The sequence below is a fragment of the Cygnus olor genome, chromosome Z (assembly GCF_009769625.2).
Source record: "Cygnus olor isolate bCygOlo1 chromosome Z, bCygOlo1.pri.v2, whole genome shotgun sequence".
Classification (NCBI taxonomy): Eukaryota; Metazoa; Chordata; class Aves; order Anseriformes; family Anatidae; genus Cygnus; species Cygnus olor.
Genome location: NC_049198.1, coordinates 71015533 through 71592248, shown reverse-complemented (window position 1 = coordinate 71592248; position 576716 = coordinate 71015533). Strand labels below are relative to the sequence as shown.

General features: G+C 43.1%; 6 protein-coding genes and 2 long non-coding RNA genes across 23 annotated transcripts in view; 4 read left to right on the top strand and 4 right to left on the bottom strand.

The window, feature by feature from the left end:
• Positions 1 to 118252: 118252 nt before the first annotated feature.
• PALM2AKAP2 (PALM2 and AKAP2 fusion) lies at positions 118253 to 371906 on the top strand. 12 transcript variants are annotated; one of them, XM_040540357.1, is made up of 12 exons: positions 118455 to 118896; positions 162727 to 162807; positions 176449 to 176579; positions 222972 to 223086; positions 223682 to 223703; positions 230198 to 230299; positions 235148 to 235852; positions 268132 to 268214; positions 354206 to 356588; positions 364332 to 364510; positions 366420 to 366458; positions 371774 to 371906. In XM_040540357.1, exons 1-12 carry the CDS (start codon positions 118852 to 118854, stop codon positions 371864 to 371866), a joined length of 3978 nt encoding a protein of 1325 aa, XP_040396291.1. In that variant the 5' UTR covers positions 118455 to 118851; the 3' UTR covers positions 371867 to 371906. The 12 variants fall into 12 exon arrangements, with proteins under 12 accessions (XP_040396296.1, XP_040396294.1, XP_040396292.1 ...); XM_040540360.1 differs by lacking the exon at positions 235148 to 235852 and having other exon boundaries at positions 118425 to 118896; XM_040540358.1 differs by lacking the exon at positions 366420 to 366458 and having other exon boundaries at positions 118435 to 118896.
• Positions 371907 to 385371: 13465 nt separating this feature from the next.
• SLC46A2 (solute carrier family 46 member 2) lies at positions 385372 to 392633 on the top strand. The gene is made up of 4 exons (XM_040540370.1): positions 385372 to 387109; positions 388292 to 388375; positions 390321 to 390477; positions 391931 to 392633. The coding sequence occupies exons 1-4, from the start codon at positions 386047 to 386049 to the stop codon at positions 391986 to 391988; spliced, it is 1362 nt and encodes a 453-aa protein (XP_040396304.1). The 5' UTR covers positions 385372 to 386046; the 3' UTR covers positions 391989 to 392633.
• Positions 392634 to 397179: 4546 nt separating this feature from the next.
• Positions 397180 to 446637, bottom strand: SNX30 (sorting nexin family member 30). Its single transcript, XM_040540372.1, has 9 exons — positions 446311 to 446637; positions 426929 to 427117; positions 420693 to 420803; positions 416075 to 416233; positions 412515 to 412710; positions 411736 to 411935; positions 405692 to 405778; positions 400950 to 401102; positions 397180 to 398678 (listed from the first exon to the last, which is right to left on the bottom strand). The coding sequence occupies exons 1-9, from the start codon at positions 446470 to 446472 to the stop codon at positions 398619 to 398621; spliced, it is 1317 nt and encodes a 438-aa protein (XP_040396306.1). The 5' UTR covers positions 446473 to 446637; the 3' UTR covers positions 397180 to 398618.
• Positions 446638 to 447732: 1095 nt separating this feature from the next.
• On the bottom strand, positions 447733 to 453797 carry LOC121061478. Its single transcript, XR_005815097.1, has 3 exons — positions 453166 to 453797; positions 450252 to 450393; positions 447733 to 449733 (listed from the first exon to the last, which is right to left on the bottom strand). It is a non-coding gene; the product is annotated as an uncharacterized LOC121061478 (long non-coding RNA).
• Positions 453798 to 454765: 968 nt separating this feature from the next.
• Positions 454766 to 466998, top strand: LOC121061477 (INTS3 and NABP interacting protein). 3 transcript variants are annotated; one of them, XM_040540374.1, is made up of 5 exons: positions 454766 to 454866; positions 455533 to 455618; positions 462826 to 462928; positions 465443 to 465533; positions 466590 to 466998. In XM_040540374.1, exons 2-5 carry the CDS (start codon positions 455594 to 455596, stop codon positions 466683 to 466685), a joined length of 315 nt encoding a protein of 104 aa, XP_040396308.1. In that variant the 5' UTR covers positions 454766 to 454866; positions 455533 to 455593; the 3' UTR covers positions 466686 to 466998. The 3 variants fall into 3 exon arrangements, with proteins under 3 accessions (XP_040396308.1, XP_040396309.1, XP_040396307.1); XM_040540375.1 differs by lacking the exon at positions 454766 to 454866 and adding an exon at positions 455166 to 455419; XM_040540373.1 differs by lacking the exons at positions 454766 to 454866; positions 455533 to 455618 and adding an exon at positions 455861 to 456127.
• A 19607-nt stretch (positions 466999 to 486605) lies between these two features.
• KIAA1958 (KIAA1958 ortholog) lies at positions 486606 to 556215 on the bottom strand. 2 transcript variants are annotated; one of them, XM_040541432.1, is made up of 3 exons: positions 555764 to 556215; positions 518445 to 519713; positions 486606 to 496052 (listed from the first exon to the last, which is right to left on the bottom strand). In XM_040541432.1, exons 2-3 carry the CDS (start codon positions 519598 to 519600, stop codon positions 495007 to 495009), a joined length of 2202 nt encoding a protein of 733 aa, XP_040397366.1. In that variant the 5' UTR covers positions 519601 to 519713; positions 555764 to 556215; the 3' UTR covers positions 486606 to 495006. The 2 variants fall into 2 exon arrangements, with proteins under 2 accessions (XP_040397366.1, XP_040397368.1); XM_040541434.1 differs by lacking the exon at positions 555764 to 556215 and adding an exon at positions 551428 to 551495.
• A 13892-nt stretch (positions 556216 to 570107) lies between these two features.
• LOC121061906 lies at positions 570108 to 571311 on the bottom strand. Its single transcript, XR_005815325.1, has 3 exons — positions 571115 to 571311; positions 570891 to 571019; positions 570108 to 570410 (listed from the first exon to the last, which is right to left on the bottom strand). It is a non-coding gene; the product is annotated as an uncharacterized LOC121061906 (long non-coding RNA).
• Positions 571312 to 573646: 2335 nt separating this feature from the next.
• HSDL2 (hydroxysteroid dehydrogenase like 2) overlaps positions 573647 to 576716 on the top strand; it is a 15491-nt gene continuing 12421 nt past the window's right edge. The window contains exon 1 of one of the 2 annotated variants that reach the window (XM_040541360.1): positions 573647 to 573881. In XM_040541360.1, the coding sequence (XP_040397294.1) occupies positions 573865 to 573881 (17 nt within the window). In that variant the 5' untranslated portion in view covers positions 573647 to 573864. The remainder of the gene's footprint in view (positions 573882 to 576716) is intronic. The other variant, XM_040541359.1, reaches the window with a different exon arrangement.

The following is a 576716-nucleotide window of genomic DNA, read 5'->3' as shown; positions in this document are numbered from 1 at the left end:
AAGGTTTCCTGAGCAAAAGATACTTCTCTGTGTTGTATAAACTTTGTCCAAATATTCTTTAACATAATTCTTATACCATGTATCCATGTGTGTTTGTAGTTTAAGGATCAGTACACTGGATGAGGGCTAGGAGTCCTATTGCTCATGTGGCTGTTTCTGCTTTTCTGAAATTCGTTTCATTTTTCCATGCCTTAGACTCATCACTTTCCAAGTGGATGTTGGATGTAAATACAGTTGCCTTCATAATGGAGATTCATGTATGAAAGGTGATGCACAAAAGCTGTAAGTTCTTCTTATTACAAGGGGATGACTTTATAAAGTCTAATTTTAGCTGAATAGGATCAAGGTGATGAATTTGAAAGTAAGCAGAAACAGGAGTAATCTGAACTGCAAAGCTGTGAAAGCACCTAACAGGTGAGGTTGTTCTTCAGCCACAGTTTTGAATTCTAGGCTGCTAAAAGCTGACATCGAATCACAGAATCATAGAATATCCTGAGTTGGAAGAGACCCACAAGGATCGAGTCCAACTCTTGGGTCCCCAAAGGACCACCCAAAAAATCAGACTATACCTCTGACAGAGCTGTCCAAACACTTCTTAAGCTCCAGCAGGCTCAGTGCCATGACCACTGCCCTAGGGAGCCTGTCCCAGTGCTCAACGACCCTCTGGGTGCAGAACCTTTTTCTAACACCCAGCCTGACCCTCCCCTCTCCCAGCTCCATGCCGTTCCCTCGGGTCCTGTTGCTGTCCCCAGAGAGCAGAGCTCAGCGCCTGCCCCTCCGCTCCCCTCGTGAGGTAGCTGCAGGCCGCCATGAGGCCTCCCCTCAGCCTGCTCTGCTTGGGGCTGAACAATCCAAGGGACCTCAGCCGCTCCTCATAAATCTTCTCCTCCAGACCCTTCAACATCTTTGTAGCCCTCCTTTGGAATCTCTCCAACAGTTTTATATCTTTCTTACACTGCGGCACACAAAACTGCACACAGTCCTCAAGGTGAGGCTGCACCAGTGCAGAGCAGAGTGGGACAGCCACTTCCCTCGCCCTGCTGACGGTGCTGTGCTTTATGCTCCCCAGGGTATGGTTGACCCTCCTGGCTGCCAAGGCATGCTGCTGGCTCATGTCCAGCTTGTTGTTGACCATACCTCCCAGATCCCTTTCTGTGGGGCTGCTCTCCAGCCTCTTGTCCCCCAGTCTGTACGTGTAGCCAGGTTTGACCCTTCCCAGATTCTGAATCCAGCACTTGCTCTTGTTAAACTTCATATTGTTGGTGATTGCCCAGCCCTATAATTTGTCCAAATCTCCCTACAAGGGCACCCCACCCTTGACGGAGTTCACAGCTCTACACAGTTTGGTTTCATTTGGTATCCATTCCAGGATAGATGTAGCTCTGGGCAGCCTGCTCTACTGATTGGCAACCCGGCCCAGAGCAGGGGGGTTGAAACTAGATGATCTTTAAGATCCTTTTAAAACCCAGGCCATTCTATGATTCTATGATTCTATCTGTGAACTTGCTCAATAAACCTTCAAGTCCTATATCCTACGTGACAGACTCTGCTAAGTGCTACAGGAAAAGAGTCAAAGTGGGGCAGAAAATGGGAGCTTATATCATTGGATAATGGATATTTAGTGAATCACTGTAATCAGAACTTAACTTTTGGAAAGAAATATATACTGCATTGAATTTTGGGGGGTTGGGGATTTTTAGAATCTTCTCTTTCTGCCCCAAGAGAAACATACAGCAGAAACAGTGCTGAGGGGTCCCTTTGGTACACTTAGTTTTATGTAAGGGAAGAAAGACTGCCTATGCAGTGCTATTTTAAATACCTGTGGAACTACCAATAGAAATGCTTAATAACTCTTTGCCTTGTTAACAGAACTCTGTTTCTGAACATGATTACACAGGCATCAGTAAAACTAAGCCTGTGAAATGCTTTGAAATAGCCCTTTGCTTTAAATTAGTGAATATCTATGTTCTGTCACTGAATGCAGGGAACCAGGAGGATTAATATGGACTCCTTCCAAAACCGTGTGTCTGGTTCTTACATTTTTTTATCACATAGCACACACTTTTCATTCAAGCTGTGCAGATAAATAAGTTGGGGTATTTCTTGTACAAGGTTTGCTGTTCAACATAGGTCTAGTTCTGAGGTTTGCTGTTAAACAAATGTTAAATTTTTCTGTGTCTCAGGCTGAAATATAAATTTTACTATAGGGAAAGAAACTCTTCTAGAAATTGACTTGGGGTGGAAGGCCATGCATCTTGCTGAAAAGCATTGCAGTTTCACACTAACACCTGAAGAATACATTGCATGTTAAATATCCTGAGTACATTTGTCAGAAATGCTTTCTTGGATTGTTTACCTTCAAACTCATCTTGGTCTCAGTCAGATCTTCATATTATTGACAAAGCTACATTACTTTTGTAACAATATCCATCATTGAAGGATACGTCACCAGAACAAGAGAGGTTTCTCCTTTTCATATGCAGGTGTGCTGTGTATTTTCAGGACATTTGTTGTCAGTAGAATCTCTCTGGCAGAATTGTTTATTGAGTCCCAAGGAAGCAAAAGATGGAATAGAACCAAGTGTCTGTCTTTCTGTTGTTGCTAAAGAAAAGACATATATAAATTTGAGAAGGGTACAGAGAAAGTAGATCTGAATAAAGCACTTATCTTTTTTTTTTTTTTTTTTCCCCTTTGATTCACATCATATTAACAAGACAACAGTACATCTGAGTGTTTGCCAACAAGAATACCTATAACGGATTAGTGGGTTTCATTCAGAGAAGTAATAGTTTGGAAACCTTGGATTACACCTTCATCATCATTTTGCTTTATTCAGTCGCTACTGTTACTTTATTTTCTGAAAGTCAAACAAATAGTAACTGTCAGCTAATTGGCCCTAAAATTGATTGAGGTCATAGAGGCTAGCATCTAAATCTACCATGAACCCAAACTGAGCTGCAAACTGCAAAGTCCTTCTGCTGATAATTATATTTGTTGACACTAGCTTAAAAATCCAGACAATCAGTATAAAAGCAATTTCATCAGGAAAAGTCTCTCACTGTGCTCAGATAGGGGGGAGGGCAGTTCAGTGGCATATACAATGGTCCGGACCCCTGCTGGAGCAGACTTTCAACCATCCTCTGCATGTATGTTTGTTACCAGCTTGAAGGGAGCAACGGGAAAAGGGAAATGCAAATAACGTATAACCTGCATTAACCAGGGATGCAGGCAATATGTCCACCTTTACCCATGTCTGGGCTTGAAACTTAGCAGCTATGTCTTCTGGGTAAGATCAAGCCAAAAAGCATCATCTTTGGAGATCATTCTGAGAATGAGAATAAAGTGTTCCTTACCTATTCCTGGCTGTGCAGCAAAGCCACAATGAGGAAGCTGACTCTCCTGGATGTCTGCTGCGAAAACTACAGAGCAGGCTGTAAGCAATCCAGGAGATACCTAGAGTATGTTGAGGATAACTTCCTGGTCCAGGTATTAGACAAACCAACCAGAGGAGAAGTGTTACTGGACCTGGTGCTCAGCAACACAGAAGAGCTCATTAGGGAGGTCAAGACTGGAGACAGTCTGGGCTGCAGTGACCATGCCCTGGTTGAGTTTGTGATCTTGAGGAATATGGTCCTGGCAAAGAGCAAAATCAGGACCCTGAACTGGTAACGACAGACATTGAAAAGGCTAAGGTACTCAACAACTTATTTGCCTCAGTCTTCACTGCAAGTCAGGCTTACCATTTCCCTGAACCTGCAGATGGAGGCTGGGGGAGCAAAGTCCCACCCACTGTAAGTGAAGAGCATCTTCAAGACCACCTGATGAAGCTAAACAAGTACAAGTCTATGGGGCATGATGACGTACATCCCAGGGTCCTGACGGAACTGGCTGATGGAGTTGCCAAGCCTCTCTCCATCATATTTGAAAAGTCCTGGCAGTCAGATTAAGTCCCTGGTGACTGGAAAAAGTGAAACATCACTCCTATTTTTCAAAAAGATAGACTACAAAAGGAGGACTCAGGGAACTACAGAGCGGTGAGTGGTGAGCCACTGTGCCTGGCAAAATCATGGAAAAGATCCTCCTGGAAGCAATGTCAAGGCACATGCAAGACAAAGAGATGATCTGAGACAGCCAGCATGACTTCACCAAGGGTAAATCGCGTCTAGTCTGGTGATCTTCTACAATGGAGTGACTGCATCAGTTGACAAGGGAAGGCCGACCAATGTCATCTACCTGGACTTCTGTAAGGCCTTTAACACGGTCCCACATGAAATCCTGATCTCCAAACCGGGGAGAGAGAGACCATTCAGTGGGTAAGGAGTTGGCTTGAAGGTCACACCCAGAGAGTGGTGGTCTATGGCTCTATGTCAAGATGGAGGCTGGTGACGAGCAGTGTACCTCATGGGTCTCTCCTGGGACTGGAACTATTTAATATCTTTATCAGTGACACAGACAGTGGGATTGGGTGCACCATCAGCAAGTTTGCAGACAACACCAAGACTCAGACTGCTGAGTGGTGCAGTCACACAACAGAAGAAAGGGATGCCATCCAAAGGGACCTGGAAAGGTTTGAGAAGTGAGCCCACATGAACCTAATGAGGTTCAACAAGTCCAAGTGCAAGGTGCTGTACCTGGGCCAGGGCAATCTCAGCCATGCGTACACTCTGGGAGAAGAACTCCTTGAGAGCAGCCCTGCAGAGAAGGACTTGGGGGATCTGGTGGATGAAAAGCTCGACCTGATCCAGCCGTACACGCTTGCAGCCCAGAAGGCCAACTGCATCCTGGGCTGCATCAGCAGAGGAGTGGCCAGCAGGGCAAGGGAGGTGATTGTGCCCCTCTGCTCTGCCCTTGTGAGGACCCACTTGGAGTGCTGCATCCAGCTTTGGGGCCTCCAGCACAAGAAAGATGTTGATATTTTAGAACGGGTCCAGAAGAAGGCCATGAAGATGATCAGAGGGATGGAGCACTTCTTCCACAAAGATAGTCTGAGAGAGCTGTGGATGTTCAGCCTGGCAAAGAGAAAGCTGCAGGGTGACCTTATTTCAGCCTTTCAGTACTTGAAGGGGGCTTATAGAAAAGATGGAGAGTGACTCTTTGCTCAATCAGATAATGACAGGACAAGGGGGAATGGTTTTAAACTAAAAGGGGAGAGATTTAGATTAGAGGTTAGGAGGGTGAGAGTGACACAGGATGCCCAGAGGGGTTGTGGATGCCCCATCTCTAGAAGTGCTCAAGGCCAGGCTGGATGGGACCTTGGCCAACCTGATCTAGTGGGTGCCATCCCTGCCTGTGGCAGGGGGGTTAGAGTTAGATGATCTTTAAGGTCCCTTCCAACTCGAGCCATTCTACAATTCTATGATTCTTTGACTTGAAAAATCTAAGGGCCCGACACAGAAGGTGATTGCCTCACACCCTTTTCTTGGTTCTTTGTCTAGAAAGTCTGAAATGCTTGATGAGTACAGGGAGTTTAAGTGTGGAAGAACTTTTCCTTGCATGGGGTAAGGTGCTTTGAGTTGGGTGGCCAAATATGAGAAAATTCTTAGATGCTTAGCTGAAAATTTTGGTCTTTGTGTCTTAGTTCCTTCTGCTCCTTTAGGAGTATGTGGGAAGGGTCAGCTTAGCACACTTAGCACACTTTAGAGATGCTAAACTTAGTCAGCTTATGATTTCAAATGAAGGTGCCTGGTAAGGACAGAAACCCAGACCTTTCAAGGGGAAAACTGTGATGAGTTAGGGGTCTAGAAAATTAACTTATTTAAGACAGTGGTATCTTTGTTAAAGACTCACAGTGTAATGATGTTCATAGAAATTGAATAATTTTGCCAATTATTTGGGAAGATGTGATGAGAACACATCTGTATGGCTCTGACTTCGTTTCTGTTTATTGTTTCCTCATCACATCCCATTTGATTTCCTGTTTTATTGACTCTACTTCCTGCTTGTTGCAATGATAGCACATTCTTTACCTAAAATGATTCATATATATATCTATATCCCTGCAGAAAATGTTATAAGGAAAGTCACTGGAACTGATTTTACCTCTTTGCCTACTTGCCTTTTGTGTCAAGTGGTAAGTTTTACTAACTCCTGCTATGATTCTCTCTCTCAGGATCCCAGAGCCATTCACTCTTTTATTCAAGTTTTCTCCACGTAGGAAATCATTGAAGATAAAACGAGTTAAAAAATATGCACTTTATCCTCAGCCTATTTGTAGGGGTTACCAAAATATAAACACAAGTCAGAGGAAGGGAAAGTCAGTTGACCTAGAGCCTAGTCCTAAATGTATATGGTATATTCCTTTTGGAGAAGGCAGTGAGATAGAAGTGCACAGAAAATCTCCCATGTGTTACAGTTCAGAGCATCAGCCATGGTGTGTACTTCTGTGTGTTAGCATGTATGCATTTCTTAGCAAGCTTCACACTTCTCAGAGAGGACTTTTCTGCACTTATTAATCTTGAAAAATTCTCTTAGGAACCAAATCCTTTGCCTGCTCTTCTTCACCAAGATCAGCAGAACTCTAAAGCAACCAAGGAAAGCAGCAATAGTCACAAAAAACAAGCTCTCCAAGGGTATCCCAGGGTGTGATGTTTTTTTAACTGTTGTTACCAAAATTCTCATCTCAAACCATCCATGGTAAGATTTCTGCAGTGCTCAATACACAGCTCTTTCAGATGTTGACAGTAGTCAAAGTCCCCCACAATGCAGGTATTTGGGTGCCTACACAGAAAATTTATAGAAGCTTTTTGATTATTTGGGCTAAGGCTGTCACAGAAAAAGGGCTATATATTTGAGAAAGAAGTACATGCATATCCTTCCTCATTAGTGACCTTGAAAATAAACTTGTAACTGATGAGCTCTAGCTGTATCAGTAATGTCATGTCAACCCAAGGAATTCAAACGCAGGTTGTATTAAATCTCTAGCTGAAAAAATTGCACTTTGTTGTTTAGGACTGAGTTTATTTGCAAATTCTGAGAGGAATTCGTGCTACGACATGGAGGAAGATGTATACCTTGTCTTTCTCACCTCACTTTCCTGAGATGCAAAATGTTTATTATTATTATTATTATTGTTTTGTTTGTTTGTTTTTCATATTTGCTTACATGCCTATTTGAGAAAGAATCTAGGAATATTTTCAGTAACAGTTTTTTGAGTCACTCCTGTTGGTGACTGCACACTGAGAAGTGAATACTTACATACCTTTATATTATAAAGCAAAGAACGAATACTGAATTTCCAAGGCATTCAGGAGACATGTAAAAGCCTTTTATTAATACATGCAAGTGCTTGAAATTGCACCCATTTTAATATTAGATCATTCATAATACCTCACCTCTCTTCTCAGTATTTATGATTGATATTTCAATATTAAGCTCTTTCAGGAGCAAGCTTTCCAGTTTTCTCCTAGTTCATTTCCTTTTATTGGAGACAGGAGACAAAATCCACCAGCTCAAATGGAAAACCAGCAGCTGTCAGATGTTCTGCATCCTCCTTGAATTATGACAATACTGAGGCAGCAACTGACAAATCCCTTGACATACAAGGTCTAGTGATTTCCATCAAGGAGAGGTAGCACTGAGACTTAGATCCAGTCAGTTCATTCTTGGATGACTGATTTTCATCCGTTTCCAAAGGGTCCTTTTGATTTTTAGGGTTTTATTTATTTATCTATTTATTTTAAAGTAAATTTATGCATTTGGGACATATCTAATTGATAAGAAAGAATTTGCTGGGTTACCAGGATGTATCCATCTGCAAGCAAAAAGTCAGTGTTTCAGTGAAATTGTTTTGTTGTGATGGTTTGTGCTGTTCCTCTTATTTATAGGTGGGAAAAAATTACCCTGAGAGATTCAGAAAAAGCTGAAGGTGAGTGAAAAATGGCACCATAACAACATTCAGGAGTCTTCTTTAGCACAGTCTGCCCTGCTTGGGCTTCTGAGCAACTGTTGCATAGAAGGGGAGGACAGGCTGCATAGAACATTGCTGTGGTATCAGCCAAACCACTGCAATAATCTAAAAAGATCCAAGGATGCAATGTACACTGAGGAACCTATGTCCCTGGGTCTCTGGTGAACACAAGCAGTTACAGTTTGTTTTTTGTTGCTTCAGATGACTCTTGTTCTTGAAGAAATTTCTCCTAATTTCCAACCTAAACCTCCCCTGTTGCAACTTGAGGCCATTCCCTCTAGTCCTATCATTAGTTATCTGTGGGAAGAGGCCGGCCCCAGCTCCCCACTGCTTCCTTTCAGGTAGCTGTAGAGAACAATAAGAGAGAGAGCAGTAAGATCTCTCCTGAGCCTCCTCTTCTTTCTATTGCAGAAAGTTGATCAGATACACACCTGCAGGAAGGTTGGTTATCAAGACAATAAGTTCCCAAACCAAACTTGGCTTGTCTGGTGTGAATGGAAGCCAAAGTCAATCAGACAGCAATGCAATTCTTGCAACATGTCCTCACTGATTTTCACATCAAGACTGTTCACAGAGGTTTCTTTGCACCATCAGATAGTTGGAGAGTTTGTTACTTTTCTAAGTTTCATAAACAATTGTAGCACTTAGAGAAAAGGACTGTGGAGGCTGCAGAGCTGCACAGGGCCAGCGTCACACCAAGGCCTCGGTGTGCCATTTCTATGAGGCGAACATACATTAGGAAACCCTGGCCACATCCGCGACAAGCATTGCTTTTGCCCTAAGCATCTCCCAGGGTGTCCATGCCAGGGCTCAGCACAGTTCACAATCCCCCACAGAATGCTTCTAACACACCTCGATCACACCAGGAGGTGGTTTCCAGTGCTCACCACCTTGACTAAACACAGAGCCCCCCAAGGAAGAGTTTGGTGGAACATTTCCAGCTTGTGCTGGGGGAAATGAAGCCCAGGGGCTTGTGCCTCTGCTCCTCCCAGGAGCTGAGCCCCACCTGGCCCATGTCCCCAGCTGACCTCCTGTTCCCATACAACCTGCTGTCCCCACCCTTGTGGGGCTCCTGCACCCCTACCCTGGAGCCCCATGGCATGAACCACTCCCTGCTGCTGGTAGCACCCACAGGCTCTACCCTGAGCTCTGTTTTGAAGAAGAAGACACTGCCTGTGGAATCCTCATGGATTTTGTTTGCTTTAATGAAAGGCAAGTGTAGCCCTGCTAGTGGCGTCATCAAGGCGGCCTCTTGAAGGGCTTGGGAGGGTCCGGGCTGCTGCTGGCTTTCCTCTTCAGGGGGCGCCGAGGCCCCCCAAGCGATCCTTGCCCCATCCAGGAGCAGAGGCCCAGTGGCTGCAGCCCTGGCCAGCATCATCTTCTGCTGCCTGCTCAAGCTCCGCATGGGGCTCCTCCTGCTTGCTGGAGACACATGTGGTGGTGGGGTGGCCGGGACCCCATGAAGGGCAGCACTGGATGTGCTGGGGAGCTCCTCATCATCGCTATCTGCAGGGCTGCTGGCGGGTCCAGGGCTGGAGGTGGGAATTCCTCCCCGAGGGGTAGCTGGATGTGGGGTGGATGCAGGGCTGTCTTCCTGTTCCCTGTTGATGTGGGGCTCCTGGAGGCCCAGCAGAACTCCAGGCCTCTTCGCTGCACAGGTGCACGATAGTGCCGGTCAGTCCATCCACAAATATTTCTGTCCTGTCCCCCAGGCATCTCAGCAGCTGCTGGATTAAGACATTCCTGTCTGGCCCAGCATGGCACAGGGTCTGCAGGATCGTGCTCTCCATCACCATCGCTGGCCGCCAGTGCACCTCGTAGATGATGGACAGCTCCCAATGCAGCCAGGGCAGCACAGGGTCAAGGGTGCTGCAGTGCTGCCTGGAAAGTGCTGCCCAGATCTCAGGCAGCAGAAAGGGCAGTGTGGCCTGTCTCGTCCCCCACAGCCATCACTTGGTGACGCTGCAGCTCCTGTGTGGGGCTGAACAGGCCCTGTGTCCCCTGCCCGCTGTCTGCAGGGTGCTGGGGTGGCCCGGCCCTGCTCAGCCCCAGGCTTTGTGCCCGCCGGCCTTTGGGCAGAGGGCGCAGCCCATGCGGTGCCCTCCGAAATGGCCTTCTGGGCTGGGAGCTGCTAGACAGCCGCTCTTGGCAGGGCCCTCCAGGGACAGGAGCAAAGACGGGCTCCACTGCCAAATTCCACAGTTAAGCTAAAACTAAGCCTTAACAGTCCTCATTAGAACTACCTGTTAATTTTCTGCAGTTACTAAGCTGTTCTCTATGCATTTACAGCTGATGAGTACTAGTTCTCCTTGTCATTAATAGTAGAGCCATGCTCCTTGAAGTGATTGAAGTTTCCCCATTTCACCTGATTTCTGATTGTTAAAAAAAATATTAAATTATATGCCTACTTCACTCAGTGGAAAGGTGAAATTAAGGCCAGGTTTTGCATGAGCTCTAAATGAGATATATGGAAAATCTGTCTTGCATACCTCACACTGACCTCCACAGGTATGAAATCAATTATCAGAAAAGCAAAATTATGATGTGTGAATCTTATTTATGTTACGGATCTGAACCAAGGAAATATTATGACACTTGAGGGGAGGAGCTGAATAATCTCAGTTGCTTAAGAAATACTTCAGTTATCATATAGCAGATGCTCTAAAGATTTTTATTATTTGTATAAAAAAGTCCATGTTACATAACTCTGTGCAAGACTATATAGAAGCATATACTGATTTTACTTTCCAATGCTTTTAGTAGGCACTGAGACTCTGGATTTGTTTGTGTCCCAGGCTTCATATGTGGGATTGTCAGTGTTTCAAGCAGTGATAGATCTTTGTCTTTAGCCAACAGCCTAACAGCCAAAATTTAGCATCTTATATTTACCTGCGTTACTGGTATGAAGATGAACCCAAACAATAAGTTCTCACCCTATAGCCTCAAATCTAGATGTTAGACAATGCCTGCTGCCTTTGTGCCAGAAAGAAAGTTGCTATATAATTTCACAAACCCATTTACCCTGGTCTAATAATAGAATCTCCTGCCAGCACCAGCTGTTTTTCTCATTCCCTGCTGCCTCCAAGGTACACTTTGTAGGATGGGTCTCTTGTGTGGGAAACTCAGGCAGTCCAAGGAGGGCATAATTTGCAGAGGAGTGCCCTACAACTCTGATGGAGGTATCTCTATTCCTCTCCATTGCTGTCATTTGTAGAACTGTCCAGCTGAAAGACGTCCTCAGATCCTTGTGCCATAGTCACTGATAGGAAATTTGACACTAATAAGCCAATCACACACTTTGCATCCTGCATAATTTATGCGATGTCTAGCTTTGGGGGGGATTTCTACCTCCTCAGAGTCTTTACAGTGCTGTTCTGGCTATTCCGAATTGACTGTATCTGGGGAGATTCGGTTTCCATAGTTCTGTTAATACAAAGCTGTGCCTTCCCCAGTGCAAACTGCCACAGTAGTTTCTCTGTTGCCTATTCCCCATTACGCAGTGACTGCCTTTTACTTTTGCCTGGGCATGGGAAAGGTTTGCCCCTATAAGCCATATGCTGCCTCTTCTTACTTGCACTCTTCTTCCTCCCAGACACCTTAAACAAAACTGTCATGCAGACTGTCCTATTCACTGTCGCCTGATGTTGATCTCTATTTCACAGAATGACACTGGTGTAATGGCCTTAGGCTAGCCACATGGAAACACACCCTCTTCAGTCTGTGTTTCGACAAACATCAGTAAAAGGATAGGAGGAAGTTAATCACAAATATCTGTGTATGACAACAGATTTAAAAAAATTCTTGGTGCTTTTTTGCTTGCATTCAGGTGTGTCAGAGATGACTTTGTTTGTTTGCCTAATTTTTTTTTTTTTTTTTTTAAAAGGACATCTGTTACAGATATCTGACCTTTACATGTTGACCTCATACTATTCCATGACAATGGTCTGATGTGACTATATGCAAAATGACATGTAAGAAGAGATAGAATAAAGAGAAAATAACCTCTGTAGAAGTCAGGCCTTTTCTCTTTTACTGATTTTCTCATCACCTACAGGCTCTTTTGTAAAAGGGGAAATAGGACCTGCTTAACTTTTCTCTCTTTCACAGCTGAGTCTAAGATATATTGAATGAAAAGGATTTGCTCCACTGAGCTGAACAGAACTCAACATCTGGATCCTGGTGCTTTTCAAGGTTTCTCATATCTTCCTGTTGGCTTCAGGTTCCAGCTATCCTAACGCTTGCTGCATTATTAGAGTCTTTTCTCCACCCCTTGCAAATGATTTTGTCCTGCAGGAGAACAAGGTGACATGTAAGGGAGTATAATTAACAAGGCCCAGAAAAGTTTCAACTGTTACACAATTCCTTCTGCTGTTTCTGTATGCTGTTCATTCTTGCTAGACTTGACTGACATCCATATCTAATACCCAGAATACCCAGTCGATCAGACACTTCTGAGACTGTTTGTCATGTCTGTTAAAAGATCCATTACTTTCTAATTCAAGAGAAAGACATATCACTTCCAGGGTGCCAAAGGATTTGGCTCTCCTTTTTAATTCCTTGCTGTGTGTAGTTTGTAGAAAGGCTCAGATAAAAAAAAAAAAAAAAAAAAAAAAAACTCTTTTCCTGAGAATCACAGAATCACAGAATTGTAGGTGTTGGAAGGGACCTCAGGAGATCATCAGGTTGCCAAAGCAGGTTCCCTAGAGCAGATTGCCCAGGTAGGCATCCAGACAGGCCTTGCATATCTCCAGAGAAGGAGACTCTACAGCCTCCCTGGGCAGCCTGTTCCAGTGCTCTGTCTCCCTCAGAATGAAGAAGTTCTTTCGCATGTTGGTGCGGAACTTCCTGTGATCCATTTTGTGGCCATTGCCAATTTTCCTGTCCACACAAACCACTGAAAAGAGGTTGGCCAAGTCCCACTGCCTCCCACACTTAAGGTATATGTGAACATTAATAAGATCCCCTCTCAGTCTTCTTTTCTCAAGGTTGAACTGGCCCAGGTCTCTAAAGCCTTTCCTAATAGGGAAGATGCTTCAGGCCCTGTATCATCTTTGTGACCCTCCGCTGGACTCTTTCCAGGAAAATGAGGTGAGCTGGTGGTATGCTACAAGATTTTGGACTTGTAAAAAGAAACACTCAAGAGCACTACAGTGAAGCTGTCTGGCAAGCACAGGCTGTATCAAGTTGAGCAAGAAAAGAAAAGGATGTCTGTAATTAAGCCAAACATTCACCCCACCTAACATGCATCCTGAAAAAGCAGATGCTGTTGTTCAAGACAGTTGAGGGGAAGGCAGTCTAGGTTCAGTCTCTGTTCAACCAGTTTCCCTCCGTGCACTTGACCTTATGATAACCACAAGATTTCAAAGAAAGATAATGCTAACTTTCATTAATGAAAATGAAGTTCCTGAATAGTTGTGTGGATTCACTTCTTAAATGCTCCATTTTTCTTCCTGACTTCACAGTGGATATGTGTGCCTGTCGTGGTTTAACCCAGCCAGCAGCTAAGCACCACACAGCCATTCACTCACCCTCTCCTCTCCCTCCCTGGGATGGGGGAGAGAAAAGAGAAAACGAAGCCTGTGGGTTGAGATAGAGACAGTTTATTAAGACAGAAAAGAAAATATGTTAAGGGAAATTCTGATAGCCTTTTAGCAGTCAAATCAGAAAATACAAAACTTGCTGAAAATAAACCTTCCAATTCAATTTCTGAACATGTTTCCCCTTCCCCTGCTCCCTATGATTTTGAAGAGCTGGAATTAATCAGTGGCCACCCACTTCATTCTAGAGTGTGTGCACCCCTGGAGTAGTGCAATACTCTCAAATAGGTTTTTGACTGCCATCTGCTGTCCTTTAGAGGGTGTTTTAACTTCTATGATGGTGGCAAGGCTTGCACTAGATTGTGAAACAACTTCAAACAAGTAACAGTCACCACCCATCCCTGAACTGCCTGATTCTTCACATCCCACATACACACAGGGTGAAGCTTTGAGAAAGTAACCCTTTCAAATCAAACCCTTCTCCTCGTCTCTTTCTCCCCTGGTCTGTTTGAGTCTCCTTTCACACAAATGAATATGTAAGATGTTTCCAGCTGCATCAACCCTCTGGTGAGCTGGTCTTGATGAAGGTAAAGCAGCAAACATGAAACAAGGGTTTAAATGCTAAATAGGCTTAATATCAAAATCAGCAGAAGGCCAACGTAATGTACAGTGAAGGTAGAAAATGAGTAGATCACTTCAGAAACAGTACCTATGTTTGCATTGCATCTAAACATATATTCTGTTATACAACCTGTGGTTACAGGCTAAATGGAAGATAGAGGTGTAGAAGCACAATTCAGACTGAAATACATGATTTAATCTGTGATCCCAGCCATGAAGACCTGTGTGGACTGAAAGCATAAACAAGAAAAAAATTAATGGTTATTGGGTTTCACAAATGGGGTAGGCGGATTGCAATGCTGTCCTGGAGTCTGGACGTTAAGATGGAATTGAGACAGTTTTGCTCCATAGCCTGAGTCAGATATTGTCTTGGAGTCACCTCCACAAGCTCACTAACGGACTTGAAACAAAAGTATTTCATAAAATCACAGAATGGCTTGTGTTGGAAGGGACCTTAAAGATCATCTGCTTCCAAACCCCCTGCCATAGGCAGGGATGCCACCCACTCAATCAGGTTGGCCATGGCCTCATCCAACTGGATCCTGAACACCTCCAGGGATGGGGCATCCACAGCTTCTCTGGGCAACCTGTTCCAGTGCCTCACCACCCTCTGAGTGAAGAAATTCCTCCTAACCTCTAATCTAAATCTCCCACCTTTTAGTTTATAACCATTGCTCCTTGTCCTATCATTATATGCCCAAGCAAAGAGTTGCTCTCCATCTCTTTTATAAGCCCCTTTTAAGTACTGAAAGGCTTCAATGAGGTCACTCCAGAGTCTTCTCTTCTCCAGGCTGAACAGCCCCAGCTCTCTTAGCCTTGTTTCATAGGAGAGCCGCTCCAGCCCTCTGATCATACTCGTGGCACTGCTCCTGTGGACCTTCTCTAACAGATCCACATCTTTCTTGTGCTGGAGGCACCAGACCTAAATGATGTACTCCTCTAAAATGGGGAAAATATCTTTCTTTCTTCAAAAATATGTAAAAGTATCTGTTGTTTGCATTCTGATATTTAAATACCAATGTAAATGCACCTGCTTCCTTGTCACATCTGATGCCACCACCTGGATATCCAGCTTTGGGTGTTTAATATCGTTACATCAACCTGCATACTTGCTACATCATATGGAAACGACCCTTCTTGTTGTAACATGTCTGTAAGACCCTGTAGGTGCATCCTTGATATCCAGGGCTTTTCTCTGCATGGGCCCTGCTTTTTGGGGACATTAAGACAAGGAACAGCACTTGCTACAGATTTTGCTTTGTTTCACGACAAAATGATGGAGAAATCATGCTCTATGGAAGAACAAAGGAGCAAATCCACATGCAAAGCTGTGTATGGTCTCATATTACAGTGTAGTTTCAAACAGTTACTCAAGTACAGGAATTTGGAAGAATGGTGGCTCTGAGTCATAATTGATTTTTTTCCACTGTATGTTCTATCACTAACCTTTGTCTCAGGTCTGCTAATTTTTTTTCTTGTTGGCCTCTTCCTGGGGGATGTTAACTGAGGCTTGGGAGCTTGTATTTTTACTACAGGTATTTACTATTGAGTGCCAAGAGCACACAGTGTAGTGGCCAGATGATGTTCTTTGGTCCCTTCTGAAGTAAATACTTATTTCATGGTTGGTGCATTTGCAGGAGATGAGATATGGTGATCCAGGTAATCCCTGTTTTGTGTTGCCCTGTTCCTAGGAGTTCAATGGAAAAGGATGTCCCTGTGTGTTATGGATCCCCTTAAAAATCAGGGCCTGAAGAGGACGCACATCCAGATGGTCAAATCACCAGGTTAGTTCCCATCTCCTGGGGTTTCTTTTATGACTTCAGAACTACTTCTAGCCTGAGCTTGTTTGGAATTTTGGATATGAACCATAGGTATCACAAAGATGGAGGCTTTCATCATTATCAGTATTTTAATATGGCAAAGGCATTTCTGATCTTTCTGTACATGAACAACTCGAGTCAGTGAGAGTGTCAAGTGGTGGGTTTTATTCACTGAGCAAGAATCTCCTTACCACAATTCAATGTTTAATTTTTTCTGAAAATGTAAGTTAGAAAAAATGTAAGGAAGAAATAATGTAGCTCCTGCTGTGATTTTAAACGGTTGAAATTCTCACACTATACAGAGATATCACAATTTCAGCATATCTGAATGCCTTCTGATGCAGAATCTGTCTCTTGTCACCCACGGGCATTAGTTTTCATTATGCATTAGCAGACAAGATGCGTTAGCAATGCATTTATTCACACTTACTACTCTGAATCAGTCATCCTCACCTATAGGAAACTTTGCCTCAATGCCTTCCATCACTTACTCACATTTTTTAAATTGATTTGATTTTTATATCAAGCACTAATGTTAGGATTTACAGCAGCAAAGTTTAATGCTATAGACATGAACTGAAGGTAGGAGGCAGTGTCTCTGTCTTGGCATTCATGAACCTGCATTGATTTACACTTGCAGATATGTACCATTGATCCTATTTCTTTACGCATTCAGTATATTTCTTCCTTTACTTTCTTGTCTAAGCAAGTGCATCAGTAAAATCAATGCTTACAGTCAAGTGCTCAGAAGCAATCCCATTTTATAGCAGTTATGTATGCTCACAAAGTCACAAGAAGATGTTATGGAAAGAAAGTTGATATCCCAGGTCAAGCCCTACAAAATCACTGAAGAATTCCAGGAAACTGACAAGTGTTTTTCTCTTCTGTTGACTGCCATGGTGGTGGGACTCTTGGCTTCTTGCAAACTCAACATTCAAATACTGGAGTTTTACAGTATAACTTATAAGAGGTTTCTTTTTTTGAATATTCTTGCATGAAAGCATACTATTCTGTAGGAATGTGTTTTCAAAAAGAAATCTCTGACAAGATAAAACTTCATTTCAATGTATTACTTTAGATGTGTTGTCATGTATTGTGCTACAGGGTATTATAAGTCATAATTGTTTATTACAGAAAGTAAATTGTAATATTTTGACTGACATATACATAATTTACTAGAAATGTTATTTTCCAGTGTTTTTCAAATAACATTTTTGTATTTGGAAATGGAAACAGATTTTAATCTTGAGGCAGATTTTTCAAGAGGATGGAAGTTTCTCTTGCTGCACCACTCCACTTAATGAGGTATAACTCAGGACGTGGCCCGGAGATTTGTAGGAATGATGAGATATACCCTTATTTTCTTCCATCTGAATCTTAAGATTTGTAGGGAACTTGTTTTAAGTGAAAAGCGGGAATGGTATGGTACTAAGTGAAGGTTTTAATGTCTTACTCACCTTTGATTCTAACTGAAAAGCATGTGCAGAATGGGCAGGCAGCTGACCATTTCACGTCAGTAGAAGACAAGCATTGACAGTGAGAGCAGCGGAGTCATTCTGGGATTATATCGCTATGATTAAAGGTCATTTTTATTTAAGACACAGTATTTTAAAGGTCACAGCACCTCCTGGTAGTTACTGTACTCTACTTTTCACATTCCCTTTCCTTAAGAGCCCACTGTTCTTCCAGCCTCCATCTACCATTTGAAAACTGCTTCTTCTGATTTCCCCTGGGGCAATTTTCATTGAATTCCTAATTATAGATGTGCCAATGTACGCTAAAGAGAGTGGATCCTGGTTTGAATTACAGCTGCTATTTGCAGATTGAGCTGCCTGTGCTGGAGGCAGCGCTCCCTGCTCCAGGACAAGGGCAGCAGCCTCTGGTGGCCACCCTGCACCCCACCCATAGGGGCAAGCTGGGCACCCCACTGCCTGCTCGCCAAGCCACCCAGACAGGCTCCTCTTCCCACTCACTCTGTCACCTCTGATTTTTCTTTCCTTCTTTTTCACCTTCCCTCCAGCCCTCACTCCCACCCTCCCTTACTTCACTGTCTTTCTTCCTCCTTTGCCTTCCCTCTTTCTCTTCCCCTCTTTTCTTCCTCTTCCTGTCCCTAATGAGGTATTTCTTTGGTGTCCTCTGAACACCACAGCAAAAGGGATTCCCTTACCAGAAAAGTTATAGTCTCATAACAGTATGTTAACATGTGCAAAGTTGTCCTGGTTTCAGTTAGGACAGAGTTAATTTTCCTCCTAGTAGCTGGCAGCGTGCTATGTTTTGGATTAGAATGAGAAGAGCGCTGATAACATGCTGATGTTTTAATTGTTGTAGAGCAGTGCTTATACCAAGCCAAGGACTTTTCAGCCTCTCTCTGTCCTGCTAGCGAGCAGGCTAGGGATGCAGCAGGAGCTGGGAGGGGACAGACCCAGGACAGCTGACCCAAACTGGCCAAAGGGGTATTCCATACCATCTGACGTCATGCTGAACAATATATAGGGGTGGCTAGCTGGGGTGGAGGGGGGGGCTGGCTGCTCAGGGATAGGCTGGGCATCGGTCAATGGGTGGTGAGCAATTGCATTGTGCATCACTTATTTCGTACACATTATTACTATTAATACTATTATTATTATTATTGTTGTTATTCTTTTCCCTGTCTTAATAAACTGTCTTTATCTCAACTCACAGACTTCACTTTCCCGTTTCTCTCCCCCATCCCGGAGAGGGAGGGGGGAGGGTGAGCGAACGGCTGTGTGGTGTTTGACTGCCAGCCGGGCTAAACCACAACAAAAGTCTTTCCCTGTATATATGGTTCCTTCAGGAAAGAGTCTGTTTCGCAGTTCATAATATTCTGTGTGATATTTAAAGTGTCCACATACTATTTTCTCAGTAATTTATGAAGAGATTTTATTCATTAAGAATGGGTTTTAAAAGAAAGGTAAGAAATGAAGAAACCTGCTGTCCTTTCTGTGTTTTGGAGAAACACAAATACATAAATTTTGTAGAGATTACCCAAGACACAGAGAGAAATTGACCACGTAACTACCAGGCAGGTTCATACTTAAATGCAGAAATCCAAACAGCATGGCCATGATGGCCCTGGTGTTACGCATTTGATAGGAAACACTCCCCTCCTGCTCCTTCTCTGCAGGACCTCAGGTCAATGAGCCTAACACGACAAGCAAAAAAATCATAGCCAGGATGAACAAGAGCTGTGTACCTAGAAAGGAAAATAACTGACAATGATGACGCAACGTTACATCAAAACATGCCAGGATGTTGCTCTGAAGCACACATTTAAAGAACGCACTGCATTAAAATAAATTCTAAAGTAGTATAAAATGTTCTTACACTTGCAGATAACCCAGAGTCACCTCTCTCTCTCTCTCTCTCTCTCTCTCTCTCTCTCTCTCTCTCTCTCTCTCTCTCTCTCTCTCTTTCTCTCTCTCTCTTTCCTTGCTTTGTGACATGAGCAGCCTTGAGCAAGATTTGTGAAGTTGGTGCAGTTCCTTGAAGAGCAGTGGTGAGAGGGAATGAAAAGATTCCTGGTGTTTTTTTGTAGAGAAGGTGTGAGTGTCCTTCACTAATGTATCATGTCTATGGAGTTTCTCCCCATAATCATGATTAATCATGGCACCCTGAGCACTGCCTGGCCTCACAGAGCATCCTCGATGCCCTGCATCCTGCTGTGGACATCAGCAGGATGTCACCACGGAGGGGTCCCCCCACCCCAGGTGTGCCTGTGAAGACCAGCAGGGCTTCCTCTCTGAGGTGGGGAAATTAATCTCCATGACAGCAAATTCATCAAACCTTTCACAGCTGCTTCACCTGAGAGACAAAAGATTTGCCTTGTAATTCATTGCTGCAGTCCATTCCTTAGAAAGTCATTTATGGTTCATACCCTACCCACCTTGCTTTCAGAAAATCATAGCTGAAAGACATAACAGCTTCACTGGAGCTTTGCCAGCTATGAATTTGGCCTGAAAACAAGGCAGTTAGGGGAAAAACAATGAGAATTATTATTGTGTTGGCAGATTTGGTGTCCGGTGGGGGGGAAAAAAAAAATATCTGAAAATAGCTCAGCTGACGACCAGAGAGGGGAAGGTATAGAAAAAAAGGATAAGAATGAAACATCAAAGGGTGGAAAGGAGTCTGAAAAGAGGTTGAAAGTAGCATAAGGAAGAGTAAATGGATAAAATCATGAAAAAAAAAATGTAGGTTGATATATGAGAAAAATCTCCTGAGCTTCGGTTCTGTTACTGTCAATAAAAACATTTAGGATGAGAAATAATCCTGCAGTTTCCAGCACTTGCCTCTGCATACCACAGAGTGTGACAAAGGATGAAACTCTCTGAGATTAGATAGATAGATAGATAGATAGATAGATGTTTATCTTTCTGCAGGTGTCTGTGTGCCTGTGTGGGTGGGCGTATATGTGTGTGTGTAAAGCTCTGTTTCAGCCACATACTGAAGCACTGATGAAGCCAGTTGTGGAAAGGAGTGCCAAGGAAAGGATCGAGCAATTCATTCAGTTCCCCCATTTCTAATCCTTCTCATGTTCCACAGCTGCTGACGGCACCAGTTCTTCAGCATTTTTGTCTGGTGTGTTTATATATCAGAGGAGCAAATATCACGGCTATTTTCCCTACTGCAGATGTCCTGTGGATTTGTGACGGTGTAATTCTGGAGAACTTTCATGAGAGGGTGCAGAGAGCTAATGTTTCTGCTGATAGTTTCAACAGCTGGCGTGATATACTGCAACAGGAATCATGGCAGAGTGCTTTTTTTTTTTTTTCTTTTTGTATCTATCTGATTATTTCTCTCCCAGAAAACAGCATTTTGAACATAGCATCATGAAAAAGATTCCTTTATCATTTGGCTGTGGCCCTGGTTATCTCTGGGGGGAATTTAAAGGATCCCAGATATTTTCATGGGAGGTGTAAAAATAAACACAGACTAATATACAGAATATGCCTGTTAATAGAAATCATCCCCATACAGTGCAAAGAAGCAGTTCCCTTAGTGAACCAGAATTAAGCACAGGTGAAATGATTTGCCAGTTTTCTGGCAGTGTTTCTCAGCTGCTTTGGTTTAGGAGAGGGGTCTTTGGTGGCCTGGAAGTAAATGCAAGGGATTGCTTTTTACATAGGTAGGGTTTTCTAAACGTTGTTCTCTATTTATAAATGAATCTATCCTCACGCCACATTGATGCTCTGATTTGCATGGGAAACTTCTTTCTGCTTTTTCTGGGGAATACAGAAATTATTTGTTTCAGCACAAGCAAACCTGAAGGTCAGAGCTTCTTCCACTGGACTTTTTATTCATCTTTGCCAGCTAACAAACTGTTGGATGCTCTGGCTTCAACACCTTTGTCCCAGTGAATGGTTCAAGCATCATCAATAATGTGCACAAGTGCTGTGGTCTTTCCAGCTGTGAGCCTGCAGGATGCTGTGGGATGCTGACAAAAAGTGTTGGACAAGGAAACACTTACGTGAAATTAAAGCCAACTCTGCCACTCCAGACATGCTTCCAGGTGCCATCCCAAGTGCAGGTCAGGATTTTGGGAAGTATCTGAATCTGAATTTCCATGATTGCCCTCCAGTGTCCTTTATGCTGGGAAGGGCTTTTGCTAAATCTGAGTGAGGAAGACCTATGTCCATAGCAGAGAGTGAAGAGGTGATCATTAGATTACTGTCTGGCTCCCCAAAGCATGATTTAGGGAGATACATTTCCACAATGACCCCCAGCCCTTTCCCCACCACATGCAACACTCAGCAGTCACTCACAACACCACCCCCATGAGAACTGGGTAGCACAACCTCCTGACCCTATTACTTGTCTATATGCTCTCTGTGAATCTCAGTGAACTGTGCACATGCTTTTGGAAATTAATTGGGTAGCGGCTGATTTCACGGAAAGGGCTTTGGTCTGGCTGAACTGAGTGAGAATAACAGCAGTCAGCTTTGGTGTTGAGTACTATTTGTCTTCACATTCAGTTCTGGCTGAGCAAGCGGAGTCCTTTCCTGCAGGCTGGGACAGACAAGTATGCACATTTTGCTCGGATACACTGAGGAATGTCATGCATGGAGACAAGACACCTGCCCCTCTCCAGAGGCATGGGGCAGTGGGGAGAGCTGGCAAGAGGCTGCGCTGAGAAGCAGTGGTAGTAAATGTAGTAGTAAACAGCTGTTTGGTAGACAACAGTAAGTCTGTGAAGCTAAGGGAGTCACAAAAAATAAATAAATAAAATAAAATAAAAATCCACAGACTGAACTGTGAATCTTGAAACGCCCTGCTTCTCAGGACATTTCTTCAGTTTCTTCTATTTTGGCCAACACCAAAGTCTCCTCTCTAGAGCAGCAGTCATAACACGGTCATAAACTCAGAAAACATTGGCATAACAGCACGTCAGCATAAATCAAATCCCATTTCCAGGCTATGAAGTGTCACTGTTTCCATACTCTTGTTCCTTCCAAAGATATTTCCAGCCTATGGTGGGGGCCTTTGCCAAAACATCACTGCCTAAGTCGCCGTCAGCTGCACAATGGAAAAAAACAAGAACTGGAGCCACTATATGCCATCCTACAATTCTGACTTCCCAGATAAACCTCAAAGCTGTCTGAAAAAAAAAAAAGCTGTGACTGAGGAGTTTTTGGTGAGAAAAGCAAAATTCTTAATGTCATAAACATTGTATTTTGAGTAAAAAGGGAGTGGGAGAAACAGAAAAGTTCTGGCAATAGCAAAATATTAAAACAAACAAACCAGAACCCACGTGAATATTATATAATTGTAAAAAGTCAAAATTATAATAAAAAATCAATACTAAATGTCTAATCCACCCCAAAATTTTATCTTTTTATAGGATTTGTCTGATAAATAATGTTGACACTAGTGAGTTACACTCAAGATAGGCCCATAATATTATCCAGATCTGAGGAACAGTTTCTGTACACACATGCTTTTCTCTTAGTTGTACAGTAGAGGGAAGCACAAGGCCCATTAACAGATGAACATGCCCTTCCCTGGTCCTTGAGAAACTACTGTGAAAACAGAAAAAATATCAATTTATTAAGGACAAAACATCCTTCCACCGTACCAGGTAGAACCTGTGAAACTGGGTGGCAAAATGAAATATTTTAGATGGAATACATGTGTCATAAATGCATGACAGGTTTGAATCACTGGCAATTAGTAAGTGTTGTTGTTGCTGTTTTTATGTTTTTGCCTGTTTGTTTGTTTGATTTTCCCCTTTAGCACTGTGTCTTAGATGATAATTTAATTACAAATAGCATGGCTGATCTGATGCTGACAGAAAATACCTGGTAAAGGAATTCAGCAATGATTTCTTACTTTACTCCAATGTTGTTAAGATTTCCTTGTGCTTCAATGCTGAAGAAACTTGTAATTACAGGTTGATCTGAATTCTTCTGTACAAAGCTACTGAATGCAGTCTGTAAAGAGGAACCTAGTAAATAAACTTAGCTATCTGCAGATATCACCAACATGACAGCTGCATAATCACTGGACAGTTTTCTACTATATTAGAATAAAAGTTCCTGTTTACCATGTTCTCAAAGATTATATACATTTTTGTGAAAAATAAATTTTTATATGAAGTGGAAGCTGCATCTTCTGAGTATGGAATATTAGCTGTGATGTAAGTTGAGGCCTTATTTCATACACTTAGTTTGAAGCTAGTATCAACAGTCCAGATAAATAGAAGTAATATTATGACAAAAGGCCAAAAATGAGATTTTATGGTCTAGAACAATTTTTTCATGTCCAAAGATATTCCCATTCAAAATCACCATAAGATGTTAAAATATGTGGAAATATCTGTGAGCTGAAAATATTATCAAATAGACATAAACCAGTGGAAACGATGAAACTAATTCTGAATATTTCACTGTAATGCTAGCCTTTATATACTTCTGTATAGATCCACTTCACTTTTTCTATGACAAAATATCTAAGACAAAAAGTTTTCCATTCAGAAATATCTGTGCAACATACTTCAACAATCTTAAATTCTGATTAATATTTTTAAATAGAAAGTACATTAAAACTGACTCTTTTTGTTGAAAATGTTTAGTTTCAATGAGTCAAGAATGACTATTGAATGAGCAAAATCAATGATCAAAATCAGTCTCTGAATTCCTGATTTTTTACTTGAAATTATCCCTTATTAATCTGCATTATGGCCAATGATAATATTGTATGAGAATTAGCCTCATACAATGATTATGCTTAAGTGATTCCAATTAAGATATTTTATTAAGGTGATATCTACTTTGGGGTGATGACTTGGTTCTTATGTTGTACAGCATTTAGGTTTTTCTGCAAATATAAAAAAGAAAAAAAAAAGAAAAGTAGATATGACATTCTGAAAAAAAAACAGAGACAGGAAAAACAACAGGGAAAGCAACATTACTTCCATATTTCCAGCCATTTTAGCAGTGCCAAACTAAAATTATGAAATAAGCAGGGTGCTGAAGCATGGTGCCCTCATTACAGCTTGTGCAGGTAGCAGCACTGAGGAGGGCACACTGGGCTCTCCCAACCCTATATAACAGGTACTTATTAACGGTCTGTGCAGAGAAAACACTGAGGGGTCCCAGGGCTGTACCAACACTAATGTGCTGTGTGCCGTATCAGCATCTTAAAGTATTATTTTCCTTTTTTATGAATTTGTCAAGTTCCCCATCGTTCGGCTGGGCAGAATCCCTCCACAGACATGAGACCCCTCTCTTTGTTCCCGTGTCTCTCCTGCTGCACCCCCAGGGTCTTCAGCCTGTGTGAGCACACCACAGAAATTGTGACGGGACCCTCTCTGTGGTACATGTGGTGGTCGGTGAGGATAATTTTCCTCCACACACACACACTCTATGTGAAATTCCCTGAACAGTAATCTCAGGTTCTGGTGATCTCATCCAAATACAGTATTTACTGCAAATGGAAAATAAAGGGATGAGGTAGAATCAAAACAGTTTGCATTTTTTTGTCTATTCCTGCATCTGGTCGGAGTTAAGCTAGCAAGGTATGCTGGGTTTAGTTACAGTCTATAAAAATATCTTGCATTTTAATATATTTTCCTTTGGAATCTCTTTGGTCTTTTTCCAACCCTGCAAAGTGTGGCCTAAGCCAGACAACATGTCACAGAAAATATAAAGAAATGCTTGTGTTTTTTATTTTCTTCTTACATTTTGTCATTTTTATACCTGGACACTGATAAACAGGCATATTCACAAGTGGGCACACTCTTTTGTTCTTAAGGAGACATATGCTTCTGCAGAATCTTTTCTATCTTTTTCTTCCCTTTACTTCTCAGAAAAAGAATTAGAAAATCCAGATCTCAGGTTAGAAGTTAAAATAAGACAGATGTGTTTTTCACTTGTACATTTTCCCAGCTTACTCCTTGAGGATTTTTTGTTCTAATGTAACTACCAACATTGACTTGAAGAGTTGTTAATTGCTTTGAATGAACCATGTAATGGGAAACATTTAACATGCAGAAGTATTTGTAAAACTTTATTTTTAACTGGAATACATCCCAAGGTTACTTTCACTTACTCAAGGAAATGCTACAGACTATGTCACTACAAGCGCTCAACAGAGAATTAACTTGTATTTAATATTTGCAGTATGGCTGGTTATGCATGCTCTTGTACCTCTAGCTTAATGTGTTGAAATTTTTAGGCGAGATTCTGCTCTAATGTTTTTCTGAGTGGTATCCATATAAAACAGCATCTTTCAAATAACAGATAATCTTCCTGAGTGAATTCATGTTTGCCATTGATGACGTAAAAACAACATCTCTTTTTAGCACTGCAGAGCCATTACAGTTTTGGCAGGCTGCACAGGAGATATCTCCTTCTCCTGCATCCTCCAGAAAGTGTCTGACTATATCCAGTGCCGGGACCACAGCTGGTCCTGCTTGTAGGAGGATGGTGGGACAAGGCAGTGGAAAAAAACAGCTTGCCCTTGAGATGCTAGGATTTAGCTTGCATTTGTTAAGAAGAAAACAAATACTTGCAAACTCAAAGTAGATGGAGGGAAAGCTGTGAGACCCTGAGCTATTCCACAGTATTACTTGGGGTGTGATACTCAGCCAAGGAGAGGTTGTGCAGGGGCCTTATAAGTAAAACAGAAAAGGCTTTTTTCATTTTCTTAGTTACCCTCTTATGATGGTGCTGAAAAGGGTAGGTGAAGGGTAGCCTGCACTTCCCTCATGGACAATATGATTGACTTATTTTTAAAAGAGGATGCATCCCTTCAGCCCTCCACTAAATGAATGTTGATCATATCTCTTGTTATATTGGATTACCTCCTTCTTTTCCATCACAGCAAACTTCTCTAAGTGGTCTTTGTGAAGCTCCTTTACTTTGTATTGCCTTTCTTCTGACATTCTATTCCAAAACATTCCTATCCCTGCAATAATAATAATAATAATAATAATAATAATAATAATAATAAAGACTAGATGACATGAAAAAACAGTAAAGCTATTCTTTTATCATTGTTTTTGTTTCAGTAGAAGAGTTGTTCTATACAGTGTTCAACAACATACCTGTGAAAATCTCAGCTTAAAGAGTGTGATTCTGTTACAAATACAGGTTCTCTGCAAATAAGAAAATGAAAAAAATGAAACACATGGAAATACATGAAGGAAGGATTTAGGTCTCTATTTAGCTGCTGTCTGAATCTTGGCAGAAGAGCTGGAAAGGCCCACTGTATTTTCTGGAATGTGTCACAGATGAAATGATGTATTTAACCACACATGTGAAGAGGAGGATAAAAGAAAGAAGGATGTTAATACATACCAGGGGCAAAATACAGAGGAAATGCTCTCTATTAGGGCAGTTCTCATAGATTTGATGTATGATTTATCTGGTTTAGCAAATTCAGAAAAGCATCATGGATCAAAGACTTCAGTCACATTTTCTTAAGAAAAACTGCCAAAATGTCATGCAGCACTGAAACATCATTTCTAAAGCAAGTAGATAAATATTTTAATTCTGTTTTTGCATTGTTCTGAGCTGATATGTGCAGTTAGGTGTCTCCTTCAGCGTCTGCCAGTGGTTCTGCTCCCATGGCATGTGTGCGCTTGCAGAGAAAGTTGTTCCAAACTTGCAGCACCGACATCAATAGCTGTCTGCCTATTAGTATGGACAGCAGCAAGGTCAGAGCCAACCTCATGCTTACTGCTTGCCTTGCCTGAGCAGCTGTCAATACACCCTGTGTGATCAGAAATGCCCACTGATCTGTACCCATACGAAATCCCTTTTGGCAGCTCATCGATTTTGCAGAAGGTTTCCCAGAGGTCCCATTAAATCCACCAAGTAAAGGTTCTGTGAAAATGTGAAACCTGGGGAAAGTTGTGCTAAGCACAGAGGGACACCCAGAATCCAGGAAAAAACTACCAAATCTGAAGTCAATATCTCTTGAGTGACATCCCTGTCATTTACTGCTGTGATCTGAATCGGGACCAAAGATCCTGTAACCACTGAGCCAAGAAAAGAGATCTCTATTTTACCAAAGTTGTCTTTAGTAGGCTTTAGCTACAAGGTTTCTATATGCCATTTACATTGCTGACATTTTTGCAATGTATGTGCTGCCTTGATCACCTCCAGCATCTCTTAATACAGTTTCATCAGACATTCATGCTTTAGGACCTTGATTTAATATATTTATAGGCTGCAGTTTTGTAGAAACACCTTTTGAAGAAATATTTAAATGCTAGTGGGAAACCCATGGGAAACTACAGATAAAAAATGATGGCTCCAAAATCTCTACAGCTGCAATGACAAATGATAGTTATACTCCATAATTCATTTTCCACTTCTGTCCTTCATTTCTCCTATAATGAGCCTTCTACATTCTTTCAATTAATAGGGAGAAAATAACTTTCTCTACGGATTAAATATTTTGTAAGTGACTTCAGAATCCTCTCCAAATTTGACATCTATATTTCCTTGGCAATTTACTTTATTAGAGTAAAATTTCACCATTTTCTTCCAAAATAGATTATTTTTAATCCTGGTCAGTTCTCTTCTCTGTATAGTCAATACCTCAAGTAATTGCAAGGCAGAACAGATGACCTAGAAAAACATGAGACAGGGTCAAGAAAAGGAGGTAGGGAAGAATTTCTTCAGATGCGCTTCAAGGCTGAAACCAGCATCCTTTGATATTGCTGTAGGAAAACACATAGGAATTGTCAACCCCAAGTGTACACATTCTTGAAAAGAAACCCAAGGTTTGTTATACACAAAGTCTGTTTCTGACATGAAGGTCCTGAGCCTAAAATTGGCCTTAGTGGTCTGGGACGGTTTTTGAGAAAGCAATGTAACATTCTTGCATTACTCTTCTACTCTTCCTCAGGTGTATGCTGTTAAAGAGAGGATACCATCATTAGGTCATAACCTAACGACAAAACTTTTTGCATTCATAATAATTTTATTTTTTTCCCTGCTCAGCTTGAATTGTTTGTGGGCAGGCACAACATCATTGGCAGCTTGCAGTGGGAAGGAGTTAGTGGGTGGTGGGAGTTATTCATTGTGCTCATACAAGACTTGCCAAGGCAGGACAAGTAATGAGAGACACCTGACACTTAAAATGGCCTTGATAAATGGCAAAGAGGATCTTAAAAATAAGGTATAATTTAATACAGAGTAATGCAACATAATGCGCTTAGTAGGAAAGATGAGTTGTACAAATAAAGCACAGGAAATTGGCCAGAGACTTGTTCTGCAGAAAAGAGCAGGGAGTCTGTGGTGGCTGAGAAAAAGGTAGTCATAATATTAACATGAAAAACGCAGCCCAGCCAGGCAGGCTGGTGATCCACCTACCTACGCATAGGTCCAGACAGCTCTTTCTGGTCCCTTCTCCTGTGCAGCAGCCTTCAGCAAAGATAGAGGGAAACATCTTTTCCTAAGGGCTCAAACTACTGCTGCTGAAAGTGCTGATAATACACATAGGAATAGATTACCTCTAAAGGTCAAAGAAGCTTCTCCATTAGTGATTTTTAAGAAGGTGGCAAACATCTCTAGAGAATGGTTTATGCACCACTAATCCTGCCCTTCTGCAAAGCACCATCGCATCCAAACACTGCTCTTTGTTTATCTGGCCATGGTGGTGAAATCTGTTTCTCCATATTTTCAGTCATCAGCTTTTGCAGTATAAATAGCTATTGCATAAAATACATCACCCTATAATTAATCAATAGTTTAATTCATAGATAATTCTTTAGCTTAATGTATACTTCAGTTTTCTTGTTGTTAAGGTTATTCATGCTTACATTTTTGACTCCTTAGTGTAACTTGACTTACACAGTAGCTGTGAAGTTTAAGGTGCATAAAGCTTGATAGCCAATAAATATAGAAGTACAGAAACATTGCAGCACTTACTGTTAGTGAAGTACATAAACTGTTTCCTCTGCATTGAGGAAACACACCAGTGGTCATGATCCAGACAGAAGAATAGAAGGAAGTATGATGGATGCACTGTACATGAAAGGATGACTGAGACACGGGGGCCAGTACTTTATCACCCTTTCTTCAAGCACTTTCATCTTTGACTCCCCTTAGTTAGTGTGTCTTCTTATGGCAGGGAACAAGACCAGGTCTGGTAATGGAAGGCTTCCTCCTAGACTGTAATTTAAGCTGATTTGAGACTACATCCAGAAGCCTTGAAACTTGGGTGCTTCTTGGTCCTTGTTTATATGCAAAAGTCCTGGGATTCAAAACCTTGAGTGCCTGAATGGTGGAAAAAGAAAGAGCTAGGAAAAAGCAGGGAAAATAAAAGAGTAAAAGTCTGCATTTAATAAGCCAGTTCTGCCTCTAGTGGGCTTTGTAGAGGCTCTTGCCTTGTGCTTCCTCATACAGCTGCTGGGGCTTTGTGTTTTTCTTTTAGTCACTGCTGCACTTTGAGCGTGTTTATGCAAGTGTGTATTACATGTGTAAGGGAAATCTACCTCCCCTGTGTCAGGGAACAGCACGTGTGGTCCACAAAGTACTCAGCAAGCCAAAAGAGTTAAATGGTGTGAGTTTTTTTGTCAAAGACCACCAGATCAGTCAGTGCCATGAGGCGGGGAATTCATCTGGAGCAGGTAGCTACAACTGGTCTGTCTCAGTTACAGACAAGCCTCCCCCAAGCCCTCAGAGATGATCAGTGAAACCAGAGATAGTTCCAGTCTGGAGAAAAAAAATGCATCAATACTAAACCTCTAGTTTCACTGTGGCAAACCTGATGTTATATTATCAATTTTTGACTGAAAAAGACTTCACAATGAAATTCCCTTTAGGCACGGGTTTTTCTTTCTGTTTTTGTCCAGAGGGTAACTATGGCAACCCTAGGAAAAACTACCACCATCAACAAAAATAACAGTTTATTATTGCATTTATGCTGGTGTTCATCCCATAAAAATAATAATAATAATAATTTGCTGTTTCTGTTACATCACTTTGCAGCATGCAATTTTTTAAACAGGTCTTTTATACTTACGGTAGGGTTGGCACTGGCTGCCTTTGAGTTCCATTACACGAGCACATGCAGTAGTGCTCCAACACAGCCTGGAATTTTCCTCAAGTGGTGAAACTGGATGACAGGAGAGCAGCCACATGTGGAGAGGTGAGGAGCTCTGTTTTTTGTTTTGTTTTGTTTTGTTTTTCAGTTTTATGAAAACATGAAAATTCAGGACTTCAGAATCTTTTGCTATCTGCCTTCATAAGGTCAAGAGCATGAATTGTGGTTCATACTGCTTGTACACAGACAAAAGATTCGTAACCTTGTACAGGCCTTGTTCAGAAAGAGTCTGAAACCAGAGATCAATTACCTCCTTAGTACAGGCTCTTTGGCTTTAATTTTGCAGTTTGAGCATAAGTTGAAACTTTTTATATTTTTAAAATAGTTGTTGGTTTGGACAGATCCTGTCATGCTGGTCTTCTGAGGAGGAAGACCTCCTGCTTGGCTGTGGAGTTTCCTATGCCTGGCTTGCAGCACAGTGGGAGAAGCTGACGTCTCAGATATACAAGTGCGAAGACAGATTTAAGGAAAAACAGCAGGACAAGAGCAAAACACAGCAAATTATATTTCCTCGGTGGTAGAGGAAAGTGAAAATTTGGGGAGGAGGGAAGGGGGGGTAAGAAAACTGAACTGTTAAGCACAGAGAAAACAAACAGGCCTATGTGCCATACACACTTCTTGGCAGATGAGGCGGGGGCTGCAGTAATGAGTCTTTCTCAGCAAAATGAAGGCTGCTTTTCACTAGGCACGCACTGAGTATTAATACTATGAATTGAGACCGCTGGCGGTTGGGAGTGATGAAACTGGAACCGAGCTTTTCAGCTGAGCGTGAGCTTCTCAAATGACAGCTCCTTCTGCAGAGAGACAATTTAACCAGGCTGCCAATGAGGGGAGGTTTTGTATGAACCTGGGAAACTTATCAGCGTAGCAGTTGTTATTGCTGCAAGGCAAAACTGATTGGGTTTGAAGAAGGAAATGAGAATCTGCAGGTTTTAGGCAACCACTGCAAAGTCAGACTCCCCTTGTCTTTTATCCCAAAGTGAGCAATGTTTACTGCTATTTACTGAGCCAGAAAAAGTGTTGCAGGTACTACAGCTTACTAAAGCTGTGCACAGCCCATACTGCTGAAATGCAGTCAGACTGTTGTTCACTCTAAATATGCGTTGCATGGTTTGCATTTGCAAAGTCGCCTGTGATGTTGTGGCAGTTTAAAATGAGCCCACCAAATTGTGAATTTCCCAAAGCAGCAGAAAAAGCAAATTTTTGAGTCAAGAGATCCCCAAAAACAGGAATAATTTATTGGTGAGTGTGCCTGGCTGTTGATTTTTGAAAACATAGGGTCTTAAGTTTTTCCAGTGGTTTTCACATCAAAACATCCCTGCAATACACCCCTGGAAAAGACAGTTGTGTAATCTCTCACAGGTTAAACAAACCCACCTGCCTTCAAAGAATTTTTGACCTGCAGGCAGCCACCACAGAGAAGAGGAAAACATTCCCATTTATCTTCAGCATCCCGCAGGAGCCTTCCTGCCATTTTCTATGGCAATGTCTGGGGCCTGGACACTCTGCATCTTTCCAGCCGAGTGCTGAAATGAATTACAGTCCTTTCAAATTGTTGCTCAGGTTGTGCCATGCACACAGATTGCATGAATTCCTTGGCTTTCATTTGCATCCTGAGTAATGGTCTGCTCTTGAATGTTGTTAATAAATCAGAGAAGACACTCATTCCACTGAACCTTGCACATAGTGGGACTGCCAGTATGCAGGAGCAAAAATGTCCTATCATGCTCTCCAGAGATCACACGAAATAAAGATGCAGTGGAAGAAATCTAGGACATGGTAGAAAAGTAATACAGATCTTGTCCTGGGAAGAGGAAAATGTACAGCCTGAATCCAGCTTTTTGGTTTATGATGTATCTTGCAATCTCACCCACAGACAGGCCTTGAGCATCCAGCTATGAAGCAGATTGCTGTTATTTTTTAATCTAGTTGTAATTCATTTGGGGGGATTTTAGAAATTGTTTTCTTTTGTGTGCATTATAAAATGGAGTGCATGCCCATTCCAAACTAATGTAATGGTGAGATGTGGGAAACAGAATGTTATACATAGTGATATTTACAAATTTACAGCTGGTTAGGGCTGTCATATTTTACAGTGATACCCAGCAAATCAGGTTAAAGAGAAAATAAATCTTCCTTCCCTTTTCTCTACTTAACTCTTCAGCATCACTCAAGTGAAGAAATATTACTAAAAAAGTTACTAAAACTTTTTTTAGAAAAAAAGTTTTCTTTTTTTTAGAAAAGTTACTAAAGAGCAACTAACTGAAGAGCAACTTACTAAAGAGTAACTCTGAAAGGTTTTTGGATGGTGATATGGTGAAATGCTGCTGGCAGGAGCCTGATCTTCAATTGCCAGAGATTTTTTTCTGCAGGAGCTTCACCTTTCAAGGTAGAAGTCCTTCAGTTTCTCTCTGCAGTCTGTTCCATCTTCTAAATACCTACAGCTGAGCTACTCTTTTCTGCTTTTTGAGTCCCTGGAATTTCAACAGGAATTAATGAGTGAACAGTGCAAAATACAACATCTAAAGAATCTTCAAGGATGTTGCTTTTTTAAGATATGGGAAGAAAAGTGATGCTATAACACTGCCTTGGGTCTGGCCCCAACCCCAAAGAAAACAGGCAAGGAAATTGCACAGGCACCTTGTTTCTCTCTAGTACGCTGAGCAGAAAAATATGTGCTGAGATGGGATGTAGTTAACAAATGCAGGGAAATATAAGTTCCATTGATTTGTGCATCAGGTGTCCAGTTAATATGGTCCCCATGACCAAAAAGAAATAATGGCTTTTAAAACTAACACAATGAATGACAATGTTCACATGTGATTGTCTCATTCTGGAAGCAGTACGGGTGAAACCTGTGCAATAGGGTCCTGATTCCCATCCTCACCTCCACAGAAGTCTGCTTAGCTTTAACCCTAGTATGAAGCAAGCAATAGAGACATCTATGAGCAATTTTCAAACCAATAGCCACATATGAAGAATGACTCTTTTCAAACAACATCTAATAGGAGTAGCAAGGGCAAATATTTCAAGGAATGCTGTTTTTCTTAAATGAAATTAAGAAATAGGTGGCTAGGCTTTTCTTCTTCCTGTCTCTTCTCATTAAGCTAGAGGTTTCTGAGCAGCTATTTAAAATCTTAGTAATGTGTATATTTGAAACACACATGCAAAATTTAAAAACTTATTAAAATGAATACAATATACATGTTCATACAAATGAACATATTTTAAATACTTTTTTTATTTAAGAAGTGGATTATCTTTTTAAGTTTGATTTGAATAAATTTCTTCTCTCTGCATGTAGGTGAGAATTGTAAATCAGAACTCAAGATTTATTGGATTCACACTTTACAAATAAGATGTCATACATTTTTAATTTAAGTGTTAGACAACTGTGGAAAAGTTCCAGTAGATAAAAGAAATATTCTGCTAATCAAAGAAATAATGTTTTTTTATTGCTTATGGAACCAAAATGCTTTTAATTCTTCCTCCTGAGGTGTTACTTCACTGATAAGGTCACTGTCTCTCATCTCTCAATTATACAAAAATTATTTTCCATGATATAACATAAGAACGTTCTGATGTCCACTAGTGATTTAAGTCACTGTGTTTAAATGCAATGCTTTTTAATGGAAGCTTTCATATAACAGGTGCCTTGAAGCCTGCCAGACTCAGTTCTTGTCTGCGAAGGAAAATCTTCCCAAACTGCTTTTCCTCCAATTCTCATTGTACAGCATTAAATGAAAACAGCCTCCTCAGGATCCTGCTTGAGGGAGGCTGCCTCACATCAGAGCACCCTTCATACACCCAGTGTTGGCTGCATGCACAGGACTAGTGGTGTAAGTGGAGTTTGAAATGACGGCTCCATTTCTTCGTAGTTTCCTAGTTCTCAGACATTTTTTCTAAATTTGGTGGGAGGGGATTTTGAAAATTTTCACCAGATAGCCTGATTCAGTAAAAAGATCAGTTTTCATTTAATGTATCCTTAGCTGATGCACTTGCTGAAAAACTTGTTCAAAGTTGGTTAATTTCCATAAAATATTTCTGCTTTGAGAAAAGATGATATACTGATGCATACACATTTCACATTAGCTGCCTCAGAGCCTGCAGCATTTAATTGCAGCAGCTGGAAAGAGCAGTCCCCAGAATTAAGCTGCTCTAAGAGGATGAATAAAGCGAAGAGATTGCTAGGTAATGGAGCTCTTAGCTAAGAGCAGTTAACACCTTGACCTGCCTCCAGAAATGGACAGCAGAGTGAGATATGTGCTATTAAAAGAGTAATCAGAGGAAAGGTTATTCTGGTATTTTCTGCTGCAAAGTGATGTTCAAGAAATCCCCTAGCACAACAAGTCCCAGCAATTCAGGCTGGATGTGACAAGGACAGGGACCACCACGGTGACTCCTCCAAGCCCCAGGCCGGTGGAGGTCAGAAAAGGTGGTGCAGTTAGCAATTAGTGTGGCTCACTGATGCTGCCTGTCTATAAGCAGTTTTCCCATAGAAGGCTCAGCGAGGGCTACACACCCTATTTCTGGATGTTTTACCAGCATTATTTGAAAGGAGCTTGCTTCTGTTTCAGAACCAGGTTTCTCAGGCTGAGGACCTTGCTGGGAAAGGAGTGAGATGCCATCCTTGGGTCAGGGCAGGATGAAATGCGGAGGTGAGCACAGAGAACAGCTAATGGTGAGCACCAGTGACTTGCAGTCTCCCCATTTTGGGTCCCCTTTTCCCAACCTGCTCCACTGAGCAGTTATCAGCATGAAGAGGGCACGTAGATCATGAATCCTTCACACTTTTTTTGCTTTGCCTTATTAGACTCTCCTTGCAGATGTGCCCCATGGTCACTGCTCTCAGAGCATGGTGTGTCTTGTGGCTGTGTGGGAAGCAAAGGGTGTACCTCTGATATGTGTTAGCACACTCTGGAGTGTGTTATCATATGGGCTGCCAGTTGCTCAGGCTTGCCAAATCCAGTAGCCCCACAAGTGTGAGGCTGATGCAATGTCACGACCCAAGGCCCAGACAGTAACAAGGCTGAGCAGTTATTCCTGGTAGCCGCATGCACACACAAGATACAGACATACAGAGCTTCTGCTGGGATATATGAGTCCCCAAGGCCCACCACCCTCAGCCACTTGCTGGCCATGTCCACACCTATGGTCACACCAGCAGCAGACTCTCAGATCCCTGCTTTCTCTCTTACCTTACTCCTCGACTACCCTGTTGAAGTTCCCTAGCAAATTATGCATGCACATGTACACACACACACACCAGCAGTGGAACTCACATATTTGCTCAGGATACACACAGTCTGGTCTCTGCAGCAGCAGTCTCCACAGAAGTGCAGATCCCTATGACTTGTGACTCCTGGAAGTGAGCCCCAAGTCCTGAAACCTTACGCTGGTCTCAGCCAGGTGGTGTGGTGCTGGGTGGTGAAGCTGAAATGGCACATGGCCTAAGCTCTTTGACACACGGTGACTTCTGTCCACACATTAAAATACAGCCTTTGGGAAATTAATACACAGTTTAGTTTTTTCTTCTCTAATTTTTCCCCAATTGGTTTCATTACAGAAGAGAAAGTGCATATGTCCTGATGAGTTTCAGAGTAAAGCATGTTTTTAGGAAAATTGGGAACACAAGGCCTGTTTTGCTTAAAATATGGTTCTATATCCTAAACACCCATGAATGGAAATAATTTTGCCAGTCCTGTTTCATAGTTCTTAAATCCCTTGAAGTCAACGATGTATTTGTAGCTATAAAGTGTGGATTGCTGGCAGTATTAATTAGATTGAAAGGAAGCCCATTTTTCTTCCCTGTAGGAAGGGTGATTTACTGTCCTGGAATACTCAGTGCCTGGCCTGAAACACAGTCAGCCTGGGTGCAACTTTATCCTTCATGTGGATGGGCAGGTTCACTCTCCCAGAGCCTGAGGAGGTGGGAGAGCAGCATGGGGATGCACTTCAGTCATCGCCATGGCACACTTGGAAGAAGCAGAAAGAGGAGCCAACAAGGATTGTAAGTCAGCGGTTCCCATCTCTTCATCTCTTTTTTTTTTTCCACTTAAAGGAAAAACTGAAAGGAAGTATGTAATGCCTAAAAGGACATGTTACACCTGGGAGACTGAAAAAAAAGAATGGCTTTGAGGCTCTTGAAAAGACCCTCCCCCAAATGGCATTGCTTCTGCTTTCTTTACCAGATATATCCTGATTGTCTTGTCCCATGTCACCACTGCTCCTTCCTCTTGTTCAGCCTCTAGAGCCCAGCCTTCATTCATTTCTATGTTAGGGGTGTAGTGCTTATTTATCTGTTTCCATCTTTATGACTTTTGGGAGGTTCAGAAATTGGTTCAAATCAGGAGAGGGGAGAAAAGGCATTTTCTCACTGCCTCAGAACATTCTGAGCTCCAGTTGCAAAGCCTGGGATCATGACTGCGTTATTTGACCTGCACGTGTGTGCTGCATTGGAGCCTGTGCCCTCACCAGCTTTGGTCTCAACACGTATTGAAAAGAACTCTCTAGTACAAGAGATAGGTCTATTTGACCTATGTGACATAATTGTCAAACTCTTCTTTTTACACTAGTATAAATCCCCTAGGGATTCGTAATCATATAATAAAGAGTAGAATTGCATCCCAGTAACTTTACAGTGAGAAGTAATATTTTCCATAGCTTCTATTGAAACTGAGCAGAGTTTCCCTACTGACATCCCACATCTTAAAACTCTTACTGGAATCTGAATGGGATCCAAAGTCTGCCAGCAGGATTCACCCTCCTCAGGACGACAGCAGAGCACAGTTGCTTTGTGTGATGTTCGCTGTAGCACCTTCCACATCGCTGTCAGAAATCAGTGGCGTTAATGTGCCTTACAAATCATGTCATACATATAAAACCTGGCATTGCTATTTTGACCCCTTAAATCTTGGCCTATCTTTTCTACAGATTGTTTTCACAGATCTGGAAAATAAGTATCTTTTTTTTTTTTTGTTTTATTTCCCATCTGGATAGTTATGCATAAAAAGGGAACCAGAGAAAAGATCTGCTGTTTTGAGATGCTTTACTTGAAGCTGTAAAATTCAAACCAAGTTTTTCAGCCACCCACAAGCTTGTGTGAGAAACTACACAATACCAAAACAATTACATCATTGTGGGCTTTTGCCCTGTCCTTAAAAGGTTTCATATAAGTTACAAGTAAAGACAGGAGATTTTTCTCTTACTTCCTAGACTGATTACAGCTGTTTTGAAGTAAACACTAAATGTCTCTGAATTTCCTAGTCCTGCTCCCGTGTTTACTGCTGTTGCTGTTGACCTTCGATACACAGTGATAATGGCAGAAGTCAGAGAGAAGGTTTTCAAGTGCATTCAGTAAAGACCTAGATTTGTGCCTCTGGAAAACACCAGCAAAATGAGGAATTTGCCATTTGCTGTAATGTCATGCTGAGTGCTTCTGAAAATCTCACTTGAAAACCTTCATGTCAAATTCTGCCCTCACTTATCTCCAGTGATTGCACTCAGAGTGAGTGCTGGACACCAGAGCAGGACAAGTGCCTGAAACAAAGTTCCTTGTGTTGCTGTCTTAACCCTTGAGTATCCTACATTTGCATCATCCTATTATAGGACAGCTTCCCAGCCTCATGCAGAACATTTAGTAAGGGAGCAAAAATAGACGTGAACACAAGCCAATGAAAATATAGCAGGCACTACCCGAAGAGCTGCTCTAACTCAGAAAGTGTATGAGACATTAAGCTCTAGATAGTTTGTGCCTGTACTTAAATGGCTCTCATTCCCACATGGAAACTACATGTATATAATTTTAATGCCTCCATCTCACAAACCAAGAAAAACAACGATATATTTATCTGAAATGTTAGGCAATGGCTCTACAGGGTTCAGGTGCAGTGAGATGAAAAATGCAGGCACAAAAGGTAGTTCTCACTGAACCTTAGGTGTACTGAGTTTTGTTATTTACAGTTCCACCTTAATTCTGCAAGGGTGTATTTTGTGTGGCTTTGGGAAAGCTCTCTCTGCAGGGATAACCAAGGAACATTTTGCAGAAGGCTCTTCTGCACAACCACTGCACAACCGCTACAACCACGACTGTGATTCTGGGGTTTTCACTGATATTCTTGGTTATTGGTTTGTAAGGATTTTTGTTTACATTAATGACTCAGAATGTTTTTTTTCTTTTTTACAGACAACTATCTTTATTTGCATGTAAATAAATGTATTCACATACAAACAAGAGTATTCTTCAGCTACTTTTCTGAATTCATTTTTTGAATATTTCAGTGAAAAGAAATAAAGACATCCCCTCATGAAGAGGACAATTACACATCACACATAGCAAACAATGAATGGAAATATCTCATTCATTTCAATGGAAACTGCACTGGGTCAGAATGGTAAAAGGGAGCAAACAAATCAGGGGCTTAAATTGGTTCACAAGCTGCACATGAAGCTGCATTTTATGAATAAATCGACACAACTCAGAGCTGTTCACAAAACAATTCAGAACCAGAAAAAACTTAGATTACTCATATATCATGTTCATAACGGATAACTCAGCTCTCAGACATTACCAAAGTTTTACATGTTCTTCCTATGTTACTTTCTATGCAGGAAGTCTGAAAATTCAGACCATATGTTCAAATGCCATGAGAATACCACAGGGTTACATTATAAATAGATCCAGAAACAGGTACAAAAATGAGATACGTTAGCACAGATTGCTTCTGAATTTAATGCAACTCCATGGGAAAACCAGATCAGCTCTTTTCCCTGGTTGAACTCTTTTTCAGTAAACCTTTAATAATTGTGAATGCACACAGTGCATTGAGTAGCTGCACTAAAATGAACTCTGCAGTTACACTTCATTGCATTTCCCGAGAGCTAAACAGCAGTCCAACTCAAATAATGATTTGCTGTTTTTATCCTACTCAGATCCTAAAGTACTTATGTAAATTCTAATTCCAAGGTGGTGTTGTCTCTCAAAACAATATTTCAGAACACCGCAAAAATTTGCGGTGCTGATCACCAGGTATGTCCCCACTTGCTGTGGCCTGGAATACATTTCCTCTTCCCATCCCTCTCATGACAAAGCAGGGCTAGCTATAAGTTTTCCCCTGGATGAAAGCTGGGGTTCTCATCTGTTCATCTCATCATTACATGAGCTGACTTGAACAAAGCTGAGCTGAAGGCAAGAGCAACAAGACGAAAAACATTAAGGTACTTCATGAGAGAGAACTTTCTCCTCTCTTCCTCTCTCTTCTCAGTCCTCTTTTTCTTCAGAAAAGATATAGGTCGTTTGCCTTGCATCAGCAGTGAGAAACCAGATTCTTGGTAAAGCAATTAGGCAGTGACCAGTAACATTAGAAGCCCCACCAATCTGCGTCCTCTTGACAAAAAAAGAAATTGCCCGAAATTAGTAGAAATGTTCATACACATAGTAAAGAACTGAACACCTGTACTAGTTCTTAACTGAAACATTAACTTCTTTACAGCATCCTATAGCAGTATGAGTCTGTAAAGCAAGCTTTTCAAACTTTCACACTAGTGTAGGCAGGTGAGAACATGTGCTACATTAACAAAAGTGACTATGACATAGATGACGGGCTGACTATCACACTGCTGTCATGCTCTCTCCTCCTGCAGAAAAGCTAGCAGGTATACTGTAACTTGGTCTCACAGATACTCAAGGAGTCTTATTTGTAATCTGCATTCCCTTAGTGTCACATCCAGAAAATTTTCCTCTTTTTCCCCTATAAAACTTTACAAGGAACCTTTTTATGTTCTTTCTCATAAAAGCTACAAGCAGTGGTCCTTTTTTTATTTTTTCCTTTTTTTTTTTTTTTAAAGTTTTAATGGTCAGTGCAGCAAGCACTGGAGGGATGACTGATAGCTTTTTCACACAGTGCTAAAACCACTTCTAGTCTCCCTGTGCTTAATGTCTTGTTTATATGAGGGAAGAGTCTCCAATGACACTTCTGAATACGCATATTTAATTCAGTGTATGGATTTTCTTATGCATTAGCTAATAAACCTGAAATACAAAAAAGACAGCCCTAGATGGTAAAAGAAGAGCCTGTCATGAAATAAGCATACAATAATCTGCTGAAAGTTCTTTACCCACATGCATAGACCACAGAAGTTTCCCCACAGAAACAAGATGAAAAACATGTCCCAGAAACAAGACCTCAGGAAGAAGCAAGGAAACACTTGTATTTAGCTGCCTCACATAGACATCTAAGATGCATCAGTGATACTTGTAAAACAAAGGAAAACAAAGGAAAACAAAGGAAAGAAATTCATGATCCTGGAGAGGCAAGCATATTTATCACCTATGCAGTCAGTCTTAAAATAAATCAGAACGTAGAAAGAGGATCTTGTTATCCCAAGAGGTGTGAGCTAAATTTAGTACTGTTATGGATTTCTTATGTGGCTTGGGATAAGTTACTGTGCCTCATTGCCCCATGACCATGAAACAGGTGCCATAACCATTCCCTAGCCTACCAGATAATTATGAGATGCATACACTGAAGATGTGAGGTACCTAGATAACCACGTAGTGTTTTACAAATTTTTAGCTGTAGATCGCATACTATGTTTGAAGGAACTACTATAATGAAGCCATAACAATATAAATACTACTTTTAACCAACACCTTATCTACAGGAATAGGGTATATGTTTTTTACTGGTTAACTTTGTGAACTTATTGAGACTGCACCAGTGGTAAAACTCTCACTTGGTCTAGAACAAGACATGATGTACTTTGAATGTTGAAGGAAAAAGATGTTTTGTCATTCTCAGTGTAGAATAATGTTGTTCTGCCACAAAACGACTTAGGCAATCTAATGGAATTCTTCTTGAAATGTACAAACTTAAAAATCTGCTCCATTGTTACAAGGTATTCACTCGAATACTATTTTAGGGAATAACACTGTGTTAGTGAAGCATACAAAACTGTACTACTTAACAGGTCAACCAATAAACAAAACTAATTTGAGGTCATCCTATAAGCACTATTGTACATCACTAAGTAAGATTTTTTTCTCTCATTCTGCTACTTTTTTCTGCAGATCATTTAAGGATTCTTTTCTATAGGGCATATCTGACAGCAGTTTCTCAGTTCTCTCTTCCTGGTGTATCCATCTCTGCCCGAATAGACAGCAATGTTTTTACCTTTGTGATTCAAAGTCCCGTTTGGTCTGCTCCTCTGCCAAAACTATCCACTTTCAATGTCATTGTCAACTTCAGATATGTGCTTCTTCAACAGTAATTACTTAAGATTCCTTACTCATACTCCAGGAGTGTGTCTCCTTGGGTACAGCCATGGCTCAAACTGTGTGCAGGGGTAGTAGACTGGTGAACACACTCAGGTAGTTTTAGTACATGGCAAATACATATAAATCACCATGCTGAAGAAGTTGGAGAGTACAGAAAGACTTGGACTACTCCAAAAAGAATTGGTCCAACCACTTTTCCTATGGGAGAAAACAAAATATGGAGATGGAGGAGTCACAGAAGCATTTAGATCTTCATTTCTCCCAGTCTCCAGAAAATGACTTCAGGCAAAGCACATTTATTTATGCTCTGCGGCAAAAGGAAAATTCAGCTCTTTTGAGGCAGACATGGTTGAAGAAATTAAGTAGCGTTTGGCTTGGGAGAACAGTCTTGATGATTGTAAAATTCATTTCTGGCCTTGAAATCAATGGAATTGCCCTAGTAGCAGTACTTTGCAGAAGCTTGCTACATGCCAAATAGCTGTGCCTGCCTTTTCTTGGGAAAATAGGTATTCTTGGGAATTAACCTGAAAAGCTTCAGCTGGTGGCTGCAATCTGTTATAGTTACTGATGAGCAGTGAAAGACCAGACTGTGTGCATCGGATCAGTGTATGTCCACAGTTACTGCAGCACTGTGAGGAAACAAAATAATGAAAGCACAGCAACACCTACCAACTAGAAGATAGAAATACATGAGTTTGCAAATCAAGTGTCAGAATTAAATAGGGACCATAACTAATTGTTGAAAGCAAAGGTTAGCTAGAGATTTTATTAGCAGCATAATGTAACTTAAGGTGTAGTCAGGAAGGAGAAGCACCTAAAAGTGGATAATATTGTAGTCACAGAGGCCACCTCGTCTTCATAGCGTTTGGCCATAGGCAGTTGGATGGGAGAGGAAATATCATATTTCCTCTGTTGACATACTAGCCTTTCTGTGTTGCAATGTTGTGTCCAGTTCTTACAGCCACAGTTCAAGTGGGATATCCCAAAATGGGCTACTGGCCAGAATATAGCTGCAGGAACAGAGATTTGGAAGACATGTCAGTGAAAGTCATGGGGAAGTTAATCTACTTGATGCAGAAGAGACGTCTACATCAACATGTGTACATCCCTGCACAGGGAAGAGAAGTTTCTGTCACCTAAAAGAATGATCCAAGAGCTAGGAAAATAACATTAGCTTGTCCAAAGTAGAAATAAAGCATGAATTTTTAAGTGATGTTAATTAGTAGCTGATAAATTACAGAAGCTATAAAAGAGAAAACAAAATAAGGGATATTTCATACAGATTCAGGGATAAATACTATATGGAATTGGCCTGACAAAGAAATACAATTGCAAGATTACTAGAAGAGTTAAGACACTAATACAGAAAAATCTAACCATCTAACCTAGAAGAAAAACCATTATATTTTTGCTGTATATGAATATTCTTCTCAGAAACCAATACTAGAAATGAAAGAGGAAACAAATTCAGCTGCAATTTAAGAGTCTTCCTAGAGCACAGAGGAGTGGGGTGTTGCAAGGCAAAACATTGGTAGGAGACATTTAGATTTAATTAGCAGCAGAGGCAGTGGCATTCCAAATACAAGGCTGCACCCAAACAGTGGCTGACCTATGCCTACGTTTAAATGTTAATGGCCAGACGCTCCATAGCATAGCTTGCAGAAAAAACACTGAAAGAGAATTGTTTTGTTATTTTCTCCAGCTTTTTATTAGTTTGGTGGATGGATACAAGCAAATTAATAGTCTTGGCATTTGTCTTTGCCTAGATTGTATCTTAATTGCTGGCCTTAGCAAAACTTGATCTCATTCAAATTTTATTTTGGTTTAGTTGAGTTTAGTTGATTTTTTTCTGTGGGACTCAAGAAACAACATCAGAATGAGAATTTACTCTTGTGTGTCATTCAGGATGGGCTTGTGAGGCAGCTATGATTCAACATCCACCAAAATCAATAATAGAATCATAGAATCATTAAGGTTGGAGAAGACCTCCAAGATCATCTGGTCCAACCATCCCCCTACCACCAATGTCACCCACTAAACCATGTCCCTAAGCACCACGTCCAACATTTCATTAAACACGCCCAGGAACGGTGACTCCACCACTTCCCTGGGCAACCCATTCCAATGTCTGACTGCTCTTTCTGAGAAGAAATTTCTCCTTATTTCCAACCTGAACCTCCCCTGGTGCAACTTGAGGCCATTCCCTCTAGCCCTATCACTAGTTATCTGTGAGAAGAGGCTGACCCCCAGCTGCCCACACCTTCCTTTCAGGTAGTTGCAGAGAATAAGATCTCCCCTGAGCCTCCTCCAGACTAAATAAATCCAGTGCCCTCAGCCACTCCTCATAGGACTTGTGCTCCAGGCCCTTCACCAGCTTTGTAGCCCTCCTCTGGACATGCTCCAGGCCCTTGATGTCCTTCTTGTAGTGAGGGGCCCAAAGCTGAACACAGTACTCAAGGTGTGGCCTCACCAGAGCAGAGTACAGGGGGACAATCACCTCCCTGATCCTGCTGTCTACACTGTTCCTGATACAAGCCAGGATGCCATTGGCCTTCTTGGCCTCCTGGATGCACTCCTGGCTGGTGTGCCAAGCTTCAGCAAAGCACCAACCAACACCCCCACAGCTTTTTTATTTCTCCACATAGCTTTCGAGACCCTCTGCCCCAAACCTCTAACGCTTGATGGAGTTGTTGTGGCCAAAGTGCAGGACCCAGCACTTAGCCATGTCGAACCTCATCCCATTGGCCTCTGCCCACCAATCCAACCTGTCCAGGTCCCTCTGCAGGGCCTTCCTACCCTCCAGCCCATCAACACTTCCCCCCAACTTTGTGTCATCTGCATAATTACTGAGAGTGCACTCAATTCCCTCATCCAAGTCATCAGTAAAGATATTAAAGAGGATGGGCCCCAACACTGACCCCTGGGGAACACCACTTGTGACCGGTCAGCAGCTGGACTTCACTCCATTCACCACCACTCTCTGGGCCCAGCCACCCAGCCAGTTTTTAACCCAGCAAAGACTGTACCTGTGCAAGCCATGGGCTGCCAGCTTCTCCAGGAGAATACCATGGGAGATCATGTCAAAGGCCTTGCTGAAGTCTAGGTAGACTACAGCAATAGCCCTTCCCTCATCCACCAGGCGGGTCACCCGGTCACAGAAGGAGATGAGGTTGGTCAGGCAGGACTTGCCTTTCATGAACCCATGCTGGCTGGGCCTGATCCCCTGGTTGTCCCACACATGCTGTGTGATTTCACTCAAGATGACCTGTTCCATAACCTTTCCTGGCTCCGGGGTCAGGCTGGCAGGTCTGTAGTTCCACAGGTCCTCCTTACAACGTTTCTTATAGATGGGTGTCACAGTAGCAAGTCTCCAGTCATCTAGGACCTCTCCAGTTGACTATGACCACTGATAGATGATGGAAAGCAGCTTGGCAATCACATCCACTAGTTCCCTCAACACTCTCAGGGGGATTCCATCATGGACTTGTGACAGTCCAGGTGGAATAGCAGGTCACTAAACATTTCCACCTGAATCATGGGGTATTTATCCTACTCCCTGTCCCCCAATTCTAGTGAGGCACCTCCTCTAGTAGGCTCTCTTACCAGCTGCGTCAGGAAGTTTTCTCCCACACACTCCAGGAACCTCCTAGTCTGCTTCCTTTGGGCTGTATTGTATTTCCAGCATATATCAGGGAAGTTGAAATGCCCCTTGAGAACAAGTACCAGCGATTGTGTGACTTTTGCCAGCTGTTTCTAGAATGCTTCTTCCAACTCTTCATCATGGTTTGGCTGTCTGTAACAGGCCCTCACCAGGATGTCCACCTTGTTGGCTTTCCCCCTGATCCTTAGCCACAGGGACTCTACTTTCTCATTCCCAGCCCTAAGCAATAAAACATCAAAACACTGTCATACAGAAAGCCACACCACCGCTCCTCCTTCGTTGCCTGCCCTTTCTGAAGAGCTTCTAGCCATCCATTGCAGCACTCCAGTCATGAGAAGGGTCCCACCATATTTCAGTGATGGCAACTAGATCACAGTTTGCCTGCTACACAATCCCTTCCAGCTCCTCCTGTACGTTGCCCATACTGCATACACTTCATTTGAGCTATTGCCTTCACCCCCAACCCTGGCATTGCTCCCCCAGGCTCATCTTTATCAAGTCTCATTTCATCTCTGTCCCCCTTCGTACCTAGTTTAAAGCCCTCTGAAAAAATCCTGTCAGCTCCTGGGCTAGGATCCACTTCCCCTTCTGAAACAGGTGGGACCCATCTGCAGCCCTCAGGCCAGGTGCTGAATAAACCACCCCTGGTCGAAAAAAATAATAATCTTGTGATGGCAGCGGCCTCTCAGCCATGTGTTTATCAGCTGGGTTTTCCTGGTCCTCTCAGTATCCCTCCCTGCCACTGAAGAAATAGAGTAAAACACCACGTGTACTCCTACTCCATTTACTAACCACCCCAACCCCCTGAAGTCCTTTTTGATGGCCCTCAGGCTTCTCTCAGTGACTTAATCACTGCCAGCCTGAACTATCAGTAGAGGATCCTGATCAGAGGGGTGAACGAGACCAGGAAGTTTTCTGGTTAAGTTAAATATAAAGCTCAGCTTTCTTGACATATCCATTCTGGTGCCTGATAACCAGTGTGGCACAGAAGAGCTCAGTGAAAGGTGAAATTAAAGGTATGTTTCTGAATGAGCTAACAAACTAGTGCAAAAGCTTGATGGCCCAGGTTATTGGAGAAGCAGTTCATTTGGGTAAGGCAAGGAAATCTAAATATGAAAGCCTACCATTTGATTATCTTTATAAATGCTGTGGTGACTCAGAAGAAGCTGTATTTAGCTAGACTGTGCAGCATGTAAAAAGAGGGCATTACTAAACCATTACCAAGGCACTGTACTTGTTACCTCATCTCTTCTTTTTGAAAAATGACTACAGAAATGGCCACTCATTCTAATGTCAGCACGGATTTCTGCATCACATACATTTGCCCTGTAGATGCAACTTTATTTTGTTTCTAGGTCTTTTGGTAGGACAGGTCTGGTGCTTTCATTTTGGCAGACTAAAAGTCAAAACTATTTTTCAAGAAAATATGTTGAGACAAAAGTCTCCTTTGGAGATTGTATTAAATTTTTATACCAGATATTCTAAACAAAAAGATCTACATAATTTTAATTAGCTTTAAATATATTTTGCTTCCATTTTAGCTTTGGGAAAATACAGATTTTTTTTTTTTGATTTTTCAAAACTACAGCCCATTTCTACTTCAAAAAAACAAAAGAAGAGAACAGAAGAGCATTACGTTCCTCCTGAAGTCTCTTATTTTTCTAGTCTCTCTCTCTCTTTCTCTCTTTTTTTTTGTTTTTTTTTTGTTTGTTTGTTTGTTTCACTAGAGGAAAAACAAAATAGTGGCAAGAAATTGGAAGTATAAAAAAGCAAAAAGTTTTGTGGTTTTTTTTCAGATACATAACAAAATTTATGTCATTCATTTTGAAACACAAAAAGATATTTGAAGCACAAAAAGATATTTATTTCTTTTTAATTCGAAATACAAAAAAGAACAAAACAAGATGTTTTTCTGCCTTACCCAGATTTCTGCAAACCTGCTATCTCCAAATCTTGCCATATTGACATATATATGACCCCTGTATTTTCAGCCACTTTTCACAGATGTCATTAACAGTCATTTACTTTTCTTACTGGGGACCACAGCTCTTTTTCTCTTTTTTTTTTTTTTTTGTTGTTGTTGCCCTGTTGGTTCTTGGTTCTGCTGGGTCAACAGTGCTGGGTTTTGAGGAGTGTGCAGGAAAACACTACCATACTCACTGACAGATATGCTGAGTAAGAGCTATATTTGGACATTTTACTGACAGCAAGATATGTGATGTGTGCACTTTTCTCTTAACCTTCCCTTGTTCTTTCTACCTCTGCCTCCTCTGGCCCACCCGTTGGAGCGGAGAACTTGTCATGACTGCCTATAAGACACAGAAATCTCCATTTAGTCTTCTGTGCTGAAGTGAGTACAATGGGAATTGCTCTAATTTGTCTCTCTATAGCTGCCTGAGCTCATTCAAATGGTATGGTCTGGTTTTGATAAAAATCACAGTTTAAAAACATTTGTTAATATTCTTGGTAAAATGTTCAAAGAGACATAATTTATATGAAAAAATAATTCTCTTTTCCTGTGTCAGCTGTTCCAGTGAAAATAAATCCCTCTGTTAAAAAGCCATTTTGGTGAAAACCTTTATTCTCCTGAAAGTGTTTCATCAGCACTCAGCACTTTTCCATGCTTTCAGAAATCTAGCTAGAAGGATGCTTTGGTTTTCTCCTCCTGACAGTGCAGTCAAAGATACCTGTCCCATGCCTGCCTTCCATCAGCATGTCAGTACCCCTGGAAGCAAAACCCCTGTGGTCAGTAGTGGACTTTGGGCACTACCAGCCCCAGGGGAGGACAATTCCTGGTGATGCATGCCATTCTCAGCAGCTCCTGACCCAGACATAGTTCAGCTCCTCCAAACAAAGACCCTACCTCTGCAGTGGTCTTGACAGAAACAATATTGGAAGGGCCAAATGTTATGTGGTAGCTTGAAACCTCACTCCTGAGTAACAGGGAAATGGCTTTGGCTGATAACCAGAGCCATGTTTCTCAGCAGCTCCCAATGCTTGCTACATATGTCAATATTTCTCCTTGGGTCACAGTTCTGTCCCACACAGTGGAAAATGCAGTGTTAAGGTAGGACCTCACCTTCAGTGAAGAGTGGAGCAAGGAGCTGTGGGGACTCAATAGGTGGCAAAAAGTCCTCTCCTTCCACTGCAGCCAGCCCACCTGAAGGGCATCAAATTGGTCCACAGCCTTGCACAACATTGGCCTCTTGTGATAGCCCAGATATTCAGGACACATCCATGCTGATGAGGTGGGGTTTGCTTTCTCATTGCAACCTCTCTGTACAAAGCCAGGTGCCATGAAAAATGCAAATAGCTAGAGAAGAATTTCCACATAATTGAAACTGAAATATTCACCCCCGCATACCAGTCTGCTGCTTAAGGGCTCCTCAAAGCTCCAGCTTTGGGAGCAGGGGCACAGGGCAGCCACAAAAGAAAAGAGCTTTAAGTTAGTGCAGCTATGCTTATGTTTCATTTTTAACCTTGTTTCCTTAACCAGAGGTATGTTTGTCTTATATGTGTATTTTGAGCTAGGACAGTTTACTTTAATTCATAGGCTTATCGGAAAGCATATTGATTTTTAGTACATTTTTATAAAAATTCCTCAGAAATTTGAATCTTTTCCCAGTCTTTTCCTTACTGAAATTTGTTTTCATTATTTATCATATCCTACTTTGAAGGAAAGAATTTCTAAGTGAGTAAATAAACAATATTGATGATACATTTCAAAAAAAAATCATATTGTGATATTCACCAGAACATTCTCCTTTACAAAATGGCAATTGTCTGACATTTATTTTTGTTCTCACTATGCAGTGTGTTGCCTGGGGCCTTGCTTACTACACGGCGTCCACATAATTACAGAACAGTGAACAAATGATTCCCACTTTGGTAGGAGGAGATGGGATTTTTTTTTTCTAAAGCAAGTCCAATTCTGATGTCTCTTCCTCCCTTTTCCTTCCAGAAATACACAAGTGAATACATAAATATGTCAAACAATAAGCAGTCTGCATGGGTGCAGAGCCGAAGGACAGAACCCATGCCTCCCACACCTTCCCCATCACACAGCAGATAAAAACAACCTCATGGCTCAGTCACTGGTACCAAGCTACCCTATTAATCCCTCATTCAAGATAAAACTGACATAGAACAAAACTGCCTTGCTTCTGCTCCAGCAGGATGGCACAGATGCATTCAGATTACTGTTGAAGGCCAAAGAGACATCCTCCCCATCACTTGAATACATGACATCTCTCTCTATTCTTCAGAGCTAGACACAGTTAATTGCACAGATTAGGCTTTCCCAGATTGCTTTGCTACAGACGGTGCTTTCTCACCAGAAATAAGATCTGTATTTAGATCTTATGAAGCTTCAGAATGAGATATAAAATCATTGCTGGAGGTAAAGAGTTTAGCACATTTTTACTGTAATGTTCTAAGATGTTACAATACTGAGGACCTTGTGATAGCCCTGACTGATGGATGTTTTTTGTCTAAATTTAGGCATAAACCCACACATGATGCCCACTGCCATGTTTTTGGTTTGTTTATGGTCTACCTTCCATCTACTGTGATATTTCCACAAATAACTTTAATGAAGTACTGACATATCAAGTATTTTTCTTCAGTAAGATGCACGCGGGGTGAATAAAACCCAATGTCATTGTTGATTACACATTCACAGAATGCATCAGCAGGAAAATTTTCTCCAGTTTACTTTAGGATTTGTCCCTTGAAGACTACTTCAAAAAGAACACCAGCAGTTGACTAATCTTACAGTCTTTTAGGCATCTCTTTTCCCTCTTGGTGTTATTCAATTGACTTCAAAGAGTCTGCTCACAGGACAATGTACATGCTTCAGTAGTGCCCCAAACTTGTATCTGAAGATAGAGTCTGGTGTAAAATACGTTGCCTTACTGGGAGATATTTTTTGTAGATTTTGGATTTAACCTTTTTTTTTTTTTTTTTAATTTATTTATGAAACTTTTGCATTATAGCTTTAATTAAAAACTAAAAAAGAGGCAGGCAAAATAAAGCCTGTATTGTTTGTAAGAGGAACCAGAAAATTTGTTTCTTAATGTGAAATGCTTCTTAAAACTTGTCCATGCTGTTTTCTGTGTCAGAAATTCATTTCAGAAACTTAGCAAATTGCACAGGTGAAGTCCATCCTTACTCAACAGAACTCTTAAGCACATGTGTAGTTTTAAAGTCAAGGCTATGCATGCATACTTTGCTGATCACAGTGTGCGATGCTGAATTTAATTTATTTTTTTGAGAGCAGATTTTATATTCTGTTATCATGCAGAGGGAGGACACTAGCAGAGCAGGAGCGATGGCAGCTGGAAAAGCTGATATGCATTTTAATGCAGGAATACACACAAAATACATATTGCATGTCGTAAACAACTAACATGCTTTAATAGATGTGTTGTTGAGAAAGATCTTCAGTTGATGGTCACTCTGGATGCAAACATACTGCAGATAGAAAGGGATAAGGAGGCACTATGTATTTATTACACTTGTACCATGGTACAGGACACAGACTTTGGCTCCCAATAGCAATACCAATGACAAGGGTAAAGAAATGTCAGGCAAAATTACACCTGGGAGGTTTAGTCTGAGCACACTGCAGGATTTCACCAGTGGCAACATATTTCACTGGCAAATCACAAACACAACTTTCTTTGTATCACTGAAGTTACCAGCACTGTCAGAGTTCTTTGTTCAATATTCAGAACAAAGCTGAGGTATATTTTAGTGTATTTCTGCCCAGCACAAGGCAAAATGGTCAGTTCTGGTGATCTTTAGAAAAGCTCAACCTAAATGACAGTTTTCTTGAACTGCTGAAGCTGCAACAGAGCCAGAAGTGTTTGAGAAGTCCTGTGGAACAGGGCTTGGGACCAGCTTTTACAATGCTGAACCAGTTACAGGCAGAGTGTTTCACCAAATTGCATTAATGTCTGATGGCAGTGTTGTATTCAGCACTGTGAAAATGAATTTCAGTCTAAAATGTTTTGGTTCTATGGTAACTGCTAGAAACTGTTATGAATATAGCTACTCACAGGTCTGGTAATGTCAGTGGAAAGACTCACAATGACTTTAGTTAGCCTATAAATCTTTCTCTCCATCTTAGAATACCGCTTCCTAAAATGGATGCAAAAGGCCATATTTTCACTCCAAGTTTTTGCCCTTACCATTTTCCCCTGTCCCTCTGACTGTGACATTTTCTGTTATGAGGTGGTTCAAGCACAAATCATAAGGACACCCCCATGCTGGAAGCTTTTAAGAAGGGCTTAAACATAGTGCACTCGAGTCGGGAATGCGTTCAGTTCTTTCAGCCAGATCTGCCTTGGAACACGAGACCAGAGCTGCTAAGACACGAGGTCCTCACATGAGCCCCCCAAAGAAGAAACTCTGTGCTTCTGTGTTGCACCTCTCCCTCTAAATTTGCATTTATTTCTCCTGAGCACAGCAGTGTGTGCAATCGGCCACGGTCTTCCTTCATGACAGGCTGCACATTTCGTCTCTAGACCATCAACAAAAATAACATCATTAAGCAAAGTAAGCGTTTGACACTTTCTTCTGTCATGCAGAGAGGAAATCATTCCCTTGGCCTCACCAGAGCTGCTGGTCTTTGGTCCCTGCTGTCATCCACTGCACGCAGACTCATGTCTGCTGATAGGTGACTGCAGACTCGGGGGAGTTTAAAGTTCCAGGTCCACAGGAAATGAGGTGGGAAGAGGTGCGTGATTGTGCCTCACAGCCCTCCTCAGATGTTAAAACAGAGGCTTGTTCTCCCAGCCCCTGCCACACCTGGAAATATGCACTTGCTCTTTATTCTCCTGCAGCTGGATAAGGACTCCAAGTGCATCAATCCAGCGGTGCAAAGCGGCATCAGTGTCACACTGCAAAGGAAGGAAGACGCTGTGACAACCATAATTGTCCACATGGCCAAGGATCTGCAGTGTCTGGTCTGGGACATCTAATTCATTTCATATCAAGGGAAACTGAGGCATGGAGAGGTGAAGTGTCTCATGGAAGGACACCAAGCAGACGACCAACAGAGCATCTCAGAAATCATGGAGTTCTGTGCCTGCGGGGCCCTGCCATGAAAATGGGCTTTCTTCTGATCTCTGCTAACAGCAACAGGGATTGTCACTTCCAGCCCCATGGCTTCCAAATTACAGCCAAATTACAAATTCCCCAAATTAAAAAGGTCCTTTCTGTCCCAAATGGAGTCCACTGAAGCTCTGCCTCTCAACCTGAATAAGGGACAGTGTCAGTGTGTAGAGGTATGGGATCAGCTTCCAGGCCACTGCTCGTGGAGTGATGCTCCAGCCTTTGCTCCCTATTTCCGTGCAGAGCAGAGCTACAATGTGCCTTCCCTCTGTCCCATACCCAGAAAAAAACTCTCCTATATGACTGATCTTGAGTCTGCTTCTTCAGAGAGGGTAGCTGCACAAGTGATCTAGTCAGGGACAGGTAGGGAAGCTGGACATCCAGCTCTCCGAAGGAAACTCCAGTGAGTTTGCTCTTTTTTGCTTTTCCTTATGCTGTGTTTTGTGGTCTGCCATCCCCTTCATGCCTGCGAATGAGAGACAGCTCTGTCTGGACCACTGACTCCTGCAGAGCTCACCTGCTTGACCACTCTGGGGGCTGGCTTCATAGACACCTGCTTGTCCCCCTCCCCTTACACAGCTGCATGACCCTGCACTCAGGCTACAATGCAACGTCTCCCCTACTCTTCAGTGGGAAAATAATCCATTCAGGCCCTCAAAAGCAAATTGATTGTATTCAGAAATGGCATAAGGTCTGTCCTTGCTTCTAAGCATCTGTATGTACAGCGAACAATCTTGATTAATGGTATGATTGCTGGACTATATGGCATTCATACCATATAGTCATTAAATACTTGGCCAGCCACCCATCCCATGCCGTCAACATTTCCAAGGACTCATCCAGCACTTTCATTTGGCACAAAACAAGCAGGAGACATGTCATGCATTCAGGTCAGCTCTAAAATGTATGTGAAACAATGGAAGATTTCTTGATATGCAGGTGGAACAAATCACTGCCAAAACAAACAAGTAGAGCTAAGATGGGAAATACCTGTAAGTGAGAGACAGATTATAACATATCATTGTTATTTAAATAAACAGAAATGAACAAGTATATATGCCTGCATTTGTGTAAACAATACGTATAAACACGCATATGTATAAATATATTCCTATATCACAGCTTTCATTTATGTGCTTTTTGGCTGTCAACTGTTTAAGCTGTATTTGAAACAGAAAAAGAAAACAGTGGGAGTGTGTGGATGTTGTGTGTAATACAGTATTTCAAAAACCATTTTTCAAAGTAGTTTGAAAAAGGTGAAGAAGGGTAAAACAAGAAGAGAGTTCATCATGATTCAGCAAAAGGAGGCCTGAATGCCTGAGACGTTGATGGAGCACACTTGTGCCCTGCTCTGTTTCCCTCCCATGAGCTCCAGGAAGCTGCCAGGAGGTCAAGGTCTGAATGCCTTTGCAAAGCTCTTCTTATTTTGTCTCTCCTGCAGTTGCTCATGTTTAAAATCTCTAGCCTCTCCATCTTGCCAGTGTGTCAGTAGACTTTCTGAAATGGCAGTAAATAAATAAATAAATTGCTGTAAAAATGCAGTTATTCAGAGGTAGGGTCTGGTTAACTACATTTGAGTCCAAGTTAATCCTAATGGAGCACTTCTGGTCAGCATTCCTGACCGAAAGAAATCTGCACTCCCTTTGCATTCCACACTCCCCACATAGTCAGGACAAGCTAAGAGAGTGGACTTTCCGGAGTATCTTGCAAGAGATGACATGGGCAGACATCTGAAAGTGTCTGTTCATGCCTTCTGAAGACAGCAAAGTATCACTGTCAGAGGAACTGAGACTTAGTCCACCACAGCTACCTCTGCTAGTCTAGGAAGACTATTTGTCTGGAATTACTCAGCCTCTCTGAGTATCTGGGCATAAGCTATCCGTCTCAAGTGTTTTGGCTGAGAAAGGCGATTTTACGCTTTAATCAAATGGAGAAACACCCTTGCTGTTTTTCCCTCTAGGGACTTAAGACACAAAGAATGCTAAATATGTGAAGTGTAACAAAGTAATGTTAATCACTTACCTAATGACTGTTATTATGGGGATTAAATAATCATTTTCTGTGGATTGGATATAGATACTAATTATTATTAATCAGCATCATTCTTAGTACTGTAGTTGATTGTGAAAGCTCTGTCAGGTTTGTACTTTAGAACGGCGTTTTCAGTACTATATTGAGAAGTAATATGGCTCCACCTAAGAATATTTTAGTTAAGCTTAATTTTCGTTTATGGACATGAATAAACATATGAATGCTTGAAATACCATATATATCCTCATTAATAGTAGGCATCATTAGTAGCAGACCTAATTTCTCTTCATATTTTATTCAAATTTTATTTTTCAGTTCTTTTTGAGAAAAGTGTCATAGATTGTGTTTTTCTCCAGGGTAATGCCAGAAGCTGCACTAGTAAAACAGCTGTGCTTCAGTGACAATCTACAAGTGAAAATCAAAAGTTAGACCTGGACAAACACTACAGGACCTAGAGGAAATCATTACAGTCCATTTGATGAAGTTTTCTATGGTAATGACATGCCAGCATCCAGCAAAATGGGAGGGATACAACTTTCCTCTCCTCCTCATAAGCTATGCCACTTTTCCCATTGTAGTAGTGGGCAGGAAAGCTCTGGCCTTTTCTCTTTCTTTGTTGGCTGATGGGAGGAAGCATCTAACATGCAGACTTCTTAGAGCACTTATTGGATTTTGCCCTTAATTTGGGGAATTTGGATATCCTCATCTCTCACAGCTCCTCCGCCTTGACACTGTACAGGCAGGTGATAGCCAGAAGGCACACCCAGACCCCGCGAGCTAGCACCATGGGGTTAACCACAGGCAGGAACCACGTCCTTGAGAAAAATGAAAGCTTATATATCAGATGTTTTAGGGATAATATACTGAACAAATGCCTGTGATGTAGCATTTAAAAGCCTGTTCCTGAGAAAACAGCACCTGTGATTTTTTTTCTGCATACAGCTCTGTACACATGGTGCATGCACAGTGCAATATCCTGCTTTTTGCTACTTCTTCTTTGTTCCTACTTTGCAGTTCTGCAGCATTTGTGCCTAACAACTTGATGCAGGCCCCCGAGCAGAACCCAAAGCCAGGGGTGGTGTTGCAGTTTCCAAGAAAGCGCATTGCCCAGGTGCCTCCTTCTCTGCCTGTAAGCAGCATTGAAGTGTCCTTCTAGTGCACCCCAGCAGTCTCCAGAGAGAAAACTTGAATCAGGAGAGAGGAACAAATAAATAAAACAGTGAGGGCTGGGAGGTTCAAAGCACTGTGAGCACAGCCTGAGTGTCCTATGCTTGGAGGAACGGGGAGGGGGAGATCCCCACCTGTTGAGTAGCGATGCTCTGTTCACGGGGCTGCATCCATCCATCCCTTTCCTCCAGCGTGTTTCCATGGTGACCAGCACAGGATGCTTCATCTGGCGGTGCCAGACCTACCTGGGGTGCCATGGGCTTAGCCTCGAGCTGCCTGGGGGCTGTCAGCCCCACAGACAGCCATTCCCACACTGCTGCCATGGGAACCCCCAGCATGGGGCTGGGATGGGATGGGCACACAGCTGGGTGTCACCGCACACAGGTGGCTTTGCTCTGGTATTGAGGGGACAGGAGTGAGGGAACGAGATTGAGGGGAGGAAGGCAAGGGGACCGAAATGGTTAAGCCATCAAGCTGTCCATAGGTGCAGTAGAGACCTTAGCCTAGCACCTGGGAGAAGGGAGGAGCTGCTCGGTGCAGAAGCAGTGCCCAAAGCCGAGCCAGTGTTTTCCGAGCATTCCTGCGTGGCGCGGAGGAGACAGGCAGGTACGTGAGCAGAAGAGGAGTGAGGGGTGAGCAGGGGTGAAGCATGCCTTTCCCAAGCAGGCAGGCAGGCAGCCAGCTGTCCCAACACCGCCCTGCCAATGCAGGTAAGGCAGAGTTGCACTGCCCTGGGTCTCACAGCAGGTTAGCATGCATCCAGCACAAACCTGGCCCAGCAGCACACCCTTCAATCAGTGTGGAAGCCAGGGAGGAAGCACAGCTTAAAGCAGAAAGCAGTAGACGGCTGCCTCAACTCTCTGCTCTGCTGCTGGTAAGCCAGATGCACATGCTGCCTGTGATTCAGTTTCCATTTCCAGAGGAGGAATGGTAGCACACTCTTATTTCCCAGGAATACCGTGAGAAGAAAACACATAATGTAATCTGGAAGGCTCATCACCCTGTGGTAACGACGCTTGTTAATACACAGAACTTCTCACACAGAGCCTCAGTCCAGACAAGAAATCTCTTGCCTCCTTAACACTTGCAGCTTGTGGGCATAGAGGGAAGAAGTTATTTTGGGAGCTGAGGGGCCTCCTACTGCTGGCAGCGGTGATGGTCTCTGGAAATGTAGTGAGGCAGAGCAGCACATGGAGGGAAAGGCAAGACGTCCACAGCACAGCACATACAACCAGGTTATGGAAGTCACTGCCACTGGGCGTCACTGTGCCCATGAATTTAGTGAAATTGAAGAAGTAAACATTTTCTTGCATGCACAGCTGAAATATCCAGGTTTGTGGAGAACCATGGTCTTGTTAGCTTCCGTTCTGGAAGTCAGGTAAAGCCCTGAGGGCCCTTATAGCTGAGAGGTCACAGACAGGGGACAAATTTTCCCATACCTTCCTTCTTATATCTCCCCTTCATGTCTGGTGGGCTGTGGTCAGAGGCAGGACCATGGAGCAATACTCTTGACTCTGATCTGCTCTGACAGTTTCAGGTGTCTCTCTACTGTTGTGCAGTCTTTTTTTTTTGTTTGTTTGTTTTTCTTTTTTCTTTTTAATGTTGTCAAGATCAAGGAAATCTAAGAGACCTCTTCCACCTGCCCTGTCTTCTTCCTAGTCCCAGGAAGAGGGACAGGACCAAAGTCAAGGTTATTGCCATTGCAGTCAGGGGAAAGTTCTTTTCAATTTGCCTGCTTGTTTGTTTGAAGGGAAGACTTCTGCAAGATGCCAGAATCTTGAAAATTGTTAGAGTATTGTCTGATATGGATTAAACCTGCATAATTCCATGCAAAAGAAAAACGATGAAACCATGATCCAAAGTGAGGAAGTAAGTGGGGCAAACATATTGAATTAACAGCAGTGTCATGGCAAGACAGCTTTCTTTTAGTACTGGAATTAATTGTACAGCCAGGCTGTCATACTTGTGAAAAATGTTGCCCTTGCAAGCACTGCTCTTGCCTTTCTTTCCTCTCCTGGATCCATCTGTGTCTCCTGCATTGCTCTGTACCAGCAGAAACCATCCATGTACAGCATAACCCACACATAAACCCACACATGAACCACTCATTTTACCTACACAAGCTCCTACCATGAGGGTCCTGATTTTGGATCTCCTCAGCTACAACCAGCCACCCACCTTTCTACGCATGGCTTATCCCCCTTCCTCCTGTCCCCTCTCTTCACCATTAAATCTGCTCGACCTGTGCCAGCACTATTATGCTGTACCAAGGGCCAGCCCCACACCTCATCAGGGGTCAACTTTGCCTGCAAGTTACCTGATTCCCACCTGATTCCACAAGCATGGCATTCTCTGTTACCATTGCTCATCCAATAACAGTATTTTTTGTATGCTAATTTAGGAATTTCTCTTCCACAAACAATAAAGACAGTGTCAAAGCCCCACATGTCACACGGACTACTGCAGCTTTTAAGAGACGAAGCTTGGTCTGAGCACTCAGCTGAGGCAGCAGTCAATGCACTGGGAGAGGGAGAACAGAAACATGATTCTCAGTTCATTGTCCCAGCTAAACTGTGTTTCTTTCTTGGCCCTGAGTGCCACCACCAGACATCATCCCAGAGTAGGACCGCAGCCCACCAGCATCGCTACCGGGGATGTGCGGGCTACAGCAGCTGGAGGTGTGGTGGACGTCTGGGGAGAAATGCAGCAGCTTGAGGGTGGCTGGGGAAGAAGATAAAAAGAAAAACAAAAGGCAGCAGTCATTTCAGAGAAATTATGTTTCTTGTTTTCAGGGTCAGTACTTAAGCAATGTTAAGACTGCACACAAAGCTGTAAATCTCTCCTTGAGCATAAGCATATGGAAAGTATTGTGGGACAAATTAACTTCATAAATTATGGTTCCTCTGTTTTCTCTCAGCCATCCCTTCACTTGTTGATTAATACTTCACTTCTACCTTGTTTCATGTGCTTTATGTTTTTGCCATACTGGAGACACGACAGGAATGAATCCCAGAGGATGTAAATTCCTCTGCTAAAGGACTTTGGGGCTTCCCAGGTATCATCAGGAACAGACAGAAAACAAACAGCTGTGCTCAGACAGAAACAGATGACCATGCTGTAAAAGCAAGAGCACGTGCTAGCTCCTTTTCAGACCTGGGAGCAGGTCTGCTGCTTTCTCTTGGGCCAGGGGGGTGAGGCACGGAGACACCATTTGTGTCCTCAGACCCCAGTGATGAATCCAGCAGTGGGTGGGAAAACATTAGCAACCACATTTTTTTTTTCATTCGAGACAAGGTGCAGCTATGGAGTGCATTGCCTGAAGGCTGCCTTCAAGGTTTCCAGCTCCCATTTTTTGCTGCAGTGTCCACGCATTTTACTCCTCAATCTTCCCGTCCCCATTGTCAAGGTTTTTGTCATGCCTGTGGCTACAGCAACTTAGATTCCTTCTGATGGGCACTTTCCTTACCTGCTTTGACAAGGAGTATTTATTCTGATTTGTGCCATGTTGGTGCTTAGATCTGCTCAAGATCTCTCTAGAGCAGGTCAGAAAGCAGATATCTTGTCCCAAGGGAAAATGTCAAGAAATAATTTCAGCTTTGAATACAGCAGGTAAAGAGATGTATTTGATATCCTTTTAATGGTAAAATATATGTAGGTGTTGAAGAAAATATTCAACTGTGTTGATGAGGCAATATCCTCCTACCAAAAAAAAAAAAAAAAAAAAAAAAAGAGAGAAAAAAAGGTGTTTTCAGGCATCTGTGCTGTCACCCCTTCTGGGATACACCTTGGCAATCAAGGTGATCCCCAGTTTGTGTAGGAGCAATCCTATTTTTGAGCTGGGGTGGGACATGAGGGGAATGTTGACTCTCCCTTGGTTTAATGAAATCATTTTATCTTCCTGACCAAGATGAAAGTTCAACCCTTTTCCCATCAGAGACAGGAGACAGAAATGGATGGGAAGGGAGAAGGGAAGCGGCATGTGGGATTTTCCCACTGCAGTCCCAGGAGGTGCATATTTCTGTAGCCATGTTAAGTTACAGACAGAATCTGTCTGAAGACGGGAATAAATTTTTGAGGTTTCTCCCCTTAAGAGATTCATATTTTCCATGCAGAGAGATGGGGTTGGAATATTTCCTTTTGGAGGTCTGTGGGTCTTTGAAGTGGCTTCTTAATTTTAAAATGCATATAAGACAGAGTGAAAAAGAGGCAACTTACATTGTTTTATTTAATATGACAAATAGTGCAGATTCCTCTTAATAACTTATTGCCCCATCGTTGCAATTCTTGACCAGTTGGGCCACGTAAGAGTTTCTGTGTTGGCTTCAATGACATGTTGTTTTGCACTCTTTTATATATTTCTGACTTTTTTGTGGCCTTTTAAATGTGCCTTTTGCTTGGCATATGGATAATAGTAGCAGGCAGAGAGTCTGCTTGAAGAACATGGCTTTTGTTGAATGTTATATATGATTTAGCAGAACTATACCTTACTCACCTATTGCTCCCATCGGGTGGCATTATTTTCATAGCAGTCACTGAATTATCCATAGTAGCAGAAATGAGGGTCAGGTATTTTTCTTTTTCTTACCCCTGAATTTCATTTAATTCATTGATCAGCCACCGGAGCCTCAAACAGCTGCCCTGCAAGTTAAAAATGTGTGAGTTAAATTATTATTTTTGTACTCAGATTTTAAACACCCAAGATCTAAAAAACATTATTTTTTTTAGGCCAAATGCAGTTTTCTTTTTCCTCTTTTCATCTGACAGACCTAAACCTCCTATTTAAAACAAATAAAACATTGCTACTTCATATAAAAGGCTTTGTCCCTGACACTGCCATGGACACATTTAGCTTTTCACCAAAAACCTTGATAACATAAAAGTTTTCTCTGATAACTCTAGATGCTCAGTTCTAGCATCTTTCTCCCATTGCATTAAGCTTTAGATATGTCCTATATGCAGAGTCTGTACTTCTCTTGCAACAGGTCTCTTGCAGTTTCTTCTGCACAGGATGCCTGGTATTGGAATTGGCCTGTTAATCTAGATGGCAAACTTTGAAAGCAGCATTTATTTTATACACCGTTTTTAACTGCCAGACTTCCTTTCTTCTCCTTGGTAAGCACAGTAAACCTCTGGGTTTTCTTTTTATATCTGAAAGGAGTATGTTGCAGAGGAAGCAAAGATTAGTAAATATTGCTGGATTTTAATGAAGAGGTAAATGATTTATATCACTGATGGTGAAGTTTTAGAGATAGTAATAATAATAAATCAAAATGCTTCATTTTCTGTAAAGCTTACCAATGCAGAACCTTTAAAAATATATTTGTGAGAAAGGTCTGAGGAAGGCACTGGGGTTTGTGCCCTTCACTTAAGTGGTGTACTGCTGGAAATATAAAAGCAAAAGCTAAGCAACACAGAAGAAAGATTTTTAATCATATTTTTAACAGTTTATTTTGTATCTGCTGGTGCTGATCTCTATTTACTTCCAGTGTACAAAGAACCTTTGGGTGAAAGGAAGTCTTTGTTGAATATTTAAACTGCCACTTTCTTCAAATAAGCTGTAAAATCTCATAACAAACATGTCTGAGATTTCTAGGAATCTTCCAGCAAAACCTTAAATAATTCCTGCTTCACAGGGTTTGAGAAAGAGTAAAAATAAGTGCAAATTTTTAAAAAACAATAAAAATATTTTCTTATGCTTATGGAAGGGAGAATGGACTAATCTTTAAAAAAATGAAAAGAAAAAATATGTTACAAAGTTTTGGCACTTTCAGTTGACATAAGGGCCTTCAATCTGTTGAAATGAGAATTGTTCTGAGTTGTTTAATATAGACAACAAGCTTTTTTTTTTTTTTTTTCCCTCTTATGTTGCATGCACATTCATGTTGGCACTGGAATAGTTTCTTTTCTCCTTTAAGAGGGAAAAAAAAGCAGTACAAATTCATTGTTATGTCACTTTCTACTGATGAAAAATGGACTTTTACATGTATGACAGTCACGAGAATTTGGCATACTTTTTGAAGACGAAAGGAGGAGGAGGTCAGGGTTAATTTAAACACAGAATTTTAGCTTCTAAGCACAGTTGATCTTATCTTGAGAGAAATTATTTAATGCATTGTTTCATGGAAATGGAAAGAGCTGGAAAAACCTTTAAAGTCATCTGACACAGAATTGAATTACCAGCATATTTTTGAGTGTCTGTCTTGCAATAGAATGAAGCAGCAACAGTTCCAGTCCCTGAACCTCAGGGAAGAGAAATATTTGTACAGAGCTTTGCTGCTGATTAATGGGAATTACCTCAGAAATATGTTTAGTGTGTGCAAACCCCTTGCACTAAGTGCAGTGAGAAGGATATTTTTTAGTAATACAGGAAACAAGCACTGAATTTGCAGTACGACATCAATGGGAAGGTCAGGGTTTTTTTTGTTGCACACTTTTACTCCGTACAGTTTTTAGTATCTTCCAATCTTCTGCTTAAAACTATATGCCTGCCACATGTCAAAGCATACCTGATGGCTTCCTAAACAAACAGGTTCTTTAGTATTTTTTCCTGTCTGCATAGTTGCTTATTGCTAGATCTGTGAACTTCTCTGCAGCTTAGCCCCACAGATCTGCCAGGTTTAAGCACGACAGCAAAATGGCAAACTCCGGGTATCAGTACGGGCGTTTTAGTAAGTTCTGTCAGCTTTGGATGTGCCTTGCATCACCAAAATCCTTTCTTATTCTTATACGTGTTTTGCTATGCAGATTACATGCTGACACAAAATTACAGTCTTTACCACTCACCGTACTCATAAAATGTTTTTGTGTGTGTGTGTTGATTTGGCCAGTGGATTGTAGAACTTTAGACAATCTTTAGGGGTAGTTTCTGCTGAATTGTGAGCAGGAAAAATACTGCTAAACATTTTTAAGCAGTACAAAGTAAAGGAAGTTTAGAAAATTTCTAAAGAAAAATTAAAAGAAGATTAGATTTTAGATTAAATTTTAGATTAAAATCTAAAGAAAAATTAAAGAAAATTTTTAAAGAAAATTTAGAAAATGCAAGCGAGAAAGAGGTTTTTAGTTGAACTGTTTAATTGTTTTATTTAAGTTTGTTCTCTATTCGCTGAGTCTTCAACAACAAAAATAACATTTATTTTTGCACCTTTATACCTTTTCTGATTCAAATGTGATTGCTCAAAATAAATAATATAACTTTTCATCAGCCTTCCAGTAAAACAAGACCAGAATCATGCCTACTGATATTTTCAAAGTAGCAAATAGGAGAAAAAGTCAAAGCAAAATTCCAAGATCTTTTTTAGCATTATAAATAAGGGGGAAATGTCCTTTAAGACTTTCTTACATATATATCATTAGCAATACAAATTGCATGAGATAACAAAAGTCAAGAAGCCTCTCTCAGCTTTTACTTGAAATGGAGACTTTTAGAGTTTCCAAATTTTTTCCCAATTGTAATTTGTTGTATTTGCCCCATTTTCTTGAATCTTAGCTCTCACTTTAACAGCCTTTCAACTAGAACCTTGTTTCAAAATTGCTTAGTTTAATCAATATCCAACTCAGTCTTGCTTTTGTTATTAGCTCAGGAAATGTGAGTTTGTCAACTAGGCAAACCATACTCCAAGCACGATTAACAAACATAGTACAGGGCTTTGTTTTATTTTTGTCAGAAAGCATTCAGAACTGTTATCAAATCAAAATGACTCGATTTTTCATCTATTTGATACTGTTATAAATCAGAAGGCATGAGACTGTCATGAGCAGGAGTACATTCACTTTGCATCATTCCAAGCAAGCAGCAGTCCAAGTCAGCAGTCTGCTTTGAGGAATGGAAGCAGTCTTTTTAATACAAAGACATACTTATGAAATCATGATTGTGCAAAGTTTGTCTACACATGTCAGGGTGCACAGAGTGTGTGTCTTTGGCAAATTCACATGTAGAGTAAAAAATGTGGAATTTTTAAAGTATCTATCCGGATGAAGAGAGACGCTCTCTGGTGCAGACTGTGTCTAGTGTGATATAAATATACGGATTTTTGCACTGCATGCTGCTAAGATCCTGATTTTAACCCCTCAGACAAAAACTTCTTACTGAATGTAAGGAGATAAATAAGAAATCTTCAGCAGTTAAATATTTGGTCTAATAAAGTCATTATTAATCAAATACTTTTAATGTTAAATTTTCTAGGATCATATTGCAATTTTTTAGGCTTCTGAAGTTTTTGATTTGGTATTATCACATTTTCTTGAAGAATCATAACTCAGAACAACATCAAGCATTTTTCAATCAAGATGAACGCTTACAGAAAAATGTCATTGTTACTGACATTGTATGTTATAAACTGTAATTATTTTATTTCAGTTGCAAAACCTTTTGGAAAAGTATTAACAATCTTAATTTACTACGAATGCTCTCAAAAACTAGCAAACAAGATTTATTCTTAATAATTTTTAAAACGAGAAATTGGGGGTGAGGGAATTGTTTTAAAATATTCCTGTATAAAATCCTCATTTAAAATTCCTGTATAAAATTGTTTTAAAATATTCCTGCATAAAATTTACATTTTTTTTTCAATTTCCTAGGTTACAATATTGCTATTTTTTATAATAAGAAATACAACTACCTAACAAACAGGAACAGTATTCATTTTGATATTTCTCTTATGAGAACAGAACAAATTAAAAAAAAAAAAAAAAAACAAGCAGCAACCTATAAAGCAAAACCCTTATCCTGTAACGTAGTAATAATAATATAAGATCTGGACTTCAGATAACATACCTCCATTCCATCCCTATCCCACCCCACCCCACCCCTAAATAAAAATAAATAAATAGAATATTAAATCTAGAGGAAAGCTGGTTTCTGTTGGCACGATTTGCAATATCTTCTTTTGTATTTCTTCATGTAAGTCAGGCACCCTGTACTCCTACATGCCCTGTGCAGCCCTTTCATCTGTACAGCTGCTTAATTCCTGTCCCTTATGTTCCAGGACACATTGCTACCTCAGAGGTGTCTGCTAATCACAGCACTTAAGGAGGTGGAGTTGCAGTGCTGAAGAAGGGGTGCATGACTAACTAGGAGGGCAACGCTTGTCTCCCCTGACTTGGGTGCATTAACAGAGGTAGTTTACATGAAATCAGGCTGCACGCACTGGAACCGCTGCATTGCAGGGAGAATCTCTGTGGTCTTCCTAGGAGTAGAGTTCACTCCTGATGGCCAAGCAGTGGGCCATTTCAATAGGCAGTATCTCCGTGGTCCTCAGCTATCAATCAGCAGAGAACAGCAGCCCAGCAGCTTTCCCAGCTGGGCTGCGCTGGGCTGGGCAGGCAGCATCCCACCCTCTTCCAGTTTGTCAAATACACACCACCACGTTTCAGTTTCAATGTTCTAACTAACCTCCATTTCAACCTTGCTAAGTCTTTGGAGTCGTGCAGACGTGGAGAGAGCCAGAATGAACTATTTGTATTACTAACCCACTTCACACTTGTCTGCATAGAGATAAAAAATTCCACAGCTGCAAGGTGCAAACAGAGCGTGGGATGTAAAACAGGCCATTAGGAAATAACCTCGTCAAGGTGAGGTTCCTCCTCTCAGAAGGTGTGATATAAGGCATGTTTCAGTTAAGGAAATCAGACAGAAAACACAGAGCCACCCGGCACGCAAGTTTGTGTGACCCATACCTTTCAGAAAATGTAAGAATGAGCAATGTTTGTGAACCGATATACAGGAAAAGCATTTTAAAAATAACACAATTTAATACATGTAAAAAAGTAGTTTTAAATAAATTTAATTAATGTATTGCTTACTTCATAAGTCATTAAATATCTGTTATGCAATGCATTACTTCTGGTTCAATAAATGTTAGTTAAATAAAAACTTTTAAAATGGTATTATTTGCTTGAGACTGCCCAACTTGGTCTTAACTAGCAACTTTGCAGACTCTAAACTTTAAAGGATTTTAAAATGCACTTGCATCAGGATTCCCCAGCAGCAACCAGTCTGAAGCTGGATTCCACATCTCCTGTGAGTAAGACACAGGTTATGCTGAGCCTCATCTGGCCATCTGTGTTACTGGATGGCACTTCAACTACCGTTTCTCACAGAAGCAAAAATAGAACTGGGGTTCTGCGTAACTGGAGGTAATGTGAGCAGTCCCACTGCCAGTGGTGGGGATAGCTCACAGTGCAGAGTTTGCTGCTTTTCTGTTACTCTGTCATGATCCTTGGTCTCCCCACAGTCAAAAATGAACCTTTCCACCTAACCTGTCTGTATATCACTCCTACCAGGAGTTCTGTGCCTGTCTAATTTAATGATAATAGCCAATGAATCTGACATTTTTTATTGGTAAGAACACTGAGTAAACCTAATACTTTATTTTTTTATTTTTTTCCCCAAAGTAATTTTCCAAAGCTCCTTTATTAAAACAAGGATTAATGATGTTGGGTAATCCAATATTTTTTCTTGTATGCTGTTAATTTCCTTTACCCAGTTATGTCAATTAAATGCAAGCCATTAGTGCAACTGCACAGTTTGTTCTAATGAGGTATGTATTGATTTATAATGAAGACTTTTTTTTCCAAGATTAAATGTAGCTTGGGAAAAATGGTTAGAAAGCTCAACAGAGCACACATTTCTGTTCTGCTTAGGCAACACATTCACTTTTTCCCCTCCATGGCTGCTGCAAATGTCTGCATTGCAGCTTAGAAGTTGAGATGGTAAATTACAGTTGTGATTCAACAGCTGTCTCCACACAGGATCTCTGCTGATATTCTCAAAGGTGAGGCTGAAGAACAGGCCCAAGAGTGCTGCATTTTGAGAACAGCCCAAAGAGAGGGCTGCTCAGAGGTCATTCGCTGTGCACTGGAAATGGTTTGGTAGACAGTACACTCTTGCAAACACAACCTCCAGTCCATGTGCAGAGCAAACCACAACTTTACGATCTGTTACCCTTCCATGTGCACAGATCATGACGCTGCATTACATTAAAAAAAAAAAATCCTAAATATCAGAAAGCAGCTCTCTGCCGGCACACACACTTAGCTCAAAACCTGGGAAAGCAGGGTAGCCCTCTGATCTTGAGGAGTCAGTTCACATACACACTGCCATTCAATCTTGTTTCTAAATTTCCATTTAGCAAGCTACAGTTGCTTTCCAGAGTCATTTTCAGGCCTATATAGCAGGCTGGCAGGTTTTTTTGAGTGTACATGGCACAGGCAGGATGTATTTCAGAAATACTTTCCAACATCCAAAGCCACTAAAAAAGATTTACAACAAACTGTACCAAAATCTGGGTATGTGAATAGGGGGGAGGGAGGTGAGGGGGTTGGGGTTCAAGATAAATTCACATCTCAGTTAACTTAGGTCATAGGCTATATAACTGATTAGGAACAAGGAATGCAGTCTCCTGGAAATTAATAGATATGAAAAATCACAATATTAAAAGAGACTGAATCTAAATCATTGCTGCACCCATGGCATGTCCCGGCCAAGACCCTCTGGTGAGACACCAGCATCCTGCCACAGGATGATGTTTCCCTTCAAATGCTACAGACCTTGGCTTTGTCTAAGACAGCCAGGCTGGACTCATCAGCTGCAATAACCCATCACTACGCGATAGCATGCCATGGAGCAAGCGAGGGGAAGCGTGTTGGGGGCAGTAAGGTTAAGGCATTCCTTTATGCCAGTGGATTTCCATCTCTGTCACAGTTTCTGGACACAAAGCTGCCTTCAGAGAGCTGCCTTCCTTCAGCTAATGAAGGATTTATTTTTCTGGGCTCCATCTTAACCCTCTGAAGTTAAGCTTCAACCTCAGTGTGCTGCCTACTTCAGACTTTGGACCTTTCTAACTCTTTCTCCAGGTGTCCAGGTTTCAGGCATGTTTCAGTCACAGATGTTAAGAGCAGTCAGTGATCACTACACTAAGGCAGGCATTTTAAAGCCAGCACTTCAATCTGGAGGCAGCTCCATGTCAATAGGAAAATCATACAAACCTTTGCATGTGTTGAAATACAAGCTATGGGAGACGCAGGTGACATGACACATACAGAAATCTGGCTTGAAAATAAGAATGTGAAAAAAAAAAAAAGAAAATGTTTTTCATCAACTGCAAAACCATGAAAACCTCTACTTTTTAGAGAAAATTGCCTTTTTTTTTTTTCTTTTTCTTTCAAAATGACCATATTTATTAATATACCTGCAGGGGAAGAAGGTAAAACATTTGCAGTTTTTTCTCATAAAGCTCAGCTTAGCTATTATTTGGCTTTTTGCTCTTACTGAGATAGTGTTTTTTCTCTGATAAAGCATAAATGGAATTAATTTGCAGTCAGTCTAATTTGCATTTGTGCCTGAGCAGAGCTTGACAAATGGCTCTGGAATTTAATGATGGTTGGATTACCTTTGTAGCATTTGAACAAATCATGGCTTGTTTCACGCCCTCCCCGCTGCCAGAAAAAAAAAAGAGAAAGCAAAACAAGCACAGCCACCTAAGGCTTTCTTCCCCTCCACAGCTGTATGTAATCCCATAATACTTGAGACACTGTAACCACAGTAAACTGCTGTTTTTTGAATAGAAGCCTGCTTTAATGTCGTGTATAAAAAAAGCATTGTGTATGTGCTCAAAGGTTTTTAAGTCATGTTTTTCAACTGATAAATGAGGGAGTTTACTATATTATGTGTCACAGTATGAAGGATTTAATGTCTAATATTAAAGACTTATGTAATTGGCATTTGGCTTAAACAAAATCTCAAGTAAACCAGAAGTGTTATTTTAAACTCTGTTCGAGCTTAATAATTGAGCCAACACTCAGTCTGTGCCAGATTTTATATGTGCCTGCCTGAGTAGGCCATCCGCTCTGATGCTGACACACAGGTATCCAACAAGCCAAATTTGTCTCCTAAGAAATCACTAGCAGGCAGCTATTTAAAAATTTTGAATGCCAGAAAAAGCTTTTATGGTCATTTAGTCCAAATTTCTGTGCAGTGTAAGTTGTTGAACATAAGTCATTTCTACATCATGTGTTGATTTGTTTTGACCTAGCTCAAATCCTTTAGAAAGATACCTATTCTTAATGGCTTCACTGAAGAGGAAGGACAACTGAAAAAAAAAAAAAAACAAAAACAAAAACAAAAACAAACAAACAAAAAAAACCACATGGACTTCTTTGCAGGTGTTGATATTATAGCCAGATTCAAGCATTCAAGAGCTGGATTCACAGTAGCAGTTATAACTATTCTTTTCATCTTGTCTATACTGTATGTTCCTGGACAGTATAAAAGCTTTCTATATCTAACTCAGTGGAAAAAAAAGAAATATATATATACATATATATATATATGTTTAGCTCCTTATTTTCCTCTATCAACAAAAAAAAAAAAAGAAAAAGAAAAAAAGAAAGGCATACAACAACCTTTAAAATATAAAGAATGATTTATTTCTGACAGGAACACAGTCTAAAATATGTGATAACATGGAGAATATTTGAAGTCATAAAACAGGCTCAGCTTCATAATCATTCAAATGTAAACATTTTATAGAGCATTATATTCATTATATTTAACATTAAACCTGTTTCAACATATACAGACGTATAAATTGTATCTATCTCAGGAGCATGATATTTTAAAGATCAGTCTGTGCCAGTGAAAGCTATTAAACTGACAGCATTGGAGGCCAGTAGCCTAAATTTACGTGGAGGTCTGCTGTAGCTTGGACAAAGATCATGAGAAGCATGCTGTCAAAGAAATTCTAACCTGAAAAGATCTGGGATATGATGGACTACCACCAGAAACACAAAAGTTAAAACAGTGTCAAGATTAAATAATTGGAGACCTACTTTCCTCTTCCTTCCTGCAGTTTCACCCTCTTCCTTTTCTGGGAGAACCTCACAAATAGCAGCAATTTCTTTAAAGACCATATTAATATCTTTCTCCAGGACTTTTGTGCCTTTGCAGGTAGCAGAGGCTTCTCCAGCATGGACCTAGCCTGCCCCACTTCACCGAAACACTAGTTCAACATGCTGCAGTATATATTTTTCCTTCATACTCCCTTAGCTATGAAAAACAGTAGGCTTAGGTCATAAATCCCTACTCCCTGCATCAGCACGTAATAGCCACAATGACAACCATCCTAACTGGCCAGCCTTGCTTTTTCCTTCCTAAATGTGTTGCTCAGTAGGAGACTATTCCCTGCTACCATTAATTGGCAGAGATTCCAACTTTTTTTCGTCAACACTGATGACTCGAGACCCTCTGAGGAGGAGCCTGTTCATCCACTTGTGTTTGGAAGATAGAGTAGAGGTACCCTCAGTCTCAGTATTATAGCCACTCTTGCACTCCTGTGTTGTGACCTCTCATGGAATTAAGGATCAGACTGAGTAAGATGAAAGATCAGACTGGGTAAAGACAATTGCAGCAAAGAAGAGAGAACAAATCTAAACCAGAGTGTACTTGAGAAACTGAATAAATGTCCTGTTCACATTTTCTTTGCTTCACTGTTTCATTTTCCAATGTTAATTCTGTCTTCATCACCCATGTGGCTTTTCTTTTGACCAGTAAAGTTAAATAGTTCATCTATATGCAGCTGTCCAGGTACGTATGTATCTGTAAGCATCAAAGTCACTGTCTGGTCCTGCAAAGCACTCCAAGGCCCAGCAGATCAGCAAGTGCAGTGTTCTGCTTTCCATGAAAGTGCAACAAAACTCAAGGTCTTTGCCTATGAGGCATCTTTTGCTTTATGCAGGAAAAAAAATAAGTATTGTGACAATAATAATCAGTTTGGTAGAGCAGGAGAGGAAAAAAAAAAAAAAAGAAAAAAAAAAGAAAAAAAAAAGAAAAAAAAACCTTTAATACAAAAAAATACCCCTGAACTTTAAGCTGGGTAAACATCAGTACCTAGAGAGAAATGATTTCATAGGAGGCCATATCCAATGATGGGTATAGAAATACAGAAATATAGAAAGCATCAGAGGAAAAGATCCATATTTTACCTTTCCTTCCTTTCGAGTTCTCTTGAGTACCTGGCTGATTTCTTTTGTTGCCTTAACAGAAGTGAGCACTGACATCTCTTGGACAGGTTTACCCAAGCAGTCCTATAGTCTCATCCCTCTAACAACCTAGAATCAATCTGCTTAACTTCGTCCAATTCTGTGAGGCTATATTTTAATGAAGAATGGGTGATTTCGTCTTCTGAGGCATGTTCAGTATTTTGCACTTCTGCACACTTGAAAAAAATGGATTCAGAAATAGGAGAACAGAGATAACTAACTCTAATTTGTGAGTGAATTCACCATTGCATAAATGTCTGCAGACATCTGTCTTTGCAATAACACTGTCTTTGCTCTAAAGAGGACAACTTAGAAGTGTCTGACCAGCCAAGTTAATATCTATGGGAGAAGAAGGTTCTTCTGTTTTTACTATGGAAAATATGGATGCTGTCAGAAGATGTGAGCAGGAAAAACTTCTCCAGTTCTCATCTCTTAAGCTGCCTTATAATTCTGCTGTTGTGCTGTGGCAGTCCTCAAAACAAGGCATCCAAACTCAAAAACACTAATCAGCCCCTTATATTGCAGGTTGAAACAAACATCCCAGAAAACTCACACAAGTATTCAGAAGCAACATGGAAAAGCAACTAATATATTTAATGTTTTTGACCCTGACCACAGCATCGTTGCTTCTTTCTGACCACAGCCACGTGCCTAAAGCCAGCCTTCAATGTTTCTGCTCTGACTTGTCACGAGATTTGAAGCTAAAACCTTTCATCTCTCATAGGCATTTATTTAGCCTGCCAGCCACCTTGTTTTATTTTTCCCATTTTTATCATGAGAATACCTTATCCTACCATTTGTTATTCAGGACCAGTGTTGCTGGGACAGCTGACAGCTGGCTGTCTCAAACAGAGGCACTGGGGTGGTTTATTACTGTGGCCATCTAAAGAAGGCTTACAGCTTCTATATGTGCTCTCAGAAGTGAATCAGGACTCCAAAGTGAAGGTCCTTCACTTTCTACTTCACTCTAGAAGAAAAGTAAATACCTGTATACTGAAGGAACCCCCTCTGTACATTACTTAGCAGGAAACATTTCACCATCCTGCCCTGCTTCCTCCCTTTCGCCTGAAGTCAGTCATCTCTTTTTGGAATTATTTCTACCACAACTAATTGGTAAGCTTCAAGGGCAGCATTTTTGTAACTGGACATCAGCCAAAATGGCGAACACATCTAAACCTCTCAACTCTTCACCTATTGCCTATTTTACTGCTGCTTAACCTCAAGGAATTCAGCTCTGCCTTGAAACAGTTCATTGTTTTGAGTCAGGGTTTCTTCTGATGGCCTTTCATCATTTGAGTGAAAGTTTTGCCAACTCCACACTGCTGGTGAAGGGCATAATTGTAACGGATAAGTGTATCTGATTTCCTCACTTACATGTACATTTTCACTCATCGTGTCTCAAGTTTTATGTTCTGCAAAGTCAAGCTTGTCTAAACTTTTGGATTTAACATGCTGTAAGGAATCTTAGCTTAGAATTAAGAACAGTTAAGTGAACAGGAGATCATGAGAGAAAAGCTGAGAAACTGTGACTGGTAAAATCAGTGAGAGTCTTTCTTCTTGACTTTAATGGATGTTAGATCGGGCAATGGGTAGAAGCAAGAAAAACTGCTTGAGAAGCCTGTGTCTGCCATTAGGACAAGTAGTATGAGGTGCACACTCAGACTGACAAGGAAATCATGCTCAGGTCTGCCCATAACCAGCCCAGAGATAGCTTTCATTTTGTGTCAGAGCTTTAAGTCCCACTGCTTTTACTGAAAATGGGCAAAGCAAGACAAGGAAGAGATTAATATCCCCATGAAAACTCATGAATTGTTTATCTAACTCAGAAAGCAAAGCAAACCTCACACACAAATCCTTTCAAGGCTGTTTTACTTCAAGACATGATGTATCGGTGCAATATGAAATTGGAGCAATTTCACTGACCAATGCTGACAATGATCTCTAAATATTTATTGCCAAAAAGAAATGGGAGTTAGTCGGAGCAGAGACTGTCCAGAGCACCACACCATCAAATCAGTTCCTTCTTCTTTATGTACATCCAACTGGAGGAAGAGACCCTTACTTCTTTAAACCCAGTGAAACATTTCCTTGGACAAATTGCCAGCAACATTAATAGGATCAAAGCTTGGGTGGAGCTCCCAGAGGAACAACTCCTCAACAAAAATGCTTTCTGACCCTCAAGGAGAGCATGCCCTCAACAGCAGGAAATTCCTCCACTGTTACAGCAGTCCTGTGTCCTTGCTCCTCTTCAAGGCCTTGGCTTCAATGGAAAATGTCACACTCTGACAGGTGTTTGTGCTTACAGACCCATGTCTGCACACAGAGGGATCTGCCCAAGCATGTCTGCAATTTAATTGCTGTGCTTTCTTGGCATGATGGGAAAGTGATACGTGTCTTTCCTGAGCACTGAAGAGAAACACGTATTCCATCTGACACTTGCTTGATGTTATGGTAACCATCTCCCTAATATCTAAATGGCTTCTAAGATTAAAATCTCCCTTAGTTCAGAGTTCCTGGAACAGCATGTTCTCTTTCCTCGTGCTCCCTCTCTCTGTGTGCTTTACTTCAGGCACTATAGCTAAGTGGACAGGGTCACAAGCAGAGAGAATGCCAAGCACATTTTCTTTTAAACATGGAGGAAATAACTTACGTTTTGACAAGCAAATGAAGAATCTATCCATAAATAATTTTAGACTTCCCCAATCCTTAACCCCCCCCCCCCCTTTTTTTTTTTTTTTCTCCAGAAGTACATTACAACTGTAATCTTTTAGGGACTGCAACTGTAATCTTTTACTGATGTGAAGTAAATAGAAAGAGGTCATTTTAACATTTTAGTAGTGATGCTTCTTAATTCTCAGAATCTAAAGCTGTGTAAGCTGATTATATTTATTGAAATTAATATTAACTACATAAATCTTAAAATCCTTATTCTTGTACCTGTTGCTTCTGTGTAATAAGCACATGCAAATTTGTAATATTATGTAATTTCTTGTATAAAAAAGGTCCCATTCAACATGAGAAGTGTTTAGTATTTCATGGTTATTTTTGAAGCATATAGAAAAGAGATATGGGAAACAGCATTTTTCTTATACCTGTCTTGAACAATTTTAGAAAAGTGCTTGTTACCACTGCCTTGATTCAAATATGAGAAATTTGATAGGGAGGAAATATGAATTAACCATAATAATTTACTGGCAGAACCAGAATGGGAGCACACGATGCATGACGTGCCCATGAGATTCCTGGAAAGCTGCTCCTATGAGGACAATGATGCAAGAACATACACAAAGCCAATAAACAGTTCAGAGAAAAAAATCCTGCGCATATTGTCTGGACCTTCAGAAGAAAGTCTCAGTCCCAGATAATGCTACAAAGCTCACCAATACAATGAGGTTTGCTCCGGGCTGGAAATATCCACAACCATTGGTTAATGCTGCTGTTCCAATTCACAATAACACTAACAACAAAAAAATAAATAAATTTATCTATGCCAACAGAAGGCAATTCTTGTCAGTTTGTCTGAAATCTGTGCCCTGTCAACAGAAAAATCTTCTGATGACATGCCCTGTATTCCTAGCAGGGGGCTGATAGTACAGCTAAGCAGGTTAATCACAGGAGAACGACCCTACAGCACGGTCAAAGCTTGTAAATGGCTTGTACAGAAAGGGCACCATGGAGGGTGATGATTAGTGATAGACTTGAGGGAAGGGAGAGAAGGGGAAGCAGGGAGAGATTGGGGGGAGGGGGGAGGGAAGCTTTATGTGTTTTGGTAGTGGTGGTGGTCGTTTGTTTGTTTTTTTTTGAGTAAACTGATTGTTGTTCTAATTTAATTAGCTGATACTGGGGTTAATTCAAGTCTTAATTAGCAAAACATTCTTACTAATTATAGTTCACATTATCAGGGAAGGGTGTTAAATGGTGTTATTTACAGTGTTATTAATGTCCACGACTACTACAGAAAATGTTCTCCATGGCTAATGGGTGTATCCTTTATATATTAAACTGACAATCCACTCTTCTTCCTACTACCTTGGCAGCATCATCCAAGTTTGCCTGTCTGCTGCATATCTGCAGGCTGGGTTGCAGAAGCTTCAGTGGCGGGGGAAGCAAGATGCGGTGCAAACTACTCCGCCTAGCAGAAGCCAGACAAAGCAGGGGCATAGAGAGATGATTAGCAAGCAGTAACTTTGCTAAAGCAGTTGAAAGGCAGGACAAGTCCGTTTCTCACCACAAAGCAAAACAACATTATGTTTTTCCTTCTGATAAGACTCAATCAACTTGCAAACTCCTGGAGATTTTTGTGCAGTGGTAGTTGATTGTTGACCCACAAGCTGCTTTCACAATCATCTGGGTAATGCTATCTTTAACTCAACCAGTGCAATATTTCCAAGAGTTTCCAATAGACTGGACACTTAAAATCTGATAAGACCTGTAATTCCTGCAACATGTTTCCCCCCTGCCTTGTTTAGTTGATTTTTTTCATAAAGAATGCAGAAAACATTATCCACCTAGGGAATACTTTTACATATAAAACGTACTCTTCAAATGAAACATTTGATGATCTCTGATCCACATAGAAATTAACTAAACTATTCCAAAACTGTACTTGTATTCACAGAATACAAAATTATTCAAACAGTTTACTTACATTTACAGAATACAAAATACAAATATACAGAATGATTATTTTCTGAGCACAAGTTTCAAATTTTAATAGAATTACAGCCATGGATCCCAACATCTTTCTAAGAGTTATTTCTAGAGGAGAGAACTAATGTATCCACAAATCTTTACATTTTTTTTTCTCCTTTTTAACATGGTTCTGATGACTGGGAACAGAAGAAGAAAGCAGACTTTTAAACCTTTTTCCTGTTTAATGCTGGATTGTGAGTGCTCCTTTTCAGTTCTTGTTACTAAAAAATGTTTACATGCTTAATTCTTTGTAAATTTTGTATTTAAAAATCTAAATAAAGTTTTAAATGTTGACTGCTGCAGTTCTTTATTCCTTTACCAGGCTAGGGAGCACCTTTGGGCAAAAGAAAAAATAAGGGAAAGGTAGACAGAAAGCATTTCAGTCTTGACTTTATGTTTATTTCAGTCTTGATTGGTAGTGTAAGTTCTCATCCAGTAATCTTGAAAGTTGAACCGGGCTTCATCTTGACTGTACATATTAAAAAAGAAAGAGGAATCAAATGCCATGCATACTGGTTGTAGAAAACAAACCTTCAGATGGCCTTTCTGCTAGAGAGTATCTGTGGAAAAGCAAACAAACAAACAAACAAAAACCTAGGGGTTGTAGTTAGTTTTAATGCAGTAAGGTATTAACGGGCAATGCCTGAGGAAAAAGAATAAACTAATTGGCTGTCTTTTGGGAAAACCCTTTATTAACTGGAAGTGCAGTTTATTATGGAGTTTCCTGTAAGAACTGGAGTTTCCTTCCAACCTGGAGTTTTCTTCCAACTTGTTCTTTGCATGTTTTCCCTTTTCACTACTCTAATGCATTTACTGTGATTAGTTTGGAGTATGTCATCCTTTCCATTGTAAAAGGCTTCTTCTCCAAAATACATTTCCAGTGCCTACATGTGTGCTTCAGCCCAAAACTTGGCCAGCAGATTGTGGGGATTTGTATGGAGAGCGAATTTTAAAATTATACTTGTGACTGCTTTATCTATTTAGTAAAAATAACTGAGAAATTTACAGAACAGATTTTCTGCTAGTGTAAATCAACACAACTCTTCCAAAAATAATCAGGAGTACCTCTGATCTTGCATGTTTTAAATTTATTGACTTATGTATAGAGACTTTTCAAAAATTCTGTTTTGCAGGTAGCTTACTAGAGCTTCTACAGCTAACCAGGATTGTTGAGAAGAATGAAAGACTTGGGTAGATTAAAATTCCAAACAAGCTGTATTTTCAGGAGGAAAAAAAATAGTCTTCTGACTTCATAAAAAGAATTAAATCTTTTTTTAATTAGAACATCTCTGTTTTCTATGGAAACTTAGATAAAAGACTATTTTCATTGAAAACTGAACTCACATCAAAGTGCCCATTTCAAATTAAGAATTAAAGCATAGATGTAGTGCAGCTCTGAAATATTAACTTAGATTCCTTCTTAGGGTGTTTTCATACCATTCCTGTAATGGGATGCTACAGCATAGTTAGAAAGACTGACAGAGTGTGAAAAGAAAAAAAAAAAAGAAAAAAGTAAATAAAATAAATAAAGGCCGTTTTCAACATGATCAGGTTTAAACTCAAAGAGTTTTCTATATATTTCCTATTAAAATTCCCATTTGTCAGTCAAGACACCTTCTAGACTCCTAAGATATTTTTTTTCTCTTGATAAATAGCTTGAAAGCAAGTTTCATCATTTTATATTGGACATACCGCTGAGATAACCATGCAGTGACAATAAACACAGTCCTCTTTGTGCATACTCCAGCAAGCATCTGGGATTCATCTGGAATCTGTAGTTTGCATCAGGAGGTAACTGTGGTCCCTCCACATGACTCTAGTTTGGTCAGCATTTTGTTCTCATTTAAGTTGTACGTGTCAACATCTGTCATTTCTTTAATCACCAGAAAAAGAATTCAATTACTATTTCATAAACGAACATTGACAAATAATTTTCTCTTGAGCAAGAGAGGGGGGGAAGCAAAGGCTGATGTGTCTCCTTGCCTGCAGAACAATGCAGCGCAGCCTTGTAGGGGTTTGTGTAAACCATGTGGAAGGAGTTTATGAACTGTGCTTCAGAGTCAGGGATGGTAACAGCCTCACCACATGGCAGTGGTGGCTAACAGGAGAGATTAGAGCCTTAGGGTTGAAAAGCTTTCCACATATGCTTTGCAACTGTCCCAGGTTGCAGTCATTACTCTCTGCTTCTGGGTGAGTGGATGGGCTATAAACAAAACAGAAGGCCCATTAAATCATCATACGTGTGTGATGCAGAATAGACCACGGAGCTCAAAAGCCTCAATATTGACTCAGTGGGAATCCACCCACCTTGTGTCAGTGGACAAAATCAAGAACATACGTAAATGCAGTAGGTGATTCTCCAGGAGAATAACTCCATTCTTCAGCATCTGCATGTTACTGCATATGTGAAGCTATCTAAACTACCATGAGTACTTTTTATTGCTTTTATTAATATTTCTGTTTTCCAAAGAGGAACAAAACCTCAAAAAAACCTTATTTCTGACCTAATGCCTGAAACCACAGAATTTTGAATGGCTCAAAACCAGGTAGCTGGAAGCTTGTAGAGGTATTGTGGAAGTAAAAATGACACCAGGGAGCCTCGCACAAAATGCAACCCTCATTCACTCTCTCCGTGTGGTTGGTGCTCTTTGTAGACGTGTGCACTACCTGGTGGAGTCAGGTAAGTCATTGGGATCGTGCTCCAAAGAGGTCGGTGTCAAAGTGATATTGTGCTCCTTGCATTCAGCATGGAAACCCCAAAACTCAGAGCAATTCCTGTCCGTAAAACATGAAGGACAGCAAAGCCCTGTTCTTGAAATGCCACATGGCACTGTTTGTTTTTAAAGAAGGTCCATTATGTAGTCCGTCTTCAGGGGTTTTACGTGATTGTTATCATAAGTTATTCAGACTAACATTGTTTAAAGAAAAGAAAGTAAATTGCTAATTCTTTCATTTTCCCTTTTTCTATGAAAGTTCAGAATTCAGCAGAGTGATTTCTGAGGTGTTATTACTAACATTCAGAAAACTCTAAGCTGATAAGATGCTTTATGTTGAAACAACATCAAGATTGCTGCTTGCCTTAATTGTCATTGAAAAGAAATAGGAGTTATTCCTTGGACCTCGCACGCAACATCATACATTTTAAGGCAGTGGAAAGATGCAACTGTATGACAAACTATGCACATTCTATCTGTGTATGAGCAGGAACACAGAACACTCTGTACCAATAATTCAGAAATTATGTCAAAAGAAAATGCCCAAATTTGTGATGAGGCAATCAAGACAAAGACAACTGTCATTAATCACTGTGGTTCAAGGTTGTTCAGATGAATCAGTGAAGTACCTTTCCGGCACAGCTATACAGATATTCTAAACCATTTTACTGGGATTTACACAACTGCTCTGCCAATCCAATGGCAGGAAGTAAGTAGACATTTAAGTGGTTCTCAGGCCAGACACAGAATACAACTGGGCAGATAACTTTAGCTGAGAAAGGATATGCATGTTCGAAAAGAGCTAAGAAAATGAGGCTGCTGCAGCATAAGTGGCATAGATTTTGATGAGCTTTCTCTTGAATTTCTCAGTTCCTTTTTATTTATTTCACTTGCTTTCTGAAGGATCAAAAAGTAAGGAATGCAAAAAGTGAGGCTGCAGCTGAAGCTGGAATTGACTTCTATTTCTGCTTCAGGTGTCACTGTCCATAGCAGAGGTTGCAGGTATCTGATATAGCTAGGAAATCCTTGTCATGAATTTCCTCCTGTCCTCTGCTGTGCGATACTGGGACATGAGACAGGATTACACATATGAGTGATGATCCTACAAGGCAGGAAAGATCCAGGCCCACAATGGAAATAAGCTGAGTTGTCCCATTTTGGCTCCAGAAGTGCCCAGGATGATGGAGCCTTTGAGAAACATGACCTTAGTTCCTCTTCTCTTAGGGCTCTTAGGAGTCTATGCTGAAAAAGCAGAGTCACTGTGGCCATTCTGCAGTGATAACACACCTTACTTTTGAGTGGTGCTGTAAAATGATACAGTTTCCCATGCTTTTCACAGCACTTCTTTAATTCAGTTGTCATTTCAGTGACTTTGTTGTATTTCTGTTATTTCTGAAGTATAAATTAATACTTTGTGAAGCTGCAGTTATATCTGCAATTCTTTCTGATGATTCAGAAGCTTTGGGGGTAACTTAAATGCCTGTACTTCTGCTATGAATCCACTGCATGTTCAACCGTTGGCATACTACATAGCAGTATAACAAAAGATTTTATCCTGATCAATATCAGATGTTTACTCTGCTAAAACAATTTTAAATGAGAAACTATGTTACTGTGTGGTTCCTTAGTATTTTGGCGTTTTCACCTACTTCAAAAAAACACACAATGCACCCACCAGCCTCAGGATTAATTGCAAAGAAAATTTCAAATGTCCACCAAAACCCCATTTGTTTTAAAATATTCCTTCTGAATTATTGTTTCTGTTCTTGGGCAAATATTAGAGTATCTTTCTTAGGCTGAGTTCTCCCCAAGTCAGTGAAAGGAGTGTGTTTTAATAATACTGTGTGAAAATCAAGAGCTTAGCCTGGCTTTATTTATGTCTTTTCTGCAGCTAAAACCAACTGACTGCATGTGGACTGCCTGTGTAAAGTGGTGAAGGGGAGGCAGAACTTTGGCTAACAAGATTGATTTAAGCAAATTTTGTCACAGGTTTTCTGTTCAAGAGACATGGGTTTGTAAGCCTGAAGAGCTAACTTCCTTAGTATTCACAATCTGAATTGTACAGGAATGTAAAGTACTTTTGTTGCAAGTAGTCAAAATTTCCAGAATTTAAAATTGTATGTTTTATTTTTGATGAAAAGTTCAAATTTTGTAATAGAAAAAAAAAATCTTCCAGCTATTTCTGGGAAAGAATTGCAAAAAGAAAAATCATAAAACCATCAAAATGTTGTTATTTAAAAAAAAAAAAAAAATAGATTTTCAAAAGCATGCATTCAAAAGGAAAGCTTTAGAAAGAACATTTTTTTCCCCAAGTTTGATTGGCTCTCAGAGGAAATTACAGGAAAATTAATCTTGCCAGGATTAGGATCAAGGCCTCCTTTGACCCTTTTGCCTCCAGTCAGGAGCAGTATGTTTTATTGTGGGATCCTGTTGGTGTTTAGTGTTATTAGCCTTGAGAAGCATTGCTCATGTCTGCTCTGCAGACTGCCTGGTTTAAAGGAGGTTGACGCAATGCGGCGCGGGAGCGACCAGATACTTTCCTTGCAGTAATCCTATCCCTCCTTGCAAGAGGGCCACTTTCTAAGAGATAATCTCTCCTCTTCACCACCAACACCAGCTTTGCACCTTTTTTTTTATTTGCCTTAATATTCCACCAGAAAGGTTGATTCGATGGCTGCGTTTAAGGATTGGGACCAGCGTGGTCTTTTCCAAAGCGACTTCTCAGCTAATCAGGAAATGGAGCTGGCTCAACATCTGGCTTCTATTTGCGTGTAGCTTTGCATTTGTATGGTGAGCTCAGGGAGTGGAGACAGCAGCAGGACTTTGATCTGCCACCACCTCGGTTTGCTTGGATTATTGAGGCCGCCATTAATGTCAAGGGGGATCCAAGAGCAGCCTTGTGCTAAGGGCGTCCTGTTTAAAATTCCTCTGTCTCTGATGGACTTGCTGGTCACCAAACCATGGTAATGATGTATTTCTGTGTCTAGCATAAAGGCATCTGAGGTAGTCTCCTGTAGAGCTGGAGGCATGGTTAAGTGACTAAAATCAGGAGTGAGAGATCCACCACCTCCTTCCAAAAGCCTTCTGTACACACATGTGTGGAGGATGCTGGAGCACTTGTCAGTGGTTGTGAATTCGTGTAAACAATGCAACGCTTGTGCAGGTAAAGATATCAGGCAGCATTTGCTTTGTTTCACCTCATGTTAACTGGTTGCAGTGATAATAAAACAACACTGCTTGCACTTCACACTAAAATGTCATGTCCTGCGCAATGAGTAACAAAGCACTTGCAGAACTGTGGACTGTTTTGGTGGCTGGCAACAGACCCATTTATTGGTCATCTTCCCTCTGTAGCAATCTCTATCAACACCATCATAAAGGAAACCTCAGTCTGTCCAGAGAGCAAATGTTCCTAAACCTTCCCTTGTCTTCCCAACAGGGAAGCTGGCTTGACACCGACAGATTCAGCTTCTTTCTCACCTTGGTCCAGGTCTTCTTCCACCTAATGGATATCAGTGAACCCTCTTAAAATGGAGTGAATGAATGGTGCTTTGAGGCCAATCTTTTAGCTGGAATAAATGGGCTGCTTTCAGCATTACCAAGCAATAATGTCTATGGTTAATATCTGTTGATGCTGAATCTGGACAGCAAGAATTGCTTTGCCTTAAATACTTTAAACATCTGTTGATATACATATATATATTTTTAGTATGTATTTAACTACCTTTGAATCACATCTAGAGTCCTTTTTCTTGTCTTAGAAAATTTAACTCTGGAGGAACTTCCTCCTTTGCTCAATGGAGAGCAAGCTGATAACCAGAGCTTCCTCATTATAATAATGATTTAGCTATTTTTATTTGCTTAAATTGCTCTTAAACAGACATATGTAGAATATCTGAAAGTAATCTACTAGTCACAAATGTTTGGTTGAAATGCAGACATTCATATAATATTTTTCTTTAATCTTTGACCTGCATGCTTCTGATTTAGAAATGGGTGGGAAAAGTGTATTTAAAGAGCTATGTAACATGTGAGATCCACTGAGAACATTGGCAGTGCTTCTGGGAAACAGCCCAGACCTCTCACTGTCACAGCAGAGCCCCCAGCCACAAACCTTAGCCAAACTTTGAAGAGGAGGAATCAAGATAGAGGCCCTTGGAAGAGTTTTCATTGGTTGGTTGATCCACTGATCTTTGGACTACAGCAGGCCTTAGTCTGAAAGTGTCCTGGCTTCTGGTAGCCAAGCAGGCCTCACTGTCTTCTACTGGGGGACAGCATGGGGGCAGGTCAGTGAGTAGGTAACTGTGAGGGTCACCATCACCTCATGCAGTGTCTAGCAGTAGTTCTGGTGTCAAAACTTTCCACAGTCGAGTGAAGGAGAATGGGTCCTGGCATCTCTGGGGCAGGCGTTGAGACGTACCGAGGGCTCAGCACAGCCGAGTTGGAAGGGACCTCTGGAGGACCTCCCGTCCAACCTCCTGCTCAAGCAGGGACACCCAGAGCAGGATGCCCTGCACTGTTACAGCAGGTGCCATGAAAAGTGGTCTGGAGAGCAATGGGCTTGGAGAGAGCCCATCATACAGAAAGCATCCTGGTTCAGGGCTCTGGCTTGCTGCCTGCTTTCGTAATGTCTAACATGGATGTAAGTTAGAGTTGGTACAGCTACTACAAAAACCCTCCAAATCAAAAAATAATCTCTACAGAAACCACTTTCATATCACTGTGCAGAGCCAACTTTCATCAAAGCCAGGTATTGAAAACACAGGAGATGAATAGTTAAGCACGTTATAAATCTTAAAGGAGACTTCATGATAAATACAGACATTTTACTTTTACTGAGCGGCAAGAAGTATAAGTTTCATTGCAGTACACATTGGGCAATGGACAGGAAGAAAGAATGGCACATCAGGTTATTAAATTAAAGAAGCGAAGGATTTTTGCCAAAATAATTTATTTTATTTATTATTTAGATTTATATAGGAATTTAACAAAGACATCTAATCTGGTGCTTCAGGCATTTTTTGCTCCATATTAAAAGAAAAAGAAAAAAGAAAAAAGAAAAGACAAAAGAAATAAACACAGCTGTCCTCCCTGAAACTGAAAGAAAACTGTTGTCAGTGCCCTAGTTCAGCAGCACCTTAAACACCAAAACAAGTGCCTTGCTGGGTCCGAGACAGAACCAGAGTGCTGATTTTCAAACTTTTGTAAAGTTCATCTGTCCTCAAAGTATTCTCTGAAAAGAATTTCCTTGTGTTCACAGCCTTTAAGCACTTAAGAAAAATAAAAAATGAGTAGCTGTCCATCACTATATCAAGCCTTAGAGAAGTATTTCATTATATTTATCACCTTTGGAGTTTTTACCTCATTTCATTGCCTTTTTTTTTTGTTTTAAATTCCTTTCCACTGAGGGGATGATAAGCATCCAGTAGCCTGTCTTAGCTTGCAACAAGCACATGCTAGTGAATGCACAGTGTCCAGGAAAAGCTTATTCAGTCACTTGCACCTAATCAAGAAAGAGAGCTAAATTTAACAAAGCGAATATGGAATGGAGGGCAAAGACAGGCTGGGACTTTATCTGGCAGGGAAACCAATGAGGTCCTTGGAATGGTTTCAAAAGTTTTCCATTAGCAGAGAATAGCAAGTATGAGTATAAAAACTGTTCATCAACAATACTTTTAAAAGCATAATCGTAAAATGGATGTCTATGATAAATAACTGGGGAGAAATTCTGCAAGAGGAGGTATGAGCAGAAGTCTTACACCAAGTGCTGCCATGTTGGTAACAGAGGCAAAATGTTCAAGAATATCTCACTGTTCCAAACTCCCAGCTAACGTGATTTAGTGGCAGGGGAACTGTCTCACAGTGGCTGGGAGCTGCCGCCAGACATTCAGTACTGTATATTTTTCTTCATGTTATTGAGAGTGAAAGGTTAGACAGAGACAGGGTTTATAAAAAGCAGACTTTACTCCAAATATTTTGTTTAACCTTCATAAAATATCCCCAGCTTCAGCACAAAGTTCCAAGACCAGAGGAAGGAGAGAATATGAGGGATATTTGCCTTTCAGTTAGTACATTTATTTTGCCTTAATTAGAATTTCTGTTTTGCCAAATGACAAAAAGTGTTTTAATTTGGATGTAGCAACATAGCTATAATCCTTGGCTTATCAAGGCAGGCAATCAATGTGGTAGAACAGCATATTCCAGGCTCTTCAGTGCTGAGGCAATGTTGTTATATGTGGCAGCTCTGCAGCCTGACATACTCAGAAAAAAATATTTGACTGTTTTATTACCTCACAGTCAGTGGAATTTGGCCACAGCGAGGTGCTGTTGCCAGCTTTTACACCTACTCAGGCAAAAAAAAAATCACCACCAGTGGCTGTCAAAAACTGGGGGAAAATGGTGAAGTTATTTTCACTCTACAGCTTTCCAAAAGGAGCTTTTGAGTTGCTTACCCCCCCACCTCAAAAAAAAAAAAAAAATGTGGAAGGGGCCTTTTCTGTTGTTGTTGGAGGTGTTTCTGGTGCTTTGATATACAGAAAAGTGAGATGAAAGGCACTAGGTGTTGTCTTCCATTTTCTGCCAACACATGGAAATTTGGAGGAAAACAAATCAAATTTAGAAAATGTGTTTGTGTCTGGGTATGAGGTTTGCATTCTTGATCAACTGGAAAAAATGCCAGGGGCATTGCTGTTCAACAGAAAGAAGAAGTGTCACCAGATTCCTTCCTTGCACTGGTTTGGGAGCCGTTTCATCTCCCACTCTCACTCTACATGCACTCCCACCCACTGCGTTGCTCCTCAAGGCTGTTGCACTCCTCCACACATGCAAAACCAAGAGGTCCAGCTCCTCCTTCATGCTGCCATGTGGATGTTCTCTCACCAGCATTCCTCATCCTTCAGGGTTCCCTGATCACCCACTGAGGAGGAGCATGGGGATGCAGAGATGCTCATGATAATGGGACTCATGTCCCAGGCAGACTGTGTGAATATAGAAGTCACCAGACTTCAGCAAACAGAGATACCTGTTCATGTCAAACACTGTTGGCCACGCCATGCAAATTTCCTAATGTTTAGCAGCAGGAGCCGCCACTGTGGTGGTGTAAAACAGAAAGCAAGGCTCACAGAGAGATCAGTCTGTTCCCAATTATCTGGTGGCATATTTCCTCTGAATGATGTCCCACATCTTATGAATTCATTGGCTACTAAATGCAGCTTTAAATTTATCCAAGATTCTTATAGTCCCCTGGATAGAGATGGAGATATTTTTTTTCTTTCCTTTTGGGATGGATATTTCCAACTTGACACTCAAAATTCCTTCTAAAAAGAAATAATAAAATCACAGCACTGCTGATATTTGTTTCTTGAGATTCTTGTCTACACAGAAATAGCTAATTTACAGTGCACAGTGAAAGAAATATTGCTGTTGTATTATTTATTCATGAAAATAGTGATATGATAATATCCAGAGAATGAAGCAAATATTAAGTGCCTGAATTTTCCCTCTGCCATTAAATGCACAGTTAGTGAGGATGTACAAAGACTGCACAACAGATGAAGGGTGCAAAGGAGAAAGGAGAAGCAAAGCAGAGATTGCAAGGCAAAAATTATTTCTCCATCCCTGAAATCTGGCATATACGAGACCAGGTAGGTCATCAGAAGGTTTAGGTTCAGACTGTTCTGCTGTGTTCCTGCTGTTTAAGAGTAGACACCTCACAGTTGTGTTGGTCACTTCAGTTGCTGTCCTTAGTGAAAGACTTACACAACTTGAACCTGTGTGAGCTTTGAGGTAGGCAAGGGGCCAACCTCAAAGCTGGGGAGAATACGGAGTCCTCCTTCAGAGGACCAGCAGCTGCTGTCCAACAATCCATCTATGTGCACTGCAAGGGACTAGATGTAGCGAGACTTGAAAATGGGATAGAAAACATTCCTTCCTTTACAAACCACTTTCTGTTTATAGATGGAAGTGTAAAAAGCAAAGTGACACCTGAGAATCTCCACCTTCTGCAGCTCACAAGACTATCCATCGTGTAACAGGAGCATACTAGGGATGGTGGGGCTTGCTGGAATAACCTCGGTGTTCAAACCCTACCTGCAGCCCCAGGCAGCCAGGTTCTGATGCGTTTGGTCTCAGTTTGCTGTGCTCTCTTGTACAAACTCACTGGGAGCAGACACACAGGGAGAAGAAGACCCTCTATGGATAAGCAAGGGCATTGAGAAGAACCCATTGTTACTCCACAGGTCACCAGCTTGTCAGGGAAGAAATGGTCTACCAGTGATGGGAAGAACAAGAAGTATAAATCATGTTAACTCTGTCCTCTGCAACTGAAAAAAAATTAATAATAATAATTTTCCCTGTTGAAAAAGTTAGTCTTTGTAGTTCTTTTTCTACTAGAACTTGGTTTTTCTGGTTTTTTTTGTTTTGTTTTTCATGCTTATGAAAGGGCCTTGTGATCTTTGGGGAGGGTGCTGGTAGAGAAGACATGGGCAGAGCAGCTACAAAAGCCTTTCAGACTTGGAGACTCTTTTACAGAGCACATGCCTCAAAGCATTTCCAGAAGCTCTGCACAACACGGAGTCCATGGAAAATGACTAGAAAGCACAACTGCAGCCTGCTGCAGGCAAATAGGAGGAGTTCGTTGCCAAAGTACCTGCAACAGCAGATGTTTTCTGAGTATATATGTTGTATCCTGTGCCTCAGAAGAGGACAGAAAAACAACAACAACAGACAGTCCTGGCTGAAATGAAGGAAGAGGTGGATGTTTCTTACTCTCAAAGCAGTCTGTGAGCTTAATTCTGAATGCAGGAGAAAGATGTGCCGGGAAGCTACCTGAAAAATCTTTGTATCCATAAGCATACATTGGGATCTCATTCTACTCCTCTCTCTATGCTGCTGCAGAGGAAAGAGAAAAACTTCTTATCCAGGGAGTAGGATCTGGGAGGAAGGAGTGGCTTCAGAAGGAAGGAGGGAGAAGGGAAAAAGCTTTCTTGGCACTCAGTAGCAGAAAGCAGAAGTTGTGCATTTTCTTGCAAATCTTCACCATTTGCTCTTTCTTTTTCATGCTCTTCTCTACAGCAATGGAAGCTGTGTCCTTTTTTTTTTTTTTTTCCTTTTTTTTCTGATTTAAAAGGAATGGAGATCTTTTTGTTCAAGACAGAGTGAAGGCTTTTGAGGGTTTAGACACCCTCAAAAATCCATGTATGGTAAAGGGTGACAGGTTTTCAAGACATCTTGAATACCTTGTTCATTCTCATTATTGTATCAGACTGCTGTTTATTATCAGTGAGGTATTTGGAGCGATGAGATGTGTGGGCTGTGAGGTGTTATCAGTGACATGATCCCCTCCAGGTCAGGTGAAGGCAGAGGGTGAGAGGGGTATCCATATACCATAGGGTGAGAGGGGTATCCATATACCATACGACCCCTCCACGGTAACACCTACATAAACATGCCAGGATATAAAAGCAGATGACAGTGACAGAAAGAAAGTGATTTAACTCAGAGAAACATTTTCCATTTGGGGTATAAAGCTTTCTGGACTTTGCTGTGGCCTTTAAAGATATGCTATCTCAGAAGGGTTTTTTTCCTCTCTGATTCTTCATAGCAGTAATCATGCACAGGGGCAGAGGCAAGGAAAGGGAAAAACTGTGTAAAAGAAAAATTGTGCTCAATTTACCCTCAGGAAGTAATTTGATTATAAAGTAATGAAATGAATGTTACCCCTGAGTGATTTCTAGGCAAAATTTACAGATTAGCCTTATTCCCTGTGAAAGTATTGGTGTTTGTACCTAAGCCTACAACAGTTGGAGACTGGGAGATACACTGACATGCTGCTCTTGCAATTTCATAAACCTAGCAATCATCAAATTTATGAGAAGCTGCCTGATTTTTATTTCATTTTTTTTCATCCTGCTTGTGTTTTGCAGTATGAATTGGGGTGTTTATTCCCAAGGGTGTTTCCCAAAATAGTAAATGAAAAGGAAAAAAGAAAAAAAAATAATATGGACCTTCTTGTCTTGTGAGTCTCATATTTTATGTCTTACATTCATTTCAACAGCCTTATTCAACCTTCAGCCTTTACATCAGAGCTCAGCTTACCTTCCCCTTCACCCACAATGCCCACAAGACTGATCCTTTTATTTCTCTTCACAATATTTCCCTGAGCTGTTCATGCCACTTGCTTCTTTCCCTTTGTGATGCCTCCATTTCTATTTCAGATGTTGCTCATTGAATGAATCTGGTAATAGCTAAAATCAGATATCCGTTGCTGTGGGACCTATACAGTCTGTGATGAGAACTGGCCTTTTCCAAATGGCTTGCTACTGAGTGAGACAAGTAAAGACTGTACCAGGGGAAATGCTAATGTGTTCAACTGAGGGTGCACGATTGTTAAGCAAATAGCTTAGGGTTATCTGGAAAATTATAGCAGAGCCAGGAACCAAACTCATGTTTCCTTATTCTTTACTAGAAACCCATGATTCATTCTCTGCATTAGCTGTTTTCCGTGAGCTCTCTTTTAAAACATATAAAATGTGTAATTGAAAATAATGCGGGAACTAGATGTTTGAGGAATGTCTCCACAAGAATGCTCTATTTGTTCCTGAAATACAACTAGAAATATTAAAATATACAGTGCTCATTAAACTTATTCTTTACAGACCTCTTCTGCAAGGTTGAAACCACTTCTTCTGTATCCACTACTGAGAAAGACATGATTATGTGATTTTATACTTACATCAGAGAACACCAATTTGTGATTTATTTCCAGAGCACTTGAGTGTATTTCATAATAGAATAGGATACTAATATCCCTTCTTTATAGCCACTCAGTGTTTTTTCCTCTTCAGAAAAAGAAAAATTACTGATTTGATAGTGAGCTATGAGACTATTCATTTCTAAAGGCTAAGAAGTGATTATGCAGCAATTTTGCCTACGAATTTAAGCTTTGTCCTCTCCTGACATACAGAGGCTTTGAGAGTGTAGCCTATGCTTAGTTAATCGTGAAGAGAAGATTTGCCTCACTACATCTTCAAAGAAAACAGTTACAGAATAAATATCCAGGATTTACACCAGACAGTCAATCTGCACTTGGCATCATAAAGTAACTTGAGTTTTCTAAGACTGGCTGCTTTCTTGGTATATTGAGCTGACATTTACAGTATCCACTTCTGCAGAGAAGTCTGTATTCCCTGATGTATTATCCTCATGTGCCTATGTGATCTGATAAACTTTGCTTTTGTTTAAAAGTCAAAGGTCTTTCCCTGATCTTGAGACATCCTGTCCACAGAAAAAAACTAACCTCATCCCTCCCAACATGCTATGCTAATTCAGATTGATGTTTAGGGAATTGGTCAAATTTAGTGCCGACCTAGTTAGATCAACTTGAGTTCTGGCAGGAGAGTAAATGCATATGTGTTTTTAATTAATCCCCTGCTTAAATCAAGGGAAAGGATATTGCATTTTTCAGCAGAATTGCTCCACACAATGCTGACTGCATATATTTAACAAATCTTACTCATGTAACAGAGAAAACCCATTGGAAACCTTCCAAACCTCATGCAGTTTTTGCCTAATTTGTTTGAACTCCACCCACCTGGTGTAGGGCTGGGGCACTTTTTTTGGCAGCTGCAGGGTGTCAGTACCCTGAAGTCCTGGTTATAGCCTTGTTCAGTAGCGAACTTTGCACTTGCAGAGTACATTCCCTGGGAGTATGGCCCCAGAGCAATCAAGCTCAACACATAACATCAAGAATAGCCCCACCCTATCCCCTCAAAGACATCTAGCACGCGTTTAATTAGGTATATGCTAAAGTACATCATTGAAATTGTCACCACACAAACTCATTATCAGGTGTTGGCAGAATGTATACTTTACATTAACTTTTTTCCATACAGCTTTGTCATCTGGCTTTCCAGACAAGTCAGTCCTTCTCCATTTAATGCCCTTTCCATTTCCATTTCTGTTTCCGTTTCCGTTTCCCTCTCCCTTTCCCTTTCCCTTTCCCTTCCCTTTTCTCTTTCTCTTTCCTTTACCATTCCTCTATCCCTATCCACTTCCCTATACTTTTTCCTGTCCCTTTTCCTGTCCTTTCCCTTCCCTTCCTACCTTGTATTTTCTTTTGAACAGTTTGGTCTGACTTTGGTTTCTTCGGCTTCCTGATCTGTTTAGGAATCAAATGACTCTTCAAACATGAAGGTTTTCAGGCCTTTTGATTTGGCTAACCACAGAGGCCAGTTTTTCATTTATAAATTAAATTATTCCAGATGCTAGCACAAATGAGAATTGCAAAGATATCAGTTTTGACATGCTTTTAATACAACATGTGGTTACAATTTATGATGAAAAGTCACCTTTCCCAGGATAGTTTGGATTTTGGACGTCAGAGCAGGTAAAATATTTCTCAGTTAAGACAGTGAGAAGTGTTAAGTGCTGATTGGCAGTGTCTTAAAGTATGTAAATCTATACCTAGGAAGAGCAAGAAACACACTTATTAAGCAGGTAGGAGTCCTATCAGGGGTGATTTCCTGAGCTCCCTCACTTTTGCAGACCAGATGTACAAAAGAAGTGTTAAAGGACAGACAACCTTGCCAGACTGCGTGTAAGGAAAAACATTGACAATAGCAAATGAGCTCTAAGGGACAGAAGAGCTGTTTGAAATCTCTTCCTTCTAGGTAAAGGACGGTGAGCCAAACTGAACTATTGATATTATCAAATATGCAGTCTTTGCTTTATCATTTCACCTTTACAAACCTCCAGAAAATAATATTCTCTATTCAGAGAACAATCTTTTCATTTCAACCAGCATTCACTGAGGTGAGTAAGGCTCAAACTGCAAATAACAAATCAGACTTTCTACATGACTCTGTCTTTATCCCTCGTTTATGCTGGAGCAGATCCAGATGAAATACAGTCATTTTTCTTTGCCAGGCTAGCTTTCTGCCGGATCAGCTCCTTCAGCCGGCTTACTGCCCAGTTGTACAAACCCATGAGGGAGACAGAGGGAAAGCTTTGCCATACGGGAAAAGAATGGGTAGCCTGTGGCAGCAGCAACCATGGATTAGACTGATTCCAAACTTGCTGTGGAAGTAGTCCCTCAATTCCAGCTTTAGTGTTTTAGGGCACTGTTATGGAGGAGAAACATTGCATTCCATGTCACTTAATTTTCCTGCCTTCGAGAGTTTTCCTGAAGTCTATATTCTGTAGAGGCACTGCTTAGGATGTTTTTCATGAACCTTTGACCATAACCCTTTGTAGCAACTTTCTCTCTCTCTCTCTCTCTCTCTCTTTTTTTTCTTTTTTAATTAGCACAAAGATAACTATTTCTTACAGGAAGTGGAGTCCACTTACACAACATAAATGTATGGATTAATAGCTTAGATGATGAGGAGGTTAAGTTAGAGGTAATGCACTCCATGTGATTTTTCAATGCATTTTGCTAACTTGTGCTGGGTAGTTTCAGAAAGCTTTCAAGTGAGTGAAGTCTTTGCAGGAAGTGGTGAGAGAAAATAGACAAAAATATGAAAAAGAACAGACACAAAAATAAAATTCAGCGTTTTTACATCACCAAGATGAACAAAAGTGACTACATCGGGTGAGAAGACTCCATCCTTCAGTACAATTTCCAAAGTCACAGGCACACAGAAAAGTATCCTGTTGTTCTCTGCCAGTCTCCACATAAAGAGACAGGAGCTTATTTGTGCAGTGACATACTTCAGGCCATCCATGCTGAGTCTCACCAGAGGTCTGGCTTCTCCTGTACCCCATTTCCAGAAGTTGCTGTAAGTATGTACATGGGAATGAGCAGACCAACTGTATACATGACGCTTCTCTTCTACATTCTTCTGTTTCCAAGTATTTCTGTGTGGTTATCTAACCCTAGTGGACCTTCCTTCCACTGTCTTGTCTGATCTCCCCTTTGGCCATATACATCTGCAGTATTGGCAGCAGCCTCTGACAAGAAATCTTATAGACTTGTAGTCATAATAAGCATCTCCCATTTGTTGTTTTTAGCTTGTTTTCCTTTCTCTAAATGGGATCCCTCTTTGCTCCAGAGTGGGATGATAGTGAACTCTACCAGCCTCTCTCTGGTATTCATGATTTTTAGACAGAGGCCTATAACATCTCCTAAATTTCTGTCTTTTGCAGGTTGAGGACTCCTCACATACTCTGTATTTCCTTACTCAAAAACCTTTCCCTATCTTTGAAGATCCTTGACTTACCCTGTTCCAGCTCCATTTTATCCTTCCTGGGACTGCAGTACCAAAATTACACACAGTATTCAAAGGAGGAGCAAAACATAGGTTATCCAATGGCACTATGGTATCTTCTGTTTTGTTCTGTGTTCCAGGCTAGCTTTTGATCTTCCTTTTTTTGACCATTCTTTCATATTGAGCTGACATTTTCTTGGCAGAATCTGTCATAACTGTAAGACCTCACTCCTAAGAGGTCATCATCCACTCAGATTCCATTATTTTATTTGGATGATATTTCCCTGTGATATTAGAATCACAGATGATAGAATATCAGATGATATATAATATATAATATCAGATGATGGAAAATCCCCTCCCTCACCTGCTGGCCACTCTTTTTTTTAACGCAGCCCAGGATGCAGTTGGCCTTCGGGGCTGCAAGCACTCACTGCTGGCTCATGTCGAGCTTTTTGTCCACCAGATCCCCCAAGTCCTTCTCTGCAGGGCTGCTCTCAGTGAGTTCTTCTCCCAGTCTGTGCTCATGTCCGGGATTGCCCTGGCCAAAGTGCAGCACCTTGCACTTGGATTTGCTGAACCTCATTAAGTTCATGTCGGCCCAGTCTCCATCCCGTCCAGGTCCCTTTGAATGGCGTGTCTTCCCTCTTTGGTATCAACTGCACCACTCAGCTTGGTGTCATCTATAATTAAATAACTAAACACACCTATTTATGCATACATATAGCTTGAAAACAAAAATAAAATATAATTTTCCATTTTATTATTGCAGCAGCATATTAGCATTTAGTGAGGTCAAGACACAGTATTCTTCAGCTTGCCCACTTGTAACAACCTTTCTATAGTTCATATAATTATTTTCAAGCTTCTTGCCATGCCATAGTAACGAAAGCAGAAATAAATAGGATTCCCATCTGAAAAGAAGACTTGCCTGCTCTGCTCAGGTGCAATAATGTAAGGCCTCTTTCTCAGTGTCCCTACACATGCTGACCAGGTATGTTCCTTGGCGTTATGTCAGTGATGGAAGGTATCCAGTGGGTCATCCTGCTACGGGCCGAGGAGCACTTTCTGTTTCTACCTGTCTTTCTAAGGTTAATGTTGCTCAGTTGCATGTGCATGTACAGGGTTGGGTCTTAGAGATGCACATCCACAGGAAAAAGTGGTGATTTGACAGTGATCTTTCAGAAGAGAAAGAAAGAAAAGAAAGAAAAGAAAGAAAAGAAAGAAAAGAAAGAAAAGAAAGAAAAGAAAGAAAAGAAAGAAAAGAAAGAAAAGAAAGAAAAGAAAGAAAGAGAAAAAATCAAAAACAAACAAACAAACAAAAATCTGCCTTGTACTAGAAACATGAATATTGGCAGGGATGCTTTTTGCATTGGATGACATTTAGAGACTTTCACAGAAACCTGATGAGAAAGCTGTATTGTAGTTTTCTTATAATGAACAGCTGGCTTGCAGTAGTTTAGACTTAATTTGTGCCAAGCAGCAGCCTAGCAGACTGCTATACATCATGTTTCAGGTGGGGGCACGCAGACTGTGGATGTGGTCTGGCACATTCTGATCTCTCAGTACCGACACCCCGTCAGCTTTGCCTGTGATTTCAGAACACCTCTAAATCCACTGTGGTGTTCAGATGGAATAAAAGATAGTCAGCCTTTATTACCAAGGGATGAAGGTCTTTGCAGGTCTGCAGCACTTCTGTGCATTGGTTGCGCAGGCATTGTTTTGGTCCTATCTCTATTTCCTTGTATTTCTGTAAGCTTTCACACACTTTTGCCACAGTCTGTGATGTTTACAGTGAAGACACAGTTCCCATCTGTGGACACAAATTTTGGATCATTTATGTTAAATAGGTGCCATGGAAATTACGTAATCTGAGTGAAAAGTAAATTGGGAGTCCTTCACAAACTGCATCATATCCCTCTGTGTGAGAAACAAAGTTGTGTTTTTGCAATAGAAGGTGTTTTTGCAGTGGAAAATCCCACTAACCTTGCATATTCAAAAGTGATTGTGCAGGCAAGACAGTAGCATAGCAGTGGGAAGTATGTTAAACAGATAAGGCGAAGGTCCCACTGTCCCAAAATGAGGAGGATAGCTAAGAAAAACAGGATGAATAGTGCAAAATCAGCAAAAATAAAAATCACAAGCCCTCTAGTCACGAGAGAAGAAGGGAAATAAAAGGAAAAGGAGAAATTAACGGTTGGTCAAATAAAATTGTACATATATGGTATAGAAGTGTGTCGAGTAGGTTGTGAACCTGTAGCACTCAGCCAGTGAGGAAACAGGAGAAATCAGGTGTTGGGTAATAGGGAATATAAGGTTATGGTAAACTTTTACTCTGTGCTCCTGCTTGCAGGACGCCCACCATTGCAATTAATGAATAAAATAGCTTCTCAGAAGACCCCGTCTGAAGAAAATTATTGAGATTTTCACTGTGTAATTTTGCACTAGACATAAAGCAAAGACAAACTATTTTCTAGTATGCACCAAAGCTAATACAGTGAGATTAAATACAGTCAGCAAACCAAAACAGAATCTGGACTCAGTGGTTAATGGAACATTTCAATATGGAGCTACAAGGCAGCATCATGCAGTAATGTAAGGTGATTTTTCACAGAGTGATGGTTATATATCATTAGAGTTTTTTCATGCCCTGATCAGCAGCTCTGAGTGCTGCTCCTGCTTGCAGTCTAAGATCAACCATGAACAAAATTGTTTTTAATGTCTTGACTAGCGGAGTTCATTTTCAGAGGACAAAAAGAAAACTTGGAATTGAAAATACTAAAAAATCTGTCACAGCTTTACTCTAGGTACTGTATAACAACACAACACAACTGTTCCTTCCTCCAAAAATAGCTGTCTAGAGAGTGGTAGCTTTTCCTTTGGAATGAGAACCTACCAAGAAGGACTTTAAAACCTAGTCTTTGTTCATTTGTCCTGCCACAAGTCAAGCCATGCAGCAGAGCACAAGGGTCTGCCAGGATAACCACTCCTCAGAAAAGAAGTCATGTAAAGACTAGGCTAACTGATCCCTTCCACAATGCCTTCTACGAATTCAAGGCTGGATTGGATTGGGCTTTGAGCAACCTGATCTAGTGGGTGGCATCCCTGCCCATGGTAGGGGGTTGGAACTGGATGACCTTTAAGGTCCCTTACAACCCATGATACTACGATTCCACATGTTGCTGCATATTCATAGAATCACAGAATGGCTTGGGTTGGAAGGGACGTCAAAGATCACCCAGTTCCAACGTCCCTGCCATAGGCAAGGACGTCACCCACTAGATCAGGTTGCTCAGGGCCTCATCTTCATTAATTCATGCTGCAGTACCATTTCAAGCACTATTTGTAGACTGTCTTGGCACTAAGAGGTTGTGGAGATGCTATTTACAGTTTTGTGATCAAACATCACCAAGATGGACTTGCATCATGATTTTTCTTTAGGAAAACAGTATAAGATTATCTCTGTCCCATATATGAATACTCCCCTATCTGATAAGTGGCACCTCTCCCCATTTAAGATACCACCCTCCATTTATACAACACTTCAATGCTCTGCACACTTTACACATCCTTCTTTCATCTGTGTTTGGGTCAGCAAATTAATGCCAACACTTCATTGATCACGTAGTTAGGTGAAGGAAAGATGGCAAGAAAATTGCAAAAGAGACTGAGAAGTTCAGTGTTGTTTTCTTCAGGATGGACTGCAACTGGGACATTAGGCTGTCTCATGAGCATTGCTGTCTGCAGAACAGAAGTTAGCAGATATTACCTGATTTCTATTTTTTTACATACCTAGAAAGGTTGAGAACAAAAAGTAGCACTTTGCAGTAACATACAAGGATGCTGACTCTGTTAATCCTAAATAAATTGAGAGGAAAAGCTGAAAAAGCAGAAATCAGTGTTTCCTTTTGCTGGAGGTCAGCACTGTTAATCTGCAGTAATGCCTTCCGAAATGCTTTAGTTAGCTGCAACTGAAACAATAGGACCCTAAACTGGTGAGGTGCACAAACGTCTTTCTCAGCAGATGCCCCTTTGTGTCAACCATAGAATCACAGAATATCCCAAGTTAGAAGGGAATCACGCAGATGCTCAAATCCAACCCCTTGTTTCACACAGGACCACAAAAAAATCTGACATATTTCTGACAAAGCTGTCCAAGCACTTCTTGATCTCTGGCAGGACTGGTGCTGTGACCACTGCCCTGGGGAGCCTGTCCCAGTGCCCGACCACCTCTGGGTGAGAACCTTTTCCTAATACCCAGCCTGACCCTCCCCTGTCCCAGCTCCATGCCTTTCTCCCAGGTCCTATCACTGGATCCTATCATAATACTGGTACTTTACAGTCAGTCAGAGCCAAGTGGAACATGTTAAAAAATTAACATTTTCCCCTATACAGCCCAGAATCTGCTTTTCTTGAGTACAGAAGCAAGTGACAGCAAGTTCCATGATAGCTATTGTTTTCCTTCAGGATCTCAGATAGACTGTTTTTTAAAATGGTTCTTAAATATTATGAGGAATTTGTGATTATCAGTGTGAATATAGCAGGCTACTGTCAGTCCTGCTGTAGATCTGAGAAGCCTTAGAAAGGGGCACAAACAAGGGGGCTGTATTACACCAGTGCAGCTCCCTTTTGGGTAGGGTTGGGGCTCCACATCCTCTGCAAAAGCTGCATCGTGTAGCCGGGCTGCAAGAGGAATGCAGACCTCCAAGGACACCAAGCAGACCTTCATGGGCTTCACGTATCCCTGCCTAATGGGATTACTTACCCACCGTTAGGTAAGCAAAAAGCAAAAGGAAAACCTTGCTGCTTCAGAGCCTGAACTCACTTGGAAGATGCTGCTCATATGGAAGTGCCAAGATCCCATGGTACTTTTTGTAAAGATATGTGTAGGTAGCCTGTGATTAAAAATCAGAGGAATATTGTCACTAATTGGAGGAGATTGAAAGAAGGCTGAGAAAGATGACCACAGAGATGGATTATTCCTTGCCAGGGTTGCTGTGTAGATGGGGGCTTATTTCCTTGGAAAGAGATGAACTGGGGGAAAAACGATAGAAGCCTATGAAGCATGAATCACAGGGAGAGAATGGAAAGGGAGATCTTCTGCCCTGGCTTTTCTAGCATGAGAAATGATTACATCAGACAAAGCCTGTAGGAGCCAGACTCAAACCAACAGAGTGAGTCCTCACAGACCTGATTGTCCTTTTAATGCACCTCTTCTTCCCTAAGTGCCTGCTATGGCCCACTAGGCAACAGCCCTGGGGGCTGACCCAGCACAGTTGTTCTTGCATTATGTGACTCCCTTCGGGATGTAATTTTGCCCAGATGTTCTGACTGCCCTTTTCCCATTACAAATGGTTTCTTACATGAAGAGTGCTGTGGAGAAGGATAAGAGTGGAAAGTAACAGTTATAATGCTTTTAATATTGCAGGTACTGGACATAGAGTATTTAATTCTTTATTAGGCACTGTGCTTTGGGGCTGTTGTCACATGCAAAGCTACAGAGAGGATTGAGTCTCATTGTATTAAAATAGGTCAAGAAAACAGAATTTAACCTTTTAAACAGTGGATTCTAACCAGAGCAATTATTTTTGTCATCAACGTGATTTTGAAGTGCAAAGAATGCAGGTCATTCTTGCAAATCAAGGAAATTGCAGTTAAAATGGGATGTCTTCATTGGACAATGCCAGCATTTATTTCTGGAAAGAAGATAAAGTTTATTTCTTGGTAATAAACAATTCTATACTGAACTAAATGGACTAAAGTGATGAGAACAGACTTTGTGTGACTAACCTGAGACACCACAAATGACCTTAATTTCCAAAATACTCTAAGCTGCCTCATATTACTTGTTTCAATTCTGTATGCTAAAATACTGGCTTATTTGCACTTTCATTTTTAATGTAGGCTGAGAGACCGCTTTAAGAAGAAGAAGACATAAGTTTATTTCCTTTGGGAAAGGTAGATATCATATTCAATTCTAAGAAATATGCCAAAAAAATACACTTCCTTCCCTGCTTCCAAAGCATGTGTTGTACAAACAATTATTTCAGTAAAGCTGATGGACTACAACACAGACTTTAGCAGTCAAAAAAAAAAAAATCCTCTATTATAAATTCCAATTAAGAATTTAGTGTAAAAACCACTGAAATATCTTGCTTCCCAGAAGTCAGGAAACACCTGAATTCAGAAAAAAACTAATAACTTTAAACATCACTGGGAAGCAGCTCTGAAATGCCTCAGACAGTGCTGCTTTTGCATCACATCTGAAGCAAATCAGAACATAGGAAAGGTGCATAAGTGTTTGGCTAATATGATCTTTGCTCACTTGTATTTTCTGAGACATCTAAAGGGTCTTCATGTATTTAAGACCTGACTCTCTCACAATTGCTTAGCCTTAGATAGCCCTAACTGAGGAGCTGCTGTGCTCAACAAGAAATTATGTAACTGAATTTTCTTTTGATGTTTTAATGAAGATGATCTCACGGAAAAGGAGTGTGGATGGGACTGTAAGATGTCCTTTGTAGAGAAGCACATTTGCTACATCCTGCTTGGATGTGGAACAATGATGTACCCAGATGTTGTAGCTGGGATCGACCACCCTCAGCCCTCCCAGCTGAGAAACTCCTAGAGTTGGAAAAAGGAGGCTTTCTCTTAAAGACTGGAGCAGGGATTTTAGGCTTCAGATGGCTGTATTGCACTGTCCAAAGTGTGTATGTTCCTGTAAATGAAGGGGAAGGACCCTCTCCACAGGTCCACCTGAAGACTCAGCACAGCAACACCTCCCAAGGGAAAAGTAAGAGCAAGCCAAGTCACCGCTCCCTAGGGTAATATTGGCTGATCCCCGAACTTCTCACCAGAAAGTGTTGAATTCATTGACGGGGTGGTGAACCAGTATGAGAAAAACACAATAAAACAAAACAGCCCAAAGTACCCTTAAAAAATCACCAGCCATAGTTAGATGCAGCAACTTCACAAAGGTTTCCAGGAGTCTTAATGTTCAGTCATTAAATAGGATAGGTTGTTAATATGAAGAATTTGCTACATTGATCTGACAGGAAGTGAGAAACATACTTACACATTATATGGCTGAACAAGCTGAAACAAGGAATTAAGAAAAAAAATGTAGACTGCAAAAGTGCCTTCCTCAAGTTTGATTTGTACCACTGCTTCAGTCACTCCACTAGCCCTCAAAACAACATTAACTCCTTTACCAGGTACTGAACAGACTTTTTCTTTGCTTTTTACTATGGGCATTTAAGGTCTTAAATGCTGTTAACGCCAATCATCTTTGTTTGTCCTGCCGGTCAAGTATTGGCCCAGAATTTTACTTAGACAACTAGAAAAGTTTTACAGTTCTACTTGTGGTCCGGCATACTTCTGAAACTGTCGGATTCTGTGTCCAGGGAGGACTTCTACAAATATCACCATACCCTGTTAACGCTGTCTCACCAGATTTGAAGAAGAGATTTCAGATGCAGTTATACAGCTTTGCTGTAGGACTGGCTTTTGCTGTGAGTGATGCTTTCTAATTAAAGATACTTAAGATTACAAGCCAATTTCGAGTAAGAAGGTGCCTGATAAAACTGCATATTAGGCACTTTCATGGATCCCAGTTTAGGCACCTAAAAAGGAAAAGGGGGAAACCTATATCCTTGGCATTACCCACATATGAATGTGCAGACAGCTAAAGCGATGTATCTTTAAAACCACTCCTTTTTTCAGATTATACATTCACATTTACATAAATTCTACATGCTTTTTAGGTCTGCATTCAAAACATAATGAATACAAATGTTCACATAAATTGAATTCATCAGCTGCAATGTGAAATAATTAGGAAAATGGATTTTTTCTCATTCAGTGTTTGGAGGCTGATGTAAAAACATCACTTCATTCCCTTTCCTTTTCTCTAAGCGCTCCTTCCTCCTCCAATATCACACAATATTCAGGGAATGGCAGTGCTGTACAGACATGACTTAGTTTATGGAAATGTTGAAGCTATCAGGAACATTCAATAAAATACAGTCTTTAAAGGAATTATGGCTGGGTGGTCTTGCGCTAGAAGGTGTTGCCAGAACTGCTCTGTTAGTAACAGATATGGTTGCTCTGCACAACTGCTGTTCCAGAAAAAGCCCTTGTGTTCCTCAGCTGGTCTCATTTCATGCACTGATACTGGTGTAAATTTTCCTATCTGAAACAGAGTTTTGCCAGGTACAGTCATTGGCTCTAGATTTTTTCACTGGCACAGGTTGGCTGACTCAAGTCTATGAGCAAAGCAGTGCTGGTGTGAATTTGTTATAGCATGGACCTGACAATGCTTCAGGGCTTTGATCCCCAGCTGGCAACATACTGCTTTCATTAAAACCCACACCAAACTTGCTAAATGCTCATTAGAATCCTGGATTTGGTAGACTACTGAGTCCCTGTTGTTGCTCTTGATTCCCAGTCACTTTGTCATCACCTGAACCACAACTGGAAGATGGGGCTGCAGCATAAGGATCATGCCCACAGTATCTTTGTGTTAACTGTCCTGGTTAAGAACAGAACATCTGTGCAAAATGATGCTGAACTGGTTGGCTAACTAACAATCTAGACTGTACTGCAGATGCCGTGGTGTATTATTGCCCAAGTTAGGTGTATTTAAGCCAGCACAGACATGATTTTCCTTGCTGCAAAGGAGCCTCCTCCTTAGACTGGAAGCCTTCTGGAGCAATTCATTCAACATGTAGGCAGTGCTCAGCACACTGCAAGTATTAATTCACAGCTGGGCTGCTCCTGGGACCTACATAAGGCCAGCTTTTTCTTAATCAATTAAGAGATGGCATCAGCTATCTATACAAAGGCAGTGATGCTTATACTTACTCTTTCCTCCCTCCCCATCCCTTCTCTTCTTTTTTTTCTCTCCCTTTTTGCAGATTTCTGAAATGGTGAAGAAGGTCAGACCACAGTCTGGGCTCCTCGATAACGAAATCAATACTTTCATGCTGTATCTGCAGTCCCTGCTGGATTTTCAGGAATATTGCATCATTTTTACTGGCTCACAGGGCTCAGCCTGCAGTTGAGTCACTAGTGGCACAAGGGAGTAATGGCTCTGTCACTGAAACAAAACAACCTCTGTACAGTGCACGTAGGAAATTCAATTGGTGTTTGTCTGGCTTCTTCCCTTTCTTCTCAGGCATACTTCTGAAGCACTATAATTGGCCTAGCTGGGGAGATAAGTGACAATTGTGGATGGGAGGAGGAAAAACAGTAAGAGGAAATCTCTCTACTTTTTATGTCTATTGAGAGGTCAGTGTCAGACAAGAAGCACTTAAAAGAGATCTGCTCTTATCTGGCAAGAACAAGGACACAAAGAAAGATCTAGTCATGAAAGAAATAGCCAGCTACAAGGCTGTATGTGTTGAGGGTTTTCCATAATGTTTCCTGACGGGTGGCTTACCAGCACATCCAGGGTTAGGCCGCTGCTCTGGGAGATGATGGGAGAGAGCAAACCAAGCCCTTGAGTTTCCACCAGCTGCCCCAGATTAAATCAGTACAGCTCCACTGACTTCCTCGCTCTCAAAAGCATGCCACAGAAACTGTCAAATGAACCAGATGATTCTGGGTGAGGGATAAGCACAACCGAGTGCATTGTTTCCTGCATTCCCTTTACACAGTGACTTCAAACCACTCTGCTTTGGGAGAAATTACTGCACTGGCTCTAGCATGCCAAGAAACTTTGGACATGCCAAGCCCTTTGGACTCATGTCACCCATGAAGGACTGCACAGCAGAAATGCCATTGCTATGGTGGGCATGCTTCATTCCTGAGCCTTGCTGCAGCACTGCAGATGGGCTCTCTGCTAAGATGGGCAGCATCACAGGCTGGTTTACATGCACTGGGCAAATCTGACCAGGCACATCCTTATTTGCTTTTCCTAGGAAAAGTCTCTCTCTGTGCAATGGGGGACACTTTGCAGTCTAATTATGTGCAGGTTGATTCAAACGGTACCAAGCCACTTGAAAATGACAGAGCTGCTGGAGCTCTGAGGGCCTCTGTGTTTCCTGGTTGTGTACAAAAGACACTGCAGCAAATTGTTTCAATTGGCGTAATCAGATGAATGAATCATAAAGCAGACAAACAGCAATTCATCCCTCCATGCAGATTTTCCCTCTAATAGCATTGCAGTTAGTCAGCTCAGTAATGATATTTTCAGTAAAATTTCACTTGCGGTCAGGTCTCTCTGCTCCTAATCCAACAACAGCCTGAGAGCATCGTGTGCTGTTACAGGGTTGCTCCAAAAAATAGCATTGTTCTGTACCTCTACAGAAAGTAGTCCCAGGTACAAAGGTCAGAGCTTCTCTGTCAGATACATGCCCACCAATGGTGTATGGTGCAGGGTAGCTTAAAAATGAATGTTCAGCTCAATCTCACAGACCGGACCAGTACAGCTCATCAGCAGGGCAGAGTCTGCCCACTGATCCCTCTGCCCTCATGAGGTATTTGCAGAGAAACATCAGCTTTTGGGAACATGTTCTTTGTTCAAAACAATGTGGCAAAAATTACAAGGCAGTAATTGGCATTATAGGCATTACCTGTGAAGCATACAAAGGTGGTATTGGAGCTTCTGGATCATACTTGCATTCACAGTTTTGACACCAGTCAAAGATCTGTTGTGAGTCAAATGTACATCGTGGAGCTGCCTAGCTTACCTCTTTGGCATTTACTATTTGTAAACACGAGGGGATTAAGCAAAGTCATACCCCAGCCGTCATATATTACTCTCTGAAAAAAAAAAAAAAAAAAAAAAAAAAGTTTCTTTGGCACTCGGCCACCTCTTCCTGCAAGCTCTGGAAATCATTACAGTTCTTCTTTTCTCATTACCACTATAGATAATGATGTTGAAGATTTAAAAAAAAAAAAAAAAAAAGGGGGGGGGGGGTGGATAAAGCAGAGAGGAAGACGCAGCGAAGTTTCCAGTGTCAGCAGTTTATGTCAGCGTGGAGTTTATTTTACACCACAAAAGGACTGTTCCAGTGCTCCAGGAGGCTGGTAAAAGCTTTGCATGCCCTTAGCGAGACACAGGCAGTCATGTATGTTACACTCCAAATTGAGTCATACTTCAAGTCACTGGCCTGAACCAACCTCAATAACAGGCTTTGACCTGTGTGCTACATCTGCCTCAGCTAGCGGAGAATTTGTGTTAAATCCTATTCTTTGATTCCTCTGACCTTTAGTTTAGCACTGAGTTGACATCCCCAAACTTGGTTCTGATTTGAATGCATTTTTCTTCTGCATGGTATTTGCTTACACTGCTTTTCTCTATACTTTTTCTACTCACTTGCCTTTACCAGCTGTCTTTAAAAATAATTATGGCTCTGTCTGGCTTTTTTCGGTCAGTACCATTACCCAGTAGCTGAGCAGAGGCATTTCCTAGAGATCATATGTCTTTGATGAGAACGCTCTTCTGCTGACGAATTTCAGTATGATTTTCTGCAATATTCATTTAAGACTGTTTTTATAAGTGTGCCTGCCAGGTCAAGTAGTTGTCCATTTTCAAAAAGCCATGCACAAAAGGGCGGGTTAATTGTCAAAATTAATTTGCTGAAAAGTTTGAATGCTTTCAGACAATGTTTAGTTTTTGTTATGGTTACAATACAAATGGTACTTTAGACCCCACTGTAGTCATTGTCAGTTGTCTTTTGCAGATGAGAAACTTTTCTACCAGCTCCTCCTTCAGCCCTTGCAGTCTAGCCATTTTAGATGGCTGCTGATTCACTATGACCTTCTGGGGACTGATTTGCAGATATGCTAGTGACCTGCTATCTGGTGCCCTACCAAAAATTAGGTAGTGTAAGTCTGTCTTCTGCCAAAGATGGTTGGCACAATGCAATGTCCTGCATATTTCAAGTATGAAGTTGAAAATAAAGCATTTTCTTTGTGTATCTCTTGTATCCACGACAACGAATGACTGTCTGTAACTGATTTAGTCTCACTATACCTGAATTTGTCTTATCAAAAAGATTTGGACTACAGACATGTCCAAGGTACTTCCAGTCCTATCTTTCATATCCAGGAATGGGATTATGAACTGCAACTGCTGTGTCTGCTTCCTGGAAGTAAAGCCCCTCTTGCATGGACACATATCAAACCAGCTCATGCACGAGGGGGAGAGTCAGAGGGTACCCAGTGGGCACTCAGTTAAAAGTTCCTGCTTAGCTGGAGCAAGGTGACCTCCATGAGGCTTCTTGGTAGGAGGAAGAAAAGAAACCACAGCTCACTGATCTTGCTTTTTGAAAATCCTTCTACTCTGGCATCCACACCTTTCTGTTACTGGTAATTAATAAAAGTTCTTTGGACAACTCTATTCACTTTGCACAACTCTATTTACTTTGGACAAGTGACCAAACACACTTTTTCCCCTGTACATCCATGTATATGCTAGATCAGCCCCTACATTGTGTAAACAGGCATCTGGGTAGAAACAGAATTAAAAAAATAAAATAAAAAATGACAGGGTTAATTTTAAAACATCAGAAAATAACAAGGAAAGGGCTGGAGCAGTAAACAGGCTTCAGCAAGAGCAAGCGAACAGCAGAACTGACAGAGAAAAACTCCAGAGAAGCTGCCTGCTTGTGGGCATCCAGAGGTGCAGCTGTTCGACTGGCAGCAGTTTTATCTGGCTGGCGGGGGAAGGAGATGGCCCACGTCCTTATGGCATGGCTCACTGCTCTGTGAGTAAGCACCTCCAAGTACGTGCTCGAGCTTCAGCAAAGCCAGGCTGGTAGAAAACTGAAAACTACTTGAAGCTGCAGCTAGCTGCAACCAGCAAAGCATAAGAAAAGGCAGCAAAAGGCAGTGTTTTCAGGCTCTGCTTTCAAATGCCTTTTAACTCCAGCAGAAAAGGATGGTGCTAAGGCTCCTCAGTGGCAGATATTTGCCCTTCATCCCTGCCTCCAATGCACAAGGATGACACAGCCGTGCTTGCTTCAGACCCACAGCCACATGGATCTGCTCTGAGTGCCCATGCTGCAGCCATTTTATTCACCCTGTTGTATTTTACTTTTTAATATTGTTATTCTGCAAATCTTCAGCAAGGACACAGCTAGCTGAAGCAGGGGCAGGCCTTTGGCCGTTTTCTCTGTGTGCTGCACCCAAACCTGCAGGGTCTTTCCTGCAGGTCTGTGAAGAGGGTGCAAGGGAGCTGTGTCCTCACAGGCTGTGACACCCTGCGAGACGGAGGGTGGCAAAGCCAGGCTGGCATACCTGGGAGATTAGTTACATGGTCAAGGTCTGCTCATTTTGTCACTGGTGCTGAGAACTGTGATGTCTTCATCAGCCCTGTCTTGTCCACCTTTCAGCACACAGAAGCCTCCAAATAAGCCCTCTGCATGGAGAACATCTTTCCAGAAGAAGGCTTGAAGTGCAACTTTATGGCATCTTAAGGACAGGTTTAATGAATGATGCTCAGCTTGTCCCACTGCAGGGAAATGAACCCAAAAAGGAGACCCGACCTTAATTTTCTTCCTGAGAGTAGCCTGCAGAGCACGAAACTCAAAGATACAATATCTGCTTTGTTACTCTATGAGCCTGCTGTAAAATATGCCGTAATCTCTGCCAGGGGTATGCTGTGCATTCCCTGGAGGTTTTTCAGCACTGAGGAACACTTCAGACCGCCTCACAGTTTGCTCAGGCTTTCCCTTATAAGGCCTTTTAGCTGCAGCACAGGCACACGACAGCCCCTCCAAGTGCCAGCCTGCTGGGAACCCAGCACAGCCACAGCGCTCCCTTCTCCGGGGCCGCGTTATCCTGACAGCCCCGACCCACTGCCCTTCCAGACCCTGTCCTGGCACCTGGTGAAAAATGTGGTCCTGGGGTCAAGGCTGGGGATTGCAGAGCTGTAACCTTGTGTGTGTGCATGTCCTTGGTGCAAAGGTCGGGTTGGTCTGATTGCAGGGAGTTGCTTTGGTTTTCATGTTGGCCTTGGCACAGCAGCAATGCCCTGGGAAGATTGGTGGCCTGCCGCAGTACCAAGGTGTGGGACCTGGTGCTTTTCTGGGGGGCATCTGATGTGCCAGAGCCACAAGTGGCTCTTGGTCCATTCCCACTCTGCCAGGGTGTGTAGCAGCTGTGGTGGCAGTGACTCCATGTCAGGGCATCAGGCACTTTTCCACCTATTTTCTGTGTGTGTGTAGAGTCTTATTTTAGCAACTCTGATTGGGCTAAAGTAATGAAATGGGGAGTACAAACCACTGGAAGCAGAGTATGCTCTGCTTGACCTTAAAATATCCCCTCCGAGGGCTGCCTGGGTTATAAGCCATGGGAAAGAGCCCTCCGTGGGGACCCAGGAGGGCTCCCAGCCTCCCACCACAGCCGTCCAGGCTGCACATGGGCAGAGACCATGCTGGGGCGTGCAAGCACTTGGGTCTGGGGGGAAGGAGCCCTACGTGAGGGTACAAGTAGCAAGACATTGCATTGCATGCCATCCACCCTTGTCATAGACAGTACTGGCCGTCACAGAGTGGTTTATCCACAGCCAAAAGAGCACAAAATAGTTCAGCTTAAAAACTGCAATGTTTGCAGTATCTGTGATCCTTAGGTTACTCAGGGGTACAACAGGCTGAGCTTTCCCGCAAAAGGGAGAAGATTTTTTGAGGATGCATGCAGAGCTCCTTATGCAGGTGGGCACACACAGGTACAGATTTAAGTTGCAGCTGCTGATTTCCAAAACAAACCAAGCTTTTTTTTTTTTTTTTTTTTTTTTTTTTTTTTTTTTTTTAACCTTTGAAATCCTTTGTATTCACAGTCCTCTCTGGCATGGACAATGCCAGAAGATTTCTCCAGCTCCCTCCTTGCAGCATTACTTTGCTCAACTCTCTGGCTTTGTAGCTGATGAAATTGCAGCTCACAGCAGGTAAACAAAAGCAAAGCTAATGGCAAAGCTAATGGTTATCATAGAATCGTCTACACAAAAATAGCAGTCCAAAATACTTGCTCTGCTTCTCCTCAAACATCATTTTAATGTGACAGTTCATGCCAGCTCTCTGATACAAATAAAATCCTCTTTTTTTTTCCATTTTTCCATTATTAACTTATTTTTCTCTGTGCATTCTTTCTTTCTCTTCAAAGTATCAAGAATGTTCCTTTTGTTTTCCATATTTCTTCCTCTCCACCTCACTCCAGAAGATAATAAGCTACACTTTGCTTTTGCAGTAGTGGGTTTTCTCTGATGTTTGGGAAAACTATACTCATACCAATTGCAGGAACCATTCCCATTATAAAATTTCACAGCTGGTACACTTTCATCATGGGATGAGATGGGCAGCCTAGAGTATTAAATCAGAACTCTGATAGTTTTGGATCAAAAATGTATAACAGGTGCAGTGAATGTAACACACTGAAAAGGAAAAGGAAAAGGAAAAGGAAAAGGAAAAGGAAAAGGAAAAGGAAAAGGAAAGGAAAGGAAAGGAAAGGAAAGGAAAGGAAAGGAAAGGAAAGGAAAGGAAAGGAAAGGAAAGGAAAGGAAAAGGAAAGGAAAGGAAAGGAAAGGAAAGGAAAGGAAAGGAAAAGGAAAGGAAAGGAAAGGAAAGGAAAGGAAAGGAAAGGAAAGGAAAGGAAAGGAAAGGAAAGGAAAGGAAAGGAAAAGAAAAAAGAAAAGAAAAGAAAAGAAAAGAAAAGAAAAGAAAAGAAAAGAAAAGAAAAGAAAAGAAAAGAAAAGAAAAGAAAAGAAAAGAAAAGAAAAGAAAAGAAAAGAAAAGAAAAGAAAAGAAAAGAAAAGAAAAAAGAAAAGGCTGCTAAAAAGAAATACTTTTTGGAACTAATCTGTGGAACTCCTTGATGCAATATACCACTGGCAGTCAGAACTAACTACAAATAAGTAGAGGGCTGTAAACTTGGGCTGAAAACATGTACAACAGGGTTCTATAACAAGGTATCTTGGAAGGGAAACCAAATCCAGAGCAGTTCTTCAAGGTCTGATTTTTAGCTCCAAAGAAAAGTAGTATTATTTTGCAGGGATTAATAAGCAGGTTGCCAAACCTCTATTTGGACAAAAATAAAAATGCATCACATCATTTACAAGTTTATATTTCCCCATTTACTCTGTACAAAAGTACAACAAGGTACAAAATACTTTCCTCAGAACATATCTTACTTTTAGGAAAGAAATCAAACCCTTTGAGAAATTCAGCAAATAAAAAGGAAGTGCTTTTTAATCCCCCTATCTCATTAAAATTAATGAATATCTTGTGTGCAAGTTAGATTTGATAAACTTTCATTGTTTTGTGACTAACAATAGTTCTTCTTAAGCACTAAACATTAACTTACCTTTTTGAAAGTGAAGCTATACCACGTCAGATATAATTCAGCTAATGGTCATCCTTCCTAAGCAACCACACAACAAGCAGTCACAGTATGAAGAAGCTCATATTAAAAGAGCAAACAAACTCCAGGCAAAAAACACCTTCATGAAAGGGTAATATTTTCAGACTGTCAGAGATTCGTTAGAAACTGCATGTACAGAATGTCTTCTTATTGATTTACACCACTAAATACAATTTTCTGTTGTTTGGGTTAAGGCTTGCTTTCTAAGTAGCATTACTGATCTGGAGACATATGAACTTGTTATTCAAATAAAATACTAGGAGCTTGAAATCGTCACTTACATGCTCCATGTGAAATAAGCTGCAAAATTTGTTACGCTTCTACATCTTTCCATGTTTGCAAACAGAAAAAAAAAAAAAAAATCAAATACTACTGAAATTGCTGGATAGATCTGAAATACGAGAACTCAAAATAAAACTTTAAAAGTGCCTTCTTTCATATGTTTCCAGTTTTCAAACAAGTGTGGTCATCTTTAATGATACTCTCACCTCAACACCAAGACATGTGCATTCTGTATAGCTGAATCTGTGCTTAGCAGTTAGTGATTTGGCAACAGGAGATCTGCTGAGGTTGTTGTTTCATGTCCAGGGCTCTTGTGACCCCACTGACATCATACTTCAGATACAACACTGGCTTCTGCTGTAAATATATATATGTAGGTTTACATGTGCTAGAAATATCCTGAAACAGTTATAAAACTGTACTGTGTGATTGCCTGGGCACTAATATCAACAAATGCTCTGTCTTCTGCCAAATCTCAACTGAAAGTATTTTATCAGTCTTTAAAAAGTGTATTTTTTCCATGACAGGAACAGTCTAAGATATGGAGAAAACTAAGTTGCCTCAATAGATCTGGTGCAGATAGGTAGTACAGTGGTCTGCATGCCTTTGCTTAGTGCCCATAAGACCAAAAATGCAAATGTTGTATTGCCCATAACATCTGAACATTAAAATAAATTGATCATCAAAAGAAATCAAGGGAAAACACAGAAAAAAGAAAAAAAAAGATAATAATATGTGTTCTATGAGAAAGAATATTCAGAGTAGAAGATCACAGTGGGTAAAAACATGAAGAGATGTATTTTTTATTAGCTCTATCTCATTCTCTCTTTATATATTCATAAAAAAAGCACTGCTCCTCCACTATCCTTACAAGAGAGTGTCAAACTCTTACACCCTGATGAAGACAGAACAGTAGCAGAAGCAGACTTGAACTGATGGGTGTTCTTCACCTTCACTACGTGGACTCAAACCTCTAAAGAGAAATCCGTAAAGCTCTACTTCTGCAATAGAATTATTCAAAATAAATAAATAAATAAATAAATAAATAAAAATAATAATATTATGTTGTTAAACTGACAACCTGATGTGTCTCCTTCTCCTACGTTGGTGCAGAGGGCCCTGCTTACATGTTTACTCTTACCATCTCTCATTTTATTTTATGCTGAACTCGTGCCCAAAGCGCATGACTATGGCAGGCTCTGCTGTGCTACCTGCGCGCTGTAAACCAGTCCCAGCCTCACAGGGGGCCTCCTTCTTCTCATTCCTGCCACATCTAGCAGTAGCTATCCCAGCCCTGATGAACAGGAGGTCTGAAAGTACCGTGAGGTTGAGGATACCTGCAGATGTGCTCTGCATTTGGTTGTTCCTTAGCATGAGGGACATCAACCAAATCAGTTTGGAAAAACATGAAAAGTCTGCTGAAGTACTAAATTAGGACAGCGTTAAAGTATTCAGCCTCTTCCCAGATATCTTTGTTCAAAAGGTCTGGTGGCTGATTAGTGTTGAAACAATAATGCATTGTACTCCCTTCCACATTCCAAAATTGGAATATAAGCAGAAGCTTAAAATGTAGACATGTTGGCAGGGATTTTCATAGCAGTCTAGAGGATTAAGAATCACTTTTCACTAAAATTAGTAGAAGATGATGTCAATCATTTAGGCTGTTTTGTAAATCAGCATTAAATTTCAGCCTAGGAATGGCTGACTACTAGGCTCAATGAATATGTATCTTTTGAATGTTACTTACCAGACATTTGTACAGTAGAGGTGCAAGATATAAAGATGATTTCCTAATTAGCTGCATGCCAGAGATATCAAGTTAGTAATAATTTCATCTTGAGTGAGGCTTGTTTGTGCTGTACGATATAATGTAAAACAGTTCTGCAATTTGCACTTCATAACATTAAAGTTAAAATAATCCTATTAGACTGACTTTAATAGGAAGTCAGCAGAACTCTAATTTTCCTCAGGAAGCTTGATTATGATTTTTCTCACCATCTACATCTGCTGTCCATAGCACTAGTCTTGGAAAAGCGTTATAGGAAATGCTACATACCTATTTCCCAGGTGCTCTGAATAAGACACCGCCAGGGATACCTTTCCCATCAAAGGGACATCACAGCATGCTCACACAGCTTTGAGTTGAGCACTGAAAGCGGGACTGAGTACAGGAAAGAAGCCTTAATGATACTTGGAAGAAATCACTCTCACATATGCAGTGCCGTGCCTTTGCATAATGCATGCTGCCGTGTGCTGCGCTGGTCCAAGGCAGAGCCCTGGCACCTCGCAGCTGCCTCAGGCTACAAGGAACATGATGAATTCCCTCACTAACAACTGAAGCTGGATGAACTGATCTAAGCTTGAAATAGTCTGGTTCAAAATTCAGATTGAACTTCCAGCAGCAACCCAGGAAGTAGCCAGTCGCTCTCTATCCGCAGGTTTGCTCCTAAGTGACATTCTGCCACGATGTGAAGCAAAGGCCAGAGGGACAAGAGATGTTTTTTTGTGTGGCACATTTCCATTTTCTTCAGGCTGGAGGAACAAAGGGCATTTAAACACCGGTTGTCAGGGGTCCTTCTGCTGGCTAGCAGGCTCACAGGCTACATGACAGCTCTCTGGAGGATTTCAGAAAGGCAGGCTGCGATAAGTAGGCCTGCACCTGATCTGACTCGTTCCTCCTTCAAAATATTGCCAGACCCCTCATTTAAATATATGGAGTCAAACTCCTCTTCATCAAAGAGACAAAACCAAAGTTCCAGATCTCTCTTTGCTGCAATGTGTTGGAGTTAAGGTGGACTGATCTGAAATGCCTATCTCAGCCTTGAGGCAGACAAGCTGCAGACACCTCTCTACGCAGCTCCTTTGCTGGAAGGCCTGCTGCTGTGAATTTCCTGGCTATTTAGCCTTAGATGAAAGCTACCTTCATAGACTGGAATCTTTATTACTTATTTTGCTTCAGGTAGCAAGGCACTGCACACATAATGCCAATCCTTCTTAAAGGATCCTGTTGTATTTAGGAGACCAAACTGAGAAGGGCCTAGAGGGCCTGGAGACAAAAGGGTCTTTAAAAAGGAGGTATACAGTTATCTTTTTGTTATATATGGGGGAATAAAGCAAAGTTGTGATCAGAGCAGCAGTAAAACCCAAATCTTATGGTTCTGGGCCAGTACTCTTTCCACAAGGCCCCAGTTACCTCCTGGGGCAGCAGGTTATTTTCATCACTTTTACCAGCTGGGCTGCGGGTGACTTCTTGCACTACTATCTCCCTTCTGAAGCAAAATCCAATGTCCTAACACAAACCCCAGCAGAAAATGTTTTGCATATTTAAAGAGAAAACCATTTCAGCTAAATAGCTGTGGTGGTTAATGAACAAGCACAAGAATAGAAAGAAATGCTGCTAAAAGGAGCATTTCTGCTACAACCGCTGATATTTGAATGTACATGTGAGGGACATGAAAAAATCCACACAAACCAAGCTCTAGTTTTTAAATTCAAAGTGAAAAAAAGTACATCTTTTCCTCTTTCTTTTGGCAGGTTTGAATATCCGAGACATTTTTAAGGGGCAAGAGGAGCAAAACCTTCTTCCCTGTCAACATTAAAGTTCTCATGATCTGTGAAACTCTATGCCACAGACTGTTTCCAATGAGGTGGACCGTGCAAGTCATGGCATACACATGAACCTCAGTTCATTAATAGCTATGGAGAGATGTGCATTTGTGACCTATTTCAGTGACATCATTATCCTGGTAGAACAAAAATTCAACAAAAACTCCCTTTTTGGTGTAGACTTGTCTATTTACAAATATACTTCTGCCCTGTACTTTAATGCTGAGAACACTACTTGCTCTGTCCACCTCCCTGCCTCAGCAGGATGTGAGGTGGCAAGGAAGACATCGAGAGTGGAAAGTGTAAGGTAACGGCTAACCAGGATTTTCTTTTTGTGTGAATTCAGAGAGAGCAGAGGCAGCTGGGAAAGGCTGCCTTATGCTTCTGCTCTGCAGGTCCTCCCGTCCCCTTTTGCTGCCCAGGGGCCAGACGAGACCCCTGGAACAATGCACAGTGTCAGCAGCGGGCACTGAGGTCCCCTGAGGAGACAGGGTGGTTGTTTCTTCCCCAGGATGGAAGTCAAGGCTGCAGCACCTGGGAAACTCCAGATAGCTCCAGCTACGAAGAGAGGAAAGAAGGGAGAATGGTGAAGGACAGGCATTTGTTCTTCTTATTCTTCCCTGCTTTATGGAAAGCTGCTGCAAACAGGGTTTCCTGGCTTACTGATCTGCGAGCCTTGGCAGGGGGTGCTCTGTGGCTTTCTTCATTAGTCCCGCCAGGGACTGAAGGTGTTGAGCAAATCTCAGGCTAATGCAGGGCTGCTTGAGCACAGCAGCGGGGCTGTCTCAGAAGAGCCAACACTTCTTGTCCCCGTCCCTGCTACTGGCAGAACCACTGGCAAGCAGCACTTGGTGGATAATAGGCAGCATTTGACCAGGACACATCTACTTTGTGGAGGCTCTCGAGGGTCCACTGCCACTCTCAGTGCCTGGTGGTCCACCAGGATGAGCCGTGCTCCTACTGTGAGCATGGCCACATGGAGACCTGTCTGGTCAGTGACATCTCGCTGCTGCTGCAGAACGAAATGAAGCAAACGTGGAAAAACCTAATAGGCTGCACATATTAATAAATGATGGCTTACCATTCATGAGCCTGCTGTCTTGGGAAGGTTTAAAACAAAGCCCTGAGCTCTAGCTTTTTAATTCTCAAACAATGCCATGTCCTGCTTCGTGTGCTTCAACGCCAAGTCTTGAAACCAAGTGGCAAAAATGCAAAAACGAAAAAAAGGAAAGGGAAGGGAAGGGAAGGGAAGGGAAGGGAAGGGAAGGGAAGGGAAGGGAAGGGAAGGGAAGGGAAGGGAAGGGAAGGGAAAGGGGAAGGGAAGGGAAGGGAAGGGAAGGGAAGGGGAAGGGAAGGGAAGGGAAGGGAAGGGGAAGGGAAGGGAAGGGGAAGGGAAGGGAAGGGAAGGGAAGGGAAGGGGAAGGGAAGGGAAGGGAAGGGAAGGGAAGGGGAAGGGAAAGGGAAGGGAAGGGAAGAAAAGAAAAGAAAAGAAAAGAAAAGAAAAGAAAAGAAAAGAAAAGAAAAGAAAAGAAAAGAAAAGAAAAGAAAAGAAAAGAAAAGAAAAGAAAGAAAAGAAGGAAAAGAAAAGAAGGAAAAGAAAAGAAAAGAAAAGAAAGAAAAGAAAAGAAAGAAAAGAAAAAAGAAAAAAGAAAAGAAAAGAAAAGAAAAGAAAAGAAAAGAAAAGAAAAGAAAAGAAAAGAAAAGAAAAGAAAAGAAAAGAAAAGAAAAGGGAAAAAACTCCAGATAAACAAAGTCTGTTATAAAGAATTTTAAAATATAATAAGGATATTTTAAGGATATAATAAGGATAAGGACAGCTGACCTAGGGTGTGGGCTCAGATAATGCTCAGGAATTCACTACAGCAGCTTGATTTTGGGGCTAGGCTTGCAGTGTTTAGTAGGGACAGGGTTTAACCACCTCCCCACTTCTTGATATTTTCTTCTGCCTCTCTTCATCACCTCCCTTTCGGGGTGTGTGGGTGAATCCCAGCTCCAGCTGCCTTCTTCTCCGGGGTGCCTCAGGATGGGGCACGGCCCATTGTGGTGAGCTCTGCTGAGCTTCCAAGGGCCCTGAGCACAACCCTGGGGCTACAGCCGCTGTGCCCACCCCAGGGGAACAGAGATGACAGGAGGAGGGATGACAGCCAGAGCCTGCTGTCTGATGATGCTGAGAGCCCGTATTAAAGCTGCAGATGGAGTAGCCTTTTCTGGAAATGTTGGATGGTGCCACTGCCAAAAATTTCAAGGGCTGTGTTGTGCGAGACACTATGAATGAGTCCAGAAAGCAAGCATGGATGATGGGCTCGGGGATCTAAAAGTGTAGACAAACTTCTCATTCCTGACCTATTTTAATCTAGTATCGGAGGCCAGAGCCTGGTAAAGAAGATAAAAAACAGATTAATGGAACCTCAGAATTTCAACTTAGATGAAAATAATATGGTTCAAATATGCCCTGGGGAGGGACGCTTGACAATAGTGAGGATGCCAGAGCAGTGTTAGTATAGCACAATGCAACACGCTGGCATGTGGTAATTTTAAGAGCCAGAAGTATCTTCTCTTAAACAATCTGAAATGCAAATGTGAAGCCTGTTTTCCCTCCTCGCTCTGTGTTTTCTTGACAGCCGCTGCCAGGATCCAACCACTAACTTGTCACCACAGAAATATGTCGATACATTGGCAGCGGCTGAGGCGCTGGTCCCGACCTTCATGTGCGTGCATGTGCCTTCCTCGTGCAGTCTTCGGGCCAATGTCTGGCTTTTCAGACTGACTCAGTCCTACTGACAGCCAGCAGGACGTGGAGCCAAGGGTTTTGCCCTGAGGACAAGGTGCCCGGCATTGTGCAGAAGGGTTCCAGTCGCATACCGAGCAATGACAAGCCTGACGTTAGTTATTAAAAAAATAAACATGGGTGATTTGAGTAGAACCTTTCCTAGCCCAGCTCAGCTCCATGAGAGACATCAGAACCCAATTTCCACTATTTAACTTGTCTGTCTCATCAAAAGTTCAGGCTACACATGGCTCAGAGTGCTTTCAGGAGCCTCTCGAGCAATGAGCAGGGACTACAGATTGTTTCCTACACCCATGTCCAAAGAAATAAAAATAAAAGTCTGTTTTGCATGGAAGTGGGATGCAATTCACGCATTATTAAGGTTTAGTGGGTTTTGTTCTTTTAAAAATTGTGGTGAAAATAACAGCCTTTTTATAGACATTTGAAAATAATAGGGATATTTTTCCTTTCTTCTCCTTTTTTAGCTACTGAACAAAGTACATTAAAATGCTTCTTTCCTTTCACTTGCCTGATTTTCTAGCAGCTTCTTGCCTTTCCCTACACACCCCCCACCCTCTCTTCTTTTCTTGATACCTTAGGAAGTTTGTTACCAATATAGTAAAATATTCTGGAAACAAAAATCTTAAGCAAAAACAAATAAATAAAGGAAAAATGGAATTTTGTTTTGTTTCATTTTAAGCTGTCTTAAGTAACCAGAAGTCCCCAGGTGCTGCGCTGTATGCTACAGCCTCTGTCATGCCTGCTGTCACCTCACAGAGGTCCTTTCACCCAGGTGTGCTCTGGGTGAAGGAGGCTTCACTTTTTCGCTTTGACAGACCTCTCTGCACCCTCCACGACTCTTGTATGATCATGCAGTGGTCTCCTCCAGCAGAGCTGATCCACAATGGACCATGCTTCCACCACCAGTGCTGGCTCCACATCAGAGTCCCAGTGCTTCTAAGATTGAAAAGCTTCTGGTTTGAACTCTCAGAGACAAGATCATTATGCACAGCTCTGATCAACTCTTTTTTGTACCAGTGCTGTTGTACATCTTGCTCTAACAAATCCCTTTCACTTCCACAGCCCTTCCTCTGTACCAGTACCATGACCAGATGCTCATACATCCATCATATGGCTGCTCCTTGGCAAACAAAGCAAAGGTGCACAGCCCTGCCTCGTGTTTTGCTTGGCCAGGGATGCCCCAGCACTCTGTAGGATGCACCCGTCACCTGCAAGCTAATGGGGAGAGGGGATAAACATGGTGTGAGTGCTGTGCTCAGTTTGGCTGTAGCCATAGTGCTTCGTGAACTATCAAAGGTTTGACATCAGAAGTGAGACGCACACACGCACTTAAATAAAATTAACTTGAATGCGCTTAAACACATTTCAGTGCTTTGTAGAGAGGGTGCCATCTGGAAGGAAAGAGGGGATGGTGGAGTGTGGTGCACTTCACGTGCCAGTCTGGCAGCACCTGCCATGACTGCAGGTCGTGGGGTGGACGTGTCCCCGTCCCAGTTCCAGCCACAGCCAGCGCTGGAGCATGACCTGGCCTTGGCTGGGTACAGCCCATAGCTGAATTCCTCCCTGGGGCAAGGCTTGACAGCAAAACATGAGAAGGGTATTGAAGGGATTTAATTGCATAACTTGCAAGTCTCAGTAGGAGTTGCCCGTGTAAGTTCTCCGTGCACATGTGGGAGTATGGATGTCTGGATCTGCATGACGGGGTATTTCAAAACCAGCTGTTTTAATATAAACAGCAATACGTGGGTCTTTATGAAAAAAAATAAAATAAAAATAAAAATAAAAAGGAAGTTCTGCATAAAAAGAAAAGGCTGAAAGTGAGCAAAAAAGCTACATGTCAGATGTCATCCAACAGATTATTTCATCCAAGCTGGAAGACTGAAAGAGTATCCCAGTTTAAGCTGGTGGTGTTGCATTTCCCATAGCTGTGAGCCCACCCTGACACCCACTCACAGACACCACCTCACTTAGGATACCACAATAAAACTTTGCTTTTTGGGCACAGAGACAACTTGGGTTATATAATGTTCCGTGAATGTTCTGTGCAACAAAGGACCTCTTTCACAAAGGCAGAGCTAGGCAAGAAGTCACTTTGATACGCCGTCACGAGGCAAGGAGGCTGGCACCAGTGAGGGAAATGGGACCAGGAGGTGGAAATACTTGTGGAAGCAGCTGCCTTGAAAAGGAGTCTGCAGCCGGTGGCACATCCTGGAGTGGGACGGAGCTGGAGAGTATCTGGGAGGGAGGAATGATGCCAGCAGAGGGGTAAAATGCAAGGCTGGATGGCACACAAAAGGGCAGGAGTATGGGAAATGGGGTGACCTCTGGACTGCTTCCTCCAGGACAAAGGAGCTTCCCCATCTCATCAGCAAGTGGTTGTGAAATTGTGATTATCTGCTTATCTGCTGCAGAGATCACTTCTGAGAGACAGCCCCCACCAGCCCCTCTGCCAGGGCACCTCTGCTGTGCTCACCTGCGCTGCAGCACCCAGCGGCGTGGGGCTGGGAGAGAGGCGGCATCTTCAGGATCTATGAGAAAATAAGGAGGGTGGGAGACCATGCAAAAATCACAGAGGCTGCCAGCTGAAACATGCAGAACTGGTGCCATAGCTAAATCCAAAGGGTGCCCTCATGGTGCTGGTTCCAGTCTCCCTTTCCTTCCCCTCCTGCTCCCTTCCTTACTACTGCACACCCTAGGTCCCCAGCCAAGCATCTCCCTCGTGCAGCTCTGTCACCTCGTAGTGCTGGATGCCAAAGCAGAGCTTTGGTGTCCAATGCACAGACACCTTCCCCCCCTGCATCTGCTCTTCACGACTGCTCTTGCAGGCTGCCCTGCAGCAGCATTTACAGCATGCTGTGTGACTGCAGCACTCGCTAGCAGCTTCTCCTCCGTGCTCCCCTCTGCATCCAGCCCTGCTGGACGGCAGGGATGCCGCCTGCTCCCCTGCTGCAGTCACACAGGTTTGGATTACTGTGCACGCCGTGGATGTTGAGCTCCTGTCGTGACCCAGTGCTCCATAGGAGGAGCAAATGAGCTGAGACGTCAAGGCAAAAAATTATAGCCATGCGAGCCATCCCTGTGCTCAGCTGCTGGGAGAGTGCATACATGGCTTGTGTGACAGCAACAGCACACAGAAGCTGCAATGAAATGCAGTTAGCAATACAGCTGGGAGGCAGGCAGCAAGGCAGGCGCTGGTCCAGCGACTGAAATGATCCTGCCGTGAGCCAGCCTGCAGTGCCTCCAAAAGTGGCTGGCTACTACACGGGAGCTCAGCTTTCTTCGCAATTACTCCAGTTCCCCTGGGTGACTGCAGTGCGCGCTCTGCTTTGGTTTTGTTGGTGTTTTTTTTTTTTTGGTTTTGTTTTGTCAGTGTGGGTTTTTGTTTTTGGATTTGGTTTTGGTTTTGTTTTTTTTTCCTCCTGCCTCCCCTCTCTCTCCTCCTGTGTCCTTTTCTCCAGGATGGCGGAAGCAGAGTTGCACAAGGAAAGGCTCCAAGCCATAGCAGTAAGTCAGCTTCGTTTTACTTGCTCTTTTGTCCGCGACTGGGGGAGCGTTCCCGCAGTGTGGCTGGGGAGCCTTCAGGCGCCAAGTTGTGCGTGGAGCTCCCCTTTCGGGAGGCGAGTGGTTAAAGCCTGCTTTGCAGGATTTGGCTGGGGAAAGGGGCTCTGGTGAAGTGCGCAGAGCTGACACGTGCAGAAAGAGAAATGCGAATGCACAGTGGCACACTTGTAAGATTGATGGTGGAGAAGAAAAGAGGGAATAAGTGGGGAGGAGGGGAGGTTGCGGGAGAAAATCAGTGCTCTGCCGAGAAGGATATTTTCACGCGGTGGGAGCGTTAGCTGAGCTGATTGAGAAGTTAAACAAAAAGGATCTGCTGCAGGGCGGCTTTTACTGCAGGCAGCGATGCTGATATTACTAGTTTTTAACACAATCGAATACAAACAGCACATTGTCAGAATCATGTAATTAACTGATGCACTAGTTAAGCTGTCAGCTCAGCACACGCTTCCAGGCAAATTCTCTGCCAACTTGCATCCTGCCGGGGGTGAGGTCTAGGCAGCATTTTGCCCCATTTTAATCAAAACTTTTATTTTCACATTTCATGCTGCAATTCCTAGAGAGGCACCGTCTCCGCCACCGCAGACCGTGGACAGGGATGCCCGGGGAGGGGTGGGGATCAGGCCCGGGTGTTGGTAAAACCACATCCCCCTTGGCACACAGAAACTGCCAGCTCATCTACCAGCGCGCCGCATGAGCAGCCCGGCGTGGCTCTGCCAGCCCCATGCGATTCCCTTGACACCCCCTTGCCACAGCACCCAGTCCCCAGAGGGACCACAGGAGGTCCGCAGCTGAGGGCACAGCCCTGAGCCCCCCACTCCAAATATCAACAGATGCTCTGAGCTGCTGCTGCAGCCCGTGGAGATCATGGGCGTCCTTTGTAGTTAGAGGCATGGCTGCTGCTGCCGCTGCCACTGGTGCTGCTCCACACCGTTTTCCTTATGTCCACTCTTCTGCCAGACGGCTCGTGAAGGTCTAGAATAACCAGATGTAAAACGAACTGTTGTGTTTTCTTTTTTTTTTTCTCTCTAAAATATTTTCCCTGAAAAAACATCAGATGGTATCATGTGATATGGTGGCAGTTGGGAGGGGAGGGAGAATATTATAAGCATTTAATTGTCAAGCAGCAGAAAGTAGATGCATTTTTTAAGCTGTTTCAAAGTTTTATGTTGGTGTAGGCATTGCCAGGTCCCCAAGTAGAAACACTAGGGCTGTTCACCTGAAGCTAACCTTCACCACTGCCTCTGTTTTGGGACTCCTGCTGCAATAAATATGGGAGAACCATGCTGCAGAACTGCCTAAGATATTGGTGCTATGCATAGCTCTGGAAAACTTATGTCAAATTAAAATATAATATAATATAATATAATATAATATAATATAATATAATATAAAGGCTTACATTACTGCTGCTTCTTCTGCCTGCTATGTAGCAGAAAGCCAAGCAACACCCATTTCTATTCCACAAGATGTCCTTCAGCCTTTCAGCAGAATAAGTCAGATGGTCTGCTTCCTGGTGCTTTGCATTTAGCACCAATGAGGCCATTATGAATATAAAATTATTATCTGTTGTATTGTAGGGTCCTAGAGTAGGCTTATGCTGCTGTGAAAGGAGGCCTTGAGAACCTGGATCTGCATTTTCTCTATATATTTCCTTTATGGTTTCTATGTCTGTATTGCCTGCTAGGCTAGCTACAAGTAAAACATGGTACAGTAATGTATTTGATGAATTAGATTGAAAGAATCCAACTTCAGCATCAGAAGTGTTCATCCTTGTTTTAATCTGAGTGTGGGTCAATGTTGTGGCTGTTTGGCTTGCACACTCTGCAGAGCAGCAGGTTGTCCATACAAGCTTCTGAGGTGACTTTTTCGCCTGTGCCTGGACAGTTGCAGATGTTTATCAGAGCACAGAGGAGTTTATTTCTAATGTAAGCTTTGGTCCACCAGGATGTCACATGACACAATTTAGATATTTTTCTTCTGCCATTAGTTGGCAAAAATAAGGTCAATCATCAAAAGCTGCACAGATTTTCTTTAGAAAAAGAGAAAGATGGCATTTCAGTTCAGATTGGTGTTCCCTTTAAGGTTATCAATGGAAAAAATGTACTAAACAAGCTGCAGTATCTCACTCTGGTGGGCAAAAGCTTATAAAAGTGCTCTGTGATGGCTGCTAGGCATACAGAAAGAAAACTCCCATCCCTGGTGGCTGGAACTTCTGTACACTGTTGTCTGTATGTTTGTGTTTGCTTTCATAATTACCATGGCAAATGAGTTTGTCGGGAGGAAAAGCAGGGTAAATTGTAAGTGCACACCACTGAATACTTAAGGAAAACAACATCCAAATACGAATACTTGCATCAGAAGGCTTTTTACAAGTTTGATTTCGTTCTTCATTAATGATTCATGCGGATCATGGTTTTAGTTGTACACCTGCCTGGCATGGAAACAAGTGTCATGGGAAGAGGAAAAAAGGGGTCTACCTGTCATTAATCTAAACCTTGGTGAACATGAGTCAGTCACCTGTTTTGCCAGCAGTGAGCACTTAACCTCTCTGTGGCATATTTTCCACCTGTAGACTGTGAATAATGGATTTTGCCCTTGCCTGGTAGGGATGCATGCAAGACTGTGGAGAACTTGGGTGCTATGGGTTATCAGGACAAGAGACTGCTAAACAAAAAGCAGAAAGTGTGGTTCTGTAAAAGAAAAAGTGAGGAAAAGAAGAAAGCTTTATATATGCATGTTGCTAATGTCATTGCACGTGTGGGTGAAATTTGGGGTGAAAAAGGAAACATTTTTGTGGCTTTGAAAATATGCCTGCTGTAAGCTGCTCAGAACTTTGGAATGCAAGTGGTCCCCGAGGGAGCAGCTCAGTGGCCAGGGGACAGGTGAGCTGTGTGAATTTAACCACATTTCAGCCAAATAAACTGCATGGCTCAACAGTTTGTTAGGTGGCCCCATTCACTGTGACTGCAGATATCACCACCAGACAGTGATCTAAATATAGGCAGGCACTGACAAAATGTAAATGTCTTCCATAGCTTGGATAGCACTCATAAAGCTGGCAAGTGAAGGCACTGAGTATGGATCAGTGTGTCTGAGGTACGAATGTACGTACGATGCAGGACGCCTCACCGTGTATCAGGTAAATTAAAGGAAATCACTGGGACACGGCACTAAGTAGAAAACTTCCAGCACAGCAACAACCAGCACAGGAGCTGGAGGAGGTGTTCAGGCTAAGGATGTGCCCAGACTACAAAAGCAAGGGGAAAACTACTGAAATGTATGGGTTTCTTAGCAATCAAAACCACCAGTAACGGTGTTCACCACTTACCAGTGAGAAACAGTGAAATATTAAAGAAAAGCGATCACTGACATTCAGGTAGCCATGTCAAAGACAACTCTTGTCAGAGAAGACCATTCTTGCTTTCTCCATGCAATTGCATGTTTGTAAGATCCAGTTCTGAGCTGGATCTAGCATTACTTAAATGCCATCCGTACTGCAGTACTGTGTTGTTTAAAAATAGCACTCTCTGGGATCAGTGGGGCATACCTTAGATGGATTAAGGACTGGCTAACTGACAGGTCTTGAAAAGTTGTTGCTAATGAGGGTGACTGCTGATGAGGAGCCCTGTTCCTTGGGGGCAAAGGCAGGAGCGGGCTTTATAGGAACCCAGTTTTCACGGCCTGAAGGTGTTGTCTACCAGTGCTCCGATGTAAATGCAAAGTCAAAATTGGTTATGTGCTGATAATGCACAGAGTGGAAGAGGAGTAAATGATGAAGACACAGCAGTCCTGCAGAGCAAGTGGGATTATTTGGAAAATGGAGTCCTCCTTTCAATGAAGTCCTTCACACCTGCACGGAGCTGGTGCTCAGACAGGCCAATGCAGGATTGTGCATCCCAGTGCAGGGAGCACAGGGCCAGCACCATGGTGCCACCTTCCCAGAGGGACTGGAAGTTTCTGTGAGAGACAATTCAACGGGAATGAGAAGGGGTCTTAGTTCTGCAGAGGAGGTTAGCTTCACACCAATTAAACTAACACCGAGGGCAGGTCCTTCCAAAATGGAGGCAGGTGTGTGTATGTTTACATATAAATCTGCACCACTTTTTCAACGGCTCTTTGGCAGTAATAATGCCAATGATATTTTGGAAAGATAGTATCAGTATAGTTCTGGTATCACAATCACAAATAAATGAGGCATTCCACATTTCTGGGTTGCACACTTAGCAACTGCAGTGAGCATTATATGACATCAACGAATTTGAGCAAATTTTTTGGCAGAATAAAAAATATCACTTTTTTCCCCATTCACATACTGTCGATTGACCCACAAAACTAAACCTCATGACTCGTAGATCTTGTGCCTAAGATCATTTCACTGCAACACTTCTCCAAAAATTTTATAAGTCACGCCAGAGACTATCATTCATGAAAATTACAATTCCTGGTGTTGGTGATTGAATGGAAAAACATGACAAAATCATTTAATCAGCAGTTTATTATTGCTAAGATCGCTTAATAAGCTGCTTTCCCGCATCTCCATCTAGGAAGTGAAGTTTTTGGCCTTAAATTAGGCACACGATCAAGTCTGCTTGAATTCAGTTGTTTTCAGACCTGAAGTCTATAGAAAAACATGAAAAAGTTAACTAGGTTAGGACTTGTCTGCTTGGAAAACACAAGTGAGAAGGATGTGCAGATGTCTATAAGATCATCAGTATTACAGAGGGAAAGGAAGAGAACACACTACTCACACTTTTTGGCACAAGAATTAGCTGGTGTCTAAGGAGAGTACCAGTTGTGGAAAAAACAAACCCAGAGAGATCTTCTTCCCAAAAGGAGTTAAGGTGTAGAGCCCCTCTCTCCAGGAGGTGGTGGATGCTCAGAGTGCACCAGGGCTTGAGGAGAACCCAGGCATACTCATGAAATTGAAATCTGTGAAGAAATTGCTCATTAGACAGGAGTAATTTCTGAGTTGCAAATTATTGGAGTTTGACAGACTAGTGGATTTGTTTTACACTGATTTGTTGTGGTCCTGAAGTTTTCTGTTTTAGGCACTGTCTGAGAGAATGACCAGGTGACCTGACTCAGGGCAGCCATCCTATGTACCCACATCAACACATTCCTCTATGTGCTTTCCAGAGTTTTGGTGCTAAAGAAAGCCCTTTTAACAAAGTATAATGAATCTTATTCGAATATTGCTGCTATGAAGTTTAATCCATTTTTCCCCATTATTATTATTCCCTTGTTGTGCTATTCACAATGGTATTTTCTGCACTGATTAATCATAACTGTTCCTCTGCCATCTTGTTCTTCAGCAGTCCAACACCCGAGTATCTGAAATAGAAAATGTTCCTCTATCTGTACTTGTTCTCCGTTGAGGAATACACATGAATTTTAAATTCTGAGTTGAAAAATCATGAGGACTGGAGAGACCTTGACAGATTCTTGAGTATAGAGACCTGGTGGTGTTAGGAAAATGTCTGGAAGCTGTATCCTGTTGCAAATATTTCCAGGAACTGGTATAGTAAGCATAAAGTAGATATTATCACAAACTTAATCTAAAGGAGATCTATGTTGTGAGCACAGTATGAACCTGTGATGTTCCTGCGAATCTCAGTGGAGTTCAGCTGTGGGAGAGGGAGCGTTAAGTTTGCATTTGCTGTAAAGGTTGAAGCAAGGCTTCCCTGCACACAAACCTGCAGCCCTACCCTGGACTGCAGCAGCATCATGAGTCAGCTTCATGGGAGATCTTCACAGAGAAACCCATGCAAGCACAGTTGCACCTTGTCTTGACTTCTGGAGCACACAAAACACTAGGAAATCACATACAGTGTTAGAAATGCTATGGCCTTTGCCTATTCAAAGCCAAAAGCTGAAGTTTCTATGTCTGAAAAGTAAAAATAATGTCTCGGGTTTTATCTATATTGTTGCTTTAGGAATGTTTACACGACAGCAAGAGAAGAGGAAATAGGATGAAAAAAAAATATTGCTGTCAAGGTATCAGTGAAAACTGGGAACAAACAGAAACCAGAAACCAGCTTGCTCTTGAGAAATTTCTAGACTGTCTCCAGACTTACCCAAACTCAACTGTTTAAATTTAGAATTGTTTCCACAGCACATTCCTAGCCCTTAACACATCACCAACATCTCTTGAGCACATACACGGAGCTGAGATGCTGGTTTTCATTTTGTGCCATTCAAACAATATTTTGCAGAAGAAATCAAAAATGGTTGAGAACTTTTCATGATTTTTTTTTTTTTTGAGGGGGGAGCATAAACTTGTTAAAGTACAATAGCTGTGAAATATTTACATTTTTGGAACTATTGACCAGTCCTATCCTGGAATACAACTTTATGGAGAGATGCTGCACGCCATAGTGACAGCGGAGTAGATGCTTACAAATGAGAGACTGTCATTTTCATGCTGTTCTGAGGTGATGTAATGACAGAGGGATGGGTCTGTGATAGGGTGCACAGTGGTTCTCAGTTTCTCCTCAAGCACTCTTGCTCTTCCGGGATTCACCCCTTGTATCTAACTCCTTACCAGCTTCACAGAAGTCCGTTTTATTTATGTGCAGAATAAAATGTAATCTTACGTTGACTGAATCCTTGCAAAATCCAGACAGATGCTGCTCTGCAGCATTTACTCAGGAAAGCTTCAGCCCTAGCATGTTTAGTAACTTCTGAGCACTCACAGGAGTAACATGTAGCTTCTGAGCCTCTTTCTGAGCTGGTCCCAAGGAACTTCACAAAGACACCCGTGCATTTGTTTACCACTGGGGAAAAGGAAACATGGGCAAAGGATTTGTTTGCCTGTTCCACCAGCAAAACCAACAGAGCCATGAATGCACAAGGGTTAATATTACCCGACAAGTCCAGTGGTAGTGACATGGTTATGGACTTCTGGCAATGGCACACCAGACCCATGCAGCTCTCGACACACAGATGCTTTTTGTTACTTAGCAGACTTGCTGCAAGGTTAGGCGCTGGAGGCGTATACAGCTTTCTTCCTCTTTGCCAGGAAAAACAAATGTTTTCTGTGAAAAAAAAAAAAAAAAAAAAAAAAAGGGCAATCAATCAATGCGGATTAGGGATCTCTTTTTGGAAGGAGAGGGACCTGCTCTCATCTGTGGGCTGCTACCCTTCCCAGATGGCACAAAGCTCTGGTCGTTGACACAGGCAGCATGCTGATGGCTCCAGTGTGAGATGCTCAGGGGAGCACCATCTTCGGTGGTCAGGATCCACAAACAACAATCAGCTGAAGATTTGGGACAGTAAAGGTGGGTTTGCAGCCAGGAGTGCCCATGTCTGAAAAAGCGCCTCCCTACAAGATGAGGGCTAAGTAAAAGGTACTTTCCAGCCTCCTGGGGGTGCCATTGCTGTCAGGGGCTGTGCTCAGTCATACTCTTTTCCCCCATAGAGTTATAAGGAGCACTGGGAGACCTGCTAAGAGGCTGCAAATTACACATAGAAGTTAGCAGTAGAGCAGAGCTGGCCCAGGGCAGTGCCACACCCCACTTCCCAGCCAGACGGCAGCACAGGTGGGCGTTTGTCAGGCTCTCATGGTAGGGGGTCTGCACTACACCGGGTGTCAGGTCCTTGGGAGAACTCCCACTGGTATCCTTATATAGTCCCTACTCATCCAGTGGTTTCCCGGTTTGGAGGACAACACAAGCATTTGGCATCCAAGGTGTCACTAAATTTGCAATAGCTGCAGCATAGCAGAGTTCAACCCTTATCTACATTGAATTCCTACCTACATTGACATAAAAATTAAAGCTCAGGTGTTAATCATGTATTTGTTCTTAAGCATAAGCATATGTAAGGACTTGCTGCACTTAAGACAAATAGGCTCCAGCAGAAGGCTGATTCATTTTCTGGCATGTTAAGATGCCATCTTTACAACTGCCCCTTGTGGTAGGGATAAATGTTGAATGAGGAGTGTACATAAGCTCACCCCAGCATCCTGGTGAACTCAGCAAATTGTTTTGGGTAAGGAAGTAACTTCTAACCAGCCAGGCCAAAAAAAAAAAAAAAACCCTCTAGTTTTTAAAAAATGAAATGAAAAACAGTCTGAACATCTAAGGATTGTGTTCTTCTATTAGTAAAACACTGACAGATATCAGTTCCTTGTGTCAAATTCACACTTTATGTTGCTGAAGTTTCAAAAAGCAGAAAATTTAGACTGAAATGCATATAAGATGTCTGAAACTCATCTGTGAAACAGAGAACTATTCACAGTTTTTATGCTTTTTGTTGTCAGTTTCCTATCTCCAGAACAAGAAAAATACTGAAATTTAAGAGTTTTGCAACTGTTTTCATTCTTATCACGTGTGACATTGCTTATGATGTTGGTTTGATGAGACTGATGCAACACTGAACAGTGCAGACCTCCTCCTCTGTGAGATACTCAGAAATTCACAGTGCTGAATGTCCCACAGAGGAGATCCAGAATCAATAGTTTTCAATCTAGATAACTCTTACATTAATGATGATTTTTTTTCAGTCATTTAATAGAGTAAAAAAATATATAATAAAGGAGACTAGGTTTCTTTTAAAGATTATTCCACTGCTGAGAAGGAGGGGATGGGCAGCGCTGCTGAACTGGAAGGGCTGGTAGGAGTTTCCTGCTAAAACTCTGCCAGAATTCTCAGGGCATTTGGATGAATTCCCCTCTGCATCTGGTGACTTTCTCTAGGGAGAGTGCTGCACCATCCTTCCTTGCCTGAAGACACGCAGCCCTCGAAAGCAGTCCTGAAAAGCAAGTGTAAGCAGACAAGACTGGTATTTTGGTGGTCAGAGTACTGACAGCTCCAGTTTCTGCTTGGCGTTGGCCTGCGGTGTTGTGTGGCAAACTACAGCCTCTTAGAGACATAAGAGAACAACAATAATCTCCAGTCTCTGTTCCTTTGTAAACACGTGTCCCTTGACCACTTGGTGAAATAATTTTGTTTGTGCTGATGTGGATAACACTGACCGTGCAACAGATGTGGCTGGCTGTAAGGCTGTAAGACCCAAAAGGATAGGTGGCTCTGCTTACTGATGCTATCTGCATGGATGGGAAAATGTTTTAACTCGGTGCCATCCGTGTGGTACAGGACAGAAATGACATCGAGCTATTTGTGGCCCCGAGTTGCTGTGACACAGATGAAGTCGTCAAGCAAGAAGCTACACGAGCACAGCTTGTGCCCGTCCTGGCTGCAGGTGGCAGCCTGAGCTGGGCAGATGTAAGCAGGAAAGTAGAAATGGCTTCTCAGCAGCTTTGTTGTGTCGGTCACATCTCTGTCTGCGTGAAACTAACAGGTGTGAATGTGGCTGGAAATGAAAGCAAGAAAATACATACTTGCAACTGGTTGTCGCAGTGGAAGCTTGTACAAAACAGTGTCCAGCCTTTAAAATAAATGAGGACTCTGAACAGCTGGTACTAACCAGTTGTTGAGTAGCAGTTCTGGAGAAAGGATGAGAGGAGTATAATGGATCATCTGGTGAACACTACTCAGCAGTCTCCACAACGTGGAAAAGGCAAACAGGCTGGTGGTGGATATAAATAAGATCGCTGTCTGTTAGGCACATGGAGCTGTGCTCTGGTCAGACCAGTTCTGGATGTTAGTCTTCAAGAAAGATATGTGCTGAATAGAAAAGAGTCCCAGAGTGCCAGGAATTATCAGAAGCCTAGGAAAAGCCTGCCCATGGCATGGACTTGGAACCCAATGACCTTTAATGTCCCTTCCAAGCCAAGCCATTCTATGATTCTGTAATTCTATGAAGAGAAGATCTGAGGAAAGACAGAAGTCAGAGCTGTCTGGCCTAGTTAAGAAAATACTCAGACTTAGGTGATACTGTTTAAGGGTAGAAGAAGCTCTCCATGTTCCTCCTAGGATGGATCACCAGTGTTTTTGCTTGCTCTCAGACGCTGTTCAGTCACCCGGTCATAAGTAGCTTACATATCAAGGGTTCTTCTGCAACCAGTCAGTTTGCTTGCGATGCCAAACACAATGCTTCTCTGAGACTTGGCAGCTGAGATATGCATGCCTGGAGACCCAGGAGAACAATTTAATCCAGCCACAGTGAAAGAAGTCTGAAGCTTGGGTGGTTTACTTTGTGTTTTCAGCAGCATAAAGTGCGTGGGTAGTCACTCACTGGAGTCCAAATATGTTGGGTAACATTATCATATCCATGTTCTTAGTATTACCTCCTCTGACGGATTTGAACCACCATTCCCTACACTCCTCTCCTGCAGTAAGACCCTCTCCTGCTCCCTATCAGGTTAATAGGAATTTTTCTGCTGGTTTCAATGGTGAGCAGGAACTGAACCATTTGATCCCCACAAGTATTTGTGCTTTTTCTGACTCCTGTGTAGTACTATCAGTATATAAAGCACCAGATATGAGCCAGATCACAGGTCTAGGTCAGATTTTCCCAGGTGACCAATTACAAGGTTCAGGATAAATAAAGAAAATTGATTTCAACGTTACTCAAAATGTGAGAGTTGCACACTTAGCCACTTGTCGTGTATTTTTGTCAGCAGTACAGATGAATTGTATTTGCTAGAATAACCTTCCCATTCTTTTATATGCTCAGCAAAGGGAGTGGGGGAGGTAGGGATGGACATATTTTCAGTTTCAGTGAAATCCTGTTTGTGGTTTCTCTGTTGATCCTGGGAGGTGTGAAACTGTGAAGGCTGAACAAGATGAAATTTCCCTAATGCTTTTGCTTAAAATCAAAGGGAATAAGACCTGCCGTCAACTAGCATAAAACAGTGATGGCAGAAATTTTACCTTTTTTCTCTTTGTCCAACCTAGCTTGTTGTTGAGTTGCCTTTACAAAGAAATGTGAAACTTTGTGCTGGAGCTTTGGAGTAGATCCTTTAGAAGTACTTGGGATCTGGAAGAGGAATTAGGCATAAAGAATTGTCAAAGGCCCCTAGAGAACTCTGCTTCAGGAAGACTATTTCTATGTGGCTGCATGGTGACCTATATATGCAGGACACTTTTCAGCCTGCTTTGAGGTAGGGCAGCAGGTGCTCAGAATATAGCACAGCCTTACAGATTTTTCTTTCTATTTCTGTGTTTTAAGGCAGTGAATACCATATTTAAGAAACTGGTCAGAGATAGCTTTCACTCTTGACTTGGTGTTATTAATATACTTCACTTCAAACAGTTTTTATTTTTAATAACAGTATTTTTTAACATAATAAACCCCTTAAGCCATGAGCAATAAATAATTGGTTTACTTGTGCAAAGGTTAAAGCATTACATGTTTTCATGTGCATGTGTGATCCAGAATTGCAGATATCAGGTACTTACTAAAATGCAAAGGTGGCAAAGCTAGTGACAACCTTTTATTGTGTTGTGGGAGATGTTACCTCCTGAGATTTAAACTGTTGAAATCACTTTGGCCTGTGATTTCACATCTGAACTCCTCTGTAGACTATTTTTGCTTCCTAAAAAACAATAATAATGATTTTTAAAAGAGACTACATTGGGGTTATATAATGTGAAATACATAATTTTCTGAAAAAATGACTGTGCAAATGGCATTCAGAAATTCAAGCTCTATTGTCTTTCAAAGGTTACCATAAATGCATTCCATCTACAAAATATTGGAAATATTTTCCTTGGCTAAAAGACATTGAAAGGATAACTAGGATCATTTAGAGTATGTCTACATCATCTACTGAAGTATATACGTCTGCACAGAGATGCACATCTGGCTTTTGGTTTGCAAGGTATCCAAAACAAGTCCTCATTACAGCTAATCAGGTGTTTATTGAGATGGATGTTCAACAGATATCAAAGGTAATAGAAGCAAGCTGGTAGCTTGCTCTGAGTTCAGCACGGAGCAGTTAAGATGAGCACAGCTGCCTCTGTGCAGTGCTGTGGTGTATGGCATCCATTAGCTTCCCATCTGACTCAGAAGTACATGCCAAAAAGCCTTGCTCAGTAAACTCAGCATGAAGCCTCAACTTCTGTTTCAGAAAGGGGCTTATGCGGTTGTTTATTATTTCTTCTTAGTGTCCCAGTTCAGACATTTTCTTCCAAATATACACCATCTGAAGCCCATGGTTTGCCTACAGAATTTTACATATTTCATGGGTTATATCCAACACATTTTTTTTTAAATGCCACAAACTTTAACTTTTTTTTTTTTTCAGTTTCTCTGATGAGGACTTGCTACCTCCCCATCTCTTTTTCCTGACACATAATGATTAAGACCAAAAATTATCAAAAGTATTCACTGAATCTGGATGCTCAGTATAAGACATTTTAAAATCCTGCAATTTTTTTTTCAGAAAATACATTGATTTGTAATGCTTCACATAGCCAAAATACCTCTCCTATTGAAGTAAAAGAAATTGTGAAACTTCAGCGCATCTGGCTTTTGCATCTGTGAGACATCCAAAACAAATCTACATTGTGGCAAATCAGGTGTTTATTGAAGTGCATTAGCCTGAAGAGTTCTACATCATCTTGTAGGGAGAAATCAAGCTTTTTCCTGAGCAGATAACCAGTTTCACAACTGGCAAATCAAAAAACAGCACCCACTTCATGACGGGAAAATTGCACCTACTTGCTATTTTAAACGTTGATTGCATCATTAGTGTTTGTGTTTTTAAAATTCAATCAATCAGTATTTAATTTATTTTTGTCCCATGGAACACAGTTAAAAGGAAGACGGACAGAAACCAAATCTGCTCAGTAGTCAGGAATCCAGGACATGACATTGGAGATCACAGCATTGGTGATGAAAAAATATGAATAAATAATTTTAAAAAAAAAGTGTGTGTCGGGGGGGAGAACAAACCTATGGATTCAGCTCTGGTTTAGCCCCTAAATCGTCCTGTAGAATTGCTAATTCCACTTAACTTGCATCCCCAGCCTTCCCTATAAAAAGTGAATTGTGATAGTTACTGTTGCATAGCATTGATGTGGAAACCCTGTACCTCATGTCTGTGATGTTTTGAAAGTGGGAAATGAGATATAAGTGTTTCCCAGACCTTTATCACTCTGTCTCCAGCAGCCAATGAAATTTGACGCTCCAAGAGAGGCAAAGGAAGTGCCATTAAGCACGTTCTGAGTGGTTTCAGGGTGGTTTTCTTTCCGTTTTGGCAGTGGAGAAGAGGAGTCCCTATTGATCATTGCTGTCATTAGAGCAGTGCCAGCAGAAGCCTATGCCCCATTGTACTAACCCACCAGCAAATGCATGCACAACACCATCACCCAACAGAGCAGAGACCAGTGAGAGACTAGAAATGTGCACAGAGAGGTAAAATCATTTTCCCATGGACGTGCAGTGAGTAACGTCATTTGACTGTCACATTAGCAGGCTACACACCGAACCCCACAGTTCATGAGCACATTAGCTGGTCAAAGGCTCACACACCGAAATCCACAGACCACTGAACTGCTCCTGCTGGCACAGAGGGACCTCGAGAGATCTCTCAGGGGTCTTGCCTTGACTGCCTTCTTCCCTGCAGGATGCTCTGGTGGCTCAGAATCTCCACCACCTCCATATGCCTTGCCACCAAGACCTTCTGCAGAGCTGCTTCTGGGGAGTTTTCATGCATATCGGTTGGCTGACATCAATGAAAATTACAGCCTTCTTGTTTCCACATGTGCTGCAATGCTGGCTCTCAGTGTGGCTGTGTATATTATGTGGCTACAATGTCTGCAATCAATTAAGTCACTGGTTTCCTTTCGGATCCAGCCCTGGTGACTTGAAGGGTCTCCTTTTTGCTCATATGACTTCCCTATCACTGTTATGGATGTCCTGGCCTAATCTGCAGAGTATAGGAGCAGGCTCTGTTAATATCTTTGCAGCAAGGGACAGAAAGAGTCTAGAAGACAGCAGGCAAACACACGGGATATGTATTGCAGCACTGCCCCTGTGAATAACTCACACTTCTTTATTTCTAGTCCTGGAAGCAAAAGAAGAATGTCCCTTCACTGTCTAGGATGCCCTAGGGAATAAAGAGGTTGTGCTTCCTTCTCTGCAGTAACTGTACCTATGCACTTGTCTTGGTATCTCTCTCGTTCTTTATGTCACAGGCTGATCCGAAAATACTGCCACTGGGCAGCTATTAGCCCTCAGAAAGAAATCATTTATGCTGTGAGTATAGAATGGCTTCAGGAAAGAGAAGCAGAGATGGAAATATTTTTAGCTGTACAGAGCTGTTCTGTCCAAGACATTACAAATCACATAGCTGTGGCATGTATTTTCAAAACCCTAGCAGTGGAATGGATCATTTTTGTCTCTGCCTTTCAAGCTGTGATCTTGGACAGGTGGTGGGAAATTCTGAGTTTCTTAGAGCCGTTAAGATTCAGAGAGGAAAGCCAAAAAGGTGAAAGGGTTGGTGCCAGTTTCCTAGTATGCCTCTTGGAAGGAAGAGAGCCTTTTCCACTACTGCCAATTATCAGGACTCTCAGCCAGCTAGTTGCTCAACAAAAATGGATCCTCACAGCAAGCAATCTGACACACCATGGTAAAGGCATCTTTTTTTTTTTCTTTTTATTATGTGTCTCTTATCTGAATCCCAATTTTTCAGCACAGCACTTCAGGAAAGATCTTTACAGAAGACTCTGTCTTGGCTAAGCTATGTAAGATGTATCAGAAAAAAAGAGGATTTCTTTCCATATCCCTTCCTGGTATAGAGGCTTCCTTGTAAACGGGAGATAGAACTATTACTGATGTTCTCACTGACTGGGACAAGACATGATAGACCATTAGCAATTTGTTTAGAAACGTGTTCTGAAACTTTTCAACAAGAAGATGCAGACTTAAATTTTCACTTCTACTTTGCCTACCAGCAAGAAGCGTCAGAAGTTAAACTATCTGTGTCCGTGACCAAACTCATGGTCACCTCCCTTGTGTTTTGTTTCATTATCAAACTGACTCGGTCAAATTGTTTCAGCTTTCTTCTTTGCTTCTGATGTTGGCATCTCTTTAAATTTCGCAATATAATAAGCCCAATCTGTGTTCCAGCACAGTGACTGACCATCCTGGGGACAAGCAAAGCCATCTCTTGCCTGATGGTTCAAATGTACCGGAGCTGTTGTACTTGGGTGGCAGCCTGATGCAGTGTTGGAATCACTTGAGTATCAACAAAAACTGGCCAAAAGTTACTTTACTGTGGAAAAATCCATTGTTAGCACCATGCTGTCTCTCTCTTGAAATGTTTTCCCTGTATCCTTGATAAGAACACTGATGAGCTTGTCCAACTGCTGTCTCATCTTCAGCGTGCTTGTACTTACACATTTTTAATATCACTCATTATTGTTTGTCACATTTCTTTTCTTCTCCTACCACCAGCCTTCCTTGCAGTTTTTCTCTGGAAAGCAAACCCTTGGCCAGATTTGCAGGACTCAGCATGCAGCAGGGAAGGGTTTCAGTAAAAAATGCACCCCTGAAAATACAGTCTCTGTTGTGGTCCCCCTGTATCATTCCTGTGTGCAGTGGGTTATATTTTCATAATATATCTCTAAATATAGTCAGTGTGTCTATGATAAACTACTCGTGGGTGGATCCCATCTGTTTGCCACTCTATAGGAAAGCATTTTAGAAACCTAAGGGAAAAGAAAGTCATAATTATACAAATCCTTACGTTCCACCCAGGCCTCTCTTTTCCTTGTCCAGTTTGATGTCTGCCCATTCAAAAGTCATGACTGAATTTCAGATGTTTTCCCAAATCATTTTTCAGACCGAACTGAACCTTCACATTTCTCATATCATCATTTGAAACTGACTCTGCCTTTCATTTTTCCTTTCAAAAAGGGTAGATAGGATATATTCTTCTTGTATTATGTGCTATTAAATTTCCTTTCCTGCAACCCAGTCTCTTTGGACCACTCTGGTTCTGAAGAAACAGCTACAAGATGCACTGTAGATGAGAACCATCCACTGTAATTACCAGCTAAATCTTTTTTTTTGCATCACACTTTACAGTAAATTATTCCAGAGGGAATTCTTGGCAAGCTCACTGTTAAAATCATAAATACTCCTTAAAGCAGATCCTGGCTATAGAAGAAAGTGAGAAGGAAAGGGGGCCTATGCAGGAAGCACTATCTTTCTGACCTTTAGACTGTTAGCTGATTAAAGGATTTGTAGGAAAGCTATGTACATTTGAAAGCAAAAACCATATAGATCTGAGCAAGCGTTAAGCTTTAATTTGCATTTAGTCACTTCCTTGGCAGCTCTATTGCCTTAAACTTATCAGCCTTGTTTCCTGATGACAATGTGTTACTGACATCAGCTCAAGTTGGTGGCAAAGATATTACCAATTTAGAAAATAAGCTGTCATCCAATGGAAATGATCTGTCTTCGGCTGCTTGATGCACGCTGAGGTACCCAGCTGGAGCTGTGGACTCGTAGCATCACAGCTACCTGGGGGAGCTGGCACCACAGTAAGGGGGATGCTTGTCCTCCAGGCTAATGAAGAAGAACATGATTTAATGTTGAGTCCATAATGAGGTGGAGATCTGGCTTTGTAAAATACAGATAATAAGGAAAACTATGATATTTTATGTACTATTTTTTTATTCCTTTTCAGCACTCGGATCATACCTCCACCTTTTCCTTGTATTCACAAGGACTCCTAACTTTCTCTTTTATATGAAAACTGAGATTCCCAAGTAGTCACATAGTATATAGCTGAGGTTTTAAGAAAAATAGGGGATGTTGTGAAACTCACTGTAATGTCACAAGAGCTGGCAAAACAGAGCTAGCTGTGATGCAGCTTGATAGTGCTCCTGTGTATAGCCCACAGTGACATTCAAGACTTTAACTAGCAAACCTGCAGAGGAGAAGGGGAAGTTACATACATGCAAACACTGCTGCATGTCTCCACATGGACATTTGATGGACGATATAACAGAATCCTAAACTTTAATTCTTCTTCCAGGGCATCTTGGTATAACTGTAGTGCAAACAGCACTATGTAGTGTAGATATGCTTCATTATTGCCCCAGAATAATTCGGAAAGTTTCTTACACAACTCCTTTCTCTTTCCCATCAAGTAAGTTGTGACAAGAACTCTGTTTTGAAAATGAATAGTGCCCTGCAAGGCTAATACATCTGCACTCTGCTCCTTGCTCCAATCTATCATCTCGTAGCAGGTCGAATGCACAATTTCCTCTTGAAGTATTGATCTAGTGTAACGAAGTATGACCTTGCTTGCACTCTGGCTTGGAAAACAGCTGTTTTGTACCACATTGCAAACAGCACCCTTTGTGGGGCTCTGCAGGGATGCACCAGCAATACAGAAGAACTGTAGAAAAAATGGTTTCCTACAACAAAACAGACAGCTTTGTGTATGCACAGAGCTAACCCAGAACAGCGAACACCACTCGCACCTGGTGCAGGGAGAATAATCCCTGTCCTGGATAAGGGCAGGTGGTCCTTCCCCGTGAGATACCCCCAGCTCTGCTGTAATCAGTGCAGGTTTTGATATAGGAAGGGTTCCTAACTTTGCAGCCGTGACAGCACCCTGTGACACCTGCACATCCAGGAGGGGAGATGAATAAAATGAGCACGGCACTTTCCTATATCCCATGGAGGGGGTATCTCTCCTACATAAATACAGAATGAAAAAAAAAAGTGGTGTAAATTCTCTTCATACTTTGCAAGGCCTATTTCATCATGCAGTTTAATGGGGTTCTGGGAAAGTGCAGCATGCTTTCTACAGGGAATTTTGGATAACTGCACAGCTGCTGTTATCTGCAGTGTCCTGCATGTGGTAACCAGCATTTTTAAGGGTACTCTGGGCACTGCTGAAATACAGCATGATGGAATGGAAAGATGGAATCAAGTTTCAACCACATAATGTTTCAAAGCAGTCCTGTCAATCACAGTGCTATCACCTCTCTGTAAGATTAGCCAGGCGCTGCAATCTGTGCTGCATTGGCAGAGCAGAGAGAGGCGGAAATTGTGGCAATTGGGTACACCCAAGACAAGCATAGGTAAGAAGGTGAACCAGAAGGGCTCAGATCTGAATTTTCCCATACCCATCAAAGGTCAAATAAGCTGAGACGTCTCTGTTTCGAACAAGAGAGGGAGGTGTTATCTGACACTTTAGTGTCAGATTAGTATTGCCATCCTCAGTGCTCTTCCCCACCAGTCAGGCAATGTTAGGCCTGTAGTATCAAGGTGGTGGGTGGATGGCATTGCAAGGTGAGCTTCACAGCATTTGGGGACCTTTGGGCACACCCTCTTGTGTAGGCATTTATTCCAGACCTACAAATGTCTTACGGCTTTCTCTACCTATTAAAAAGAGTGGAACACCTGTCATTTAAATCTCCACCAGAATTAAATCTCCATAAGAACCTAGATAGTTTTTATGAGTTATCCATCAAGGGGATGCAAGGTGACTGGCTGCTCACCTGCCTTGGCAGTACTCAAGGGACGACCTAAAAAAGCCTTTAGCAACACCTCTATTCTGCAGGCTGACTAGCAGCACAGAGCCAGGGTGAGCTCCCTCATCAGTAAAAGCCCTCACAGAGCCAATGTGAGAGCTTGACTAACTCAGACTGACTCTTGGCTGAGGACTCCTACCATCAGCAACCTTTTCCAGCCACCCATTCACAAATATTAGTATGTGCCATCATTCCTCATGTAGCATTTCTGCAGACATCAAAGAGTTTTGCCAAGTTAGAAGTGCTGGGCACAGAGGTGTCGCAGAGCCCTGGGGCTGTCACAATGGCATGTGGCGGTGACAAGCTGTCTCCATGCACACGCTGGGACCTGGTGCCCAGGAGGTATTTCGGCTGCACTTGCAGCTCTGGTCCATGCTGGAGACTGAGGCACTGTGGAGCAGGAGAGGATGCAACAAATAATGTGCAGTTGAGTGAATTTGACTGGTTGGTGTTGTTCCTTTTCGTGTTGTTCCTGTTAGGTCACTGCCATTCACAGCTGGGTGACTGGGCTTTAGAAGCCACCACAAGAAAATCTTTATTTGGCATTCTCAAATAGCCAAGTCATCTACCAGAAAGTGAAGGAAGATTATTCTGTAGAGAATATACAGAAGACAAAGTTTTCTGCTCGGATGGGAAAAATGGCTGCTATTTGTCCTTTCTCAGAAGCTATATGGAAGTGAATGAATTATTCTTCGCAGCTCCTTTTATTATTCTGCACAGCTGTGGGAAAAGGCTGTACTATTTATTTGCACCCTTGGACTAAAATGTGTGGTCTGATGATTAGGTATGGTGAAAGAGTGGTAGTACTCCTCTCACTCTACAGGACTTCAAAGGTTCTGAAACATCTTTTCAAAAATAAAAATAAAAGATGTTATCTGAACAATAAAAGCTTTTTATTTGAATTAGACAAAATATTTTTTTAAACATTTCTTTAATTCTGATTGATATTTGATTAGACATTGTGACAATGTGAAGTGCAAACATAGCTTGTGGAATAGCTTAAAACAGTTAATTTTTAATTCCTACCATGACCCCCACTTCCATCATACTGTGTGATGACTAATTAATAGCTCTTCATTGTCAGTCCTTCTTATCAGATGGCCACAGAGACAATGTTCCCACAGTACAAGGACAAGGCAATGATGCACAGAACTGGGTTTCTGTGTTACATGCCACCCTCAAGCCTGTTAGTTTTACTCGTCTGCTTTAGCAAGTCTCCCCAGGAAGGACATTGAAAGTAGAACAGACTGTAAAAGTAGCCTAATATCAGCTGAATGAGGTCCATGAGATCTGGAGAAGAGGTAGCCAGCCACGAATGTTCTTTCCATGTGGTATAGAAACACAGTATTTTCTGGTGTGTTGTATACTAGTGGCATTGCACATTTTAAACTGTCCCTTTCTAGTGCAGTTTTGCTGGTTGGACTGGGACTGAGTTATAGTAAATATCAATTGTTTTAAATCTGCAGTATTCATTAAAAATAGAAAATATACCATTTTATGGTGTGCATAGGAATTAAATATGCAAACATACATAGATCTTAGCTTCACTTTGGCTAGCCAGAACCTGTGTGCCTGAAGCACCTCTGCCTCTAAGGCTGTGTTTTCTTAGGCAGATCATCTCAGCTTGTGGTCACTGGCTCCTCTCAGGAGGGCACTGGCTTCTGCAAGAAACAAGGACTAAGAACCTATCAGCTCGCTTGTTATTCTGTCATCATCACATGGTTTACTTCAATATACTGCTCAAAGGTTTCAAAGGGATGATGAAGGGGGAGGAATGGCAAGACTATACAATATCTTTGTCATATACGCCCTTGTGAAAGCCATGTCGTGCAGAGTAACATATATGTGTACCATACAAGAGACTACAATATTTCTTAAATATTGGTTACAGATCATATAGGATGTGCTCACACTGCACTTTAGAAAAGTTACTTAAAATAATAAAAATTAAAAAAAAATAATGCAGACTTTTAAGATATTAGTAACTGGAACAAAAATGGATAAAATGCTTATACAGAGTTGGCGAGGCCAATGATATCCTTGGCTGAACACAAATAGATATCAGGATTGGATTAGGATCACCCTTTTCATTACCATCTTATGTATGAATCTTGCTATGCAAATGCCACTAAAGTAAGTAGTAGCAGAGGCTCTGGACCCAGCTGCAGCCCTCAGTAGGACACAACGCCCAGCTGCTGGACCACGTAGAGGTCCCACAGCTGGTGGAGCAGAAAGCCTATTTTTCTCCATTTATACCAATGTGGCTGATTGTGCACTGAAGCAGAGACCTCAGAGCAGGAACATTACAGCAGAACATTGTAGCTGCTGGCAAAAAGGTGGTAACGAGCAGCTGGAGAGCCATAATTTCCTGCAATAGTGAAGGCCTTTGGAAACAAATATGTGCTTGTGCCTTCATCTGCACTGAGACAGAGGTTTTACCTGGCCATTGTTTTGGAAGGTGAGATTTGAGGTCCCCAAGCATCTAAATCCTGTGAAAGATGTGACATGTTCTTGAATGGATTTTTATTGATCATTTGAACAGATAATTTATTGAATGGATCTTTAGGATAAATTCTGACAATTTTTTCTTTGAAAAAATGAATTTTAATAGATAATGTTTGTTAATAGATAGTTATTAAAATAGGCAAAACAGATGTGAGATGTCTGTTCTTATTAAAGGAATTAAAATTATTTCATCGCTCTTGGGATGCTATCAGTATCTCTGTGTAGAATATTGAGATGAAATGATTGCTAGGAGATGTGTGCATCCACTGTCTCTTCTGATGAGCCCTTTAACCAACAAAAAGTTCAGACACCCGCAGGCAACAAAATTTAACAAGAGAACAGGAGGTGGGTAGATTCAAGTGTTAGGTTGACTGTGAACATCTGGAAAACAGAAGAAAATGTTCCACAGACTTGTCTTTTGACTGATTGCTGGAAATTATTTGCAAAGCTAAACCAGTGTAGGAAGCTTGATACAGCTGATGAACAAAATACCCTTTCTTTGCAGTAGCTCCATTGGTTTGTTTCTATTTTTGAGACCTGGGACATAGGGTCAGAAGCAAGACTTAGAAGGAAGTGTGATTGGTGCACTAGCAGATGCTAGACAGCTTCTTCACACAATACCCGTGCAAAAACTTTTGTTGATTTTGGCAACTTACAGGATAAACTATCCTTAAATACAGCATAAACTATCTTAAAGCCCTTCTGCTTCCTCACACCTATCACTAACCCCACTATCTGTATTGTCAATACATCTCCCTCATGAAGAAGCCTCCAGCTATGTGTAAGTAAACTTCCTAGACACAGAAAAATTAAGAAAATCTCATTATATATTTTCATTTGTGAGGCAACTGAAAATTAATGTTTTATGATTATTTTCTAATCAATAAAGTTGGTTTAAAATGTATGTTTTGGGGGGGAAGTCTCAAAGTCGGTCTCTGGTAGAAATCACAGGGTCTATCTGCATAATTTTGCTATCACATGCAGCACATACAGCAGCAGCGGTGTGAAATGTACAGAGGAAAACCCCTGGAGTTCATCTTTTATGTATATAACTCACTGGTGAATGTGTAACATTTTCCTGCTGGAAGGTAAACCAAATATTTCCCTAATGAGTTTAGCAGGGCTTGGAGATGGCCATCCCAGCTTTGGAAATTATCTGAAAGAGATCATTTATCTTTGGAGTCAAACATGAACTTCTCCTGGCACTAAAAGCTCTGATTTATGTCTCAGATCGTGCTGCATCTCCAGTGCCTACCCAGGACAGAGGTTCTGGAGCCACATCTCCCCCGGCCCTGCCAGTGATGGCTCAGATGTTTTAAGGAAACCCCCGGTTGACCTCATTGTAAGGAATTAATGTTCCTGGGAATAAACAGTTTGTAGAATGAGGCCTCTAAGAGCGACATCTCAAAGGCTCTTGCACAACTTCAAGGAGGAAGCTGGTGCTTCTGACTTTTCCCAGCTTTGAGACTTCTGGGAGGAATGTAACAAAGGAGCTGTTGACATCTGTGCTCAGAGTGGCTTGTGATATACTCCTGGTGGGAGAAAAATTACATTCTTGGGTTTCATAGCTGCATTTTTTTAAGCTTTTTCTAGCTGGTAGAATTTGTCTTATGTGAGCCCAGTTAGAGAAACCACTCTATCAACCCAGAAATAGTTCCAAAGGACAAATAGCTCTCCCCTCAGAGCAGGAGTCTCAAGACTTGGTCCTGATGCAAAAGCTTAAAGATCTCTGATCCTTCTGTTACAGGTGCAATGATATTTACATCTCAGGAACAGTTTCCGCTCAATAAATGCTAACATCTTTCATTTGTCACCTCAGTCAATGCAATACATGCCCTGGGTCCTTGTTCTTGGGCTTCATGCCACTGTTTCCAGACCATGTGCCCCCCCGGGAGCAGCAGCTAGCCACCTGTCCTTGCACACAAAGGTAGAAGGGCCTCCTCAAGAGGGACAGACAAGCAGCAGGGTACTTGCTGCTAACTTACTAACGGCTTTCGAGCTGGTAATCACCACATCTTCCCTCAGAAAATTCTGATTATAATTATAGGACGGAGGAAATGACAAACAGTGGCATTGACAGGAACATGGGGGCCACGAAAAGAGCGAGAGGAGCAAAGATGAAATGGGTGTGCAGTTCTCCGGAGGTTTGTGCAATTATTCCTTGGGTGAGAAGGAAAGGAGATGGAGATGAAAAAAAAAAAAAAAAAAAAGTAGAGACAAGCTTTGCTACAGTAGATTTAGGAAAATGACAGGAGGAGTTGGTCCAACTCCACCAGTGGTGTTTTGTCCCATCCTGATGGTAAGAAAGGCACTGCTGCCTTTCCCAGTTCCTACCTTCCAGGGGAGCACAGCACAGCTGCAAACCCACTGCACTTCTTTTACACTCACAAACAGAGCCCTTCTGTCTGCTTCAGCTCTTACTTACCTCCTTTTCTGCCACCCTGCCTCCCTTCTTCTTCTCCCCCTACGTTCAGTTCTCTATAGGCAAAGTAGCTGCTGAAGGGTTGGGTTCACACATAGAAATGTGCCGCTCACTAGGACTTAGCATCCCTCCTGAGGACATGAAATGCAAGGCATCTTCCCCTGTTGGCCTATGCAGTGAGGAGAATTACTCCTGCTGAGTGGTACCAGAGGGTGGCATGTTGCTGCAGCTTTGTGGGAAAGAATGGGTTTCTCCCAGATCTGCAAGCATTTGGCAGAGGCCCTGTTCGGTTTGGCATGCTGAAGTAAGCTCGTCACTCAACCATGACTTCTCTACAGGCTCCATGTTTAAAATCACTTCCATCAGCCACCTTGAGATGTTGTGCTGCTTGTTCAAGAGACATGTCCCAGTTACTGCATCTCCAGGTTGTCTCCAGGAAAAAAAAGTTTCCCATTTTATCCCAAAATCAAGGACAAAGCTGAGTCAGAAAACAAGAGCCTTTTTCCAAGGCAAGGTACTGAAATGAAAATGTAGAGCCTGAGTCTTCACAAGCTAGTGAGTGGGTTTCCTGTGAACAATTCCATCAATGGTGCTGGGAGCACAAGTAGCAGCAGGCTGCTTCTCTCATCTCAGTCCAATGTATTTTCCCCCAAAATCCATCATTGTCTTTGCCTACAAAAGAAACACAGGGTTGATGTGAACACTAACATAGCTGGAGCAGTTGGACCATTTCTAATGCATGGATCACAAGAAGGTAGTAACATCTTACTTTCATTTATTCCCTGTTCTTCCAGTCCAACACATGGGGAGCCGTATCCATTCAGCAGATAGCAGAATTAATCCATTTCTTACATGAGTTTTCAAATACTTGGCTACAGACCAGAAAAGAAACTCAGGGCAGCCCAATCTCCTGGTGTGCAGCTATGGTAAGCTGAGAGGCAACACATTATATAGTGGTTTAGGTCACTCTTCCTCTGACCTGTGCAATTTTGGCAGAGATGGAAGTAGTGTTGCAGGCTGCCAAGAGGCTGCTGTTTTGGGTGGTTTTCTTGAGAGCCAAGGTTGTTTTCTTGGCCAAAAAAATGCTGGGCTGGCAGCAATATTTTGGATGCTAGTGCCATCCGGTGGTCCATGAAGTATGCCATGGGTTACTCCAGTGTTCCCAGGGACACCAACGATTGCATTTTATCCAGAGTAGGGCCATGCTGTAAATGCATGAGGAAAAAAGGTGAAAGCCTTTACTTTCTGAGAGGTCTTTTTTCTCACAATTGTTTTAACCAATATAAACATGGGCCATTTTGCAAAATGTCATGCTGTCTTTGGTCATGTCCAGTTCTACTTCAGCACCCTCTGAATAATGATGGGTTCTCTGAAATTGACATGGTTGTCTTCTCTCAGCATTTAATGCAAATGAATCTAGGAAGTAATTCTACTTATATGAATAAAGGAAAAAAAATGTGCATTGTGTTATAGGTGGACAGTAATTCAGTTATTTAGCAAAAGGACTTTTCTGGCAGCTTTTATCTGTCTATTCAGAAACACAAATTTTTGCAGCCACATGTCAGAAGGAAATGAAACAAAGTTTACTGGGCCAACCACTACAAATGGAAAAAAAAAAAATAAGGTAGGGGAAAATGAAGGAGAAAACTTCAGGCTACATTTGAACCATTTTTCTGAGCTGCATTACTCAGACAAATACCAAAAAAAGAATTTCAGTGTAAGAAATAGAATTATAGTGTAAATAAAATAGGTATAGTAGTTAAGCGTAAGTAAAGGAGCTATAGGATAAGTGGAAAATGGACAAGTTCTGTGAAATTTGCCATGCCTTTATTATTTCTTCATGTGCAGTTCTTTCATGGTCTCCTTCAAAGGTGATGTATGTTTGTCTGTGATGATTTGTCTTTTGTTGGAAAGTTTGCTGAGGGCAGGGGGTTATCTGAAGACTAGAAGGAGAGATAGTTTCAGGGAAATTATCCTTTCAGACATGACCTATAGAATTGGTGTTTCTAACCCAGGCGTATTTCCCAGTCTTTTTTTGTTTACACAGAAGATTTTGCTCTAGAATGGCTTTAAACCATCTTTTGGTTTCCAAAACTGGAAGGACACAGAAGGCTTGGAAACACAAAAGACTTTATGTGAAATATAGGTATCTATTTTACTGAGCAGAGCAGGACCCGGAGCTTTGGCCTGTGAAAAAATTGAATCAATTTCTGAGATTGTTACTGAAGATTGCAGATCTCAGGATGCCTTCCAGGAGGAAAGAGAGCCTCATGATCTATATAGACTGTAGTTAGCTACAGGAAAACAAGCAAAGACTTTCCAGAAACATAAGGACCTGAGGCATAAACCCTGGTAGTGAGCTTAAAGTGCGGGCATGAGCTGCCTCGGTGCCTAGCCCAGCCCTTTGATAGCTTCACACAAACAGAATGAATAGCTGGTAACAAACAGAAAGCAAGCATTGCAGAGACCTTTGCCCTTTGCTGGCTTAAATCTGATGATTCTCATGACATTAATATGAATAGACAGATTCACTGATTGTCTCCCTGCCTAGAAGACGGCATCTTTATCAAAACATATTTCCACTTCTCAGAAGAGTGCTAAAAATAGCAGAGGTGCTAAACTGACATCAGGAAGCAGACTCCATGCATCATCATTTTGTGTTTCTACCTAGTTAACTACATCAGCTCCTAACAAACGTTAATGTGGGGAGGGACTTGGAAGAAATTGTGCTTGTTGCGTTTACACATGCATTATATTTGTTAAGGGTGAAACAGTGTTATCTGCAAAACAAGAAACAGCATTGTGCAGTCCCAAAGGCAGAACAGAAAGAAACTATGGCCCCAGTAATCAGAATTTCTCTCCTAGTTCATCATTTGTGAGCTCAAATGTTCCCACCAGTTCCTCTTTGGAGGTCAGATTCTCCATTCCTTTGATAGCCTGGGGCATTCCCCTCCAGACACATTGCTATGTGATGGAAAGAGTTCATCGTGGTTCTTACCTGGTACAAATTCACAAGGTGTGAATATCTTGTACAAAAAGCAAAGGGGACCCCTCAAGCACTTTTCTTCACCTGCAACGTTTTCACAGCCTGGCAAGATATTGTCTGGGACTGAGTGTCAGGTCATGCTGTGGGGTACAGCAGGGAGAGGGGGTTCAGCTGTTGCTGCCAGACCCTGTAGCAGAACAACCTCTTGTATTTTGGGCCTCAAAAGTAGAGGCATAGAAGACAGTAATAATAAAGTGTGGTGTTGCTGTGCTGTGGATTCTTCCCTGGCTGTCTGCTATCCAAGTAGAAGTTCCTGAAGAAAATGGGTAGAATATCATGGGGAGAAACTACATCTTTCTGTAGGTGGTAACCCAGATCCTGCTGTGTCCCAGCTGCCCACAACTCTTCTGCATAGCTCTTATGGCCTGGTGATTGACTGAGTATATGTGCTTTGGAGAGTTATGCCAGATAGTTAACTTTATTTTGCAAGCAAGGACCATGAGAGACATGTTCAACATGTTCTGGAGAAAAAGGTCATACAAGGGAGCATCTGTGGCTGTGTAGTAGTGCTTGAACCTCCCCCAAAAAAAGGAACTTCTTTCACTTTTCAGCAGTTTTGCTGGGCAGATGTTTACTACATTACAAAGTGGTGTAGTTCTCAGGCCTGAAGTTGTCTGGTGGGAGAGTGTTGTTTTTCTACCTTTGGTTGAAAATTTTCCTTCTATGATGTTTACCTTTTATGCTGTTTATATTTTTTTTATTTATTTCCACAAAGATGCTCTATTTATGTCAATGCTTTTGCTCTTCAGAAAGGAAGAGTTACTTAAGTTACATTTTTTCTTCTTTCTCTCTCTCTCTCTCTCTTTTTTTTTTTTTTTTTTTTCCCCTAGAGCAGAAGCAAATTTTGTAGAGTTATCTCAAGGAGCTACTAGATATCGTGCTGCTTACCGCACTCCCACCACCTACTAAAAGTAATAGTAACTCAAAACTCTTACCCTCTACAGACTCTCCTTTCAGATGGTGTTTAGCAGCTAGCCTAAATTACAAATTGCCTTTTGCCCTACATAATGTTATTCAGAGAAATACAATGATTTAGGTTTGATTTTCTAGTAAAAGCTAGATGGAAGGAAGAAGGTTTTAGTCTGGGTTTTTCTGTAGGCTGCCAAGGGGTCAGGTCTTTCTTTTCCTGCCAAGATGAGACTGAGAAAGTGCTCACACCTGCTGATGAAACACCTTCTCCCCTAGTCATTTGGCACTTCAGACGGTAATGGAAGAGCTTGTGATGCTACTGATTGCTACCAGTACACTCCGTTCCCTGCCTATGCCCACCAGAGCTCTCTTCCTCCTCCTGCCAATAGAGAGTTTTGTACACTTGATTTTCAGGTGTTGTGGAGAGCACAGGTGGACAGTGGCTTGAACCCATCAATGGCATACCTCTTGCATTTCAGGGGCAGGAGCTTGCCATGCAGTAGTGTCACTACGAGCATTCTCACCACAGTCTGACTTCATTGGCAGCATGCACACTCTGCAAAGCAAAACCCAGCTTACTGTAAGAGCTGAGCACTGTGGCTTCTTGACCTGTGTGGTGTGCAGCTAGTTTTACACCTCGTCCGTTTTAACGTTCTCATTGCAGTGGCTGTAGTCTGGAGATGGGGGAAATTTGGAGGGCTTTGCGGCGGGGTGTTTTTGCATCAAGCTGACCCTTGTCACAAGTGGGTCACAGATCGTTTCAGTGGAACAGGAGGCAGATGCTCGCCAGATCAGTGATGTAGCTTACAAAGTTTGTTCTTGTGCCCTGGGAGAGCATGCAGTGCAGATGTGCAAACAGTGACCTCATTCTGGTTGTATTAAAGACAGTGGGTGAAGCCATTTGAAAATCCCAATGATAAAGTACTTTAAGTACTACTGGTTTTGTTTTTTTAAACAGTTATATTATTACCTAGGGCTTAATAAAGTGGTAAACTGGTGTCCTTCAATAGAAAAAGGCTTGAGTCATATAAACAAGCTATAAATCCTGAGCAGATCTTTGTGGAAAATCAGTTCTCCCTGCTTTTATGAGCTACCACCTCAGGAATCTTTTCCCCTGACTTTTGGAAAACGTCTTGATTTCATCAGCTTCCATCTAAAGCTCTGCTAATTATGGCTAGGGTTGAATGTGCCCATCCTTGAGTTTCCACTGTGCTTGTAGTAACACGTTAATGTGTGACAGGAGGAAAGGAGCAGGCATGTTACAGTTGTTTCTTCCTTGAGGAACACAATGGTACCTATCTACAAGACCCACATGGGATCTATATGCATTACAAAAAAAAATCACCAGATAAAAAAAAAAAAAAAAGCCAGGTTTTTATTCATCTGGAGTCAGGATTTGGGAATCCATTTAGTTTGCACAAAATTCTTCTGTGCAGTGGTTGTGTCTGGCTATGATACTGTTATCACAACATAATGACCCTGGGCAGGAACTAGTACCTCTTTATGCTAAATTTTGTACAAGCACAGAGCAGAAAGCCTGTCTCTGCCACAAGGGCTTGCAGACTAAATAAAGTTTCTTGTCTCTGGCAGCACAGCAGTTGGAAGGCACATCAGGACAGCCTGAGTAGTGTTGTGTCTGCCATGAGCTGTGAGATCCAGAAGGGCAACAAAAGAAACAACAGTCACTGAGAGGCCGAGGGGGGAGGAGGATGGAGGTGGTTTTCTCATTTTAAATGACATTACACAAAATTAATATTGTAACACTCTACATACTGTCTGGAGCATTAGCCTGGTTTGCCAATCTCTGTGTGAGCAAAAATAAAACAGCTTTCTAACTGGATCCTACTGAAGCCTCTAAGAGCTCTCCTGGTTTGAACTCTTTGTTCCTCTCCTGCACAGGGACTTGCAGCGAGGTGAGATGGGCTGAGCTATGGGAAGTCGTGGTGCTACAGGGATCAGGAGCTCCTCTCTACACAGGGCTGGTGGTGAACTGACATTCAGACCTCAGAAAAAAGCCTCCCTTGGATTCCTTCATTGTGAGGGATAAATGAATTACATACCCCTTGTCTGCACCTGGAAGTAAATTCCCAGCCCCCTTCCCAGTCTCTGGGACACCTGGAAAAAGCACTGGGCCTCTTGTCAGTAGCCCATGGGCTGTGGCTGATGCTCCCTCCTGCAGGTCTCTGTAAAGACGTGTGGGTCAGCTGTGTGCAGCACTGTGCCTAACCAGTAACTGTTTAACACCAGGCTCCGCAGTGAACCAGATTTTAGGTTATGGCACAGCCATCAAACTGTAGCTGGCTTTTCGTGGAAGATGTAAATAGTTCGGTGTGGAGTGAGAGGTTTTGGTTTTTTTTTTAAGAGTTATGACTCTTACTCTGGCAAAGGTCCTCCGACAGGTAGGTGAGGAGCTCTTGTTTCCCTCCACCCCTCTTCCCTCTAGATGAAAAAAAAAAAAAAAAAAAAAAAAAGAATATGAGTACCATATCAACTATCAACATAATAGAACATCTCTGAGGAGATTTGCAAGACATATGCCCAAGAAAAACATACTCTGTTCGACAAGCTGGGAGAGCCAGCTCTGCTAAGGCAAAGCCAGTTTTGCCTCAGTAACTGTAGCATCAGCTGCCACCAGGGGCAAATCCTATCAAATGCCATTGATAAAGCAAAGAAGGCTTTTGCTCCACAAACTTTCCAACACAAAAGCTGCCTCTAATACTTCAAGAGCCAGGTCCAGTTCAGCAGACCTTTCTTTTTGACTGAGATTTTGAAAAGACACATACTTATCACCATGCTGCTAAATGCTGGGAGAAGACAACTAACTATTTTGTTCCACCAACAAGCAAACTATAGTGGTTAATTTTAGCATGAGCATGGAGGAAATACCATGTTGAATTCAGATTTACAACATGTCCTAATACTACAGAACCAGAGGCAGATGAGTGAATTTATGTGGTGCTTTCTGTCTGTCTTGCCTTCAACAAAATGTGCCTTTTGAGCATATTCCTTAAGATCTTTCCATGTAAATGGTCAGAGATCTCAATTTTATGTATCTTTCACACCAAAGTGAAGTTGTAGGGAGAGGAGTTGGGGTAGGGACCTCAGAGCTAGTGCTCTGGAATATTATTGCTTTAGCTACGCAACCAACTTGGAAAGTCAGGCCTTTATATTTAGATGCTCTTGCAAGAGAACAGAAAGTATAAACCCTATAAAACATTGCAGTGTGTCTGCAAGCTGCATTTTGCATCTTCATCCAGGAGCTGAATTTAGCAGCAAAGAGAAATTAACTTTACATTTTAGAGACCTGAATGCCAAATACATTTTACACAGACCTGGATGAAACAGAATTCTAACCAGGAACTCCTGCAGGGATGTGCAGAGCAACAGGTCAAAAACAGCAGCAGATGATAACTATTCATAAACTTGATTACATTGCCTAAACCCCAGGAGACAACTAAGCTACCTGTCTGAAAAGGGTAAAAAAAAATAAAAAATAAAAAATAAAAAAAAATAAATACTCAAGGAAGGTGAAAAACATCTTGGGTCATCTGCAGAGATAGACCCGACCTTCAACCACAGCCCTCCCAAGTGTGCAAAATGCTGTGTTCTGGATGGCAGAATGGAGTAAAACAGGAGGAAGAATGAACCTGACTTTGTGGGTAGGATCTGTCTGTGGATGTGCCCTCTGTGGTCTCCCTGCTTCAGTTCCACATCAGGACTTGTTGCAGTGGTACATTTTTTAGCTAATAGAAACAAAAGACGGACAGAAATGCTCCATGGAAGGAGGAGCGAAGTCACTTTAAAATCAGGTTACAAAGTTATGTGCCCTGTGGAGAGGGGGGAGCTTCTTTAGCACAGGGGTCTCCAGGAGACTGAGTCAAAGGCAGAGGAGATGCACAGGGGCAGTAACATAGCACCCCTGGAGCATCTTGATGAGGTTCAGGAGGAGTCCCCATTGCTCTGACAAGAGGAGATGGGCAGAAAGAGGCAGGAATCATGCCACATCCCTGAAGTAACAATGCCAAGACCTCTTCTGCTGTCAGTTCTGTTTTAGTTTTGTTTTTGTGTCACACTATTTGCTGTTTATAAGCCATTTAAGTAGTTCACCATTTTAGAAACCTGTCAAGTGTGTCAGCTGAGTGTGAAATTCACCCAAACTGCACAGCCTTTCCTGCCTGAGCCCCCTCCAACCCAAGCACCTGTGCATGCACACCTGCACAAACCAGGCAGCAGTCACATCAGCCCCTGGGATGACCTTGAAGCTGTGAATTCCCTGGCACACAGGCTTGAAAATCACAGAGAAATCACAGCAGGGATGTAAATCACAGAGAAACCCAGGCAGTCTCCTGGATGAGGACACCTTCAACAGCACAGCAGAAATCTGCCCATTTATAAATGGATCTGGGCTCTGGAGTCAAGCATCAAAGCAGTCGCATCCAGACGGTGTTTCCTTCCTGCACTGCCCTGGGTCTCCGAGCTGGTGCAGCAGGCTGACACCATGCATTCGTCCATGTTTTGCTATTCCTGCAGCCAAAAGCCTCCATGACCTGTAGCTTCTGCATGGTCTGAACCTCGAGGACCTGCAGCTAACCCATCCTGAAGAACCAAGGCACATGGTGTGCTTAATCAAATCTTGTTTCTTAATGCTGCATGCTGGTGGGAAGCTGTTGTGGGTCTGGGTGTGTTGTTAGGGCCAGCTAGTCTCTGCCTCTGGTGGTGCAAGCAGAAGCTGGGTGTGAGTTTTTTATGCAATCCATAGCATAGTGTCCCAACTGCTCCTATTCACCAACAAAATGCTGGGATGCCTGACCTACAGGAATGACATAGCAGCAATACCTCCCATGTACTGCTAAAGTTCAGTGTTGAGACATGTGATCCTACACCTGTCAGATTAAATAAGCTTTAGAGTAAGCGGGTTGGAGATGAAGCCAGTTCTTTTATGTGCTGCGTAGGCAAGATGCCAAAGCTGAGGCTGGTAGGATTTTTAGCGTGCCTAGATCACATACTAAGCATGCTTTTTTTTGCCAAGCAGATAGACATATCCACCCTCACAGTCACGATCACAATCATCATTTATGGTCTCTATGGTCTCATGTTGGAGTAACGTGACTCCTCTGGTGAGCTGGAGAGGAGGCTGAGACCCCATAGTGCTGCGGGGATGGCTTAGGACTCAGCGGGATGCCTGCCTCCCAGCTGCAAAGGGGCAACGATGGTCTCTGAGACCCACGTCAGTCTTCGCAAGGCACATATGTGTTGTACCTTCAAGGGTGGTTAAAAGCAAGAGGGACCCAGCCCCTTACAAGCTCTTCAGCCAGAATGGTGACTTGCTTGTGAATTGGTGTGTAATCTCATCAGCACCAGCAGGTTGAAAGGACACCAACATCTGTAAGCTGGCAAGTCCCAGGCTCCTGACTGCATCCCCCTATGTTGTTAGGGAAGTTCGTCTCCCTCTTTCTTCTGGGTGTAAAGCAAGGTGGCCTTTCCTTCGTGAATGTAGAGGCTGGGAGTTGAACACACCAGAAGCTGTAACTTGTGTCAGCATCAGACAACTTGAGCATCCTTATTTCATGACCATAGTTAGACATAACTTAGACAAAAGATTAAAGAAAGGGTTTTAAGCTAACGACTTCATGTCACAAAGGACAAGAAGCATTTTCCAGCAGCAGAGGAGCCCTGCGGCAGCCTGGCAGCTGAGCCCACCCCTGCTCTGGTGGCACGGACATCATCTCCAGCATGGACAGCTCTGGTGCCAGCGGGCAACCTGCCACGCTCGCAAGCAAGGAGACGACAACGCAGTGAAAACATTTTGATGTGAAGCACCGAGACACTGAAATAATTGGCTGATCCAGCCAGACTGCAAGGATTAAAACACAAAGCCCAGCTCTGTGCATTAATTCCTTCGTTTGGATCTTGTCTACCACTACTTTGAAAATAACAAGCAAAAAACTGGATATGATTCAGGTATAAGAATTAACACTGCTGTTATCCCAACAGGCTCTGGCCATTGCTCCAGCCATTGCTCCATGCTGACCAGCCAGAGTTTGTTCCCTTTCCACAGGAGAAAGCCTAATTTTTGTCTTCCTGCACAATCCGCTGTGTCTTGGGGAAGTTTAAGTTGCTTGAAGTTGGGATGTCTGTGATACATGCAATGTAAATATGTTTTCCCTAAAGAGGGAAAATTAATTCTGCCAAAATCACAGCCTCCATGATTCTGATCTAAGTCCTCACCAAGCAAAAAATAATGCTTAAAGGGAAAGCCAGTGTATAGGATAGCAGCTTTGGCTTGGATGTCCTGGATTAAAACCTCAGTGAATTATTTTTCATTTCTTAATGGAGGAGTTACAAATTCCTTAATGGGTGTCATAACGTTACAATCAACACCTGCTTTGCAGGACAACATCAGCATTGTATAGGTGTTTCTATGCTTATTCAACAACTTGCTGCAATCAGGGATGTTTCCCCAAGCTTTTCAATGTCCCGCTTGACAGCAAGAACAGATATTTAAGGAGTACATGGGGAAGGAGAGTAAAAAAGAAAGGCACACTTTTCTTCATAGCTGTGGAAATCTGATTAAGTTAAGCCCATAACAACCAAATTCTGTCTTTCTCCACTTCAGCAGCACACTGTGGAGTAATGTACACTGAGCACCATGAATACAAAACAAGGCCTATTAGAGATAACAGGAGAGTAGGGAGGGTTAATGAACTGGTTTCCTACAGTTTATTCAGACTAATGAAAACTACTTGCACATTTTTTTATGAAGTAAAACTTAGATCAGTGTCTGGTTAACATTTTTATGCAAAACATATTTTAAAGAAAAACATAGAAAAAATGTTGATTTAAAGTAACTTTTTTCGAAATCTTTCTGTGTTTCTGCAGAAAATAGAAGATGTATCAGAATTTGTTTTATGCAACATTATCTAGATTTTTTCCACCTTAATTTTAGGAAGAAAAATAATTTGCCAACAGAAGACATTGACTTTTCCATCTAGCTCAGGCTCCAGTAGAACAAGGCCAGTGCTAGCTAGCTATACACAGCCTTGGAGCTTAGCCGTAGTAGACACTAAGTAATAAAACTCATTTATGACTGGTGTTAAGGATTACCCAGAATAATGGATAAATACCTACTTCATGATTTACACTAACAATGTGCACTGTTTAGGCTTCTGAGCACTTTCCCAATAAAACTGATGCTGCAGAGAGGGTTGCCATAGGACTCGTGTGGACCTGATTTGGGGGATAGTGTTAAGACTGCGAAGTTTTGGAAGGAGTACTGGTGTAAAGTTAGTAAGTGGTGAGAATACAACATTCAAAAGGCATCTGTTTGCTGTTGTGTCATGTCACATCTTCCAGAAAGAAAAAAGAGGAGTCCTTTGGAAAACATACTTGAACTCTAATACACCTGATCATCTCTCAGGTGCCATTTAAGAGCTTGACACCCTTGATCAAATTGTAAATGCATAGGAAAGTGTGTCTTTATTTCTCAGCCCATGTTCAGTTTCAATTCAGATTTGGGAGGAAGGAAGATGTTATCTAAGTCTTTTCATACTTCAAAGAGTCGTTATGTGTGTTGTTCACTCAAAAATGCTTGTGGATTGCATTAGACTTAAACCACAGCTTCCGGTGACATTCCAGTAGCATTAAGTGAAATGAGGAAATTACAGGCAAAATCTTGGTCACGTCAAAATGGAGGTGATGTTTGCATCTAAGTGGGAATTTCCCTATGTGTTATCATGATTTGTCCTAAAATAATTTTACCTCACCCTCTCAATGACACATTTTTATGCTGTGTACCCTTTCAAAAACAGTAATGGGGCAGTTCTTCAGAAGGAAATTCCTTCCCGCGTTCATCACTTTTCATTAAGAGCTGTTGTTCTGGAAGCTGTGCTATCCTTTTATTTGTTGTTTGAGATGTGTGGTGATTTTAATTAAGCAATCATTGTCTGTGTGCACTATGGTGGTTGGATTCGGTGACCAGGGAGCAATAATTATAAGTGCCCAGGGCAGCTAAGTTTTTGCTTCAACCCTTCAGTGGTTCTTGTCTTCACCAGGGAGGATCCTCTCTCCTCTTGGACAGCTCTGCCCTTTAAAGCCTTGCATCTGACATTGGCAGTGGGCTCATGGCAGTTATGAACTGCTCATATCCAGAAGCCCTGAGCAGGAGTGAATCCTCCAGGGCTCCGTGTGGATGAACTCCTCCTTTGGTGTCCAAACAACAGGATGACTACTAGGGTTAAACTACTATGGTTAAACAACTTGAACTACTAGCTGTGGACAAAGTGCACAAGGACACAGAGATGTTTTATTTTATTTGACCGGTCAGCACAGGAGAAAAAGATCCTTCACCCTCACACAAGCATAGCCCATCCACTAGATGTCTGAAAAGCTGGAGCATTTCAGAGAAAATGAATAAAATGAATAAAATGAATATTTTGAGTGTGTTTTCTCAATCCAAGCAAGAACAGCTATTCTGCATGCAAATGACAAAATCAGCAAGAAAGGGGGCTGGAAACCAGACACATTTGCTCCGTTGCTGGAAGCAGTTGGGCTGTTTACAGGGAAATGTATCTCTTTATCTCTTCCAAACCACCCAGTTCTTGTACATAAGCAACTCACTTCTCTGACACTCACGACTACAGGAAAGGCTGCAATGAAAGCAGATGTATTTCTGGCCTGAGTGCATCTTGCTTTCTTCACCCTGAGGGTGCAGTTCTCTGTAAGTGATTCTATATTTGTCTTAGCAGAAGCCTGTCTGATAGATGAGAAACAAAAGAATTTCTATAATTTCCAGGCCCTACTGCTTACTCTCTCACCAGGGTCTGCCTCTGTGAAGTAAGCCTGTTCTGTGCCCAAACCAACATGCCAAGACATTTTTGTGCACACAGTGGCAAGCTGTGTATCTAAAGGGAATCAGTCCTTGTGGGAAAAATCTCCAGTTTAACACAGTCCGCCAGTTCCACAAGAGAGGAGGTGAAAGATCTTCTTTCCTTTGCTTTCCGATAGGCGTACAACTGTGGAAAGAGCTTGCATGAGGAAGACAGCTAAATCCAGCCTTTATCTTTTGGGTGGGTTTCATCCACTCACCTCAGGCATTTATTTGCTGCACCTGTGCATTGGGAGCTCCTGTCATTCACTCCCAAGAAACCCATTTGCTCGTTGCTTGGAGTGATAGAGACACACAGCTTTGTTACAAGATAGTGGATATACAGAGGATACGTGGAAAAGGTTGCAGCAACATCTCATACTCCTGTTGTCCCTGCCTCCCACCAAGAGCTTTCCAACGTATGATTTGCTTTGTTCAGATTCAGGTGGGGTGAGCCACCAAGGTCCCAGGAGCTTCAGGATGTTTGAAGTCATGAAGATGTGCTGTAGGCAAAAAAACTCTTGCACAAGGAAACTGTAAGGCTGGGTCAGGGTGGCAGCTTCTTAGGTGCTACACATCAGCACAGAGTGCAGAGTGTCCCTAAGTTCAGAAGCTGTGTTACAGTACACAGATATAGGGAAATTGTCCCTGGCTCATGTTTAAGGTGACACAAATATTTGCCAGGTGCCCATGGGTTTTGGGGGACTGGGGCAGAGAGGGTCTTTTAGGAAAACACCTCAGTGAGCAAAGCTGGAGGCTTACATTTATGTGCTGTTGGTGGTGTGGTTGGAAAGAAACATGAGTCTTGGGAAGGTATGAGTGCAGACTCCATTTCTGCTAGGAGCAGGGCAGGAGAGGAGCTGGCAGAGGAGGAGCCATTCCGCATTATCTGAAGAAACACAAAACTCTGGATGCCGAGAGGTGAGGCCAGACAGGCCTCCAGCTTGCAATGACAGAGGATGCAGGGCTGCCCGTCATGACAAGCCTTCCACGACAAGCCTTGGTACACGTGGTTCTGTGCTCTGGTACACTTGGCAGGACGATGGGCTCCCTATCTTGTCCTGGCAGCAAGGTGGTGGCAGCAGGCATCAGCTACCCAAAAGCAGCAGGCACCCTTCTGCCAAAACCTCAGAGGTTTGAGGTGTGTTTGTTCTGCTGCAGTCCTGTCTGCTCCATCTCCACACCCAGCCCCTGCTGGTGCAGCAATCAGTGTGGTGTGCTGTTTGCAGGAAATGTTGAGAGCTGCAGTTCAGCAACAGCTCTCGGTAGGGGACTGCGCCATTGCAGCTAGCAGAGACGGGCGCTGTCATGAGCATTTCCCATGTTCAATACAGCAGGAAGACAGAGGAATTGACCAGACAGGAATGAGGCAAGGTGGAGAAAAAAAAATAAGAAAAAAAAAAAAAAAGGAAAAAATTGCCACTCTGTCTTTATTAATATTTTATTTTCTGTGAAGCATTACCACTGGACTGCAAAAGACAAAGCAAATCCACAGGTTTCATTTCACTGCTTAGAGCAGCGCCATTGTCACGTTGAGAACTGCCATTTAAACCACCACCCCGAGGAAAGCTGCAGCTCCCATGGGAGAACCAGTCTCCATAAAGAAGGATTCCTTGGGGTTATGCTGACTGCAGATGGAAATGATTCATGGAATCCGGATGCTCCTTTTCCCCTAGTTCTGGATGTCCCTGAGCTGGCAGCAGAAAAATGAGGTGTCACAAGCTCTTTTGTATGTTTTTTTCCTTACTCGCTGTCCTAAAAATCTGTGAGCTTTAAGGAAGCAGAGAATAATATCTGCCAACCATGCAGAGTGGGGAAAATAATGCCTGATCAGAGAAATCCACGTGGTTCTTTGAAGATATGCTTTTGTGACTATTTTCCTTGCTTAGAAGCAGACTGTAATTTTCCTCTGCATGTGCCACTTTTTGGTGCATTTGTTTTGCATTGTCATGGCAGGCAGGAGCCCCCCCCCCTCCACCCCTTCCTCCTGGGCTGCCCAGGTGCTTGCTTGGCTTGCAACCACCGGGAAACCCCTTGATGGAAACATCCACTCGCTCATCTGTGTTGCCCTGCCCGTCCTCTCTGTGGTCACAGCATCCAGCACACAATCCATGTTCACCGATTTATGTTCCGATTTACGTTCAGTCATTTTTCCATCCATTTTTCTACCTCGCTTGCACTGTAATCCTTAGCCTGCTCTTGGCTCTGGACATGTTTCCCCAGTGAGGTCAATCAAACAGCACTTAGTTTCTGTGGAGTGCTTTCAGCACGTATCTGAGCTGGCTGGAGACCAAAGAAAACAGGTGTTTCTGCCAGCGCAAGTGGAGTGGAGGACTTCACCAAGGCCCCATCGCCCCAAGGATTAACATGGCTTTGGAGGTGCATGCTTCTACTCAGACAGCTACCAGTCTGCAAGCTACATAATCTCTGTATCCCTTCACACCCTGCGCAAGCAAATTTCTGAACAACAACAAAAAATGACATTGCAATGGAAAACTGAGTTATTCTGTGACTGCGCTGTCAAAGGGAAGCATTTTGGTATAATGTGGTGGTTTTTTTTCAAGGTCTTATGTTTGCTTTGATTTTACTTTTTTTTGACTGGAATGGTTTGACAAGTCTGACACTAAACTCTAAATTATTTTGATCAACTGTAACATGAGAGCAGCTGTCCTGAATCAGACAAAAACTCCTGCATCCCATTTCTGACAGGGCTGTAAAACGGATGGTGTTAACATGTGCACTAGAGAAGGACGAGTATATGAAAACTTCCAAAGTACCTTTTCATCCTCAAAGCCATCTCTGGTCCAGGGGCTTCCTGAACCAGATGCAACTCAGTTTATGTGGCGTCCTTCCTTTTCTCTGTCTTCCTATCCCTTTTCTCTGTCTGTGACCAGGCTCCAGTGGAGCCCCCAGCATCTCCCAGCACCCACAGCACCCTGAGATGGGGATTTCCACTGCAGACCGATGCCTTGACTTTGAACCTGCCCCCTCCAGCTTCACGGATGTCCCTTTCTGTCTTACAGGGTGAGCAGTAGATGTCCACTCGTGGTCTCCATGCCACTCACGGTTTTATACATCTCCATTTCATCCTCCAGAACTCTCTTTCTCTTCGAGCTAGATGGGATCTTTGCTTACTAACTGTCTGATGTTCTTTTTTTTTTAACAATAGGAAAGTGGCACTGGCCAAATTTAGCGCTGTGCAGTAATTGTTTTCTTTCCAAAAACAGGCCTCTCATAAAGGGAAATACATTTATATTTCCCATGTTCTACTTTTGGCATCACACGTGAACTCTTGAATACAAATCTCATTTTTCACTAACTAGATTTCAAGATGTGAGTCAGCTTGCCCTTTGACCTATGTTCCTTTCCCACCATTTGGGTCTGTGAGTAAAAAAAAATAAATAAAAAATAAAATAAAATACTTTCACTTTCTCATTTTCCTAGCACTTTTGATGAAGGGAGAGACATAAATTTAGAATCTTGTTTTACTCATGGACATCACTCTACCATTTTGGAAAGGTAACGCTCCAAGTGGAGCATTTATATTCTTACAAAAGCAGAACACCTCAGAAAGATAGAAATCTTTTCTGCTAAACCTACTATATTCACAGTAAAACTGGCTTCTGTGCCTGTTTTCTCCACCTGTTTTAAGCCTAGTTTTTATATTTTTTTCATTTCCTGGGGGAAAAAAAAAAAAAAAAAAAAAAACATGCCTTGATGTCCACAAAAAACATGCCTTGATGTCCACAGAACAGCTCCAAGATGTTGGGTGTGCACAAGTGATATCCTAACCTACAGTTTTCAGTAGCATCCTCAAAATGTGTAGGAACTGTACAACATCCAGTCCTCTGGCTTGCTTGGGATTCAGGTGGGTGTCTCCCTCAACCTCTGATCACACCTAGCCATCTCTCTCTTGTCTTTCAAGCTTCACTTGGGTTTTCAGGTAGCTTTTGTCAAAACTGAACCTGCTGCTGTGAAACATAAGGGACTGGAGGTCATGAGGTGTAATGATAGTGGGAAACCTTTGAAAGAGCCTCGTTTTCTGCAGCAGAGTGAAATGTGGCTTTGGTGCTCATCGGTGTAGGTAAAGCTAATCAACCCCATCACAGAATAGCAGTCACAGAGATTCATGGCTTGGCTTCAGATGCAGAATGAGAGAAAGGCTGAGGCTGGCAGTGACCTCTGTGTCCACCTGGTCCATTCCCTGCTCAAGCAGGGCCACCCAGAGCAGGCTGCCCAGGCCCATATCCTGATGGTTTTTAGGATCTCCAAGGAGGGACAGTCCAGAGGCTCTGGGCAACTTGTGCCAGTGCTCCGTCACCTGCACTGTAAAGAACACCTGGTGTTCAGAGGGAACCTCCTGTACTCCAGATCGGGTCACTTCTTGGGGGAGATTAGCATCAATATCTAGCTGAAGCAATGGTGGGATATTCCTTGTATTGTCAGAGAGGACATGCATTGAAACAGAGCTGTGTGGAGTGAACCTATTAGTTTAAGGTGATCACTTTATTTTGTTGGTGATAAGAGCCTTAATAAATCAATAGGCCTGCTTGGGAAATATATATATATATATATATATATATATATAATATTATATTATTATATTATATTATATTAATTATATTATATTACTGTATATTACATTACATTACATTACATTATATAATCTTCAACTGATGGATAGAATCTTCTTTATATATATAATCTTCAACAGATGGATAGAATAAGGAGGAACATTTACTTTACAGGCTTCAACATAGAAAAGTACCAAACTACTATGGCGAATACTCAGTTTAAGTAGGTGCTTTACATCCTCATGCTTTCAGTAAAGTCCTGAATGAGAACTTAATTCATCTACTGAATACCTAAAATCCTTGATGCTGATTTTTGTGGGATTTTTGTCGGTCTGTCTAGTCTTTTACCACATCTTTTCAGAACATACCTGTATAAATTAGGAATGTGTGTACACACAGCCTTCAGTGACTGAGAGAAACCCAGACTGAATGTGACCAAGCCACCTGAAGGTGAAAACTCCTGACAGCTAATTACCCGTACTGCAATTCATGCAATCTTCAGAAGAAAAAAATCACTTTTTCTGTCATGGTGCAAAACGAGAGGGTGGAGGTGTGCGATCAGGCTGACTGAGAGACAGTAAAATGGAAATGTGAGCAATATTCCAATTTAACTCCATAGAAGCCCACTAGTTAGTAAGTAGTTCAAGTATTTTAGTGCCTGCTGTGTTGATGCCTACAGGGAAAATACTCTAAGTGCTTTCCCTTTCTCACAAAGGAAAGAAGATTCCATCTATGTTTTATTAGGCTGTCTTGTCACATCCATTATAAGGCTTGACACAGCCAGTGAGAGAAAGTACAGTGGTGATTTTTGTCATGTATTTGAGCAGGAGGGCTTTTATAAAGGGTAGAAGACACACACACATATATATGCCTATCAACAAACACATATAAATGTAGGTCAGTTAATTGTGAAGATGTAGGTGCCTTATGCTGGCCTATGGTGCATCTGGTGCATGTTTTTAATGCCTGCATACATCAGATCCAAGCATTATGTCGGTCTGCTCAGCTTAGCACAAGCAGGAGAGAATTATCCTTATTGTGAGAATATTAGGCCATTAACGGGAACAGCTTTTATAACCACTTTATTCAGGTCCATGGCTGACCAGCTATTTTGGGAAATAGCAGAAAACAGACTCTTAAGTTTTTTTGCTCCCCAAAGTACACTGTTAATGTTGCATGCTCAAAAAAAAAAAAAAAAAAAAAAAAAAGAGCAACCAAAAACAACAACAAGAGAGAGCCCTGAAGAATGTTGTGTTGTTCTTTTTTTAGCCCCAGAGCCATGCAATATCCTGCTCCATGCAATATCCTGCTCCATTCAAAAACACAGAGGGGAGATAGGATAGGATTGGAGGAGTGATAGGAGGAATGTTCCACTGGCTATCAATTTTATATAAAGAGCGATTTTTAAAGGTGCATGCATAAATTTTTATGCCTGCATGTGCTCAATGCAAATTGTCTTCTGCATGCACAGAACAGCAAGATGTCATTTTCAGATTAAGACAGTGTCCATTTGTGATGTTTTAGTTATCCAAAAAGCCAATTTTCCTTTTCCAAAACAACTTTAGCAGAATATTTTTGCTCAGCGGAAATATTCTTATGTCCCTCAGACAGCTCTGTGTGTGTGTGTGTGTATGTGTAGATCTGGATACACATAATCAGCGTAAAAGAACATGCAGTGTGTTGCAGAACTTCTTGACGTATGCAGCATTTGACTTTGCCTCTCCAGGGTTCGTTAATCCAGCCTTCCCCTTACCTGTTCCCATGTCTCACTTTTCAACAGGAGTGGTCCAGGCAGCTATCTGACTCTATTTTGAGTGAACCTGGTTTAAAAAATGTTTTTTTATCTTCTTTGCAAATGTTGTGCTTTCACTTAAAATCCCTGGTTTGAGGTCCAATATAAACACAAATTATTTGTGCTTAAAGAGCATCTTCCTTTATGCCCCCTGAGAATGAGACACAAAGGTTTGAAATCCCTAGAAAGTGGAGAATTCCCAGTAGGACACCCAGAAATGGAACAGAGAAATGACTTTTGGGACTGAAGGAATCCCCGGATGTCTTCCAGTCCAACCTTGCAGCTGCTGAAATATTTAAATAACAAAAACATGCTTTCAACAAGTAAAAGTTGAAAATTGTTGTTCCAGTAAATGCTGTGGCTGGTGTGGTTTTGGCGTGGCCTGCCTGTGTTTGGTCTAGAAAATTTAACATGAGAAAACACCTGTGGGAAGGGGAACCTGATCCAGGCTAGGGATGGGTGAGGAGCAATGCTCCCCGCCGGGCACAGAAAACTTGGACAAGGCAACCGGTTGGTGCTCCGTAACAGGAAGGGGTGGAAGATGAGGAGAGCAGATAGTTCCTCTCCTGAAAGATCTGGGACAGCCTGCTGCTGAGCACAGGTTCATGAAAATGTTTGTGGAGGTGACCTTGAGAACCACCAGTTGCTGGCACACTATGTGGCCAGCCTGGCCACTGGGAGCCTTACGGGCCATCAGCTCCTGTGCAGTGATGCTCTGAATCCCAAACAAACCAAGCAGCCTACACACTCCATTTTCACCTCAGATCAGTCCTGTGCAATCCAACCAAAACACATCCTCCCCACGAGCCTGGGGAGAGCCTCAGCACCTGCCCCGAGGGGACATCTCCACCTGTAGCCCACCTCCCTCCATGGGTGATGCCCCTCCAACCTCGTGTGGCTTTACCATCACATGGTGGTCCCCATCCCTGCCCCGGGGTCTGGCACGAGAAAGAGCATCTGTGTCCCTTTAACTTCCCTCTGAGCTGCAATGCCTGTGTTCTCCCCTCCTCTGGGACTGTGCACGCTGTTGCTGCTCCGGCTGCCGTCAGCCAGCAAGGAGAATTTCTCCTGCCAGTGAGCGACTGGCTGGACCGGAGCTGGCACCCTCCCAGCGGGCAGAGAGCAGGTGAAATGGGACTAGTGGCATCTGCACAGATGTGCGTGGCTGCCTGCATGCTCCTGTGAATCCGCCACCCTTAAATCCTCCATTTCTCTGACGACCTCTCTCTCTCTCTCTCTCTGAAATTATTTTTCCAAGGAAAAAAGGAAAAGGCAGACAGAAATAGAAGGCAAGAGACAACAGCTTGAGGACCAGATACTTCAGCTGCAGCATTTCAAGGTAAGGGACCAACGCCAGAAAGGATGGATTGACTAAATCTGCCCATTATTAGACATGCAGATCACACGCCTGAAAGCTGGGGAGAGCCCACCCCGACATGAAGCAGCTCTCGCTGCCAGAGCCTGTCTCCTGCAGCGCTCATATCCTGTCTGCTCATCGCTCCCTGTGCTTGCTTCGTGCACAGGACCGTGCTGCAGGGATGGGGTTGGGAGGGTGTGGGCACTGTGCTGCTAATGTGGAGCAGTGTTGTTTATTATACATAACGATAAGACTCCAGTCGCCGTGGGTTGGGCATGCACTGCATGGCTTTGGTGAGCACTTTTCTGCCTGCAAAGCTGCACTAAATTGTGCTGGTGCCTGTCGTTAGGTTTTGTGCGTGTGTGTGCTTTGCGGGGGGGGGGGGGTGTCGGTGTGCATGCCTGTGTGTGTGCAGAGCTTTAATTGTAGGATGAATTTGTTAGGCATACGTGCCAGAATAAGATGGGCAGGATGCACACGCATGGAGGATGCTGATGCATATGTGTATGCCTACACAGAGAGGAACCTCTTTAACAGGGTGCCGAGCAGCCCCCACTCCTGCTGGACTCCATGACAGCTGCAGAGAGCACCAACTGAGAGGCATCCTGGTTATTTCTATCATTTACCCTTCCTGCCAGTAGCAGTTTGTCTTTACATTTTGTGCAGCAAAGAGGAGAACAGAAATGTACGCGTGATCTTTTTTTAACCAGCGCACGTTTGTGGGTCGAATCTTATGAGATTATTGGTTCGTTAGGGGAGCCTGAGGAATCCAGTAATTAAAATATCTCAGAAAGATGATCAGGACTGGACAGCTTTTCCTTGCAGCGAGCTGGGCTGTGATTTAAAATATATATATTTATATATTTATATATATATGTTGCTTGTGCCATAATATATGTGCAGTACACCTGCTTGGGGAGGTGCCATGCCAAACACTTCCTTTGCCCATGCCTGCACTGGACGATCAGGCTTCCAGTTACTGCCACAGGCAGGATCCTTCTCCTGCCTCTCCAAAACCCTGCCATCATGTTCCATAATCTATACCTAATTTTCTGGCAAACACGATGCATTTAAGCTGAAGTAATTGATTGCTGCCCATGTAAATGCTCCTGCAGGTTCACCATGAATCTACAGATGTCACATGTTGTCTCTGGTGCCATCAGTCAATAACACAGCAGCATTTCTCTGGGGCAACAGGAGTTGCCCTCCGATTCAGGCTGCCATGGACCACAGGCAAGGGAGGATTTCTTCTGACAACCACAGGCTGATGCAGCAGGGCAGTACAATGCCTTTCCAGTGCCTCCAAGATGCTTGCTTTATTTTTGCTGCAAAGCTGGGTGCTTCCTTTATCACATTAACTGTTTCCAAGCTAACTGAATTATGCTTTTTCATGAAATTCTTTAAGCAGAGCCCTTTGGGAAGCCAGTTCTGGCAATTGCTCTGTTTCATCTGATTTCTTGTGATATAGCTGCTGCTAAACTGTATTTTATCATCCTCCTCAGGGAAAAGCCAACGCCACGCAGTGGTGCAGCGAGGTCAGGCCCTGGGCTGGTGTAAGCTGGAGCTGGCTCCAGCCCTGCTATGCTGGTTACTGCCAGCTGAGGCTCAGGGTCGCTGCACAGATTTCTTGAGTGGCACACATGAAAATTAACTATTTTCCTTTATTAGTTAGCTCACAGCCTGGAACAAGAACAATAATCACACAGGAAGCAAAGGGTAGATCAGGGCACCAACATCTGAAATGGCATCTTCCTCAGCTAAAAGCATGGCCAGACTTAAGGACTGTAATCCTGGGTGTGAGGATGAGCATCAGGGCATAACAGGAGCTCCTCCACCCCTCCATTCAGTGTCATCACTTATCACCAGAGGAAAAGCCCAAAATAAGTGCATACATCTTTCTTCAGAATAGCTAGATAAAGCGTGGTTTGTTTCCTGAATTGTGTGGATTGCAACTAATTCAGTGCAACACATAAATCCAGGTCAAAAAGACCAGGCTTGCCTAGGATGCCCTTGCATTTACTTAAAATGCTGTGAAGTTGTTAATGTCAGTGTAAAGCATAAGGACTTTGTATCAGCGTTCATTAAAATCAGCTGTGGAGAAGCCTTTGAAACTAATATCTGGGTTAATCCTGTGTCTGTAGTATCTGGGTTGATCCTGCAAGTGTAACAGCTTGAGTTCACCCAAAGACATTTGTGTCAGAATTCAATGGATTTGGTTCATTTTTCTGTGCTGCTAGGGCTATTTTCTCTTAAAATGCACTGTGTAAAATAGTATGTTTGGTTACCTAATAAAGGTTCTAAAAACTACAGGGGTTCTGCTAATGTCAGACACATAGGGAAACTATCTAATAGAAATAGTTTATTACAAATGTTTATGTTGGATTACCTATGGTGTTCAAGTTGCTGATGCCAACTAGTCCCCTGGCAAGATAGATGACTTACTCTTCTACCGGTTCATTTGTTTTCCCTTTGTTGCATACCTAGCTGAAAACAAGTGATCTGTGGCTGCCCTCTTGTCTTAGGCAGAACAGCCCAGCCAGCACTACCTTGAACACAGATGAGGCATTTGACAACATATTTTCCAAAGACTCTTTAGAATTAGGCCGATGGAGGACAAAAACATGACCTGAGTATTAATTTTTTGTCCATGAGGACAAAAACATGACTCAAGTCTTAATTATTTGTATGAGCTTCTTGTTTAATAAGGTGTGAAAGCTTGGACTAGGAGAGAGCCTGGTGCAGTGTAGACTCCAAAGACTGAATTCCCTCTTTGATGACACTGAAAGCCATTTATCCTCTTGACTGAATTTCTAGTAAGTAGGGATTTTGGTAGGCACAGAGTATCCAAATGGTGGTGCTGGGCCTTCTGAGTGCTCCTTTGAATACAAGAGGTGTATTTGTCTAGTTTACAATCAAATACCTTGTTGAAAAAGCTCTTGGTGATGGCGAAAGCATAAAGGTAATTTGAAGCCCTGTTTTTTTGAGACAGAAAAAGTGCCAATTTGCTCTAATAAGAGGATATTTACAAAATCCCTCCTTTCCTCTCATCTACTTTAATCTTTGATACTAAAATAATCCTCTCTCATGTGACACAGGGTGTGTTTCATTTTGTTTTTAACAGTAGGTAGACTTTAAACTTCATGCTTCAGCAGCTCATTGGCCTTGTCCTTACAAATATACCTTGCCAGGTCCATGGGAACTGGAGGTGCTTCCAGCTTCTTGCGCTGCTGTTCGTAATCAGAAAAATGGGCAAAATTCCCCACATGAAAACACGGTATCTATCAACACGATGTGTTCTCTTGAGGAAGAGAACAGTTGATCTTGGTTGAATGGTTACACTGGAGATAGGATCTGTGAGCAAAAACTGCTTGTAAGAGCTTGTTCAGCTAGGCAGAACTGAAGAGGGCCACTTCTAATGGAGGCGTTCACTATTTCAAATAAATACCAGGGTAGAACTGGCTTCCTCTGTAGTTAATTGAACACAATTTCTGTAATCGTTTACTGTAGCTCTGTTTGGTGGTGGCTGGTAATAAAATAAACAGCACAAAACCTCCTAATTGAATGAAAAAAAAATACTTATCTGCTGCTACTTTACTATTACAATAAATCCATTTGCTGCAATTATTTTATTTCTGGAGTGTTTTAAATGTGAGGGACCTTTTTCTGTTAACAGCTATTTCTTAAAGACTGCAGTTCGTGAACACTTAATCTATAACATAATTATACCTTTACTTTGAAGTAAAAGAAAGCCTTTTTATGTTATAGATATTATGCTAAGATATGGTTTTAGCTGAAACTATCTTATCTAAAAATACATTTTAATTTGATTCTTCCACAATTGCATTGTTATCCTCATTTTATTCTAGCCCCAAAATAAATGTTGTCAGAGAATATAAATAGATGTATCTAACCATATATATAGGGAGATATATATATATATACACACACACAAGTGCAACAGTGTGGAAAAACAGAGATAACTTTTGCAAATGAGGGAATCTTGTTGTTCCTTTATGATTAATCCCTTAATGAATTTCAAGTGAATTAACCCTTAGAATGAATAGTAGCTCAGCCAAATACACACACACACCGACAAAATAAATATTTGATGATGCAATGGACAGTCTCTGTTCTCTACAGGGACAGTGCAACAGCCCCCAGATCCTCTTCTTATTAATAGTCAAGCACTCTTTATGGTATGTGATGTCTGCTGTGGTAGCCCCAGGCTGTTCCTCTGTTTTAACATGCTGGAGCCCACTGCACCTCTGTGAGGCTGGAAGTTCCTGCCATCTCCATTTTCCATTCATGATTCTGGAGCATGGAGAGACTGAGAGCTAATTCAGAGAGAAATTTCCACTTGCAGAGCATTGGGGACCCTTGTTCAGCCCCTTCTGTGCATCAGCATCTTTGGACTGGCTACATCCTACATCCCTGGAGAGCTCGCCTCCCACCAGGCTTCAAGCTGAGAAGCAAGAGGCTGTGCCTCTCTGCTAGTCTCTTTTATCACGCAGAAAAGAAATCTAGATTCATTAGGCAAAAATGGGAGTGGGAATAGGACTGTGTAGTCTAAGGAGCTGGGGCTCTTGCTTTTTCTGAATTGCTCACAGGGTATGAAGCTGCAAGGTATCCTTACAGGGAAATAGTGTTTGGAAAGGAGGGATTTCAAAAATCCTTATGTGTTTTCTTTCAAGTAGTCAGAAGGCAAAAATTTTTATCTCCAAATAAAATCTTTAAGCCATAATGCAATATTTTCTCCAGACCAACTACAAAAGTTGACTACCTCAAAGGGGTAAAAGCTTTAGTCCTTTAACTCACTTTTCTTACCTGCTTACATGCCATTGCCACATAGCTGAAAATATGGTAATTTTTCTGCTTTAAGGTCTCTAATAACACATCATTTAAGAAAAATGAATGGTAGTTTGAGGTGAAGTTCAAAGTGGAGAGGAGTTATTCTGGGATGACCACATAACTGTCCCCCTAAGGGCAGAATTTCCTTGAAACCCACTGAACTGGCACTCAGTTTTCCACCAGGAACAGTGCCCTCAGAGCAGGTCATGGCCACGCCAGCAGTTTTTGTTTCAGCCAGACTGTGTCAAAGTAGCTCGAGGATGTTTACATCTTGCTTCAGTTCCAGCTCTTCCTAATGGACTGATACGTGCTCAAGAATGAATTCACATGACCCAAATTCGGCTTTTCGAAACAATGAACTTAAGAACCCTTAAACCAGAAAAGAAAGGAAACCATGAAAAATAGCTTTTCTTTTTGTCTCTTGACTGATGTGTGTATGTGGGAATGAGTGATAAACTGGAGCTGAGGACAGACTGAATGCAGAGAGGAAACTATTCTTTCAGAATATAATAGTAAAAGCAACTGGGGTCATGTAGTAGTGATGATAACTTGCAAAGACTGTTTGGGAGAAGATGGTTGCCAATTTTCAAACCCTCAGATTATGAACTATTGCAAAAGAAATTAATTTGATTTTGGTTTTACTTGTTTGTATGTTTGTTGTTTATATTATATTATTATCTCTCAAATCTCTGCTTTGATTCTTTTGAAAGCATGGAATGAGTACTCACAGGGAAAGCCAAAGAATACCTAAGTTTCTGGCTCCAGGAGGTAACAGCATGATCTAACTCTTTTCATGCGTGTGTTTGTAAAAGAGGCTCCTATTTAATTTCCATGCGACCACACCAGGTTGAGTGTCCAGATACTTCAGCTAGCTTAAAGCTATTTCTTACTCCAGCTCCAAAACCCTCTGGGAAAAAGAGAAATTCTCACAGAGTTGTACAGTAATTCATGTGTGAGAGGACCCCACAAGTCTCCTCGTGCCCTCACCAGCAGGAGCAGGTTGCTCCCATCCCATTGCGTTTGGACTCTGGCCCAGGATGGAGATCCCGTGGCCTACCTGGGCAACCTGTTTCCAGGCCAGGACACCATTCTGGGGACCACGTATGCCCTAATTGTGGCATCCTATCAGCAAGCTGTGTCCCTGTGCTGTGCCAGCATGTACCCACAGGGACAGTCTAGTCCCCTCATCCTTCCTCTCTCCCCCGCAGCAGCCGCTGGCAGATGCTCACTGTTGGTTCTCCTTATGGTGCTTAATCCCTCCACAAGTGAAATGATGAATAATTGCGCAGAGGTATCACTCTCACAATGTCTTGAAGAGCTCTGAAACCTGATGTAGACTTCCCAAAAATAATGAAAAATAACCCCCAGCTGTCCAGCTTAGCTATTGTGGTTGTTTTCACCTGTTACTTCAAGCAGAACTTCCTGGTAGCCCAGACATATGAAAAATATATGTAGAAAATAACCTCTGTTTGAGTTATCCTTCACCTTATTGTTGTTTTTATCTCACTGTCATCTCAACTCTTTAATGAATATTAAAAACTCTTCCTTGTATCCATCCATACGTATGATCCTTTTCATTGAGACTAATCCATGCAGACCAGAGCTCTGTGGCTAACCACTGATCTCAGCAGAAGAGACACAAGTTTTTCTCCTTCTCCCATACAGTCTTGACAATGTCTCTTGCTGTGTTGGGTTTCCTTTCAGCTGAAGGAGCTTGGATTTTATTTCTTCTTCTTCATCTTTGTATGGAAACAACTGTCTGCTTGGTTTACACAGTTAAATAAAATATGGGACCTGAGCAATTTAAAAGCAAAGCACACAAAATATTTACACTGGTGATCTTGCTAATGGATGGGAAGCTTACACTGGGGACGTAAAACAATTGGCTTTTTTTCTTCCCAAAGTGTTCCTAATTGGACATCTATCTGTACAGCTGCAATTTCTGCTCCTGAGAGTTTTTAAACAGACAGAGCATGTGATGTCTGTGAAGGAGCTCCAGCGAGCAGCGCACCCGTCCTTCGGGCAGCCGACTGCTGATGCCCCTTCCCAGTGCATCTGCAAGCCTGGAACACTGATCAAGATCCCCTTGCCCTCCCTGGGACACAAGCTGGGCTCCATCCCATCCCATCCCATCCCATCCCAGCTCATCCCACATAAGCACAAACAACACAGGCCACACTGTGTTTTTTTCACCCACTCCTGCCACTACATCTCACTGCTCAAAGCACTCCTACCTGCAGTGGTGTTGTGCTGAGCATGTGCTTTGAGAAAGGGAAAGGAATAAATACTCAGGGGGGCTGAAGGGCTGTCAGATGTGCCAGCTCTGGCAAACAAACAAGGGGTGAAGAATATCCCCGCAGTGTCTTTCGGCTGCAGTGATTCCAGGTCGTGCTTATGATACCTGTGGTGATCACGTTTTTTTTTATTCCCCCACCACCCTGCCCGCTCCTGCTGCTCCATGTGTGACTTTTCTGCAGATCACTGTGCCTCCTGCCAAGGCATAAGCAGGGGCTGAGCCATGGACCCCACAGCACCGTGGCACTTCCTGTGTGCACATTGACTGACCACTGGAAAACATCTGCGACTGTTGGTCTGAACACGTGCTTCTCAAAAACATATTTAAAACATCACTTCCTTGAAATATTTCTAAGAATTGTTTTTTGTTTAATAAAATCTTGACACTCTTGACAATCTGCTTAATGGACATGCTCTTTAGTCTTGCACTAGCTAAGCTCCACCAGATAACACATATTTTTTCATGGAATTATACCTACCCTAGCTATGACATTGTGGCTGAGATCAAGACTACAAGCAAGCTGACAAGTTTTTCAGCATGACTTCATTCCCTAATATGAGCAGTGCTTGTATCTTATCTGTGTATCATGCAGACATGCTCTGTAGGCTATAACAAGTATCTCAGATGAGGGAAAAGGCAACAGAAAGTTTAGCTGCTAAGCATAATGCTGTCTCCCAGATCATCACAGAGAGCTGGAAATTGCTGCCTGCTCTGTTCCACGGCCACTCATGCTGTGCAAGGACACATCCAGCTCACAGCAAAGCAGCATGCCAAGGACCACACTTTATCTCTGTGTCAAGATGAAACTACCAGAAAGTGAAAAACTCAGGAATACATAACTCAGGAATACATTTTGATAAGCTGCTTTTTTTTTCTTTTTTTTTTTTTTTTTTTCAAGATGGATCCGCCTGTCACATTAGCTTATGCCCACAGCCCTTCTCTGAATTTCCATATTTAATTATGGATGGTTAAGGGCATCTGACTCACAATATGATCATGCAAAAAACTTTTTGTTCCATTTTTCAGAAAGCAAGGGATGTCCTGCTGGCAGAGGAGAGGCTGCCTTAATGCAAGTCCCAGAAGCTGTTCTGCCCATGCTGGCAACTGCAATGTGACTGGCAGGTTGGATCCAGCCCTCAGGGGTGGCTGCACAGTGTCCTGACGAGTAATGTTTGGGGCAAATAACTCATTATCACGTTGGCAGATGAAGGAGGGCGTTTGTTACAATGTCTTTCACAAAGGCACAAACATAGATTTGAGAATATGAGGAACCATCCCCATGCATCCATATTTTGTCCAGGGTAGAAATACTGTATGCATCTGAGGGAAAAAAAATCTCTTCATTCCCAGCACTAGATTGTTAATGCCCAGTGATCTCCAAGCCCCAAAACCCAAAGATTTGTGGCAAAACTTCAATTTGGCAAATATTTCAGTAATATTGCCTTTGATGTAGCACTACTGATTTCAGCACAAGTACTCCAGCGATCATTATTGCCCATTTTCCACAGCACAGAAGAGCATCAGTACCCTGAATCATCTACATCCAAGAGTGTTTCTCAAAATCAGACACATTTTACTGGAGTAGGCTGTCTTTGGTCAACTTTTGACCATTGTTTCTTCTTGACATTATCATCTTCCTTGAAAATCTACTGAGCAGCCCGACAAGCACTCCACTTTAGCAAGCACTGCTCTTGAGAGTAAGAGTACACTGCTCCTGTAACCAACTGTAAATATTCAAACAAAGAAACAAACAAAAATCTCAAAATGTAGCAGTACTTCAAGAACTGGATTCATGTTATCATAAAGAGTCAAATAGCAAGCCTGGTAAATTCCTCTGGGCCTCAGGTGAAGACATGGCCTTTGTGTGGCACTAGAAATGTGTTTTCTTCATGATCTATGTTTATGGAAGGAGGCCCAAAATCAGCAAGACTGATGGGTTGAATATATCACCAGCAGGGACAACCCAGAGGTGGTAGTTATGGTCTCTTAGAGGACATAACAGCATATGAAAGTGATGCTAAAAAGATTTACCAATTATAATAAAATGTCCCCCAATATTTAAACATCTGATGCAACATTAAAGCAAAATGCAGCATTGAAAGTAAGATTTTTTTTTCAATACAGCAATTCTGCTACGTGTATTCAAGGGGTTATGCCTTATTTCCTTGCCAGTGCTTAATGTAAAAAACTTAAAGCCCTTGGGTTTTACTGTCCTGAAGTATGAAACTGGAATTAATATCATGAAAGGGAGCTGTGCACCACATTTACGGCTGTCACTGTGTCTACTGCATTCAAGCATTTGGCACGACTTCTTCCTGTCCTGTCCAACATCTGTTCGCTTTTTTCTGTCCTCACCATGATCTGTTCACAGAATCGTGACCTGTTTATTTGTTAGTTTGTTTGTTTGTTTGTTTTTCCTTTTAGCAGGGTGAAGAAAAGTTACTCTGCTGTCCTACAGTTAAGCAAAATAAGCACAGAGCTGACAGGTATCTCTGCAATCTCATTTGTGTGCAGAGAAGCCAAATCACCTGAGAGCCACGGTGACCTAGTGCATTGTGAGCCCAGTGCCCTTTCCACTTCAGTAACAGAGAGACTTTTTAACGACATGATCTAATTTCTGCTGAAGGATTTAGCCTGAAGAAATTGTACTCTCCCAGTAAATGCAGGAATAGTTACATCAAACTGTACATAGTGTAGCTGCTTGTTGCACCGGTGAAATGTTACCTTCTAATAGTACAGAATATTCACATTTTGGTATTGAAATAAGCTGAAAAAAATGCTTTTATTTTTACAATAATATAGTAGCTGCTCACTCTTGCAGTCCTCTGTTATTTCTGCATTTTCTAGTCATACAGCACAACATTGGTGCATAGAGAAGCTCCAAGATGCAGTAGAAAGTTAAAGCTCTTTTCATGTTTTGAAGGATGAGGAATGCTGAAATACTAGCATGGGACTAATTTAATTACAGACTGCTGAGTAAAGCAAATGCATAAGATTGTTAACCTGGAGTAAGTCATATAGCAAGCTGATCTGGGGCTCCATCCCCATGACAGTATTCTCCATTAAGGAGATTTGAGGAACTCCTCTACTTCCTGGGGTAAGATTTGGCAAGACTTTTTCAAGGAGCATAACACAAATTTTATAGCTGTGGAGGACAGCTGGCAGTGAGCTTTCACTTCCAAGCCACATTTGGCTCTGTCCTGCATCTGGCTGGCCTGTCTTGATGCTGGGCTGGCTGCCTCACTGGGCTGCCTCGTGCCCAGGAGCTGAAGCGAAGCATCCAGCACAACTCTACCACCACCTCCCTCTTCCACCCTGCATACCCTTGGTCTCTTCACCTCTGCCAATGCCTTCCCTAGAGGTTTGTGATGAAAATTCCTTGGGAAAAGTTAGCTTGAAGCAGGTGATAGATTATTCCACTCCTATCTACTGCCCCAGCACTGTGCCAGGAGTCCTGTAGGGGAGAAAAGGTCCCACAGCCAGCAGGATGGTTGTGCGTGGTCCCCTGACACGTGCCTGTCTCCTTGCCTATTGTGTTTGCAATGGGTGTATAAATACATGTAACCTCACCAGCTTGGCGAATAGATGCTCTGAATTTCAATAAGTGCTTCTCACAAATGTTTCCGTTTTTCAGAGTCTTCTTGTCTGGATTCCTCGGCATAGTATTTAATGATTGCCTTCATTTTCATCTCGAAAAGGAGAGCCAAAAACATCAAAGCTACCACTTTTCCTGTTTTAGATAAAATATGCTGACATTTCACCCAAGAGGGAGGATTTTTAGTAGATCATAACATTCTTGTTTCTAAATAAGTCTTTAAAAAATCCCATTGATGCTTTCCAATTTCAAATTCATGCTATTAATAGGCCAAAAAAGAGGCTTCTGGGAAAAAGAAATCACGTGATTTTGTAGCTCAAATATTTCACATAAACAAAGGCCAAAACAAAATCTGTAAAAAATATCTTACTTGGGGTACAGTGGTTGTACTGAAGGGACTGGCCTCTCATTGTCTGAACATCATCAAAGAGATTCTCTAAGAGCACATTGAAAAAAGCCTGGATTTTATCTGTCCTCCTGCAGCAAACAAGGAGTAGCTGCTAACCGAATGTCTTCAGAGCTGTCCAAGTAGCACTTTGCCAAGGCCCTTTCTGGGACTTCTGGAGACATATCTGAAACAGGTTTAAAACGGAGAAGGCTGCCTTCATTTTTAGAGTTTGATCTTTAGAAAATACTTTTTTTTTTTTCCTTTTTTTTTTCCAACAAAGCATCATTCAGGATTTCAGCTCTGAGCCCACAGCTGAGTGTAATGTATGCAGCAACACAGTTCTGCATGCAGCTGGCTGCATTTCATTTTAAAGAAAAGACAGAAAATTTTTGAAGAACCACCAGCCTTCATAGTCCTGTGAACTGGCTGTTGCCCAGTGGGTACCCAGTGAGCTGTAATGCTGAGACGTCCTAAATGCCAAAGTCAGGCACAGGTTGTTAGATGTTAAGCACACAGGAGATGTGAGGTCAGGACCTGTAAATCCCTCTTCAACTGGCTTTCGTTGTTTATCTGTGTGTGTGACCACCTGGAGGTCCTCTACTTAGGGGACATTTCAATGGTGCTAGTAGGCCTGGGTGATCTGATAAAGTTCCTCCTAGGCAGCAATCAGCTGGATTCAACAGAAAAGCAAAGGTCACACCAAGAAATCTTACTACCAGCCCACAAAAGGCAGCAGGAAGCACTAGTAGGTGACAGTGGCAGCAAAAGGGCTAGTGAACTGCAGAAGCTGTGGCTGGAGATAGCCATCCTTAATGTTTTGTGAGCACCTTAGGGGTAGCCAAAAGCAAAACTGAGTTCAGATGTCCTGAGCTGGATGAAACACAGCACATCTCTAGCATCCCCAGGTGCCACTGTTGAACATGACTGCATGGTACACAAGCACAACACCCTTTCCATCATGCAGAAGTCCTCATGCATGCAGAAACCACTTAAAACCCACCCAACCATCCTCTGGTACACTGTGTATTTAAAGTCAGTAAAAGCTGGAGTCATTTATCAAGTCTAATTCACTTGTGTGTTTTGCATTGCTCTTTGTCTGCTGCCTTATTAAAATCTATTTGCCTGAGGTCAAATAGGCCACAGAGTGACAAGAATAGCTTGTGCACAGATACTATGCCTATATATATGCTGAAAAACTAACAAGTAAGCCCTGTCTCTCATGTCAAAAAGCTTTCTATTTTGGGATGGGTTTGAAGGCTGCTTGTGGTGGTGAGTGTTTCTTCTTTGTACATAGTTTGCACAAATCGGATTCTGTTCCAGCTATGAGCACCTCATTGAGAAGGCTGATAGTGCACGTTTGGGCAGCCCCTGAAATGCTATTTCTCCGAACTGATGATTTCCTTATTAGGCTCCTCTTTGCTGGAAGGATGCATGGCTCATAGCTGGCTCCCTGAGCCAGCATTTCCAATCAGTTTGGGAATTCAAAATCAAGGCTCCCCTCTCCAGCAAGGGCAAGGGTCTGGCTTTGTCAGTCCCCCTGGCTGACCAATTTTTCCACCACTATGCTTCATTATTGCCAAGAGACTAAGCGCAGCGTGACTTCGGGCTGCTGATCATCTCCCTTTCAGCGGGTGTGCTCCAGGAGGCCATGTCCTGTCAGCAACTCCCAGGGAGGATTCGGCCAAGGCACGCAGGCTAATGAGCTGCTGAAAGGGTTGCTTGCAACCAGTGCATCTCCACGGGTGAGCTGCCCGGGGTGAGTTGCAGCTGGACTAGACAGTGGCCCGGTATGGTTGTCGACATGTTTTTGGTGTTGAAAACAAAACTTCCCAGAAATTTTTCCTGGTTATAAGTCATTGCTCTTTGCTGTAACAGTGTTGCACCCTTGTATAGCTGTGGTTTCTGGAAGATTTTTGTTTGCTTGTTTTAATTGGCATCTGGGCTAAGAGATAATGTGCAAGCTTGTTTGAATGTATGGATATATGTTTGTGTGTGTCTGTATGCATGCTGGTAAATATATAGAGACACTTCCACTGTATACATCAAAAAGAACATCTCTGATTAATTTAATAGTAGAGTGATTTTATCTTTCATTAAGTGCATTACATTTAGAGCACGCTGCTTTTGAAGCTCTAAGAAGGTTATGAGTTTATTCCTTCCAGTACATGCCTTATCATTTGCAAGAGATCCAGACTTTTGTTCAAAGACTTTACTCCTTGCTGGACTGTCTCATTTGGGTGGTTTGAACTCTTGTTTCTATTAAAAACTAAAAATAACTTCAGGTTTAGGCACTGATTGTAAATATAGTCTATCCTGTAAAACTGATACTCCTAAATTTGGATAAACATCTAACACACTGTCCAAAACTCACTGTCCGAAGCAGTAATCAGTAATTCAATGGGAGCGATCTAAAATTCAGATATACATGTAGCTCCTTCTCAGTCTTAAGAGAGTTTTGTTCTCTCTGTTGCTAAAGCTATTTCCTTTTCTTCCCAGTCAAAAGCTCTTCGGGAAAAATGGCTGCTGCAGGGAATTCCTGCTGGCTCTGCAGAGGAGGAAGAGGCCAGAAGGAGGCAGTCAGAAGAGGATGAGCTGAAGGTGAAAAAGCTGGAAGAAAATATACACAGGTAGGGACAGTTTCCCTTTGCTTTGCATAAGAATAGGCACTCCAAATAAAGCCAGAAACCTTCCCAACCTTTGGCACCATCCCCTTCTCTAGTAGCAGCTAATAGCACATGCCTAGGGGAGGTGTAAGGGACAGGCAGACAGACCCCAAATTTTACATGTCCCACATGACCTCCGTGATTTGCAAGGTAGAGTCTTAGTGGTATCTTTGTGTTGAACAGACTTGGACAGATTTTTCGCATCAGGGAGCTAAAAAGGGGGATGAGTTCCCCTTTAAGATGCACTTGTATAATTCAATCAACACTTGTGGGATTCTCCATTGCTTTACACCTCCTACAGCAAAAAAGAGTTCAAAGTGGTGGCACTCTTTTGCACTCACTTTTCTCTGGTGCAAATGACTTTTCAAAATGCAACAGCAGATGCCACCAGCAGATCAAATATCTACAGCTTTCAGAAGCAAGGTTTGGGCATTAGAATCACTTCCTTTTATCAGTTTCCCATGGCACACTAAGTTGATGTTTGTACTCTTTTGTGTTGTTTTTTGCTTTGTTTTGTTCCAAGCAATGTACTCCAAAGCTCGTAAGAAAAATGGTTTTATCCCTCACAAAACAAATTTGAGAGCTGCTCCTTCTGCCAGTTAGGCTATACGATTTTAGAGTTTTTTTCAGCTAGCAGAAAATTGGCAGAAAGTTGGTCAAATCTGGTGCCACATCTTCTACAAATGCGCAAGCTGAAACAGCAAACGAGAAAAGAAAGCAAATAGGACCGGTAGTCCAAGACTAGTCTAGCATCTGGTGAATTTTATTTGCTTATGTCATTTTTGTTGTTGTTGTTGTTTGTTTGTTTGTTTATTTGGGGGGGAGGGGGGAATCTCTTGGAGAAATCACTGAGAAGGTTTCTTTGGGGACATATGCAAGCAGACACACCCTGAGTTTGGATGACACTAAACAGCTCCTATGCGGAAGTAATAGATCTGCATGAATGTGAGGATTGCCTCATAATACTGGTCTCTGTCCTGTTATTACTATTCATTAAATCTAATATGAATATGTGTATTGTTCATCTGTGGTAGCATAAGGCAAGACAGATTTAATTTCATACACTACCTGATGTTTTACTCCATAAATTAATGCAGTATATAGAAAGAACACATGGACTAATACTCAGAAATAAGTATTGTAATACATATTTCATCCAGTGTTGAATGTCTCAAGGTGCTAAGTGCTCTGACCTCATCCAGCAAAACACTTCAGCATGTGCTCAGTTTCAGCTATGAGAGTACCACCACTGAAGGCAAAGAGACCTGTGTGCTTATGAGCTTTGCTTCGTTAATTAAAAGCATAGGATGAAAGTCTGTGTAAAACCTTTGTCCCTGTGTTTTTGTTTTTCTTTTTTTCTTTTATTTTATTTTTCTTTAACTGCAACCATGAGAAAAAGTATTAAATATTTGGAAATAAAGGAGCTCTCTTCAGCTGTGGCCACAAATGGCAGGTCAGCTGATTGCCACTGAATTGAAAAGACATTTGCTTGACAGCCTTGCTGGCATGCTGAACTTCCCTGTCATCTTTCTGAAGGAACTCCAAAGATAGCAAAAAGTATTTTGATTTTGACGAGGCAATACTACACCTGGACTTTAGAGATAAAAAGTAGAGTTTGAGGTCATTAGTTCAATTTCAGTTGGCATCTGTGACAACATGACCCTTACAAACAGAGCCCACCAAGATAGTCTGGGAACGTAAAGGGCAATAGGAGGAGTAAGAGGAAGAGAGAAGATGTCAAGTCAATTATCTGGAGGGGTGAAGCAGAATGAACTCATCCTGAAAGCATTTGTTTTCCTCCTGCACACCATTTTCCCTCTCTGTTCCTGGAAGGGCATTGGAGGAGAGGATTACAGGGAGATGGTTCTTATGTTCACATTGCAGAGGCACGGTGGTCCTTTGGAAGTGCATATTAAACAAAATCATGGGTCCACAGTGAAACAGTCCAAACCCTCTCAGTGAGGCCAACAGAGGACAGACTGAGCTGGTTACCCTGGAGGATAGGAAACTACCGTACGACCAGCCGTAAAGTTAAGGCAGCCAGGGCACTATATGACCAATGTGCCAGGGATCGTGAACATTTATTAAAGTCACACTGCATCACCTGAGCAAGCACAGAGGTTGTCTTTGAAAAAGCCTTGTGGCACACGTGCTGGCTTCTCCCTTCTGGAAAATAAGCAGTTTTTGCACTTACTGTGAGAGCAAGGTGAAGCTTTCTTGACAAAGCCAGCATCCATCCTCTGCTTTAACACGAGGGAGCATGCAGTCATGCCTTTCCTCTTGCGACAGAACATCCCATCCTAATATCAGGGAACACCATTTCTTCTGTTTGCACTGAGTGCTCATGAAGCTCCATTTCTCATACCTCTAAGTTTGCTCCATGAACACCCATGGCAGAAAAGAAATATCAGCCTGTATTTGCAGGCCAGTCATAAACAGTAGGTCTGGCAAGCTGAGTGAACTGCAAGAGTTAGAGCGGAAGACTGAAGGAGACAGTGGCTGAGACTAGACTAACATTCGTAAATGAGGATGTGGGCTCCTGTGGGACTGTCGTCCAGAAGTACCAAACATCTCTTCCTTAGGGCAACAGTAGAGCTAGCTATGGATTTGTATATGGACTTGAAGGCCTTGAACACAGTAGGGATGCTTCAGTCCAGTATTGCTTTTTCTAATTCATTTTTAAGTGGCTTGCCCACTAAAACAAGATTTTTTGCAAGATGTACACATGATTGCAATGTTTAGTCTTAAGCTAGTGTAACCAGTTCTCCTCTATGTGGGAGATGTTTAATTTCAACGGGGGCAGCAAAAAATGCATGAATGTACAGACCACTGTTTATATATTAGACTTCCATGTTATCATGATATAACAAAGCATATACTTCAGTTTGTAGTCTACAAGGATATGCACATATGAGTAAACCTACATGAGTAAGTATAATGACTTAATGAGCTCCCTCATCTGCAAAACTGTTTGGAAGAAGAATGCCTACACTAGTCAGGATTTCTGGCACTTCATGCCAAGTGACTGAAAAAAATACCAGCATCATAAAAAGAGAAATAAAGCAGAACAGACCACAGTAAAGAATGCAAAACAAATAATGAAATGATATCACACAATTATGCTGATAATTCCCACCAAAAGTACACAGAAGTACAAGATGAACATACAAGTTCAAATAAAAGGGAGTGAAAGATTAAGACAAAATGGTAATAGGATCCATCTAGCAGTGGATTACAGACAATGATCGTTTCATAATTGGGATTAGTTTAATATCTTTAGAGATTTTGAAGCATATAAACACTAGAAAAAGTCTTTACATCTAAAGTGGAAATAGAAGAGTAAGCAGATCTGAAGCAAGTTTTAGTCCTAGACCTCTGGCATTCATGTTTGTCCAGCTTGAGTCCTCAGAATAAAACTTATGCTGCCCTATGTGAAAATGCTGGCATTCTGTCTTTATAAAATAAAAATAATAATAATAAAATAAATAAATAAATAAAAGTAGGGACATAAAAACTGGACTCTTATAACACTGATTGAGTCCTAAATGGGCTGAAAATCTGCCAGTAGAGATAAGGATGAAAAGGCATTTCTGCTTGAAACCTGGCTTTAAGATTGGTGGTACCATTGTGTAGAAGGCAGAACAGAGCCAGACATGGACTTAGAAGACCTCTTGCATTAAGTCACGGGGAAGCTTTAAAACTAATTTAGTTTTCCATGTTCTCATAAAGATTCTGGGTCAGTATTAGAGGAAAGTGGCCTTCCCTGTGCTTCTTTCCCATTGTTGCACTGTGAGAAAGTGATCTCCTGCTTTCTGCAGTTGCCTTAGATGTTGATTAAATGTTAGCAAAGGAGTCACAAATGACTGAAAAACACTTTCCTTCCCTTGAACGCACTCGCTGAATCAGAGACATAAAACCTGTTGTTTGGGATAACATTGACACCGATGCCCAGTGAACCTTCACAGACACATTCCCGATGGCATGTTGTAGGTGAAATAAGCACTGGAATGTGTTGCATGCCTCCCATGGTTATTTTTACCACATGACAGTCTGTTACTTTTCAGCAGTGAATGGAAAGTTGGCATTCGACATCTGGGTATTAGCAAGCAGCATTCATAGAGCACAGCAGCCCACCCACAGCCTGCTGTTCCCTCACAGTATTTGAAAGGCTCCCAAAACTATTTTGTTTTACTAGATTACATTGTAGTACATGCCGGTGGCCTGTGTTTACTACAAAAGGTGAAGAGTTTTCATTGCTCTGAAGCTTTCAGACAGCATGTCAACACTGTGGCAACATATCTCCTCACTCAATGACAGACGCCAGCATGAGGTGCCACGAGTGGACCCATTGAGCTCCTGGAGAAAAGAAAATCACAGGGCTAAATCCTCAGTAAACGGGCATATCCCTTTAGAAATCACTGGTGCAAGTGTTTCCAAAGGCCGACGGGGTGCCCGTCAGCTCCGTGGAAGGACAGACTGCTCGCAGCAGAGCAGCCTGCTGGACACATGAAGCAGCAGGACAGCATAGACCGGTAGGTGTTAAGAGGATCCTCAGACTGCACACACAGGAGAAACCTGTGGTGTTTTGGCACTGGGGCAGCTCTTAAGGTTGAAGCAGAGCAGGCCAAGGTGTGTGTGTGTCCTGCCCTTTACTCAGAGTCACTCAGCTGTCAGCATGCACAGCTCCCAGCATTTGCAAGAAACCTTTGGGGTGCTGGAGTGTTTCACCCATGCCCATACTGGTGGTGAGCTGTGGTTGTTCCTCCTCCAGGAGAAGACTTTGCTTCAGTGGTGCTGTGTGGAGGAAAAGCCCTGGCATTAATGACAGCAGGGGCAGATCTGTGTTTTGGACCATTAGTACCAAGATTTTCCTTGGGACAAATGTGTGTTTGTTGTTTGCTGGTGCCTTGCTGGTGTGGGGTGGTGGTGCGTACATGCAGAAACTGCCTCCTGCCCAGCAGCTCATGTCCCAGTGCTGCCCTGCTGCTTGCTTCCATGCTTAGAAAAGTTTGGGAAGTATTTCAAAGATATCTTGAACTGAAGGATGCCTGTGGGAGGGACAGTGGGAGAAGTAGAGCCTCCAGCCAAGAAAAGCACTTAATCTGATGGACCAACACAGAGGCCCCCTGTCAGCTCACACATGGGAGATGAGCACTGCAGGAGGAAGAGAGATGACAGTCATCTATTGACCAAAAGGTGTTTTGACTGCACAAGTCTCCCTGTTATTTTACTGTGTTTGGCTTGTTCCTGATTACCAGCTACTAGACAGAAGTCCAAATCAAGGTAGATGCAGATCCAAATGGGACTGAAGCTTCTCCAAAGCTGGCAGGATTATTGTCTCATTATATTAGTGTGCTGGAATCTTTCCAGGTAAATGCTCACGTCTGGGTATTCCCCGAGAGGCTGGGCTAGGTCGTGAGAAGAAAATGCTTGCCAAGCTGATCTGAGATGCAGAAAACAATATTTTATTAATGCGCTATCTTATTAACAGACTATGAGTGCATCACAGATCTGTGGTGTTAGCTGTGGTCTACGCTAAAGTCTCTTCTTATTGCAGTGTCCAGCACATACAGGCAAAGGACTCGGCTGAGCTTATCACAGCTGCTGCACCTTCACCAATTTCTCTCCTGGTGTCCACTTTTTCATTTCTTTCTGATGTCAGGGTTTTATTTCCTGCTTCTTTTTCCCAGGATAAATGCTAAGCATGTCTCAGGCTGGGAACTCTGACTATAATTCCGTCTTTCTTGCAACTGGCACTAATAGTCTTTGCATAACAGAGAGAGCATGTGTCAGACAGATGTGAGTGAACACCTTCAAAAGAGGGATTGACTGATGTCAGAACCAGCTGCTCAGACCTCCCCTGGAGCACAAGGTGCAAACCAGGACATGAGGTGTCATTGCCATAATGCTCCTGTTATAAAGTTCTCATCAATTTCCCTGCAGTCAGCCTCCAGAGAGATGCGAAGAGTTGCCATGAATGTGTGCTAGTGCAGACAGCCACATGTCTTCCAAGTGCATGGCCCACAAAAGCATGAATGTTTTGCAACTTCCACACTGATAGCAGCTGGAGAAAAAGATCAGGTGTAGAGGGGACATTGTTTACTCAGCATTTTGGGGTTTTACCTAAAGTGCCAGATGCAGCTTGTAGACAGACTCTGGTCTGCCTCTGTATACTGCCTGTTTGAACAGTTGTGCTGGAGTGCTCTCCAAGAGCGAAATAACAAAAATGTCTCATCTTCCCGTAGCAGTCTCTACTGATTCTGCTCTCCTTATGAGGGAAGATCAAACTTTCAGCGCAGGAGCAGCTGTTTGCCCCCAGAACCTCTGTCTGGTTCTCCACTAAGACTGATCAATATCAGAGTTCATCTGCTGAAGTTGCATGGATTTCAGTTTTGGCAGCCCCTGGGGACTGTGGTTTCCAAAACATCACATCCTTCCCCTCCCACAGAGCTTTTGCTGGGGTGCTTTTCACATGTGATACATTTCTTAGGAAAACAGAGAACAAAACAAAAACAGGCTAAAAGCCTCAACAACAGGAAGTCTCAGATTTCCAAAGTAACCCATTCTGTGGTATGATTAGAGAAATCCTTTGGACTTGCAGGATGATCTCAGAAGAGAAATGGGTTAAGAGTTGCTGGGTGGCAATGGGTTTGAGGTTTTTATATATGGTACAATATATTCAGATGTGGCACAGAAAGAAAGGGAAAGAAAAGAAAGAAAAGGAAGAAGAGGAAAGAGAAAGAAAGAAAAAGAAAGAAAGAAAGAAAGAAAGAAAGAAAGAAAGAAAGAAAGAAAGAAAGAAAGAAAGAAAGAAAGAAAGGAAGGAAGAAAGAAATGGAAAGGGGAGAGAGAGAGAGAGTAACATAGCTTATTGCCTTGGTTCTGAAACTCAACCCATACTTAAAAGAGCAGAGTTGCTTAAGTGGTGGTGATCTGAATACAAATTTAAGGATCTTCCACTACTCCTAAGCATTGTTAGTCTGTAATTATTTAGTGATGCCTATGTATCTAATAAAAAAGACAAAAGGATTGACTGTTCAATATGGGAACAGACTCCCTCCACTCCAGCTATGTCTGCTCTCCTCTGATATGTCTACCACATATGGATCTGCATAAAGACACCCATCTGACTAATCTGGCAGGAAAAAAAAATGTATAGGAAATTTCAGACCTCCACCAGTAACCAGTACATATCAAGGAATTTCTACAAGTGTCTCTGACACTTCATCCGTGTCAGTATGCTATAGATTAGGAGACATGTTCCTCAAGAAGGAAGACACACTTAGGTTTAAAATCTGCTCTGGACAGAAGAAGTTTTTGAGGACAACTTTTTCAGGGAAACTAACGCACTGTAAATTAGCATCAATTTCCATATATATTGAAACCTTTAATACAGTAGAGCACATGCTACAGCCCCTGGTGAAAGGGGCAGTTACAGTCTCTTAGAATCATAACATCATTGAGTATCCCAAGTTGGACCCACATGGGTCCTCGAGTCCAACTCCTGGCTCCACACAGGACCACCCAAACACCTGACCCTATGTCTGGCAGCACTGTCCAAACACTTCTTGAACTCTGGCAGGCTCGGTGCCATGACCACTCCCCCAGTGCCCAACCACCCTCTCAGTGAAGAACCTTTTCCTAACACCCAGCATGACCCTCTCCTGTCACAGCTCCATGCTTTTCCCTTGTGTCCTAATCTTTTGACCAGATCCATCAAGAAAAGAGCAATTTTAGTCATTACAGTCATGCAGTAATGTGGAAGCTACAGGTTGCCCAAGTCCAGGTTTCTGTTGCCATGCTAGATGAGATCCACCAGTAGTACAAAACTTCAGGCACTCCTCAGTTTTAATATTTCAAAGCTAAAAGATTTACGTGACTCTGTGCAATGCTGTTTGCAAGATGGGAAAATCTCTTAATCTATTTACCATACATACTGGATCACCACATCCCTTCTGTGTGCAGAGCCATCTAAGATTTTCTCACTTCTTTTAAGCCTAGTAGAACTGACAGGGGTTTCCTGAAGCAGTAAATTGTGGGATAACATAAAGAGTAGAAATTGTTGACTTCATTACATCTGAATTAAATCTTTATCACAGGCCAAATTAGATTGTTTCATTGAGTAAAACAAAAAGGACTCGTTTACATTCCTTCCCTTGTTAGAGTTAGGCTTATCATTCCTGGACATGGCTTGGCTGGAATCCTGGATTGGTTGGCTTGTGTGCAGGGCCTAGCTCAACAGTTCCTTCCAGACAGTTAGTTGGACGTCTATGTGGCATTTGGTGGCTGGAAAATAAAAATAAATAAATAAATAAATAAATAAATAAATAAATAATCAAGGAAATTCTATATCAGAAAGACATGTTCACAAGTGGGTGACATAGACTTGAACAATTTTGAAACAGATGAGAAACCTGCAGTGTTGTTTACAAAGAGAAGGCACAGAGCTAGGTAACAGACCCAACTGAGTTGTTTGTGTTGGTGTTTCACAGTGATTATTTAGTCTGTGTTCAGCTTCAATGACAGGCCATCACCCTGCTCTGCCAAACCTAAATTTAGGTGCTGTGTATGACCAGACCAGGACATACAATGTACACATGCACACAGAGCTAAGGAAAACACAACTGTGACTTTGCTCCTTAGTAACTCCCTTCTCCCAAAGGCACAGACTCATCCTGTATAACTCCAGGAGTTTAAGTAAGAACCTCCATTTAGAGCATTGTCTCCCCATGCTCTCGGTGAGAAAAGAGCATCACCTGCAAAGCCTGTGCATCCTTGAGGATGGGTGTCTCAGTTAAGTGCTTCAAATGCAATGGGTGGAATTGAGGCCCTAACGCTCCTTCCTGCACAGGTATCCTCCACAGTGCCACTGGGCACTGCTGTGATGCAAACAGTCATCAATAACCATTAATAATTTATCTATCCGGTTCATTACGTGTTGTATTGCCCAGACCCTGCCCCGTAATCCATGCTGTCAGCTCTTCCATGCATTTCCAGAGAGCCGGGGTAGCTCTGTGTAGGCAGAAGTAGCTACAGGAGGAGCAAGGTTCAGTGTCTGGAGCCACCCAGTGGGCATTGCAAGTCTTAGCCTCTCGTTTTTAAAATCCGCAGTTTGAAAAGCACGTCACCTTCCCAGTGTTGTTTTTTTAAACCACTGCAGTATGTGAATTCTCAGGAAAAAAATAATGCAAATCCCAGCTGGTGGTCGGCAGAAGACAAAGACTGGATGTGCAATCAGGAGTCCCGACTGATAAGAAAGGGACAGCTGTTGCCGATTTTATTGAGAAGTTGCAATTAAGAAAAAGGAAAAGCCCCAAGGAGGGTTTTTCAGCCACATTCAGCAGTGGACAATAGTCTGCTGGCACGTGTGTCACCTTCTCACTATAGAAAAGTGCATGTCAGAAAAATGCTTGTAGCTGTCCAAGAATTTAAAGCACAAGCGATACGGTCAGACTGACTATGAAGGACACTCAGATCAGCACGTTACAAATGTGAAGCATGCTCAGAGCCATGTACACATATGGACTTTGTAGGGTGAAGTGATACATGCCTCTGCACTGTAAGGCACTTGGGAATCACGTCCGTGCACCAGATTGCTACAAGAACTCAAACTAGAAAAGTGATTTGGTATGACAAATGTGCAGAAAGACAATTAAATAAATGAAGTGCTTGAGAAAGAGAGAGGAAATAATAAGTGAAGAAAGTGTGAGGAATTAAAAAGCAAATGTACATGGATAAAAACAATGTCAAAGTCAGACTTGTATGGCATCTACTGAGACCTGTTATTGTTGCCATAGGCAGGAAAGAACTTGACAAGGGTGCCAGGTGTACTGCCAAACAGTAGGGAAAAAAAAAAAAAAAGTATTTTGAAAAAAATAACAACATAAAAAATGTGTTCAAGGCCAGATAAAGCTGAGCTTTACAACTGATTCCTTTGTAATTGGCACTCTGAACTGCAATTAGAACAAATTAAAAGTTGTAACGTTAGGTTGGCAAGGTCAAGCAACTGGAGTAGCTTATGACCTTAAAATGACATTAATAGTCTAAAAGAAAATTTGGAGTGGGAGGTGAAAGCCAATTTAAAAGACATTGGAGTCAGATTAGGACAATGTCCATGTTTCTCCTTACAAGTCCTTCAGATGATGAAGACCATCTGATACAAAAGGAGTCATAGCTATGAGACAGTGGAAGCGAAGTATACTGAAATGGTCCTTGCTGGATACTATGCATATAGAAGAATCAGTGGAAAAGGGTTTGACATAACTCAGGTGTCATTGACATGAGACTGCCTGGGCTTGAGCTATCTGCTCTACCTCCTCTATAGCTGTCAGTCTGCATCAAGAGAGACTCGCCTCAGTATGGTAACAAAGTCCTGAAAAGATTGGTAAGCTAAAAAAATAAAACACTTTCTAAGGAAAAAAATACACTGAAAAAGATGAAGCTGAGTCTGAATAACTGTATAGGTGGTGAGACAGAAATTTCAAAGGACTGTGAAATATACTGTAGATTGTACTGATCTAGAAGTCCTGGTAGAACGGTACCATGTTCCCTTTGTCACAGGCCCAGCAAAAAGTATTCAGTCCTTCATATTAAAGATAGTTAAGTTATGCCTACTCTGTACTAAAACATTTTTACTGATCCAACTGCATGAGAAAAGCTTCCCTTTGTGGATTTATTTTTACCAGCAAATTTATTTTTTACCAGCAAAAAGTACAGACCCTTTAAAGGAATGAGCTCTACAGGCAGAGGTTATTGTAACCCTGTATAACCACCTCTCTACTGGAAAACATATTGAAATCAGAAGTGTTTAAAAATAGTCACTAGTGTCATTTGGATATCTGAAATGAACTTTCGTTCTTCAGAATTCTTCAGGTTCTTCTCTTGTTTGTCAGTGACGAGACAAGAAATAGGTGCTTATTAACACAAGTGGACGGTACTGCTAGAGAAAGCATGAAAGAGCAGCCTTTATCTGAACAGAATGAATCACACTGTGACTGGACATGTGCTTACTGCTGACAGTAGGTCTGGCTCCTGATGGTCACACCATTCCTAGGTCTCAAAGAAGCATGACCTGAAAGCAGAAAATTAATGTAGTATTTGGGTGGTGTGTAAAAATTATCAGGTGAAACTCCTGCTTTAATTCTCTAATATAGAAATGACACAGTTATGCAGGGTTAAAATGTTCAGCAGCATCTGCTGGATGCAGGTTCTGCTGCAGATGAATTACAAAATCCCCCAAGTAGATCTAAACCTGGGTGCTGATTGCATTGCAGCTGCAGCAGGATGGAGCTCAGACTGGAGCAGCTTTGTAAGTACTCACTTAGTTGACCGCTTGCCCTTATGGCTGCTGGTGGTGTCTAAGCTAGCTCAGGTATCTCACCATGACATTGCATAGCACTGAAAACAGTGCAGAATTTGATGCTTCAGCATGATTACATCCAAACCAGAGGGCTGGCTTCATCCCCCTGGTTGTGGCAGGTACCTCGTGTAGGACAGGCACAAGCTGCAGCATGGTCTTCCCAGCCATTATATGACCTTCTGTACACACACATCTGCCTAACCTCTGCTGGAGTCTTGGTTGCTGCAGCCTGACTCATCAGGGCTCAAGCTGTGCAGGCTCTAGGTGGGTACAGCACATCCATCTGTGCTGAGATCGTGCTGCTGCTGGTGCTGAAGGGTTGGTTTGAGGTGCCTCAGGCCTGTGAAGTGACACAGCTGCATAATTAAGTGGGTAGCTTTTGTTGATAATTCCTGGCGGTGCTTTATTTTTTAATTCAGCTGTCAAAGTCCAGTTCCCAAATGATTCGTTCATCTCTTTAATGTGCGGCATTTTTATTTTTATTTTTTTATGCCTACCCGTTGATAACCGGGCTTGCTTTATTTATGTCTGAAAGAGCTTCTTTTAGTCATTTTTGTGAAGGAGAAAAATCTGAAGCATAATAAATCCACAGTGCTTTTGCACAGGATCACTGAAAATGGCAATGGCATTTCATGGTTTTCGGTGCAAACAAATGAAACATTGATTTTTGTGGCTTCATTTGCTCCTGCTCTACCTTGTGTCTTCTTTTGCTCCTGCTCTTGCTCAGTCTATGCAGTGGTCCAGGAATCCTACCTCACATTGGAAACAGGTCCAGTACAGATCTGTCCATCACTCCACCAGGCACAGCACATAGTAGGAGATGTTTTTTGTGGGAAGACCTGATAATGTAAGCCAGTGGGGCATGCAATCCCTAGAAAAGGAAATGGGTACCAAAGGAATGGACTCTAGTGTAGGTCTTAGCTTGAGTGAACCCCTGCAGACAAGAAGTCAAGTCTATAACCAACTGGTGGAATCAGGTCTTAACATAGCTCTCTGATACAGGAAGAAAAAAACATTTTCTGCAAACAGATACTGGAGAAACAAGGCAACTCCAGCACAGACCCTGTCATCTGTGATGGTAGCCCAGAGAAGACAGTGTAACTGATGGAGTTACAGCTGAGTTATTTAAAGGGTGTTTCCTCCATGGGATGTCCATTTGGGAAAAGGAATTTTTCTAGGAGTCTAAACTGCTACAAAATAACAGATATTCACAGTAAACCTGGGTTACTGGTGATAGGTAGGATTTGAGTGTTTGTGTGTAGAGCATATAGCATGCTAGTCAAATAAGTGACAAGAAAAAGCAATTTTTAACTAAGACCCGGGTCACCTCCAAATGCCATTCCAGATGGCTTGTGTGGGGCTAGCCATTGGGGTGGTGCTAAGAGGACAACCAAGCCCACTCTTCAGAGGTTACACTCAGGAGCTTAAGATACCATTGCTGACTCAGGGGAGATGGTTCATATCTGTTACATTGACATTTTAGCTTTGTTGCTGCAGGATTTCCTGCTAAGACAAACATAAATATATAAAATAAAGTAAAATTGAATTAAATTAAATTAGAATAAAATAAAACCATCAAAATAGCTTTATGACTTTGGGAAAGGTCATATCAGGAGAAAACGGTGGACCATCTACTCCACCTGTGCCATGTTTGTGTTCCAAAACAAAGAACAGGAACTCCCACACCTTTGACCCTTTATTATCTGATTGGGATCACTCTGAGGAGAGAGATGTGGTGTCTACGAGTGGGTCACTGTGGGATGACTGCAAGGTGCTACCATGCCAAGAACATGGCCATCCTCAGCTCTGTTTTCCTCGTGCACAATAACTACACTTTAATTTAGGCATGATCAAAAATATTTTGTCATGTTTCTGCCAAAGTCTGTGAGTACCCACTAAGTCAGTTGTAGCTTGTTATATGACATGTATGATAACTGAAAACCCAGTTTTAAGGCTATGAGTAACATTAAGTAGTCTTTCAGGCAGGCAATAATGTCCAACACTCTTTTGTATCATCTTTCAGACAAGCAATTTCAGGACACCACCCTACAGACAAGAAAACCATGTAATTCTCTGCTCTTTGCCACATACGTCGGCTTGACAAATGCAGAGCATCAATCATCCTGAAGCTGTACCATGTGTCACAGAACAATCACCCTGTTTCCTGTTGAGGCTGTCAGGAAAAGCCTGGTTGTGTAGTATCAAGTGTCAGGTAAAGCACCCCACTTGTCCTGGCCAGCGATCTCTGGAAATGGTATAAATTTTCTGAAAGGACGCAATTTAAACAGGTTCCTGTAATAGGAAGTCTGCTTTACACCAGGGTGTGAGAGTTTGGCTTTACTTGATAAGCTTTTTTTTTTTTTTTCTTTTTCTCCCTAATCCTGGTACTATAGTGTTTCTAACCAGAGAATGTCAATTAACAGGTGTGGTACAGACAAAATTACACCACCTAAGGCAGTGCAAACCCCAGGAGTAATGCAGAGATGCTGCTGTGAGACCATCAGTTTATTAAATGCCTTATAGTTAAAGCTCACAGAGTGTGGACAGAAAATAGACTACAAACTAGACCAATGTCCACCCAAAAAGAGCTGCCTTAAATTCCCCATGCACAGAACAGGGCTTTCTCTCATCACTGCCATTTTCTCAGCAGAAGAGACAGACATGAAATACAACCTGAAGGCCAAAAATCACTATTGCAGTGGATACAAGAAAGAAGGAACATCAGAATAAAACTCCAAATGAGAAATTCCTTTCCTTTACACATTCTTTCCTTCCCTTTACCCATTTCTCACCTTTTCCCTCTCTTGGGGCTGGGAATATAATAGTTGTCAAATGCTTTGATCTCTGCAAGCAAAGGGAAACATATAACTGAGCCACATCCCGATGCCTTGGTTCATGGTGCCCCAGGGATGAGGCAAATCTCTTGCCTGAAGTGCAGGTGTTTTGTTTTTGGTTTTGTTTTTGTTTTTGAAGACTGCTGTTGCACAGCATTTTGAGGCAGTCATTTCATTAATTAAGCATTTCAGAGAAGAAAGGAGAGCAGAATAGCCAACCTTTCTCCTTCAAATGCAAACAGAGGACGGTAGTGTGCACGGTGGTTCCTGGGTAGCGAAATCACCTGCTTAAATATGTCATGGGGTAAATAAGGACTTTTAACCCAAAGGATGGGTCCTACAGGTGTCTCACAGGTACAGACACCGGTACTTGAGCAGTCCCCAGCAAACACCACTGGACTTCCTTTGGCCACCAGGTTATTTTACGTGGTACATGGGAGGCTGTTGGGTTTTCCCAACTCAATCCTGAGTTCACTGGCCTTCTAGACTTGCCTCATTGCAAATGAGATTATACAGCTCTTCTTTTGGAAGACTACCAGATCCACAACAACCTCATACAAGAATGGATGTGAAACAAAAAGCCTGAAGCAAAGCTCTGTGTCTGATATTACTTCCTTATTTCTAGTAGTTATTTTGTCATTTGCAGTGTCTGTAGGGGGTGACTGCAAAATTATCTATCCTGGAAATGTCTTATCTGATTATGAGCTGTGGTATTTATTCATTTCACAACTTCAGTAAATGGCTTATCTTAGCACTTATTGCATCAGTACAGACTGCAAAGATCATACTGGCATCTTTAATAAGATGAGGAATGCATTGATACATTTCCATCCTAGCAGTCCCTGCTGAGCCACCTCATCTCCCAGAGCAGAAGACATTTGAAAAACCTAATGCAATGACCCAGCATTTCTGAAAGGTGACACTTTCTTCATTCGTTTTTGCTTTTAGTGCTGCTGAGCTGAAAAGGATTCAATGCAATAAAAGAAACAAACAGTGAAAGGCTGTGTTGCATTAGGAAAGAGATGGATTGTGATTAGTAATCCCTGGCTGAACTGCTTGCCATTATATTGGATATATACCTAACCTAAATGAATATGCATAAACAACACTGAGAATGAGTTATAGTTGGGCTTTTTAGCACTTCTTCTAAATACAAATGCTTTTGTTTAAAAGAATAATCATTAATGGATTTATACATACTGTGGAGATCTTAAGCTATTTCATGCAAGTATGCTTTAAATTATGTGAAAATATTTACAAATGGGCACAAGAATAATGTAAAGAGATTCTCAGGGAATATAGTAACCAATAGAAAACCAATTTTGCCCCTAGGTATTTGTGGCAAATTAACCCTTATGCAAATATATGCTGGGTGAATCTGACATTTTTCATAAGGGAAGCTTTTTCTGCTAGTAGGTAGATGGTGTAACAGGCCATGGAACATGTTGGCTTTACCTAAATTTTCAGTTTTCAGATTTACTAGTGAAAAGTTACTGCTGTTCTGCATACTGAAAATGATTTGTAGGGCTACAGATTTCAGAAGGAATGATTATTTTCATCTGAATGCATGTATTTTGGGCATGATCCAATTCTATGTAATTCTTTGAAGGATTTTTTTCCCTTCACAGGAAAGCATATTCGAAACAAATAATAGTGGATTTTTTGTTTGTTTGGTTGGTTTTTTTTAATCTACTGTAGATGGAATGCTAGCTGAGAAATAGCCCAGAGTGTACAAAAAGTGGTAATGTGTCCATTTGCCCCAGGGATGCTGAGTCATGTTTTTTATGAGACTCTGCTGAAAGGTTTTGCATAATGAAAGTGCTGAAAATTCCATTTTCTTATTTTTTTTTTTTTTTTTCTGGAGAGCAAGGACCATTTTTTGTAGGATGAAAATTTACCTTTAATAAAGAACTGATAAACCTGTGTATGCAGACAAGAGAGCCTCCCAAGGAGAATCAAGGTGAAGTGACAAAGCATCACTTTCACAATCACCAAAAGTGCTCCAGCAGCTCCCTTCTTTTTTTTTTTTCTTTTTTTTTTTTTTCCTTAAGTAGCTTTTCTGTTGTTTTTATCTGCACTGATGCTGATTCGTTCAGTGGGTACTGCTTGTGAGATGTCTGAAACACAGCCCCAGGAGCATGCACCAGTTCTTCATTAGGAAATAAAATAGTCATTCTCACTCCCCTCTCCCCACCAGCCAGGATGTGAGAGGAAAGGAAGAAGGAGGAAGGCATTCCCTTTTGCTGCAGTTGGGTGGATTGGTTGATAAGGTGAATCATAAGGATTTATAGCTTTCAGTTATTAAAGCTGTCCTGTCTTTAACTGCTCCCACAGCTCTCTCTCTTAATTGCTCTTCATCTCCATCTTTCCCATCCTGCCAAGCCTCTAGTTTCTGTTTTATTTCATCACTATTTTTCAGTTTGATAGCCTCCTCAACACTGCAATTCAAGGGGCTTGTGGGAAGCAGATGTGTTTTTGCAGACCTCTCTGATTCTAGTAAGGTTTGGGTCCATCAGCAGTACGGGGGTCAAGGCGCTCCTCTTTCACCTGTTATCTCTGACCAGGAATGTGGCATTGCTCCACAGTGAAACCCTCCCTTCCCACCCATCAGCGGCGTGGTGCCCCCCGTCCCCCGTCCCATTCACCCTCTTCTCCCCAGGGCACTGGCAGGGGTGACCTTGCCTCCCTGGCACAGGGAGTGCTGGGGGGGTGAGTCCACACTGCACACCCCTGCCCACCCCCAGACCTCCAGAAGGAGTCAGAAAATGTCAAAATTAAACCTTCCGTTGTGGCACACACTTCTCCAGCTCTTACTAATTCTGCTCCCCACTCCCCTTTTTTCCCTCATTATCCTCCACAGGAGACTATTTTTTAATTAAGTGGGAGGGTAGATTTTCAGGAGAGAGAGAAATTCTTTGTTCTTCATGTCCCAAATTGATTAGCATTCTTGTAGCTTCACTGTTTGCTTATCTAAAAAGAAGCCTTGGTTTGACTGAGGAAAGAATAGCTTTTGCATTTTAATTTCCTCCTAACCAAAAGCTTCTAAGATACCATAATTATGCTGGAAAAGATTCTGAGACTCACTTGTCAGTCTTGAATTCATCTAACTAGTAACATCCCCTGACAAGTCCAGCAGAGGAAACACTTTATAAGAACAGCAAGTCATTTAAAAACTTTGCTACTTAATAATAATAATAATAATAATAACGTTATATTCATCTGAACCTCACCTTGCACAGGGAAGCAAATCTTGGAAATGCAAATTCATCTCTTCAGCTAACTGTGAAGAAAGGGGTAGTTCAGGAACAGTGCAGCAGTGTGGTTAGACCATGGCAAGACTTGAAGATGAAAAGTTTAGACAGCGTCTAGGATTGCCATGAAATTACCAAGTTTGTGACTTATGAAGGCAAGAGCACACTAAAATGAATGAATTTGGGGTAGGCAGATTTCAGGAAGCTCAACAGAATTTATAACTGAAAGCTTTGGTGGATAGAGGGCTTTGCAGGAGTTATTCAGAGTGGAAGACCACAAAAGCACAAACCAGCCTAGAGGGAAGGTAAGAAGTGCAGTAGGAGACTTGCTGTACTAAATTATTAGTTCTTCATTGGCTTTAAACAAAGAAGAGAGTTCACAGAAAATGGAAAATGGATCAGATTGCTAAGCATAACTTGAATAGAGTAGCACAAGCATATGAGGACAAGATCAAAAAGGCAGAGGCATAATGTGTCCTGAAATATAATAGGAAATGATTCTGCGACAGCTTTACTGGTAAAGAAAAACCAAAGGAAAATGTTGATTTCCTGCTCCACAGAGAGGGAGGATAATAGATGAGATTGCAATGAGTGCCTTTTTTTGTGCTTTAGTCTTCACTGGAAAGGTTTGTAGCAATCAGGTGGCAAATACATATAGACGAAGTATGTATCTAGAGCAGAATTGGGAAAAACAAGCTGGAGAGTACTTAGCAAAATTAATGGTTTTCTGATCATGTGAGTGTGGCTGAAGCCAGTTTTTCTCTTTGAGATCTTTTAAAGGGCTGCTCATCGGAAGAGCAAATGTCATACTCAATTTTAGCAAAGCGGCAGGGAAGAGAGGAGTGAAGGAATACCAGAGCAGGCAACTGAACTTCAATCCTTAGAGAACTATTTGCTATGCAGAAGGACATGCCTGTCTAGATACACAGGTTTCCTTGACAGGCAGCAAGCAGACCTGATGGCTTTGGGTAGGTTGAGGATGCCAATTATATTGACAATACGGAGACTTTGATACTTCTGCAATCAAGCAATAGAAATATGGTTTGGATGAAACTTCTGCAAGGCAGATACAATGCTGGCAGGAAACCACTGACTCAAAACAGAAGGAGTAGGTTTTATTGGATCTTTGTTGGGTCTGAAACTATTTAATCTTCTCATTAACACCTTAGGTGATGAGAATGTATATGAGTCAAGGATATATTCATTAAACTTGAAGACAACATCGAACTTTGTGGCATGCAGTGAGGAACAGCATGACAGTAACAATTCAGGTGGTTTTAAAACACAATAAAAGACAAGCACAAAATTTTACTTTTAGGCATAGTCAACTGTGCAAAGACAGGCTGGGCTGTGGCTGTTAGGCCAGTTCTCTGCAAAGGATGTGGGAATTAAGGTGAATAAGAAGCTGGATGTGAGTCAAGGATTTTATGCTGTAAAGACACTCCAGCATGTAGGTAATGAGAGAGAAAAGAAACCTCCTCTGCTTATCATTAATAAAGCCTCAGCTGGATTAACTTGTAATTGGAGTGCTGTTCTGAAAGTACAACATGCACTGCCAGAAAATCAAGAGGAGAAAATGGAAGTGGTTGAGCTACATGGTCTGCAAGGAGAGACTACTCAGTCTAACGCAGAGAGCAGGTCCCTACATACTTCATAGGATGTAGCAAAGGAAAGGAAAAGCGTGTTCTTTGTCTGCATGTCAGAAAGGACAACGACTACTGAGATTAAATGTTTCTGTGTAAATTCGTCACAGAAAGCTAACCAAAACAGGGACAGTGAAGCACTGGGGAGGCCATGGAGTCTCCATTGTTTTGGGTCTCTGACATGAGGTCAGAGGTGCCATCATCAGGAGCAGGTGTTGAGGACTCTCCATACCCTTTCTACCAGGCGACGACAGCTGAGTGCTTGTGTCCAGCCCCCACGCAAACCTTGCTCCTGGCTGGTAATCACAGGATTTCACAACAACTATTTAGGGAAAAGGAATCTGAACAAAGATATGATAATATCTGCGTATAGTTTAAAAACATCTATAAAGATGAAGTAAATAAATTCCAAAGACAACAGAAATTGGTTTAAAGTGCCAGAGGACTGGACACTAAGATAATCCATCCTTTTCCTAGAGCAAGCACAGTGAAGCCACAGAGGAGGCTGCCAAGTGCCACAGGGCAATCTCTGCTCCTGTGCAACTTTGGGAATGGGATTGGCAGAGGTTTGAAGGGATGCTTGAGGTGAGGGGAGAGCTGCAATGTTATCTGTGCTTGTGCAATTCTCCCAGAGAGGGGGAATATTGAAAATATACAGAAACAAAACAGTGAAGTGAGAAAAGGAACTGCTTTGTACCAGGAGCAAGTGACAGACTGTGGAATCGGAACCAGGAAATTAAATGTGGGGGCAACAGAACCCTAATTTTTTACATTACAAATACACAGCTTGTTGCACTTGTTGATTAACCACATGTAGTGTTATGCAAAATACAAGGCAGGGACTCCAAGGATTTTCAGGGGAAAAAAAAAAAAAAAAAAAAACAGAGAAAATGTGTTGGCTTTTGCAGCAGGGGGCAAGGCCAGCTTCTTGCATTGCAGTGCAGGTAAGGAAGAAACTTTCCTGTAGGCAAGTCGACCCTTACTTTTTGGTACATTTCCATGAAATACTTTGAAACAGACACTGTCAAGCACAGAACTGGATGAACTACCAGCCTGCCAGCTCTTTAGATAACTGCTTAAATTCGTAATGGAATTTTCTTCCCGTTTCCCCTCCTCTTGGTAACTGGCAAAATATTTCCATGTTGGAGTCACTCATTTCAGTGTGCTTATTTGGAGGCATAAATAAATCTGCTGGTTCGCATTCAGAGCTCCAGTTTTGTTCTCCAAATAATTTCACATTGTTTCATTAGCCAGAAACAGACTGCAGATTTTCATCCTTTGTCATTATAGTTGGAATAGACATCTGTGAGGAGGAACAGAAGGCATAAATTTTAGACTCTGCAGACCCTAGAGGGCAGGATGATGAAAAGGTGAAATTATAAATGAAATTGTAGCATAAAGTGATGACTTGATTGGGTCAAAGCTTAAAATTTCCATTTTACAGAAAATCCAAGATTTTGAAATTCCACCTTGTCTCAAATATAGATCAACAATAAACTTATCAATAATGTTATGAAACAGGAATTAGTAATACTAGAAATATTAATTTTGATAACACTGAGTTGTTATGAACATTGTGACCTTAACACTTTTATCTATTCACAGTTTAAATGATAAAGTAAAAAGCAGATGTTTTTGCATCACAGAAGGAAAATATTGCAATAATCTCCTGTCAGATTATGATGAAATGGATAAATTCCCATAAACATTTTGCTTTTAATTAAGTCAATGTTTCCCAAAGGAAAAATACTTCTTAGGGAAATTGCCAACCATATGCCATCATTTTCTAGTGTCCTTTAACCCTAGAACTGTCAAAATGGCATATATGTATATGAAGAAAGACAGGAACATAATGTATGATCAGGCAGATATAATGCCATCTCCAGAGTGAAACAAAATAGGTGTTTAATACCACATACAAACTCTGCATAATTGCTCAAGAGCTAATTATCACAATGTATCTGCAATTAAACAGATCTATTTTCTGCCCTAGCAGTTGCGCCATACAAATAGGTCTTATGAGCATTGTACTTCCCTTAGGTAGTGTGGTGTGTCTCTTCATTTCATATCACCCAGCTTTCAGCTATTTTGCAGAGTGTCGCCATGAGCATTCTGCAGTCTGTGCTATTGATACAACATGTTAAACATCCAGGGCAGCAGGGGATTCACTAAGCTAGTCCCCTAACCTATATGGCATGGCTAGGAGCTTACCTTGTCACAGGCAAACCGCCAGTTCCCCTCCTTCGAGCCCGGCCTGCTTGGGGCTGCAAGTGTGCCATGCAGAGCATCCCTGCTCCATGCAGGAGGGGAACCAGCACACACAGGAGCTGTGCAGGATCAGTGCTGGCACCTGTAGGACAGGAGAGCCCTCTGCATGCTGCCACAGCACTGCTGAAAAGCTCTGTTCGCTCTCCTTGTAATGGTGGTGCCTTGCAGTGTGGAAGATGTGAAAATGCCCTCTCCATTCCTCCTCCTTGTGCCTGTAGTCATCCTGTCACTTAGGTGCCTTCCAGGTCCCCAAACACAGTTTTGGTATGACTGATTTTGTGCTCCCATAGCACAGTGGTCTCCTAGTGCATCCCAAGGCTTCCTGCCTCTAGAGGAGAAGCTCTCATCTGACATTTTCACAGCAGCAACTTGTGCCCTGTGCTCTCTTGCCGCAAAATCTGGTTCTGTTCAGCTACGTGCAGAACAGCTCTCCTGCACAGTCAAGCTTGAGGTAAAGCAGTGTAAGAAAGCATGGTGTCCCTGGACACCTTTTCCAGGAGTACAATTGGCTGCTATCCCCTTAAGGCCTTTATTTATCTCTGCATACTGGTCTTAGAATCACAGAATGGTTTGGGTTGGAAGGGACTTTAATGTTCACCTGGTCCAAACCCCTGCCACAGGCAGGAACACCTCCCACCAGACCAGGTTGCCCAAAGCCCCATCCAGCCTGGCCTTGAGCACTTCCAGGGATGGGGCATAACCCGTTAGTCTTCAGCTATCCATAGAGTTGTGCCTAAACACCTCACCCCCCACCAGCTGTTCATTTTAAGTTCAGAAGAGCAAAATCCTAGAGCATTTCTTGCATGCAGAAAGGGCTTTTCTCACTACAGCCCCTTCTGAGGACTTGTGGAAAGGGCCAGCAGCAGCCCGACCCTATATCTGCCTGCCAATATAAATGTAATTGTAACATCACCAACTGCTAGCTCATTGCATTCTCTTATTTTGTTTTTGCTAAGATCCCCTGACCGCAGCATCTAAAATGCAAACAGTTAACTAAGATGTTGGGTCTTCCATAACCCAGTTTCCATGAAACTGTGTCAGGATCCCAGCCCCAGCGAGTGAGCAGCTGTCTGCACCATCAGTAAGCATCCCTGGGCAGGCTCTGATGCACTGCAGAGATGCATCTCATCTCCCCATAACCCTCAGCCAAAGCTGGAAGGAAGGAGGCTGTATATTTCATCTATTTTTGGATGTGGGACACACGGGTCACCTACCGGTCAGTGTGGCATGGGAACTGGCTACAGCAAGGCACAGAGCATCCAGGCTTGCTGAAATACCCTGCTGCTCCAGCCCTGAGGAGAAGTGGCAAACCCTGCAGCCGTCCTGTGCTGCCTGTTGACAGGCAGGGGTCGCAGCAGCATGGGTCTGCTACACCTGGCCTGGATCAAGGGAAGGCTTCAAGCACGTTTCTGCCAGAAGGATTTAGGGACAGGCTTAGGCATATGTAAAATGTGTTTCTTAGTCAAAGTGTTTTGGACTAACCAAGACGGACACAAGGAGTCAGTAAATAAAATCAGCTGAGTCAAGACCTCTCCCAAAAGCTACCCATAATGACACTGGTCTTTTTCTTTTCTTATAAATGTGACTAAATTTGAAATAAAAGCCTGGTGGAAATCAGACTGCAGAATATCAAAAAGCATTACACAGAGGAGTGTTCAGCAAGTATCAGAGTTCATTTTGGTTCATCCCTGGATATTCATCGCATTTAACATATTCCTTTAAAATTTCCATCAATAAACATTTCCTCCCACCCTTCACGGATTCCCATGATCCCACTATGCAGGATTGTAGGGTTTCATGTCACCCCAGTATCTTCCTTCTTGCCATCTGGGTTTCTAGCTTAAGCTTTCTGCCTGCTTTGTCTCATTTTCAGTTCCCTGGTCTCCCCTCAGCCTGGGAGTTGATGCCTAGATGACTGTAACCACTGAAGGGTTAAAATGCAGACTGCCAGCTCATAGGGATTTATCTGAAGGCTGGTTCCACATCTGGGACAGCTTCTTCCCTATTATGACATCTCCAGCTGGCAAGTTCAGTGTCATATTTTAGACTATGTAACTACTTTTGGTCATAGCTACTAACAGCATCCTCCTTGTGATAGGGAACAATGCAGTCTGTCTGGGTGTTTTTAAACGATGGAGATGTAGGAGACAGCTGGAAAAGTGATGCAGAGATTGCTGTTTTCATTGCATTTTCCAGGCAAATGCAGCATGTGAGAAGCCATGGTGGGTGTGGTTTTCCTGATGCCTCAGCTGGTGGAAACATCTCTTACTTTAGGATTCATAACTTGCAGAAACCATGAGGATGAGCCACTACCTGGATCATAAAGAAGGCCTTCACATGAACAGCAGATTTAGGGTGATGGCTTGCAGCCACCTTCTTTTTTCTTCTAGTCATGCACAATGGCAGCTGGTATCTCACTAAGATTAGAGAAGATGCCATCTGTTAATCAAGTCATTCCAATTTTCGTATTTCCAGAGCACCCACAAAGGAGTACTTCAGGGCAAGAAGTCTGGTGAATGTAACAAACAGAAAAAGAAGCGATGCATTTTCTCTTTTTGCCACATTTTAAAGGATAAAGTTGGATTCTATGCCAGGCAAAATCTGATGTACCTATGGACCATGGGAGAACGCTTCTGATGGATCAATGTCAAAAGTCATTTGTTCAATAGTGCAAGTATATAGTCCCAAAGACAATGTTTTATGCATTCCCTGTTTCTGGTGTGGTAATAGGATTGCTTGCATTTATTTATCTTACTTTGATTACAGGATAACAAAATAATAAAAAGACAGCTCTACCTAGAATGAAAATTAATTTCTCTGTATAAAATTAGAGCAGCAATGCCAGAGATGTCTGCCTTTCCAAATTTTGATGTCCATTTGTGTCACTTAGTCTTGTAATCTACAGCCTCCCAGACAGTTATTATCATGAATTAGGGTATTCAGTCTCCTAACAGGAACAGAGGACTTTTTTTTCTGCTCACGGGACTGATTGATCACCTGAAGGATTTTAGGCAATAAAACTTTCTGGGGGAAAAATTATGGAATAAGAAGAAAATAATTTTGAGAACAGATCTGGATTTTATTTGCATGCAAAGTATACTACTGTTTTGTCATTGTTCCCACACATCAGTCTAGAAAGAAAATGTATCTGTCCTCCACTGAAGTAACTCAAAAGATTGGGATTTTCACAGCAGTGTTATAGATGTTTTTTATTAATTAACATGTAATAATAGAAATTTGCTTTCATGTAACAAATAATACCATGATTATAAGGATATAACAGTAATTCACTAAATGATGAAAAGTCCAAGAGGAAATTTTTGATCTCATGCTATCATAGTTGCCTCAGGTTTTTGAAGTATCCACCTGATATTCTTTTGAAGAATTATATGGTCTTTTTTGTATGAGTTGGCATATCTGAAGGTCTGACATCTGTGTAACATTCCTCCTCCTAGACTGAGGACACTATAAGGAACAGGAAATTAGGATTTTGATTCAAGCCAAGCAATTGTTTTCCATAAATACAAAGAAAAGTGACATTTTAAGTAGACCAAATCATCTGGAGAATTCAATGGACAAAAGAGTATGGAGTTTTTTCAAACGCTTAAATGTTGTATTCCAACACTTTGGTTTGCTGTTTCAAAGTAGCTCTCTTACTACAAAATGATGGTGATTTCAGAAAGAAAAGGGTAGGGAAACACTACTTAAACATTGTATAATTTGAAAAAAAGAGCAAGTAAGTGTTTGAAGTTAACTGTAGTAAAAAGCTTTGTTTTGCCTTTCTATGGAAAGGCTTTCTGCTTTTATGCAACAACTATCAATTTCCTTCTCCTCTCTCCTCTAGCACTCTCCTATATCTATTTCCTAATCTTCCAGTTTAGTACCCTAGACCTAGTGATGTAAACTTGATTCAAAACTCACATTTCAGTGTAGACTCTCTGTGAAATAATGAAATAATGGAATAATTATTTCAGTGTAGTCTGGCCTTTCTCTGTGAAATAATGAAATAATGGAATAATTAAAGGCTGTGAAATAATGTTTGCTATCACATTTAACATTAAACTCACATGCCATTTTATTGTTGCAGCATTCGAGATGGGGATTTTGTAAGCATATAAGTATAAGATGAAGAAAATGACTTATTTGTGTAAATTAGTTTTGGAGAACCTAGATTTTGGAAAAAAAAAAAAAAAAAAAAAAAAAAAAGACTCTTCTGAAGATTCTCTCCAAAGATCCCCAAATATTATCTTGTTAAAAAAAAAAAAAAAAAAGACAGTCCATTGATTAAGGCCCTTAGTTGGGAATTAGAGTAGACCTCAGTTCTCCATCTACAAAGGGACAATTCAAAATTTTTATGATGAAAAAGAAGCACACATTTATGCAAAGCCAAGAATTTATTGTTCAGGTAATTAAAATCCTACCCATCTAACAACAGAATTGTTTTCAACGTCAGTCTAATTATTACAGTGAGGGAAAAAAAGCAATAATACATGAAAAGCCTCCAGAATAATAGTTAAAACTGCTGTGCCTACGCTTCCTATTACACAGCCCTTTCTTTGCTCTTGCAGTCACTCTTCCAAAGCCCCTTTGGATCAGCCCTTGAGAGAGATAAAGACTATGGTGAGTCATCAGTTTCTCAAGCTCCTTCCTCATCAGGGCAAATGTTATGTTGATGTTGAGGGTTTCTTCCTTCCCTTTGTCAGGACGAATGTGATACAGACGTTGATGGCTTCCTGCTCCTAACTCTTGAGGCAACTTGTGGATCTTCTAACAACCATCATGCTTTGGTCTTTCTTCACTGGCCTGTAATTCCATGTCAGATCCAAATTTTCTGAATATAGAGTGTAACATATCTGTTAGATACTTGTTCTTTGTTCTTCTGTTTGATCCTAAAGCAGTTTTGTCCTGATCTCAGTCTGCATGTCTTGGTCTGACCATTACTAGGTTGCTCATATCCATGGGGGTTCCAGGGTCAGCCTGTGCCCTGTCTCCTCTTATCCTGCCCTGTCCTCTTGAATGCTACAGGCTTGGAGGAGAGTGCCTGGGAAAACTGTGCAGAGAAAAAAGATCTGGAGGTGTTGGTTGATGCTCACCTGAACACAAGCCGGCAGTGTGCCCAGGTGGCCAGGAAGGCCAACGGCATCCTGGCCGGTATCAAGAATAGTGTGGCCAGCAGAACCAGGGAGGTGATCGTCCCCTAGTACTCTGCTCTGGTGAGGCCGCACCTTGAGTGCTGTGTTCGGTTTTGGGCCCCTCAGTACAATAAGGACATCGAGGCCCTGGAGTGTGTCCAGAGAAGGGCTACAAAGCTGGTGAAGGGCCTGGAGCACAAGTCCTGTGAGGAGCGGCTGAGGGAGCTGGGAGTGTTTGGTCTGGAGAAGAGGAGTCTCAGGGGAGACCTCATCAATCTCTACAACTACTTGAAAGGAAGCTGGGGGGAGCTGGGGGTCAGCCTCTTCTCACAGGTGACTAGTGATAGGGCTAGAGGGAATGGCCTCAAGTTGTGCCAGGGGAGGTTCAAGTTGGAAATGAGGAGACATTTCTTTCCAGAAAGAGCAGTCAGGCATTGGAACGGGTTGCTCAGGGAAGTGGTGGAGTCACTGTCCCTGGGGGTGTTCAAGGAAAGGTTGGACGTGGTGCTTAGGGACATGGTTTAGTGGGTGGCATTGGTGGTAGGGGGATGGTTGGCCCAGATGATCTCGGAGGTCTTTTCCAACCTTAATGATTCTGTGATTCTACCGTCTCTTCACAGCATCCTGTGTCCCTCTTTCCAGGCTCCAGCTGTGGCATTAAGCCTGCCTTCCTCTGCACCAAATCAATATAGTGGGGTCATAAATGTCTTTCTATAAGTAAATAAAATAAAAGAAAAAGAAAATAATAATAATAAAAAAACCCACCAGTTTAGCACTGCTGTCTGTAAACTGTAGCTATGCCATAAGACTATAGTCAGACTAAAAGGGTGAGTAAAGACAGAGCCTAAGGACCTTGCAAAGCTGCTAGAAAGCCTGGGACCTGTTACTAGCAATGACAATACTGTATTTACTGGGCTGCAGGGCAGTAAAGCTAATTACATTTTGTCTCTCATGCCCACAGCCTGAATAAACAGACAAACAATGAAATATCAAATGCTTCCAGATGTGTGTTCTCATATTCACAGGGACTAATAATGACACGCTGAAAGCTAATTTGGTATCCTAATGTTTGCAGGTCAGGGCTTCAACGACAATTCAAGAGAACATGAAGCAGTGTGTTGTTATTCCAATTACCAAGCTCACGATTTACTGCTGTTCCAGAGACAGGCTGGTGGACATGAAATTTTCACCCATGAGGCAGGTCCCAGAATTCAATGAGATTAAACTGACCAGGTGAGGTTCCCTTCCAGTTTTCTGAGGCAGCTAAAAGCAGCAAGACAAACTTGCTTGGAAACACGGGTGGCTATGTTGAAAGTTGGAAGTGTCAGGAGGGCCAGGAGTCACGTGCTGACACCTGGAATGCCCAGACACCCTCCTGTGCTCATGTTATCCCTGGCCGGACAAACCTAGCTGCACCCAGGCATCGTGACACTGGCTGTAGGCTTCAGAGCACCACGGTCTGCTCAGAGGCACAGCGCGTTGGCAGGACTTTGTGGACGTGGTGCTTTGCATTGCAGCAATTACCAGAACTAGCAATCCAGTGTCACATAAAAGTAAGCACCAGCTCTCTGGCTCTGCTCCTTTCAGCTTCCAGTGGCAACTACAGTTATAGTGTGTGTGGGTACCTTGCTGGCAGCTGGTGTGTGAAATTGTCTTGTGGAAACACTGAGAAAAGTGTGCAAGTAGACAGCTTCTTCCCAGGAACTGTTATCGTGGCTAAACTCACTAGAGGGCCCCATACACTGCAGAGAAACTCATCCCCCAGAAATCCCACCCTATAAAATTGCTTATACCTGCAGCGGTGGGGATTTTTTATTATTATCCTTTTTTTTTTTTTTTTTTTTCCTTTTTGAGTAGCTGGACCTGGCCACCTCTCCTTGATCCTTCACCACTCTGGCAGACCTGTTTCTGCCCCCGAGCAGCTGCTGCCTGTGCAGAGCAATCCCCTCCAATTGCCAAGGCAGCAAGAACGGGAAGCAGAAAGGGAAGCTCATATGTGACCTTCATGACAATAGTGTCTTTGTACAAGCTGTTGCAGGACCATGAGCAGAGGTTGGTGTTTGGGGCCGTTCTGTCATGCTCCCCAGGTCCACCGAGTTATATTTGGAGTGTCTGAGTATTTGTTGTGTTATTTTTATTAGAGGACAAAACCCTGCTAAACAAGCATTTCATACATTGTGATGTGCAACACCATGCTATCTGTTACAGGAAGAGACGAGGCTCAGCAGGGAAATGAGAAAAGAGAAAATAGCCCTGGGCTGTGTGGGAGGTTCAGCACTATTTATTAAAAAGTTGCATCTCCATGTCATATTTTTGTGGCCCCCTTGGACATAGACTTTGAGAGCGCTTCTGTCTGGTCAGTGTTTAAGAGACCCTGACTGTAGAAAGAGAGTAGGGGCCCAGCCTCATGAGTGCATCACCTCACCATGTGCTAGGCAAGATGCATTACGAGCCACATCCCTCCACAAGCGTGTGGTGAAGCACAACATCACACTCCTTCCTGTAGGACTAAGCAGCAGCAGACATGCTGCACCAAGTCACCTGCTGGCTCTGTTGATAAGCCATGACACCAAGACTTGAGTTTCTGAGGGAAAATAACTCAGCCGTGATTGCCTACAGCATTTGCACCAGCCTGATAACCTGAGCAAGGCTATCCCTGGCTCTTGCTGGTTTCCTGTTGGAGAAAACCATCGTCCTTCATCCCCCATCCCTTTTGGCTGAGAGTTGGGTGTTTGCAGTTTTACTGACTTGCTCAAGAGCTGCAGCAGCCCTCTGCTTTCTGTCCCAGCCGACTGTGCCATCAGGAAAGTGGTGTCAGGGCTGTCTGCCTGGTCACCTTTGGAAACGGTTTCTGCTTTCTGTCTCAATAGCACCCACTTGTGATGTGCAAATGTGTTGTGAGATAAACACACAGCTTTCTTCACAGAATCAGAGAAGGGCTGAGGTTGGAAGGGACCTTTGGAGGCCATCTGGTCCAGACCCACAGGTGAAGCAGGGCCACACAGAGCAGCTGCCCAGGACCGTGCCCAGGCAGCTTTTGAATATACCCCAGGAAGGAGACTCCACAACCTCTCAGGGCAAGGAGTGCCTCCTGATGTTCAGACATAACCTTTTTTGCCCACTGCCTCTTGTCCTGTGACAGGGCACCACTGAAAAGAGCCTGGCTCCATCTTCTTGGTTTTAGGTCTCTGCAGCATCACTTCATTTAGTGCCCTCTGGATTTTGATAGCTTCTATCATGTTCTTCCCTAACTCTGTGGTAAATCACAAAAAGGGCAGAAATAATACTGTGAGCACCATGCCAAAGAGCCAGGAAGAGCCCTCCTACGTGACACCAACGCTAACACTGCCACTGAGCCCTGTGCATGACAGCAGTCACCTCCTGGGCTGTGCAGTCACAGAGGTGGTTGCTGCATGACCAGTCTTTCCAAGGCAAGTAAATGTTCCTCTCATCTTCAGGCTCAAACCTCATACCACTTAAAATTAGCCTGAAGCAGGCAAACCACCTTGGACAAGTGATGGTTTGTGTCCTTCTACAAACCAATCCACACCAAATTCTTTGGAGTTCAGCATGAGGTTGTTCCCAGATTCCCTAGTTTTACAGAAATGGAGCTTTTCAATGACTTACTGGCTTCAACACTTGGATACTTCCCAAAGAGGACATTCCAGGGAAGAAGACAGGCACAAGTAAAAGTAGGATTTCTGTAAGAGGAGTTTCTGATCTTGCTTCTGCAAGTCCCAGCCACATAGGAGGAGTCATGCAGCAACCAGAGCACCCCTATAGCCAGAAGGCCTTAGTTTGGGGTTGAATCCATGGGAAGAAGCCAGGGAGATTTATAGATGCAATTGATTTGAGCACAAATCTGCGTATCTAGATGACTCAACTCCTACTTACCAATATTAACATAGTGTAAGATGTCAAATACCAGCAGTTCTGCACCAACTTCACAAAATATCCCTTTGTGACTGGTCACAACAGCTGACATGAATACAAAAAAAAAAAAAAAAAAAAAAAAAAAAGCAGGATGGAAAGAAATGGTGCCGTGGGTGTTTTACACTGCTAATGAGAAATGTTGTTAGAGTAGGGCATGACCAGTAAAGGCACGGTTCCTGCAGGGACTGTCACACCGATGGGAGCTTGCACGCTGGCTGCAGGGTGTGTGCCAAGGTGGCTGCCAACAGCAGAACTGAGAACTGCAGGCAGAGCCAGGGAGCTCAGCCACAAATGAGGCCAATTACAAGTGAGGGAGAAAGCATTTAGACAGTTGGTGGTGTCCATCTGGTGCTTGGAGACTAACCTGCCAGCCCCTTGGCCAGTCATCTCGGCGGTCTTTGCTTCCAGCTGCCCTCATCTAGTGGTAAAGGTAATGTAACTGATGCCATTCCACATCCCTGAATATGGTTGCTGCTGTCAGCTTCTATGCTTTATTTGAATTAAGGCATTACTAAGGTAATTTAGTTCAGTTTATTTTCATTTTTGGTCTGCCCATTTTGAAGGACTGGGACAACAGTCTTACATTTGTGCTCTTTCTACAGATTGTCATTACCCTTTTAAGCCTGAAGTCAGACATACACACCTATATGTACTTATATCCAAGTCCATCAGTTCTTCTATTCAAACTACTGGAACTATATACGTACCTTCAGTTTAATGCCTGTTTAACTCTCCTGTTGGAATTCATGGCTTCCAGTAGTGCTCCATCATGTAGTGCTATATCACTTCAACCATAAAAATCCATAGATAAGCCCCTTCAAACAATAAATGTTCATAATTATACCCCAGTTGGCATGGAAATCGGAGGAGATAAAATTTCAGAAGTACCTGCATCCCATTTTCAAGAGCACCTCTATCACTTCTAAGTCTTGTAAGTCCATGAAGGTGTCTATTTGCATCTTTTGGAACTTGGTACCAGAAACTGGTTGGTAAGTTCTTAACTTCATACACCCCTTAGGGTGTGTGCATTTAGCTCCATCAACAAACTTGGAAATGGAACATAGCCTCTTTAAATAACACGGGCATCTGCGACACCTCTCCTCTTGGTCTTATATTGCTGTGAAATTTTAGACGAAGCAAATGAAAATATTCTGCCAGCTCTATAAATCTGAGCAGACTTTCACCATGGTCTCACACTCGTTATTGCCAATTCTTACAAGAACTTGCTTTTCGTGAATGCATTGTTCAAATGCCAATGTAAAAACATAGCGGGCATGGAAAGGAGAAGAGGAAATGAATGTGGTGGGTAAAGCTAAGAATACTCATAGGTTTGCTGAGACTCAGCTGAGATTTTCTTCAGGCCAGTATCCTTAAGATCACTATTAGACTAAAAAAACCCTTCAGTGAATCGTTAAGGCTTTTGGAAAGACCTACAAAATTTTAATCTCTTTTCCCTAGTTATGTAGCAGGAATTTCTAGAGGTGTGTTACAGACCTGTTCCTCTTCCCACTCAGTCACTCAACACCCCTGTTTCTGGCATTGCAGTTGTTCCCACAGGTGAAACCACTGGGAGGGTGTTTTATGTAGTCATGGGATCCACTGAAACACGACAAAGTGAACCAGCCCCTTGAGGTTACAAGGATCTTCTGGGATCGTAGACAGGAACCCATCAGGCTATGCTTGGTTTCCTCAGGTTGTTGCAGGCAAAATTTATTTTAAACAAAGAAATTTATTAGAAAGTAGGAGTTACCCTCACTGCTAGATATTTTGAGGTGTCTTCTATGATATTTGCTCTCAGAAGCGCAGTCCTGTGCCATCTTTCTGCTAAGCCCTATAAACACCCATGGGCCAACCATCAAAATGTAGACCCTGGCGTACTTTCAGAGGCTCTTCTGAAAAGGAAAGTAATCCCTTTCCTATCTCACCCTAGGCTGCAGGTGTTGTACTGGCTGTTTTTCTCTCCCTGAACTGACTTGGCCCAGATGTCTGCTTTATCCTGACTTGGAACTTGTGTGGCTCTTGGGAAGTCCAGAGGTCAAGAATTTCACCCGGCTAAGACCCACGCAGGCAGGAAGCTGTCAGCTGACTCTTACCACAAACATTCAGTGCAAAGTGAAGACAAACTTTTCAGCTTCCCACAATTAAAATCAAGCCTAGTTCCAACTTTCCATGAGGCAGCAGGGGGGACTTATGATCCGTGGTGGAAAATGAAAAGGAGGACATGGCCATGTTGTTAGGCTCATGTCCTTTTTTATTCGCACTGCAGCACCAAGAGTGATCAGACAGCAATGACTCAGGTGTGGCTGATGCTGGCTAATGTGGAACAAAGGGCTAGAAAAGTAAGTCCTGATCGATTTCAGATCTCTTTTCCCCACTCATTTCTTCATTCGTACAGCTGTGTAGCTGGCTCTTCTTGCTCATGCAGCTCAGAAATGATACAACACTTCCAAGGAAGTATCTCTCTGCAGACTTTTTTAATGTTTTCTGCACAAGAATTTCATCTCATAGTTTCTCCTCAGGATGGGGAATTCTGGTACTGTGTATGAAAACGAAAGGACCAAATACCCTCTGGTCGGGGTGTAGGAGCTGGTTTGGTGTGACCTCCAGCCGACACCAGAGCACAGGATGTGCAGCACCCTGCTCTTCTCCATCCCTCCCACTGCAGTAAAAGCTTGTGAGATGCCTCTGATGAAAGCAAGACAGTAAGATACGGGCATTGGGATGGAATAGAGCCATTGCAGATAACCTCCTGTATTCCTGAGAAGAGAAAATCAGGCTCTAGACAACAGTTAAAACTAAGGCAGTCCATTTCCAAAACACATCCCAAATTTCCTCAGCTTTCTACAGCTCTCAGTAAATCCCAGACTTGCTGCTCCTGCCACCCACCCACCCTCTGCTTCTCCTGGGGTGGTAAGCAACTTCTCCAGCCAAAACTCATTCATTGTTTTATCACATGATTTCATTCTTGCCTGTTCCTGAGCACAGCCAGTGGGAAAAGCACTTTGCTTTGCTAACCAAGATCCAGTTATCACCTCGGTCCCACCTTCCTTGCACTTGTATGCTGGAAATTCGTGCTGGGAGTTTGTGAGAGGAACAGCACCAAGCTCCTCGTGTGCCCACAAGGACAGGAGGTCTCCCCAAATCCCTTACCGGCAGTAGCAGCACCACCCAATGGCCCCACAGACACTCAGAGAAAATGACGAGAACAATAGCAGGAAATGTCTCAGGGTGGAAACAACAAGCCAAACACAGCCCGCGGTTCTAGGGGCTTCCTGATTGGCTTGATTTGCCTCCACAGGAGCACTTTGGATAACCTTGGGGTTGTCCCACCAGGGCGAAATCCCTCCCCGTTGAGGTTATGTTTGTTCCGACGCTTTCTGGTAGTGCAGGGATGTTTGCCACCAAGCACAAATAAATAAGCAAAACAAAACAAAACAAACAAAACAAAACAAAGAAATACAATTAAAAAAAAATAAATCAGTGAGAGCTGTAGTGTAGCTCAGACCACGAAGCAGGTCAGGGCAGCAGCAACCTGGTGCCTCGCTCGTTGCTGGTGGTGCATGACAGGCTGTCCATTCCCAGAGGACACAGTCCTCGCCTCGCACCAGCCTTCACCCTAGAAAAATGGACTGTGAGTTCCTGCAAGTGAATGACAGCAAAGGATAGATTTGCAGCGCTCAAGTCCAAGGAACTGTTTGCGACAAGAAGCAAACAAAACAAGCAACAGCTCCTACTGGGTGTTCCCTTCCTGCCCCACCACGTCGCTTCTGTCCCTGTTCTGCTCTTGGCAGACACACAGGGGAATGCATTTGTGTATCTGCGAGGGACACATAATATGGGGAATTTTTAAAGGGACCTAGTAAAGCTCAGTGCCTAAGGCACGCTGATTTACAGCCGCACATACCCACCTAGCTCCCTTTGTCGGGGCCTGCTGAAGGTGTTTACAGGTTCAGGCAGTCCGTGACTAAAGTCCAACACAAAAGGCAAGGAAAGGTTGAGTACAAAAGGTCAGAGCAAGGCAGATGTGAACTCTGTAAGCTGCAGCTCTCCATCATAGTAAAGTAGTTGGGCTTTAACAGCCACATGATGGCCAAGATAGAGGGAAGGTGTCATCACACCAATTATAACACCTCTGGATGGGTTTGCACGTTTTCTGTGTAGCAGCCTGAATTCTCTGGAGCTCATTTTCATTTTCTGCGTTACTCTCAGACACCTATTCCTTGACTACATTCCATCAATCACACAGGGTGATTTAGGTCAGAGTGCTGGGTGCAGGGCAGCACTTCTTAAGCCAATAAATAGATTTAAAGGCACTATCTTCCTTGCAACAGCAAGTTTTAGGCAACCACTGCAGAATATTCATAAAGAAAGTGAATAGATATTTATTTGTTTGCACCAGAAATCCACTAAAAAGCCCATGCAGTCATTAGAAGCCTATATGACTCAAGCCAAACCAAGATCCTAGAAACCTCACATGTACACAGCTATCTGGAATTAATAATAATAGCTAACATATCTGCCTGGGAGAAACATGGTCTGAAGTATGATTGGACCATATAGGATTGGCAAAATGTATTGGATCAAGACAGTGAAACAGGCAGGCAAGGTGATTTTCTGGAGGCTACAGCAGGGATAAAGCAGCTCTAGCCCATGCTTGCTTCTTTGACAACATTTCTCTTCCAATAAACAGCTATTGCAGCGTTTCAGAGATAATCAATAGCCATACGAAAGAGCCATTTGCTCCTAAATTGCTAAGAGCCAGACATGATGGGGATATGGAGGGGTTCAAAACATCCCGTATGGGATGGGAGTAAAAACCTGGTTTGTGGGCAGTGAAGAACAAGCTGCTGTAACTCTGAGCAGAGCCAGAGAGATCCGGAGCCTGGCGTGGAGCATACCTGTGCAGGAATTCAAGGAGTGACAAGGAATATCCACAAGAGGAAAAACGAGCAGCCTGTTCCAGAAAAAAGCTTGTCCTTCAATTAGTCTGCATATACTTGCATGTATATATATTAGTGCAAAAATTCAAATCAGAGCATTTTAAGGTGGTCCCTCAGGCACTCCTGGTTAGGCTTGGACTGTCATAAATCCAACATGTATATTAACAACAAGCATATACTCACCTTAAATTTCCATTAATCTTCTCATCAACTTGAATGGGCATTAAAGTAATACCGTGTTTGTTGGTTCTCGTGTTTAGTTAGACACCATGTGCAAACAGTCAGAGCAGAGATATTACAGTGGAGTTCAGTGCATAATTTCAAATAATTTCTTCAAAAGTACAACACTTGCAAAGAGACCCATACCGAAAACTGAATGTATTTCTTCATGTAAATAAAGGACTTCAGCATCTTATCAGCATACTCGGAAAATTAAAATTGTCCATGATATCTTTTTTATTTCACAGCTGTGCCATTACTGTATTTATCAACAGAACAAAGATCCTGAGTTTGCTAAGCACCATGTGAGCACTTGCACTGCAGAGAGACAAACAAATACTGATGTAACCACAGACATGTCTTAGCATCCATCCTAGGCAATCTAAGTAATAGGTAGATCAGAGGAAGAATAATATTTACATCAAAAATATTTATATCACTAAGAGTAAAAGAAAAATAATAATAAAAATAAAATAAAATCTTTGGCTCAAGACAGATGGAAAGAATTGTCACTATAAACTGAGCACAACAAGAAAAATACGTGTCAAAAGGAATTGTGCTTCGCAACAGGGAAAAACAGTAGCACATACTTTCTTCTGCTATATGTATATTGGCTACAGAGATGACTTTTTGTTAGGTCAGTTACTAGGTGTGTAAAATTATCTTCTCCTCAGAAAGTCTGCACACATTCATTCATACAGGTTTTTGTATGGCACTGTTAAAATGTCTTTGCTGAGCATCTGCGCGAAGGGGCTGAGTAACACAGGCTCCTGCTGCTTCTCCTTGGGTGGTCAGAACCAGAGACCAGAACAGCCCAGGGAGCGCCTGCGTGCAGTGGTCCTGATCCATCGTCCTGCTGCGCCCCAGTGCTGCCCTCTGAGCAAAACAGCCACAAGCACACCGCAAGGAAGCATAGAGGGGGGGGAAACAATGCCAAGTGTCTCAAAAATCCATTAACTCTCTTGACTCTGGTGGACTCATAAAGTTTTGCCCAGGCCTTTTCAGGTGAAAGGTCTCCTATACACAGATTGAAACCTGCACTCTACTGACAAGGTGCCCATTGCTTCAGACATCTCTCAACATCAGTGGCTGCATTGGTGCATCATTTCCCAGTGGTTATGGCAAGCAGAAATGCAACAGAAAGAAAATGATAATTTTTAGGCTGTTACATCTATGCATCATATCTTATAAATTATAATATATTTTATAGCATGTTATAAAACACTTTATATCATATATACATTTAGATATAGTTATGTATAACATATTACTACACTTGAGGACACAAGGACTCCCTCCCTTGAAGTGTGGCTGTTCTCATCAGTTGCAGACGGTGTTTAGATTTTACCCTTTCTATAACTTTTATAAATGCATACTTTTATCAGGCTTCACCCTAGAAGCTGGAAGGGTGTTGGTCCCCTGTGAATCATGGTCCCCTGTGCTCTGAATCTTTCTTTACTGAGGTGTATAACCTTTCGCGAAAGCAACAAGGGAGCCAGCCAGCAGATAGGAGTGAATGGTCAAATGTGAATGTGTTTGTCTTATTTGAAGGTGAGAAGAAAGGCAAAGAACGAACAATGAGGAGACAGTGCACATGGGAATAATGTTTTAATAGGAACTAGGGTGTTATAACTGGAGAAATAACCAGTGGAGCTGGGGTGGTGAACAGATGGGTCCACCAGGGACCCAGGAATGAGGGGATGCAGCAAGCAGTAGGAAGGAAGGAAAGGAAAGAGAAAAAGTGGAAGAAAAGGAATGGACAAGGAGATGGGCAGGCTTGATTCAGAGCTTGTTTTTCTGTCCTCTGCTCCCCTGCACTGTATCAGCAGAAAACAGTATCGGTGTGCTGGGGCTGTTGATGCTAGCTCAGCCCTAGCATCAACATTCCTCTGTTGGCTGTGGCATTTCTCCAGCTCCCTGATTGCTCAACGACCTTTCTGCTTTTGAGAGTTTGTCCCAGTATGGTTGCTGCTTGTCAGAAAAGCAGTTAAACCCCAAACAATTGTTGAGGGTGCCTCAGCCCTCCAGCAGCCACCACCAAACCTCACCACTGAATTTAAGAAAAGAGTGGTCCCTTGGACAGCAAGTTGGAGCCTATGTGGCAGCAGGTACCTGATCTACCTGTAGGGTAGGTGGGATAAGGAGTGCTAAAATAAGCAGGGGAGGAATCTCTCCACAGGCGGGTGTACAGGCTTCCTGGTGGCCCAATGCATTTCACTTTTTGGTGCAGCATCCAAGCTTGCTGAAGTTTATTGTGTTTCTGGCATGGCCCCTCCAGAAGCAGCTGTAATTTTTAATAAGGATAGAAAATAAACAACCAACACTTGCCCAAGTTTCTACTGTGGACAACCACTTCACCTGGAGTTTACAGAGCCCACCTTGCACCAGCTGGCTGAGAGGCTGTCCTTGTGGCCACTCTGCTGCGACACAAAGGATTCAGGTTTGCTGCTCAGCTGGCTTTGTAAATCGGGGACAAAAAAATAGTTTACTTGCCTGTACATGGAGGGCTGCAACCTCTTCAGGGCAAATAACTTTCATATTTTTTTTACTTCTCTTCATTAAAGAGCAAGGTGGAGGTAAAACCTGTGCCCTTTTCTAGCCTCCCTGCCTTCCCTCTCAATGCTGCTAGGTAACCAAATGTGTATCCCCACTGCACTGGTATGTGTAGGAGCGGCACACAAACACCCTTCTTCCTTGGCAGCTGCTGGTGTGGGTGCTGCATAAAGCCAAGCGTGCATTTGGGTTGTGCACCCACTCTAACCCAGCCAGCCCTGCTGCACTACGGAAGGAGGGGCGCTCTAAAGTCATCCCTCAGTTGCTCTCCCTTTATTCCTTGAGCCTCACCCAAGCTACAAATAATGCAGCCCACAGTACAGCTGAGCTGCTGGCATCTGTTACTAAACTGAAATGAATTTTCATGTGCATAGCTGCAACATCTCAGCAAGCTGTTTTTCACAGAGCTGGCCACACCTGTGTTGCTTTTCTAGTCTCTGGGTGCATACCTCCGCATACAGGGCTTGGTGTGGAGGGGAACCACATGCCTGTCCTTTCTCAGGGCTGAGAGAAGAGAAAGCAATAGCAATGGTGAAGCAATGACACAAAACCGTGCTTCACTGGGAGGAGCCTGAATACCTTTTTTCAGTTGACAGAGCTGGGCCAAGAAACCAGGGCGATTGTGCTGCTAATTGCTCTAAGCACAGGTGCTCCAAGAGGAGAGCCAGGCTCTGCTGGGGTGGGTTAAGCTACCAGGGTCTTTACTCAGCCGCTCAGGGAGATAAAGGAACTCGTTAAGATCTGCCAGGTCCTCTATGGAGCCTGGTCAGGAGCGCAAATGGGAACTTTCAGACCAAAGAGCTCAGGTGCAAGCAGGTGAGAGGAGAGTAAGAAGACTCCTGGCTCTTTCACCTCCTTGGTGACTGGCCAGGGGGCTGAGTTCAGACCAAAGAATTTTTTTTTCCAACTCCATTTCCCAAAGGAGTGTCAAGCAATGTGGTGCTCCCCTGTGAGGGCAAGCATCCGAGACACGGTGAATCACCAATTTCCAGCCAGTGGTGGGCCCTCTCCTTGGGGCAGGTCAGTGTAGCCTGGGTAGCTTTGAGGTTGTAACCTCATGCAGGCTGGAGACATCTGCTTGAAGTAGACTGGAAGAACCTGGCCTTGGAAGATTCATATTTCTAAATGTCTACGAACAGGTGTGGGCTGTAAATACCATGGGGGCAAGAAGCAGATTATTAAGGTCATATGAGAAGGTGATACTGGAATGAGATATAATAGGCTTCTAAAACAGGGAAAAAACAGGCAATGAAAAAAAAATGACAAATTAAAAACCACTGACATAAATTAGTACACCAACTTGGTGTTTCTTTGGGAAGGAAAGGACTCAGCCATATAACTTTGGCAATTCCAGATCAATGCTCTCCACAAAACATTCTACATCCAGAACAGGCAACAATTTGTTAACTCAGGATAAAGATTGTTGGGTTTTACAGCTCATCATGTTTAGCTGAAGAAATCCTATGGCCAATACTTGACTTGCTGGCCTTGATTTGGTTAACATAGCAGGGTCTAACCTGGTCCTAAATCAGTCAGATGTAAAATATGAATACATAGCTTGCTTTCTGTTCATGTGCATGTACACATCTATGGTAAACAACAGGTGGAGTTACGCAGACTTCAGCTGGCACTGGGATGTAACTTTTGCCTGGTGAAAGGAATGGTTTCCCTTCCTATGTACCCAGGAAGATACATATAGATTTCCAGAGCAACTCATTCAGCATCATGCCTGAATCTCATTTTTAAGTATCGATTAGTGATAATGTATTCCCAGTCATTCCAGTCATGGAGGCTTTGCCTTTTCAAAGAGGCTAATTAAGTTTGCTGCTCTTGATTATCAGCTGCACTCTGTAAACAACACCTTTTTGGAAATCATAAGATGTGCACTTCCAGCTTTCCTCTTTGAGGGTGAGCTGTTCAAAAAGGATGAGCTCTGCAGAAAGACTAAACTAAGAGGCACCAAATTGCTCAACTCTGGAATCCCATTTCAGATCCTGCAGCAGACCTGAAATCAACCATTTTTTTTCACCATCAGCACTAGCCACATGTAGATACACAGAGATATCCACAGATGTTACACCTGGTTGTAGCACCCCTGCCAGTGTTTGCTAAGAAAATGAAGCCAATGCTGAAAATAAACCAGGTATTAGTTAGTGATTTCCCACTCTGCTACAGCAGAAGGGTGGTGTTCATGGCTGGGGCATATAAGTAAATGGACCCATTTCTTGGTTTATAGCCAGGTTACTGACATCTGGCAGTTGATATGGGTGTAGGAAGAACATCAAGGGCAGAGGTTCTGGATTGGGATTTAGGGTACAGTTCCTCATATCTTCCCTGTTTGTGTTGGTTTACAGAACCCAGATGCAAGACTTTGCACATCTTGCAGAGGGAACCTGTTCCCCACCCTGATTCAAAGTCTCTCATTCTTTCCCTTGCAAGTTAATTTTCTGAGGTTATCCTGAATGGGTGTAGTTTACCCTGCTGCCCTAAAAATCCCTTATAGTGACTAAGAAGTAGGAGTAAGACATCCGTGGGGTCGGGCATTTTAGCCAGCACTCTTTTGCACTGCAGTAAAAGGCACATGGCTTTGTGCTTTCGGAAAGATGGACCCTGCATGTTAAGTTTCAGTTGCCCATAAGAGAAGGAAGACTTCCACACTTTCTGGTTTTGCTCTGTGGTCAAAAGCTTCATGAGGGCTAGATGCATACTGAGTCTGAGCAGAGATCAGATTCATCCCTACTGGCAGGCCCAAGTCTCCCTGAACTTGGTGTTCAACTTTCTGTATAGTAAGCATCAGAGGGGTTTGTTCCAGTTCTCTGCTTGCGAATCTGTCATTTTAATACCACGTGTAACACCTCAGATTTTCAGCTCTGAGAGACGCGGCACTAATTATTGATGTACAGACCCATGACTTCTTTGTGCCTTTTATACCAGGTTGATTTGGGTTGTCAGTCAAGCAAAAGCAAAATACACACTTTGCAGCTGAGCCATCCCCCACTCTACATACGCATCCGTTACCTTTTCCCTTTGAGTGTTTACTCTGATTAAGTCTTTCCTGTTTTCCTCATAAGTTCTGAATACTTGTATATTTTCCTTATTCATGCTGATTAATGTTCTTTTTTCCACTGACACATCAGTGTGTGTGCCACAGACATTTCTATTATGCCTCTTTCTTCACTACAGAAATGGCATGAGTATTCCTCAGGTTGTGGGGTGCAACCCATCATGCAGAGCTAGTAGGGGCTAAGGAACTGGTCTTTAAACCTGACACTGTTCTCCCCGCTTATAATGCTGTTACCATCCCACCCCCCAAAAAAAAAAAAAACACTGCTGGGAAACAGCATTTCTCCCAAATGCAGTTATTTCCAGAGAGCATGTGTGTGCCAGAGCTGATGATCTGGACAGAGGAGGCTATGTTGTCCTCAGGCATGGTGCTGCTTACTTGAGGTCTGTGTTCTTGTTGCAAGGACTGTGGATCCACACAGCTGTCTAAGTGCCCTGAGGATACTGCTCAGGGTCCCTCCCAAGGCACCTTTTACTGCAGCAGACTCTGCCTTTCATCAGAGAGGAGCCCAAATCCATGGGTTTCAACATCTTAGCATGGGAAACAGATGAAATCCTTCACCTAGAGATAACCCATTCACTCCCTTCAGACTGAAGCACTAAGCTGAGCCCATAATGTTTGCTGAATACTGAATGCAAACATAAATGTACCTGTACGTACACCACAGTATCAAACCTCTCCTCCCTCTTTACCACTTAGCTCTCCCTGCTCAATGCCCTCATTTGTCACCTGAATTAAAGAGTTTTCTGTGCTCACCAAGAGCAAGTTTGGTCCCTGATCACAGTGTCTCTGCAGGAAAGTTCACTCGCATCTTTCCCCTCTTCTCTCAGAAATGTGACTGCGCACCCTGCTGACACCAGCTGAAATCCCACCAGGCACAGACCAGACTTCTTTGACAGGTGTGCACCCTCCTCCCCTGCAGTATTGAATGATTCTGCTCAGAATTTCTTCCATTTCATAGTGGGACATCGCCGTAAACAGGGCCAGGTGGCTCTACTGGGTTTAATGACCATTATTCTTGGTGCAGAGTCCAAGCAACACATGGGATACTATATGGTTTTCATAACCCAGACAGCCCAGAGGCCTGGTACATTTAGGTTTCTGAGTGACAAAATCTCCCCTCTTTCTTCCCGTGGTATCTGGGGAAACAGGGCTCTGTGTACATCTAGTGTGAAGAACTACCCATGACAAACCAACTCACAGCTACACAACCATTTTTTCTCCTTTTGGCAACATTTGAGCAGATCCTAGTAATCAGAAAACTACTCGGACCAAGAAACAGCAATACTAATGGCTCATTTTACACCACTTCTATTCCATCTCGAGCTCCATTTTCTTTCATATTTATTCTCTACAGCACTCCTGATGCTGTAGTTGTTTATTTGGTGGCTTAATTGTTATGGCTGTCTTTCAAACTATAGCCTGAAATCTGCTAAGAAGCCAGGAAGAAGGGAATTACAGGGTTTCCTTACCAGGTGTCAAATGACAATTAAAACACATCCTTTTTAAACTGGGCTTGAAGAAAGGGACATTATTGAATATTTAGCAGGCTTACACAGGAAGAATGTAAGGACTTTGTATATGTATGTGCGTGCAAATGTGTACTCTGATGGATTTATTGCTGTTTAGAACATTATATGGCATGCTGCCCAAAACTGATGTGACATTAGTGCTTTTGTTTCTCAGGCCAAATTTGCATGTGTCTGTTGTATCTTGTTACTAAAACAGCAGGCATTTCTCATTGTCCCTTGGCAATTTTAGTGGTATGATATTTAAGTAAAAAAAAAAAATAAAGGGCGCAAACCAACTTTCAGTTTGTATAATGATTTTAATTTTTGCATTGCTGGCTCCTATGCAAATAGGCAGCCTAAAGGAGATAGTGAAGACTCTAGGTGCCTACTAAAGAAATATTTTCCAGTGAGGTCCATGATGCCTAGGTAGTTTACTAATGAATATATACAACATAGAAACTGTGATCCCGGGTATTTCTGTTACCTCTGGTACCCTAGCAACATTACCTCAGCCTTTAAACCTAAAGATTATGGCTGAAAGTTGTATAAAAAATGAGCGAAAGGAATAAAACAACCTCCTGTAGATATTAATGTTAGGTAAATGATCCCTGTGCTGTGTAACATGGTACTTTCTAGCTGAACACTGCTGAATGATCCATATTTTTCCTGCCACGACTACGAATTCAGTATTTTAGCTGGCTCTGTCAATTTTTCCAGTACTAGACCTTTTTTACACAGGACCTAGGTGACTCTCAGTCTGCTTGCACAGATTTCAGTGGAAGAAGGGCAATTTGCACTTAAGGTTTGTGGTTTTATGCATTCTTACTCAGTGTCACATAGGAGATCTGTGTCCCTATCAGCTCTACCCAAGTCTCTAGATGCTGGCAGCTACGTCTCAATTCCTTCTCTCTTTAACAAGTTGCTGTTATTACTGCTTTTAGAAGGAATGGAAGAAAAGTCAGGGGAAAGAAATGTCATCAGAATAGGGTAATGTAATGTTTCATTTGCACAACTTTTTTTAATGACAACAGTAGTTTGACATGAATGAAGCAGAATTTGAAGAAATAAACCAGAAGGGAAGGTTAAAAGGGACACAAACAAGTAAAAACAACTACAAAAAGCAGATAGATAGAAAGTAAGAAATATTAAATCTGAGCAAACACTGAGTGTGCATATACAAGTGCATGAGCATATGTGCATGTGCATGTCTGAAAGCAAACTTTTCTTGGAAGTACAAACAATTCGTGACAAAACTTCCACAGTTTTGAACCAGTGCACAAAAAAAATAATAAAAATAAAAATAAACATGTTTATGATCACCTCAAGTTGCAAGGGGTCTTCATGCATTTACAGTCTTATCCACATCAAATGAGTTGCCTTACTCCACATATACTCAGTGTTTTCATTGTCATAAATGATTAACTACTGTCCAGCTCATTTGAAAGAAATAGAACCTCTTTCTTCCCATGTATTTTGTTGGTGGTGACTTCTACACACTCCCATTTTCCAGTCTCCTCCTTGATCACATGACTAGCAAAGTGCACCAGGCTATACAATAGGTACTCTGGAAATGCTGCTGAGCAATTCACTTAGGAAAAAAAGAAACATACCAATAAACCCCCACTCACACAGCTCAACAATGTAACCTCATCAGAACAGAATAATTCAGGTGCCTTTATCAGTGAGGTATAAACATACATGAATGTACTAATCACTCGCAGGAACAGGGAAGGAAAAGAAGACACCTTTCTGTTGACTTCTAAATTCATTAAGTATGAGTGTGGCCTTGGCTGACCTCAGTGACAAATGATCTTTTCACTTCAATAGCTATTAAAAATAAAAATTCTGGGAAGAAAACTTGAGATGAAATGGTATTTTTGAAAGCTTTCGCTCTGAAAAATTCACCCCATATCAAACTGTTCCATTTCAGCAGAACAAAATATTTTGCATTCTTAAACTTTTTGTATTAATTTGGAGAAAACATGAAGTGGATTGGAACTCGAGTTTCCAACAGCGCTTTTTAAAATCACTAAAATTAGGTCATTTCTATTTGGACATTAGGGGGTTTCTTTTGAGAAAGAAACTAGGCAGTTTGACAAACTATGAGGAATTTGAGGTTGTTCATTATTGGCATACTTCAAGAGAGCAAAATCTGCCTTTTTTTCAATCCACAACAATTTGAGGCTGCAACTCTTTGACTTCCCTCTAATCTAAAGCATTCTCAGCAAGTGCCATGCATCTTTTGTCCTTGCACAACCAGAAAGTAGGGAAAAATTTCCCAGGTGGGTGCCTGAGAGTTAGACCCCTGCATCTATATTTAGACATATTAATTTCACAAACAACCCAAGCCGTCAAGCCCCTGAGAGGAGCAATCCTTCCCTGTCTGTCTGTGCATGGTTGCTTTCTCCTTGCCCTCTGCCTTCTAATTGAACAAGCATTAACGAAGCCCTGCGCCAAGCAGGGTTAAGGAAGAGCAAAAATATGTCACTTTAGACTGGATCAGTGCCCTGATCATTCACATGGGAAATGGTGGCAGAAAGGCAGGAGCAAGGAGCTGTGGATAAGGAAGGGCTGCCTCTCTTTGTGCAAATACTGGACAATGTTTCACAGAAGTATGGTCCAACAAGCTGTGAGCAGCTACAGCTCATTTCGAAGGCAAAAGGTAACTGTTTGAAGTCTTAGGTAACTGAAAGTATTCATCTGAGCTCAAATTTTACAGATCCTTTCTTTTTTTCCTTTTTATTTTTGGCAAAAAGTAAGAAAATAGAGATAGTGGTATACCTAAAAATAGAAGGGAAAAAAAAAAAAAAAAAGACAATATTGCTTCATATTACTGGTATAAATTATGGCAATAAAAGGAGGTTTGAGTTAAAGTAATGGAGAATCTAACCCCGCATGTTTCTGGTTAAAGTATATGCCAAATCAGAATGAATCACATCTTAAGAAGTGAATGCTCTTAGATAGCGACAAGATCAAGAAGAGTGCTTAATGCTTGCTGCCTGAAAGAATAAAACTATTTTCTGTACACCCTGTGTATTTTGTTATGTGAAGCCCCTAGGGTCCTCAGTACCATCTAGTAACAGCATGAAGCATGGACAGATATCCAAGGCTTTTGGCTGTCCTAGAAGAAAGCACCAACCCATGGGTTTTGTTTTGGAAAGTGGACAAAGTACAGGTTCTAGAATAACTCCCAATACAACTGGTTGACTGTCAGCTTCCAACAGCTGTTTCCAGTTCCATTGTCTGTAGTGTGGTGACAGTAAAAGATACCCATTCCTCTAATCATTACTGAATTTTTATGGTTATATTCAGTACTGAAGCTTCTAAAATGAAAGTGTGCATCTAAGAGATGTTACAGGAATCAGGGCGAAGGTATATTTTTAAGTGAGGTATATTTTTAGTTAAACTGCACATATTTTCGCAGAAGCGCATAATAAGAGATGTATTGTTTTTGTCTTGAATAGATCTATTTTACAAACAATTTACATGACCTTCATGTTCCTGAAAGTCAGTTGTGAATAACAAGTATGAAAGGTGTTCCTGATAACATTTGAAATGCTAATTGATACCTAGGCAACTACAGCTCAACAAAATAGTTATTACATGTTTTGTTTTTGTGTGTATGTGCATGTTTGTATGTCTTCCACAGGCTGGAACAAGAAATACAGAAATTAGAAAGTGAGGAATCCCAAATATCTGCCAAAGAACAAATCATTTTGGAGAAGCTAAAGGAGACTGAGAAATCCTTTGACAACTTGCAAAAGGTATTTACAAAAAAAAAAAAAAAAAAAGACACTTGGGGCATAGATTGAAATCAAGGTAGACTGTTAGAACTGATTCAAAATAGCAGTTATAATTTAACATTTACAGGAAGGCTGTGGCCAGTTACAGAGTATTCAGCTCAAACCAGGATGAACAAGAGCAGAAAAGATATAGAAGTGTCAGATCTATTTTGGGTGGGTTATTTGCATTTCCCCTTCCTTTTCCAACCTTTTCAAAATGGGGGTTTCAGACAATATCTCCCCAGCTTATCTACAGGGAAACCATGTGAGCTTTCGGCACCACTAAAAGATAATCAGGATGCCTGGAAGTCATCTCAAAGTGCCACAGATGGCACTTCTGAATGGTATTGCCTGCAAAAAACTGTGAATGTTATCCTTTCAGTTATACCATGTCCCTCTCCCTTGGCCTCTAATTGCATCTAAACCTGAGGAGCCACAGCCCTAGGTTCCCATTTAACAATGACAAAGAGCCTTATGAGCAGTCATAGCAGAAAAAATCAAGACTTCATGCAAATTTTACCCAAAATATGAAAGCTTTAACCAATCTTCCTTTTTTTTTTTCTTTCTCTCTTCACAGACTTTTGCACACCAGGATGGTGGTAAGTGCCTTTTTACTCCTGTTTTGTTTTGAGGTTAGCAAGAGTTGTTACATAGCTTTGTTGTAAAAGTTTGCAGAATGGGGATTCCTCTGTTCATTGCATGCTTCTGATTTATTGCTAGAGACATTATCTTGTCCTGTGGTGTTGCTATAGTGCAAGCACAAATGTCACTGTTGCTATGGGGCAGTATTCCTTTGGTAGAGCTCCAGCTATTCTTATGTGCATACAAGGGAAAAGAAAGTCATGTATGACTTGAAATAGGCATCATACAACTTTCCTTTTCACCTGCTCATGATAAATCCTCTCCCCTGCATGTGCTCATACTGTTCATAAACTGTTAAATACAATGTGGAATATTCCTCATTTGCAGGAACAACTTGCTTTTGATTAAAATTAGATTATTTCACTAATGAATGATATTTTCTGTGTGATGATGTCACAGAAGGAAATCCTTGCCTAGGTGGATGAGGATGTAGTAATTTATGGTTTATGAACTCAGTGTGACACTATGTGTGATCAGTCTAAATACTGAGATATAAATGTAGGTGTCTGGGAGAGCATAAATGTGGCTTGTTGACCAAGAGCTAGATAAACCCTTGCAGTGCATCTCCAGGACCCGTAGGACCCAGGAAGGACAGCATGCTGCTCCACCTGCAGATAAATCAGTACTCTAGACACTCATTCTCAGGACCTATCTTTGAACTGACAAGATATGAAAAGCTGAGGCCGCGACTAGCTCCTCCAGCTACTGACAAAGCCATGTCCACCTGTACTTTAAGCATAGACAGGGAATATGTAGGATGATCCTAACATATAGGACACAGCTGAAGGTTAACATACAGTGTATGAGCTGATTCAGATCTGTTTATAGGAGTTTCTTTTGGGGGGTATTAATATTATCTAGTAGGAAGGTTTTCTTTTTAGCTCAAAGATCCAGTTCAGAAATTTTCACTTCTATTAATAATATAATTCAAGGTTTAGGCTAACTCCAGTTGCCAAAAAACACAGAAGTCCCAGGTAGGATACTCCTTTGTAAGAATTTATGTTTCCTCCTTCCCGAAGCATTTGAAGTTGGCTATCAAAAAGCAAATAAAGTTCCAGAATGACAAATATCTTGTGCCTGTGCAGAGTTTCACTGTCATTGATAAGTTTCCAAAAGAGGAATCGGTGCCTACAGGAATAAGCACTTTAAGTTGACAGGAACCTTTGTGACTCCTGCAAGACACAGACTGCCTCTTCATGTGTGTTATGATAAAACAGGAACCAAAGGAAAACCCAGTTAGCACATGTGAAGCAGTAGTTTCCCCTAGGGACTCTTCTCATAGCATACCTACTTGTAGTACTTCATTGGGCTCAAGAGGAACCTCACTACACCCCAGATTTTGCCTGATTTCAGCAGATCACCCTCACAGACTGAGCCAGAAGGACAGTTTTTGATTTCTGCAGGGCTAACAGAAAATTGCAAAATAATGTCTAAGGCAACAGACTGCTGGCAGCATCAATGTGTAAGCAGAGGGAGCAGGGGATAGAGATAAGTTAAACCAGTACCTCCTCTTCAAGCCCCTCTGTTTACATGTCTTATCCCTTCCTCTTGACAATCAGTCCTGCTGGACTGAGGTGGGCCTGGGTCATCCTCTAGACAGTTTTATGAAGAAGCAGACTGTACTCTGATGCTCTAAAGAAGATCGAGGCTGCAGGCCATCCTGTTGACCCAGGCCTGCCTCCCACTGTAGGCATGATGTGGCCATGCAACACCATGTGGAAAAAACAGCTGGTCCTCTGTTTTCTGCTGTCCAACAACAGTCTGTGAGGGTAGCTGATCACAGTAAGAGGTGGACACGTACATTGCTAGCTGTGAGCAGTTTGATAACGTAGAGTTTTCCTCCTTTCAAAAATATGTAGGGCTTGCTTTGTTGTAGCAGACCTGTCATCTGTCTGTCAAACATCTGTATAACACATGCTGCAGGGGAAAATGGGAGGAGTCATTTCATAGTACAGGAAAGCAGAGTAAAATACATACACGAACCTACACATACATGAATTACTGCTGTATCCTGAAAGACTTTGAGTCCATAAATCTCACATTAGTTTGCTGTGGTCCATCTGTCCCTTTATTCTAAACATGGTGATGGTGCAGAAAGTGGTTTGCCTCACCACTGCATCCCTGTGCATGTTTTTGTGCCATATATAAGGTGGTGATGGTGTTTCAACTACAGAGAGCTCAGAGCCCAGAGGGTCAAGGTGAAGGCAATGAGGAAAGGGGAGAAGTTGTGGTGAGCACCAGTGACCAGCCAAGTGGCTCTCGGTATCCTTCCCACCCTTCCCAGGAAATGGCTGTGTTAGGCAAAGAACATTTCTGAGCTTGAGATCACCCAGGCACACTAAACACAAATCCCACATTTTCCAGGGTATGAACTCATTTGGCCTTCATAGATAACCAGATGAAATAAAGCAGCTCTTACTCCACGTGTGTGTGTGTTTGTGGCTCAATGTGCATATAAAATAAAAGCCCCGTTAAGATCTGATGTGGCTCCCTTGGCTGCTGTACTTGCCCTTGGGTAAGTTCATCCCCTGCAACTTTCAGCCGGCTGTATGCAAACTGCATGCTGCCACTTCAGCCAACACACAGAAGCCACAACTGCAGTAAGTACAGACTGCACAAACCTCGGTTTGCATCCAGTGTGTGTTAGCATGTATTTGGCAAAGATGTGGCTCTGGAAACCTGACCTGGATGGTGTAGTTCACAGCGCCTTGCTTAGAGGCTCATCTGGTTTCCTCTGCTCCGATCTGGATCAGCAGTGCTGCCCAACAGCAAAGCAGAGGAGCACGTCCTCAGAGGAGCAGAAAGCAGATTTTTGTAGGGTGCTTTCCATGTGTCTTACCAAACCTGTTCAGTGACTGTTTTTCAGTTGTACGGTTTTAAGCAGGAGTTGGACTAGATGATAACTACAGGCTCCTTCCAATTCAGGATATTCTATGATTCCGTGCTTCTGAGTCTAAAACCCAAAAGATAAGCAACTTTTTAATCAGATCTGCATCTGTTAGAATGCATGGCTGCCACAGCTACAGCAGCACTGGCCACCCAGCTACATTCAGAGCCAGGCCACACAGCTCTTAGCAAAACTGCCTGCTTAGCCCTGTGCTCCCGGTCTTACAAATGTGGTGGGGATTTTGCAGTCCCTGTTCCCTCTGACATAACCCCTGGCAGCCCCAGATGGCTTCACAGGAGGAGCAGCCCTGCCCTGGGGGCCGGTATGTGCAGAAGACCTTACGCACTCGTTTTAGTGGTAGTCAGACATTTTAAAGATAATCAAGCTGTTGGAAAATGAGCTCGTCTGGCATCTGGTCATGAGCCTCTGTGTGGGAGCTGTTCTGAGCAGTTCTGAAGCTTTGGTTTTGTGTAAGCACCCTTGAAGGATTATAGGGCCCCGTAATTGTTCCCAAGCACTGTTTGTCTGATCATATGGAGAAGTGCCATAATCCTAAAATGCAGTTTGTTTTAAGTAGTACAAAAAGCCACAGGATATGTTTTATGGCATTCTTATATATTAATAACTCATCAAAGGTTGAAATGAAGGTATTGAATGGAGCAGTTCAAATGCTTTGATTTATGTTCTGTCTTACTCCCCATGCGAACAAAATGCTAATTGTGTCTCAGTCGCTCCTTGTAAAATTGCTCTCTTATTATTGCTTTTAGAGGTGCTAAATGAAACAGACCTTGTTGCCAGTGAGATAAAGGGAAACGAGCATGTTCTTTTCATCTGGGGTTGCGGGGGTGAGGGGGATATAGGAACTGACAGAATGAATCAAGCCCCAAATCCTAGTCAAACATCCCGTCTTTGACATGTGGCACCACCATGTGCTTCAGAAGAAAGTACGTGAGAATCCCACCACCCTCACCCCCACCACAGCATTCCCTACTCTGCCCAATAATTAGAGATTTTCAGGATCCCTCAAGCAACTTTTTTTTTTCGTTTGTTCTAAGTAACATCCAGAAAAGTTTCTAAACTTAGTCTACATTGGCGGCAGCTGACACTAGCATGGGCATTGTCTCCTGACACAGGAGGCAAAACAAAACAAAACAAATCAAAACAAAACCCATACTAAGATCCACAGGCATGAAGAGCATCAGAGTAAGGATCTCGCCACCAAGCTGCAAAACTGACCTGGCTTACCGATGGACTTTGGCAATGCTGATGGAAAGGTGGTCAGCTCACTTCCTTGCACAGGCACTGCAGAGGAACATACACTTGCAATGAATTTTCCCTGCTGCATTGCCCTGGGATGAGAACAGCACCCTGGCCATGCCTGCATATGCCCACGGGTTAGCAACAGCAGTCAGGCTGATTAGTGAAGCAGCACATGTCTGTATTGATTACACCCACGTGTGGATAGACAGGTCTGTCTCTCAAGTCACTGGATGACTATGTGCTGAAAGTACTGTTCCAGCAGCACACTCGACTGGGTGAATAATTACTAAATTTCTGCCATTTCCAGAATACAAAGTGCCTTCTTATTCTGGCCCAGAAACAGTTCCCACTTCTTGCTTCTGAGAAATTACTTCAGTTTTCAATAATGGCCTGCTCATTTGCTGGTGATATTTCCCAGAATAACAACAACGAGCATTGTACCAATTTCTCATCAGAGGCAAGAAATCCTGCAAAAGAAAGCAGCTGTTATTGACCACTGCTCAGTCAGCTGTGTCCTAAACAATTATTTCTCCCAGGCTCTGATGCTAAAAATAAAAAACTTTGAGGAAACACTATGCATTAAAAATATAAAAGCTCATTTGCCAGGACTGCCATTTGCCCAGTGAAGTATGAAATAAAACAATATTTCCCTGGCTGAGGTTTTTGAAATTCATCTGTCAGAAGTTGAACTTTTACAATAACTTCCTAGCTTTCCTGAATGCATTTACACTGTGCCTCTCTGTCATTCTCCTCTGATGCAGAAAGTACACAGAGGGAGGGAGAGGAGGCTTCCTACGAGGGGCTTTCTTCACGGAGTCATGTACATGAACTCCAGCTCCAGCAGTGGAGTGTCTTCTGCAGGACTGTGATTACCAGCCTACCATACCATGGCACATCAATGGCCACTGCAGGCTGTTAGGGCAGTAAAACCATTTTTCTAGTAGCAGGCCCAATTTTCCTGTCAAAAGAGCAGGTTTGGGGATTAGAGGTGACACATCCTGCCTTTTCTAAGAGTATATCCAGGTGCAGTGTTTGTTTTTGTTTTGTTTTTGTTTTAGTGTTTTTTGTTTTTGTTTTCTGGGATGAATGTTAGCCCACTGGGAGCATCACAAGAGCGTCTCCCTTTACCAGATGCAGTAAAGCAGCGACCAACGTGGCACTTTGTTTTCTCTCTCCCTTCACCATTTCACTCTCTCAGGCTGCACTGATCTCCATTATCTCACCTGCTTAGAGCAACAAGGGACACTGAGGAGGGCAGATTCTGCCTCCTACCCTTCCACATGGACCAGGTCATATCAAGGGTTTGACAGCTTTATTATAAAATGTACCTGCAAAGTAGCCTTGGAGGAAAACAAACATTCTCTTTTAGACAGGATAGGACCTTATGTTTGAACAGAAATTTCACCTTTTCCATACAAAACTGAAAACATTTCTTGTTGATAGGAAACAATGTGATTTTTTTTTTCTTTTTTCTCTGTTTCTTGGTCGGTTATTTGCACATCTCTCCTCTGAGCTCCTCTTTTAATTTAGCCACTGAGTCTTAATGGAATGATATGTGCCATCAAGTTATATTTAAACCAGCCATAAAACATCTGCCAGTAAATATTTATAAAACTTCTTCAATGGCTTTCCTAAAGAACATATTTAGCTTGTGCTAAACAACCATAAGCAAGTCAGACCTTTAAGCTAATTCTGTACTAGTTTGAGCTCTGTTAATGAACAGCTGCACTAAAGAACTGGCAGGAACTTAATAACTACTCAAGTTCACAACAGGCACCCTATGCTATAGGCAGTATCTATATTTGATTTCATTATTACCTGTATTTTAGCTTTAACAACAAAAAGCCAAATGTCAGTTCCATAATATGGGAAACAAACAGAGCTGGCCTTTCATCCCTTTCAGCCAAAGCTAGCATTTTTAGGCTTTTATATGTCTATTTGAAACGTCATTTATTCTAGGTATCACGCTAGGTTTATTCCTTGTCTTCTCTCTCTATCCCCCAACATTTCCCACATTTAAAGGTCACAGACTTGATAAATCCAGAACCTCCTGACAAATAATTTTATGTGTTCAACTGACACAAGGTTTGAGTCATCTGGACCCATTCCCTCCTACCTCAGCTAGTCTATTGAACACCAATCACACGACAGTGACTTTGCACTTTGTTTGCTTTGATCCAATTATCTAGTACAAAGCTCCAGCAACTATTGTCAGGGCTGACAACTTAACACTCTGCTGTCTAAGCAATGAAGCCACTGGGGCTCGTAGCACAAATCTAACTGTTTCCTGTTCTCTGACACCAGATGCAGTAAATTACATTTACTCCCAGATCCCTGAACTCCCAACCCTCTATTCACGAACAGCAGAGACAGTTCCTGGGCGGGACGGAGCAAGCAGAGTAGCTGGTAAGTCTCAAGGAGCAAAGTATTATAATACCAATCCAGTAGCCATGAACTCTTTTTTGTTATGTTGCCTTAATTGGTCTGGAGTCAAGATATCATTTAAATGCTAGGAAATGCCATTTGATCTGTAGGTTGTAAATAAGTCAAGGTTTTCTGAAAAGCAAAGAGTACTAGCAAAAAAATATGTATTTGAGCTACATACAAGTAGCATAGGAAAGGTGTCTTTTTTTTTTTTTCATGGAAACATTCAGTTCCTTCCATCTCTGCTGATACAAATACATGGTATCTTGGCCAAGGTTTTACCTCCCCCATTGTACCCAAGCAATTCCCATCAAGACATACAGGTACTCACAAGTCTCCATTCATGCTTCAAACCTTTAAGTCATTTGATACGGCTTTGTATGCCATTCTTTCTTCTCAGGGAAAAGGCTGGGGAGAATTATGATGAAATTATTTTGTGCTTGGAGCCATAGAGAGTTTTCTAACACCTATTTTCCACATTGTGTATGTGTCCTAAATGTGACAATGTGATTGTTAAAAGCTGAATGTGTTTCTTATTTTCAAGATCCTTCTTTTCTAAACAATCTGTTCCCTATCTCAACACCAACTTGCTGGTGGCTACTTAAGAGATGTGCCAGGGACTGAGAATAAAAGGTGACTGTCTTGAAGAATGGGTTAATAAGCACAGCAAAGCAGTTTCTGCAGCTAAGACTGTGTATACCACTAGAGGATATGTAATTTTGTTCAGAGGACCTTTTGCAAACCATTCCAAAAGCTTCCCCTCCACCAGTGTTTGCCCTGATCTGTCTGAAAAGCAAGTTCTTCACTGTGTGTTTTATGCCATTTTGTCAACACCCAGAGAACAATCATTTCTTTCATTCTTGGATGACCCACAAGCCTTGTTCAGGTATTCCTCAGTAAGAGTGTCTTGTGTGATCAATAGCTTAATGAGAAGGCACTAGCACATGTATTCAAGGGAAGACTACAAGCATTCATCTTAATACAAATTTAAAGACTATTGAGATTAAACTGACAAACAAACAAACAAACAAAGAAAAATAGCCTCTGAATCTCAGTATTCACAACACATAACAAGCAGAAGCCAGATTCTTTCCAATGCACATTGGGATCTTTTTGTCATGAAGCACTGCATCATGTTACACTGTAATTAAAGCTTGTACAGAGGACTTGTAACCATGAATACAGGCTGTCATCTTCAACTACTGCTTTCAGTTTCAACCCTATTGTCAGATAGTTTTGTACTGTATTAATAGAGCCTATTTTGTAGTAAATAAGCTCTGCTTAAATAAAGACATTTTAGAAATCAACATTAGTTCAATTTTCAGCTACTTGGACAAGCCGAGCATCCAGGTTATCCTGCAGAGAACTAACATTATGCATACCAGCAGATAAGCAAGCTTCTGTTATTCATTTCTCCCATGGCAATGTGTTTCATTAGTGAACAGCTTTCTAAGATACTCAGATATATTTGTGCATTTATTAGCACAAGGAGCTTTAATGTGATCCCTGGGGCAGGTCATAAAGTACGTGTTATGTCAATATCCAAAAACACTGTTGCAAAATCATGACAGAAGAAAAGAAAATGTTATCAGTGGCAAATTCTTAAGCAAATTAGGCAAACATCAAATACAAAAGGATATAACCACACTTGTTAACTTTCTAAATCAGATTAGTCATTAGCAGAGAGTCTTCCAAGCAGTGATGGAACTTGTTGACCAAAGTCTTCCTAATAGGTTGGGTGCTGTTTTTTACATATAAAAATATGTATCTTGCAACTTTTCCTAAATATGGCCAAATCCATGTGATTTAAATATCAAATTTCCCCTGTCTACTTCTGAATTCAGGCCCATAAGTGCATTTTCTACTGCACACTGCTGAACAAAATTAGTTCATCAAAATAGGGAGGATCTGCACTGAAAATATGTGCAAAAATGTGGCATTCAACAATCTCTCACAGGAAAATCAGCAGCCCTTATCTGAAGAGTCTAGGAGTCTTTCAAAGTCATGCCCCAGATAGTATTTTTGTTTTCCAAAGAGGAGGGGAAGCACAGGAACTCCAGAGGAGCTGAGGATGCTGCCAGCTGGAGGGCTGGCAGTGCCATCTCTGTGGGGCTCTGCTGCTCAGCACAAGTCAGGAATTTCTGCTTATTACAGGTGATTTCCTGGGCAGGCTGGTGCTTCCTCCCAGCTCTGCTTTGCTTCAGTTTGGCTGGTTGCCTCTCAAAAACCTGCCAGTGTGCCAGTTTTAACATCTACAGCATAGGCTAGCCATGCCTATTTTTATGTCCTTGGTGTCCAAAGTCCTTGTACAATATGTGACTGAGAAGCCCTGGCAAGGCCAAGTGATATTCAGAGATCACTCACCCCAGGAAGAGTTCCAGTAATGAACTCTGATGTCCAAGTTAATAAAATTCAATATTGTTGGGGGTAGCACCTATGTCTTTTTTATTTCATTCCCACTTTACCTGGATTAAAGGTTTCATGGCAGAGTTATTTGCGTGAGACTTGAGGGATACTTGTCCACCAGATCTTGGGCAGGGACAGTCCCAAGGAAGTGACCCAATGCTCTGTGAGCTGCCTCATGGTGTGGTCCTGCTATGAATGCAATGCTGCCTTGGGTTCACGTCCGATAACCCAGGATTAGGGAGACCGCGTCTTCTGGGCTAACACGAGCAGCTGGATTATCCCAACACAGAAGCTGGCACTGTTGGAGCAGTGACCACATTTTCAAGCTCTGCAATAAGCCCTGTGAGAGGAAGCAGAGTCAAAGCATCACATCATGGGGCAGACACCCAGGAGGTCAGCATCCAGCTCCATGTGGTTCAGCCCAGCACCCTTTCAGCCTTCTCCTGGTCACTGGAGTTGCTGTGGGCCACCCAGGCATGACAATGCCAGCACAAACAGAGAGATAAGAAATTTGATATCCCTACTTGGTTGTGAAAATGGGTGTCTATACTCAAGGACATGACAGCTATGGACAAACTAGTCCGTAAGTCTCCCAAACTAGTAGTAATCAGAGTCCTTAAGGACATTCCCTTAACTTGCAATGAACTAGGCAAGATCCCTGCTCCTGCAGCCTACTCCAGACCTCAGCAGTACCTCCCTCTTGGCAGTAGCAATGCTCATTCACCCACCAGCACCTCCATCCTCTGGCCCCTTGCAGATATTTTTGCAGTGTTGCACTTGATCTAACCAGCCCTGCCTGGACACCAAGGTCTAAGCATACACACACAGCACATAGACAACAAGACCCCCCCCTTGTCTGGGCTGCCTACCAGACTGCACTCCTGGGGCACAGAGGAGACCATTGCACAGGAGCCAGTGTACACCCACTCAGCAATACCTGAATTTTCTGTCTAGACTTATGGTGGCATTCACGTTGTACCACATGATTAACTGCCTAACACTGATGAAAGACTTCATATTTTAAGAATACAAAAAAATAAAATCTACTGTGTGTGAATAATAAGACTGAAGGAATATATTATAAAAGTAATTTATTTTTTTTAATTAATTCTGTTTTAAATACAAACATACCAAGCTACATTGACTCTTGGGGCAATGATATTCTGTACTCAATTGAAAAAAAAAAAAAATGAAGAAGCAGGAAAAAAGCCAAGACATCAGTTTCTGGTGTCCCCAGGTAAGACAAATCATAATTATACCATTGAGGTTCATTGGCGGAAATGGTCACTGAAAGTTTCACAAACGTGTCATTGCTCGTGGTAGTTTGTAATTAAGTGTCTGTGGATGTCTGTCCAAAAACCAAAATGTCTTCATCTGTATTCCAGGAATGTTTAAACAGAACAACCCTTCTGGAAAATCTGTGAGACCTTTGTACAATTTTCTTTGAAAAGCTGTCCAGTAAGATGCCATTATATCTCAAAATGGGGCTAGAGCAATGAAGATTATTCCTACTGTGTGGTCTCAACTATTTTTGTCTTGTTGCTGCGTCCTTCTTAACTGCTAGAAAAGTTTCTTTGCTATTCTAAAACAGCATCCCTCACATGTGTGTTTTTACTCATTGTTTCATGATGCTTTGAAAATTGGTTAATTTCTTCAACTTCCCCCTTTGGAAATGATGTGTAGGGTCTCATTCAAAAAAGGGAGGGAGCACTTCATGGTCATTTTATACATTCTCTTAACCTGCAAGCAGAGGTCACTGTCGATGCCTTGGTGTGGAAACTGAGACCTGACCTGCCATGAATCTACGGGAAAAATAATCCCATTCCTGTGTGATTTTGTTTTTCCAAATGTAGAACAGGGGTAAACAATGCTTCTCCACCTCTCTAATATGTTTTGAATGCTACGGATGGAAGAGTTAAACAAGATCAAGCATTGATAATAAACCAGTCTGGGTGTTACTTGCATCAAACAAAACTTGTTTCCAGCTAACTGGCGGTTTGATGATAGGAAAGGACAAGAGCAGAGAGGTTGCTGTAGAGGAGTTTCTCTTTTAATTTTGAACCAAGGTTAGAATGGAAAGATTGAGGGCAACCTGCATGCTGTCACCTCCCTTTGCCTAAAGTACACCTAACCCACGTGCTCTTGGTGCTCCTAATTGACTACAGACAGTTCCACGTAGTGTAAGATGGAAGATTATCTCCCGTTTGTCTCAGGTATGCCTAGCCTCCAGCTGCATAAAGAGCTGTAAAGTAATAACGACCTCTGTCCACAGTGTTGCATCCCACTTCTAACATAGCACACTTGACCCTTTAGAAGCAGGTGGTAGGAAAAGGGGCACCATAGCTTTCTTTGTCTGTTTGGCAATTAACCATTCACTGGCTTTTTTTGTTGTAACATGCACTTCCTCTCTTGTTTTCATTCAAGCTTTGTGCACCATGGAAATTAATGTGGAGAAAGACAAACAGACAGGAGAGACCAAGATTGTCTCTGCTTCACCTATTGGCCCAGATGAGGCCCATCAAAGAGGATTCAAAGTCTATGATGATGGTACCAAGGTAGTCTATGAGGTTCACTCTGGTGGCACAGTGGTAGAAAATGGAGTACATAAATTAAGCTCAAAGGACGTAGATGAACTTATGCAAAAAGCTGGACAATCGAGTGTAAAAGGAGGGTTTGAAACAATGACTGTGTCAGACAGAAATGTGGTAGCCGATGGAAACCTTAGCCATATGAAGGAGCAAATGCTCTTCAAGGAGGCAAAGCTGGAAATGGTACACAAACCCAGCAAAGGGCACGCTGTGAACCCTCAGCCCCAAGACAAACCCTGCGGTGGCGACGTTCCAGAGGCCAGCGTGGATCAGCCAGTGACAATGATATTCATGGGCTACCAGAACATCGATGACGAAGAGGAAACGAAGAAAGTGCTGGGCTATGATGAAACCATCAAAGCAGAGCTAGTCCTGATCGACGAAGACGACGAGAAGTCATTGCGTGAGAAGACTGTGACAGACGTCTCCACCATGGATGGGAACGCTGCTGAGCTGGTCTCTGGCAGGCCCCTGTCAGACACGACAGAGCCCTCCTCTCCCGAGGGGAAGGAAGAGAGCCTGCCCTTGGAAGCTGCCCCAGGTACACAAAAGAAAAAGCGCTGTCAATGCTGTATTGTCATGTGAACACCTCCTCCTTCCCCGCTCCGGGCAGCTTCTGCTCCGTCACTTACCTAGACCTCAATGTACTTCTAGCTGCAATACTGTGAACTGGAAGTGAATGCCTCCATTGCCTTGCAGTTGGGTTGCTTTGATTTCTAGTTCTTCAGGAAGAGGAACACATGGTTATTTTCCCATCAGATGTACTCTTTGGGGTTTGGGGAGAGGTTGGGGATTATATTTTATTTTATTTTTTTCCTTAATATTGCAGAGTGAGAGATAAATGGGAAATGGAACAAATGTTTTCATATTTATTTGATTTTTATATATATATTATATATATATAATGAAAACACTTTTTACATTTTCTTTAGATATCTGGCAGGCTCAATCAGATTCCTAGGATTTTGTGGGAGTTTGAATTTCACAGCAGCCAGATATGAGAGCCTTAAAAAAATGTTGTTTCCCTTTTTTAAGATAAAAGTCACATTTAAACATTATTTTATAGATCCTATTTTTTATTTCTCAGGGGAAGGCTTAGATCATTTTACTGTTTTAATTTGCTAAAACTCAGATAAGTCCTTCCTGAAAAGTTTTCATAGTTTCATTTTATAGCAACTTTTTAGTTTAGTTTGCAGTGTCAAAAAAATCCATCAGCCATTTCTGCTTATTGGTGATACCAAAAGTTGACTTTAATTATTCTTTCCAGAAAATGTATGAATGATGATTTTGCCTTATATAAATCTTCCAGATTACAGTATTGTATGTGTATTTCATCTCCCTAAATTACTGTTGAAATTAACTTGACATGAAAAAGATGCAGCTGTCACACCAATAGAAATGGAGTCACTGATCTAATTACTTGCCTTTCAGTAACTCTGCCAATGTTTATACATGAAGTTTTCCTGCTGAACTCCAGTAGATGAGAGATATTGCTTACTATTTCCTTAGAATATAAATGATCTTCTCTCGCAGTCTGACCTTGCTCCCACAGAATTCAGTGATGAAATTCTCAGTGCTGGAAATGGGGGCAGGGCCAGATTTTTATTTTGCAGTTCTTAGGAAAATATTATTTCTCAGAGAGTGTACCTCCAGTGCACTGAAGCACTGACAGGTGATGGGTCTGATCCTGCTGTGCTTACCCAGGCAAAACTCCCATGGAGGCCCACTGGAGTTTTGTTTAAGCAGCTGTTTGAGGAGAAGACCCTATAGCCTCACTGTTAACATGTAAACTGCTGGTGGTTTTGGATGCTTCATTTCCCGGTGTGGAACACCTCAGAGAGGCCTGATTTCCAGCAAATTTTTCTTCATCTGCCCTCTGAAAACCAGGCCTTTTAAAAACATCTCAAAGTGAAAATGTAAAAAGACGAAGGCATCCAAAATCAGTAGATATTTCTTTATTTCTTGGTCCATTGATTCTTTTAACTATAATGAAAAAGCAGCCAGCTTTTTCATGGCAAGATATTATGAGCCTGATTCTTGTCTCACATCAGTTTTGCTTAAGTGCATCTCCACTCACTCTAGTGGAGTTAGTCTGGATTTGTAACTACAGAAGTGAGATTAAAAATCAGGATTTGTATTTTCTGGTAGTGTTAAAAATACTGAGGATTATTTTGAAGTGTCTTTGAAACTATCAGACTTAAAAATTAATAACAGCAACTGAAAAAAACGCATAAAAAATAAAAAGAAAAAAAAGAAAGAAAAAAAGAAAGAGAAAAAAAAAGAAAGAAAGAAAGAAAACAACAAAAAGCCTCTTTTCATTCTGAGGTGGTTCCTACAATATTTCTGTTCTTTCTTGGATGGTGCTTTTACTGCATTAATTGTTAGTTCAGAGCATCTGATTAAACAGAGTTCTTGCTCTGTACTCTTTTCTTTCTGTGCCAGTAAAAAAAGACACTTGTTCATGAAAGTGGTAATATGAGGCACGCTAAAAACAGACACAAAAAAATGCAAAAAGTAGTTCTGTGTTAGATCACTTCGCTGTCAATATGGAGCTGGTCAACATAACTTTACACCACTGCCCAGGTGACAGAAAAAAAATAATAAAGCAATTGGCAATTAGGAAAAGACAGCCACATCCATATGACACCTGCAGAAATTATGCTGGCTTCTGTATCTGCTGCAGTGGCCTGGTTTCATGCATAATAGACTTCTGCATGTTCCCTCAGCCTCCTTTGGGGCTTTTGGATGACAGGAGGGCCAAACTCACCAACATAAACTCTGCAAATCATCACTTGACTCAGGCTTTTGTGGTTAACAGTTTTATCACAGACGGGAATGGCTGCAAGGTCCTATGTTGTCACAATTATGTCTGGTGGCTGTTTGTTGAAAACTATATTGGAAATGAGCAGCCTCTGTATCGGTTATTTTTTTGGTGTGAGTGGTTTTTTGTTTTGTTTTGTTTTCCAGAAATGTTAAATATTTACAAATCTCAACATTTTTTAAACCAAGGCCATGAGCTTTCAACGCTGTTGTATTCAGCTTGGCCTCATGAGGTTGTCCTCATGCTCAGCATGCCAAGGTGTGGGGAGGTGACCCCTGGGGGCTGAGATCTCCTGGCTCACCACATCACCACTCATCATCTTGGCTGTGGTAGCCCAGACCCTGGCACCATCACCAACACCAGCCAGAAGCATTTCAGGGCTTTTTGTGCATTTCCAAGAAGCTAGGCGATGCCACCACTGCTCAGCTGAGGATCACTTAACCCACACAGCTGTAGTCACTTCTCCATGGCCTAGTTCACTCCAGACACTGTGGGATGGAGAGAGAGCCAAGGCTTTGACAGGGCATGTTTAGGACTCCAAAGCACTGCAAGAGCTTTGTGACACAAACAGGTGGGATGGTAAAACCATTTCCACCTTGTTCCTGCACCATGAAAGCCACTGGATCTGGGCTTGGCCCACTCAGGAGCCAGCGGGCAGCCCACAGGCATGCTTTGCAGTAGTTCTCTCACTCTGGGGCCTCCTCAGCTCACCTCAAAAACACATCTTCTGCTTCCCTTCTCCTGGTCCGGCCAGTCCTTCCTTCTCTGTGTGTGTTCCTGCCTTCACGGCCACCCTGGCCTCCCCATCTCTTCCCAGCCCAATCTTTTTCCCCTATCACTCCTTGCCCTACAGACGTGTTTCCCAAAGCCCTCTGCTTGGTACTCTTGGAGTGTCATCTTGACTCCGGATATTCTGTGGTACTGCTCCTAATCCGGTCTGTCCATATGTCTCTTCACTCACATACTCCCCTGTCAGATGATCTTCTGGCTTACCACAGGCTCAGCATTTTGGGGATGACTCCCTTAGTGGCCAGCTTTGGGAGATGTTTGCTGAGACTGGGGCCAGAGTGCGTCTGAGACCAGTGCACCATTTGAGGCACAACGTGGTGGGGAGCTGGTGGCATGTAAGAGTTCAGAAGTGGCCCTTCAGTGGTTAGAAGTAGAGCACAAGCCTTAAACCTTAAACCTGCCAAATACCTACTGCTCAGTACTTGTAGCTAACATTGAGTGCCTAGGAAGGCCATTGTTTTTTTATGTGTTCATATGAACTCCATGGTTAACAGGCCCTGACAGATCCCCCCAAAAAAAACACTAAAGGTGTCTGCAAAGGGTTTGTCTTTATTGGTCAAAGGTAGTTCCATGTCTGAGGTCAGAAAAAACACAAAACAAAAGCAAATCAGTCTGAACTCAGATAGCTTTAGCTACTTTGCCTGAAACATGCTTATTCCAATCTTTCTCCTCCACAAGTGCAACAGCCTTGCCTGGACATTGGCTTGTCTATATTAGCTAGTAACTAGACTGCAGCCAAGTTGCATAGGAATTAAAACGTGTTAGCACAGGCTGATGAATGTAAACTGGTTTCCAGGGCTTCTCTGGGCTTTGGAAGGGGTAAGTTTTCCCTTTGCCCTCAGATAGGAAGCTGCCTGTGGAAATAAATGCACAATCAGACACAAAGAAAAAGGTCTGCTCTACAGTCAAGCAGAGAGAGATTTTGTAAGGATCACTATGGGAGTTTTTATTTATTTATTTATTTATTTATTTATTTATTTATTTATTTTGGAGAAAACTCCCTGTCTGTTTAACTTATGCCATCACATGTACATTTTCAATTTCAGAATGAGGGGATACAAAAAAGTAGAGTCAGAAACTGGTTCAGTGATAACATTTTGCCACAACAAACTGCTCGCCTTAACTTTTGTAAGAAAACAAGAAAACTCTTTTCAGTGTATCTTTTCCAAGACTGGGAAAAAGCAACCTATGAAAATTTTTTATATTTTGTATTTTCTAAGTTTTTATGAACCCACTTTCCATGTTGTCCCTCATTTACATTCAGGGACTCTTTCTTTTGCAAACCACTGCATTTACTTTCATTCTTTTTTTTTTTTTTCCTTTTTTTTTAACAGAAGAAAAATACAAATCAGAAAACACAGCATTATGATTAGTGGCTAGGCAATCTCTTTCAATTACAATAATATCAATACAGAAAGAAAAGAATTACAGGGTTATTTTCTTTTTTTATTTTCCTGTGGCTATGTACTGTATGGTATATGTTTACAGAACTCCTCTGGTCTGCCTTTGTGATGCTATCTAAATGAATGACAAGTAGGTATGATGTGCCATTTGACAGTTTGCCTTAGCACTCTTGGGTTTCCTTCTTCTTTTTGCATCTTTCTTTCCTTTTTTTTTTTTTTTTTTTCCAAAAAGTGCAGGCTGTATTCCAAAGCTGTATAAACACAACATTATCTTTCAATCCCCACAAGAGAAGTGTGCAACAGCCCTTCTCCATGGAGCATACCTCTACTGGTGCAATAAAAGACCTCAGTCCTGGAAACAAAAATGCATATGCCTAATTCTACTGTGTGTAGATCTATTTCAGCCAACAGGACTACTCACAGGAGGAATGTGTGTAGGTGTCTGCAAGATCAGGGCATGAATGATTAATACAGAGTGTAGTTTGGGTGTTATTTGTGTACCTGTACCAATTTTATGCACTGCTGAATTTGCCCAGGGTGGTCTAAACCTAGAGGCCAACTCTTGAGTATTGCTACTTCTGCTAAGAAAAACACGAAATAAAATGGTGCTGAGCATCGGGTAGGATCAGGTCCTGAGTCAGTACTGCTACCATGGTAGTAGTATTCATGAGAAAATATTAAGTGGGACTTCCCTGACAGCTATTATATCAGTCCCCAGACATTCTAATTTCACTACTAGTTCTTCATACTTAAAATTAAAAATACAACTTAATGGGAGCAGAAAGATAGCATACAGAGTTGCTAGAGAAATAAAAGGTATTCTACCTTTTGATTTAGTCCAAAATCCAAATGGCATACTTGGAAAGTAAGTGGGGATATAATAGAATATGTAGTATTTTACATTTGTGTATTTTTTTAAGGAATAAATATTTTTGTAATGAGATACAAATCCTAAATCGGGATTTGAGTTTCTGAATATCATCCTACCAGTGACATTGAGCCTTTGAAATTTTTCATACGTTGATGACAATGCCCAGCTTCTTGGGATCTTTTGTAGACCTAACCACATTTTTCTCCAGGAAGTAGGATCACAACGCTTTTTAAAGAGTAACGTTGCAAGAGTAGAATCCAATATACCTGCTATGAACACAGCTAAAGAAATAAATTTATTAAAAAATAAAAATAAAAAAAAAATAATGTACCTATGCTTTCTATAGCTAGACAAATAACTTTATCTAGAATGCTATAGTGGCAGGTGATAACTACCTACATTCAGTAGAGAGGTATGGCTAAAAGGGAGAATTATATATATTTTTTTTCATTTTGTCATACGTTATCCAACATGAGATTTCAAAATACAAGAGATAGTGCCACTGGAAAGAGTAACAAAATAATTTAGACAAAGTAGTGGATATTCCCACAGGCTGAAATGTGGCATCCTATTTTTTTAAACTCAGTTTCAACCAGTTTTCTCTGTCTGTTAGAAAGTTTAGGATTTGCTCAGATTATGTTTCATGAGCCTTCTGGGCAGCAAGAGTAAACTTTAGTTCTGAGCTTAATCGGAGGTTGCAGGCTATGACAACATCCAACAAAAAGGTGGACTGTAATTTTTGTATGTAAACAAATAAATTGTATAAAATGGCTGAATTTATTATGTTTAGAATATGAATGGATTGTCATTTAGTCCAAAAAGAATATAAATCCAACTTGTAATATAAACATATAATAATAACTTAGCTTGTAAATAGTGACAAGGGTGCATGAAGGTCTTAAAAAATATCCCACTTGTGTTTAAAATCAAAAGCATTACAAAACTGAGCTTTTTTCCTCATGGGTTCAAAAAGTCTTGCAAAATATATAAAGTTTTTTTCCTGTGGTGGTTCAAGTTAGGCTGCTCAATGAATTAAGACTAGGCCACTTTTCTTAAGGGCAAATTTTTGAAAAATTCTGATCCCCTTCCCCCAGTTTGCAAAAGCTTCTCTTATCTGGAGCTTTTTTGCAGTTATTGTATTGAAAACCTTCCTCTAATTTTTTCCCACATTTTTCTCAAAGAGGATTTAGACTTTTTAAAGGCTTAAACTACCTTAGAAAAATAAATAAATAAATAAATAAATAAATAAATAAAAGTGACCTAAGTAATTCAAGTCCACCAGTATGCATATATTTGTACATTCATAACTTACATTGTAAGTTACTGACTTAGACCTGATCTTGAATTCCTTTTCAGTAGGTCTATTAAACCTAAAGACTTGTCCATGAACATAAAATAAGGCACCCAAGCTGCCCTATTTAGTTTAATAGGATGACCCAGATAAGTGAAATTTAAGCACATGAACTAATGCTTATAGGGTCTGGTCTTTAAATGATATTGCTACAAGCAAGACTTATGCTGCTTTAATTGTGTCTTCTCATTCCTTTAATTAGATAGATTTATTTATTTTTTTTAATGGTGTTGTGAAACTGGTGCACTTTTCTGCAGAGAGGAGTTTAGGACATCATCTCCTGGATGACTGTGCTTGAAAGCAGATAAATGTCCTCTGGGCACTTGCAAAACCCCCAATGCCCTGAAGAGGGTGGGGGTGAATTTCAAATTACAAAATAACACGATGTAAAAGAAGCAGTGTGAGTTTTTCTTCCAAAATTTTCCCTTTGCACTCCTCTGCTCTGGACTCTGCCTGTCCCCTGTCTCTGTACTTGCTCTCATTCTGGACACCATTGCTCAGTTGCTCCTTTTTTTTCCCCTCTCTCTGCTTCACTTTTTGTGGTATCCAATAAGCAAAAACAGGGGGAAGAAAAGAGAGACTTGAGTTTTAACCAAGCTAAAAGAAATGACAGTATCCTGTCCTCAGTGTTTGGACTTCTTCCTGCATTTTCCTAGATTCACAGGACAAATTTGATACCAGAGGAGCACTCCTTGTCTGTTCATTTGGCATCCCCTGGATTGCCCAAACAGAGGGTTCTACTAAATCCTTGCTGTTTAGGTAGACATTCTGTCTTTCTTCCCATTACACTGGGAATGCTTTAAGTACTCAAAGTCAGTATGAGATAGATACGCCCAAGTGCACCCAGAAGCCACTTAGGGGAGAAGAAGGCAAGCCACCCCCTAATTGTCAGGTTGCTACCAGCAGGCTAAAGGAGCCAGGAGAAAACACGAACTTCCCCACGGACTGATCCAGCATGCAAAGGCATTCTCAGTAAAACTAGCTGCCAAGAAGCTACTGGTATCCCTCCAAGTTAATGTGGTGGTCAGAGAGGCTAACTCAAAAACAAAGAGGGTTCTGTGCAACCACATAAAATCCCAGCTGGGCACAGCGCTTAAGCTCCACCAACCTTAAGCACTTGCTTGAAGTGTAACACATACTTAAGCACTGTGCTGGTTAGGGGATAGCTTTGAGGATATGTTAAGATCAGCCCACACCTGTGATTAAGGTGCTTAACTGAAGATGAGCTCAAATTTTGTCCCTGTATTTTGCAAGCATGGATATAGGCACCACTTAGGGGCAGATAGACGAGATAAATTGATTTCAAAGTTTTTTGCATTTCCAGTGGCCACTGAATCTGTGTACAGCAAACGTAGCCAAGCAAGAGCAGGTCAGGACGAAGGCAAAAGAAAACATTTCTGAAGGTTTCCTGCCCCTCCTGGCCATGTTCAATCCATAGACAAAGAATGACTCTTTACAGGGGTCCAAGAAAATGTTGTGTAAAATGCAGCTTTTATGGTGAATGTAGGTTGTGGTCGAGATTTTTTTTAAGCTTTTGTCTCCCACTTTCTTTGTGAGCTAATGTATATATATAAACCCATTTTGTTGGGGAAAAACTGCTGTGCTAACACTGGATTAGAATTGCTGGGGATAGCTGCTGTACTTTGTAACCTGAAGTGTACTTTTTTGACTGTTATGTTTTTTCTTCAGATTAAAAAAAAAAAAAAAAAGAGTACAAAAAATCAAAAATAAATAAAACAAGAACACTGCCAGCAACAGCCATGCTGTAACTGTGGCTTCTCTCTTTTTTTTTCTCTGTACAGTATTACTAGTAAATAAATCTGCCTTTTCACTGCGCCTACCTTTGTGTCTTTTTACTGTGTTTCTGTCTAACTACCACTCTTCAAGATGCTCTGTGATCTCAAGGACATGCCACAGTGGAGCAGCCTTCCTCACTAAAAGAAATAAACTACTAACTCCACAGTTTGATATTTTTTCTTTCCTCCACTGCTGTGCCCTGCTGATCCGACTGTCACTTCTCTTAAATGCTTCAACACATATTAACTCGTCATACCTGTTACTGTCTCATTTCTCCTTTCCTTCTTACGTGGTAGTTTGCCAGGCATGCTGTGGACCCTGTTGCTCTAGGATCACACGGCACCTTTTCATGTTTGCAGGAAATAAAGTCTGGGATTTGATCAGCAAGGCAATATGTCCCAGGTCAGCTTATTTCCCAGCTGAGGGAAGTATTCCATACCATATATACAAGTCCCCAGATATAATCACTAAAGAATTTAACTACTTTCAAAATAAACAATATGCAGTTTTCTCTCAGGCTTTTTGCAGAAAGTGTCCTCGGTATTTCACGACTGAAAGAAGCTTGATGTAGTCTGACTTGTAGGAAGAAAAAATACATATATATTTGTTGTTTTTTTCCCAAGATATTATATTTACCTAAGCTTAGAACAGTGATAGGATGGATAACACAGCCAAGCATTGTAAGCATCTGTCTCATAAATAAAAAATTCAGCCTAGACTCATCCATTTAAGAAACTCACCATAAATTACCCATTGCTTCATAAGTACATTACCATGTAAGTACCTCTGCTTCTTTCACCCTATACCCATCCAAATAAATGTATGTGAATGCATATACCTGAGCCTTTGCAATGCTGTGCTGCTTAGTAGTACACAAGGGAAAGTGGCCAGGTGCCCTGCTTTGCTGCTTTATAATCTAGTCCTGAAAGTTTTACAGAAGGCGAGGCTTCAAGATCTTTTTCCTGCTTGCGTTTGAGTAAGAGAAAATGTTACTTGTCTGTCCTAGAATGCTCTGTGAATGTCTGCAGAACTGGTGTGTTTGTGCCATCAGAGGACTAGAAAATTGATCAGGCTGAGAGAAGTGATCACTACAGCTATGCTGTTTAAACGTCTGTTAAAAGACCTTCTTAGTTCAGAGGGTGTGTTAACATGTCCAGAGGAAGGATTATCACCCTCAGCTAGCAGAGGTGCCCATGTGAAGGGTGTGCAATGACAGATCTGTTGTCATGGGGTACTAGTTTGAATGCAAACGCTTGGACATGTCAGGTATACATTCCATTTGCTGGTGCTTGCCACGCTCTGTGCTGTACTATTAGTTTTCATCCTGCCTCATTTAACTGAATGGCCATGGGAAGGCTTTTAGCTTGCAACTCCTTCTCTGCACAAAAGCAAGTCAGCCAAGGAAACAACGAAAACAGACAGGACAACATTTGATATTGCTGTTCTCACTAAAGTTTTGGAATCAAAATATTTACATGCACTTTCTCTTTTTAAACCACGAGAAAAAAAAAAATGGTAGTTTGATGTTTTCCGCTTTTTCCACCATCATAGCATGTAGGAAGAAAGGAAATGCTTAGCAGCTGGTGAGAGAGTGTGGTACTCCCTGAAACTCTTCTGGAGGGTTCCCTGGATGTCAGTGACTTAATGCAGTAAAGGTAGATTCAGCATGTAGTAGGACAGCCCTCTCATTTTTTTTCTTCTTTTTCCTTTTATTTTAATAGTTCTGTATCCTAGTAATGGAAGGAAGATAGGGGCATATTCTGAAAGTTTAGCACTCAATGTCTTTCATTAGTCTGTCTGGGCGTGGAAATGGAGTACCTTATTTTCAGATGTCCCTTTAGTTTCTTGTGGGACCCTCACAACATGTCTTGAACTCCTCAAAACTCATACTGACTCAGCAACACTTTGTGCTTCACACTGCACAATGTTTTTAAGGTTACAGAAAGAAACTTCTAAGGCTATCAGCTATAAGAATGAATAATAAAAAGGTACCAGAAATTAATAACAATTTTTGCTGCCCAAGACTGCCATTCACTTTCCACATCTGCCACAGAAGGTCTGCTCAGATGCCCATTGAGCTGTGTGCATTCACATACGAATCTTTTGTAACTGGCTGTGGTGGAAACCTAGTCTGTTGCCTAAAGGAGTTTACAGAACTGGATATGGCACAGCGCTGAAAAATGTTAAGTGACCATGCATTTTTACTTGTGGTAGAAAAATTACCTGTTTCTTCATCAAAAGTGTCTAAGTGATGGTAAGCACCTTCCCAGCTGAGATTGATTAGGAAGGAGATGCATGAATAAAAGCAGGGTTTGCTGTATCAGACTTGGAAGAGTGAACTTCCCAGCACACAGCCCAAAAGGGAATAGGGGGAATTATCAGGTGGCAGAGGGAGATATTGGGTCACTCCAAATCAGGTGGAAGGAACAGGTGTGTTGTTGCACAGACACTGGCCTGCAAAACTAGACACTCAACTGTCTTAGAAATAAATGAAACAGGCTCCTGTCTTTTATAAGCAGCAGTTCCTCCCAGTGTAAGTGAACTCTCTGGACTTACTGAGCAGCAGCGAAGGTGCTGGTCCAGGTCCTAGGAAAAATCCTTTCCAACTGCTGCTGCTCCACAGGGCTCAGCATAACCTCACAAAAAGTCCGTCTTCTCCACATCTACAAAGGTATGTAGAAACAACACAAACCTCTGGATTTTGACAGGATAAGCAGGCACCTAGCTACCTCCCTGGGCCCAGATTTTATCATCTCAGTTTTACAACTGCAGTTTAGGATAGTTAGACACACAGTGCTTCAGTGATAAGTGTTAGTGTCTGCCACAAGGCTGCAAGAATATGGAGCATACATTGTGTATACAACACCCCAAAATGTCCTCTTGCTGTACAGTTCTTGGAGAGAATCTGCTTACAACAGCACTGCCAAACCAGAAAACATGGGTTATGTTGCAGTCAAAACTGGCCCTTGGCAGCAGTCAGGCATTTGCTGGAAATGACAGATTTGCCATGATTTAGGAGAAAAGAAAAAAAAAAAAAAAAAGAGGTTTTAGCAGTAGCATGTTTGGTTGCTTGTAGATGGGAGAACAAAGGGAGAAGAACAGGTGGAGGAGGATAAAAAGGGCTCATACCCAGTAGAAAGGAACTGAAAAATGGGTCACCTCCTCAGACATGACAAACCAGTTCAGCTTTTTGAGTATTTCCATAGTGTATAATGCATCACTGGCTACAGATTCCCTCCAGCTATAGATGAGTCTGCTCCAGCACTGGGAGCAATATGGTAGGTTTTCGAGGGGAGGCGTGTGTGTTGGTTAAGTTAATTAGCCTTGCTGAGACAGAGGCTATCTATTCAACTGAGCAAAACCCCGTGCTGAAATGACTGTACTGCTTTTAGCCAATGTGGTTACCTCTAGACAGCATTATGTTGTGGCCTTAAGCATCTTTAGGCTTAAGTGGAAGGATACTCTTTAATAACATCAGAAGACTTTGTTCATTTACATTTCACTGGAGCATGCTACATACAGATTACATAGCCCTGGCATTTTTTTCAACACTTTGTTGTGCTGCTCAGCTTTTGTTGTGTGGTTAGACATTTCTTCTTAATATGCCACACTAAGCGATAGAAGCATTTTTATTATTAAAGAAACAGGGGTCCATAGAGAAATTGTCGGTGCGATGGAGTAAATGTTTCCTTCTGCTGACTGACTTCAGCAGCTTCATATCATTAGGTATGGCTCAGTTACCAGGGAGATGGGCAAAGCGATGAAGCTGTTAAGTACCAAGTGCAGTAAACACATGCAGAACTGCACACAGAGAAAGGAGTTGACATCTGGAAATTCAGCACTGTGGCTATTTCAGTCTGGTTTTCTTGTTACAGAAGCTGAAGGTCATCAGGGGTTAGTAAATCAGGAGAGTTAACTAAGATAGATGGCTTCCATTTACGCCAGCCTGGGAAGTAAGCAGCCCTTAACATGAAATAAGTCATTCACATTTTTACTGATACAACTTGAGCTACAGACCTCATGCTTTTGGGGGTCATTTTTGAATCTCCAGCTCATGAACTCAAGCAAAAATAAGAAAAACTGTAGTTTCTGGGCTTCCTGGCTGAGAAGAAAATCTGCAAAGTACATGTTCTAGCTGCATGAACAAGCCCTGCAGAGCTGTGATACTCTGAGTCTCCTTTTCTGTGTCATTTAAAAGACTACAGACATGATTATTAAACAGCACTGAATGCAATAAATAAATGACAGTCAGACAGACAAAGAAGCTGCTGAAACCTCACACACTTTATATTCTTCACTTATTTTATATGTCAGGATTTAGAATTCGTGGAGCTGGAAATGCTGTGATTACTTTACGGATTTATCTCTGCAATGTGCCAAACAGTCACCAAATGTAAACAAACCTACCATGGAGGCTGTAGTCTGCCTGTCTCTATGCCCTTTACTCATTACAGCTCCTACAAGGGAAACATACGTGCTGAAAGATGTAGACAGTGTTCAGAGAATTTAAAATCTGTAGTGGAAAGAAGAAATAAAAGAATAGAAACCCTTTTCTTTCATCCAGCATCCGGACGGGTCCACCTATACTACATAGGTCAAAAAGGATTAAGCCTAGCCTGATGCAAAAAGACAACTTTCACAATTTAAGAGGTGCGAATAGCACAGGCAGGGCCACCAAGCCCCTTCCTTACAAACTAGTCCACATGTGCTTTCAGGATCAGGGCCACCAAGCCCTGACCCAGCCCAGTGAACTCAATTTGCCTGAGCGGGCACCCAGTTGTGGCAGAGATTGCCACAAAGTGCTAGAAATAAAGAACAGTATCAAAACTAATTTTAAAAAGCCCCTCTAATGCAATATCTGTTTTAAGGCCGAGTTCTTGGGTGCTGGGAAGATTTCAGGCTGTACATAACCAGTGCAAGGAGGAGAGCACAGGCTGTGATCTGCATACCAAAGAAAGTACTCCCAGTTTACTCTGGAGAAGTGCATTAAGTGCCATTGGCAGCATTTAAGGTGTGATTGCCTTGTCTCATATAAGGAAAAGAATAGGCACACAAGCAAGGTCTTCCCTTCAGGAAGGGCCCTGATCTGGGCAGAACTTCAAATATGAGATCTGCTTACAGCACTGAGGTCTAGTCTTTGAATGCCCAGGAAGGACATTTGCCCTAATAGAAAAGAGCCAGACATATGCTTAAATTCAGTAGTATGAATAGTCACATGTACTTTACTGGATCTGCCCATATCATCCCATTTTATTGAATGTCCTTCACAAAGCCCTAGATGGGAACAACAGAAGAGTTTCACAGATGAGCCATCCTCTAAAGCAAACTCCTTTTTGGAGATCGGTATTGGGCAGGGAGTGAAATATTGTGAAATGTTATTAAATGCCTCAGACAAGCTGATCTAGCTTTACTTACAGTGGTAAAGGCCTTATTTTTTATTTTACTTTTCATATAAGAGCTTCTTTTCCAAGAGCTCTGTTTTGCAGAGCTACCTTCCTTAGCCCCTCCCCACTTGCTTGGAAGACAACCATGCATGGTCCCTAGGGAGCATGGGCAGCCATAATAATGCTGGGCAGGGAAGGAGGCAAAATATTAGTGTGCTCTTTCATCTGGAGAAGCCTGAGAATATTGGCAGCATTGGAGCAAGGTAAATAGTTCTGATTCACTGGTGAAAATAAACAATCAAAAAAACAAAGCAGGGAATTCTGCCGTGCTTAACCCAAACTGAAACTTTCTGTGAGACTTTCTGAGTTGATTAGTTGTTCAAAAACAAAGCCGTTTCTTTTGTTGTTTGTTTTTTTTTTTTTTTCGAATTCAGAAGTTTCAATCAAAACTGTCGTGTTGGAGGCACTTCAAAAAAAAAAAAAAGCCAATATTTCATTTGTAATACTTTAGGAATGTTTTGATACTATCTGAATATTCCCTCCAACTTTTTTTCATCCCAAATTGTTAGTGGATTTCAACCCAAATTCATTCTCTCAGAGTTTTTGTTTGTTTCTTTGTTTGTTTTTTTAAAAACAAAACTTTGCTGTTTGGATTCAAGGGGAAAATTCATTTGGCTCCAGCCAGTACAGCACTCCTCACTGAGGGCTGACACTGCAATTTCAAGTCAACTGTGTGTGATAGAGAAGAGCTGGCCTTGGGCAACAGCTGCATGTTGTCAGTGCTGGGTGATGCGCCTTCCTCTGCTCAGCATGCCCAGCTCTCTGACTTCCCCACCCCTCCTGCATGATGCCTCTTTCCCTTCAGCCCTATGCATTTATTTTTGCATGACACCCCTCTGACCCCCACTGCACCATGTGGATAACTCTTCCAATTTGATGCTACCACCAGAAAAGAAGTTTTTGATCTATGCATAATCAAGACTACCACCCTCTTTAGCTGGTGCTAAATGTCCTCAAGAGCAAACAGCTGATGGGAAACAGTTGTTACCACTGGGCTTATCCTCCCCTGGGCAAAAATCATCCTTCAATATCATAAAAAACCTAGGCAATACTGAAATCTATAGGAAAAATATTAAGACAACAAGGTCTGAACCCAAATCAAACCTTCCCTTTCTCACTTCCACTGCATAAAGTAAGGTAAATTCAAGTCAAGAGGCTGGAGGCAAGGTACAGGCAAGAAAATAAGATGTTTGTGCTCAGTGAAAAAATGCCTTGCAAGATGCCCTAGCCCTCCAGAGAGTGCTCATAGGTGACAAGCAATCAGAGAAATACTTTCTACAGAAAAAGACATGGCCTTAAAGACAGAAGCTCTTCAAATTTGTACACTGCTTAGAGACACTGCTTCATTCTTTAGACACATCACCTGAGCTATTTCCCTCAATTTATCTGCCTTTCTTGTTTTTTAGTTGGAGACACTGTGCATCTTATGATAGCAGTGTGAGCACTAGTTTGTGTTATAATGGCTGTCTACAGTAAAGCAGTTCTAGTGGCTTCTGCCTGTTCTGATATGAGTAATTAATGCTGAATACAACAGAGTTACTGAGACAGAGTTGCTATCTCAATCCAATTCGTTTTGTCCTTAAGGAGAAATCCTCTGTTAGAATAAAATCTATGTGCTTTTGTGAAGGCAAGCCAACCCTCTCTGTCCACATAAGTACATGTGTCGCTGTGAGTCTTAACACCACTGCAAGATAATTCAAGACCCATGTGCTGATTTGTCATATAAAGAGGATAGGTTAGAAAACTGGACCTGGCACAAGCAGGGCACAAAATTCATATTCTGTGTATACCAAGTGTATCAGTACTCCCCAAAACAGGCTGTGAATTGGGTGAATTTTTTGTAACTCAACACACTTACATTCCCATTCTGGCTCTGGCAGTGGAGGTAGTAAAGATAGACTTGTGCCTAATCACACAAGGCACGACTGACATTCCCAGCTCCACCAAGCTGAAGACAAGTCAGGCAAGGAGGAGCTGGACCTACAGGTGGAAAGGAGTCCTGTGAGGGAAGGAAAGAGGGGCACTTCAGTCATAACTGTAGATTTTCTCCTCTCTGCAGGTGACAGAGAATCAACAGGATATTTCTCTTCTTGATTTATTTGGGAAACATGAGAATGGATGATTGGCATTAACTGCCAAGGTCATTTACTTGCACAGCTGGGAGCATTGAGTAGCAGCTTGGTTTAGGTGTGCCCACAGCAGCAAGGAGCACAATAAATTACAGGTGGACAAAAAGCCAACTTTTTGCAGCACTGATGCTGATTATGGGGTCAGGCCTGGCAGGTATCCCTCAGGCCTGGCAGGTATCCCTCAGGCCTGGCAGGTATCCCTCAGGGAAGTCTCATCCCATTTACAAATCAGGGTCTTCCTTTCCTGAAAGCAACCGATACAAAATCTAGTCTGCAATAAGCAAAAAATCAGCAGGCAAAAGTAAACCTGGGAAACATGCTCCAAAGCTTGTTTTTATTTTATTTTTTTTCTCATTACTGCAGCCTACAACAAGCTTTTCCTAGGTTGGAACTATCACAGCCCAAACACAGATGTGCTGTCCCTGTAATTCAGAGTAGAGAGGAGCATAGGCCACAAAGGTCAGGAACCAAGCCAGACCCAGCCTTCAGTGTTAGGCAAGGCATGGATTTTGGAGAATGGTGAGGGACACTATATGATTTGGAGCTGAACCTGGGTCCAGGCTTCCCCAGAAAACAGGTGAGCCAGTACCTGTGGTTTGGTGTGGACCCATCCAAATTGTTCATGCAGGGCTGTGCTAGACAGAGAATCAGGTCCACATCATACCTGCTATTAACCAAATCTGTAGACAAACGTGGAACATCTCCATAGCATTAATTTGGAACACAGAATACCCAAAACTGATCTAGACAAATCCACAGACCTAAAGACAAAAGGTCAGCTTCAGCCAGAATAAAAATGATAGCATTCAGGTCTACAGATGTGAAACTTCCCTACCATTTTCTGTCTGGGTTTAAAACTAATAATTGTTGGGGCAGGATCAGCCCAAGACTTTGTCAGTTTTGTCTTGCAGGTTTCAATCAAAAACTGCATTAGCTTTATGCTGGACTCAGCACTGGGCAGAAGCCTTATAGCCACAAATAGTAATTCTTACTTGTGTGCATGTGTGTCTACATTTGTGTGTTTTCATGTGTATGCAGACAACCCCCCTTTCCTGACACAACAAATGCAGACTTGAGTTTATGGAAAAATATTTGGGTTTAATACTCAACAGTCACCCCTTCTGTCAATATTTGTCTTTGAGTTTTTCAGATCTACCTAATCTGAAGCTCTCTGAGACAAGAACCTCTCTTTCTTGTTGTCAGTATATCACAAGTATCCCAGAAAGTGGCAAGAATAAGACAAATGTGGAAAAGATATGATAACCCATATCAAAATGCTGGCCTCAGACCCAGTATCTGATAAAATCTGGTAAAGCTTCAGCTGTGCAGTATTACCCTCTCTGGAAGCAGCAGTTGGAGTTCTGGCTCCACTGCAGTCAATGGGAGTCTTGTTACTGGTTTCTTGGGACCAGGATGTAAAATAAATCTGTGTGTGCAAATCTTTGCAGGCCTGGATCCTAAAAATTTCACAAGCTAAGGAGCTGTCTACATGGAATGATGTACTACACTACATAAACCATAAATTTAAATCAGTATACTAGTATTAAAAAATACCTGTTTTCCATGGAGAAAAGTTAATTTTAAATGTCTATTCTACTGCCATAAAGTCCTGAATATCTTGTAAAGTTTCCCCACTTAAAAAAAAAAAAACCAAACACTCCTAATTCTATACATACAGATAGTGTAGTATGTTCCTTTCTCCTAGTAAAGAGATCTGAGACCTCAGCCTGGGAATCAAATCTTAATAATAAAATAATAATAATAATAATAATAATAATAATAATAATAATAATAATAATAATAATAATAATAATAATAATAATAATAATAATAATAACTTCCAGCATAGCCATAAAGGATAGTCTACTGAAGATATGTGGAAAACTTTACTTGGCATTTGTTTACTTCCTATATCTCTGCCTACACAGACTTTTGCCTGTGCAATTTGTTGACCCACCTTCAAGGTTTTGCAGTTACATCTGGGCATGCCCAGAAGTGTGAGCAAAATTGCTGAAGATTTTGAACATGCAAATTGTCTAAAGGAACATTAAAGTGACATTTGGATTAGTTCTTATTACCAGGAAAGCTGTGTGGCTTAATATAAGTTCCTCTTCATTTAGTGTTCCTCTTTCATTTTTATTAGAATCAAAATTGTCATTTGTACAGTACCATAAAGGAATGTATCAACGATACCTTGTGCTGCAAGATATATAGAGCTTCAGTTATACACGACCGGCAACTAGCAAAATGGATGGGGAATAAGGGGCTAATGCATTAGGTGTAGTAGTGCTGCTGGAATAAGTGAGAGGAGGAGGTTACGGGGTAAATAAGGACATCAGAACTATTCCCAGAAACTGATTAATCAAAAACTATCAGGATCATGAAAATGACCACATTTGGAATAATATGTGGTTCCAGGAGACTATTTTTGGTTTTAGGCAAAGTAGTGAAGCCAGTATGTTTACACATACAAGCCTTGACTGAGCAACTGATGTACTGTAAAGCTAGACTCAAGAATCATAACTATGTCAATGACAACTTAATACAGTTAATGCCCAAGCACTAGCATCTCGCATTAGAGCATCTGTGCCTGTGCAACAGACTTGGTAAGTTATTTTGCTAAATTACCAACCAACCTAGGTATTTGTCCTCATTAATTCCTCATTTATCCTCATTAATTCCAGGCAATAAGTGAACTGAGTGGAACTGGTCTTCAATATCTGAAGTATGAAAGACACTTTTCTAAAATATGAAAGACAAAGCTGTATGTTATATCTTAATATTTAGTGTGTATTTTAAGACAAGGCAAAGTTAGTATTTAAGTGTATATGGTTTCTCACCATAGGAGTTACTGCCTTATGACAGTTCTGCAGAATAGGAGTAAGAGTATTTTAAAACACACTTCAAATCACTCCTAAATATTTACACTAAAATATTTTTTTCTAAGTTTCTTTCTAAAATTTTCCTTAGAATCAGAAGGAAAATGAACTGGATTAAACTCTAGTGGTCCCACAATATAGTTTGTCTGTTAAATAAATAAATAAATAAAAATAATAATAATACTACTAATAAAAACCTATAAGAAAGCAATAGAATTGTTCCATTTTTTCTCTCCAGAATACCCAAAGATTATCAGCATAGTGTACAAAGATAGCAGGTACCAGCCTCCAGAGACAAGCATACTAGGACATCCCAAGTGGGTGCTGCTGGGATGAGCACCTGAAATGACTGACCGAGGCTGGTTTTGGTGTATTTCTGAAGTAAACTAATAGACCGTGCAGTTATACCACATAAAAGCCATCCTTGTGATGTTGCCTTTATAAGCTCCTGTACCCAGAGTATGGGTATAGCATGGATAATGATGTTTTCACCCAGCCCCAAATGCTGCTGTATCTGAGCACTTCACAGACTTTCATGTAATGAAATGTCACAGCATCCCATTAGGGCAGGGAACTGATATTACTATTACATATAAAATGAGGAACTGAGGTGGAAGGAAATGAAGTGTCTGCCTGCAATGTCGGAGCCCAACCAATTCCTCAGAAACAAATATTTTCCAAGGCTGATGTGTCTCTTCACTGTTCCCCAAACGTTCCCAGGCAGGGAGCTCTGCTCCTCAGATGCAGGGGGCTTCAGTAAAACCCTTCTGCTCCCAAGGTGGGGACAACTAATGTCCCAAAACCTCCTGCATGTACAAGGACTTCCCTTCAGTCTGGCAATGGTCCAGCAGCCAACCCCAGGGTCTGGAAAACATCTGCTGCCCCATTAGTCTGCATCGCTGGCGTTGGGAGCTGCTGTGTATGCAGGCAAGTTCTTGTTGTTTTATAGCTTGGGCTGTGTTGTGGAGTTTGCTCACACAGAGCCAAAGAAAGATTACCTGCTATAGCTTTATGGCTGTCTTTGTGTTAGCACATTGATATGGGATAGAAGAGAAATGCTGTAGTATTGCACAGCAGAAGCGTGACCACATTAGAGAGACATCTTTTCTGCTTCCTTGTACAAGCAGCACTCTGACTTCATGTTTTTGTGGAGGGCAGAAAAACACAGGAACAAAAACATTGTCTTCTTTTGTTGTTTCTTTTTTCTTTTCCTTCTCTATTTTCTGAAACCTTCTGGTAACTCATTCTCAACTTACACAGTTTTCCAGAGAAGATTACCCAAGTCACTGACTTCTAGCAGGAGCACGCTGACAGAGGCAGACAGGGCAATCAGTATGTCTTAATCCACAGTAGACAGAGATGTCATTACACAGCCGCCAATACAGAGTAATATCCCATTTTATCAGGATATGGCCTACTTTTTCATTTTATAGACACAATAAAATAACAAATTACAAATCAGGAACCACTTGGCAAACACTGATCCACTAAAACGGAAAGAAAAATGCTCCCAAGTGAAGATGAAGGGGGACTGTTTGGTACTTCTTTAGTCTCCCCGCTCTGTTTCACAGCTTCCCCATAGCTGAAGGCATCAAGAGGGAAGGGAAACACAGAAATAGGGAAATGCTACCCTGCCGTGCTCCCTCCCCAAATGTTTATTTGATGATGAATATGTTTCCCATTATAATTCTAAGCAGAACTGGGCACCCAACAGCAATTCTCATAGAAATCCAAAAAACAGAACTAAGCTCAGATTCAGGGAAGAGGGATTCATAGTCCTATTCCACTTGAGTTGCACTGAACAAGCCTCTTCTTGTGTTTCCATCTGTTTATTTCCATTATGTACATAAAAAGCCTTAGGCCAGGCGCTGTCTTTCAATGGTATTTGCATTGTGCTTGGTGCATGAAATATCTCTGCTCATAAAGCCTATTAGTTTTTTAAGAGTAGGCTTTAGGGTAACACTGAAAAATTCATATGACCATCACTGTTTTCCAAACTTTTTTTTTTCTATCTGAATTCAACTATTCACCTCTTTCTGCTAAATATAGGGAAGTAAATTGAGTGCTGATACAAAGATGTGAACATCTCATTGACTTAAATGGCCATTCAGCTTAGCGATGTCAGAGCTGCATTAGGCCTTGGGTCCCAAACTGTCTTGTCTGCTCTTGCCATCTGTCTTTCTTTGCTAACCTAATTCCTTATTAAATGGGGCATCTGCAGTGAACGTGAACCTATTCTGCTGATCCTTTCTCAGCGACAGACATTGCTAGAGGCTAAAATTCCTCAAAGTTATGACTACTTTGACGGCCTGTGCTTTTGGATGCCAAGTGAGCTTCTTTTAAGGTGGCCTGAAATTCAGATTGTGAAAGTTTGATATTCCTGAGCATTCAGCCCCTTTGCAACTATATCTCGGACATTCAGACATGTTACTAAGCTGCTTAGGAAATCGTGACTTACAACAGCACAAAAAATCTATTGTCTGGCCTCCTTAGAGGTTCCTGAACTGGTACTGCTAACCACAGCAGCTCACCTACCATGTAGCTGAGGATGGTGTTATACAGCAGAATAAACAAATAAATAAATAAATCAGTCAAAGTAAATCTCTCTAAGTTAGACAAGGCAAGAAACAACAAATCCAGAAAATGCATTAAAGGGACAAGGCAGAGATGTGCCCAATGACATCCCTAATCTAGTGACTGTGGGTACTCTAGGTCAGGCTCAGTTATTCGCCGTATGCCAGTTCTTTTACTGTCACTCTAGTCCAGCAGGGCATTCATTGTGTTCTTAGGTACAGTCTGTAACTGAGCTGGGAAATCACTCACTGTTCTTAGAAAGAAAATGTGGAAAATCCAAACAACATACCTGCGTCATTCAATAAATAAAGCATAACAGTTATTTTTATCTGTTATGTGGTGCAGTTTGTGAAAAGAATTTCATGGCCTGAATAAGGGGAGAAGCAACCATGAACTTAATTTAAACTCAGACTGAACTCACAAATTGAGAGCTGCTGAAGATCAGGTCATTTGGTTGTCACGTAAAGAAAAACAAACAACAACAAAAAAAAAACTCTCATCTTTTCATTATGTCTCCACAATTTCACATTCTAGGCAGGACTTGACCTAAAAGCACAGTGATTCTTTCAAACAAAGGCTTTCTAATACTTGCTGAATTTGGAAATATAAGAAAAATCACAACAAGTTCAGCTTGCTACATTTCAACCCTAGTTTTACAGACAGGAAAGGATTGAATGTGCAGCCTGACATTTGGGGTCTTAGTCTTAAACCTTTTGAAATTTCCTGGTCTTTGGTTGTGTTCAGAGCTGGAATCTCTGTACAGAACAAGCTGCCTCTTTAAAATGTTACAGTTTAAAATCTTATAAAAGTAAGTAATAACTCTGGCACAGAAGCAGTAAGTATTTGAGTTACATGTAATATGAAAGTTAATTCAAGCTCTGATGTAACTTTATGCTCTTTTCATGCTCTGTTCCACTGGCATTATGGGCTTATTGTCAAGATGAAAGCTGTGAAAAATGTTTATCGATAGTCTGGCACAGGCTCTGCATTCATTTTTCTCAACAGGATAGCTAATTCTCTTGGGAGGACATTTAACTCTATCAAAACTCCTCACTGCTTGTGCTTCTTTCTCAAAGGGGGAATGGAGGGAACAAAGGAAATAGGTCAGGTGGAGTGAGATGGATGTACAGTACAAGAGCTACGTCTTTAAGGGAGGTTAGTTCTGTTTACCTGAGCCTCAGCAATCCTCCAGGTGGACCCAGGGCTCAGACTCTGAAATGGGAATGAGAGATCCTTGGCCTGTGTCCATTTCAGAAGTACAGAGTGAAAACACCTTTTTTTTTTTCTCCAGTCATGTTTATTGCTACTAAAGTTTGGTGGGGCTGCCAGGCAGAATCCAGGTTTCAGGATGCTTTCTTTACATGAAATCCTGAAGTGTGGGACAGCCTGGAAAACTACATCCAGTTAGACCATCTCTGTGCAGGTACTCATGCAGGTACTCAAAAAGTACTCATGAAACACAACTTGTCTCATAATGCTCTAAGTATTGGTTGGAAGGTGATTGATGTGGCATCACTCAACCATGAATGCTGACTGTGATCTTTCCTTAAATATTAAGCATTTAGGTGTAAAATATAACCCAATATCATGATACCAGTGTCATATTTTATTTTATTTTGCTTTCAAAGCACTTTATCTTTTCCTCTATTAGAGAGTCAAGTAATTCCTTATTGAACTCTTTCAAGCATATTGCTTGGATAAGAAACATCACAGGGGTTTTGACCTGCAAATTATGCCTCTTTTGAATTTTGTGGCTGGAAAATGAAACATTTCACTACCTATTTTAATTTTGGGGAGGTGATATTTGAGTAGCTGAGGAGGATATACCATATCTGGATATTATGTTTGCTTGGTGATTTGCTTTTTTGGGAAAACAAATAGTACTTTGAAAGCAAACGCTATAATTTTTCCTAATTATATGTCATTTTCTAAAATTTCCAAACATCCGCAGTGACCAGAGCCTGATGCATCTTCTCTAATTGAGCCATAACTTACTCTATAAGTACTCCCTCTGAAACGACTGAAACTGATTACCATGCAGAACAACTAAGTTTAGGTGAAGACAGGTGTCTTTGTCCTTAAACATCTGCATCTTATTTCTGATATCCTTTTGTTAAAAATCAGATTGTGTTAGCCTTGCATAAAGCAGTGGTTTTAACTTGACTATAAAGGTACAAACCCCGTTCAGCATTCTGGATCTCTGCTCACAGACAATAAGAGATCTGTCCTCAGTCTCAGGTTAGCCAAATATCTAGCCTGGAAGGATCAACTCTGCTTCCACTCTGCTGGATTGCATGTCTTCCCAGCACTGACAGGGCTCATGCCATGATGACAGCAGTCCACCTGCACCTCTCATCTCCCGTGCATGTGTCTATGGAAGAGCAAGATATGAATCCGCTGTTGCAGAATTTGCATGATTCTCACTAGCATATATATAGCATAAATACAGGGTTGAGAAGTGTTCCTTCATACCTTACACATCACTTTTTACCAAAACAGAAGACGACAATAACAAGGCATTAATTAATCCATCTGCTCTCCAGCAAAACTGGCGGTTTTAACTTTGCAATGAAGGGTTCATACAAAGTTGTCTGACAGAAAAGTTGCACGTTTCTTCAAAGCAACTGACAGTAGAATCTTAACTCAAAAGTTTGAAAAACTGGAGGTCAAATATTAGGACAATCCAGATAGTTTGGGCTAGGTCTACCTCACTGCAGTTTGACCCTTAATTGCTATCAAGTCAGGCAGATGAGCCCACCCTCGGTTTTCTCAGGGGTCTGGCTATTGCCTTGTGAACATCTGAAGTACTCCTTCAAGGGTTTTTGCTGCAAACCACCTTGTTTTATTTCTTTAACTCCAATGTTATCTGCAAAAAATCTTGCACCATGGCTTTTTTAGCAGAGTGGAAGGAAGCTTTTCAGAACAAGCTATATCCGATTATTCCTAAATCCACTAGGATGTATGTCAGAAATTTGTTCAGTCAGTGTGTGTGTAGTCCAATCATTTCTAATACACCTTCAGTGAACCTGCCACTTTTGTCAAACTTTCAAATGCAAACCAGATCCAGAATGTCACACGGAAGGAGATCATGAGGTGTGAGAGGAATATTGACAGTGGTAAATTCCCTTATACGCACTCTATTACCTGTAGCCAAATGTCAGCAGAGTATGACTGTCCCTCCTCCTCCAAAGTAATGCAACCTGACACATGTAAGGATTTACACTGTTGAGCCACACAGGTTGCTTTGCAAAAAGAGGACAGAAAAAGCATAATTGGAGGAGTCATCTAAAGATACAGTTTATTTTAAAAAGGGGATCACTTTCCTCCCACCCCCACCAGCTGCACTACAAATGCATTGCCACTTTTTCCAGGGGTATTTTGTATTGCAAGGAAATGTCTCATCTGCTCCTAGAAGTCATTAGAGAGGGAAATATGTTTGACTGGATACAACCCCCTTTTGACAGTAGTGGAAGCATCCATGGCATTTTCTGGATATGCATGTAGCACTCCTGATTGTTGGTATGTGTGGCTCCAGGTATCAAAGCTGCTGTGAAGATATGCCTCATCACTTCAGCATGGGCAGCCAGATTAGAGCAACAGAGACAGCTGATAAATTGGCACACTTTGCAGCTAAACACATTGAACACAGATCTTGTATTTCTCTCTGTTGGCTCTGTTGAGAGGGTTAGAAGGTCATCTTTGTGATATTTGCACATGTGCATTTCTCAGAGGCAAGAAAACCCTTAGGCAGAAGCAGTGAAAGGAGCACTACGAGCAATTTGTCTCCCTCACTGCACTACAGACCTGCACTTCCAGCACTGTTTGTGTAACTGATGGCTTTTCTTTCTCCCAGTAGCTTAGCATGGTTATCAGTAGCAGATTAGCTTTCCAATTCATTTGCTCTTGCTGCCTACATTGCATCAATAGTGCTAGAAGTTCTCTTGGATCCAGTTTCTCTCTGCAATTGAGCTTAAGATGTCATGATTAAAAAGAATTTGCATGAGTCACTTGTGCTTCCCTTTATAGCATTCATGGAGCTCCCTGCTATTTTTGAACCCTTGTGCAAGGCAATGAATTCATTGTTTTGCTGCACAGCCTCCACATGCAAAAACTAACACCAAAGCTAGGAGGATATCTGCTCTCTTAATGATAGGACATCACCCTTTTTACCTGGCATTCCCAAATGAGAGAATGTACTCCAAGGCAAATTATTATGAGTAGGAGAAACCAAATTACCAGTCTTTTCCTTCTTTCTGCCTCCCAATTCATGTCAGAGTTCTAGCATATTTCCTGCAGTCTTTTTTTCTTCTATAAGCTTCAGTGTTTCTCTCTCAATTTCATCATAAGCTGTTCACCGTGAACAAGAATGCTGAGATTGGGAGCAATTTTCTAAACAACACTGCAATCTTATTCTCCTAGAATAGATTTAACCCTAGGTCTGGTCTATACTTAAGGTTTCATTGAAAAAAAAAATATGTAGATTATGGCTGTGAGGGCTTTATGCTTGCTTTGCAGAAGAAATGGTGAACTCTCTAGTACACTGGCAGCTCTTTTATCTGACTACCTCTAACTGTAGGAAGAGTTTTGCCCACAGTAAAGAAAACTGTAATAAATACATGCACAATATAAACACACATTAGTTCAGTCAGTTCATGTTAGCAATGGGTTTGTTACTGTTGGTCATAAGAAATGATGTTGGTACACAGAAATTCCTGGTTAAAACAAATAAGGAACAAAGTTTGCGTAAGGTGTTGCATGATCTCATAGCAAATGGCTTAAACTATAGCTGTCATGACTTCCCATACAACTGATGAATGCTTAGCCACTCTGGAATATTGCTAGCCTGGGCTAGTTCAAACCACTCTTGAAAGACTGGAAGGGATCTGATACATCCTACTGGTGGAGATCTTGGCTACTCCACCTGCAACTACCAACACAAACCTGTTTTGGGGATTCCCAAAATGGCACCATAATACACCTGCAACTAAAGCATGCATATAAGCTTTGGCTGCCGAGTCTCTGATATCCATTCTTTGTAAAGATGCAGCACAGTGCTCCTGGTGTGGTCATGGCCCAGCCAGCACCCTCTGAGGAATGACAACAGGCAAGGCTACTTTCTAATGGTACATAAAGAGGTGTGACTTCCCTCACATTAACCTTAGCAGGGAGGTTTTTGCCATATTTGTTTATTTGTATGTAAGTCCAAAATACATCAGACAACAAAAGCTGGGGGTGAGAGGAGAGAAAAAGAAAAAAAAAAAAAAGAAAAAAAAAAAAAGCATCCTCTGGAAGAAAAATAGGCAGATCAGCAAAAGAAATTATGCCATTAGCTCTACAATCTGTGTATCCATCCCAGCGAATAATGCCACTATCAGATGCAGAAAAACAGATTAAATGAGCTAGTGATCTTAAGACAATTGCTACCAGAGACACAGTCACATCATGAGGGAAATGGCACCAACAGCAATCTCCATAATAATTCTGCTAAGAGTGAAGATTCTATGGAAGCCAAGACTAAAATATTTTCTTAACACTTAGAGATGAGCCTTCAAGGGCATATTTTCTTTACTATATTTCCTTTCCCTAAAGAGTAAGAAAGCTTACTTACTACTGTTTCAAAATATAGCAAGGATGAGATTCCTAAACTTAGCATATGTTAAAGAAAACTAACTGCAAAAGACAGATAAATGAGCAGTTTTCTTTTCCACTTGAATTATATCTTAGCCTTCATGTTCACGAGAGACCTCTCCCATTCTGGAACTCTGTGAAGCCATCAAGATATTTTGTGGTTCAATAAATAAACATCAGCACTCCTGCTGAAAGATCTTTTTCCCTAGATGGTCTCTGAGATTTTTTCTTTCCCTCTCCATTTTTTTTCTCAATGACCTTTTGTTATTCACTGGAATAGCTGGTGACAAACTCTACTTTGTAGTTTAACATGGCATCTGTCTGCTGGCTTAGATGGACATTGCCAAGATAGCAACATGAGGACATAATTTAGTTTTAGTTTTTAATGACAAGTTGAATCTAACTGAAAGACAGAGAAACAACAGGAATCCCTGTGGTTTGAGTAAAGTGAAAACAGTTGTTCTAATGAATCCCACCCCTCACCTCTTCAAGACCAAATGGGCCAGTTTAGTGGTGATCTGGGATTTGTGTGGTTGGAGCTGGCCTGTTTCCTTCCAGTCTGGCAAGGGCAGGGCACAATCTGGTGAGCAGCAGACTGCAGTAGAGCTGAGATGGCAGTACGCTCCAGGAGGTGAAGTCCAAACTAGGAGCAGTAAATATCTTTTTTGTGCATGTGTGCAACTTTCCTTGGCACTGAAAGACACTGAACATGCTCCCACAAATAATCTGGCTCTGCTCCCACAAATAACCTGAAGAGAATAATACATCTTAGACAGCTGCAGCTGTTTTGCAAGTGAACATTTGACTACGCACTAACCTTTCATAGCAGGTATAAATGAATATAATGTATGAAATGAAGGAGGCTTGATTTAGTATGATTCAGTCACTGCAGGTGTTTTCCTGGTGAATACTCGTAAGTGCTTTATCTACCTTTTCCTTTAAGGAGACAAATCCTCTTCTTAAATAAGTTCCCTGATTAGCTGCTCTTACGCTACAACCTATCCCTTCATAACTTGCACCAACTGCTGGTTGGTTTATTTTGCAGGAAGATGTAGGATGCCAGGCTGCGGATGGATACAGCCTGCCCCTGAGTTAGCAGTTGTATGGGACAGGGCTGGAGGTTGCCTCCTACCAGCTTAAAGACACAGAAGTGGAGTCTATGCCCTGAAAGCATAGCACAGAGCTCTCAGGTGCTGAAACAAACAGCAAAATTAAGAACTTCAATCTGTGGTTTCTGTTTTTGTTTTTGTTGTTTGGGTTTAGTATTTTTTATTTTTATTTATTTGTTTATTTATTTACATTTGTCAATTCATAAATATTTTCTAAGGAGGTTGTGTGCCCTTGTAGCAATTTCACATGCTTTAGTAGTTGAATTGCATTTTAAGGTTTCTTTTCTTTCTCCAGACCCTAATGGAGTAGAGCAGAAACCCAAAGACATTGACAGACTGAGGCAGAATTAAGCAAGCCCTCTTGAGTTGAGTGTACTGCCCCAGGACTCAGCTAACCAAGGGAGAGTCCTTCCTCCACGGTCTCAGGGCTGGCCATGAAGAACTGTAATTCAAAAAAAAAAAAAAAAAACAACTGCTACAGTCTCCATTTGCTTCTTAGGAGCAATGGGTACACAGTAGTTTTCCAGATCTCTTAGAAATACTTCTGTTTTTCATCTACATTCTTCACTCCCATGGCCAACCCCATCACCAGGGAATGGGCATCTGTCTCTTACACTCAAACATCATCTTCCTGTCTTGACAATATCTGCTGCTTCCTTTCCTGGCTTATGCGGGTTAGCTGATGGCCCAGCCCAAATTCTTTCTCAGTAGCTGCCCCTTGATTTCTCTACCAGGTTGGCATGGGTATGTCTCTTAAGGAAAAGAACTGTTAGCTCAGCTTCATTCCTGTCCTATTGTACAGTCCTCTTCATTGTTAAATTCCTGTCCTCCATCAAACCCTATTCACAGCTGAAATCAACAGCAAATAAAAGGAAACAAATAACTCAGCAGAGCGTTACACAGAACTGGAGCTAGTGTGCACAGAGATAGATGAAAAGCCATTGAGCCCCAAATAGTGCTGATGGGGCTGCCCTGCAGCTGTTCTGGTTGAGTTACTCCATCTTTGCTGTGCAGACGAAGAGAGATGTAAAACTTTAGCTCTGCTAATGGCAGCATGAACAACTACTATGTGCAGCCATTACAACATGTCAAAGGATGCTTAGGATTTTTCTTTAATCAAGGGGTGATTAACAAATTGCTCTGTTCTTCATGCAAACTGAGACACAGGTCCTCACTGTGGCCTATCACCAAATACAGGCAGTAGATGTGAAGTCTACTGAGGCTTATAGTATTTGGAAGTTTGTGAAATTTGCGGGAAATCTATCATTTTCTTACGTGTGTTAGTTTCTAGACCTTGGACTTTCATTACTCTTTTTTTTTTTTTTCTTGTTACATACATGTATTACTGACGTAATGCTCTCATTTTAATCTTTCATGTGTTGCCATATCAATGGATCATATCAGTGGAAAATTAAGTCCATTACAGCACCTACCAAAGGTTATGCAGAACATTGGTTATGACACAGGTGTGAAATTAGACAGTACACATACCCATTTAGCACGCAGATCACCAGACTGTCCTTTATTTTGTGTGCATAGGCTGCATCTACATTAGCATTTTGGCTGAGAACAACAGCAAGCTTTTCAGTGAATTCTTCCCTCTTCCTCAAACATACTTATGACTGGTTCAAAAGGGAAGTGATTCACACAGGGTGATGATAGTGTTGAGTCACAGGAGAGAGTGCTTTTAGAGGAAATTGAATCAGAAACTCTTCTCCAGGGACACATGAAATACTACTCTCCAAACTCTAGTGGAAACACAAATATTCGAATCAAGCATTAGTCCTTCAGGAATTGTGGTAACACTCAGTCCAGGGAATCAGACTAAATCTGGTATGACATTAAATCAGGGAATCAGACTAAATCTCAGAAATATTTGCAGTATATGTATCGAGACTGCAGCACCCACTGCCCCCATACTCTGATCCATACACCTACTGCACAGCTACTTGCTAATGCAAACATAGCAATAACGACATTTAGGATATTTGCAATAATGCATAAGGACAAAATGCTGAAGGTTCAGTATTTCCAAATACACTTCAGAAAAGGACATACAGGGGACTAACAGTAAGAGATTCTTTTGTGAGGTGTTAAAAAAGGGCACACAACTCTGTTTACATCTCTGCTTGTATAGCAGGAGTATACAGCTATCAGTAGAGAATCAGAGTCATGCTAAAATGCTCTATGGACATATAGGAAGGAGGATCCTTTTGGCCTGAGATTAGCCTAGCCTGCACAGCATGAACAAGGCTATCAAAGTGAGCTGGAAATGAATAAATAAACAGTTAGCAGGGAAAAAAAGACAAAAAAAAAAAGACAAAAAAAAAAGACAGAAAAAAAAGAAAAAAAAAGAGTAGATACCTTTCTTGCAGTACCACTTCCAAAGCAGCAGTGCTCCAGGGGCATCACAGCAGAGATGAATGCTAAAGAGGGATGAATCTTGTGATGAAGTGGATTGAACCGCTGGCTTTGTGGAGTTCTCCAGAATGCTGAGATCAAAACAAGAAAAAAACAAAACAACTCCCAGTCTCATTATTATGCACTTTCACACATTTAAATTTAGTCTTCAAACCCAGCTAGAGGCCACCTGTTGGCTCTGTGAGCCACACAGACACCACAGCTCAGCATATGGGAAGGGAAGGGTTCAGGTCCAAAGAACCTCTGCTGAAATAATTTCAAGGCACCTACAGTATTTTGGTACATAAGTTGCACTGACATTTTTGATAACCTTCCCCCAGAGGAAAAGATGTCTCTTTGTGGCTGCCAAAAACAGAGAAGCCCATGAAAGAAAGAAAGGAAGACCAGGTGTGTGGTCAGTGTGTTCGTGTAACCACAGGTCATATAACAACTATATCTCAGGCTAGCAGTGTCAGTGTGTGCTGCTGATCGCTGGAGCAACAGATAAGCAAAGGGCATCACTGATGCAAAGATTATTTTGCATAAGTAATCACAACACAACTGAGGAGCATACAAAACCACCAGTGGTTTTTAGAGAGACGCTGAAGATTACAGTGTGAAGTAGCAGCAGAGGGCAGGAGTATCTGTGTGTTAACCAAGGACTGCAGAGCCATTTGAAACTGTGTTATTACTTGGGAAGTATTTCAAATTTAGAAAGTGCATACAGTGCTGTGGTAGCACAAGGCACATTGTTCGCATATGCTCAGCGTGAAGGTGTTCATTCAACAGTGCTACCAGGGATGATGTATAAATCCTTATACACCCTTAGTCTGTACAGAGGAGAATCCGTAGCCCCTGTAATTTTATTTCACAATTTAGTGAACATCAAGCTATTTAACCTGACTTTAATCCACCATGTCTTATTGTAGTTACTGACATTGTTGTGGAAAATCCAAAAGCAATTAAGCAGCAGTCTGTGGCTACCTTTACTTTACCAAGCTTGTCCCTGGAGGTGAAATCAGCAGATACATTGATACATTCCTAACTTCCTCTTCAGGCCTTAAGCTTGATGTAGAAATAAAATTGCAGAGGTTCCTCTTCCAGATGGGACTCATAGGCTGCCCACACCATGGCCTGCAAGCTGTGCCTGCAACCTCATCTGATTAGTGGTGGCTAATGCCTGGCTGCCAATCTAATGGTGTTCACTAATTAGATGATCTTAGTTAAGCTCCTAGATACTCTTAATTTTCCTTTCTTTAGGATACACAGAAAGGCTGGAAAATCCTCTGTCTTCTCCACAGCATGGGATGGGATGGGATGGGATGGGATGGGATGGGATGGGATGGGATGGGATGGAATAGGATGGGATGGGATGGGATGAGCACAGGCACATCTGGAGCATGTCTACAGAGGTGAGTGCAGAGCAACCAATCTGGTGTCCATCAGAGCTCCCTGGGAGTGTGAGGGCAAGACCTGGCAGGTAGAGCTGTCTTACCACCCACCCCCTCAGGGAGCAGGGAGCAGGCTGGTAACAGAGCACTGCTGGTAGAAATGGTCACAAAACAAAGCAGACTCTCAGATGTGCACATTGTCCCATGGGAAATAAAATGTCTTTGGTTTCGTAGGTGCAAGAGGAATGGACATGCCGCCGAGTGACCCGCAGGGACTGTGCTCCTGTGAAAGCCCTGAAGTTGAGGAAAGGGCAGGGGTAAGTCGCCTCTCACTACATCTTTGTGGGAAGCACAGGGATCTGTGCTGTGCTCAGAGAAAACATTCATGACATCTGGCACTTGGTGGCATGGGTCACATCTTCCAGTGAAGGAGATTGTCATGGTGGGGGCACTTCACAGAGCAGATCCCATCACTGTAAACTGCATTCCCTTTGCTGCTGCTGGGTCTTTTCCATAGCATCTGAAAGCCTAGTGTCCTGGAAACCTGCATACAAGCAACTCGTCAGCATGGGGAGGGCAAATGTCTGAGAAATGCACACACAGAGAGGCTGTCCTTACCTAGAAGCCTACTGTGGTCGGGTGACACATGGAAACAAGTGGTTTTAGTGGGAAAGGTGTGATGCAGCTGTTTCTTTTTTCTTTGTTATTCTCAGCATGATTGCATTCAGCTCTTGTGTTTTTAAAGCAGCAGATGAATTTCTAAGAAAAATATTGGGAGTAGAAAGGGAGTGAATGGGCAGTGTGAATTCCTACAGGGCCAAGATGTACATCATCAGGGCTGCTGGCACAGCTGAGCATGAAGCACGTGCAGCTAAAGACAAAAACAACTAAAAACTGTTCATCAATTTGTTATCATAAACTGGATTTTTATGTTAGGAATCAAACTTGGATATACATAGTCCACATTAATGCCTACATTTACTTTAACCTTTTACATTTCTTTAAATTAAATTAAAGTCATAATCAGGAATACCATAGGCTATTAAACTCAATAAATCTTCTTAACAATTTAGAATAGACTATAGAGCACAGAATTTCTTTCTCTTGGCTGTCAAATACAACTAGCAAATTTAAGTTTAACTCTATACAGAGCAGCAAACCAGTATGTCATGACGGGTGCCAGTCCGTGAGAATCCACCTTTCTTTAGGCAAATAACTTACCACATAAGCAATAAAAGTAAGGTTCAAACTGATAATTCAAAGCAGTCAAAATGAAACTTGCATGTTTTATTAAATCAGATATGTAAATCATTCCTACTGCTGTTGGAGCGTGGACTTGCATGGGCGTTCCCAGATATGTTGCACTGGTGACTACTAGTGCTTTGCTCAGTGCAATATTGCTTCACGGCAGCTTGAGCATGGCAAGCAGAAGCTGTACAATGTGCTGGCAAATCTCTGAGCTAGGCTTGAGTCAGCCCCTAATGTTCTCTGGCTGAAGCTAAGGTCATATTTAAGTAAAAGGAGGAAAAAAATTTCAATGACTTTGGAATGCAATTTGTTTTAATAACAAAGTACTTCCAGTGCTGGGGAGTATATAACAACATCTGACTTTGCATTGATTTCTTCTTAGTTTTAGAAAAGAGGTTGCAATTTTTAATAAAGCCCCCCTGCTGCAGGAGGAGGCTTACTGGCAGAAGTTTTCAGGAGGGAGGCTGACTCAGTGTTACTAGTGATGCAGCGTGAGCAGAATCTGGTAAATGCTAGCACGAGAAAGTCAATAAAGACCATGAGAGTATCCTCACCAGCATGGAAGAAAATGAATTTGGTCATAGCACAAGCTGAAGCACTGAAACTATCAATGACTTGATAACAATTCGTGGAAGGGAAAAGCTTGATTTTTGAGGCAAAGACAATGTAGAGCATATGGATAGAAACTTCTCTTCCAAGCCTGAAATTGCTGAGAGAGAAAATCCCCAGACAATTATCCTTCCTATTGTTAGACAGTCAAACAGGCAGTGACATTTTCATGCAAGAAAAGTATCAATTTTAGATTAACCCTGAAAAGAATCTAAGCAGATCTAGTCGCAATATTTTTTTATGATACTAAAAGAAAGTAGATTCTCAGCTAATAGAAATCAGCAAACAAAAATCAGTACTTCTTTGTTACTTTCAACTGTCTGCTTACTCCACATGGAGATCCAGGCCATCACAAAGTTCACTTCAACTTCTACAGGCTACTAACAAGCAACCTAGCTCCTGACTGCACTCTTGACTGCAAGGTTCAAGTCAATAGTAACAGCATAGGTTTCGATAAAGCATAGAAAACTCTTGTAGATAGTAGATATCTTGTAGATAATGATGTTCATCACCAGTAAGGGCATGATATGGGTCTCAAAGAGGATAAACAATAAACAGATGTTACACTTGATGCTAGTCATGATGCCAAGTAATACTCTTTATTATAAGAAAGGAAAAATATGCTCCTTCCAAAGAGGCACTGCTCGTAGTGTGCTCAGAACCAGCCAAAATGGGACTGTCATTGAAAAATGCAATGCTTATGAATGATCTTGGGGTTCCCAATGTTTCTTCATTTTTTTTCCTTTAAATAGCAAAATGCTGCTTCTTCATGGTTGTGTCTAAAACACATCCTTGTTGTGCTTCCAGCTCTTTTGGAGTTGAGAATACCATGTACTGTATTATTGAGCCTTTCCTGTAGCTCTTAATCAAAAAAAAAAAAAAAAGTGTACATGTGTAGGAGTAGCATAAACTGCAGCTGTTTTTCTTTATTTTTCCACCATCATTACTGCTGAATGGTAACAAGGAAGATGACACATGTATACACCGTTTGGATTCTCTGCAACACTGTCGTACAGGAGTTTGGGAGGTTGTCTTGGTGAACAACTCCTAATTTCAACAAAACTTTTATGACTATTAAACAGGGTTAGGTGTATGTTGAAAGAATTTGTCATGCAGTAAAATGGATTCTGCTCTTTTGCTGGAGTGTTTTATCAGAGATAGAGAACCTCAATTTGCTCTTTCATTAGTTTTATGAAAGATTTTATCACCAAAGAACCTAAGTGAGTCTAGAAAACTCTGGAAAGATTAATTAATTTTGCTGGGCAACTGCTTAAAAACAAAACAAATCAAAACAAAAAAGTCCAAACATATCAAGGGTACAACTCCTTCCCCTCATCCTCCCTTTAATCCCCCTGCCATAGAAGCACTGTGGCCTCAGATTTTGCAGATAACTGAAAATGGCAGAGGCTTTGATATTTTTGGCACTTGAGAGCAGTTTAATAGGGGCCTGTGAGGTGTTCTTTCTGCATGGTATATCTGTCTGAAGCTTGTGAAACCGAAGAACAAAACCACTCAGTCATCTTTGCAAACCTGCATGGTCCTATATCCCCCACTCCAAGACCCCAGGCAGTTAAGGATGTATCTTGCTGCCATGCCAAGCACAGGGGTGTGCTGCTGAAATTCAGAGGTGTTCATATCGTAAAAATCCAAGGGACAGGCCAGTTTGAAGGAATATAATCATCCTTCTTCTGTGGGCAAAGGTTTCCCTGGTTGGCTCCTGCCAGCCCTGGTTGTCACAGGCCAGGTTCCTGCCTGGACTTCAGGCTGGGTAACGGATAGGAGGATCCCTCTGAGTTACTGAGCTGTGTGTACAAGCACATGGCTATGAGTTCACTTGCAATTATGGCCTTTGCTAATTGCTCTTGACTACATCTTCATATCATGACCAAGGCAGACAGCACTGGTCAGGGAAGCCAAGGGACTGTCACTCATTCCAAGAGATCTCAGCCATTGCATTTGACCTCTGGCATTGTAATTTTATGCATGTGGCTCTGCCTGGAAGCTGTCAGAGGCAGGTAACAAGACCGTCACGCTGTGGCAGCTGTGTGAAACGTGCCCACTGAGCTTCATTCCCAACGACAAATAAGATTGCCTGCTCAAGCAGTATTTGAGTCAGACAACAAAATGCACAGCAGTTTCATAGTGCAGAGCAAGACTTCTACACAGAACATCATGTATTTTTAGTTAGCAGGCCCATAATCAGCTCGTCTTATACATCTCATTACAGTTTCATTTTGCATGATTTCACTTCTGATGACTGGAAAATGACATGAAGCTGTGACCCCAGCTTACTGCAGGGACAGTAAGTCCTTCAGCCCAGTCACGGGTTTAGTCACTGGGCTTCTTCCCTTGGGAGTTCAAGGGCAGATCTTTATCAAACTAGGATACTTTGATTTGAGGTTTGGGGGGGAAATCTTTGAACATTATCCAATTCTCTGTGACTTTCTAAGGATCTACAGGTGGGCTTGGTTTTCCCACCTGATGATTTCCAGTGGTGTCACCCAACCAGAGGAGCAAGCATCCAGCCTCTGATATGAGTAGGGCTACAAAAACTTTTGGAGAAGGCAGCTGATCTGCTGAAGACTTGAACATTAACATGCAAAACTCATGAGATTAAAAAATGTAATGAATTCACAGAAGTGCCCATTAAGGAAGTAGCATCATAACAGTGGAAACATTAGGAGTATGGCAAGAAATCCTTGCGGCTCTTCTACATGATAGGGATTTCAGTCCACAGAGGCTGGTAGGGTTGCCCGTGTGGGAGTAAAAGCAGAGGCAGAAGGATTTCTCTTCTCCATAATTATCAGGACACACCTGTGACAACAGTGCAAGAGAAGATGGCATGACAAAATGTGCCTTTCTGCACTAATTAATGTTTAGAACTGGCGTAAGCATCGTGTTGGCTTTGCCTGGTTATTAAGTGTATGGGGATTAAGAATGTTGACTTTTTTCTGAGGCCGTTACTTGTGTACTGAAAAAGCCAGAAGCATTTCAAATAAGAGCAAGTAAAATTTAAATGGTATTATTTTTAATAGTTACAGAAATTGTTTTTGTGTAATATTATTAGTCAACTTCTGACTCCCCTCTTTCTTTGCTTGTACAAATGTTTTGTGTAATGTCCCTTTCTGCTCATCATACTTTCTGGCACAAGATCATTTCAGTTCCTCAGTTCTTCCACAATCCACCTGTCTCTCCTGCTCATCACAAGGGTCTGTTTTGCTATGACTGCAACCTCCTATAACCCAGACTCCTCTCTGATTTCTACTTTTTACATAAATCCATTCAGTGTTTTAAAAAAAAACAGCCTGTTTTGTCTGCTGCTTTTACTGTCTGTCTCTCAAAAGCCTCTGATCAGCTTCCCCTTGTATTTTGTCTCCGCTGCAAATCCCAGCTCCCTACCTGGCTTAGTTTCTGCTAGTTTTTTTTTTCCAGTTTGCTGCCACTTTTTACTTCAATCTAGCCTCTTGTGTCTGCCACTGTTGCTTATCTCCCCTTTCGGACTTTTTCCTGGGGTGACTCTGGCCCAGTTTTCCCTACGGGGCAAATGTCTCTACTTGTCAACGCTCATTGTTGCTTACATTTTGATAACATCTGCTGGCCAGATAAGAAATCATTATGTTGAATGAGATAAACCTGCTAAAGGAAAGTCTGTCTCTAGTCCAGGTCTCAGTAAACACTTTGGGTCCGTATAAGAACTGTGGCATTAAAAACTGACAGTTCTCTCTACCCCTCTGCAGTTTTGGTGATTAATGGCAACAAACTATTTCTGCGTTATCTCTGTTTGCACAACTGGAATTTATGGCTGCATTTATAACTCAGCCCTTGCAAATACTGAGAAGTTGAAGACTCAGTGAAATACACTGTGTTTGGGTGTTTATGCAGAGATATTTAAACATTTCTGCACTGTATATTTTGTGAATGGGCTACACAAATAATTTTACTGCTCCACAGAGTTTTTACTAACTCCACAGAACTGGCTTTTAACTATAGAGTCTAATGTATTTAAGCTGCTGCGGGACAACACGGCTTTATTCTCTGTAGACAACTTTATTCTTTGTCTTGTCATTTTTATTGTTCTAGTGGTAGTGAATAAAACCCTGCATCTGTTCCTCAGAAAGGACTTAATCCAAAGCTCGCTGAATGCAGTGGAAGAGACTCCACTGGGCTTCAGATCAAGATCTTTAGCTCCCAAACAAATGCCCTTTGTTAGGATATGCTATTCAAGTACAGTACAGAAAAGTTACAAAGGTTCCCTATTTCTAAAATAATAATTGCTCTTTAAATCTTTTTTGCTAATCCTGTTTAGCTGGAGGAACAATAAGCAACAGTACATAGCCATTGAAATACTGTGGTTTGTGATTAAATTTTCCCAGCAGTTGATATAATGTTGAGCATGTTTTGCTGGGGTAAGAAGCAGTGTCATATTTATATGGCTCTTCCTGTGCATGCAGTAATTCAGAAAATCCATAGAGACACACTACTTACCCCTGAGGATGTTCAGGCTCAACCAGGCAAGCTGGACAAGTGCAGACATCCTTCAGGACTGCCTTGTGTTGGTGTTATTGATGAAGCAGGCTTGAAAGAGGGATTTGTAGAATAACGAGGGATACCACTGAATGGGATTTTTTTCTGCACTGTGGAAAAGGAGCAGAATGAAAGGGTTTCTTCCCCCACAGTAGGGAAAAGAAACAGGGGCTATTGTGGAAAAGGGCACAAAAGGACTAAGACAAGGCGGGAGTAATCAAAGCAGAGACATTAGCTGGGGAAACGCTGTGAAGGACTCTAAGTGGAGCTATACAGCCCCGGATTTGCAATGACTGCGTTTTCAACAAGCAGGAGGGACAGCCATAAGTCAGTTATGCAGCGGCATCCCCAGCAGCTGCAACAAAGCCCTTTCTTCCTTACGACATCGCAGGTAGTGGGTATTTCTGTGGATCTCTTGTGACAGGGAGCTAGTGGTCCCCGTGGGTTGGAGCAGACGTGATGACAGGGAAATTTAGCTGCCTCCACAACTGCAGAACAGAGCCACCTTTCACGTGGGTGTGGACTATGCAGGCTCTTACTACTGGGTATTACTCCTGTGACAGCACTGCTCTCAGTAAAAGCACTACCCTGTGTGGTGAGTGCTGGCAGGACTACTACGCATGCAGTTTGTAAGCCTGCGATGACTAAAGCAGTTTGAGGAGCCAATACTACAACATTACCCACTCCAGGAGTTGCACTGAAGTCAATGAGATTACTCACGTAGCTAGCTGCCGATAGAGATCTTGCCAAGCTGTTTCACCACACAATAAATGTGAGCAAATGAGCCTGTTAGTCAGCTGAATAACTTCAGAAAATAATTTTTAAGTTCATATTACGTTAGTGCTTCAACTCCCCAACCACTGCTGAGGTCCCGTTATGTGCTGAGAACACCCAGCAGCAGGCAGTCCCTGTCCCAAAATTCATCGACCCATATGGGCAAATAGGGGACAGTGACCTGCCCCAGTCACACCCCAGGGCACCAGTGATGCCAGGAACAAAAAAGGGATCTCCAGTCAGTTCCCTGCCTCCGTAACACTCAGCATTTCATCCCCATGCTGAATATAAAGCATTTGTGAATGTGACCTCCAGATTTCCCACAGCTCCTCTGCTAACTGGCGGGTGGATCTCTGCATTCATTAGTTTTATAAATGCACGGAGAATACACACAAGTTCCATTTTCATCTCACACACACTACCGCACGTCAGTGCATTCCCTCCTCCAGCTCATCTGCATCTTATTCTGCAGTCAGGGAAATAACAAGAAACACAGGGAAAGGGAAAAGAATCGAGTCTCACAAATTCTGACTGCCAGCCTCAGACGCTTAAAAAGCTTCATCCCAAGCAAAATTCATTTTTCATATTCAGTGAGATTCAGCATGCAGGCTACCAGATCAGGCATCACCTCTCAGGACTGCATTTCATTTATGTGTGTTACAAAAGCGCCCGGCACATTCAGCATCATTACCAGAGTACTTTCTCTTCCTTTATTCTGCACTCTGCTCAGCTTGTTTAGGAGTTCACAGAGAACAAGAACAGGCTGTAAAACAGCAGCACAAAGTGAATTTTTTCCTTATAAGAAGAGGCATCCCCTTTGAATTATTCTCCATTTGAGGGCTCATTGCGTAACAATAAAAACCCTGTCTCGCTGACACTGGACACTGATACCCTGATAAAGTCCCAAAGCAAGGCCTGAATAGCTTCTCAGCCTCCCGAGCAAAGCAGGAGGGGCAGATATGGATACGGCTTCTGTCTCTTCTCCCCATTTCTCTCTCCTTTCTTCTAATCCCAGTCCCCGTTTTAGTCATTTTTTCCTAGGTATTCAAAACAGCCTTGAGATGCAGCTGGCTGGCTGTTGTAGGAGGAACAGGGTAAACCAGAGGGTGACATGTCCCTTTCCAGTTCATGGGGCCTGAGAGGCAAGGAGCTATCATTTGAGCATCAAAAATAACATTGGGTTAACATGGCTGCTCTTTATACCTTTTCTATTTACAGAGTTTTCAGGACAATACCAGCTAATCTTGCCATTCATTATTTTGGAAAAGGTATTTTAACTACTTAATAAAATTTAGGGAAGGCTGCACTCTAGCAAAGGTTAATTCCTTCTCTTCCCCCTACCTGAAACTGCCCATAATGCTGTAAAATGGAACTGCAGAGCATTAACAAAATACATATTTAAAACAAAACCTTAAGACATTATTTTCTTCTGCTGCTGTAACTGCTAAAAATGCAAATTAGAAGCAATAGGCAAAACTCATTATAATATACACAGTGAAATAGCATTTGACTTCCTCTGCGGTATATTAATCATGTGCTGCCTAATTAATACTATGTAAATGCATCCTTGACATAAGAGAAAAAAAAAATAACCAAAATTTGAACTGCTTTAGTGTCATTAGCAATAATGCTTTATGCAATGGAACAAACTATGTTCTGCAGTTCAGCCCAGTCCTGTCTGAGGACAGTAAACAGGAGAGGAGCAGAAAATAATTGTTAGAACAAAAGGGCACGGAGGTGGGAACCCAGGAAGAAGAGCTCTAAAGCTCACCCCTTTGCAGAGTAACATCTCTGTCTGCTCTAAATGTCACAGATTTTTGTTTATACTGCCAGTCTCCAAAACCTAAGACTTTCAGAAAGCATGAGACCAGACTACTCTTATTTTAATTATGCTCCTGAGGCCTGAAGGTGACCCTTCTTCTTGGTTCTGAAGTCTTCTGCAACTAAAAAAAAAAAAAATATAACTTCAACAAATATGTGTTTTCCCCACCTCTCCCTCACAGTAACTGGCCTATTCTGTTTCCAGCAGTTGAAGTTTCTGAACACCCAACAAGCGCGGTCAGACCTGTGCAACACATGTGCAAAGCAGCTGCCACCCCAGTGCTCCCTTTCCTCCCTTTCCATGGTGCCATCTGGATTGCCCACCTATGTGTATAAATACAGACTCCTGGCCCTCTGTGGCAGGGTGTGCAAGGATGCACAGAGCTTTGCTGTGGTTCTGGCACGTGCCCTGCACAGCTGCACCATGTCCGGGATGGAAATGGGTAGGAGTCCCATCCTTGGACAGGTAACTGAATTGCAGACATTCCCAGGAGCATTCCTGGGTGGTGCAGCTGAAACAGCCCTGCTCAGGGCCCGTCTCCCTTCCTCCTCCCACCAGTGTGCACTAGTGGTAGGTAAAAACCATGCACGAAAGAAGGGACCCAGAGACCTTACAGCTAAGTATGAAAGAGAGAAAGCAGATGGCTGCAGGTCTGTAGAATGGCAAACAGTTCCTTGGGTCAAAGACCTTGGTGGGGTTTCGTCTGTTCCAAAATTTGTCTGCTTTCAGACACGTACATTTGCTAAGAGGGTCATGGCTACATGTAGTTAATTAGTAAGATAGCCTCTTGCTTACATTAATAACATCAGCTTACAGGTCTGCAGTGTTGCATATATATGGAAATGCATCTATTTCCTTATACCAATAGCTTTTGTTATAAGCCTTCTTCACTGTCACAGCGTTCAGGTATCACACGTGCCTGTGTGTGCGCATCCATGTCCTTGAGTTCTCACCCAAGGATGCTGTACTGGATTACCAACAGTGGCATGTAACCTCCCTGTTAAAACATCAGCACCTGAAGAGTGGAGGGTGGCAAGTGTGACACTAAACTTCAATAAAGGCTCCAGAGAACTAAGTTTGCAAACCTTGTGCTGTGCTGTGCAAATAGAGATGCTAATTGGGTTATATCTAAAGGACACCTGGATTAATACAATCTATCTGAGAAGAGTCAACAGTGCTCCCGTAATAGTCCTGTCTTAAACAAACCTCTTGGAGGTCTCTGAAAGGGTCAACAAAAATGTGGATAAGGGTGATTTAATTTCCATATCAGACTGGATTTCTAAAAGGCTGTTAACAAAGGCTTTTAAGGAGACTAAGCAGCGATAGCAACACGAGGGAAAGCCCTGGTATCGCTCAGTAATTGGTTAGAAGATAAAATGCAAAGTAAGGGAATAAGTGACCAGTTCTTACAATGGAGGGAGGTGCTGGGTGGCAGGGGGGTCTGCAAGGGTCAGTGCTGGGACGTGAGCTCCTCAGCATACTTGTATCTTACCTGGGAAAGGAGTGATAGCTGAGTTTACCAGTGGTACTAATTTACCTATGTTACTAACAAGGAGAGAGACTGTGGAAGACACAAGGACACTGTAAGGTTGGCTGGGCAATAAAGGAAATTCAGCGTAGGTAAATGTGAAATGAGACAAGGGGAGAAAACAATTGTGATCCACATGCAAAATGGTGGGATCTGAGCTGGCCATGGCAGGAGCAAAATCTCCGGGTTATGACAGTTTCACAGAGACATCAGCTCTGTGCTCAGAGGTTCCTTGAAAAACATTAGCTATTTAGAGAAAAACATCACTGTGACACTGTATCTTAAATACTGCACGTTTCTTCATCTCAAAAAGGATCTGTTAGGACAGGGAGGTGTTCAAGAGGGCATCAAGGATGGTGAAGGGTACAGAATGGTGTACAGACACAGACCCACGTAAGACACCCCAACTCCTCTGCCAGGAGAAGCAATGACGGGGGGGTAATAAAAATTAAAAAAAAAAAAAAAAAAAAAAAAAAAAAAGTAAGGAAAACGTTCCTAAAGCCCGGTCTGAAGCATCCCACGTCCCCGGGGCCCCGCGGCGCCCGTAACCGGAGAGCTCCGCGTAACCCGAGCACGGAGGGACGGGGGCGAAGGCGGGGGGGTGGGGGGCGAGGGGCGTCCCCGGGACGGGACGGGACGGGACGCGGATGGACGGGGAGGGACAGGGAGGGACGGGGAGGGACGGGACGGTGCGGGCGGCCCCCTTCTTCCTGGCGTCGGCGAAGGGGGCGGGCAGGGAGGGAAGGGGAGGAGGAGGAGGAGGAGGAGGAGGAGGGGGAGGGGGAGGAGGAGGAGGAGGAAGGGGACCCGACGTGCCGGGGCTGGCGGTGCACGCTGCGCGAGCGGGAGCGCTTGGGAAAGAGAGAGAGGTAGCTGTGTGCGCGTCTGTCCGTCCGTCCGTCCGTCCTTCTGTCCGGCTGAGGGGGGGGCTGCCGCTCCGGCAAGTTGTCTTGGGGGGGGGCGGGGGGGGGGAGGGGGAAATGCTGGGTTTTTGGGGGGTATTTGGGAGCGGGGGGGAGGGCCAGAGGAGGGCACGTCGTGGAGGGGGGGTGAGGGGGTCCGCGGGGGTCGGTGGAAATGCGAGGAGGCGAAGGGGAAAGGCGGGGAGGGGGATGGAAAGGCGGGGGGGGGGGGGCGGCGAGGAGAGGAAGGGAGGATGGAGATGCGGGGAGGGGAAGGGAAGAGGCGAGGAGGGAAGGGGGCTGCCAGGGGGGTGAGGGGGGCGAAGGAGCAGACCTTTTCCTCTCGCCCTTCGCCTCCCCCCGGCGTGCTAGTACTGACCCCACAGTACCCCCCCATGCGGGCACGTTGGGGCGGGAGGGGCTCACAACACGGGGTGCGAGGGTCCAGGTCCCCCCCAGGCCCTCAGGTGGAGGGGCGGCTGCAGACACCCCCCCAAACACCCCTCCGAGCCCCCCTTCTCCGGCTGCCGGGTTTGGGGTGCCGGGGGGCTCCACTGGGGGGGGGCGGCGGTGGGAGCCAGGCTGGCGGCGTGGAGGGGGTTCGTTAGGATCCTGAGAAACCCGTGACGTAATTATTTTTTAATCAGCATGTTTTTTTCATGGCCATCTCAATTTTTCCCGGACTCCCCTTTTTGAACTGAAAAATCTCCCTTATCTTTGTTCCAAGTCTTTCTATTTTTAGCTTCCCTCTGTAAGAGCAGAGCATGAGTTTTAAATATTTCATATATATATATAACCAAATATAATATATATATCTGCTTAGGAGCACTGCAGTGTAAACTTCCCAAACATTGGTGTATCTTCTTAAAAAGTTATTGAAATTATTACAGAGGGGGGGCAGGCCAGCAGCTACTGTGAATCCAAATGTTTGAGTTCCTGGTGCTATTAATCATTACCCATAAAAAGCAGTCATCATACTGAACTTCAGTTTTTATCTTCAGATGAATCTCATATAATCTCCCAGAAGATGTATGCTAGGGTGATAAGTACCAGCCTAATGTCAGAAAGAGGCAGAGCAGATCCCCCCGTCGTGATTTTAGCACTGGAATAAACATTTTATTTTGAGCTGTGATTAACCGTTCAACGCTGTAATGATATCCTCCGATTCTAGTATTGTCTCATAGTTCTGGTATGTCAATTTGTATTCATGCTGTGTAAGTGTTTTGCAGAGGTTTTGCGTATCTCACAGGGATTTATTTCACTTTCACAATTACATTTTCTGGTCTCTCCAGCCTCAGGAACCCAGGCAAGGTATAGATACATCAGTATCTGTGGTAGTCCATGACTTCTTTTTCCTCAAGAGTGCAAGTTATTTCACATACATTTGGATGGCAGCTTTTGTTTCCCTGCACACAGCAGAGGACGAAGTTATAGCTGAAATTAAAGTGTTCATTTAAGTGTATTCATTGTAGGTATTTCCGACAGGTCAGTATTGCCTGGTTTTTATTCAGTTTGTCTTCATTTTACGTCTGAATGTCAGCCCGTTTGCTGCCCTTTGACAGGTTCCACCAGAATAATGTTTCACAAATTTAAAATGTTACATACAGATGCTGGTAAGTTGTTTTTCACATTAGTTTCCAAACACCTGTCCAAAGACTACAGGTCCCAGGTGAGCTCTTAAGCAAATTAAGCCATATTGATAGATGTCTTTTAATAGTGCTGACAAGAAGTAGCTCTCGTGTCAGCTGATGGTTATTTTCTTTCCCTGCGGATGTGCAACTTCATTGCTAGGGGATCTGTGCGTAACTTCAAAGTGCTTTCAAAATGCTCCGAATTTTTTATTGACTTCAGCCAGAGTCTTGGCTGTGTGAAGAATACAGGGTTGTGTGGTTTATGGTGTGGGAGGTAGAATGTTGGATGTGCGCTTTGGGCATGGGATGAGTTAATTCATGCCTTTTTGGCTCATCCAAACTGCAGAACTGACTTTTGCTACTGGAAACACCTGCTGATTTAGCGAGTGCTATTGATACCGTATTTATAGCAAGACATGAAGGGCTGCATAATGCAGCATCTAGAACCGTCCCCATTATTGCCGTTCACTGTGTGATTTTTCTCTCATCAACATGCTGCAGTACTAACCCCCAGACAGGCGGTGAGTTCATTCAACTGACCAGCAGTGAGTTCATTTGTGGTGCTGGGGTAAACACTTTTGTTTGTGCTGCCAAAATTGTTCCTCTTTTAATTTTTCCAAGAAAGAAAGAAAGAAAGAAAAGCACCATCCGTCCTCTGAGTATGTGCTGAAGGGGCACATATTGGTTCTCGTGAGCATAATGCGCTTGGCTGCCTGAAGTCCACCGTAAATTCTGTGTTACTTTGATACAACTTCCCATTGTGCATTTCCAAGTTCCAGGCCGTGACAATACTCACCCTGGACTATGTCTGCCCTCCCCCTGGAAAGAGAACAAAATCCATCACCCTTTGCCTTACCTGTGCTAGGAAGGGTGGCAGCAGGTGATACCAGATCAGAGGTGCCCGGTGTTTCCCCAGACACCTGGTCCCACCAAGGATCACACGGCCTGGAAGAAATGTGCAGGAATCTCCAAAATTGTAGTGCTTGTTAGACCTTCTTCTAGGGAAGGACGCTTGATTTCCTTTACCTACTGCCAAAGTACGCATGGGGCTTATATTCAGAAAGCAGGTGCCTAGTTTTATTTCCATTCTTCAGTTATCAACCCAGCTTCGGTCATGTTCCAGCTTCTGAAAAATCAAACCATTTGTCAGTTTGAGATGAGTGAAGTGTGTGAGTGGGTTATTGAGCCTTGATAATGGGGGGATCTCCTTGCTTTGAGCTGAGTGCCATGGCTCAACATGGCGCAGCATCAACTGGGCAGCAGCCGCCTGTGGTCTGTAGTTCACTGTCCATTCTTTGTATGTACAATAGCAAAATTCTGGACTTAGAATTCATTGAGGAGACCTTTCAGATGGTCCCACCCACTGGAGCTAGTCCATTGAAGCTGATGTGGGTAGAATTGGCATTCAAACTCTATAAGCAAAAAAAGTTGGCCTGTCAATTTATGACGATGCTCACACTTACAGGAGTATTGCATTTGTCCTGGAGAGGGTTGTTCTTTAATTGACTGCTGACCTAGACCACTAGAGTACAGCTCTATAAAATTAAGTTTAATTATGAAATATAACATCAGCACTGAATGAATGCCAGCAAATGCAGTTAGATCTGTAATTTATGTAATTCTCTTTGAGTAGGATGCCAAAGTGGTAGTCTTTTACTTCTGCATGTCCAAAATGTTAAGTTATTTCTGCGTAAACTTCGGGCTGCATTGCTCTGGTACATTAGTTTTCCACATCAGTCTATTTAATCCTGGCAAAGGGTAAATACGAATTATTTGTGGCAAGACGAATGCAGTTGTGCAAAGTCCATGCTCTATGAAATCTCCTATCTGGGAATAATCTCCTCTTTTAGAATATACTGTGCAGGACAGATTGATACAGGAGGAGATGAAGAAGGATTTCAGTCTGCACTGAGGATGCAAACCATGCAGTCTGCCTCTGTCCGAGGGCAGGTTAACTAGAACTAGTTTTCATCTCAGCCATCTGGAAATGAAGTGTCTCTGGTTTGATCTGGTAAACTGCCTCTGTGGTTCACGTAAAGAGGAAGGTGCTTCCAGAGAGTTAGTCATCTAATATGTCTCAGATTGGGATGAGATTTTTTTTGAATGGCCTGTTGGTAGCCTGTCGTTGTAGACATCAAGGGTGACTACAGGAATCCTAATGTTGATGCAGATGGCATCTGAGTGCCCTTCCAAAGCTGTTTTCTGTCATCAAGTGAGAATCACGGTAAATCAGTACTGAACTGTGTACAGAGCTTTAAAAAGGACGCATTGCACACAGTCGCTTTAGTACACCACAGATGTATCTCACTCCTTCCTGAAAAAAAGTCTCAATCCTTAGTGCAGAAGTTTCCCAGCTGTAAAATGGGACTATTGATTCTTCCCTTTACTTCTCTACAATGGAAGATCTTCAGGGCTGTTTCACTGCAAAAGCAGTGTGTTCAAACTGTCATTTTAGTTGCTATCGGAAGAAACATCCTAGTTCACAAAGATCATACTGTAACTTTTGTTCAAAATTGTATACTACAGAAACCTAGATTTTGTCATCACTTTTCTATCTCCCAGTTAATCGTATTCGCAATACTGGGATGCTGTGGTATCATGACAAAATAAACATCATATTAAAATTCTGTTTTAGCAATACAAATTACGGTCTAATTGTTAGTGATGAACAATCTTCAGTAATCCACTCTAATTATAAGTCCTGCCATCCTTAATTAAAAAGGAAAAAAAAAAAATCTTTGGCTTCAGTTTATAATTGATGAGAGTTCAGAGTTTCACTTTTTGTTTACTTGGTTTACTTTGTTTACTAAGATTTGGGGTTTACAGGAGAAAGCAGAAGTGTGCCTTGAGAGTAATTCTTCAGAAATGTGGTAGAAGTACTTTGGAGTAATTGGACTCAAGTGTTATTTTGCTTGATATGATGCTTTCATGCAATATACAGCAGAAATGAGAATTTTCCCTATATTGTTGAGCAGAGAGAATGATTTCTTCAGCCTCTTAATTAATAACAGAGAAAAAAATGCATTTAAGACAGAACAAATTCCCTTAAAAACATATATACATCTTAGAAGGGTTAGAAATATACCTTTCAAGATCTGCATTAGTGCTTGGGAAAAATTCATTATGTGCTACTGAATGATGAAAGTGTGTCCTGTTCACTTTAGAATTTACTTTCAACCTTTATCTAATTGACTAAAGAGATAAGTCATGATCTAGGGAACATGGATGCTTTCAAAGATCTGGAATTTTGTTCCAGAATCTCTTGATTCCACTCATTTCTTTTGTGGCTCTGGACATCATCATTTCCTTCTTCTCCTGTTTTCTCAGTGTTAAAAAGAAAAAAGACCAGAAAACTTTCTGTGTGCGAGTAGTTAAATTCACATCGCAATGTGTGCTTTGGAAGGAAAGGTCTATCCATGTTTTACCAGGTTTTTTCTACATGTTTTTGCATTGCTTTGTGTAACATCTGTGTATAATGTATGCATGAAGCAGGCAACTTTTTAAGGGCGCAGTGGGTGTAGCACTAGCAGTAAAGTGTGGCTTTCTAGAAATTAAAGTTTAGCAGTTTACTGAAGTAGTGAGAAGAACTACCTTTTGCCTGGATATATTCACAACACCATTAAACCAGCAATACATTACGATCATACTGATCTAAATATTGAAAAAAATACAAAGCACTACTACCTCAATCAGAGAAACTAAGTGCAACAGTTTCTAGGCCTGGGCTTAAATGCAAATGGGCATGCAGATGTGTGTAGCTTCCTTCCCAACACTTCCCAGGGACTGGTATTTGACATCACAGCTGTTATGTTCTTCCAGTGAATCCAGGGATTTCCAGTGGTCATCTTGTGTCTCATTTTCTGGGACAGCGGCACCAGCATTAAGTTCAAGTTGAGCTTTGTAACAGCCACTTTTTTTCCAGTACTCCAGGGAAAAACACAGCTCCATCTGTATACATGCTTGGTTTGCCCTATTTCTGTGTCTTGTTGAATCTGGGGCGAGTTTAGTAGTGCCAATTTAGAATAATTCCCTAATAGGATTGCCAATACACAACCCACATCCGTCTTTCAAATATCTTCACTTTTAAGAATTTCCCTTTTTTAATAACTCTTCTTCATCAAGCTGCAGGAAGACATTAGACTAGAAATAGAAACCAGCTGAAATGTACACCCATGTTAGCATCTTGCACCAACCCACACTGTTAAACTTATTAAACTTGTATACATCTATTAATAAAGGTTGGAGTTTTTCCACAGTAAAGCACCAAAGATTATTTTTGTTAAAGAAGGTGGGACCAAGCCAGCAGTTTTTGTACAAATATTTTCCCACTGTAGTTGTGGTCTTTTGGAACGTATCACAGTGCTCCCACAGTTTTGTAAGAAAGACAAAGTGAAGCCAATCTCAAATCTGTAAGCATCATGCCGTCATCTTTCCTTGTAAATAGGTCACGTTATTTCCAATTTTAGAGTTCCCCATTAGCTGTTACCCTGCCCCAAGAGTGAGTGTAAGAAAATATATTTGCCTGTAATGCTCTTGAGAACCCGCATGTTGGCACGGGAGCTGCTATCAATAAACCCACAGTCAGTTAACCTGATTTCAAAACATTTGAAGTGCATGCAAGGTTAAGAGGCTGTTGTGGCTTGTGGCACGTTTTGGAGTTCCAGATGTTTCTCTCCATTCAAGAGGTGTGTTATTGGCACAGCTATTTTACTGTGGAGAGGAGACACGGCGACAACAGCTCAAGTGCCCTGGGGTCTCGACACCCCATCGTTTGAACAGCGTGCAGGCCCAGGGGTTACCCGGGGCAGACCTCAGCAGCATTGCTCAGAGATGGCTTGGCTGTGTCCAGCAGAGCAGCATCTGCATGTCTTTATTCACTGAATAAAGAGCGAGCCAGCCCTTCGTTGTTCCCAGCACCTGCTGCTGGTTGTCATCATCAGAAAGGAAAATTCAGCCAAAGTTGTAGCCTGATTGTGTTACCAAGTCTTTTCCCGATATCCTTCCTTTCTTTTCCCTACTTCTTTCTCTTTTGAGTCTTTTCTGTACATTGACAATACTCAGACTATTTAAGACATTTCAGTATTTTTCTGTTGTGGAAGCAGATGATGTACTGAAATTGGCTTAATTAAAAAGAAATGTTTTGGTCATTCAGTCAGATCTAAAGAATAACATCAAAGTACCTGTGCTGGCTTTAGATGCTGTTGTTTCATCAGCTTGGAGACCAAGTCCGTCCTGCATCCATTCTGTGCTCCCAGCCTTCATGATCCTTCACATAACTGTCTTTGGACTATTTGCATTTTGTACTGTCACTTAAACTATTCTGGTTCAATTCTTGACTTGGTTTAATTTAGAAATGTATTGGCTTCCTTCACATATCATCGTGCCGATGCAAGCTTGTTCTTTCTGTTGCATCCTTGGTTCCCTCTGAATCCCTGGTGAGCAGCAGCTATGTGAAAGCATAGCAGTAGACAAACTTTTGGGGTCTTTTTGGAATATGGGTCCTTCTACCCAAAAAGCTTTAAAAGAGAATCCAGCATGGACAGATGAAGTGCCCTTTTGCTTTCTAAAAATGAGGCCTTTTAACAGTTCTTGGTGGGCACTTTCAATATGCCTGTCCTGTTGCCTGTTTGGCATTCTGTGCTGATATGTCTGTTAAGGCCCAGATCTACATTCATCATGCTGTATTAAACGTGTTTGTTAATAAGAACAGAGGTGGCATGGTACAGTGGATCAGAATGTAGGTTGCCAAAGATTTTTAGGGAATAGTTCTCACTTTAAATTAAAAATATCTTTTAATTAGTCGACAGTTTTGACCAGGATATACTTTAAGCCCTTAAACTTCTTGAAAATCTTTTTCCATCTAATTAATTCAGAGATATCAATGGGGAGCCCAGGTAATTTTGAAATTTCTAGGAGGACAAGCCTCAGAGAAAAAAATCACATTTGGAGTTGTCACTAAAAAGCTGGCAACAGTTACCTGTGTATTTAGAGAGTACTAAAGGTGAGCCAAACTGGGATTGAGCCAGCCTTTCAGAATTAGCTGATCGTTTCTTGCAGGAGGAGGCTCCTTCCTCACATCTTTTTGTCAGATGCCATCAGATTCCTTCTGCTCTGAATAAAATGTTCTTAGGCTTTTGTGGCTCTCGTTCATTCCCAGGTCTCTCCATAATTCAGGGGTTTCATTTATATAGCAGCAACATTCCGATAGCAGAATTTCTTTGTTCTGCTCTGCCTCTCGGGGGATGTGTGGGAAACCCACAAGTCCAGCCCTCGGTCCTTTCTTGCCTGCGGTTCCTGTTGACTCTGGCGAGTCAGTATCCTGCTGGTCTGTGTAAGGGACACGACTTCTCCGTGACTAGCCGGGTAGGTCTACGTTAAGCCATCTCCCGTGGCAAACCTGTATTCTTTCGGTAAGAAAGGACGATAGCACTGTTTTTCGTGCGTGCTCCGAGGTGCTGGGTTATCAGAAGCTTTGTGAAGGGAAGTCAAAACAAGTCAACACCCTCTGTTCTCAACAGTGTGAACTGTCAGAAAGGGGACTTTCCAGAGTTGCCCGAGAGGGTATTGCCATTCCATCCCAAGCTGCCTGGAGTGTAGATCTGTGGCGGCAGAAGAGTATGTGCATAGTGGTTTTTTTAAGTGTTCCTCTTTCCGCACCTATGGGACCTGTTTCTTCAGAAAAGTTTCTTCGGAAAGTTTCTTTGGAAAGCCAAACTGATATCCCACAGGTGCAAATGCTGCAGTGGGCATGTCTCTGAACTTGTGTTAGGTACTGGAAGAGCAACCTTGAGGCAACCAACCAAACTAAAACAACAAAAACAACAGAAAAATATATATAAGCAAGTTCATTTCTATGAAAAACAATGCTGAGCATGGAAGAAGGAGAGTGACAGGAGGTTACTTACACCAGTGATCATTAAGTCAAGAGCCAGATGGCATTTAAAGCTGTGGTCAGGTTGCATCGTCCAGGAGTGTTCATCTGCAGAAGCAGAGAATCTGAGATAATTAAAGGCTAAAGCACTTCTGTCAACATCACACATGCCCCTTTAGCCTTCACATTAGCTTTGTGATACAAAGAAAGCACTTGCAGCAAGATACCTGGTCTCTGGAGAGCTGTAGGGTTGGTCACAGATGGGGTCCCCATCTCAGTTTCATAGGAGGCGCTGGCACTTCTGCAGAAAAAGTCTGAAACATCAAACCAGAAGTCTCCGCTGACATGAGCCTCCTCGTAGAGGGCTCATGTCCTCCAGGCACAGATGTAGTTGTTGGTCTAGGCTGGGGGGGGGAAAATGAACATCTGAACGACAAAATGTTTCTTACCTCTGCAGATGCCCCACCAGCTCTTCTCAGCCCATTCCCTCTTAGGTGGATCTGCGAGTTTAGTGGGAGTGTGACAGCAATGCACAACGGGACAGCTGTAATTTACGGCTTGGGACTGACTTTGTAGCTAACAGGCCTGCACGTACGTGTGTGCTTTGCCTACCATCCCATCAACATCAGCCGTCTGTCAGCATGCAGCTGTGCTGGGTAATGCATCATGCCATTTAAATCTTCTTTCTAGCTGGTGGATCTAATGAATACTTTAATTTCCTTGGGAGGCAGAAGGCAGGAGGAAAAATAAAGGAGGAGACACTGCAGGCCTGGCAGTTCATGTTGTGGCAAATGTGAGTTTTGAAATAGGATACATGAATTTTTTTTAAAAAAAAAGGCGACCCACTTTCATGACAGGAGGACTTCGTTTTGCTAGGCTTGGTGCCAGGATTTTGTAGTGACTTGGCGGTTCCATTCCTCGGGAAAGTGGTGGTGGGCCACACTATGGGAGGAAGCCCGCTGTGGAGGGTTGTGCTGACAAAACATCTCGTGCTCCTTGTCGTCTGGACCTTGAGAATTTTAGGTAGCTGGGCAGTATGGGAACAGGCCTCTGCTGCTCTGTTGCACTGCATGTTTGGGACTGGACTCTGGGCCATACAGTTAGCTTTGTGATGATGCAGCGTGTTATGTATATATTCTGTTGCAATATTCTGATGCTGTGTATTCTGTGGTGCTTTCCTGGCCTGTGTCAGCAACACTATGGACACGTGTCAGGGAATAAAGAAGGGCAACTTCACGTCCATGACCTCTATCACTTCATTTACTAGAAGCCTGTTTTATTTTGTGGGCTTTGTAAGGAGCTTGCTAGAGATGGTGCAGATTTTCCCACAACAAAAGAGTAAATGTCTCATAAAGAAACTAGAAGCAAATTCTTCTTGTCTTCAACTTAAAAGAAGCCCTAAGGAATGAGTGAAGTACTCTCTGTTTAACTAAAGAGCAGTTTCATTGACAGCAAGTTTTGGCTTGCTATCTGCAGTTATTTTGTTTCTGAATTTTTTCTCCTGGGCTGAAGAGTTAAAAACTAACAAAAACGTTTAGAGTTTGACTGTATTGTAAAGATCAGAAGAGTCCAAAAGAATGACTTCTCTGGAGCCTTTGTTGTTTTTGTTGTTGAAATGATTAGGTTTACATCATTCTCTGAAAGGCTCTGATAAAAGCCACCCCTCCTCCAAAAAGACAAATGTTTCAAACCCAGAACCCAGGCTCTCAGTAATGCCAATAGGCGTGGCTTGGCAAAAGAAGACACTATGATTTTTCTCTCTGATAACACACTCAAATGAACAGATATATGCAGAATACAGATATATACAGAATAATGTTATTATCCTCTTTTGGTATTTTCTGCAGTCCATGACAGTGATACAGAGTTAGGTAGTTGTATTTTTTTGGTTGGTGTTTTTGTTGTTGTTGGTGGTGGGTGGGTGGTTTGGCTGCCAGAGAGAGAACAGAAAAGGAAAAAAATGCCTTTGGAGGTGCAGCCCTAGCACCATCATATTTCCATTCTCAGCCACCTGGACACTGTCTCCCCATCTCTTGTTCTGTGGGGCAGCCTGTCCCCTCCCTCCATCGTTAAACTATTTCTTGGCTTGCAGAACCTCAAAATTTCTCTTCTTTAAGTGTTTAATGAGTTTCTCTTAGAAGTATTCAAAGCGTGTCAAGGGCCCAAACAAGAATAAAGTGTATGTATGCTAAACCCCTCCCAGCTCTGGTCACTGTATGGTTTATGCAAAGTTGAGAGCAAAGTTGACCTGAACATTTATGTGATGGTAGAGGTTCCTAGCTCAAATAAGGCATGTGTAGAAAAGGAGTAATATGGCGTGTGAAAGGAGCAGTAGGGGAACTCATGAGAAGAATATCCTGTCCTTCCATCCATAGCAACCTGAAGCTGTGAAATTAATAGGAGAGATTTTAAAGTGTTGGAAACAAGAGGTGTACCTAATAGCTCAGTCTGGTTTAAAAGTGGTGTGGAAATTTGGGTTTCTCTTGTTACTCGTGTAGAGGGGTTCTTTTTTTTGTTATGAGCTGAACCAAGTTCTGCTGACAGCTGCAGCTGAATATCAGTAACAGGACTGACTGCATTACTGTTAAATATCTCAAAGAAAGCTCATAGCTTGACCAAGGAGCGGTAGGCTTTTTCATCATCATCAGAAGTTACCAAAACAAACATCATCAGAAAGTCATCAGTGTCTGCCATAGATGGAAACCTTATCAGAGAAAATCTCTTAAAGGAAATTAGTAAAGATTTTGTTTTTATCCTTAAATTCTTGCTCTTTCATGCTCTATTATTGTTGCTGCAAACTTCAACGTTTGTTCACAACACCTTTTAACAACCACAATTTAAAAGATATTTGGGAATGTCTGTTAGTCCAGTCTTGTAGTGGGAATGCTGCCAGTACGCTGTTATTTTTTTCCTCCTTGCAGTGGTAAATTTGTCACCTGTCAGAACGGAATAAGCACTCGCTGCTCACTACTTTTGTTAATGTTGTTTGGTGAAGTTGCATACGCTTTTTCTCAATTTTAAGGCCAAATGGTCCTATGCTTATACATTTAAGTGAGCATAGTGTAGGTACTTTTATTGAGGTTGGTGGGCGTCACCATGGTTCTTGCCTGTCCTTATATGTATGTGGCTTTTTTTTTTTCTTTATAGAATTAAGTCAACCTGCTGGGATCAAACTCATTGCATAGAAGGAAAAAATGTGAGATGTTTCCTGCAAACAATTGATGACAAATTCATTGTACTAAAGCTTTTTGAAAAGGAACTTTTTTTTTTTTTTGGAAGGTGAGAATAAAGGAATTTCCTCCTCCACCCTTGTGTTGTTGAGCTGTAAACTGATATTGTTGAGAAGGAAAAAAGTAGCAAGGCTACTGTCTGTTCCAACAGATAACTGAGTTTGCTCTGGGAAAATACTGATGCCACTCAGCGTACTGTCTTGTGTTTTTTCTCAGAAGCATGACTACAATTTGATTCTGTCAATCAGTAGCAATTATAGCATTCTGCTTCTTCATTAGAGGTTTCTGAACCAAGTAAAGCATTACTGGCATCTGACATCTGATACAAGATGTTCATTCCTGGTCCTATTTAGCTCCCATTAAGGGAATGGGAAAATTCTCATTAAGGGTATTGCATTTCTGTATTTATCAGACAAGACTCCTAAATTCAGGTTTGATGCTACCTTTTTTTAGCTTGTGTTGAAGTTATTTGTTATTGAAGTGCACACTTGGCAGCAAAGGCTGAATCCTGCGGTGCCCTGTGCATTTATTTTATTTTATTTTATTTTATTTTATTATTTGTCAGACTGTGAGTAGGCCCAACATCCCAGCTTTTCATGTTTTCCTTGGTCCCTACGCAATTTCCCACAGACACAAGCTGCTGCAGAAATGCAGATTCCAAGCTCTTTCTCTGGCATTTCTCTCAAATCTGAAATTTTCTTTAATTCATTTCACTGATGGTCTAGTTTTCTGTTACGACTCGTGTGAAATATCACCAATACATCAATGCTGTTCTGAGTAGTTCATTGCAATTAAGATTGGAAGTTGGATTTTAGTAGCTATATAAACTGGTTATAATTGACAGCTTCTGTCCCAAAATCCTAAGTAGACAAAAGAGAGAATAAAGAAAGTGTATAGGTCTTGCTGCTCAGTAAACATGTCTACCCACGGACTCTACAGGGCTGACAAGTCCCAGCAAAGTACTCCATCATTTTGTCTTCATGCATACTAGCTCTAGTATAATTCAAACTGAAAACTTCTTTAATGGTTGTGAGTGACAAGCTGAGGTTTCTACAGGTCTTGATTTGATAATAGATAAGTCAGCTCCTCTGCCGTGAGCGCAGAGGAAAAGGAGTCAAGATGTGGGGCAGGTTCTTAATTTCATCTTCCTAGGTTACCTGTCCCTGTTGACATACTTGTAAATGTAAAGCATGGAGTCACAACTGTACCTGCCTGAAGGACCAGCCAGTCGGAGTAGTTAAAAGGAGCCTTCAAAGGCTACCAGCCTTCTTCCTTTGCACCAGAGCTCATTGCTCGTAACGGTCACACACCCAGCCTTCCGCATTCCTAAAAATGGGTATTCCTCAGCTGCAGGTGGAACTGTATTAATAGTTTCGCATGTGTAGCATTTAGTGGTGGTTCTGGGCTTGAGCTACTCCACCCTGACATTGTCATAAGATTAAGCTTGGGAAGTGGTTGGAGGAAACAGTGAGGCAGAGGCAGGGCGAGAGGAAGCTCTCATGGTCTGAGGCTGGGATGATGTCAGGAAGAATAATTGTTTTGTACTCTTAATTACCAGCTTGAATCATGCAACCCCTGTTGACATGGGTGGGGAAGCAGTGAGAATGCGCTGTGCAGCAGCTGTGCTGAGCGGTAAGGGAATAGTTACCTGCGTGCTCACCAATTTTTGGCTTACCATGAAAGGTGCAAGATGACAGTGTGGGCTGATCCAAAGCCCAGCAATTTGTTAGTTTGGACCGTGGCTCAGTTGCCATATGCCACAGTAATCAAAGCAGAATGGGAGTTCATGGCTTTATCCTGTTCCCGTTGTGGTAGGGCAGGTTTTTGAATCTGCAGTAGCCTCTCTGGAGGCACATAGGTTTATAATGTCTTAACGAGACCTCATAGTTAGTTCTTACAGCTCTCCCAGAGCGTGCCTGTGTCTACCAGATGCTTTGATCTCTTGAAGAGGAGATTAAAGGAATATGGCACATTAAGTTAAGGCACTGCTTTTAGTATAGACATTGTAAAACATTGCCTACATCCTGTAAAAATGAACATACACAAGTAAAAACAAACAAAAGTTAACTTTTTTAATATGTTATATTCTCAGAATTGGTGTATTTTAGTTACCTCTTATTCACATGATCTGATACGGAGACTATAACAAGCTAAGTACAGAAGTATGAGGATTTTGAGGCTGAATCAGGGATTTAGCCAGAGCAATTTTCAAGGGATTCTGCAGGAAGAGGGTACAGTGTACTTAATTTCAAACTAAGTTTCCCCTTAATTTCCTAGTTAGAATCTAATGCTCCCAAAATGTGAGCAGCTTCATCTCCTTCCCAAATGTTTGACTTCTGCATCAACTTGTTGTCTCCAGTGCCAACCACATCAAGCAGATTTGTAAAGGGGGTTTCACGTTGATGTGTCTCTTTTTCACACAGCTGTTTTCACTTATGCATCTGCTGTTGCATATGGACTTTTTTTAATTAGAGAGGTGCAGATGAGTATGGGATTGGAAAGTATGTGTGTGTATGCATGGTGCACCACCACTTCTCTTGGTCTTGAGAACACTGATGTAATTGGAAAGGTGTGTGCATGCTGAACATTTCATTTGCAGCATTTATAGCTTCCTTGATTAACCACCCATTTTGATGTATTCTTTAAACCCTATTTCATCCTAAAGAAAGAGATGCCTATCAAATTGTGCCTATACTATGTCCTGTTCAAGAAGAGTTTCCAGCAGTCTTGCCAGGAAGCAGAAGCTGTGCAGGGACACTGAAGCTAGCAGAAAGTTTTCTGCTGATGTCAGGTAGATTTGGATTTAATTGGCATTCCCCTACAGATGGCATGAATGATTTAAGATAAGAAGCTGAAATTAGAGGCAGAGGGAGAAAGAGAAAGAGAGAGAGAGAGAAGCAGCTTGGTCTAAAATCTGATTAAGGCCACTACTGCTGTTTTCGAACAATCTGTCAGTGCTCTAGATCAGAAAATAAAATCGATCAGGTTTATAAGGATCATCGAAAGCTAGGAGAAAATGTTGTGTCGTATGACTCTTACTATTATTTAGTCAATTAAAACAACTCACTGGAAAATTTTTGAAATTTCCCTAGAGAGGCATAACTGGGACAGTATTGAATGTGCAGGGAAAAAAATCTTGAAGGTTGACATCTGTCAACAGAAGCTAAATGGAAAATATGTGGGACAGAATTGCACAAAAATGATTGCAAATCCCAGAGTACAGGCAGTGAACAACACAAGTTTGAATCAGTAAAGTCTCACAGACATGTTGTAGCTTCAGCAGTTAGGGAAATAGTGCTATGATGGAGAAGATTGTACTCAAATATGGTTTCATTTGCCTTGGAACTTAAGGTTCCTTATCAGCAATTTCAAACCCAGTTAGATTTAATCCTCTGCAGTTTGGAATTTTCACCATTGTCATGCATACATTTTCCAGCTTGGAACCTTACAAGTCCTCGATATATCCATTACTTACCAGTTCTTCATATTTTTTCCATATGGAAATTCTCCTTGAAATCAGATCCGAGTTTGCGTTCACTTGAATTTCAAATTATTTTCCCTAGTACAGCTGGTGAGGAGTATCTTGGTCAGAAGCCATTTGTAATAAAACCTTGATTTTGTCTAGTCGCCATACAGTTGGAGTCTTTCTGATCAGTGTATTGTCTTCTGTTGCTTATTTTTATACACTGAATTTTTATGGTGTCCATGCTTCAGCTTTTTCATGGTAGCATTTTTGGTGTTGGTACAACTGAAGTCTGTAAGTGTTGTTTATAAAGCTAACATACCCCTTGCTCACCCAACTAATTAGCATGACCATGGCAAGCTGCCTGAGGTCTTTAGGTCTGAATTAATTTACCTGTTGCATACTGCTTAAAACTGGAACATCACCGAAATATTACAGTAGTGGTAAACATGAACAAAGCAGAATGTCTAAGAGAAAAGTCTTACCAAAATAGAAATACTTTCTTGTTCAAGTCAGCATTTTGAAAGAGAGCAGTGAGTTGTTATCAGCTAGCTATTCTCAAAACATTTTTTGCAGTTGTTGGGTCTGCATCTGAAGAAGGCAAAAAATAAAATTTTGACTGAGGTTTTGCTTCCTTGTGCTTCTGTGTACTTTTAAAACTTATCCCTCAGGTCCAGCACTGGCCAAATTTTAATCCTTAGGACTGAAGCTCACACATTCTCCCCAAAGTGCACTTTGCCATCTCAGAAAGTGGAGGGATAGCTGATAGTGAAAAATGACCATGGGAGGGAAGGTCACTCACCCATGTCCATGGAGAAGAAGGCAGTTGGGGAATGCAGTCTGAGCATGCTTCTCTGAGCCGTACATGTATCAGAAATGCTCACATGTGCTACCCGGGGTGAAACAAACCGACAGATGGTCCATAATCCGCACGCTCTACAAAAACTATCATACATGTCTTCTAATCTGTTAATGAGTGATGATAACATTTCTTTTGCTGTTGATAGGACTCTGATTGTGCCTTCTGGTAAGCGTGAACAGACCCCATCTCCTTTCCTCTCCACCTCTCTAGCGCTGGCCTTATGGAAAGGTTTGAAAGGAAAGAACTCAGGCATGTCGTGAAAGGAATTAGTGGACAAAAGTCCTTTGTGTTGCTCTGTAAAACTTATGTAAGTTTACAAGCACTTCTTTTCTCCCTCTAAGCATGCTCTGGGTCTTGCAGAGCAGACAGGATCCTTTGCTGTTTACAACAAAGATTCTTCAGGCCAAACTTTGCCATCCATCCTGGTGCCATGACCCCAGCTGGTGTCCAGCCTTGCCACCTGGATTCATGAGCAGTCCTGTGAGGCAGGCACAGCCAAGAGTAGTTATCTCCTCCATGTCCTGTTGTGTCATGAATGGTGCTGCAATAGTGATAAGTCCATGGGGAAAAACACTATCTTACCAGAACGAGGTAAAAGGGATTCTGCGGCCTATGTGCTAGTGCCACATTTAGGTTTATGGCCTACATGCTAGTGTTTAGGTTTACACAGAGAATCGGGATGAGAGACCAGACATGCCATGGAAGGTAAGAGTGGGCAGTCCATATTTTATGATTTTTCCAAGTCGGTGGGTTTTTTCCCCAAATGTTGGAGGTTTCTGAGTGAAGGGACAAGAGCGGGAGAAGCAGAGTAAGAGATCTGCAACATGCTGCTCTCCACGGTGAGTTGATACCTATGCTTTCTGTGAGCATTTACTTATTTTCAGTGGTATGTTAAGGAACAGTAGTGTGCATAGGTTTTGGAAGAGAAGTGGAAAGAAGATTCCCATCAGAAAATAAGGATGGCTGGACAAATTTGCAAAGAAGACTGTCATAGCCTGGAGTTCTTAAGATCTCTGGCCTCATCTGAAAAGTGTTTTATATCTAGCCAAGGCAGCACCCTTTCCTACTTGGCTTTTCCTTCCCACTGTGATATCAAACCCATGTATATAGTGGTTTGTTTGTTTGTTTGTTTTCATCCCCCTGTGTGTACTCAGCTTTCTGAGGATGATGTCTGTGATTCCCAGATACACCCTGGCAGTCACCTGCTCTGCTTGCAGGGAAGTCTAGCACAAAGAGTATTCATGGGAACAATATCTGAGCATGGAAATGACAGATGGAGAAGGGATGGTTGGATTGTGGCAGTGTGGCTGCACCTATGGTGGCTTTTTCCTCACTGGAAGAGGTCACTGGCATTTGGAAGTGGGGCTGGTTGCCAGTAGTTGGGCTACCAGAGCAGAGCAGGGAGGGATGAAGCTGTGGACATGGCATACAATATTTTTAAGTGGGACATGGAAATGTAAATGAGAGTTGATTGAGTGGACAATATCTGGACCAAGCTCAGAGACCACAGCCAATGGTCTCATCTCTCCCATGGTGCAGACAGCATCTTTCAGCTGCAAACACCCATTTCCAGTAAGGCAAAGGAAGAGGTTACTCCCGCAGCCCCCGCCCCTGCTATATCCTCCCTCCTCCACGTCAGAAGTTAGGGGGAAGCGAGCTCAGCTTCATGGTAACGCAGCCAAGCTTGGACAGCTGTCAGAGCTTTCATCTGCTTTAGTAATTTATTGCTTAATTAACTTAATATCATGTTCTGCACTGAAGATATGGCTGTCAAGGCATTGCTTAATTAAGTTAATATCTTGTTCTGCACCACGGCTGTGGCCGTCATGGCACAGCCAGCATCTCAGCTGGAGGAATGAGCAGGGCAGCGGTGACCGGGGGACTGAAGCCCTGTGTAGGTGTGCCCATGTCCGTCCGAGTGTTCCCTGGGACCCGAGAGAAAGCCTCTTCCCGCCCCATGACGTGGTGCTGGGGGGCCCTGCGAACCTTCTCCCACATCCCTGGCTGCCACTGGGACAGGGGTGGGGTGTCCTGAGCAGGAAGCCAGCATCCTCCCCAGGGACGGTCTGGGCTCTCCATTTCTCCTTGGCCACATGAGGAATCGTTGCTCTTGCTGGCCTGAGTGGCTCCCATGCCTGCCCCTGCAAGCACACAGGTTTGCTCCCTGAACCAACCACAGGTTGTGCTTTCAAAACTGGCGATGTATTGCCAGTGCAGTGCTGGTATTCTGCAGTCTCTTGCTACTTCCAGTTCCTGACCCCAGTCGTGTAGCCTGGCCAGCAGACCCAGGCCGTACAGCTTTTTTACTCTCTGCAGCCTCCTTGGCTCTTCAGCTGCAGGTGAAGGGCCCCACAGTCGGAGCCAGTGGGAGCTTAATTGGTGTCCGATCTTCCGTCACCATTCACCTCGTTCAATTGCACACCCTAGCAAAGTTCAGCTGCAACAGTAGGGTCAAACCCATACTCCTTAACAGTAGGAAGTGGAGAGCAAACACATCCTGCCTCGGTTATTGAAAGGTTTGAAACAAAGATATCCCATATGTGATTCTGTTTGTAAGTGGAGCAATTCTATTCTATTCTGCTTCTGGGTTTGTTCTTGTTCTTGTTCTTGTTTTGTTTTGTTTTTGTTGGTGGTGATTTTTTTGTTTGTTTGTTTGTTTGTTTTTAGGAAGTAAATATTTAACCATTTTCTGCATCAGAAGTAAAATTTTTATGACCATCATTAGCATGTGTGCAGTTTGGAGTAGATTGGATTTAAGAATAAGCAACATTTCTTTCCCTGGGGTGGACTAAGTGGTCCCAGTGTTGCTCACTGCTGCACCACCACTTCAGTAGATTTCCTCAGACCTCAGGAAAATACTTCCAAGCCATACATTTTAATTCATACTATTAAAAGTGTACAGATTTAAGCTGTAATTGTTTTCTCTTGAAAACAGTCTTTTTCCCCATCTTTTTTTTTTTTTAATTAATTGGATTCACTTGTGGTACTGGCAGGTTTTAATGGGATTTCTTTTTAATTAAAGCGAGAGCGAATGAATCCCAGAGGGTAGATCCTGCTTTTGTTGAAAACTGCCCTCATACAAATGGGATGTTATTCCATTAACAGAGCTGCAAGAAAAAGATTTGAGGATTATCAAGGCACGATGATAGCACAGTCCTGCTCTAAAAACGTCTTGAGACTGACAGAGGCACTTCTCCATCTTGATGTGCCTTTTATGCAAGAAGATAAAGGCAGCTATATATGGCGAGTACAGGAGATGTAGTGGTTGATGAGGGAAGAAAATAAAATTAAAGCTAATGATCTTTGGTATTTGGGAGAACTTAAGTGCTAGGAGATCTTTTAAGTCCTAAACTAAATGCAAATCTGTGCTAAACATGAGCTTCTGTTTCTCATTCCCTGGTTTTACGTGTATGCTTGCATGAGTGAGAGAGTGGGAACTTCAGGATGACGTGCTTAGAAAGTCAGTTTTAAAAGCAAAATGCTGTATCCACTGTAATTGCTCAGAATAGTGCCTTAGAAAAACAGGATGCCAGCTCCCCTGCATTTGCTTCTGTGAGATCCCATGCCGTGCCATGGAACTACAAAATCAGGCCCAAAAGTTGGTTGGTTTTGTTTTTTTTTTCTCCCCATGAAAATAACATCACGTATTTTTGAAGAGAAACATAATTATAGAACAGGCCTGAGGAACCAGGGCCCGGCTTTCCTGCATATGAATTCTTATGCCCATGACCTGCTCAGCCACCCCTCAGACCAGCAGAAACACCTGATGAAGTCCTCTTCCTAATTAAATTAATTGCAAACACCTTGTTGACTCCAGTGTGACCAGAATATCACCTGCTGCATTTCTCTGGCTGTAATATTATTGTGGTGTGTCTTTATGGTTCTGTGTACCACTTATATTGTTTGGCTATAATTCCCAGAAGAAGGCCTATTCTAAGCTCAAAAAAAATAATAATTTTGTTTGATTACATAAAAGGGAAGAAGTCAGTTCTCATATATGGGAAAATGCAAGATAAAACCTGACAGAGGAAATTATATTATGTTTTTGTTAGTCTCAAAGAAATATGTTTTGTATTGTCCAAAAACAAAACAGCTTGCTCTCTTCCTGCACAGCTTGCTAACTTTTCCTTTCTTTTCTTTTTTTTGATAAATAAAAGTTGGGACTTAGAAAATGTGTATTTTCTCAAATATTTTGATGTTACTAGTTACAGATTAAATAAATTTAGAATGCTTATCTAAGATGCCCTTTTTCTCAGGGAGTCAGGCAAAAGTAAGAAATGCAGTGATTGCAATCTGTCTCTTGCATAGTAGCAACCCCCTTAATTAGTCTTCAAAAGTCACAAATCATTTCTAAATTACTTTGTATTTCATAGTGAAATAGGTGAAAATAAGTGACATCTGTCTGAACCTCATAAACGTCAGAAGTTTTGATAAGAAGGAAGCAAGATTAGAGGTACTTCAGTTTTGATTTTTAGAAGCTAAAATCTGATCCGTGAGGTTCTGCAAAAGCAAAAACAAATCTGGTTTTGTATTTTCCACTTTTAACTCAATAGCAACAACTAAATGAAAAGCTGTGTTAACCAGGTGCCATTCATAGCTTGGAGAATAGTTAGATTGTGTTTTCTTTTTACTGTGTGTCACTGCTGTAACTATTCTATATACTGCAAGTGGTCTTAGTAATCTAAATTACGAATAACTCTTTCTTCACCGAACTGCCAGGAAGTCCTTAAAAAAATTTAAATGAACACAGACTTGAAGGGGAAAAGCCATCATTAATTGCTGAGTCACGTCTCATTTTCCTGCAGTCCCAGCTGCTGATATGTTTTACCAATCAAGAGATAGTGGCTCTCATCTCAGAGCATTTATATATTTGTACAGCACTGTATATTTTGTGATGGATCCCTCATGATACTGTTTGTTATCAGCTTGTCTCTTCTGTGGTTAATGGTTTGGTTGGAGTTCATAGAAATAGACAGATACAGAAGAGAAGCTGCAGCAAACAGGGTTTTCATTTGGCCAATTTGGATTGCTGCTGTAATTATGCATTGCTATAATTAATCCAACAACATCTACTGAACAGTCTGACCTGAGCAAGAAAAGTCACTGACCGTGATGGCAGATCTTTTAATTACAAGCAGACTATATACAAGCTTGCTGATGTTCTGCAGTGCTTGCAGAGAGTGGGACACACCATGGTCATTCGCAGCCTACCACCCACAGCCCCTGGGAGACCCCAAGAAAAGTGACACACAGGGTCCTAACAGCAGGTTTAGACGAGCAGAGTTTGGCATCTAATATACCTGAGGTCTCTCCGAAAACTAAGCTAAATATGTCCTTCAGCATCCCTGGCATCTTCAGCATAATGTGGAAAGCATCTTGAGGGCATCATGACCGTAAACGAAGAACAGTGAAAAATGCCGCAAAGCCAGTCTGAAATGACAGCAAACCTAGAAATTTTTGTGAAGAATTCAAAATGACCACAGTGTGCATAAAGTATTTTCAAGTGTCTCTTTTAGTGAGTGAAGTAGTGGTTTGCCTAGTGGTTGCACGTGTCCCTCAAACAGATCAAATCGTGCTGTTCCTGAACTAAGGGCAACTTGACCACAGGACAAGTGTGAACACACACTGGAGATTGTCAGTGTGTTTACGAACCAGAATTTAGCAGCAAAAGATTATCATTGTGTCAGGCAATGAGACAGACCTCCCAGATAATTCCTGCTCATTACCTCTGTTTTGTTCAATACAGGAGGAAAGCATTGTTAAAATACAGCATTACACATCATTTAGAAGTGGGAATTGCTGTTGAAGTGCTTTCAGCACAAGTTTTGTCATGCACGTTCTGTGCTGTTCTTTGAAATAAGAGACCCAGGGCTATGGCACATGGCTGAGATCTCTGAATTTACTTAAAGACACAGCCAGGAGGAGTTCTTGAAATACATTTGAGAACAAAAATAGCTCACGACAAAATGTTTTTGCCTTTGGGTTTTCCACTAATCATTTGGTTGCGTATGTTTAACATTATTAAACTGATTTTTTCTATAGCATTGCCTTTACAGCTTTTGGGTTATGTTCTGCTCTTGCATTCAGCATGCACAGCATCCTTGAGACCTGCATACTATGATTTTGGAAGGCTAAGCTTGGTCATGCAGAGACCTGATGTCTGCACACTGTTGATTTCTGAGTGTTTGTGAAGTAGCCCTAATACACATGAACATTTTTGTCTAAGTTGAGTCATATTAAAAGCACATGCCTTGTAGATTTTATTTCTAGTTAGGAACAGACAGGATGTTTTTAAATTGAACATAATAATTTATCATTGAGGTGACCTTAACGATAAAACTGCCTGCATTGTTGTAGCAGGTAAGTTGAGACTCTTCATGTGGAACATGTTTCCTTAGTTGTTCTCCATGTGCCCCTAGGATTTATGACCTGATTATTACACTAGGTTTACACCTATGAATTGTAAAGTCCATTAAATTGTTCAATGTTCTGTTATTCTTACATCACTCAAAAAATGCAGCAATGGAAACGTCTCCTAAGGCAGGACTTAATGGCCTGTAGGGTTGGGTTGTGTTATTTATCCTTTTTTTTTTTTTTTTTTTTAAAGAAAGATTTTGTAAGTCTGTGAGAGCAAACTGTTGGATTTGTTCAAGAATGTTAATGGATCTTTTGCCTTTGAGTTGTTTTCAACAAATACGACACCTGTTCTTGGCAGACCAAGAGCAGTGCTCCCAGTGCCTGCTTCCAGGAGAGCAGATCAGTTCTGAAAGGGCCCTTAAATCTCTTACAAATTCAGGGTTGACTGAATAATATCAACAGTTAGAGCAGTTGCTAGCATGGTCTACTTAACCTACAGCTGACCCTTTCTGCAAAAGAGGGGGTTCACAGTAGGTCAAGCATGCTGAACAGGGAGAGCTTGAGCATTTCTGATTTCCTAGGGGTGGGGGAGTGGGATTGTCCCCCATACAAAGCTGCTTCAGGCAAGAGTGGGCTGTGATGCCTGCCTTGAAGCCGCTCATGGTGCTGTACAACCCAGCATCTCCCCTGCAAGTAGCTGAATTGCTCTGGCAACTTGCACCCTGCCAACCACAGGGACTACAGACCCTTTCCCTGTCACACACATGAAGGCACACCAGTCATATGAGAGAATGCAGGGATCCCATCCCTTCGATCAGCTGAGTTAGGTGACAGGAGATGCTTATGTTATCACAGAATCACAGAATCATCTGGGTTGGAAGAGACCTCCAGGATCACCTAGTCCAACCTCTGACCTAACACTAACAAGTCCTCCACTAAACCATATCACTAAGCTCTACATCTAAATGTCTCTTAAAGACATCCAGGGATGGTGACTCAACCACTTCCCTGGGCAGCCCATTCCAATGCCTAACAACCCTTTCAGTAAAGAAGTTCTTCCTAATATCCAACCTAAACCTCCCCTGGCGCAGCTTTAGCCCATTCCCCCTCGTCCTGTCACCAGGCACGTGGGAGAATAGACCAACCCCCACGTGGTCTTCTGCGTGCCCCGATGTGCATCCAAGCTGTGACAGGGCAGGAATACAATGGGAAGAGGTGATACAAGTTAATCAAGATGAACGGTTTAGTATTGATCACAGGAGGTTCATATCCTGCCACATAACTGGAAGTCTGTCCTTTGCATCACCATATTGTAGGCGTCCTTTGTCATGTGAACAAACATGCATCCCCTTTGCATGGCAGAGTGCGCACTGGTTATATGATGCACACTGTTCTGGGATCATAAGCGAGGAGGGTTCAGGACTAACAGGGCCAAGTGTTATAGGGGTATAAGGGTTATATTTTGCGTGTTTATGTCATGCACGGTTGCATTCTAGCTGCTTTCCAGAAAGAATATCAGAAAATACCTGATACCATGATGTCATGGTGCTTACCAGCACTAAAGGTTCACACAGTACAGCGAAATATCTCTATTTTATATGGTCATTCCAGAAGTGATTTTTCATTGCTTGTTGCTTTGGTGGAATGAGGGAGTCATTGTGGCAGGAATCACTGGAAATTTCCAGGAGCTTTGGAAGTCAAGAGTGTTTTGGCTACTTTGTTGGAGGGTTGTTCAATGTGTGAAAGGCAGCATAAAATAAGTCACAGGGATAGATACTAGAGTCTAGAGAAGACAAAAGAAGTTGCTAGTAGTAAGGTTCATAACAAGATAATAGCTTAACCAATGTAAGGGAAGTCAAGGTGTATACACTTAGAGACCCCTGTCAAGCAAAAAATTGGTCAGCTAGATGAGACACAATGGGATGGTGGGAACAGTGCTTTTTGCAGATTGGATATGGTACATTGGCTCTGTTTTTGGCTGCCTTCCTTTCTGGAAGGACGTGGGGAATGGTGTTGTGTTGAAGAGCTCTGGGAGGAAGCCAACTTGCTAGCAGTGCTTCAGACAACAAGGAGAGGTTTGCAGAACTTGGGTGATGCTGGTCTTAAACATTGTTTTGGCTTATTTAGAGTATCACTTTTAGGTGAAGCTTGTCTTCCCCTGTTTTGTGAAGATTAAACAGGCAAGATGGATACTACCATTATTTAGAAAATTAAAAATGTGTTGTATTGCTGGAGCAAAGGGCTGAAGCAAAGGAGAGAGGAGGTTGTCCAGGTGCCTTAGTGTAACCTTTTAATCCTTTAGAATCTCTTCCATGAGCACTTTAGCTTTCTTGTTACTGTCCATGTCATTTTTTTGTTTCATGTAGTGTGACCCTTCAAGGAGCCAAGTGAGAGCTCCCCCAAAAAACTGTTGAGCTACCAAAGCAAATTATCAGGCTTTTAATTCATACAGGATAGTCCTCTCCAGGGGACTATCAGGCAAGGCAGCCGGATCACAGCCAGCCTTTCTTTTCAGCCTTTGATTGCTCTCAGCACAGAGCACACTTTTTGCGTCTCAAGATTGTGGTTCATTTATGGATTTACAAAAGCACTGAAAATCACTGAAAAACAAATCAGAGGGCAAACGCTTCCATTATCCCTTTATTCTGGAGGAAGGAGATTCTCACAAGCATCTGCATATCAGCTAGCACAAGTTGGAGCTGAGCTTTGGGCATCCCCTTTGCCAGGAGGGGTGGATGTGCTCCTCATTCTGCAAGACACAGAAGTGTATTAAAAGGTAGCTCATCCCCTTGCACGTAAAGGATTTGAATATAAGTGTGCCAGAGGAAACAATGAAATTGTTTGCCAAATCTGCTTACTGAAGCATGGAAGTTTCAGAGGCTCCCTGAGTACCTATGCCTTGCTAAAAGGACCTTCAAAGCAAGGGAAATGTTTTAGGAATACAGATCAGAGTCTGTCGTTCTGGATTTTCTGAGACACAAAGATTTAGGTAATTTGTGTTTCCCACCCCATTCACTCAGAAGTGATGCTGTGCTTAAATCACTTGCTTTGCTTGCCTTGCAGTTCCAAGTGGTGTTTGCTTTGAAGCAGACACCTCAGTTATCAAAGTTTATGGTCTCAAGAGAGACAGAAATTGCCAAATGAGCAAGGAGGAAATTAAGGAAATAGAAGAAAGCCAATTGTTTCATACCATTGTCAGCAAGCTTCAGAAAGAGTGGATGAGAATACATGGGCAGGCACCAAGGATCAGCAGTACACTTTAAAGACAGGCAGAAATTTTCTCTTATCTTTCTTGGACTTAAGTTTACTTTCTTCTCTTAAGGCAGTTTTGCTACGGTAGGGATTTGAAGGAGGACAGAAAAAAATGAGATGAAGTTTTCTTAGATCTAAACATTATACTGATAGGACCCAAGAGAAGAGAGAAAAAAATAACAACTAAGAAAACATTTTTCCTAGCACAACTGGTGAATCTGTGAGAAACAGTGAAGCTTGTAGTTTTTAGGCTTGTAGGCCTTTTTATTTAATTGAGTACTGTGTTCGGTTTTGGGCCCCTCACTACAAGAAGGACATTGAGGCCCTGGAGCATGTCCAGAGAAGGGCAACGAAGCTGGTGAAGGGCCTGGAGCACAAGTCCTGTGAGGAGTGGCTGAAGGAACTGGGGGTGTTTGGTCTGGAGAAGAGGAGGCTCAGCGGAGACCTCATTGCTCTCTACAACTACCTGAAAGGAAGGTGTGGGGAGCTGGGGGTCGGCCTCTTCTCACAGGTGACTAGTGATAGGACTAGAGGGAATGGCCTCAAGTTGTGCCAGGGGAGGTTCAGGTTGGAAATGAGGAGACATTTCTTCTCAGAACAAGTGGTCAGGCATTGGAACGGGTTGCCCAGGGAGGTGGTGGAGTCACTGTCCCTGGGGGTGTTTAAGGAAAGGTTGGACGTAGTGCTTAGGGACATGGTTTAGTGGATGACATTGGTAGTAGGGTGATGGTTGGCCCAGATGATCTTGGAGGCCTTTTCCAACCTTAAAGATTCTATGATTCTGTGGTAACTGATTCAAGATCCTAAACATGTCTGGAAAGATGCATAAATGTTTTTTCTGCAGCATCGGTTCATTTTAGTCATTACTGTTTAGTCAAAGCAGTAATGGTGTCAAGAAGACCCACACTTTTCCTGGATTATTTTTTTGCACAAAGTGTCCATGAATGGACTTCATATCCATACAGTCACAATTCATTTTATTTTTTTTGCACATTCTTCTATTTGCAATCTCTTATGCACATTGTTTTAAGAACTTTGTCTCATAGATAGTATCACATCACTTTTCAAGAGCATCACTTTCTTTTTTTCATACTAATTATGCCTTAGATGCGTACTTGTTTTTAAAACAGAACATGTTTTTTTTTTTTCCTAAAGACATATGAAATGGGTTCTTTTTGACTAATACAACTCTTCATATGCATATTATACTCTTTGAATGAAGCTGAAGGAGTCAGAGGATGCCGAAGGTGAAGCATGCAAACAGTGAACACTGGAGCAATTGTCATTAAGAATGGCCCTTGTATGTCGAAATGCACTTACTTTGTAATTAACCTATTAAAATGTCTCAATAACAGTGTAAAAAATGTTCCCCTAGTTCCTTTTGACCTTGGAGGCAGTCACACAGGCCAGTCACATGCCTGTGAACTGAGGGGAGGCCCAGCAATTTTTCACTTTGTACCCTCTGGGGAGAATTCAGTACACACAACTGTGTTTAGTGTCAGGAGGTGGTGAGGAGGGCACTGACAAACCTAGGCAGCGAACCACACATGCTGTTATGTAACATGGATGGCTTTTGCAACACAGCAGATCAGTGCTCTCCAGGACTTGACCTCTGAAGGGAGGCAGGCAAAGGGAGGTAGCATTGCTGCTCAGATCCTCTCATCTTTTTTCCTAGTAGACCCTTCAGGCACAGCTTTTAGCGTTGCTTCAGGTGTTTCTTTCATATGGAAAAAAAACTGGGGTGGATGTGCCCCAAGGGTGCTCTGCAGTTTCTGTAGCCATTCTGGGCCTTCCAGTTTCTCCTCCCTAAGGTGGGGTATGGGTTTAGCAAAGGTGCTTGACATTTCAGCTGCACCACGGCTTTGTTCTCGTTGAAGTCCACAAAGTTCTGCTCCTGGTTTTGAGGAGACAAACTGCGATTAGAGGATTAGGCAAAACTGGCCCGTGTTGGTGCTTTTTGGAAGTGCTTCTGCCATCGTGCTCCTCAAATACACCAGACAGCTTATGTTCCCTCTGGCAGGGAGACCTCCGCCTCAGCAGTGAGAAATCACAGGGATTAACAGCTCTTGTAGGGAGAGCAGCAAGGAATGAGAAAAATGGGGATGGGCTGGCAGGTTCTCCTGGGCTTGGCTGACAGGGGAGCAGCATTTCGTGTTTCTCCCTCAGAGGGGTTTCTGTCACACGCAGACGTTCCTGCTGAAGTCCAGCCTACAAGCTGGAGAAAATACAGGTGCCTGTTCACAATTCAGCTTGCCTGCCGAGAGGAATTACACCACTGCCAGTTGCTGCCTGTAAGCATGGGATAGAGCTCTCCACTGTCAGCTGGGGGCCTGCATGCAGGGCAAACAACCTCCCTTCACTATGCATGGACATCTATTTGAGAATTGCCCTTTAAAGTAGAAGAGAGTGGCTTTCCTTTTGACCCATCTCAGCATGGAGTGATAATGACCATTATCAAGTGGGTGAGGTGCCATACAGGTCCTTCATCCCAACCGGCCAGTTCTGCAGAGGTAACACGGTGCGATACGTGAAGTGTCAGGAAGAACTGGGGACTTACTCGGGGACAGAGGGCACTTACCACTTGTGGCTGGTAGGTTACAATTTCAAGCATCTCCTGCCCCTCCACGACAGGTGGCTGAGCCATTTGTCAAGCATTTCATGAATTCCTGCTCTTCCTACAACGATGCTCCAAAGCCATCTTTAGCCACAGAGCAACTGCAAAAGAGACTGCTGTTATTTGTGTACAGCTGATTAGCCATCATGATGAAGGTGATAAGAGCATAATACGGAGCCACAGCATCCCACCCAGACTCTTCTTAAGACACCAGCACATGAGAGAAGAATGAATGTGCATGCACTTTCTTAAAGGCTTCCCTGAGCCCTTTACAGCAGTCAGATATCCACAAAGAGCCCCCAAACTGGCGGTCTTGCTGAAAGTGGTGCCGTGCTGAGCTGAGCAATCCTCCTTAATAAGCAGAATGGATGCCAAGCAGTTCCAACTGCACAGCAATATGATATATAATCTAATTATGTTAATAATCCAATCTGATTCTTCAGGGGGGAATTCAAGAGTCTATTATGGGCAAGAAAGTATTTTCTGTTTGTTTGTTTGTTTTTCCCTCTAACATCTATGAAGGCCAGGCACAATTGGCTACTCTTTGTTAGTCTCCTTCAGAGTAAGCATTTGTGCTGATCTGTCCTCCTTTTCTTTTTTCTTCTGCCCATAAACAATTGTCTCCCCAGCCCCAGGAGTTATTAGGGAAAACCACAGTGGGACTGTCAGAAAAATTTATAAAACCCACAAATAGGTAAGGCTCAGCCAAATAAAATAAAGAAGGTTATATTCCCCACTTTATGTTTGGTTTTAGCTTGAATCGTGCGATGCAAAATGCTTCTCTCCAGCTGGCTGGAGCTCTTTAATATCTTAGTTAAAACTACATGCAGTGACAAACATGAATGTTATGAATGTCACCTGTTCATTAGTCTCCTTGCTTCCTTTTTCTCTGCCTTGTACACCTCTGTAGTCTTAACATCAGCTTTCACCTCTGGATGGAAATTGCTGTGTCTGATCCCTTCTGGCTCTTCTGCACCTGTGATGCTTACTTCATTCCCAGCTCCCTCTGCCTGCCTTCACCAGTCAGTCAGGACCTCCAGAGGGAGGCATGGGAAGGTGCCACCAGCATGCCCACAGCACCCCAAATGCCTGAAACTGCACACCCATGGAGTGAGATGCAAACCTAATAGGAAGCTTTCAAGTAGCTGTTCTTGCAGCCTTTCTTCCCAGGAAGACTTCCATGCTCGGTCTGCTAGAAATAAGGAGATAAGCCAGTGACAGCCATGGAGAAGTGATCCAAGAGAAGGAAGTACAACCAAAAACTTTATTTTATGTGCCTTCATTTCTTGGTCTTGGTCACCAGCACCATCTGAATGTAGACACCTTATTGCTTAACTGACTGTTACGTACATGAAGAAGGCTTGCACTGACCTTGACCTTCCTCCCTCACACTTGATATAAAAGCCACAGGAATCAAAACGTGGTTGTAATCAAGCCACAACTGTTCTAACAATAAATACAGATGGAGAAGGCAAAAATGGTTTGGGTGTGATCACTCCCTGAGGCTGGTAGGCTACATAAGATGGGGCTGGACAGTCTTTCAGGAGTAGTCTTCTTTGCCAAATTAGGGGAGAGAGCACAGCACCACACTGAAGACTGAGAAACACCTCAGAGAGGTAAGATGGTGCGAGCTTAGCAGTGGGCTGCCCGTGCTGCCTTCCCACCCAGCACCCTGAAACAACGCTTGCAGAGCACCAAGGGGTGAGGAGGGTCCTTCAGGTGCGCCCCGGGGAGGGCTGTGTGTGTCAGAGCCCTGTGTGCCAGCTTCGCAATAGATACCGAGCCACACAAGCCTTCAAAAAGCTCATTAAAATAAACATCGCAGCAGTGGAAGTGCTTCTCAAGCTCCATGGGTCCCAGAGGGTGGACCGGGAAGCACAGGAGAGTGCTGTGTCGTAAGAGCAATTCCTAGGTGGAGTTACGTGCTGAGAAACTTGTTCAGGCTGCAGCATTTATCTTGTTTTGATGGTATTTTTTTGGTGGTGCTCCTTAGAAACCAAATGACTGCTTCCTTTCTGGCTCAACCAGGCACTCTGAAACAATGCTAATCAAACGGCGTCAGGGCTTCCTTTCAGACGTTGCCTCTGACTCCCTTAGAAGTAAGTGGGCTGCTGCTCTCAGCCAGCACCGTGGCTACTTGCAGCAAAAGGCACTCCTGTTAGGCACAGCCTATGTCTCCATGCACCTTTCACTCTCACCTGTGCTTTGCTTTTGCTGCCAAATTACACAAGGTAGGAAGACTGTGTTTAGCTTGCCTTGCCAATGGCAACAGTAATAGGAGAACACAGGGCTCCCTCCCTCTGAACGAGGATGGGAGTATCTGTGAAACAGGTTCCGGTGATGTACTGACAAAACTGGGGTGCTGCATGTAAGATTAAGGGACAAAAATGTGTGAATACACCTTCTGCTTGTTTCTAGCCTTTCAACTGAAAACCAGATCAGATATCTTGTATTTATCTTATGCTTATCTATGCCTCACGGTTATAGTATTAACTGCTGGAGTTAAAAATGCATGTGTTTGGTTTTGAATGAGAGCCTACTGCTAGGTGAATGGTTAGCTGCGTGAACCTTGACTCTCATGCATTTGCTGTGTAGCAGCTGTTTATTCTTGCACCTTAGAAAATATTTCAAAGTGAAATGTAGGGCAAGAGTCTCTCTTGTCTCTCCATATACAGCAACACTCAGTTCTGGGAATTTGGGTTCTTATCTGAATGTTGGTGGTTGTCTGTGAAAGACAGGATTGGTCTATATCTACAGTGCTCTAATCTAGTAGATACATACATATATATATATATATATATTTATATATTATGTCCATCACTGCAAATGGCAGCTGCAAGCACTGATGAAGAACATCCTACCTCAGACACAAACTGCATGCACAAAAACAACCTCTTGAACCAAATCTGGGGTTTTAGACTAACTTACCAACATCTCTCTTCACATGTACTCAAATGACAGTGTTTCAGCCCCAACAATCATCTGTGGAAAGAGCAGAGCAGCTGGTCTCAATGCCTGGAGCCAAAGGAGCCTTTGTGGCTGTGTGATGATCAGCAACCCCTAGTATCCATACAGCACACACAGGCAGAGGTGCCAGTGCAATAACCTACAGTTACCAGTCAAATACCAGTAGCAGATACTTTGATTTAGTACAGTAAGGCATCTCAGTGCACGTAAAAAGCCATTTCTGGGCTTCCAGGCACTTGCTTATGCCTGGAGTGCTTTCACCTTCTGAAAATGCTCCGTATCAGAAGTGAGAATCTTGTGCAATAGCAGCCTTCATCTGTCCTGACAGACAACATGAAATTTTGTGGAAGCTACTTGAAAAATTGCTGTTCAAATGTTGGCAGCCGTGGCAGGAATGTATTTGCTCGCACACAAATGCAAAGGCACGCACACACATATCTGCATGTTGCTGGGTGTGCTTGGTGTAGTGCTCTGCCTCCTCCTCTCCCCTTGCAGAGGTTATTTCCCGTAATTGTGCCCTGCAGTGGTGACATCTGGCATAACAGAAAGCTCTGTCTGGCCTGGCCTCCATTTGCTCTGGGCTACTCACAAGTAAATAAAGCACAATTAATGCCACCAGGGTTAAGCACAATTAATACCACCAGGGAAAAATGCCATTGCGGTGAAGAAAGCATGGATCACGGTGCATGTTGGAAACACGGCTGTCCTGCACCCTCTGCCCGCTGATGGGAGCAGGAGGTGTTCAGCAGAAAGCCTTCGTTTCAGGAATTTAGGGGCTCAAGAGGCAGTGCAATAACTTTTCATAGCTCACGTTAACGCTGCTTCCTTATAACTAATTAATGAACAGAAAATGAGGGGATTTGTACAAATCCTGCTACAGAATTTCTCCCCTTTTGGAGGGATTGGGCTAAAAGGCACAAGAAAAGAACCATTGTACTGGAGAATTAGAGGAAAAGAGTGTGCCCTAAGGCAACTGAGTGCTTTGCACATGATGGGAGACTGCTGCTGCTGTTGAGATTTAAAATAGGATGAAACTTTGTGTATTGATAGAAAATGAAGAAATGACGGCATGGGCTAGGGCAATGCTGAACATCCTTATAAACTGCATAAAACACTAGGAAAACTTGGAGTAACATTTGACCAAAGCTGAGCAAATGGAATATTTATTACTTGAAATGACCCGGATAAATTTAGCCAGACGAGGTTGTATTTTTACTGGTGTTTGTCCAACTGATTTTCACTTGTTTCACCTGTGTGAAAACTAAGCTGCCAAGACCATTGGGTTGTCTTGTATCTCCTCTTGTTAATACAGACTTCTCCATGCCTCCTTGTCACATGGTGAATTCAAGGATCCACGTTTCTTATCCAGTAGTGGTTCAGAAGTGGTCTTTATCACAGAATCACAGAATCATCTAAGTTGGAAGAGACCTCCAAGATCACCTAGTCCAACCTCTGACCTAACACAAACAAGTCCTCCACTAAACCATATCACCATATCTTTTAAAGACCTCCAGGGATGGTGACTCAACCACTTCCCTGGGCAGCCCATTCCAATGCCTAACAACGCTTTCAGTAAAGAAGTTCTTCCTAATATCCAACCTAAACCTCCCCTGGCACAACTTTAGCCCATTCAGAGCACAGTGCCTGCAGACGTCCCTGGAGGCAGAGCTTTTCTTCCAAGGACCTTGCAGGACAGAGGCCTTTAGTTGTGGACGTTCACTGCAGAAAGGATAGACACAGTGCAGCAATAGAACAAAGTATCGAAACAAGGTGGGAAGAAAGCTACAAAGGAGTTAGGAGGAATGAGGCTAACAACCTGCAGGTTTTTAATATTTGGGATTGAGCGGAGCTGGTCTCAGCTGGATTTACACAAGGTATGTTTAGAGACTGTTTACTTTGGATTTTCATGTAGCGATGCAAAATCTACCAGCTCCAAGGACAAATGGATGAATCTCCAGCTTATGTTTCACGCTGCCAGGTTTTTCTCCAAGGGAGTGTGTGATCCAACCCATTATTTGGCTCAACCATGTATGGTATTACTCCTGTCCCCTAGGAAAAAGAGAATAGAAGCCATAATAAAACTGTAGCAGCAAATAGCTATGTGCTCAGTAACAGTCTCCTTCAGGTGCTTGGCATGAGAGTTTCTCCAGGAGATGTGCACTACTGGTGAAGAAGGGAAGTCCACGACCCCCTCCCCCACCTTTTTGTAAGCTTACACCTATGATTTCCATCTTTCTTCACTTTCTCTTTGTGTAAGGCTTAGTACTTTCGCCTGTTAATGCTGGCACTCTTTGGGCTTCCCTTTTGAGGTGAGCTGAGAAATGCTTAGCAGATCCATACTTTCAGAAGATGCCTTATATGCCCATTTACAACATTGCTATTCCAGTCCATGCTCTTAACTCAACTCTTCCTCCTGACTTAAAAAAAAAAAAAAAAGAAAAAAGAAAAAAGAAAAAAAAAGAAATATTGACTTTAAAGCCATCCCTCCTCTCTGTTCTCGGAGCCATGTTCTTTTCCCCTCGCAAGCATGGCTTTGTTCCAGATGACTTTTAGCTGCTTTATGTGAATTACTGTAAAGTGCTCTTCACAGTGGATGGCCCAAGCTGTGTTTGCCCTGACAGCGTCCCCTGTCTGCACTGGGTCAGGGCTGCATTTTCCTCTTCTCCCTCTTTTTATTCCTGGGTGGCTTGCTCTCTTCTACTGGGACAGTCAGTGCACATACGACTAAGATTGAGGTTTTACGAGAAGTTTTACGAGGGAGCAAGCCCTCTCTGGTTTCTGAGCTAGCCTGACAGGAGCAGGAGTTTTCCTCTGTACCTGGGTTCCCAGCTCCAGCAAAAAGCACCAAGCCCCATCTACCCATGCATGAATGAGCTCTGCTGAACCCCTGCAAGGCCAGGTTGGATTTCTTTACTTCACAGTCCTGAACCAGCACGTCGGAGAGCTGTCAGCACTGCTTGGTGTGCCCCAAGGCTGTGCCAACAGCACCAAGCCATGCCGGCAGGGGGGCAGGAGGTGGCAGAGGATGGTGCTGGGATGTCCACATTGATGGGGTCATTGATCTGTGCTCTCCTGCAACGCTCAGCAGGAAGAAGGGTTTTTCTCCCCAAGTTGTGAAAACCTTCTGCCTTGTAAACAAAAGTGGTTGCGTGAGCATCCTCTGCTTTGTTTTTCTCTTCTGATGCTGTTTCATGCAAAGGAAATGAGCTGCAAGTGTTTAGCTTGGCACTGTAACTTTGGTAATCGTATCCAGGGCATAGAGTAGCATGGGCTGGTGCTTAATCATTCACTCATTAGCACAGTGTCCTTTGTGCTTGGAAGACAAATAGAGGGTAAGAAACTGTGTCAGCCTGTCTGAGAGAAGCGGGTACAAGGTGGTTCGGGAAGGACGACACACTTTCTGCGCTTCTTGGTGCACTGCCTGATTGCCTTTCAAGCACAGCTGTTGCTGCTGCTACCCGTTTTGGAGAAAATTGCTGTGTTTGAAGCACCCATCTGCCTGCAGCTGTTGTCATCTTCTAATTGGCGTAGCCCTGTCAATAGGGAGCAGCACAACTGTGAGCGTGCCCTGCACCCTCACCCAGCTGCTGGCACCTCCAGCACCCTCTCGTCTGTGTGCTTTCTGTGTACGTGCTTTCCAGGGAGTGACCTGGGGGCTGGCTTTGCTCACATGGCCATACAAAGAGGATTTCTCCCCGCCTCAGCTATGAACACTTACCACTCGAGGCGTTTCCAAAGGGGTTAGGGAAACATGAATGCCTTTGTAGATGCTGGTGGTAGGGTTGTACCCACAACATTGCATTTCTGGTCACTTGTGCTCCAAAAGTATGGCTTGACAGGGCTGTGGATGCAGATCGAGTTTGGACAGCAGGGAGATGGAAAGCGCAACATGCAATTTGAGATTAAAGGAGCTTTACTTGTTTAGTCTGGAAAAATGTGGACTGGGATACATCAGAGGTTTATATACGCATCAGGGAAGGAAACACCAAGAAGAGCAATAGGTTGCTAAAGCAAATGCTCGGTACTGGCAAAAGAACAAAGAGGGATAAACTGGCCATTAGTAAATGTAGATGAGAAGCTGGAAGCCAGTTCTTGAGGATCAGCCGAGTACTTCCATGGCAACTGTGGGGACAAATATTCTTAGCTGTTTTTAAGGCAGAACTCAACTAAGTTTATGAAGAGGATTAGCTGATGTGCTTTCCTGCAGTAACAGGTGATGGGACTGGATGACAGGGGAGATCTTGTTTCCTTCTTGTATCACTGTGAACTCAACATGCATTTATTAAAGTTCCTGCAGCAGTTCCGCAGTGAGCCTGAGAACAGTGGAAATGGCAAGCACATCCATGGATTGAACTGTTCACAAACACTGCATCAAATTGCATCAGTTCCATGGGATTGGAAGGGGGATGTCTAGCCAGCCATGTGGTAACTGACCACCCAACATAAGCGTTGCATTTAGGAAGTTTCAGGGTGGTGCTAGTGTTTGTTCACGTAGATGCTGAATGCAGCTAGACACTAGCCTTTTTCTTTTTTTCCTTTTTACCGAGGTTACTTTTCAGCCATATCACTAGACAGACAGCCAAATCCAGTGTGGCCCAGGAGGAGGTGAGCAGGATCACAGGAGCTCCATTAGGACTGGCTTGCTCTGCCGTCCGACCATGCCAGGAGTGGCTGCCTGCGCTCCTTGCATCACTGCCAAACCACAGTGCCAGCATCTTTAAAACTGCTGCTGGGCTAATGAAAAGGCTGTTTTTCCATGGAGATGCTATACATGATCCTGAGACTGTGGTTTTATAAGTGCTTGTGATACTTTATGCATATCTTTCAAACCAAAAGAGGTTGTACTTTCATGATTAGTGCGTAATGTGGGCAACTGAGGAACAACTTTGGCAGGTTACCTAGGGAGGGACACCTTAGAAAAGCTCAGAATAATAATATTTAAGCAGTCATTCAGTATCTTCCAGGAGAGACAATTTACATCTATCCTAGAGTGCTTTCTGATGTGGGTGTGTTCCTTTTGTTGTTTTTACAATGAGGATCTCAGAAGTACTGAGTTAGGAAGCCATATGTAATATATATATATACATATATATAAAGATATATTTCATACACCTATAAAAAAATCCTGGTTACAGTGAAGAATTTAAGGGAGTTTCCTCTTCTACCAATTGTTTCAGGATTTTTGTCACCTTTCCCACTTGTAAAAGTGTTTGACTTTTGGTCTTTCAGAGGTTAAAAGGTGAGCAAGCAGCAGTTAGATCTGATTTGAAAAGAATATGAGTAAGAATTCAGGATTTCCTGCTTACAGAGAGCCATGTGACTACCAGTGAATGAGCCCAGTCAAAAGCTCGTTGCACTGTAAAGTTAGATGCCCTTTTAATTCAGCGTGGTTTGAGCCATGCATTAAAAGGCCAGGTTACTGAGATCCCAAAGCTAGACTGTGGCTTACAAAACGTCTTCTTCCTGCATTTTTGGTGGCAGGGATTTGTTTGGCAAGGTGCTGAGCATTGACAGGTCTTCATCATGACAAGTCATTCTCTGTATGATGTAATAATTCATAATTCATGCTTCTGTTTCATCACCAGTGTACAGAACGATGTGTTCAAGGGAGGTTTGCATCCAGTGGATGATAAGATCTTGGTCTTCCTGATGTCATGCATTCCTTCTGGGAAATGTAGGCTAAAGAGCCACTCTCATGTGCAGCTGCTATATAGGGCATTTGTATACACTTCCCTTTTTCTTACCCTTTTTCTTACAGTTTTTAATTTCAAACAGAAAGTAGAAACTAGTGTTTTTCAGTTTCTGCTGTTTATGTGAATTCATCTTTGCAGACACTGTTAGTCCAGCCCATAGTCATCTAGTTAACTTTTTTGGTTTTTAACTTTCTTTTTCAGAGTAAAGGCTTCTTCTCTGCATGAAATAAGCTTTTGTAAGTACTGAGAAAACTATGTGGTACTGAGAAACATCTTGCCTATTCTCTTCCTGAACTACTGTCTGCAATGGAGCATCGAGTATTAGATGATGCTGTAATCACTACACACCATGTTTTCCCAGTGATGGCACTTTTTTGATAGAGACATGGACATTTAGTAATAGCAGCAGTGTTATATCCAGGGAGGATATAACTGAGGAGTAAGGGAGACAGTATTGTGAAAGTATCCATATCTTTTGTTAGACAAATTGGAAGAAATGGGGAAAAAAAAAAAAAAAAAGTTTTGGGCTCAGCACCTAATCATCAGCTCACATGCATGATAACTTGACTTTCTTCCACAAAACCACTGGATGCTTTCTACATTTGCCTGCTCCAGGCTTCCTACTCAGGCCATGTAAAAACTTAGCTGTTTTTTTCCAAGCATTTTCATTTTTATATAGAAATATACTTAGCCTTTAGGGCATGTGATTGGAACAGACAAGCTCCTCGTATTGCTGACATTGTGTATTTTTGGTGTAGTATGTGAGATCTTGCACAGTTTGTCTGCTGCTAAAGATAACTTGGAAATTGATCTTTTGTATCACAAATAAAATGGGGTAATAAAATGATGTGCAACAAAAGAGAACAGGTAGGATGCCCAAAGATGGCAAATTTAAATCAGGAGATTTAGAGATTAGCCTCTTCAAAGTTTCTAGCTGACTCCTTTCCCACCATAAGGCAGGAATGGAAAAACAGGTCTGTGTTCCTGTAGGAGGACTCCTACCATAAGGAGGGAGGAGTGGTACAGCAGAACCATAGTAATAGCTGTAATAGTAATAAAGAACAACAAATAGTAGAAATACCTGTCACTCGTTCTTGGAGAGCTCACCAGACTGAATTCTTGAGCTTTGTTATTCCACCCTACAGGCTAGTTCTTGTTTTTGCAACATTGCACTCAAGAAGTTGAGTAATTACAGATTGAGACTAGGCAGGATTAAGCTCCTAAGTGCCTCTTTAGACACCTCTGCCCAAATTTGAGACCACCAAACCATATATTTAACTGTTGCCAAACCTTGCAATTACTTTAAGTCTTTAAGTGGTCACTTCCAAGACTGAGAGTTTCTGGCTCCTAAATAGCAGTGTCAGTCTGTACGATAGGTATGAATTCGATTTTCTACCTTTCATAAGTATTCTAGTATACTGTATACTGAAACAATATACTAAGGTATATTGTTTCTCCCACCAGATTTGTGTTTGCACATTGCATACAGAATGGGCAAAACCAGAGGAGTTTCATGACATTTCAGATGCCTTGGTGTTGCTGTCAGGAAATATATTAGCAAGTATCCTCATAAGCATACTTTTTTTTCAGAAAACTCACAAAATATTCTATAAACACCTTTCTGATAAAAGGCACAGTGAGATTAAGTGATTTTCCTAAGACATTAGAGCCTGTGATTGGATTTGATTTTGTAAATTCCAGCCTCGTATTTTAGCTACATGCATTCCTCACAGCAGAAGGTTTTATCTCTTTGACACACAGTCTCATCTTCTTTACTCATGGACAACTGGAAGACAAACAACTTTCATGGCTTCATCAGCTCGAGTAAGTCCCTAACCTTATCCAATGGCTTTGTCTTTATTGGGAAATAAAAGGAGGTATAGGAAGGCAGCACTGGTAAATCCTGTGCTGTCAGAGTCTCACAGGAAATTGAATGACCCTTGCTTAAGAAACACAAACCACAAAATGTGGGTGTGATGTTTATTGGTATGTGCTTCGTGTTCTCCTGCGAGGACAGATTGCATTTCACATTGCTAATGTACATTCTGCCTACCTTTTCCAAGAAGATTTCAACTCTAACTCATCTGAAAACAACCCGTTGGAGAGAGATGCTGCAAGTGCTAGTATTTTGACTTCTGACTGAGTCCTGAAAAGCCCTCCCCAGCGCTAATGATTTCTGGTAAGAGGGAAGAAGGATGGGCTTTCAAACACGGGGAGCATTCATTAGTATGTACTGTCAGTGTAAATAGACCCCTGCTTAGATGTTAGTCATATTTCTTCCTGGTTTCCATTTGATATCTGTTTGTTTGATATTTCTCCTGAAGACAAGTCAACAACTGTATTAACTTTTGGATCGTGGTATGGGAATGTTTATACTAATTTCCTGACAACAGCATCCCTGTGATCTCATATTTAAAAACAGTTGTAGGTTTCCATAATCTTGTCTTTCTATTAAAAAGAGAGGGGATGAAAGCCCATAATGCAAGGGGGAAAAGAGGTCTAGCTTTTGGAAAAAATAAGCAGTTTACATTTGTATGGGTGCAAGATCACAAAAGTTTGGATTGTGTCTTTTTGGTATCAAAATTTCTAAATGCAAAAGATATAAAAAACAACTGCTTTAATGTATTATTCATGTTCAATTAACTATCCTAAATAAGGGCGAAACATCACAGTATTCTTGGCGAACAGTTTTTGAGATATGTGAGAGCACTTAGTTTGTCCTCTAGGAAAATCAGAGATCAAAGGCCTTCTCTGTGAGAAGCTTGCTTAATACACAACATTTTGGTTTAAAACGTTTTAATGTTAGGATTTTTCTTGGGATCTCCTAGTGTTTTGGCATTGTGGCAGACTTACTTCACTGTTGACTCTGCAGAATAGTACCTAATACTTCAGTTGATCTGCTCTATATTTATACTCTCATTTGCCTTCAGAATTAAACTCTCTGGCAAGACTTCATTAGGCACTTAATGAGCAAGGCACACAACCTTTAATAAAAAAAAAAAAGAAAAAGGAAGGTATTAAGAGGCTAAAAGTTGAAGGTGCATGTGGACAGGCTTGTTTCTATTCCAGCAGTTGTTTGTATATCTGGCCATTGGAATATTCAAGGGATGCAAGGAATGGCTGTTTCTCACCAAAGCCTGCATTTCTACCCTTGGCCACACTCCCAGCTTGCAAAGAAGCTGATGTTAACTTCAGCACAAGGCAGTTCATCTGTCCTGCCTTTGTAACCTAAGTCCTCCTGTAATCCATGTTAGCGTCCCGTCCGGATTCTTACTCAGGGACAGGATTTTTCATCTGTTCTTGTTCTGATTGTTTTAAAAGCACTTTAATTGCTGAAATATTAGCCATGGTACCTGGGTTGTTCTGGCTTAAATCACTTCCAGCTACTGAAGAAATAACTGCAGTCATTTGTTGCTTCCAAAATGAAGTTCAGAAACATCAAGGCAGGAGGTCAAAATACGGAGAGAGGTGAAGGAAATGAGTTACTCGCACAACTAGTTGTCCAGCAAAACAAACTCAGCAAGTTAAAGAGAAGCTGGAGCTTTATGTACCATGTATAAAGGCTGTATAGGCATTATTAAAGTCACTGTTAAGCCATGTCTGTAATGTATAATTTTGATAATTTGAAACAGATCTGCACTTTCACATTCTTGCAGATGGCCCCTTGCTTGTTAATTGTGTCTGTGCAACAAATAATAGTATTGTAACAAACATCACAGCTGAGCTGGAGCTCACCTGTGTGTCAGCTGTTTGCCAAGTTCTGGTGACAGACACCAACACCTCAGTACTTGTCTGTTTTAGGGAAAAAAAACGCACACACACACCAAAAAAAAAAAAAAAAAAAGGAAAGGTGACTGTCTGCCATGGCACCATCAAAAAGAACAACATATTTGAGATGCATTTTCTCAGAAAGCTATTTTAAGAAAACCATCAAATGCATGAGAGTGTATCTGCTGGTGCTACCTGCAGTCAGACTTCTGAATGTCACCTGCAGAACTGCTTCACTGTTGTTCTCAGCACGCTGAGCTGACCAGGAACCAGCCAGCTTTCTGCTAGCAGTGGCTTTAAGGATGAGCCTCTACCTTTCTTCCTGCATCCTTGTCTGGGTGGGACTGCCTCAGTACAGGTACCTGAGATAAAACAGTAAAGATCGCCAGTATAAACCTAAAATGACTTCTTTCTCTGTTGATGGGAAATGAAGAAACAAACGAACAGACTAGTGACTTGATCTGTGTGGCTGGGTTTGCATCAGTGCAATGACCCGCAGCTTTCTAAGCAGCATCCGGGTGGAGAAGTACTATTTCCATTTGTCATTTAAATCACATAAATACAGAAAATAACAAGGTTTTACTCTTTTACCTTGTTTAGATTCTTGGAGACTAGGCCTTGTTCTCTGACTGCAAAACTAATGATCCGTTTTAAAGGGAAACCTTATCACAAACAAGACAATAGTATATCATATTACCAATGTTCCAAAGAGCTCATTTCCGTGCATTTTGGAGAAAACCTTTCAGTTTCATTTAGGCTGGTAATTTTTTACCGTAGTGGCTTTGTCATGGGAGCGTTTATAGCAGCTTCTGTGTGAACCTCCTCAGCAACACTCTGCAGGCTGCTGAACAGAGAACACCATGCCAAAGAGGGGAAGGCAAGGATCCCTCTGGGTGGGAGGAAAAGGGAATTCCTTTGAGCACAGCTAAAACATAACAGCAAAAATAAAAGATGCAAAGCTACAGATGCTTTGCAAATGTAAGAACTAGCTGAGATGATCTCTGACAGCTGCTTCTAGGCTTCCAAAGCAGAGTCAAATGCCATCGGTGGTAACAAACAGACCCAAGATTTGCAGGGGAGGGAGCAACCTCCAGGAGGAGGAGTGGGAGGTTCAAAGGTTATCATCCTATTTATGCTAATTGAGTTTGAGCTAAGCTCTTCCCAAGAAGAAAGCCTCTTATTGAATTAGTTATTCAGTTCCTAAGGGTGCAAGTGGAATGGCTGTAGCTGTGTCTTAGACTCTGCTCGAGAGGCCCCTGAAGAATACAACGGGAGGAATTTCTCTCAATTTTAGCATCCATCAGATGAAAAGCAACCAGTAGACCTGAGATACTTGCGTGCCTTTTGCCATTTAGTCTGTCTACAGAAGGGGCCAAACATGTTCAGGTACACGGCACCCTGGCAGGTCCTCTGCTTGTCCATGGAGCAGGGGCTTAGGGTAAGAAAAATTTATTTTCATAACGTTGTGAAACAAGGGTAATTTGTAGTCTTAAGAATTGTGTTGTGAAGGAGAGGCAATTTCAGAGCTACTTTCATAGAAAGTGAAGGAATATTCCTTCCTCCCTCTGTAACAATGTATACTGCTTATTCCTTCATTGTTCGTTCCCATTTTGCTGGTATTTGAGTGAGAAGTTGGGTGAAAACTTAGATGTTGTGTATGTTTATGTGTCTGCATTTATATTCATATTGATCAGTATTGTAGAGAAGGGCATGTATGTCACTCTGTACATCAGTACGTGGGAAAATACTGCTAATAATTTTAATTTCCACAGCCCCATCTATCACTAACTAGGCTTCTGAAAGATTTATAGGTGTGAATTAATTAATTATGCCTCAAGGCAGTCTTAGGAGATGCATGTTAAGGTAAGGTTGAAGCCTAGGCAGGTTAAGTATTTTTTTATTCAAGGTCATGCAGCAAGTCAGCAGCAGATAGAAGAATGAAATCCAGGTCTTCTGATTCTGATTCCCTTTATTTGCTTAATACCTGCTAGTTGTCTCCTAAATTGGATTCTCTTCAAGACTGTTAGCCTTGAGGACTCATGAAAGTACAGCAGTTAACTGTAGCTGCAGAACAGCTATTGGCAGGACTGACATCTGAAAAGTGTAAATTTAAATTAACTTGGGCTGTCATTATTTATATACTTGCGCTCACAGTACATTGCAGGGTTCTTTTCCATGAGAGCAGTCTACTGGTCTCTGATGGCGTTTAATATGAAAGAGTTACTTTGCAATTCAAAAATACCTATTGTATGTCCTCAACTCCCCTGATTTTATCTCAACTCTTGAAATCCTTAGTATGGTTTTTCTTTCAAAAAACGACAAATGCCAGAAATTACTTCCATTTTTGAATATAGGTTTCTAGCCTCAAAAGTTGCAAAGAAATACTGAAAAATATGGCTTCTAAATAGTACTCCCTGATTTGCCTTTTTCTATCGCCCCACCCCCACCCCCCCAAGGGCAAATAAAATTTAAAATGCTATTTTGTTTTTACGACTTTAAAGACTTGCTTCTTATCAGGTCTTATGATAAACCTTTTTTATCAGTCACTCTAGAAAGCACATACTTGGCAGTAGAAGGATCGAGGCATACAGAACTGTTGTTTTTTTTTTCTACAAGGAGATCTTGCATTTATTGTTGCCAAGTCCATTTTGACTACTCCCTTTCTAATCCTTCTCGTCCTAAACTATACAGATTCTATATATAACGTATCATTCATTATGTAATCATTTTGGGGATGGAACTGAGATTTTATGCTGTCAATGTCCATACAACAGTCTTCCAAAAGAACATAAGCAATCTCTCTGTTTTAGTATGGTTAAATCAGATTTTAAAATTTATTTCAGTAAGCTTAAAACAGGATAATGACCTTATCTACCTGCTGACCTTGAAAATGCCAAGTGTCTTGTATTAATTAATAAAAGGACAAAAAATTAGCCAGAAAAATAATCCAGAATTTTATGTTCCTGTGTGCTTATGACATACAGCACATGCTGGGTATTGTTTATTCAGTGGGAGTTGGGACTGTGGTGCTCCCAGGGGACCATGACAACATCCCTGCCCATTTGCTTTGCTGTAATGCTGGGTACTCCCTGACTGCTGCAACACAGCTTTTCCAGCTTTTTTTTTTTTTTTTTTTTTTTTTATTTGGGGTCAGGGAGTGGTTGGGCAGCACTAGGACTTCCAAAGTGCTGATACCTGTGCAAACTCTGGATAAGCTCTCCAGGATGGCTGTGGAGAGATCTCCTTCAGCAGAGGTTTTAGGCTGTGTTCAATAAAACTGTTGCCAGGGTTGATCTACGTATATTTAGAGCAGAGGAATGAGGATGGAAAGTGCTCAGTGTCCTTTGCATCCTGTCACGTCAATGAATTCTGGTATGGTTTGCCTGATTCCTGCAGTCCTCTTGACTGCCCAGCCCTTTGTAATTCCAGACGCTTACAGATGCTCACAGATGTTCACCCATGCTTTTATACCAGCAGGACAGAGTAACTTTCAGAAGCATTCACTCTGCCTACATAATAAAAAGCTTCCAGAGAAACACAACTGCAATATGTGCTGCTGGCTTTCACAATTAACAAGTCTCTAAAGGCTGTTTTTGCAGAAGCTTTTGCCATCTTTTTTAATCTGGTATTTTACTCTAGCATTACTGAAAAATAAAAAAATAAACAAAGTATGTTCATAATGTCCCATGCAGTACTTTTTTGTCCTGGTTCCATTTTAACAAAGTTCTGCAGTCATAAGTTACAGCATGTCTGAGATGTCCAGTGTATTACCAGAAGCTGTAGATGAAAAGAAAATTTGGCCGTGTGTCCAGTGGATCCCTGAAGGCATGACATTCTTCACTGAAATGTATGCAGTGTAGAGCTCTTCAAACACTACAGCTATGATAATAAATTTAGGATGTTTGGATCCAAATGCATTAAGGTGTCAGAAAGCAGAATGCCAGCATTGGCTGCTGTTCAGTCTCTGGGCTTCAATTCAGGATATTGACTGAGCCAAAAATTAAGCAGGATGCCTGGGCAGTGCTCTCATCAAATGAAATTGAGTGCCTACTTTCTGTCAGAAAGGTTGCAAGACTGAAAATCTTTATTGTCCTTGCAGTACAATCCTGTGGTTGTGATAGCAGCTCAAACAGGAATGTGTGTATTTCTGGTCTGATGAAATTCACTGGGCAGATGGACACTTAAAATAAGTGTCAGCTTTCTTTCCTTCACTGCTCACTCATAGCCAGGCAGAGGTGGCTTCTTCACATAAGTGATACCGCATTCCCAAATGCATGAAGTCATGCCTGCGATGCCGTGCCAGACTATGAAGTCACGGCATGCTGTTCACATGCCATGTGTTCATCACACGTGTGCACAGACAGCTGTCGAGGATCCAGTTGGACGTATGCTCAGAAGGCAGAAATTCCACAAAACTTGCCGTGGGTAGCACTAAGAAGCTTTGAAACCTTAAATATGGCAATGGTGGGGAGGCTGTCCATAGCTCCTGGTTTACAGTTCTGCCTTGCACATATATGTATACTATATACAGCAAACTGTATAGTTCAATATAAATATTTATTTCTGTCATTTATCAGTGTTTCTCTATTGAAATGAGCAAACTACTCTAGCCAGTGATAAATTTCATGTTATCTTTTGCCTTTGCAGGCACTTCTGTATGGTAATATTTATTAAATCATATTAATTAGACAGCTCATGAGAGTATGCAGTTGACCTTTCTGGAGGAATGCTGCATTATTTCATCCCCACTGTTACATAAGCCTGTGGGCTAGCCAAAACCACCATTTAGCATTTTATACGTAGAAGAATATCCAACTAACCTTTGACGTTCAGGAAAGCTGCCTTCAACGTTAAGACTTAAAACCTGCTCCTGCTGAAATCAGCAGCAAGAATCTTGGTTTGAGTTGGTGCAGGGTTGGGTGTACAAAGATAAAGTGACAGTAGTTAGATGTTACTATTTATAGTGACACCCTAGGTGGAGAAGTTTTGCTGAAACTTCGGCTTTGGAGTTAGCACAGATAGGATTAGTGGAAAGGCGGGGCCACCTCTGGTCTCTTGGTACACAGCAAGACTGTTCTAAGACTAATTAGGGGCACATGTAGGCAGTGCAGTTTTACTAGTAATTTGATTTAATGAATGCTGCTCATTTAAAAAGCTGTAATTTGTGTTCAGCCCTGAGGAAGTAAGGAGAAACTGCAGGAACATAAATTCCCCAAAGCAGAGGCACAGGCTTTCCAGGTGTGTGACTTAACCGTCGAGTGCTCTGTGCTTGCAATAAATTGTTTTGAGTTTAAGATCAGATGAAACTGAAGAGGCCTTATCTGTAAAGGTAGATGTAATCTTTTTCACTTTGACAAGGTAAATTTTGCTCTGCTTGGCGTTGTTTTTCCTTTATGCATACAGCTATTTCTTGTAACATCTCTAGATTTTAGTGCATTATTAGGTGGCATGTTAAAGGCAAGATTTGGGAAAAAAAAAACACGCTCGAATTATGATTGCTTTCAGATAATCTGTTTCTAGTTGACAGTTCTCAGATTCTAACTACTGCGCATTAACTCTACCGCTTCAAGCAAGTAAATTCCTGTAGGTAACCAATGCCGTTCTCATTATGTCTTTAGTGATTCAGATGAATCAACTCACAGCTTGTTCTCTTCAGAGTAGAGTTGATACAATTTCCTGGCATTTTCCAGGAAGGAGACTCTTGAGACTGATGTCTAACATAACTCTCCAGCCCTTGTAACAATCTGTGTTCCCAGACAAATTGACAGAGTGAAAAATCACCATCTCATCTTAGAGCTGAAGTGCCGTTTCAGACCGGTAGTCTGTCTTGGTAACAAGTAAATACAAAAACATCCCAGGAAGAGCTGACTTGTGCTTAACATTACGCAGCAGCAGCAGCGGATGACTATTTGATGACACAGATTTGCATCAGACAGTGTCAATCCTTTTCTCAGCATACAAGAAAGGACAACAAACATATCGCCTGGCTGGATGGTGCTTGTTTGCGTATAAGTGGTCACATCCTCTCTGTATTGCCAGATTTTTTGGCTCTTGAGTCTTGCAATAGTTAGCATTCCTCTTAAACTTTTCAGGTCATGCAACTGAAGAAGTACAGAAGAATTTTCAGTTTTCTTTCAAAATAATTAAAGGAAAGTTTCTAGCTTTTTCTGATTGCAGAGAAAAGTTTAAAATGCCAGGCTGACCTCTGAGGGCTTAAAAAGCACCAAAGGGCTCTATAATCAGATTTATGTGCTTTTAAAAGGAATTTCATGATTTTGTGGGACTTTAACAATGTCTTCTGAGCAACTGGAATTAGTATGATTGCTGTATGATTAGAGAGGTTTAGTAACATCTCGGCTCTTAAGCCAATTATAGTTTGTTGTTTCGTGGTGTTGCAGCATGATGTTCACAATTCTGCCTTTCAAAGATGCTTCCTGTTCCTTTCAACTTTCATTTTCCCTCTTGGTCTCCAGTCTTTTAGTGTTGACCCCATGTAAGACATGGTCTGCCCAGGATGTGGAAGGACGCTGTACACTTTGTTTTTCACACAAGTTTGGTGTTTTGCTGCTTTGGCTTTTAATCTCTTCTCCGCATTTCTTTATCTAGGAGCAAAACTACTCCATGTCAGCACTGGAGAGAAATAATAGTCTGTTAACTGGTACGCAGTTATTTCTACCCACTTAGATAAATGAGAGGGTGTGTTTGAAGACTGATGTGTAGTTTAGTCATCATAATTTCAAACACCTAAGCACTTAAATAAACTTGTTCTTTTCTATTTGAAAAATAATAAAAAATCAAACATCAAGAAACTAATAGATATTATGTACGGTAGTCTTAGCAATTTTTGTTATGTGACAAATTCTGTCACGACCGGATAGTATTGAGATAGCATGTCTGATTTTCACCAATGAGATACTAAACTAAAGTATATTCCCTAGGTGTTATATCAAGTCTATCATGTGCAGCTGATCCCATTTTGGCTGATTAATAAATGCCCAATTTTGCACTGTCATTTGGCAGTTTATGATTGGTTTTATAAACACTGTTAATGCAGTACCATGTAAGAAAGTTCTCTTCCTTCATGCTTCACCCAATAAACAGTTTAGAGATTTTTAAAACCTCTTTTCATGACAAGCATACAGTTTTGCGGAGATAATGATTTATTCTATTCTGGTGTATTCTGTTAATTGCCCATCTCTGATCCAGGTATTAAGTATTGAATTAGACATAGTGACATAATTAGAACAAACAATTACATTTTTAATGGATTGAAGAGGAGGCTTGTGGGAATGGGATTTGAATGGTTGCCCTTTAACAATTCAAGTGTGATTTTTCCAGGCCGCACATTCAAAGGAAGACATCTTCAGTTTCATAGTTCAAACTATGAATACTATTTGTTAGGCATTTACATTTTTGTAAAACAAACAAACAAAAGAAAAAACTTAAACTACTGTTTTCTAGTATATTCCTTATCTTTTACCTTAAATCTCATAAGAATCAAAATTTTAAAGTAAATTTTTTTATGGGGTTTAAAATCAAAAGCATAGGAACAAATGCTTCAAATGAAAGATAATTAACTGAGTGAAAGAAGTAAGTTCCTGTACTGAAGTCCAGTGATATTTTGTCTGGTTGTCCTTGAGCAACATGGCAATTTCAAAACAAGAAATCTTGTTCCAAAACTGAAGAAATATAAATTAGCAAAATACATTAATTCAAGGTGATAAAGCTGGGACCCCAATATCTGATTTACAGAAGCATCTCCTAACACCAAGAATGCTTGTTTCCCTATATAATTCCTTCCTTTACAGTTTGCAATAATTCTCCCTACTAATTCTTAGCAACGTAATTTTAACTGTATTCAGTGTATATAACACTTCAGAACCTAAACAACTATTTCTCCCAGAGCATAAATCTCCTTTGACTTTTCTTCACATTTCCTTTATTCTAAACTCTATCTGCTTTGATATACCAGCGTGAGAAATATTACCTTCATTAAGTCTGCTTGCTGATTGTTGAATGCGAGATTTCTGAATGCAATGTAAGAACAAATCCAGGGAGTAGTCTAGGCACCAGAGGAATAATTCTGTCAATATTAATAAAAATCAGAAAACCAGAAGCCAGGAAGTGGGAGCTCCAGACAAGCACAGAACTTGCTGCACACATCAAATTGTTGCTTAACACATTGGAGAATATCATGCATTCATCCCAGTTGACCTCAGCCTGGCTTTATAAATTAAATCTTAACACCCTGGATGTAGGAATCCCAATCACTTGTCTGCCACTGGGGCTGAAAGGAAGTAACGGTAGCGGCAGACCACAGAAATGAAAGAAGAATGCAATAACCAGAAGCAAAAACAGGAGAAAATGAGGGATAAGCAGACCCATCCATCTAGAAACAGAAGCTACAGGAAGTTCCTGTCATGAAATTAAAAAGAAATTGAGGTCCCAGCACCCTCAGTATTAGGAGAAGGGAGAAGAAACATAGTAAAGATCACTTTGGGGGAAGGAAGGAGTGGGGGTATTTGCTGGTTCCCTGATGGGTGACCAGAAGCTGCCCAGAAGTGTCTTAATTCATTTGCAGCTGAGCGCCATGTTTACTGTCTTCATTCAGCAAGAAAGGCCTTTGAGGCCCATTCTCAAGATAGTTGTAGCTGTAGGTTTTAGCATGTATCTGTATAACTTCACTGCCATTTTCTGGCAGTAATAAGAACCAGATTCTGATGATGTGTTCATAATTTCCTCTGGGCCCATTTTGGTATAAGCTCATGCTAATTAAAACTTGGCATCGGTTCCCATTAGAAGAGCCTTGCTCATCTTGTGTTGGGAAAGTAAAGTAATACCTGGATTTATCAACAAAAAATTGAGCTTTTGCTGAAGTCAATTTTTTGTCATAATTCCTGGAAGAAAATGTCATCCACGCCATAGCAATCATCAGGGAAAACAGTTCTTGAGCAAAGTCACAGTAGAATGCGTCGTTAATCATAATCCACCCACATCCAGGCACCATATCACCAGACACTTCATTGGAGGAAGGAACAGCACTGTTGGTATTCATGATTCATTATATTCAAGGGTTATAAGGTTTTTAGAGTCAGCTGTGGTCACATGTTATGACCGGCATTGTGACATATACCACTGGATTTCCCTAAACTGACTTCTGTTTGGATTAGAGCTTATCTTTTAGAAAAACATCCAGTTTTGATTCCACATGTCCAGCAAGGGAGCATTCATCACAGCGTGGATTAAATTGTTCCCTTCATTAATTATACTCACAGCTAACAGTTTCCTGCTAGAAGATAGGCACTGTTTTGCTCTTGATCTCCCTGAACATTCCCCAGTGCAGACAGAAAAGTCTCGTGCTCGTTTCTCCACTGAGGAGTTAGCAGCTTTGTCTGAAGAGGAATTACTTATTTTCTTGCAAACTCGCGGGTTTTGGAGAAGTTCTGATATATGGCATTAATTACAGTCTGTCTGACAATCCAAGAAACCTTCTCAGTGTCTTCTTTCAAGTCTCACTATTGCTCTGGTGCTTACACACTTGTGTCTCTGGCTGAGAATAGTAATGTTGATGGTGTGTGCATGGCCTCTGCTTTTCATCCATACTGCTCTCACCTTGTTGTCCACTGGCATTGCACCCTACACTAATGTACCCACCTCTTTGATTAGCTCTGGATAGAGTGTTATGAGAGCTCTTCTGAGCGTTAATTGTATTTCCTGATGAAGTAGTCAAGGTGAGGTGTCTTGGTTGGAGTTCTCTTGTGGTTTTGGCACAGTTGGGGCTGTACTTGCATTATAGTTTACAACACAAAATTGAAATTTGTTGACATCAGAGGCGGTGCATCGTGAAATTTGTGACATTCATAGGACTTCCAGAAAAACTGGTGTCTTGCTCAAGCAGCTTGCTACTGTCAGCAGTCAAACACATCCCTCACTGCAGTTTAGAGGCAAACCAAGCAACCAGGCGGACTGCAGTCTGTGTTACGAGCCCAAAACAGAATTTCTGCCAGACCCAAGAATGAGATTTCTGTGTATGAACCAGAGTGGTGGCAAGATGCTACAGCAGGCAGGAGTCTGGGCTAACTGGACTTTGAAGAAATACCCCTAATTGCACTGCAGGTTTCTGCAGAGCTTTTATAATAGCTGGATGTCACATCACCTCACAAAGCTGTGATCTTTTCTTTATCCTTTTGGGACCATACTAATTGGTAAGAAGAGATGTCAGTGCTAATGCACTGATAAGCACATTAGCAAAGTTGTTGCTTAGTCAGTTGCTGAGACATTCGGAACGCAGCAGTTCCCTAACTGAAGACCTAATATGCCTTTGGGTGAATTCTGCTTAGCTCGCTTTCTCAGCAAACCTCTGTCCAGATGTGGTTTTGGAAGTTATTGGCTGACACTATACGAAATACTTCTTTATGCACGTCCAAAATTAGAGGCTGTTGCCAGGCACTATGGTACCCACCGAGCAGAGTACCAAGGTGCTGTGAGAACCATGTCTGGGTGCAATGACAGCACGCTGTGTCCATGCTTCCCTTCCTAGTCAACAAACTGAATATAGCTGTCATGCTTGGTTCAGAAAAGTGTCAGCCCCTGGACTGTTGTGGGGATGTTTTAAATTCAGCCATCACCAGCACATGATGAAGTAGTCTCAGTAACTTTTCTAAATTTTCACCTTTTCTTGAGGAGGTACTAAATATTAAGTAGCACTGTACACCTTTCCTGTCCAAATGTCACATTATTTGACATTACAAGTTATGTCAGTGATTAGACTGGCTTTCTGGCATTTATTTTTATCTTGGGTGGGATCTTGACAAACCCCCAAAAAGCTTGTAGAGATGACCACCTGAAGTTCAGCATTTAAATCTGATTGCATGCATACCATGCATACCAGTTAGGTGTAGATGCATCAGACCTCAAAACCACTTTTTAAAGTGGCAGGATTTGAATTTGGGAGTTTAACTTTAAGAGCCGGGGTTCCGGCATTTTTGTTTTAAGGGCCTGGTCTGCCATGCTTGTGTTTCCAAAAAACAATGATCTCTGCTTTCAATACGTCTAGAGATGGTCCAGCTCTCTGCTGTTGTCCATGTGCAAGCTGCCGCTCACCACTCCAGAAGGGAGGTTGTTTCCCATGTTCATCCTACTGGCAAACAGCAAAACAACTTGGTTGTCTTCAAATGGCTTTTTTCAGTGAGTGGTTTCGTAATGGTACATTTGTATCCTTGTCTTCACAGAATTGTTGAAATTTCATGGTAATTTTGAAGGGGTGGTATGATTATAACCTTAATTTTATTTACCTTTTAATATTAGACCTACTAAGAGGAATTTTTTTTCACCTGTGATGTAAGAAATGTTAAACACCATCTGATGAAAATGCATTGTTATTTATAGGTAAATCCAATTATTCAGTTAGTTAACGCATCTTAAAAATAGCTGTAAGAAATGGTCATTCATATGGTCATTCCAGCAACTGATTGCTACTTTCCCCCATGAAAAGCACCCATTCTGATTATTTAATTGGTGAGAATTTAGTGTTGTGCAAGGAGAACAAGATGTGTTAGCATAGCTTTATGTTATGTCGTAGATAACAGACAAATCAGCATTCATTGAGCCACTCTGTAATTGCATTAGTCTGTAAACTTCTGGTGGCCTGGTTTCCTCTCTTGTTAAACTGAATCAGAAGAGTTGGAGACACGCTTGGATACTTGCACTCGTAGATTAGAGATTTCCTTTTTTGGAGGTTTGTTCTACTGGCTTGTTTTTCCATTAAAAATGAGACATGGTTTTGTTCTGGTGTTATTTTTTATTCTGCCAGAAAGCTGTAATGCATTAAGTCCTGCATGTAAAAAAATGTTCGTTTGTTCTAAACTTATTTATAGCTTCAACATCTCACATGATGAGGTCTTCCAGCTTTAAGTCACAAGCAATATAAATTGAGTTCTAAGATTAGCTGTTGTATTTATTTTTCAAGTTTTTGTAACTAGTTTAGGTCCATGCCTTATTCTGAATGTGTCAATTTTGATAAAGGATATTCAGTTGATAGAGCACATTGTACTCTGCTGTCTGTCAATTAGTGAGTTGCATAACATTAGAAAAAGAGAAAGAAAATGTGTGTTTAGTCTCCTCATAATAGCCCCTTTCTGAACAAGCAAGTTCTTGTTAACCTGTCAATCAGTAAAGGAAACCACCAAAGCTAACTGTCATTTGGAGGGGAAAAAAAAAAAAAAAACAAAAAAAAAACTGCTGCATTTATTCTTTTTGTTGTGTGAAAATCAGCTTGAATTTTCCTCCAGTGTGCTGAGTTCCTAACCTCCCAGGAAGCCACCTAGGGCAGTTAAGTCAGACAGGTGCTTGTGCATTTTTTGGGACCCTCAGGCAGGGTGCCACAGGCAGGCTTGGCTGCTTCAGCTGGCAGCTGCCTCTGCCCCAGCCCTGCAGCAGTTCCTCCACACAAACACACAGACGAGGTTTGCAGTCCGACTCCCCCATTTGCTAGCCAGCTGATCAAAGAAGAGGCAATGAGAAATGAAGTGAATTTAATACTTCACCTCGAGTTATGATCTTTCCAAGGCAGATGTTGTCACAGACATTGTGGAGCCCACCAGCGTGAAGCTGTTGCACTTGCAGGTGGCCATCTGCTCACCTGTTGAGGGAATAGGGACCCATACACAGCCCCAGCAAGGACTGACGCCAGCACGGGCATTTATTTTCCTCTCTTGGGCAGAATGCACCAAAGAGACATTAAAAACTGACTGACAGGGAGGAAAATAGATGCTGGGGACTTGCACATGCACTGTGGACAGCATTTTTAAAACATTCATTAAAATGTTTATTGAGTAATATAGATGTTTTGTCTTTCTAGTAGGGCATTCTAGGCTAGATGCCATCCTTAGGCAAAAGCAGTAAAAAGCAAAACCTGAGCAGAATATCTCTAGACCACACTGCCTCTGTGCTTTACTCGAAACCTGTACAGTGTTGCTCCAAAATACTGTGCTAGCATGAGAAGTTTCTCCTAAGCACCATACTGCATTTTTCTGACAGTCATCCTTGCCCTCCTTACGATTTGCTGCATGCAGGAAGGTGGAAGGCTCCAAAATACACAAATTTTGTCTGAGTTTGATGCTAGAGCACTGATCTAAGAACAGAGGCATGAGTGACGTGTTTCCCTCCTCCAGTGGCTCTGTTTACCCTATTACAGAGAATATTTGTTGCCCTGGAGGGAGAGGAGGTGCTGGCACAAAGCCGTTCACCAGCAGCACCCAGGCAGAATGGAGCAGAGACGTCTCAGAGCCTTTCTGGCATCTCAGGTGCAGCTTTAGGTTGTTCAAGCTTGGCGGCGGCCTTATTCAGCCCCTTAATCAGGGGCAGAACATCCATGATCTTGGTAAAATGCAGGGGGGTGGTCTCTCAGGGTAGGCAGGGATTTTAAAAAAAGATAGATTGAGGTGGTTCTGTAAAACGGAGATAATTTCCAGGAGTGTTGTGGAGCACCTGAGTGCCTGCTGTGTGGTTTGAGGTCTTTGAATGGGAAACTTAGAAAACATAAGGTGTTCTGTCCATCATCTCTGCAACAGGAAAAGGAATGCAGAGGGGCTGTACGGGTTTCTTGCTATGTCTGCTCTTTCCAGATTGCATCCTTTAACACATGAAATCACGGTGCCATCCCATGCTGCCTCTGTGCAAACTGTCACATTCATTAATCACGTTAATACAGGGCGGGAAGATGCTCCGACTTGGGCAGCCTTTCCCGGACCTACAGCATGCCATGGCATAGCCTGTATGGGCACATGCCTCGGTACACGAGATGATGCTCTGCTTTGGTCATCCTCTGGCCCCACAGTGGTGGGGCAGACAGCTGCAGATGGGATACGTGGCCTAGTACAATATTTCTAATTGCTTCCCAAAACCCTGCAGCCGTCTCGTTGCTAAGAGCCTTAATTTTCTCAGCAGCTGGGTAGAGCCCAAGAAATCATTATGGATTGATTTTATTGTTGTTGTCTCTATTGTTGTAATGTGAGGATGGAATTAAATGTCTTGGCGCTGATGTTCACCTAGAGTGTGAGACAGCACGCTGGTTTAGAGACCAGCACATTACCCCAGACTGTAGCTGTGCTCTCGAAAATGCAAACCAGGAGGACTGCTGGGCAGTTTATGAGCTGTGCTCCACTGTTGCCTTCCGAGTGGGATCCGTACACAGAATCTCAGCAGAAGTCAGCTCATGCAGAAGCAGGATGAACGGGCCCAAACCACAGCAATCACGCCACTGCAGGATGCTACGCGGAAGGAGCGTGGCTCGATACACTCCTCACGAACTCTTACACCAAGGTGCGAGCAGATGGTGGATGGAGGAAGCCAGAGGGGGAAGAAGGACAGCTGGCAGGGTAGAGAAAGCTTGAGGGAAAACCAAGACCAGTATGAGGAAGAGAAAACGTTGTGGAAAAACTCAGAAAGGAGAAACTGTGGACACGTTGATGTGGGTGGTCATTATTCCCAGTTGTGCAGTCTCCACGAGGCAGCAACTGAGTAGAAAAGGTCTCTGTCAGGCCCCTGCCATGGAGCCATTTCTCCTCATTTTTTGCTTCAAGGCATGTAGGCTGCTGCAACTGCATTTGCTGGATCTTGCAAATTGCAGTCATGAGACTTGGTGATGTATCGTTCTAAAGAAGCTCCTCTGTCTATGCGAGGCCAAAATCCCCTGATTTCCAATTGTAATTAAAAAGGCATCGGAGAGGGCGCATTTCCAAGCTGAATTCAGTAAGACCATTTCTTCATGACATAATGTCCTGTGAAAAGAAACTGACAAATGTGGAAACACAGTCCGGTAGGGTATTAGAAACAGTGCTGTAAGCTCTCCCTGTTTCACACAAGAGTTCAAATTTACAGAGAGCTTTTCTCCATCAGTCCTGAAATGAGGAGAAATAGATTAGCATCAAGAAACAATGTAATGTACTTACCTAATAAAAAATAATCTCTCCAACATATTCAATGAATTAATCATTTAGCACCAAATAAAAGATAACTACAGATTTTTTTTTATCTTCAAAGCCCTCTCTTTAATAAGACTTTGGTGTTATACATCCTTTATTTCAATTGATTTTTCCTTTAAAATGCACATGACTTCCATAGTCTCAGATGCACTTCAGGATGAAGCATGTGATATGCGTGTGCCTTGACTGACTTTCAGAGCATCCTGCCTTTTCTTCTGATTATATGAATTTCAAGTGTGTGCTTTCCTGACTTGATCCTAGGAGAATTTGTGCTGCCTGGGAATTTCTTGCCTTTGTGTGGCTTTTCTGCCCCAGCACGGAAATGCTCTTTCAGCATTCTTCTTCACCTCGGTCTCCGAAGTGCAAAAGGCAGTTCAGATGTTTCCAACCCAGCATTTCTTTTAATAAGAAAATATTATTACATCAGGAGGAGTGTGCTTATAGTGGAACATGGTGCTTCTTTCAGTGCATTTACTGTTGGCAAGCTCATTCCTGTTTTCTCCTCTTCACTTTGTTAGCTGATTCTTGTCTCAGAAGGCAGTACAATTTCAGGGGGATCCTGTATCCCCAGAATTCATCTTATCTGCCACAGTTTCAACTGCTTAGAGAGAAATTTGCAGTAATTAATTAATTGAAGAATTAACTAAATGTTAACACCAGATGTAGGATGTCATTCTGGAACCATATTTATGCCCTTTTGCACACTGCCATCAGTTCAAAGAAGCTTAATTTTATAGCAGACATAATTTACAAGAAACGTATGATGACTAGGGCAAAAAGTCAGTGCCTTGACAGAAACTTATTGGTTAGGTGCTGTTGGAAAATTTTAAATAACTGCCTTTAAATTCCAGAAAATCACTGCAACTAGGGAATGCAAGTTTGTATTTCTTTTGTACCTGGAGACTCTTTAATATTTCCTGATAGGCTCTTACCCATTTGATAAGCAGCACAGTGCTCACCTTGATCTGTATATCTGGAGTCTTGCTGGATGGCATTGTCCTGTGTGCGTGTTAGATGTATGCTGAAGATTTAAGCTACAAATAGCAGACATCTTATTTATCTCTGCTTATCCCACACCTTTCACAGAATTGCAAGATTATGGATTTCTGAAAGGTTTGAGTGAAAGGAACACAAGCTGGGTTTTTAGACCAGGAATAGCCTTCATGTTCCTCCTACGTGATATGCAGGTGTATTTCAAGGAAAATGCAATTCTTTGAATTCTGGACTCATGAGACTAGCCTCAGCTGGCCAGTCAGCATCACCTTGCTGCTGTGCAGGATTCCCACTGAGCTCCCAGCCCTGCCAGCGCTGGTGATGGCAAGGCCAGGGCTAAGGGTTTGTGGGAGGAGGGAGGGAGGGAGGGGGGGAAAAGCAATCTACAGCTTCTTTTCCCTGCCATAAAGTGATTTTATTACTGCTCTTGTTTAATAAAAAAGAGCTACCCTATTAAGAAAACAAATCAATTGTAACAGAACAAAATTGTGCATGTTTTGATATTTGCCAATATTAGGCATAGAAGAAAGGACAGCAGAGTAGTTTCATCAAAAGAAGCAGTAAATAGGACTTGAACAATGCACATTTTTTCTAAGCTTGCAGCTGTTTGACATACTGCAGTGTTGATTCTTGGTCTGTAATAGTTTAGTTATACCCAGCTTACATTGGTAATTTGCCTGTGCTTCTTACTGTTCTTCCTCAGGTACAGTTGGCAGATAGCACTAAGTGCTGTGATTGCAGGCATGTGGTCTCCTCTTTCCAGACTGCTGGGATTTCTCCTTTGTAGTTTTCTCTGCGTACGTTTAGTTAAAGCACTGTGTCTGCTCAGAGCTGAGCCATCCCTGCATCTGCAACAACCCCACGGATTCTTGGGTTATGCTTGGAGGAACTTGTTGTGAGTCTGTTTTATTTAACATATTCATTCTTAAATGAGAGAGTCTCCTGATACCTGACTTCAAAATGCATCTTCTGAAACCCCAGCTAACCTGCAGGCAGCCTGAAGGGTTTTTACTCTGACTTCAGACCTCTAGCTCCCTTTAAATTCAGTAGCTTTTCTGCAAACGTTGAACAAGTTTTGGCACCACTGAAGAAACGGTAACTCTCATAACCCTGAACTGTCTTCTCTGCTTTGCCTGTGCTGGATGTGCAATGGCACCAGAGTTAAAATGCTCAGATTTAAACTAAATGAATGGAAATCAACGGGCATAACTGATATGCAAGGCTGGGAGTTACCTAAACATTTTGTTCTGTTTAAAAACATTTTTCTGCTAGCTTTTTCAAAATTCCCAAGGATCTTTGTTTCCAGCCACCTTATCTAAACAAATCAAAACAAACTCTGTGCACACATTCCTTGCTACCAGAGGTTTACGGTGAAGTGGCTGTAGTATACGGCCGTAGGGATGGCACTGGGTGGGAGTGGTGGCACCAGTTGTCACAAGTTGTGTAGTTTTCACCCACAGTGAAAGTGTGTAGATGACCCAATGATTTTGAGAGGAACTGAAAAAGTGGGGAAAAAACAGGAGGGGAGATAGTCTTGCCCTCTCTATGTGGTTTGCAGCAAATGTAAGTAATTTATCATTTCCAGTTCCTTATTTGCTTGCAAAAGTGGGCACAGATGAACAGCCAAATATGTACTGTAAATATATGAGAAACACAACTTCAGTAGGTGCAATGCTGTATGACTTTCATAATTTGTTTTTTAAGATGTCATCTTTTCTTGAAACTTTGCACTGTTGGCTGATTGGCATTTATATCTCTGGCCCCAGTAATTTTGACAAGGTATTTTACACGTGCTGTGCTAGGAGTAGAAACCACGGCACGTGCCACTTTCTCTCTGAATTGATAACGCCCCCAAGACCCAGTTTTTAGGGCAGTCAAGCATGCATACATCTTTTAAGAAGTTTTACCTGTTCAGCATGGGAAATGAGAAGGATGCACACATTTTTAGCCCTTGGAAATGAGTTTCAGTCCAAGTAACATCAAGAGAGAGCCTCCAGGTATTCCTTGGGTTGGTTTGAGCACAAATTCTTGTTTTTTCCAAACAGTTAAAAGGTTTTGGATGTGCAAGTCCTACTCATACTACACAGCGTGGCTGCCAGCAGGAGTGCACGCTTACACAAGTGTGAGTACACACCGGAGGAGATTTCTTTCAGAAGATGCTTGAGCTTTCCTCCATCACAAGAAGGAAGCAGGGACTAAGCCTGGTGCTGGTCTCTCCACCTGCAGAGCTGGGCAGCAGCAAGGCACCCCCCCAGCTCAGGATGCCCAGAACACGCCAAGCACTGGTGAAAAGCAAGAGCCCCACATGCTCCTGTCAGGGCGTGACAGTTTCCTCTCGGAAGTTTATTTTGGTGGCCATTCTTGGATAATTCATTCTGAGCAGCTATTCTGCTGTCCGTGCTGCTGCATTTGTCTGAAGTATGGGTGCCTACCGAGGGGGCCGTGCTGGGAAGGAGAGTTTCAGAAAGTGAGCAAGCTGTCCTTGCAGCCTGTCCTCAGAAATTGGTTTTATTTCTGCCTGATTCTGGTTGTCTTTGTAAGAAGAACAGCAGGCCTGGTTACAGCACCAGGGGAAATTAAACTGACAGAGCCAATTTGTTCTCATAAAATAAATAGAAGTGGCCTTTGGGTTTAAAGCGTGTGATTTCCGCATCTGGAGGAGGAAGAACAATTAAGATAGCTCACCAGATTAAATTCTTCCTAATTGCTGGTTATAAACTTGCTACTGGAACATTAGGAAATATCCATGAAAACTATTTATTTTTTAAAGTATTTTTATATTTATTATAGGAGGCAAGAAAGTCTTCTGTCAGGTTGGCTTCCTTAGCTGCTTTAAGCAGATACACTGCCAAAAACTGAAAATCAGCTCACGAGCAGGCTAGGATCAGGGGTGGATTGTCACCTGCACAGAAAGCTGTCCCCGCTTTCCTGATCTGTGCTTGCTGCAGCCTGTCACAGTACTTGAGGCCATGTGGAGAAGTTGGACACACGAGTTAGATGCAGTGGCATATGTGCCTTAATTTGGGTTTTTAGATCTGACTCCCAGGCACAAGCCCAGAAATGCACAAATCCAGAACGCTGGTTGGTGCTGGCATTTGCCTCTCAGCCCCTACGCTGAGACTGGGAGGCAGAGGAGGGAGGAGTACCACAGAATCACTCTGATTTAATGTGGTAGCGCTGAAGGATGGAGCAATTAGCTGAAAAGCCAAAGACCACAGAACCAGTCTGTGACAGGGCTGACATCAAACTGGAGAGCTCTCTCCATATTTCCCGTATCTCTCTTGTTTTACACTGGATTCCTTGGATTTCTCTGACCTTTACCACCCATTGTTTATTTCTCAGGCGGTTTGGTGAGGTAAATTTGTAGAGGAGTTGTTAAAAGTGTGAAGGAGATCCTTTGGATGTTAAGCAATCAGTGCCAGCCGCAAGCTCGAGCACCACTGCTGCCTCCCACAGCTCACGATGTGGGGCACTTTCCATTTTACAGTCCCAGCTAAATTTGGCTCGGGCAGATCTGTGGAGATAATAAAGTCTGAAGATAATGAGCTGAAATGGTGACTCTGGTCCCTTAAGACCTTCCTTCATGTGCAGGCCAATTTGCAGCGTTACAGAGGAGAGAGAGAACACTTCGTCTAAAGGGATTCACGTTGTGAAAAGATGGTTAGTACAGAGTGAGGGAAATGAACACTTGTAGTATTTGTTTTTTCTTCCACTATTGGACATCTTGAATTTAGTTGCTACTGCTTAATCATGAGGTATAACACAGCAAACCCCTGTTTCCGCCACATTTTATAAAAATTCAGTGACTGCTTTGTTTAGCCATAACCACAATTTGCAACTGGCAGCTAAAACCCGAGATGACTTCTTCCAGACACAGCTGTGGCATGTGTTGTGCCCCACATGCAGCGCCTCATCACATACCTTCACCAGTGAGAGCTATTTTGAACTAAAGAAGTCTTTAGAAGTTCTGAGGTCCATGCAGTAACCCTGGTGCCACCTGCATCCTTGTCTTTGGTTGAACTCCTGCTGATGCCTTTTTGCTGCCTGTACAGGTGGACCCCTGGCATGGACAGAGGCAGTCATGCAGACAGTTCTTTTCCAGCTTTTAGCCCTTCTTATTGAAAAGTTTAATTCAGCACTGAAACTGGATGTGACCTTCCATTCTGAGAGACACATTTGGCTGCAGACTTGAGCATCCTCAGATCTCCAGCCAAAAATAGGAGCTGCCTACCTCACACTAGGTTTATATATAAACAGATTCAGGTACAGCTTTAATATGCATTTGCTGCAAATTTGGAAGATTTAGAGGCCTGAAACAGGTAAATCACTTTGATTTTTTTTATTATTATTTTTTTTTAGTAGTAGTACAGTAATTTGTAGGATCTTTTAACTTTTGGCTAGTTTAATACATATCCCACATTTATTCTGAATCCATGCTAATGAATGAGAAATACTTCATAAAACACAATCACTTCTTCACAGTGTCCTAAGTAGAGAGATTTCACTGGAATAGAAATTGATCCTACTAAAAGAAAAGCAACACACAACATGTTCCGTGGCACAGGCTTCAAGACTGTTGTTTGCACCCAGGTGGCAATGCAGTGTGAGGCTAAGATCCCAGTGTGCTGCTCCTTTTTTTACAGATGCTGGGGCCAGCCTCACTCTGTCATTTGTAATCTTGATGACTCCAGAAGACAATATGTGCTGATTGTGAATCTATGATGCTCATACAGTCTCCGCTGCATTTTAGTCTACATTCACTTTCTGCCTTTTGGTACGGATATGTAGAGGACCCAGGGACACACAGTGCATAGCCATGCAGCAGGGGTGGCTAAAAACAAAGACATGTCAAGACTGCACATCAAGTTAGGAGGGATCACTTTAAAGTATTCATGGACCACTTTGAGATAGACTTCCGGTATTTTTATTCATTTCCTGATCATTCAGCCATTTCAAGTTTCTGTTCAGGCTTTTCACTGCAACTGAGAGAAGTATTTTTAGAAGAAACTTCAGGTTTTATTGGAGGAGACTAGGGTTTTAGGGAAAAAAAAAAAACAGCAAAACCCAACATACTTAAAGTCAGCAGGAGTGGTGGGTATGAATTCTAGAGGGAAAAAAAGGTTGGCTCCTTATTTGTTTTGAGGCCAGTTATAGCAGAAGGAGTTGGACAGGGTGCATCTGCTGCCTTAGCTACTGAGCTACACCACTATCATGTACACAGGATTTTCATTATCAATAACCCACTTCATTTTTGCATCATAACAGTATTGTCAGATAATGTTAGTCTTGTTTTCCAAAACTAACTGGAATGAGAAACAGGTGCTTTAAAAAAAAAAAAAAATCTATTTCCAAGCACAGCTCTTGTAGATTTCAATGAAAACCGAGTATCTGCTTGTCACGTGGTCAGCTCCGGTGAGCCTGTAGCAAACAAGCGACTTGAGCACCTTCTCCTGCACACCTGGGTAGTGCTCCATTTACAGCCCTGTCCTCCACTGGCCTCCAGGGCATTTGGGGCTTTAGCTGGTCTATGGCATGAAGAGCACATAAGATAAGTGCCCTGTGATCTTCTGTTCCTTCACTGACTACAGGTGGAGCAGGGTTACTTGAACTTTGTACTTAATCAATAAGGATCTGTAGGAAATGCATTAAGAATCCATTTAGTTTAATAAAGAATTGAATTTCTCTCTGAGGTATTTATCCCTCCTCATTCTGTGGAATTCTTGGATGGTCTGTGTGGAAATCAGGCAGTATTTCTTGTCTCTTTAGGCTCCACCATAGCCACTCTAAGTTTTGTTTTGTGACAGGCATGTTGAGTGAAAATGGGCCTTTTCTTTCTTTTTCTGTGAGTACCTTATTTCCCTTCTGTTCTCATAGATTTATTCAACAGCTGACAAGAAGCTTCTTACCTACCCATTTTAAAACTGTAGAGATTTGCCTCACTTAGCATGGCTCAGAGAGGTGGCCAAGCATCAGGTGAAGTGAGCTACCACCACTTTCAAGGGTTCTTGTGCAAAAAATAGCAGTGCTGTTGGGTTTGATCACTGCTGGTAGAGGATGCCTGTGCCCTTCCTCTGCTCTTGCCCCAGGTCGGATGTGACCAGTAGCTGTGCTTACATCCAGCACAACCTCCAGCTTGTTTTCGGCTGCAGTGGCACCACCAGCACCAAAACCCCAGCTGGCCAAATATTCTCCAGGTACACAGAAGCACGAAAGATGCACCAGCATGTTTCTTCAAACCTGCCCAGATTTAAATGCATGTTTAGATTTTTCTTCTAAACAAAGCAGCAAAGCAACAGGCAGAAGAACAGAAGCAGCAGGAATCGTCATCATCTGTAGTAATGTATGTAAAGTCACCCTAAATTCAGGCCACCTAAACCCAAGATCTCAGAGGGTGCATGGTCAGCACAGCTCAGCTTTTCAGTTTTAGCTATCAAACCTCCAGGAAAGCTAATCCAAGGGTACCCAAATGTCATAGCCTGCAGGCAGCAGCGGTGAACAAGTATGGTGCTGTAGGAAACACTGCTTTTTTTTCCCAGTCACCCTCCCTTCTGATTTTTTTTTTTTTTTATGTTCTCTATCTTCTGGTGTTTTACATGTGACTGACACATTTCCTGTAGCGCTTAGACCATGCCCGAGTCTGGGTCTCCTGAAGCAGGAGGTTACCCAACATGCCCTAAGCATTTCAGCTCGTGTTCGAGCCCCTCCTGTGGAAAGAGCAGTCTATCCTTTCCTTTTTCCTAACAGGTAAAAACAGCTGCTAATTGCTGCGTGGAGCTCGTGTCTTGCACAGCAGCCGTTCGTGTAATTGCTCCTTTCCAGTGCAAAGCCAGCCACATGCTGTGTTGGTGATTGTGCCTCTCCCCCCTGCAAAAATAAAATAAAAATAAACAGAAAAAAAAAAAAAGAAAAAATATATATAAACCTCTGCTTGTGCTAGCTAGAAGCAGGTCCCTGAGTCTGCTGCTGCTGCCAGCTGAGTGAAGTCTCCTCTTCCCGAGCAGCCGGAACAGGCGTTTTCCTCCCAGTACAGCCTCTTTGTGTGAATGGGCTGAGGGTGTGGGCTGCCTGGTTTTCTGAAGCCAGCCCTCCCTCGGCTTATAGCGTCACTGCCCTGAAACCAGCCCGCTGGAGAAGGAATTTGACCTAATGAGCCAAAAATAGTGGAGGCTCCTGTGGAAAACGGCATTTTTTGGTTTTGCTTCAGAGTTTGCAGGAACAGAAAGGGAGAGAGAAGGGGTAAGCTAAGATTTGTGACCTGTGGCTTGTGTCTTCATTGCACCTTTATCGTTTCAGAGAGGGAGGCGTGTTTGAAATGATCAGTCACTTTCCTGTGATCGCTGTGGAATTCACTGCTCTGTGGCCGGTCTGCTCATTGTAACACTAGGCAGAGCTTTCTGAAGTTTTCAACTTTCTATTCATGTTTGATACAGTAGGATATTGGTTCTGGAGGTTAAAAATACTGTTTTCTGTATTTTGTGTGCATGTGATAACCAGAAAAACCATCCCCACATTCAGAGTCTTATTCTTTAGACAGTGCCAGCAAAATCTTTCAGCTGAATCCTTTGGTTGTTCTGGGGGTGTGCTGCTCACTGCTCGGGTGTGTTATCCTCCTTGCCACTGCAAAACGAGCTTCAAGATGATAAGAGTATCTGTTCAGCCTCGTCATCTGGTTGTTCAGCACTGGAGGAAGTAAAGCACGGTGCCGCGAGCAGCCACTGGCTTCTGCGGCACTTGGTGCAGGCTGTGGCACTCAGGTGGTGCCTCTGTGCCTGCTCCCAGACAGCACAGTCTTAAGCTTCCAAGAAATGAGAAGGGGTATTTTAGGGTAAAAGCCAAGGCGGCGTGATCTTTTCTTCTAGATTGTGCTTTTAGTTTTATGTACACAGACTCCGTAGCCAAGTCTCACACAGTCACTTCAGATAGCGAAAGCAGCTGTGGTTTGTATAGCAGACTAACAAACAACGCTCTTTGGAGCTGATCTGGTTAAACCATTTTTGTCTGGTCGCCCTCTCCTCTAACGCAGCCTGACCCAGAGCATGTCATCCATACAGAAATGTGAGGTGCTGCTTGCAGCTCAAGGGGGAGCCTTTTCAAGTCTGTTTGAAAGACCTCCAAGCAAGCATTTCCTATCAGATAGCAAACTGTCTGAGAAGTACAGATGACAGCAACCCGTTATATAACAGCTCCCTTGACTACAGTGATCTTGCCAAACATTAAATGAATTAACCAGCATTTACTTAACTTCTCTGTGATTAACAAAAAAGGAAACCCACAGCCAAGGGGCTGGAGCAATCAGACTTCTCAAACAGCAGTTCGAGCAGGAATAGCCCGTCCCATTTGCACCATTTTACCCCACCATTATCTTGATTCTCCACTTGCTGAAAGGGCAAGTGATGAATGTCTTAATCAAATAATGTCCTAATGTAGTCCAGATGTGCTGTAGGTCATTTAATCAGTGGCTTTTCAACAGAAAAAGAAGGAATAATGAGTCTTTGGTTGGAAGAGGGGAGGGGAGCAGGGGCAGAGGGATGGGATGTAGTAGGTGCTGAAAGGGAATGTCTTGTTCCCTGGGATTTCTTAACTGTCTTTTTCCCAAATAAAGAATTTGAAAAAAAATCCAATCCCAGTCTCACTTTCACTGAAATATTCACCTGCAGGTGATAGTGAGATGACTATAGTGCTTCGTTTGTGTTATGAACAAAGTTCAGATGCAGTTGCTAACTGCTCACAACCCCTAGCTCACATAAGAGGTCATATTTTTAGCCCGGGGACAGCAATGGCATGTAGAGAATTTACCAACATCCTCCTTCCTAGAAACTGTAGACATATGGTTTCTTACTAGTAAAACTGTTCTCTAGAACTTGTGAAGTCTGGCTTCTTTTTGTGTTAAATTTTATGAAGTTACTGGCACTTGCTGAAATGGTGGGTTAAACTCCCCTGGTCATCTTGGCTACGTTGGATCCGTCATTTACTGATAGAGATTTTTGTTTTGTGGGTGTGTGTTTTTGAATGGGTATTTTTATCCATGTGCCATCCAGAAAATTAGATTACATACATGCCCCTAAAGGAAGAGCTATATGGATTGCACTCCACCAGAGTGGGAAGGTTTCGTCTCTTGAGAAAAATCTCTAGCTAGCAGCCCAAGTGCTGCTGTCACTGTGTAATGTTTCTGGTAAAGGAGAGTGGAGTGAAAGGACTGCAGTGTGGTAATTTCCTGAAGGACTCTGGAGTGTTGTGGTACATCTGAGAGTATGTCTGAGGGGAGGTGGTGTGTCTGGCTCCTGGTGGAAGTGGCTTCTCTCCCCACTCGTGTGTGCAGCACAGCTATTGGCAGGGTCTTCAGTTACATCCTTTGATCACCATCATGTTTGGTGCTCCTCCACTTATGTAATTCAAATGGTTTTTGAGCTAGAGCTAGATTAGATTTCCCTCTTTGTTAATATCCTTTCAATTTACCTTTGGTAATGTGTTAGTGATCTGCTTTTGGCTGAGCCTGGAGGTAACAGCCTAAAGTAAAGTAGATTTTGCATAGAGCTAAATAAAAATTTGGATCATTTTAAGCTGCTACATACACTGAGAAGTCTTTGTAGAGAGTTAGGGAGGGGAGTAACCCCATTTCCTTGAAAAAAAACTATGGAGAAGACAATCCGTGGACCACACAACCCTGTTGGCTGTTCCAGCTCCGATACCCTAACCCTCACAAGGCTCACTGCCTGCAGTGAAATAACCTTTGTCCTGCTGTTTGTGCTCCAGGAGGCTCAGGCTACCAACGCATGAGAGGTGCTGCACGATGCACTTACTTTGGCACACCTTTGTTTAAGCAGATTTTCCTGTGATGGGTCTTAAACTAATGGAGGAGAGCACCTGTAACAAGTCCTACTGATAGAGCCAAAGCATGAGTAATAATTCTTAACCTTCTGCAGCTCCCAAAGAGAAATAGATGTTTAGCCTTCTTTGCCCACATTTCTGGGCATGATTTGTTCCCTGAGCCCTCTCTGCATCCTGACCCCTAACTGTCAGACTCCAGCCAGTCTTGAGCAGTCCTGCCCTTTACAAGTGCAACAAGTTAGGTTTTAGGAAATAGTTAAAGGCAGTACAATGTCCAGCAGGTGGCATTTATGATGCAGAGAGGTGACAGAAAGTGAAAAAAGTGTAACTTAAGCTTCAGTTCCAGTGGTTTGTAGGTACTTGCTTCAATTAAGGCATTCAAGTCCTACTATATTGCCCTTGAAAGTAAGCAGTGAAAGCACTCCAGCATAGAGAGATCATGTATCTTTGTTCAGAAAATGCTGTTTAGTCCATTTATGAAAGATTTGCAGAACAGAATCAGCCAGTGAAAGAATCTGTATCATCAGAAGACTTCAATTTAATACTAATACATGTCAGAAAGCCTCCCTGTGAGCGTAGAGCAGGTTTATCTCTGTTCCTGTATGTGTTAAAACAGTTTTCCCAGCAGTGTCAGATCTGCTTGGAGAACAAGTGAACTGTGTGGCCTTTTGTCTCCATTTGCTGCCTTCCTCCTGCCTCTGCCTAACCCAAATTCCTTCCTGAGGATCTCTCTTTCTCACGTACCAAAAAATGATTAATATGTCAGTATTTTTCTCTAGATTTTGCACTTACAGGGGATGGTTATGGCTCCATCCTTTAGATGGAACAGGAACCCTCCACCCCCTGATGAAAAGACTAAGGAATTTTGGAAATCCCCTTTTGTCATTGTTTTATGTGCAAGTGACCGTAAAGGTCACCCTTTCCTTGCACTGACATTGTCTGGATGGGCTAGAGAGTATTAAAAGCAAGGCTTAGTTTAGTGTCCTTTCCACTCCCTGCTGGGATTAGATCATGCTTTACCAGAGCAATTGTTCCATCCTTGATGTGTGTTAGAAAGATTCAGCTGCAGAATTTCGTGAAGCTGTGATTTTTCATGCATACATTCAGAAGACGTATTCTGTGCAATTCAGTGTCTATGCTGGGCACTCTGTTAAGCAGAATGTTTTCCTATACTTTTCCAATTGTCTTTTTTTTTTCCCTCTTTCTTTTAAAATGAAACCAGAGGCTGGGCATGAAAGAGTACTGCTGGCAACGGAGCCATGAGCTCCGAGCTCAGACCCATGAGCAGTGAGGGGAGCCTGGCAAGCGCACTCTGGAAGTGTAACAGCTCTTGGTCAAAGACCTCAGCTGTGAAGAAGAAATTCTCCTTTTATTCCTTAGAGATTGTATCATACCTTGTATTCCCTGCCATGCAGCAGGCAGTTTTCTGATTGTGTAGTGCTGATTGTGTGCTAGTTGGTTGCAGTGCTCTTCATTTCCTACAGGAAACTGTTGCACTTCCCTAGGTAGTAATGGAGACTCTGCAAATCAAATACACCAGCTGTTGGAAGCTTTCATTCTTGGTTCTACAAAGACAAATTTTAGAGAAAGCCTGGGAAAAGTAAGCCTTATGAAAAACATGGAACCAAGTTAAAAAGTAATAGTTTTCATTCAATAGTAGAATCATTGTGGTTGATTGCTATGCTAATGTGTATTGACCTGGAGTCTGGCGCTGATGCATGTGCTGCTCTAATTCAGGTGTGCTTTTAGGCTGACCTACGTTAAAAAATGCCAGAGTGGTGCAGAGAACAAGAGAATGGTCTTTTGAATGCAGTTCTTGTATCTGAAATCTTATTATCACCCTTCTGCTGGTCTCTTGGTTACTGGGAGCTCCCCATCCTTCCAGTGTGCGAAACTCTCTTCTCCAGCTCATCAGGGCATCCTGTGTTCTGGATGGTGGTAGAAAATGGGGTTGGTGGAGTGTGGCAGCACCAAACGATGCTGCTGTTTCTGAATGAAAGTTTAATCACAGCTTCCTGCAATTTCAGATTTGCATCTTGGTCGCTTAACAACTGAACAGGGCTTTCACGGTGAAGCTAACCAGCCACACACACATCCAAGGCTGCATGGCTTGGGTATTTTGCCTAATGCCAGCTATGTAACCATCATTCTTTAATGATGTTTATTTTTTTACTGGAGGTGATATTTCTGCTAATTCTGCAGCTAGCAGCCTTTTGTTCCTAAATATTAATTTCCATATAAATCACTTTGTCCTGCAGGTGCTTCATGCAGTTACAATTCCTTGCAGGAATGAAAATGTTTAACAAAATGTAATGGGCTTTTTGGTTTTGTTTTGTTTGTTTGCTTGTTTTCCAACAGCTGCACAAGCATTTAATTTCAAAATGGAAGGTATCTGTTTTTGTTGACTTGGTAGCAATAATTGAAATCCAGTCAGTAGGACTGCAAATTCTTCACAGAGAGACCGGATCTGTATTTTTAAGAAATAAGAGAAAATAATTGGCTTAAAGGATCAGGTGGGTTCTTACCTGGGGGAAACTGCTTCCAATTTACATATCTTGGAGTCACTGAGAAGTAATAAGGGTTATTCCAAAGGTGGATCCCGGCTTGCCCAGGAAAAGCATCAGCAGTTTTTTCATTGTGGGCACAGAAAATACTGGAGCTCTAGAGACATTCATTACTTGTTCATCATTAAAATATCCTACCATGTCTCATGTGCTCATCATTAAAGTATTCATATTTCTTTTTTTTTTTTTTTGAGACACTTTTCTCCATCCTTAATTTATTACACCAGCAAAAGAAAATTCGACTTTGATTTGATTAGAGTCCTATTGTGCATCACATGGGGAAGCTGAAGTCTATGGCTCAGCTGGAATGAAAAAGAATATTGCAAAGCTTTTCACATGCTTTCTGAGCAAACGCAATCACAACTCCTTCTCTAAAACAGACAAAAAACAACAACAACAACATGGAAAAACCACTCAGAAAATGTCACACAGCAAGCTCTCCAAGTAGCAACTTGTTTGGGCGCTGTATCTCCGCATCCTTTATTGCTCTCTGTATTCCAGAAGAACCCCCCACAGCTTTTTAGAGGAAATTAGTGTGAAGCTGCATTGATTGTAGACTGTGCTCTGTGGTTTCTGAAGTGCTCAGAAGATGAACCAGCTTTCATAAAGAAAATTTGCCCATTGTACTGCCTGGCTACCTCAGTCAAGTCTCTGAAGAGCATAGCCAGCTGCTCACAAAGCACATCATTTTTGACACTGAACACTAGTGAATTTTAGTCATCAGAAATGGTTTGCCTTCCTGATTTGAGGACACCCTGTACTGCTCTGTGTGAAGAACAGGCCAGGTTTTGCTTTTGTGTGCAAGTAAAATTATGAATCGAACTATTCAAGGTAGTGCCAGCATGTGTCTGACAAGTCCTGAATTCAACAACATTTGGCAGAAGGATTTGGGGATTTTTTTTTCCTGATATTTGAATTTTATCCAATCTCATTTAGTGAAAAAGCATAATTTGCTTGGGATGACGTTTTCTGTGGTATTTTCAAAACCCAAAATATCATATGGAAAAATAGAATATTTTCACACAAGAACAAGAAGACAACAATTTTGTGTGTATGCGTTTGTTTTTTTAATGTAAAGATGCAATTCTTTTAGGGAGTGTGAGTAGCAGTCCCCAGTCCTCTCCTTGAGTCCACCATCATCAGCTGCATCCCTTCCAGTGTTTGGTTTGAAGGGCCTGCTTCTTCAGAGTGATGTCTGCAAGTCCTACAGTCCTGTCCCTGCTGCAACAAGGGGATCACCATTTTTCGGAGCTAAAGCAGTGGCAGCTGCCCCATGAGACCCTGTGGGAATGAATGGAGGTGCACATCTGGCGAGAGGCAGGAGCCATAACAGTGTTTTGGGCTGTGATTCCCATCTAGAAAGGGGTGGGATGGTGGCACCTTTCTCAGCACCCATTTGCGTGGTAGTGAACGAGCAGTGAAGTGCTAGCACCTCGACTCCAGCACTGGGGTGGAGCTAATATGATGTTGCTTTTGCTTCTCTTCCCCATTAAGAACTACAAAGCTCTCGTGCCATACCATTCTTCCACAGAGAAGAATGACGAAGGACTTGCTGCTGCAAGGAAGAGTGGATCAGACCCTGTCTTGGCGGGGAGGTTTCCTGATGGACAGGGTGACTGTCTGGGAGCACTGTGGTGCAGACATCTTCTGTATCTTCGCAGTACCTGGGATGGGGTCCATCTGTGATACAGATGGTGGACATTTCTTCAAAAGGATGAGCTGAATGGAAACAGACGCTCTCTTGAAGTTTTGCCAGAGTCGACCGCCTAGCAAATCCATCATCTGATTCCTTCTCCCTTGCAAAGAGAGATCAGAACAGCAGGCCAAGACAGTAGAAGAGGATTCACATCTGCAGGGAGGTGTGGATTAGTGAGTCAACCATATGCAAATGTGTTTCTAAGTTATGCTTCCCTACTAAAACTCCTAAAGGCACGGTGAGCCCAAGGGTTAGCTCCCAGAACTGAAGAGAAAGGGCTGAGCAAAGCATCAGTGCAGTGATCAGACAGTGGGAGGAGAAGCAGGGGCAGAACAGGACCTCTCCAAAGGAAAATGAAACCTGAGGAAATAGGAAGTCTCCAGTGCTAGCGCTGCCAGGAGACCAACAGTATCAAAAGCAGTTGTGAAAACTTGGCTGGAGTGATTGGTAGAAGCCCACAAAAAGGAGTCTGTATTTTAGAATTTTTAATCTATGAAATGTTTTTAATTTAATGTTTAGTGTTTTCCCTTTTTTGTGCCATGATATTGCTTGGGAAGAATGTGGACGTGGCTCAGAAGGACTGCCTCCCACTTGGTATCACATGCATTTTCTGTTGGATCAAACAAAGGAAGGCACTGGCAGTACATTTGCTGGGTCTTGCTACAAGTCCACCCACAATTTTTTTCCTCCTAAAAGAGCTAAATGCCCAAACACTTACACTTTTGTAGATGAAGAATTCAGCCAAGAAGGAAGTATGCTAATAATTCCCTAAGCTGCTAATAACTGCAGTTTACTAAAGTGCAGCAGCATTGTACAAATGGTACTAATTACCCTGTTGCATCTTGACTTACACAGAGGGAAATCAAAGCATATTCAGAGAGGGTGTAAATATAACAGTAACTTCAGAAAAAACAGGGGCTAGATGAGCAGGCTATGGGAATCGCTGCGAAGGCGGTGTTGCTGGCTGCAGCACAGCTGAATGCTGGCCTTTCCCCACTTACAGGCCCTCCATCTGTAATGGTGTGGGCTTTGAGACGCCTTCTCGCTGTGGGCAGCAGATACAAAGGTGGTGGTGTGGGGCAGCAGCAGCCCCCTGGCAAGCTCTCCTCCTCGTGCCAAGCAGCCCCGGGGGGAGCTGCAGCCTCCCAGCCTCCTCCCACCACCATGTCCTCACCCCGACGTGTGCTGCTTTCCCAAACCCTTCCAGCTGGCTCTCCTGACCAGCCTCTGTCTGGAAAATTGTATTTTGTCAGCTGTGTCCATAATTTGATGGTGGATTGACTTCTGCTTCTCACAGGAGTGTCTGGAGCATCCCCTCCTTGTCGTGACCTCCTCAAAGTGCCCCCAGATTCTGCAAGAATGTGTGGAGGGAAAACTGGGGCCTTTTTTTAATTATACTTTTTTCCTTCCTCCACTATTCTTCCCTGGTTTGCTCTCCTGCTGAGAGCCCTTCCCTGCTCACAGTTATTAATCCCTGTCAAAGAAAGTCTCCTTCCCATGAGTAGCAATGTTTCCTCATAGGTTTTACTGCATAATTGTCTGGCTTACTGGATAATTACATGTGCCACACTAATTGCACAGACACATGCACTTTCAGAATTACATACTGTCATAATTGCGTGCTCTGATTAGACAGTTGCGTCTATATGCCTTAATTGTGAGCTATGGATTGCAGCTATGATGAGAGGACAGGCTTTTACTCATTAAGAAAGCAGCTGATAAAATACTTTGCCTTTGGTTCGGTTCCCTAAAGATAGGGTGAATACCCACACATGATGAGACCTGAAAGGGTTCGTACATCGGTGCAGTGAGTAGGCATGTTTTAGTGCCTGGGGTCTCAGGGGCATCTCCGGGAGTATGCCTAGCTCCACGGCAAGCAGGTACCAGAAGCAGAGTGCCAGCTCTGCCTGGGCTCTGCAGGAGCTGTGTTTCATTGCAGAGCTTCTTTATCTCATTTCCTGACTGCGCTGAAGATGTGCTATTGTGGCTGCAGAGGGCATGCAGTTGCCAGTGTCATAAGTGGCTTTGATCCACCTGATATGAAGCAAATGTTAGCAGGAGCACGATGGCATACTCATTGCTGGTGTGAAGGGGGACAGCCAGCAGACCTGCACTGAAGCTTATGTCCCTTCGTGCATACTGCTCCAGGTAGCAACATCCTCTGTTTGGCATCAGTCATACAGGGGAGATTTAAACCCAAAAATCAGAAAGGAATTGCAGTCTTAGTCCTGTCACTTGAGTGCCTGTTGTGTCATGACACCAGGAGCACCGGAAGCAAATCGAGAGCATTTCTTGTGTTTTCAGGTTAAAAGAAAGTTTATTCTTCCATTCCGGCTCATTGTTCTGTATTTGCTTGCAGAAAATCTGATTGCTTGAATATATCCTTATTAAGACTGAATGAAAAACTGACCCTTGTTAGATATATAAATGGTGAAAAATGCACTAAGCTTGAAGAAGAGAACTGGTAGAAACTTCAGCTGGAGAATCTGTAGGTTCAACAGAAAGTGCAATGAAAGTAGAAGCAGTTAAGTATGCCATGTAAAATATGTAGACAAAAGCCAGTTGTTTGTTTGTTTTCCCAATGTTTAAGCACAATTAAGAAGATGTCTAATGGTTGAAGTCAGCATTATCTTCAACTGTGTACAATTGCATAATTAGACAGAAAACTCTTTCAAAGTGCTTTTAGGAGGAGAGCTCTTCTTTCTGCCTGGCTGACATTCCTCAAGGTGTGCCAAGTGTGTTTTACTGCCCATAAAAACCCAGAGGCAATGTGATTGTTCAGGTGGCTGGTAAGAGCCATTGTGCTCCTGACTGTTTTCTGTTTCAGTATGTACTAATAGCAAGGGCAGGGGTGACCAGCCTACAAGAGTGCCCTTGTTGGGGAGCTGCTGTGTTCAGGGGGTTTGATCAGTGCTGTTTGCTTCCCAAACCCATGCCTCGGCAGTGGTACTACATAAAAACACATGTGAAAAAGGAGCCAGAGACCTCAGATACCAAGTTTCTGTTTTAAAGCCTTAGACTGAGTAATGTGCCACATTCGGTTGTTTTCAGATTGTACTGTGTTCCGACAAGTTACCAACTTCTCCCAGAAGAATAATGTTGGAAATGACCTTTTCTTTTCTTTTGATATTTTCTTTGCTTTTCAGCAGTAAAGAATTATTGAGGAATTCATTGGTGTGTTAACACATCAGAATTAATCAGAATAATGCAGAATTCTCTCAGTCTTTGCTCACAGGAAGCTGAGTGGGCTGCTTGATGGGTAAAATCTACCCATACCAGAACAGAAGTCATGTTTCTTAAAACACCCTCCTTGAGAGCAGAGGCAAGACATAATAGGGAAATACGAGTCCGGTGTATCTGTATTGCAGATCAAAGCCGTGGGAGGGAGCAGACCATGACTCTGGTCCCTGTTGTGCCTGCTGCGGTGGTCTCCTTGCCGTGGGAGTCGAGAACTCTTCCCGTCTCCCAGGTCCAGTTGCATGAGTGTTTCCATGTGGGCTGGAGAAAGACCCCGTTTTTTCCAGCACCATGTAATTTTACCCTGTGTTTGACGACCAGGATCAATCCACTGAGAAATGAACATCCCCTGGTGTTGTCCCATCCTTTTTAATGTGGGATGAGTTGCCTATTCTTTCTGCATGCTAGCATCTGTTTCTGAAAAATGGGGGCAGTGATACTTTTCATCTGTGGAAGCATTCTGAGATTTTCTTTATGTGTGGAATACATTTTTACAATACCAGGGATGATAGGAGCTGTGTGCTGCCTGTGCAAACCTTTGAAGAACCTAAACTGCCAAGTCATTAGTAAGTTGTAGATGCAGAGCTCATTTTTAGTGTCAGACCTGAACACAGACATAAAATAATGACAAAGTGAAGATGACAACCAGGTGGGAAATACTTAAATGAAAGATTGTTGTTGTTTTAGTCTTTTGTCCAGTTTATTGTAAGGTAACTTTCATTTTTTTTGTAAGTATTAAAGATTTGCCTTGCCTTCTAATTCTGTGAAGGGCTGCTTGAATCTCAAGTTTAAAAACCACTAGGATTTGCTTTCCAGATGGTGTTTACTCTGTGTAAAATAAAATGCTTCTTTTTTTGGACTTCGTCATAGTTTTGTTCTCTTTTATTTTAGAAATCTTCCCGAAACCCGGAGGATGACATCAGGTTAAAAAAAAACAGAGACCAAAACTGTGCCAATTTTTTGGAGCCGGCTACTGTGCTTGCTGCAAAGGAAGAAAAAATGGAAATTGAAGTTCCAGTTTCTGAACATAAAAGCATCACCACAGTGGCTTCACCAAATCCTGTAGACAATCCAACCCACTTTTTTTCTCCTGCTGCCAGCCACAATGGACTTAAGGACAGGCATGAATCTCTGGACAGTGAAGTTGCTAAAGAGATCAGATACCTAGATGAAGTGCTGGAGGCAAACTGCTGTGATTCTGCCACAGATAATACCTTTAATGGGACATCCTCCCCTGAACCAAGTGCTGTGACCATTATGGATGGCTCAGGAGCATCTGTTAATGTCCCGAGTGATTCAGTACCCAATGAAGGGGAAGGAAATGTAGCTGATAAGCAGGCACCCTTGGTAGTTGAACCACATGAAGCTAGTGTAACAGATGAGAACCTGAACTCTAATGGGCATTCATTGAAGGAAGACATTAGGGAGAGCCTGAAGATGCCAGGAAGTCCTACTTCTTCAAACAGTTCTAGAAGATCTTCTAAGGATGGAGAAGCAACTTTTACAACCCTTAAGAAAGAGGCTAAGTTTGAACTACGAGCTTTCCACGAAGACAAAAAGCCCTCTAAGCTCTTTGAAGATGAGGATGAGAAGGAAAAGTACAGAGTCCGCAAAGTGAGACCATCGGAAGAGATGATGGAACTTGAAAAGGAAAGAAGGGAACTCATTAAAAGCCAGGCTGTCAAGAAAAACCCCAACATTGCCGCCAAATGGTGGAATCCTCCCCAGGAGAAGACCCTGGAGGAGCAACTGGATGAGGAGCATCTGGAATCCCACAAGAAGTACAAGGAGCGCAAGGAGAGACAACAGCAGCAAGGTGCAACACCAACATCCCCCAAACAGGTCAGCTGCTCCTTTGTACCACCAGAGCCAGTGAATATCAAGAAAGAGGATATTGTCACAGAGCAAATTGATTTCTCAGCTGCCAGAAAGCAGTTCCAGCTGATGGAGCATTCAGGTCCATCTCAGGGTCAGGTCCCACCAAGGCGGTCAGGAACACCCAAGATGTTCTCCATCAAACCCTTCTACAAAAGCCTCAATCCTTCACCTGTAGACAGACCGCTGTCCACTGTGACAAGACCCGTTTCGGTGTACGGGCAAATGGGACAACTTGAGGGTAGTGATGTCACTGTTGTCAAAGCACAGAAGGTCTCCTGTACTTCAGAGGATGACACAAATACTCAGAGTAACACTGCTGACCCCATGAGAGATTCACCATGTAGTGATAGCTCCAGAGCTGGACAGGCATCAAAACTGTGGGCAGAGGATGGAGAGTTCATGAGTGCAAGAGCAGTCTTCACAGTGGTGAAGGATGACGGGCAGGGTGTGCTAGACCAGCTGCCGAAGTCAGCCAGTGCCTCCTCACCTCCTGAGGAGCTTGACTCTGGTTTGGATGACCTGTCTGTAAGGTCTCAGGATACCACCGTTCTGGAGACCCTTTCCAATGACTTCAGCATGGACAACATCAGTGACAGCGGTGCCTCCAATGAGACCATGAGCGCCCTGCAGGAAAGCTCACTGGCTGATTTCTCCCTGCCGCAGACACCACAGGCCGACACTCCGGCAGAGTGCAGGGACGAAGGCATCTCCAAATCTTTCAGTGACCCGGGATGTGACTCGCTCTCTTCCACTTTGGCAGACTCCATGGTGATCGATGACCAGCTGGAGTACCACGCTGGCCTGCTTGTTCAAAATGCCATCCAACAAGCCATAGCTGAGCAAGCAGATAAGACAAACTGCAAGGAAGGAAAGATCCCAGCAGAGCAGGAGATCTCTGTCAAAGAGCAGGCAGCCGCCACGAGGCTAGCTCCAGCCTCCAAGGAGCAGCAGAACCTGATGTTTGAGCCACCCCAGGTATCCTCACCTGTTCAAGAAAAAAGGGACACCATACCAAAGACATCAAAAGAGGAAGACTCAGGACTCAGGGAAGGGAAGAGTTTGCAGCAGTCGCCTGCGTACTCTGCCACCCAGCCATTCCTTGTGGAGGAAAACAGGCATGAAGTCAGCTACTTCAGCAAGTATTCAGAGGCAGCTGAGCTGAGGAGCACTGCCTCCATCCTTGCCACACAGGAGCCTGAAGTGACCGTGGGCCCTTTCAAGTTACGGTCGAGGAAGCAGCGGACTTTGTCAATGATAGAAGAAGAGATCAGAGCTGCCCAGCAGCGAGAAGAGGAGCTGAAGAGGCAGCGGCAAGGTCTGCAGGTGGCCCCCAGCCCTGTTATGAAGAGCGCACCAGCCCTGCCCACCAGAACAGTGTCTTACAAAACCGCACCAGGTAAGCACCCAAAGCATCAGAGGGAAAACAAAATATGACAGTAGGGTCGGGTCAGATTCAGTTTTGTGCCACTTTTAGTTGAATACAATGTTTGTTTTAGGGGGGGTGGGAGAGTTGTCATGACTTCATCTGCCTGGAAACTGCAACATTCAAGCCAGGAGGAGGGCTTGTGACAACACAGGTTTTTGTCTGTGAGGACACCTGGCGCAGAACTGACTTATGTACCTTACTGATCATTATTAGAAAATGATGCACGGTGTTCATCCCCTGCCATGTTGTAGCATGACATGTTTATCGCTGTGCTGCTCAAATCACCCAAAACGAAATTTAGGATTGTCATGAGGAAGGATTGCAGCATTTTTTGCAGCTATGTGGCTATTTGAAAGCTGAGCATACAAGGCCTGTTTGAACAGACTTTCTGCAAGTCACTAAGCAAGTGCTAAGGTTGCTGAGATTTCCAGATTTTGCATTAGATACCTTTTTGTGTGTGTGTTTTGCTGTTTATTGTCAGGTATTACTTGGCTTTCTTAGAGAACTTTACATGGTAAAAAGATCTCCAGAGCTTTGCAGTGCTATGCATTTCATTTTATGTCATTCATTACTGAATTAAACAGGTGTCTCAAACAAAGTGTTTAATAGATTCAGTAGAAGTCCTCTTCTGCCTCATCAGCTTCTGGTTCCTTATGGTGGCTTGCATTCATAGCAGTTACAGTGTAAATCTCTCTCCCTTTCCCCTTTCAAAAATAAAATTAAGCACTCATGCCTTCTTAAGATATCAAAAAAACTGAAATGGAAAAAAAAAAAAACACAAACAGAAACACATGCCAAGCTCATTTCTATGTAGTGATTTTTATGAGTATAGATTTACATATGCTTTGCAAGCACTTAGAAGTTTTTATTAACCACGGTCATTGTGAAGAAGCATTAATTTTACCCAGAGTGCTTAAATTCCATCCTTATTTCCATTAATCATTGACTGCCTCAGTAATGCTTTCAGAACTTGTGCAGGATGATTCTTTTCTTTTGAAAGCAATTGAAGACTTCAAAAAGGTCTGGATTGAGTCCATTACCCAATTAGAGTTTGAACTTGGGAATGTTATGCAGCATATAAATAGCTAATACTCATTTTTGTTTCTTCTGTGAAGAAGATGGTTTTAACCCGTGTTTCTTGCCAAAAAAGATAAAAATGTAGCAGATGTTGATAAATTCTTTGGAGTGCTATTATTATTACTCCTGTAGAACAGAATTTTTTGATAGGGAGTCTCCAAAAATTGTGTTTTGAGCAGTATCTGACAAGATGTAAGAGACATGGCACCATGGTCTTCAGCTAGTAGAAGTCCTCATTCTGTAAAGGTGTGCTCATGACCACTTTGAAAAACAGCATCATCTGTAGCTCAAGTGCTTGAAATGAGGCTGATAATGGTTGCATTTTCCTCACAAGTGATTTTGGAAGGGCTGCTGACACTAATGCTTGTTTTAACAGAGCATCTGGGAAAACAGTGTACTTCTGGTAGTTCTTATTTCTCTACGCAACAAGGCATTTACTTTTTGTCTGATGTTAAAATGCTCATTGTAAATTACATTTTAATGAGAATATAAACTTATATTTATAATGAATCATTCCAGACAGTTTTCTTTAAATGTCCAACTGCCGTATGTTCAGGAAAGAAAATTGGGATGTATTTGCCAATGACTCAAATTACTGCAGTTTGCAGCTGGTGACAAGGCAAAGAATTCATTTCTAGGAAAAAGATGAATGTGTGTAATGATGTCATGGATCAAATGAACCAGAAAGACCATTGTCTAAGACTTTCTTAAATCTTCAACTTTCACTGCTTTCTAAACAGTGGATGTGCCTCAGCAGAGCTCTCAGCTGCTGTAAGCTAGCTCAATGTCCTTGGTGGTGCAGGGTGAGTACTCTCAGCTCACCTTGTCCTTGCAGCCCTTAGCTGGCTGTGTTGCAAGTAAAGCTTGCAGGTATCCTCAAAAATAAGTAGAAAGAATACCACGCAAGCCCATGGAAGATTGCAGCAACTTCTGTTTTAGTATTTCACAGCACCTTTTCAGGATTTACAAAAATAGGAGCAAAAGGAGATTCAGCAGAGGCAACAAAATCTGGCTGTAATACTTCACTCCTGACACTTACAGAGGTGATTTACAGAGCCAAAAAGTATGGTATAGATGGGTATAATGAGGAATATGCTCTAGAGCATGCATGATACTGTAATCTGAACATCTAGTTTGCTGTGGAAAAAAAAATAAAATAATTGAAGGAACGGAGGCACTTCTGTCTTCAAATTGCCTTTGCCAGAGAATTAGCATCTTCAGGGTGCCTTGGCAGAGAGGGGCTAGGGGGTGAAGTCTAAATTTGTAAAATCTGTTATTATCCTTTGAGTGGGGAGGCATAAACTCACCAGAAATCTTTTGAGGAGGTGCAGTAACTAACTTGATTAGAAATGACCTACCTCTCAGGTTGCTGTTTGGCGGTGGATGGGTAGAGCAGCTTTACTAGGACTCCTGGTGCTCCCTGGTTACTTACTGCTCCTTTCCCCCCTTCGCTGCCGGGAACTGCCACTATGCAGGAACAGAAACACAAACCAGCAAAAAATGACTGCAGTGAACTGAACTGCTATTTTGACTGAGTGTGGAAGATTAACACGATTCACGTGGGTGTATGTGTGAAATAACTGCTAATTACTTTAGGTAGCAAACAGGCTGTTTTGCCACCCTGACATACAACTTCATGGAAATGCCACCACAGCTGGCATCTGACAGCCTCTCAACACAAGCCCACAGGGATACCAGCAATAAACCTTTGTATTGGTGACAAGTATCCTTTAAAGCTGTTTCAGAGATGCCTTTTAACCCACCTTAGAGCACTGGAGCAAGACACGGAGTCATTTAGCAGAATGATGTCTATGTGTTATGCATATACAGGAGAAGACCTGCAGAGTCATGTCAGAATGGTGAAGGGAAGAACCTATGCGAACTCCTTTCCTCAGAAGTTACATCTGCACAATGAAACACAGGACTGGCCAAAAAAAAAAAAAATCTGGCTTAAATGATGGCTAAAAGTAGAGACACTGTGGATCCCAAAATATTTGTGAAACTGTATTTCAGTTTGAACGGTTCCTGCATTATTTTGCTCTAAGGTGGAACATGGAAAGGGTGAGTAGCTGCACAGTGCTCCAGTGGTTTTTTCCTACAACATGCAGGTGGCTCACCATCCCTCCTGGGCAGATCAGCTGGGCTGTTTGATAGCTCGTTAGGACAGGGTGATGAGCATGTGACACGAGGGGCTCCAGTCTGTATCTGATGATGTAATGACCACATCCTTTTTGTTAGAATTACCTGGACTATGAAAAATTTGCATTTTAGTGCATACGGTGCCTGTCTGTCATAATCCTGTTCAGCAAAGGAAGTTTATTTTTGAGTTGTGAAAATCGTTATGTGAGGGGGCTGGGCTCAGCGGAGGCTTTTCAGTCAGAGAGAATATTTGCTGTCTCATGACAAGGCAGGGGGAAATCCCTAGCATGAGAAGCCATGCCTGGCGGAAGCTGTCATGAAGCTGCCACGTTTCCCTTTTTGATGTTTGTGACCAAAGCGTTGCTGCATGAGGCACAAGGCAGCGCTGCACTCCCTGCTCTCCTGTGTAGGAGCTCAGCCCCATCTGCACATCAGCCTGGGAGAGCTCCCCACCAATTAGCCGTCTTCTGTCATTCCCAGTTCGTGAGCTGAATGGGAGACTTTCAGGAAGGCAAAAGCCCAGAGGGAAACTGCAGTTTATGAATGCGAGTGATCATGGATCTTTTAATGTCAGGGTAACTCTTCCCTCTACATGGTGAGGAATGCTGGGCATGCTGTCTGTCTGGCTTTCTTCTCCTGAGTAACAGCTGTGGAGTGTAAGCCTCTGTCAGAGGAGCCATTTCAGCCTGAAAACAATTTTTCACTCTCTTTTTTCACCAATAAATACCTACACTAAAGGAAACTTCTCAGGTTCAACCTCAGCGTGGAGAGACTTTTTGTAGAGTGGGAGGAGAAGCAAAAACTCTGGAGCAAGATATTTTTTATGTTTGTGACCATTGCAAAGTTAATAATGCCAATTATAGGTGTAAAGAGTAAGAATAGGAGTAATACATATACATGAACCCCTTTCTAAAATGAGAATTTTGAGAAATGCCTGAGCAGAAATGCTGCCTGTGAGTTCATGGAAGATACTGATTCCTTGCTGTTTCATAAGCACCAGTATGGAGAAAGAAAAGTTCATTCCCTTCTGCAAGGATCTGGCGTGCTCATCCTCTGGACAGGACATCTCCAGGAGTGCCTTAGTAGCCTACTAGCCCAGCTCATTTGTCATTTGCTTTCTTATTTTTTCCCTAGTGGAGAATGTACATGAAGTGAAAGGATCTTAACGCAGTGTGCGTTTTTTGTTTTTTTCTTTCTTTCTTTTTCTGTTTGCTTGTTTGTGTTTGCATATTCATGTTGCTCAGTTGGTGTTCAAGATCAAAGACCATGTTTCACCTGGAGTGGTAATGAGGCTCCGCATTACAGGGGTAGTATTTTTGTAGATATTTGAGCTATCCCCTGACTTCAGCACAGGCTAGTTTTCTAAAAAGATCGATCTTGCTGAAATACCTTCTTTTGAAAAGTTTTCTCGGCTGTGCAGGTATCTTAAAAATGTCAACAGGAAGCAGTTGCTCTTACCTGTACAAAGGCTGATTCTTCTCATCTCCTTTGTACCCTAATTAACATGTATGCTGGTCCTTGGTACCAGTCGGTTACTTAGTGGTGGCTCAGGCCCTTGTTCCAGGTCCTCTCCTCTGTCACACTTTCCTACTTTTTCAGCAGACCAGCAGGGCATGCACAGCCCACCCTTCCTCAGCTTACAGCAAATGCTTGGACACCCATCAGCTCCGAGGGGTGGTTAAGTCACCTTCTTCAAAACCCCTCTTGCTCCTCAGGAGTCTGCAGAGGTTTTGGCTAGGATGGAGCTGACCCATCCCCAGCTCTTCCAGGACTTTCATTTTGCACAGAGGTGCCAGGAGATGTCTTAAAGACACTCAACTGGGGCATAGCAGCAGCTCTGAGCTGAAAATAGGGGAAGAAATAAAGAGAAATCAAAATTCCTAATTGATCCCTGAAGTCATACAGTGGGGGCAGCTGCCACCAGAACTGAGGCCACAGAATATTTTTCACAGACCATAAAGAATTTCTGTAACAGAGGGGAAAAAACACAACTTTACAGGTAAGCGCCTTCCCCTGGAGGAGGAGGATGCTGATACCCTCTGTTACCATGTGAGTGTGACTTGGGGGCTGCAGTTCTTCTGGTATGCCACAAATGTGACCCTATTTCCCTTTGACTGAGAGCACAAGTCCATTATTGCTCAGCGTGGATTTGGGCAAGGACCACCAGCAGTGTCTGAGTGGATCAGGTAGTAGGCGAAATAGAAAGAGTCGAAAGCAGCTGTGATCATTGCGTCTTATGATGCTTTTATGCTGAACATACCTACTGCCTGAGAACGGTACTTATCTGGATGGAAATCTGCCAGAAGAAAATGAACCCAGCAACATGTCTACCATAGCCTGAGCTGGCAGAGGAGGTCTGTGCTGGAGCCCAGCTCTGCTCAGGCACGTGGGGATATCTGTGGTGGATCTGAGAGCCCTCAGGCCTTACCAGGCCCCGTCACCTAACCACAGCCTCCCCTTGGCTGTGCCAGTTGCCAGCCTTTCCAACACTGTTGGCATGGGTAGGATTTTCTCACTCCCACCATCTTACTCATTTTCACCAAATTATTAGGAGCTTACAGGAGAGACTTGCTCTTCTGTGAGAAGTGGTCAAAATGAGGCTCTGAATTCTGGTTTTTAGCGTAATTCATACACATACACAGACAAAATGGTTGCATAAGGGTAATTTCTTGTGGATGCAAACCAACAAACCAGTGTTTTGCTGTGGGCAAGGCACATTTCTACCTTGGCTTCTCTATTTATGCAAAGGGAACTGTGGCACTGCTGATGCAGACAGCTGCAGGCTGCTGCAGTGTTGCTGTCACAGCGTGGAAATGGATGGGCCCTCCACCCAGGTAGGATAGGTCTGCTTGGAGATAATATCCCCCCTCTAAAATGTGGATCCCCAAAGCCCACGCTTCGCATCATTCTTCAGGGGCAGGGGATGGAAAGGGCTGTTTGCTGCAACAAGGTTTGTCTGTAGGACTGAGCAGCCCGTGATGGGTCTGCATCCCTGGGGACGGGTGGACAGCCAAGGAGTTACTTACTACTGAGAGAATGAAGTAATAAAACAGGATACCTGACCCTTAACCAAGTGTTTCATTTCCAGCAGTCTTTTTTTACTCACTGGACATAACGAGCAGGTTGATGGCTGCTCATGGAAATACCCACTCTGCTTGGGGGGGTGCTCAAATTCCCAGCCTCATCCCTGCATCAGCCAGCTTAAAGTAAGCCTATAATAAGAAACTAGTGATGCTGGGGTTTTCCGCGCTGGTCAGAAATGAAACAAGCCAGACAAGGGGATTTCTTGTAATATTGACTCAGGTTTCACTTCTTCCACTAAGTACTGCTGACTCTTAGAGGAGATCTCAAGGCTGCTCCCTAGTGGTTACTGGTGTTAACAAAGCATTTTGAAGGAACAGCTAGGTTTTTCATTTGTCTAGCAACAGGAAATTTCATGAAAATCTGCATGATCTTTTTGGCTACTTCACTTGTTTGTGTGGTTTGGGGTTCAGTAGTAGTTTTGTTTTATTTTTTATTCCCCATCCATTGAACAGTCTTATTTCAAAGATCTGCCATGACATGGAAAAGGGAACATGATTTTGCTTCAGCATTTGTTTTTTTCCCATTGTAGCCGAGCATATTTCTGGCATGTACAGATAGGACCCTTTCGTCCCTGCATTTATTTTTGCTGTCAGGCAGGACAGGACCCCCACACCGTATTCCCACATTCCCACAACCACTGCCTGCCCCTGCTGTCCTCATTCTTCCCCCCAGGGCAAGCCAGGCTCTCCTCCCTGGAGCCACCGATGCACAGTCTTCTGCCAGCTGGATCCTTGTGTGGCGATGAGAAGCACAGGCTGTCCTCCCCAGAGGATGCTGTCCCGCCAGCATCCACCCCAGGACAACCCTCAGCTCTCCTACAGCTCCTTGCAGTAGCCTCCTCAATGTAGCCATCTGCAGCTTGCAGGATATATTCCAGGGGAGAGTAACATCAGGGACCTACACAAAGCCTTGAGCTCTTACAAGGCAGGTAAAGAGCACTGGCAGAAGAAAAATAGCCAGCACTGTTTAGCCAGACTGCCTTCTCTGGATATCTAATACACAGTGGTATCCAGTGCATGGTATCGTCTGAGGAAGAAAAGAAATCATCTTGCATTTTTCCAGTATCTTACATACATTTCCAGATCACCAAAGTGAGTCATGTAGGAGATAGGCCAGCCAGATCCTCCTGTAAACAGTGGTTGTGGGTTAAGTCTGCCTTGTGTCATGTAGCAATTTTTGCTGGGTTTTGTAGAAAGGTTTTGCAATATTTTGATGTAGTGGATTTCAGGAAGAGGGGGAGTGTTTTAAAACCCTTTGACCATTCTGGTTTATCCGGTTGTTTGCTAAGCTTCATTCCAAACTGCTTCTTCACTCAAACCCTGCTAAAAATGCTTCTCCAGCTGTCTTCGTTTGGTAACAACTTGGTGAGTCCTTGATCTTAGAGGAGATTGTTCCTTTTCCATGTCATTGCAGGAAAGATTGAGAAAATCAAGCCTCCTCCTTCCCCCACTGCAGAGGGCCCCATCTCACACCCCGACCTGCCGTCTGAGGAGCCTGCAGGAGCCCAGCGGCCCAAGAACTTGATGGAGACCCTTTTGGAGGATTATGAAACACACAAAACCAAGAGACGAGAGAGGATGGATGACAGCAGTGTAAGTGCACTTTCCTTTTCGGTGTGTGCTGTGTGACAGAGACCATGATTCACGAGAATCATGATTTGGAGAACAAAAGTATGTATTACCCTAGAATCTGGTCAGATCACCTTGCAGATGTTTAACGGTTGTAACGCATTGTAAGGGCCAGCATGATGGAAATGGAAGGATGAGGGCTACTGGCGTAGGAGAGAGAGTCTCAGTACAAATATCAAAGGCAACTCAAAAAAAATCCATTTTAATTAATTAAGTTAATTAAATTAATAATAAAGGCAGTAGGCAGCTGCCAGTTATTTTAATTCACACACCATCAAGACCTTCCACTGTGTTATTGTAGCAGCTCTTTGAACTTAATGGATCAGATCTGTATCCATGCCTTTGTTCATAGACTCCCAAAGTCCAGTCCCAGCATGCTTGGGATTCAGTGTAAGTGGATAAATTCGCTACAAGCAGTCCCTTGGAGAACCAGACTGGGAACGTCTCAAAAATTAACTTGGATCCTTCAGTGTGCAGCATACTGTTTCCCACTGGAGTTGTTGTCTTTCTCCCACACAAATAGAAACAGAAAATTGGCCAGAATTTCAGTCTGTGAAATTGGTGCCTGCATTTCACTTATTGCTGTAGTAGAGTTCAACCCAATTAACATCTTCTTTACTGGAGGCAATAGTAAGAGGAGCTATGAATTTCATAGCTGGAAGTCCCAAAATTCAAGTGCATACATTGCACAGCCTGTTTCCCAAGAACGCACAAGATATTTCTCCTTCATACTCATTATTGGTGTGAGTAGTCAGTGCAGAATATAGTGAGACATAAAGTGAGATATAAAACTTCTTAAACGGACGCAGTTCTTGTTTTGTGTTTGCTGAAGCAGCCAGAGCCCTCCAGGCACTTCCCAGAGACGTCAGAACGATGATCCCAGGTGCAAGGAGCTCATGCTCCAAGCAAACTGCTTTCTAGTAACTCTTATTAGAGGCAGAGTCTCATTAGGTATATAGAAGTAAGTGAAGGTTTGTAATGTGAATACCAGACCACACTGGTCTAGCAACTCCTAATCTGTACTGGTGAATATTATGAAGTAGCACAAGAGAACCAGAAGGAGTGAAATGTGGAGGGGTCCTGTTGCTTTTCTGCTAAAACATAGTAGGAGGGCTGACTTGAAGCACAAGCAGATGAATTACCAGTACACACCAGAAGCTTTCTGGTCCCTTCTCCTGCTGAAGCTATTGAAAAACCTCCGTCAGCTTCACTGGAGCAAGACATCGTTGTCCGCTGGGCTCCTGTTGTGGCATGCGATGTGAGCTGGCACACGGTGATGAGTCTTGCTCCCCTGGCCAGCCACCTGGATGGGGTCTTTGAGAGGTTCAATGTCCACGTTCTGAGCACACCAAGCAGTACTGGTCTATAGGGTTTCATTTCTGCCTACATACAGTGCACCAAAAGGCTAGAGTGGTTTCAACAGGACAACTGCCCTGCCTCTCCCTTAGACACCACCACCTTCTGCTTCATGTCTGGCTTGGGAGGTTACAACAGGGCAGCTCTGGCTGGGGCTTGCAGGTGTTGCCCTTCAGAAACAGAGGGCAAATCAGGAGCATCTGCTCTTGGAAGAATCTCACTGCTCCAGCAAGTGGGCAGTTTCTTCCAAAGAGGATGTGTAGGCTTCAGCAGGTGAGAAAAAGAGAAAAAGCAGCAGCAAAAAAATGAGCCAAGCACTGACAGTAAACAAGACTGAGACTGGCCAAGCAACGTTATTAAAAAAAAAATAATGGGTTTTAATTTTTTTTTTTCATGACACCAAGTTGCTTGTACTCTGGAATGTGCCAGTTCTTGCAATTTCTTCATATTGTTCTTGTTTCCTAGTTGTAACATGCTTGTTCAATGTACTAATGCTGGTCTTTTCCCTTTCTGCCAGTACACCTGTAAATTACTGTCTAGCAAGGTTACTTCCGAGGTACTTTTCAACTGCTTATTTACTTTTGCTTCCTCTTGCATGGTGGTTCCAAGTGCATGTTGCTGCAGTTTGCATTTTCATGCTGTGTGCCAGTGCTGTTTCATATCAAAACCGGGATGCAAATGTGCGTGGGGGATATCCTGTCTTATCTCTCATGAACAAATGTTTGTGTGGCTGGTTTTCTAACCCCCGGATTCTAATTACAATTTCTGGCATGGGAGGGGTTGCAATTAAAGGGATGGGAGCTGTTGCCCAGGACTGGAGCGTTCCTGAGGCGTGAGGCAAGAAATTCTTGCCCTGATCCCTGTTACCATTCAGCTGATGAAGCTGAACCTGGGGTCCAGGCAACCTCTGACACTGCGTGAAACTGCTGTGGCTTTCCTCCATCCCTGATTACAGGGTATGTAGCAGTAGCAAAATCTTAAGCATTTTGTAAGGAACCCACACACCAACCTTTCGTCAGTGGAAGAAGAGAGACAGATCTGAGTGCACGGTCTCAGCTTTGTCTGTTTTGTGAGCCTGTTCTCATCCCTGTGCCTTGTGATGTGACAACTGATGGAAGTCCCACTACTTAGCATCAGTGTTGGTCTCAGCTTAGAAGAAATACAGACCTGCTTTAAAAAAGGATATTTTCAGTGACATTTGACATGTTAGCAGGATGTGTGCACAGTCATTATCCCTACAAAGCTGGGCTCTGCCAAATGCAACAATTTTAGGAGCAGGGAGTTGATACAAGCTACAATTTTGCAGTGTTTTTTAGGAACAACCTGCTCAAAAACATGGACATTTCAACTGCCTGTGATTTTCTATGCAGGCATACATGTAAATCGGGACTTCTCTACGGGTATTACCTAAACAGATCCTGGTGATGACTGACACTCGTCTGGCCAGCATCAGCATTGCATTACACACACAAACTTTACACTACTTCCCTGTTTCATAGCACATCAGCTGCCTTGAGACAAGTATATGAACATCATCTCTCCTAAGAAGTAAAAAGTCTGTGCCCTTCCCAATTCATTAAATAGTTTACTCTGGGTTTTAGCTCACTGATACCAACCAGTGATTGATCGTTGTGTGGATTATTTATGGGGAATTAATCAGTATAGGAGTAGTGTACTTCCAGAAACCTGATTTCACACTCAGGCCAGGCCTCTTCTCCCCCATGGTATCTGCACAACAATTTGGGTTATGGCTCACAAGCACTCAGTGATGGTCAGAGCATCCGATGTTGTGTGGGAGGCAGGAGCTAAGGTGTAGATTCAATATGCCCTAGGTTGCATGTCCACCTTGTAAAAGGACATTAATACAAGGAGAAAGCTGGAAATCAATGCGCATGAATGGAGATTGGAGAGATGTGTCTTTTCAGCACGGCAGCAGCCCTACAAAGCTGTTGCAGAAGCAGTGGAGCCTGTGTTTAAAGCAAGTACTTTTGAAGTTGTAAAGGGACCACTGATAACTGTGTGCCTGCTCATATGCAGATTGTACTTATCCTTAAAATCATCTGGTTTTGTCCTTAGAAATGAAAATATTTTCAGATTTACTGGGCATTATTACGAGTTTGCTTAACACTAATTATGCTGTAGGTCACAAATGCAGTAAGGTAATGCTTGTGCAGTTTTCTAAGGTTACTGCTGAAAATTTTTTGGTTACAAAATAGATAACCAGCATACTGGATTTTATGGTAGAGGACACACAACTTATGTTACAACACAGACCAGCAGCAGTAGTACAGTTACTGTCCTGTTTCAGATAAACACGTTTTGGTTCAGATACTCAGCTCCTCACCGTGCTCACTAGAGGTCTGGTATATCCAGGGATTAGCCCTAAGTAGGTGCAGTACAGCAAATATCTTTGTACTGAAGAACCAGGTTTGTTTTGTCTCTCAGTAGCTGTAGTTTTATGTTAAAGCACTTGGTTTTCTGCTCCTGAACAGGCACAGTCACGTCTGCAGGAATAACCAGTCTGTTTTGTGCCTTCATGCTTTTGTTCGTGCATGGGGCGCTTCCCTGGAGGTGTCTTTCTGCATGGAACTGTCAGAATTTAGTCACTCAGACATTTGCATTTTCTTTCTTTTGTAGCTTTTAGTTCCTCCGGGTCCAGATGGGAAGAATCAATAAAATATGAAGTTCCAGAAAAGTCATTTTGCTTCCACATCAGTCTTGCTGCCACTGTACAATAAAAATTAGCCTGTATTGTACAGTAGTGTGTTTCACTCAGCACCAGCTGGTGGCAATAAATATGCTGTGAACTAAAGCATAGCTTTATTTTGCTTTTTATTCTCATTACCAGTAAGAGAGCAGTTATTATGTGTGTTGGAGGGAGATTCAGGACAGATTGGTCTCCATCTCTAGGGTGGATAGATAAATTAATCTTGCACTTGACAGTGGTGGCCATTTCAGTCTTTTCTTCAAATCCTCAAATTATATTATATCAAATCTGCCAATAAAGAGCCCTCTGAGATTCTTAGCATGACTCCAGAGCTGTAACCACAAGATCCGTGCAGCAGTTTTTTACCGAGAGGTTTTTACAGCCTTATATATCTTGGTACGTGTCCTTCCTTTGCGGCAATTTCTGTGCTCCAAATTCATCCTCTTTTAATGCAGCTTGTAGGCAAATTGCCTTTCCCAAATAGGACATCTTATATTGCATTACTTTTTTGACTGACAAGGCCCAACTACTAGGGCACGGCCAGCTCAGGTCAACAGTCCAAGGACGAGCAAACTGCTTGCTTTGTGACCTTTCTTGAGCTCAGCCACCAATTTCAGACAACTCCAGTTGGGTACTAGCAGGCATAAAACTGACACAGCAGGTCAAACACTCCTTTCAGTAAGTTAAAAAGATCCTTCTGGGGTAGCTGCTCAAAAGGATCCTTAGCTGTTAACTACCCGCTTAAGTGTATCTCTGGTATTTAATAATACGCCAGACATCAGTACATGTTTTCCTGCAGAGGCTAAGCCTGTGTTCATTGCCCTCCATGTCTCTGACATAATTCTTCTAACAGTTCTGGTGATGTTTGCAGAAGAAGACAGGCTTCTGGGCGCATTTGCAGACAGGTGGTAAATGGAAGAAACCCTGACTTGTCTCTTAAGACAACAACAGGGTGACTGATCTAAAGCTGAAATCTTCAGGGTCCTGACTGTTACAAACACCATCAAAGACCACTGCAACGGGATGATTTCCAGCAAGGAAGACACTGACCAGAAATTATTATAAATGACATAAAATCCATTTTATTTTCAGCTAGCACAAACCTACAGGCCAAAATCATAAGACCTCACTTAAATACATCACAACTCTGTGACAGTGGAAGTTTTGATTTGAAACTTGTGCTGAATTGGCTATTTTTTTGTGTTTATTCCATTATCCAGTGGGGAAAAAAACAATTTTCTGTGTTTTCTTTACTCATTATCTTGTAGTGGCTTTGATAGTCTCTTGTCTCACAGTATTTTCCTGTTGCTATCTGAAAAAATAGCACTGTTTTTTTCACCCTTCATTGCTAAACCTCGAGCAGCCTCTGTATTTTCCTATTCTGAGAGGATGAGAAGATGATGCCCTATTAGCACATCCCAGTTTTATTTTCTGCATTGTTCAGAGGCTTGGTTTGGGTTGTCTTTCCTTGGTTCGGGCACTCAAAATCCCAGGCACATAGGTCTCCAGTCTCCTGTCTGAAGACTCCTCCAGTCTTCAGCCTTGCAGCTGGAGTAGCTTCAACACAGTGCTTGATGTCTCAGAAGGATTTTTTCACTGACTTTTGGATGAATCGTTAGGTTTGTGGGCACAGTTACCCTCTAGTGGGTGAAACAAAAACTGCTCAACTCTGTTTCCACCTCTGATGGTGGTTCTGCAAAGAGGAGACCTGAGTTTGAGCAAAATCTCAGCAATAAATCCCTCCAGTGGACATGGACCAGATTTGTAGCCCTGGTCAGTGCTGGGAAGCAGATGGAGATTTGGCTCATACTTATCTCTGGTGGATGGATTTTGCCTTTTGCTCTTTGGCTTGTTCATAGTCATACTCAAAACAATAAAGGAAAAAATACACTAATAAAGGCAAGAAAATAATAACGGAAATAATAAAGTGGACACAACCGACCTCACCTTCAGGACCCGAATGGAGGTTTGGGCTTTAGCGTAAATGAAGAAGTGTTCTTGTTGCTATAAGCACAATTATGGCCAGCAGTTTCAGCTGACAGTTCAAAGCTGATTTCCTGATGTTGTTGGTACAGGAGCCCCTAGCACCTGTGTACTGGTCCAGCCACAGCTTATCACAGGCTGAAAGAACAGTTTATTTAGTCTTCAGTTGATTATTTTTATTCCAACCAAGACCTGACACCTCACCACATCTGGCATTCTACACAGAGGAGTAAAATGGCGTCTCTCTCAAAAGGCCAGTTACTTCTCCGAAGTCATAGACAGTGCAGAGCAACCTTCAGGAAGCAATGAGGACCTGGAGTGGCAAATATTAGTTCAGTGAACGGTCACATATTGTTGGTTTTCTGGTGGTGGTGCTGTTTATTTTTTGTTGTTGTTATGCTTGTTTGTTTTTACTATCTCTTTAAATATTTTAAAATTTGTCTTCTCTGGGAGGGTTGATTTAAAACCCACTGAGCGCAGTGGACACTGACAGTTTTGTAGTTTGATCATGGGGCTGTTACTCGTTGTTGGTCAGGAAATAACGTTGCTTTGTGCTTCTGCAAGAAGGCCCCAAATCTCCTTTTGGCATACTCCTCTGCTGTTCATCATTCTCAGAGGAGCACATCACATACATGCTAACACCATTTGGCCTGGTCTGAATTATTCTTTTCACCTTGTTGGAACACATATTAAAACCTTCCTACCTAAAATAATTGCTTCTGTATGTGCATGTGTGTGCATATATATGTAATACACAGACTGTAAGTATTTTTTATACGTGTGTGTGTATATGTACGCGTGCTTGTGTATGAAGAACATACAGCTGTGCCAGGGCCCATCTCGTAGCAGACCACACGGGTCCTCCTCGTGTCAGGCCCCTTCCCCATGTTCACGGAGTGGTTTTTCACTCCAGCAGTGCTTCAGTTGCGGTGTCTGGGCTGCTGCAAAGCCAAAGACCACGAGAAGAAGATGCAAGGGTTTGGGGGGGCTGCCTAATTTTGCCTACAGGGGTGATGTGTCACAGTAAGCATCTCACAGGCTCCAGCGTGTGCGCCCCCCCTCTGTTACATCAGCAAGCGTTTCATCGCATGCGGCGCCCTGGTTTGCAGAGGAGGGGCACCCCAACATGGGGACAGGGTGGCTAAGTGACAGGTGTCTTCTCCCTTTCTCTCCCAAACCAGGTCCTGGAGGCCACCAGAGTGAACCGCAGGAAGAGTGCCCTGGCGCTGCGCTGGGAAGCCGGCATCTACGCCAACCGGGAGGAGGACGAGTAACCACGCGGCAGCACCACGAGAGCAGCTGCGAAACCAAAAACAAAACGAAAACAAAAAAAAAAGAGAGAGAGAAAGGAGGAAAAATGAAACAAAAAAAGCAGCAGCATTTAAATCCGATATTTATTAAATACACAACAAACTCGATGATGCACATAGACACAGAAATGATCCAGCTCCCGGCAATCTTAAAACAACAGGAAAAACGCACCCAGGAAATGCCCCCTCCTCTCTCCCCTGTCTCCCCACTAGGAAATAACCCCCGGGGTGGGGGGGATACAGGGTGTGGGACCCCCCGGGACCGGTGGGAGGCCATCCCCATGGGCCGGAGAAGCGGCTGGAGGGGAAGGGTCGTGCATCCCCCTGGCCAGATTCACAGCCCCCCACTGGACCCACCTCCAGGTTCTTCTCCCACAGCCGCTGCACCGAGACTGTCAGCATCACCTCGGCGAACCCCCCCCACAAAGACACCCCCAAAACACGACGATGTTGCCCTCTGATGTTATTTCTTTGAGGGGACTGAAGAGTTTGGGTTTGGGACTGGGATTGGGGTGGGGTTTTTTTGGAGGGAGGGGTTCTGCTCCCCTTATCTAGTAATTTATCTGTTTAAAAGGAAAAACAAATAAATAAATGGGGAAGCAGCTATTGCAAATGTACAATCCACTAGGCTCAGTAAAATACAGTCCTTGTGTTGCAAACACAAGCCATCACAATTAAGGAGTGGAATAGATGGGGATGAGAGCTAAGCCAAATGGATTACCTTAGCTTTAGGATCCTATACGCTTGCAATATCACCTGAGCTCCAGGTTCTCAGATCATATTTACATAACAAAGTTTCTAAATAGAAAATCTGTATTTAGCGGATTACAACTATTTTTTGATGGTGGGGAGGGAAAAGAATGGCGTATGTGTAAAACCTATGAAGATGGGTAATTTGAAGTAGAAAGGTAGTGGGAAATGAATACAAATAAAGGACATTTAATTTTTAAATGAGGCAATAATTGAACTAAGCCAGACTCTGGCCTAGGAAGAGGTATGAAATAAAGAAGAAAGATGATAGCTACGTCTTTAACTATATTTATACAGCATAAAAAGCCTTCGGAGCAGAGTGCTTTGTGGGAGTCTCCAGGTTTCCAGGCAACACAAAAGTTAAGGGGGGAAGTGAGTGAGAAAGATTGAGCAAGGGAGAGCAGACAAAGGAAGAAAAACGTGACTTTTGCCATTCAGCCAGTGTTTTCAGAGCTACAAGCAGACCGTCGAGCCTCTAGTCGTTGCTTAGGCTTGGGATCAGCAGTGAAGGATTCGTGTGCATCTGTGTGTGCATGGGGGCGTGGGTGTGCAGGTGTGCATGTGGGTGTGAGGCGTGTGCGAGAAGTCGTATGGCGGTGTGTGTGTTATTTTCTCCAAGGCTGTTTACCAGCTATAGGGATGAGTGCTATTTTTTTTTCTGAAAGGGGATATAAAAACAAGGCACTGAGTTAATGCAGTATTTGTGATATTAAAATTTGACCCAACATGGTATTTGCATGAGTCACAATTGCAAAGTACTGACCAGTTTTGTAAGCTGACAATTAGGAAAAGAAATGTGGTATTTATTCTTGTGCTTTGTATTTGTATGTAGTATAGAGGCTGCGGGTTTACTCTTTTCTTTTCACGCGAGCAATACAATAAGAGTATTTTACAACTGGGAACCATAATTTCTGGACCAGAAATGAACAAGTTTGGGAGGTGACAGAAAAAAAGAAAAAAAAAAGACAGCTTTTTTTCTATATAAAATGTTCTGTCTTTTTTTATAAACAACCAATTATTATTTTGAATTATTTTTAAAACCATTGCCCTCAATGCTGGTCCTCCCTTAAGCCTCTCCTTGGTTTTATGGCCTGCTACACTGTTTTATCCTGAAACAGTGAGCTCATTTCAAGTGAGTACCAATACTGTGAACATACTTCTGGTGCTTTTCTTAAACAAACACAGAGCTTGCAACCAAATGATTTTTTTCCCCCCACAATTTCGTCCAGCATGCTCTCTCTGTGCGTAGACACTATAGCATTTTGAGGCCTATTTTCAGGGAATTGCAGTGGATGTGACTATAGGCACGTGTAAACTTTGTGGATTGTCTCCTTCAGTGCTGTTGAGCAAAAGAAAACCCTGCTGGCCTGTTTGCAGTGAGGAAGGCAGCCAGCTTGTCTCAAGGATGCCCTAGCCTGGGTGCAGGGGGGACACCACACGCACATGGGGGCAGGACGACCTTGATAGAGGCACCCACTGCCAAGTCCAGGCGACCAGCAGTGAACCGTGGTCCACATCTGGGTGGGTTCAGCCTGGCCACGAGGCTGTAGGAAAGGCAAGCAACTGGTGCTGCAGCCCAGCAGGACCATACGTCATGTAGCAGCACCCACGAGCGCTACACACCTGTACCAGGAGGAGCCCTGCCTCCCTCCACCCCCGGGCAGAACAGGGGTGAGACTGGGGAAAAGTGTCCTGAGCAGAAGAGATGGCCGTGTGCTCATGGTGAGGTGGTCTTGCATCAGACAATGTTTCCCCTGGTGTGTGCTCCCAGGAACTTGCATCTTTTACTTTCTTTAATCTGGAGGTCTACCTTTCCCTCCTGCTCTTCTCACTGGAAGCCACTGACGTTGACCGCCCATCATGAGGCACCTTCTCTTGCGTTGCGTTGACCCCACCTTGGTCTTTGGAGTGCAAATCACATTGCCCCCTGCACCGGAGGCGTGCGGCGTGTCAGTGCCGAGCAGCCAAACCTTGCATCCAGCAGTGTTCTTCTCTTCCAGAAATTATGGACACTCGTCCGCAGCGCGCATTCAGTGCTGCAACAGCACGAGTGCTATGCAGTTTACTTGCCTCTTTGTTATTTCATTTGCATGCTACCGAGCTTAGGTGTTTATAAGTATACGCCAGTAATACATATCTATCTATATATAACTATATCCAATGCAACCAAGGAGCACTATTGCAGAGTTAACTTTGTCTCCACAGAAGAAACACTCAGATCCTTTCCCGTGGCAAAGACTGGTTTTAATGAAACTGTGTATTGAGGGATAGTTAAGCATTAGCGTTTGTGATTATAATCAGTTTGGGGTTACAGTGCAGGTTTTCTGAGCAATTTGTTTTAAACGCTGCTAGTTTGGGCTTCACCTTGCTCCGTATTGACGCTGTCTGAAGGAAAATACAGTAACATTGATTTGTTTGGCAACCAAAAGGTGGCATCCTTGTCATGACTTACCAACCAGTTTCAACAATACCTGGCTTTCTGTATGTTAACCACTTAAATGTTATCCTGCTTCTGTTTTATAGTGACTGTGAGGCCTACAATGCAAGTATATAATTATTTTCTCATTAAAACAGAAACCCGTGTTGTGTTTCTATCCAGCTGACTGTGCCTTCGTGCCCCCGCAGGGCGCGGAAGCAGGGCGGCTGGCCAGCTCCAATGCTTCTTGCTGCTTGCCCATCGCTTCAGCCCCTTCCTGCTCAGCTTGGCCACGAGAGACCCCATCCCTGCTGGAAAGCCATGGCCACACTTGCCCATATGGGAGCTGGAAGGTGCTAGGGTGTCAGATATGTGGTGGCTGGAGACCAACTATGGGGGCATGATGGCAACCGGGCAGGCTCACGCCAACCACCCTCCCCATGCCAGGAATATTCAGTGTATATTCATTTAATTACAACCCCGAACACTCCCCACTGGAAGAGGCTGAGGACACAGAGATCCCTGTGGGCGCTGGGCCACGTGCAGTGATTCCCTTGCACCCTCTGTGAGCCCTCCTGCTTCCCTTCCACATGCAACACCAGAAATGCCCGCAGAGAAAAGTCAAGTGTGGATTTCCTCTCCAGTGAGCAAATCCTGATTTAGACATTGTACAACTCAGGCAATCATGCCAGTGGGTGGCGGGAATTTTGGCAACAAAGTCTGCTATTAGCAGTTGCTGGTATTTGTTTAATTAGAAACACTTAGGACATCTAAAGTACCTGCCACCTCACTGCGTAGCCAAAATGGCATTTGCCAATCCTTAGGGTATTTTTGCTATGTAGTTAAGGACTATAAAGGAGACAATTTATCCATCATTTCTGGGGTAGGCACGTATAAGGTGAGTATATTGCACCTCTAAATGCTGCAGGTGGCTTTAAGAGACCACGGTCTCCACCACAATGAGAAAGCAAATGAGAGGCAGAGGATCTCCTTGGCAGATTTAGCTTGATCTAATGCAGAGCCACAAGGCCAGGTAGAGCCACACTGATGACTACATCTAATTCTCCCTAGACCCTTTATTTTTTATTTTTAATCTTGCAGGCAGGTGACGCATGACCTTTTTCCCATTTTATCCTGCAAACAGGAAAAGCATAGATAGGAACCTTTCAAAAAATAACTTTGCAGCTGTGCTAACCACCCTCCTGGCATAGCCAAGCATGGGAAAGAAAGCCTCTGCTGATATTGAGGAGCACCCATATGTTTGTGCCTTTTCTTTTGTTGTCCCTGACAAGCAGTGTGAAGCCACACTCCAACATAATGCTGTCCTAGAGCTGGCACCACCCTCTCCGTCAGGTTTCCCAGACTGGGTGGAGGCAAGAACACAAGATGGGTTTTCCAGAGGTGTGTGGCAATAGGACATTAAAAAAAAAAAAAAAGTGGGGCATGCACCATAAGGAACCCAAACCTGGGCACGGCAAGCTGTAGCAGAGGAGAGATAGGGCTAGGCAGGACCAGAGCTAGAAATATTAGCATGGATATTAGCTCTGAAGATGACTTTTGATGACGTTCTTGTTATTGAATTGACTAGGGTGGGCAGTCCAGGAGTGCTGGCAGCAGGTGGGTCCAGCCCTGTGCTCCTTCCCAGATGAAAAACCAACCAGCATCCTGATGTTTCACATGGTGCAGGACCACAAGGCAGGGGTTATACTGTCATCTTGTCACAATGGCACTGGGGTAAAAACACATTAAAAAACAACAACACTAACAAAAAAGCATCAATAGAAAAAAAAAATGCCATCCAGACCTCAGGGTCTGCTGCCAGCTCTGTCTGGGCCCTGGTTACTTGGTCACCTAACCCACTGGTTTATCAATAGCATCTCCAGGAAGAGAGCTTCTACATTAAGCATTAATGCCAGAGCACCAGCAGGAGATGGGGTTGCCTCGGTCCCACTCCAGACCCTCCTAGAGATATAGCCCCTTTGGCTAAGGATAACACTGCCTTTCAGGTGTGATACACATCCTCCCAGACAAACTACCAAGTCACAGTGGTGGCACCAAGGGATGGAGGGAGGCTCGAGGCACCGTCCTTCTGCAAGGCGTCTGCAAGGGAGGTACACAACTTGGTGGAGTCACTGCTTTGGCATCATCTCCAGGCCATACAGGTGCCCAGACCATGAAGACAGCACTGGTGTTACTCACACAGCAAGCCCTCCTCAGCCAGCACAAGACGATCAGGGGAGCCACAGCACATCTCACGAGGTTCCTGCTGGGAGACTGTAGGGAATGGGGAGTGCAGAAAATGTCCAGCGTGTGCCTCCTCTTCTGAGAGCTCTTCGGGAGCACCAGAGCTCCCAGCCAGCCTTGCTGGGAGCAACTGCAGACTCTGCATTGCCCCGTCAGGCGGGCTGGTGCAGGGCTGCAGCTGGGCGCACACAGTGCAGGGACCATGCAGTGCTAATCTCTTGCTGTGGGGAACATTGCCAGCTGGGAAGGTGTCTGCAGGGGATGGGGGCAGAGCTGGAGGCGAGGCTGTATTGCAGTGCAAGGGAGGATGCTTAAGTAGAAATGGCCCCTGTAAGTACTTCTTCCTCTCGTAGCATCTCTCTCTGCCTTACATTAAAATGAGCAGAGCCCTCAAACTGCATCTGAACAAGAGGGAGCCAGGAAAGTGCTAGCAAAACAAATGGATAGTGACATAACCCTGGTGAAGTGCTCATGCAAGGCTTTGAAAGTGTTGCAAGCAAAAGAACCAGTTATTAGAAAGGAAGGAAGAGCCTGAGTGTCTGTGAAGTGTCACCTCGATGGAGAAAGGTGGAGTTCCCTGGTATACAATGGGAACTGACTTGCCAGGCAGCTCTGTCACCCCCACATTGTGCGGAGGAGGCAGGAAGTGCTCGGCCCTACTTAATTGGGGTGAGAGAGGTAAGGCAACAAAGTAGGGCACTTGCTTACTCACTGGTAAGGCTTGTCCACCTCTAGGAGCATGGCTCTGGGCCACAGCACCAGCCCACAGCAAATCCAGACTTTCAAAGCTGTACCTTTTCCTGTTCCCTCCCATCTCCTTGCCATTCGCTGTTCCCTCCTGGTTTCCATGCGATCCTATCCTCACCCAAAACAGCTGTTTTCAGGTAGCAAGATCAGATGGGCCCCATGAGCATGAGGATCTCACCCTGCTCCCATTGAGCCTCATGGGATAGAGAAGACCCTCGTCCAGACCATGTCCCCCACCACAGGTCTCTTACTGACCACCTCTGCAGGCCCCACCAGCCTCCTGTCAGGCCTGCTCCCAGGTCAATTCCCTCCCTCAGGTATTTTTGCCAAAGGACACTGTGGAGGATAAACCAAGACCCACAAGACAAACCTTAAAGTGGACCAGATGCAAATGTCCCAAAGCACTAGGATACCTAAATACCTCAAAAGTCCTTTTTCTTTGAGGGCTACACAGCACTGAAACCATCTGCAAAACAGTGATGTGGGCTTGTGTCAGTGCAGCATAAGACAATGCAGGCATGTTATTGGGGTTGATCTGGAAGGGTGTTGGGGCAGAGCCAGGTGAAATGAAGCCTCTTGGTTGCATTATTCATGCCAAAAGGAGCGTGATTACAGCTTTCCTTTAATTCTGTGTTAGAGGGAAACAGCTCAGCCAAGCTCCAGCCATGGAAGTCTCCAGAGAAGGCAGACTGAGCTTACGTAAGGTAGAGAGGGTTGTTTCTAAAGGGGAAGTTAATTGCAAGTTGTGGTACTTTCTGTACAAAGAAAGTGAAAATTTCTGGCAGGAAGAGGGGGAGAGATGGATAAGTAAAGCAGGTCAGAGGGGAGTGTTATAACAGTGGAAAACAGAAAGACAAATAGGGAGAAATCTTGCTGATAGTAATTTATTCATGCGGGGAGCCATTTCTGAAGCCAGCTGAAAGCAAGCTCGGACCATGTTTGAGCACGGTTGGAAGCTATACGGCAACAAGCATATTTAGCCAGCTCTTTGGAAACCAGACAAAAAGCTCTGCCAGTTACAGCACAGGTTTCATGTGGTGCCAGGTCCAGGCCACGCTGGTGCAGGACAAGATTCATCGCAGGTGTCCGTCCCAGTCACTGCCTGCTGAGTCAGCCTTCAGCAAATGGAAAAAAGGAAGAGCTGAATGATAGCATTGTCCTGTAATTTACAGGCATGCAGCCTCTTTGAGCTTAGAAATTAAAAGATAGATCAATATAGCCTGCCCAAGCTTTGCAGGATGTTTCCAAGGAATTTACTATTGAGATGCTTCAGTGCCAAGGGATCAAGGCAGCATTTCAGTACCCTAAAGGGCTTGATTTTTCAGATCTTCCTTAATCTCTCGTACCTTTCCCACATAGAAGTATTAAATCAGTGTGTTTTTAAACGTCAGGGAGGTCATTCTCTGGCTTTGCTCCTAGGCATCTGCCCACTTTGCCCTAGACTGCCTTGGCCATGTGTCCTTGCGGAGAAGCCTGAAAGCTTGTGGCCAGACAGCCGTGCTCTGTTCATCTGGTGGTGGCTCCCACTGTCACTGTGGAGGTGACGTCCAAGGGCAGGCGCATCACTGGCACTCAGACAGAGACCAAGGTGCCCTGTGCAGCACCGTGCCAAAGCGCGTGAAGTGGTGGGGGGATGTCTCCTCACTGCTCACGTGCAGTTTCAGGAGGTATGAAATTTTTTGGAGAAGCTTGCCAGGAAAAGTGGAGTTTGCAGCAGGAAGAAGCAGCCCTGCTCTCGACCACCACGGCCAGTTCGACAGCAATACCACAGGGTGTAAAATCCAACCCTTAGCTCAGTAAGGATTTGAATGTCACAGAGAACTGAAATGAGGGGGAAAGAATAACAAATGCCAGTTACAGCAGCTGTCTTGCCACACAGTTAAAATTTACTATTGTGTATATATTTATTCATGCTTCTTAGACATTGAAGAACTGCAGCCTGGAAAAAGTTAGCAGCAGGAATATTGCTGGAAAGCTTCCCAGTCTTTCTTGTTTCCCTAGTACCTTTTACCCAATAGCCCTCTTCAACTCCAAAATTTTCCTCAGAGGAAGGGAACCTTCAGAGGGAGAGGAGCAAAATTTTAGTCCCGTTAATGTATTTTCATACACATACTGGACTACTATGGATACACAAGGCTGTTTGTGACTCATTCACTTAGTACTGTCTGCCTAGGAGGATGCTTGCTAAAATCTTCCTGAGCAGTATTCAATGAGACCCACATTGCCATACCTACAAGAGCTTTCCCTGGAGCCTGGAGCTCTCTGCTGGAGCACGTTGTCTGAGGCAGCGCTGCTGGCCCTGGGGACCTGAGGCATGCCTGCCCTTTGGGTGAAGTGAAGGTGACACCTCCACACGGGATTGCAGAGCCCTATCTGATGAAGATAACTTCATCTGTGCCATTCTCCACCAGTGTCCTGCAGGGGAGCAGGCAGGGATACAGTCCACCATAGCCCGCCATGCACCCTTGTGGAGGAGCACCTTCAGTTTTACATCACCGCATGGAGCAGAAAACAACTGATTCCTCTGCCCTGACATACTGGGATGCTGGCACCTTCCTCTGCTGTCGCAGGGACCTCTCCACCCTGCCAGCCCCTAACAAGCACCCCAGCCTCTAAGGTGCAAGACAGATAATTATCTAGGTGTGGCTATGGCACATTTTAACAAACAGGGCTATCCCTCCTCGTGATGCGAGGTCGCCTGGAAGCCCTCACCTGCTGCTGGGAAGTGTTTGCAGTGAGACAAACAGTGACACACAGGTGATGCTACCATTCCACAGCCTCATACCCTGAAACTACCTCAGGCTGAGCTGGGCAGTTGCCACCAGCCTTGAGGGGGGCAGTCCTTAGAGGATCTGCCCAGTCACAAGCAGCTGGTACTCTGTAGTCAAGGAAGATGTTTGAGAATTTGTTCTTCTGTTTTGGAGCTGTGTTTTTGTGTTGTGTTTGAGCTGAAGAAGTTCAGTAAACCCTCCTGGAAGAGCTGCCACATGGAAAAAGAGGGTGGTGAAGCTCATAAGTGACACCAGAGCAAGCTGCAAGATATGCAGCTCTCAGGCTGTATGTGGTTTCTTGTTTTATTGTTGTTGTTTCTTTTTTTGTTTGTTTTTGCTTGGTTGTGGGTGGGTTTTTTTTTGGCATTTTTTGTTGTTGTTGTTGTTTTCCAAATAAATTGTGAACACATTTGACAGGATGTTATGCATAATACAGCCTGGAAAATTTAAACATCCAGTGATGAAAACCATAGTCGTCTTTCTTGCCAATTTCTTTGTTCAGGACCTAGCCCAGTAGAGTGTGCAGAGACTTAGAGGCAGCAGTTAAGACCTGTCTGCTCTAAACCTAAGGGGTGGATATCACTGAGGGCCTTCTGCAGGTGGTGGCCTTAGCCCATCCTTCACTTGCTTCTGAGATGTAAATTTGGCCATGCACAAGGCTAACCTGAGATTTCCTGATTTTTCCTGTGCGACATGATTTAGGTGTTCCTGCTCCGGCAGGGGGATTGGACCAGATGATCTTTCAAGGTCCCTTTCAATCCCTAATATTCTGTGATTCTGTGATTTACAGTGTGAAAACAGCCAGATTTCCAGGCAAGGGTGTCTCCAAAAGAACTTAACTTCAAAGAATACTTCCACCTGCCCTCCTCTCCTCAAAAAGAGGAAGGTTAAACAGAGCACTAAGAGGTACAAAAGCATGAGAGACAGCCTGTGTCTTCAAGCATTCACAATGCTCTCCTTTTCTCAAACACCTTATTCTTTAAACATGTTTGCAAGCTTTTCAGTACCCATTCACCACAGCCATAAACATTTCTAGACCTACAGTAAAACAAACAAATGTGCAAGGTATATAAACAAAATTATATCTAAATAGATTTACAGAGCTTTTGAGAGAGGAGGGCAGGTTTGGGTTTAGAATTAGGTTTTTACAGATCATTGTCTGTACTGCATTTGGTAGTAAAATTTTTTAATAGTCATCTTTTTGCAATGGTTATTTCATCTTTCCAAACTGGACATGTTTCACTTTATTCAACACAGGATAGATTAAGCTTCAGTTCTAGGACAACTTGTTTCATCTCATTTCTTAAGTCCATCACTGCTTGCACACTTGAACTTTGTGGCATTTGTGTGCCAAATCCATATATGCTCAAAACAATTTTTTAAAAAATAAATGAATATTAATGAAAAGTGGGATATGCTCCAAAAAAATCATTTAGTGTAAGTATTATCCAGTGCTTATCTAAAAACTACAGCAGGATTCATCCTGTGGTCCAGCTGATCAAGCAGATGCTGAGTACCGCAAGGAGCTTTTTCCCTGTCTCCATGCAGAGGATTATTGTTAAGACATACAGTTAACTGTCAGCACTAAATTGCCTAAATTCCTTGTGCTAGAGAAAAGAAAAAAAAAAAAAAAAAAAGAAAAAAAAGAAAGAAAAGAAGCAGACTAAGCAAAAAGCACATGTAGAGGATGCTGGGTTTTGTTTATCCAGCAGAGGAAGAAGCCTGAAGGAGACTCCAACCAGGTAAGCAGAGGACTCTGAAATAAGAAAAATAAACAAAACCCTGACTTTGAGGGGTGAAAGCAAGATAACGCAGATTTATGGTGCTGCTTTATCAGCCAGATCTGTGCCAAGGGAAATAAAACCGTGCTGCTGTTTCCAGCTTCTCCAAGGGAAGGAAGGCTCCCCTGCCCTGCCATGCGGACAACCCTTGGTCCTGGGGGCTGCAGCATCTGTCCTGAGCACCAGTGCATCCCTGGAGGTTTCTCTGAGGAGAAAATCCTTTCTCTCTAGCTTTGCAGCCTTCCCACAGGAAGGAAGCACACAGCCAGAGGAGCTGGCATGTGCGTGCACGTTGGCCGGGGCTGTGCTGAGGCCTTGAGGCCCTGGGGAGCCGGGAGCCATGTGTCTGCATTGCCTGCGGCCTGGGCCTCTGGTGAGAGGTGTCAGAGACCACACGCCCCCACTGATGGTCTCAATGTGTCATCTGGTGTCACTGTGCCTCCTGAACGCTGGATAGAAAGCCCAGGGGTCGCAGTGTCTGAGCCACCTCATGGTGCACCCCTATAGGAGCCCTGCACCATGCAGAGTTCTTCATAGGTCCTGGTCCCCGGTGAGCCACGGGGACAGAGCAGGAGCTGGTGCCCGTGTCTGCGGGAGGTGGTCTGCTTTGTAAGCACCAGCCAGATAGGAAGCCGGGCTCCAAACCACAGGGGAGAGAGCACAGCTTGGCACTGCAGCCTGCGGTCATTTTTGAGGAAGGTGCAGTTTCTGTAGAAAAACAGATCTTTACTGAAAGAGCTGCTCCTCCCCATGGTCCTCAACCAGCTCTCCGCACCTCCTGCACTGCAACGTGGTAGTTTCATCTGGGATCAGACCTGAGCATGCCCCCATTCACATAACCATGAAAAAAGGTTTAAAAAAAAATTCAATGTATCGGAACACGAAACACCAGTACTTGGTCAGATTGACAAAACTCCACAAGCTGGTGTGACATGGTGTTGAGCTGGCCTCAGGTGGGTCTCCAGGCAAAATGGCTGTAGGGTGGTATGCCCTTAAACACCATAGTCCTTTTCCAGTGGTCTGTACCACTGTATTTTTGCTTTTAAACTATTCTCAGCAATTCTGTAGATGCGTTTTATTAAATGTCAAGAGCCACTCTCTTAAGGCTCCGTTCTGTTAATTCTGCACAAACATATTTTAAAGCAGATGCAAAAGTCTCTTTAAATATTAGTAAAATGAGAACTGGGCTTCATGGAAAAGCTGATTATAAAGAATGGCAATTTTGAAATCTTTGTGGGATCAGATAAATGTGATATTCATGCAAAGTCCTTTGCAGTGGGAAATATTCTAGGGCCTGTGTTAAACTTATATTGCATTCGTATTGCAATTGCTGAAATAAAATTATACCCTTCCATGAGCACTTGCTCTAAAAGGCACATTTAATGAGAATGAACACTCAGAATATCCTGGAAATATCTATGTAACTCATGAGATCACTAACGGCATTTAGCACAGTTCATTAGCTATCTGGGCCCAAATAGCATTGAGCATAGCACAGTATCACCTAAATGTCAAGAGCGTCAGATGAATAAGCCAGACAGCCTGTACAGGCAAAAAAAATGTGGAGGGATAACATCCCATATTTAACAGCTGAGAAGATCTGCATACTCTTAAGACCAGGGCCTGTAACATTCCTCTGCACGCCAAGATAACCGATATCCCAAATCGAAGCTAGATCAGCACAAAGCTGTTTATCTTTCCCTCTAGTGTCTGGCAGAAGATTCAGGGCTCCCTGGATGCAGCGAAGCGTAGCAACTCCTCTGGTTGCATTTGTTGACTGAACTGGTTCCAGGCTGCTGCCAAGGGGTTTTCAGTAAGGCTGTCTGGAATTTCCATCCTTTGGAAATATTCCAGGCTTTGGAGAAAAAGATTTGTCCCACTTCTGAGCAAAAACTAAAGAAACTATAACACCTCTGGCAGAAAATATGAGGAAAAGGAAAAAAAAATAAAAAACACAGTTGGAACAAAACATTATATTCTACAGCTGGCTAGGGGTCCTTTCGTCTGTTAAAAGAAAAATTTCTGGTGAAACTACAGTTGTCTAGCAGCAAATCATTCTAGCAGACAATTTCTCGCTCCTTTCTGTGTGAGTTCTTGGGATTGTTGTTTCCTCAACTTGAAATCTAAAACAAAAATTTTTGCATAAGTGGACTAGGAGTGAAAAAAATGAAACTCCTGAGCCATGAGTACACAGGCATTGAGTAGATGCCACCTGAGTCAATAGAGAATGCAACAGATGGGGGTTTTAACATTGTTCTAGGAAATTAATCATTAATTTATTTTTTAAAGTCATCACCATAAATCTTCCCAGAGCAGATTGTTACTCTGCCTGCTATGATTCACTAAGCTAGCGCAGGGTGAGATCATTATCATTTCAGTTAGCATTTCTGAGGCTGCCAAGTATCCCCTAAGTGTTTCCTACAGCTAGGGACACATACACCTTCCTTGGCGCTGGCAGCGTGGGCAGCGGCAAAGCTTGAGGCTGCCTGCAAGCTTTGTGACCCTGCACACGGCATCAGCACCTGTGGAGACACACGGACTGGAAAAACCCTTCCCGGAGGTGGGCTCCCACCCCAGCTTCCAGCTCCGTTTGCGGATTGCTGGGGTGCAGCAGTTGCCGATGCCTTGGTAATAAACTGGGGCTTTTCTTCTCCTTTTGGAAAGTCCCACATTGTAAAGCCCAAGGATAAAGCACACAGAGTGGGAGGCAGGTTACTAAAAATAGCTTTTTTTTCTCCTTTCATTTTTTCTTTTTGGCGCAATTTCCTGGCTGTGCTGTTGAAATAACATCGGAGTGTGATGTAGCAATAGGGCAGAGGGGAGCAGCTGAGAATCAGAGATCCAGCAGCACACGTTTGTGTGGAAGAAAGGGAAAGGGCTGGCACGAAGGGGAATTGGTAAATTACCTAGCAAAAAAAGCACTCGGTCTTTCTCTGTCCCCACAGCTGGGCATGAGCATTGTTTCCCTGAGAGTCCTCTGGCACATGAAGGATGCCAACAGTGTGGAAAAAAATAAATAAATGTTGCAACCACACGATTATGGCATTTTCACTTCCTAAAGTGGGAGACAGAAATTCCCCCGGGTCATATGATCTGTGTTGAAATGGCACCAGGAAGAGCAGCAGCAGCACAGTCAGCGAGTGCAGGGCGTCTCCATCTGTACAAAAGCCTCTCCTGCCTGAGCCGGAGGTCAGAGCAGTGTAGGGATGTGCGTGCATGTATGTACGTAGAGAGGCGAGGTGCAAATATCCTCCCAGCCAGATTTTCTCTTGCACAACCCTGATTCTGTGCAACCCAGGGGACCTTTTATTTTCCCTTCGCCTCTCCACTTCAAGCATGCCTCCAGAGCAGAACTTCTGAAAACACCATTTCCTGCAGCACATCACTAGGAAAGCAGCTCTTCTCCTTCCCTGAGAAGAGGCAACCATCAGCACCATGGTGGGGATGACGATGATGAGAATGTGGGTTGAGCCGGTGGTTGCGGGCTCCCAAGTGGCCAGTGCCTTCTACGACACGGCGCTGCTGCTGGTGGTGAAGAACTACTACAACCAGACCAACTCAACCGCTCCCTCCCACTTACTGCAAGATGCTCAGCAGAAGGCTGTCTCTAATTTTTATATCATCTACAACCTCGTCCTGGGCCTGAGCCCGCTGGTGTCAGCCTACGGCTTGTCCAAGCTGGGGGACAAGATTCATCGGAAGATCCCCATCTGCTTACCTCTTCTTGGCTACCTGGGCTCCAAATCTCTCCTGCTCCTCCTGATCCTGCTGGACTGGCCGATCGAGGTGATGTACGGGGCTGCTGCTTTCAATGGGCTAACAGGCGGCTTCACCACGTTCTGGGCAGGCATCATGGCTCTGGGATCCCTGGGCTCCTCCGAGAGCAGGAGGTCTCTACGGCTGATCATTATTGAGCTGGTGTATGGCCTCGCTGGCTTTCTGGGAAGCATGGCATCTGGCTACCTCTTTGTCGGCTTCAGCGACCGCTATCGAGAGGGCACTGTGCTGGTGAGCTGCAGCATCGCTTGCTATGCTTTCTGTCTCCTCTACAGCATTTTTGTCCTGATAGTCCCCAAGTCAGCACCCTCCTGCACAGCCAAAGCCAAGAGTGTAGAGGAGGTTGGTGGCCAGGTACCAGCTTGCACAGGAGCAGCAGAGAGTGCTCAGCCTTCAGAAAGCAGCAGCAAAGCCCCAGTAACACCCTCAAAATTCATCATCATCGTCCTCTTTGTGGCAGCAATCCTCTATGACCTTGCCGTGGTGGGCGCCATGAATGTACTTCCACTCTTCTTGCTCAGGGAGCCTCTGAGCTGGAATGCTGTGCAGATTGGCTATGGCAATGCCGCTGGGTATGCCATCTTCATCACCAGCTTCCTGGGGGTATTCGTGTTCTCCAAGTACCTTAGGGACATTACCATGATCATAATTGGAGTGGTGTCCTTCACCGCTGGTGTCCTCATCATGGCCTTCGTGCGGTGGACATTTCTGTTCTACATTGGTGAGTAGAGCTGGCATTAGTGCCCTCATCCTGCACCTCTCTCGTGCAGCACCCTACAACAACCTAAGGAGGCACACGTTCCTGCCAATGCTTGGTTTAAAGCTAATTAACTTGAAATTTGTGACCTGGTCATAATCCAGATCTGAGTGGGGGAAGAAGGCTGATATTGGCGGGGGGGGGGGGGGGGGGGGGGGGGGGGGGGGGAAGGAATTGTTGCAGGCTACCAGCAGCAGCCAGCCATACGAAGCACTTGCATCTCATGAGGTAAGGCTTAAAGCTAAAATGGAAAAAAATGCCAAAGATTTCCTGTTAAGTGAATATCCTAAGACGTGATTTATTTTTGTTACATTAAGGTTTTTATGTCTGATGAGAAACTTAATAGTGAAACATTGGTGTTGCTCTAGCAACTAAAATATTACAAGAATGTACTATACAAATCTCACTCTATATATAAATGACCAAGGGATGGGTAACAATAGATGTGGCAGCATCCTGTGACGATGGAAAGGCAAGTTTATTTTTGGGAGATAGCCTCCACAGGAACACAGGAAGCCAAAAACCAAGAACAGCAACCCTTGTGGCAGTGAGATGGGTGATTCATACCTGACTAACAGAAAGAGTATCATAAATTCAATGGCTTTCAGGTCTTGTTTCTGAAAGTGAGAAAAAAAGTCTAAGAGAAACGAGCTAAAGAGGTTTTTCTGTCTGTGCCTACAAGAAAGGAGAAATCAAAAATTAAACAAGTTTGCTCGCAGTAGAGAGAGCCTAAAATACTGCAGGCCAAACGCACCATGAGATAAAACATGGTGTTATGAGTATACTGTTCTTGTCAAGGCTGTTAGCATAGGGTCAGACTTGCATCATCCACCTGACTACCACAAAGGACAGTGCTCTCTAAAGATACAATGGGATCTGGGGCTGAGACCCAGAGGCCATGGCTGGCTGGGGCAAAGTGCCTCTGCTAGTTGCAGCAATTGGTGGCTTATCCACCACCTCCCGGATGAAGCAAGGACCTGCGCTCCTACTGAAGATAAGTACTAATTTCTGAGGCTCAAGGGACACAACAAGGTTAAGCAAAGGCCCTGCCCAAGCCAGAGGCATGCAGCCTTCAAAAGCAGTGGTTGCTGTGTTATGAGACAGGGAGCAGCTACTGATGATAACCACGTATTCATTGCATTGCAGCACGGGCAGTGATGCTCTTTGCCCTCATCCCCTTGCCGACCATCAGATCCATGCTATCCAAGCATGTTGAAGGATCATCCTATGGTGAGTACATCGGTTACCTCTGTGATCAAAAAACTGCCAAATCCCTCCATTTGGGTACAAGAAAGTTAAGTTATTGATACAGCCTGTGCATTGCATAATAAAACCAGAACAGCTGGTACTGCAAAAGGAGAGGAGCAGAGAAACTTGCAGGACCAGCCTGTCATGTCCAAACTTCTCCTCCCTAATTGCTTCATCATTTATCCACAAAATTTTCAGAACATGCTTCAAGAGATTACTATCAGTGTGCAGCTCAAAGGCAGGGAAAATAATATCTGAGGTACTGCTCAAAAACACAGTGCTCCAGGGAAAAACAAGGCAATGCTGGACTGAAGCACAGTGACATTCACATCATTTATATTTGGCTTATTTTACTTCCAGTTTTGAGAAGAATGGATTTCTTTAATCTTTTTCCATTACGGTCTCTAAATATGCTTCCAAACTTTTCTTGGCAATTTGTTCCTGTCAGAGCATAGTTTAACTAACAAAGAATAAACTTTGCGTAAGAAAATGACCGTTTTTGTTCAACAGGAGAAACAATTCCTAATTTTTCTATTAACTTTGCATTAGAAAATAATGAAATATGTGTATTTTACAACATCATATTGGAGGCTAATATTTTTACTCCAATGGCTTCCTTTTACTCCAATTGCATCCTTTCCCTTCTGCCATATGACCACAACACTCAAAACTTCTTATTTCACCCCTGCAGCAATCTGCCTTGTTCCCAACTTCACCTTCTCCATCTCAAAACCAGGAGCACAATCCGTCCAGTTCACTGCTGATCAGGCTGCTTGTGCAGCCCCACTACAGTGTGGGGACACAGGTCCAGAGAGCTAACAGCTTCCAAGACAGTAGGTTAAAACGCCCACCTGACATCCAGTGCTACATTCATTTTTCCTCAACAGAGGGTTACCATGCAGCATTTTTGTCTGGATAACTTACAAATGCAATCAAGCAGATGCAGAAATTAACTTGCACTGCTACTGCTCAACACCCGAGCTCACTATCCTTGCACTGGAGAATAATATAAAAAACAGTCACATGAAAGCTGTGCTCTGTCACCAGTTCATTCCTACTTCTGTTGTTCCCCTGTAGCAAAATCACATCCCTGCCACAAACCATGCAGCTCACACCCCAAATTAATCATCATGCTCTTCAGTCATCGAAAAATCAGCATATTTTGTCTTTAACCATAAGCCACGCATGCTGCACCTGACTGCACGAACAGAGCAGTTCACAAGCAGGACGGTGCAGCAGAGCAGCATTGCTTCCTTAGCTGGTGGCCACTGGCACTGTGCAAGTGGAGCAGGCTTCAAGGGCAGCAGGCTTGGTGCACAACCCTAAATGTGCTCCTAGTTTGCACATTCCAGGAGGGCTGGGTTGCCCTCTCTTTCCCCATTTACCATGGTAGAAACAGAATGGTGCACTTCAGCAAAAATGGTTATTCCCAAGCTGTTCCAACTGGGATTCAATTTCTCCCTTTCCTCCTCCATAAACATCACACAAATCACACACAGCTCCCCATTTCAGGCATTATAACATTTCAGCCCAATGGACAACACTTCTGCACTATGGCAGAAACAGCCCCTGGCTGAAATCTCTCACATCCTGAAGACATTAACCCACAACTACTTTCCTATATCCTATGGAAATGAGCAGTTATTTCCCAGTTTATTGCTGCTCTTCCAAGCAGCAACCTCAACATCTAGAATGTTTAAGCAAACAGTTTTCAAGCTACGTCTTTGTCCTATACCTTAAAGAAGGAAGAGACACTTAATTCTGCTCCAGAACAACAGCAGAAACAAGCTCATGCAATCTGGCACTCGTTAAGCCATGACTACATTGCTTTTCCAAGCCGTGGTGGTGGCACCTGGATGCTGCAGGGAGGTACCACAACAGGTTTTTTTTTTTCTCCCTGATGATAAATGATGTTCTTGCTTTACAGGTAAGGTGTTTGTCCTGCTGCAGTTGTCCTTAGTCATCACAGGAGTAGTGACATCTACAGTCTTCAACAAGATCTATCAAAACACACTGAACTGGTACAGCGGCTTCTGTTTCATTTTGTCTTTTCTAGCTGGCTGCCTCAGCCTCCTCCCTTTAAGGTAAGGAACAGGAATGGTTGTCTCTGAAGGGGCACGTTATGTTTTCTCCTTGCTTCACGTTTCTAGGTATTATGTGTACAATAAAGATTTGAAAAAGAAAAGTGGTTTTGGATTAAAAAAAAAAAAATGGAAAAGGACTCAAAAAAGTAAAAAATTCTGTGGAAACGAGGTGACAAGTACCAAGAAGGTTCAAAGAGTTAAGCTTTCAAGTGATATAGCCACTGTTTTTAATCTTATTTTTGTTTGACGTATCATGAATTGCTTGTAGGAGGAATATTTGGCAGAGTTTAAGAGCTAATAATCCCAGGGGACAAAGCCTTTGCACAAATGCAGTGCTTGATATTGCTAAAATAGTACTAAGTAGAAAGAGGGAATAATCCCACACAAAGTAAAACATTTTTTTTTGAAAATCCATTATGGGTTACTTACTCATTGTGACAGAATAGTTTGAGTCTCCCTTGGGTGTTTCTTTCGAAGATAAATCATTATGATGCAGTAAAGAAAATGGTTACTTTTCTGATCCAGTGAGATTGCCCAATTGTACAGCTACAGAGTGACTGAGAGTTAAAATTTCAAGAACAAGTTTTAGGCGCAATCCCAGATAATTTAAAGAGAGAAATCTGAAACACCTCCACCTACTCTTCTGGAGTCTTTAAAGGATCTCCCTCTAAATATCACCTTGCTCACCATCCCCTCCCCAAGCCCCTCCAGCTGGATACATTACTAGAAACAGCAGGACCCCATGAAGATAATACAAAGTGTGATAATGCCAATATCTAATCTATGCAGCGATACTCTCATTCAGATGTAAGACAGCTGACGTCTGATCCCAGATAAAACCCTTGTCAAGTCTGATTTCAATTTTTAAAGTTTCTCCTTGTATTTTCTAACTCATCATTTCTTAAACATAACCCTTCTGTTTAACAGTGAGTCACTGCAAGCTGCTCAGCTGCTTTACCACATACACTCCCAGTACAAGTAATCGTTATACACACAAACACAGGTACTGGGAAAAAATATATAAGATACAAGAAGGACATTTTTTTACAGTGAGAACAATCCATTACTGGAACAACCACCTCTGGGACAAGATAGCATCCCCATCACTGGAGGTTTTCAAGACGTGATTGAGCAGGGTGCTAGATAATCTCACCTAGGCTGTCTTTTCCCCTTGAGAGATTGGACCTGATGGTCTGTTGAAGTACCTGGGTTGTACTATGATTCTACAAAAATCTGAAAGGCAAAAAATGGTAGCAGCTTCATGGCTTGTACATACAGTGGTAGCTTGAAGAGAAGCTGGCTGATTCTTGAAAGGAAGTACATGAACACTCAGCTAGCTCCAGACACCATAGCAAAGCTTAAGCTAAAGACTTGATAAGGAACATGCAAACTGTATTTTGAGAAAGTAGTTTGGTAGCCCTCTTGTAATCACTGTTTTTATTGTTCTTTACAGCATTGTGGCCATCAAACAACGTTCAACCACTGGCTCCTTTCAGATTCTGACCAAGTGACGGAAGCTTTACCACCAAAAGCATCTTTTGGTCTCGATCAGTTCCCTGAGCAATGTGAGTGGAAGGTTTCCGAGCATTTGTTCCTACCATTGGCTTCGTTACAGGAACCATCTCATCCATGTCTTCACCTCACAGCACGCCACAGTCCCTCAGCCACTGAGCTTACCCAGGACAAAGAAGTTTTCCCTGTTATTTTTGCAGTACATTATTTTGCAGAGAATATACACTGGCTGTTGAACACCAGCAGTCTCCAGAGCACCCTGCTTCCACTCTAGGCTACTTGGCAGTAGTGGAGACAGACAAGAACAAAGTAGAAGTGGCAAGGGTGTTTCCAGGCACATCATTCAATTTAGAAGGGGAAAGCAAAGGATCAGCTATAGTTCTTCTCGTCTCTTTGGTCTGAAACCTGAGGACAGTGCTGTGACTGTGGCTTTTGAGGCAGGTGTCCACAAGCAGCATGCAGTGTGTGCACGGTGGTCAGCAAGATGCGCCTACTTTCTGACATAAACTATGGACAAGTGTGAAGAATGTCAGCCCAGCTGACTGATGTTATGGAGAAGACTACTGAAATACAGAAAAAACATGGTAAAAAAATGTAAGATTAAGGTACATTTTTCTAATCCCTACAATAAAAACACTCCTCAGTAGATGTTCACACCCCTAGAGCTTATGGGAAGACACCTGTTACTCAGGAACTGATGATAGCAGCATTTCATCTCACACCACCAGGATGCACTACTCTTGTAACAAGCTAAGAATGGGTCAGCAAAGGTCACCACCCCCCATAGGTTTTACAGAGGTGTAGGGCTGCCGATGCCTGGTAGCAGTCATGGTGTTAGCCCAGCCTTATGCCAGGCCAAGCTCCCAATGAAAGGAGCCCTATACAATATATCAACTCTCAGGAGACATTATCAGCTAACTCCAAACAAGTTTCAGAAGACTGGCGTGCACAAGACGGATCAGTGTTTAGACTATGTTTCTACTAACATGATAATTGAATTAACAAAGATTAAGTGGCTTCCAGGCTCCTGGACTACGTAAAAGCAAGTTAAAAGGTCTTCAGCACCTGTAATAACCAGGGGGCAAGTCAAGCAGCCTCAGTATGAGACAGGGAAGTGGCAAACAGAAGTTGATTTTCACTATACAATTCTCTTATTCTAAAGAATTTGCTGCCATCTCTGTCCCAGTCCCCCTCCTTAGCCCTTACAACCTTTTGTCAGCTCCAGACTTCACTTTCGGGTTATACTAGATACACTACAGCAATGGACAAGCTGACACTCAGTTATATTGGCAATGGAACAAGCTTTTAAGGGAAGGATATTTCTTCAAAGAAGATAAGATAATAAACTGCACAGAAAATAAGTGTACACATCATAATTTCTATGGCAACGGCAGAAAAAAAAAGAAGAAAAAAAGAAACATTAAATTCTAGGTAAATGGGTAATTTTTTAATACATTTATTGGTCCATTCCATTAAATTAATTGAGGTAAACAAATGGTGCATTTTAAAAAAATGTACACACGAATAGAGAATTACAAACAGTTTTACCTCGAAGTGTTTTTCTCCATCAATACTAGTTCCATAGTAAACAATGCACAAAGTATATCTATACAGAGATATATGAAAGGGTATAGAAACATGCCAGCACCGTAAGTCAAGACATTTCATAACCTGTGAGTCTGAACAAGAGCACAGCTGTCAGAGTTGGTTGAGTGCATGAAACAAGAGCCTTGCTCCAAGTTTTACACTGTTTAATGACCTAACTCACACAGAGACACGTCTTTTCACAGCTTTCAGTTTGTTTGTTGGTGGTACAAGGGTGACCTTAGGATGCAAAGTAACATGTTCCAGTGCATGGGCTTGCACAAGTCAGAAGTAGTACAGTCGGGGCAACAAGTCATCACCATTTCAGTCATCAGCACTGACACCTTGAACAAGGAGAGAGATGGGAACCACGTCAAAGCCAGACTGCTTTCACCTGCGTGGCCAGTCTCCAAACCTTGAGGAGTGACAGATCAATGCATCACAAAGGGAAGGAGAACAAGGACAGTGCTCCTTTATTTTCATGTGCTAAAGACTACAACCTCTGGCTGTTCTCTGTTGTAAGACTGTCCTCTGCAATCTGTGCCCCTGTGTGATGGGAGAGTGGCACTGGCCCCAACTCTGCTGCCTCATCCAAAGAGGTGGATACATAACCCAGCAGCAGAGTTAAGGAAAGGATTTAGCTTCAAAGTGTAGAGTACCAAGGCCTTCAAAGTAATCCAGGACAGTGAGTAGCCTTTAAAGGTTTAGCATACCACTTGCGTAAGGGGGATCTATTTATGCCTTTTCAGAAAGTGCATTATCTTCTGGACAAGTACCGTACCTCAGCCATACAACCTTAAACTAGCCCAATTCATTACTGAGTACTGGTACCAATCAGAGACCCCAGCAAGGCTCTGAAGTGCTGTGTGGAATTAAGCATCACCACTTCCTTCTTTATACTTGGTTAAGCAGCACCCCCAGAAACTTTAAAATGCAACCTTCACTGTCCCAGAAGGCAAGTTCATTCCTATTATCCCCAGTTTTACTTCACCGAAATAAATTTGGTAGCAAGTCTTCTATCTCAAAAAGTGATCCCATTTTCCCTACTTACTGGTTATTTAGTAGTAAAAGGCTAACATACTAAGGAAAAGACTATTCTACCATCAGAGTTTAAGAAGACTGAACATCTAATGAGCTACTTTAGTCTACTCCTGTCTACACCATTTGCTTAGTGGTTATCAGCAGGGGTGTCTTAGATTTCAAATGGTCTGCAACATTGTGCACAATTTACTCAAGTTTTAACAAAATCATGCCTTCTGTTACAACAGGAGCTGTCCCTGTTGTGCTGGGAGGGAATTCTGTAATTGGCATCTGCAGGATGCGACCTGAAGCAACATGCACCACCAAGAGGCTGTGCGGATCAACCGCCACAAGGCTACCCCACAGCACCTCTGCAGGACCATCTCTGCCGCACTGTAGAAGTTTCTTTTTGGCTTAGCCCACTATGCTACCCTTAGCACATGTCCGTGCAACAAAAATCCAAGCAGACAACTTTGAAGAATCCAAAGTTTATTCTTTGATAAAACTAACGTCCGAAGAGTTAGTATCTTTAGGGCTAACACTTATCACCATTTCATTTTTCAATAGATACCTGAAAAAGCCATGATGTTTCAACATTTGTTTATTGCAAGAGTCAGAACCTGATAAAAACACGTATGAACAATGCACAGCTCCTTACTGAGTACAAAAACAAGATCTCAGTGCTTGCTTTGTTGTGCTGGTGCCAGCTGAGAGAAAAAACAAACATACTAGAAGTTACGCAGGAATAACCAGGACAACGGTGAACTATGCATCCTCTGAGAGGACCTTGGTTTGGCTGTGGGAAGGTAGGCTAATTTAAGGGCTGTTGAAGGACCCTCATCTTAAGTAGGTTCACTGGAACGGTGCAACTACTTTTAACATGATTTCAGTGCATGCACAGAAGGTGACCGTAAGTGACTGAACTCTCAAGACATTACCCAAAGATAAAGTTCCTGCCCTACTCCTGCTTCCCTTCCCCAACGTCTTTTACTTTTCACACTATAAAGGTTTGGGTACTTCAGGGAGAGACACCCACCACATAAGACTACACAATAACATGTCAGAGTTTCACCAACACCTCAGATCTCAGCCTCACACAAACACTAATTAATTAAGTGCACTCTTTATATCTTTAAGGAGTTTCCTGCTATTTTGTAGTTCTCCCTTTCTGCACTGCTGCTGCAAACCTCAGTCTCTCCCACAGTTACCCAGTATTTACAGCAACAGTTCTTTCTTTTATAGAGACTCCATAGTGGCCCATAGCAGCTAAGAGACCTACCCCTACACACTCGTCTTACACTGCAGCAATTCTTGCAGAGGACTTCTCTTTTGACCATAAGTTTCACTTCCTCCGCAGAGGTCTGAGAAGTTTTACTTTCCCAGATAATATAAGAAATCCTGTTTGTGACCACAGCCTGAGGTGCATGTTCCAGCCTTTCCTCCAAATTAGCTTGTAGGTTCTACAGAGACACATATTCCAACCAGAAAATGTAAAGCATGCTTGCCTTTCAACAGCTCAATCAGAAAGGGATTTATCTGAAATCAAAACACACTTTGGTCTAGTAGTAGTTTAGAAACCACGATGTACGATCAGTGGCATCATGTTAAAGAAAATCTAAGCTGATCTTGAACCACTCCAGCAGTAACAGTTACTCATGTAAACTTCACTTGGAACTCCCCACTGTCCCTTGCACTTCTCATGAACAGCTGTGATGTCCACTCCTAAATTCCCAAGAACCAAGCCCCATTTCAGTTTGACACAACACTAAGTGGGAACGGGATGTCAGTGTTGTAAGGTATCAGACAAAACCTATACACCTGCAGGAAAACAACACTCTTTCCACTCATCTTGCACATTTTTGATGAGGTGGAAGAAAGAATGTCTAAATACAAGTTCAAATTATGCATTGCTTTACACCCAGTCATGTTGCAGAGTCAACTGAAAAGCTTCATTTACCACACAAGCACCAGCTCAAAAAAGCATGATGATCTGTTTGTGGGAAATAGGGAAGACAGGAATTGACTGTAACCCTGAAGGTCAAACTGTTAAGTGTTATGCATTTAGACGTGCTTATTTTAGAAGGGAAAGATTCAGGAAGACACTAGGTTACTGCTTCAAGATGATCTCTTTAAGCATTCCCCTTGAACAGCAGGAGTAGTTAGTTGTTCCAAACCTAACAGCAACTTGGAGATCTGTTACACCACATAAGTGTACGTCAATAAGTTGTGACCTTAAACCAGAAAGCATAGTTTTGTTAACTACCAGAGAACTGTCAATGGAAGTTGAATCAAAAAGGAAAAACCCTTAAATGCCTTAAACCTGACTTTTGCACCTGGAGGGTATTACCTCATTAGCCTGACAGCAACCACATTGCACCAATAACTCACCTTGACAGCTGCTTTAGAGCCACTGTGCTGAGCAGGGGGGTTTCAGGTAGACTTGGTGTTTATGAAGGGACAAAGTGCAATCCAGACTAGTGTACCTGACAGGTAGCCACAGGAGAACACAGAAGTTGCATATACCCAATCACCTTTCAGATTCTTCACAAGAACGTTGCCAGAGACCAAGTAATCACTCAAGTTTAGCAGTAAGCAGTCAATGTTATTTATTCCCCCAAATCCCAACATTACACTGATATTAGCTCCCTCACTTTGGATGGATAAAAAGAGTTTTATCTCCATGCCGTTAAACCAAGACTCCGAAACCCATCACAGAAGCATTCCTCTACTAAGGCCATTAACACTAAGCAGGCATGTATTTGAGGCTGGACTGCAAGAGAAAAGAGAAGGGACTTGCAGAAGCAGTTACATTTCTAAGGGCCAATAAAAACTACTAGGAAAATAGATCTGTACCAAAAGAAGTCTTAAAAGACTTGCCATGTGGTTCAGTAGAGATAGGCATGGACACTATGTGTACCTGATAGGGTACCTATCTACACCCACGGACCTGTTTAAGGCAAGTTTCACACACACAATGATGCTTGGCGTAGGCAAGCATTTGACACTTTTTGGCTTTTGATTGCTACTGAAGAAAAAAAAAAAGAGAAGAAAAAAACAGGGAGAGGAAACAGTTCTACCTTCTTTACCACAGCAGACACCTTAAGTAACCAAGCCCAAAGAGGCTATAGTTCAGGAAAAGTGAAGCAAAAAAAAAAAAAAATATGTAGCATGGTTCAAGAGAATTCTACCATGCAACTTCCAGAGCTACCTTTAGAAAAAAACATACCAAAAACTCGTATTTGCTTCCACCATTCCCCGTAAGCCTTGAACGGCCACTGTTTAATTCACTCCCACACCCAGGCTGATTTTGATCCCCACGTTGGTCACAAGTACACTTCAGCCAACTGACATTACTTCATAATCACCAAGGTAAACAAAGATATTCAGTATGAACCAACAGCATGCCACACTCACAAAAACCACAGTTCATGCTTGCATCACAGGCTATGTGCAGGTGGTGTCAGTATGTTCTGTCTAGGACCAGCCCAATTCCCACACAGAAAAGTCTCCAGAAACCATTTAATGGGAGCATACACCGGTGGTGGCAAACCAGAAAATATTCATTCCCAGTCTTTCCCTCTCCAACCAAAAAAAGAGATAAGGATTGGTTAGGGGGTACTGTATCATGGGAACAATTACCTTTTCAGCAAACAAAAGAGAAAGGTAATAAAGATGTCATTTGGCACCTTGCAGTAGAGTTTTATTTTCATCTTTTTAGTGTTCTACTCATCAGTTCCTTCCAGACTAAAGAGGTAAGTTTTATGATCCCCATGCACTTTCACTATAAGCCCCATATCACTCCATAGGATAGAGAAGGAACCATTCAAGATAACTCAAAAAGATGAAACATACCCCAGTTTAAACAGAAAATGAGGAAAAAAATTTGACTAGTTCTCAGAGGGTCTGTTCCAGCTTCAGCACAGCTGGCATTTCAGTTAATGTGACAAAGAAGAGTCCTTCATACAGTTCCAGTATGTCTAGTGGTACTGAGCACGGAAGTGCTAGACTGTCCATGAAGGTACTTCTCATTTGGTCTCTGGCTTGTCTTGCAATAGTGGTATAATTGACTCCCACGCCGTAAGGCACTGAAGGAAGAAACAAAGATTAAAAAAGCGGATGGTATATCAGCCCTTGTAATTTCTGACCCACCCTTCCATACCAACAGAGTGCAAGTTCAGAAAGGCTAGCAGAATCTTTATGGATTATTACATGAGGAAAAAAGCAGAAGCTCAAACAGCAAGAAAAGTGTTCAGAAAGAATAGCTACAATTTACAAACAAAAGAAGCAAATTAAAGCTTTCCAAAGTCATCAGCTTGACCAAGCTATTAAGAATGCATCAGAATACCTACAGTTTTCAAATATCAGCTAGATTCTTCTGAAGTGAAGGACACAGCTTTCAGCTAGGCAGACAACCTGTTTCTTGTAGAAGTTCACATTTGTGGTGTGACTGTGGGAGTGGGCTATTTCGGACACAATAGCAGCTATTATAGCAGCAGCCCAGCAAAGTTATTTGCAAAATCTATGCAGTTAAGGCAGGTAATTCAGAGGCACAGTGCACCCCAGTGCATCTCAGGGACTTGACTATACTTCATGTGACTAACTGTTTATTGCCTGGTATAATAAAATAAAAGCAAGGCCTAGTTTCTGTGCTATTACTAGGGCTCTCCAGACTTTGGAGTAATTTCCTCAGATGTGTATACTTAATTCCAGGCTTTCTGCAATCTGTCTTTACTGTCTTCCACCAGTGGAGAGCCCAGGAGTCAAAATGGGCACAGACCATGGAACACATTTTATTAAACACTGGGAAAGGTCAAATTCATCACCAGCTCTTATATCCACAAGTCACTGTTGTCAAGCATCACCCTGATAGATCTTGTTGATAGTACTGAAAATGAATATGGAGTGTTTCTAGCTGTGTACCCTATAGAGATTACACTTTCCTACCAAAAAGTTTCTTTGCTAAAGCTAAGAGCAAAACTGAAGGGACACTACTAGATGTTCAGTAGAGTCTTTAATACCACAGCAGTCTCAAAACAGGGAAGAGAGCAGGGTGAAATGAAGTTTGCATGGTTAATTATGAATTGCTGACAGAACAGACATTGATTGGAAAGGGAAAAGGAAACTAGTACATTACATGGAGCAGTAACCTAGGACGGGAAGAAATTTGTGGAGTGCACGTGGAAAAACTGCAATGGGCAAGAACATGAGGCATGTCACCATGCATACACCTAGTAAGGTTTTTTTCTTTGTTTGTTTGTTTTTTAATATATTGATAGATGCATTTGGTAACATTGTCCTTCTGGCATGAAGGAAAACTGGACTGCCAGCATAAGCATTTGAACTCCTTTCACTTTAAAAGAAAATCATCAAGTGAGTCCAGAGAAGGGCAACGAAGCTGGTGAGGGGTCTGGAGAACAAGTCTTACGAGGAGCGGCTGAGGGAGCTGGGGTTGTTCAGCCTGGAGAAGAGGAGGCTCAGGGGGTGACCTTATCGCACTCTACAGGTACCTTAAAGGAGGTGGTAGCGAGGTGGGGGTTGGTCTGTTCTCCCACGTGCCTGGTGACAGGACAAGGGGGAATGGGCTAAAGTTGTGCCAGGGGAGATTTAGGTTGGACATTAGGAAGAACTTCTTTACTGAAAGGGTTGTTAGGCATTGGAATGGGCTGCCCAGGGAAGTGGTTGAGTCACCATCCCTGGAGGTCTTTAAAAGACATTTAGATGTAGAGCTTAGTGATATGGTTTAGTGGAGCACTTGTTAGTGTTAGGTCAGAGGTTGGACTCAGTGATCTTGGAGGTCTCTTCCAACCTAGATAATTCTGTGATTCTGTGACATTTAATCAGAGAACAAATACTGAAATTCAGAAAGGGCAAAGGAACTCACTAGCCATTTCCAGGCCTAGCCATAGCAGGTGTAATCTATATACAGGTCCATGGTGCACATTAATTCATGTAGTTTGATTCATAAAAGGCAGAATCAAGAGGTTATCTAGTTTTATAGTATTACTAGAACATGCAATTTTACTCTTTTCCTTCCCACCACCAACTAGGAAGCAAACTACTGCTGATCAACAATTTGTTCAATTCAAGAACCCAAGACAGACAAGCATCCAGTACAAAGTACTGTTACATGACTGCCTTGCAAGAGACTGCTGGTCTCATGCAGATCTCTTGAGCGTGACCAGCAACTCTATATAAGCTGCTGACAAAGAGCAGCTTCCATAGCACTTAAGAACTGCTTTAAGATGTCCAAGGTTCTTTGCTGCAAGACAGCATGAACATTTTCTGAAGAATAATCACCACCTTGGAGGAAAATTAATCACTTTTATTCCTGCCAATGCTACAGCAGCACCACGTACCTTCTCGTAGTACTGGATGTTTTTATCTGCCATCCCCATGAGTAGCTGCCTAAAGTCTTGTCGCTTGTTGTTCTGCCATCTCTCCATATCTGCTTTCAGGTCAGCATTAAAACATTCTACTCGGTCTTGACATTTCTCAACATCTGTGGGTACCTGTAGCAAAAGAAATCAAGATTGAAACTGTAGTTGAGAGGGTTAGACTGCTAAATTAGCTCAACCTCCCCGAGAAAAAGCCACAGAGAAAAGGGGAAGTAACAGTCCAGTGGTTACCCTGAAGTAACTCAGTTATGGCTGCAGGGAGAAGTCCCAGTTCTGTACTAGGAGACAGGACTGATTAATCGTTCTTTGCTGTTTGAGGTGGCGGGCAGTTCTGCTTGTCCCACTCCACGCCAGATACGGAGACAGGCTGAGGAAGAGCTTGCTAGAGGCACATGAAGAGGAAAGGCGATCTGTACAAGTGCTGAGCAGATAGGCTTGGTCCCTAGTTCTCAATCTGAGCAGACTGACCGCAGCTCCTCAGCAAGCCTCCTCTCCTCCTTCCCGTTCACAGCTTCACTAGGCGTTTCCCAATCTTCACTAGTGAAGCAACAAAGACCCAGGTTTCTCCCAAAGAGCTGAGAGACTTCAGAGTTAGATTTTGATCACAACAGATAAACAGCGGTGATCAGCTTTGTCTGCAGAATAAAATTTCTAAGCCTCTAGCTTTAACCTTACAAGCTGCCTGTAAAAAAGTATAAATGCAAAGCACTGATAATAACAACTCAAAGGCAACCGGAGGCATTGACTCATTTGGCCCAAATGATCTCAACTGGCCCAACACTGAACTTGTAGTCATGTGTAAGCAATGTGAAAAATCTGGAAGGACAGACATTGCAAGTCTACACAGAGATTGAAAAGGCTTACAACACTAGTCATGACCTCAAGATAGAAGCAAGTTAGGTCAAAGAAAATGGTATTCATACAATCATAAAGGTTGGAAAAGACCTCCGAGATCATCTGGTCCAACCATCCCCCTACCACCAATGTCACCCACTAAACCATGTCCCTAAGCACCACGTCCAACCTCTCCTTAAACACCCCCAGGGACGGTGACTCCACCACCTCCCTGGGCAACGCATCCTAATGCCTGACCACTTGTTCTGAGAAGAAATGTCTCCTCACTTCCAACCTAAACCTCCCCTGGTGCAACTTGAGGCCATTCCCTCTAGTCCTATCACTAGTTACCTGTGAGAAGAGGCCGACCCCCAGCTCCCCACACCTTCCTTTCAGGTAGTTGTAGAGTGCAATGAGGTCTCCCCTAAGCCTCCTCTTCTCCAGACTAAACAACCTCAGTTCCCTCAGCCGCTCCTCACAGGACTTGTGTTCCACACCCTATTGTTTTAACCAATGTTCTGTATGCCACCAGGCACCTACAGGAACAATTTTTCTTCAAGCAGGAAAATCATGAATACCATTCTCTTCCTTCTCCTTGTGCCGTACGGTCCACATGGACAAGAAGCTTGCCAATACATGCACACTAAGCCCGAGACATCCAAAGAGGAAACCCCTGAAGTCCACTACTCACATCAATGCGACTAGCAGACTTAGACTTGGAAGCTGTGAACTGCACAAAGCCAAAGGGCAACACAAAGAATATTTGCAGAATTCTGTTACGGTTCCTCTTGCACTTGATACTTTTAGGAAATTCCCTTTTTTTCTGAGGGTTGTGGAAAAAGGAAGAAGATGAACAGACTATGTAAAAATTCTTCCTCAGTAGAAGTTAGGAGTTTACTACTACCTTGCAGTTTGGCAAGATATGTGATCTAGGCAGAAACATATCACCCCTTGTTGTTCTCCAGCATATGGATTAGGAAGATCACCAAAGTACTTTGTAGATTAATAATAGTCAGAGAAGATCCTACATCTGGCCTCCAATAAAGCTTTTCAAGAGACAGACAATACCTCCTTCGTTTGAGTATCCCTTTACTCACAACAAATGGATTTATATTACCAACAGTCTGGGACTCAGTAGCTACAACATTTCCTCTGCCTTCTCTGAGCACTGTAATTCTGGCTACAGAATCCAGTCTCCTACAACTCATGACAAAGATCTCTCATAGGCTTCAGACAGGAACTCCCAAGACAGTTGGATAGAGGGCTCACAAGGTGCTGCCCTCAAGGCACAAGCACACGTTGCATCATTTTTAAGCATTCTGCTATCTTAACAAGAAAGAAAGGGCTATCAAGAGTCATGAAGTCTGGAAGCAAAACCACATAAGATTTCCTGATTAAATTAAGTTAGTTTCTAAGTGCTCACTAGCTTCCTGCTTCTTCTGCCAAGATCCAAAACCACACTGAAGATTTAAAAAAATGTTTTCTTTCTCATAGCCAGTTCTCCTGCAGGTCAGGCTGAGAGGGCTGTATGAATATGGAGCTACAAGGACAACCCAGTGGTCAGCAAACGGGTCACGTATGATAAAATTATAGAGCATATAGAACTATAGCAATGAACTCCAACTAAGTCTCCACAGGCCTCGTGAAGAATCTGCACACACATTGGTCCTATTCAGGACTGTAACTATATATATATGGTATTTCTATCTTCCCAGTTCTTTGGATATACACACTGTTAGAAGCTGTTTTCTTTTCCCCCCTCTAAACACACCATTATCTTCTACTTCAAGGTCCATACTGCCATAATAACTGTTCCCACAGATCACAGAACTACAAATCCTTGAGGCAGACAGGCTAAATTAGGTCATTAAAAGTGGATTTCATCTCATTAAAAGGAAACAATGTCTGCAATTTACTACCTTAGTTGGATTATTGCAAAAACAGCTCCAGTCTACCAACAATAAAGTAAGCAGCATTTCTCAACTGTACTTGCTTAGAAATACAAAAGCTACAGTTTGTACTAATGCTGTAACTCTAGTGTTAAAAGCATCATGCATACAGAAGAAACTACATTCTGATTTTGGTGGAAACTATCATTCTGAGTGGTATTTGCTGGCAGACATTTATAGTAGCTCTACAAGCCTTTTGCATTTATAGCCTGCTGAGTTTTAATCAGATTTGAGAACTACCTAATGACATCAATGGAGTTTTATGAAGCCAGTCTGACTTGCATGTACTGTGAGTCCCAGAATGCCCTCCAGTAGAAGAGGTTAACAAACAATAATATGCCCTTGTTTACTTATCCAAAAAACTAGTCGCTGCCCCCCCTTTTTTTTCTTAAAGATAATTTCTGCCAAATCAGCTAAATATGCTGAAAGGGACACAAATGCCATTCACTGCATAACCCAGCTCATGCATCCCGTCTGCTTTTAGCAAGTCTTAACCAGGAAAAATCACTGAATGTAAGACATGATGCTAGCAACAGCTCTAAGCTATCGGTTCTTACAGATGAGGACATTCCACTCAAAGTGGCAAGGATCTGAGAACTGAGAGCTAGTATTTTACAAGCATGCAAGGAATTCTATCAATTTGTTCAGCTTCCCATTTTAAATGACATAAAGGTCTTATGATATGAAAGAAAGGTACAACGAGTTACCAAAAGATATGCTTCTGATACTCTGGAGAACAAACGTAAGTATTCCAAAAATTCTTAGACAGCTCTTTAAATGTGGCACTTTACTTAATAATTCCATTGCGAAGTGAGCTCCAAAAACCTTTTAGTAGGTGAGGGATTAGCAAAGTTCAGCAGCTCCACTGTACTGAGATCATTATAAAAATCAAATATCTAAACACCTCAGCAGGCTCCTGGATATGCTAGATTTAGATCCATCCATCCTATATATAACAGGTTAGAATATGTGCTCACATAAAACTACATTAAGTACATACCAAGCCAGCCAGCACTGGGGCAGACAAGATATAGAAATACAAGAGCACAAGATACCTAAGCCATCCTAGTACTACTTCTGACAGCATCTGTGTCATACATAAGCACAAGACTGGAAAAAAGTTTGCTTCTCTGTGGTCTGTCCTCTTCAGCTTCAAAAATAGATTAAAGACATGATATTTATTAAAGACTTGAACCTCCTCTAAGATTATTACACTGTAATTCTAATGCTTGGAAGTCATCCCTCAGTCATTAACACTAAAATGAAGGAGAGACAAAAAAAAAAAAAGAAGCAGAGGGAGCAGAAGAATCCTGCTTTCATTGTTGGCCAAAGTTGCAGTGATTTAAGATACAGCTCCTGCACATCTCTTCATGCAAAAAGCAGGTGGCAGCATAAGCACACCAGTTTGCATGAAGCCCAGCCAAAGCCTGCCACCCACTGACACCTGCTGTGTATGTTCAACATGACATGGAAATACCCACCTAGCAGAAGGGACAAGATGTGGAGTCTCCCACAATCAAATTTGGTGTCCTACAATATAACTCAGCAGTGCCAGGGTCCAGGAACTCGATTCAGCCAGCAGTCACAGCACTAAATTGCCAGAGACTCTTCTACTATCACTGTTTCAGGCCATGTTACTGAACACTCCAACTCCATGCTAGCTGAACATTATGCAGGTCAGAGCCACCCTACTCTAAATGGTGGGAGATCGTGGTACAAGATGTTGCTAGACAAGGTTATATATGTTCATACCTAGGTCTTCATTCTGCACCAGCTTGCCACCAAACTCTTGTTCTGCCCAAAAGTGTTTACACTGCAAAGAAGAAGCCAGAACCAGACAAACCAAGCTCTATTTCTTCACTGTTCTCAGAAAGCAGTGGAAGTGCAGGCTGTTTTTGCAGAGGAGTTTGAAGTGCTAACCTTTGGACGGTCTTCTTTTTTCAAGGCTACTGCTTCCAGTTTTGCTTCATACTCCGCTTGAACTTGGTCTCTCCTCTTCAGCACATTCTGTGGACAAAAGAAAAGATAGCTGTGAGAAGGATCCTCTTGTTCATTCCCCGTCCAGCCTGCAAGAAACTGCAAAGTGACACAGCTTAAGTACTAACACAGTCCCAAGTCTGCCTTTCACTTTGTACTATTTTACAGTATTTAGGAAGTAACTTTATAAAAAATAAAGAGTATATTCGCTCCAGCAGTTGGAGGGACAGACAAAACTCAACTTTCAGACAAGCTGGAGGCATGTAAGATACAAGCTTTCAAATAACCAGGAGTGTAAGTAAATTGGGTATGTAAATTCAGTTAATCAGTTGATCTATTACTAGAATCTAAGGGATATACACAAAAGCATCAAAATTGTCAAGGACTAGTGCAAAGCACTTCATAGACTCAAAAAGAAGAAAGACAAGAGCATAGGCTAAGAGTCATGAAAGCTACCACAAAAAGCATTACAGCTCCCTTTTCACTTGCAGAAACTCCTCAAAGTCCTTTTAGCAAGCTGTTACAACCTTATGATAGAATAAAGGTCAGCTTTGCTTTTATGACTTTTTTTTGGTTTTGCTTCTAAACGAAAGAATTAAGGTTATGAAAAGAACATTTTATGTTAAAGTACTGAAATATCCAGGTGAGTTTCATGTGATAATCATTTTACTGACAGAGGCTTCTCAGAATAGAGAACAAAATACTTTATTCTTATATTTTACTACATCCACAAGGCAAGATCTCTGCCAAGGTTATGCTATAGGCTTACAATGTAAAAACAATCAATAGATATTAGTCTTTTTAATACTACTAAAAATAAGCGGTTCTGCGTCTGCAAAAGCAGGTATTAGTCCCATACTGAACAACGTTTCTTCAGGCTTTACAAGAGAAACAACCAGTAATGTTTTATAATTCAGTTGATGCAAAGTTATTGAAAATACTTGGAGGGAAGTTTGCCAACACTCACTGCTGAGGTACCTGTAAATTAGAGCTCCTCTTGCAGCCAGCTTTGCCAGTTCATGCTTCAAGTGCTCCTTTCTGCCACCCTTAAGTAATTTCTCATTAGGACAATGGGCGGTAACTAGTCATTTTAACAGTTTCTGACAAAGCTAATGAAGGAGGACTAGCCACATATAATGCTAGCCTACTGAAAATTTCTCTTTAGAGAAGTAGCTCTCAGAGCTCTAAGACCTAAAATCTAGACGAGATGTTTCCCAATTTGAGACATACAAACCTTATAAACAGTGATCACACCCCTCCTCCCCCGTAAGCCAAGAGAAGGTCACCACCACAGTTATTCTGATGAACTTCATTCCATGGGAAGAAAGAACTACTCCTGACAGAGTACAGGCAGCAGACATTGCAACCAGTATTCTTAAAAAGCTCAGTCCATGATAACTGGGAAAGGCACTCCACCCACAAAGTTGCTATTGGTTTAGGCAACAAAGGGGACAAAATTAAAAATGCACCTTCAACAGGTTAACCCCCTCTTTTGTCCCCAGTAGCAAGCATGCTTTTGGTCCCATTTGCTTGAAAAAAAAACAAAACAAAAACAAAAAAACATTCCCATCTGTTTTGGAATCTAAGCAGCTATGTGGAACAGCCCTGGAGTGTTTGAGGTTACCAGCAGAACAAAAGCCTGAGTGATTTAACGGGTATTTCCACTTTATATTGCCCCTTGAACCTAAGTCAATTAAGTCAGGGTTTTTTTCCCCTCAGAAAAACGACTGTCTCCAGCAATTGCATTTAGCCTCCATAAGTATGGAGTTCATACAGTAAGCAGGATCTAAACCCATACTAGCCAATGATTAACAGGTACCAGCAGACTAGATTCAAAGGGTGGGTGTATTATTTCTCCTTAAGTGCCTAAGTCATCCACTACAGACCATCAGCAACATGCTTCTGAATCCTTTTTTAACTATCTATTAATGGTTGACCTGAAAGCGGTGAGAAAAATATTGCTCTCCCTTTTACTCGTCCCATATGTGAGAGGATGCATTTCCTCAGGCACCTCCAAGCAATCTCTTTTCAGCTGTAGATGAATGCGTTAATGCTTCAGCTGCTTCTCAGAAAAGCTCTGTACTAAGTATCCTCAGACCTACCACTGTCTATGCAACACTTCTGCTAGTTAAGGTCTCACAGAGAAGGAAACAACAAAAAATGGAAAAAAACACCACCTGACAAAAAGCCACACACCACACACTTCAGCAGAGTGCTCAGGTGGCCAAGAAGGCCAGCAGCATCCTGGCTTGTACCAGAAATCGTGTGGCCTGCAAGACTCAGGAAGTGGTTGTACCTCTGTATGTGGTTCTGGTGAGGCCGCACCTTGAGTGCTGTGCTCAGCTTTGGGCCCCTCACTACAAGAAGGACATCGAGGCCCTGAAACATGTCCAGAGAAGGGCTACAAAGCTGGTGAAGGGTCTAGAGAACAAGTCCTATGGGGAGCAGCTGAGAGCACCGGGATTTTTTAGCCTAGAGAAGAGAAGTCTCTCAGGGGACACAATTGCAACAACCCCAAAGGAGGACGGAGCAAGGTAGGGGTCAGTCTCATCTCCCAGGCTACAAGCAATAAGACAAGAGGAAGTGGCCTCAAGTTGCAACCAGGGGAGGTTTAGGTTGGAAATTAGGAAACACTTCTCCACTAAAAGGGTTGTGAGGCATTGGAACAGGCTGCCCAGGGAAGTAGTCGAGTCACCATCCCTGGAGGTATTCAGAAGACATGTAGATGTGGTGCTTAGGGACATGGTTTAGTGGTAGACTTGGCAATGCTAGGTTAATGGTTGGATTTGATGTTAGAGGTATTTTCCAACCTAAATGATTCTATGATTCTATGATTCATTTAGTTCTGAAAGGAATAAAACCGCTGGTTCCTATTCAAAAGGTAAGACTTAGCCTGCTTTCAGTGAGGTAGGTCCTTCTCCATTTTGTATTTCATTAAAACATTCCACCTTGGCCTCTATCATTGAAGGAGCTTCAGGAGTTTGCCAGCAGCCTCTTTTCTCAGGCTGCAAAGCTATGCCATTTGCACTGCACATAGCTTCTTACTACAATTAGAGCTCATAAAAGGATCCTTATTTACTGCATGCCTCTAAAGAGGCTGTTAGCTATTTATGTGATGCTTACTTCTAATGCATTTTTAAAGCAGCGTCCAAGCACACAGCTGGAAACCACATCATTTGATAGGCCTTTCTAGCAGTATTAAGCATACAAGATTTTAATACCAGCACTACATTATTTAGAACAGAATTTGTCCTCTGCACGTGCCTCCCGTGGAACACCAGCACACTACAAAAAATGAAGCATTGCACATTTGCTGATTAGGGCTTCATCTGCACCAGGATTCCAGACACTGTCTGGCCATCTCATGCATGGCCTGTGTTTTAGAAAAGCTCTCCCAGCCACTACCAGCATATATTTTAACTCAAGCCCACAATCCCAGCCTCCACCCACTTCTGCAAATCTTTCAGAAAAATCCAGTCAGAACCAAGAGATGTGGCTTCCCTGGAAAGAGCTAATGTTTATTTCAACCAGAATTACTGGGCTTTCACTATGAATATGCAGTTCCCTCAGGCTGGCCCCACCAGGCAAAACACTGCTCCTTAAGACACTAAAGGAATCAGTCATCACTAAAAGAAGTGAAAATAATCCTGGCAGCTCTTACTCTGAGGGGCATTCACCCGGCTACAGACTGCTCCACAAATCAAATTCCCTTACCTATAGCTGGGGTACAACTTGCAACTGAAAAAGCTATCAAGGTTGCACTGAATTCCTAGGACCTAAAGACACCTTCCCTCATGTACCCTATCCAAAAGCTGTGCTCTGAAAGATCCAGGTAGACTTTAATTTCACTAGCAGGCTTCAAAGCAACTGATGAATAGGAATGTACTGCTAGTGAAGAGGACAGCTCTTTCAGTGGCAAGCCTCTTGTGCTCTTTTGGAGAGCAAGAAACCTCCTTTTTTGTTACTTCTTTGGTTTCGTAAGTCTGGCACGACAGCACTGTAAGCTGCTTACTGCATCAATAGTAACAGATTTATGTGTTTTAGCATAAAAAAATCTGTACTCAGTCTGACATGACAAATTTCAGGCTTGGCATTCAGAAGGGGTGGAAAAGAAGAACAGTCTGCCTTAGCTAATAGCGGTTTTTATTCCTGATTTTCAGGTGTGATAAAGCTAATGATGTGACCAAGCTTGACACTCAGCAGCATAACCCTTATTTGTTATTAACTGCTATTTTGCGAATGAGGCTTCTAGATCCAAGTGGTTCCTAAGCACCAACACAATGAGCATGTTCAGCCAGTTACCAGAGAACAACTGACAAAAAGAGCAAAATCCTTTAGGGTACTTGAAAGTCAAGTCAACAGCCTAGCATTTAAGCTACAAAGCACAGGTTTCTTCAACTAAAGTGGTACTTCAGGCAGTTAAAGAACACTTACCACAGGGAGAGCAGCATTAAAGACTTGCAGCAAAAAGACAAAAAAAAAAATGCAGCTAGACTATTAGCTTGGAGACTGCATTTAGTGTCTTTGCTATCATCTGACAGAGCCTCATTCTAAAAGCTTTTTTCCTCCCTCTACCTTTGTGTAAAACACCTCCTAAAAATTAGTTTGCCACTTCAGATGCCACTTCCAGTAGGTCATGGCATTTGTATCGTGAAAAGCCAGAAGTTCTGGGGTAAAAGTTTTAGCTGCTAACCTCATGTCCTGTTTAAGTACACACACACGCGTGCCACTTCCTACAAAAGGAATTTGAACATCCCATGTCAAAGCTTCTAGCTCCATCTCCAAATGTTCCAGCAATACTTCAGTGTTAATGGTACTGGAAAATAAATGCACCAAGTTTATGCTGGGGTTGAATACTATGAAATACCACAAATACCGTGAAGGCAAACAGTAGCTTCAGACAATTAGTACAAAGCCTCATGCAAGAATATCTTGCTTCAGCCAGGCAAGACAGAAGTCTTGCAACCAGCCATCTGAAACTGGGAAGAGAAATCTGTAAAATAAATGTCTTTGTTTGAGAAGTGTAGGAGGACTAAAATTAAGACCAAGAAGGACTACCATGTTCAGATTGTAGGCTTCCAACAAGCTATTACATAGCTCTAAAAGAGTATCTACCATGCCCTTGTAATGGTTGTTCCAAGAGGAAAGTCCTCAGAAGGAATTTGTCTGCTAGTACTCTGTACAGGGGCTGCTAATATATACTGTACCATGGGTGTGCAGTGAAACGCTCTAAAAACCAGAAATGGAGATCTCATTTTCACTTTCCAGTACAAATAACTCACTAATTTTTTCCTATGTGATGAGATTTACAGCCAATGCATCTTAATATCAAGGGAATAAAAACTGTACTGAAGTAGCTTTTATTATTTATGTATAAGTGGTAAGAAATCAAGTTCTTAGATTAACAGTCACAGAGTAATATCTTTAAACAATTACTTGGTAAACAGGTCTTAGCAGCTGGACAGACACATCCTGCCTAGTGTACAGGGATGAAAGGGGAAGCACTGTTTGTCATTTGGACACCTTGTTCTAAAAGAAGCCATCCAACACTGCTGCATACAAGCAACAGAAGCTGTGAGTGCCACCTTCTCTGCAGGTTGATTCAGGCATTGACCCAGCAGTGAAGATATGACCCACACCTGACTTTCCTACAATTCAAAGAGAAGATTCTAGGCAGCTATAGGATGTCTCCCACAGAAAATCACCTACTACTCAAATAAAGGAGCAGCTTTTCAACATTTTATGCACACCCTAGCTTTACTGACCTTAAGTTGACTGAATAGCAGAGCAGATACTGCTACCTATGCAGTACTCTGCTACTAAACATACCTAGTTTTGACTTAATCATGAAAACATCATCCTATTTCAATTATTTACTTCCCTCTTTTTCCACCACCAAGCCTTCTCACTCTTAGAGAATGAACTCACTGACACATCACTCCATGCAAATATAGTAACAGTGTCTTCTGCCAACATGCTCCCTTTACCTTCATTGACTCCGAGTACAGTATATATTCCCTAAGCACAGGCAGGAAGTCTTCTGTCATGTCTTCACTGAGTTCTTCAAGAGCTGTGCAGCAGTTCCCAATGCAGGCAGACACTCCTTCCAGTGGCTCTGATAATTCAACCTCCAGCCCACCCCACGTTGAATAAACAGGTCCATATTCTCGTAGTTCCACCAAGTATTCTGCAAGAGACAAAGGGAAAAGAAGATAAACATAGAAAGAGCTAGACAAAAGGGTCTGCAAACACTCATGCCAGAAAGGAGAATCTATGACCAAGCTCAGCAAACACGAACTCTTCTAGCAGTCAAGTCTAGTGTTGCATTAACATCTTAATAGCCGGGGCTCCACAGCTGCATGGAGATGACAAGTTCAAACTACCACCAGGTTAAATGACTGCTCCTACAATAGTCCATACATAAAGACATTTTCATCTGTGCAGTAGTCAGTCATCTTTTATACATGTAAAACTTTGTTTTGTGAAGACAGGTCCACGAAGTCTATCCTCCTCTACTCATAATGCCATGCGTACTCTTCCAGCTAAAATCTACAGGTTTTCTTCTTCCCGTAAGTCCTCCCAGAAATAACTCTGCCTGTGAGAAAATAGGTTAGTATAACAAAGGTGAGACATTAGATTTTACTCTGTGTATGGCTCATTACATGCCAGAATCATTGATGCAGGTTGTGTTGGTTGTGTTATCAATCCGAGTAAAATAGAGAGCACTCAGACTGAAGTATTACAACAGAAGACCTTATCTCCTTACCCAATTGTTCCTTGATAATCCGTTGTGCTATTCTGTCAATGGTACCAAGTTTTAGAGAGAATGTGTCTAGATACTCTCCAATGGCTGCAAACTCCAGTGGACGACTTCTTAATTTGTAGCCTCCTGTGACGTATTTGACTGACTCTCCCATCTTTGACAGCAATGCCATTCCTTGCTTTTTGTATGCATTAAGATCCTGGAAAGTTAGAAAAAAACAGTTTAGAAATACTTCACTTGCATGTTGGAAGATTAACCCAGTAAAGGATACTTCCCAGTCAAGACCAAATATTGTGAAGGCAAGAGGCATGTGGTCTGGACATGTGGCATGTAGCCTTGGACGTACAACTTTGTACAAGTTATACAGCTGAGCACTAAAAAGACTACCTATAGAGAGAGGTAAGCCATCCAGGAGAACGGTATGAAGTATACTACAAATGAGCAGTAAGTGGCCCACCCTTCTGTTTGGACTGACTTTCTCATGTTCCTGTATTGGCATTGGAAATAGTGATGTAAGCAGATCTGTTTTCACCAAGACTGTTCCTGCCATTCATTCACACATGCTAGAAGTGACTGCACTGGGTTTACGTGGCAAGATTTTGGTAGCAGGGGGGCTGCAGGGGTGGCCTCTGAGAGATATCCAGAAGCTGCCCCATGTTAGGCAAGAGCCAGTTCCAGCCAGCTCCAAAAATGACCCATCACTAGCGAAAGTTCAATCAATGACTGCACCTCTGTCAGAGCATGTTTAAGAAAGGGAAAAAAAACTGCTGCAGAGCAGCAGCTGGGAGAGAGCAGTGCTAAAATGCAAGAGAAACAGCCTTTCAGACAAGCTCAGTGAAGGAGAAGAAGGGCAGGAGGTGCTCCAGGCACGCAGCACAAGTTCCGCTGACGCATGGAGGAGCCCCCGGTGGAGCAGGTGGATGTGGCCTGGAGGAGGCTGCGGCCCATGGAGAGCCCCCGCAGGAGCAGGCCCCAGGCCGGAGCTGCAGCCCGTGGAGAGGAGCCCACGCAGGAGCAGGGGGTCTGGGGGGAGCTGCCGCCCACACGGGGGGGACCCGTGCTGGAACAGTTTGCTCCTGGGGGATGGATGGACCCCGTGGTACGGAGCCATGTGGGAGCAGTTCTTGAAGAGCTGCTGCCTGTGGGCAGCCCCCGCAGGCTCATTTCGGAAGGACCGCATCCCCTGGGAGGGATCCCACGTGGAGCAGGGGCAGGGAGTGACCGTGAAGGAGTGGCGGAGATGAAGTGCTAGGGACTGACCGCAGCCCCTATTCCCCCGCACTGCTCAGAGGGAGGAGGTAGAAGAATGTGGATGGGGAGAATGTGTGTTTACTTTGCTTTTAGTCCTCACTGCTCCAGTCTGTTATTAATAGGCAATAAATTATATTTGTCTCCCCTATGCTGAGTCTGTTCTGCCCATGATGGTAATTGGTGAGTGATCTCCCTGTCCTTATCTCAAGTCAAGAGATTTTTTCACCATATTTTCTCTCTCTGTTCTGTTACGGAGGGGGAATGAGAAAGTGGCATGGTGGAGCTTAGCTGTCCAGTGCTGTGAAACCACCACAATGACATACTTTTAAGTCACATCCTACAATACCAGTACTATGCACTTGTATCAGTTGGTTCTGATAGCCTCGTACAGAGCTACAAACTGCATGTCTATTTGCTCAGCAGCCTCCTCACGCTAGCTGTGTGGTCAGACAGGAGGTAAGGGAAGACAGTACACAGTAAAAGCACAGCATAAGGAGACTAGTACAGCTTTTCAACAAGACCCTGCAGCTCACACAATCTTAGATGTAGCCATATTGCCTGCACAGACAGCTTAAGCTTCCTTGCTAACACTTCACACATTTGCATAAATCAACATTCAGGAGACCTATGTTAACATGCTTGTTTATCAGCAGTCTTCAGGGGATTTCACCTTGACAGCATGTCAGAAAAAATGTTTTTAGTTAGACCAAATGCTATCTATTTTGCATTTTACCCTTTCCAGCAGGGGTCACTATTCAACATCTCAACACAAGCCTAAGAGCTATAAACAGCGTGAGGAAGAGATTTTTCAAGTCAAGCAGACCCGTAGAGGTCAAGAATCAATATAAGGAAACATAGACCAGACTTAAGGCTTAAGTGTTCTTTAAAAAAAAAATACAAATGCCAGCTTCAACACATGCAATATGCTGTTCTTTTCAAGTACTTATATAAGCCTAAGTCTGGTTAAGAGAACCTGACATCTTAGGAGGTACAATCAATCATTTTGAATTATGTTTGCATTAAAATGGAGTGGTTCCTTGACTTTTGCCTTCTGTCTGTTCTACACATTATCTGTAAGTAGGCATCAGAAAAAGACCCTTTAACTCAAAATTATTCGCTCATTCTCTCAAGCACTCTGGCATCTTACTAGTCCAAACAGGGAACTCAAAGAAAGGGCGTTTTCCTTTTTCAGCCAGGAGGTGGTCTCGTGACTTTCTGCAATAACTAAATTCTGAAGTCCTAATAGGCTGAACTGATTTCTCATTGTTACAATAAAGAATGTACCAACACTAAAGACAGCCAGGAGAGTACGTGTCTTTTTTTTCCCCTCAGCCTCCCTAGACACTCTGCATTTTTAATGCAAACACTGCCCAGGGCTAAGGATAAAGCTTTTATCATTCATTTTACAGGGGTAGAAGGGTGATGGAAGAAAACTAAACAGTTAAGAAAGTTGCATCGTGACAGCTGAAAAGCAGAACAAATCTATCTGATACTTAATCATCAAGGCAAGGTCTGCATCTTGGACTTGCTTCAGTGGTAAAGTTCACCATAAATGGAGGAAAAGAAAAGGGAACTTGAGATTGAGTCTCACATTACTACCAAGCAGAGCAGTAGCCTGAAGTGAGCTCAAATTAAGTGTCAAATTAAACAAGCTAGTGTAATGTAACATTGGAGAGATGTGCTTTCACAGCTCTCCTCACTTATCAGGTCAAATCCAAGCATGACTGCAAGTCACCCTGGTCTTATTTAAAATGCAGTTCAAAAGACAGCCAAAGAAAATTACACAGTTCCTGGAAATTGTTGACCAAGGACAAACAAGAACAAAATCTTCACTCTTAACTTTGGAAGCAAGAAGTGCAAACAGCACAGAAGGTACAGACAAGGAGGAAAAAAAGAGGTCAAGAAATTTGCAAGCTTCTGTGCAAGAGATCTTTCTTCCTTCCCTACTTCCCTCCTCCCCCAAAAGAGGATTTTGCACAGTCTACAATCTGCTAAATTCTCAAAGCCTCTTGCATCAGAAAAGTATGATTTAGAATATACTCCTCTTGGAGCATTTATACATGGATGCAAAACAAGCACTAGAGAACTGAATTCGTCAGTCTCCAGACTGTTTGTCTTCAAGAAAAGGAAAGCTGATACTTGTCACACATAGGCAAAATTAAGGGTCCCCCAATAACGCTGGTATTTTAGGGAAAGTTCTGACCTGCACATGTAGTTTTATAAATGCCTTTTTACTTTCATTTCAAAAGAGACTGCAAACGTGCCTGTTCTGCTGTCCATGTCCGTGATTGGGTTTGAAGTTACCACCTTACCTTGGCAGTGAGAAACACGTTGAAGTGCTCATTAAAAGAAAGCACTGGATGATCGGTTATTCTCTTCAAGAATTTGTCTAACGCTTTCCTCCTTGTCTCCACGAACTCTTCAGAAAAGCGATCAACGACACCCTTCACCACAAATTTCTCAGGAAGTGGCTGAGAGAAAGAAGCAAAAGGAACAAGATTCAAAAGACAAAAAAAAACTTCTGTTTGGAAACATACTAAGCAGTCAAACTCCACTCTTAACAGGAAGTGAAATTTTACGTCTGTTAAGAGGAACCAAACATCAGAATTGATGCAAACTCTGCTCTGAATTATCTTTTAGTAGATCTAGCCTAAATATTCTGCAGTACAGCTTCAGCTGAGAGCTGGACAAGTTAAGTCCAGAAAAGTACATTAAGTACTTTCAGTACAGCCTCAGGTGTTTTTCCCCTACTGCTACCGATGTTAAAGCTCCAGCTGTAAAGGAGATGCCAACTGAGCTACACACTTTTCACTACAGTAACATCCAGGCACATATATACGTATGTGTGTGTGCATATATACACACACATACCCACACACATCTGTACGCACACACGCACACAGCTGACATTCAAGCAAAGCTGTTCAGTCCAAGGAAACTTGGAAAACCTAGCAATTCTACCTTCTCCTTCCCCCTATTCTAAAGTATTTAGAGCTCCTTGACAGGACTCTTCTGTGGAGTTCAGGAGTCTTGGAGCTTCCAGTTTTAGTGATAGCACCAGATTGACCAAAGGAAGACAAACCGTTTTGATGTGGCAAATGCTCGAGCAGTCCAGCCCAGAGCCCTCCAGAAGTACTTGCTAAATTGCACACTTGGTCATCTATCAGAGTCAGCTTTCCTGAGCATACCTGTGTAAGTAACAAAGGTCTGCCAGCATATCTACTCTTTCATCTTACTCCTATTTCTCCTTCACCAGTTCATCTCTGCATTTCAATGTAATATGTAAGCCCCAGGCAGCCTCCAGGACTACCAGCTGTGCTGTATTTAGCTGTCCGTCCTCTCCTGTTACACTTAGTCTCCAGACTGCAAAGTACTTCCTCTGATGGAAGCTAACTCTCTAAGCTTCAGCATGATTAGTCTCAGCTCTACCACTTTTGATTTGCTTTTGTTCACTCGGGACAACATAGACTAAGATTAATGTCAGTTTTAAAACTGCACTTTGCGTTTTATTCTTCTGAAAGTTTACCCAGACAGATGATTTCCTTACTCTTAGGTTGGCAATGGTAGCCTTATTCACCAAATTCGTGGGTCACAGCTCTCTTCTGGAAATGGTCTTTGTCACCCAAAATCCATGACAAAGAGTAATTCAAAGAAAAAAAAAATGTTTATGAAAGTGCCTTCTGTACCATTCCCTAGCTGATGCTGGATATACATGAAGATCGCACCTCCAAAACTAACAGAACAAACAAACAAAAAAAAACAGCAAGCATAACTGTAAAATAGCTACTATATATAGTGATTTTGGCCACTCTAATTTGTTCTTTAAATTTAAGGCTTATCTTATGCTTAACGTTCAGATCAATCACTCTAGCTGAATCAGTGTAAGGTATACTCTAATTGGACTTCAGAAGAATAATGCTTAGTGCAGTACTCATTAGGCAGGAAGAATTATTTTCCCTTGCTTTGTAAGCTTCACCTGGATCTCTGTGTTTTATGAAGTCACTGTCACAGAACTATATACAGGAGGAAAAGCACAAGCTAGACACCTAGTTTTAAAGACCCCCCTGTTCAGCCAAACACATCCAAGTTGCCATGGAATAACCACTAAAGTTTGAGCATTTGAGACCCAAAGAACTTTTGTTAAATACTTCAGCCAATTATCATAATTTTAGCTGGCTGCATTCAGCCAATTAGTTCTTACAGGCTTCCCTTCTGCAGGCAGGTGGCCTTATATAAACATTACATGTTTAGGATCCACATTAAATTATACCTAGCAGTGTTCTCAGTAAATCAAGTCATGTACTTCAAACTTTTGAAAAACTTTTGCAATACAGCCTTGCCAACAGGGCAATTAGCCCTTGGCAAGACCCAGCAAACCAAAAACAGGAAAGTTTGAAAGCTTCCTAGAAGACCTCTGTCCCACAGAGGAGCCTGCATTTCTTGTTTTCAATACTGTTTATAATTCAGGTTGCTTCTTTTACAGCACTTAATCTCATCTTAGAAACTGATGTCCGTGCCTCAGACAGCAGAGAAGCATTAACTAATTCCCCACTCTAAATGCCTAGATTTAAGCCTTGTTAAACACACTCCGAAAGCACGAGGCTATAAAGCAACTGTCACTTGCTCTACTACAAAGGTAAGTAACAAGCATAGTCGTAGGTACATGTTAAATATAACAGCAAAGTCCTACTTTCAGCATGACTCCAACCTTTTTCAGTAGATCAGTATGCCACGGGACTACCTGTAATTCAGAGCAGCGACAGAGAACAGAGCTTGTCTGTCTTCTGGCATCCAGTAAGGGGAGAAAGACACATGAGGCAAGAAACTACAGTAAGCACTTGTAACAAGCAGTAGTTCTTGTCCTTTAATTTATAGGTCTTTGGAGGTACATCCCAAACAGTACACACAGCTAGCAACTGGTATCCTCTTTCACTGTGTGTTACTTATCTGCTTTATGGTCTTCCAGCTTAATAGCCCACATTTCCCTGCTCGGATGTGAGCAGCAGAGTTCAATGCAGTCAGAAAAGGCTTTGAGTATCCAAACAAAAGATCTTTGGACGTATTAGGCTTACCTTCCTAGGGATGAATCTGAGATTGTGGGGTTTTTTTAATTGTTGTTGGGTGTGGCTTTGTTGTCTGTTTGTTTTTACTGTTGCTTTGAAAGAACAGATTAGAATAAATCTCAGATTATAGTAACCAAAGGGATAAAAAAAATCCATATTCAGTTTTGATTGGGCTGCTGTTTAAATATAGACTATCATGGCTTTTTACACTGGGAAGACACATCATTCTTTACAGAAAAAATTTTACGCAGTTAGAGTACCAAGATACCGAAGACAGCCCTGTTTCAGTATTCTGTTTGCCAGAAGGCCTCCAAGGATTGCAGTATCTCCAGTTACAGAGATGCTCTTAGAATGGCTTGAAATTTCCTTTCAGAACACACTAGAGTCACCGTGCACCTGAAATTACCATTAGCCTCTGTACTCCCATCTACTTTTAGGCAATAAATACATAAAGCATCATCAGTCTCCCCATCTCACCACTGTAGAGAGGAGATTAATAGGCAATTTCATAACTGTTATTAGAGTGCATTTGTGCACAGGCAGATCAAAAAGGCAGCGTGACCTTCAACTCCCACATATTCCAGAAGAGGCAGCTTAAGAGATTGCCTTGTTCTGCAGCAGGTTTTGTAGGCAGCATTAGAGCAACTTGTGACATTTTTACCAAACGTGCAGTCCAGTGTGCATCGAATTCCAGGTCACAAAGTTGTTTGATTCCCTCGGTGTGAATCACCTTCTGCTGCTAGACTATCAGCTGACTGCCATGCTACCTTCAGGCAGGGCTGGCAGCTTGCAAGTCAGCTCAGAAATTTGTAGAAGCTTAACTTGGACAGCTCCAGCTACTCAAAGGACCAGGAGGGAGAAAGGACAAACAGCTTTGGCAGCTGACATTACCCTGGACAAGCTCACTCTTTTTCCTGTCTTCTCCCCACCCTTCATTAAGCTTTTTGTTTCAGTGGTGTCACATAATTTTGTGAAGTATTTCTTATCTGTGAGAGACTGAACCACTATTCCACTCAGAGGTATGTCCCAGAGAAATTAAGAACTTAAATAGTTCTCTGTCCTGGAACAGCCTAACTGAATACTTCTTACACAGTCTAGACCTTTTTGAGGGAGGGAGAGCAAAAAAAAAAAAAAAAATGCCACCATACCAAATGGGCCAGTAAAGTTGTATGCTGGCAGTGTTGCTATTTCTCCACAGTTTACCTACTACAGACCTTTTTGAATTTCCTTGTTCAAAAGACCTGATGGTGGTGATATCACAGTCTTCCTACTTCTTCATATTTTCTACAGCATGAAATACAGCCTGCTGAAGATAAGTAACCTCTTCACATGACAAAAGGTGGCCAGACTGCCAGCTTCTGAGAAAGAAAGGGTGCAGTAGTTTAGCTATTCCTCTGCCTATTGAATGTATGCAATAGCTGTCAAGCTACAGGCTAAGATTTTTAAGTCTGTGCTCTTAAATGATAACACAAGTGATCTTGAAATACACCCTTTAAAACCAGCTCAAAAGGCCATCTTGAATACTAAAACTAGCACTTGAAACACCTGTGTGGCTTTTCTGTAAGCCTCATATACTCAGAAATGTAGATGTAATAATTGTGCAAGCAAGTCAAGCACATTCTACTTAAGCCAGGACAAGAATTATTACCAAATGTATTTCCCTGCGGGAGGCTGCCAAAGCTCACCTCTCAGGTGTCTCACCTAAGAAAAACATCTAAGCTTCGTAATCAGTTAAAAATGGGCAGCTTTTCCCACTCTATTAGCAGAAGACTGAATTAAGTACTGTATTTAAAGCTGAAGAGACATTACACCATTTAAAGACAAATACACAATTGTCCTTAGTGGCAGATTCTTGCTTACTACCTACGGGAATGAGATGCGTTGGCTGAGACTCTTCCAGCTTGTTTCTCAACCAGTCGAAGTCTTGGTACCGCCGACGCACAGAATACTCTGGCAAATCAAACTCAGCTCGTGTGGTCTGGAAAACAAGAACAGGAGAAGCTTAGTGTACACTGAAACCTCTCACCTCAGACTTTAGGAGTTAATGTCATCACTGGCAAGGATGAGGACAGACAAGCTTTGCACTAGGACTCCACCCCAAAATGCAGTTTGCAAGTGGCATGAAAGAAACATCCCTTGGCCTTTCGAGCAGAGGGAAAGAGCAGTAAGAAAAATGTCTACTTGGAGCTGATGTATTATTAAACTTTATGGTACTTCATTACATTTTCTAGTCAAGTAAATTTTACAGGAGTGATCTGGGAAGAAGAGAGCACTGCATTGTGTTAATCTCTTGGCAGTTACCATGTGAAGAGAATGTATGATCTTTATTCCAAGGACAGGACTTAGCAATCAAGAATTAAAAGCAAAGATATTTTATGACTTGTTTACTCCTCACTGTGGGTGAGGAATGTTTCACCAGTGTTCTGTATTCTGGAAACTACAGGCCTGTTATACTCCTTCAAGGCTATAAGATTAGAACATAAGCCATTGCTATGTCTGCCAAAGGACAATTTTTGTTGATTTTTGAGAGGAAGAAAACAGTTTGTTTACATTAAGTTCGTGCATGCTACATTTCAGATATCAGTACCCTAAGTTAAATCATTACAGTTTTCATTCTTTAAGGCAAGGAATTACATTTGCCATTACAAGTCTGAGATAGAAGGTAGGTATGCAGAAAAACTATTGGCAATTGTTTTATCAAGTCCTTGAACAGTCTGTAGCCTGGAAAGCTGACTGTATGCAGCTGCTCACGCAGCACATATTGCAATTGTCAGGCAGCACTAACGAAACTATGCCCCAACCAGGAGGCTCTGCTAAAGAACCTGGTCGTGTGATAGCCCTGATTGGAAGGCAGATAGCCTCTACCATTATATCCCACCGAAAAGCACCAGGTTTCTTCACTATTCCTAGACAGTGCACCGTCTGCTAAATTCCAGCTGTGATTTTGTGGTTATTTCTGGACTGATGGCAATGGCCACAAAGAGCACTATTTGTAGACAGCCAAGTGGTAGCCTTTAGACGCAATCCACCATTTCATTTGCTCTGTGGATGGCTCTAACTCTTCAGTTATTACACATCAGACCCACTAATCTGCACAAGGGATACTGTGCAAGGTCCATGCCAGCAGTCTCTTCAGGGAGGAGCCGGCAGCCTTAGCAGGCTATCAACACAACAGCAGCTTTAATACACAATAAACAGCATACTAATATGATATTGCCTATGAAATGGTTTGTTTTCTAGAAAAGGAAGGCACAGAGAAACGAAGAGAAGACACCAAGCTCTGCCCATCCTTGTTCTGACCTGGTAGGTATGGTAAGAGGTATACAATTAAGCACATGGACTGACATAATGAACGCTCATCAAAGGAGCACACATACTTGCAAATGAAAGACTGCCAAGACTTAGATATTCACTGTGGATTTGTGCTTTAGTCAGCTATACATTAGTGCAGCACCAATTTATTTAATGTGGCAGAGTGCCTCAGCACAAACGAAGTTTTTGACACTTCATATGAATCATTTTCACTTGTTTGGAATACGACACTGAACAGTGTTATGCTACAGCAAGACAGGGAAAACAAACGGAGAGAGCCCTCATCAGCCAGTGGTACTGACTGCTTTGCTCTGTTAGCAGGGCACCTGTATTTCAGCCTTACACAAAACCACCTGAAATTATAATAAAAAGGTAACCATTTCACAGTAAGTAGAGCGTGGTTTTTTGTTTTGTTTTTTTGTTTTTTTTAAACGAACTGTCTGTGACTGGGCAAAGTCCTCTGAAAAGAGCTCATACAGCAAGTGAGTAAGAGTAATTGGCATGTTTACACATTATAGTGTCTTGCCCTGCAATATAATGAAAGTGAAGCACCCCATCTGTTAGCTTGGAGAACCTTACTAACCAGTAGTCCACTAACAGTTAAGGAAAACCATTAGGTCCTACCTAGTCTAGAAGCAGGGAGGCAGGATTTGAGCAGGTTCAGTCCCATTATACAAGTTTAACGTTAGTTATCCCTCATCTCTAGAGAACTGCTCCCGTTGCCATTAGATTTCTAAAGTTTTCCATATATCAGGCTTTGTTTCTCAAAGGGAACCAGATGAAAACACATCGTATTCATCAGCATTTCAGTGTTCGCTGTATGGCCTGTCAAATTCTAGACAGCAAATAAGCTTGTCAAGACTATTTGGACACAACATAAGGGCCCTTCAAGGTTTTAACCACACCTCACTAATGCTGAAAGAATTTGGACTTCAGATCAAGTTGTCCATTAGCTTAGCAGAAGTTATTTTTTTCCAGACTGCACACAGAATGGAAGAGTGTCTTGCCACCGTCCAGGGATGGCAAGTGAAGTGCGTGCATTTTTGACAGAGCTGTGTTCCTCCCGCTTTCCTAGTAGGATTCATAAATCTCATTTTGCAAGGACACACGTCTCTCCTAAAGGAAGATGAGAAATTTATGTGGCCGATCTTGACCTCGGCCAATGTACGACATTTCCAGGGATTTATTGAAGACTCCAGCACACTTCCACTAAGTCAGCACTGCAGTATTCCAGGCTCAGTTTGACTTGTTGAAAAGCAGGAAGGGTTACAGACAGTCTTACCTCTTGTTGGAAGCAGTATTAAGGCAGACACCAAATCTTGATGTTTCTTCTCTTTCTTGAAAACAGTTAGCAGACAAACCTAAAGCCAGTCTGTGACAACTATGTGCAAGTATTTATTTTCCCACCCTAGTTCTAGTCTTTTACTTGCTAAACATTTTAAGTATTTCCCCCATGTTACTATTTAAGACTGGGGCAAAATCTTCTATGAGAAAAACAGTAAAATGGCAGGGGGGAAGGTAGGAAGGTTGGTATTCTTAGTAGTTCATAGTTTTGTTCACCTCTCATACTTCAGTCTGCTTGAAAAAGAGCACTTACATCTGCTCCTCTCTACAGATCAAGCTGTTTCATGCACTCAGGTCTACTCAATGCATGCACTGGAAGCAAGGGCAGAAGGATATGAAAAAGAAAACAAGACCTGCACTTCAGCATTGACTGAATTCAAGTCAATTCAGAAGTACACAATTCAAGACAGCATTCTCCATTCAAGACTGCAGAGCAACTGCATGACACTGAGGAATGGCACACAGCTGTTCAGACTTCCATGGAAGGCACAGAAGAATGCCTTGCCTTCCTAGAAAGCACAACAAAAGCAGAATTAGAAGCACTCCTATATTTATGTCAGGAGAGATGACTACACAGCATAAAGGTAAGATTGATTTTCCCCCTCATTCCTCAGAAGAAAAGATCTTCTAGATAAAATCCCTCTAGAGGGATCAAAGGTATCATCAGGAACACCTGAAACACTTCAGTCATTACAGCCAAGGCCAAAGTTCCAGCACAAGTTTCATCCATCTGTTCTTTTTGGCTTCACTGGTCTCTTCGTACAAGAAAACTGCTGTTATCAAGAAGAAAACAGGGTACAAAAGACTGTCAGCAGAGCCAAGTCTGACTTGCTGTCCCCATTCTTTTGGGGATTCTTATCCTGCTGTTATAGAAAACTTTCTCTGAAAGTGTTTATCCTGAAGACAGGCTGAGGAATGCTATCTGGCTCTTATTAGGAAGCTGTGAAAGCAGGGGTACAAGCAGGACCAAGTTAACTATACGCTTCCTTCTCAGTTTCACTGCAAGACATTGTTTTGGACCCTTCCTCAGCCTCCACTACCTGCTGACAAAGATATCGATAGATAGGAAGTCTGGGGCATACTGCAAGATCTGTCTTTTTTGCTGTTGTGATGGAAGAACTTTCAAAAAAAAAGGAGGGGGGGGGGGAGGGCGGGGAACGGGGAGGAAGAAATAAAAAACATGACCGCAGTAGGGTTGTATTATTTCTCCACAATGGCTCCCAGTCAGAGATACAAGTATATGTTACAGTGCTCCAGTACTGGCAATTACATTTCCCTCTTCCATCTAGTGATGCTGCTTTTCACAGCAGGAAAGACTTCAACATAACTGATTCTAGGACCTAAGCTTATCCAAATCCTTGGGGTTCCAGTAGCATTAAGTGGAGAGGGGATACAAAAAAAATAGAAAAAGCAGCCATCCTCATCCTCGCCTCCTCATCCAGAGCCACCAGAGACTCTTTCAGCCCTTCAGCAGGTCTCAAACCCCTCTAATCCAAGAAAGCAAAGGAGGTGGTAGAAAGGCATGGCCTTAAACAGAGGACAGGAACACGGCTTGCCATAGAGCTCTGATCTACATCCTGGAAGTTGAAACATCAACACCTATCTTGATCACTGTTTAAGGATTATTCCTATGCAGCTTTTGCCATGTTTAATTACTGCTTTCAGCTACAATAGCTGCCTGGGCAATTAGCTTGTCATCAAAGAAGACTTGTTTGTATAGCAAGAATGAGTCAGATCATTAATACTGCTAAACATCCAACCAGCCTTTTTTAAACAATTGTATACAGCACTAGAGGTGTTGACCCTAGAGGTTTTCCAGAAGTTTACAAGAAGTTATAAACTCAAACAGGTGAGGTGTTCATGGTGACTGATGAGGATGAATTTGGCACAGTTTCATAATAGTATTGTAATGGTATGATATAGCAGATTTATGCACTACAGTGAGATGCAGGAACTATTAACAGACAGGTAGGTAGATATGCAAAATCCATGGGTGTTTTTTGTTTTGTTTTTAGAGAAAGGCATTATTGGGTAATAAATCTGCTCTACAGTAAATACCTTACACACCTTCTAGGTTCTGGTTTAAGAAGGAAGGGGACTCATATGAAACACAGGTTTCCAAGCAGAAGAACATGATTAGGATGTCACTGTGTAGAGATACTTTATCTTGACAGAATAATGAGGTCTCAATTTAAGGCAGAAAGAGCTTTAGCCAAATTTAACTGTTAGACTGTGGGAAGCAGCATCTCACGTTTTACACTTCCCATTCCTTCTGATCTTAGCCAAGGGCTGAGTCGCACCATACACAAGTTTCCTGCAATACTACTTAGCATTTTCTAATCGTTAAGATATGGTATTTTTTTCGCAAGATTACGACACTTAGAGCAACTAAGAATGGCACGCCTAAGTTAAGCCAGCAGTAAGAGGTAGTTGCTATTTTCAAGAGACCACATTTTCCCCTGTGCAATCTGAAAGTGGAACTTCTGAGCAGACATTTTGAAAAAAGTTTCTGTGGCCTGTAAAGGTTTCTTTACCCCAAAGGAAAATATTCTCTCAGGTATAGAGTGCAATCTAAGTAGGCCACAGTAATGCTAATCTTTCTGGACAAGTGGATAAAGTATAATCATAGTGAAGCTAGTGAAAACTTCTCACCTTAGGTAACTATAAGTGCCCCAAACAGATGTCAACATCACTAAGAAGTTGATACTAATGAGAATGTCTAGTTAGCAGAAATTAAAATTCCAGTTGTGAGAGCAGTGGACTTCCCAGATTGCTTTTCCTATTAGTGTAATTAGATTGCATTAATGATTGAGCTACAACACATGCTAAAAAAAACTACATTATTTTTTTGAGAAGTAATAGCATTCTTAGGGTATTTTTACCTAGCTTTAACAGCAGCTACATAGTCTTCTGTATCAACAACTGCATGGAGATTAGTTTACAGTAGAGGATCAAGATTATGATATTATGATTTAGATAAATGGCTGACAGAAGACGTGTGATGGACACTTAAGCAACAAGCTTAAGGAATTTCGGAGAACGGCTAAGACACTAAATGCAAGATTAACAGTGAATAAACAAGGCACATTCCCTTCAAGTGGAGGTAACTCAAACCAAATGAGTTTCAGATTACTTTATATGAAAAATCTTTCAAGTTAAAGGAAACTGGCTTTTCGAGTTCACGAACAGTTCTATTTAAGAACCACAGACAAGATCTAAGCTGACACATTAAAAGTTTTAAATTGTTTCATATACAGAAGTAGTAACAGTTCTGCTAAGAGAAGTCACGCTATCAACACAATTACAAGGTACTGAAAGACACCAAGTTCTTGTCCTTAAGATGAAGCAAAACAATGAAAAGCATAAACATCCAGAATATACCTTAAAAACCAAGCCAACAAACTTTAAGGGAAAAAAGCAGCAGGAGAGGAAAACATTGTTTTGTACCTTTGTTGTAACTCTGTATGTGATGTACGTCTCCATTGTGCACACATGTTTTTTGGGATCATCAACAGTAACAAACAGGTCTCTAGTTTCCCCATCCAAGTCATCATCCAACTGTAGTCTGTTGAGAAGAGATGAGGAGGAGGCTGGGCTAGACGTGTCAACAGGTGTGCCATTGGGTAGACTGAGATCCTGGTTTGGAAAGGAAAAAAACAGTACATTTCTGGTAAGTGAACAGATTTCACCATAAAGTACAGTGTTCTTATACATGCCATGGACAAGCTTCAGTGATATTTCTGTTTCTTTCTGGCTATTTTCGGACTATTTCAGCAGCTCCAAGGATCAGTCTTCTCCAGGGCACCTGGGCAGTACCTCAAGGTTTGAAGTTTGAATATTAAATTGTAAATTGTGAAGAAAGCATATTACTACTCTACCTCCCCTTAATACAGGGCAACACAGTTTATTTCTACGAGGAAGTAAAAATATTTTTGAACCAATAGTGAACCAACTCAGACTCTGAAAACAAAATAGCTAGGCAAATCAGGAGACCTACTTAAAAGTCAGGCTTCAGGCAAAGTGGCAACAATTCAGTCCACTGGTATGAGTCAGTCTTTCCCTCTGGAGACTCCCGTATTTGAGACAGGAGGGCAAACTTGTAGTCAGAGGCTTTGCAGCCAGTTCATTAACTGCATCTAGATGCAGCTCCCTTATGGAGTCTTAGGGCCCATGGAAACACGGTGCTTTGGAGAGGTCCTCATTCCCATCCTCACAACTCCAAGAGCATCATCCAGTGTGTAGTGAAGATGAAGGCTAAAAGAACCTGCAAGTGACCATTTTAGAAAGAGGAACACAAGGGTTTGGGAAGCCTGTAATTCCTTGAAACTGACTCAACAGAAAAAAAAAAAAAAAGTTTTCATAGATAAAACTTATTACATTCCCACACCTTCAAGTCTTACAACTTGATATAAACCAACTGTTCCGTACAGCTAGAAGCTACTCCACTTTGCATAAATATCACAGCAAACTTCACATGTGCTCTCTGCTCTGGTTTTGCAGCAGAGCTAGCTGACAGCATGTGAAAAGTTGTATAATACATAGGAACATCTGACATCAGTATTAGAAAGTGCCAAAGATCCAAGGCTCTTCTTTTCATAGAAGAGTGGGTGTTGTGGTTTTTCATTTGTTTGTTTGAAGTAGTAGCACAAGATTTTACCCACAGAGTGTTTCCCCTGTAAGGACAGAGGTTCCCCTGGATGCTAGCCTTGCAGAAACATCACTACAGCTCATAGGCAGCACATTAACTAGTAGCATCTAGTCCCACAACTACTGCTTAGCTCCAGCTTCATGTAGTCTTTAAGTGATTAAATGAAACATGTAATTTTAGCTAAGAAATCCTGTTTGGGTAAGATCCTGTTTGTTCAGCAGTATTCCTTACGCAACTGTCTTTTATGTTCCAGCTGGACAGGGATAGTCCAGGACAGTCTTCAAAAGTAGTCATCCTTTGCTCAAGGGTTGGGACTTATAGGTGAGAGCTTCAAGTTAAGGCCTCTTATGAAGGTCTGCCTTTGACAACAGCTGAAAATGGGGCTAAGTTCCTACCAGTCTGTTACAAACCCACCACGAGAACACTGATTTTACAGACAGCCCCTCTGCCTTTCACAGCCCTGCAGCTAGTGCTATTCTTCACTTTGAGGACTGGCTTGTGCAGTAGGGAGGGAAATATATTCTTGTTTGGGGAATGAGAGAGCCTAGACATTTTGGGAAGGGCTGGTCTGAACTACTGTTTACTGACAGAGAGGTTAGATGCATTCTCACAGCAGAAACCACTCAGAAGTGGTTGCCAACAGATGAAATGTTGCAGATTTAACTCGCAAATGAGCAAGAATCAGAAGGTAAGACACTCAGATGCTCTTTGTCCTCACAGGATGAACATGGCACAGCTTGCCAGCTCATACATGAAGCAGACATCTTGAACTAAAGAAGCAGCATCTGGCTCAGACTCAACCTTGCAGTAGCCTGTAAAACAGGAAGACACAAGGATACAACAACTCAAAAGATAAAGAGTTCTGTTAGAGTCAGGAAAACAGAGCAAACAGAAGTCATGACAGGATTAGGAGCAGAGGATGGGTTCAGAAAATCTGCAATTCAGCTAGACGGGAGAATTTGGCTGAGCAAAGTAAAGAGCAAAGAAAGCCCTGGGGCACCGCAGCAGCTGTAGACAAATCTGTTATTATTTCCAAAAGGTACAGGCAGCTCTTCATTGCCCATGTGCAATAAGCATTAGTGTCAGACAAGTTGTGCCAGAACTGCAGTAAGTCGAGTCCTAAGCTTCCAGTATGGAAATGAATTAACTTCTGGAAACAGTTTAAGCCTGATTACAAAGGGGATTCTTGAAAGCCTGTTAACAAAACCCTTCCAAATGACAGCTTAAAGAGTACAATGGAATATGCCTAAAATATAACAATACTATATCAAGGTGTTAGAACAACTGGAGGAAGGACAAGAGGTGAAGCTTACAGCCATGTGCATGAGATCTGGGACTTTCCTCACCAGTTCTTTTAGGAGACGACAATAACCTCACTAACACATCTTACACTTTTTAAGCAGGACAGAGGTTTGTGAAGGCTGGAATCTACTCCAGTCTCCTCGACTACGTTCTTGCAGCCATGGATTCTGTGGGATGTCTCAGGTCTTAAAACGAAGGCTGTGACAGCTTTACCGATTTCAGCCTGGATGAAATCCACTCCAGGTCTAGATCAAGTAACACTTCCATGCCACCTCTGGTCAGGAGCAGGAGTGCTGCTAGCTGTGGTGAGGGGAAAGGACAGAGGAATTGTGCGTTTAAAGTGGTACTGTGCTATACAGCCTCTTCTGTGGTGGCAGATCCCTCCCCAGGCAGTCACGACAGGCACCATGCCTTGCTACTTGGATAGGTTTCAGCAGTTGAAGGCCAAGTTAGAAGCCAAGCGTTTGTCCTTAGTAATGGGTGGAGCCTCCTAGCCAACTGCATGAGATAAGAAACAATGATCATGACTGCTGGAGCCTTTGTTTAGCACCAGGCTGGATCCCCTTGCTGAAGTCTCAGCTATTGCTAGAAAGAGGTAGGCTTTGAAGTGTCACAGCAGATGGCCCAGCAATCTAAATTATCTCAGGCTGTAATCCTGAGACAGAGCACTTCCTCGTCATGTTAATTGGCACTGGCTTTCTTCCATGGGACTTGTGGGATTTTTTTGCAGTTGGGGAAGCAAGACTGCATCATCTGTTCTAGTCTACTTTTACCACAGAAAGAGGAGTCGGTCCTGCAAAGCCTGGCAGGAAAAGAGATCTGCAGCCATCTGCACCATTCCCTGTCAGCGTAGTTATACCCGTGAGCATTTGAAATACTACTAACTAATATTAATTGTTTCATATAACAAAGAGTCTGACTTCAGTGCCAGAGACTCGTTTCACGCTTACTGTGCCAAGTAGCTGCTCATCTGCTGTTTTAATTACCTAGCTGCACTATCAGAGATCAACACCGTCCAAGTTCTAGCAGGTACCTACTGCTTACAAAGCTCTTCACAGGGGGGAAAAAAAAAAAAAAAAAAAAAAAAAAAAAGCCTTCCTCTTCCTTATTGCACCTGCTACTGTAGTCGTCCTGCCGCGAATCTGAGCAGAACCACGACAGGGAGAAGAAAAGGCTGCTTCTGGTGGCCAGGTAAATGAAATGAAGGACAGGTTCTGTCTACAGACTCTTCAAGTCCTAGGGTGCATCCACGATTTCTTCAAATTTCAAAGCTTCTCCTAAAGCAAAGATCCTTAGCCTCTGTCCCTCACCTCCTCAGGGTAGCTGTCCCCTTCTGAAGCAGAGCAGGTGAAGGTCTAGGAAGGCCTGGGTCACAACCTATGGCAGAAATACCACAACATTCTGACCTCTAGGTTTGCGACTACTTGTTTCTTTTGTGCACAGTTGTACAACTACCTACAGACACTCAGACTCCTCACACATTCCTGCAGAGTTTGCAAATCCCTCAAGACACACAAGCTTATGGATACATGAGACCAGATGACCCTAGGAGAAAGGATTTGGTTTCCTAGAGTGCAGGGCAAGTAGAAGCTAGCTGTCTGTTGGAGATGCATGAGCCCTGCCAACTACACGGGTTGCTATGTGGTAAGGAAGCAGCTTCACATTTTTTTCTTGGATTATGCAGCCTAAACACCATGACCGGTTAGCCTGCCCAGAAACAGGTCCTAAATCTATCAAGAAGCTCAATTCGTCCAAGTTTAAAAATCAGCTGAATTTTATAAACTTGAAGTCCGCATGTGAGATGCGGAATGAGTTTGGAAGTTTCCAGCTGATTTCATCTTCCTTCATGCCCCCAAGAGACTTTCCAAGACTCTGGCTTTACAGAGCAGCTTGGATCCACATGAAGTAAAACCTCAAGAGCTTGGTATTCAGCTTCCTGGAAGGCAGCCTCCACCAGTAGAGTAGTACACACCGGGGAATGCATCCAGGATTCGACCCTTGAAGCCTAAAAAAATGGCCTAAAATTCTGTAGGTATTGGCTTATCTCAAGTGAAGATCATGAAGTCTTTTGGTGAGCTAAGAGCAGCCATTCAATCTCCCTGCTTCTAAAAATTCAATGTTAATTTCCACCTATCCTGCCTTAGCAAGCGTATGGCTTACCTAGACAGCAAAGGTATTGAAGGAGTAGCTCACGAAGGAAGAGGTGGTTCATCTAGGTTGTCCAAGCACAGATAAACTCATCTCTGGTAAGGGTTAGCCTGAAGCTACCTGATGTTGCAAGCACATTGTTCTCATTCAACAGGTATTAGATAACATAAGAGACATTTAGAGGCTGTAAAGAAATGCTGCTGTTCAGAGGCAAGTAGTGCAGTTAACCTCTACTGACCCTGTCTTCATCAGTGACCTTACAACCAGGCCCTAAAGTCTCACTGCTTCATTTCTAGTATTGGAACCACCAGACTTTTCTCCTTGTGTTTCAAGGCACTCAGAACTGCTGCTGGTGACTGGAAAGCTAAAACGGTTTAAATGTAAAATATTCTCAAGAACACTAAAAAAGCTTGTGTTAACAGCCTTCACAGACTTGTTCACAGCATGACTCCTGCACTTCCAGTGGTACCACTGGTACTCTGTCCATCAAACCAGAAAGCTGCTTCTGAGATGTGACTAGATAGAGACCGTATCAGTTCGCTCTTGGGATATTTTAAATAGGTGTTAGAGTACAGCACGTTGCCAAGCCACAAGCCCTGATGACTTTGCTCTGTCGCTCATCACTCAAACTAGCATTTCTGCTCTGTAGGTCCGAGTTGCCTGAAAACAGGCTCCTCCGTATAGCAGAAAACACAAAAATTCCAGATGCAGCAGCTGATCTTAACGGCATGCAACTTGGTACCACTTAAGACCGGGGCACATTCCTACTTACAAAAGTACTGCACTTGGAAAAGTATCTCTGCACTTTGGCCTATTTGACTGGACCTAGAAACGTTGGAGCAAACTTCAGAGACACTACATGACTGACAGGAGCACTTTCCAAGCCTTCTCCTGCAGGTCATGGGATTCCCACCTCTGCCCTGAGGCTAACAGACAAGTTTTATAGGATGGGTTATTTTATTCTGTGGTTTGTTTTCCCAATGTTATCACAGCTAAGCTAACCAGAGCAAGACTGTGGGCATAGAAGGGCTTCCTGAAAATGGTATTTTCAGCAAGAGCAACAACCCATCTCCTAACCGTGTCACAGAAGTCTTCAGGGACTCAGCAATAATATGCCTTATTTCCAGACTTCCGGTGCATGCAGCATGGAGGGTTATAGGAAGGTGTCAATTCCCAACCAGACCATCTGTTCGTATGGTCTGGCTATATGCCTGTATCTTCTCACAAAGCTCTTAAGAGGGTGGCCTCTTTTCCTAGTCTGAAAGGGGAACTGTGCAATATCACACAAAATTAAATGCAGTTTGGGTTAGTTTAAAAATGAGGATCTTGAGCAGAATCTCACAGATGTTTCTACAGCAGTTAAGACAAATCCTTCAATACTAGTAATAAGCTGTGCTACTTGTACACAAAGGCCAAAACGCTTTTGGGACCAAGCACCTGGTGGCTGAAACAGGTTGTTATTTGGAGTGGACACTAAATGGAAAGGGATAGGACATACTTTTGACTAATTAACTCTCACTAAACTGATATGCACTTCCCCCTATCCTTTGAACAGAAGGCAAAGTGAGGAGTTATTGGATGCTTGCCTCATCTTACAGCTTCCTTACTGCGGCAAGGTATTTTAATATGTGAAGAGATATTTTTACACATCCACAGGATGAACTGTTCTCTTCAAAGAAACATTCCCAGATCCAAGGTTAGCTTCTACATCTGTTTACAAAGCACTAGAGTCCTCGCAGAAAGCTTTATCTTGCTTTCCAAGCAAAAAAAGCCAGTCTGGCAACTACCCACCAAGATTAGCTCACGGTTATGTTTAAGCTGTAGAAAGTAGCAGAAAAGTGCTTGTGACCTGATGGAAAGCAAGAGAGTTTAATGTTTGTGCAGGCTTGAATTTGCACCCTTTCGCAGAGCAGACTTGTGTCATTTTGTCCTTCCAGTCCTCAGCAGAAGGGAACAGGCAGGAGGACCCTACTCCATTCTGTCCTCAGAGCACAAAGACCTCCACAAACAGCAGAAGCTACATGTTTGCAGAAACATTTAGAAAATGCAGACCGCTTGAATCAAGACTTTAATTACTGTCCTCTAGCTGTGTTAGGTTCCACGTCCATCTGCAAGGAGTTTGCTTCGAGAATGTTGCTCGTTACAAGACTTGAATTACTATCAGAAGGCTTCTGTGCACACAGGAAGAGCATCACCCATTCTAACATGCTAAGGAGCACCTTTAATTAGCACATCTAACAAACACAAGGCTTTATTTAAAGGTCTGTTTTTGGAACCTTAGCTCTGACCCTTCAAAGGGCAGAGCAGCAGCCGGGGATCAGACCACAAGCAGGAAACCTCTGAATCCAGCATGTGACTAGGAGTCATCCCCAATCCAAGAAAGCAGATTTGTATCTGATTACGGATGGAACAGTTTGTTAAGCTTGTCTAAACTAAACTGCTCTCTCCTAGAGACAAACAGCTTTGTGTCAAAGTTCTGCAGACATACCCTGCATCGCTTTTTCCTGTTCGTGCTCTAGTAGGAGAAGCAGATTTAGCTGGGTCAGACTTCATCATCTGGTACCAGTGATACCAAAGCACTGATATGGCTGAGATGCTCCCAAGAGCAAACAGCAATATTTTTAAAATGCTAACAGATGCAAAGGTGTGGGTTGTTGGTTTTTTTGTTTGTTTTTGGTATTTTTTGGGGGGGAAGGAAGGAGGTGGGGAGAAGAAGGAAGAAACAGGAAGGAAAGAGAAGATTATAAAAGGCTGAAAAGCATTCTATCCTGGTCACTACTGTGTTTAAACAGGCAAGGATACATTTCCGTATTGCATTATGATGTGGGCTTCTTGGGCTAACCATTTTAAATGGGCTGCATTATTAGCATTCCCCCACACAGGATCACTAGGGTTTCATGAGAGCAAGTCAGACCGTCTATTCACCTCATGTTCTCATCTCAAGCTCTGGAAGAGCTGGAGGAGTGTGTTCTTGGGGGAGCTCTCAGAGTTAGTTTATGCAGGTGCAGTTTAAGAGATAGTCCTCTATCACATTTGCTGATAAACAAAATATTTTCCAGCAGAATAGCATTTGCTCCATAAGGGGGAAATAAACAAAGTGCTTATCTGCTAGAAGAAAAAATAAAATAAAATAAAATAAAATAAAATAAAATAAAATAAAATATTACTTCACTTTCCATTTCAAGGAAGGCAAGTGAGGAAAATCACCCATGCAGTATTTCCTCACACTATGAGAAGTAACTAATCTGGAGAGAGAAACAAGGTATGAGATTTACAGTCTAATTTGTCTACAGAAACACCTTTGATATATATGGCCTAGGCTTGTGACAGCCACGTGGCACATACAGACAGCTAGCACACATGGCTTCAGGTGCAGCGTACTGATCCAGGAGCATAGTGGTCGGCAAAATGAAAGTCAGCATACAAATCCTGAAGAGCCCCAGCTGATCACTGGCAATAAGTGGTATTGATTAAAATCTTTCCAGGGATTTTCTTGGTGACAATCCAAAACACAGCTTTGTATTGGCAGCCACCAAGACTTTCACTTCCAGCTGGCCTTATACTAGCATTTAAAAAGCTACAGCAAAGGTGCCAATTCTACCCAGATAAGCATGGGTTTGAGTATTGTCTATAGTAGTAATTTACCACTCCTAAATGTGTCAGTGCTTTCACCGTTGAGATTGTAGTTGTAGAAAATAGCTGTTGCTAACACCATATGCAGCTCCAAGGGGGAGGAGGCTTCTCTGCCCTTGAGCAAGACCTGCACTGCAGCATACTTTTTTCAAGAAACACATCCTATCATTCAAAGTTACTGGAGAAGCGAGACCAACTACACAGACAGACTTTAAGGTAGTTTTTTTGATCCTAGGATGCCGTTCAGAAGGATACAGCCAGTTCCTTTAAAGCAGTGTAAGGCAGCACTTCCCCGTGAGGACACAGCTTTGAGGCAGCATAGTAACAGCTTCCTTGGTAAATGTGACAGGGAGAAGCTTTGTCACGTGTCAGTATTTTGGATTTGAAAGGCTACTAGCTTTCATCGGACACGCAGTGTTAGGGTGGTTTAGCAGAGCTTGTTTTTTCAGGCTTAAGGTCAGCTTGAGGTTAGAGCACAGAAGAACAAAGAGCCAGGCCCATAAGCCATCTGATCATTCACAACACTACGAACCACTGCTACCATTCTTTTCCTAGACAGTCACGCTGGTTCTATTCCTCACAGGAAGGTCCACACTCCTCAATTTTAGGGCATCATTTAGAAGCAAGTAAAGCCAGATGCTGTTTACACTTCTTTTTTTTTTCCTGGAGAATCGAGTATTAAACATTTGTGATGCCTTTGCTCCCATACACTAGCGTAGTTCTCTTCAACTTAAGACACACAAACACACAAACCTGAGTCAAGCAGAAGTCTGTCTTTAGGACTTATTCTCCCTTCCAAAGTAGTTTGCCATCCACTGCTTATGGTAGCATTGAAGAAACAGTGCAGAAGTTCTGCATGTGGTCACAAGACACTGATGTTCTCAAGAACAATTTATGCTTTGATGACCATTCTAAGTAGAGCTGTTGGCTGAAGTCTTTCAGTGCTGGTTGTATGTACGTTGGATTATTACCTTTATTTTCCGAACAATTTCAACTAGACCCACAAATTCATGTCCCCAAGATAAGTATTCAGACAGATACTTTATGATTTCTGTGAAATATTTGGCTAAGAATCAACAGATTGGGCATTATAAGTTTACCTATAACAGAAGACAACACCTCCTTCTACCCCCCTAGTTTTATTTTCCCATAAAACACATCCCAGAAGTTAATCTGTTAGGTTGTTCTGTAGGCTGGTCCAGCTCTGGGAATTCTAACTCATTAAACAGCTGCAACTCACTGCATGTTTTCCATCCCCACCTTGTCACTGCAGTGTTGCTAGTAGGTAGCTGCCGTGACTTACCTTGCTCTTAGTCACTGTAAGAGAAAGAGATGCAGCATTTGTTTTTCAAGAATTTACTATGTTTCTTACCTCAAGGCCGTAACTGCCACCACCTGCAAAGTATGGGGTTTTGGTTGGTTGGTTTTGGTGTTTTTTTGTTGTTGTGGTGGTGGTGGTGGTGTTTTTTGTTTTGTTTGTTTGTTTTGTTTTTTTCATTGGGGGTGGAATGCAGAGACAGTTTTCTGTCCACTTTCACCCTAGTGATGAGAGTGATTTTCCCCAGCCACAACAGCTTGTGGCCTCAGCTGCACTGCACAGCAGGCTGAGGCAGCCACAGCTTAAGGAGTCAGGACAGCTCAGCATTTAAGATCTTGCTCACGGTCTGCAGAGAACAAGTCTCAGTGAAGTTAATTCAGAAATACACATGAACAAATACCATTTTTAATTGGTGCTTCGCCTTCTGCATACAGAAAGCACCTGCAAGTTGCAACATCTAAACTGTCCCTGAGATCATAAATAGATTTTCATGTAGCAACACTGAGCTGCATCTCCTTGCACTTTAAGAGCTCCTGTCTTGTCTCCTGACCTATTTTACAGAAACCAACTTCTCATCTCAGATAAGGAAGAGAGTGGCTAGTGTGACAGCCAGATGATCTATTTGAGATACCACAGAAGTAGCCCAGAATGCTAGAAGACACCAGGACAACAGCTTGCAGATTAATCCTGGAGCTAATGTCTCCCAGATCAGTATGTCAACAGGAAGGCCTTGGGCTTTATCCTCTACCCCTCTGATCATTAGTTACAGGGACAATGCTGCCTGACATTTATCACAAACCCCTAAGGAACCTACAGAGAAGGATGTGCCCAAATAGCAGACAAAAAGAGCCTTTTAATCTGCTTATCCTACGCACTAGACTCTCCCCTTCTCCCCATTAGGGAGCTCAGAGAGCATCCAGCAGCTCTACTAGGCCCGAGAAGTTTCAGCAGAAGCAGCCCAAAAGATTCTTTCCGACCACCAAGCATAACTTTTTCCACAATGGCTTACAAAAAGCCATTGCCAAGACTCACCCTTCTAAAATCCAGCTGAAGTTAAGAACTGAGTTCCTGTATGTACATTTTTAATATGTTTTCAGTGCTGTCTCATTAAACCACCATTAAAACAATCCTTTTGAAAAGATTATGAAAGCTGTGCAACACTGAATTAAACCTCAAAGTATATCCCTCCCTCCCTCCCTCCCTCAAGTTAAAATAAGACCCATGAAGTAGTAGTTCAGTTGTACAGTAGAAGCTATGCTCATTTTTACCAGATGGCAAGTTTTAAAAAGTAACATTACGAAGACAGTTACTTTAATGCAAGTGTTTGTCCAAGTGTTAGCTATCCCTTTGCCTTGGTCAGAAGAGAAGGGAATTGCAAATTCCACAGAAATTCGCTGTACTGAGAAGATAGGGATCACAAAGAGACCACCACATACAGTTTTACTATAATACTAGAGCACCTATACTGTAAGGTATCACTAAAGCACCCTTACCAATAAATTCCTACTTCTATAATGAAGGCAACTGTGCCATGCTCTGATGAATGTGCTTCCACACCATTACACCCCAGGATGGCTACAGTAAGGAGACAAGAGCTCTGTCCTTTCAGTAAGATCACAGAATGGTTTGGGTTGCAAGGGACCTTAAAGACCACCCAGTTCCAACACCCTGGACACCTCCAAAACAGCTAAAGAAAGCAGTTCTAATCACCACCATTAAGACAGACAGGATACTAGATTCCTCCAGCAGCTTGACTATTGGTAGAGCACTGATAGCAAGTTGGAAGCCATGCCAGGTTTGAGTCAGGTCTTTTACTGCCTAGAAATGACCTGCCAGACACGCATGCACACACACCATGCAACAGAAGAGACAACAGTTCCTTCAAACAGCCATCCAAAACTCAAGTTGTAGGAACAAGACAAGGATGTGGCAGATAACTGCTTATACCTAAAAGCTCCATGGCTTAAGAAATGTGGTTCAGGACATTCACATCCATTATGTAGCGTAACCTCTCCATTCACTTGGGAAGAAAGCCACAGAATTTCCCAAAAGTCAGCAGAAGAGCTTCATGCTGAGGTGAATTCTGAATCACTGTTACTTGTGACCCACAGCAACTACAGGAACCAACACTATTAAGAGAAAGGCTCTTCAACCAAACTAGCAGTCCTTCTGTCCTTGGCAGAAAACTTCCCTCTGTCCTCCCAACCTGCAGGAATTTACTGGTAGAAGCCTCACATTCAGAGGTCCTAGTCCTCATGGGTGACTTGAACCATGCTGATACATACTGGAGAACACACAGCAGAAGTGCCATCAGTCTAAATGGGTTTTTGTAGTGCATCAATGAGAACTTCCTGACATGCAGGGGATTAATAAGCTGTCAAGGGGAGATGCTTCACTGAACTTTAGTACAGTTATTCTTACAAAAAAATGAAGATCTGGTCAGGCACATGAAGGCAGATGGCTGCCTCAGCTACAGTAGACATGACCTGGTGGAATTAAGGCCCCTGAGATGTGGGAGCAAAGCAAAGAGCAGGATCACAACCTCAGACTTCCAGGGGGGAGACTTTGGCTTCTTCATGGATCTGCTGTGAAAAATGAATATGGTGTGGAAGAGACAAGGGATCCATGAGAGCTAGCTGATTTTCATAGAACACCTCTCCAGCCTCAAAACTGGTCCATGCCAGTAAGCAGGACATCAAGCAAAGGTGGCTGGAGGTCTGCGTATACACAAACAAGGAGCTCTAGACTAAATTCTAATATAAAAAGGCAGCACAAAAGAGGCAACAGCAGGGACTAATGACCCAGAAGGAATATAGAGACACTGTCTGAGCATGCAGGGATGGGATTAGCGGGACGGAGCTGAATCTGGCAGAGGATGAGAACAATAAAAGGCTTCTGTGGGTATAATCAGCAGCAAAACAAAGAATAAGGAAAATGCAGTCCTGATGTTGAATAGGGCAGAGAACCTGATGACAAAGGACACAGAAAAGGCCAAGGACCTCAGTGCCTTCTTCACCTTAGCCTTTACTGTTAAGACTTTCAGGAATCTAAGGCCTCCAAGGCCAGTCAGAAAGTTTGGAAAAAGGAAAACAACAACAATTGAGGACCACCAGGTTAGGGAACATTTCGGCAAACAGGACAGATACAAACCCACTGGACACGGTGGACTGGCCCCACGAGCACTGAGGGAGCCGGGCGATGTCACTAATGTCAGTTTTGATTGTCTTGTCTTTATGATGATGATGAGGGGAGGTTGCTGAAGATGGGAAGTGTGGGGGACAACAGCAGCAACCAATGTCACTCATCTCTCCACCAAGGTTTACTGAGGGATCTACAGGCCCATCAGCCTCACCTCAAACCCAGGGAAGTTAATCAAGCAAATTAGATTGGAACCCATTTCGGAACACGTAAAGGACAGAGTGATGAGAAGTCAGCATGGATTTATTCAAGTGTGGTCATGTTTAACCAACCCAATACTATCTACAAGGACATGACTGTCTTGCTGGTTAAGTGGACAGCACTGATGTTGTTTATCTCAACTTGAAGAGGGTTTTCACCACCGCCTCCCATAACATCCTCACAGAAAAGCTGATGAGGCACAAGCTAGGCACACGTACAGTGAAGTGGACTCAACTGGCTGAACTGCTAAGCTCGAATTGCTGTGATCCCTCAAGCTCCAGCTGGAGGGCAGTCAGCAGCTGAGTACATCTGGAGTCTGTAACAGGGCTACTGTTAAACATTCCCATTAATGACCTAAATGATGGGAATGGGCACACCCTCGGCGAGTTTGCTGATGATACAGAACTGGGTGGAACACCTGGCCAGCCAGATGGTTGTATTGCAGTTCAGAGGGACTTCAACAGGCTGGAGAAACGGGTTGGCAGGAAGATCGTGAAATTCAACAAGGATTCAGCAAGAGGAAGTGCAAAGTCCTGCACCTGGCACGAATAACCCCATGTAGCAGTACATGCTGGGGTTTGTCTGGTTTAAAAAAGCAGCTTGGCAGAAGAATAACACAACAACCACCACCACACACACACACACACACCAAATCCTGGTGGAAAAGTTAACCGTAAGCCAACAATATACCTCATGGCAAAGCAAGCCAACAGCCTGCTGGGCTGCTTCAGGCAGACAGCTGCCAGCAGGTGAAGGAAAGCGATCCTTTCCCATGTCTCTCATCAGTGGTAAACAGAGGGTGTTATCCTCTTCTGGGCTCCCCAGTACAAGAGGCATGGGCAGAGCAGAACAAACCCAGCAATGGGAGAAGACGACAGATCAGGAGTTGGAGCATGTCTTAAGAGGAGAGGAAAAGAGAGCTGGGACTGTGCACCTGGAGAAGTGAATGCTCAGGGGATAAATACCTGACAGGAGGGCGTTCAGAAGTTGGCGACAGAGTCCTCTCAACAGACCAAGAAGCAGCGGGCACAGATTTAAATGAAATCTGCTGTATTTCAACAGGAGAAAAAAAGCATTCTAAAAGACAGTCACCCTTACAGTAAAAAAAAAAAAAAAAAAAAAAAAAATCCCAGAGATGTTGGAGTCTCTATCTTTAGAGATATTCAAAAAAGATAATCAAATGCCAACTTCAGAGTCCTAGGCAGCCTGCTTTAGCTAGCACAGCTCTGAGCAGAGGGGTGGACTATAAGATCTCCAAAGGTGCCATCCAACCTCAGCTACTGTATGATTGTCAAGTCTCACGGTCCTGTAGATTGGAACCAAGTTTGGTTCATCCACGCTGACATTGCTTTGTCAGTTCACCCACTTCAGTTCCAACTTTTTGTAATTCTCAGTCTCTCCGAAGACTGAGAATTTACCTCCAGCCTACTCTAAGAACAAAATGTGGTGCTCATCTAAGAGCTCTCATTTAGTCAGAGAAGGAAGAGGTTTGTAGAAGCCCAAGCAGATTTATTTTAAGCTTTCAGATTATTCTGCAAACTGGTTTCATTTGTGGGTGGATGAAGTTAAGATCAATAATTAAACTAGCAACCAAGGAGGCTGGAAGTAGAACTCAAGACTCTCAGTGTATTTCTGCTAGGGAGCCGCCAGGCGCCCCTCCAGAATATGAGTGCTAAGTAAAAAGCACTCCAGCAGCCACACCAAGTATTTATACTCTATCAGGCACTAACACAGGCCTATGGGTTCACTGGAGTGAATCAGATGAGCAAAGGGTCACGTGCAAGCAAGCTTTCAGTTAGTACAGTGAAGTTCCCAGTTGGAGTTCTAACGGCCAGCTCCACGCATTAGCAAATTTCAAGCTGTGCATGCAAGCCTGGTAATTCACATTCACTCTGCTTGATGCATACATACTACCTGTAAAATAGCCTTGAAGCACAGCTCAGCTTTCTACTCTTAATATAACCAACTAGAAGTCAGGCACATCTTCCAAGAAGAAAAGCAAAACAGCTTATAGGCAGCTGGCCACAAAGGACAGTATCAGGTGGTCAGAGATGTCCGAAAGACGACAAGCCAGTCTGATCCCTAGGTGCGGCTGTTCACTCAGCTCCTGCTCAGCTTTTAGCTAGCACACAGCTCACATTAAGTCCCGATATATGCTGGGAGCAGCACCATTAGATCAAAGCAAGAGCAACAGGTAAGCAAGACAGGAGGGGCATGAAGAGATAAAGGTCACTGCGTGGCCATTACCTGCAGCTCACTGCCTCCTGCAGTCATAATTCTTGCACACTGATTATCAGATGTCTCTTCAGAATCCACTAACCCATGGAAATGGTATACACCAAACCTCCAAACTGCGAGGTATTTATATGCCAACCTACCCAAAACATTTCTGAAGTGGATCCAACAGAGCCTGGACCTCAGAGGTTTTCATGCTTCCTGCTGTGAAACAGGGGACGCCTGAAGCGTGGCGGAGGAGGAAGGGTAAGTGCTCTCACTGGCATCTAGGGAACTATTTTGCTTACAGGCGTGAAAGTTGAAAGTCACGAGTCAGAGAACTTATAAGTGAGCAACCTCATAAATTAAGTGACAGATTAGTGAATTCACATTAGACTAGTGTGTATGAAGAAGACTGAGCTATTGTTTGTTTTCCCTCCTAATGAGCTCATAAAATAAAGTTCAATGTACAGAGCATGTTATCTCGTACACTGGAGAGATCCAAACGGACTGTGACACCAGCACAGGTGCAACATTAGGGCTTTCGGGGTGGCAGGCAAGAACCCAGCACTGGGAGTTAGCACCCTGTGCAATAGTTGCAAGTCTCAGTGCAGACCACAGGAAGAACTGACACCACCACCCTGCTGGGAAGCTACTTCTATGACACAAGGCTAGAAGGACTACAAAGACAACAGCTAGAGGATAGCAGAAGTAAGCCATACAGAACACTATTTCTAATTCTGCACAGCCTGGCGCTTCCAACGTTTAGCAACAGGCAGTTACATCTGCAAAACCTCTGTGGGGCTGCAACAATCATGCAGCAGCATACCACGTACATCTCATCTCTGCTCCAAACCCAGCAAGCTCTTAATAATGCCTTTTATCCTCAGTGTCAGAGGATAGGGCAAATTCACTATCGAAAGAGACAAACTTGTGAACCAGAGAGAGTGATGTAGGCACATACAACCAAACTTCCTTTTTTTCCCCCCGATAAAAAAAAAAAAATCCACGCTGACACTTCCCCATTGGCGTTACCACCTTCTGCAGAAGATCTGCTCCAAAAAGCAGACCTCAATCAGCTTGCACGCATGCCTTCCAAAAGCTCTGTAAGAGCTGCAAAACTGAGTTCTTGCTTTAGTTCTGCTCTGGACAGTGCCACGTACCCTGAGGGATTGCTTTCTCCTGCATGTTTCCCTCTCAGATGATACCAGGGGGTCAGCACTGCTCAGGCTCAGCTTCAGCTACAGCTGAAGGCTACCAAGGGTAGCCTGAAAATAAGCCTGAAAAAGCTCGTGGTGGTCAGACATCAAGGCAACCAACGTTTTATGCAATTAGACTTGAAGGGAGCAGAATGCTATGGCTAGAAAGATCTGGGCAGTACAGAAATGCTTCAGAGATAAGAGCTTACAATTTACGTGTTTTGTTTGTTGCAGAACCACTGTGAATCCTAAGCATATAGCCAGATACGTCCATTCATTTAAGAGGTTAAATGCTGCTCAGAAATAAAGGTTTCCTGGCTCTTAGAACAGCTGTCTCCTACACATCAGGATGAAGACAGTATTTCAGACACTGAATATTCTGTAGCCCTCTTGATAAGACTCAAAGTACTTGAGAAATCATCTATTGCCACTCAGAGGGCCTCTGAATCAGAGAAGCCACAGAAAACAGCAGACGGTTTTCCTTCCCTTTCCCACGACTGCTCTAATGCCATTTGCCCCTGATCTTAAACAGAAACCAAAGGTTTGTCAGACTTCAAAGTCAGGCAAGGTCTAAGCCAGCAGATTACTGCCAAATTTTACTACTAATAATAATAATAAAAAAAAAAAAACACAGCAAGACACATGCAGGCAACATTCCTGTCCTCCAGGTTCCTCTGACTCAGGATAAGGTAGCGTCCTTACTCAGCTGCTCCAAAAAGGCAAGAAAACCGTGCTTTAAAGAACACAAAGCAGCGATGGCAATGGTTCAACCACTTCAGTCTGCAAATCTGCGGCAGTGGAAACTGAAGCGCTGCTTTAAGGACAGAGAAATTCCCCTGTTCCTGCACTTTCCCCTCCAAGAGTATCCCAGTCTCAGTACAGGAGGTACATTCATCTTGCAGCAGCGTTTAGGAAGTGGTTGCTCAGAGCAGATAACAAGAACCTGCAGTTCGTGGTGATGGGTCAGCAACTGCACTGTCCCTCTGCTAGAGGACACCCCTGCTAGAGGGGTGTCCTCATATAGCCATGGCTATGGACCGTATTTCTTACAGAAGCTTACTGACTCAGAGACACTTAGACGCGAGAGGCTTCGACCCAAACTTCTCCTGCAGTGCCAGTCTCCACCAGACCCTCCAGAAGAGACCCGTGGAAAGGCCAGGAGAACAGACATGCACAGCTCCTGTTCTTGGATCAATAAACAACAGATGCAGAGCTTTAAACCTGAGTCAGACGTGAATATGAATCTCCCTCTGTTACCCATCGACCAGAGCTATCTGCACGCTGTGAGCAGATTAGAGAGCTAGCCTCTCCAGGGACCAGCGACCCACCACCAGAGATCAAGATGAGGAGAGATACTAACCACCTAAAAGGCTCTATTTACCTCCACTTATCACACTCACTCTCCAGACTACTCCGACAGCTGAAGTTTGCTATTGCCTTAAGTTTAGGAACACCTGTTTGCTCACTGAAGTTTTTCACAAAGTGAGAAAGAAGTCAACCCGTTTGTTTCTTGCCAGTGCTTCAGGTATTAAGTTGAGGAAGGGATAGCCTTCACCCAGCGGAGCTGCTGGACTTCTTCCATCAGAAGGATCAGACGTTTGGCTTTTTCTGCTAATTCAGCTAGACAGAAAAAAAAAAAAAGGAAAGAAAAGAAAAAAAAAAAAAGAATGCTGCTCTCTTCCTACTGGAAATCCTTTATTCTGCAAGGCTCATTACCCCAGTGCCACTTCCAGGTCAACCAGAGAACTGCTCTCGAGTCTAAAAATCCCTTACCTCAGCCCCTTTTTGCTTTCCCCCTTACAGCACGTCCATGCCGCCAAGCGCCCCAAACAGGACAGCACTGCATAAAGCTGCTAGAAGACGGACTTCACTATGTTGCTGGTGTAAAAACCAGGCAAGAAACCTCCCTATCGAGGAGAAAGCTGGCTGACCACAGCCAGAGGCTGCAGCCTGGGCAGCCGCAAGAGCCGGAGGGCAGCTGCCAACACCAACCAGTTGCTGCAGGTCGGTCGGGCAGCAACGGGGCTACACGAGCAAATCCTATTTTCCACGGAGAGAAGTACCCTACAGCATCTGCCCCGCTCCAAGTTCGCCTCCTCTTGAGAGCCATCAACTCTTGGGCAAGCATCTCGGATGAAGGAGCGTGTTCCCAGAGGGGAGGTAAGCCTGGTAAGCCTAGAGCAGCAGCGGGCAAATGCTCGAGGAGACAACTCTGGGCACAAGCAGCAGCATCTGCACACACGGGTACGGGGCAGCTGAAGGCGACACATGGAGGCCACCTCGGCCCATTCCTCTGAAGCCCGGGAGCGTGTCAGGCTGGGCACTACTGGCAGCCCCGAGGTGTCCAGAGGGCAGCAAGTCTGTTCGTCCCAGCAGTGGCTGTGTGCCACAGCAGGCGCCTTGTGTCAGCCCTGCACACCTCGTGCACGCTGCACTGGGCCCAGAGGTGCTCCTACACAGAAAGTTTCAGCCCGAACTTACTCCGGGCAATGCTTGCTCCAGGGAAACCCTACCTGAGCGCTTTTCAGGAAGCCTGCCCACGGAGACACTAAGCGCTCGGAAGAATAGTTGGTGTGCCAGCAGCACCGTGATGCTTTCACACCCGGGGATTATCACGTCCGAGGCCCACACATGGGCAAGGTGCTTCCCCGCCGACACTATGCCACAGCTCGGGGAGCAGAGGGAAAGCGAGGCACAGACACTCGTGCAACAGCATCCTTCCCCCATCACTGCTGCGAGAAACCACGCAGGGGCTGAGCCCCGGGGAGCAAAATCACAGATAATCGCGCAGAGTCCTCACCCTGCCCCTTGCACCCCAGGGCGCTCGCAAGGGGGGGGCTCAGCAGCACCCTGCGCCTCGTCCCCCCGCGGGGACACAAGGCTGCAGCCGGGGAAGAGGACGAGGAGGGGAACCGCGGCCCTCCCCCTATCCCCCCCCCCGCATGCAGCAGCCCCCCCGCGGCCGTACCTTGTCGGCGATGCCGCGGGGCAGCAGCAGGTCGGGGCTGGGGCTGAGCGCCGGCCCCATCTCCTCGCTGCTGGACGTGGCCAGGGGATGCGGCATCTCCCGCAGCGACTTCGGCCCGGAGGACGGCAGCGGCTTGGGGGCGCCGGGCGCCGCGCCCGACATCGCGACAGGGGAGGGCGGGCGGCGACCGGAGGAGGCTCGGCTCGGCTCGGCTCGGCCCGGCTCCGCTCGGCTCCGCTCGGCTCTGCGGGGCCACAGCCGGAGCCTGCCCGCCGCCACCGCGCTGCCAGGCGGCGGCGGACGAGGCGGAGGCGGCGGCGGAGGAGGCGGAGCGAGAGCGGCCCTGAGCCGCCCGCCCCCGGGCTGCGGCCGCCGCCCGCGCCACCTGCCCCCGGCACGGCTCGGCTCGGCTCGGGAGGGGAAGGGAAGGGACGGGAAAGGAGGGGAAGGGACTCGCGTGTGTCCGCGGGGGGTGCCGGGGGCGCGCTTGCGCCGCGCTCCCAGGGGCGTTCCGCGCTGCGGGGGGTGGGCGGTGGGGTGCCGGGGGGGGGGGGTGGGTGTGAGGTCTGGGGGCAGCTAGGAGAGGGGGAAAAAAAAAAAAATAGGAAAGGGCATTGAAAAAAAAAAAACTAGGAAAGGGTACTGAAAAATTTTAGGAAAACGAACTGGAAAAAACAAGTAGGAAAGGGCACTGAAAAGAATTAGAAAAATGCACAGAAAAGAAAAAAGGAAAAGGAAAGGAAAGAAAAGAAAAGAAAAAAAAAGGAAAAGAGAAAAGAAAAAAGAAAAAGAAAAGAAAAAAAAAGAAAAGAAAAAAGGAAAGGAAAGGAAAAAAAAGGAAAGGAAAGGAAAGAAAAAAGGAAAGGAAAAAGGAAAGGAAAAGGAAAGGAAAGGAAAGGAAAGGAAAGGAAAGGAAAGGAAAGGAAAGGAAAGGAAAGGAAAGGAAAGGAAAGGAAAGGAAAGGAAAGGAAAATGCACTGCAAAAAGAATTAGGAAAAGGCACTGAAAAAAAATAGGAAAAGGCACTGAAAAAAAAGCAAAATGCACTAAAAAATAGGAAAAGGCACTGAAAAATGAATAGGAAAAGGCACTGGAAAGAAATTAGGAAAAGACATTAAAAAAATTGGAAAATGCACTAAAAAATAGAAGGCACTGAAAAAAAATAAGCAAGTGCATTTAAAAAATAGGAAAAGGCGTTTAAAATAAACTAGGGAAATGCACTGAAAAAAAGAATTAGGAATAGGCACTGAAAAAAATTAGTAAAAGGAATGGAAAAAAGAAAAAGGCACTGAAAATAACCTAGGAAAGTGCACTAAAAGAAATTAGGAAAAAGCACTGAAAATAAACTAGGGAGACGCACTGAAAAGCTTTACTCTGATCCTGTGTTGATAAACAAAAAAGTATATATATTTTTTTCAGGCAACCTCAAATCCAGGCTCTATTATACTTTGATTAAACAAGCTGAGAGATGGCATCAAGTCCTGCAGAAATGATCCCTGCAGATTACAATTTACTGATCTGTCCTCAGTTAACGACGTGTTAAAGCATTTGTGACTGCTGAATAGTTAGCAAAGGGGAGAAAAAAAAATAATCGTGGTCTGTTTTAAGACATTCCCCGAGCAGATAAAGCAGCTGCACATCTGTGATAAATTATTCTTTGTGAATAATTTGCTCAGTGCTAACTGGACGTAATAGAATAACATGCTACTGGGGGAAGAAGAGACAGATCGCTGTTAGGCTGCTATAATCCCTTACAGCTGTGTATAGAAATATAAAAATACGCACGCGTATATGTGACCATACAGGACTCGGATGCTGTGAGCATTTTTGCCCACATTTAACTTCTCCTGAGGGAGGGAGTGCAGCCCGTTGAAACAAAAAGGGCAGCGCTGCCACCTAAAGCTAGGCTAGCAAAGCTTTGCATGTGTCAGCTCACGAGCAGGACAAGTGTGGGAGTGCAGCACTGTGGACTTTGACTGCACAAAGAAATGCTATTTATCCCAGCAAGCACAATGACAAAAAAAAATCCTTGCTATAAGTAGCTACTTAATATTATGCAATGTTTGAATGCTGTTAACACTCAAAAACCCAAAACAAGTCCCAGGCCCCAGTGAGAAAGAGGCTGTGAAGAATGCCGTGTTAGTTACACTTAAGAAACAGCAACTAATTTATCTCTCAGGGAAAGGAAACAGCACAAACTAGCCAGCAGGCAGGTTCGTCTATCTGCCACGCTGCTCAGGAACCAGTTCCCTTCATCTGAGCCCGTTTACGACTTACCAAGAGCTTTTTAAGCATCTTCACCCAGCTGTTTGTTCCGACTCAAAACCTTCTCCGAAGGAGGCCCGTCGAGGAAGCTTACACCAACACTGCCAAAATTCAGAAACCTGGGCACACTGTGGCTGTGTGCGTGCACAAAAGACCCGCTCACTAAACCCATTGGCCTGGTGGGCAGCAAGCTGAGCACCAGCCTGCTGTGTCCTTGCAGCAGCAGACCTATAATACCCTGGGCTGCCTGAACAGCAAGCAGTGTAGCCAGCAGATGGAGGGCAGGGATTATCACCCTCTCCTTGGCACTCGTTATACCACAGCAGAACTATTGTGTCTGATTCTAGGCCCCCTAATACAGGAAAGACACTGGGAAACTGGAGATCGAGTTCAGAGGAGGGTGCTGAGATGGCTGGTGACTGGAGCAGTTGCCTTGCAAACAGAAACTTTGGGGACAAGGCTCTTCCAGCCTGGAGCAGAGACAGCTTCAGGGGCACTTAACTGCAGCCCCCAGTACCCCGCAGGGGGGGGATGGAGGAGATGGAGCTGGGCTCTTCACAGTGGTGCACAGCAGGAGGGTGAGAGACACAGGACATGAACTGAAAGAGGCAGTTCTGATTGATGTCAGGAAGAACTTCTTCCCCATGAGGGCACCTCAGAGGAACAGGTTGCCAAGAAAGACTGTGCATTCTCTGTCCTTAGATATTTTCAAGACCTGACTGCGTAAAGCCCTGAACAATTTGATGTGATTTCATGCCTGACAGTGTTTTGAGCAGGAGATTGGACTGGAGACCTCCCAAAGTCCCTTCCAACCCGAATGGTTCCGTGATTCAGATAATGTTTGTTGCTAAGGAGGTCATATATCTAGTTTCTGAAGTGATGTGAGGTCACCTCCCAACTTTCCCACACACAAAGATGAAGTTCCAAGCTCTAGCAATTTATTTATTGGTTTAGCTCCCTGTGAATACTGCATGGCCAGGCAACATGCCTCTCTGCTTGCTGATCACATTTCTCTGTGTTGCCTGAATGGTTTCTGCTTGGAGCTGAAGCATGTCATCCTTGGTCTTTTCATCTGACACAAACTACTTAGAAATGCTTCCAAATAACTAACTGGATCCGTGTATGTAAAATGCAGTCATGAATGCAGCAAGCTGTAACCTGGTTGGAAAAAGTTCAGAAGACATTAACAGAAGGATTCATAACCAGGAAAACACAGAAACCTCGTGATTATTAATATGGTGATGTTCCTAAATTCTCACTATGGTAGTCATGTTTAAATTTCAGAATTCCAGCACCTAGCGTGCTATCAAGGCGGTTAATTGTTGAGCAGTTAACTGTCTTTTCTGTATAGATCCGTGGATCATTTCAATATGAATGTTCACTACAACTCATTTCTGGTAACAGCATGGATTTTGTGAAACCAAGCAGACAGGTGATAGTATCTGTAAATCTCTTAAGGACTGAAGATGAGACTGCAAGGCAGATGCCTACCTTCCTCTGAATTCAACGAGTACTCAGTCTGTAAATATCCCTCTAGGCAGCAATCTAGGTGTAACAGCAATGTATATATTTTAAGTAGCAGATACAAACTATCATACTCAGAACCAGAAGAGAAAAAATGAAAAATCATGAAAATACATGAAACTTGTAATTTGTAAAGTGTGCAACTGACTGACCTTTTCTTTGCTGTCTTCTCTGCAACTTATTGCATGCAGAAGCTCGTTATAACTTCCTCTTTAGCCATGAGAGAAACCTTTTTTTTTTCTTTAACATGGAAGATGACAATCTTATATAAACACTTGATTCCAAGAGCTAGAACTCCAAAAAGACAGAAAGTAGAACATTTTAATACTTGCATTTGAAAAGTTAAGAGTCAGCAGCAAGTTCTCGTACCTGTATTAGAACTAGTGATGGTTCGAACATTATCAGAGGAGCTAAGCAACTCCAAATATTTTGTGTATGAAACAAAAAAGCAAATAGGTATGCCATGTAGCTGACTTCTTGCAGGAAAATTCTTCCACACACAAATAGATATCTCTAAGTGCATCAGCATGTGGATCATCTGGCTCCAGCAGCAGGCAAAAGAATGTACAGCCAGTAGCAGAGAAAGGAAAGTATCTATTTTCCTAGTAACATTGGAATAAATAAATGTCTCAAATCTGCTAAGAAGTTATGACTGATTAAAAAGATGGTAACGTTCCATTCTCCAGTTCCTTCTCCACTCCACTAACTGCAGTGGTGTAATTTTAGGACTGTAATACTTCCCTCGACATACTTATTGGTAGTCTTCTTTCTGTAAACTTTCACCAAGTTAAAAACAATCAGGACATGAAACATGCAAGCAACAGAACAAAATACAAAATGGGAATCAAAATCAGTGATTAACTGAAAAGAGACTGAAATTCAATGCCCATCTTGTAACACAGGTTAACCAGAAAAAAAAGATTGCATGCTCTCCTACCAAAATCTTAACTGTTTCTTATGTTTACATCATTTCAGCTTAAAAACAAGATAAAACAAGACAGGCACGTGTATAACACTAACCAAGCAAGAGGACAAACAGCGAATGTAGGGATCAAGAATCTCATCATTTCAAGACAAAGGTCACCAGTTTTGTGTGTTTAAGTTTCCCGGAGAAAATAGTTCTGCCTTTATATCTCTGAAATCAAAACCCTACAGGCTACCTCTTCAGAATTTTACCAGGTTGAATAGAGAGAGGAAAGGCCTATAGTTTGCCTTTTCGTGCCCCTGTGACAGGGGTACAGCAGGGCTGTACAGGGATACTTTTGCATTTCCACTATGACAGGGTTAGTTTAGGAAGTACTCATATTACTTTTGGTGTTTAGATCTGTTTTCTCATTCAGGGCTGAGATACATTATTATTAAGCATCTTTGGCAACAAATGGAGAGCGTTCTGTTTATGTTACATCTCCTGTTATTTTTACTGATGGTGGGACCAAGGCCAGAATAAGCAAGAACGGGAGTTTTGAACAGAACCTACACAGTGCTGTAGAGTTGTATTATGTTTCAGATACCCTCAGAGTTGTTAGTGTAGAAGCAGTTTAGTCGTGGGTTCTGAGAACTGGGTGCTTTCTCAATTTTTTTTTTAAGAGGATTTAAAAAAGCAATCTTTAAAACAATCCCTAACTTGACAGATAATACAAACAACTGCAAATATACTATTTGTCAGCAATAGAATTTAGTGGCAAGGTGTTTTCATTCATAGGAAGGATTGGAAAAACTCCTTAGTAATCATGGAAAGTGACCTGCAGGGTAAGCTATTTACAAATTTAAAGATAGGCAGCACCAGTAGGTTACTGCTGTTCTGATCTGGATTGCAGGTACTCCAATAATACCACTTAGAATGTTTTTATAATGGCAGATGGCTTCATAAGTGCTCAGTATGAGCCTGAGAAGGACTTCTTCAGCTATTTCATAACATTCTTTTTCTAATGCATCTTCATCTTCCTGTTAGATAATGAGACGTTAAATGTCAACTGAGTTTAAAATGACTAGCAAGAGGCTATCTTCAGGTTGAATTTACTTACCAGACCAGCCATGTAAAACCTTCTTGCTTTTCATCAAGTGTTCTATTTAAAGCCTAAATGATAGGATTCTTCTGCATAGCACACTCCAGACAGTACAGACAACAAACAATAAGGTAGGCTGGAGGCCACACCAGACAGACAGTCAGGCTTGTCTGGTTTGTCAGGTCAGTGGCAGGAAAGGCTTTTTTTCCTGCCGTTTAAAAGACCTCCTTGACCCCTTTCTCTTTTTCCACCTGTGCTCTACTTGGAGAGGATAACTAGCATCTGTCTGCTCATGAGCATATATGAAAATAATACACAGTGTGACCATTCTAGAGGATGTTCCAAAATTAAAATCCAACTGTATTTTGAAAAAAAAAAGTCCTTCCTTCTCTGTGCTACAACTCATGTCTTTCGCTGCAGAGGTTTCAGAGAGCAGGCTTTTGCCCCAAGCCAGTTAAATCTCATGCACATGCTTGACTCTGCTGGAAGTTTTGTAATGACTTCCTAATAGATGCTATATAAATGCTACATTTTACAATCTTTTATTTGAATATGGTGAACAAAAAAGAGAAATTTGAGGGAAAATGAAAGTATTCTGATGTACTAGAGATTAGACTCTGTTCCTTTCAAGGGATACATTTGTTCCTATTTCTACAACCCAAGGAGGAAATTAATTTACTGATATGAAACTCCTCAAAGCCAAACAATCATTTGACTCGAGGCAGCACCATGTTTTCAGACAGATGCTCAAAGCTACTACTACGATTAATTTTCATCATGCTTAAACAAAACTTCAGAATTAACAAGTCCCAACCTTTCTACAGTTGAGTTGTTTCCTTGCTCAGGACTCATCCCCATTGCCCTACTATGTTTCCTTTTTCTACCCTCTTTCCTTGCTCCCCAGCCCAGGACCACAGTCCACTAAGTAAATTTTTGTCACCAGTGTTAGCTGGGTCACGGAAGAGCCCAGCAGCTAAGCCTCTCAAATAGCAATTTTGCAAAATCACTTACATCTTGGTTCTGGCACAAGTGTTCAGTGAAATGCATCAGGCGGGGTTACCAGCCAGGGCTCTGCGCTGCTCTTCACTTGCAATGCTTCTCAGCAGGTAACAGATGACATGCAAAATCTCTCGCTGAAGTGAACTGCAGATCACCCAAGACAGCATAATTAAAAGGCAGAAAAAACAGCACACATGACAACTCTTAAGATACGATGAGAACTCAGTAAAACAAAGCAAACAGGAAAAAAAAAAATCAGAAACAGGGAAGTTCAATCAGCTGTTTAGGCAAAGAGACTTGAAAATAATGCCCATATGTGCAAATGGCAGCAATGTTTGCCTTCAACAGTATTAACACAACTTTAATAGTCCTAAAGCAAACAGAAAAGTCCCTGTGATTGTCAGCTATTTGCTGGTTGCTCAGGTGCTGGTTGGGGTTTCATTAAGACATAAACACACAGAGACTGGCTTTACCAGGCAAAAAGTCCAGGTAGCCAAATTCTAAATGTGGAAATTACAAGTCTCTAGACATCTCTCTAACTTGTCCAGGTTTAACATTTTCACTCTTAGCAAGGCTCTGAAAAGTATGAATGCGTGTACAGCCAGGCAGCATACTTGGTCATCAGGACATTCCCTCTCCCAGAATTTGCATGCACAATACATGAAAAATGTACTATTTTAGGTCAAATGAATGTTGCAGATACCAATAGGATTTTTATATGTTCTGTACACTCCCCTGAAATATTATTTCCACATCATCTGCTGCAGCTGGCCGCAGCGGAAGTTTTTTTTTTTAAAAATGTCATTTCTCTTCGACAATTAAGCATATATCTGGTTGTCCAAGATAATGGAACAGCGTGGCATTTGGCAGGCACCCTCCCTACATTCTTACCAATATGAGTAATTCCACCCTAACTAAAACAACTCTGATTTTAACAAGCCCTCATTCCACTTTTAGCCAGGAAACTGTCTTTTAAGTTAGGGACTGGTAAGACTTGCTGAAAGAGGCAGCAGATGCTTTTTAAAGGCTTGTGGTGCATGAGAGACACGATACCAGGTTTGAGATCCCCCATGGTGGGTCAGGATGCCCAATACAAACCCCACCTCACACCCTCAATACCCAAAATCTCAGTATTAAAGAGACCCCTTGAAATAACACCAGAAACAACAACAGCTGACTTTATACAGTTTTATTTCCAATATGGTTAAAAAACAGAACAAAACAAAAACCCACAACTTTACTTCGCACCATCAAGACCCAAAATCTTAGTATTAAGGAGACCCCTTGAAGTAACACCTGAAACAATGACAGATTACTTTATATATTTTCTATTTCCAATATGGTTAAAAAAAAAAAAAAAAGTTATTTCACACCATCAAGACCCAAAATCTCGCTGTTAAGGAGACCCCTTGAAATAACACCAGAAGCGACAGAGGACTTTATATAATTTTTATTTCCAATGTGGTTAAAAAACAACTTTATTTTATGAAAATTTACTGCCTTTAAAATAATAATCCCGTATTTAAAACCACAACAGGCCGCGTGACTGCCTTATTGACAAGCCAGGGCCCTGCGTTAAGTCCCCGCGCCCGGGCCAGGCCCGACGTAGGCGCGGGCCCTGCCCTGTTGCCTTGGTTACCAGGCGGGGGGCGGGCCCTCCCGCTGCGATGGAAGCCGATTGGCCAGCGTGACCCGTCCATCATGACGCCTTCCCGTGCCGCCCGCCAAGGGTGCGTGACGTCATGAGCGGGCAGCGCGTACCGTGAGTTAACGGGGGGGGGGGGGGGGGATGGGGGGGATGGGGATGGCGGTGGCCGGGAGGGAGCCGGGAGGGAGCCGGGAGGGGGCTGAGGGGGGCGGGGGGGGCCGGGGCCCTCCCGCAGGTGGCACCGAACCGGGCCTGGCCGTGCCGGGAGAGCCCATTCCTGCGGCGGGGTGGGGGGGAGATGTGAGCGGGAGAAACCATTTCGCGTAGGGCGGGGGGGGGGGGAGAGGGGTGAGGTGAGCGGGAGAGACCATTCCCGACGGCGGGGGGGTGGAGTGGGGCGAGAAGGCTGAGAAGGCGAGTCCATTCCTGCCTGAGGGGGGGTTGCCCCCCACCCCCCCGGTGTGGCCCTAAAGGTTATTCATAAAACGTGAATAAAAAAATCAAAAATGGAAAAAATAAATAAATAAATCAGCCACGACTCACGTTGTTTCCGCTTAAAAAAAATTTTGGAGCAGAACAATAAAAACAGCGCTAAACATTTTCAGCAAGGCGTCGTGTCAGGGATCTGCCTCCCCGCAGCTGAGGCGTTTGTGGAGTCCGTAACAAAGTAAAATCCGTAACAATAAAATCCGTCACAGAATAAAATACAAACTTTTACAGAGTAAACCGACCTCGCGTTGTGCTTGTTTTTTTTGTTTTTTTTTTTTTGTTTTTTTTCAGAGATCTGTGGGGTTAAACGTTCGGACCGCAGCCGGCCGAAGGTAGGGCTGGGAGCTGGAGGATGGCAGCGAACCCCTCGGGACAAGGTAGGTTTTACCTCAGGTGCTGGATGGGGAAGGCGGTGGGCAGGGAGCCAGCGAGGTCACCGAAACCACAAGTTCTGTTCGTGGAAAGATAAAAAAAAAAAAAAAAAAAAAAAAAAAGTGAAGGAAGAAGGGCAGGGTGCTGGGGCTGAAAGCAGCAATGTGAGAAGAAGGCATGCGTTAAGCGGTTGTAAAGCGACCCTGGCACCGCCAGGAGCTCTGAATTTCCGGTCATCCCTTCACATTCGTCCCATGGCTGCTTCCTGAGGACTGCTCTCAGGTAAAACACCGAGCACTGACCACCCTGCAGCTCACTGACGGCGAGGAACAGCTACAAGTCCCGGCTGTTCCACGTCACGATGGGAGCAGCAAGGCCCCGGCAGCAGTAGCTGTCAGGGGCAGACAGCAAGATAGCCTAGGAGGAAAAGCCAAACAAAATCATCATGATGATTCCCATGAAGCGATTCTTCACATGGTGACGCATCAGCATTGCATCAGTAAAATCGTTGAAGGCAGGGAAATGGTCAATCCATCTCACAGAGATGCTTAGAGGGGCTGGGGAGACCACATGCCTGGGACAGTAAATCGAAAGAGGGACTTAAATCGCCCTCTAGAGGTGCTTTCTGGAAACCTCAGCCAAACTCGGAAGCTTCTCTCTTGTATGGAAAAGCTGAGGAGAAAAAAGCCTCCAAGGTGTGGTTCTTTAGGTACTGGTTATGAGAAATGAGTCCAGAGTTCAGATTCCCGGTAACGTGAGACGCCTTCAAGCACTTTGGTATGTGAGTATCCTTATCCGGGAAAGCAGTCCTACAAAGCTGGGTGTGATAAATTCTGGAGCGCAGACACTTCGAAGGACTACCAGATCAATTCCCTTTTGTTTGTTTTGTTTTTTCAGTGCTTTCAAAATTTCAAAACAAGCACAGAAGGAGTGTGTTGGTCGAAAGACATATTTTACTTGCTACTTGACCAACAGAAGTTAGCTTTTGTACAATTTACTGGCTTCTGTAAAAGTGCAGAGAGAATACTATTGCAGATGGCAGATAGTCGTCTCTTTGCACATTTGAACTCTGAAAAACTTTTTGTACACAATAATAAATCTTGCTTTAGTTTGTAAACACCAAGTGAGCATCATTGCAAGGAGTAGAATGTTGTCACATAGACTTAAAAGCTGTTTTTTCTTAAATGTGTGAATTTATAGGGAAAGAGGAGAGGATTTTAGTGTCAAAGTGCCTTGGGTTTGCTTCCCCCCAAATTCCACAGGCTTGTAAATTGATATCGCAAAGTATAAAAGATTCCAATGGTCTGTCTTTTAGAGACTCACCAAATGAACTGTTCAATTATAAAATGAAAATTATTTTCACAAAGCAGGCAGGAAACACTATTGATTTACACCATCTAAATGGGCCTATAAAGAAAAATAGAAAGGCACAGGTAAATATGTTCAACAGTTCAAGGCCTCTGTGGCTTTCTCCTGGCCAGATGCAGCCCAATAGTGAAAACGAATGAGACAAACACTTTGTTTTCATCTTTCTGCATGGTACATATATTGCTGCAGTTCAAGCAATTCACTCTGTCGTTTCCTGCTTGGACAATTAGAAGAGGGGTTTTCTGAAATGCTCCTTGGAAGAGCTGTGAACTTGCTCAGATTTATCTATAATGGTGAATGAAACACTAGCGTTATGCACACATAGACTGCTCTCAGATTTTTTTGTACTGAATTGTTTCTTTCCCTCTAATCAGAACTGGGTATTATCTTAGATGGACTTGATTCAGCTTACTGATAATTGCAGCCTCAGACTGCAAAGGTTAAGATTTTTTGGACTGGACTTCCTTTAGCTCATCGGTCTCTGTTGTGAAAGCACTCCGTTATTAGAATCTCAAAGATGAGGAGCTGCAGCTGTTTTGTACAGCAAAACCAGATAGGATTTAATGAAAGTCATATTTCAGGGCTTTAGTATCACGTGAAACTGATTACACTGATTGCATGAAACTGGTTACAGTATTTAAAAGAAAAGGAAAGGCGTTCAGCATGGTGCATATTGTCCAGAACAGGAGTTCATAGACTGTAGTGGTGGACTTTGGTAGAAAAGAAACGATCAGCTTCTGATTTTACAGAAATTAATTTCAAGCACGTGGTAGTACGATGCTTCTGCAGTGTACCCTCACAGTACTTATGCAACATGCATTAATTATTTTGCTATTGTAATGCTTTTGTTTGTGCACAGCAAAGCCAAAGCTCACCTTGCATGCTACCAAATCAAAGACTTTGCTGCATGTGTGAGCTCCCCTAGAGGAAGCCCTCAGATCAGGGAAATGTCATTGTGCTCCAGAGGGAACTTTAGTTTAGGTCCCCACAGATGGAAGAAGTGCTTCAGACAGGGCTAAACTCTGGGGAAGAAGAGTTCTGGTATGATGGAAGAAACAAGCCCTTGAAATAAGTGTTGGAAGCTTCAAGTTGTAGCAGTTCTGCAGGGTCTCTTTCTATCCTGGTGGTTGTTTACTCTTTTGGCCTAGAGATATGCAAGCACGTTCAGGTAACACAGCCTGAGCAGGCAGGTTTGGCATTCTGTTCGTTGAGTCCCTGTTAAACAGGAAGATCATGGTGTTTTGCTGTGGGTTATGTCATCTACCAACTGTTCTGCTCTGCATCCGAGCCTTGCCCGAAGGCTGTTGCCTTCCCCGGAGAACTTCGCAGCCATAGGGCAATCAGTGACTTACATTCAATGATACATGCAGATGTTGTGTGGGGGACAGAGAAAATGTTAATATTTACCTCAATAACTCAAGTTAACTGACAAAATTATTAATACATCTTCTGTTTCACAGAGCATATAAAACAATGCTTGATGTCAGAAACACAGATGTCAAAAATAACAGGTTTAAATGTCTCTGGTACCTTAGAGATGCAGATCCAGGTCCTCAATTTGACATCCAACACTGCTACCAATCTGTTTAGATGCCTTGAACTTCTTGGTTATCTTGTGTTTGGACTCTTGGGCCTGCAAAGCTGCAGAGGATATTCATGCACTGCTCAAACTGGAAACAGCAGCGCAACTTTTACCAGTTAGGGGAAGCCTGAACTTAAAGGTTTAGTAAGAGTTGCTGTGTTTGAAAATCCATGCTTCTTTTCATAGGTGCAAGCCTGGTCTTTACTGAGGATGGCTTGTTTTTTTTTTTTTTTTTTTTTTAATTTGACATGTCCACATTATTAGTACTACAAAGCAGAACGGGGGAATAAAATCTACATATGGAAGGCTTCTTTCTTTACGGTTGAAGTAGGAAACTTACATAGCTTTTCAGGTCGGCCTTTATTGAAGGAGTCTTTAGGAGTCTGGGCAGGAAAGAATCTAAAGGGAAATCTCTAATATGTTGTCAGATTTGATGAATAATTTTGTAAGGATGCCATTTTTTCATCACGAAAATGGATTTCTCATGCCCTGCCCTCTCAATTATTAACTTTTTAATGAGCAGGTTTTATATTGCATTATAAATAAGTTAAAAATACCACCTGTAGGACTCTTGCATTATTAGCTGGGGAGCTCTGACATGTACGTGTTGGCTATATCCCTCCATTTCCTCAAGTAGGCGAGTAGGCTTTTTTCTACTCATCATTAACAAATTCTCTTAAATGACTTCTTCAGTACAGTAGGTTGCTGATGGGTGCTGTCTGAGTGTCAGAGCAACAACAACAACAACAAAAAAACTCTTCTCAGTAGAGGAGGAGAGGGTAGAAAAATTATCTGGACTTCTGAATCCCTCTGGAGTTTCTGGCCTATGATACTGTAGCAAGACTTGCACTAAAATGGAAGATCGTGATAATTTTGCTTGGTTTCTGATCATAGTCTAAAAAATAGCATTTAAAATTCTATTAAAATTTTATTCTTACATATGCCTTAAAGGTTTCTGAATCATGCCATCTGCTTCATGATAAAATGTAAGCATATTTAGTCTTTATTTTTAGCTGATAGTAATGTATATTAAAAAGTGATCTTTTTTTCTGCCTCAATCACCATATCGTTTGACTTTCAAGCTTAGATTTATGCATTTCGGGATAAACAAGTGCTGGCAGAAGGCTACTGAGTAATATGTCAAGTTTTAATCATTTCGCCTGATGTGTAGAAAGAGCATGCAGACATAATGACTTTAGCTCAGGCCCACTTTGTTGTACTCCAGTTGTCCTATTGTCTCCAGAGTTTATGAAAAGGAATAGGCTGGGCTAGCTGCAACTCAGAAGTGTTGAATCTTAGCTTGTTGGCAAGATCTCATAGCTGTTGCATCTCTTGGAGCGTGCATCCAGCTATGTTTCAATGTCTTGAACTCCTTACAGTTTCAGGGTGCTCAAAAAAAAAGACAGTGTATATTACCTACAACAGAGAGAAACATTGAAGACGTGAATCAATAGAGTTGCAAAACACAGAGTTTAAGTGGGAATAATGTAACACGTGAAGGAGAGATGGACAAATGTGAAAATAGCAACTAGTTACGTTTAATTTTAAAATCTGTTAACAAATGTAAAGGTGATTGTGGGCAATCTTGCATAAAAACACAGTAAAAAGTAATGGAATGACTCAGCTCCTTTCCAGAAAGCAAGGATCAAGAGACACTGAGTCATAGGGGAGCATATGTTAGGCATAGTGAAAGGAAAAGGTGAGGGTTTAATAGCAAGGCGATAAAGATGCAAATTATTATTTAGGGTAGAAGATTTCTGCTTGATAATTGTCTCCTTCACTGAGGCGTGCTGATAAAAGAAATATTGGATTACGCAGTAGAGCAGCAACAAAAGATCTCTCAAAAGGAATGAACTGTAAGTGCAGGTACTGCAAATACATTTTAATTCACTGTACATCAGTATGCTGATACTCCCCCTAAGAGTTACTCATCTGGCCTTGCTAACAGCATGTGGGCTACCATTTTTTTTACTCATGTTAATGCAGCGTAGCACCCAGGGTGGGGCCTGAGGGCACGACCCACAAGTTTCCAGTGGAAATTACTTTGGCTTTTTGTACAGAGCAAATAGAGAGAGAACTTGACCCCTACACCTACTTTTTATGATATTGTAGTGGCTTGGTATTTTAGAGACTAGCAGCGAATTAGATAAAGAAGTGTCTGCATTCTTGATATTAGGAGTGATGCTAGTGACCCAGGGGCCTGCAAAAGTTCTCTCTGTAGCTGTGGCCCACAGTCATTCTGCTGTACATGGCGTACTGGGCCACAGCAGGCACCTGTATATCTGGTTTATTTGGTAGCCACAACATAGTTACCACTGGGATACAGTGAGGTCCTTTACCATGTAAGAGTCCTGTGTAAGCACGGCTGTCTGGCCACATTTTTGTTTAAAGACAAGTTTGAAAATACATCAATGGCAGCCATTTTAGGCATTTTCTGAATTCCTTCGATCATTCTACTTCCGGACCCCTTCTCTACAATACAAGTCCCTTTCTGATATCAGAGAATGACATGCAGATAAACAAAGGCCACTTTTTGGTGTTGTCTACAGACAATATAATTTTTCTTCTCTGTTCTAGCGTTGTGGGCATTCTCCAAACTCAGGCTAAGGATAGTTTGTATATATAAGGGCATCAGTGTACTGAAACCTTTCTCCATGGATTGAATAACAGGCTGTTACTTAACGTACAAGCACATTTGCAAGCTTATTAGTGGTCTCATTCTTACCCGTTACTTATATAAAACCTGTACTATAGTTTAAGTTTACTGGCATGAAAAATTAGTCCCTGTGTGCATATTACACTGGTATCATTCAGTTGTACTTTCAGTGACTGCGTTCAAATCTAGAATCTGGTAAGTTTACCTTTTCTTTGAAAGGGAAGTTATTTGATCATGTACCATGGCCATAGCTCCAGAGGTGACTTGGGAAGGAGTAGTAGGATCTAACTTGCGATAGAAACCTGTGTTTTAAAATGTATTAATATGTATGATATCTTAAGGAAGCTATTTCATGTTATAAAATGAGACGAGGTAAATTAAACCTATTTATTAATAGCCTTTCAGATGAGAGTAAAGCTTTGAAGATTAGTGTATTCATCATAATGTCATTGTAGTGGGTTTACATGGCAAGGTTTTGGTAGCAGGGGGCCATAGGGGTGGCTTCTGTGAGAAGGATCTAGAAGCTGCCCCATGTTTGGTAAGGGCCCCACTGCTGACCAGAGCCGAGCCAATAAGTGATGTTGTTTTGCACCTCTGTGAGAGCATATTTAAGACAGGGAAAAAAAAAAACTGCTGCGCCACACAGCAGCTGGGAGAGTGAGAGGAGTGAGGAACAGCCTTGCAGGCGCCAAGGTCAGTGAAGAAGGAGGGGGAGAGGTGCTCCAGGCGCCGGAGCAGAAGTCCCCTGCGGCCTGTGGTGAGGACCATGGTGGAGCAGGCTGTCCCCTTGCAGCTCATGGAGTACCACGGTGGAGCAGGGTTCCACGCTGCAGCCCGTGGAGGAGACCAGGGTGGAGCAGGTGGACCTGCACTGACAGAGGCTGCGGCCTGTGGAGGACCCCTGCCGGAGCAGATTCCAGGCTGGACCTGCAGCCTGTGGAGAGGAGACCACGCAGGAGCAGGTGACCTGGCAGGAACTGCTGCCCGTGGGGGATCCAGGTTGGAGCAGTTTGCTCCTGAGGGATGGACCCCGTGGTACGGACCCATATCTGGAGCAGTTCTTGAAGAGCTGCTGCCTGTGGGCAGCCCACGCCGGATCAGTTCAGCAAGGACTGCATCCCATGGGAGGGACCCCACAGCACAGGGGACGAGAGTGACCGAGAAGGAGCAGTGGAGAAGAAGCGCTGTAGACTGACCATAACCCCCATTCTCCTGTTCCCCTGTGTCGCTCGGGGGGAGGAGGTGGAAGAGGGTGGATGGGGGGAAAGGTGCTTTTGGTTTCTTTCCTTTGTTTCTCACTTCTCTAGCTTGTTAGTAATAGGCAATAAATCCTACTATCTCCCTATGCTGAGTCTGTTTTGCCCGTCACAATAATTACTGCGCGATCTCCTCATCCTTATCTCAACTCTTGAGCCCTTTTCATCCTATTTTCTCCCTGTTCCTCTTTGAGGAGGGGGAGTGAGAGAGCAGTTGTGGTGGAGCTCGGCCGCCCACCCGAGTAAAACCACCACAGTCATATTGTGCTGGATTTTTAATTCCACAAGGTTAGAGTTGGACCATAAAAATGAAGTAAATCTTTCTAATGTTTTTCTGTCATTCTCACCAGGTTTCCAGAATAAAAACAGGGTTGCAATCCTGGCAGAACTAGACAAGGAGAAGAGAAAGTTACTTATGCAAAACCAGTCTTCCACAAATCACCCTGGAGCCAGGTATTTTATATATTTTTTTGGAGTTGTTCAGACATCACTGCTTAAATCAAAGGGGAAAAAAGAAATAGCAAGTGAGCTGTAAACTTGTATAAATACTTAACAGAAGTGTTTGTTCGCCATGCTCAATAACTAGTCAGAGAGACCTTGCATGCTAAGAACACATTAATATTTAAAAATTTTTACAGACCTTGAATTTTGGCTTGCTTAATTTCTGTTTGAGAGGGGGAGAAACAGGTACGCTTATTCAACTGTATTGAAGTCTACCTTAAAGAAGAATCAGGGAGTAGGTATGTAGAAAGCATTTAATTATTAAGCTAAAATGCTCTAAGGAATGCAGATGGCAGAGCATTAGTTTCAGGGTACTGTGTGCAAGGAGTGAATTATCCTTGAAACTCCCTGCATGCAAGCCAGAGCCAGTTTATATTACTGCAGATCTTTTTGTAAAAGACGCTGAATTGTAATTATAATTCGGCACCGTGAGGTGTAATGATCTTAATTTGAGTTAAGAAGCTGTCACTGGAATATCTCCCATTTAAGGAAAGAAAAAAAGAAAGGATTTTTGTCATTTTCAGTAACTAGAAAATCATACACTAGCTTACATGGAGAAATGGGGGTTGTTGTGCTTTAGGGCTGGCAAGAAGCACATGCAATGCCGTGTTCTAGACACAGCGTTACGTAGGGCATCTGTACAGTAGTTAGACACTCGGAGTACAGTCTGGGTGCTGCCTGCTGCTTTTCTGAAGGAGATTTTAGATCATCTTTAACTCCTTCATACTGTCAAAAAGTGTGCAGAATATGTGAAGCTGCCTCAGTTAGATCTCTTATGTAACTCCACGTGCAGGTACCACTCAGGCACAGCTACCGATTAGAGAGGAAGTAGAAATAGTCATACCAATATGTACAGCCGCTGAGTCCTGGCATTTCCAACAGCATTTCCACATGTAATTGCAAGTCCAGCAGAGTTTCAATGAGTGCTTGTTTGGTTTCTTTTTTCTTTAATTACATAAAGTATATGCTAGTGAGTGGAATTAGAAACTAGAATTTCAAGGGGGGACAAACTAGCAGTCAGACTCTCTGCTTTGCCATGTTGGGCTGATGCATGGATTTGAGCAACTGACGATTCTATGGCAGGGATCTTGTGCTGTGGGCTTTAAGCCACAGAGTCGTCAGAAATAAGACCGTGGAATTTCTGTAAATTTGGCAGAGAAACACTTGATGTACGTAAAGCACAGTAGTGGCACAGTCTGTATGAGGGTGAATGAGTTACTGGTCTCTAGCCCTAGTATATGGGAATCCTCTGTCTAAAACCGGAAAACGTTTCTTTAAAAGTGTCAGTTTGTGATGAGGTCTTAAGATTATCTACAAAAGTCATATTGAAAAGTTAGAGGATACAGAATTAAATACCTTCAAAATGACTGAAAATCTTACATTTTATATAAAGTTAGTACCTTTCTCCAGCAGATGCCTATCTTAGTATTTGTCACAAAATATGTTTAGAGGATTACTACTTAGCTTTCATTATGCATTTAAGTCTAGGTTTAGCTAAAGGTCTTTTCATAAGCCTGGCTGATTTTGGAAAACTGATTTAGTAAATCAGCTGTTGACATTGGAGCTGCTAGGAAAAATCAGCTGATGAGTTTCCTTGGATCCCTTGTACATCCTACTTTTGTCTCTACGAGTAAGCAGAGCCGAACTTCTAGCACCAGTCTCCAGAAGCAATTTGAGAGGTAGGTGTCAACTGCCTTGCAGTGCAGCTCTGATGGCAGTCCACACTGATTTCTATCTGGAGGATGACTGCTCATGTTAATTAGTGGGCGGGGAGGAGAGTCTCCTTTTAATTTCTTCGTTTTGTTTAGCAAGGCGAACAAGTCTTAAGATCCAAAAGAAAAGAAAACATACTTTGAAACTTTAATTTGAAACTTAATGTACACTGCACTGGGATACATAAGCAAAATCAATTGCAGGTATCATAAGTTATCATCGGGGGATCATTATTTCAGTTATGTTGATAGGAAGCTTTTTTTTACCACAAGCAGTAATCTGCTGCCCACCTGCTGAAGAACTGGTTTTATACTGAAGACTGCAGAGCTCTTGTTAGTGCTTCTGTTTATCACAGTTACTAGAACAGTCACTGAGTGACTGAGTAATGGTGAAAACACAAAGCTGTAGTTTTAAAAATTACTGACATCATCAAAGGTTGTACCCCACTGGTTCCACTGACTTCAGTGGGACTCCACCCATGGGCGAAATCCACAACAGAATTCAGAACTGTAAGCCTTCCAGGTTTAGCTTGGCATCAGTTGTTTTTGCTAGGTCAAATGATATAGCTGTCATCACTCCATTTTCCCTTTCTCCCTTATGTTAACAAATAACAGTTTCCCAAACAATAGTTAAAGATGTCCGGCCATAAGCCGAGTAAATCCTGAGCTGCAGAAGTCATGGAACCTATGTCTAGAACGGTAAGGACAATTTTATCTGAGGGTATGTATCATACCATCTTGTTCTTTTTTGCAGCATTGCACTTGCAAGATCACCACTAAACAAGGATTTCCGTGATCATGCTGAGCAACAGCACATCGCAGCACAGCAGAAGGCTGCACTGCAGGTAAGCTGATACAGTCAGCTTCAGTCCAGCTTGGCTGTGTTTTAGATGCTCATCCTTTCAGAGAGCAGTCCTGCTTTCTCTCACCTAGAGAGAATGAAAAAACACTTTTAGAGGTTAGGTTTCATACATTTGTCACGAGTGAAGTTTCACCTTCTGTTATGAAACAGGTTTAAATCTATCAGCTGTTTCTCTCTTGATATGGTTTGGGAATGTAACCTGTAGTATAATCATAGATGTTCTGTACATCTCTGTCGGGAGTCAGTTTCACCGGATTTACAAATGTCTCATGAATTGTAGGGAGAACTAGTCATACTAGTCACGCTTCTCACTGTCTTTCTTGCCTCCGAGTCTAGCTGTCTTCTCTATACCCCTCACCAGGTAACTGAAAAGAGCCTAAGATCTCCTCTCAGCCTTCTCTTCTGACTACATAAGCTCAGTTCCCTCATCTTCCCCTTGGATGTTGAGAGCTCCAGCGCTCAGCCAGCTCTTTGGCTCTCTGTTGCACTCCCTCCAGCTTGTGCCTCACACTGGAGAACCCAAAACTGAGCACAGTATCCCAAATACAGCCTTGTGAGCGATGATCAGAGGGAAATAATAGTGTGCAAGCATATATACATCATGTGAGCAGAAGGCTGGTGTTGCAGGATGTGTCTGCTCACACAGCATTTGTACGTGTAGCCTCAGCGTGTGTGACACTACTGATGCACACTTCTGGCATAGAGTCATATGCGGCATCTGTACCAAGACCTGTAAGTTGGTTATGGATGGGAGTGGAAGCGTGGGGTCTCGAAGGAGAATGTTCAGCAGTTCACTTACCAATGTCCTCACCTCTGTGGGATTTTCCAAAAAGGGCACAGCAGGGAATGTGCAAACTCATACCCCTGATGGGCCCTGTTCAGATGTGTCTGATCTAAAATACTGTGTTTGAGTTTGGGTATCAGGGCTGAAGAGCAGACTGGAAGAAAAACGTAGTTAATGCTGCAGAATCTATAAAGTCTTGAATCATATTAGTGCTGCAGGGAGTTATGCTTTAACAAATATTTTCCTTTTTTCCAGCATGCACACGCACATTCCTCAGGATACTTCATAACTCAAGACTCTGCATTTGGAAATCTTATTCTTCCTGTCTTACCTCGACTCGAGGCAGAATGACTGATGCTGTTTCTCAAAACTGCCAAGTCTGATTTTGTCCGTAGCGGGAACTGTCAGACCTTTTAATTCGTTTACTTTTGTATCTCAAATACTGCTTCGTTCTGGATTCTTGTGGTTGCCTTGTGGGAGTATGAGCTCAAATAATGAAACAGCAGTGTTGTTGAACAGAGATTTTTATCCCATATTTCTGTTCCTTTGTCAAGTCAAAGTCAGCCATAAGACTTCCTGGGTGTGTCAAGTGCGTGGCGCTTGCATATTTCTTCCCTGTTTCTGTGCTTCCTTTGAATAAATGTCCAAACCAGGGTCACCAAAAGATGGATACTTTATCAGCATTTGTGTTCTTTATTATTGTGTATATTTGACTTAATGAATTATAGAAAGTCACTTTTGTCCGTCGAAACAGACATGAATTTATCAAATGCATCAGTTGGTCACTCTTTTTTGCCATATGCAGGGACATTATCAAGTGTATTGTTTGCTGTTGTAGCATTCCCTGGTCTTCTCGAGCCCTTAGATATAGTGTGCCTGTCTCTTTATTTTGTGAACGATGAAAATGAATTGAAGTCACCAAGAAGGGGAAAAAGCAATTGCTTCAAACAGTCTTTCAACAGACAAAATAAAAGCCTCTTAATTTCTCTGGACATTTCAGAATAAACGCGTTGTATGCCAGGACAATTCAGTTCAAAAGACCATAATTTTAGTCATGTCCTTTTCAATACATGGTGTGTTTCATTTCTGTTTGTTTTCTTCCTTGCTCTTTTTTATCTGTGGTAACCAATTCTAGCTCCATGCTGTAAGAAAATCTTAATTTTGTAATTGTGGTTATGCTACCAGTATAAAATAACTTACAGGGAAAAGTAGTCCTTACATAGACATTCTTACATACCTACAACTTTATTACTAAAATTATACTCGTACCTTGATTGCTTTTCCTATGGAGGGAAGATTTGAAGAGAAATTAAGTGAAAACCAGAAATCAGAAAGCATCTGTTAAATTGATGCCCATCTGAAGCAGGTCAGTCCTGTGCAGAACCTTAGCTGTCCCATCTAGTTTCTGGAGTTGTAGAAATAATATCAGGAGCGTGGACAGCACATGAAGAGTGCAGGGAGCAGTTTGCAGATATCCTTAGTGACATTCAGGGTTTCTTGTTTTGTTGTTTCCGTCTGCAGGGGATTGCCTGAACACAGTGAGCATTCGTGAACTATAGGCAATATTAACAATTCCATTCCTTATGTGTAAGAAGACTGAGCAAGGGGCCAAGAGGTTGGTGCAGCTATGAGGAAAACGCCACCACTTTCATATACCTCAGCTGAGTATGGAGCTTTGCAGAAGCTGTGACATACTTAAACCTGTTTAAGGAGGAGAATCTTGTGTAGGTGGTCTGAGAAAGCTTAAAGATGTGCAAATTTAGTATCGCCTATTCATATTGTGCTTTTTGAGGGGTCTGTTACGGTGAGTCATGGGAATGAGGATGGGTTTGTGGGCAGTGGAGGAAAGAGTACTGTCATTTCTGTTTTCAGTGGTTGGTTCTATGTAGCTTTTTCTTTTTAATTATCAAGAGTAATTTCACCACAAAACTGTTCTGACTACTCAAATTATTCTGTAGTGTGAGCTGATTATCTTAGATGCTTTGAAGAAAAAGAACTGGAAATCTGTGTACGCAGAAGAGGTTGTATGAATCAGTCCAAGTTTGGAAACATACAGAGGTAAAAAAAGGTAAAGGAGATACAGCAAGAAGTTTTGATTTCATTTTTTAGTTTGATTTAAAAAGCAGGCTGCACATTCCACATTAAAGGAGCTTTTTTGGTTTGCTTGAGAAAAGTGATGAAAGAATGCTTTCTCTAGAAACAGACATTCAGTGCTATCACATTGAAAGACAGGCTCTCTCAGTGTTGCTGCACAGACTGCCTGTGATGCAGGCAACGATATAGCAAAGATCCTTCTCCTTTGTAAAGCTCTAGTTGCTCCACTGAAGTATTTTAAACTTGCCGGCTGTGGTGTTTTCATCTTATGTACTGAAAGATCTGCTTTTGGAAGTCTGGGGCTTAGGCTCATAGGTATGTGAAAGAGGGGAAAAAATGACACAGTTTTTGTAATATTTTTAAGTTATAACGCCTAAAATTATTCTGTGTAATCATGAGGGACTTAGTGATATATCTAGGCATAATTAGCTGTCAGAGTTACAAATGTTGTATGTGGAAGCTTCTGTCTTAGAAACCACACTCTAGCAATTAGTGTCAGATGCATCAATTTGTCTTGCCACACTCACTTTTTCTTTTCCGCTATTAATCAGTATTAAAATCATTAATCTATCCCTGTACCGTAATCTCAGCTAAAGCTTTTCTCCTGTTGAAATTGCATGCTCAGATGCAAATCATTAGTAGTTAGAATATACCTGCACTAGGGAGAGCCTGAGATATCTTTTTTCTAGCAGTGTCCATTAAGTCCGTCACGTAAAACCAGGAGGTTTGTAATCCAGCGCTGACCGGTGTACCAAGGAGTATTTTAACGTGTAATCACTCAAGAATCATTTTATTTCATTTACTACAATAGTAATTTGCCTTTCCAATCAGCACAGAGTGTTGGTGTAGTCTGTCTATAGCCCTCGTATACCCCAGATGCTGGGGTAAGAGCAGGTCCCAGCACTGGGGACATCTTACACTCAAAAACAACGTGGATAAGATGGCCTAAAACACAGTAAGATCACAGTTGCTGAGTGATGGCAGAGCTGTAATATGTCAAGAACAGAAAGAGGTAAAGAACTCAAAGATGAACTGAAGCAGTGAAAGAACTGAACCACAGCTTTTTTCTTCATATCTCTCTGCTCTTCCTTTGACTAAACAACTTTCCCCTCCACACTCTTAATTTCCATATTTAGATACTAAAATCACTTATTTTCCTACCATTACATGCTCTGGAAAATGTTCAATTTTTACACAAGCAGCCTGACCTGTATAACCACACATGGTTTCTATAAGATCTTAGTTTCCAAATCTTCCTTGTATTTTCACTCTGCTGATCTGGAAGCACTGTTATGAAACTAATGAAACTCTTAGTATTAGAAAGAAATTACACCTCCCTGATAACGCTGACTGGGAATTTCTAGTTCCTTTGGTGTGTGTACAATCAGTTAAATGCTAATTCTGTCGTTATGTGCAGTCAGCACAGGAGAAGCCAGCTGTAATTTGTGAGCCTTGTGGACTCAAGTTTGGTGCCATTCTGTTCACGCCGAGAAGTCCCATCCAAGCTGGATTCATTGGAGGTCTGTAGTCTGGTATCAGACTGCCTGTGTCACTTAAAGGCCAGAGCTCATTTCATAGAACCAGAATATCCTACCCTTACCCCGGGACCCCGTGGACAGGCACACCACTCCCCGCTGCTGGCAGCACCCACAGGCTCTGCCCTGAGCTCTGTTTTGAGGAAGAGCAAGACACTGCTTGTGGAATCCTCATGGCTTTTGTGTTTATTTAATGAAAGACCAGCGTAGCCCTGCTAGTGGTGGCATTGGGGCGGCCTCTTTCAGGATGCCTGCAGGACATCCTTAGGCTGAAATCCATCACACGGAGCTTTCTGCAATGAGCCATAAAGTTATTTTCAAGATTACTTGGCTAAGTGGATTTCACACACTACTAGGTTAAAAGCTGGCACCAGTGAGTTTCTGCGGTTGTTGGACACAGGGCTTAGCCCAGAGTCTCTACAACTTAAACAGCACTTCCTCCTCCTTTCCTGGGTCATGCTCTTGATAAAAGGAACCAAGTGATGTGCTTCCCTGGGGAAATGATTTTTAGCTCTTTCCTTGAATACATGTTGTTCAGAGAGGAAGAAAGCACGTTCAAGTCAGTGAGTGGTGAAAACATGATCAGTGCAGTGAGACATTATGAAAAATCATACTTAATTACTAGTGAGGAAACATCTCTTCAAAGTTACTCCACTCTGCCAGGTTCCTTGAGGTGCTGAATTACAAAAAGTGGTTGCACAGCCCTCAGCCTTTTCTCGTGAAGACCTATAGTGTGGATACTTCAGTGTCAGCAAATGCTACTTTTGGCATGCAGGCTTTGTAGACCATGCCTGGAAATACACAGATCAGTTCTTCAAAATCTACCTTAAGTTTGTCCTAAGGTTTGTATCAATTAATTTATATGTGTAAGCTTGCAAGATTTCTTCGCTGTGCATAAACGTTGCAATGTCCATTAGGATATGCCTATAAGTGTTTGGTACACAGAGTTTCTTTCATTAGGGAGAGACACCTAATTGTAAGAAATATAGGTAGATTTATGGATATGTTTACATCTTCAGAGGCTTTTTGTGTAATTGAGTGTTTGCAGCTGTGGATCACCACAGGCTGTCAACAGGACACCAACAGTGATATGCTTTCAAACTCTGCCCTAGCAGGTGACTTGCTGGTCAGAGGAAAGCAAAACATCCGTGCTATGACCTGTGCACAGTTGGCTGACATGGGTGCTGCTGTACCAGCAACTTGGCAGACCCTCTCAGAACTAGGTGTCTTACGCAGATGATAAACTCTGAGACAGGGTTTCAGAGAGCACCTGCCAGTATGATGTCCTGCTCCCCACATGGGGCTTTCCAGCAGTGTTGCTGCAGTACAGCAAAGAGCATGATGCCAGAACCATCCACAGAGCTTCGTGACGATGCAGTCTGTTCACATATGCTAAGGGTAGCAGGTGACATGCAGCCATCTATGAGCGGGAAATCTCAACTCCAATAAACGATTGCTTATCCAGGTCTCCCGTTCAGTAATAGTTTCCAGGCCCTGGTCAGGAAACTACTTACCTCAACACTGATAGTAAACGAGATGGGAAACGTGTATTTTCTTGTTCCCATGGCTGCTACTTTTCAGCCTGTCTGAGCTTCCCAGGGAAGTTTTGTGCACTTGATAAATATTCTCATTCTTTGCTGGTTCTTTTCGGACCATCTGAGAAGGCGAAAATAAACCCCAGAGGGCAAGGTTCACCGCCCAGGAGCAGCCTGTGCCCTGCTCTGCCCAGGGATGGAGTAGGAACCCAACCTCCATGCCACAAGGAGAGTGCCCAGATTCATGCTCACAAAGGCAGCGTGTCCTCAGTCTCCTCTGGCAGAGCTCCTTCCATCTGGATAAATGATGAAATAACCTTTGGGACAAGGACCTGACCCTGGGGCTTCCACAGGTGAGAGGCTTCTCCAGGTGAGAGCCAGACCCACAAGGTCACAAAACCAACTTTGCTCCAAGCCAGGGAGTGAATACTTGTCTACCTAAACAGGGTCAGTCCCTTTTCAGTCTCAAAGAGGAAGGTTGAGAAAAGTCGGTCAGAAAAATGCCTATCCCATGCTAGTGAATGTTGCTGTGCATGTTCAGGACAGGTGTAAAGCCAAACTGAAATGAGAAGAGGAGGCTACATCTCTTTCCAATAGTTCTGAGGAGCGTAGTATTGTAACACTTGGGAGTATTAACTTGGGAGTGTTCAGTATGCGTTGTGCATTCCCGTAGATATGTCATTATAGATCTCTTTCTCACTTCTGATACTCAAAACAATGAAAGCCAATGCCTAGCCTCCTCCTCCTCCCCCCCCTTCTGATTTTTTATCTGTTTTTCTTTCCTACAAGCTATTTCCTGCAATGTTGATTTCGAGTGGCAGAGGGAAGTATACCTATGGGATTTCCTAACACATACAGTATAGTGTAAATTATATACCCTTCTGTCTGACAGCCAAACTGATTTCAGAAATATCCCCATAAATAATATTTACAGTGAATTACCAAATGCACCTTGCAGTCCCCATTAATATGACAGCTTTTTGAAACTGAGATCATTTTCATGAGGAACAAAGCAAACACTGTGAAACACTGATGTGGTTCTTACCAGTCTGACATATAATGCATTATTTACAAGCAAATGTTAGTTTTCCTGTGTCTCATAATGTTGTTTTTTCACATAACAGCTGGGAATTGTGTCTTTAATTCTTTCGTGTTCAGCATCCGAATTTGGGAGTGAAAAGAATTTAAGACAGATAAGGGAGTAATCATCCCTTGGTGACTTTGAGACAACAGCTGCAGGTAAATCTATTGAGAGATTTTGCTCTCATTAGGAGTCAGATGGTGATCAACAATTATGCTCATGGTGCTCTGCTTTATTCTAACCTGGCAGGGGAAAGGTGGGAACTTCTGATCTTGCAGCAGGGCAGTCCTCACAGAAAGTTTGTCTTTTCTAAGTGCAGATCACCTCTTTGCTTGTTCTCTCCCCGTTTTGTGGGAGAACATTTTCATGCAGCAGCTGTTGTGCTCCTCACTTAACGAAAGCATAAACTGAGCCACAGAAAGGGGAAGTGGTTTGCTGGAGTCATCTACTTACGCATTTGCAAGGCCCAGGTGAGAAGCCAAACCTCCATGTACCAGTGGCCCTGTCCACCACCTTCTCTTCTTTTCTCTTCTCTTCCCCGCAGTATGTGCTGAGAGTGCCAAGTGTCTCATTGGGTTGTACCTGTTCTCTGGGCCTGGCAGATCTGGTAATGTGCCTCAGAAAGAAATAAACTTCTGCCCTGCCCCACGTATCCTCATTACTGCACGTCTCCCCATCTATTGTCCCAAAAATATGTGCATATGCTTACTGCTGAACTTGCTGTTCCCCTGCAGATACTGAGTGACACACAGATCACAGGAGGCTACTAAGACCAGCCCTCTGCTGATACGGGGTCGGGGATGGTGTCCCTGGTGCCGAAGCTCTCCGTATGGAGCACAGGCTTGTTACACACTGCTGTTGGAGCTGGATGGAGCGCATTCAGATCTCCTGCAAGTGTTGGAACTACAAAATAATCTCTTTATAATAGGATTTTTATTGACGTCTAAGGTAGGCAAGGTACATTTTGGGAGTTTATTAATTAACATCAGAAGCACAAGCCATATCGAGTGCAAAAGCCAGTGCCCCTGGTGTGGGAAAAGTGAGTCTTTGCCAGAAATGTGTTCATAATTGTGATGAAAAATATTTGTGCTTGTCCTGTCATACAGCTTTCCTCACAGCCGCAGTGTCACTAGACATAACAAGCGACACCTCGTAGCCAGGCGAGTTTTCATAGGATGTGGTATAGTGAACACATTCCTGTCTCAGAGTTCAGTTCTGCAGCAGTCTGCAGTAGCCACTGTCTTTGAGGGATCACCACTAGATCCCATTAGCCTCTGTCACAGGCTGGTGGCAAACAGCCACACAATAACCAAGCTGCTGATGAAAAAGGCTACAGCACAGACTTCACACTGCTAGATACAGAGTAGTGTCAGACAAGGGTGACTTGCCATCCAATTATGTTTCATCCCAAATTAAGAGTGCCTGCACTGTTTGGGAGAGGCACGGTTAGGAGGAGACAGGTATAGCACAAGTCACTCGATATGCTCCAAGGTTCATGGTCTCAGTGAGGAAAGTGCCAGCCACAAGCACGGGGTGGGAGGTGGATCAGACTCTCGTTAACCCAGAGAGACCCCCAAAAGGAGAACCTATCCCCTGTGTGGCAGCGGTGCAAAATTAGGGACCCAATCATGTGAAAAGTCTGGCTCAGGGACATCATTCACCCAAGAAATGTGTGTGGGACAGCTTGCACAGCGTTCTGTGCCACTGTCGGAAGGGCTCAGGTCTGGGGAGTGAAGACTTGAAGTGCATCTCGGACCTCCTCTTGCCAGCAAATCCTTGCTCCTGACAAGCTGGGATTGCTTCTGACAAGCAGAGCTTGCTTCTGAAGCTGATAGCAGCTTCAACACACAGGTTTGTCATCTCCTGTTTGTCCTGTTTTCCTCAAGGTTTTGCTCCAGCGCGACTTAGAGCTGGTCTGTAGCTGTCTGTGTGCTCCATCAATGCATGTTTGTAAGTTTAGGTCTCTCCTTCATGAACAAGCAAGGTGACCAAGCAGAAAAGGAAAAAGGAGTGTCATGTTCCTCCAAGCTCTGACCCCAGCTCCAGACTCATCTTGAGTGTTGTGTCAAAACGATGCCAGACGCAGCAGATTGTCCCTGCAGGGACACTCTCCCGTGCACTCTGCTGTCTCTGAATGAACAGCAGAGTAATCGACATGGCATCTCCCTGCTTCACAACAAACCCTCTGATCATGTGAATGGCAGTCATTCCCCTCAGACCTACTATTGCAGGCACCACTGCTTTGTTTTATAATGTGTGAATAATAGAGGTGCTATGCTTTAACTACATAAAGCACAAGCAGGTGCCCCCAGAAAATGTCTCCACTTTGAAAGGTAGTCATGATCCGGCCCCTCAGTTTGTAAACATTTAAAGTAGCCAAAGTATAATAACAGAGGAGTATTCAAATGTCGAGGTGTTCCTGCCAGTCTCCTTTACCATCTTCTTCCACCCTTGTCCACAGAAATCCCTTCCCCAGCCCCCAGCTGCTCTCCCTGTTCGCAGGGCAGCTGCACCCCAGCGATGCGGACGGTAACCCCAAAAAGAAGAAGCACTGGGGCAGACCTACGGACCCTGCTGCTCTTAGGGAAGATGCTCAGTGGACATCCAGGCACTGACACAGAAAAATACTTCTCCTCCAGCTTGTTTCCCTTGTCCTCCAACTACCAGCACACGTGTGTCCTTGGCTGGCAGATCTGGGCTAGAAATCTTGAAGTTCCTCTGAGATCAGTGACTGGTATGGTTTCCTTTGTGAATATGTTTTAAATGGGTATGAGAAGCCCCATTTTGAGAATAACCACTTCAGCTCAGCTTCACTTTTCTTGCGCCAGCACATGATTTGGTCACTTCTGCTTTTCCCCAGGACAGGCTCCATTCTCCCACAAACCCCATCAGTGAGATCAGCAGGAGCAATCCCATACACCATATATATCTGCATAAGTCAGGTCAGGCCTCCCAGGGGTCCTTAGAGCAGGTACTGATGCCTCTTGGCAAGACCCTAAGGAATGGGTGGCCATCCTGAGGGTGACTATAGGCCATCAGCAGCAGGCAGAGACCTCCTCTAGAGCTGCAGGACCTCCTCCATGCCCTGGTCTCCTGGTGTCTCTGAGAAGGGCTGCTGGAGATGTTTATGTAGAGATCTGCAGTGCTCTGTCTCCCTTTGCATCCCAAATATTGGCCCGCAGTGATCTAAGGTACCGGTTAGTTCATTTTTTTGTCTTTTCCTTGAATAATGGTGATCAGTGCAGGTCACAAGATGGCCGAACATGCCTCCTGGGCACTGCAATGACTGTCTTCAAAACGAATGATTCCTTCTCAATGTCTGTGTAGTGAATATCCCGTTTACAATGAAAATTGCAATTCTCTTGGTCCACCATGGCAATCAGAGAGCTCCAGTCCAGCAGGAAGGATGACTGCAGCCTTGCTACCCTAAGCATTCAAATCCTTTAATTTGGGGCTCCCTCAGCCATCAGGCTGGCAAATGGGCAACAAGTGGAATGGAAAAACAAAACACAGCGCACGATATATTTTTAGTAAGTGATACGTCTTAAACTGTTATTTTCCCCTATCATTCATCTCTGAGTCTGTAAGAAATGTGGGTTACACGCACAAGGTTCTTTCCATTAAGGAGGTCTCAGCCTGTGTCCCCGTGCACGTGTAATTCTGCATGGCCGGGCTCGGGACTGCTGCACATGGCTCTCTTTTATTTTTTAGGAAAGCTTAGTCACCTAACAAATGGTATGGAACAGGTAAGGTCTGAAATCAATCTTCTGAGTAACTGAAAGCTTTACTTAATTGAATTAAAAGTATGTCCTATATTAGCTTGAGAAAACATTTTCTTGCAGCAAAACTGAAGCATCACTTAATTTCAGCTCTAACACAATGGATTGAATGCGCCATGCCAGAATCTTAATCACCCGCCTTGACCACAAAGAAAGTTAAAATGAAAGCATCAGGCCTGTCTGCTGTCGTGTGCCAAAGCGCACAGCCCCACCTGGGTAGGGAGACATCGACGCCCGTCCCCTCTCACCGTGCCATTTGTTACTGGGCCCAGGTTTTCCCAAGGAGTTAGCATGTATGGGTACCCAACATGACACAGGCATGGGACATAGGACATGCCTGGCCCACAAAATGCAACCACAGGAACTGAGCAAAGAAATTAAGGACCAAAATTTTTTTTTTTTTTTTTTTTTTTTTTTCACTGAGAGCAATGCTCACAATGCACACCTGAAATCCCATTCAGGCAGAAGCTCCGATATTTCCATCACCATCGTGTGACTTGCCTGGAAATCTTGACCATACCGTTCCTCCTGCCACAAAGGCTGCTAAGGCTTCCCAGCACCAGGTGCTGATGGTGGGAAATCACATTCACAGCCTGTGAAGGCTGCAGGTTGCAGCTTCTCCCCTGCTAAAGTTGAGGCCATTCTGTATTTCAGCATTCAGTGAATGACTTTCTTAAAATTAAAATAATGCAGTGCAAAAGCATTTTAAAAACGGGAAGAAAGCTATATTTTAAAACAGACGCACCTACAAATCACACCAATATTTAAAAATAAAAGTATTCAAGCAATTTTGAGGAATGGAGGAAGCTATCATTCAAATAAGAGCAACCAAGTGTCATCATTTTATTCTTGCAATCAGGTAACCATTGGACTGAAGCTGTGATTTCAAAGCAATGCAAAATACTAGAAAATCAATGACTCTGTAGTGGGCTCAGTAGGTCTTTCTGCTAATTAAACATTTCACAGCCCTAAAACCCAGCCGTGTCTTTTCACTAGAATAGAAGCAGATTGCACGTCATTAAATCGCATGTCCCTATCCCCAGCTCTGTTTCAGGTCTTCCGTGTTTTCTTTTTTTGTGACTTGCCACAGCTCCAATGGAAATAAAAAGCAGCTTTCCTCTCAAGAGAAAATAGACCAAGCCTTAATTGCAGAAGATAAGTTCAAGGCAATTATTTTTACAATGGACTGTTAATTTTTGAGAATTACATCTCTTGGATGCCAGACCTCAGACACCTGAGAGTCCCTTCAGATTAAAAAAAATGCCAGGCATTTGATTTCTAATGTAAGCCCCCCTTAAGATGTCTCAAAACCTGGACAGCCCTGAAATAATAATTTTAAATGCTCACCATTTATAAATGACTGACTGAAAATGCTGCCCTTCGAGGTGCTGTAGTCCATTTTGTCCATTTGTTTGTTATTCGGTAAATCTGGTAGCAGTTTCTAGCTGTACCTATGGGTTCACTGTAAATGACGGAGTATTGAAAAATACCTGTATTTACAATACACCAAACAACCAGAGAAAACATCGACAAATGGTTCACAAGAAAATAACTTCTGTACAGTAGATCCGAAAGAAAATGTAGGCACTGCAGCTTCAAGAGTCCTCAGCTTTGAAAATTGACTTTCTCTACTCCCAGCTATGCTTGCTAGGGAGAAAAATCCACAATGCACACATGTTGCTGCCTCTGATGCTGAAAAAGCTCTCAACCATGCTTTGTCCAGAGGACCTGGGGGAGAGAGAGGGACAAGAGCTGAGGAAAATATCCACGTTGGGACTGCTCCTGCCCCTCCGAGCAAGGCTGGGTTCCTCCCTCTGCAGATTGTGACAGCGCTCCAGCTTCACTTTCGTGGCCAGCCTGGGGATGACTTTCCTGAGGGAGCAGATCCCCATCCTCTGCTCCTCGCACTGCACGTTCCCCACACCACCGACCTCCTCCCTGGAGGTCAGGCAGGAGGGAGATGGAGGAGACACTGGAGGCCGGTATGGACGTGTACCTGTAGAGGAGGCAGTCCGGGCAGAGCTTCTCCTTGGGCTTTCTGGCAGAAGAGCTGAAGGTGCTGCTGGTGATGGAGAAACCAACACCAGCGATCCTGAGGATCCAGTCCAGGCATCATCGGATAGCTTGGAAAGACGTGGCTGGAAAGTCAGATCTATCTCTTTTCCTCACAGGGATGTAGAAGCCCTCCAGGAGTTCACTGAGCTTCAAGAGGAAACAAGGGGAAAGATATGTCAAGGTGCTAACGGAAGGAAATGCAATGTGGGTGGGGAAGACATGTTGTAGACTTGCTCTGTGTGAAGAAACCTGCAGTAGCTTCCAAGCTTCCTAGAAGTTTTGTTTCTGGGCAGCCTGAGAGTCTTGGGAAGAGGCTGCGTGTTTATCTAAGCAGAAGAGGCTAAATGAAACCCATGGTGTGAGGGTGCCCAGGCAGAACAGATCCATTTCCCGGCCTGGCACCTCTTTTACGCCAACTGCAGAAGTCCAAATTCAGAAGAAAGCAGCTGAATTCCTCACCATTTTTGAATTGAATGAAGGTTTCAGTCACACTGAGGTATGAGTGTGCAAATGCGTGATCCGTGGCTTGGGCATAATACTCTTCTGCAGTAATACGGTATGTATGGAAACTTTTCAGTCAAAGAAGAATGAGGAGGAGGAGAAGAAAGAAAAGCACAACGAGAAGGAGAAGAGGAGAAGGAGAAAAAGAAGCATCAGCAGCTCCTTCTTTTGGCCATGAGATGTCAGCATTGCCGTCAGGCTGCCAGGCGGGCTGCTTCAGCCTGCCAATGCCTTAGAGCAACCTAACAGAGAAACTTAGCTATAAAAACGTGAGCAGCGATTTTTGTACTCTTGCCCTTAGCCACATTTCTCATTTTGGTGTGTAAACTAGCTTTGCTGGCAGTTCATTTTCGGAGAAAAGCCCTCAAATGCTTTGAGTTGTATCAGCTAGCTCTGGGAGCAGAAATCACGCAAACAGCATGTCCTGGGGGGAAAAACAGAGAAATTTGTCACATGCCAGCATGAGGCCAAAGTTGTGTAAAAGTGTTATGTACGTGGAAATATTTTGAATCACTCTGGGTTTCCCAGACACAGTGTGAATTAGAAAATAATACAGCTTTATAAGAGAAACTTGGAAGATCCCCAAGACCACAAGGATATAAAGAAGGCTCAAACCCCATCTCCTCGGTGCTGCTTCTCTGAAGTTTATGACAGCTTAATTTAGACAGGGGAGCTGGCTCCCACTGAACAAGCACTGTTTGGCTAAGTTTTCTGACCGCAGTGATGTCCATGTAGTCCCGGAGTCCCCGGGTCATGCACCAGTATCTCCACACATTGAGGGCACAGAGTGTGGCTGTGGGGACATCCCACAGGTCTGTGCACTGAAAACTCAGGAGCAGCAGGAGGGGCACCGACAGGGGGTCACAGGGAGTGTGTAGGAACCAGGCATACGTACAGCCTGGACAGGCAGTGCTCACTGGGTAGGATTTTCCACTCAGACCCACTTTTTGCTCCCTGTTAGGCACGACAGATGAGGCCCTATGCTTCAGTGGACCATGGGCAGCAGCATCTTGATGGATGTTATGGGTTAAGTGACGGTATTCGGTGTGCCTTTCTCCGAAGGAGAGCCTCTGCCTCACAGACGGAAACTAGAAGCAGAGGATTGATGAACAACCTTCTTATAGACGTTCAGACACTTCATATCCTTTATGAAAGAGTAATACAATTTTATGATACCACTATAATTTTATTATACCCACTGTAGTTCAAGCCTATTTTTTACAGGGCTGAAGCTCATGGATTTTGCAGCCCAGTGCCTGTGAGCTGAGAACAGCTGCTCTGAGCATCCCCGCATTTGCCTTCTGTTGCCCAGGAGAAAACAGTTTATCCCCTCCATTCTCAGGCAGCACCTAGGAGTTGTGGAAAAGGCTTGGATCTTGCTTCAAAAGATCACCATCACAGGGGCTCTGTTTAAGGATGCAGGCATTCCCATCCATTCTGCGTCGCTGGTTCCAGACCCTGTGCACCGCACCACAAGGCTCTCTGCCCAACGCTGCCTGTCAGCAGCTGGGTGATGCTCTAAAGGTTTTAAATGATGTCTAAACACCTCGAGGAGTGCTTGATAGAGGTTCTGGGGTGCTGCCAGAGGCTCTAACCACATCTACGCCCCTACTGAGTGTGGACAGGAGTTGTCACTGGGACTTGTCAGGCAGAATTTGGAAAAACATCAGGTGGTCAGGAGTACACATCCCAGCTTTGCAAATGCTGGTGCTGAAAAAAAAAAAAAAAAAAAAAAAAAAAAACAGGTACCCTGCCTTATAATTTCATCAACACTTCGAGGTCTGGATCGGGTCCTCTGAGGCTGAATTTTTATGGTGTAACTCAGGCTGCCTGACTCACTACCACGGCAGATACGGCACAAGTAACCAGCAAACGCAGAGGATATCTAGCACGAAAATCTCAGTCCTGTTCCCTTGCCCCAGTACCTGTTTTGCCGCCACCCTCCTGTAGGTCACCTGAGGGTTTATTTTCCAAAGGACGCTTTTGAGGGGGTGTGGGTTGATTATGTGAATGGGCAGCACTTCAATGCCCCAGTAGTGATGGTTCCTTTGAGCAAGTCTTTGTGCTTGGTTCACCTGGTGCCACACTCCTCACAGAGCCCAGCAAAACCACAAGAAGTGGCCATATGCGCAAGCACAAGCCCTTCTTGCCAAACCTCTGTCACTGAGATGAAATATTGTATAGGAAAAACAGTTATATCTGTCACTGCTTGCCAAAACATGCACGCAGTCTACTGCTGTCCAGACAGCTATTATCTGATGGCTTGTAGCTGCTCCACGCCAGACCTTTTAAGTGTAAATGCACACACCACATGTCTAGACACCTAGTGCTCTGCTCCATGCCAAGGCCGGGAGTTGCAGTGTGTGTGTGGCTGGGCAGGGAAGAAGCAGAAGGTTGCCAAACAAGATTGCAAGGCATCATCAGAATGGGTGAGGTCTCAAATCTGATTTCTCCTTAAAGATTTTTCTCCCCTCCTAAAGCTCCTCACACAGCTTGTGGTGTCACTGCACATCAGCGGTCACTGCCTCAGAGGCAGGGCATTATTCATCCCCTCTCTGTGCAAGCAAAGATACTGATCTCCCACCCATCTGTCCCAAGGGAGATGAAGAGCTCTGTCCTGTCTGGGTGTTCCTAAAACCCCCAGGTACCTACTCATTTTTTCATTTCTTCCTCACTTCTGTGTTGGCCCACACGAGGATGCTGACACGTGTCTCAGGTAACGCTGCTGTCCAGAAGGAGCAGGGACTGCAGATGCTGTTTAGAAAGAGCAAGCTACTCTAAGAAGAAGTCCTGCAGCTCTCTCCAGGGATAGCCGCCAAGCTCTGTTTCTCTCTGGCTTATATATTATAAAATAAACCACTGGCTAGTTTCAGACCAGCTAGTTTTCAAACCCTGCAAGACTGCGCACGAGGTTTGCATGTGGTTGTGAGCTTCATGGGGTGGGCACCCTCAGGTGTGAAAGGAGGAGGAGGGGACATCCCAAGGGCTCTGGAAGCACAGCGGTTTTTAAAGCAGCCATCTGGATTACATCAGTGTACAAAGGGAAAACCGAAAGCAGCTGAGTTACCAGAACTTTAACAATTTGCATAGCTGAGCCTGCCTTAACCACATTAATCATTAACCACCACCTGCATACTCACTTGTAGGCCAAAAGAAGGCACATTACCTTCACCCTCCATGAAGACAGCTGAATTCAAGCTATAGGGGTAGTTTAACACAAGGTGTTTCACTTCTCAACAGACATTGAAAGCAGCTGGTAGCCCCTGGCTATCACCTGTCCATACCTCACTTTTCTGGTGTCCTAACACCAACGCAAACACGTTGCTGTGCCCTGGATAGCAGTCGTCGGAATGATTTGGCTTTTTGCTTCTTCTCGTTTCTTTGGCAGAACCTGACCTTCCCAAACACAGCCGTCATCCCATGAGCAGCAGCTCAGTGGAATTTCCATGGAGCTGTCAAGGCGTTTCTTTCCATTTGGGACGCCTTTCTTTTAGAGACTGAGAGGGCTTTATTTGCTTTGGTTTTCTGGTCCTTTAATCTTAAAACCTGCGTTTGAACAGATTAAAATCATACCTGAGAAGCACCTGTCTTAAAAGATGTGTATCCTTGGAGGCACATTTAATTTTATTCTAGATCAACATTGAAACAAACCTGTGTGGGGAGCAGACCTTGCTGTTGAAATTCTGAGTGCAAAATAGGTCGTTTCAAGCCAAACTGTGCCTTGGAATTGATGTGACCAGACCAAGCTCAGGAAAATACCTTTATTCCAAAAAGGCTCTTGGTACGTATGCTTTCAGTCGTACTGAAGTGAGATAAAATAAGCACATGGTTAAAGTCAAGCTTGTTTTTAAGTACATTCCTGAGCAGGGAAGGACTTAAGCAATTGTTTAAACGTTTCCCTGAAACACGACCCCAGCAGTTAAACAGGGCACGACAGCAGCTATTGCTTGGTGGGCCTATTTGCACTCTGCTAATCGAAATGCTTCACAGGTCCAGGGGAACTTCCCAACTATGCTGATAGTCATACTTGAAAAGCTGTGATTTTTTTATACAAACGTGCCTTGAAATTTCAGGTAAATTGCTTTCATTTGATTAAAGGAAATGGTCATCTTTGCAGAAGACAGTTTATTAAATACATGAGAATTGGTCAATACACCTAATTACAGGCAAAATACTGTGAATAAAGCATGCACTTATCACAGACACCAATGACTATCTTGATTATCTCTGAAATGGTCTTCAATTCTGTAAAGATTAAGGCTGTACCAACACAAATATAAAAAAAAAAAAAAAGACAAAAAAGACAAAAAAAAGAAAGTCACGTTACATTAGTAGCAAACACTGTACGGACAGTGAAATCAACTTCTAATGCAGCAGAACCAGACTTATTAAAGATTGTCACAAGGGAATAAAAATGGAGCTGAAGTGTGATAAAGATCAGAATATCTCTGGAATTTGCAGATCAGTAAAACTGAATGTCATACTTCAATTAATACACAAGCGAACTCATTCTTTTCTAAAGCCCAATGTTCTCACAACTGAGCAAGGGGTGAAATTCAGACACCATTAAAAAAAAAGGAAAAAAAAAGACCGTTTGGTTTTACTTCCTTCTTATCAAGTGTACTTTTATACTCAGACACTAAAGGGACATTTTTCAAGGAGACAAAGGAGACATCTAGCTGAAGGGTGGTGAAACAGACAGCAGTGAAACATACCTTTACTCCATCCCAGTCAAAGAGGGGTGGCGGGATTTGCAGCAGGAAATCAAACAAACAAGCCAAAACTCCATCAACCCACAAATGCTAAAATAGAGTTCTCGACTGGCATAAATCTCAGACAACTTTGTTGACGATATTGGTCTTCACCTTCCAAGGATTTTATCCAGTTTGAAGTTTGCTTCTTAACAATCTTTTGCAGGAAGAGCAACATGGCATCAGTATGGGTCAAAATTTATCCACCTACCAAGTTAAAGGATTGCCAGCCCTGGAAACACAGATGGGTATGAAGGGCTCAAGTAGGCTACGAAATCTTTCCTCATTTACATCAGTGAAGCCTTTTTTCTTCATTTTTCTCAGGTCCCTGTGCAACTCCAGAAAGAATGAAGTTTGAGGACAATGCGGTTGAGCAGGTAGCTCTGAAAACAGACTGGTTGACAACACTCCTGACATTTTCAGAAGAAAAAAATATCTCTCGTCCTCTGAGACAGTCTCAATTTGCAAAGCTTAATGCATGAAAATGCATCAAAATATTACTTCTCCCTAATAAACCATTGCATATATAAAGTCCCAAATGCAGGGGCAAGAGATTTGTGTTAGAAGGTGCCATACGCACAGAAAACTGCATTTTAGTGGTAGAAATGTATCGTTGCTCATGCTCAAATCTCTTTCTTAATTAGCTGTTTACAGCTGGCGCTTGCAAAGTAAACTAAGTCCCCAGATTCTGCTGGGGTTTGGATGGGGTTTGGATTCGTTCTCTCTTGGCTTCTTCCAGCAGCACACATTTGAAGGCTATAGCTTTTGTTTGTTTGTTTGTTTAAAAATAAATAAATAAAAAAAGCAAAAAGCTTGTCCTGCACTTTGGACAAAATGCAATTACAAATTACAAGAGCCTATGACTGACGACACGTACACAGAAGGCATCACAGTGATTGGAAGGTGGTATCTATTCCACCACAGTGTCAGCATCAGCCAGTTTGCTTCCTGAAACTGGTGAACTGCAGCGAAAAATGAACAAATGCCAGTAAAATTGCTGACACACCACAGGCAGCAGGCTAAAACCTAATTTCAGGACTGCACCTGTAGAATAACAACTGCATTTCCAGCTTGCAAAGAGCTAAATAAATGGTATTGATTGCCTTCCTGATTCAAATCCAAGCTGAAGAAAATGTAAATATATCTAGCCTCACAGCCAAAGAGAAGAAGATGGGAATAAACAACTGCTGTGCTTCAGGAACTGGATACATTCCTGGGCAAGTTGGGCCAACGTGTGGAATAAGCTAGGAAGACCAATTGGTAGGCCAATTTGTGCAGTTGGTGGGGCTGTGAGGACTAAGACCTAGCTATAAGCAGAAGAAGCACAGGAGATAAGCCCCTCTGTCCCTATCTTGCTTATTTAATATTAGGGCCATGCAGGCAGGAGTGGTGTGGGGTCAAACCTGACGGACACAAGTGGAGGTATGTGTTCTTGTGTACATGGCTACCACAGAAGGAAAATAACAGAGAAACACATTGCAGCTGGTCTCAGCTCGCAGAAAGTGCCTGAAGAAGCCACCAATTTATAAAGGGTAATGAAATGGCTCTTTATGTCTGAAGAGAGCCTTAAGTGACGGGAACTGAGTGCTGCAAATGCCTTGAACATCCTAATCACTTTTGGAAGGTTGAGATCTTTAGTAAGATTTAGAATAGTTCAGTTGGAGGGGACCTTCAAAGCTCATCGAGTCCAGCTCCCTGACCACTTCAGGGCTACCAAACGTTAAAGCACATTATTGAGGGCATCAACCAAATGCTTCTTGAACAGGCAGGCGTGGGGCATCAACCACCTCTCCAGGGAGCGTGTTCCAGTGCCCGACCACCCTCATGGTGAAGAAATCTTCCCTGATGCCCAACCTGAGCCTCCCCTGGCCCAGCTCTGTGCCCTCCGTCGGTTCCTGCCATGGGTGACCAGGGAGCAGAGGCCAGCACCTCCCTCTGCCCTTCCCCTCCTCAGGAGCTGCAGGGAGCAATGAGGCCGCCTCTCGGCCTCCTCTTCTCCAGACCAGACAACCCAGGTGTCCTCAGCCTCTCCCACACGACATGCCTTCCAGCCTTTGGACCAGTAATGTTGGATTTGATTCACTGTTATTTTCCCAATCATGTAAGTTTTTCTGGAAACTTGGTATTCTTGTTTGAAAAGCCTTCTCAAGATCTTTACCAGACTTTACCAGCCAAAGATGCAAAACTGATGGCTAGTCTTTTCTCTTTTTATCCATATAAAATAGTGTTTTAAGGACCAGCCTATGCGCAGCTGACCACGCCTGGTGGCAGATGAACCATGCGCCAGGCAGATGAACATCTCGCATTTCCCTCCGGCTTGTTTCTGTTGTACAACTACAATATGGTATCACTTCAGCCTGTCAAAATCTTATCAAAATCAAAACGAACTCTGCGTGTGTGTGTGTGTATTCACTACATTGCCAGATTCCAAGGAGAAGGTGGAAGAGGAACTGAAAATGCAATGTCAGAATTTCGATAAACAGAGCTCGTCTGCCGTGAAAGCAATTGGAAAGAATTAGACAAAAAATCTTGGGCTTGAATTTCATCCAAGGCTCATTTGGCAGCAACGTATGGCTTCAGCGGAGGCGGAAAAGGGGCTGGAATCCACCACTTGACCAGGCTGACACTTGTTTACAAGAGCAGGCTCACAACTGTCACGAGAGCTAACAGTTTCTCATGGTAATCAGAGGACTGCTTTCATTAAAAGGCATTTTTAGCATGCTCCGCAACAGCTCGCGCAGGCTTGGCTAATCACTGGATCTGTTACCAACAGGAACATTTGGGTACGGCGCATTCCCTCTTACCCCTCGCCTTCACAGTTGGCAGGCTGCTACAGGGGGTGTAACTGAGGGAGATCATTTCTTTTTAGCTCTATCAAGTTGTTGTTGGCTTTTTTTTTTTTTTCAAATTAAAATTAATGAGAAGACACTAAAGAAAGAGTGTTCAAGATTTTTTTTTACTTTTTTTTTTTTTAATGCGTCAAGCTGATAAGTGATCATCTGTTCAGAACAAGACACTAGAAGTTTGGCACCTCCTGTCTACCACAACATACTGATTCCTTCTACAGAAGGCACTAAATACTGGCTTAAAACAGGAAACGAACAGCAGAACGCGGAGTTTTACCATGACACACACACAAAAAAATCTGTCAACTGGCACAGCTCCTTAGTACAGTTTTCAGTTAACTACAATGGTGGTGATTATAGCAGCAATAGTTAGCATTTCTACAAGTACCACACAAATGTACAGATGTCAGAACGCCTAGAAAACATGCAAAATCTCAACAGCAACGTCACAGAATCACACGATGCATAGAAATATTATTCTTATTTGGCAAAACAGTGAATCTTTTAACAAATACTTTTTTTTTTTATAAAACAAAACAAAAGAATTAACAAAAACTACCTTTTTACAAACTTTTCTTAAAAAAAAGCTGAGTTGTCCTTATAATTCAGGCAGTTACAAAAGTCATTACGTGGAAGTTAGCCATAGAGACAGGTTCAACTCTGAGTATGGACAGGTTGGCCACTTAGGAGAATTCCCAGACGATGCTATGTGTTGGTTATGGGTTGTATTGGTTAGGTTCGAGCAAAACACGTTTTTGAACTCCTGTTTTGGGAGAAACAGTACTAATCTTGTCAATTTTCAAAATGGGAGAAAACACATTCACATTAAAAGATTAGAAAGATTAAACATTGCATGCAGGGAAAGATAAAAGCCTTACTTTTTTTTTTCCCTAGCAGCGCTCACCATGATAGCAAGGGTTGTCATAGCAAAAATACTGTTCAAAGGCAGAATTAAAGTCAGCAGATAATTAAAACAAATGGAAATGGTTTTATAATTCCAGTGTAAAACAAAGTAGGATATTAAAGGACAGCTTAAAGATGAGGATTATGCTTGCCTTCTTCAGAAAAAAAAAAAAAAAGAAAAAGAAAAAAAGAGAGAGAGAGAGAAAGAGAAAAACTTTTATTGCATTTGCCAGGCTTTCCCACTGCCTTTCACACTTAGATATCCTGCCCTTTTCTGTCTCGAGTAACTTGGTCTGCTCCGGCAGGTCTCAAGATGACCCCAAGACACGCAGATAGACGAGTCCTGTCCAGCAGCAGCACCACCAGGTCGCAGGCGCTGCTGTTGGGCTCCCACCGCTTCTCCCCGTGCCAGCTTTCAGGCTCTTGTAACACATTTCATGCCACAATCTGCCTGCATGTCTGAGCGCTGTGGATATTTCTGCACCTGCATTTCACACCCACCCCACTCCATCCCAGCCCTGTGCAGAGGAGCCCAGTCTTGACGCAGGACCCAAACCATAAGCAAGGGCATTAAATGCTTGATAGTGAAGAAGGGAAGGGGGAATTTTGGCAGGAGCAGACCCGGGACTAAACGCTACCCATGACTGAGGCCAACTGAGAACATGCCGTAACGATGCAGAGGACAATCTCAGCAGGATTACAGCCTTCAGATAGCGGATCAGATTTTAGCAGTGAGGAATGCTAGAAAGTCTTCTCTGTTCACAAAAAGAACAGCTGAAATGGCAGAGATAGTGTCTGTAAAATTAACGATATTTCATTTTTCTAGCACTATACAATACTTTTGTCCAAAACATTTCGTATTTTCTTGATTATTTTCCCCTCGCATGGCTGTTTGGTTATTTGCTTGACATTTATGGACTGTATAAAACAGTGCTAACCAAAAAGCCCAAAGGCTGGAATTCCCCAAGCAATGTGAAAGAGCTAAACACCTCTTCCCGTTCCCACTGAAACTCTACCCCGCTGAATTTCGATGCTAGCACCTACCTCACCAGTCTCTTAAAAAATCCCAAACACTATGATCTTCCATTAATTACAATAGGTCAAATGAAAATCTGAAAAGGTGCTGATTTTTTCAGACACTAGTGACTGCCATGTAATGAATGCCGAGCACCAGAGTAGAAGATTAGGTAGAAGTGTCCTGATCCCTTTGAAACAGTAAGTCCATTTCCAACGCACAGACAGCTCATTTAATGGCATTTTCATAATAAAACAAATAGAATTTCGTCTGTATTACCAACCAACATTTACCAATTCAGTGAGAAAACAGAGAAAATAAATTCCTCCCTCAAGACACAGACTCCAGAGACTATGGTAAAACCCATCAGTTCACATAACAAGCAAATTTTGTGCCAAACATATTTTTTTCCCCCATCAGATTAGGAGTTAAAGCTTTAGACATCCCCACTGCTTTGAACATGTTCCAGTGAATGGCTATTGTCAAACTTTCCAGCAGGCTCGCAGACGCCTCTAAGCCGTGGAGCTTTGTGACTCTGACGCTGTAAATGCCTCTCTGCTGGTTTTGGGAAGAGACGAGGTGTTGGAGCTCCGCAGAGCCTCGCCAGAGGCCATGCAGCGGGGAGGATGTGGCTGGCACTCACTTTGCACCGGTGGAGCTGGCAGCTCTGGGAAACCCGGCTTTTCCTCGGAAGGACAACTCCATCAGCTGCAAAAGAGGTGGAGCAGAGGGGAGAACCAGCCCCCGTGTCCCCATCGGCCCCCAGCCTTCCAAACCCCTCGAGGAGGTATGGCACAGCCTTGTGTGTCAGTCATACACCGTCCATCACGCACCACGGGGCCGGTGCCATCGTGTAGCTGTGCTCAGAGCCTTCCCCTGCGTGGCTCACCAACACGGTATGGGTGGCCGTGTCCAGCTGGCCCAGGGCTCCTCCTGGTTTTCGGAGAGTGGTGCAGCGTGCAGAGCCAGCAGATGTGCTGGGAGACACCAGCCGAGGTGGCACTGCTCCTGACCAGCAAGGCACATGGGGACCATCACCAGAAAGCGCAGTCCGAGCTCTTCTGCTGTGAAGATAGCCATACCTTGTGGTGGCCTGCCTCCTCTCCACGCTCTTCCTCAGCAGAGCATACAGATTCAGCACATACACGAAAGCACGGAAATAAAAGGAAAAAAAATCCCCTCTCTTAAGAACAAGGACAGCAACTCACATTAGGCAAAACAACCACCTTGCCACACGAACGTCTAACAAAGAATCCTCGTTAAAAAGTGCAGATCCACTGCCAGCCGCACATAACAGCGCACAGCTGAATCCCCCTCTAGCCTCGCATGGAGGCGTGAATTGGCTCATTTCAGGCAAGTCAAACCACAGCTCTGTGTCCCGTCGGCACTCCTCCTCCCCATACATTCACGTGGCCTTTGAGAGTTCCAGGGAGGTCCCGCTTCCCCCTCGCCTGCACCACCTAAAATGAATTGATTTCCACTACGGAGTGAGCCCAGGATTTAGGTGCTGCGGAGGAGCGGTCACCTTGCTCCTCTTCAAGGATGTCAGCAGAGGCCAAACAGGGCACAGACGTGGCACTGGCCCTCGACACACCACTGAATGTCACCTCACTTTGCGATTTGAAAGCACTCCCACAGAAAGCAGAGAAGAAGAGTGTCCAGAGAGGAGAGACGCCAGGCTGCGGAGTGCTGGTGTGCGGTATCGCACCTACCACGCGTACCCAAAGCGAGGCAGCCTGCCCTGAGCGCGTTATCCCCAAAGCACAAGGTCACTTGGTAGCAGGGAGGGAACTGTGGGCCAGGAGCTGCCCTGCACTGAGCAGTCCTCTTCCCCTAGTGTCACAAACGCTGGGAGAGGGGAACAGTAGAGGAACAGAGGGACGGTGAAAGGGACGTCAGGGATGGGGGGTACCAGTCAGTCAGTCACAGTCGCGCGCAGCTTATGGTCAGGAGGAATAATCAGCCCACGCACCACGCGTGCTAGTCATGTCAGTCAATGCACTTATGGGAGGTACACGAAGACAGAGGGAAAAAGGGTAAAATACGAGCTGGGCAGTAAGGAAACCTAGTGCAACAGGAATTTCAGTTTCCTTTACGGCTGCCCCGTCCTCGGGGCAGCCCAGGCTCTGGAGTGACACAACACCTACTCTTCCTGATCTGCACCTTCACACCGCACATTGCTTGCGCGAGCGGTGGTGGGAGATGCAGCCACAAAACGTGCGAGAAAAGCACACGCAGCAGTACAACCTGCTGCTTGAATCTCTTTTTCCTACTCACCTTTCTAAGAGAAATAAGAGGGCAACTACACTATAGACTGAATACCAGTGACCAGCAGCTTCTAAAAGTAAAAACACAAAATAGCTCGAAGGTGTTGATATTCTTCACAAAGGAGAATGTGCATCAGGGACACTATTTCCATTGTTAGATTGTCCTATATTTCAATAGCATGGGTGCTATCATAGAATTATTGCACTATGTAAATGAACAACGTATGTGCCGTTGCTTTAGATATGCCTTGCAATTTAGTCTACAAGGCAGCCCACAACAGTATTTCATTCTCCTGCACTTAAATATACATTTTGTTGCATAAATTTGTATTTGAAAATTAAACAGGCAGTTTGCAACACCCAGATATCACAGATTTCAGTCCCAACTACCGGCATGGACAGAATTACATTGTGAAACCCACAGTACCATAAACACATGCATGAACAATTAATGAAACCGAGCTGAAGCCTGCTGTCAGCTTTTCCCAGCTAAATGTGCAACCACATGAGCAGACCCACGCACATGCGCTGTGCCCAGCCGCCTCCTGATCAAGGCAGCAGTGCCCACGTGTCACCCCCATGCTCCCTGACTCTTGGCTCGGTGCCACGAGCAGGCCACTTGGGAAGGAGAGCAGTAAAACCAGCACAGACCCATGCACATAGCCTGCAGGCCTTAGCATCGGCACTCTGCCTCTTTCCTAGGGGACACAGAGAGTACAAGGCTAAACTGCGCTCTTGGTAGCACTGATCGCATCTCTCAAGAGCTGGTAGATGGTTCTGAACGCAACCAACACGTCTGCAAACCATACAGAAGGCTCTCCATCTGTGGTATCCCTTTGGTGGGTTTCTAAAGCTGCAATAGATGCAATCTAATGACTTTGATGCTGACAGGGAATGTCTTCCTCTGTCTCTCCTGCTGGCTCTGAACACTAATTTTTGAGCAGACTCAACTCAGTAATCTGTCAGAAAACTACCTGATTTTCCCCTTTCTGTGCTATATTTCCTGCTGGGCTAGCTAGCTGAAATGACTCATCAAAGAGGTCTAACACCAGATTAAAGAAAAGTGAATGGCAGAAAAAAAAAAAGGAAGGGCAAGAGGAAGGAGAAAGCAGAGCCCCATTTTGGAGACGGCTACCCCATATTGTGAAAACCACAGCCCATACTGTGGGGCCCAAATTCAGCTTTTACATCAGAGCAGAATTTAGTCAGGAGCACCACCAGCCACCTGCAGCACATCTCTGCAAGAGACCCTCCCAGCCGCCAGCAGGGCAGGAGCAGAGCAGTGTGTAGCGAGCTGCTCTTTTGATTTCATGGTGAGGTACTGGGTACCAAGAGCCAGGGTAGGGCATCCCAGTCCTTTGCTAATGCAGAGAGGAAGGCCTGTAAGAGTGCAGCACCACCCTCTGACCATGCTGCTATGGCTTTTCACCAAGCAATATCCACACCGCCACGGTGAGTGTGTAACTAACTTACTGGTGGAGCAGGTTTTGACACCCTCGGAGTACGGGGAGACAATTACAAGCAAATTAATTGTCATCTGTCAGCAGCAGCACAGCAACTGGGACACGTGCACTCCTGCCAACAAGAGACAAAGCCATGGCAGTGGCTCAAATCAGAAGTCGCCTTCCCAGTGGGTTAACAACACTCCCCGGAGCTTAATGCAGACGGCAATTCATTAGGCCGTCGTCAGTTAACTCCTTGCAACTGTCCACAAATGAAGACGAGGTAACGTGTTGTGCTAAACGCCCTTCAGATCTAATGTATCTATTCTGGGAGTATGATACTATTTGGGTATCATATTCTGGCCATATGTCTTTAACTGCTTCAACAAGTAGTCTATCTGGGGCCACCCGGTCAGAATTCGCCAGGCAATCTGCCATCAGTGTGAACTGGAGGCTGGCGTTAGTGCAGATGCCACAAAGCAGAAAACACACGCCCCTGTAACGCCGAGGCTCCTGCCGTAAGCACACGTACCCCACACCTTGTCACCCAACCAGACACTAAAGCTGCCGACACGCCCTGCAAGGCCGAGGTTATCAGAGACATTGCCTCAGCACGACAAGGCACTAACACGAGCCATCCTAATACTGTATAAAACAACTCCGACAATACATGGAGCCGAGAACCCAAAATCTGGTTGTAAGGTCTGGTTTCGTGCTTTGTGGGGCTTGAGGAGCGACATGGGACAGCCACGCCATGGGGTGGCTTCTTTCCCTTTCAAGCTCAAGTGCTGAGATGAGCACCGATGTGAGGGAACTGAGAGCAAAACCTGTCCAAGCAGCTGGGCCCCTCAGCTGGCACCACCAGCGAGTACCTTGGCATGGCACCCAGCACCAACCAAGACCAGCTGCCCAAGTCCTCGGCCCCCCCAGGGCAACGAGATCCCACGGACAGTGACAACAGCCCTGCAAAAGGCCGGGCTGACGACAACCCAGGCCCTGGTCACCAAGGCTGCGTACCAGCTTTGCTATGTGTGGAGCACACTGGGGCCCGAGTCCAGCTGTGTCACCTGCACGGAGCTGGGTGGGAGGCCAGATGCTTATTAGAGAGGAAATCTCCATTCTTAGACCTTCCATGGACCATCTGCTACCCATCCCTGCCCAAAATGGACCTTCAATAAGGCTTATGTGAGGGACAGGCAGTCTGCCGCCTCCTTCCATGACAGGAATGTCTCATCCTAGCAGCACCGAACACAAGTGCTACATGGCACCAGGTGGGTTATTTTTATTTCTTTCTGCTACTTTTGTCTCACCCTTTCTTTGGAATAAGTTATGAGTAAAGTCACTGCACTGTTGCAGATTTAAAGAATGTAAAGGGTATGAAGGAATGTAAAGGAATGAAAGCAAACAAGCGTAAGGGAACAGAAAAGCAAAACCAAAACAAGTCCTCAGTAACAGTTTGACCCACCCAACATACATGGGAAGTCAGGTGAGGCTGAGTCCTTCACGGATTTCAGCGGACACCAGACCACCCCGACAGACTTGTCTACAGACTCGTCACATCTCTAGAATATCCTAGTGGAACATTTCCATCTGAAATGTTGAATAAGCTAGAGTGAATTACTTGAGAGGTACTGTACGTCAATTTAAAGGTCAAGAACTATAATGGTTTACCCAAATATTTGTTAGTGTTTTTCCTGTACTCAGAAAACACTTACTTTGCAAAGTCAAATGTTGGGACAATAGCATTCACTATTTCAAGGCTTTAAGGACCAAATTCCGCCTTCAGAGCCAAACACACATTTTCCATTGTCTGCAATGGAAATATGTGTAGGTGACTTCAAATTGTTTTCCAGTGCTTAAAACTATTCAGCTTTTTCATTCTCTGAAGTAAATATCAAACTATCCTTACACTTCCTGTTACTTTTTGTGGATTTCAAGTGATGGCTTAAGACATATTTAATGCATTTTCTCTGTATAGTTTGAAATAAGATTATGGATTTTTCTGAACTGTTGCATTCCCCAGAATACTGAAAGAGTGGCTCCAAGTCAGTGGGTTTTATATTAAGTACACACAGTGACAAAATACTAATGACCAGTGCTTAAAGAGTTAAAATTATTTGTACGACTGCTTTTGCCATTATGCTTCTGCTTATTGTTGAAAATAATAGTACCTTTTAGTCTAAAGACCAGTGACATTTTGATCACAAAAAATCATCAACAGAAACAAAAGCTAAAAATAGCTTTTAGCTGACTTCAGGATTTTTCTTTTCCATCAGGCATAAAGCCTCAGGAAACAAAATTAAAAAAAAAAAAAAAGAAGGTAAAAATTGTTGTTAATGCTTTCACAAACTTACATTGTTGTATCTCTTATCTCCTTGTCTTGCTAATCAAGAACAAGCCAGCAGGTAAGGAGCAGCAGCCAGTGATACGTTTGTCTCTACTCTAGGAGGCCATGTTAAAATAAGAAGTCAAAAAAATGCTTTAAAATAGAATTGCTACGTAAGCCTCCCTGGGGATCTACAGTCACCGATGTGTGCATGTTAAAAATGGTATTTCCAGTCTATCTTGTGTTGCCTGAGAACCACTTTTGTCCTTTTAAAATCTGCAATTATATTATAACCCATAAGTAACTTTCATTTTTGTATTAACACTATAAATACTATGTTAGTAATACTAAACTATTTCTATTGACTTATTTGTAAAAAGAAAAATATATTATATATTTATATATTTTTATAAAGTGAATTAACACTGGAGAGAGGGCTATGGGGGCATAGTGTACAATCACAGTTGATGCGTATTATTGGGCACAAATTCAATGCTTGAAACAAAACGGAAAAGAAAAATCTGTCCAGGTCATACCCCTCTTCAAGCTGTGTCAGAGGAAGAGTCATAGGATGCTGACACTATGAAGTTGCCAGTATTGGAGTGGCTTGCCATGGACTGGGCAGCCTGCTGGCTCAAGTTATTGCAGATCAGCACAAGCTGGTTGCTCTGCGCTTCTGACAATGTGCTACAGCTCTGGTAGACGCTGAAGTTGGTCTTCCTGCCGGGGATGTTGCCCTTTTCGCACATCGTCTTTACCATCTTGGCAAGCTTGTTTTTCCCCAGGGCTTGGCAGTTGTACCAGTGAAGAGCAGCCAAGTTGACGACGGGTTTGATGGAGAGGTAAAAAGGTGCGTCCTCGTAGCGCATGGCTGGAGGCCGCCTCTGGGCATACTCCTTGTAGTCTTGCACGGGGCAGGTCTGCGGCGAGTGCTGGGTGGCGTACACCCGCGAGTCCGTCCCGCCTCTCTTGCTCTTGGCGTTGACGTCTCCGTTGTCCGGTCCCATCCACTCCAGGTACTCCAGCCCCGTCTCTGTTACCCGCAGCCGGATGTCTCCCCACTTGAGGGTGGACCCATGAAAACCTGTGCAGTGTCCGAAGGCCTTAGTGTTGTTCAGCCAGACAAGGTTCAGGAGCCCTTCGGGATTGTACCGGCTCAACAAGCCTCTTTTGCGCAGGATAAGTTCATCAGCAAAGGTGAGCTTCATGGATTTGTGTGGCTTGTTTCCTTTTCCTTTACACCTCAGCTCTATCTGCTTTTGCTTTAGTGCCTCCTGGGACCTTTTGAACTCCTTATCCCTGGTAATACTGTAACCATACCTGTGCTCTTTGAGATACCGCTCCAGCCCACACTGATAGTTGGCCAGGCTGTTCGGCTCGTATTCAGACCCATCCTTCTGCCTGGCATCCACAAAGAAGGAAGCAAGGTAGGCATCAAGCTCTTTGCAGGGGATGACGTAGATCTCTCGGGTCTCAGAAGGATACTTGGAGATGAGGAACTCGCGGAAATTGCGGAGAGCCGTCTGTGTGCTGCGAATGGTCTTCTCGTTCTGCTCCCTGCTGAGCTCTGCTGCTCTCTCATCCTGGTCTGGAGGAGGGAGAAGGAGAAAGACAAAACAAAGCAGAAGAAGCAGTGAGTTTTCTCAACAAGCTTTTCCCAAAAACTAAACTTCCTTTAAAAGTAAAGAGGAAAAAAAAATTAATTGCACAAAGAGCACTGGAAAACATCATTACATACCTGTCATACGACTGAAAAGCCAACTTCAGTTTGACAAATGATGTTACTAGAGCATGGCACAAAACCAAAATGAGTTCCTCATGACACTGGGGCACAGTTTTGTGCATGGAAATTTGTGGAAAACAGTGGGATTAGAGGCAATCTACGTTTTACAACAAATGCAAGGTAGGCGGCTTTTCTGTGGATTCCAGTGCTGTGTGCAGGGCCTGCTCCAAGTAGTGAGCCCATTTGTGAATTGCCTCATTTGTGAAACCAGAGGTTGTACTGGTTCCGATTTTTTTTCTGCAAAAAAATAACTAAAGCTTTGTATTTATCACATGACAATTATCTTTAATCAGACATTTTTAAAGAGCTAAACAAATATAGACAAGTGTACAGTACAAGGCAATGCAGCACATCCTAGGAAGGGAGTTAGCAGGTAAAAGTACCACAGAGCAATGTGTAATTTACAAATGTACACGAATAAAAAATAGATTATACTTCACATTAGAAGATATGGAATAAAACCGTCAGTACTTAACATGATTATATAGTCTCTCTACATAATCAAGCTGTACCTTGGCAGTAGAAGTGCAATTGTGACCGTTCCTTTTCATTTTGCAGAAAAAATCAAATTCAGGAAACAACTTATATTGCTCCATAAAGCTATACTCAAATGTCCTTACAATCAGTGGCATATCAAAGCACAGTATTCAGATGCTACTGCAAATATGGTTTTTAATGACAAATGATTTTTCAGTCTGATCATTAGCATAAAAGGAAAAGCTTTTTCCTGTGAAGTGATGTGTGCATTTATGGACTGTTTTCTTGGCATATGGAAACTATCTGTACAAGGATGCAATTTTTAAGCAGATAGGAGGAAGTGTCACTACAGACAGGACAAACTGTAATGGTTTTAGAAAGTGATGAGAAGCAAACGCAAAGAAGGAAAATTCCAATGATTTGACAATTCTCTGTACTTGTAAAGCAAACGTCCTTTTCCTCTCTCCCACTTAATAAGCAGAAGAGGGAAAAAAGCAAGTTCTTTTCTGCTCTATCTTACTGCAAACAAAACATACATTTTGGTGTCCCTTCTTCACCTGACTTACAGCGAGAGGGAATCCTGGTGTTTGTGCTTCAGCGACACCAAGCAGCACTCACCAGGTGTTTCCCACCCCACATACACACCAGGAAGATGCATGAGACATGAGGTGTCATATAGGCTTGCACTTTTCTTATAGTCTGTTGTTAGAGTCTAGGGAAGACAGATGCCCTCTTATTATGGTGTAACCTGTCTTGGTCAGTAAAACAGTCTGAACCAACCAACCAAAAATTATTGTTGTCATTGATTTACCAAACCAAGCTATCCGTGGTACCCCTTCTTTGTAATAATGCAGTGGAACCTGCTGAAAGGGGTCCCCGGCAAAGTACAGAGAGATGCAGGTCTGCAGCCAAGGCCCCTGGAGGCTTCTGCAGCCATGAAAAGCATTGCCACAGGGCACTGAGGTTTGCTCTAACTGTGCTCAAGGGGAAGAAGAAAGCATAACCAGTCTATTTCAGAAACTGGTTTTAATTTTCATGTCAGTATCAAAGAGCTCCGAGCAGCCTTCAGTGAAGTCTCTTGCTTCCAGCGATGGATAGGTTAGATCATTTTGTTATGGCTAGCTGCAGACTGGAAATTAAGAGCCAGTGCTGTTTGCGGTTCAGAAACAAAACATTTACTCTGATACCTTGCTCACTGCACCCACCGCCACTTATTACAGCACTGTGTAAGTAATCGGTTCTTTGACTGACAGCCCACATTTTAAGTAGTGTTTCAATATAAACAGCACATATAATGGCTTGGTTTTATACATGTCATCAATCAGCACTTCTTACAGGATGTCCTGTCACAACACTGCAGAGACACACAGTCAGTCATTTATGTTTTGGCATCTTTCCTTAATCTGCAAAGGAAATTGCCAGATCTGCAACCAACAGTTATAAAATCCATGCTGCATAAAGATCTCCGGAAGGTGCATGAGCAAAAACAGTGCCCCTGAAACACTGCATTCCCGCAGTGCTCTGGTGTGTTGCTCCACAAGGCAGGAGGGAAATGCTGAAGATAATGGGGTGAGGTTATCTGCCAACAGATTCGGGAGAGCTAGGTCAATTTTGACTGGGAATCCAGCCTGCAGTTGTAGTGAATTGTTATGTTCCTACAGGACTGCTCAAATATCACACATATCTCATGGCACGGGACTAAAGCAGTGAGACAGTGAGACCCAGTGGACAGAGTCTGAGACAGCCAAAGTTATCAGACATCAGCTGAGCCACTGCCGGGATCTGCACGTGCTTTTCGTCTACAGCAAAAAGCAGACAACGCAGCTGAGCCTTACTTAAATAAAAAAAAATGTTAGTAGCCTATGACAGCTTAGGAAGGAGACCAAATTCTTCATATCATTAAAATCTTACTTCCTCATTCAATCAACAAGATGTCATAGTGCTGAAAGAAAACATATTATCCATCTCCAGTTACCACGGGGACACAAATTTTATCCAAACACCCTTTTAATATCACCAAACTCCATGTTTTCTGCTAATTTCATTATTTTATTCCCTATTATTGTGGTGATTGACACTCAGCAGCTAACCACCCCACAGCCACTTACTCTCTGTCCACACCCAGCAGGACAAGAAAGAGAACAGAAGAGCAAAAGCAAGAAAATCTGTCAGTGGAGACAAGGTTGAGTAAGTGTAGGAAAGAGGGGAAATAAAAAAACACTGAACAAGTGATTGATCCACCTCGCACAAGCAGAGCAACGTCCAGCCAGTCTCTGAGCAATACCCACCTCCCCCCAAAACCCTCTCTTCAGTTCCTGCTGCTAAGCGTCATGTCATATGGCATGGAACATCTCTTCGGTCAACCTGGTTGAGCCCTCCAGGCTGTGTCCTCTCCCGGCCTCTTGCCTACACTCAGACTAGCTGGCTGAAAAAGGGGAAAGCCTTGATGCTGTGAAGAAAGTTAACACCATCCCTGCCAGACCCAGCATGACTGGGCCATTTGGATCACTAATGAAACTACAGCCCACCATCAGGCCTATCTTCCATCCTTTCCCCACAACCCTTGCCAGGACAAGGAGATCACAAAAATTACTCCCTGGGTGCCGTCTGCAAACAGCTCTTGCAAAATGCTTACAATAAGCCCGTCCACTCTACACATCTCTTCTTTGCCTACAGGAAATAAGGTGAAACAGAATCGAAGCCATTGTCACAGTCTGGATGTTTGGCATTGACTGCTTCTCCTCTAGCCACATGGCCTTGCTATCTTGTCAGAGAAGGAGATTAGGTTTGTGTAATGTCTTTTTGTTCCTTACAAATCCATCCAGATTGATGGATAAAGAAAGACTAAATTGAAAGTAATTCAATCATTAAGAACTCAAGACTAAAAGGCATCTCAGCTGTCATCACAATGAATTTTTGAAAATACGTATGTTATGGTAAGGATCGAAGGGCATGGTAAGGACAAGCTGGGAGAACTGCTGAGGTACATGACTTCATCTCTGGGTTTGGGGATTAAAAGTGAATGGTCTTGTCCCGGTACAGGAGTGTTTCCAGTCTAACAGTTCCCAAATGCTTTCTTGGTCTCACCTTGCTGCATCTTTCCGAGTAGAGATGAAAAGCTCTTCTGGCCAGGGCTTACCCTTTGGGGTATTTTTTCAGTGGTCCTTCTGGAAACTACTGAAAACATAGGTGGAGATCTACATTAGTCCCCTGACCACTGCAAACTTAAACCTGTTTCCTCTTGGGCATCCATTGCTCACATTATTATGAACTCCTCAGTGTGCATGGGTTCAAAAACCGGGTGAAAGCACAGAAAATAATTACAGAGTGCTCCTTAATACAAGACAATATCTCTAAACCAGAAACACCCTGATCTGCAAATCGCTCAGGACAGGAGAGTGGGGAGGTGTCATATATGCTTGCACTTTTCTTATAGTCTTACTTTGGTGTCCGTTTTTAGAGTCTAAGGAAGACAGATGCCCTCATATTATCGTGTAACCTGTCTTGGCTAGTAAAGCAGTCTGAACCAACCAACCAAAAATTATTGTTGTCATTGATTTACCAAACCAAGCTATCCGTAGTACCCCTTCCTTGTAATAATGCAACCTTTGGAGCGGGTAGTGCTGTTCCCCCTGTGTTATAAACCAGGAGAAGAAACTTAAAACATAAGTTGACTTGGAGATGCATCTCCCAAGGTCCTGTCCCCCAGCTGCACCAGCACACAAAGGGTCTGATCCAAGCACCTGTAATTTGTATCTGATCCTGTATCAGAGTTTCATTTCCAAGAAAACTAGAACATGCTAGAAAAAGGCTGTAAATCCCACTTTGTTGTGGGATTGGGGTAAACTCCCAACTAAGAGTTAGACAAACTGGCTAAGTAGTTTAAGTGTCCCAGATACCTAAAGTGACTTGGCGGAGATCACACAGATGACCGAGTGGGAGCTGAGTGTCCCTGGCCAGCCCACAACTGTGAGACAATCCTTCCCACAGAGCAACAGCTGTGGTCTGATCTTTTCATAATCTGATCTTAACGCAGCCAAGACTTAACATTATCAGCAGAGTTATCAAACTCGGGGTTGTTTTTATTTCATCTCGCACACACCGACACACTCTGACTCACCAGTTCTCACTGAAGAGGACATAGCCTCCTCTGTAATTATGTATGGTGAGGAAGAAGCACTTACTTTTGTTCTTCATGCCAGACCACTGCAGACTGTTAATGTTCAAAGGGGGTCTGTAACATTAGTGGGAGTCATGAGCCTGAGCTCACAGCCTCAAATTCTGCTTAAGGAAGTCAACAAGAACTCCAGCAATGTAGGTTTTTCAGATGGCAATCACACTACCAGCCAGTGTCTCCTCTGCCTGATTTGTGCTCTGACTAGAAAAATCTTTCTGGGGAAGACCCACGTTCACCAAAATACTTTTATTCAAGTGAAAAAGCCCAGCACACACAGGATGTCACACATCTCCATGCTGGAGCTAAGCGCTCTCTCCCCAAGCGCCATCAGTTAGCAGGTCAGCTCCTGCCCCTACCCTGCAGTTATTGGAAAACAGTGGTGCTGTATCCATGGGCCAGGGCCATAAGCAGCCCCCTAAAACGATTAATGTAAGCCACAGCCTACCTGTCTTTTCTTCTGTCTTTCAAGAGGGTATTGGCAGGCCAATGAAGTTCTCAAGGTGGGCAGTTGTTGCGCTGCTGTGCAGAGAAGGTCCATCATGTCACAGAGCGGGGAGGCTACGCTCCAGCAAGCAGTGCTACAGCAAGCAGTGCTACAGCTTTCCTGCCGGCAGCATCCGAATGCTGCTGTCCTAACACAGCACGTGTGTGTTTGCTAACAGCCAGCACACTGCCAAGGCCGGCCACGAGGTATCTGCCGCCATTCTGCATGCAAAATGGTCAGTGGCTTTCACTTTGCCACGGGAATAACCAACTGAGCACCATCCTCACCCCTGAAAACAGAGGGTGAGGGTAAGAGCAGGAGGCCTCCCAGGTAGAGGTGTTTCTGAGCATTCCCAGGACCACTCTGAGACTGAGAGGGAGAGCTAAGCACTTGGAGAACGACATTTCTGGCATTTTTAGTATCTGGTACGGACCACCTCTGTCGGGGCAACTCCTACACACATGCAGTAGTCAAAGGCTTAGGTCACAAATACATGCGTTTTAATGTAATTATTTCATATCCAACAATAACTGTTTCTTTAGAAAGTCCTGAGGCCAAATAACGTGCATTTCCTTTGCCACGATATATCATATTTATTTAAGCTTAGGCTTGGTGAGTCAGAGTCAAAAGAGGGGGGAAAACCCTGTGACTGCTTGGAGATTTTCATCAGGCTTGACATCTAACAGCTTCTGAGCTCTGCAGGACCAAAGGATTAACTTGTTAGCTGCAGATTACTGAAGCAAGAGAAAGTACTCCTGCACTTTGTCTTGTATTTCTGCCCTACCCATCTGATCTTGCTACTAAATTCTGTTTAACAATTAAAGTTCTCTATTTCCACTACATTAAGCCAAACCCCATGCAGTTTAACATTTTCAGCAAATGCTTTCATTAGCATGTAAAATCTCTAGTATGGTAGAAAATTCTTAATTAAAATCCACTTATAAAAGATGTTAGGTTTTCTGGCCAAAACAAATTATGCTTCTATTCAGTTAACCTCCTCCAGCAAAATTATCAGTGAAATATTTTATGATTCTAAAATTAAGAACCCTCAAAGAAAAAAAGAACACAGATTCAAAGCAAATGAGCACGGGAATATTTATAAATTGGTATCTCCACGAAGTAAGAGTCACTGAAATAAACTTTACCCATCTGTACATTTTTTGCAAGGTGCAGAATGGTCTCTTAAATTGATGCTCACTCAGATGCTAGTGCTGGTATTCAGTTTGTACTCTTTTTCACTACTTTCTCACCACAAGAGCCTGAAAAGATGCAAGGTGCAAAGTCAACGATAAAATTTCCTTCAATATTAATGGAACTACTACATCATCCTCGAATGCCAGAAAATTTGGAGCCATGACAAGGGATTAAGAATTTATGTCCTCCTATAACTGATTGGATCAATCTTTTACACAGCAGATACTAGCAGTGACTGATGAACTCTGCAAATCAGCAGTGCTCCAGGGACTTTTGATTTGCACAAGGTAGCCCCCTTCTCTACGGTGATGTGACATCTTCTGAGATATTTCAACACAATGGGTCTAAAAATGCATTTTCTCATCTAAAATGGTTTAATTTATCCTACACGTGATCTTCACTTCTTCTAGTTGGTTTCAGTTTTGTCAGGACTAGCGGAAAAGAGAAAGTGTTGCATTCTTGTTTTACTCTACATTTCACTTCAGCCACTGAACACTTAGAGTGGTATTTACGGAGCATGGGACTGTATAGTTTCCCACTTTCTTATGAAGCTGTCGTGCAATGCACTGGTGTGAACAGCTGCAATACAAAATGGGAAGTGTTTCCTGTGCATCCCAACATGGGGCTAGTCATGCATACCCAGATCCATTTGTTTTTTTGACCTGCATTTAGCAGGAACAAATACACCAACTCCAGCTCTGCCAGTTTAGCCAAATACTGTGCAGCGTTTTCACAGCAGGGAACTACAGCTGCTCCCTGAGGCACAGCCAGAAGAACAGCAGAAGCAGAAGAACTTTTGGAAGAGCACTGGAGAAACCGTATACCTCGTACTTTGGGGATGTCCAGGTGAAAGGTACTCAGGGCTCAGAGGGACTGGGATCCCCCATTTTAGCTACCCTGTTTCAAATCAGTCACCTAGATTATAACAAAGCCTGGAAACAGCTCCAGGTTCACCTGTCTGGTCTCATTCCTCTCTTATTTCCATGTTACCTGTTGCCTTTTCAGGCACTTTTTAAATACAAACTCTTTGGACCCCACTATCACAGAATCATCTAGGTTGGAAGAGACCTCCAAGATACCGAGTCCAACCTCTGACCTAACAAGTCCTCCACTAAACCATGTCACTAAGCTCTACACCTAAACGTCTCTTAAAGACCTCCAGAGATGGTGACTCAACCACTTCCCTGGGCAGCCCATTCCAATGCCTAACAACCCTTTCAGTAAAGTTCTTCCTAATATCCAACCTAAACCTCCCCTGGCTCAACTTTAGCTTTCTGTGCCATCTTCACTATAATTGACTGAGATCCAGGAATCCAACTCTCATAGATATGGAGTATATAAAAAATAAACTTAGAGAGAGCTTGCAGCCCAGAAAGCCAGTTGTGTTTTGGGCTGCATCAAAAGAAGCATGGTCAGCACGTCAAAGGAGGTGATTGTCCCCCGCTGCTCTACCTTTGTGAGATCTCATGTGGAGCACTGCGTGCAGGTCTGGGGCCCCCAGCATAAAAGGGATGTGGGTCTGTTAGAACGGGTCCAGAGGAGGGCCATGAGGATGATCAGAGGGCTGAAGCACCTCTCTTTCAAAGAAAGGTGGTGAGAGCTGGCATTGTTTCACCTGGAGAAGAGAAAGCTCTGGTGAGACCTAATTGAGGCCTTCCAGTACCTAAAGGGGTCCTGTAGGAAAGATCCTGAGAAAATCTGCACCAAGGCCTGTACTGATAAGACAAGGGGTAGTGGCTTTAAATTAAAATGGTAGGTTTAGATTAGATGTTAGGAGGAAATTCCTCACTCAGAGGGTGGTGAGGCCCTGGCACAGGTTGCCCAGAGGAGCTGTGGATGCCCCATCCCTGGAGGTGCTCAAGGCCAGGCTGGATGGGGCCTTGGGCAACCTGGTCTGGTGGGAGGTGTCCCTGCCCATGGCAGGGGGTTGGGAGTGGATGGTCTTTGAAGTCCCTTCCAATCCAGATCAATCTATTATTCTGTGGGTTTTCTAAACCTAAAACCATTAGAAAACTTTTAAAAATTTGTGAAGCCCTCTCCCTTTCAGAATAACTGGCTAAACTTTCTTCAGCTATGTTCACTTCTTTATGTTCACACATAATTGCACCTCTTTCAGAGCTCAGGCTAAAACACTCAGGCAGACTGGTGAAACTGGAGTGCTGTTGGCATTGGTCGGTGGTAAAATGTGATGCACACTGTGAAGTAAATGCCAGCTTTATGTTGACAATGTACCTTTGCATTCAGATGCATAATAATTTCCTAACAGAACAGCTAATTCCACTGAAAAGACTTGAAGTAATGATTTCAATTTAGGGCTAAGGACAAAAGCCGCCTTTTTGCCTAAGATTTTCTTCAGGTTAAATACTTAACTCTGGAAAATATCTTTTGTTTTACCCAGGACTTTTCAGCCACACAGTGAAATGTTGGCCTTTCAAAACATGTTATTTACTGCATGATCTGGGGCAGAAGGAAATAAGGGAGTACATCAGCAATTGTCAGACTTAACCAGCGAACTGGAAGCTAGATGAGGCACTGCAGAAGTGAAGCATTTGTTTTCCAAATGGACTTGACCTGCTGGCCACCAGTCCACAAAGCGTACCCAGTTCAACAAAGCATATAGTAAGTGCTTCCTGCATTAAGGTCCTTTATTTACATTTATGCCTACACAGAAATGCAGAGACCAGCTAGATTAAGTCATTATTTGTTTAGATAACAGAAGAGGAGTATGACTGAACAGTCCTATGTGTAAGATGACTGGATTCAAGAGTCGCTATGACAAAAAAAAAAAAAAGAAGAAAAATTCAAAATGAAGAAAGAAAACATAAATATCAGAGCACCTCCCTCATTGGATGAAGTTTCTTATTCAAAAATTAATGAAGCTTTAGGGGTAAAACACAAATTCTTGTGCCAAAAAGCTGATTTCTTGTAAGAAAAACAGGGCTCTACATTTTCCATAAGGTTTTCAACTCTGTTTGCTCATACAGAGAATGCTGGAGTTACATGCATACACAGACCTTGCAAACACCAAACCACTAATCTAACTAATGGGCTGGCTCGCACAAAACCACAAGTACCATCTTATATGGTGTTTTGGAAAATCTGGCCAAGTGGGATTTTGTGCTACAGCGACCTCTAAGTTGTGGTGTTTCTATTCGTTACAGATATTGTACAACAGCATTATACTGCAGATTATATTAGGAGATCTCAGGGGCCAGTAGTTTTTGGCTAATACTTGTGTCCATATCCAAAGTAACATGATGAAGGAACCCTAGTGCTGTGCCTGCCACTACAACCAACAGGACAACATGCTTACACCCAGCAGGGTCACAGCTCCTGAGGACGCTTCCTCTCAGCCCCTGTATTCCTATGGGCCAAGCCTCCCAAATAACATGAAGTCTTACTCCCTAGGTCCTGTCTGCAGTTGCAAGCCCTGTGGAAGAAGAATGGAAAACAGGACACAAACATGTATCACTTTACAGATCAGTCTTCTCTTTTCATAGCACCCTACCTTGCCACAGGCTTAGCAAGTTCTCAGCTACAGCCTACCAACAGTTTTAATGCCATTGCGTTTAAGAGCTAACTTTAATAAGCAGAACTGAGAAAGCACTGCACGAGGTCTCAAAGGGATGTGCCGGGGCTATGAAGTCTGCCTGCTTTTGATTCACTCCAGACAGCAGCTGAGATGCAGAGAAATGGTGGGAAATGAAGATGAGGGGGAGAGAAGGGAGAATCAGAACAAAGAGATATGAAAAAAAGAACAACAGTGAAGAGAGAGATGAAAAACAGATGAGGATCCTCTGAAATCTAACTGTATATCACTGGTTTGGAATGAGGCAGTCTAACTGGGGCAACGAGCAGTGGAACAAAGAAAGGGAGTATGTAATAAATATTTTATTACATTAATCATAATAGACTGCACTTTAGTCTTGGCCAAAATGCATTCTTAAATCAAGTTTAGAATGTGACGGCAGTTTCAGACTTAAGAGCATGAGGCCCACATGACTGTAATTAACGTAATAAATCTTGCTGTGGAGCTCTCTACACAGGCTGACAGTGCTTAGTTGATATATTGCTTATTAGAGACTGCAGACATTTCCCCCTCTATTTTATTAAACTGCCATTGGTAGTGAATCAAAAGGTACCCTTTCCTGCTCTGGCTGAACCGTCAGCTGCAGATGTAGCAGGGAACACGTGTAGGGAGCCAGCACCCCTGCCTTTTGGTAACAGGGAAAGCAGCATCCTAAATAATTGCATTTCAGTATCTCATTTCCCAAAACCCTCTTACGTTTAGTGAAGTACTCAAATTGCCTGCTACAGAGCTTGCAGTTTATTTCTGAAATCCTGGCTGGTGATGTTACACAATGACACAATTTGCTTTTACCTTTCTGCACTGTATATTCTCCAGTATGAGTGAAGCAAGCTGTGAAGGGCACGAACCCTATGAAGAGCTCACAATTTACAACCTCGCATAACTAGTTTCAGAGCACACTTTTAACACACATATTTTCTTTGTCTTCACTGGGTCAGAGAGCAGAACTTAAGGACCAGCTCTCCACGCAATTCTCCAGAAAGGATGAAGTGCAACACTTAAAGCAAAACAGTTCCTAAGGCACATTCTTTACCCTGCTTTGCCATCTTGACGCTCCTTGTACTAGGAAGGAGTGAAAGTTCAAAGACGCCAAGATCCTACGAGCTTGGAGGAGACAGAGCAGCTGTGCCAAGGGCAGAGACATGTGCACATCCCAGCAGAGGGCAAGGCTGCGGACCCTGGGCACCAGATGCTGCCAGGAGGCTGGCCAAGGAGCACACACTTTGCTCCAGAGGTGCCAGTCCAAGCCGGAGGGACGAGGAGAGGGACGTGCACACGCAGGGAGCCAGCTTCCTCCAGTCTGCTGCTGGTGGCACGGCTTGTTTGTGTCTGCCCTTGGATACGTGTTTAAACTTACTTTGTCAGAGTTTAATTGAATAGATCTGTAGTCACATTTCGCAGCTCTGTTTGAATAAAGCCTGTTTAAATAAATTGAGGGCTTTCAAATTTTTTCTGGCTACGTGCATACACACAGCATACACACATACGCACCTCCTTGCTGCTCAGAATATTGTTATTATCTCTCTTCCGTAATTACATTGTCAAAATTTTCCTGCCTGGATTGAATTGTTATTTCCATAAAAATAATTTGTTCTTCTATGCAGCATACGAACAATCAGTTTCCCTGCTACTGAGTGAGTTCATACAAAAAATGACACAAACTAATTCATGCAAGAGGTGATACGGAGTATAACTTAATGAATGTAATTATGGATGTATAGTATACACACATATATATGGCTGTTTTATTATGCACTAGCACAATAAACAGTCTGATGTATTTAACAGCTATACAGGTGAATGGTAAAGGGACAAGGTGTTTGTCAACAAGTTTTCTGAGGACTATCTGAAATCAGGGGAGACAAAACACAGGCAAAAAGACACCTCTTTCTACAGCAAGAAGAAAGAAACAGAAATCTAAAAGCAAAAAGCAAAGCATGTACCAGCATACAGGCAAGAATGCTGGGCTATAAATCCTAGAATAATTTTCATGCCTGCTAATTTTTTTCTTGAGGGTATAGTCAGTAACAGACAGTAAATCCCAAACAACAAGAGTCATTAATAGAAGAAAATCCCCATAACTGGGGACACCCACGTGACTGAAGGACAATGCTCACCACACTCAGAAGAAGACTGCTCCAAGTCATGGTCAGGGTGGAAGTACTCACATACAAAAGTACCTGTGGTTCTGTTGCTCATTCAGACAGGTATCCTTGAGCAGCCACCGGACTAAAGAAGAGATTAGGCAAATATCCAGCTAGGACAGGGGCGATAGCAAACAGAAAAATGAAGCAAGCCACTCAGAGATCAGAGATGAAAGTCCTGATCTTTCACAGGCAGTATCTTTGGGTACCGTTATGTCCTGCTTAAAATAGCTCAGCAAAGAAGCACATTCAGATGTTGCCCTGGGGTGATGTGACCTGGGTCAGATTATCTCTGAATCGATTTTTTCCTTCTCTGCACAACAGAAGGTCAGTTTTTGTTCTTCTTATTTCCAAGGACAAACTAGCAAGTAAATGATTAAGTATCATTAATCCATGGTTGTATGCTTTCAAGCGATGTTTTCATCATGAAGATCTCGTTAATAAAAAGCAACAGCAGACCACAGTGTCACTGCCTGCCTAAACATACCCTTAGTTTAACCAACAGGGACACGTACAGTCCTTCTGTGTATGTTTGCGTGTGCACTCGCTGTTACTGAAGTCAATGGGAGCAACAGGTATATGTTAGAAATAAGACAGAGACAATGAACTTTATGGTGAATGTATAATTAAGCACATAACATAAAGCTTTCATCTGCAGTCCAGGGCACTCACTGCCAAAGGCATTACATACAGACATACAAAGCTTTAGCGAAAAGGAAACAGGGCAATGTTGGGTAACCAGCACACAGGCAACAGCCCGGTGGGGCTGCAATCTGGAGCCATGCAACATTCAACTTTTGCAGATCATCAGTGGGTTTCTGCAAGGTTGGAGTCTCAGCCTGAAACTTAAATTTGCTTGAGCAGGCAGGAGCCTCAGCCTTTGCTCTTTAACATTTGCTCTTCTGCACTTTGCTCCCTGGAAGCAGGCTGGCTCCCCTCTGGGGGATGCATCAGCTGGGCGTTGAGATCAGCTCCCAGCAGTGACTATGTCCGTGTTTCACTAGGCAAAGTCAGCACCACATCTTTAAGAAAGATTTTCCATACGTTTTTCCCTGAAAGTGAATACAACCCCATTACTGCAATACAGGGCGGGTGCATTTCCACAGGCTCATAGTGTAGCTTGCGGGGGAAAACTGCGTTTACTTACTTACTGAATGTCCACATAAAATCATTAAAGGGGTAACAGAGTACTTCTGCACAGAAATGAGTTTGGAAGACAAAAGGCATTAGACTGGGATACAGGAAAACATCTTCAGACAAAAAAACACCCGGGATACACTCAACTCCCTTAAACACTGCCTTGACCCAGTATAGTGGTTATAGCGGTGACCACGTGAGTTTGTATATCAAATGAGCAAACCTTAGCATCCCGGAGGCAACTGACAATGCTATCACAAAGTCCAAGAGCAGCAAGAGTGGACACACGAGTAGGAAGCACTCTGCCTTCAGGGAAAAAGTTGGAAAGATTTGGTGCTGCATCTCCAGGTAGGCACACGGTGGCTTTGGGTTGTGCTCTACCAGCACTGCTGTCATGCAGTTTGGAAATGTATGAACCAGACTGAACCCACAAAAAGGATATATACACTTACAGCAGCATTTTCCACGTGCAGTCTATTCAGTTTGATTCTTCTCAGCTTTATGTTAATGATATCTCATATTAGAGAAAAATGGTCCTACCTGTAGCTTGCATAGAAATACCAAGACCAATTAATCAAGCTTTTAAACAAAGATAGATGGCACAAAAATATTTAAATTCTTTTAAAGTTCATTTTTAAATTAACTTGTGATCTATTGCAGAGATTTACATAAATATAGAGTTATAAAATGGCAAGTTTACATTCATTAACCTCTAACAAATGTAAAAACAATAATGGGTACAGAGATGTCAATTACCGTAGGAAAGCCAGAATATATGCCAGAAAAAAAATGAAAGTAATTTATGGAAGCTGCTAGAGTGATTTTCCACACCAAATTTGAGCAACCTGCGTACAGCTGCCAACAAACAAATGAAAAGGAAAACAACAAAACACCTTTTTCTTTTTTTAAGGAAAGAGCTTCTAGCAGAATATTTTGGGGGTGTTCATTAAAAAAAACAAAACAACAACTCAAAATGTTTCATGATAAAATATTTAACTGCATACTTGCTGCTCGGTTTTCTGGTTACTTTTAATCTTTCAGACTGTCCAGTTCTTATTTACCTGGTAGCCTGCTTGGTCCTTGGGAGACCTGAATGTAGAGCTTGCATGCCTGACCTGCATATCTGTTTCCCACAGGCAGCAAGGAGCTGTAGAGGTTTTGATGGCACAGATGGCAAAGACAAGCTCAGAACCAATTTCTCCACAACACACAAGCAGAAATCAGCAGCTCCCACAAAGGGCAGGATCTGGTGGGAGCCAGGTTCAGGGAACTGCTGCCTCTAACACAAGGTTGGTGTGATTACCAGCACCAGCATCCTGCCTCTTTGCTGGGCAGCATCTCCTGTCTCCGGACAAGAGCTGACTCAACTGGGAAATGAAAATACAGCTCTGCCTACCCGTCCCACAGCAGCCACGGGCCCCATTCAAGCTGTTCTGAACAGCCAGTGTCAAAAGTTGTTTTGCTGTGAACAGCCTCTGGAGTGCTCCAGAAGGGAGGGGAAGCATCAGTAGGAGAAGGAGGTGTTTCAGCTTCGCTGTCTTGAGGCTCTGATTTAACAGCCTGGTTCATCACTCTCTGCAAACAGCCTAAGCAAATGCTTCATTTAAGCATACTTTATCAAAGAAAGGTAGATTTCAGCACGTTTCAGTGTTTTCCAAGATCTGGATTTTTCAGCAAGCACTACCCGGTCCTGTGCCAGCCATGACAAAACATCCACCACCATGCTTCCGTTCCTTCTGAGCACTAGAAAAATTCAGTGAATTTCTGTATTCTATATGATTATTTTGCTTAGGTAGACAGAAAATATACCCAGAATTTTTTACTGATCTGTTCCACAATAAAGGATGTTCTAGTTTCACTGCAAGCACAAAAAGATGACATGAAAGAACAAGACTCAACCAAGAGGAAAATAAGTTAGGTAAAAGAAAATGGAAGAAATGAGAAGTCCCTGTGTGCTGGCTTCACAGAACATCTTATGCAAAAATGGCATGCTCCCATCACGGAGACAGGTGAAAACGTTTTTTTCCAAGGTTTTCTGCCTCTATTGAAGGCTTGAACTTAGAATACATAGGTGAAATAGTTCTTCTGTAGACAAATTTACTAAGTACTGGCCTTATCCACAGTGCAAAGACACTCTCAGAAAGCATCCTGACCTAAAAGGCCATGTCCTGTGTTCCCTTTCTGTTCCAGCACCCCATCCAAAGCGGAAAAGGAGAGCGCATGTCTGAGGCCCTTCCAGGGTCAGTGCCTCCCTTGGCTGCTGTGCTCTGTCGCCCCTGCAGATCCCAATCTGATCTCATTCTGCCTCTTTTTTCCTGCTCAGAGACTCACAAATCATACAATGAGAACAGGTCCAAAATTAGAGCAATTGTAAAGACCACACAAGTAATGCAGATCTCTGATCAAAAATGTCATGTTAAACAATCTTCTATTTCCCCAAAATAAAGAGATAACTTGTCCGGTTTCCATTGTTGTTTCCATATGTTTCCAGGATTGCTGGAACCACCACCACACTTATTTTCTTCCTTTACATATCAGTATCACAGAACAGAGGAAGAAGTGAAGGGAAGAGCACAGCATCTAGTTCATGTTGGTCTTGCAAAACTGGCTGTTTTCTCCTTCTCTCTCCTGCCTCATATTTTTTTGCTTTTCTGCCTCTGATGCTGGAGTAATGGGGGAAAGGGAACATTTCTAAATCTGAAATGAGCAGTGGTGCTCTAGAACACAGTCAATTATTGAAGTTGCCAGTTTCTCTTCTGATGCAACACATCATCTTAATACTGTTTGTACTTCAGTATTTTAAACTGAAAACATATATTTAAATGAAGTTTCCATAATTCCCTGTGATGCAATTCTTCTGCTCAGAGCCCCAGAAAATATTCCTGACAGGCAGCCTAACTCTTCATGTTTTACAGTTTTAATCCTTAAATCCTGCTGGGGCATGGGTGCAATGGATCTTTTTGGGGACATTGCACTCCCTTCTAGCTACAGGCAAAGAATTGCCACAGACTGGATAGAAATTACCACTCCTCACCTGTTAAAATGGATTGCCAGGCCTACACATCTTTTACTGTGTAGGCCTACACATCTTTTCCTTTACTTTTACTACCCAACCCTATCCTCAAACTTCTCCCAGACCAACCTATGTTCAGCATGAGCATGCATGAACTCCCTCTGGCAAGATGCACACGTATATCCTCAGCACTGCTGCCAGGAGATGGCTCTGCCTGCTGCAGGGAGTCCCACGCAGGGGAGGTCCTTGGGGAACATAGGAAACAAGCCCTGCAGTCAACAAAAGCAGCAGCCTCATCATTTGGGTGCACGGTCGCTTTGTTTAACAAATATTTAACATTCAGGGCAGAAAGAAGATCCCCCTCTACATGAGAAGTCAGCTGTTGGTCATCAAGGGTGCAAGACACTGTCAAGAGCCTTCTGCGTCTGCATGAAACTTCCAATAAAGAAAACACATAGAGTTTGAAATGGTGATAAATATATTTCTGTAAACATCTAGAGATGTTATAGTACTTGCTAAGTCTTCATTTCAGAGTTCTCCTGCAAGAGTTAATAACATGATAACTACTTTTTGTAGGAACAGACTCATAAAGCATACTCCCTCATTACCATTATTAGCACAAAGATTTAAATTTTTTCAGATTTGATTGTCATGCTGTAGACCTCGATGATGAATACAAGTACACAACTACATTTCAAAGGCTGAATTTGTCCTTTTTATGATATTATTCTGCTTTTAAATAGAACTCCCTTAGAACAATAGAACAATATCGTAAAGACAAGTAACAGCCTTACAAGCAGAAATTCCAGAGTAAAGTCCCCAAATCAATAGTTTATCAGCTGGCAGCATTTGGATACAGGTAACGAAGGGTGGGAGAGGCCTGGCAAATCCATGCTGCAAGATCAGAAAGCAGAGGCAGTGCAGGAGATGGTTAATCAACTCACTGCCTTTCTTTTTCTGATCAGTAAAACCCTAATTATCTGATTTTATTCTTCTAAATAAGCAAGGTCCTTGCAACTTTAAAAAATAAAAGTACTTTTTGGGGGTAATTATCTACCTCAGAACTTATTATTTTTACTTGAGCTAGTGGAGCAAGAAAAGAAATCAATTATGGGGCATAAAGAGTCACCAGTGGGCTCTGAACTCTTTACTCCACCACAAAGAGAAAGAGACTGTCTCACCCCTAAAACAGTTTAATTGTTCATTTGACCACATTCAGCAGTATAAGTCCCTGGAGGCAGGCTTCAGCAGTCCCTTTAGCCAAAACTCATCAATCTCTGTATGTAAATTATATATACAGAGACCTATCAGCAATTATTTGAGTGTTCTTCGAAGAGCTTAAATAAAGTTTTGTAACTTTCTTTGACTGATTACTTGCCTTGTGTTACATTCATTCTTGGCACAGTTCCACAGGACTTGGAAGAATTATAGCAGGGATTAATTTGGCCTTTCTGGATATATGGCTGATGCTTCATATACCTCCAAAAAAAGGCATTGTTTCTTATTGCTTGCACTTCTTTGGAATGTGCTAGCTGACATATTTTTATGCTTGCAGTGTTAACAGCGATTTTGGAGTTTAAGCCCAACCTAGGCACTATTGGCAATCCACAAAGTTGGGGAACTTCTTTCTCCCCTAAATCTTGTAACATTTTGATGCTCATCTAACAAGTCCAAATCAAAGAGTCCTATGATCACACAAGGATCTCAGCTCCCATTTAATTTAAATCCACACAACTGCAGAGAGAGAAAAGTCCCAGTTCATTTGATTGCAGAGAAATACTTTAAAACATTCAACTTGAAAGCTGTAAGTAAATATCAGGCAACCCCCAGATGCACCGTATCTTTTAATGATGAAGCTCAGGTAGAGGAAAGGAGAGAAAAAAGTTGGCAAGAGTGAGTTACACGCTGCTCTGGGATCCTGAGAAACCAGCCACAGAAAGGGAAAGACCAGGAAGGAACGCAGAGCAGAGACATCAGAGTCAGCAAGGCCCAGGCCATGGCACCATCCATGACAGCACGCGTTCATGACCATGGTCTTGGTTTGGTGCCCATGGCACAGGGACAGTGTGCAGCACATTGAGATTCCTCTGGCGTTTGTGGACACTTTCTTTCCTCTCGAAACTCTGCAAAAGCTTGTACGTGTGAAGCATCACTTTGCAGCCCAGCCAGACCATCAATGCATATGCATGCTGGCATTGTGCTGGTGCCCACAGAATACAATTTGTCATGCTTCTGACAGAAACAACAAAATTTGTCACTTCATTTATATGATGTTTTGGTTTTCCATCCCTACTGACAACTCTTTGGCTGCTGCACACTTTGCACATATGGATTTCACACCTTTTTAGTGTATCCTCACAGAACCCTTTGCTCTTCCTGTGTTTATAGTGTTAGATTAGTGTTGGACCAGAGATATGGTGCTGCACTGTCTTGTCAACCCAACACACGTCTCTACCCTCACTCTTCAGATGGAAGGTGAGCATTCTTCACAAACACCTCGGCTATTCTGCTTACAAAGTGAGTCCCGCCTCCCTGAGGATCAAAATTTGCCTTCCTACACAGTAAGCTCTATCTTCCTCCCAGCCATAGGCTTCTTCCATATCCTCCTGCAGTTACAACATTTTTTTCCACTTGTGGCTTCAGATATCCAAATGACGACAATTTTTCTAGGCTGTACGTACTGCAACCTAAAGCATCCTGTTTCTTACTCACCTCCTATCTTCATTGACGTGACCCGCCCTGCCCTTGCTGGTTCTTGGACAGAAAAAACAGACCAAGTTCAGCAAAAGGGAAAGACGAAAGAGGCTATTTGGGAAGTAGAAACTGCAGAGATTCCCAGCTCTCCACCATTACAGAAATCTCTCTCTTCTCAGATATAGGTCTCTCATTTTTTTCCACAAGAAAAAAAAAGGACTAAGTAGCACCTACACATATTCTTCAAGCCTTTGCTAACAAAGTAGTCAAAACCAACCAGAAAATTCACAGATGAATGTCCATGTATTAGGGCTGGAGTTTAACAAAAATAATGCAGTATATTCTGCTATGCTTGGATGAAGACCCAACAGAAATCAGAATCTAACCTCACTGAATTCTGGGATGCCACTTCACTTGTAACACATTAAAATGCCTCTGCTAAGTCCCTGCAACATTTGGGTGCCACGGTGCAATTAAAGAGAGTGAAGGACAAAAAAAAGAAATGTTTAAAAGAGAAACCAGTCCAAAACTATTGTGTAGTTTAAATTGGCCAGAGCTAACATACATCAATATTTTTGATTTATTAGAGAATCTCACTAAAACTTTCATGACCTGAGAGAGAACCATGTATGCTAACTATCAGCTGTGTCACCCACACAAATACAAAGATGTGTGACTTAACCTAAAATTCAAAGTCATATTTCTTGCTGGTTTGATCACACTCTGTAATTATAACTAACCACCTGAGGCCTTGGTCCCGCAAAGACCTCATAAACACATGTTCAATTATAATGGGACCAGGAGCAAGGCTTCATATCTTATTCTAAAATTAAGCAACACTTGGTAGAGGAAAAAGAAGAATTTAAATTCCTTGCTCCCTTTTAACTGTATCTTCATTCGTTTGTCAAAACATCAACTGAGTCTATAAACTAACAATAGCTCTAGGCTCCTTGGTATAATTACTTCCTGCCATCTTTTATGTAAGAATTATACTCATCATTGCCTGTCTGTTTAGGAAAGAAACGTTTTTATATAGTACACATAAACATTCTCTTGTAGTTCAATATTGCTCAAATTTTATATATCATGCACCACTTCCAGTACATCCCTCTTTGTTAAGTAAAGAGACAACCTAACAAAATCACTGTACATAAACAATAAACGTGCTAAAGTCTTTAATCAGACCTCCAGATTCTAGCTGAAAGAATATGCTGTGCAGAACCACGTATCTGCAATAAATTCACTTGCTCGCTTCTCTGCAGCTCAAAGATTTATTAATGCCAGCACTTCTTTGCCAAAGGAGGAGGATCTATAGCAATCAAGACTTCCCTGATGTGAGTATCACGTTATAGTCGTATATCAATCACTTTACCTTTGATGAAATGCAGCTACCTTTGAGTACAGTAACAGCATATTACAACACTATACCAGGCTGACACCGCATAACACCTTCTGAGAACACAAGAAATTTAAGTATTGAGGACATAGATGACTGAAATGGAATTCAGGCAGCATGCTGATGTAACATTGCTGTCTATGCAAGCAGCACTGGGAAGCTAGGAGGGATTTACACAGTGGGTGTAAATCTAGATGAAGTATCACTTTGTCCTCACAGTGAGATGCTAGATGTTGAACAACTCTAATTTGGAAACTGTATAAATGTGAAAATGTGGCATTGTGTCCATTCTTGTACGGTTTAGCCCTCAGTGGTAACAACTGCTGGCCTCATCTGGCTTCTGAGGATGGAGAAGAGCACTCAGAAATAAACAGGCTGCAGGTCTTCCCCTGATCAAATCCTGACAAGAGCAGTTTGAAGGGTTTTGTTTATTTTAATGACTCTGTTGAAAGCAAATCACTCTCCAAGACAGCACACACACATACATGGCAAAAATCTGCCTAGGTTTGTATTCACATGTCCCAGCCTGCAAGTTGGAGGCTGAGCAAGCTGGAGGGGCTGGTTGGTAGAAAACAGCTCTAGTACACACAGCAGTTATGCACTATAAACTGAAGAAAACAGAGTAAGTATGTTTACCATGCAATCTAGATTCACATCAGGCATCCCACATCTGTCATATTTAGCTGAGCAGACTCAGTTCTATATCAGCTGGAGCTTTTCATTGGGATTTCCACATGGGGTGTTATATGACGGGTCTACTGCAAAGTAACTTCTCAAAGATGCAGAAATGGGAGTCCCAAAGAGAAATTTGCTTTGCTGTAACCAAGACAACAACCATCTTTTTTAATTTGTAAAGCTTTGTGGGGTTTTACCTAGTAAAACTGTGTATTTAAATATGCTGGGCGTTTTATCTGGTAACGAGATTTGCAGGTTCTTATTAATTAATGGATTTAATAGTGTTCAACTGGTTTTCAGGGTGGCTGGGTTTGTCCAGGCTGCTAAAGTAATTGTTTTTAGGGTTTACAGTAGCTACCACAGGGACTGTATATAGGCAACTCCCTCCAGCCTTGGCCTCACCCTGGGATGGCACCATTCACCAGCTGGAAGAGCAAAGCCAGCACCGCCTACACTTAGGTCCAGAGAGAGCTGGAGGCTTCCTCCCCACACCAATGCCTATGGCCAACACTGAGTTGTCCTGCAGACAGACTGGCACATGGCAATCATTCAGCAGAAGCATGCTGAATCAAGATGCTCTTTATCTGCTAATGTTGATGTCTGTGCCATTTCTCAATGCTTTGGCAGCACTGAGAGATGGAAAAAAGGAAGGAGGCTGAGAACTTCCATCAAGAACAGGGAAATAAAGAAAAATTACAGGATTACAGTTTGTGTTATCAATTTCATAGTTAACATTGTAGTCATCCTTCAGGTCTCTGTGAGCTGCTCTGATTTGCAGGTCAGGAAAATGTGACAAAGATTTATAACAGGGAGGAACTCTCTCCAGATACTCTTCTAGTGCCATCCTTTGCCTCTGCACTCCAAACAGTCCACCTTTCCACCTCTCTGAAGGGGAGCACAGCTGAGATTCATGCCCACACCATCCCTCGCACACAACAGGACGGCTGCACACCTCTCCCAGGCAGAGCTCCCAGCACACAGCTGCACCCCACAGACCTAAAAATGTGTCCTAAAAGATCTATTTCCTCATGGCAGCTGCACTTTCCTCACAGGGGGTGGTCTTCCAGATCCTCTCCCAGGCTGATGGCTTCTCTATCTGCAATCTTATGAACCCATCATGCAGCCCAGCGGGGCTCCTCCTTAGGTGACCACTGACATTGAGCCAGGGTGCCCGTCCCCTCAAAACACTGCTCCCACCCATCCAGCCTCCTTCCTACCTGGCATTGACGGCGCCGCTGCTTCAGGGGTGGCAGCAGGGACAGCAGGGGGCTGCTGCTGGCTGGAGCTGACCTCGGGCTCTGCGCTCACTGAGGGCGACGCGGCCGTTTCGCCGCCTGGGGCCGACTGCGGGGCGGGCGGCGGGGTCTCCTCGGTGGCCGGGGTCTCCTCCTGCCCGGGCAGCTGCAGGGCCGACAGCGGGATGCTGATGGCCTTCCCCACAGCTGTGGTGTTGGAGCTGGTGGCTGGCACCTGTAGGGTGGCCGAGGGGACGCCACCAGTTGTACCCCGGGCTGGGGAGGCCAGGGCACCCCGGGGTGGCCTCTGAGCAGGGAGCCGGGGTGGTCCGGGTGGGGAGGCGCAGAGATGCGGTGGGTCAGGGTCCGGGCCGGTGGCAGGCAGGGACAGGGTCCTGGTGGCAACCATGCCGGAGGGTCCAGCCTGTGCTGGTGGCTTGGGCTTGGACATCTGGGTGAGGGCCAGTGCCGGCCCATCAGCACCAGCCGTCAGCTCGGCATTGGCCACGATGTAGTAGTCCTCGGGCAGCTCCTGCTTGATCTTCTTGAGGAGCACCTCGCCGCCCCCCTCGTCAGCCGGCTGGGCATGGGCGGCGGCAGGGAGGACGGCGGGCGGCCGCTTCCGAGGGCCGCTGGGGGCACGGTGAGGATGAGGCTCGAAGTCGCTGTCCTCGTCAGTCACAGAGGACTCGCAGACCATGTCGAAGAGCGTGGCCTCATCCTCGTACTCCTCCACCGGCTCACCCAGCTCCGAGGGCTCGCTGCAGTAGGAGAAGTCGCAGGAGTCGCGAGTGCGGGTGCAGTCCAGCTTGGCCTTCCCCGGCCGGCCCGGGTAGCGCTCCAGGGGGCTGGCCTGTGCCTCCGAGGGCACCCCCAGCATGCTGGGGCTGTCCGAGTTGAAGCTGCGGCTGTCCTGGAAGCAGACACGCTCCTGGGAGCCCGCCCGGCATGTGGCGGCCAGGGGCCAGTGGTAGGCATGGCCGGCGCTGCAGCCCCACATGGCCGTCAGGTTACCATGGGCCCCCTCAGAGAGCAGGTGCTTGAGGTTGGGGATGAGGCTGCAGATGGTCCCATGGCTGTGGGCCCAGCTCACCAGCTTGGACAGGTTTTCGGAGGAGGTGTGAAGGCAGTCCTCCATGGTGCGGGATGAACAGCACCTGGCGGGCCGGGAAGTCAGCTGGAGACGGGGTTCAGATCACAGGGTCCCGGTGCTCACGCTCACGCGCTGCCAAGCTCATGCTTGCTGCTCGCCTGCAAAGAGAGAGCAAAACCCTGCTTTTCAGCACTCCCAGAGCACGGCTACATTATTGCCCTGCTCAACCCACTTTACTCTCATCTCATGCGCTCCAAAACACGTTTCTCAGAACAATACCTGCTTTCAAGCAGCCCCTTTCCTCATTCTACCTGCAAAATCTGCATTTAAACCCAAAGGAAGAAACATCACTGCAATACACAGCTGAAATAAGAAGTGGCTTCTTAAGCAACCAAGTTCAGCATGAGGGGCAGTATGATTTGAAGCTTAAATCTCTGACAAAATGCAGACCAAAAAAATGGTGAATGTCTCTTCATACTTAGGCCATGAAAATTAAATAAAATCTTAGGCACGCAATTTATCTAGAACATCAAAGCAGCAATCTAAGCACCAACTCAGCCATTCCCTCTGAATCTGATGAAAATTTATGACATTTTACATCATTTATGCATGTTTCTCTAATGTATCAAATACCCCCTTTTCAACTGAATTTCAGGGACATTAAAATGGAGACCTGAAACTTTATTTTTCAATGTAAGGAAAAGGCAAGAAAGTTCACCTTTCACTGTGCAAAACTGAGAGTTGTCAGTTGTCCAAAGGCTATCAGACGCTTAAGGGACCTTCAAGGTTCAAGTCATAACATTTCTTAATAAACTCTGAGAGTTAAGCTTTTGCTTTCTTATCATATCGTCTATTTTCCCAGATCTGAATCACAACTCTGTTGAAGATGAACACTTGTCATTTTCACCATAACTATCTAGACATTTGCCGTACAAGCCACAGACATCTATGGTCAAGTCCATGAATACTACAATATTTCAGGTCAAACAAAAAGACAAGACCTGTTGCATGTACATCTTTTACCATCAGAAGCTGTTTCCCACCTACATGGTACAGGTACTTTCCAGGCAAGGTCTCACCCATAAAAGACCACAAGCGCTCAACTTCCCAGAACTTCAGTGCTAGGACTTTCTAGCAAACCTTGCAGTTTTTTATCTGATACCCACTTTTATCACCATAAACAGACATTCAGATGTGACACAGGTAAGTGATGCTTCTTTTACTTCAGTGAATAGGGGGAAAAAAAGAAGAAAAAAATAAAGTACATTTAAACATTAACCATTCTTTCAGTAAAAAAAAAAAAGAACAAGGAATACTAACATAACTTAGCAAAAATGCTGAAATTGTTTACAGACAATTATTAGGGCCATAGCATTCCTTCCCTGAATGGTTGTTGTGGTTTAACCTGGCAGGCAGCTAAGCACCACGCAGCTGTTCACTCACTGTCTCCCACCCCAGAGGGATGGGGGAGAGAATTGCAAAAAGGAAAAAGTACAAGAACTCATGGGTTGATATAAGGACTGTTTAACAACAAAGGGAAAATAACACAAAGAAAAAAAACATCAAAACACCAAGAATACACAAAGCAAGTGATGCACAACACAATGGCTCACCACCCACTGACCAATGCCCAGCCAGCCCCTGAGCAGCAGCAGCCCCTCTGCAAACTCCCCCAGTTTTATTGTTCAGCATGACATGATCAAAGTCAACTGCAAAGCTCCAGCTGAGTTCAACAGTTCCACATAGACTGCAGCCACAGGTGTGGAAGAAAGTCAGTACATCACAAATACCTCCCAACACATCGTCCCCACTCCTCGCCTAACTATCATTAATACAAAAGTAGACAGCTTCTCCTTTCTTACACTATTGTTTTATTTTTTAAAATGGAGATTATTTGAGTTGTTGGAAAAGATCAATAATATATGTGCTCCAACAACTCAAAATTTTATATTTGCTCAGATAAGGTTGGGCTGAAAACATTTTGAGGTTTCTTTAAATAACAGAGATTAAATGTACACTTGTATTCCTATCTAAGGATATCCGTATTTCCGATCGTGCCAGAGGTCGTTTTTTAAACAAAGTATCAGTTCTCAATACAATTTAATTTGGTAAATATATTTTTTCAATTATTCATGGCCTAAGTGAAACATTTTTCATCATAGCAATCACGAGAGGTCAAAGAAACTGCAACACTGACAGGCAATATGCAAAGCCTCCCTTTGTATATACCTAAGAGAGAGGAGTTCCTCCAGAGGCTGCCTAAGGTAAACCTAATTGGGAACTTCTGTTTGTTTCAGCAGATCTGTATGGCAGCTCTTCCTCATCTTCTCCCTCCTCTGCTTTCTGAGCATGACCTACAAGACTTGGAGCTACCATTGGCCTCATCTCACTTAATATACAAAGAAAAGCTCTTTAAATTATTACTGACTGAAATGCAGCATCCATGCCAATGTTACATCTCATTTTGTTCCCTCTCCTCTTCTACACAAACATTTGCAGATGCAAAATGAAACGTGTCACGGCTCAGAAAGACAGCTGCACTATGGCTAACTGCCTCTGGAGAATGTTTTTTTCTAAAATCTATACAAATTACTGGCTGGCTACTCACTTTTCCTTCGAAGTCGCCCATCAGCTACAGATAACCTTGTTTGCTCGGTGCCAACGGAGGTGAGGAGGACACACTGAAATGGCTTTGCAGCCTGCGTATCCTGCCCTCCTCCACTCATTCACCAGGCAGAAATCAGGCTGTGCAAACCCAAACTGGACACGGAATGGCCAAACATCGCCTGCTTTTCCCTCCCTAAGACTTGCCATGTGTCCCTCACCACCACCCAGATGTTGTGTCACACCAGGACAAGAATAGAGTCAGCATACGAATTTCTAGACATTCAGCAAATTTCTAGATACTTTTCAAACACCTTTGAAATTCACCAAGAGACCTAAGCGTGAATGTGGAGGGAAGTCCTGGATAATGGATAAACATGGAGAAAGCACATCATTAGGATAACAGTGTAAAAATATTTTAAGATTCAATCTCATTTCTTTTATTTGCAGTAGCTGAAACCAGGGTGCACTCAGAGAGAACAACTGTTACAATAACTCAACTTCCAGCTTCTTTTATCACACACATGAAACACCAGTGATGGTACAGATCTCAGTATCACCTGCAACACAGCTTGCATGACCAGTGCCTCACAGAACAAATGCCAAAAAATGGGAGGAGTAATACCACTCTCACACAAGCAGAGAGGACAGTCAAGGAGGTGGACAGTGGAAAGGAGGGAGATGCTGTCGAGCGCTCTAGTCATCAGCTACATCAGTGCAAAGCTGTGGGAAAGCACAGAGCTGCCCCACTGCTGCATATCCAGGGAGGTATCTTGGGAAGATGTAACGCCCAGTTCGGCTGGAAAAAAAAAAAATCACCCCACGAGGAAATCATAGAATCACAGAATATCCTGATTTGGAAGGGATCCACAAGGATCATTGAGTCCAACTCCTGAGCCTGCACAGGACCGCCCAAAAATCAGACCATAGATCAGACATGAGATCAGGTCAGCTCTCAGAGCCTAGATTGTTTGTGCAGGGCTGAAAACCCACAGATGTCAGTTATTCAGAAGCTACGTGTCTTTGGTTCACAACCTGCAGCAGAAGTCGACAATGCTGCTTTGGCAGGGGCAGACTTGCCCTGTAGAAAGCACAGCAGACAGCTAGCAAATCCATCATTACCCACCTGATTTCCTGAAGAGGGAGCTTGTCTGCTCACCCAGACAGTGTGCTGCTGGCTGGCAGTCTGCTCTTGTTCACTAAATCACATTTTAAAGATTATATAAGTCCTTCATTCAGACTGGCAAGATTCAATAAGATGACTCATGGTTAATAACCTGCTCGTCTGTATACACCGAAATCATACAGTAGCTGGCAAAAACACACTATAGCTTCAGTGTGAACAACACTATTTTAACTGCATTACAGATGGCAAAGCCTTAATCTTCCATAGCACTTTTCTGCAGCTCAGAGCCTAGCAATATCTAATGCAGACTGAAGCATCCCTAGGTGCTGGAAATTCACTACAGCTATCTGAGCCCTAAATTAAGAATCAGATTTTATTGCTTGTTTAGCTTTTATGACCTCATTTACAACATACCACTGTAGTGAGTAATGTGTACAGAATACATGCTATGCCAGAAAGCACTGCTGTTGCAAAACCATTCTTTGAGATGTGTTAATGCATTAACTGGAACATCATTTGATTTGGGAAGGAAAATATCCAGAACTAGGGTTTTGTCACATGAGGTTTACTTGGTGACCAAAGGGTAATGGAAAATAGCAACCTCTAAACTCCCTCTTTCATGTTCTAGGATGGGACTTGGCTTAGCAAGTTTCATACAAGCAAAATTCTTCCTTTATTTTACACATAACAGTAAGAGCAGGCCCTACATTATGACCCTGAGAAGAAGCAATGATGCCAGAAGCAACAGCAGTTGGTAGCTGTGGCCACGATAAACCAGGATAAATGTATGCAGAGAAGGAATTAACACCATTGGGGTACAAAGACCTGGCTACCTCGGCTTCTTCTCCTTCTTTTCCTCCTTGTGTATGAGGGTTGCCAGTGGAGTTCTGGTTAGGACCTCATGGGAGGTCCTTCAGGACAAATGGGGAAATCTGTGATGTGGCTCTCCTGGAAGCGAGGCAGCAGAGCTGAGGATGCAAGGAAGGAGCTGAAAGGAAGAAACATATCATGCAGCAGAGCTTAGTGGAGGAAAGTGGGTGTCTTCCAGCAGTGTCCACATGCTGGAACACGCATTTGGTGGACCTATGGCTCAGGGTGGGTGGTAGGTACATTTTGTTATAAGGAAGGCAAGAAATGTTGCCTGTCCTCTCACACACTCACAGGCAGCCAGCCATGGACATCCTCCCCTGGGTATCATTAGACAAGTTGACAGAGACTAACTTGGAAAAACCCATGCAACATGCAAATGTATGTTTGACATTCCATTACCACTGCTGATTATTAGCATTTCAGGAACTTCCACACTGCTTTTATTTCGACAGAACAGTATAGACATGACTACGTTAACCATGACTACATTAACCGACCCTTGGGATATTATCCCAAAGCTGAGATAGCCTATTCAACATTTTCTAGAAGCCCAAGACTCTCAAATTCAATTACAGTGCAAAAATCACTACCATTAATAAGAAGTAACTTTCTAATCTTTTAGCTGTATAAAAACCCTAAAACCAGAACCCTAAAACATTAAAAGAGGTGTAGAAAAAGCTGTATTTAATCATCTCAAGCAACATGGATTTCAAACCAATCTTACAGTAGTTTAAACCTGATTTTTAAGTGATTTTATAGAGGTCCCAAACCATTATGTGTTGGGCTCTGCTTTCTCATACTAGAAAACAACAACAACATAAAAATAAAAACAAAAAAACACCAAGTCAGGTTGTTTTAAATCCTCTTTGTTTCAGTCTCTCTCTCCCGGCCAGACTTTGGACTGCTACTCCATCGCCATCTGAGCAAGAAGCACTGTTTACTTTGAAGGATCTTTGCTTTCATACTTACAAGTAAGGAAACCTATCCATTAGCTAAAGATTGAGAGCACTGTGAACTAAGGGTTTGGCCACCACAGCGTGAGTATCTGATTCAAGAGATGGACAATATTAAGGCTTCTTTTATTGAGTTTTATTGTATCTCTTAAGCCAAATACGTAATATTGCTAAAGGACTGAGGCCAACAACTGCAGAAATCTACGCCTCCATTCATTGGAGAAGGCAGAGCAGTGCTGATGTCCCCACAAGGTACTGCTGCAGTCCCATTGTCCCCACTAACTGCCTCTCCAGGACCAGAGGCAGAATTGTATTTCTCCTTCCCAAAATAAGGAGACTGAAATGAAGGAGACTCACCAGGAGCTGCTGCCTCCCCCAGATATTGCTCTCCAAATGCCAGAGGTCCCAGCCACATGTTTTTATTTCATAAGGATATCTTCAACTCTTCAAGGGACTGGGATGGACAACCTGTCATCCCAAAGAGGCCAGCAAACTGAAGGGCTAGGAAGGGCCAGTGCATTCTCTCTAACATTAAACTTTGGGAATAAGAAACTTCCATACCAATTCCCATATTAGTGAACTTACTTTCTGCTCGAAAGACAAACAGTAAACTAAGACAAAGGAGAGAGGGAGAGAAAGTGTATATAAAATAATGATAGTTTGCAGACAATGTGTGAATCATCTAGGTGTCCTGCTCTACCACTGGTGAAAGGGGCAGACCTCCATCCCTGATATGAACTACACATCTTTGCCTTTAGTTAGGAAAACATGTTTTTAATTGAATGTCTCTCAAGGAAAGAGAAGGGTATAAATTACAGCGGAAAGGTTCATGGATTCTGACAAGTTCTGCAAGCCTCCAAGATAGTTTGGCAATGTTATAAACCATTAGACTAGGGAGGAATTCCCCCAGCACCATTCATTTGTCACTGTTTCCTTATCACTTCTGCACACATTCTGGCTGATGGTTTCAAGCAAAAAAACAACCTCTCACCTTAACAGAAATCACTGGCCACTTCCAAATTATGTGAGCTTGTACATTTTTGTGTTTTTAGCTCCACAAGAGCTGATCTAGAAATAAACAGAAATGCACTGCAGTAACAAACCAAACCCTTCATGATAATTTTCCACTGCAGAGTTCAAGAGCTACCCCAAATTCCATATTGATTTATTTATGTGTAGCAAATGCCTTCACTTTTGAATATCTCAGAGCCTGTGCGTATGTCTTGGTCTTTCTGAAGTCAGTACAGGTTCTGCTGTTGGATAAGCAGGACAGGCTTTCACCCATAGTGAACCACAGTTACAATTCCTATCGCCAACCAGCAGCAGCAAGAACAGTTTCCTGAGAAGGGGATGCAAAGCTAGGTAGGAAGAAAAAACAACGTGTCTTTCTGGGCAAGCAGCGCTTTCCCCATTCATAAAAATCTCATGGCTGTCTGTCACACTTGCTCTAGGCGGCTGCAGCTCCTCCTCAGCTGATGGTTCGTCTTCAGGGAAGAAGCTCTCCTTGCCAAGTGTGGCATGCCTTCAACCGCAGCTGCCATCACAGCAAGCAGGCAGAGAGCAGCAAAACCTGTTTGCTGGTGAAATTCCTTCAGCTGGCTGAGAAAGAAACACTAGCCTGCCTCACACACAAAATGAAATTCACCAGCTGAGTAAATGGAGGAGCAGCGTGGGGGCTTGATCCTTAATCCACCAGCGCCACCGCTTCTATTGTGTTTTTTCCTGAGCACCCACTGAACAGGAGCTACATGAGCCTTGCTCCTGTGCAGCAGAGCTAGAGGGTTTTGGAGGGACCAAAGGTAGGAGGACAAGGTGAAAACGGAGCAGAACAGGTGCTGCAGTGAATCTGAGCAACCTGGGCAGGAGGTCTAAGCACTTTTTTTTTTTTTTTTTTTTAAACTTTGGATTTTCCTGCCTATCCCCCAAAGGACATTGTCTGTCACACTTTTCCCAGAAGCTCTGCAGCATTAAGGTGATCCTGTAAAAAACACTAACCCTCCACATCACTTACTGCCGAGCAGCATGTTCAGGAAAGATTTCAGGGTTTTGTAAGCACTGAGATCTCGAACTATTAACACAAAGTAGCTGTGGGCTTGGGCAGTGTACACACAGAGTACAGAGAAATTCTGCTCGTTTAAGTTGGTATTTAGTAAGTGCATCCCTAAAACTTCCTCTCAAAGCCTCACTGAAACATAACTCATCTCCTGAACCCTTCTCACTGTGGTCTGCAGTGAAGTTCTGAGAGAGGAGACATACTCTGTGCCCTAGCTTAAAAGCTGTGTTTTTCAGGATGACAAAAGTAAGCATATTTTAGCACTAGCAGTCGTGCAGATGTGCAGACTGACAGATGAACTGTCCTGTGACTGAGGGGTGTCCCCATGGCAGTGGCATATGCTGAAGGGAACTGAAGGGACCTAACATGGAAATAATTTCCTCCTGTCCTTATACTCCAGGAGCTGCACTCAGATTCAGCATTTCCCCTCATAAGAGCACGACGCTGGGCAGCATTTTTAGCTGTTTACATCACTGGTGAAATCTAGCCTGCCTGTCTCATCTCTGTGCACTCATTATCTCTGCCTCAACACTCCGGTTGCACCTACATGTCAGAATTCCAAGTTTAAGCACATCCTTGCAAACTGGTGGGTTTTTGTTTGGTTGGGTTGACTTTTGTGAGTTTTTTTCTTGCTTTTTTTTTTCCGTATACATATGTAACACTGAATGAACGCAACTGTGTGCTCAGTGCGCATATGTGCATTTATTTTTGCCTATACCTCTTTAAATTCCAAGTCTGGAAAGGGAAAAGGAGAAGAAGTGAACTTTCAAATCTTCATCATGTCACCAACCAATTTTCAGAAGTCTGTCCCTATGTAAGAATATTCAATGCACTTTTTAAAACGGCAGAATTCTGTTACATAGATCAATAGAAGTAAAATATAATTGGTTGTTTGAAGTGCCCTTGAGCTGACCCACAAGCCAAGTTGTGCATTACTGAACTGCCAAAGCATGAGGCTCCTCCTCCAGCTAAGATGAATCTAGTCCTGCCTCACCTCTCTTTGAGCTACTATCAAATTTACTTTTACATTTCAGAACGCTGACTGCTGCAATGACCAAACATAACCAAATGTATACATATAACATATAAACATATATATGTATATACACATATATGGAAGTAGAACTTTCAGAATAAAAATACACCAGCTGGACCAGCTCAAATCCTGCTTTAAAAAACATAAGTGCCCTGCTACAAGGAACACTAATTTACTCCCCAGTCCTCCAATGGCTGAAAGCCCCTCCAGAACGAAAGCATGGAAAGAGCAAACATTTTCAGTCACACTCAGCCTTCTCCACTAACAGCAGTGGAAACGATGTAGCAAGAATGAAGATCTGAGCAAAATCCATCCTGGATATAAGCCCATGGAAAGCAGTGCAATTGCAACTCATACAAATTTGGCTGTCATAGAATCATAGAACCACATTATCATTAAGGTTAGAAAAGACCACCAAGATCATCTGGCCCAACCATCCCCCTACCACCAATGTCACCCACTAAACCATGTCCCTAAGCACCACGTCCAACCCTTCCTTAAACACCCCCAGGGACGGTGACTCCACCACCTCCCTGGGCAACGCATCCTAATGCCTGACCACTTGTTCTGAGAAGAAATGTCTCCTCATTTCCAACCTAAACCTCCCCTGGTGCAACTCAAGGCCATTCCCTCTAGTCCTATCCCTAGTTACCTGTGAGAAGAGGCCGACCCCCAGCTCCCCACACCTTCCTTTCAGGTAGTTGCAGAGAGCAATGAGGTCTTCCTGAGCCTCCTTCTCCAGACCAAACACCCCCAGCTCCCTCAGCTGCTCCTCACAGGACTTTTGCTCCAGGCCCTTCACCAGCTTCGTTGCCCTTCTCTGGACATGCTCCAGGGCCTCAATGTCCTTCTTGTAGTGAGGGGCCCAAAGCTGAACACAGTGCTCGAGGTGCGGCCTCACCAGAGCAGAGTACAGGGGACGATCACCTCCCAGGTCCTGCTGGCTGCACTATTCCTGACACAAGCCAGGATGCCATTGGCCTTCTTGGCCACCTGGGCACACTGCCGGCTCATGTTCAGGTGAGCATCAATCAGCACCCCCAGATTCTTTTCCTCTGCACAGCTTTCCAGACACTCTGCCCCAAGCCTGTAGCGCTGCATGGGATTGTTGTGGCCAAAGTGCAGGACCCGGCACTTAGCTGTGTTGAACCTCATCCCATTGGCCTCTGCCCATCGACCCATCCCGTACAGGTCCCTCTGCAGGGCCTTCCCACCCTTCGGCACATCGACACTTCCCCCCAGCTCACTGTTATCTGCGAACTTACTGAGGGTGCACTCAACTCCCTCATCCAAATCATCAATGAAGATATTAAAGAGGATGGGCCCCAACACCAACCCCTGGGGAACACCACACCATTGTAATGGTTCTGACACTGATCCTTTCCGAACCTTCAGATCCAAGCTGTCCTTTTTACAATGTCTCTTATGTCATCAAAGTCAAAATGAAGGTCTCCAGCTCTAACATTTCTATCACTGCACTGTTGATCATTCCTTGAACTTAGGTAGGACTGCAATCAGAATACTCACCACCAAATTTGTTCAGGAGAGCTTGATTTAATACCCCTTGAGGTCAAGACTCCATTGACTTCAGCAGTTGCTGAACCAGAACCAAATGCCTATTTTATGAATTTGGACTTACCCAAGGAGTAATGTCACTGCAGTCAATTTCCCTGGATGAGAGAACTTTAATCTTCATTCTCTGGGGAACCAGAACTGATTTAAATATACCTCTACGCTCATATTATTCTTGTATCGTTATTTTTGATAGAGATGGCATTTTTTGGCTTCAACGGGGGCCCCTCCACAGGCCGCAGAGGAACTTGTGCTGCATGCCTGGAGCACCTCCTGCCCTCCTGCTGCACTCACCTTAGGGGCTGCAGGGCTGCTTCTCACTCCTTGCTCTCCCATCTACTGTTGCACAGCAGTTTTTTTTTTCCCATTTCTTAAATCTGCTCTCACAGTGGTGCAAACAACGCCACTTATTGGCTCAGCTCTGGCCAGTGGCGGGGCCCTTATCTAACACTGGGCAGCTTCTGGATTCTTCTTGCAGAAGCCACCCCTATGGCACCCCACTACCAAAACCTTGCCATGTAAACTCAATACACCATGTTCTGGCTCCAACAATATTTGCTGAGGAATCCAGCATGAGTGGGTAACCCCACTTACAGTAGGCCTTGCTCAAGGGGCAAAACAGACAGTTTTTCTCTAAAGCTCTTTCCAGAGCTTTGCAAGTGATGTGCAAACATACAAGCTGTACACAAACAATTGTAGAAGTGTGTTACAGATCTGGAGAGCAGCCTGGCTGGAGATGTTTGGTTTCTGGTTCAGGCTTCTGTCTTCCTGGGAATTTTCAGCCAGCATCAAAGCCATCCCTCAGAGAGATACTGAAATGCAGCAAGAGAGTCAAATCTCCAGGAAACACGAGCAAGTTCTTGTGCTCCACTTCTCTTGATTGAGCATCTCTTGTAAGCACCAGAAATCCTCACCTTCACGTTTAATGGCTGAAAGCTGAGCATCGTACTGGAGTCATCCCCCAGAGCAAGCCACAATGGGGTGACAACAGGAAGAGGGTTTTCACAGCGCCTCCACAAGCTTTGTTAACAGGACTCTGCTGACCACAACATCAGGGTGCACGTGATGGTGACACCGACGTACAGTGCTACATGATGCATCTGATGGGCCACACTCAGAGGCATGGGTGTGTTAGGATTAGTAAAGAGCCGAAGGGGGTTTTGCTGTGGCCTCAAAGCACTCTTAGCCACCTCTTACATTCTACTAGCTCTGCATTCAGCAAGGGACGTTTTTAATGAAAGAGCACATTTTCTTGTAAATCGTTTCTGAAAAGTGTATCGACAATAAGATTTTAAAGTGCTGAGTGTTTGGAAAAAAAAAACTAGCTTTTACTTAGGTGTTGGGGGCTTATGTATTATGGCTTGGTTCCTTTTTCTTGTTTATTCAAATTTGCTCCAAAATTGCCTCTTTCTTCACACCATTTCTCAGGATGGTCTGAATATAAAACCACACTATATGAAAGATCCCTGCATTTCCTCAGCTTGTGGTTCGCAACTATTCTCTAATGGAGACTATGAACCACACACTTGGAAAATCTTTAAAATATATAATTTCCTGCATTTACAATGAAGAGTGTGTACCCTCTTTAATTTTAGCATTACAATAAGGAGAGTCAAGCATACACAGCCTGAAGGCAAGATGCTTTCCCTGGTCTTTCATTTTCCTGGAACTAGTATTAACAGAAAGTCTACATGTAATTTACTAAAAAGAAAACAAGAATATTATCACTGACTTACACACAAATTCACAGAATCACAGAATCGTCTAGGTTGGAAGAGACCTCCAAGATCACCTAGTCCAACCTCTGACCTAACACTGACAAGTCCTCCACTAAACCACATCACTAAGCTCTACATCTAAACGTCTCTTAAAGACCTCCAGGGATGGTGACTCAACCACTTCCCTGGGCAGCCCATTCCAATGCCTAACAACCCTTTCAGTAAAGAAGTTCTTCCTAATATCCAACCTAAACCTCCCCTGGCGCAACTTTAGCCCATTCCCCCTCGTCCTGTCACCAGGCACGTGGGAGAATAGACCAACCCCCACCTCGCTACAGCCTCCTTTAAGGTAACTGTAGAGAGTGATGAGGTCTCCCCTGAGCCTCCTCTTCTCCAGGCTGAACAACCTCAGCTCCCTCAGCCGCTCCTCGTAAGACTTGTTCTCCAGACCCCTCACCAGCTTCGTTGCCCTTCTCTGGACTCGCTCGAGCACCTCCATGTCCTTCTTGTAGCGAGGGGCCCAAAACTGAACACAGTACTCGAGGTGCGGCCTCACCACAGCCGAGTACAGGGGGACAATCACTTACCTGGCCCTGCTGGCCACACTGCTTCTTATGCAAGCCAGGATGCTGTTGGCCTTCTTGGCCACCTGGGCACACTGCTGGCTCATAGTCAGCTGCCTATCAACCAGCATTCCCAGGTCCTTCTCTGCCAGGCAGCTTTCCAACCACTCATCCCCCAGCCTGTAGCACTGCTCGGGGTTGTTGCGCCCCAGGTGCAGGACCCGGCACTTGGCCTTGTTGAACTTCATACAGTTGGCTTCAGCCCATCGGTCCAGCCTATCCAGATCCTCCTGCAGAGCCTTCCTACCCTCAAGCAGATCAACACACGCACCTAACTTGGTGTCATCTGCAAACTTACTGAGGGTGCACTCGATCCCCTCATGCAGGTCATTGATAAAGATATTAAAGAGGACTGGCCCCAGTACTGAGCCCTGGGGGACTCCACTAGTGACCGGCCTCCAACTGGATTCGGCTCCATTCACCACAACTCTTTGGGCCCCGCTATCCAGCCAGTTTTTAACCCAACGAAGCGTAATTATAGAATTATAGAAGCCAAACTCTCCCATCCTCTTCGTAGAAAACCAGTGCTTTCAGTTCCAGCCCAGACAGCTATACCATGCCATCCCTCACAAGCAAACACAATTGGCCTCTGTCCACGAGAGCCTTCACTGTTTCAGGTTTGGTATTTTTGTGTGTAGGATTTCTCTCTCTTCAGGATTTTTCCAAACTAAGGAAAATTGGAATAGTGCCACCATAGCAATATTAAAAACATACAATATTTGGCCAAATAGTGTCAGTGAAACCACACTGTGAACAGTCTACACAGAACAGAGACTTTGTTTTCTGCAGAAAATTAGAACAATCATGGGAATTCAACATTCCTGTGCAAGGGTGAAATTGCACTTTCTATATTAGAATTTATGGGTTTAGGCTTTCTAATTTTTTTTTAAGCACAGAGATGGTTTGGGACTTAAAATAATTTTCCAAGGACTTAGTTCTCAGCAAAAATAACATTCTGAAACAGTCTTTATAGTGCTCTTTTTGCAGGATCAATAATGATCCTTATCATTAAACTATTAACATCAGGCTGAGGTCCTGCCCTACAGTTTCCTTTTAAAATCCTCAAAAAAACACTTGGAGAAAAGAGCTGCAAGAAAGAACAGACTTGAAAAAAAAATGCAAGGAACAAAGATGGCAGATTAATCTATGAACTGGCTTGTATCCAACTGTGCATAACAGATCACATGCATTTGAGTCCCTAATAAAGTTCCTAGACAAGACTTTGATGAGACGTAGAAGAGACAGGAACATGAAAGCTGCCCTAGAGATGAGCCAGTAAAAGCAAGGATTTGCATTCAAATGTAAGCCAGTCAGAATACTGGGTAACACCCTGTCATCGTCAGCCAGTGGATAAAAAACCTTTAAATTCTCCATCCAACTATTTGCTAATTTTTCTATTAACCCTGGGAACATTTCTAGCTGCGAGCCTCTAACATATTATAATGAACCAGATCCTAACATTTAAATCAAGGTTTAAAACAGATGACATTCTAAAATTACTGAGGTATGTTCCCTGAGAGTGCCCAAAAGAGATCAAAGCCTCACGATGCTGTGCCAGCATACAGGTGAGAGCGGGTCACAATCCCAGAGGGCGAGCAGGCAGACCTGCTGCTGCTCCTGAGGGAGAAACCAGGCTGTGGGACATGATGTGATGCAGAGGTCTCAGAGACAGAGCCCACCTTGGCCATTCTGCACTGGGTTTTGAAAGCCGGGAAGTCTGAGCACAGTGGGACCAAAAAAAAAAGGCTTGAAGATTTGTCCGTGGAAAAGGTCCCTTTGACCTTGGTCGGTTCAACAAACGCAGGTCCCAGTTCTAAATGGCATTATGTAGTCAAAGGGATGAAGAGGCACTTGGTGGGGTTTTCGGAGTCTCTACAGGCATGTAAACAACCATAAAAATCTGTCCACGAGTGTTTAATAACCTGTCAAAGCCTCAGACACCAAGTTCCAACGCTTTGGCCAAATAAGCTAAATTCATGTTCACGTGCAAGCACAGTTCTTACTAACTGCACCACCAGTGCAAGATTTGGAATGTACAAGATGGAAATTTAGGGATGGTTCACAATTAAGAAACAGAGAGAATGCCTGAAGCATTCATGTTTTGCATACAAGACACACTGGTGGTTGGCACACCGAGGAAAACTTCTGAAAAAGAGCTCTAGCAAGGAAGAATCTCGAGAGACTCAAGAGCCCTCACTTACTTCCTCCTGGAGATTCAAGAACACAAACGTAGCCTTTGGACAACCAAAGTTCACAGCAACACGCTACTTACACTGCTGAACATCTGGAAGAGCAAATAAAAACAAGGCTATATCCCCTGTGACCACTGAAATCAAAGTAGTGTGTACAAGAAAAAACATGAATATATACTCATGGCACTGCACCTCTTTATTAAGGTCTGCTTTCGCTGCGATTCATTTGAACTGGATCTAGCACACCAAACAGAAGAGGAGATTCCTTCCAAAATCACCCATTCCTGTTCATATTGTTTCACTTCATGATTAAAGTGAGAAATGGACATAGACAAAATGCATGCTAGTACAAACAACTGAATAAAAGTGATTGCAAACAAGACAGTAATTTACTTTTAAGGTACATACCTCAAAAGCACACCAATAACCTCTTTAAAGAAATGCATCCAGATAAACTTCTTATTCTCTCCAAAGATAACAGAAGAAAAAATTCAAAACATAAATCTTTCCGTCTGTGGTATCCCAGACTTTCTCTTCTCTTGCCAATTAAAAGACAGACAATAACCCAAAATATTTTCAAAAACACAGCAGGTTTCAAAGATACCAGAAGATATTTTACTATATCAACTTTATAGTATTTCCAACTACTTCTCAGACTGCATTTGTTCCAGGCTTTGAACGGAATTAATAGAATATATACAGCCATTGCATCATTAAAAAAAGAAAAAAAAAAAAAAAAAAGAAACCTTTATAAACTTTATCCCATAAAAGAGCCAAAATGTCATACCCTATACTCATTCCAGGGACGTTGGTATAATTTCTTTTACTCTCTAAAGATATGAATAACCTATTAGTAATTAATTACAAACACTAAAAAATATGCCAAGAAGAACTGAAGATCGCAGTCTAGGTAAGACAGGGCTTTCTAACACAAGTAATTAATAATCTAATTTTTGTTAAACGTTTTCAGTAAGAACACACATACATTAGATATCCAATCACCCAACAGTGTCACAGCATGTGTTTGCATTTGTAGCCAGCCAGGTCTCTCACACAACAGACATGACTGTTGATGCAGATTCAGCAGTTTTCTGGGCACGTATTGTTCGGAGGGAGAAATCAGAACCTAAAAGGGCTATTTTGGAATTACCCTGAGCAATGGCATAGACTCTTATTTATAAATTAGAAACCAAACCAAAAAAAAGAAAATGTGAGAAAGAACATGCTGCCATGAATACATGGACTATCCGTATTGAACTTCACGAACCAACTTTCTCAAATTTCTGCCAATGTTTTTACAAAAGCACTTGTTTGGCAATGAGCTTGGACTGCTTCATCTTCTTTCAGAAACAGCTGTTCCAGTCAGAGCTGCTGCTGTTACAGTGAATCCAAAAGAAAATCTGCACTGTGTGTTTTTGCATTCATGCCTTGCACCATCCTTAAGGTGTCTACAAGCACAGCTTGACTTTTTCCAATTGCAGACCTTTAGTGAGAGAGAGATGGTGGCGTGCACAGTGAAATTTCTGCCACCAAGCTCAGCGGAGGGGGTACCTCTCTCTGGATAGCACTTACTTTGACTCTGCCAAGGCACGATGTCCTTTCACCCTGCTGTGAATTGCAGCACCCATACTCAGTGCTGCAGCAACCCCAGAAAGAAGCCAGCGGGACAATTACACCCCTGCCTTGCACCAGAAGTAAGCCTTGTGCTGTTTTGCACTGACAGCAGTTTGCCTTTGCTCTGCACACATCTCACAAGCCACTGTCCCACATGCAAGGCAGGAGAAAACAAGATCCACCAGATCTGCTCAGATCCCTAACCCTGCTGATCCTGCCAGCTTGGTCTAAGGTTTCAATAGTGTTTGTCTACTGCATTTATACTCAAGGATCAGAGAAAGCTGGCACCTCCAGCAGGAGTCCTGTTACACGTACAAAGCCAACAACAACACTGCAAACCAGCCCTGGACAAAGCAGCCCCCTGCACAGGGACTTTGCTGGCGTGCCGAATGTAAGGGCACATTTCACTTGCTGTCCTGCGGAGGCTCAGCATGCCCTTGTCCTAGCTACACAAAAGGTTGGGAGCAATTTCTAACCCACACTCTCCTCTAGCAAAAATAAATAAATAAATAAATAAAATGATGCCACACCCTACAGATGAACACATGTAGTCTTGCAGGACGTATAAACATGCCTTTGCTTATGTGATCAGCAATTTAGGGACACTGACCACTCTGCAATCACCTTTTCAAATCAAAAACACTTTACAAAGTGGAAACACAAACAGTAAAATGCTGCTTCTGATGGAGCACGAATGCTATCACTTCTGTAACCATGCCTGCTCGTAGTCAGATTACAACAGCCAACGTCAATGAAAACAACTGCACCGAAACAATGTGCCCAAAGGCCTTCCAAAATGCAGGGGACATCTGAGAAGTACGGGCATCTCAAGTTATGTTTATAAAGGGCAAGCTCCACGTCAGTGGCCGGGAGGAGTACCACACAATATTTCAGTGTGGCCCAGCACGAGAGCCGGGGATTGCTCTGCAGAGGAGCAATGCGGCAAGCACTCAGCAGGCACTGCTGCTCCTCACCTGGTGAACGGGGTGATCCCTTGATGTCCTCCCGGGGATGGCTGTGGGTCCTTCTAAACCATCCCTTCTGGCCAGCACCCCTACGACTGCTCCACCCCCACCAGCACCAGCTTCTCCACACTTCTCCCCAGGGCCAGGGGACATTGCCCAGGGGACAACTCCAGCTTGCGACACGTTCCCCTCTGCTAGCTGTAGGAAACAACGTGGACAACACATGGATGGCAACGTCACCAAAAGAGTCATTTGCAAGACCACATGCTCCCCAGGAGGAAATCAGCACATTTTGACCAGGTTCCTTGCCTTTGGCTTGCCACTTCACAGAGCTCAGCAGCAGCAGGAGGCAAAACTGAATGGTTCTGTTCCCTCTTTGGGCACCCTTTACATCACTGCCCTTAGGCCAGCTCAAAACCTGTGGTATGGGCTTCAGTTTGTCCTCGGAGGTGCAGAGGTGACTTGTTAGAATCAGCTTTTGTTCCAAACCACACCAACATCGTATTGCAGTCCAGTCTAACCCTACAGTCACTAAGGAAAGCAAAGCACTCGGGGATGTCAGGGGAAATTTAAACTCCTTGCTACCTGCCAGTTTGGAACAAATGGACCCAGTAATACTTCTGAAACAGATAGGAAGAAAAACAAAGCCTCGCAGTGCGTTTTACAAGGCTTGTGTTTAGAATAGCTGTGCAACATGAGAACAAAGCTGCCAAAGACAAAAGGCAAGAAAAGGAACGCTCTTGGCTGCACACTTTTAAAAGATGACAGATAGGGAAAGGGCAGTCAAAAAACGTCTCTCTTCTCTCTCTGCAGCACAGCCATGCAAGTTAAACGTTTCACAGCTAAGAGCACCATGGTTGGTAGCCAGCCATTAAATAAAAGTTACACACAAGTAAGGCTCCTGGTTGCTCATGTCTGGAGCCCAGTCAATGGATGGAGTAGGAAGAGGAGAGAAAAAAAAGAGCAGTACCTGGGACAAACACATTGTCGGGCAGGCAGTGCTGGTTCTGTACCAGAAACTCAAGGTGACACCTGAGCCAAGCCTCTGAAGACGCAAGAAATGCAGAAGCAGCCCTCTCTCATTGCCCTCCAGCACATGGAGATGGTTCAGGCCATGAACAAGGGGTGCAGGAGGGAGGTGGGCACCCATCACAGGAGCACGGTGTAGGTCTGAACCACAGTCAGAGCTGGGCAGCTGCCCCTGCTGGGCTGGGAGGGCAGCATCTCCCGGGGCTCCCTGTTGTAGCATTGCTCTCTGCGGGTATTTCTCGGTTCCATGGTTTAATGACAACCAGCTCAGTTCTGCTACCTAGGGACTGTTTTTAATGCCAGTAATACACGGTGTCTATTACACCAGCAATTACATTAGGAAAAGAATGACTTCATATATAAATGTCAGCAAAAAGCTCCAAAAAGCAAAACCCAGAAACATTTTAAATAAATGTCCATGAAGAACACAAGTGGTAATGTTACTAGTGGACTGAACTCTTCAGTGAAACAGAGCAGTAACTTAACCTTTTAGACCAATTTAATAACTACTATTAAGAAATCCAGCCCTTACCCAACTAACTTACTCACTGCCAGTTTCAGCAATGCTCACGGGTGCCTGCAACTTTCCCAGTGCTTCCTCAGCCCCAGCAACGCCAGCAGTCCTGCCATCAGGCATAAACGCGCGGAGAAGCGAGCGAGATGCACAGAGGGACTGGCGGAAGCAGGGATGAAGGATTCATGCCCGGCTCAACTCCACCAGCTCCATCCAGTCCCGGCAGCCCCCTGGCACATGCAGCTGCTGTGCATGCCGCAGCCAAGGGAGATTTCCAGTTGGGCAGAGCCATTCGCCGGATGCCGAGCGACGCACAGCGAGCACGCTGGCTTTGTTTTCCTTGCACCTCCCCACTCACACCACGCACACCTCTGTGCTGTCTGTGATGAACACAGGTAAGACGTACATCACTCGTGCCACAGGCTGCACAGTCTTGAAATTCGGGGGGAATTTTGTTCAGGGTGCTAGAGCAAGAGCCATGCTGCAGAGCGGAAGCAGCAGGGAGCTCTCGTGGTGAGCAATGCGTGCACAGTCCCATAAAATTAAATTCACGAGGCTCGTAAAACTTCTCAAACCAGCCTTACCACAGAAAATCAAGGATTGCCCTTTATGGCAGTTTTGAGACAACCTCATGTGCTAACTGTGAAGAAGAAGCTGGCAACCAGACAGGCCATGGGTTTCGTTTACAGCAGCAAAAGTTCCCGAAAAACTGCTCTCCCCAGCAGGCTGCAACTTCCCACTCTCAGCCCACTCAGCCCCAGCGTGCACCACAGAGACCTTTACGAATTCAAAACATTTGAGCACAAACAGCACTTTCTCAGAACAAACACCACGCCTCGCCCCAGGTGACACGTGGCCACTGTCTGCCTGCTCCCGTTACTCCGCGCCCCCCTAGCCGAACCACCAAAGGCATCCCATGAGGAAAGGGCAAAAACCTTTCTGCTGCTGTCAGCAAAATGCAGACACACAGGCAGCCAGGTAGCCTGCATGCTGCAGGTGCAGTGGAGCACGTGAGGTCCATGTGTGCCAGGCGGAGCAAGCTGCATTTCCTGAAGAGCATCAGACAGCGCCGCACAGCTCTCCCATTGCCACCACTATTTATTTTTTCCTTTTTCCCTTTTGGCTGCATATTCCCAATCTCCCCAAGTTTCCACTTCTCCAAGCAATCACTAAGGTACCCCAAAAATCACTAAGGTACCCCAAAATACACTGTTTAGTATTATTCCCTACTGTCGCTAGAAAAACCTATTGCTTTCTCCCTTCCTAAGGGGAAGAGTGTTTGCGTCTCACTTCTGCCACGATCCCAGCCCTTGCAGACAAGAGAGCCAAGAAAGCAAACTGCAAGTGCAGGTTACTGCTCAATAACCAGGACAGCTCATGGTGTTGTGCAGGTGCAGACTGGTATTTAATCATTTATGTCCCCCCTCTTTTCTCTGTACATGGTGGGAGGCCTGCCCAGAAGCAGCCATCTTCACATGACTTTGGAGACGATGAAAGCCCTGGCTACTCTCAGTGGTGCAGCTGGGAGGGTACAGGTAGTCCATCCTCTGATTTGGGCCTCCCTGACCTTCTTGGACTGCCAGTCCTGCAGCCCCAATTCTCACAGACTGCGGCTTTGAGCTTTGGTAACAACCCCAGTTTTGGGGTGGTGAGGTGGCAGCGGTGAGCACAATGTCTTCCTTTAATCAAAAACCTGACACTGCTGGGCAAGCTGAAGAAAACAGTCATGATTAAGAAAAAAGCCTGTGATACACAGGTCTTATCCTTGCATTCTGTCCTGGGGAACTCGCTGGCAAACACAAGCCGAAGGGTTGCACAGCTGTAGCCCAATGCAGCGACATCCTTCCTCCATCCTCTGGAGCTTCACAGGTAAGGTAAAATACCAGGACCATTGCACAAAAGCTGCCAACTACTCACACAAATCTTGATTTTTAACGGCAGAACCACAGCGCTAGCAAAGAAGGCAAATTACCCAGAAAGCACTAACAAAGTCACTGTTTACAAAATGAAAGCTGTTCCGAGGCAACTCTTGTACAGAAAGTCCAGACAGCACTGTCCTACCCTTTCCACACGCAGACACAGTATCTGATACCAAGCAGATGGTGGTAGTATCAGGTGTCTACTGTACACTTATATCTGATACAATAAATAATACACAACTAATGCAAAATATCAGTTTCATTCTCCTCCTAGTTACTTGAGACTGTGCTGCATGCATTACCTTATCTCCAGCTAAATGCAACACATCTGCCCAAACCCATCACTGAAGACTGAATTAAATTTCCTTGGCAGTAATATTATTATATATGCAGCATGTTTATCTAGTGCTGTCTCTTCTATTTTATATCTTAAGTGTCTTGAAAATGTAAAAGCAATTCAATTTGCCGCCTACTCAAATACTTTCTACCAGACAATCTAATGGGTCAAACCACGTGAAAAATGGTAATGCCATTTTATTTCGTCAGTCCCTCAAAACCAGCAAAAATAAACAGCACCCAAAAACCAAAGAACCATTGTTTCTCAAACAGCATGTCGTACCAGCAGAAATTTTACTTTGACATCCTTCTGAATTCCTCACAGGATAATTATTAACAGAGCGAATTATTTTTGAAAAATCATCTCGCATGGACAGAGAATAATTAAGAGTTAAGTAGCACAGCACTTAAACAAATGTAACCAGATAGGATTATGCTTGCATAACAGTCATGAGGGAAAACTGCTAGCCCCTGAAGGCTGTGAGAGTCCTTCAAAGCAGTCAATAAACAGAGAGAAAAGGTGACTCATTCAGATGAAAATGACCCGTATGACTTAATTTACTTGACCTTCAATACAAGTTCAACAAGATACCTCATATCATAGAGAGCAGGTATTATTTCCCACAAAAGCAGTATGCAATGGGATCAGCAGAGCCACCCTGTGAGAAGGAGCTTGCCAAGCAGAGGGCTTTGTGTTAGCCTTGGGGCCTGGGTCCAACCCTTCCCATTGCTAGTCAGCTGGGAGGAAGCTTTCACACCACAGAGCACTGCAGACCTCTGCTTAACCTGGTCCCAAAAGCACATATACTGGGACATCAGCCTGTACAAAAAGCCCACACAAGACTGTAGGAAACTCTCACTGCACCTCAAAACTCTGGAAGACTGACAATCCACGCAAAACCCAGAGGAGCAACAGGTCCATCCACACAAGAGCCCCGTCCCTCTGTGTGTCCGGGACTTCTTGACCTATTTCCCTTCCCAAGGCTACCAAAGTCTGTGTTAATTTTACAGGAAGGTCTTGTAGCACTGCCAAGGGAACCAGGTGGGTCCTTGAAGCCATTCTACTGACTTGCCGAGGCAGTCCTAAACCCTGAAAATGACAATGTGAGGGCTAGGGCAAAAATGCATTTGAGCGAAGAGCCGATTTCCCTCCTCCAGAGAGGAGACCAAGAGCCGTGCACAGGTGCTCCCCTATCTCCCCCTACCCAGGGGCACAGCAAAGTCTCTGCTGGTGACCTGGGGAGGAAAGGGAATTTGCACTGATCGTCCCCATGTCTACCGATGGGCTAGCATCTACCAATAAAAAAACAAGGAAGAAAGTAAAAAAAGAGACTGGCAACTCCCTTGGAACATGTCAATGAAGGTCAACGGCCATTAGCAGCAGGAAAAGGGCATCTGATGAAAGGGGTATATAAAAAGAAAAGTGCAGTGCAACATTACAGATCTAGCTCCAGCTGTGCCAGCAGGAACAAGAAAACCTGGCTTGCAGCACTGCAAAGCATTGGCAAGCAGCGAAATTCACAGGTAGAAGCAGCCAAGGAATGACGCCAACCAGCTGATGTGTAGATGTCTTCACTCAGACTTTATGGTTTTAATTGCACCAGTACAATAGTATTGCATCAACACTAATGAAGTAAAAGAGAGCAATTTGCTTGGGTCTTATCTCCATAATTAGCATATTCTTAGTGCCCAGTGTGAACCTCACAGACACGGGCAGGGCACCAACAACAGATGTGGATGTCCACACAGGGAACTGATGCAATGAAGGAAAGCATCACCTCTCACTGAAGGAGTGAGAGCAACTTCTCCTCCAGAAGAAAATTGTATTGCTGAGCCCAAAGGGCAACTCCCAAGATTCTCAAATGTACATAAACACACAAGATTCATCCCTCTTTGTTTCATAAAGCCTACTGAAGTGATTCCAGGTTTTTATTTCCCCCATCTTAATCTTCACAATGTTATCACACCTAAATACCTCTGCACCAGCTAAATGGTCTGTAAACTAAGCTAATCAAACACAGCAGAGCAGTTTAATCAGTATCTAGGAGGTCAGTAGAGGCAAAGACAGTTTTAGAGATGCCTGACTGGAAGGAGGTCACCTACCGTTAAAGGGTTAATGATCCAACAGGAAAGTATTGAATGTTAAAAAAAAATATATGCAATGGGTAATAGTGCATATCTTCACTATATGGCACTGAGCTGTTATTTCTCCTTGACTTCTGGCTAGACCAAAACAAATTTTAGCCTTCTTTATGAGACTATACAAACGCATACAGCAAACACAGCGCATTAAAGCAGATGCAGCATATTGAAAAGAGCTCAATTAAAGTGCGGAATGTTTCTTGCAAATAAAGGGTCGGGAGAGTAACCACCCTCCATATAAATCGCCTGATGCTGTGTCCCAGTAAAACTCCACTATCCTGTGGAGCTGTTCCCAAAAAGGACGTATTTGTGATGTGTGGCATAATGTATTTTTTTTTTCAATTCAAAAGAAATTGTAAAACCAAATTTACAATTTTTTAATTTATCTCTCTGCCAGAGAGCTTTTTTGTACATGTGAATGCATTACTAAGAAGGGTTGCGGCACATTTCCATACTGAGATCAGTGTCAGTGCTTTTGAATAGATTATCTAACCAGACAAAAAAAAAAAAAAAAAGCTAGCTGAAGGGAAAACATATTCACAGACAATTTGGGAAAAGCACAGGAAAAAATCCACTAACTAAATCATTGCTTAAAATTTGCAAGCATTCATTGACTAATGCTTGTGTTTCACGAAGGATCACCCTCCTGTGTTTTGCTGGATTGCACTGTAAAATCCAATATGCTATAGGGCCATTCCTTCACAGTACTTATGACAAGCAAGTAAACATGACCAGGGTAAGACAAGGGGAAAAATTTACATACTGTGGATATATATATGTGGGTGTGTGTGTGTATGTGGGTGTGTGCATTTTTATAAATATATATATATCATTTCCTGGGTTTCTTCACTTGTCCCTGTAAATAACACCTTCTCTCCCTAGAATCAAGACAAATTTACAAAAATCTAAGAATCTGACCCAGTTCTCCCCGGCCAAAATGTCTTCATCAGTGGCCAGTATTTCAATCAGACCCCACTGCCCATTCAGCAAACACTCAGCACCGTGCCTGATTTGCAGGCTGATGCCATGCACCAGGTCAGACACAGGGGGTGGGGTCCTGCTTGTTTAATTCATAATACTCACTTCAGTGAAAATATGCCGTTTACAATGTTCTTAGCTACACGCTGCTATGAAGTGAAGCTGTGTGCAGAGAACTGAAAGAGATTTTGGACACAAGTTCTGAGCATGAGTTTTCTAACACGCTTTGATTTAGAGGGTACAAGTTTGAAACTTGCACTGAAAATCTACACTTGAATATAACTTAAAATCCAGAAGATTGGGAAATTATCAAGCTGATGGGGGATATTTAATGTTCATGTTTTAAAGACAACATTTCTTTGTCATTGACTTGGCTCCACAAGAGTTATCTGTATTTTTTTGGAAATCAGAGATGGAAATGTTAAACCTGAATGGCTGGTGTGTGAATCAGTGTCAGTTTTCTAGGGCATGAGTCAGGATTCAACAGTGCTGGAGGATTAACTGGAAATGGTAACTGTTAATTTTCACATCTTTTATGGATAGGAGAAAGCATGGGCCAAGTGCAAAAAAGGTACAGAGAAAATAGATTTATAGCACACAATGGCTGCTTTTGGGGGACACCTCACAGCTGACCGAAAGGTCAGAGCTACAAGAGCCCCAAAATTCAGTGAGGATGCCACGCCAGAGTGGGCTGGGGAAGCTCAGCAAGCTGCAAATCACTGCAAATCACTGCCCGCAGCTGGTGAGAGAACCTGGAGGTTCAAAACCATATTAACAAGGTAATCTGATAGAGATTTGGGCAAGAACAAAGTGTTCATTGAAATGGGATACTCTTAAAGTTACACTTTGCTAGGATTCTTACATCTGGCACAGTCTGTACCAAGCACTTTACAGAACAGTTTCAATAGTAGTTTACTGTTTGCACAATAAATGCTTGCCTCTTGGGTTTAAAGCATTTAATGCTGAGTCTGTATGAGCTAAGTTTGGTTTTATAATTACAGATAAGAAGGTTAAATATGTTCTAACAAAAAAAAAAAGAAAGAAAAAGAAAGTAGACATGATTTTTCCTCCTAACAGGGCTAAAAAAAAGACAGTATGAAATTTAAATTTCAGACAGGAAATATTCACTTTCCTAGTTAAATGTGAAAAAAAAAAAAAAGAGAGAGACTCCATAAAAAGCTTTTGGTTACTATAAGATCTGAGCAGATATTTAACCTCAGAGTGTACAGCAGCATGACCTAGTATGACTGTGAATTGCTGCAGGGGGACAACTTGCATGATGGAGAACAGAAAATGCTCAACTAAAAGAGTACATTGGAGTCTTCTGAGCAAAAGTGGCTCAACAGCGAGGATCAAAATATCACCAATTAAACAGAAGGAAAACTGTCAGCTTCTACATTTCAAGAATAGTTCATTAATCTTGTTCCATCCTGCAATATTTTGCAAATTCTAAGCTATGACATTTGGAGTGTTACCAGCTAAAATATGCTGGCTCCTTCTGGTGTGTTGCAACCAATTTTGAAAACTATCACAGGGTGATAAGGGTTTTCTACACAGCTTCAGGAGAACACTGTGGGGAACATAAATACATCCTCTTCTCTCCGTATGTAGCCTGCAGAGACACCACGAGCACAGAATCACGGTACGCAGCTGCGGGATTAGGGAGAGGAAAGAAGCAGCAGAGCCAAGAAGACACTGCAATGCCAAGCGCCTACCAGACCTGCATGGCTCTCCCTCGTGGAGGCTGTCGTGCTGGAAACTCCCTATGCACAGCAGCAAGGACATAGCCCAGCTAATGTGTGGGGACACAGAGCCCGTGTGTTATTAAGGGCGTTCAAAGCTCCAGAGGTAACTTCGTTACGTAAAGAGGGCCTGTAGGAAAGATATTGAAGGGCTTTGCACCAAGGCCTGTACTGATAAGACAAGGGGTAGTGGCTTTAAACTGAAAGAGGGGAGATTTAGAATAGATATCAGGAAGAAATTCTTCACTCAGAGGGTGGTGAGGCCCTGGCACTGGCTGCCCAGAGAAGCTGTGGATGCCCCATCCCTGGAGGTGCTCAAGGCCAGGCTGGATGGGGCCTTGGGCAACCTGGTCTGGTGGGAGGGGTCCCTGCCCATGGCAGGGGGTTGGGAGCGGGTGGTCTTTAAGGTCCTTTCCAACCCAAACCATTCTGAGATTCCATGATACATGCCTTTTCACACACACACACCCACACACACACCCCTCATTATTTCACATTAAAAGTATCAATTTTCAGGTTGTCTTTCCTCAGCCCTTTTGGGAAGTGTCCATTATACTCTCACTCTAGCTTCCTACATACGATGGATTTAGTCGTGATACAAAAATCCCTGAACAATAGGGCTCCACTAGCACACAGATCTGCCCTATGGGCACATGCCCATTTAACCTCTTTTTGAGGCCTTCCCTCAGCAGAGTCATCATCTTTCCTCAAAGGCTATCCTAGAGCTTCATCAGGCAATTTCTTGACAACATTTTGAAGCTGAGCCCCGATCATCCTTCCTATTGACAGCTACTGTCTCTGGTCCCATGCACCCTGCCCATGGAGCAAAGTTACTCCCTTCCTCCTTGCACAGCACTTGTGTTTCATTTTCCTGAATTTTCTTTTTGCCCATAACATTACCACCCAACCTGTGATTTCAGCACTCGTCTCACCCTACCACAGAGCAGAAGCCTGCATTTTAAACCTCGTAGCTATCGTTTTCAGCCCAGATGTCCAACCTGCTGAGACGGTTTTGAAATGTGACTCTCTGTTCCCACGTCTTCTGGCCACGTGTTACCTGCAGAAGCAATACGGACACTCGTGGCTCCCTCCACCACAGCACTCTGGAAGGCGCTGAACAAGACCGGGAGCAGGTCAGAGCCGAGCAGAACCGCTGCTCACCCACCCAGTAAGTCAGGCACCTTCTCTGCAGGGCCTATCTTTTCTCTGTTACCTCACCTGACTACGGAATAGGATGGAATAGAATATGTATAATGATAATAACAATATATATATTAATATATATAATGCTATATATACTCTGATATAGACAATAATGACATGATACAATATAATAAATACATAAAATATATTATTGCATGTGAAATATATATCTAAACATAAAATTTATATATTTATAGATATATTTATATACTTGTATATTATGCACATATATATATATGTGTGTGTGTGTATATATATATATATAATCTATACATATATTTATATTATATATATAATCTAACCACATTTATTGTTTTGGGTAACTACTGGGCAAACCATTAAGTGATTGCCCAAAACATCTTACAAACTCCCCAGCCCTTGATCATACGGAAATTTCCACCCACAAATTGGCTGGGTTCATTAGGGGCATATTAGGAACTTTGTTTTTGGGAAGCAGGGTGGAGGGAGCAGAGGTATTTGGCAGCGACGGCCGCAACAGCAGACCCCACCGACAGCTTTTATTAGCTGCAGCGTCCTTGATTATGGACAAGCACACCTCCACACAGGGGAAACGCTGCTGCCTGTCATACTGAAGACGACAGACAGCAATGAGGAGCCTAAACCCATCGTGGTGCCTGGGTTTAGGCACTAACAATCTTTAAGACAAGATGGGTTAATATGCAGTCAGGTACCAGGCTTTTAGAGACTGCTTCTGCCTGGGCAAAGAAGGAATTGCGATGCAAACTGCTAGATCATCAATGACTTTGCCTTCACTGGCCTTAAGCCGTGGAAGGATAGCCACCCATGGAATTAATAAAATCAATTGCCACTGGCTTTACCCATATTTTGAAAAAAACACTACAGAAGATAACGATAACATGGATACCTTTCCTGCCTATTTCTTTTGTTACAATACTGCTGTTGATAGGTGGAGAGATGAAACAATAAAGCCTCCAAACTATAGTGCTGGTCATTCAAGAAAAGAAAACTACTTGCCATCCAGTCCAGTTGCCAAAGCTGAGCAACACGTGGGTTTGGATGTCTGCCCACTGCTACATGTCTATATTCCTGTTTTTTGGCTTTTTTTTTTTTTTTTTTTTTTTTTTTTTCTGCTTGATTGCCCACACTGACCACAAACACCCACTTTACTGACCATCACTGAGGAGAATAATCAGGCAGATTATACAAAAAAAAAGGAAGATAATTTAAAGAAATAAACAAAACTGGAAAGAAAAGAGGAGAGGCATCTCTTGCCCTCCCCGCCTTATCTCTTCCAGTTATATTAGGTATTATTTATAAACTGCTTATGTAAAACATTTTAGGTATAGCGACTACTTTTAGAAAACCATGACTTTGAACTCAGGCATTGGAAATAAAAACTTGCAGAAGGTCACAGGGATCACTCTCTGAATGCCACGAATCTAATCCTGTGATTTCGTACTTACAGGAAAACTTTTGTTCCTGTAGCTTTTCCCAGGACTAAAACCCTAGGATGCCTGGGTCCAACAGGGTTCATGTGATGTTTCTGAGCTAACACCAGTCAAGTGAACGGACAGCTGCAGATCCTGCCTTTCGCTAAACAATTAACAGGGAAAGGGAACGGAGTAGTATGAAGGGACTCTCCAGCAACACAATGGCTTTGATAAAACCAGAAAATGTGGAAAACACCTGTAATTGAGAATAAGAACAGCCCCCGGATGATGGGAAATAACTTGTTTGCACACACAACCACCAGCCACAGAAAAGGCACACAAAGCTCAAAACACACCCGAGACCGGGGATGGGTCCTTCTCACCGACCACTTCTCAGCAGAAAGCACGTCACCGAAAGGCACCTGCTTGCACCACACCAGCAGGATCAGCGGCGGTACGCTCCCACCGCGCTGAGGGCATCTCCTGCCTTCCTTCTGCCTCCATTTACGCTGCTCGGGCTCGGACGGGCATATGAACAAGTCCCTGCATTTACTTCAGGGCCCGGGATCGCCGAACAAGAAAAATGCAGACAATCAGCAGCCAGCTGAGGGTCTCATTAGGGAATCCGCGCGGTGTACTCGTTACCTAGGAAACGACGGAGCGGGCTGGCACACTGCAATTTCTGTCTTGCGAGAGAATTCGCCAATCCTGCCGGTAAATAAAGTTCATAAATCAACAAATCAGAGCCAAGGTCAAGTAACTGGAGATGAAGCAGTCGTGCTCCACGGGTCTTCCTCATTATAAGCGGGAGCGAGATAGGAGTCTTTCAAGTTCCTGTCAGCTATTAGGCAGATCTATCAAGGAAACACTTGACTTACACTAACACCCCTTTTAACGCATTTTTCACAGAAAAGGGAACTGGAGGAGCAGACGAAAATCGTCACTGCCGCGAAGCCGCTAACCTTCATCTCGCCCTGTTTTACTCCGCAACAAGGAGCGCAGCCGTGACCTTTGAAAGCAGAGACGTACGTGCAGCCCGTCGCACTTGAACTACCAGAAGCGCAGCAATCCTCGAGAGGACTGACTGCCGCACACGCTCCCGGGAAGCACCTCATGAACAGCAGTCAACCTCCACACCCCTCTGTGAGCTGCACGAGGCAGGGATACCCCTCCTTGAGTGCAGGTGCAGGAAAGCAGCAGGGAAACGGGTGCTGGGACAGATTTTCCTGGCTCCACACCCAGCCTCTCGCACCTCTGCCCTCCTCTGCAGCCGACGGGAGGCAGAGGGGCGCGAGGCCAGGAGGCTGAAAGCGCCAGGGGTCCTCCAGCAAGGGTGCTCCTGGCCGCCGCTGAGCGCTAACGAGGAAAACTGGAGCTGCTGGGGAAACTTGGTGACTGCAAGTCTGTTTGTTAGCATCACCTGAACGGCATCGTGCCACGCTGTTGAAACTTTTGACGTGTTTGGTTGTAGGAAACCTCCTGGTGTGGTACCAGGACCACAAGGCACAGACGCATCAGCAGAAGACAAGATGAGCAGAAGACAACAAGATCAGCAATATCACTATATATTTGCTTAAGAAAAAAAAAAATAAACAACAGCACACCAGCTTGGGAAGTATTTGGCTAAGTATTTGAGCTGTTACATTTTTCCACAATTTTTGGAATACCTCCTGTAAATCGAGGCATCTCAGTGGAAGACAAAGAGCTACATCACACCGTTTGTACAAGCTCCTGGTAACACCAGAAGGAGTAACTCCGCTGCACGCCTCTCTCACAGCAAGCTTTACGCTGCATGTGTGAGCCACCAAACACCTTCTGTTAATATTTCGTTTGCAAAGCATCTTTTTACTAGTTCCTACCTCTCTATTACTCGTCTGGGTGCCAAGCAGGCAGACTACCAGGCTGGTTTGTTAGTTCGCCTTCAGTGGATCTCAAAGAGCTGACAGACTTCAGCACAAGGCTGAAAAATGGCTTTTTGCTGGGAGTCACGGGCAGAGAGGAAAGAGGGTGAGCGGGTACCACGTACCCAGGCTCCCCGTGGGACAGCAGGCGAGCACCTGAACCATGCAACTCCTGGCCTCCGAAGTGGGCAGAAAGAGGTTCAAAATGGAAAAATCAGCCCGAGACAACCATCAGATCTGAGCCCACGGTGGCTCGGTGTGGCTGCTGGCGATGCCAGCCGGCTGGTAAGCTGCCTGCACCAATGATGCACGTGGCTGTGGGCAGGCGCGCAGCCCCAGCGTGGTGCTGGCAGGGGTTATTAGTTTAATTGCAGCACCACGCAAATACAGCCTGGCCGGTCTGGGCGCTGAATTACACGGAGGGGAAGGAAAGCAACCGGGGAGGTGGGGGGGGCACAGGAACTGGTCACTCCTGACCTGAAACGACCTTTTCGGGGATGCTCTGTTTGAAGAGGAAAAAAGTTAAGGAAAATAAACCTGGTCCCTGACCTGAAAAGTTACCATCAAGGCAGTAGCAAAGGGATGCGATAATTTGATCTACGCAAATTCTGACTGCTGCTAGCAAGCACGCTGGAGGCTTGGTCCCATTTCTCTTCAGATCAACAGAAAAAAAACCACTGCTGTCCCCGGCAGTTCGAGGGAAGCTTCAGCATCATCCATCACAATTTTGGCGCTGCAGCCCCTCTCGCACGGATTGCATTTCCCAGGAGGGTCGCGGGGGAATGTAAGAGGAGGCAGGCAGGGGCAAACTTCACAGACTGGCAACCCGAGCGCTGAAAGTCGGGCGTACACGGAGGGCTTCGTTTCCACCCGGCGCATTGTTTTGTTTCCGTGAGGGATCGCCTTCATTCACTTGAAAGGAAAACAGCCTCCCTCCGCATCCCGCACTGCCTCGCAGCCGGCTGGTTCTGGGGGACGTGGGTCTCCCCGAGCTCCCACATCCACACCGCAACCGGAAAGGAAAGCAGGGCTGCCTGCCCCCCAAAACCCACCCACGGAGGGCTCCACGGACCTCCCCACCGCTCCCCTGCCCTCAACCATCCTCCCCCAGCCTGTCCCGCTGCCTCCCTCGCCAAAACCCAAGTTTGCGAGGGGACGAGCACCAAGCGCACCCAGGGGTGGGCGAGGGCCACCCACGCGTGGGCGGGACCCTCGCTGCCCCCCCGTACCCCCTGCTGCCTCCACACCCCGGCCTCCCCGTGCCCCCCGCCCCTGCTGCCGGCGGGGGGGCAGCAGGAGGGGCTGCGTGCCCAATTTTGGGGGTTTCTGTTATTATTTTTTTTGGACACGCACACGGGTGGGTCGCCTACCTGCAGGTGCCCGTCCGCAGGATCGGTGCGGAGCCGCCTGTGCAGCACCAGGAGGGGGTTTGGGGGGGGTGGGCAGCGGGGTGCTGCGCCTTCCTCCTCCTCCTCCTCCTCCTCCTCGCCCCCGCGCGTGTCCGTGCCCGTGTGCGCTGCCGCCGGAGGAGGCAGGGACGGGCTGCGGCGGCTGTCAGCTACCGGAAACCGGAGCCGGGTCGCACACACCGCAGGAAGTGTGCAAGAGCACACCCGCACACGGCGCGGGCACGGGGGGGGGGGGCGGCTCGGACACCGGGCCGGGAGGGGAGAGGGGAGGAGGAGGAAGGGGAGGAAGGGGGGAGGGGATGGTGAGGGGCGGGCAGCGGCGGGGTCGTCCCGGGAGCCGGGTGAGGAGTTAATTAGGATGAGCAGAGGCTGCTCGTTAATTGCGCGGGGGTCGCTCGCCTTCCCCGGGATGCCCAGGCGGTGAGCTTCGCACCTCCAGGCGGCCCCACGGGTGCCCCCCTGGGGATGCTCCCACCGAGGTGCCCCAAGGAGCCGTGTCCAAGCATCCACTGCTCCATTATTTCGTGCAGCTGCAGAGATGCACGGCTTGCACTTGGCATTTTTGCACAAGACCGCAGGTGCGACGATGCGCGTGTGTTACATCCACGTTGGGAGCATCCACACGCAACCCGCACGTACCTACGTGCCTCCCACGTTTATACACCACGTCCTGAAAATACACGAAAGCAATTTACCCCTCGTGAAAGCAATTTGCCCGCCGTAAAAACTGCAACTTTTAATTTATTCATTTGTCTGCGACTAGAGATGTCAACCGCGACGTTGCGCGTGAGGATTTTTTTGCAATTAATCATGGGAGGGCTCACCACGTGCTTGCAGCATTATCCCTGGGTGTTGGTTTCTCCCACAATAAGCGAGACGCGTGCCAAAGCAAACTCCGCTCGTCTCCTCCGCTGGGCTTTTTCCCTTCCTCGTTGCATCACTCCGGGAGGAGACGGGCCTGGCTGCTGCCGGGAGAGCACCAGCCTTCCGCGCCGCCCGCTCCATGCCCCAGAGGTTTCCTTTCCTCACCTCCCTTATGCCAACATTTGCAAAACTTGAATGGGCTAACACATGCTACTCGCTGCGATGGCAGCAATGCTTATGCAAGATTATAATGGAGGCAATCTGGAAGCGTATTGATGCCAAAACCAGCGCTCTTTCCAGGTTTGCCTGTGATGCAGCAGGGGAATTTGGTAGCAGTGTAAGCCGCGTCAGGGGAAGGCGGTCATTCCTCCTGCTCTTGTTATTTCCAGTAAGATGTCACTGTCACATTGCTGCGACACAGAATAAATCTCGAATACATTCTTCCACTCAGGGTTCTCCATCTTCAGGATTTTAACATTGAACCCTTAGCGGAAGAAATTATTACCTGAGAGGGTAAAGAGAGAGCCTGCCTCCATCCAAGCGAGACAGCCTGCTTCCACGTCTCGCTGTCAGTGGGGGGACAGGGAGCCAAAGCTCTGGCGACACTGAGAATGAGACCACCACCCTCCTGCACCCTGCTGTGCCCAGGCTCCTGGCAGGGCCAGGGAAAGGCTGCTTGTCAGCCCATCTGGACATATTTTCACAAATGGTGCCAGTGAGGGATTCTGGAAGAGACCAACTGCTCTGCATCTCTGATGGGAGTTATCTCCTTAAAACCAGGTGTGTCGTGTAGTCAGGCAACGAAAGGGGCTTGCTCTTTGCTGAGGTCTCCCTTCTTTTTGTTCGTCCCCTTTCTGCAGCGGAGGAGCCGGCTCTGTTAGCAGGGACATTGATGCAGACTGCTGACCTGCACGTGAATTTGCTTTCCGCAGTTGACTTTGGAGAGCACTCAGAAGCAGTCCACAAGACACAGTCTGAGAGCCTTTACCTGTCTTACTTCTGTGGCTTCTTAAATCTCATTTCTGATCCCTCCTTTTATTCTCCTGTCTCCTTTTGCTTTTTTTTTTTTTTTTTTTTCTTTTTCTCCTCTTGTCTCACGCTCTTCTTTGGTGGCTTGCAGGACAAAGCAGCTTCAAAACCTGCCCTCCTCCCACCTTCTACCTATCTCCCTTCTACTCCTTCTCCACTTCTTCATTGTTAGGAGCAGCCCCAGGTCAGCACTGTGTCTGCACTCATTAATTAAAAAGAGGGTTTGAAAATCCTGCTCAAACCTCTGACGCCATTGCTTGGCTAATGTGCCCTATTATCATCACAGCGTTGTACACAGGGCTGTAATTGCACCAGAGGTTTCTGGTTCATATCATACGCACTGCTGAAGAGCTCACCTAGCCTAATAATGTCACCAGCACTTCAGCACAGAATTACAATTTTAGATGAACTCGTTTTAGCTCTCTGCCTGCACTGGCAGCTGCCCTGGAAGTGCAGCGAGCAGCGCGTGCTGATGTCCCTGTGAGAGCCTGCCCTCCCTCGGCACGGCCAAGGGGCTGTGGCAGTGGTATTTTGGGTCAAATCCATGCACCTAAAACACACCGAGGATGAGCCCTGGCTGCCAGCATGACCACCAGCCCCACAGAGCCCCATCTCTTAATAGACAGTCCACATGCTTGGATGAGACAGCAGGGTCCTGCTGCTAATTCGGTGGGCTGAGGAGGAACGTCACCTCCTTTTTCTACAACCTTGGGCAACAGCCATTTATCAGCCCCACCAGGCTGACAAGGAGGAATTTGCTCATGCCAGGTCCCATTGCCAGGAAAACAACAGCTTGTGGTGCTCAGTGCAAGCTCATGCTCCCCTCTCCCGAGCTGCCCAGCAGCCTGCCAGACTGCATGCCATCCCACCGACACCAACAAGACAAGCAGGCCAGAAACAATGGGCAAAGGCAAAAGCCTCCCTGATCCCACAGGAACCGAGCCTCCCACAGGGGAAGACAGGCTGAACCAGTAGGCTGCCAAATGGGATGCACGAGCTGCCAAACGGGAGGTAAAGGCGGTGAAGCTGCCCTCCAGTTTGGAAACACCTGCCTGTCTGCCCGAAGGAAGGCCCGAGAGTTGCAGCATCCCTCCCTCGGCAATGAGTTAAAAGGGGTATCTTCCTTTTTAGACATCACTTGCTGCGACACCGGCAAGATTTAACCTCATCCGTCAGCTAGAACTTGGAGAAAGAAACATCTGGGAGGTGCCAGAAGGTCCCCAAAGAGCAGCAATGCCCGGCAGATGTGCTGCCCTCAGCCTGCGAGGGAGCCTTGAGGTGTCCCTTGCTGCCTCCTCTGGCCCACTGTGGGAGGAGCTCGTTTGAGGTAACCTTCCAAAGGCAGGCAGACAGCTGAATTCTCACAGAGGCTGAATCAAACGTAGCACAGAAAAGCCAGCAAGCCGAATTCCTAGCCCAGATGTCCATACGTCACTCTGGAGCACTCCTGCAGTCCCCTCACAGAGGACTAAAGGTAAGGTGCATCCACCCAGCCTTTGGTCACACTCTTCTGAGGATGAAAGGGCTTGGGAAGAGATGGATGCCCTCAAGTTGGTATTATCGGGCTGAACAAGGTGGCATTCCCTGGTGGGAAATCAGTGCTCTGGAAAGGAGGAGCAAGAGGTGGGCCTGTGGAGAAGATACAACTTCCAGACACCCAACCCTGAGGACAGAATTCACGGGCAGCAATGCAGTTCCTCCCTAGCAGCAGGAAGACGTGTGGTTTGACTTGTAGACAACTTGTGCGGTGAGTGGAGGTGGGGTATTACAACACTCGCAGCAATGCCAAGGATTGCTGAAGGAGGAGGCAGACTCTCTGATGGGTTGTGGAGAGGGCTTCATACCCCTGCGCCGTCAGTAGTAGTGTAGCAGAGCTACACTGCTGTGGGCAGGCTCAGAACAAAAGCAATCAGGGCGGCTGTGAGCACTGAGAGTACATCTGTGGACACCATCTGTCCTGCACATTCAGTGAGCAAAGCACGGGACAGGACAGGGATGCTGTTCCTGGGAGGTTCCTTGGAAAACGGCTAATAAAGAGAACAGGACATGGCAGTGAGGGAGAAGATGCTTGTCTGTTCGTGGGGGTTTATCTTCACTATTTATTTATTTTTTTAACATACTTTTTTTCTGTAGAAAACATTGGGAGTTCAAAGTCTATTCATTTACACAGGCATGGCAAAGCAGCCTCACAACATGATCCATTTGCTTACCAGCATTCCTTAAAGAGGAAGAGCAACCAGACCACTTTTCCCTCACACGCACACATGTTCTCTTTATGTAAGGAAAGTTTTTCAAACCAGAGTCTGTGAAGTAACATATCCATACTTCCTGGAACATCTGTAATTAAAGACTTAACATAATATTTTAAAGCAAAGAATTGCCAGTTAGTTTACCCTTCGCTTACCTGCCAGTCCCAAAGTTACTTGTGGGGGCACTGCTTGTTGCCACACGACTCGTGTCACTTCCAGAGATGCCTTCAGAACTTCACCTGTGAGAGACCATGGTCATTCTTCCCCACCAGTCCTTCACCATGGCATCTGGTTGCCTCCTGCTCAAGAGTACTTCTGCACTTTCAGTGCTGTACCCTGTCCTACATCCCTGTCCCAGGTCAGAAATCAAGTCACAGAGAGCTAAAGGGATTGTTGAGAGAGGAAGGCATGTTCCTTACTGGGTCAGTGATGGAGGAGGACACAAGCCCACCAGAAGCTAGTTGCATCAGGGAATGTGGAGAGGAGTGGTCTTCTGCTGTAGCCATCTGCCGTAGATTGCTCTGGCTAGGTGTCGCAAATTCCTCTCTGCCTGCCTGGGGCAGGGCAGACTTATGCAAGCATTTAGGCAGGCGTCTTTCTGGTCCTGCAGCAAACACCAGGCCGAGTTAAAAGGGGTGATCAGGCAGTGAGTGTCCTGAGCGTGTTTCCTAAGTAAAAGGCAGCGTAGGACAATCTGAGGAACAGGAATTCAACCATCACAATGTAGTGCAAAGGTTTTGTCTCTTTCCAGCAATCACTAATTAATGGAAGACTCCTGTCCTCCCGAGACTCCGCTGTTGGTGAATCACAACCCAGCCTGTAGCACACATGTTGGCACTTGGATTTCAATTTGGACATCCTGGAGGATGTGGGGGAATGAGTAATGGAACTAAAAAGCACCAGGCTCACAGTGATCTGTTAGCATTGCAATGACAGCTGTCAACTTTAAAAACAAAACAAAACAAGAGTCCTATCTTCAAGTCAGAGTTTTCAGTGGCTGTCCTTTCCTCACATGCGCCCAGTCCCCGGGGCCAGCCCCATGTTGTAGGAAACACAGCAGACAAATCCTGTCATCACTGGCATCAGCGAGGCTACTTCACATTGACACCCAAGCATATTAGAGCAGAACCAACTTCCTGCTGGCCCTTCCTTTGCTAGAGTTGTTACCAACTTGCAACTAACAATTAGTAATAACGGAGGAAAAGACATATGAAGATCAGCCCCCAAGGCACTTTTGAAAATCCCAGCTTTTGAGAATTTCAGGCATCTGGCCACTTCACCAGTAATGCCCGAAATACCCTTGAGAATACAGTCTTTGAGTTTTCAGGGTTGTCATCACACAACTCTTCTTTGCATGAAACTCCTGTGGATTTTAATTTAGTTCACTTTCCAGGCTCCTCTTGTCTGACATGGCTTCAGAGACCCCAAAAAGTCTCGTGTTCAGCTTTCCTTACACTTTTCCTACACAAAGGAGGCAGTTTCAGTTACTTTTTCTCATGGAAGGACAAGTGAGATTGACAATGTACCCTGTATAAACCAGAATATAAACTGACGCTATACAGAAAAGCTTCTGATTTCTTCGATATTTGTTTGGAAGACAAAGCTCTTAGAAAAATGTTTTAAAAATGTAAAGAATGAGCCTCTTTCAGTATTGAAAATCACTTCTGCTTTAGATGAATAACATAAATGTCTTACAGGCACAAAAAGACTAATCTAGAAAATGAGAAACAGGAGTCAGAAAAAGCCTTGATGAACTGCATACAAGGAGTACTGTAGAGCTTCCCTACAGTAACCAACTGCCTTATTTACCCTACAGGAAAGGGTTAAAAGGACAGAGTGTACTTCATCATTTCCTTCTTAACATGATAGCAGCTCCCTATTTGTTTTAGGAAGGCCCTTAATGATAGTAGAGACACCTGGGGTTTTGGTGGAACAGGAAGTATCTGTGGCAACAGCAGGCGAGCGTCAGCTGTTGTATGACAGAAATACACAGGTAAAGCAGGGCAATTTAAACAAAAGCATGAATAATGAGTATGGTTAAAATGTATAATAACAGCTCAACAAGAAACCCACTTGAAAGGAAGCAGGGGATTTGGCAGTATAAGTATATGCTAATTATAGGATGGAGATTTGGCTGACATTAGTAAGAACGTACAGTGTGTAATTTTTGTGTATAAGATAAGGACAATAGGCTGTTTTCTATGTTTAAGAAACCATGACACTTTGGTATCCAGCCCATGCCCTCAAGTTATTCCCTATTGTGCTTCACAACAGAGGGAATGGCTTTAAAACATTAACTGGGTCATGCCTTCAGCCCCCCTTGCATTGCTATGAGTTCCAGGTTTGGAAAAGGTCTAGGTTTCTCTGGGCGATGTGTAAAGGCTACAGCAACCCACAGTCCCTCCATCTCTCTTCTCCTGTCTTTCCATCTCTGTTCTCCTGCTGATGCTGACCTGCGAAAGCAGACATACTTTTTTACAGGATGCGTTACAGAGTTCAGGCTTAAAAGTGCAATGCAACCAGAAAAAGGTGGAGGGCAGGGGAGGAGGTTTGTGATGACAAAGCTGGACTGGCGAAGGGGCTGATTTTCAGTTCTGCCACAGAAAGCCTGGGACCATTGGCCCACCTGTAACAGGCTGACAACAGCGTCTCTCATGTCACATCCCTTCGGGCTGCGAGATCCTTGAGGAAGGGACTGTCTCTTACGGAATGCAAGTGCATCTCCCAGCAAACCAGAACCCTCACGCTGCGTGGGGGCTCTTCTCTTCTTCAAAGAAAATAAAGTAACAACAAATCAAGGTGGTAAACATAAACATGGGGCATTGAAGTTTCTTCCTCAGGCACGCAAAAAAACCAAGGGAGCCAGCTGGGCTTGTTTCCTTCCAGCTTCGGGTGAGGCAACTGTATTGTTTTTTTATTCCCTCCATTTTTGGCCTGGTAAACTTAGAAGTTTGAGAGACATGGTTTCAGTGAATAGATGTGACTTCGGGCATTCTGCTTTTACAGTAAAGTCTGAATCACAAAATTCCCCTGTATCAAGTTTATTTGCTTTGCAGAAACTGTAAGCTCTTAGCTTATGAAGAAGTAGCTGACAACATCCTTCTGGACAAAAAAAAAGACAAACTATTTTTATAGAGTATGAGTTGTGTTTGTAGGAAAAAAATCCAAAAGTTTGTGCTATTTAGTCTCCCAATATCATATCTTGCAGATACTAACACAGCATTAGGACACAGATTACAACTGGAAATAATGATATAGTAGTTATCCTCCACCCTGCTAAAACTTTAACCACTGATGAAAAAAGTATGTTCTGCAAGTTGATGCTCATGCCATGTGGTTCCTATCAATGGGAGAAAGTAAGGATAGGGAAAAAAGCTTGAAGTTACAGTTCACGTTTAAGAAATTTAAGAGAAGATGCTTTTACTTTTTTGCATAGAGACTGGATTGGCTGAGCTTCGCCCTGCTGTGGAGAAACCATGTGTGTAATTTTCTGCCTCCTTCGTTGTGAAGTTCTAATGCACTGGACTCTAAGTCCAGTCTTGCAATCACAATTTATTTATATAAATCCTATCCATGTCTATGGTGAACAACAAATACCAGACACAATTGCTGCACAATTACGTTCACAGGTGCCTTCACCTTTGCAATGCTAACAGCCTTGTGTGCATTTTTGTATCCTGCCTTTCATGTGCAGCTCTGCAAATGTCCATCTGAGCTGCTGTGTCTCATTCCTGTGCTGTTGCTGTTGTGTCGTCGTTCTCATGACCTTCCACCTGCAAATCTCTGTACTGTTTATAACAGGTTCTCGTGGGAAGCGACTGACAGCAGTTTGAGAATCCTCCCTATCTTCCTGCTGTGTTTCGTAACTTTAGTTTACATGAGGGGAAAAACAGGAGTTAGCAAATAACAAAGTAGATAGTAGTCCTTTAAATATCCCATAAGCATTACCCAGCCATAGGCATGCACAAAGCATAGAGTGACCAATTGGCACGCACCCACTCTGACTGATGAAGTGTGATCCTGTGCGTGCTGACAGCACGATAACAACCAGCAGGGAGCTTGGCTGGGTCCAAATGCAAAGCACAGAGTTAACAGGGGAAAAAGTCTGACAAGAATAGTTATTGTCATCTTCCTCATCCTCACCACTTGCTGATTCTGGAAAGAACACTTCTCTAGAGACCCCATTGCTTCAGTCCATGGCTGTCCACTGGACAGCTGTTTCATGCCTTCTCTTTCCCTTCTTTTTTCCTTGAGGTAACCTCTAGTTGATGTGTGGAGCCCACTAATAAAGCTGTGCAATTAAACTTGTCTCACAAGGTGCAATGATACAGTTTGCAAGGTCCCCTGTCCTTCCTTCAGCATAAGTCCCTGGTGGGAATGTTGGGGAACAGAGTTATAACAGCTAAACCCCAAAGCAAAGCTGGTTTCAGGTTGAGAACTCAGAAGACCGTTGCAATTGAGCAAGGAGCAGTCCCTTAAAAAAGACACTGACGTGAAGGGAAATCCAAAATCCAGCCTTTTCCAGGGGAGAAAGTTTATCATATTGTCTTATAACTTGGGAGAAACCTGTGCCAATTCCCTGAGACAGACAGATTTTGTTTCTTTTCTTTCTAGTTCACGTTTGCATCACTGAATGACTTGTGTAACAGGAATGTTACCTGTAAAAAAATATAACCCTTATCTACAGATTACTGTAAGAAAATCCTCATTCCTTTGAGCTTTCATAGCTTTTAGTCTGTTAATCTCATCAATCATTGACTTTAAATATAGGAAACATGTAATAAATGCACATAAAGCTCTCTCATTATGACAGAGAATCCAAACACAAATAAGCCTAAGCTATCATTAGGGACTCCAGCCTTAAAAGAGGTGGGGAATTGAGCCATTCAGGCCATCACTGCTGTGAATAATGTAATATGGCCAGGCTCTTACAGTAACCATCCGGGTATATGAAGCATCTTTGAATTGAAAAACAGTCTAGATGACATTTACAAGAGTGCAACTTAGGAGCTGCAGTTTAAAAAGAAAAAATTTTTTTCTAATAGTCAAGTTTCTTCTTTAGTGATTCTCATAAGGAAAGCAACATTGAAGTTTGCTCCAAAAGACAAGTGGGTGAAAAATTGCTTTAAAAAGCAATTTTGGAAAGTGCAACCAAGCACCGGTTTGTAAGTAGGCTTTGATCCTATGGTAAAAGCAATCCTAAGCTCTGATTGAAGCCAATTAAAACATCAGCTTCCCAGGAGGTTTTCACTGTTGTTTCATAGCAAGGCTCTTTGCCATCAACATCTGTATAACATAGCTTACAGGCTGCTGACTAAAAATACACTGATAAATGAAATTTTATTTTGAGACTCATTAAGTCAAAATTATTGTGCAACATAAGATGGAAAATCTTGCTTAACAACAACAATCAAAAAAAAAAAAAAAAGAAACAAATCATCCAAGACTCTGTTTAAATGGAACAGCAATGTACCATATATTTCATCTAGATTTTGGAAATGTTTAAGTGTACTTTATGTATGTGCATGACATCGCATATTTCAGAGGAAATTAGTTATTCTTTTCAAATAGACGTAAAAGGTTCAGAACACACAAATTCTACACACAGAAAAGATACAGAAAGATTCTGCAGGTAACCGTACTCCAGACTGCAGCACAGAAAATCTTCCCAGAGATAAATTTTGCATTTTATTTTTAGGAAAAAAAAAAAAAAAGTTACTTTTTCTCATCCCTCTCCCCTAAAATAATGAAAATATCCCTCAAAAGAAGGTTACAATGAAAGTATAAAACTGCAAAAATCAAGAGAAAAAGCATATTACTTGCAAATACTTTCTCAAGTACTTTCTAACCATTGAGTAAAAAAATAGCGATTTATGTACTACTGCTTTAGTTACTTAATCTAGTTAGTTATTTCTTAACTTAGTTATATAAATCACCATCTTATTCTAGCATGAAATGCTATGCAGAACTAAATTAAGCAACACTCCACTATAAAGATTGGGAACACATGTTCCATGAGGAGCGGCTGAGAGAACTGGGGTTGTTTAGTCTGGAGAAGAGGAGGCTCAGGGGAGACCTTATTGCTCTCTACAGCTACCTGAAAGGAAGGTGTGGGGAGCTGGGGGTCGGCCTCTTCTCACAGGTAACTAGGGATAGGACTAGAGGGAATGGCCTCAAGTTGCGACCAGGGGAGGTTTAAGTTGGAAACGAGGAGACATTTCTTCTCAGAAAGAGCAGTCAGGCATTGGGACGGGTTGCCCAGGGAGGTGGTGGAGTCACCGTCCCTGGGGGTGTTCAAGGATAGGTTGGACGTGGTGCTTAGGGACATGGTTTGGTGGGTGACATTGGTGATAGGGGGATGGTTGGACCAGATGATCTCGGAGGTCTTTTCCAACCTTAATGATTCTATGATTCAACAGTTTTTAATTTTGCCAAAAATTTAAGAATTCAAGCTAATGTTCTTCTACACCAAGTCTCTACCAGATAATAAAGTATTACCTTCTCACTGGTTATTTTGGTGGGTCACATGAGTATGACAAGCCTGCTGCTCTGGCACTGAGAAATACGTGCTCACTCATGGTCCAGAGCAAGGACTTCCTCCCAGAGGGCATTTCATACTTGTGAGGGAAGAGAGTTGAGAGGCTGCAAGGCACAGGTAAAGATTTTAGTGTTCTGCTGATTTCCTCCTTGGACCTACCAAGAGAAGAAAAAATGTATTGATGTTCGTTAGTGTCTCTTTCCCTGTGGTGAGACTGCTGCAAGCCTGGCAAGAATAGCATTTTGTCCTGCATGTGCAGGAATGATAAACTCCCAGCAAACTCTGTGTGGGATTGTTTGTGTTCGATGTGTTCATGTGGGATTTGCTGCCCCAGCTGGATGCACATGTCTACGGGGCCTGATGGGATTCATCCCAGCATACTACAAGAGTTGGCTAATGTTATTACAAAACCACTTTTAATTATTTTTCAGTGGTTTTGGGAATCTGGGGAGGTCTCGATTGGAAGCTGACAAATGTCCCAGTTTTCAAGAAGGGCAAGAAAGAAGACCCTGGTAATTGTAGGCCTGCCACTCTCACTTCAGAGCCTGGTAAATTGTGGAGAAGGTTATTTTGGGAGTTGTTGAAAAACACTTGAAAGACAACACAGTCATCGATCACAGCCAACATGGGTTCACAACAGGAAAGTCTTGTTTAATGAATTTTATTTCATTTTACAGCAAGGTTACTCACCTGGTTGACCAAGGGAAGTCAGTTGATGTAATCTTTTTGGATTTCAGCAAAGCTTTTGATAATGTCTCTCACAGTGTTCTTCTGGACAAAATGCCCAGCACACAGCTAGTGAAATACATAGCACAAGGGGTGAACAATTGGCTAATGAGTCAGGCTTAAAGGCTAACAGTAAATGGGGCTACATCAGGGTGCCAGCCAGTCACTAGTGGGTTACCAGTGTGCTCCATTTCGGGGCCAGTTCTCTTCAATGTTTTCATAAATGACTTGCATGTAGGACTAGAAGAAGTTTTGAGTAAGTTTACAGATGATTCAAAATTGGGAGGAGCTGTTGACTCCACTGAGGATAGAGAAACCTTGCAGAGAGATCTTGACAAATTAGAGAGCTGGGCAGTCACCAACAATATGAAGTTTAACAAGAGCAGGTGCCAGATTCTGCACCTGGGACAGGGCAACCCTGGAGCAAGATCGGGACACAAGAGGCTGCATAGCAGCCCCACAAAAAGGAATCTGGGGGGTTGGGTCAATGGAAAATCAAGATGAGTGAACAGTGTGCCCTGGTAGCCAGGAGGGCCAGTCACACCCTGGGGTGCCTTAGGCCCAGCACTGCCAGCCAGTGGAGGGAAGAGACTGTCCTGCTCTGCTCTGTGAACTGTGGCCTCACCTCAAGCACTGTAGGTGGTTTCAGGTGCCACAAAATATGAAGGATGTAAAACTCTTAGATAATGTCCAGAGGAGGGCAACAAAGATAGTGAAAGGTCTAGAGAGCAAGACTTGAGGAGCGGCTGAGGTCCCTGGGTTCGTTCAGCCCAGAGCAGAGCAGGCTGAGGGGAGGCCTCATGGCGGCCTGCAGCTCCCTCATGAGGGGAGCGGAGGGGCAGGCGCTGAGCTCTGCTCTCTGGGGACAGCGACAGGACCCGAGGGAATGGCATGGAGCTGGGACAGGGGAGGGTCAGGCTGGGCGTGAGGGAAAGGTTCTGCACCCAGAGGGTGGTGGGGCACTGGGACAGGCTCCCCAGGGCAGTGGTCATGGCACCGAGCTGCCAGAGATCAAGAAGTGTTTGGACAGCGCTGTCAGACATTTGGGTCAGATTTTTGGGTCGTCCTGTGTGGAGTGAGGAGTTGGACTCAAGGACGCAGATGAGTCCATATCCAGCTCGGGACATTCAGTCGCTCTGTGAAGATGCACAGTCATATTGCATGTCCCTGCAGGACCAGCAGGAATGCAGTGTGGCCCATTTCCATCAGCCGGCGGCTGTGTGTGCACCCCTGGATGAGCACCACTGGAGGAGCTTGGTGGCAGAGCCAAGCAAAGAGCCACTTTGCTCCTGTCCCTGGAGGGCCCTGCCAAGAGTGGCTGTCCAGCAGCTCCTGGCCTAGGAGGCCATTTTTGAGGGAACCGCCTGGGCTGAGCCCTCTGCCCAAAGCCCGTCGGGCACAAAGCCTTGGGCTGAGCAGGGCCAGGCCACCCCAGCGCCCTGCAGACAGCAGGCAGGGGACACGGGGCCTGGTCAGCCCCGCACAGGAGCTGAAGTGCCCCATCTGCTGTGAGGCACAAATGGATATCGCATATACAATGCCCTGTGAGCACCAATTCTGCCTGGGGTGCATCCTGCAGTGGGCAAAGCTGAACGCGGAGTGCCCACTCTGCAGGGATGCTGTGAGCAGCATCAAGGCATCTGTGCGGGGAGAAGATGACTACCTGGAGTGCATCGTCACCCCTCCGAGACTGCCAGCACCTGCTGGCTTCCAGGCAGGCGTCACTCTCAACCCCAGTTGGCCTGCAATGTCCTCCCTGCAGGGAAGAGCAGGGACGGGGGATGAGGGGCAGGGGAGCACCACCACACTGCAGAATCTCCTGCCCGAGATCTGGGCAACACTCTTCAGGCAGCACCGCAGAATCCTTGACCCCGTGCTGCCCTGGATGCGTCAGGAGCTGTCCATCATCTATGGGGTGCACTGGTGGCCAGCGATGGTGATGGAGAACATGATCCTGCAGATTCTGTGCCATGCCGGGCCGGACAGGAATGTCCTAGTCCAGCAGCTGCTGAGATGCCTGGGGGACAGGACAGAAGCTTTCATGGATGAACTGGTCAACACCATCGTGCGCCTGTGCAGTGAGGAGGCCTGGAGGCTGCTGGGCCTCCAGGAGGCCCACGTCAACAGGGAGCAGGAGGACAGCTCTGAGGCCATCCCGCGTCCTGCGCCCCCCCTGCAAAGAACTCCCACCTCCAGCCCTGCAGACTCTGATGATGAGGAGCTCCCCAACACATACAGTGCTGCCCTTTGTGGGGGTCCTAGCCACCCCACCGCCACACATGTCCCAAGGGAGCAGGAGGAGCCCCACGCGGAGCCAGAGCAGGCACCAGCAGAAGATGACGCTGGCCAGGGCTGCAGCCACTGGGCCTCTGCTCCTGGACAGGGCAGGGACCGCTTGCTTGGGGGGCCTCGGCGCCCCCCGAAGAGGAAAGCCAGCAGCAGCCCGGACCCTTCTAAGCCCTGCAAGAGGCCACCCCAACTAGCAGGGCTACGCTTGTCTTTTGTTAAAGCAAACACAAAATCCATGAGGATTCCGCAGGCAGTGTTTTGCTCTTACTTAAAATAAAGCTCAGTGCAGAGCCTGTGGGTGGTATATGAAGGCAATCACCTTGCCAAGGTGAGACAAGCTCTCTCCTTCCCTACCAATCCTGGCATTTCACCGGCTAAGGCAAAAGGCGGCCAGGTGGAGAGGCAGGATCCAGCCGGGGTCAGGACATGTGGCTGGTCCCAGCACCTCACCTTCCTCCGCCAGGAGACCCCTGCAAGGCATTGGGAGCAGGGACGGGGCTGGGGCTCATCAGGCACAGCACCGTTAGCTGGGTGAGGGAGGTGGCTGTCCCGCTCAGCTCTGTGCTAGCGTGGCTTCACCTGGAGCACTGTGTGCAGTTTTGGCTGCCACAACATAACGATACAAAACTATTAGAGAGTATCCAAAAATTGTGACAAAACGTTTGGACAACGCTCTCAGACATACGGTTTGATGTTTGTGGGGGCCTATGTGGAGCCAGGAGCTGGACTCGAGGATCCTTGCGGGTCCCTTCCAGCTGGGGACATTCCAGGAGTCAGATTCCACGGTTCGTCTCGTGTGCTGAGCGCTCCCTCTGCTGGCACGCAGGAAGCTGGATTTTTCCCAGCTCTACTCCGGCTGGGGAAAACAAAACAAAACAAAACAAAATAAAACAAAACAAACAATGGAGCAGAAGTTGTACTGAAGAGGTAAGAGAGAGGTTTTCGAAACAGAGGCCTTGGGCACACGAGGCACGAGCTTACGTTTCCTTCATGGTACAAGGAATGATCAGTCCTGTTCATTACCTTGAGCAGCATGCAGACAGTGCCTATATTTTTACATAGGTCTTAGAGCTGTTTTTTTTTTCACTTATTGGAGTTGTCACCTGAGGAACCTGTTGTTTTGTTTTGTTTTTTTTTCCTTTAGTTGCTGAGTTACAGAACAATCACAGTTGTGGTTTTTTTTTTCTTTTAGTAATTTCTTTTTTATGAGCCTTGAAGGCTGTGAATTGAGCAACAGATTAAAAAGTAGCACATTTCTATCCTTATCTAGAAACCCTCTGTGGAGTGCAAATACTGACAATAATTTCAGCACCTGTTGCAGGTCTTGTCCTTACAGTGCCCAACAGACTGGCACACTTTTCAGCCCTGTCTGTTTACAGCAGAAACTCCAGGAATGACATAATATGAAAGTTCATTCAGCAAGGATCAAACATGCCTAATACTCAGCACCACCAGCCCCAGTTATAAGGACTCTTCCTAAGGGAAGGCAGTGGTCTCCCTACCCCCATGCTCATGGTGCTGCCCTCAGGACGCATGCTCACCTGGGTCAAGCAGCACAGCGTAAACACATTTCATTGAAAAGCAGAGAGCCAGGCTTTCTGTTTTTCCCTTTTCCCTGCTTGCTTGTCCCATTAGGCTGGAACTCTTAACAGCTTGTAGCAATCAGCGTGCTGGATGTGGTAGTCCCTGCCCTTCTCTCCCCAGCATGAGCTGCCACAGCCACAGCAGGGGTCATACACAGCCCCGATCTGTTTGCCAACAGTCAGTATCACCCAGACCAGCATGGTGAGCTTTCACTCTTTCGTCATGCAGTAAACACTACTGATGTACTAGGGAGAGAAGAAACAGTGGCCAGTCGGAGACAGCTCTGTACTGCTGTGGATCCATCTCCACTTTCCTTCTAAAGAAGACACCTTTCTCTAGAATTACACAGACAGCAGAGTGCATCATCAAATGACATTCACAACTCCCAGCTGTGTTATGCAGGAGCAATGCTGCTGAATGCAGGAGAAACACACACGTGCTTAACTGCAAGCACTGGCAGGGAACCAAACGGGCACATTCTGCCTTTGGGTTGCAGGATATAGTTAATGAATAGGGTGCTGCAACTCACCCTTCCCTCCACCCCACACCCCTCACCCAGCAATCCTGAAAAACAAAATGCTTTGGCGGAGAAGTTGCACAGAAAACTGCTAAGGCGTGGGTGTTGATGATGAAATGGGTATAAAAGTAAACAGCCTTGCTCTTGTTACTCAAGTTCTTTGATCTGCCTCAGTTCCTGTAGTGTTACAGGGCTGTGTTTAGAAATGTACTTTGATTTCAAGAACATTTTCTAGTATCTGCAGGTTTCAAAATATGTCTCATGTTTTCAATGATTTGCAATAGCTACAGATCATTTGTCTTTTTTAATAGCATCTGATAGAGAGGGCCAGTTCCTACAAGTTTTGTGAACATCGTTGACCTGAATAGGAGAACAAAATGTTGTTTGTATCCTAGTCGGAGGAAAAGTTAGTTTTGGGTTCCACTCTACCTGTACAACGGGAATATGTTCCGTGTCCCCTAATCCTGGGATCAGATTTCACATCTCATCACTTGTCAGCTAATTCAAAGACATGGTAATATTATAAGAAATCATGTTGTGTTAGGTGGTGTACATCTCACAGTAACCAAGCACAGTTTGCTGTCGGTAGAAAAAGTGAAAATAAAACAAAACAAAAAAACAACTCCACACATTGAAACATAAAACATTTGGGATATCATTTCTCTTGCAGTCATTATAGAAAGGTATTAAGAAAAAAGTGTTGTATCTTGGGCATTACAATGAGTCTGAGTTACGTTTTCACAAACAGTTTCACATTTTACCCACGCTTCTACTGCACCAAGGAAAAAGGAGGACTGGCATTTTAAAGTAGTAGACTAAAAAGCATGAAAGGCCAATATCCTGCTAGCAACACTTTCCCCTCACAGCATGAAGATAAACTGTAGCAACATCTTTTAAAGACTCATTTCTAATGGTGTGCCACATTTAGCCCCTAATTTTCCTAACATGAATGCCATGATTACCTTTAGTTTACCTTGATCTAAATTTACCTTTACCTAAAAAAGAAGAAACAGAAACAGTTTTTAGAAATTCCTCTTTGGTATATGCTTGGTATTTTTATCCATGTTGTAGAAATGCTAAATCACACTTCGATTAAATCTTGTCCTTTTCAAATACCTCAGCCTAATAAAGCATTTCCATATGCATATACAAATATTTATTAGATATATAACATAACATTGAAGTACTTATCAGAAAAGGAGGAGGCTGATTAATTGAAGAAGAATTTGACTTCCCAGGCCATTTTTTAATTAAAAAGGAAAATTTTTGAGGATTTAATCATAATGATTAACTTATGTAATGTAAAACTTTTTTTGTGATCAGTTTATTACTTTCTGACCGCTTTGAAGTTTTGCTAAAGGAGGTTCAGAACAGTTTTGAATAGTGAGAAATGTGGAAATCAGTTATAAAAAAGTGCCACAACTTAGAACTATAAATCTGTGACATTGCCACTTGTCCAACAAATACTTCATAAATTTTAACTAGTAAACATCATTCTGGAACTAGAACAAACTCAATAGGAGGACCAAATTGCATCAGATTTTAACTGAGATAAGACCATATGACGTAGGTCATCAGGAGAAGGGTACAAGAAAGAAACTGAGTCACTTTCTACCAAATTCTGTTGTAGAAGCAGCACACATTTAGGAAAAACAGATTAGAGATTTGAAGAAAAAAAGTTCAATAGTCTGACTGGATGGTTTCTGAAACTATGGGTGCCTTCTGAAGCTACACTCACTGCAAAATCTTCATTAGCTACTTAACAAAGCAGTATAAACTTCGAGTTTATAGCTTCCAGTGCTAGGTCAGCTCTGCCTCCTATGCCACGCACAGGCTTTTCCCAGTTCATGCCAGCGTGCTCCCAGCCCAGACACACTGCTCCATCCTGCTCGGGCAAACACAGAGGGGCAGAGGAGCTGCTGCAGGGCCAGCTCTCACCCCAGCTGCACAACGTGGAGTGAGCTCCCTCTGTGCCCCAGATTTTCATGCCTGATGAGAAAGGAACCCATCTTTGTGTTTTTCACTTCCCTGAGATTGCAGGGCACAATGGTGCGTGTGAATTTTCTGTCTTATTACCAGAATTCAACAAGGACGGACCTTTCGCAATACCAGCAGTCTTAGATGAGTGCGGGCTTGAAAAACTTGAAAACTATTGGACCATGAAGTGCATTAGGAAATAAATCCTAAGTCTTGGGACGCTTGGGAGACCTAAATGCCTTAAATCCTGGGCGGTACTATTGGTGACACTGAATAAACGCTTAAAGAGACCGGTACATTGGGCTCTGCAGATGCTCTCGCACCATGCTGATGAGGATGCGTTCACTCACCCCTTTGGAGAGCGAGGCCGTCCCTGCTTTCAGTGCTGAGCTCCCGTCCTTACCAGCTGAAGAGGAGGAAGGGGATGTGGCTGTCTGCACAGGTCTGGTAGCTTAAACCTCCCGGTGCTACCTGCAGCTGTTGTGGGAGGCATTGCCTTGTCTGTGGCGGTGGATGGGGTGTGCAGCTGTGTGCACGCGTGCATGCAGGTGCGCGTAACCTAACTCAGAGGTACCAGGACTAGTGTAGGGAATAAACCAAGGAAAGCAAAAAAAAATACTGAGATGGCCACTTAGCAGAGGTACTTGGCACCCTGCAAAACTGACCATATTGCTCCCACTTCTATGCCAGCACAGGAATCTCTGCATGGCATTCATAGCGCACAAATACAACGGCAGGGTAACACTCGGTCCCCCCACCCTTCTTCTGGAACATGCACGCAAACAACCATGTAGAAGGAAGCCCACTTCAGATACGCTGCACAGTTCCAAAGGTGTAGAGGAAATGAAAACGCTTGCAACCTAGCATGTGTGTTCTCAAGAAGGAATTCGTTTAATCAAGGCAAACACCTTCTAGTCTTAATCAGACTCAGTTATTTCTCCTCTAACAGTCTCACATTTTATTCTTACGTATTATATTTCATCAGAAAGGACTAGCATTTAAAAACAGCATTATCATTATACACAGAAGGCCAATGTTCTGTTAGGAAGGCTTTCCCCTCAAAGTTTAGAGTTAAACTGTGTCAGCATCTTCTCCAGCTTTATCGCTAGTGCCATGTTACCTTTGATCTTTAACTTTCCTGACATGAAGGCCATGGTTGGCTTTAGTTTACCTAAAAAGAAGATACAGCATTGTCAGGAAAAGAGTTGGAAACAGACCGTGCAGACGAAACCTCGGTATCCTACAGTAGCATCTGGTGGTTACTTTGCTACCCAGCTCGTGTAAAAGCAGCATGCATTTAGGAAAAACAGATGAGAGATGTGCGGAAAAGAAGTTCAGTAGACTGACTGGATGCTTTCTGAAACTGCGGATGCCTTCTGAAGCTACGCTCCCTGTGGAATCTCTCATAGCTACTCAACAAAGCACTATCAACTTCTGTGCTCTTTTTGTTCTCAGACATAAGAGTCCAGAGAAGCCCAAGGAACTCTATGCTACTTGCACCTGAGCCACTAGAAGCTTAATGCTCATCCAGTTCCAGGACTACAAAGAGAAGAGCCAGTCGACTACGCTACCAGCAGAATAAAGTGTTCAGAATAAAGCATTCTGGGCACGAGGCACCGCCGCCCCTCTGGTGAATGCCTTCGTTACTCACCTGTGAACATTTTCACAAAGTCGCCACTCGACATGCTCATAACTACGTCGGCCGTCACAGGAGGCTTTCCAAAGCCAGCGCTCCCGTCATTGGTTTTCAGGTCGATGTACCAAGTGCCTCCGTCATCACCTGAGCACAGCAGGGAGAACGAGCGGCAGTCGCCAGGCTGCCTTCGGCTAGGCATGGGAGCGTCTGAAAGTTTTACAGGAGCTGCTCTTTCTTACCAGATAATTCAAACTGGAAGACACCCTGCGTAGATCTCACAAATTCTTTACTGATGGCTCCCTGAATAACTCTGAATGTTTCTGCAACAGGACTCGAAGCAGATTCTGTATGACCCTTAGCTACATCTGGGCCTTCATGCTTGGATCCACTTGATTTCTTTTCCTCCTTGAATGCCTGGGAAGCGCCTACAAGAAATTAATTCTTCTGCAAAGTCTTCAAAGCCTTAAGTCCATTCATAACTTTAATCAGCATTTTACTACAGTGTAGTGAACATGCACATTTAACAATAAAGGATAGCATTTGTGACGTAAAAGTCCCATTAAGTTGAACAGCCTCTAAAATGTTGTACAAAGTTGGTTAGGTCTTAAGCATCAGAAATTAATTAGGACTGTTTTGTGAATTGCTACTAAATAACCTGGACTGCAAGGTTCAGGGAGTTAACAGCATCAGACTCTCTCAGAAAAGATGTAGAGCATATGCACAAATAATATTTTCAAGGGAAAAGGGCTCTGCCCAAACTTAGCACCCTTCCGCCATTTTCTCATCTCTCTTTCGACACTTTTATTGAAACCTATTCAGCATTCCTACTTTCTCTCTACTTCTTGATAAACTGTAATTCTGAAAAATCCACGTTGATGCTTAAAGAAGACTTCTCCATTTTATCTAAGAGCTTGTAAATTAGTCAGGTTTCACCTAAGAAGCTAGAGGTTGTTTTTTTGTATAAATCCAGCAAGATAGATCATATGACAGTCTTGCAAAGTGTGGTGTTTAGTATTTATATTTTTTATTTTATTTCCAGCAATCTTTACATGTGATCTTCAGGACAAAAAAATGATTCTTCAAAATAGGGCATTGATTATAAACCATGAAAGTTTCACAGTCCTGCAGAAGGTAATGTGCTTTCCCTGACATGAAGTACAGACACTGCTTTCACTTCCATAAATCATACATTCCAAATTAGAAAAGTTTTTATTTTTTATTTTTTTTTCCCCAAATAGCTTGAATGGAGTCCAAATTCTGGTCAGAAAAGAAGAAAACTTGAAATACAGAGGAAATTTATTATCATCAGAAATTATCAACTCCAACTAGCTGTGAAACAATAACATATGCATTGTCCTGGGCAACAGTTTTGAGCTGAGGAATTCCAAACAATTGGATTTATTGGCAATTAGTATAAATGTTTAATTACTGATTTTATCATTGATTAATGAAAACAAACACTTAGAAAAAAACACCTCAGCTCCCCTTTGCACACCCCTCCTCCACCCTCCCCAGTCTCCAATACCATCACTGCACATACAAGCATTCCCTTTGGTGATGTGACAAGTGGTGCAGGAGTCGGTGCATTGCTACTTAATTGTTCCCAAGTGTGTTTCCCCAAGAGCTGCAGTCCCTTTACAATTGTATCTCCTCCTCTGCCTCCTCTCTGTCACTGTCTGCTTGAGAACTCTGCTCCAGCCCTGCTTACCAGGTTAATTTGCTCCTCCCTGGAGAAGAAATTCCAGTACATCACATGTTGAGTGCCTTCACACCCAGTATTTCCTTAAGGAAATCTTCTGTGTATGGGTTTCTGTTATGAAATTTGAGTTTGAGCCAAATGTGGGAATTGCTCCTAGTAGCAATGTACACAGAAAATTTCTCATCCTTCGCTGCTGTGTGTCCAATTCAATTTTTCTTTAACATTCCAGTCAAATAACAGTGTATTTAAGAGGAATATTTTAGACATAATGATTCTTCTTCTAAAAATTCTCCTCCTACTAAGTTGAAGTAACAGCACTGTTCATTTGGGTGCACACTTGTCGGCAGTGAAAAAAGAGAGGAAATGATACCATACATGATATGGAACTGGTGTATCAGAAATCTATACCCCTGGTGTGCTGGCTGACACTGGATGTGTGTCTTTTACTTCAGATGCCTCACTTTTCATCTGAAAAGTCAGAAGTTTGTGCCTATTTCTACATTGACCTTCAGACATACTAGAATATAAAATAAAAATAAATGGACTTAAGTGACAGTGTAATGCTGAAACCAATTCAAATAAACGGGGCAGGGCTAGGGAAACAGGAAGGGCAGAAGCAAGTTGATTGCAACTGTGGCTGGAGGAAACACAAGAGCTGGTAACTGATCTGAAAGATCTCCTCAGTGCCCAGCTGAAATGTCTGTGTGAGAGCATTCCAGCCACCTCCTTCTGAATGGCCACGTTTTCACAGAAACATTAAGGTTGGAAAAGCCCTCCAAGATCATCTGGTCCGACCATCCCCCTACCACCAATGTCACCCACTAAAGCATGTCCCTAAGCACCACGTCCAACCTTTCCTTGAACACCCCCAGGGACAGTGACTCCACCACCTCCCTGGGCAACCCGTCCCAATGCCTGACTGCTCTTTCTGGGAAAAAATTTCCCCAAATTTCTCCCTTTCTTCCCGCTTTTCCTCAGGTGACCAAAGGGTGCGTGCCGTGAAATGGGGTAACAGCAGAGCGGGGCGTTAACCACGGCAGCACACCAAACCACCCAAACCCTTCCCCGTTTCCTTCCCGTTCCTCTTCCCAGCTCGGGGTCGGCTGCCACCCCCGGCCCCAGCCACCCCCGGTATCCTCACAGCCCCCCATACCGCTGCCACCCCTGTGCCCCCCCGGCCGCCCCTAACGCCGGGTCCCTTCACACCGCCGTCCCGCCCCGCCACCGCCTCCCGGCCGCGGCGGCTGCGCCGTGAGGGGGCGGCCCCGGGCGGCCCGTCCCCGCTCCGCCATGCTGCCCAACACAGGGTAAGGCGTCCGGCCTCCCTCCTTCCTTCTCCACGGGGCTGGGGACGGGGCAGAGCCGCGGGAGGGACCTTGGGGGGGGCCGGGGTTTGGGGCCGGGGGGCGTCCCGGCGGTCGTTGTGCTGCGCGGGGACGTGCTGCAAGGAGAGCAGCTGCTGGGGGCTTTGGTCCGAGCTGTGCGGTGTCCCTGCGGGTTTGTGTGGTTTAAAGTAGTTTGGGTACAAAAAGTACGCCGAGCCGTGCCCACCCAGTCCGGCGATCACATTGTCTTTCATTAAAGAATCTTAATTCAGAGGAATTTTGTTGCCTTTTGGAGAGACAGCGCTGCTAATGGACGGGAACATAAGTTGGCCTTAATTTTGTGAGCAGGATTGTTCGCTGAATTCCTAACGGGGCTAGGCAAGTTGTAAAAAGTGTCCTGGTGTAGCCTGCTGGTTTCTGTAGTAGTTCGAGCCCGGTGTGAGATCAGTTCATCTTCATGTTTTTCATTTCCCTGAGGCTGCAGAGCCCGGAGGTGGGTTTGACATTTTTTGTCTTACTGCCAGAGTCCAGCAGGGATGGAAGCAATAAAGGAGCAGCCTTCACAATACAGGCAATTTTAAGCAAGCACAGGTATTAAAAACTTGTAAACAATTGGACCATGAAGTGCATTAGGAAATAAATCCAAAGTCTTGCGAGTGTCTCAGCATGCTTAGGAGAGTTAAACGCTTTACAGTCTGGGTAGTTCTCTTGGTGAGGCTGAACGAGCACTTAAACAGGTTGACCCAGCTGGCTTTGCAGATGCTGTCACACCGAGCTGAAGGTGATAAATTAAATGAGTAAAAATAAAACCGAGAAGGAAGCAAGATTATTATTTTTTTTAAACACAAAAGCGTGAGAGTATCAACTCAGCTCAACGTTTCAGGGAGGAAATTCATTTCTGAAAAAGAATTTTTCCTGTTAGTAAGGCTTTGCATGTTTTGGTAAACACTATTTCTATGTGCTTCTGAAAGAAATGGAAGCTCCTCGAGGAGCTTCATTTGAAGGACTGAAGGACCTCTAGAGAGTGAATGTGGTCAGCGGTGGTTGTAAGCCTGGGGAGAAGACTTTGTGTAGGCTGGAGAAGCAGCTGTGCAGAAAAGTGGCAAGGAAAAAAAAAAAGACTCAAGCCAGTGAAAATATAACTAGAATGAATAGAATGTTTCCCGACATTTTAAACAGAGTAATAATCTGGGCAAAGGAATTGAATCTGTGTGAATTCCTTCAGTTACAGAACAATTCAGGTTGGAAGGGACTTTGAGAGGTCTGCAGCTCACAACATCTTGCCCAAAACCAGGCCAGCTGTGAGGTCAGTCTGGATTGCTCTGTTTTACATCCACCTGGGTCTAAAGAACCTCCAAGGCTGGAGACGGCTCAGCCCGTCTTGGCCCCAGCTCTGCGACCTGACCTTCCCCATGGAGGGGACTGCCTGAACCTCTCCAGTGTGAACCTTTCTTCTCTTAGTTTGAAGGAACGCATTGTCTGTAATCCTCCTGTAGTGTGCCACAGTGTATGTGCTTGGCTGTCTACTTGACCACCTCATAGTGAGCAGCTGCTGTTAGGTTCCCCCAAAGATGTGCGTTCCTCAGGCTGAACTGGCCCAGGTCCCTGAGCCTCTCCTCACAGGGCAGGTGCTCCAGCCCTTAAACATTTCTGTCTCCCTCTGCTGAACTTCCATTTTGAACTTGCCTTGTATTAAGGGGCCCAAAATTGGTCACAGGGTCCATGTGTAGTCTTAGAATTGCCAACCAGAGGGGCATGTTCCCTTCCTTCAGTCTGCTGGTTATGGTGTTCCTGCATCCTTTCCCTGACAGGGCATGCTACTGACGTATGCTCAGCTTGCTCTCTGCCAAGTGTCCCCATCCCTTTTCAGCTGTGCACCTCCCTGTCCACTCAGTCCCCAGCCTGTGTCATTGCAGGGACCCTTTCTTCCCAGTTGCAAGGCTGTCCATTTGTCGTTGCTGAATTTCATGAGGCTTCTGTTACATTCATCCGGCCTGTCAAGGTCCCTCTGGATGGCAGCCTAGCCTTCAAGCACATCAGCCAGTTGTCATCCCTGCCAAGTGCACTTTGTCATCTCCTCCATGCTGGCGATAAAGGTGTTGAACAGGACTGGTGCTGGAGGAGATCTGACCTAATGCTGTCCTCCAGGCAGAGTATGACTTACCCAAACCACCACCCTCTGGGCTTGACCAACTAACTGTTAACCCTCAGGTTGTGCACCCATTAGGGCCATAATGTCTTTATTTTTGAGAAATGGCATTGAAAGCCTTGCTAAAGTACATGATGTCTGCTGCTCTTGCTGTGGCTACAAATCCCCTCATTTTATCACAGAAGGCAATCAGGTGAGCCAGGCATCTTTCACCCTTGGAAAACCCGTGCTGACAGTCCCAGTCATCTTCTTAAAGTGCTGCCAGAGAAGTTGGTCCACAGTTTTCCCAAGAACCAGGACAAGTGTGATGAGCCAGTGGTTTGGTGAATTGTTCTTTCGGGCGTTCACGTTTGCTTTCCTCTAGTAGTCACGGAGCACCACTGATCTCTCTGGCGTTTCGTATGTGATAGAGAGGGGCCTTGCAAAGGTGTCAGCTTTCTTGGTACAGCATGGTCCATGGACGTGTATGGCTTATGTCCTCTTAGGTAGCTTCCAGCTTGACTTCTGTTTGCTGCCAGTTGTTCTCCTCCTATGGAACAAGGTCTGGGACACCTTGCTGATGAAGACCAGGGCAAATGCGGCATAAGGTACCTCAGGCACTGCCAGTACCTGCTCGCAATAAGTCACCCCAACTATTCAGCAACAGGCCTGCTTTTTCCATGTTCAGC

Coding starts and splice junctions, on each gene's coding strand:
- LOC121061477 (XM_040540373.1), top strand. CDS start 456,088: ATGGTGACGCATCAGCATTGCATCAGTAAAATCGTTGAAG. Junction 456,128..462,825: donor CATCAGTAAAATCGTTGAAG/GCAGGGAAATGG, acceptor CATTCTCACCAG/GTTTCCAGAATAAAAACAGG. Junction 462,929..465,442: donor ACAAATCACCCTGGAGCCAG/GTATTTTATATA, acceptor TCTTTTTTGCAG/CATTGCACTTGCAAGATCAC.
- SNX30 (XM_040540372.1), bottom strand. CDS start 446,472: ATGTCGGGCGCGGCGCCCGGCGCCCCCAAGCCGCTGCCGTCCTCCGGG. Junction 427,118..446,310: donor CCCGCGGCATCGCCGACAAG/GTACGGCCGCGG, acceptor TTTCCAAACCAG/GATCTCAGTCTACCCAATGG. Junction 412,711..416,074: donor ACGTGTTTCTCACTGCCAAG/GTAAGGTGGTAA, acceptor CTAACTTTCCAG/GATCTTAATGCATACAAAAA.
- PALM2AKAP2 (XM_040540357.1), top strand. CDS start 118,852: ATGGCGGAAGCAGAGTTGCACAAGGAAAGGCTCCAAGCCATAGCA. Junction 230,300..235,147: donor CGGAGCAAGCAGAGTAGCTG/GTAAGTCTCAAG, acceptor TTTTCATTCAAG/CTTTGTGCACCATGGAAATT. Junction 364,511..366,419: donor AGAGGATGGATGACAGCAGT/GTAAGTGCACTT, acceptor CCTTTCTGCCAG/TACACCTGTAAATTACTGTC.
- SLC46A2 (XM_040540370.1), top strand. CDS start 386,047: ATGGTGGGGATGACGATGATGAGAATGTGGGTTGAGCCGGTGGTTGCG. Junction 387,110..388,291: donor GACATTTCTGTTCTACATTG/GTGAGTAGAGCT, acceptor ATTGCATTGCAG/CACGGGCAGTGATGCTCTTT. Junction 390,478..391,930: donor CTCAGCCTCCTCCCTTTAAG/GTAAGGAACAGG, acceptor TGTTCTTTACAG/CATTGTGGCCATCAAACAAC.
- KIAA1958 (XM_040541432.1), bottom strand. CDS start 519,600: ATGGAGGACTGCCTTCACACCTCCTCCGAAAACCTGTCCAAGCTGGTG. Junction 496,053..518,444: donor AGCGGCGCCGTCAATGCCAG/GTAGGAAGGAGG, acceptor TCCCTCCTCCAG/ACCAGGATGAGAGAGCAGCA.